Source organism: Callospermophilus lateralis, chromosome 15, assembly GCF_048772815.1.
Source record: "Callospermophilus lateralis isolate mCalLat2 chromosome 15, mCalLat2.hap1, whole genome shotgun sequence".
Lineage (NCBI taxonomy): Eukaryota > Metazoa > Chordata > Mammalia > Rodentia > Sciuridae > Callospermophilus > Callospermophilus lateralis.
In genome coordinates this window covers 61425040-61965080 of record NC_135319.1, presented here as the reverse complement: position 1 = coordinate 61965080, position 540041 = coordinate 61425040, and the positions used below count along the sequence as shown (strand labels likewise).

The following is a 540041-nucleotide window of genomic DNA, read 5'->3' as shown; positions in this document are numbered from 1 at the left end:
CCCCATCAATGTGACTTTTCTTGGCTTTATGCCATACTCAGGTGCTGTGGTCCCTCACCTGCTTTCCTTAGCCCTCGTGAAGTCATTTCACCTGTGGATAGTTGTTCAAATCAGTGTTTCTCTCTAGGAAGACGCTCAATGGCAGAAGAGCTCTATTCCAGTCTTTCTCTGCCCTCTCCCGGAGAAAGTGGAGAGGGCTTAAGAAACTAAGCCCCAGTCACCTCCTGCCACAACTCCTGCTTCCGTTCTTTTCTGTCCTGACATTGTCGGGAATGAAGGAATAGAGTAATGCGCGGAGAGCAAGGGAGATGATAGACAGAACATCAGGCAGGTGCTTTGAAGGGCCACAATGCGCACACCTGAATCCGAAGTAACATTTAGTGGTCTTGAGGCTCCAAATATCACTGGAATGATAAGCATCACTAAATGGCGATGCTTTGCAAAGACGTATTTTGCAAAGACATTGATTACTGCAGTTTCTTTTTTCTTTTTTTCTTTTTTTTAGTTGTATATGAGGATGGAACCCAGAGCCTCACGCATGCGAGGCAAGTGCTTTACCACTGAGGTACAGCCCCAGCCCCCCGTTGTTTCTATTTTCAATTTTACTTTTAATGTATATACTTGCTGAGTGGGTGGCACACACCTGTAATTCCAGCGGCTGGGGACACTGAGACAGGAGGATTCCAAATTCTAAAGCCAACTTCAGCAACTTAGCAAGACCTTGTCTCAAATTTTTAAAATAAAATAAAAAGGAGCTGGGGATGTGGCTCAGTGGTTAAGTGCCCCTGGGTTTAACCCTTGGTATCAAAAATAAAACAAAATAATGTGTATACTTAAAGTGTACATGATGTTTTGATATACCTAGTGAAATCATTACTAGTAATCCATCAATTGTCATACTTATCTTTTCTTTTGGAGTAAAATTACCTAAAATCCATCATTATAGCAAATTTCCTGTATATAATAAAGAATTATTATCTCTAGTCCTTATGTTGTGTGTGTGTGTGTGTGTTTTTTTTTTTTTTTTTTTTTTTTTATAGAGAGAGAGGGAGAGAGAGAGAGAGAGAGAGAGAGAGAGAGAATTTTAATTTTTTTTTCTAGTTTTTGGCAGACACAACATCTTTGTTTGTATGTGGTGCTGAGGATGGAACCCAGGCCACACACATGCCAGGCGAGCTCACTACCAGTTGAGCCACATCCCCAACCCCCTTATGTTGTGTCTTGATCTCTGTACTTATTCATCCTATCTAATTGCAAATTGTACAATTTGACCTACTTCTTCCTGTTTCCTCCTCCACACCCCCCCCACCCCTGACAACAACCATTCTATTCTCAGCTTCTATTTATTTAAATCGGTTTTTTAATATGACATAAAAGTGAGCTCATACAGTATATTTCTTTTTTAGTTGTAGATGGACAGCATGACTTTATTTTTTTTTTTTTAATGTGGTGCTGAGATCGAACCCACTGCCTTACACGTGCTAGGTAAGTGCTCAACCACCCAGCCCCATACAGTATGTTTCTTTGTCTGCTTATTTCACTTAGCATAAGTCCTCCAAGATTCATTCCTGTTGCCCAAGTGGCAGTATCTTCTTTTGTAAGGCTAAGTAATATTACATTGTGTACATATACAATTTCTTTATCCATTCATCTGTTGATGGATGAAAGCTATTTTCATGCATTATTTCTACTGTAAAAAATTATGTGAAATTAATGTAGTTATTTCAAATTGAAGTAGAAAAAATTAAGTTTTGTTAAGACCCCAAATACACAATGTTTTATCAGTCATGTTTACAGGTACTCTGGGAATTCACAGAGAATTTTCACACCCATAATATTTCTTTAGAGTCTCTTAATTTCCTTTGCCTAAAGTAAAATTATTCCCATTGTAGGACTGAGGAAGTTGGGCCTTGGAGATGCAATCCCTTGGTCAAGAACATACAGATGGCAGGTAGGGTAGAGTGGGGGCTGGAACCCAAGTCCCCTGAAGCTTGGACTTTTCACTCCACACAAAACACCTTGTTTGGGCTGATCAACATTTACTGATTGTGTGCCATGATTCAGTATTTCGTGATTCAGTCTAATCAGTGACTTGAAAAATGAAGATAAATTTAGTTAATCATTACAGTACCAGTTAACTAAAATGACCCTCTCTGGAGGTCAGAGAAGTTTAATTTTATAACCTTTAGAATTTGAATTGTCATACTACCAAAAGTGCTATACAGATTTAATACATTTCCTATTAAATTCCAACCACATTCTTCATACAAATAGAAAAAATAGGGGTTGTAGTTCAATGGTAGAAAACTTGCCCAGCATGTGTGAGGCACTGGGTTCAATTCTCTGCACCACATATATATAAATAAAAGAAAGGTCATTGACAACTAAAAAAAAAAAAAAATAGACTGATTTGAAAAGAAAGAAAGAATAAACATCATGAAATTAATTTGGAAAACTAAGAGACTCAAAGTAGCCAAAGCAATCCTTAGCAAGAAAAGTAAAGCAGGAGGCATCACAATACCAGACCTTAAATTATATTACAGAGCTATAGTAACAAAAACAGCCTGGTATTAACACTAAACCAGACACATAGACTAATGGTACAGAGTAGAAGACACAGAGATAAACCCACATAAATACAGTTATGTCATACTAGCCAAAGATGCAAATAACACTCATTGGAGAAAAAAATAGCCTCTCAGCAAATGGTGCTGGTAAAAACTGGAAATCCATATGAAGCAAAATGAAATTAAACTCCTTTCTCTCACACTGCACAGCTCAACTCAAAGTGGATCAAGGAGTTGGGCATTAGAACAGAGACCCTGTGCCTATTAGAAGAAAAAGTAGGCCCAAATCTACATCATGTTAGCTTAGGAACTGACTTCCTTAACAAGACTCCTAAAGTGCAAGAAGTAAAATCAAGAATCAATGAATGGGATAGAATCAAACTAAAAGCTTCTTCTCAGCAAAGAAAACAATCAAGAACACAAAGAGAGAGCCTACAGAATGGGGTGCCACCTGCACCTCAGACACAGCATTAATATATATATAAAAAGCTGAAAAAACTTCACACCAAAACAACAAATAACCCAATCAATAAATAGGCTAAGGAACTGATCAGAGACTTCACAGAAGAAGAAATACAATCAATCAACAAATATATGAAAAACTGTTCAACATCTCTAGCAATTAGAGAAATGCAAATTAAAATTACCCTGAGATTTCCAGCCAGGATGTCATTATTAAGAATACAAGCAACAATAAATATTGATGAGGATGTGGGGAAAAAGGTACACTCATACAATTTTGTTTGTTTGGTGCTGGGGATTGATGGGCTACATCACCATCCCTTTCCATTTTTTAATTTTGAAACAGGTTCTCTCTAAATTGCTAAGGCTGGCCTTGAACTTACAGTCCACCTGCCTCAGGCTCTCAAGTAACTGGAATCACAGACAGGCATGTGCCACTATGCCCAGCCTTACTGACTACTTTTTTATTAAAATGAAACAGCTATATTGTGAGCTACTGAGCAGTCATCTGATTTTTCCTGGTTCTGTAATTTGCTGGTTATTTCTCCTAGTGATAGTCAGGTGTGCCATAAATGTTATAGCTGAAATATATATTAAGATACCTAAGCACCATAAATGATTTTTGTACTTTTTAAGCATTAAAAAATCCTAATTCTGGGCCTGGGGTTGTGACTCAGTGGTAAAGTGCTTTCCTAGCATGTGTGAGGCACTTGGTTTGATTCTCAGCACCACATACAAAGAAATAAAATTAAGGTCCATTGACATTTTTAAAAAATATATTCTAAAAAATCCAAATACAAAATATGTAAAAGTTAGGATTCCTGCCATCTTACAATTTGTACTTTGAGGCTAGATAGAACACGAACACATACACATGCTCAAATGATAAGCAGCATGTTGTCAAATTTAAGTGAGTCATCACAAATAGATGTAACAAATCTGATTAGGCTGATTAGAACCTACAAGTGATTCATCAAAGAAATCATCTGAGGCAATGTGGACATTATATAAGGGACTGAGATGCTACAGTGAAGATTAGCCTGAGAAATTGTTGAGTTAGGCATCCAGAGGAATGATGAACACAAAGAGATTGACTGGATCCACATGAATGGGCATGGAAGGTGCATAGAGTAGTGCATGTATTTCACAAGAGGCAACTGGAGATTACATTTGAATCCTAGATGACAATTTTGGATCAGTACACTCTTGTGAGAGTAGTAAAAGAGTAGGGTCATGAGCAGCAGTAAGGAAATAATAAATCTGGCACCCAGTGCTGCAGGGGAAAAAAAATTAGCCACTGAACTCTTGAAGGCTGCTGATGCACAGAGATGCTCCTTTACATTCTCCAAAATTAGGCAATATTTAATAGGGGGGCAATATTTTTAAGTAACTTATGAAGGTTTCCTAGCTGACAAATGAAAAAAAAAAAAAAAAGAAAGTCTTGTAGAACTGAAAAAAATGATAGAATAATCCAATCATTTACTCAGCAACATTGATTGGCATCTACTCTGTGCCAGGCACTTTGCCAAGCACAGAAGAAAAAAAGATAAAAATACAGAGCCCTGCTACTAAAAAACATGTAATCATGCATGGAATAATACTGCATTTTGAGTATACTTAGAACTTTGAGGTAAGAGATTAGAAAGATTACCAGAGGTTGCCGCAGTCTGGCTGGGCACAAAATCATAAGCCACTCACAGCCTTGTAGATTCAAATAGCAATTCTTTATTCCCGAACTCTCATCAGCACTCTACACGCACGTTCTGGGAAAATCCACACACTCCACCAGGCTCTGCATACCAAATACTCTCTGAATCCCACGAGAACTCAAAGGGAACTCAAAGAGCGGGCACCTGAGGCAGCAGGATACGCCCTATACCCAGCAGGATCCACCCTAAACCTGGAACCGCCCTAAACCCAGATCCACCCTGGTCCTTGAGCAAGGTCACCTTTCTCAAACATTCATGCAATGTCACTGCAAATGACCTGGGTCCAAGGCAAGCCCATTTCCACTATGGAGAGTCCTCCCTCTAAGCAACATTGGGTAGGCTGACAAGGAAATTGCCATGCGTCATTCCTACTTGGCTATGGCTCTCAGCAAGAGGTAATATTCATTTTCTATTCTTAACTTCATTTTACCACTTGAAAAGCATGTCAATACCATTATCCAGTTCATTTTTTCACCATGAGCCTCAAGAAAATCCAGACACATATCACTGCAATTCCTCCTTTTTAATTGAGGAAATGACTTTTTGAAAGACAGTCTACTCACCTAAGATTCCAATTAATAAAAGTACCAGCACTAGGCCTCAGTGTGTCTCTGGGCAGACTCCAAAGATGAAAATCTGGAAGTGACCTAAAGAGTAAATTGATCCAATTCTTTTAATTTTATAATGAAGAAACTGTAGACCAGAAAGGTTAACAAACACTCCCAAAAGCAGGTTCAATTATCATTACTTGGGCAAAGTTTACAAGACAGATTGCCCTTGGGTAATTAAGTGAACTGTCTGTGATTTCTATCACACTCAATCACTATAACATGAAGATCTCTACTACAGTGCTGTGTCCTCCTATTCAGATTATTCTTTCCTGGCCTCATCTGGTATCCAGACTAACTCAGACTTAGAATTATGTTTCAGTTGGAAATAAGGACCTTATTTTGGAGCTAGCTAATTCAAAAAAGTTTTCCTAGTATCACTAATAGTAGATTAATAATTACAAATATCTCATTTAATAGGTAGTAGCTTTCTTTGTCTTAAGTAAATTGACATGAAAATTTCAAAGTATGCATGACAATATCAAAATTCAGTATTAAGCTGTGTATTGTTCTAAAAATGGTTCTACATGGCAATATATCAGAGGAGCAAACAGAGGCATGATTTCTCCATTATTTAATATATTTTACTTTTTAACAAAAAAAAAAGCATATTGAATAACATGAACTCTTGCATGGAGTTACCTTAACAAATGATCTTGTCAATTTATATTAAAAGACTTAGCATAAGTACAGTGCTTGGAACCGTGCCCATAGTAGCATTACACATAGTAATACTAAACATACATGAAAATTATCATTAGACTATCACTGCAGTGGTTTTTTCTTGTTGTCTCCAAGTTAACCTCTGACAAAAAATTTTCTGAAGTAAAACACCACACAATATGCTGGAGGGAAACAAAACTAAACCAAAAAAAGTAGAATATAATAATATGTGATTCAAAACTCTGCTTCATATCTCCCTGCAAAGGCTTTAAGCTTTTAAAGCTGGCTAGAAACACACTGGAGGCAAACAGATTCTCCACATGTATGTGTTCTTTTTTGCTTCCTGTGGATCACAAGGGCCAGGGATCCCTGAAAGAAGGGCTTTTTCCTCCCATTACTAACAGAACCAGGGACACCCATTACTGGGATGAAGCCCTCTCCACAGAGTGGACAATACTAGAAAAAGCAGAGTAACAAATAGCAAGAGGGACCAGAGGGTCAATCCCCACTTCTCCACCCTCTTGCCCACAGTTCCCAGCCAGGCTTCCAATTGAATCAGCAGGAAATATTCAGAATGTTCAGAATTTACCAAGCTAGAAAGGCATGTATAACATGGTTTTTATGAAAACAACACAAAGAGAGTTTCAGCTTAGAGAAAGCATGTATACATGTTCACATAGAAAATGGGGAAGGAATTTGCCCCAACATTTTAACAGTAGTCACTGGGTGAAAAAAATATAAATGAATTTTTCTCTTCTTTCAAGTATCCAATATCTTACACTTTCTACAAAGAACATATATTAGTTTAGAAACAAAGACAACAGCAAAGAATTGTTATTTGGAGAGAGTTTGATTCTACGGGCTCAGTAGCAGCTGCTGTGAAATCAGAGGCAGGAAGACCATAAGTTAGAGAACAGCCTCTGCAGCTTAGCAAGACCCTCAGCAGCTTAACAGAACAGCCTCTGCAACTTAGCAAGACCCTCAGCAGCTTAACAGGACTCTGTCTCAAAACAGAAAAAGACTGGGGATATAGTACAGTGGTAAAGTGCCCTGGATTCATCCCTAGTACCAAAGAAAGAATTTTATCAAGATTAATATTTTAACTATAATACAAAGCATAAAGCCCAGCTATGCCTTGAAAGGGTAGGTATAAATACAAGGTTAGTCTAGATCAGAATATGAGAAAAAACTTATTTCAGGTAATTGAAACACCTTTCTTACTAGAAAGAGCCAAAAAATACAATATAGATATCTCACTTCTGATAATCTTTGAATAAATCATCATCAGAAATACTGGGTTTGTTGTGAGTCTGCCTCTTTTAAAGAAACATTTCAAATAAAATTGATTTAAAATAAGCTTACTGGACGTTAGGTATTATGTCCTTACCAAAAAAAGTAATTTAATCATATGAGGACTTCTTACAGTCCTGATATAAGAAAGTTCTAAAGTTTAAAGAATTTTCTTATATCTGGAAAACCTCTCTGAAAATCTGATTGCACCCAGTTGTTCATTCTTGTGTTTATTCACTAAATATTTATTGAGAAATTACTGCACAACAAGGTCTGGATTAGGAATTAAAGAAAATGTCAAGAAAAAAAATTTGCCCTTAGGGATATTATTCTCTAGCCAAGGATATAAAAGATTTACTTGAAGATTTAGTAAAATGTGATTCAAAACTCTGCTTCATATCTCCCTGCAAAGGTTTTAAGCGTATTTTTTAAAGCTGGCTAGAAACATCCTGGAGGCAAACAGATTCTCTCCATGTATGTGTTCTTTTTAAAATATTTTAGTATAAAATATTGACTATCCTTAAAAAAGATAGAGAGATCTATAGAAATCTGAAAAGGATGAAAAATACTTTATATTGTTAGAATCAAAAGATTAATAGATTAAAAGAACTAATAAAATAAAATAAAAGATTAATGGAAAAGGTGGTGTTTGGATTAAGCATTGAAGTAAGAATGGAATTAACAAAATAATATCACAATGCTTCCAAAGATTATTTCAACTATTTCCAACTGATTTATATTTTCTTGGGGTTTTGTTATTGTTGTTTATTTGTTTTTAAAGCAGTACTGGGGATTGAATCCAGGGCTTCACATATGCCAAGTAAGCACTTTTACCCTGAACTACCCTCAGTCCCTTCTTTTTTATTTTGAGACAGGATCTCACTAAATTGGCAGGCTGACCCACAACCTGTGATCCTCCTGCCTTAGCCTTCTGAGTAGCTGGGATTACAAGCATGACCCCCCCATATCCAGCTTATTTACAGGCATTTGAATCACAATAAAGTATGATTAGAAATAAAGCTGGAGGGCAGGGATTATGGTTCCATGGCAGAGTGCTTGCTTTGCCCATGAGAGACACTAGGTTCAATCCTCAGCACCTCATAAAAATAAATAAACAAAATAAAGATATTGTGTCCATCTATAACTAAAGACTGTTTTTAAAAAATAAAATAAATAAATCTGGAAGGTAGTTTGCACAAATATTTTAACCCTTTCTGCATCCACAATTTTTGCCATGTAACTTTGTAGTACTCTCCCACGATAATTCTGTACTTGGTCCTGTAACTTCCTTTGGCCCTTGGGAAATTAGCTGTGAATGCAAGCAGAGGCTTGGAAAGTGCTTTCCCAATTACCCTTGTCCTCTTATATCTTTGCCACTGTTTCTAGAAGGACACATCAGGGCTAGTTCTTTGGTGCCAGAGGGATAAGAAAATCTCAGCAGGTTCCTCAACCTAGTTGAGAATTAGAGCATCTGAGCACCAGCTGACCACAGATGTGTAGTGATTCCAGCCAAGGCAGTGAACCAACCAGGCAAACCCTGTCAAGACCAGCTGACTCCCAACTAACCAGCTATGAGAAAAAAATATTTCAGGTAATTGAAATACAAGAAATAATATGAGAAATAATAAATACTGAGTTTGAGAAATAATATGAGAAATAATAAATACTGAGTTTTGAGGATTTTTTTTGTACTAGTACATTCCAATAATTGCCATTGCAGGCCATTTTTCTTATTTTAATCATGTTCCAACTTACTGGGCAATAAAATGTCTTTTACTATTCTGATTTACAAAGTATGTCTTTGAGTTCAAGATAACTGACTAAATTGTTTTTCTTCTTCCTCCCCAAATCTTCTTTAAATGGTAAAATAAATATAAAATTTATCTGTAGCAGCACTGACAATTCAGGAGACAAATAATAACAGACCAAAAACCTGAGGATTTTCTAGAAAAACAAATATAAAGAAACAGATTTCCAAAAACAAAACTAAACTAAGGGCTGGGGTTGTGGCTCAGTGGTAGAGTGCTTGCCTAGTTTGTGTGAGGCACTGAGTTTGATCCCCAGCAACACATAAAATTAAGGTATTGTATCCCTCTACAACCAAAAGAAAATATTTTAAAAAAATAAGCTAAGAATTGCTAATCATCAGACATGAAAAAAGAGACTTGTTAAAACTTTTCATAAGTCAGGCACAGTGGTGCACACCTGTAATCCCAGTGGTTCAGAAGGCTGAAGCAGGAAGACGACAAGTTCAAATCCAGCCTCTGCAATTAGTGACATCCTAAGCAACTCAGTGAGACCTCATCTCAAAATAAAAAAAAAAGGGGGGGGGGGGGGCTGGGGATGTGGCTAAGTGGTTAAGTACCCCTGGCTTCAGTCCCTGGTTCAAAAAATAAATAAAATAAATAAAAAAGATTTTTCACAGAAGAATCCTCAAGCTCTCAAAATTAGAAGTGAGGGTAGGAAATAATGTTTTCAGTTTTTCAAAATAACTAATACACCAAATAGGCATGTTGAGGGTGGCATATTCTAGTTTCTTATAGTCATATTTTGGGGTGGTATACCTGAGTCTTAATAATGACTAGACCCAGAATATTAAAATATTATTTTACTCATGTCATTATAAATGACCCATAGTATTGAAAATATTGGTTTACTCATTACATTATAAAATAATTATTTTATAAAGCAAAATTGTATTTGATATATTTATAAAAATTTTATTTCCCTGAATACACAAATAGGGAACCAATAAGATTACTTAACCTTTCTACCAGAATTTCTTTAGGTTTAGAAGAACCCAGTGAATTACAAATGATTAGGCAATCCTCAAACACTTGTAGTAGTTACTGTTTCTGGCTCATCCAGCATCTTTTCCCACCTTGTTTTTCCCTCCTAATAGAGTAATACAAATGTAATTCAGTTTATGCATCCATTTTCCCAGGCAGTGAAATGCCTTGGTGGAAATTCATCCAAGCCCTAGATCTAGGGAGTGTCAAAGCATAATTTTTGCATATATTACCATTGAGTTTCTCAAAACTTCCCATCAGATTTCCCTCAGAATCCTTGACTAATCTTATGTCAAATTCCTGAAGCAAAAAGTTTCTTTGCTCCCAGGAGAACACCACAAGATAGTCTCATTTCATCTTCTGGTTGTACTTGTGACTGGGTATGATACCTAAAATGTTTCAGACATTCTGCTACCTGTCTGGGAATCATGCTGCTCCTAAGGAAGACCCAGATGAGAGTTAGAAAACATGTATGACATCAATGAACCAAAGAGTAAAACAATTCTGAAGCATGCTCATATGTCAATTTCCTAAAATATGAAGAAATGAATGACTTTACTTTTAAACCAGCCTGAGGTGGGGTTTATTTTACTTGCAATCAAAACCATTTTAATTGATAAAAGCAATGAATTAGAGGATTGGGGTTGTGGCTCAACAGTAGAGTGCTTGCCCAGCACAAGCAAGGCCCTCAGTTTGATCCTCAGCACCACATAAAAATAAAATAAAGATATTGTATCCAACTACAACTAAAAAATAAATATTAACAATAAAGAAAATGCAGTGGATTCAAGGGAATTTGAAAGGAAAACTGAACCACATAAAATACAAAATATAAAAAGTCATGTGCAGAGAAATCTGTCAATCTTCTGGTTAAAACTGAAATAATAGTGTTTATGATGTAGCCAAACAAAATGACAGAAAATTCTATGAAGAATTGTATAAATATACAATTATAATATTTAATATATCTTCCTCAAAAATTAGCAGTTCATAATGAAGAAAAGATAAATGATAAAAAGAATTTGAACAGTAAAAAGTTTGAACTTCTATGAGAATATATGAATAATTATAAAGGATCACCTGTGGAGGAATACCTGTGGAGGAGGGGCACAAAGGACAAACACAGACACACAGGGAAGGTGCAGATAGACAGAAGGATGGTAGACAAAAGGATGCCTACCCCTCTCTGTCATCATCTTTAATAACTCAAAAAGTTACATATTACCCACCACCAATTATTACTGCTGTTTACCAGTGACGAGTCCTTGCTTCCCAAAATGCTGAAGTATAGCACCAGAGAAGCAGGCCCAGGCAAGTGTAGAATGGAAAGTGGAAGGATTTATTAAAGGACACCAGAAAAGACTTCCTCCCAGAGGAAGAAGGGAACCCAAAAGGCGGAATCTGTGGAAAGGGGAGGTCTTCTCTTTTTTATATCTAAGGTCTTCTTTTAGTCCTCCCACACTCCTGTCCTTTGTTTCCCTCTGTCATGTAGTGATAGAATTCAGGTGGGAAGGCCAAAAGGTGGAGGTAGGTGGTCTGATGGGGTGGGGAGGAGTAACCTGTACAGGAAGGGCCTGGGGTGGTTTGATTAGCACCTCCCTGTTTTGCTGGGAGCTACTTCATTAACAGTTCTTTAGGGTGGGTTCTGGGCTTTGAGGACATTAACATTTCAAAAACCCCAGGTGTTGTTCTGGTTTCCTGAACTCCATTCTCCATATGGTCTCCATTTTCTTTATGTACTTGATATTAGACCCAATTTACCTAAGTACACTAACTACCTATCTTAAATCTGGCTTCATTTCCCCTTCTAATTTTAGGAACTCCTTACTGCTGTAAGGAAAGGGGATGATGACCACCCTGGCTTCTTCAAGCTGGAAGAGGGTGGTATGGAGCAAGCAGTTTGGAGTTCCTTTTTTTAAAATCAGGTCTATTGAGTGGTCCAAGATAAAAGTCTGATTGAGAAGTAACCGGCTGGAGGGTCATTTGAGTGATGGGTGGTCTATAAGAGAAAAAAGAAGTTATTAGTACTGGAATGAGATTAATGCAACAATAAATGCCACAGCAGAGGAATATGCCAACAATATGATGACAAAGACAGAGACTAACAATGTTTTCCACCAGGAGGTACCAGAGAACCAGGAGCTAAGAAATTGTTCCCATGACAAGATTGGCAAGGACATGGCTTCTATGAGAGCATATAAATCTTTAAGGATATTAGTCACGTCACGTTGCCAGAATTGTCAGGGATGTAAACACAACATTTAGTTTTAATAATGGCAAAAGTACCGCCTTGAGCTGCAGTGAGGACATCCAAAGCCATTTGGTTTTGTAAGATGGCCTTCCTCATAAGTGTTACTTCAATGTTAAGGAGGAAGATGCTTTCCTCAACCTCATGGAGGGCAGTTTGATGTTAAGGTCTGTAAACAAGTCAGATTGGCACCTGTTATTTTGCCAGAGAAATGTTAAGAGTCTGTAAACAAGTCTGCATGGTGCCTGGCAAAATGCCAGAGGGAGTGGTTTGTGAAGTAACAAAAGCGAGCCATTAAGTGTGGAGATTCCTTATTGGTTGACTGCTATATCTATTTTATGCTAATTAGATAAGCTGTGTAAAATCTATAAATACCACTCCTGTCCTACAATAAACGTCTCCCATTCCTGCTGTATCAACGTACACAAGTTATTCGTCACCCCCCAGATATTTTGCTGCAGCCGCCCCCCGGCAGTTTGAGTGTAATTGTTTAAAATTTCCATGTGCCACATTACATCTTCTAAACCAATTGGTGGAATAAATAGTGGAGCTAGATGATCATACCAACAAAACACAGATTGTCCCCATCTGTGTTTGATATTGGGGATATCTGCTGGCTGTTCTATATTTGGGGTCCATCTCTCCTGCATCCAGAGGTACCAAATAGTACATCACCTTATCCAGCCTGGGGGAAGCCAGAGCCATAAGTTAGTTCCACATAGCTATTGTGTCCCATTGGGTGATGGCCAAATAATTTTAGGTCTAGAGAGCCAATCTGTTCCAAACCAATCATTGTCTTATAAACCATAATTTGTTGGCATAGTGGTTCTGGAGTCCATCCTAATTCTCGAGTAGCATTAGGCCATATGTCATAGGTGTGGTTTTGTTGTTCCCAACAGAATGGGGCTTCTTGGTTTAAATGCCCAATAGTGAGAGTGAGCCATAGTTCTCCATCCCAAATCTGATAATAACCATCCTTATGACTGTGACATGTTGACAGTGTTGATGGTGGAAGGCAAGAATTAGATGAGCCTATATGAGATTTAACAATGGTAGAAAGCTGAAGGTTGGTCTGTTCTAAAGTTAAAATCTTTTCATGAGCTGATTGTGATGAAATTTCATTTATAAGCCATAAATTAACATTGGCACTAGAGGAATTTTGTAAAGACAGTCTTTCTTTCTTTTGTTCTAACATTAAGGATTGTAAATTTGACCAATCATTTCCTTGTAAGGGGGATTCCCACCAAGGCAGTCCAGAAGTGCTGGAAAGGAGTAATAGTCCACATATCCAGCAATTAATTATCTTTCTGTAACCTAGTGGCATATTGTTGGGCCCACATTAGAAAAGAGTTAGTTTCAGTGAATCTGTTTATAGTAATAAAGAAAGAGAGAAGAAAAAGTTTGCATATCACCATTGTCTCTGTGGAAGATATCTCTTAGGTCCTCTAATGGAGTGCAGGAATATCGCTCCTCAGTTCGTTGGGAAGAAGAAGTCTCTTTGGGCATTGACTCAGGATGACAGGCTTTAATCCGAGAGTAATGGATCCAGTTCTCCTGTCCCAGCACTTTTATTGCAGAAGAGGTGGATAAGATTACAGAAAAAAAAGTCCTTTCCAAATGGGGTCTAAGTTTGGGGAGTTTGAAGGTCTGGTCTTGATCATAACTAGATCTCCAGGCTCATATAGAGGTGGAGAAGTAACTGGCTCAGATAGGGGTATTTACAAATTTCAGCTTGAAATTTGGCCAACATTGTGATATGAGTCACTAGATCTGAAGTTTCCTGGTCTTTAAGGTTATCATTTCTTAGGAATGGTCTCCCATATAAGAACTCAAATGGGCTGAGCCCTAATGTTTTGGGGGTGTTTCTAATTCTGAGTAGAGCCAAAGGAAGCACCTTAGGCCATGGGAAGTGAGTTTCTTGAGTGAGTTTCCTTAGATGTCTTTTTAAAATGTCATTAGTTTTCTCTACCCTTCCTGAGGATTGAAGTCTCCACTCACAATGGAGATGGTATTTGATGCCTAAGGCTTTGGATATTCCCTGAGTGACAGCTGCCTTATAGGCTGCTCCATTGTCACTCTGTAGACTGGGAGGCAAACCAAATCATGGGATTATTTCCTGTAATAATGCTTTGACTATTTCTCCTGCCTGCTCAGTTCTGGAGGGATAGGCTTCAGTCCACCAAGTAAATGTATCTGTCATAACTAATAAATATTAGAACCCATTACTCTTGGGCATGTGGGTAAAATCAAGTTGCCAGTCTTTCCTGGGAAACTGTCCTATCTTTTGTAATCCTGGGGGTTTCTTAGAAGAATTGAGTGGATTATTTCTTTGGCATGTTTGACAGGCTTTGACTATTTGATGGATGGTCTTTGAAATATCTTTCCCTTTAAATATCTCTTGGGTTAATTTGAGAATATTTTCTTCTCCTAGGTGGAAAGATTGGTGTAGGGTATGTAAAATCTTCCACTGGGAATTAGCAGGTAAATAAAGTTTGTGATCTTCCATTTGAATCCACCCAGAGGATAAAAAATACCTCCTTTAGATAATGCCTTGCATGTTTCCTCCTGGGTGTACTGAGGTCTTATCTCTGGGGGAGGGCCTGTCCATATCAAAAGGGCTAAGGTTGTCATCTGTAAACTTCCCTTAGTGACTGTCTTTGGCTTGTTGATATACTAGCCTGTTTCCTCCCGCTATTTCATCTATCCCTTTTTGATGTCCTTGACAGTGAATTACTCTTTACATCTCTTTGGGTAAATGAACAGCTTCTAGCAGTTTTAAGATTTGCTCATAGTTCTTTATGAATGTTCCCCCAGTTGTTTGAAATTCTCTTTCCTTCCAAATCGCTGCATGTGCGTGCGTATTTAGAGTCAATGTAAATATTAATTCTCTGTTGTTTTCCTATTTCAAGTGCTCTCGTTAGGGCTATCAATTCAGCTAGTTGTGAGCTTGTATCTGGGGGCAAAGATTGTGCCTCCATGGTGTTATGTAAAGTCACCACAACATATCCAGCTTTGCATTCTCTTTGTTCCATAAAAGGTAAGGTCTGGATTAGACAGGGGAAAGTTTTGAAGGTCTTTCTGGGCTGAATGATTTGTTGCTAGGGCTTGTTGGCAGTCATGTTTAGGATTTCCTTCTAATTTCTCTGAGAGGGATGTGTCTGAGTTTAAATTAGAGCAAGTCTTTATTTGAATTATGGGTCCATCTAAAAGTAAGGTTTGATATTTTAGAAGGCGACAGTCTGAGAGCCATAGTTCTCCTTTTGTATTTAAAATCCCTGAGAGATTATGGGAGGTGTAGACAATAATGTCTCTTCCCAGGGTGATTTTAACTCCTCAGGGACTAGTAGAGCTACTGCTGCTACTACTCTCAAACAGTGAGGCCATCCTCGAGATACTTCTTTTGTATGACAACTCCCAGGGCTATTCCTCCTCTCTCAGTGACAAATAGTTTGAATTTTTCTTCTGTACATAAACTGAGGGCAGGGGCTTGGAGTTAAGGCCCCTTTTAATGCCTTAAAGGCTTTAATCAGTTCTGGTTCCCATATCAGAGAAGATATTCCTTGGCATAGTGTCTCTTTGAGGAGGCTATAAAGAGGCTTAGCTAATTCCCCATATCCAGGAATCTAAAGCCTACAGTATCCTATTATCCCTAGGAAGCCTCTAAGTTGCCTTATGGTTTGAGGTAGAGGACATTGTCCTATAGGGGTTATTCTTTCTGGTCCTAGTTTGAGGGTTTCTTGAGACATCTGTAATCCTAAATATTGAACTTGTTTTTGGTGCAACTGAGCTTTTATCTTTGCGACTTTATAACCCTTATCAGCTAAGAAATTTAAAAGTTCTTTAGTGGCTTCTTGACATCCTTTTGAGTGGAGGCACATAAAAGCATGTTATCTACATATTGGAGGACAGTCACAGATGTTTCATTTCTGAATTCTGTTAAGTCCTTAGCTAGGGTTTGGCCAAACAGATGAGGGCTATCTCTAAATCCTTAGGGTAATACTGTCTAGGTTAATTGAGATCTGCTATCTGGTTCCTCAAAAGCAAACAGATACTGTGATTGGGAGTCTAAGGGTATATTGAAAAAGGCATCTTTTAAATCTAACACAGTAAACCAAGCAGTGGCTGCTGGAATCTCAGATAACAGAGTATACAGATTAGGAACTATAGGGTAGAGAGGAACAACTTCTTCATTAATTATTCTGAGGTCCTGGACTAATTGCCATTCCCTATTGGGTTTTTGAATTCCTAAAATGGGTGTGTTACATGGGCTACTGCAGGGCACTATAATTTCTGTCGTTTGAGGTTCTGAATGATCTTTAATAAGCCCTTTTTGTCTCTGGGTGTAAGGGATATTGTCTCTGATGTGGAAAGACAGAAGGATCTTTTAAGACTATTTTGATTGGGACTGCACTTTTTGCCTGTTCGATTTTGCCTTCAGTAGCCCACACTTTAGGGTTTATATTACATTCATATAAAGGCAAACATAATGGTTCTCGTGGTCCCAAATTCATTGTAATGGATGTTTGAAGTTTTGAAAATAAGTCTCTTCCCAATAAAGGGGTAGGACATTCTGGGACAATTAAAAATGCATGAGAAAATATCATCCCGTCCCACTCACAACTCAGTGGGGGAGTAAACTTTAGTCTGCAGCCAGCGCAGGCGGTGTGAACGGTCCGGCTATGTGGGAAAATCCTAAGGGAATTTTAATCAAAGACACAGACTCCAATTACCTTGAAACAATCTCCAGGATGGCTCCTGGAACCCCAGCCTCAGGCTACCCAGGGAAGTAGCGAGGTTTACTGAAGAGGCTAGCAAGTGAGTGCGAGCATGCCAGGGAGAGGGCTTTTATGGGGAGCAAAGAATTCTGGGAAAAATCCCATCCAATGAAGGTCAAGAGGGGCAGCGTTCCAAGGTCAGATGAGATGATTGGATCTTTGAGGGCAGTGGTGAGACATGCTCCACACGGACAAGCCCTTGAATCCAAGAAGGGTGGGGAAAGCTATAACACATAAAAAAGTGTCTGAGCATCTCACACCCACCTGGGAAGGTAACTCAATCATGTGCAAGGATGGCTTCCCACATATTTCCCCTTCTTTCTTTGAAAAGAAGGTGATGATTTACTTTCTTGAGCTCCTGAATTCTTGCTTTGAAAACTTGCCATCCTATAATGACAACACTAAAGAGAATTAACAGCAAAGAGAACAATGCAAAGATGTACCAGGCCAAGTGTTTAAGAATGTTTCTAGGGTTAAAGCCATTTAATTCTTTTAATATTGTATTAGCTAAGGAAGACGGATCTGAAAAATCAGCTCTATTATTTTGAATATCTTGAGTATGATGATGGAGCTCCAAAAGATCCAAGTTGTTATTATTATTTGGGCAAATACCCAATAAATGGTTTTTAACCTTCTCCCAATCCCACAAAGAGGCATTGTATTTGGCAGCTGTAACATGCACATATATATAACTTGCGTGGCATTTAAGTCTTTCTTTAAACTTTAAAGCCTAAAGCTCATTACCTATATTTATAACAGTCACCTCTAAGGTGTTTAACTTAGTCTCAATCCTTTCATCAATATTTATTTGATTTTGAAGAGCCTTGGAAATATTCTGAGCCAAATTATTAAAAAATTTTGTATGTTAAATATTTTGAGATAAAGCCACCAAAGCTGTGACTGTGGGGGCAATAAAGGAAACCAAGGCAACAACTCCCATTATTATAATTGCAATTTCACATTTAAGTCTTGCTAGTTGGTCATGTATTTGTTGTAAGACTTGAAAACCAGCATCAGCATATCATGGCTCTGAAATATTAGCTGGCAATAAAACAAAAGAGGGCTGATGAAGTACCAGCACCTCTTTTCCTCTATTATATTTAGTAATGCAATTAGTTAGATTACATTTGTTACATGTTACAATATATTTATCATCTCCCCATTTAACTTTCACATTTCCAATAATTTGAACATAAGGAGATTGAGCACAGGCTCGTAAGCCATAGCAAGAACCTTCCTTACAGCTCTTGCCAACAAGTTCTGGTAAAGGCTTATCTGTAAAATGTAAAAATTCTGAGGCAGCAATTAAGCACCAAACATCCTTCTGAATACCACCTTCACTGTAGGTCAAAATATTGCTAACAAATCCTGCAGGTGTCATAGCAGAACTTTTTTGTAATTGTCTTTTATCAACTTTGGGGATGAATCTAAAATATACCCACTATCTTTAGACACCTTATGTTGCACTGGAAAGGTATTTACACAATTTATCCATCTAGGAAAGGTGTCAATTTCTATTGCAGTACTGTTAGGACAATGAAGTATTTGTGGAGTTCCGCAGAAATGACTGGTTTGTTATGAGAAAGTCCCATTTTAAAAACTGATCTAATATGGGCTGGGGATGTGGCTCAAGCAGTAGCACGCTCGCCTGGCATGCTTGCGGCCCAGGTTCAATCCTCAACACCACATTCAAACAAAGATGTTGTGTCCGCCAAAAAACTAAAAAAAAAAAAATTAAAAATTCTCTCTCTTTAAAAAAAAACTCATCTAATATAAAGTTTTAAGTCTCCATTAATAGTACAATTAATTAGTCTAGGTTTCCAAATTGCTGTCTTTTCCTCTAATAATACTCTGAGACAGCCAGCATGTTTATCATAGGACCAACACAAAGGTAATCGGGCTCTATAGCCAGAATAATTAAATCTAGTCACATGATTGGGAGTAATATGAGTGTCTGTAAATCCTCCCATCATGAATGAGTCATTAGTAAACCCTGGGATGGATTCTCCAGTCCACACAGCTGGGTGTACCAAAGGTAGATCTGGAAAATAAATCCAGTAAGTGTCTGCTTGACTCCCTTTTACTTGACAGCCTATTAATGCTATTACTGCAGCAATCATCATCATTGGAGTCTTATTTCTCCCTAGGAGCCAAATCACTTGCAAAGCATGTGTTGTCAGCTTTTCCACTGAGTCTTGCTGGGTCAGCTTCTTCCTTCTTCGAAATCTCTTCCTTTTGAGGGAAGGCTTTTATGGGTTGATCCTCAGTTGTTTGAATCTTGGTTCTTTTACCTCCATGTCTGATTGTACATTCAGGCACCCAAATAGGATGAAAAGCACCTTCTGGAAAAATACAAGCATGACTTCTGCCCCACATAATCACTGATCTGGGCCTTTCCATTCCATTGACCAGTCTGTAAGTCTTCCCACAAAACTTGGCCTAAAGGGCCTGTTGCTGTGGAAGACATATGTCTCTCAGCTGCAGTTTGACCCTCTGTGTCACAATTTTAAAAATTTAAAACAAACACAGCATGATTGAAGTTATTTGTGGGAGTCATAATCCTATCCCCCCTTTTAATTTTTGTGATTTCAGCTTAATAGATAAATGATCTTGTTCCACAATGGCTTGACCTTGGAGGTTATAAGAATACCTGTTTTATGGTCAATTCGAAACTCTTGGCAAAACTGTTTAAAGAAGTGCTTACATAAGCTGTTGCATTATCTGTTTTAATCTGTAAAGGACATCCTAATACTGCGAAGGCAGCTAGGCAGTGGGAAATGACACGCTGAGCATTTTCCTTTGTACAGGCTGTAGCAAAAATAAATCTGGAATATATATCTACTATTACATGTACATAACATTGTTTACCAAATTGAGAAATGTGAGTTACATCAATTTGCCATAATTGATTTGTTTTTAATCCATGGGCATTTACCCCTGATGGCAGAGATGAAGTGTGTATAACACACTTGGGGCAGTGACTTATAATTTGATGAGATTGTACTCTGGTAATATTAAATTTTTTATGTAAACTAGAAGCATTTTCATGATGTAAAGAATGTGAGGCTTGTGCACAATCATATGGAGACATTTGTTGACAAACAGCTACCAATTTATCAATTTTGTCATTACCTGAAGTCAGAGGTCCTGGAAGAGTAGTATGAGCCCGAATGTGGCCTATAAAACATGGGTGCTTTCACATTTGCACCACTCTTTGTAGGTTATGAAATAATTTAAATAACTCTTGTGATGATGTATACCCAATAACTGAAGTTTCAATATCTTTGGTAACTCCGACTGCATATAAGCTGTCAGAATAAATATTAATAGGCAAAAAAAATATTAATAGGCTCATTTGCAAAGTAATCTAAGGCACAAAGGAGAGCTTGTAGCTCTGCTCTTTAGGCAGAAGCATATGAGGTTTGTATCACCTCTGTGAGAACATGACTATAAAAACTTGCTTTACCTGAACTTGAGCCATCAGTGATCACTGTTAGGGCATCATTTATCCATTGTGCATGTACAATCTTTGGAAAAATAAATGGTGATATTAATGTAAATTGAATATTTTTATCCCAAGGATAATGACTTTCTATCTGACTAGGAAAATCAGAAAAAGCTACCTGAAATAAATTAGAAGCTTGAAAAAGCCAATTATTCTTTTGAACAGAAAATGAAATGATTATAATATCAGGTTCTGATCCAAGTAGTTGCAAATCTCTTGTTCTACCTTTTATTACTAATTGAACATTAGAGTCATGAAAAGGAATTAATGTCTTTTGGGGAGAGAGGGCTAAATGAATCCACTCAATAATTCCTGATATTTACATATAGCTCCTGTGTGGGCATGAGCAGTTGGAAATATTAATAAATATATCAGCTCTTGAGGATTAATTCTAGTGAGCTGTGCATTTTTAACTGCAATTTCAACCTTTCTCAAGGCTGATCTAGCCTCTATTGTCAGGTGATGAGGAGAAGTTGGAGAAGGATCTAATTATAATATCTGGAATAAAGGAAGTAGTTAAGATTTAAAGATGGCCTTAGCCAATTAATATCTCCTAAGAAGTAGATTTAAGGATGGCCTTAGCCAATTAATATCCCCTAATAATTTTTGAAAATCATTAAGGGTATGTAACTCCTTAACTCTTATCTGTAAGTTTTGAGGATGAATTGTACGTTCTTCAATTACATGGCCCAAATATTGAAGGGGAGGCATCTTTTGCACCTTTTGGGGCGCAATGCACAAAAAAATTGCTGTAAGCAAAGCTTCTAATTGGGTAAAAATTTCTGAAAGTACTTCTGGATTAGCATGAGCTAACAATATGTCATCCATGAAACCAATAATATATTCAACAGGAAAATTATTTCTTATAGGTGTTATTGCTTGAGCCACAAATTTTTGACATAAAGTTCGACTCTTATGCATTCCCTGAGGCAAAAATCTTCCAGCAATATCTCTTAACTAGTTCTTTTAAAATTAATTGCTGGGACACTGAAAGCAAATTTCTCACAATCCTCAGGAAGTAATTTTATTGAAAAGAAACAATCTTTCAGATCACCATTAAGCTATAATCTAAAGGAATCACTACAGGAGAAGGAAGTCCAGACTGTAATGATCCCACAGGCTGAATTGCACAATTTATGGCCCTTAAATCCTGTAATAACCTCCAATTACCAGATTTTTTCTTAATAACAAAAATGGGGGTATTCCAAGGGCTAAGCGTTGATTCTATATGACAAGCCTGAAGTTGTTCCTCAACCAACATATGAATTACTAAGGTTGCCCCTGAGATAGGCCACTGAGAAATCCATAGGCTCTTCTGTGAGCCAGGTGATTTTTTTTCTGCTCTCTTTTGGATCAGAGAGTCACTCAGGGCCCCTAATAAAAATTTTGGTCTGGAGCATTTATCAAGCTCTGTCAAGGAGACTGGTTTGTAAGCAGATATTCTTCCTGAAAATTTCTTTTACTATCCCTGGGAAGAAACCCTTGATTAAATTCCTCAAATGACCTCATAGAATTTGGAGTTATCAATAATAATCCTAATTTGCTTAGTATATCCTTTCCCCATAAACTTACTGGTAAAGAATCTAACACATAAGGCTTAAAAACTTCACTATTTCCATCTTGGTCCTCCCAGAAAAGATACTGGGTGCTCTGAGCAGGCTGTGAAACCTGTCCTATTTCTTCTAAATTAGCTGGTGCTATATATAAAGGCCAGTTCTTAGGCCAGAAGTTGTAAGACAGGACTGATCTGTCAATCACTCCTTTGAATTTTTTATGATTAATTTTGAGTTCCAGTAGCAGGCGCTCTTGTTGCACTAATTGAGCCCAGTACACTCTATCCAGCAGTTTAGGAGCTGAGGTTTTACCCAATCGGTGGGATTACAGGGTAAAAGAATTAATTGAGCTATTGTATTCTCAATAGAAAGCCGGATGGCATAATTTGATTTTATAGTAACTGTTATCTCACCCCTAAAATAAGAATCCAGCACTCCTGTACCTCAATCACCTGTTTTAAATTGATACTTCCCAAAATTCATCTTATATTTCCTGTAGGGAGCAGCCCAAAAACTCCAGTAGGAATTTGCTGTGGCCCCATTTCAGGTACTAGGTCAGTTAACATTGTTGGTGCAGAAGGATTGTCTGGGCGGTTCACACCGGTAAAAATGGCGGCTCACCATGGCCAGCCATGATGACATCAGGCCCTGTGACCTCTCTTTTGTTTCCCCTATGTTTTCAACCCAGGGAGGGGCCTTTTGAAAGTTTTTTGACTTCCTATTAGGCGGAAGTAAAGGCCAAAACGGAGGCGGATTGATGCCATCTTGATTGATTTCCTCCCCCGCCACATGGACTCTCACCCTATAATGAAGATGATGTAAACCAGGAAGAGCCCTGGGCTTATAGTGCCAGGCTTTACAGTCCTGCAAAAAATGACCATTTCTCCCACAATTAAAACATTACCCACAGAGTTGGCGTGCAAACCGGCTGCTGCTTGTATCAAGGCGGATGCAGGGATAAGGCCTTGTAATTGAGCCAGGCCAATATCTGAACACAAATGAATATATTCTGAAGCTGTTCCTTTTTTCCTATGGGGGTCTGAGAACATCCTGACAAAGTTTATTTGCATTTTCAAATGCTAACTGCTTAACAATAAATTCACAAGCACCTGGGTCTCCTATTGATCCATAAGCCCTTTGATGTAGTCTATCTACAAAGTCTGAGTACAACTCATTTGTGCCCTGTTTAACCTTAATTAGAACTAAACTAGACTGGTCCTGGGAGTTAATTTGGCACCATGTTCATTTAGCACATGCAGTTATCTTATTATAGACTGCAAATTCGTAATTCAACTGTCTTTCCAAGTCCACAAATTCACCCATCCCCCAAAAAATGTTCATGGGGGTTTGAATATCCTGCCTTCGATTTTTTTCTGCTTGCTCTGAACAATAATCAGTCCAATAGGACCTCCAAAGTAAAAAATCTCCACTGCTTAAACAAGAGTGCATGATAGAGACCCAGCCACTGGGAGGAAGTGGCTGATAGCAAATTGTTTCGAGTAAGCTTTGCACAAATGGCGAATTAGGACCATATACATCACAAGCATTTTTTAACTTCTTAATAGTTTTAAATGGAATTACAGCATGGACGCAGACACGCTGGTCTTGATCATTAACCTGTTCAAAAACTGGGAAGAACTGAAATCCACTAATGTCTTTCTCAGCTTCCTGAGCCTTTCTAAAGCCGTGTTGTAATGGTGAGAAAAGTCATTGCTATCTCAGAATACCTGTTAAAATTTGTTCTCCTACCTGGAAGCAGCCAGATTTGAATGGCTGGAGCAAGTCCTGATAGACATAATCTGTTAAAATTTCCTGGTAATTCCTGGATTTCATTGTCTGACTCATCTTCCTCGGTCTGGGACTCATCCGTGTGTCCTTCCTCGCCACCATCTTGGCTTTGTTTCCCAAAGCCTGGAGGAGGAGAACTCTCTACCTCTCTATGAATTTCCTCTCAACTCTCCTCTCTCCAAGGGGGATTATCTACCCCTCTGGAGGCTTCCTCTCTGTGGTTTTCCTCCTGACTAATCTGGCCTGGTTCGGGGGGAGTTAATCTCTCAGTTTTGGGTCTGGCTCCAAGGTTACCTGCCTGATGGGTAATTTGAATGGAATTGGATTCTGCTCTCAACCTTGGTAAAGTAAGAAAGATTCTTTTAGCCTCAGGATATTTTTCCATTTGTATAGATTTGATTACTCTCTGAATACCCTTCAGTAGATCTTCTGGGGGCCATGGACTCTGACCCAAGATATCAAAAAGGCAGATTTCTAATGCAGTCCAAACCCTCTGAATATTGTCAATAGTACTGTTAGACAATTCATCAGAAAGACAAGCTTTATGTAATTTTCTTCCAAATCTCTCCCAAGTATGTAAATCCTGTAAATATTGATCACAAAACCATGGACAAAACTCACCAACCATTTTTAAGAACTGTGATAGCTGGGTACTTTTGACCTGTTTTCCCTTTTGATTAATTATAGTCTCTAAAATAGTTATACACATGACCTTATCTGTTGAAGTTGAACTTTCAATTATTAATGGTTAATGTCCTTAGCTCCAAATTGCCTGCTACCTCCGTGACCCTACAAATTTGTCACGATCCACTAAATTTATATAGCCGCATTTCTCCACTCAACCTAGAGGATTTAACCCACATGCCCCCTGTTCAAAGGCGCCACATTTGGTCCGCAGCCAGCGCAGATGGTGTGAACGGTCCAGCTACATGGGAAAATCCTCAGAAAGTTTAAATTAAAGACCCAGACTCCAATTACCTTTAAACCAGCTCCAGGATGGCTCCTCGAACTCCCAGCCTCAAGCTACCCAGGGAAGTAGTGGGGTTTACTGAAGAGGCTAGCAAGAGAGGGCAAGCATGACAGAGAGAGGGCTTTTATTGGGGAACAAAGAATTCTGGGGCTGGGGATGTGGTTCAAGCAGTAACACTCTCGCGTGGTATGCGCAGGGCGCTGGGTTCCATCCTCAGCACCGCATAAAAATAAAATAAAGATGTTGTGTCCACCGAAAACTGAAAAATAAATATTAAAAAATTCCCTCTCTCTCTCTCTCTCTCTCTCTCTCTCTCTCTCTCTCTCTCTCTCTCTTTCTCTCTCTCTCTCTTTAAAAAAAAAGAATTCTGGGAAAAATCCCATCCAATGAAGGTCAAGGGGGGCAGTGTTCCAAGGTCAGGTGTGATGATTGGATCTTCCAGGGCAGTGGTGAGACACGTCTCCACATGAACAAGCCCTCAAACCCAAGAAGGGTGGGGAAAACTCTAACACATAAAAAAGTGTCTGAGCCTCACACCCAGCCGGGGAGGTAACTCAATCACGTGCAAGGATGGCTTCCCACAGTAAACTTTCTGGTAATAGGCCATCCAGACACTCCTTTCCAGACACTCCTTGTATCATTATAGCATTAGAAGAAAAAGGTCTGGGGTAAAAAGTGAGTACAGAATAATTGGGGCCAGTATCTAAGAGGAAGTCAACTTCGTGGTTCCCTATGGAGAAGCATACTAAGGGCTCATGTGTGGTGATAGGAGTTGCTTATGCGAGCCAGAATTGACCCCGGGCCCTGTCAGGCCTGTGTAAAGGAATCTGGTTTTGAGGACCTACACCTCTCAGGACAGTGATTGCCTTGACATTTAGGGTAGGGTTTTTGGGGTGGTCACTTGGCTATTGGGCAATCCAGTTTGAAATGTCCTTCCTCTCTGCAATGGAAATAAGTGCCTTTTGTTGATTGAGGAGCATTTCATTTCCCTTCTCTATCACTCTGGGAGCTTACTCCTCTAAGAGCCAATACCAGCGCTTCAGTCCTTTTTCTGTCTCTATACTCTTTCTCCTTCTTTTCCTCTTGGTCTCTATTATAAAAAATGAAAGTAGCAAGTCGAAGGATGTCATCTAAAGATTGATCAGGGCCATATACCAATTTTTGTAACTTCCTCTGAATGTCTGGGGCTGACTGAGTGATAAATTTGCCCTTAAAAAGTAGGTGGCCCTCTGTGGATTCAGGATCCATGGTGGTGTGTTTTCTCATAGCCTTCCTGAGTTTCTCTATGAAAATAGCAGGGCTTTCCTGGGGTCCCTGAATAATTTCTGAAACCTTAGCATAGTTAATGGGCTTTTGCTTGATTCTCCTGAGGGCCTCAAGGACCAACATTTGTAAATGTCTAATTTTCCCAGCATCCTGTTCATCATTTGGGTCCCAGTCAGGATCATTTCTGGGAACTGCCTGTGCTGCAGATGGATAACTGGGTTTGCTCTTAGTCTGTGCTGCTGGGGCATGAGCAAGGTGTACGTCATCCCCAAACGGGTCAGCTGCTCTCAGGGCAGCTTCCTTATCATTGGAGATCAAAGTCTGCTTGAGTAATAGCATAATATCTTTCCAGGTGAGGTTAAACATGTGGCATAAGTTTTGAAATACCTTAATATAATTATCTGGATCCTCCGAAAATCTCCCTAAGTCTCTTTTTATCTGTGTTAGGTCTTGAAGGGAGAAAGGGGTATTGTTATAGTTAAAGCAACATCCCAGGGTTTCATAATTGACTTCCAGACCACTCACATATAATTAAATCAAGCCTTTATTGAGGCACACTGGCAGCAACTGATCGGGAACAGACATTATGTTCCCAGTTAGTCGCCGCTGGTGTGCTTCAATACAGCCTTGATTTGATTATACTCCAGTGGTCTGGAAATCAATTTATGAAGCCCTGGGACGTTGCTTTAACTATGACATTTGGGGGCTTGTCCGGGATTCCTTTCTTCCCTACCCTTATGCCAAATTCACCTCCCATGATGGGCCTTTGGACCTTGGGCTCAGGAGTAGAGGGGAGCTCCTGAGAGACATTCCTCGGCCTCTCTCCAAGGGCAACTCCAGTCCATCCTAGGATGCTCTGAGAAGACTTCTGCCGGCCTGTCAGACCGGGTGAGTTGACCCCTCTGGAGACAAGGCCAAACTGAATGCGGTCATTTACACCAAGTCCCGGGATAGGACAAAACTTTATTCCTGTCCCACTGGAGTCCTCCCTGTGTGGCCTCACCTGTTCTGTGTCTGTCTTGCCGTGTGTTGTGTTTGTGCATGGGCCCTTTTTGTTTCCATAACCATTCTTTCATCAGGACTCCTTCACTCCATGGACATCATGGGACAAGGAAATTCTACGGAGAACTCTACCTGTCCCCACTTACTTGTTTTCTTAACAATTTTCAGGACTTCCAGAGGAGCACAGCAGAGTATGGGACTTCTGTCAATGGCGTCACTCTGAGAAAACTCGGAGATAGATTGGCCCTCCCTCAAAGTAGGCTGGCCCTCAGAAGTTTCCACTAACTTCTCTTTGGCTATGGAAGCTCGGCCTGTGATTTTCGGGAAGCCCGGTCACCCTGACCAAATTCCATACATTCAGGTCTGGGTCGATATTCTGAGAAGCCTCGATGGCTAAAGAAATGTTTTCCCGACCTCCCAACCAATCTGTCCACTGGGACTCTGTCCCAAAAATCTAAAACCCAGACCAGCACCTGGTAAGTCAGATCCACTCCTGTCCTGCCGGAGGCCAACTGGCAGCCAACAAAGAGGAGCCTCTCTCAACTGCTCAGCCACAAGCCTACCCTGACCAGGTGCCCCAGGCCGCTCCTCAGGCTGCCCCAGAAAGTTCGGGTCTCCCCACACCTGAACCAGAACCCCCTTATGCAGGGCTCACTCCAACCCCTTTGCTCCCCTTGCAGCAGGCTCCGTCTCAGCAGGGCCCCTTTATGGTGTATGTGCCCTTCACTACCAGTGACCTTTATAATTCCTCTTTCTCTGAGGAACCCCAAGGACTCATCTCACTCCTGGAGTCCATCTTTTACACCCACCAGCCCACTTGAGACGACTGCCAACAGCTCTTGCAGACTCTCTTCTCAGCTGAAGAATGGGAACGCATGAGGCGCAAGGCCCAAAAGTTCATTATGGGACCAACTGGGCTCCCCACAGATGATCCAGTCCAGATTGATAGCGTCTTCCCGCCCTCATATCTGACTGGGACCCCAACAATGGCTTTAAAAAAAATAAAAATAAAAAATAAATAAAATTAACTTTCAATTTTTTTTGTATTTGTTCTTTTATATTTTCCAAATCCTTATACATTTCCAAATTCTTAGCCATCCATTTTATGTAAGTATCCAAACCATAAATTTCCCACCAAATTAAAGGTTTTATTAATATTTATTTTTTAATTATATGTGGATACAATATCGTTATTTTATTTTTACGTGATGCTGAGGATCGTTGTGCTGAGGATCAAACTCAGTGCCTCACACATGCTAGGCAAGTGTTCTGCCTCAGAGCCACAACCCCAGCCCCAAATTAAGGTTTTAAAAAACATTTTGACATAATGGTATTTGTTTGTAACTTTAACATTGATCTAACAAAAATATTTGGGGGGGCTGGAGTTGTAATTCTGTGGTAGAGTGCTTTCCTTGCATGCATGAGGCCCTGGGTTCAATCCTCAGCACTGCATTAAAAATAAAGACATTGTGTTCATCTACATCTAAAAAATAATTTTTTTAAAGAATTGTAAAAATATATATGGGGCTTACATCAATGTTTATATCAGCTTAATCCACAATAGCTAAACTATGGAACCAACCTAGGTGCCCTTCAATACATGAATGGATATAGAAAATGTAGTATATGCACATAATAGAATATTACCCTGCTATAAAGTAGAATGAAATTACGGCCATTTGCTGGTAATGAATGGAACTGGAAATTGTCATGCTAATTGAAATTAGCCAATCCCCAAAAACCAAAGACCAAAAATGTTCTCTTTGATAGACATGCTAACTCACAATAAACCGGTGGGGGGGGGTGGAATACAAATTCACTGGATTAGACAAAGGAGAATGAAGGGATGGGAATAGGAAAGACAGTAAAATAAATCAGACATAACTTTCCTATGTTCGTATATGAATACACTACTAGTATAACTCCACATCATGAACAACCACAAGAATGGTAAGTTATACTCCATGTATGTATGATATGTCAAAATACACTCTACTGTCACATATAACTAAAAAGAATTAAAAAATTTAAAGTATACAGGGGTTTTGTTGTTGTTATCTCATTATTAGCTTCAAATTTTATTCCATTATGGTCAGAAAACAGTGTTTGCTGATCTTTTATAATTTGCTGAGGCTTTCTTTTTATTATGTGGCCTATCTTTTTAAATGCACTGTATCTTCTTGCAAAGAAAATGCATTCTATTAAGTGTATTCATATTTAATGGTTTAAGCTTATTGTGGTATTCAGATTTTAGATATAGGCCTTTTGGGGGGGAGGTGAGGCTATTTGATCAGTTTCTGACAGAATGTTTAAATCTCCATGGTAATTGTTCATGTATGTACTTGTTACAGTTTGGATCTTAAATGTCCCTCAAAAGCTCATGCATACCCGATGGCTGGGATCCCAACTAATGATGCTACTGGGAGGTGGAATTAGGGCCTAGAATATGGATTGTTGGGAGCGTGCCCTTAAAAGGACCCAGTCCCTTCCTCTCCCTCTCTGCTTCCTAGTGGCCATAAGGTAAGCAGTTATTTCCCACCTTGAACTCCCCACCAAGATATTCTGCCAAGACAGCCATGGATTGAAAATCTTTGAATTCATGGGTCAAAATAAATACTCCTTTGTTTTTCTCAGGCTCTTTGTCACAGCAATGGAAAGCTGTCAGTTGCTACATATGTTTAAAATGGTTATACAGTATTTGTTATATTCAATATTTCCCTTGATGTAAAAATATTATTTCACATCTTAAAACTGCTATTCCAGCCACAATCCCATCACTACACATTTTTTAATAGACTGAGTTGCATAGTTTTTGTTCTTAAAGTGGTTTTCATTTTTCTCAGATTTATCATCTTTACTCTAAAAGGACATTTTTTATGTCCCTTTGGTTTACACATACACTTCTAACATTCTAACAATTCAAAATTTAGTTTTATTTTTTTAGTTGTTGATGGACCTTTATTTTATTCATTCATATGCGATGCTGAGAATCGAATCCAGTGCCTCACACACGCTACGCAAACACACTTCCAATGAGCTACAACCCCGGCACTTGTTTTCTCTTTTATCTTTGTATACTAACCTTATTTCTTCTCTTTTAGTCTCCTAACTTTCTTTTCATAAGGACTTTTTAAATTTTTTTTTTTTTTTTTTTTTTTAGTTGTAGATGTACACCACATCTTTTTTTAATGTGATGCTGAGGATCAAACCCAGGGCTCTACATATGCAAGGTGAGCACTCTATCACTAAGCCACAACCCCAACCTTCATGAGGACTTTTACGAAGAATGATTTCAACTTGGTAAACACTCTGAGATCTTACGTGCATGAGAATATATTTGCACTCTATCCTTCAACCAGTCTAGGTTAAAGCTGTTTCCCTTTAAAATATTACTCCCTTGTCCTTTTATAAGCAGGTTTTAAGTCCAAAGTAAATATGATTATTATTCCTGTTAAGTGATCCACTCTTTAGCTTTGCTATTGGTGATATTAATGATAAAATGGCATTTGATTGTAGCATATTAGTACATGCATGTCACACTCATCAGTTATTTCCCATACTCTTCCTGTGATCCTCTCCTTTATCCTAATGGTCTCCCCTCTACTTATGATTCTCTCTCTTACACACACAATTTCCCCCTTCAATTCCCACATGAGAGAAAACATGTATGGCACTTCTCCGAATGACTTATTTAACATGATTATAACTCACCCATTATCCTGCAAATCACATAACTTCATTTTTATGATTGAATAATACCCCATGGTATGTGCTACATTTCTTTTATCCATTCATCTGTTAATGGACATTTAGGCTGATTCCACAATTTGGCTATTATGAATTGTGCTGTGATAAACATGGGTATGCACTTACATCTAAAATACACAAAATTATTTTGCATAAATATCAAGGAATGGTACTGTTTGATTATGGTAGTCCTGTTTTTAGTTTTTTGTGAAACCTCCATATTTATTGCTATAAAAACTCTACTACCCATCCACAGTATAAAAGGGTTCCCTTTTTCCTGTTACCTCACCAGTATTTATTATTTATATCCTGGATAACTGCTATTGTGACTGGATTGAGACGGATTCTTGCAGTTTTGATTGGTATTTCCCTTACGTTTAAAGATGGTGACATTTTTTCATATAACCGATGGCTACCTCTTTTGAGGAAGTGTCTGCTGGGTTCATTTGCCCATTTATTGAATGCGTTTTATGTTAAGTTTTTTACATAATCTGGAAATGAATCTTTTCTTGGAAGATTAGTTGGCAAAGATTTACTCCCATTTTCCCTTTTTTTTTTTTTGAGAGAGAATTTTTAATATTTATTTTTTAGTTATCAGCAGACACAACATCTTTGTTTGTATGTGGTGCTGAGGACTGAACCCGGGCCGCACGCAAGCCAGGAGAGCCGGCTACCGCTTGAGCCACATCCCCAGTTCTTACTCCCATTTCTTCACTCTCAAGTATTTCCTTTGCACTACAGATAGCTTTGCTATTCTTAATATTTCACCATATATTCGGCTTAGAGTTTTTTCCTTATGTTTTATATCCTCTGAGCACATTCATTATGGATTATCTTCTTTAATTCTTGGAAATGTAATTTCATTCTTCAAAATATTTTGTGATCTTTGCTTTTCCTTTATTTCTGGGACCATTAAACGGATGTTGGTACTTTTAATTCATCCTTCATACTTTACAAAAAAAAAAAAAATTCCTATCTTTTGCCTGCTGACTTCTGAAGTTATTCTGACTAATCTCACGAATCAAAAGACTTGAGTCCTAGATTATACTATAGAAACCAGATGCAACAAAATATTTGCTACAATGACAGATACACATAAAAATTTTAAAAAGATTATACATTAAAGAATGAAATGCTATATGCTAGGCAAATATGAAGTAAAATAAAAGTAATATAACAATATTGATAACTGACAAGAGAATTCAAAAGAAAGTTTTCCGGAGGCCATAAAGGAATATATATGAGCCCCAAATTATATAAAGAGCCCCAAATTATATAAAGCCCAAACTTACAAACTAAAAAGAAATTAGTAAATGTAAAATTGTAAGTGGAGATTTTAATATATGTATATATTTCTCAGAAATAAATGAAGCAGTCAAAAATTAAATATAGAGACATTTATTAAAGGGGAAAACATACCAATTTGTAGAGAAATTTACACTCAATACTAAGAAACTATACATTCAAGTGCAAATGCAGACATTCACAAAATTGACCACTTATCAGGCCATAAAGAAAACAGCAATATAGTCTTAAAAAAAAAAAAAAAAATCAACATTATGCCAATCATGTTCTCTGAGCATAATGCAATGCAAAAAGAAGGCAAATAAGAGGCAACTGTAAAATTCATACACCTGCCAACTAAATATCTCAGAAATAAATCCTTGGGTTAAGAAGAAACCATGAAAAGAAGTTATATAATCACTTAGTAATGAAAATACTGCCAGTCAAAATTTACAGGATATGTCTAAAAGTAATTAAAGAGAATTGTTATCTTTAAATACTTTATCAGAAAATAATAAACACTGAAAACAAATAAGTGTTTATGATAAGTGTTGCTTATCTTAATAGAACACAAGGAAATAAAGTTAAGGTGAAAGCAGGAATCAAATATAGTATAGAGGAAAGACTTAACAGAACTAGAGGCCAATTCTTAGAAAGTTTAATGACAGGAAGAAATACATGAAGACTAACCAAAAGAAAAACAGAAGATGAAAAACAATTGGAGGAAATGAAAAATATAAATGCCACTTTACAAAACTCAGAATGGCAAAAATTATAGTACTGACAAGGATGTGAGGAAACAAGTAATGCTGGTGGGAGTATAAATTCATATAGCCACTGTGAAAAGCCCCATAGCAAAATTTAGTGAAATTAGACTAGAGAAATTCTTCTATGCACTAAAAGGGAATAAAAGATATGGTAGATACACATTGACAATTGAATATACGGATGGCAGATAGATCTCCACAATAGAGAATGGAGAGTAAACAACATGGAACATTAGAGGTAGTATATCCTCCACACCAGCAGTTTTCTAACTTTTGATCTCTTTACACTTTCACATTTTTAAAAAACTACTTAAGGTCTGAGAGCACTTTTATGAGGACTGTATTGAATAATACTTATCATGCAGCTGAAAACAAAAACTACTCTGTATACTTGTGACAATGACAAACAGCAAATAGGGCTACTATGAAAAGCTTTGATCTCATGTACTCCAGAGGCATTGATGAGCTGCTCTATACTGATCTAGAAAGATTAACTTCCTTTCCCTGCCTATGCTTAAGTCAATTTAAAACCTATTGTATTGTATATCTGATATTATTGTAATTCTGTTTCCCCATTTTGTAGACAAGGGAACTACAGCTCAGAGATTGACTGATTTCCCAAAGGTCACAGTTAACAGAATGTCTTTTGATCTGAGAACCAATTCTAAAGCTCACTCTTGCAATCACTTTCTACTTTTAAGGGTGGGTGAGTGGTTAGTACACAGGTCTCCTGCAAGCTAGGTTATTATTTTGGCACCAGGGATCAAACCCAAGTGTGCTTAACTACTGAGTCACATCCCCAGTCTTTTTAAACTTACTTTCAGATGAGGTCCCACTAGGTTATTTACAACCTTGCTAAATTGCTGAGGCTGGCTTCAAAACTGGAATCCTCCCTCAGTCTTCCTAGCCTCTGGGTTTACAGACATGCACCACCATACCTGGCCAGCTAAGCAGGCAACACTCTGCCACTGAGCTATTTCCATAAGAAATCACAAAATTGCTTCTTGGGATTTATACTTCTGATTTGTAAGATCTTGTGTCTACAAACATGAAAGATCAGTTAAAGACAGTTGTGAGATCTACAAAGAACAGTAACTTGTGTTGTCATGTACAATAAATTTCTTTCTTTTTTCCCCCTTTTTAAATGACCCCAAAACACAGGTCTGACTCCTCTACGAAAGCCTTCATTGATATTTAAACACTTCCTTCTTAGGTCAGACACTTGCTTAAATAAAGCAGGGTCTCATCACTCCACTGAAACAATGCACAAAAAATAGAGTGCATTTGCACATCCTCTTATTTGACATGGAAAAAACAACAACAACAACAAAAAAAACTGAAATGAAGCTCATTATCAGCTTCATTATAAATATAAGGAAAATGACTTAGACTGGTAACACTGAATAGAGCAATAACTGAAACTCAGGTTTCTGAACACCAAATCTGACTATTTCCCTATTACTTGCCATAAAAGGTGATTGAGTCTTTCCTCCCTCAAAAGTTCCAGTGAATGTCAAAATCTAACTCATCCTACTACAATAATTCTGCTCAGTTGATATGTTCAAGCCAAACCTTTTTGGGGTCCTACAAGACAAGAAGATGCTTCACAATTGCAGTATTTACAAAAGAAATGGTGACTAGGGCAAAAGAGGATCCTTTTCCTTTCAGAAAAATAACTCACATCTTTGCTCAAGGAATGAAGAACATCTGGCGTTTGGACAGTAATACTAAAATGTTTTTATGGTTTGAAATGTTGCTTTTCTGCCTGAGTACTATTTCTTTGGTAGTTTTCTTATTATCAAATTATTCTTAATAACATACATAGAAGTAGTGATACTTGTTGAGCATTGAATGGCAGACATTGCATTAACTTGAATCATTTACCCCTGTCCTGAATTCAGGCAAACTTTATTATCAAATTTAATGTCTTTTTGTTAATGATCTCACTTCAACCCCACATTCTCACTTTACAGAATTGCCAGAGTCAGGACTTAACCACTACTCCTTATTATGAAATGTTTCCAAAAACTTTAAGAAAAAAATGCCCAATCTTGTCATTATGAAAGCACACCTGGATTGGCAGGTAAAGTATCATTCATGACAAAGAACAGGAAATTTTATTTTGGTGTGAAATGTGAGCTGGATAGCAACAAACAAACCATGCAAGTATCTGAATGAGGAACAAAAGTAATGGTGAAGTACATTGGATTTACCAGTGATATATTTTATGACCATCTTGGGATTGCAGGCACATGTCCTGTTTGTTCAGACCTGAACTTTCTCAACTCCCCCAACATTAACTTGTCTTGTCCCAAGTAGTATGACATTCTAGTACCACTTCTCTTTTGTACTGTAGTACTAGAGCTAAAGGGAATCAAAGAAAGATGGAGAAACAAGCAGGTCCACAGACATAGGAAAAAGCAAACCCTGCTATCCATGGAAACTCTAGACATATGTAAGAATTTGAGTTTTGAACTGGTGGTGCATGCCTGTAATCCCAGTGGCTTAGGAAGCAGAGGCAAGAGAATAGCAAGTTCAAAGACAGCCTTAGCAACTTAGTGAGACTGTTTTGAAATAAAATAAAAAAGGGTTGGGGATGTTGCTCAGTGGTAAAGTGCCCATGGGTTAAATTCCTAATACCAATAAAATAAAACGCGTTTGCAGAGGTAGCTGGAACATCAAGATCAATTCCTATAGCATGATGGGGATGAAAATCCAAACAAAATAGGGTGACAGGAGTGGCAGAGACAAACGAAAAACAATGATATACACAAATTTTTAAAGTGATTTTGCTATAAAAGGAAAGAAAAAAGGCTTTTCAGTTGGCTCTGGCTACGACAACATATTGACAGTTAAGACAAAAATATAAAGAGCAACAGATGTAGTGATAACTTCTTGAAAAGTTCTTTTCTGGTGAGAGGGAGGAAATACCAGAGATATGACAGAGATGAAGCTATAAAATAGTCATTTAGGAGATCAGATTGTCAAAATTTAGTACAACAAATAAGTAATTCACTGAAGTCATAGATGATGAATTTCAAGCAAGACTAGATAGCCTGCTTCTCTGACTGGCAAACATTTCCATTTATTAATAAAAGAAAACTCTTGCTCAAATGTTTTTTAAGACAGCTTTTTCTCCTGAGCCTAAGTTCCAGGAACTTGAAAGCATTCTCATCTGATCTGCTCATGAATATATATATAATAAAAAATAATTTTCCCTGAAACCTTAACAACCAGTATAGAAAAACCTGTGGGTCAAGGAGTACCTCCTCTCTCACAGGGTATATTCAAAATTTCTCTTCTTCATGTTGTGATTATCCTTTCATGCAAGGCCTAAATTCTTCCCTTTTTGGCCTTTATTCTCCTCTTATGGATTTTGGGTTAGATTCCAGAATCTTGCTTCCGTCTCTCTAGTTCAACTTACCCTCCCTCCTATAAGTTCTCAGCATTTTTCTTGTCCTGTATAATATACTATTTCCAATTTCTTGTCTCATGACAAGACCCTACTACAGTTTCTCCCACAACATTTTCTGGGTTACCTCAATTTTGAGTTAAAACCTTTATACCATATATTCTTGTAGTGCTAGTGAATAAAACTGAATAAGCACAAAAATGTTGAATCCCAATAACATTGTCTTTTTTTCACCTGGACTATTACTTTCCTGACAAAATAATTTAATGAGATCATCTTATAACGAACATTTATTGACAAACTATCTTATAGATTCTAAAATCAAACAATGTGTTACTTCAAGAAGAGAAAGCATAATCCAAATCTCACCCCCACCAAAGACTATTCCATAACTGAAGTACCCAAAACCTATGAACCATATTGCTAAAAGAAAGGGGGGAAAGAGATGTTTACTAAACTTCCACAGGAAGACTGTATAAATGTGGCAATGGTTAGGTACAATTAGACCATGCTCACGAGTACTACCCAGTCTCAAATAGTAACTGAAAATTTAAACTTAATATGCATTTCCTTCTTAGAAAGGCTCAGAAAATTATAATCTATTAAGTATGCAATGGTGCTAGTTACATTATGTAAAATGATATAATAAAAACAAAATAGTAGACAATTTGAATTTCCAAACCAATAAGTAAATTACTAACTGTAAACAAGAACTTTTAAAAGTCATTCTTTAGCTTCAATTTAAAACAAACATTCAGGACTGGAATCTTCAGAATTTTCTAGTATCTTGAATATCCCTGTCTTCTCTTTAATCGGTCCTGCAGCCTTCATTTGATCTAAAAGAAAAATATTGGAACAAATACTTTTTTGGGGGGGAAAAAAAGGGTAGGAACCTGGAAAAAAATCATAAATTTCCAATACAATTTTGTAAGAAGTATATCATATGTCCAAATTATAAAAACCCATGTGTGGGACACTCTCTTTTTTGACAATTAAGTGTTAAAGTAACAAAAAGAAAAAGGTATATTCTACAACAACTAAAATTAGCCTATAGGGAACAAGCATTATGAAGTCTCAATTTACTGGTTAAAATCTCTTCTGCTAAATTTAAGACATATACATAGGGCAATAAACAGAACACCAATTTTAATTATGCTTTCAGAGATGTTTTAAAAAGAAGCCCAATCATGGTTAAGAGTTGAGAAGCAAGATATCATGAAAAACTTACCTTTATAAACATTCCAAATCACTGCAAATATGTAGTACTATTTAGGTTGTTTTATGTCTTTAATATTAATGTATAAAGTCTTTTTTCATCATAATAACTGAGCTTTGCATCTTAATTCCTTTCCAATCCTAAACTCATACCTTTTCCTAACTTTTTAAAGTTCTTTTAATATTAAGAAAGGGGATGTAGTTTAGTGGCAGAACATTTGCTCAGCATCTACAAGCTGCTGGGTTCGGTCCCCCATACTACAAATAAATAAATATTTTTAAAAATTAAGTTTTGAGGGGGTGGGGTTGTGGCTCAGTGGTAGAGCGCTTGCCTCGCACATGTGAGGCACTAGGTTCAACCCTCAGCCTCACATAAGAATAAACAAACAAAATAAAGATACTGTGCCTATGTATAACTAAAAAATATTTCAAAACAAAAAACTTAAGTTTTAAGCCAGGCACAGTGGCATACACCTATAATCCCAGTGGCTCAGGAAGCTGAAGGTAGGAGGATTACAAGTTTAAAATCATCCTTAGCAAAAGTGAGGTGCTAAGCAACTCGGTGAGACCCTGTCTCTAAATAATAAAAATAGGGCTAGGGATGTGGCTCAGAGGTTGAGCACCCCTGAGTTCAATCCCTGGTGCCCATCCCACCACCCCAAAAATCAGGTTTTGAATATATACTTAGATTGGTAACTTATCAAAAAATGTCCTAAATGCCAGGCATGGTGGCACACACCTGCAACTGTAACCCTAGAAACTTGGAAGTCTGAAGCAGGAGTACCAGAAATCCAAGCCAGCTTAGTAAGACTGTCTTAAAATAAAAAGGACTGGTGATATAGCTAAATGGCAGAGTGTGTTCAACTGTGAGGTAAGGAGGATCCAGGTTTAGTTTTCCCTGTTTAATAATTATGCTGCATCATATATTTTATGTATTTTATTGTATTTCAAATAAAATACCTATCATGGTGTTCACCTTTTCCAGTTATACTCAGTGATATTGTGCTGACACTTCAAAATTGGTAGATATATATGCCATACAAATATGCAAAAACTTCAAACTAGAGTGTTTGGAAATTGTGAACGTTTATTAACATACCACTGGGTTTTCTGTGACTCATTGAATTGAAAGAATTTAAAAATGTACTACAGATCTAAGTTCTTTAGTAGATCTATTTTGTGAATATTTTCTCCCTGTTTGTAGCTTATTAGTGTCTTTTGAACAGCAAAAGTTTATATTTTTGATTTTAAGTTTCTCTCCAACAAAAGAGAAATGTCAATGAAACAAGATTGGCTAAATGTTGCGAACTACTATAGCTGAATGCATTAATTGTTCAAGGGATTCATGACGCTATTCTATTTATGTCTATCTTTAAGGTTTCCATAAAGACTAAAAGCATGAGAGATACTTACCAATGAGATCACTTCGATCTAATAACAACTCAAGATCTTTATCACTAATAACCTTTTCTCTTGATCCTTTGACTTCCCTATAAAAACAAAATATTGCAGTATGTTTAAATAAATCAAAACTATGAGTAGTTTTTCTAAAATTAAAAGGCTTACCTTTCATAATCTCTAGATTTCAATAACTCCTTTAATTCCTTAGGATCTAAGAAATTCTTAGATTGATTTAATCCAGACTGACCACCTTTGAAATGATCTAGAAAAATAATTTAACAAATGCAACATATTAAAATTCCCTTTAAAATCCAATAAATTACAAACTATTCAGAATGGCTGCCATTTTATTTATTTACTTTTTGTATTAGAGATTGAACGCAGAGGCACTTAACCACTGAGCTACCTTCCCAACCCTTTTTGAGACAGGGTTTCACTAAGCAACTCAGTGAAACCCTGTCTCTAAATAAAACACAAAATAGGGCTGGGGATGTGGCTCAGTGGTTGAGTACCTGAGTTCAAACCCGAGTGACTTTAAAAAAAAATCTGAAAACAAATTTTGTGATCATTAACACTATTGATAAAATTTATCTAAATTTAAACGATATTCAACACTTAAATGGATTTTTTTATATTACTCCCTCAATATACAAATACTATTCTAGTATTTAATATATTAAACTTGCAAGAAAAATTTCTGACAAGCAATTATCTTAATCAGAAACATGCAATAAAAATATCACAAATTCCTCATTAGAGTTTAAGATATTGCACCTTAAAATTATCCCAGACCCTTCTCTTCCCATCTGTGCCACATCTAAACAATTGCTAAGGTTCTTTATGTGTATCACTGCCAACTTAATGTAGGCTGTTAGCAACTCCACATCTACCACTCTTGCTATAAACCACGTCTTATCAAGTTGCACCAATTTCTTTTATTATAAAGAAAATAACAATGAGGGCTGGGGTTGTGTCTCAGCGGTAGAGCACTCACTTAGCAAATGCAAGGCCCTGGGTTTGATTCTCAGCACCACATAAAAATAAATAAATAAAGATATTGTGTCCAACTACAAATAAAAAATAAATATATATATATATAAAAAAAGAAACCAAATAACAATGAGGGCTAGGGTTGTGGCTCACTGGTAGAGCACTTGCCTACCAAGTATGAGGCACTGGCCTCAATCCTCAGCATCACATAAAAATAAATAAGTAGGGGCTGGGGTTGTAGCTCAGTGGTAGAGTGCTTGCCTAGCACATGTGAGGCCCTGGGTTCCATCCTCAGCACCACATAAAAATAAAAAATAAATAAAATAAAGATATAAGAAAACAAATTTTAAATAAGAGTAAAAATAAATAAGAGTAAAATAAATGTATTATGTCCATTTACAACTAAAGATATTAGACAATAACAAAAGTTCATGACAGAAACACACACAGAGAAAACTGAACCAAAATAAATAAATAAATAAATAAATACTACAGCATCATTTACTTTTGTGAATGATCAACTTTTCCAGTTTTCTTTTAGCAGCTGCTCTTTCCACAATTTTCTGGTCAATAGTATTTGCTGTAACAAGGCGATATACAACAACTGGCTTTGTCTGACCAATTCTATGACATCGATCCTGGGCCTGAAGATCAGACTGGGGGTTCTTCAAATTAAAAGGAAAAAGAGAACAACATTGAACAGTACTAGAATAAAAAATAATCAATAACTCTTGACCTTAAAACAGACACTTCTCAAAGTAGATAAATGAAATTATTATAATATATATAAGGATGATTAAAAATTCAGATTTCTATCAACAGCATATTGCTATACCTTCAACTTACCCAATCACTATCATAAATGATAACTGTATCTGCTGCAGTCAAATTAATGCCCAGGCCACCAGCTCGTGTACTCACTAAGAAGATAAACACATCTGGATCTGTGTTGAAACTGTGCATCTAAAAACAAAAAAGATGTAAACAACAACTTCAACCATTAAGACTGCGGATGGGATAAGCTGGGGATGTAGCTAAGTCTTAGTAGAATGCTTGCCTAGCATGTGTCAATTTGAGTTCAATCCCTCATGAGGGAAGGAAGGAGAAAAGCAAAGAAAGAACCATAATTTAGGCAGGAATGGTGTTGTATTCCTGTAATCCCAAGAACTTGGGAGGCTAAGCTAAGAGGATCACAAGTTTGAGACCAGCCTCAGTAACTTAGGGAGACCCTGTATCAAAATAAAAAACGAGGGCTGGGGATGTGGCTCAAGCGGTAGCGCGCTCGCCTGGCATGCGTGTGGCCCGGGTTCGATCCTCAGCACCACATAAAACAAAGATGTTGTGTCCGCCAAAAGCTAAAAAATAAATATTAAAAATTCTCTCTGTCTGTCTCTCTCTCACCTCTCTCTTTAAAAAAAAAAAAAAAAAAAAACCGAATTTAAAAATGGGAAAGCTGGGATGTGACTCAAGCGGTTAAACACCCGTGCATTCATACCTGGGACCCCCGCCACCAAAAAAAAAAAAAAAAAGGAAGAGAAAAAAAAGGACCAGGGATTGAGATATTTATTTCTTATACCACACAAAGGATTTTCCAAGAGAGGCCAAATCAGTCTTTCAGATTTTCAAAACAATTACGTAAACTTATAAAAAAATCTCTCCTTGTTTTAACTTGATTTTTCAAATACCTATCTTACTAAGGAGATCTTAAATTTTTAAATTTTTGGTTGTAGATGGACACAATACCTTTATTTTGTTTATTTATTTATTTTTATGTGGTGCTGAGAATAGAACCTAGCACCTCATCGAATGCCAGGCAAGCACTCTACCACTTAGCCATGCCCTACCATCTTAATTGTTAAATTTTTTTTTTACAGAAAAGTTAAATAAAAAGAACTAATGCAAAAACTGGTTAAAAAATTCAGTAACAGCTACGGATATGGCTCAAGCGCTAGCGCGCTCGCCTGGCATGCGTGCGGCCCGGGTTCGATCCTCAGCACCACATACAACCAAAGATGTTGTGTCTGCTGGAAACTAAAAAATAAATATTAAAATTAAAAAAAAAAAAAAAATTCAGTAACAGTTGCCTAAAAAAATCAAGTGGGTGAGAAGGGTAGATTAACCTGGAAAGATAGAAACCTTTCTAGGCTAATGATAATGTTCTATGTATTAACAGGGTTTAGGACATGTTTATATGTATAAATGTATAAACATATATATACACGTTTATATATACAATAATGAGAACCTACCTGTCTTAAAATAAAAATGAAAAATAAATAGGGTTGGGATGTGACTAAGTGGTTAAGTGTCCCTAGGTTCAATCCCTGGGTACTGCAAAAGTTATAATTTTATTATGTATGACATAAATAGCCTTACATTTTCCTCTCTCTCGGAATAAGACATGGACCCATCAAGCCTGCTAAAGTTGAAATTTCTAAGATGGCAGTAATCCATCAGAATGTCCAACATTCTTGTCATTTGTGAAAAAAGCAGCACCTGAAATTGAGATATATATCTTAGTATGCATAGTGTCTATACTGCTTCATAAAAAATAATGAAACAATAAAAATTCCAAACAAATTACCACCTTGTGACCTCTTTTTTTCAGTTCTGGTAACATTCGATCCAAAATTAAGAATTTCCCAGAATTTGTTACTAATTCTTCATCAATCTTTAAAAATGGACAAAGAAGAAAAATGTTACTATAATTACTAATCTCTTGCTTTATAAAAATTAAAAACATACCATTTCAGTGATAAATCATTTTAAAACTTTTCAAAAAATTGACCTTGTTATTATTTTTAAATCAGTAGTTACTTCAAGACACTCTAGAATGAAAACTCAGTGATCTCACACAAAAGTTCAAGTATAATCATGAACCTATCTGAGAACCACAGTCCCTCAAAGAATTTATTAAACTCACTGTGTATATGCTGAGGTTTATAACTGCGTAAAATATGGAGAAACATTGCTATTAGAATTCTCAGTAAAAATTAAGAAAACATGAGTGTAAAACCAATCTAACTATTGAGGTTAAATAAAACGTCTATCTTTTAGCTTGGGGGAAAAAAGTTCAACTTTTGGTGAAGTTTCCTTCAGAAAGAGATTTCCACTTGAGTAGGAAAGCTTTATTTTCTTTACTCAAAAGTGTAAAGTATGGTTCTCAAAATAAGGGCAAATTTGCCTTCCACCGTAAGGGGACATTCAGCAATTGCTAGAGGCATTTTAGGTTTTCATAAACGGGGAAAATAAACCTACTGGCTACCAAAGGCCAAAGATGCTGATAAATGTAGACAGTGCACAGGACTTTACCTCCTAAATAAAAATTATCTGGCTCAAAATGTCAATACTGCCACAGTTGAGAAACCCTGCTATTAATTAGTATGAAATCCTTCTTCCCTAAAAACAATTTAACACTATGCTATTTTTTTTTAATCAACTGCAATTTCATTCACTTAATCTGAAAGTCCCCAACTGTTATCAACTTTTTGGTTTTCTTCTGTAGCCGTTTGTGACTCATAAGTAATGAGCAGCAGATTTTGACAAGCTAAATATTAACTAAAAGGAATACTGAAAAAATGACAACTATCTCTAAGAGAGCAAAAATAGAAATTGACTACTTTACAAAATTCAGAATAATTCCTAGCTGTTCATATAGCTCTAAGGAAATAAGTTGGACTGTACATAAAAAGACCATCATTCTAACCCTCCTTAAGTTCTCTAAACTTCGGGTGGGGTGGAGTGGGGGTGGTGGAAGACTCAGTTTACTAGATTATAATCTTGATGATACACAACACAGTATTTTAAAAAATAAACCAAACAAAATAATACTTTAACCCAATGTTAAAGGTACAAAATAACAAAATTATTAAACAGTATTCACCTTAAACTCTTGTGTAACAGGATCTATAGGATATTCAATCAGATATGGATGATTACAGCATTTACGAAGTAGCATCATTATATTCTGCAGCTTCAGATTAACTTCAGATTCTATAGGGCTATTCACTTCCACCACAGTTCTATCAAAAACATTAATGTGTGCATATAAGAAATACAAAACACATCACAGTTTGAAGAATACTTAAAAGTTATTTTAAACTCACACCTTTCTCTGTCCACCTCTGGCTGTATTTGACTGATCAGTTTTTCCAATTCATTAGGAAAATTATCTATCTTGCTGTAATTTATTGATTTTCTAGTTCGCCGTTTTGGTCGTCCAGCAGGACTTAGTTCAACTGTTTCTTTCTAAAAAAGAACAAATTAAAATACCCATTTATAAAGCTAGACAATGAAGTCCTACCTATAAGTGAAGTATAATATTTTTATGTACAAACTAAACACTAATTTTCTCTTTCAGCAATTTTGAAGACGACAGCAAATTTCAGCAATTTTAGGGATCGAACCCAAGGACGCTAAGTCATATCCACAGTCTCTAACCCCCTTCTTTTGAGATAGGATCTAAGTTGCTGAGGCTTGCCTTGAATTTGTAATCCTCCTATCTCAGCCTCCAGGATTGCTGGGATTAGGACATATGCTGGCTCTTTCATCAACTTTTAGTAATACCCAAAGGCACAATTACCTCACAGCCATGATCTATACTCATATACAAATGTGTAAAATTTGTTTTATCACTAAAAACAACATTTGAAAGTGAGAGTATCTTTACTGCTCAGTAGAAAAAAATAAAGGATATGTAAGACATTAGAATTTATGAGTTTTCTGATTTCATTACATGATAATCGCATCCCATCTCCACTTCTTAGGAACTTCGAATGTGGAGAAAAATGGTACAGATGGCAAGCCTTCAGTGTTTATCAAATAACAGTGAGGGTTTTTTTTTTCGTTTGTTTGTTTTTGCTTTTGTTTCGGCACTGGCAATTGAAGCTCAGAAGAGCACTTTATCACTGAGCTGCACCCGTATCCCTTTTTAATTTTTGAGACAGAATCTCACTAAATTTCTGAGGTTGGCCTCAAACTTAGAACCCTCCTGCCTCAGCTCCCCAAGTTGCTAGGATCAGGGGTATATAGCCCCACACCCAGCTGTGTACTTGCATTAAATGCATTTCTAAATGCATTCCCAGACAGCAATAATTAAGGTTAATCTGACACAGGAATTTAAAATTTTGTTAACAAGCATTTCAGATGATCACAGAGCAGGAAAAACTTTTGCTTCTGGTCTTATGCCTAATACTTCAGTTACAAATTCATAACAACAAATCCTGAGAACAGGTGAAGAGCCATAAGACTGACATAATTGTGAAGTTTTATTATCATGTTACATTCACAGTATATTTCAAGCACACACTATACCTCATTGGTCCCAAACATATTTGCAATTGTACGATTCACAATTGCCGTGTAAAAGACTTCTTGTTTCTTCGAAAGCGGTGCATAAACAATTACTTCTCGTTTAGGAGGAACTTCAAGAGCAACATCAGATTTTAGTCTTCTTAGTAAAAAAGGAGTCAGAATCTAAAATTTCAACATAAATAAATATAAATATTTTTCAAATAACATTCCCACAAACTCCTTATCCTTCTTTCTCCTATTCCACTATAAACACAATCAATTCTTGAAATGTGAAATTAAAATATCATCCTTGAAATTTCCCATATCAGACTAGCACATTATAAATTCATAAAATCTCTAAGACTGTATCTTAATAATTTAAAGAGCAGAAAATTATAAAAGATGGTATTTAGCAACTTGGGAGGCAGAGAGGAGTATTCCAAGTTCAAGGTGAACCTTGGCAACTTAGCAAGATCTTGTCTCAAAAAGTAAAAAAATATATAAAAAAGGAGTGGGATGTAACTCAGTGGTAGGGTAGCCCTGGATTCAATCTCCAGTACCCAGGGTAAGGATAGGGAGTAATATTTTACTTAGGGTTTTCAATATAGTCCACAAATTTCAGAGTGAGGTTTTAGGCCAATAGAAAGCCAACCCAACTAAGAACATAAACATGAAAAATTGTGTGTGTGTGTGTATGTGTCAACATATATTTTTTCCATGTTGTCCAGGCTTACTTCAAACTCCTAACCTACCTGTGTCAGCCTCCTGAGCAACTAGGAATTTAAGTGAACACCATAACACATGGTAAATTTCTCCTTAAACTCTAAAACTTCAGGCTTAAAATTACTCCCCTTTATTACAAATGATTATCATATTTATAAGTAGAACACAGAAATAATTATGTCATTATTAATTTTTGTCATTTAAAATATAAACATTTGGGATGTGGCTCAAGCGGTAGCGCGCTCGCCTGGCATGCGTGCGGCCCGGGTCCGATCCTCAGCACCACATACAGACAAAGATGTTGTGTCCGCCAAATACTAAAAAATAAATATTAAAATTCTCTCTCTCTCCCTCTTTCTCACTCTCTCTCACTCTTTAAAAAAAATAAATAAATAAAATAAAATAAAATATAAACATTTGTTTAAACTTATCTGAAGTTACTAATCCAGAAACAAATACACATCAGGGAGAAAATACAAATGTTCCATAAACATGCTGAAAGATGTTCCTATCTTCAAAGAGAACATGATAATAATGAGATATATTTTTCTACCAATGCACTTATATTAAAAAGTTTAATGTTATCTAGAAATGGCAAATATGTGGAAGAGGCATTCATACACTGTTCCAAAACACTTATATGACTTATTTATATATGTATTTGTCAGCATACAAATATTAAAATAGAAGCAAAACTATGCTAGTTATACTTGGGCAAGAGAAAAAGAAGTGCAGGGGAAACAGGAGAAAATTTTTACTTTTCATTGTCCAGATTTCTATACTATTCAAAAACTTTTTACCATATATTATTTTTAAGTAAATAAATCATTAAATGTGATGCTGTTTTGGGTCTCTAATGTGGGAAGGAACTAGGAAAAAAAACTAGAAAAAAAATTAGAGAGCTTTACACAGAAAGTTAAAAAAATTATATTTTTGAAGATACTATAACTTTGTGACATGTACATCCACATGCACAGTTCAATTTTTTAAAAAGTATACTGAGGGGGCTGGGGATGTGGCTCAAGCGGTAGCGTGCTCGCCTGGCATGCGTGCGGCCCGGGTTCGATCCTCAGCACCACATACAAACAAAGATGTATCTGCCAATAACTAAAAAATAAATATTAAAATTCTCTCTCTCTCTCTCTCTCTCCCCTCTCTCACTCTCTCTTTAAAAAAAAAAAAAAAAAAAGTATACTGAGGCCAGGCGTGGTGGTGCATGTCTGTAATCCCAGAGGCTCAGGCAGGAGAATCATGAGTTCAAAGCCAACCTCAGCAACTTAGAAACTCAGTGAGACCCTGTCTCTAAATAAAAAATATAAAAAAGGGCCAGGGATGTGGTTCAGCGGTTCAATCCCTGGTATGAAAAAACAAAAGTATACTGAGTAGGATACAAATCTTAAGTCAACAATACTAGATATACTAGGATTATATTTCCTCAAATGAGATGAAATTTTTAAAGATTAATGATGAAAAGGTCAGCTAAATACACATTTTAGGAATGAAGAATAAAGATTACAGATACAAATAACAATTGTTTTTTTTTTAATTGTAGATGGACAGCATACTTTTATTTTATTTGTTTATTTTTATGTGGTGCTGAGAATCAAACCCAGTGCCTCACACATGCTAGGCAAACACTCTGCCACTGAGCTATAGCCCTAGCCCTTGTAAATGACAATTCTAAAAATAAGCAAATTGTAAGAATTTCAATGTTCAAAAGTTTTGATTTACGAAAAATTAAGTATAACACTGTAAGAATGATGGCACTTAATTTTGAGATATTATCTCAAAAGCTTATAGCAAAAGAATATGAAAAACACCAATATATTCAGCATCTTTCATATAATTAAATCCTAAATGGAATGTAGACTCAGATTCAGGATGTGAGTTTTGCTTTACATTTTGTACACTAATATTTTGAAAATATCTCTAAGTAAATATCTTAAAGGAAGGCCAAGCAAGTATAGCTAGTCAGTGAGACATGAAAGCATATGAAAACATTTCAAATTCTTTCTTATAGAATTTATAGAATTTACTGAGACACCAAGGAATTTAAAGTTTGAGTAAGAAAACATACAAGACATTCAAAACTATCTCCAACTAATCTGACTTTACGTTTAATAAAGACTTTCCCTCAGGTAATTCATTTAAACAAAATTAGGAGCAAAGCATGAGTTACCATAAGACAAATTTAAACAGTGTTACACAGAATTTTCTTAGCACTGTGGCTCTGAAAAATGCCATGACTCTTGATATATTATTGAATTCAGAGATGGGTATATTAAATTCACTATCATAATCTTTATACTAAAGTAAACTTGAAGTTCTTTCCCATAAAAATAGCAATTCCAGTATCCCTCCTTGTAAAACATCAACTAAAAAATATTAAATCAGATGGCCATTTCTCACGAATATCTTTAAAAGGACTATTGCATTGGGAAGACTTTTCAACTAGATTCCTCTAAGACCCACTCTTAAGTGCCAAATTCTACAAATTTTAACTGACTTAACTTTATAATTAAGTTTCCTAAGAAACCTAATATCAAAGCCTTACTTTGCTATCCTATTTGCTACATCAAGCCAAAACACATCTGTTCCTTTATAAGCCATATTCCCTCAATGTTTCACACACTAGGACACTTTACCCAAAAGTATCCGTAACAGCTATTAGCACACCAAAAAAATCTTAAAAACCTCACGAAAACACACATAAAGACACCATAAAAGGCCGAGTTCATTGGCATAAGCCTGTAATCCCAGCAGTTTGGGAGGTTGAGGCAGAAGGATCAAAAGTTCAAAGCCAGCCTCAGCAAAAGAGAGGCACTAAGCAACTCAGTGAGACCTTGTCTCTAACTAAAATACAAAATAGGTCTAAGGATGTGGCTCAGTGGTTGAGTGCCCTTGAGTTCAATCCCTGGTACCAAAACCAAAGGGACACCATAAAAAAATGTACACACACACAAAGTCCAAAAAAGAAAATAGATACGTATGGTATATAAATTCTTTCTGAAGGGCAATTTTCCAACATGTCAAAAGCCTTAATATATACACCCTCCTAGCAATACTACATGGAATTCTCAGGAAATAAGCCAAAATAAACAAGATATAAGTATAGGTACTTGTTTATAATAGAGAAAAATGTCGAAATAATAAAGGGTAGATACAATTAATTGTAAAGAAACATAGTAATGGGATAATAAGCCGTTATTAAAATGTGATGAGAGGGGCTGGGGTTGTGGCTCAGTGGTAGGGCACTTGCCTAATATGTGGAGGCCCTGAGTTCAATTCTCAGCTCCGCACATAAAATAAATATCTCACTGTCAACTAAATACCTGTTAATTTTTTTTTCCCCCAATGGGAAGAGAAAACAATCTGATGGGTTAAGTCTACATGTAGTGACAGAAAAAAAAAATTGTAAAAAATAGTAAATTGATAATTTTATTAAAAAAAAACCCCCTATCTCACAAATAAGAAGCTTTTTAGGGCCACATTACTAGACCTTTAAAAGATCGTATTAATCTAAAGATAAGTAGTATAGAAGGAGAATGGTAGAGGGTAAGGAGGACAGGAGGGAAGAGAGGGAAGGAAAGCTTGGGAAATAGGGTAGAATGGATGAAGTATTAAATGCAGATAGCAGTGAGAAAAATTATTAAAACACAGGCAGCACCTGCCTGTAATCCTAGCAACTAAGGAGGTTGAGGTAAAAGATGAAAATTTGAGGCCAGCCTCAGCAACTGAGTAAGATCCTATGATATGATAAAAAGTCAGCTAAGCATGGTGACACACACCTGTAATCCAACCTACTCAGGAGGCTGAGGCAAGTGGATCACAAGTTCTAGGCTAGCATGGGCAAATTGGTAAATCCCTGTCTCAAAATAAGAAGGGAAAAAAGTGTCAGAGATGGGTAGGGGACACAACCCTGGAGATGTTACCCAGTGGTAGAGAACTTGTTTGGAACGTGGGAGCCCCTGGGTTCAATTCTCAGTACCAAGTTTTTAAAAGGGCAAAATTTAATTAAGCACTTGAATTGCGCCATAAAATCTCCCTCTGGGAATAGGGAAACGGCCAGGAAATCGAATTTGGGAAGATTCATTTTTCTAGTGTCCACTTCCAAGGCTTATTCTATGAGTATATAGTAAGCAGAATAAGAAAATAGTCAACACCTGGTGCAGCATATGCAATACATTCTGCTCTCTTTCTTTGGCTATAATGTCTTCAGCAGTTTCAGAAAGACTAGTGATGTCAAACCAAGACTCAAAGCTGAAAAAAAAAAAAAGATCATAAATTAACTTATCACGATTCAATTATATTAACACATGCTTTACAATTTTATATTAATTTGCATATATCAAGCATGGATATTTGTGCACCAACCTCTTAGATGCAATTTTTTTAATGTAAAGAATACATTCCAACAACAAAGAGGAAGTGATTGTATTTTTTCAACCAACAATCAAGAACTGTGATTTGGTAGGAGGCCCAGAGTTCAATCCCGGTACTGAAGGAAAAGAAAAAAAAAAAAATCTTGCCTAGCAATGTGAAGCCCTGGGTTTTATTCCCAGCATCACAAAAATAATTAATTAATTTAATTAAGAGCTATGACTTGGGGCTGGGGATGTGGCTCAAGTGGTAGCATGCTCGCCTAGCATGTGCAGGGCGCTGGGTTTGATCCTCAACACCATATAAAAATAAAATAAAGATATTGTAGGCACCTAAAACTAAAAGATATTAAAAAATGAGTAATTAAGTGTAAACATGCACAGATTAATAATCTAAATAATGTTATATTGTTAATATCTAATTTTGAAAAAAATTGCTACTTTCATGGAGTAGTTAGATCAGATTTTTTTCAAACAGATTCCAATTCAGTAGCTCTGCATAGGACCTGAAAATCTTGTCCTTTAGTAAAAGTTTGCATAGTTATAATAATCAGCCTGACCCTGGGCCAATATTTGGAAATCCGATTTAGAACACATTCTCAAAATAAAACATTATGTAGCTTCCCCATGACAATATAAGTCAGTCAGTTTTTTTCACCTCATTCTGTTGTATTTCCATCTAAAATATTTTTGTCATCTTGTCTCCTCTTCCACTGAGTATACTTTTTCCAAAAACTTTTTTATTTTTTTTATGACATAATCTAAATTCAAACAATTTCTAGAATAAAACTGCTAGGTTGAAATCAGGAAATCGGTCTGGGGTTCTGGCTCAGTGGCAGAGCACTTGCCTAGCATGTGTGAGGCACTGGGTTCAATTCTCAGCACCACTTATCAATAAGTAAAATAAAGTTTCATTGACAACTAAAACAAAATACTTAAAAAAAAAATCAGGAAACCTTTGTTTTAATATTCACTCTGGTGCTAAACTTGTTATATGCTAATAACAACTTTATGCCTAGACTTTCTTATATGTGAGACAGGGAATATATTTAACCTCTTTATCTCCATGGATTGTTTTGTAAAGATAAAAACAAAACAAACCAAGAGTCTTATTGTAAGGTTTTTTTGCTTTTGTTTTGTTCTGTTTTATAGTGCTTGGGGAAAAAAACACAGAGCCTCACATGTGCTGGGCAAGTATAATACCACTAAGCTACCTCATCAGTCCAATGCAAATTCAGTTTTAAATCATCTTTTATCTGCTTTCACATACTTTGTGTCAAAATAGAACACACTTTGAAATACACCACAAAAAAAATATATCACGAAGAACCTGACAAAATAATCATTTAAATTCAGCTACCTAGAAGAAAGGAAATAATTTCAGCTAAGAGAACAGATTTTTGGGATTTGAAAAAAAAAAACAGAAAACAGTTAAATAACTGGCTTACCTACCTTTTCAAGTCATCAAATACATCTGGCAACAAAAAGTTTAGCAATGACCAAAGTTCTGATAAATTGTTTTGTAAGGGAGTACCAGTCAAAAGAAGTTTGTTATCAGCATTGAACCGTTTTAACTCCCTGATTAGACGGCATTTCATATTCTTAATCCTGTGTCCTTCATCTACTATTAAGTATTTCCAATAACAATGCTAGAAAATGAATTGAGAAAAAAAATTTAAAGTAATTATCGTACAGTTCTTCCTAAAAACAATTCTAAAAATATAACTTTTCTAGGACTGGTTGTTTTATTTTTATTAAATATTATATTTGTATTTATTGAAATAATCATGTTTTCCTTTGATCCAGTAATGGGACAAATTAATAGATTACTAAAACCAATGTCATTCTATTCCTAGAACAGATTTCACTAGATATGAAATAATACTTAAGTCCACCTGCTAGTCCTCAATCGCTTTCTAGTCAAAGTAATCTGTATCTTTTCTAATGTTTTACCAAGTTCTGCTGTTCGATTCCTAAAAACTACTATATTCCTAAAAAATTTTCAAAACCTTTCATTAGTTCCACATGGTCAGAAATGTTAAACAGCATTATAATGTTCAGTTTGGAGGCCTATATCTGAAATTAATATTCTTTTTAATCTGACAATGTTCTCAATGTTTCTAAGTTATTGATTTGCTCCTTTCTTCTGAAGTCAATTTTAGCAACTTATATTATCAAAGATATATATTTGTTTTCATAAAGCTGTCATTAAAATTATTTTCTCATTTTTAATATCTGTGTTTTCTCTTTTATCTTATCAGGCAAACTTAAGTTTTCCTAATTTATTGTAAAAAAAATAGAAATATTAAATAATTCTGGAAATATAAATACATCAAACTCAAATGTTAAGTATCTTTAAAAAATGAGACTGGCAAATTGGGGATAGAGTATGAAATAAGGATCTTTTACATTGAACTTTATACAGTACACTCCTAACAGAATAAAAAAATTATACTATTGTTACTCTTTAAATAAAATCACTTGAAAGGGACTTATTCTAGCAAATTTTTGGCAATCCTTAATTTTCTCTCACTACAAGAGAATTAATTATGATTAATTAATTAATTAATTAAGGTATTTGAAACTGCCATATAAAATAAAACACCCTTTATAAATGAGTAAGTGAAAAACTAAGGAAACAAATGTTAAGGAACCTGGAAAACTAATTAGTCAGGTCTGAAACTTCTCTTGTCACACACCAAACAGGAGCCGAACACCACTCCCATTGAAATTGACAAGGAAACTTAACTATTTCAATATGGGCTGGATAGGTAGAGGAAATTAATTAGAAAAGGTTTCATATTACATTATTGTGAACAAGAGTTACGTGAACAAGAGTTACGAAAGAGAATGTATAGTATGTTACTAGGTATAAATTATTCCTATAAGTTATCAGTAGAACAGAAAATTCTCAGGTAGAATTTCAGGTACTCTTTATCTTTTCATATTCTACTTTTTTTTACAAGTAGTTAACTTTTACTGTGAAAAAATAGTTATGATACTTTTTATTGCTGCAAATATTCAAAAACTTTGTTAAACTTGTTAGCTAAGACTTCTGCAAATCACATTCCAAAATTCCACCCACATATATAATATCTGACACATGTTGGTCATTGATTATGGAAGCCATTATGCTCCATTTATGACTTGATGTCATTACTTAAGTTACTTTCTTTATTTCACACAAGAAAAACTTAAAAAGACTTGACTCAGCAAGAACATTACATGATCAGGGAAAAAGCAAAACAACAAAGGAATATGTATGAAATAACTGAAGTAGCAAGTAATTTTCTAACTGCATTGTAATAATATGAATATCAATAAGTGAGTAGCTATGATATCAAGAGATACAGAGAGGGAAATGTTACCGACAGTCCCATAAAAAAACTTGTCTTCAAATATTCTATTCTTATTTGATTAAAACAAGTTGGATTGATAAATTCCACATACTCGAAAGCATGTGCTACTGGGAGACTAGGGTTGTGGATCAGTGGTAGAGCACTTGCCTAGCAGGCATGAGGTGCTGGGTTCTATCCCTGGCATCATATATATATAAAAAAAAAATAACAAAAAAGCTTCCTTAAAAAAAAGAAAAAGTACATGTTACAAACATATCTGTAGTATATTCAGATTATGTATGACTAACACACTTAAAGTGATAATTATGGCTAAAGTTTAAAATGCTATAAGATTTAATTTTGCTAAGAAATACCACATTTTATCCCAATCTTTAATATGAGCCTCCAGAACAATTCCCTCGATTAATTTCACCCAAAAAAATTTAAACAAATGCCACTGAATGGTAAGTGGTATGAATTAAATAGTTACAGATCATAAAGAAACCAGTGAAGACCACCTGTACCTGTAATGCATTTCGGTCTCTCATGGCTATTTCAAATGATGTAATTACCACAGGATGAATCTGCAGTGTCCCATTCCTTTTGTGAATATTCCTTACCAATTTTTGACGTTCTTCCTGAGTTCCATGATATAACATTGTCGGAATCTAAAAGATTTTATATCAATTTGGAACAAAATTTAAGTATTAATTATTTGAAAAGCATGAAATATAAATAAATAAACAAAATAAAGGTATTGTGTCCATCTACAACTAAAAAAGAAATTAAAAAAAAGGAGGGGGGGAAACATATTCTTCTCATAAGGTAAGAATGTGAATAAAACAATTTGTATGTGGCAAATGCCAGATAAGAACAAAAAGAATTTTTAAAAAATTCTACCTAGGTCTATATAAGGGGAATCAAATCATGCAATATAGAGAACTCTTTACAGGCACATTTTAGGCAAGACGTCTAAGATTGCCAGTACCAACTCTTCTGTATAAACTTTAAGAATGACACCGCTCAGATTGAAAAAGTCAAATCAAATGCAATGCTTATACAGAAACCAGTATTATTGTAGGAGCTCTATAATTCCTGCAATAACACATGTGAAATAATATATTTAATATAAGGGAATATGTCTTACTTCTGGTGTAAACCTTTTGAATTCGGCCATCCAGTTAGGAAGTGTAGACAAAGGGCCACAAACAAGAAAAGGTCCAGGCACTCCTCTCTGAATCATCAATGCAATTGTAGCAATGCACTGAACTGTCTTTCCGAGGCCCATTTCATCTGCTAAAATGCCATTAATTCCATTTTCCCAAAGCATCTAGACAAAAGAATATACACTGAATTTAAATTGTGATAAAAACATCTACTGAATTATTAAAGGTTTATTTCTTTTGTACAAGCATACTCAATGGCAATTATGACGTGACTGACATATTAATGCCATAAATTATAATAACACTTGTGGGATGACTTTTATCAAAGCCATTTTTAAAGTGTCAGAATTCTAACTATATACATTAAAAATGACAACTTGGGCTGGGGCTGTACCTCAGTGGCAGAGTGCTTGCCTAGCATGTGTGAGGCACTGGGTTGGATCCTCAGCACATAATAAATAAAACAAAGGAATTCTGTCATCTACAACTACAAAAAAAATTTAATAACAGCAACAACAACAACAAAAAAGACAACTCATTACCCTAAGCCATTCCATGCCTTCTACTTGGTACCATCGCATCACTCCTCCTGTGAAGTACTTTGGTTGTTGAAAGGGCACTGGCTGTCCATTACATTTCCGAACTGGGTCAAAAAAGAATTTAGCATTCTGCCTAACTGTCTGAGACAATCTATCTTTAATCATACTATTTGAATCTTTATTTTTCTGAAGATCTTCTACACAGAGATTAGCAGAGGAGGAACTTTCATCCTGAAAAGAAAAAAAAGTTTAATTATAAGTCTGACACAAAATGCTACTATATTCCTCACCTCATGTATGCAAAATATCAAAATGTACCTCTTCCTCTATTCATTAGGTAAGAACGAAGATCATTGGTTAAGTGCCCTTGGGTTCAATCCCAGGTACAAAAAAAGGGGAAAAGTCTTAGAAATGATGCTGAAACAACTGTATATTTAAGTGGAAAAATATTAAACTCAAATGTCATTATTCCACACAAATCTATTTGTGATAAAATCACAGGTATAAATATAAAATGAAAAGAATTATCTTGATAACCTTGTGACAGTTATCCCTTGAACAAGACAAAGATGGAACAACAAAAAGAAAAGATAAATCCAACTATTACAAAAACTATCATTAGTAATTAGGAAAACAAGTTAAAAACAACACAAGGTATCATTTCAGATCCATAGAATGGTTAAAATTAAAAATGACTGACAACATCAAATGCTGGCAATAATATGAAGTAGAATTCCCCAATAATGCTGTCCAAAGAATAAAATGTATGTTTGTCTATATATAAGAATTGTGGGATGGGCTGGGGATGTGGCTCAAGCGGTAGCATGCTGGCCTGGCATGCGTGCGGCCCAGGTTCGATCCTCAGCACCACATACCAACAAAGATGGTGTGTCCGCCAAAAACTGAAAAATAAATAAATATTTAAAATAAGAGAGAGAAAAAAAGAATTGTGGGGCTTGATTGCAGCTCAGTGATAGAACACTTGCCTAGCACATGTAAGGCATTGGGTTTGATCCTCAGCACCACAAAAAATAAAATAAAGGTACTGTGTCCATCTACAACTAAAAACTATATATTAAAAAACTTGGGACTGGGGTTGTGGCTCAGCCATACAGAGCTTGCCTAGCACGTGTGAAGCCCTGGGTTCGATCCTCAGCATCACATAAAAATAAATAAAATAAAGATATTAAGGCCAACTACAATTAAAAAATAAATATTAAAAAAACAACAACAACAACTTAAGAGAGGGGCTGGGGCTCAATGGTAGTGCACTTGTCCAGATCACAAGTTCAAAACCAGCCTCAGCAACATACCAATACCCAAAGCAATTTAGTGAGATCCTTTCTCAAAATAAAAAGGGATGTGGGTGTTGCTCAGTGGTAAAGAGCCAGTGGGTGCAATCCTTGGTACCAAAAATTAAATAAAGTACCTCTCATTTCATAATCATGACATGAATTTTTCCAGTGGTCTATTAATATTAAGTATAAATTAACCACTTAAAGTTTATATCCATTGGTAAATATTTTCATGTTAATTATTTTGCTTCTGCTTCCCTATGCAAACATGTAACTATTAGGGCTTAAGTTAGGAAATACTCAAGATTAAAAAGGAACCTCATGGGGCTGGGGTTGTGGCTCAAGTGGTAGCGTGCTGGCCTGGCATGCGTGAGACACTGGGTTCGATCCTCAGTACCACATAAAAATAAAGATATTATGTCCACCTAAAACAAAATGATAGTGGCAGATAGGTGGGATGTAGGAACAGAAATCTAGCCTTCCCAAACAGAACTAGAGAAAATCTTTAAGGTCAGAAACAAGATAAAGGCATCCCCCCACAGCTTCTACCCTGATGACCCACCTATATATCCACGTATTTATAGGTACCTGTATCATTGCTAGATTCAAAAGTTTAAGGCATTATTATTGCTAGATGCATTCATTGATACTGATACATCAAAGAACACGTTATGAACACCTGAAGTTGAAATGTAAGAAAGAATGTTAAGATAAAAAAAAAAAAAAAAGTAAATGGATTTTTTTTTAAAGCAGAGAAATGGAATGAATGGTGAGAAAAATGTCCAGTGGTGACTAAAAGAAAAGGGGATGAGCCAGGCATGGTGGTGCATGCCCATAATCCCAACAACTCAGGAGGCTGAAGCAGGAGAATCACAAGTTCAAGGCCAGTCTCAGCAACTTAGCAAGGCCCTCAACTACTTGGCAAAACAGTGTCTCAAGACAAAATTAATTTTTATTATGGACACCTTACCTCTTTCTCCTTTTTATTTTTTTTAGCCACAGACAGAATTTCCTAGAAGATTGAAAAACCAAAAATAAATTAGTAACATTAGCACATTTATTCATTTATTTATTGAACCAACATTTATTTTGTGCTAATCTTATGCAGATAAGGCACTCAAGGTAATTTACTAAAATAGAGAATCTCAAACTAGTGGCCATAAGGCAGAATTAAGCCATTTTTTTGGCTCAGAACTCTCAAAATATTCAAAATTGTCAACACTTTAATTTTTTTTTTTTAACAAAGAGACTAAGTACAATTTCACACACATCAACTATCATCTATTCAGCAAATGACAACCTGCAGACCAACTCTAGCTGGCAGCCAATATCTGTAAATACAGTTTAGATGAGCTTGATGTGGCAGGGCACACCTATTATCCCAGCTACTCAGGAGACCAAGGAGGAGGATCACAAGTTTGCCAACTTAGTAAGACCCTGCCTCAAAGAAAATGAAAAAGAATAAAGACTGGAGATGTGGATTAGAAGTAAAGCACCCCTGGTGCCGCAATACTCTCAAGGGGCTTTAAAAAAAATCTTTTTTTAGAGGAAACAAAGTTAGACTCATTTGTTTAGAGTGTATCTATGGCTGTTTTCAGGATATACTAGCAAGAGTTCAGATTTCAGTAGTTAACCACAAAACCATTCAAAAGTTAAAAATATTATCTTACTATTTACACAAAGTTTGTCCAATCCTACTCCAATCTACTTTGGGCATTTCTGTGGATAAACATCTGAGTTTAGAAGACTAGTTAAAAATCAAAGATGAATACTCTAAAAATACAGAATAAACTTCTAGTTTTGAATGACAGTCATGTACTATCTACCAGACAATACATTATGGCCACCTGGTGACCTAACAGAGCATTGTTATACCAAATTATTTTAAAAAGTTGTCATGAGGCTTAATCATTAAAGTACATTTCAAGCAGAAAAGTATGAGAAGAACATGTACCAAAGACACTGGGAATTAAATACTTTCAAGAAACTTTAAGCAAATATCAAATTTAAGATGCACAGGAGAACGACAGAATGTCAGTAAGTGGCAGACACACATGTATACATGTATATATGTGTGTCATATAGGCATATAAAGTATGATGCAATTTAAGTACAGATGTTTCTACTACAAGGATGCAAGAATTTAATATAGTTAACTGAAAGAAGTGTTGTCCTTTAAAAAAAATGAGATTTTTAGAGAGTAATCTGGGAAAAAATTAAAACATAAACACCATTTATGATGTATTCTTATCGTAAATCAAACTTTTTGACCTATCAGTTCCCAGGAAATACAAGGGATACAGAAATTATGAGGATGCAATAAGCAAAAATCCAGAAATTGGAAATCATACAGAATACTTTTTAATCTCAAATTTAAAAAACATTAAAAAATAAAAAAGAATTCGCTGGGGATGTAGTTCAGAGGTAGAGCACTTGCCTACATGTACAAGGTCATCGACTCAATTTCCACTACAGGTAAACTAATAAGCAAAAACAAAAAAGTAATTTGCAATTGAAAAAAGTCAACAGAGCTGGTGCGGTGGAGGACACCCATAATCCCAGCTGCTTGGGAGGCTGAGACATGAGAATGATAAGTTCAAAGCCAGCCTCAGGAACTTAGCAAGACCCTGTCTCCAAATAAAAAAATAAAAGGGAAAGGGGGGCTGGGGATGTGGCTCAAGCGGTAACGCGCTTGCCTGGCATGCGCGGGGCGCTGGGTTCGATCCTCAGCACCACATAAAAATAAAATAAAGATGTTGTGTCCACTGAAAACTAAAAAATAAAAAAAAGGGGGGTGGGGGGCCAAGGGATGTGACCCAGTAGTTAAGCATCCCTAGGCTCAATCCCCAGAACAAATTTTTTAAAAAAGCCAAGCAGCCAGGCATAGTAACAGTGACACATGCCTCTAATCCCAGTTAGGAAGCTGAAACAGGAGGATCCCAAGTTCAAGGCCAGCCTGGGCCACTAAGCTAGATCTGCTCAAAATAAACAAAGAAGAACAGTGGATACAGCTCAGTGGTAGCTGAGTTTATATATCCTATGTTTAGCGTTGATTTTAAAATACTATAAATATTAACCAACTTCTTTACATAAACACCTGAAAGCAATGGAATATTTAAAACAAATTGAAAAGCTAAATAATAGTAATTCTTACAGCATTAAAGTGGTTCAAAATCTGTAACAGGTTTTACTCAACATCAAATATTGTTTATTCCCCCCTTTTATTTTTACCTCTTTTGTCATGACCTCTGAAATATTATATGATTCTTCTTCTCTTCCTCTTTTCTTTTTCGTGGCTATAAAAAAACCATTTTACTTTATTTTATAAGAATTAAAACAAATACAAACCCACATTCTTCCAAACTAGAATAAGGAAATTTACCTGCATTCTCTCCACTTCCACCAACTAAATTTTTACCCTATAAAACAAGGATTTAGAATATTACTTTTACTTAAGGTCATTTATGGTATTACATATTAAATGGCAATAACTAACTTGAGAGAAATGGTTCTTGCAGTTGAACCTCACCCAGAATTATCCACTATCACACTTACCTAATCTTCTGCATTTCCCTACCATAACTTTCTCATGATCATATCTCTCTGCTTCCTCCCAATTGTTCTACTCATTCTTTTTCCCACTTAAGAAGATAAAATTCAGGGGATGGGGTTGTGGCTCAGAGGTAGAGAGCTTGCCTCACATGAGACCCTAGGTTCGATCCTCAGCACCACATAAAAATAAACAGGTGAAATAAAGGCATTGTGACTAACTAAAAATATATACATATTAAAAAATATAAAATTCAAAATTAAGCATAGAAGACATTTTTATTTTGAAATATAATAATAAAAAAAAAACTAGGTATGTAGTTCAGGGGTTCAATCCCCAGTTATGGGTAGGGAGGGGGTGGAGAATACTTTATCAAGAAAAAATGAGGGCTGGGGCTGTAGCTCAGGGCAAAGTGCTTGCCTAGCATGTGCGAGGCACTGGGTTCAAGTCTCAGCCCCACATAACATAAAGGTACTATATCCATCTACAAAAAAAAAAAAGAATGAACATGTATAAGAAATTGAAATAAAATTTTAAAAAGATACCAAAAGGGTGCTGGAGATGTAGCTCAGGGGTAGAGTGCTTGCCTCATATATGTGAGGCACTGGGTTCGATTCCCAAGACCACATATAAATAAGCAAAAAAATAAAGGTCCATTAACAACTAAAAAAATATATTTAAAAAAAAATACTAAAAGGAACAATGAGAGCAGGTAGAACCTTATGACTGATGCCTTTAAAACAAAGTGAGGGGCGTTGGTTAAAAAAAAAAAACTCTAAGATAAAAAATTAGCTGGCTGAAAGTATTGATATTAACGGGTAAAAGAGTAGAGAATAGAGAGTAAATGGCTCAGTCAGTAAAATAATCTTATAAACAAATGTTCTTTAGAAACCAAAGATGCAACTCCAGAATTAATAATGAGTCAAATATTAGCTTTGAATAACTGGATTTGTTGCAAAAGAATCTGCAAAATTATAGTTACCAGGTACTTAAACATCACCACTAACAAGTCTGTGACTCAAATAATTGGCCTTAAAAGATATCCTACTTATTTGGCCTACCAGCACTTTATTTCCTAATAAAGATGGTTAGTATAGAAGCTAAGTGTAAACTTTAAATCTAATCTTGGGTTCAAATCCTAGCATTACTTATTAGACTATGTTATCTTCAGCAAGCTACAAAACTGTTACCACAGTAGTTATGTTTTATAGTCTCTAGGAAAATAATGAACCATTGTTCCTGAAAAAAAATACAAGTTTAGGTTTCTATTAAACACTGCTTACAACATTTTCATCAACCAATTAATATATGTTTAATATGTTTCTATTTAAAGATACTTGATTATAATTGAGACTAAGGGCTAATAGCACTATAACTCATGTTTAAATGAAGGTTATTTAACAGACTATTGTCTCCATAAAACATACTATAGCCTTAAGAAAAACTAGCTAACACTTAATTAAGAAAAACTAGCTAAAACTTCAGCACAATGATTAGAGCCATTTTAAACAGGAAAATCATCAATAAGAACAGAAAAATCATGACTCCTAATAGAGCAAGAAAAGGACATGTTTACCATATAAAACCTAAAACAAGGTAAACCTTGTATTTGGACTCAGCTGACTAGAGGACTCAAATTTTTTGCTCCTGTGCACATAAGCATGTCTGTGAATGACCACAAAAGCACCAAGAATACTGATTTTGGAGTTACAAATAAATTTTAGCAGGTAGGCAAATTCAGATACAGAATCTATCAATGAGGACTAACAGTGTATCTCCTAGGATGTCTCTTTATATGTAAAATGGAATAATAGTGTCTCTACTTAATAAAGCTGTCCTGAGAATTAAATAAAATACAGAATGCCTGACACAAAGTAAGTTCTTAACAAATATAAACTTCATCATTTCTCTTCCACTGGTTCATTATGGGTTTTAAAAGAACTGACCACAAGCTGGGCATGGTGGCAAACACCTGTAATCCCAGCGCCTCAGGAGGCTTAGGCAAGATGATAGATGGCCAAGTTCAAAGCCAGCCTCAGCAAAAGCAAGACACGAAGCAACTCAGTTGTCGACTGCCCCTGAGTTTAATCCCCAGAAACATGCCCTCCAAAAAGAAATGAACACTTATAAAATATCTTGAAGGACAATAGGTATTATGTCCAACTACAACTAAAAAAAAAAAAAAAAAAAAAAACCTGAGAAACAGGAGCTAGGACTGTAGTTCAGTGGGTAGAGCGCTTGCTTAACATTTGTGAGGTACTGGATTTGATCCTCAGCACCACATATAAGTAAATAAATAATAAAGGTATTGCATTCATCTCCAACTTAAGAAAAAAATGAAGAACAGATTGACAATGTTTCTATACAACTTGTAACAAAGGTAGGTGGTTAACAAAGTTATAATTAAATAAATGTTCAAAGAAGTCAAGAAGACAAAAGAATTTCTCCAATATTTAAGATAATATGTAAAAACTAGTTGGACACAGTGACAGACGACTATAATCCCAGCAACTAAAGAGGCTAAGACAGGAGGAGCTCAAGTTTGAGGGCTCAGCAACTTGGCAAGACCCTATCTCAAAAAAAAGCTTGGGGGCTGGAGTTGTGGCTCAGTGGTAGGGCACTTGCCTGGCATGTGTGAGGCCCTGGGTTCAATCCTCAGCACCACATATTGGAAAAAAAAAAAAGATGCATTTACAACTAAAAAATATTTGATAATCTGAAAAAAAAAAAAAGCTACGGATGTGGCTCAACGGTAAAATGTCACTAGGTTTCATTCCCTAGTATGTATCTCTGTATGTACGAATGTATACATTCTGAGGGCTAGAGGTATAATTCAATGGCAGTGTGTGCTTATTAGCATATATGTAAAGCCCTAGGTTCAATCCGGAGCACTTAAAAAAAAAAAAATCTGGCTTGCTTTATTACCTTTGCAACTTTTAAAGATTCCTTTTTTCTCTCCAATTTTTCTTTCTTCTTCTGTTCCTGTAAGATAATTTCTTCTTAATATCACAGATGGGAAATGTAACATAGGAAACATTCATCTCCAACTCTCAAATAACTTATTTACAATTAAAAAAAAACTATAATAATTTAAAAAACAGAAAATTTTGTGCTTTTAAGACTTCATGGAATAACAAGACACAGATTTACCCTACTGCCATGAACAACTAAAATCCAGATAAAATTTATTATGCAACAGTTTTCAAAAGAACAGTGAACACTAAGAAAAGGAAAACAAATGAGGTGAACTTTCTGACTGACTTATTTACTACCTGAAAGCAAGCAATTTCCGAAAGCAAAATAACAGAGGGAAAATACAAATAGAACCCAAGTCTCTGAGTTGAAACAATTCAAAACAGAAACGCTAGCATTTCCAGAATCAAGTATCAGAGAGGGCAGAGCTGCACTAAGCTATGTCTCTCTTGAAGTCTTCAGACTTACTACTAAGTGCATGAATGTAAGGAAACCAAAGCCAGGGAAACAGCTACCAGAAAGAAGTAGGTAGAACAATCTTGCTCTCCGTCTGACAAGGGGTCAAGAATAAGGAAGAGTTTGCTTTTGTTCAGGCAATGTAGAAAGTCCTAAAATATAAGCATCAAATAGAGTATTCAGAAGGGAAATAAATCTATTTCTATACTAAAAGCTGTTCCAAATGTACCTTAAATTTAAAAGAAAAAAGAATTCAAACCATCTCCAGGAGTTGGTTAAACTGTATTTGTCTTATAAATCATTAAAGTACTTGGTTTTGTGGGGTTTTTGTGTGTTGTGTTTTATCTTAACATATCAAGATTTTAAAAGGGTTTCAGACAAACAAAAAAGAATTTTGCAAATAAAACAAAATCTCAACTGGTGTTAAATGTGGATAACGGGACATGGGATTTACTGTATCCTCTAAAATGTTTAAGTTCTGAAATCCTACATTTTTGTGGGAAGACAAATACAATATACCTATCACATGATAAGTGCAATGCAAAGAACACAAGAAGGTAAAGGAAATCAAAAGTCAGTAACTAGATTGTCTGGCCTCACAGCAATAAGGCCCTGAGTTCAATCCCCAGCACCATTAAAAAAAAAAAAAAAAAAGAAAGAAAGAAAGAAAAAGATTGTCTGGGAAGAGTCTCATTGAGAAAACATTAAAGACAAGTTGATGAAGATGAAGTAAGCCAAGCAATCTATGGGAAAAGGGTTTCATGCAGAAAACGCCAATGGAAAGACTCAAAGGCAAGAAGAAACACATTTGGAAGAAGGTCTAAAAGGTAATGGGGTTGAGGCAGAAGTCAAATTGCTTACAGTTTTACACTTTATATAAAAGAAACAAAAAGCTAGGCGGCAATGAACAAAATATCTTTAAAATACTTCAAGAAAAAATAACACTAAAGAAAAAACAGCTGAACTCCATGGAGCACACCTGTAATCTCAATGGCTAGAGAGGCTGAAACAGAAGGATCTCGAGTCCAAAGCCAATCAGCAAAAGTGCTAAGCAACTCAGTGAAACACTGTCTCTAAATAAAATACAAAATAGGGCTAGGGTCACTCAGTGGTTGAGTACCCCAGATTTCAATCATCAGTGTCCAAAAAGAAAAAATAAATTCTTTACCCAGTAAGAATGTCTTTTAAAAACCAAGACTTGGGGGTGCTGGGGTTGTGGCTTAGTGGTAGAGCACTTGCCTGCCATGCATGAAGTACTGAGTTCCATCCTCCGCACCAAATATAAATAAAAATACATCAACACTAAAATATATTTAAAAAAAAAAAAAAAAACAAGACTTGGGGCTAGGGATATAGCTCACTTGGTAGAGTGCTTGCCTTGAATGCACAAGGCCCCCGGTTCAATCTCCAGCACCAGAAAAAACACACACACACACACACACACACAAAAACAAGACTTTCAGACAGATGAAAACTAAAATAAAATGTCACCAACAGAAAGTGCACATAAATCTATATTAGAAAACAGTTCAGTGAATATTTGAGGGTGAAAGATGAGGGGGATACAACTATGAGGATACCTACTAATGGTGTCAATCTGTAAATCCAACTACTTGGGAGATTAAGACAGAAGGATCACAAGTATGAGCTTGGGCAACTTAGTGAGACCCCCATCACAAAATAAAAAATAAAAGAGCTGAGGAGATATCTCAGAGGTAGATTATCCCTGGGTTCAGTCCCCAAAATTGCAAGTAGGAAGGCCTGGGATATAGCTCAGTAGTACAATACATGCCTAGTACAGTCAAGACCCTGGGTTCAATCCTTAGTACCAGAGGGAAAAAAATATGGTATATTAAAAATAAAATGCTGGGACCGAGGAAGCAGCTCAATGGTAGAACACTTGCCTAGCATGTGAAAGAGGTCTTGGGTTCCACAACACTGCAATGTGGGGGGGGGGACTTATAAAACACATCATGAATAAATCTTAAAAGTATGCTAAACGGGAGGGGGGAAGGGAACACACCTATAAGAATGTTGATTGGGAAAAAAAAAACAGCCAATTTCTTCCACACTTTCATCCAACAATCCACAAGACTTCTTCGAACAAATGTGTGGGTTTTTATTTCTACACACCAAGTAATCAATTATTCTGCAACTGCTGAATATCCTTTAATTCAATTCTGATGCTCTTTGCCTAGAGATTGTATCAGATCCCCAGGGTTGCAGGCTTAGTCCCTAAGACTGCTCCCCTTCCTATATCAAGTCCCAGGTTGTTTGACCTCACTACAAATTCAGATTCCCATAATCCCTTCCCTAGGCTCAATTAACTTGCTACAGAAGCTCACAGAACTCAGGGAAACATTTACTTTACTGAAGCTTACTAATTTATTATAAAAAATATTACAAAAGATAGGGATGAGGGCTGGGGATGTGGCTCAAGCGGTAGCGCGCTTGCCTGGCATGCGTGCGGCCCGGGTTCGATCCTCAGCACCACATACAACCAAAGATGTTGTGTTCGCCGAAAACTAAAAAATAAAATATTAAAATTCTCTCAAAAAAAAAAAAAAAAAAAGATAGGGATGAGATCTGATAAAGAGATAAAGAAATGACCAAGAAGAAGCTCAAGAGTTTTTATACCCTCTCAAGGGACACTACCTTCAAAGAATCTCCATGTGTTCCTATCCTTTTAGGGTTTTATGAAAGATTCATTATGTAAATATAAATGATTAAATCCCTGACCACTGGCAAACAAATTAACCTTCAGCTTTGTACCCTCCAGGAGGTAAATTCAAAGTCCCAACTCTCTGGTCTTTCTGGTGTCCAGCCCCCATTGAGAAGCTACCTAACAGAGGCCAAGCCCTCAATTAACTAATTAGCATGTAAAAAGACACATTACTTTGGAAATTCCAAGGATTTTAGGAGCTGAACGCTAGGAAACAGGAATGAAAGGAAATATAGGTATCACATATCACAAACCATTCCATTTAAATAACATTCTAGAAAAGCATTACTAACCTATAGTGACAGAAAGCAAACATAGGATTCATAGGATTCACTGATTTTTGTGGAATCAAAATGTACATTATTTTTAAAAAATATATACATTTTTAGGTTGTTGATGGACCTTTATTTATTTATTTGTTTGTTTATTTATATGCATGCAGTGCTGAGAATCGAACTCAGTGCCTCATGCATGCCAGGCAAGTGTACTACCTCCCCAGCCCCAGCCCCAACGTTATATCTTGATTGGTCAAAGTTTGTCAAACCACAAATTTGTGATCTGTGCATTTTCATGTATATGATTTATAAATCAATAAAAGCTATTTTAACAATCTTAAAGCTGCTGGCTAAAAATTATATATACATACCTCTAACTGCTGCTGCTCCATTTTAGTCAACAAGAATTTGGAGTAGATATTACTTTTTTCAAGCAAATGTTGAAGTCTACGGTAGCGAATTTCTGTGGACTCTCTGTCCCACGACATGCGAGCCTATCCAAAGAGAAAATTTCTATATTTACCAAATTTTACTTTTTTTTTTTGCATAAGGTTTAATACAGGCTACACAAACACAGAAATTTCCTGATAGTAATGGGGAAATAAAAGATTCTCACAAGATTTATTAGATGCACCTTGTTTTTCAAACTAAAAACTAAAAAAAGATTCTTAGATGTTAATTTGATAAAGATTAGATATCAAAATATTAAAATTTCAGATAATAGACACAGGATTTCTGACATGTACCAAGTTGAAGGCCCATTGAAAAAATATTTAAAAGTTAGAAAATAAGCAAGTAATTCAAATTGGATTTAAGTTTTTGGATTTTTTTGAGATGGGATCTTGTACTCCTGGGCTAAAGCAATCCTTCTGACTTGGCCTTGTATAGTTCAGTGGTATGTTAACTTCTGTAAAGATAGTAAATACTTTAGTATTTGAGCACCACATGACCTCTACTACAAATATACTCAACTCTGCATTTGTAACATAAAAGGAGTCATAGGTAATATTTTAAACAAAAGGGCACTTGTTGTTTCCTAGTAAAACGCAGCTAGTTTATCAACAAAGACACTGAAGCAGCTTCAAAAATATTACATAAAGCTACTGGGCAGAACACAGTAAATCTGATTTATACTTTAGGTGAGATGACATCACTTAAAAGATATATTGCTTAGTACTACACTATTAGATAGAAATCATGAAAAATTCAAACTACTAAAAATAAGACAGGCCAACTTTCAGGAAAACAGATGACATCTGAATTATCTGAAGGATAGATACATGAAAGCAGAACTCAAGAATTTCACCAACTACAGTAGAAGTTCTTGCAATTTAGCGATACTAGCCTTAGCAACTGCACTAAGAATTATACTTAAGTAACTTTACAATTAAAGGGACTTCAGGTTTGGTACTACACACCTCTAATCTTATACAGTCTAAAAAAACTCTTGACAAAGTTATTTACTGCCTAATGGAAGATTTTTAACACTGTTTTTTCAACTAAACCAAGTCACCTACTGTTCAATTGGTATGAATGACGACAAAACAAACAAACAAACAAAAAGCCAACTGAAAAAAACCCTAACTACGCTCTTTCCCCATAACTGGTGGTTTTTACAGGACAGCAGCCCAGAGTTTAAAACTGGTTTGAAATAGGGAAGGGGCTGAGAGTATAGTTCAGAGGAAGAGGCTTGCCTAGCATATGCCTCATCCTGGGTTCTATCCCCAGCACTGCAAAATAAATAAACAAATAAATAAAAATAAAAATAATTGGGCCTGGGGTTATGGTAGAGTGCTTGCCTAGCATGCATGAGGCACTGGGTTTGATCCTCAGCACCACATAAATGTAATATACAGATATTGTGTCCACCTAAAACTTAGGAATAAATTTCTTTATAAAATAAATAAATAATAAGAGTAATTGGGGAGAGAGTTATAAGTTCATTTTAAAATTCTAATTCATACTCCAGTACCTTGTATATTATACCTGAGTGGTTTGTGCTACTCTAGTCTGTGATTTCTAAAACATTATTGTATATTATTGGCTTCTATTTTGCTAGACATTATGTCATCACTCTAGGAAGGCACAGTGGAGCATGCCTGTAATCCGGCAACTCAAGAGACTGAGACAGGAATATCCAAGGTCAAGCCAGACTCAGTCACTTAGGGAAAAACATGATCTCAAAATAAAAAGGGCTGGGGATGTAGCTCAGTAATTAAAGGCCCTTGGGTTCAATCCCCAGTATCCCACCCCCACAAAAAAATATGTGTAGGTGATTCATCTATAGTTTTCTTTCAAAATAAATTTCCATTATAAAACCAAGGGCAATAATAAGATACCTAAAAAGATAATAATATTCATTACAGTAAAGTCAAAAAATACACAAATAAGTTACCCATCTACACAGATAATCCCTATTAACATCTTCTCAAACTCTATTTTCAGTCTTTTAAGGATAGCACTTCTTGTGCAACTACCAATATACTACTGCAACTATAATCAGCGGTCAACGAGTGAGAGAATATTACGAACAGAAGATGAAAATTACTCAGATGTCACAAATGGATTTTTTAAATTTGTCTAAAATATTTTGGGTTTAGATACAGCGACCTTAAATCTTGTCAGAAAAAATTAGCATGTAAAAATTAATTAAAGCTTTCAGATGTCATTATGGAAAAATAATATAACTAAACCACACCAATGGTTAATCCTTAAACCCAATCTTCAATATTTCAAATTCTTCCCATCATTTCTTCTTGATTTAGCAATTTCATTACTTGCTATACTACAGTAAGTTGCAGCTCCATCTGTGGAAAGAATTGAGTGTCTACGAGGAAGCATTTCTTGTCTTGGCAATTAGAACACAATATGACAATGGACACTGAGAGTAAAAATTCCCCACTTTCTACACCATTAATCTCTTCCAACACCAATCTCAGTTTTTTGGAAAATGAAGTTCTATTTTAGCCTACACATAATATGAGCCATTTTCCTTTTACCTCTTCAAGAAATGTCCTAGTCCACCTCCTCCCACCCACTTTAAAGGCAACAAAGCTACCCTTAAGTCTCCCAGACTAACAATGACTTCTTTTAAAAGGAAAAGCAGGTAAAAAGTCAAAGAAATTAACTGTGATATGTGAATGTCAAAGCCATTCTCCAGGTTTTTTACAAACATACAATCTCCTAAAGCTAAGTAAATGTCCCTCATTAAGAAATTCAAGATCTGCCTTCCTCTCTTTTAAGTACTTCTAAAATATGCCCATAAACACAGTTCTCCCTCCAAAGACAAAAACTGTAACATATATGAGTTTTCTGGCTTCCAAAGGTTTTTTAACCTCAAATAGGGAAAAAACTTTGAAAATTATTCTACAAATTTTCTAGTCACGAGGCAAAAAATTTTTTACAATATTCAATTACAAAATCTTTCCACATCTTTGAGAAAATTATATATTTGTATTATTAAGATTAAAAAGACTTTAAAAAAATTTTTTTGGTTGTAGATGGACACCATACCTTTATTTTTTTTATTTGGTGTTAAGAATCTAACCCGGTGCCTCGCATGTGCTAAACTCTACCACTGAGCCATAACCCCAGCCGGAGTTATAGACTTTTTTAAATGAAAATATTAAATGTTAATTTAAAAAAATTACTCTCTAGGTTCTATGATGAATTATTGTTAAAAGAAGAGCTATGCCAGATATCTGGTGCACATTTGCAATCCCAGCCACTAGGGAGACTGAGGCAGGATGATGTTGAATTGGAGGGCAGCCTCAGCAACTCAGAGAGGTCCTGTCTTAAAAAGAGGCTGGAAGCCTGGCACAGAGGCCATGCTTGTAATCCCAGTAGCTCAGGAGGCTGAGACAGGAGGATTTTGAATCAAAGCCAGCTTCAGCAAAAGAGAGGCGATGCGCTGAGCTACTTTTGAGACCCTGTCTCTAAATAAAACACAAAATAGGGCTGGAGATATGAGTCAGTGGTTGAGTGGCGCCTCCCCAGTTCAATGGACCCTGTGCTTTCACTGAAAAGGTGTACCACATTTTTATCTAAAATATCAACAAAAAGCCAGTTGACTATTTAGATGGAAAAAAGCCCTAGCCTAGGAAGAAATTCTTAAGATTTAGATTCTAGCCAGGTTTTGATAGATGCTAACTTGTACTACCTTCTGTCTATTAAGTACAACAACAGGTTTTTTTTTTACAGATTAATGCTTGCCATCAGGTATACCATAGAGGTACTCATTCAAAAAGGAAATATGAATTTAGAAGGAAAGCATTCCCGCTTCATTTTGAAAGAATTATAATGGTCCAGCGAGCCATCTAAAATGATCACTCAAGAGAGAGATGGGATCACTCCACGGCTGTTTCAAGACTGCCTCTCATGGAAGGAAGCCTATCCCTCAAGGCACGTGCAAAGATTTCGCAAGGCCCGTGTCAACATAACAAATGTTAAACACCAAAGCTGTTTTGAGGTTTGTGGAGAACGTCAGCTCAACAATAAAGGGGAAAACTCCAACCACACCTCGGGGGACGCCTCCAGTTCCCAAGGCTTTAAAGGTCATAAACTCCATTCCCGAATTACCTTCTCCATCATCTTGCGCTCCCTCTCCAGTCCCGCAGCCTCGAGCTGCGTCTCCTCCTCCAGCATGGCTGGGGTAATCACAGCAGTCTCCTCCTGTTCAACCATTCCGGGAACCGGGGACCCTAGCAGGAGAAAGGCTTTTTTCCATGGTCGTCTTTATATTTAAAGTTATCAACGACTCGACCCGGACCTAAAACTTCCTCCGAAGCAGAAGCTGAAGCTGAAGACCCGCCGCGACGCCAGCATCCCAGGTCTTCTCGTCGCCCCCAATTCGCCGGACCCCAGCCTACACCCCGGGATGCTCGGGAAAGTGCAGCTCCCTGCTGCGAAAATCTCCCACACCACGCAAATGTGTGCGACTCCGGAGTGAGTGACTCCACAGCTTCTCGTCCCTCTTTCCCCCTCAGCCCCTGCCCGGGGTAGGCTCCCTCCCCCAAGCTCCGCCGCAGCCTCCATGCTGCCCACCCCCGCTCCGAATGCTGCCCGGAGGAAGATTCTCGTCACTCACCGCCGCTGCTCGCGGGCTGCTCCGCCGGCATGGCTCTGGACGCTCTCGGGGAACCCCGCGCTCGCCTCTCAGCGCCAGCTAAGCCGAGCGCTAATCCCTCACAGCAGCTGCAGACCCAGCCTTCTCGCCCAACACCCAGCCAGGGAAAAACGCGCGCTTCTCCTTCGCGGGAAAACTCTGTTGTCTCGCGATACTTCGATCTCACCGCCTGCTCCTGGCCTTGGCTGCGCGAGATTTGGCGCAGTTGGGGTTTTCCTGAGGGGAGGTTGGCGGCCCCGGGTTGGCGTTTAGGGGCAGTACTACCCCGAGGAAACGAGGGTCTGCTGACTTCCGTTTTTAACCACCTCTGAGGTATGGGGAAGTCTACTGACTGTGGAGAGCCCGGTTTCCTCCTGCGTTTGGCAACGGTTCGAGCTGCTCGGTGGTTTTAGTGGCACTCTTAACAATTGGAGAGGTGCCTTGGCGCCCTTGTCGATGGGAATGAATACCTGCCAACCCATAGCCTTTAGGGATAAAGGATGTCAAACAAATATTGCAAACCTCGCCCACCATTCCTAGAGCGTAGATCACATTTTGGGTGAAAATCCTCTGAAAATATCCGAGAGGCGGGGTTTTGTGGGTGGATGGATAGGAAATTAATCAGGGTTCAAGAAATTTGTGTAGGCTATGGGAAAGCTGAAACAGTGGTAAATAGAACAAACCGCAGAAAAGAAAGGGTTAGGAAAACAACTAGAGCAGTCCTCAGAGTTCATGCTGAAGGAAGGAGCAGGACTTTCTGTTAGACCAGAAAAGACCACTGACTCCAATTAAAATCAAATTAAAGCAAGCTTATTGTTTCAACCGGCTGGGCTGTCTCTGGGCGGCCTCTCCCTCCCAAAACCGCAGGGAAATAAGACAGCAGCAGCAGCAGCTTTCCTGCAGCCCAGCATTATAGCCCAGAAAGTTACACAAAGGGGCGTTACAGATAACAGAACTCTGACAAGCATCACACGAATGGTAGTTTACATTTTTTTGCTGGCCCCAACATCAGAATTTATGAGGGTCATTAGAGCCTCAGAGAGGGTCCTTATCTGGCCAGGGAAGGCCAAGATTTGTGAGGTGTCACTAAGGTTTCAGAGAGGGCTGCTACCTGGTCAGAGAGCCAGGCGTGGGTGAGTTCAAGGCATTCCAAGCAGGTTCAGAATTTGCAGTAATTTATAGTAAAGCCGAAATTATCTTTTCATGGCTTTGTGGTGAGATGGCTCCCAATTTTAAGAAAAGATCAGGTTGGATCTATCACTTTCTTGTCGCAAACTTAAATATTTCATTCCACCTTGTCTTCTATCCTTTGGACCGTCCCTTCATTAAAGTAGGTGGAGTCAGAAATGAAGGAAATTAAAAAAGAAAAAAGGGTTGGGGATGTGACTCAGTGGTACGGTGCCTTCATTTCTTGTTTCCTTCATTTCTGACTCCACCTACTTTAATGAATGTGTACAATAATTTAAGAGTTTACAAAGCATGTCCATAAGAACCATATTTAGCAGCCTCATGACAATGCTAAAACTAGCAAAGCAGATTCCTCTATTCCTACATCAGGTGAGAGAACTGATGCTGGAGGGGATAACTTTCTGTGCAGAAGCCTATACCTGTGCTGATAAAACAGAAGTCCAATCCAAGCCTTTTGACACTTAGTGCAATATTTTCTCAAGTGAAAACATAGGCTCTGTTGCCGCAAGCTGTAGCGCACGCCTGTAGCACTTAGGCTAAGTTCAAAGCCACCCTCAGCAATTTAGGGAGACCCTGTCTCAAAATGAAAAGGGCCAGGGTTGTAGCTCAGTGGTAAAGCATCCCTGGGTTCAATCCCCAGTACCAAAAAATAACAAAACATAGCTTCTGTTAATAGATAACTTTTTTTCTTTTTGTGATATTGGGGATTGAACTTGAGGGCGCTGTATCACTGAACTACATCCCCAGCCTTTTTTAATTTCTTTTGAGACTGAGTCTCAATAAGTTGCCCAGTGTGGGGCTGGGGATGTGGCTCAAGTGGTAGCTTGCTTGTCTGGCATGCATGCGGCCTGGGTTCGATCCTCAGCACCACATACCAACAAAGATGTTGTGTCTGCTGATAACTAAAAAAAAAAATATATATATATATATATATATATATATTTAAAAAAATAAGTTGCTCAGTGTGGCCTCGAATATTTTTTTTAAATACACTGAAATAAAATTTATTTCCATGTGCTTCCTCTTCTCTCTCTCAAAATATGGAATTTTATTCAAGTTTTATATGCTTCCCCCCCCCACATTTTTATTGGTGCATTGTAGTTGCACATAAGTTGTTATGTATTCATACATGAATACAGTATAGCTATAATTTGGCCAATATAATTTCCTGACACTTCCCCCACCTCCCTCGACACCAAATATTCAATCCACCTGCCTCGGTTAGCCTCCTAAGTTATTGGAATTATAGGCATGCACCGTCAGCTCAGCCCTGTTTGATTTTTTTTTTTTGGGGGGGGCAGGGCTGGTGCAGGGTGTTACTGGAGATTGAATCCAGAGGCACTGTACCACTGAGTCACATCCCCAGCCTTTTTTCTTTTTTAATTTCTAGATAGGGTGTCGCTAAGTTGCTTTGGGCCTTGCTAAGTTGTTGAGGCTGGCTTTCAACTTTTGTTCCTCCTTCCTCAGCCTCCCAAGAGCACTGGGCATGCACCACCAAACCTGATTTTTGAAACACTGATTTTTATGAGGTTTTTAAAATATTTCCTTCTTTAAAACTCAGTTTTGTCCCACTTTCCAAAATCTTTTCTCCATATGTTGCTTTTCTCTATATACTTTGTTCTTGCATCAGCATCTGCTCAGCTTTCTTCTAATTCCTCAGCAAGTGGGGAATTGTCCAACATCAGCTCAGCTTTCTTCTAATTCCTCAGCAAGTGGGGAATTGTCCAACCACAGGAGATAGAGCTGAGAACAAATGCATTTGATTTTCAAAGGACAGATATCTCCCCTGGCCCCATACTTGTTAATAAAAGGGCACTGGGCATCTCCTAACACAAATTTGTCCCTCAGTGGCTAAGGAAAGTTTTGTTCATCCACTCTCAAGGGCTTAGTTCGGATGCTTTCAGGATACCTAGAAATGTTAATAGTAGGTATACAACAACAAGAACTAGATAAAACAAATCTCTGCAGATATGGAACTTAACATTTCAAGATTTAAGGCCAGGCACAGTGGCACATGCCTATAATTCAGTGAGGTGGGGGGATTCAAAAGGACTACAGATTGGAGGCCAGCCTGGGTAACTTAGTTAGACACTGTCTCAAAATTTTAAAAATGGATTGGGGATGTAACTCAGTGATAAAGCACTCCTGGGTTCAATCCCCAGTACTGCAAAAAAGAAAAAAGAAAAGTAAAATATTGGGGGCAATACTCTGCAACATATTAGAATAGGGTGAGAATAACTGAGTGGTTATTTTAGATTGGGTCTCTAAAGAGTGAACCAACCAGTCAGGGGAAGAATAATCCAAGCAGTAACTAGCTAGTCAAAGAATCTAAGGCAGGAATAAGACTGGGCATGTTCAAGTATGAGAGAAGGCCAGTATGACTGAATTAGAGTTGGCAAGAGGAAGTGACACAAAAGGTCAGATCAGTCATTGAGATTTTTCTTCTGATTCAAATCATTATTTTTTTTCTGCCCACACAAAAATGTCTTCTTATAAGATCCTTTTCATATGAATGGCTTCATCATCCTCCCAATCATAGAAATCAAAACAAAACCAAATTACCCTTCCTCTTGCTTACATACTAGATGACCCACCTTTCTGCCTCACAAAATAAACAACAGCTTTAAGACAGAATTCCCTCAGCTTCCCAACACCAAACTATAAATATAGCATCTGTGTACCTTTTCCACTTTCCCTCATGTTGTATTCCAGATCCAACTCCCTACAGCCCATTTCAGATTCTTAGATTATATAGTATTTCATTCTTTGGTTCTTAAACCTCTACTGAATCTTCTCCATTAGTATTCAAATACTTCTTTCCCATTAAAAAAAAACTAATATCTGCTCTCTCTTTCCTTTGTAGCTTTAGAATTATCTATACTGGCATTCTTTAATTTCTTGTCCCGCTCTGATTCTTCTACCATCTCACTGGTTGCTACAACTCAACACACACCAAAGTAGCACACACTAAGGTAATCAATGACCTACATCTATGTTGTGAAATCTACTGTATATCAGTTATTAGCTCAACCTTATTGCATGTGAGTTCTTTAAATTTTTTTTAAACCAATACATAAAAATTGTACGTTTATAGGGTTTTTTGTACGTTTGTGGGGTTTTGTTTTTTTTTACATTTTTTTTTTTAGTTGTAGTTGAATGTAATACATTCACTTTATTTATTTTTTTATTTATTTTTATGTGGTGCTGAAAATCAAACCCAGGGCCTCGCATGTGCTAGGCGAGCATTTTGTCGCTGAGCCACAACCCTGACCCATCACTGACGTTTTGACACATCTACATATTATGTAATATTCAAATTAGGGTGAAATCCCAATTATCACTTCTTTATGGTAAAATGAGGTAGGACAGAAAAAAGTTAAAAACTAGAAGAAAAGAGAAGGGAAAGGAAACTATTAAAAATTTTGAAAGCCTCGTATTTTGTTTCTCATACTTTTGTTCCAAGCCAGTTTTTCTCCTAAGTCTGTCACTCCCAAATTTCTGGGAAATTGGGGCTGGGGTTGTGGGTCTGTGGTAGAGCACTTGCCCCCTGGGTTTGATCCTCAGCACCACATAAAAATAAATGAAAGGTATTGTGTCCAACTACAACTAAAAAATAAATATTAAAAAAAAATTTCTGGGAAATGTACAAATCTTCATTCACAATCTTAAAGTTACGGGAAACTCACCCATTTATGACAATTGCCTTGTGCATTATAAATTAGCCCACTAATACCTGCATTTTTATTTTTTTTTTTTAATTTTTTTTTTTGCTTTTTTTTTTTTTTTTTTGCATTTTTAGAATGAATTAAGAAAAGGGAAATATAAAACCAATAATATAGGATACTTTATCAATGTTATCTATTAATCACATAATGAAAAGGACACCTACCTAAGGATTCTTAGAACTGCCAAACTGCCATAAATTGTCTTGTGGTCATCAGACTGATGTGACCTCCACATACTTCCCTATACATACCCCTCACAAGTTTTCCTTAAATAGAAGGCCCCAAATAGGCTGGAGTTGTAGCTCAGTGGTAGAGCACTTGTCTGATATGTATGAAGCACTGGGTTCGATCCTTAGCACCATATAAAAAAATAATAAGTAAATAAATAAGGGGGAAAAAAAAAGAAAGAAGAAAGTCTCAAGACCCCAAAAGCATTTCTCACTCTTGAAATAGCTTGCTTCCCACTCTTTAGATTGCTTCTTCCTTAAGAATACGTCTTGCTTTTTTCTAAATAAATCTGTGCCTCAATGTCTCACACATGCCAAAATTATTTTCTATTGAAAGATGAAGATCTGGTTGTTCTAAGTTGAGGTTCCCCTCTCCAGGACTTCTTTGGACCCCCTCCAGTGAAAAAAACAGAATCCTTTCTTCTAGCTTTAAAATATATTGCATATATTTTACATATACACCAGAACTGCCAGACATGGTAGCATAACCTTTAATTCTGGTGACTTGGGAGGCTGAGGCAAAAGGATCACAAGTTCAAAACAAGCCTTAGCAACTTAGGCTCTAAGCAACTTAGATCCTGTCTCAAAATAAAACATAAAAAGGGTTGGGGATGTGGCCCAATGGTAAAGCATCTTGGGTTCAATCCCAGTACAACAACAACAACAAAAAAAAAAAAAACACCAGAACTTCAGAACTTCTTTTTCCCATCTAACTGTAACTTAGTACCTGTTAGTCAACCTTTCCCCATTCCTCCCTCCCAACTACTCTCCCAACCTCTGGTACTTATCATTCTTCTTTCAACTTATGTGAGATTGATTTTTTGTTTGTGGTTCTCAGGATGGAACACAGGGCCACACATGCTAAGCAAGCTCTACCACAGAGCCATACCCCTAGCCAGCTTGATAGCAACTTTTTTTTGGTGGTGCTGGGGCAGGAATCCAGGGCTTTGTGTGTGGAAGGCAAGTACACTACCAACTGAGCTCCATAATCCCCAGCCCATGATATCAACTTTTTTAGATTCCATTTGAATGAGATCATAAGGTACCTCTTTCTGAGCCTGACTAATCCCACTTTAACATAATTCTATTCCAGTTCTATTCATTTTGTCCTAAAAAAAGAATCTCATTCATTTTGTGGCTAACTCCATTGTATGTAATCTCATTCATTTATGGCTAACTCCATTGTATGTAATCTCATTCATTTATGGCTAACTCCATTGTATGTAATCTCATTCATTTATAGCTAACTCCATTGTATGTAATTTCATTCATTTATAGCTAACTCCATTGTGTGTAATCTCATTCATTTATGGATAACTCCATTGTGTGTATACGTGTATCATGTTTTTCTTATCCACTCATCCACTGATAGACATTTATATTGTTTGCATTTCTTGGCTGTTGAGAATCATACTGGGTTTTTTATTATTGTTTTGTTGAGCTGGGGATTGAACTCAGGGCCTTGTGCATGCAAGGCAGGCACTCTACCCACTGTGCTATATCCCCAGCTCTGGAAGTCCTATATATATATATATATATATATATATCCCCACTAGCAGCATTGCTACATCATAGTTCTATTTTTTTGAGGGGGGGGTGGGGGTACTTGGGTGCCGCAGTCTGGCTGGGCACAAAATCGAGAGCCACTCACAGCTTTGTAGATTCAAACAACAATTCTTTATTCCTGAACTCACACCGGCCCTCTTCAGACACGTTCTGAGGCCAACACATTCTGGGGGAAAATCCCAAAATACTCTCTGAATCCTGGGAGAGTGGGAACTACAGGAGTGGACACGCCTGAGGCAGCAGGGTACACCTTAAACCTGGAACTGCCCCAAACCCAAGGAGAGCCCTAAACCCTGATCCGCCCTAAACCCGGATCCGCCCTGGTCCTTGAGCAAGGTCACCTTACATGCAATGTCACTGCAAAATGTCCAAGGCAAGTCCATTTTACCACGAGTCTTCCTCTAAGCAACATGGGGTATGCTGGCAAGGAAATTGTCATACCTACTTGGCTAACGGCTCTCAGCACTTGGGGTTAAACTGAAGCACCCCCAGGCGTATTTTGTATTTTATTTAGAGGCAGAGTCTCAGTGAGTTGCTTAGCACCTTGTTGTTGCTGAGCTGGCTTTGAACTCAAGATCCTCTACCTCAGCCTCCTGAGCCACTAGGATTACAGGCATATGCCGGCTCATAGTTCTATTTTTAATTGTATGTATGTATGTGTGTGTGTTGGTACTGGGTACATCTCCAGCCCTTTTTATTTTTAATACTGAGAATTTAGCATAGGGGTGCTTTACCACTTCACTATACCCCCAGCCCCCCATCTTTGTTTTTGAGATAGTCTTGCTAAATTGCTTAGGACCTTGCTAAATTGCTGAGGCTGGCCTCAAACTGCAATCCCCTGCCTTAGCCTCTCTGTGATTGCAGGTGTGTGCCACCATGCTCAGCTACTTTTAAATTTTTGAAGAATTTCCATACTATTCTTCATAATGGCTATATTAATTTATATTCCTATCAGTATATGCTATGCAAGATTTCCCTTTTCTCCACATCCTCACCAGCACTTCTTTTTTATAATAGCCATTCTAACTTAGTGAGATAATCATCTTTTTAGTTTTGATTTGCACTTCCCTGATTAGTAATATAATATTGAACATTTTTTCATATATCTGTTGGTCACTTATATGCCTTCCTTTAAAAAAAAAATTTGTTTAGATATATCACCATAACACTTCTAATCACTCCATGTAAATACTCTTGTCCCTTTTTTTCCTGACTTCGTAGTCTTCTGATATATTCTTTTTGGTGTATGTGTGTGTGTGTGTGTGTGTGTGTGTGTGTGCACATGCACCCACACCCGCACACATTTTGCTGGGGTTTGAACCCAGGACCTTATACGTGCTAGACAAACAATCTACCACTGAGCTCCACCCCTAGCCAATACTCCTATTTCTGACCTCTACTAGTACCATTTTCTTCTACCCAGATTTTAAATATTAAAATTCCTGAGCCAGAAATAATTTGATTTGGGTTCTGAAGTACATAATCTCTCTAAAGCAAAAATTTTAAATGAAAGAAAAATTCAATGAGGATAAACCAAAATAAATAATCTAGTTATCTATATCTATCACAGATAGTGCCTGGCACTATTTGGGATATTATTATTTAGAAAGTATATAATAAAGACAATATTTCTGACCTCATGGTTTATACTATAGTGGAAGAAACAACTATATACAATAATGTTGCTTAGTGATGTCATAGATATTATTAGACAACTAGAAACAAAATAAGGCTGAGAGTATAGATATTTAGAGAAAAATTCTCTGAGCAAGTGGCATTAAGCAGAGACCTGGAAGAATATAAACCATAAAAAGACCTAGACAAAGAACTTTCCAGAGGGAAAAGCAAAACTTGAAGTAGAAAAAATGGCAAAATCCATCCTGAGTGAAGGACAGAGATTAGACAAGTAGGATCTCATAGTCAAGAACAAAAAGTTTGGATAGTTTGGATTTTTTTTTTCTTTTTTTCAGTAGTGGGAATCACAGGGTCTCATGCATGCTAGGCAAGCACTCTACAACTGAGCTATATCACTAGCTCAAAAGTTTGGTTTTTTTTATTATAAGGAATTTATTATAACCCATTGGAGGATCTTGAGCAAGAAATGATAGGGTTGATTTAAAATTTTAAAAGATCATAAAACATGTAGTCTCATTAAAAATTTGATGAAACGTTCATTTTTTAAGGGCTCACATAGTAGTTTTAAAAATTAAGTCAGAAGAAATTCTATGACTAATGCAGTTTAGCTCACTGAAATACAATTGATTTTAAGTTTTGTTGTGTTTGGTGCTAAGGACCAAACCCTGGGCTTTGTACATACTAATAAGCACATGATTTACCACCCAGTTATATCTCCCCAACCCCCAAATATAATTAATTTAAAATCATTTGATACAATTTAAGACTAGAATAAATCTTATCATTCACAAACTCTCCAATACGTCTTCTCAGTTGAAATTAAAGTCCAAACACTGACATTCAGAGCTTTTTACAATTTACAATTGTTTTATTTTTTTAAATTTTTTTTTTAAAGAAAGAGTGAGAGAGAGTGAGAAAGAGGGAGAGGCGAGCGCGCTACCGCTTGAGCCACATCCCCAGCCCCTACAATTTACAATGGTTTTAATCAAGTAAATATTTCCCTTTCAAATTTTCTTAAGGCTATAGATGAAAATTAAAATGTCTTGGGATTTATGTAGCAATCAAAATACATCATCTACTTATAAAATTATCAATATTTCCTAGATAAGAAAAATTTGAAGCACCACTTCAGAGCTGAAGTGGAGATTAAAAACAAGAACAAATGTATATATCACACTGTTGTCAATTTTATATACTCTCAAGTCTGTATTAGTTTATCATCCAAATTTTTATTATAAAAATTATTTTCCTAATATATTACAATACAAAATTCATTTTATCTTAATTTTGACAGTATTGTTTAAATAGTTAACAAAATAGTTTTGCAAAGCAAACTTCCTTCCCAGTTGTTTATTAGAAAATAAAATGTACACAGTAAAATTTCATTAATTGGGTCCAACAGACAATTAATATGAATAGTAAACTGTTTGGGGCAAAAAGCAATTTGGCTAACTTCTCAGGCCTTAAAACTTTAGCCTAACAAAATAATAAGAGGCAGTGCTTGGCACATAATATGGGGTCTTAATATGTATTACTGCATTAATTCTATTTAGTTTTGTTTTTGTCTTTTTGTTTTTAATGTGATGCTGGGGCTCAAACTCAGTGCCTCAGGCATGCTGGCAAGTGCTCTACACTGAACCACAACCCCAGCCCTTACACTTCATTAATCCTACTTTGCATGTACCCCACTTCTACAGCAATTACACTCTTAGTAAGCAAACTATTTTTAAAATGTAAGACTACCTCACTGAAGAGGCTATTTGCTCTGATATGTTTTTTAAATTTCTACTTAATTTTAGTTTTTTACATGTTGTGTAAAAATAAACTTATAATTAAGGTTTCATTGCATTTGAGAATTCATCTTTCAGCCACTGCTTAACAAACAGCAGAATAATCTGATCTCAATACAAAAATCACTTTGTTTTCCAGACATTCTAACATTATCCGTCAATTAGTTGGCAAGTTAAAATCTGATTTTCCAATGCTACCTCACACCATATTTGCAACTTTTTATACCAATTCCTGCTATCTGAATATGCTCTTAGAATCTAATTTTATGCAAACAAATCTAATTTTATCCAAATAAGAAATGAAAAGTCAAAACAACTATATGACTTTATGAAGTAGGATAAATTATTTCACAACTATTTTATGTTTTAGAATGATATCCTCCAATAATGTAATTTATAGTTGATCACTGTAAAAAACAACAAAACAAAAAACAAACAAACAAAAAAGACAGCACTAGTTCTTAAGCTACAAGGAAAACTGTTATCCTGAAGTCAGAGGTTTGAAAATTTCAATGCTTTTTTACAAGTGGCACCTAATTTTTGTAAAGACAAATATACTCAACCCAATAACATTATATGAAAGTCACCAGTGGGAAAAAAAAATCAACAAAATCTGACTTTAAAACTAGTTATTGGAATCTTAATAGCATTTAAATAATGTAGTGTAGACCTGGGCTAAAAGAACAATTAAGGCAGGTGACACACAACAATTAAGGGGTGTGTGTGTGTGTGTGTGTGTGTGAGTGAGTGAGAGAGAGAGAGAGAGAGAGAGAGAGAGAATACATAAGCAACCAAAACATCATATTAAATCTCACATTATTTTGGCTATTTTAAGAAAAGTTACTTTTAATTGCACAAATATTTCAATCAAAAAACAAACTGCCATACACTGACCATGTGAATAACCATATATTGCCTATATACAAGGTTCAAAGAAAGGAGATACAGTACAGTATTTTAGCTGCCAGTACTGAAAGTCTCAAGACTGAAGTCTAAGTGCATCCCTTGGAAAAGAAACTTGGCCTTTCTTCTCCAAAGATGTATATTCCTTTTCTTCTCCAGATGTGGTTAACTAAACCAGATATTCCCAAAGTAATGAAGACTCATTTCAAGTAGTTACTCTGCTTGCAAGTTTTATTTACATGGTAATTGTTACTAGTGGTTTTTAGTGAAATCCTTATATTTACATTATATATATGTATGTATATATACATTTACACTTGAAAGGTAAACAAACTGTACAATAATAAAAAAATAAGAAAAAGAAATACAGTAACTTAGGTCCAATTCAGGAAATGAATGCATAAAAGTAAGATTAAATTTAGGCAGGTAGTATAATCTCAATGAGATTACAGCCAGAGGTTACATTCCCTTTATTAGGGTCACCAATACCAAGGAAATAGTTACCAGACTTACAAGGCCATCCTGAAACCTATTAAGACTCTGGGTACTCCCTTAATATTTTATTAAACTACCAGTTTCCACCAAGCCAACCCCTATGATGGGGTTAACTTCTGAGGATTCCACTAGTAATCTCTAGGCTAGAAGGACCCATAGGGTAAAATATATCGGTACTCTCTGGTCCCATACTTCTAAAGAGGCAGTCACTACACTAACAGGACTCTCAGATTTGTTAGTTTAAAGACTATACATATACCACTAACAGAAATAGTGTGTTTAGATTTTCTTTCAAACCAACTGCAACATAAAACATTATAAATTATTAACTGAATAGTATGTTATACATATACTCATAAAACTCAAGTGATTTAGTTCAGGTTTGAAAATTAAACATAAAAAATTTAATGCCAATTTATCAATGATTAATAATTTATCTGCTATGCCATCAGTTAGATTCAAAAAATTATTTTTACCTTTTTCTTTTACTCTTATTTCCACTGATTACAAAAAAACACCTATGCATAGTGTTTCACAAGGAATGAACTTAGCTACATATAAGATTTCAATTTTCAAACTGGAATTAACAGATTTTGTTTCTACAGACAGAGGAGGAATTTTAACTAAAAATTTTAAAGTCTTATCAAGTAGTATGCTATTTAAGAACTTTCAGAATTCATTAATTTTTACTCTAACCAGTGAAAAATCTCATTTATATTTTTGGACTTTAATCCCAAAGTCAAGTCTTCAGTCCATTAAAGTGCAAATAACTTCCTTCTTATCAGTTATTTAGTTTTCTTAATGTTAAATTACGAGGTGAACAATTTGTTATACTAGAACAGAAAGACTAAAGTTATTTGAATGGTAAGAATTCTTTAAGGAAGAAAAAGAATTTCCCATCAAAAACAAATAGACACAATACTGTGGGAAAACATTTAAACAAGAAACAATCTCCTACTAATGTTCCAGTTCCCAGATAATTTAAATTTGCCCAAACCTGTGAACGAAGATAAACAATTTCAGTGACTTAGTTTACAATCAAAGTTGTGAATTCTTGGTCTAAAATATCTGCAAAAGGTCAGAACTGGAGATAATACCATACTATAGTATTTCAGAGGTTAAATTAGTATTTAACAATCCTAAGTGACCTCCATAGTGCCTTTGTGGTAATTGTTAAAAAAGAAAAGATGTAAAAATTTGAAGTATCTTTGAAGCTACTTTAAAAATTTATTGCATTAAACTGTTTACTCCAAATTATGGAGTATGTAATAACCATTTAGACTTTTTCCTCTGAAAAATGGCTCTCCCTACAAAATACTTTTTTTTATCAATACTGTTAATAAATTCCTTATTTCCTTTGCTTCAGCCATGGAATTTAAAATCAGCAGTTTCCACCTCTTGATTCTTTTAGATTCTCCAACAATTTTCTTTCATGCTTTCTACATAGAACACAGAAAACTTTCACCCCCCCACCTCCTGAAAAAACCCACATTTTTTATATTTCAGTTAGTCTGTTAATTTTTAAGATTAGCTTTTCAGAGCAGGACTGCTGTTCTTGTCTCCTTCTTTAATATCCTTCATTACAGATGCAAAGACCTGGAAATTATATAAAATAAAGATTAGTCCTCAAGATCTACCACCCAGATTAAAGTGACAGATTAAATAACTATAGCATATAAACATGAAAAATCTTTAGTACATGTAATTATCCCTGAAATTTTTTCATTCTCAAATCCCAATTTTTTTAAACCTAATTTTATGGAATATGATTCAATTCCAATTTTCATCAATTGCCAAATATTCTTATATTAGTATTTAGTAACAGAACATTTTCTGGACCAACAGTCATTCCTACAGTCCATTTTCATAAGCAATAAATCTGTGCACTTATAGTGCCAATTGTCTGTATCATTAATAGATCAAGACATAATGCTTCTTTTATGTCACCTAACTTAGACCACTGTTATTTCCCTTCACAAAAAAAAAAGTCAAAAAATCCATGATTAAGATGGGTGCAATGGTGCACACCTATAATCTCAGCCATTTGGGAGGCTGAGGCAGGAGGATCACAAGTTCAAAGCCAGCCTCAGCAACAGCAAGGCCCTAAGCAATTCAGTGAGACCCTGTCTCTAAATAAAATACAAAATAGGGCTGGAGATGTGACTCAGTGGTTGCGTGCCCTCGAGTTCAATCCTTGGTACCAAAAAAAAAAAAAAAAGCCATGATTATATATTAGATTCTTTCTACTGCCAACCTTTAGTACATACAGATGTTTAATAAAATCATTGTCTATTTCAGATATCTAAGTAATTTTTTAAAATTTTTTTTAGTTGTAGGTGGACATAATACTTTTATTTGATTTATTTATTTTTATGTGGGGCTAAGGATTGAACCCAGCACCTCACACGTGCTAGGCAAGCACTTCACCGATGAGCCACAACCCCAGACCCTCTAAGTAATTATTTAACAGCTCTGCTAAACAAATGATCATTGTGATTTGAAGTTCAATAAAAAGTACTACTGAACTTACATAAAAATAAAGCTATAAATTTGGACATGTAGAAGAGAGATAATCTATTTTACATTCTTGCTTTTTCAAAGCCCCAAATTATTGAGGGCTGGGGATATGGCTTAGTTGGTAGATTGCTTGCCTTGCATGCACAAGGCTGTGGGTTCAATCCCCAGCACCAAATCTCAAAGCCCTAAATTATTATTATTATTATTATTTTGGTACTTGGGAGTGAATCCAGGGGCACTCAACCACTGAACCATATCCCCATCCCTTTTTTTGTATTTTACTTAGAGACAGAATCTCACTGAGTTATTTAGGGCCTTGCTAAGTTGCTGAGGCTGGCTTTAAACTTGAAATCCTCCTGCCTCAGCCTCCTGAGCGACTGGGATTACAGGCATGTGCCACCATGCCCAGCCCAAAATTATTTTTTAAAGATATTACATTTTTGAACTCATACACTAACATTTCAGAAATATATAACTTTTTTACAAGAAGCCAACTGATTATTTTAGCATATCGATTACAAACTTTAAAGTGCCATTCTACCTGAGTCCATTTTTTGGTGCTATTCTGCATCTGAATGGCTGCAATACAACTGAAGAGCTTTTCTGATGTGATATCTTCTGGTAATTTAGTTAGAAACTGTGCTATATGAATAAAATCCATCTGTAGGAGAATATCTTCATATAATCGGAGGATTCCTAATCCAGTCCTAAATAAAAATTCCTCTCCGTCTCTGCAAAATACATCCCAGACTCGACAGGCCAGATCAAGTGGTAGTGACTTGCTATAGAGTGTAAAGATCCTAAAATTAGGAGGAAAAATAGTCTTGAAGTTTTTCATTATTAATTCATTCACTCATTAAGCATCTTTATAAAAAATGATGATAAATAAATGATTATTGTGGTCTGTAGTTCAATTAAAAAAATTAGGGATACAACAGCAAATAAAATATGGCTTATTCCCTAAACTTGAATAATGGAAAATTAAGTAACAAATAATAAAATTATGTGAATTCACAATCTTACATAAAGACAAAGCCTAATACAAACTCCAGATTAGTATAATAGTGTAGTGGTAAGGGTATGGAATCTGGGTTTGAATTTTGAATTTGCCACTGAGTTACTTGACCTTGACCAAGATATTTAGCCTTGCTGTGCCTCAGTTTCCTCGTTAGTAAACTAAAAAATAATAATACTTTCTACCTTAGGATTGCCTTGAAAATTAAATGAATTAATAAATACAAAGTGTTTGGAGTGGTGTCTAAGCACATAAGAAATGTTCATGGCTGGGGATGTAGCTCCTGACAATGCATGCTTAACATATGCAAGGCCCTGGGTTGAATTTCATCACCAAAAAGAAAAAAGAAAGGGAGAGAGAAAAAAAGAAAAAGGAAAAGGAATGTTCAATAAAAATTACTTACTGTTAGTGTATAAGGAAGCTAGATATCATCTTTAGTAACCTAATAAAACCTTATAATAATTCACTTCCCCTTCCAGCAAACATCCATTGTTTTGTTTTCTCCTCTACCAAGCTTTACTTATTACTTTCTTTCCAATAGAATCACCAAAATGGCTTTTCTTATCCTTTCTGACAGTGTCTGACCATGTAATTCTTTATCCAATGGTGCATCAGGTGGCATTCTGGTTTGGGAAGTAGGAGAATAGGTACTGGAAGACTTGTCTTAAAATTGCCTTAGCAAATAAAAAAATAAAAAGTTGTGTCCTTTTTTATTTTTATTTTTTCTAGAGAGAGAGAGAGAGAGAGAGAGAGAGAGAGAGAGAGAATTTCTTTTTTAAAGAGAGAGAGAGAGAGAGAGAGAGAATTTTTAATATTTTATTTTTTAGTTTTCGGCAGACACAACATCTTTGTTTGTATGTGGTGCTGAGGATCCAACCCATGCCGCACGCATGCCAGGCGAGTGTGCTACCGCTTGAGCCACATCCCCAGCCCCGAGAGAGAGAATTTTAATATTTATTTTTTAGTTCTCGGCGGACACAACATCTTTGTTTTTGTATATAGTGCTGAGGATCGAACCCGAGCCGCATGCATGCCAGGTGAGCGCGCTACCTCTTGAGTCACATCCCCAACCCAGGACACAACTTTTTAAAAATTATTTTTTAAAGTTGTGGATGGACCTTTATTTTATTTACATGTGGTGCTGAGAATTGAACCCAGTGCCTCAATACATGCTAGGCAAGCACTCCACCAATCCAGTCCATGATACAACTTTTTACCCTGATTAGTTTGAGGTAGGGCTGATGGAATCTGAAGAAGGGAACTAAAGGCTCTCCCACAAAACAAAACAAACAAAAATTTAGCACTGCCAGTTACTTATTCTTATCTTGAAAAAATGATTCTGGGATTTGTATGTAATAAGTTCAACAAGGGTAGTGAAATAAAAGTCCATTTCCACTTCTTAAATTAAGGGTTTCTTTGCACCCCTTCCTCACAGAATTAGTATTTGATCTCAATTCTCTGGGTTTCATGATATAAAATCCTTCTCCCATTATCTTGGGAAGAACTCTAATATTCCTAGTGAAAATGGAAGAGCATACATTGAAAATTAACTCAAGTTTTTTTTAAAAAAAAGCCTGAGTAGAAGAAGGCCCAAGCTGGAATTACAGGTTTGTATTCTTAGCTACTAGGGAGGCTGAAGCAGGAGGATCACTAGCCTGGTGCTCAAAATGAAATTTTTAAAAAAGCTTTCCTAACAAGGCCCTATGTTCAAAATCCCCAATCCCCCTCCCTCCCTCCCTCCTTTTCTCTCTCTCTCTTTCTCTCTCTCTCTCTCTCTCTCACACATACACACACACACACACACACACACACACACACACACACATTTAAAAGAAGGAGGAGGAGGAGGAGGAGGTCCCAAAAGGCCCAAATAAGTGGGAAAATATCATATTTGATCAATAACATTACTTATTTATTTTTCTATATTAAAGCTTAATACCACTTACATGATTTTGAATGACTAGGTCTTAAAGTCTAAACTACCATGTGTACTCTTGTCAAAACTATCTTAAGATCAACTGTTCCATCTCTTTCAAAAAGTTCACCCATCATTCTACAATCAATTGGCTACTGCTCTAAGTTCCAACAGATCTTGAATTGGAAAGATGAAGCACCTAGATAAGGCATCATTCTTCTGTCAGAAATCTAGATAAAGTTTTGAAAAACAGCCCTTGGTAAAGAAACACTATCAAAACTATTATAAGCCCTTGTGTGTTAAAAATAATAAATAGCAACTGACTCTGAGAGCTTAGCGTATGCTAGGTCTTGAAAGAGATAAAACATATAAAGCTACAACAGAAGACATAAATATTACTAATACCTTTTATAGATAAGAAACTGAAACACAAATTGAGAGATTCTGACTTAAACCCAGAGTCCATACGCTTTTGGAGGGGCAGAGGGTACCAGGGATTGAATCCAGGGGCACTTCACTACTGAGCCACATCCCCAGTCCTTTTTATGTTTTATTTAGAGACAGGATCTCGCTAAATTCCTTAGGGCCTCGCTTTTGCTGAGGCTGGCTTTGAACTTTCGATCCTCCTGCCTCAGCCTTCCGAGCTTCTGGGATTACAGGCATGCGCCAGTGGACCTGGCCAAGTCCATACTCTTAATCAAATACATCCCCATAAAAATGTGGAAGTTTCTCTATTTCTAAGGAAAGGTTCTTTAATATGTATGATCCTATGCATGATATTTACAAAGTTTCTAAGCACAGAAAAAGTTATAATTTATCTCCTTTTCATTATTATTTGTTATGTATATTATGACTTACCAGTCTATCAAGTATATGTCTGGTGTAAGACTATAAGACTTGAAATGAAGAAATAGTTTAGATAGATTTTCTTCAAAGAAAACTTCAAATGTTGCAAAATATTTCAACATCTGCAGACAGAAAATTCAATAAAGTTATGAAAGAATATACACTAGAAAAATAGAACTAAGTCCTTAACATTAATAGAAAATCTTGCTTATTAGCACCTCTTTGTGTCTTCACAAGTTCAAATTCAGATTACCTTAGTAATTATTGTCTTTTACTTTAAGGGGCATTCAGAATATAGAACATACAAAAGAAATAGTTCATTCAAATGTTCATACCATGCTGTGATCCACACGAAAAAAAGCCAGTTGACATGGCTTATTCAGGAGATTTGCAAATGCAATGAAAGCATCTGCCTCTTCCAAATTGAGAATGAGCACTGCTGCGATGAAAGACATCCCTTGGACCTTTTGAGGAAAAGAAAATCAAAACAGATTTAAAATAACGATTCTCTACAGTTTATGTAATTGAATTCCTAAAAAATCACAAAGTTGTGTTACAAAGTAGAATTTACCAAGATTTCTTCTTTCTTCCCAGCAAAGGTAAATACAGAACACCCATAAAGGTAAATACAGAACACCCATAACAGTTTTGAATTCTAATTTTACATTTTTGTTCATGTGGTATGGTTTAATAAGTAGGAGGAAAAATTTGAGGGAAAAAAGTATCAATTTTTACTTGTTACAAAAATCTCAGTGTGTTATCTACTCAATTTTCATTTCCTCTCTAAATTCTGTCAAAATATAGAATATAGATTCACAAAGTTTAGTGAAAGTCAGGTGATTATTTTCATTTTTATAACAAATCTCTTTTGAGTTGGAAATCAGGAACTAAGAATAAAAGAGGTCTATAAAATGTGCTGCTAAAATTCTAAGAATGAAATTTGTAGGAATTCAGATAACCTAGATTCCTGGTAAAAAGGAGAAAGAAATGGGGTAAACACCATTCCAGGATGGAAATTAAGCATAGGCATAACAGAAGAAATGGGAATAACAGGTGAAGCACAAGATTTATGAGAAATGGAAGACATCTGAGAAAAGTAGGATATATTTGTATTATGAAAGGCCCTGAGTAAAAAGCCAAGGAATATAGATGTTTGCTTGTGAGTTATCAGTAGCAACTGTACATGTCTTTAATTTTTAAAAAGTTGTCAACTATTTACTTCTAATAGAGATTTATATGATGAACGTACACAGGGAGACTACAAAGAATAATTGTAATTACACAATGTTTTTCCCAAATATTTTGAAAGGGTAGCCTACAATTACTATCTATTACTAATTTTACTTTCTCAGTTCCTTTTTTTTTTTTTTTTTGGCAGCACTGGTAATTGAATCCAGGGGTGTTCTGCCATACAGCCATATTTCAAACCCTTTTATTGTTTTATTTTGAAGACAGGGTCTCACTAAATTGCTGAGGCTGGCCTTGAACCTGAGATCCTACTTGCCTCACCTTCCCAATATTTTTATATTGCAGCATACTTCAATATGAATTCCTGCTCCACTACTATATAATGTTGAGACTCCTCTTATCAGCATGATCAATGATATTTATTTTAAAACCCAGTGGGAAGTTTCCTATATTCACAGTAGTACTCTCTTAGCTTCTATGATTCCATATTTCTTTGCTCTCCTACTTCTCAGACTTCCTTGAAGATTATACAATAATTGGCTGTTTGATTTTGTAGAATAAAAATCCCATGAGGACAGAGACTGTATTAAGCAGAGCAACTGTCTTTCAGAGATATTCAAATCATAATTCCCAGAATCTGTGAAAGTATTACAATACATGGCAAAAAGGACTTCGCAGATGTGATTAAATAACATCTTAAAACAAGATTATCCTGGATTATCAGGGTGGGCCCAAAGCAATCATTGAAGGACCTTAGAAGTAAAAAAGAGAAATAGGAGAGTCAGAGATTTTAAATGCTACACTATTGGCTTTGAAGCTATGAGTCAAGGCAGAATAGACCAGGAAATAGATTTGGCCCTGGAACCCACAGAGGAACACAGCCCTGCCAATATCCTGACTTGAACTGAGTGAAATCTATTTTGGACTTCTGACCTGAAGAAATATCAGTTGCATTGTTTGAGGCCATTAAGTTTGTGGTAATTTGTTACAGCAACAATAGGAATCTAGGGGCTGGGGTTATGGCTCAGAGGTAGAGCACTTGCCTAGCATGCGTGAGGCACTGAGTTCAATCTTCAGCACCACATAAGAATAAATAAAGCTATTGTGTGCACTTATAACTAAAAAAAATTAATAATATGTTTTTTAAAAATCAATAGGAAACTAATCCAGAGACAAGACCATGTCTATTCGTTCATGACTATATTGTTAGTCCACAATATTTACTAAATGGATACTAAGGGCAAGCTTTTAACCATCTGTAATAAAATGGTAGAAAAACAATAAAGGTATTAAAACTACATTTAATTGAATATAAGATACTATTAATTTAAAAGTAGTATTATGGCTGTGCATAGTAATCCCAGCTACTCAGAAGGCTGAGGTAGAAGGATTTTGAGTTTGAGGCCAACAACATGGGTAAGGCCCCATGTCAAAAATATAAAAATAAAGAAAGTAATATATATACTACTAAAAAGGAAGAAATTACAATACTTTACCACTTAGAATTTTATTTTATGCATATTCATAAAGCTATTTAAAGCTCATTAAAATCCATTGCATATCACTTTTTGCATATATTATAGGAAAATAATAAAAAGTTGTTTCCACAGTTTTTTCAGAGTCAGATCCTTCTGAATATTCTGTATCTATTATTCATGATGTAACATACTGAAAAGGATATGTCATTTATGGTAGTGTTCCTATCAAAAATGTTTAACTTGAATCTAGTCATGAAAAAAATCATGATAGTAGTATTTTCATTCCATTGCATCCATGTTTAAAGGAAATGTAAGATATTCAGTGCCAAAAATTTAACTTTTACAGTTAAACTTACTATGAAAAAATTAAATGTCAACTTACATGTGTGCAAGGGATACCTCCTTTTAAATACCCGAAGCAAGAGAGTTTAAAGATTCACTCAAATTTCACTTTCTCCATAAGGATTATCTCACCACCATTTTTTATACAACCTGCTCTACCCCAAACATGTCAATTCTCTCCATTACCACACCATACTTTTTCCATAGCACTTATCACCTTTTACTATAACCTGACTTCTTGTTTGTTTTTTATTGTCTGTTTTCTCCTTCTAATGTGTAAGCATTATAAGGAGAGTAATCTTTTGTTCACCAAGGTATCTCAAGTGCCTAGAACAATGCCTAGCATATAGCAATAATAATAAGCATGTAAATATTTGTTGAGTGCGTGAGCAAATACAAATGACCATGCAACAAAACAAAGTAAATTTTTATCAGACAGCCACCTTATGGTGAGGACCCTAAAGTTCTTCTATTTTAAGGCAAACGTGAGAAGATGAAGGTTTCATACCTTCTAGTTATATGTAACTATTGAACACTTACATTTTCTTTGTTTCTTCCCAAAATTCAACTACCATAACAGTAAAGAAAAAATGAGTACTAATTCTCATAAGAGAACAAAGAAAATGGAAAACAATATGAACAGTATATAAAAGATGTTAATAGCATTTTATAAATTTTAATTTAAATAAAGGAAATGTTGAAAGTAAAAGATCTATAGAGGAGGAAGCCAATAATCAGTGAACCAATTCAGCAACAAAATGCTGTAAGGTTCAGGAACTGAAGTTATTAGATACCTCTGAAACTGAGTGGTAGGGCCAAAAGTAGAGTTTGTTCACCCCATAAAAGAAGGAAATCCCCTCCTTTGTCTTATATGGATAGGTGCCTATTCTTCCCTTAACTTGGCTGAATATAAGAGTTTTATTTTATAGAGGAACAGTGAGGGGAAAGAGGTTTAGTGAGAGGGGGGATAAAGGAATCACACTGATAGCAGAAGCATTAAATAAAATTTTATAAAACAAATGATGAAAAATCCCTAGGAGCAATCCCACAAAGCTGGCAGCCAGTCTTATAAGCTCCTGACAAGAGATAGAAAGTCTCCTCTCTAGGTAAGTTGATCAGCCCAAAGAAAGCAGTGAGGTATATTTAATATGTATTGTAAATGTCTAATACAACATAAGAAATTTGATAATAGATAAAATGTTCATATTCAAAAAACAGATTGAAACAAATACTTACATAACCAACATCAGGTCTGTAACATGTATATGCCCCTAAGATACTATGTAAAACATCGTGATATGGGCCACCCTTAGGAGAGAAAAATGAAATTTTAAACTATATGAATAATTGTCTCTAAGTTATTTCTCACATGTTAAAAAACTGTTGCATTTCCTAAATGACTAGTTTTAGTGTATTAACAATTATCAAAAATATTATAAATGCATTCTACCAAGATATTTTAAAAATTATTAACAAAAATATTCAATGATGAATAATAAAAAAGTCAAATATGCTTATTTGATGAATGCAAGCTATATAATGCAATATAATGTGCAAACAATTTTAAAGACTTCTAGACTTGGTACAATAGGAATAAAATTAACACAGATTATTATTTTTTTCTTCTGGTTAGGACAGGGGGGAATTGCTAGAGCCTGAACCCAGGGCCTCATACATGCTCTAGGACTGAGCTAAACACCCAGAGATTTCATTTTATGTAATACAATTTGAACAAAAGAGAACCATCAAACTACAACTAAATTAAATTGTATTAATAATTTTAACCTTAACAGAAAAAAATTTTCTCAGTTTATCAATCATACACCCTATATTATAAAACTATTTCTTCCCATTTCAATGGTAAAATTTAAAAATAATTAACCACTTCTTCCTATAAAAACTAAATAGGAAAATAAACTATTCCTATTTCAGTAGCAATTCTGAAAAATTTTAAGTCTTGAGGACAAAGTTCATTATATTTTAATAATTTACTAAGCAAAAATATTAAGAATTCAAATATCTTACAGAATAAAATTATTATTAATATTTTAAAAATTCACCATGATAAAAGTGTATTAAGTACTTATTACACAAAAGGTACTATGTGCTTTGCTACCTACAATGTATTTCCATCAGTAGAGCAAAATAATAGAAATTTCATACTAGTTTTGTACTTTTTGTATACGGGCCCCAATTTTTCTAGTTCTGCTTTTTAAAAAATAATAGCTATTCATTTAGAGAATTTGTCCCCTTGGACATTGAAAGACTAAAAAATAGTAGTTACAATTTTGTTAGAAACCCTCACCTTCTGAAAGATGTAGAGAGATGGAAATGTACGGGATATGTCCAACTTAATTAATTCCAGACTGGCCTCTCGGTCAGCAACAGCTACACCTGTATTTACCAAGTAGATAAAATTTCAATGATCACTTGGCCGTAACATGTTCAATTTTGTAAACACAGAATGAACATTAAGCATATATGTTATTTAAGGAAAGTTAAAAGTGGAATTATCAAGAAACATTTCAAGAAATGCCATATTACTTTTGCTAGAACTTAAACTCTAATATGAAGAAAATATCTACACATTTATCAGAAAAATATATGGTGAAAGAACTCTGCTTCCCGTTTTTATAAAATGTAAGGGCAGGATATTACTCCCATGGTAATAACTAGGGAAAAAAATATATATCACATTGTAAAAATTACTATAGAGCTGATAGACAGAGGTCTAGAGGACTTACAATTACAGGAGGGTAAGAACCTTTCCTATGGAAGTGAACATCAGTGGCCATTTTTCTTCCTAGAAGCCTCCAAATCTAGGAATGGGTTTAGAATTGAGCTTGCCAGAGGCAAAAGCACTCTGCTTGAGGAAAGAGAAACCAAAAGAGTTTTCGTGGCCAAATAAGACTGAAGTGACATAGGAATCTGGAGGAGCCTTGAATTTGGTATATCTGATTTTCCCCTATAGAACTTTTGCTGAATGCATGGGATCAGGTTTGAAGGTAAAATAAAATCACCCAAAGTCACGTGGTCCTTGGGAGAGCATCTCATTGGAGAAGAAGCCTATAATCAAAATAAGACAGTTCTTTCCATGAAGTAATATGAAACCTGAGATGAACTAACTCTATTGAAAGCTGCAACTTGGCCCCAACTTAGAGTTAACTACTGATTGAATTAAGGCAATAAATCCCTAATCCAACTACCTGAAAGGAACCTGCTTCCTCTGCAAGGGAAACATCAATTTCCTTCTCTGTATTCTTTTTTTTTAATATTTATTTTTTAGTTTTAGTTGGACACAACATCTTTATTTTATATTTTTATGTGGTGCTGAGGATCAAACCCAGCGCCTCATGCATGCTAGGCGAGCATGGTACCACTGAGCCACACAACCTCAGCCCCTCTGTATTCTTTTTATATACAGTATCTGGCATACCATTAAAACTTTTAAGATATGCAAAGAAGCAGGAAAACAGGACTTATAATCAAGAGGAAAACCAGCCAACAGAAGCAGACCAATGGATAATCCAATGTTGGAATTAACACACAAGAATGGGGTCTGTTATAAATATGTTAAAGAAAATAGGGAAAACATATCATAAAATATAGAATGGAAGGATGAAGAAATTCAATAAAGAAACGTAATATAAAAGAATAACCAAGTGAACGTTCTAGAATTACAAATATACCACCTAAAATTAGAAACTCTTTGGATAGATTAAATAATATACTAGATAGAAGAAAGGATTAGTAAACTTGATTACAGGTTAATAAAAATCACTCAAACTGAAGCAGAAAGAGAAAAAAAAATTAAAGTATAAGAGGCTTGTTAAATGGTCTACCATAAACATAACTGAAATACTAGAAGGAGAACAAGAGAGATGGAGCTGAAGTAATATTTGAAAAGATAATGGCCAAATAGTTAAATAATAACTGTAAGTTATAAATACTCAGGAAATAAGAAAACTGTGATTAAATAGAACACTACTTGTTATTTATATTTTAAACTCTTCCTATTTCAAGGGCAATTATGAAAAATTTTAAGTCATGGGATAAAACTTCTATTTTAAGTTTAGTAGGCAAAAATATTAAGAATTCAAATATCTTACAGAATAAAAAATTCAATTTCTACCAAAGTACAACTTTATTTACTCATAACAAAATGTCTCACAAGTTAGTTTTTTATTTTAATTCTTACAATTTTGATGCTTCATAACAGTTTAAAAGGAATAATGAAACAGTTGAAATCCTACCTGTCTAAAACTTGTACATCTTCACCTTCCTTGTACTTTTAATTCCCCACAAGTAATTGACATAGGAAACAGGACTTAGGATGATACTTATATAAACACAGAAATCAAGTCTTCTCCCTAATGTTATTTAGTAAAATTTCTCCACCCTAATGTTCATTTTTTAGAACAGGAAAAAAAAATTTAACACCCTTCTCGAAAACCACTATAAGATAGGCACCATTTCTCTATCCAAAACTGTGTTCATTTTTAAGTTTTACTTACTGGCAAGAGAAGAGGATTTGCTTTCTATAAAATAAACAAATATATAAAAGTGACTGACAGAAAAACTGTTCCTCATTATTAAAGCACAGTAGATGGTTAAGTAAATTTACTTAAACTCAATAAACTATGATGAGAGAGAGAAAATCCTCTCGTTTTCTCCAAAATGATTAGGGAAAAAAAATGATGAGAGTAGAGGGAAAGGGGGCTATGGGTGAGTTAAATGAACAAAGAATAAGGCACAATAAGAATTATAAATATTGGGGAATAAGTGAAAGTCAGTGAATGGGGAAAGACAAGAGGTCACACAGTGAGAGATGAAGAACCTCTATCCTTAAGTAAGAGTTTGGCCTAAAACTACTTCATTGCTTTAACTGCTATGATTTAAATCCTGAGCCTTGGAGTACAACAAATCTGGTTTATAAAACCCAGGTTCTCTGCTTACAAGTTGTTTAGCTTCTCTAAGCCTCAGTTTTCTCTTGTATAATTCAGAATAATACCTATGAAAAAAGTTATTAGATTCAATGAGATAAAGTATGTAAAGCAGTTACCACAGTTCCTGGCATATGGTATAAAACCACACTATTATCTTCAGTAACTGGATTTTCATCCTGAAATTATTAAAAACAAAAATTGCACCTTCTGTATCATTTTCTGAACTTGATTCACTGAAGCTTTTCCACCGTTCTTTTGCTCTTGAAAGGAAGATTTCATAAAGTTCTGGGGAAAAATTTATAAATTGTAAGAAAGAAATACACTCACATATTTTCATTCTTTACCTATTATACGTCAGGTATCCCTGGTGTAGCGGATATTGAAAAAAATAGTACTTAAAAACACTTAATTCTACTGAAACTACTCATTATACAACCAGAAAGATAGCAAATAGAAATGCTGGTGATTGACCATTCAAGAAGTTACAATATAGAATCCAAGTATGAGGCAGGAGGAATGCCATTTTGCTCAAGGAGTACATAATTTTTGGAGCTAGTCAGACCTAGATTCATATTTCAACCCTGCCACTTAATATCTTCGGGACTTCAAGAAACTTACTTAACTACTCTGGAACTTGGCTTTCTTCATCTGTAAACTACAGAAAAATAACACCTACTCAGAGGTTTACTGATAGTTAAACAAGAGATTTTATGTAAAGCTCCTGGCACTTTATAGACCCTCAATAAATGTTAGTTCTTGCTTTCTTCCTCTCCTTAAATTGGTTTCTCTATTATTATATTGCTAGCTAAAGATACCTGTACTTCATGAGGAATTGGTCTAAAGTCTACATACAAAAATTTCTATCCCTATCTTTATACTTTATGTGCCCCCTATCACTCACTTTTTGAGAATACCATTATGATTCCATATACAGTCTCATAAAACTTCAGCAACAGAAAAATTGAAACACTTTTCTCAACTCTCAAATTTTAATTGTTTTTACTTTATATACATTACAGATATTTAAAACTACACAAAAATAGCAAATTTCAGTGATAGAAAAGCAAAAAGTATTTCTTGCCCACCAACTTTTATGGATTGTCCAAAACACCAAGCACATTTTTTTACTTAAATTAACTTTTGTTTTCTTTGCAGTACTGAGAATTGAACCCAGGGCCTTGTGCATGCTAGGCAAGCACTCTACTGAGCTGCATTCCCAGTCCTTTTATTTTATTTTGAGACAAAGTCTCACTTAGTTGCCCAGGCTGGTCTCAAACCTGTGATCCTCCTGCATTAGCCTCCCGAATAGTTGGGATTACAGGCATGCATCACTTTACCAGTGTAAATGAACTCTTATTCAAAATTTATTTTTATTTTGAAAGGTAAAACATGGACATGATTTCTAAAAAATATGAACAGTACAAAATAACACAGAGTAAAAACTCAATTTCCTTCTCTGAGATACAACTATGGTTACCAGAGCTCCCATAAACCTTTCAAAGATGAAAATATGCATGTGAAAGTATATGCCCAGATAGCCTCCTTTAAAAAAAGAAATAGCAACAAAGTAGCAATAGATTACATGCATTGATCTGTATCCTACTTTGTTATTAGAAATTGTTCCACATTAGTAGATACATTTTTTTTCCTAAAAACACAGCATTCCAACGATTGACTATACCAAAACATGTACTCTTATATTGCCAAGAATCAGAACATTATAAAATAACTGACTATATATATGTAAAACCGACTCTAGCTACTTTAATTTTTTCTCTTTTTATTCACTTTTCATTAGTATTAATGGTTTGGAAAGAAATTTAAAAGAAAAAATAAAATTTCACATTTCTATTACTTGTATTCAATCCCATCAATTTGGTAGAAGAGGTATATATAATTTTAAATTGTATGGAAACAATTATTTGGGGTTATCAGGCACCAAATTTTATCTCCATACTTTTTTTTTTTTCTCTTTGGTACTGGGGACTGAACCCAGGATCTTAAGCATGCCAATGCTTAAGATTTTTAAAATTTCAAACTAGCTTTAAGTCAGGTCAACTTTATTATTTTACACAAATTTTAAAACTGCCCCAGAAGAAGAAAGCCTCAACAGAGAAACCCATTACTTTTAGAAGTCATGAAATTCATCCAGTAATAAAAATGCAGTGCAGTGATGCATCTCAGAACATCAAAGAATATCTCTCCAGGGAAGATTTTTATAGTTCCTATCTCTAATAAAGAGTTAACTGCATCTCAGTTTAATTCCATACCTGGCTCCCCTGATTTTGTTTTTGAACAAAGAGAGAGCTTGAAGCAGGCATAAGGATGATACCTTACACTTCCTAACAGAATACTCTGATTTCAGTGTATGTTTCTTTCACTTTCTGATTTTATGACAATGATGATACATATACTCTCAGGACAGAGCACTTTCACGAAAAACAATCCTTTGAGATAGCTGATAGGATCTTATCCTCATTTTACAGATGAAGAAAACTAAGACTTCTAGATGTTAAGTAATTTGCCCAAGGTCACAAACCTAATATATACAGTGGAACCAAGATTTGAATCACATTTGACTGACTTTAGAGCCATTACTCTTAACTACTGCTCTCTAGTGGTCATAAATTTCATGATTAAAACAAATACAATAAGTAAAGCATCAAATTATTAGTCATTCCAAAGTAAACAATATTATCTTATCAAAAAATAAATAAAAATTTAGAATTCACACCACAAATGAATAAGAAGAGAATGAATTCCCTATTCCATTTCTAAATACACAAATGTTTGGTAGAGAAGACCTAAAATTATGTTGAAAATAAATGACTTACTGTGTTACAAAACTTTATAAAGTTCAAACATAAAAAGAACTTTTTGATTACAGTGTCACAAAAGGTTAACACCTATTGAACCAACATTATAATGTACAAATTACCAAGCTTTCCCACATTCTAAAACCAAAGTTATCAAAACAAAAAAGAAAACTGCAAACAAAGCAAAACAAAACTTCAAATTACCACTAATCAAGACTTTTAAAATCTAACTGAAATTTATGACTATAATATAAAAACATTTCCTTCCAATCTTTCAAGCATAGAAAGCAAATGAAACTTTTGTTTTATTTGAAGAGAACAGCTACATAATACAGAATCTAACCTTCTCTAGGGCAAGTTAAATTTTCATTTAATTTTAGTTTTAATTAAACTTTTAATTCTTCTAAGCCCATTATCTCCTATTATCCTATATACAAGACACCTATAATGATCTCTAGAAATTTATAGGACACCTATAAAATAGTTTGATTTAGGTTTTTACAGCTGTCTTATATAGAGGATGACAGAACATAATGGACTAAACTCTATTTCTTTCTAAAAGTTCTTTAAAATAACATGTTATAACAAGGAAGCTTGTGAAAAAATTTAAAATCATAAATAATCATTATATCCAAAGTTGGTATCATTTTTAAAATTAAGAAAAAGATTTAATTGTTGTTACAATTCTGTCCATTTACTTATAATGCTGATTGCTGCAATGAACATCCTTGCAGAAAAGCTCCTATTCCAGTCCTGCTCACTTCTCCAGAATAAATTCTTAGAACTGGAAAAATATGTCAAAGATTATGTTTTTGTAGACTTTGGGCAAATATTTCTAAATTATTTTCAGTCATATCCCATATATGTAATTCTTTAATCCCTTAATTTGAGGGGTAGAAAAACAATAGTTAGATATTCTTTGTTTGGGACTGGAGATTGAAGCACTGAGTCTACATTCCCAGCCTTTTTAAAATTTTTTATTTTGAGACAAGTCTGGCTAAATTGCTGAGGCTGACCTGGAACACAATCCTCCTACCTTAGCCTCCCAAGTAGCTGGGCATACAGATGTGTGCTACCATGCCTGGCTTTGATATTGTTTTAACATATACCTATAACTTGTTTTAACATATATCTTTATTTGGCTAGCACAATGAAAACAAATAAATTACAATACAGTCAAGCTGTGGAATATAATATAGCTAAAGTACATATGAGGTAGACTTTATGTACTAACATGGGATGTTCAAGATAAATTTGTGTGAAAAAACAAGCCACAGAATAATCTTAAGGCATAAACTACTTAAAAAATATTTTTTAGTTGTAGGTAGACACAGTACATTTATTTTATTTATTTAATTTTATGTGGTGCTGAGGATCGAACCCAGAGCCTCGCAAGTGCTAAGCAAGCACTCTACCGCTAAGCCACAACCCCAACCCACATAAACTCATTTTTTGTGGAAAAATAAAGAAAAAAGAAAACTTTAACAATGATTACATGTAAATGCACACTTTTTATGCACATGGAGAAAAGATCTAGAAGATCAGATACCAAATTGCCTATAGTGCTTATAACAGAATTAAGAATAAGAGAGTTTGGATTGAAGATAGTTAAAATGTCTGAATTTCATTACTGCTTGCATTTTGGGGCGGGGGTGATATGTACTGGGTATTGAACCCAGGGGCCCTTTACCACTGAGCTGCATCCCAGTCCTTTTTATTTTGAGACAGTGTCTTGTCTAAGTTGCATAGGGCTCTGCTAAGTTGCTGAAGCAGGCCACAAATTTGTAATCCTCCTGCCTCAGCCTCCTGAGTAGCTGGGATTATAGGCATATGCCATCATACTCGAAATATGCATTTTTTTCAATAAATACAAAAAGAAAAACTTCAAAAGTTACAATAACAATATATTATCTCTATTAAGAGATCTTAAATCTTTCTGTAGTGTTGTCCAGCACTAACATTTTCACTCAGACCTATTTGGCACCATTTTGTTATTTTTCTATTCACTAGCATCATAATTCTATTTAAATTTTAATTCAATAAAACTACTTTACATGTTACTACTATCTGTCAAGGTTTTTAGAAACTTAAATAAGAAAACTCCTTGAGTCTCCTTACTTTTTCTGATTTTTAAACTTCAAAAATTTAAATAAAAAAAAAAAACTCCAAAAGGACTGATATGGATAGAAAAGTAGGAAGACATTTGTAGCCTTTCTGCAGTATTTGGTTTTGAGTAAAGGGGAAGCCTTTGCACATAGACTATTTTCTCTGTCCTTGCATATATGAATTCACTCATTGCTATAGACTCTTAGAAGTTTTTGAAATTGACGAAATTTATAATATTTGAATGTCAAGAATATTACTGATAGATGTACACTAAAGGAAAAAACCACAATCTTATTTATATAATAAGAAATGTATTAACTTATTAAGTCATACAAAGTTTGCAAGGAATGAAGCATGCTCTTAAAATGACATTTATGGTAGTGCCTTTTTAAAAGGCCATTATACAAATGCTTTATAACTCTGGAAATGACTATTTGTATGTGTGGGAATAACTGAACATAGAATACAAACCAGGAGTGATATTTAGTTCATTTCCTACAGCTAGACTCCAAACTTTCCCACGAACACTAGGGGGCAATCCCTGCCACCACAATTCTCGAACTCTTCTTGTACTACGCCTAGAATTAAAGGAGGAGAAAAAAGGAGAAAGTTACTTTTTATACCAAAAATACTAGTTGCATGATGGTTCACCTACGGCCAAGTGATCAGATAGTTTTCAAGAATACAGAGAGTTAAATATGTAACACATTCTTTCCTCTGGGTTTCATGCTTATAGACAACAAAAGCCTACAAAATATTCATTACCTCAAAGATGGACAATATTAATTTGAAGAGGGCTGCCTTTGACAGATACCCCTTAAACTAAAGATACAATAAGAATCAGAAATATATGGACAATTATAAAAACCAGGATAAGAGGGGCATAAAATGTGTGGCCAATCCAGTACCAAAAAAAAAAAAAAAAAAAAATCACAAAGAATCTACTATAGGTAAGGCCCTAGTTTTTGAGGGGCAGTAGTCTGCTGAAAGAGTGTAGGCTTTGCAGTCAGACCTGAGTTGAAATCTAGTATATTCACTAATTGTATAACCTTGGGCAAATCACTTAACCCTGTCTAACTTTGAGCTTTCCTGTAAGATAAATGTGAACAAAAATACAAACCTTATAAAAGTACTAAGAATTACATGTGATTACTTGTATAAAAACATAATATAACACTGTAGTCCTCTCACTTCTCTTCAGGGGATACATTCCAAATTCCTAGTGGATACTTGAAACCTCAGACAATACAGAACTCAATATATACCATGTTTTTTTCCTAATACATACATAACTACAATAAAGCTAAACTTATAAATTAGGCACGTAAAAGATTAACAAGAATAATGAAATTTTAACATTTATAAAAAAATACTGAAATAAAAATTACATTTTCTCAAAAAATCTGGTTCTTTTATCTTTTCAACTAAAGGAAGTACTTTAAGCATCTCTTTGACATGTTTGAATTACAGGCATCACTACTTTTGCACTTGAGGCCATTAATAAGTAAAAGAAGGGTTATTTGAACATGAGCACTGCAAGACCATGACAGCAGTTGTGATAACCAAAAACGCTATTAAGTGACTAATGGGCAGACACTATATACAGCATGGATATACAATGTGGATATGCTAGGAAAAGGGACAATTTACAACCAGGACAGAGTGGGATGGCACAAGATTTTATCACACTTCTCAAAATGCTGCATGATTTAAAACTTGAGAATTGTTTATTTTTGGAATTTTCCATTTAATATCTTCAGACCTTGGCTGAACACAAGGTAACTGAAACTGCAGAGAGAGAAATGGATAAAGGAGGTCTACTCTATGTCTCACATTGTTAATATTCAACAAATCATCAATGTACATCCTAGACTAGTACTGCAGAAGATATCCCCAACCCTCCAGTCCAGAGGGAAGATAAAGAATTTACAAAAATATTATCAAAAAACAAAAGGCAAAATAAGGCAGGAAGTATATTAGTCTCAAAATATGATGATGAGACATTTACTGAAGAGAAAGATTATCTATAACACATTTCCCTAATTGTAAGAGAGGCATTTTAACAACACTAATACTTGAAAAATGATCTTAAAATGAATATATGTTTGCTTGTTCTAAAACCTGCTATTATATCAATAATGCATCTTACATTAATGGTATAATAGAATGAAGAAAATTTGGTAAGTAAGGAGACTAAAACTTTCATGAATCAACTAAAATTTTTTAGATGAGTCGCAATGGGTAGGGGAAAGATTTTGATAGGCACAGAAAATGGCCAGTAAGAGAAGTACATGTTAGAAACTGAGGGATTTATAAAAGCAAAGACATAAAGATAAACATGGAGATTTTCAGGCATTGATTGATTAATGGTATAATTTAGCCAAAGCATAAGATACCTGGTAGAAAGTAATAAAAATACAAAACTGGAAAGACAAGATGTTTGGATATGTACTTCAGGAAAAGTATGCTTACTTACATGACTTCCCAATTGGGCAGTATCTCATTGATCCAAATTACCATTGCACTTGCAATATTTTCTTCCTGTTTAAACCGTTCTTTCATTATTCTTTTTCTTTTATGTGCTTCTTTAATTTCTATATTAAAAAAGTAAGAATTATTTCAGTACAAATGAGCTAGATCAAAACCCCCTTCATCTACCTAACTATAAAAAAGAGGTTTTCTCAAAAGAATCTTGTGATGGTAGAGAAGAGGAAAGGGAAAGTAGGAAAGGAAGAGAGAAAAAAAAGGTCTTGATTTACATAATTTTAAAATAATATTCTATTCTACAAAAGTAAATGGAGGGGTTGGGTTGTGGTTCAGTGGTAGAGCACTTGCCTAGCATGCATGAGGCACTGGGTTCGATCCTCAGCACCACATAAAAATAAAAAATAAAGATGTTGTATCCACCGAAAACTAAAAAATAAATATTAAAAAATTCTCTCTCTCTCTCTAAAAAAACAAAAACAAATAAAATAAAGGTATTATGTAAAAAAAACCTAAGTGGAATAAAGACCATAAAAATCATTCCCATAATAAATTGCTATTTCACAAATTTATATTTTTACTTAAGGTACAAAGTAAAATCCTTTATGCATTAACTATGTAAAAAAGAAACACTATGAGCAACTAACCAATACTCATTTTTCACAGAGGGGCTTTTGAATCTCTTAATAATAAACAACATGACATTAAAAATCATTTTGCCAAGTTCAAGAATAAAACTTTTAAAAGGGCTAGAGCAGCTGGGTGTGGTGGCACATGCCTATAATCCTAGTGACTTCAAAGGCTGAGGAGGAGGATCGCAAGTTCCAGGTCAGCCTTGGCAACTTAGTGAGACCCAGTCTCCCAAAAAAAAAAAAAAAAAAGAAAGCAGTGGTAGAACAACTCTGGGTTCACTCCCAGTTAAAAAAAAAAAAAAAAAAAAAAAAAAGATAACAGTATCCAAGGGGTTGTCAGTATTTGCATTCAGACCAGTTCAACCCCTCTGAGTCTTAAAATTCTCTATATAATTCCATCACTTATGCTACAAACTCAACAAATTCTAATAAAATTAATTAATTAAAAAATAAAAAAGAGCTGGAAAAATAATTTTGGTAGCACTATTAGTATACGAGCCCTTTTTGATATGATGTTACACATTACTAATTAGATTGAAATAAAAAATGTTCCCCCACAAACTTATGTTTGCAGAAAATAACATGTCTAGAAATCAGAAGTCAATTTCAGAAAAATAAATGAAGAAAGAAATAAATCATAAGTCAAATGTATAAAGTTGTATATAATTTTAGAACCAGTGACGACTTTAGAGATCAGCTAGTCAAACTATTTTCAACCTATGTCATATATGCCTCAGAAACTATCTTGAGGGGCAAGGAGGATATCAAAGTAGCTCCACTTTCTTACGTTTGTTTAATGTATTTAGATTCTATATGTAAAATATTCCACTGCTTTAAAAAAAAAAAAAAAAAAAAAGAATGTTGGCCTGGGGATGCAGTTCTGTAGTATAGTGCTTTTTTACCATGCATAAGGCCCCAGGTTCCACCCCAGTACTACAAAAAAAGTATTAAAGGGAGGCTTGAAAAACCTGATCTAGTCAACCTCCTTCCATATTCTACAGATTAGGAAATTAACATTAGGCCTATTTAAAGTATCAAAGTCACATTAAGATCAAATAAGACTAAAGTTGTAGCCTTTTGATTTCACAATTTAATATTATTTATATCATATTTTTAAGGATCATTGAATTATCTATAACTATCTTAAATATTAATCAAATAGTAAAGTCAATGTTAGAAGCCAGTAAAATCTCACTGGGTATGTTAGAAATAGTTCAAATTCTGTATAGTAAAATAAACTCAGTTAATGTTTAATTTTTTTTTTTTTTTTTTTTTGGTGGGGAGGGGACTAGGGATTGAACCCAGAGGCACTTTATCACTGAGTCACAGCTCTTTTTATTCTGAGACAAGGTCTTGCTAAGTGGCTTAGAGCCTTGCTAAATTGCTGAGGCTGACCTTTAACTTGTGATCTTTCTGCTTCAATCTCCTAAATCACCAGGATTACAAGCGTGCGCCACCTTGTCCAGCTTTGTGCAGGCATTTTATAAAGATATAACTGGCCTTATATATACTGTTTAACAATAAATAAGCAACTTAATTTCCAAAATATAACAAAACCAGAACTGTATACTATTGTAATATCCCATTTATGTAAGTTAAAGGAAAAAAATCAGTTGTTAATAGTTCTAAAAAAATATATTAGCTGTGTAATATTTTCTTAAAATACATATTTATCCTGAACTAACAATGGTCAGTATATAAATATTGTTAAGATATTCTTATATTACTTTTTTGGACTGGAGAAGAAAATTAAAAAAGAAATGTCAGTTTATATTCATGAAATAATAAAATTTAAGACTGGAGAGACTATAAGTCACAAAAGTAGATTATATTCTCACAGCCACTTAAGAAGTTATCTTTAAATATTAAAAACTATTAAATACCAAAAATCTAAACATTGTAAAAAATGACATGTATGAGTAAATTCATGAATATGTTCATTTATAAATTAAGACAGTAGGAGTCCAAGTTTTATGACTACAATTTCAAGATATAGACAGTTATCTTTCTCCTCTTGTTAGTTTTGTAAAAGTTCTTGCACAAAAATTATGCACTTACTCCTCTTTAAAAACAAACTTAATTATAATAGTAGTAGAGAAAAAGAATTCAGTATCATCTTGAAGACAGAATTTATAAATTTTACTATCTTCCTATCAAAATTAACTTATTAAAATCAGAAAATTAACTATACCACTTAAAGTTAAATTTTATACCTCGTTTTTTAGCCTCAGCCACCATCTCATCATATTCTTGTCGGTGACGTAAAGCTTCTTCCACAGATTTAGCAGGAAGATTTCTGGGGGGAAAAAATTACTTGAATCAAGCCAGTTTTTCATTTTTTATTTCTGTGGTGCTGGGATCAAATCCAGGGCTTCACATATGCTAGGCAAGCACCTCCAGCCCAAGTCAATACCCCTCCTACCACCATTATTACTAAGGATTAAACCCAGGAGCACTGTACCACTAGGCTACATTCGTAGACCTTTTTAGTTTGAGACAGAGTCTCACTAAGTTGCCCAGGCTGGCCTCAAACTTGCAATCTCCTGCTTCAGCCTAGGATTGCAGGCAGGTGCTACCATACCCAGACCATGACAATTTTTAAAAGATTAATTTTTTATTTACTTTTCAGAGCCAGATATAAAGAATTTCTAACTTAACTTTCACATTTCATACACTTAGAAAGTGAAAGGATATTAAAGAAGAATAAATCATGGCATTTGTAGGTAAATGGATGGAGCTGGAGAATATCATGCTAAACGAAATAAGCCACTCCCAAAAAACCAAAGGCTGAATGTTTTCTCTGATAAGTGGATGCTGATCCATAATGGGGGGTAGGGTGGAGGCTAGGGAAGAGGGGAAAGAACTTTGGATTGGGTGGAGGGGAGAGGGTGTGGGAGTGAGAAGGATGGTGGAATGAAATGGATATTATTACCCTATATACATGTATAATTGCATGGCTGGTGTGGCTCTGCATCATGTACAGCCAGAGAAATGAGAAGTTGTGTATAATGTGTCAAAATACATTCTGCTGTCATGTATAATTAATTAGAACAAATTTTTAAAAAGCAAAAAAAAAAAAAAAAGAAACAAAAAGAAAGTGAAAAACTAAAAAGAACTCTGTATTTTAGAACAGAGCAAGAATCTAGGTTCCTATTATTTATAGTGTATATATTTCATGTATCTATAAATATTTATATATTTAAACTTTTTAGACCTCAGCCAATACTTAAACCCACTTGGTAGAGTTTTCATTTTTTAGTCAACTTTTTGAAGTATAATTTACATATTATAAAATGAATAAACATTTTAAGAGTAATTTGATGTGTTTTGACAAATGTATTTATTCATGTAATCAATACCCCAGTCAGGATATAGAACCATCCCATCATACTATAAGTTTCCTTACAGCCCTTTTGTTCCCAATGCTTACCCACATCCCATTTTACAAAAACCCTATCTCTAATTTCTATTACTTGTTGTTGCCTTTATTAGAATTTCACTTAAGCCAGGTGTACTGGTGCATACCTGTAATTCCAGATATGTGAGACGCTAAAGCAGGAGGATCGTAAGTTTGAGGCCATCCTGGGCAACTTAGTGAGACCCTGTCTTAAAATTAAAAAAAAAAAAAAAGGTAGGGGGAGGGAGTGTGGCTTAGTGGTAAAAGCACCCCTGGGTTCATTCCCCAGTACCAATTTTTTAAATTTAAACTCTTTTGTGTTTAATTGCTTTTATTCAGCCCCCACCCTTTAAAAAAAATATTTAGCTTTAGGTGGACACAATATCTTTATTTTTATGTGGTGTTGAGAATCGAACCCAGTGCCTCGTGCATGCCAGGCGAGTGCTCTACCACTTGAGCCACATCCCCAGCTCAGCCCCTTTTTGAAATTCATCCATGATGTATTAGTAAAGTATTTCTTTTAACTGCTGAGAAATATTTAATTTATCCATATGGAAGGACATTTGAATTGTTTCCAATTGGGGGCCATTATGATTACCACTACACATAGTAATGTCAAATCTTTGTGTGGGTATTTGCTTTCATTTCTCTAGAATAAATATCTGAGAGTAGAATTCTTGGATCATATGGTTAAGTGCAGGCATACTTTTCTAACAAACTGCTAAACCTCTTTCAATTTATTAGAGGTTTAAGATGACATTCTCCCTAAAACTGTGATAATTAATCAAATATATATATATTTTATATATAACATTTTTCATTACCAAATCAAATCACTGATTTAGATATATGAAAATGTAAAAAGAAATACATTTGTATATTTTTTTTCAATTTTACATTCTACCTTTTCCTCTCAAGTTAGTCAGATATTCAGGTATGTTTTAGCAAGAACGAATAAAGCTTAAGAATTCTGCTTCAAGTCATAATCGAATAAGAGCAACTAAGTTTACCCCATTGTTTCAAGTAATTTAAAAAATGGCCAGGTCGGAAGGTGTATACCTGTAATTCCAACAAATTGGGAGGCTGAGGCAGGAGGATAGAAGTTCCAGCCCAGCTCAGTAACTTAGGCCCTAAGCAGCTTAGTGAGACCTGTCTCAAAATTAAAAAAACAAAACAAAACAACAACAACAAAAAAACAAAGGGCTAGGGATATAGCTCGGTGGTAAAAACTTCCTGGGGTTCAATTCCCAGTTAAAAAAAAAATTAAAAAGGACAAAATATATTAAACAACAGGTTTCAGACAATGGATAACAGGCAACACAAGACAATGACTCTACAGTTCCTGATCTTACTGCCTGAAGTTTCCAGGTCTCATATTGGCAGAGGAGAATTAAAAATAGGTCCCATGAGGCTTCCTGAGTTGAGGCGGCAATTGGTAAGTCCAAAATAGCTAGAAATTTCGGATCAGAAAACCAGAAAGAAGGGAGCTGCAGAAAAGTCCTCCCAAGTCTTTTGCTGTGTGTGGGGGTGTGTGTGTGTGTGTGTGTGTGTGTGACTAAACTATGGCCAGGAAAAGAAACACCAGAGAGGAATAGCTTGAATATTTTCAAAGATCACATGGGACTAGTCAGAATGTAAAGCCCTACTAAAAGAGTATCAGATAGTGTCCTTAGAAAGGCATTGACTTAGGTAATTAGGACAATTAGTAATTAGACTAAAGGCTTTTCTAGAAACACTCTAACAAAGATTAGCTTAAAAGGATCAAGCCAATTCCAAATAACTACATACCAGACTAAAGCCAAAAGATATACCTTTATAAGAATACAAAAAGTATAGCATCCAGCCATGTAAATCGCAATTTTTGTCATCCCATAAGCATTACCAGAGATGCGAAGAAACAGATAAATACAATCAACAGCAACTATCCTATTATATAATGGATGATAGGATTATAACACAAGCATGATGAAATACCTGTTATATATCATACACACATGCATATTTACAAGATAAAATAAATCATGAGTATGATGAGACCTCAGAACCTAAATAAAACTTTTTCTTTTCTTTTTTATTTTTTTGCAGTGCTAGGGATCAAATCCAGGGTCTCATACAAGCTAGGCAAGCACTCAACCATTGAGCTTTGCCCCCCAAACACTACGCTAAACAATTTCTAAAATAAAAACACACAAAGTAAGACTCTTAGCAAATTACACACTGAAGAAAGAAATGGATGAACTTGAAGACATACTAACTTAAAAACTAGATAAAATGAAATACATAAAATACAAAAAGAGGGAGAGAAAGCCTAAATTAATTGGAAGATGTGGAACAACATCAAGCAGCATAACAAGCTTAATTGCCATCTCAGAAGAAAGGAGGGTGAAAGCAAAACAAACAAAAAAAAATTGAATAAAGGCTAAAAGTTTCTGAAATTGACAGAAGACTATAAATATAAAGATACATTAAGCTTAACAAACCCCAAACAAAAAAATGAAAACCACACCAAAGCATATGATAATCAAATTGAGGGGAAAAAACAGAAAAATGAGAAATCAAAAAATTATTAAAAGCACTCAATAAGAAGAAGAATTCACTGTTAAGAGACTATCACTACAAGAAATGTTTAAAAGAAGGAAGAAGAAAAATGACACCACAGGAAATATGGGGTAGTAAAGAGAGCACAGATGGCCCAAGGAATTACCTGGCAATAGAAATTAGCAAAATACTAGTTCTGCCTATTCCTAATCAACCACTTATAAGAAGCAAGGCACCAATAGCAGTGGCACACATCTGTAATCCCAGTGGCTCAGAAGGCTAAAGTAGAAGGAACTCAAGTTTGAGGCCAGCCTCAGCAACTTAGTGAGGCCCTAAGCAACTTAATGAGACCCTGTCTTAAAAATAGAAAGGGTTAGGGATGTAATTCAGTGGTAAAGCACCTCTGGATTTAATCCCTAGATCCCTAGTACTCTCTCTCCAAGCTACAAAAAAAAAAAAAAAAAAAAAAAGAGAGAGAGAGAGAGAGAGAGAGAGAGGGCTGGAGCCAGCAGCAGAGTGCTTGCCTAGCAAATAAAATGAAAACATTTTGTCCATCTATAACTACAAAAAAAATTTTAAAGAGAGAGAGAGAGAAAGAAAGAGTGAGAGAGAGAAGCAGGAGCCAGGTGACTGCATGTATGATACTTAACAAACCTTTTTTGAAAACTAACAAATATAATGAGATTGACAACTAACAAATGTAATGGTTGCCCTTGATATTGCTAGAGAAAATGAAAAAATAAAAGAATTAACTCAGGAATTCCAATTCCCAGTTAAAGTACCCATAAATGACTGAAAGCATCTTTGTATGCTCTGAAGAAGACCCTTACTTTCCTTGACAGGCTGAGACTGCTGAAAATCAGTTTATTCATGCAATCAGTTTCAGAATCTCATCCTGTAATTGGCTGAATTTCAACAAAGTTGAAGTCCTAACTTCACAGGTATTTCTTGTTAAAGTGAGGGTACTGTTTGGGAAGGAATGGGATCATGAAAGTTGAAATGGAAATGTGTAGGAAAAGCTTGATGAAGCTGGGGACACTATACCTCTAAATTCCGGTGAGTAGAAGACAATTCTACACCATGGTAGGAAGGAATTGATCTCTGCACTGACTGAGCAAACAGTAACAACTTCCTGGAGGCAGCAGACCTCCTCAAGACCCAATCTTTAACTTTTTTTGCTTCTAGACCTAAAAGTAGACTTGAACCCAGAAGGCTGCTTAAGGTAAAGTACCAAGTGAGAACCACGAGAAGGTACATTACATGCCCAAAAAACTATCTGAATTTTCTAATTTATACAGACAGAATGTGGGGAACACATATGAACATGAATATTAAAAAGATACTAATAGATTGTGAGAATATGGGATAATGGTAGAAACAAGGACTAATGTTGAATAAAGCTGGATTAACAAATTTATTCATAAGGACTAAGGACAGATTCTGAGTTTAATGCTGCTGCTTAGGAATTTAAAAAGGGCTCTAACAGTTGTTTAGTTGCTTGGCTAAAATATGAACCAAAAGACAGCCCACAGTGAGTTGAAAATGCCAGCTTTGATTTTTTTTTTTTTTTTTTGAGAGAGAGAGAGAGAGAGAATTTTTAAAAAATATTTATTTTTTAGTTTTCGGCAGACACAACATCTTTGTTTGTATGTGGTGCTGAGGATCGAACCCGGGCCACATGCATGCCAGGCAAGCACACTACCACTTGAGCCACATCCCCAGCCCGAGAATTTTTTTTAATATTTATTTTTTACTTTTCGGTGGACACAAATCTTTATTTTTTTATTTTTATGTGGTGCTGAGGATCGAACCCAGCGCCCCGTGCATGCCAGGTGAGCACATTACAGCTTGAGCCACATCTCCAGCCCCAGCTTTGATTTATTTTACAGGAAGAAATCCAAAGATTTACAGATATTGGAATGTTAGAGTGGGGTTTCTCATGTAGCACACAAACAATAACTGGCTTATTAACCTAAGTACTGGTGTCACCTTCTTCAATCATCATTTTTGCAAAAAACTTATTGTACAGTAGGTGTTCAATGATTATGATCCAAAGTTGAATGAACCATATAGTAAATATCCTATCAGTCTTTGACAGTTTGAAAAAGAGAAGTAGTAGTATACTCTAAGTAACTTTATGCTATACAATGAATAAAGCAGAAAAACACATATATATAGAGAAGGCTTTGGGGTAACTCACTAATTTAGTGTTCATCTATCTGGAAAAGTATTTTAAAATAGGATTTTCAGTCTTAAAAATCAAAGGATGAATGAATATAAATCCATCAAAAAGATTACGTACCTCACTCAGCATTCTTAGGAACTACAAGAAAAAGACACAGCGTATGGGGCTGGGGATGTGGCTCAAGCGGTAGCGCGCTCGCCTGGCATGTGTGCGGCCCGGGTTCGATCCTCAGCACCACATACAAACAAAGATGTTGTGTCCGCCAAAAACTAAAAAAATAAATATTAAAAATTCTCTCTGTCTCTCTCTCTCTCACTTCTCTCTTTAAAAAAAAAAAAAAGACACAGCTTAAATATGATTCTTACCTCTTATAGAAGTGTAAATTAGTTATGGAGTTAAGACAAGTAACCATAATGAATAACTAAAATATTATTTGTTAAATACATGGTATAATCATTTGCTGCTATGATCACTTTTCAAAGGTATCACATAAAAACCTATACTTTTGGTCACTTTTTTTACTTGTATCCTCAGGAGTTCTACTATTTTGTTTGGCACTGGTGTGTAAAATAATTCAGTAAAGAAGCTAGAAGAGGGGTGGGGATGTAGCTCAGTTGGTAGAGTGCTTGCCTCACATGCATGAGGCCTTTTTTTGAAAAAAAATAAAAACCAACATTATTTTTTAGTTGTAGTTGGACACAATACCTTTATTTTGTTTATTTTTATGATGTGCCGAGGATTCAATCCCCAGGACCACACACACACACACACACACACACACATGCAGCAGCAGCAGCAGCAGCTAGAAGAAAGAAGGAAAAAGCTTTACCCACTTTTTTTTTTTTAAATGTGCTATAAGCATCAGTAATTTAAGAAACAGAAGAGACACAAGGCAACACAATCAGTTCATTTGGACAGTTTTCTTTTTCTTCAAGGCTATCTTTTTTATTTTTTTTAAGAGAGAGAGAATTTTAATATTTATTTATTTTTTTAGTTTTCTGCGGACACAACATCTTTGTATGTGGTGCTGAGGATCAAATCGGGCTGCATGCATGCCAGGCAAGCATGCTACTGCTTCAGCCACATCCCCAGCCCAAGGCTATCTTTTTTAAAAAAAAAAAAAAACAAAAAAAAAAAACAAAAAAACATTTATTTTTTAGTTGTAGTTTGACACAATACCTTTGTTTATTTTTATGAGGTGCCGAGGATCAAACCCAGGGCCTCGCACATGCTAGGCAAGTGCTCTACCACTGAGCCACAACCCCAGCCTCTCTTCAAGGCTAGCTTGATTTTGAAGGAGACTGGAATGGAAACAGGAGAGGATAAATAAAATTAACAAAAGAATAAAATTACAGAATTTCCCATATTTGAAATCCTCTAAATGAGACTTCAGATGATTAAAAACTTATATTTTTCCATCTGTAATGAAAAGTTTCAACTACAAAAGCTTGTAAAGTCCAAGTTTCCAGAATACATTGAAATTAGAGACCAAGAAAAGAAAAAGTAGAACCATCACAAACTTCCTTTGCAGGGAAACTCTTCCTCTTTATATTATCACTGTGGAAAAATAAGCTTGCAATATCAATTGCCCGCTGAGGAAGAATTTCTCTTTTTGCATGTGTCTGACAGATGACTTCATAGCTGAAACAGTGGCATTACCACATGCCCAAAAAGCAAGAAAGCTATCTTGAACCCACCTGTACTCACAAACAGAAGAAACCTAAAAGTTACACAGATCTGTGCTCCAAACTTCCCAGTCTATGACTGGACAGATGTTAGCTGGCCCAATCTACTAGGAAGGTACTCTGGAAGAGAAAAATTGGAGTTTATTCAGGTTGTACCTATCTATTCCTCTCTGGTTTTATACTCAATAAAATTGAAGTCTTCCTTCTTTTCTCTCTCTCTTTAGGCAAGCCCTCTACCAACTGAGCTATATCCCAGCCCATTTTCCTTCTTTTCTCTAAATCTAGTTTTCAACTGGTTATACTAGAAGGAGGGATAAGTAATTAAGCACCCTCATATTCCAACATCATGTAAAGGTTCCGTTTGTTAGCTTTAGTTATATAAATGTGAGTCACATAAATCACTCCCTGCCAAAAGACCTTTCAAATTTAAAAAGATAAACAAAATTATTAATCACAGCATCTTAGATTTGAGAGAAATAGAGATCAATTTAATTCACGGATGGGCAAGCACAAAGAAACAGAAAAAAGCTACACTATTTATTATCATTAATAAATCAATTTTATATAGTTCAATAGCAGAGTCAAAAAGGGAAGTGCTTTTTAAGCTGCTTATACCTTTTTGGTACACTGAGATCTTTTCATAAGGTTATTGTGTCTTGTATATTACTTGAAGTCAATTTCATAGAACATTACTTCTAGGAACGGTGTGTACAAATTATAAGAATAGTTTAAAGAAGTAGAAATCACTGAAGATTTAACAAGCCAACAAAGACAATATAAAAGATAAGCCTTAACCCTTAAAGTACTGGGTAGGTTTGAAATAGAAATAAGATAATGGCTTTCCAAGTGAGAATAACATGAACAAAAGCATGATGGCAAGAAATAAAACAGAGGTGTGATATATAATAGAGTATGGTGTAAAGAAACATTGTCTAGAAGAGAACTTTGTAGGGTATTTTCATAAATGCCCTCTGGTAAGAAATTATCATTCTTGGTAAAAAAGCATAAAACATTCTGGATGAATTTTAATAAGCTTAGAAAAACTCTTCTGGGAACTGAATTTATCTACCTACTCAGCTGACAGTCAAGAGTCTAAAGAGCTTTAACCAAATATTCTTTTCTTGTTTTCTCTAACCATTCTTGCTTTTCTATAAATGTCTCCATCAAGAAAGAAATCTTTGAACTGGCCTGCTTCATTTTCATACCTCACAGTAAGTCTGAAATAAAACTTTCACATGTTCTCATGACAAAATATCTTAAAAGCTTTTTCTTAACAATTGAAAAATATAATTATCAAATCAAAGAGTTGTATCAAAGTCACAATTCTTTAGTCAGAAGAAATATAACCAAAATAAAAACAAGAAAGGCTAAGAATGTTCATAATGGAAAGAAAAAAATCTAATAAAAAAAATAATACTCCTGAAAACCCAAGGAAGTTGAAAGGAGTTTAAGAAACAAATGGCTTGCTTTAGGGAGGTTATATTTTGATTCAAAATAAATCTGACAATATTTTGAAGAACAGTAGCACTGTAGAAAATACAAAGAAGTTCAGAGCTGAGAAGAAGAGAATTTAAGATGTTTTTCTGGGTATTAAGATTAGATTCTTAAGCTGGGGCTGGGACTCAAAGGCAGAGTGCTCGCCTAGCACTGGGTTCAATCCTCAGCACCACATAAAGTAAAACAAAGCATAATAACATGAACAAAAGACATTGGGTCCACCTATAACTAAGAAATTTTTAAAAATTAGATTCTTACTGGGGATTAAATTCAAGGCCTTGTGTAAACACACATTCCCATCACTGAATTATACCTCCAGCCCCTCAAAATATATTCTTCTTTTCCCCCAAAGAATATTAATATTTATTTGAAAATAGCAGAACACTGCAATGGCAATAGCAAAGCCATACTGGTACTGCATGTGTCATACTGAACTATGGGTACACTCAAAGAAGCTGAGACAAGGAGAAGTTTTTAAGGACAAAAATGAGGAGAATCACATTGGCTATTTTGAAACAATAATCTTTGAGGCTGAACAGAAGCTGCTGAGCAAAAGTCACTGTAGAAGTATTTTCTTTTTTTAAATTCATGACAGTAGAATGAACTCAAAATACATTCTTAATCATATATCAACTGGTTGACATTCAGTAGTCACATGGTATAAAGGGCAAGGACAAATACATCTTAAGTACATACTAAATGACATGAAAAAAAAAAAAAGATAATTTCCCCATGATACTAAGAAGCAGAATGCTGAAACAGAGACATAAAAAGCCACATTTTGGGGAGCGGGGAGGGGGGATAGTAGAGGATAGGAAAGGCAGCAGAATACAACAGACACCAGAATGGCAATATGTAAATCAATGGTTGTGCAACTGATGTGATTCTGCAATCTGTATATGGGGTAAAAATGGGAGTTCATATCCCATTTGAATCAAAGTGTGAAATATGATATATCAAGAACTATGTAATGTTTTGAACAACCTACAATAAAAATTAATTTTAAAAAAAAGCCACATTTTGTTTTTGAATTTGTTTTTGTGATGGGGTCTTGATATGTTGCTCAGACTGGTTTTATTTCCACTGAGCCACATCCCAACCCTTTTTATTTTTCATTTTGAGACAGAGTCTTGCTAAATTGCTAAGAATGGCTTTGACCTTATAATCTTCCTGCTTCAGCCTCCCAAGTTGCTGGGATTACAGGCAAGCTCCACTGTTTCCAGCATGCAGACTGATTTTGAACTTGTGAGTTCAAGTGATCCTCCCATCTCAGCCTCCCAAGTAGCTTGGACCATAGGCACCATACCTGGCAAGAGCCAAGATTTTGTTTTATATATTGACTTATAGTTATTTCTAGAATATATGCCTAAGAATTGAATATCATCAATATGTTCTCTCCTATTAGGATACATGACTGGGATTTAAATTTTTTAAAAAATTGTTTTCTCTGATTTCTTGATATCTTTTATGTGAAACAGTGAACAAATTAAATCTAAGTTTAAAACATAATAGTGCCCTCGATGATCACTAAATACTTACGATGGTCGATCCTCAAGAATCAAGGCAGTGGTAGAAAGTGGCTCAAATTCAAAATTCTTTCGTCTTGAAGACTGAGGTGGTGGTTTACAGGTCCTCCCTGTTCGTGCTTCATACTCCTATGGTACATGAGATATGGTTTATGTAGAGATTTTCTCGATTTTCAGTTCATATTATTAAATCTGTATCATTAAAGATATTATAATAAAAATATATATGTCACAGATTAATTTTGTAAAAATATCAGGAAGCTAAAAAATAAGTCGTATTTTTCCTGAAGCAACCTAAATTATGAATTTATTTTACATACAAAGTATCAAAGTGTGTAAGGAGAAGAAAAGATAGAAATAAACTCAATTAGGAAAAGATTTAAGGACATGCTTTTTATTATCTTCTATGGTATCAAATATCCAAGTCCAGCTTTCAATAATCCGTGAGCAAATAAATCTATTTTCTAAAGCTTTAGTCAAATCAACCATGGAAATGTTGAGATAGAATACAGACAATTCTGTTGTAATATTTTGAAAAGCTTTCTTCAGGATAACACTGAACCTCAAATCAAATGGTGGTTTTGGATTTTAACCCTCTGTGCACCTAACTACTATGAATATACTACTTACTCCATATTTTACACTTTACCATTTTATCCAAAAATATGGCCCAAAACTCTGTCAAACAATTAACTAAAACTAAGAAACTTTCTATAATGTTTCTCTAACTCACTGAAACTGATAATCCTATTAAAAGAAATAAATTAACATAATATGCTCTTTTTTATTTTTATTTTCTTTCGTGGTACTAGGTATTAAACCCATGGGTGCTTTACCACTGAGCTACATCCCTAGGCTCCCCCTTTATATTTTGAAAAAAGGTCTCGCTAAATTGAAAAGCCTGGCCTCAAACTTACAGTCCTTTTGCCTTAGCCTCCCAAGTCACTGGGATTCCAAGCATGCACCACAAGCTTGCCTCTCACTCCATTCCCTGGAAAAGGATGGTTATTTATTCTTAGCATACAAGATTTTGTTTTTGTTTTTGGAAGTGCTGGGAATCAAACCCAGGAGCTTCTGCATTCTGGGCAAGTGCTCTATCACAAAAGCACATCCCCATTCCCATAATATGTTCTTGATGAATGCATTTAAATTTTTCTATTTGAGCATTCTTTCATAAATGTTCATAACTTTATGAAATTTATGTGCCAAAGATCAGTAACAAATATACTAGCTTGGAATTTACAGAACCCACTCTTCCCCTTTCTAAAAAACCAAGTGAGCATCTGATTATCAATGGGTACCAATTATATTTTTCATGAAATTCTCAAAGATTATTCAATGATTTTATGAGTTACACAAGTTGACTAGAGGTTTGAGACGACATTAATATATATGAAGAAAATGGTCAGATGTTTCACTTATTATAATGTTACTTAACTACCATGGCCTATAATTATTTTTATTCTAGTTTTACATCTTCTCCATCTCTAGTATTACATCTCAAAGACTATTTCTCCCTACTAATCAAACAATTACAAAATGTGAATCGATGGCTCTATCCCTCTTAAAAATTTGGTGAAATTGATGGGGCTGGGGTTGTAGCTCAGTGGTAGAGTGCTTGCCTAGCACGTGTGAGGCCCTGGGTTCGATCCTCAGCACCACACACAAAAATATATAAATAAAATAAAGGTCTTGCATCCAACTACATGTAAAAAATAAATTTACAAAAATTTGGTGAAATTGGGATCAGAACTGGGGCAAAAAAATGATGAATGTTATTTAAATATGTAGAAAATATTGAAATGGAACCAGCAAAGGGCAACATGAAAAGGTATAGATCAGGGAAACACATTAATCTTACTGAATAGGAAAAAATGGGAAAATGAGATTGGAAAGGTATAGGTTAAATAACACGAGCCTTTCATTGGCAAAAATATTTAGACAAAATTCATCATGAACAAACTAGATAAAAAAATGAAAGTTTAGGAAAACCAAAGCTTTGATGAAAATAGTCTTTCATAAAAAAATTAACAAAGTAAGTACATATTTAATATAGAATGCAACTCAAAGTGAAGCAGCTAGAATATCATTTTATGTATGTACCTGAAGAATGACCTTTGTATACACAGAACTGCCACTCAAACATTTCACATGAAATTCAGAAGTTGAGGTCTACCATTTCCAAACATATATGCTTACAAAAAAATACTAGATTTCTAGAGGGCAATAATTTAAAACATAAAAACATGGTATTAATTCATTGTTATCTGAAAATTATATAAATATCTATACCTTGAGTAGCTCAAGTATTTGCTGAGTAAATTAAGATACCATTCTAAGGTGATTAGAATTGTGAATTATTTCAGAAATAGTAAAGTATCAAATACCAACAATTTCAAAATTGATTACTATTTATTAATTGAGATGTTTTTATTACAAATAACAGAAAATCCAACTCAAACACGTTCAGGTGAATTCATCAGATATTAGAACTAAATATTCCATATGGTTAGCTAACTTTGGAATTTTTTTGACTAAGGTGTACAAACACCAGAGTCTTTGCTTCTCTAATATTCGCAGAAATGTGCTCTATCATATTATTTGGATATATGATTAAAAATTTAAATAGTTTTCACATACATTCCTAAAACTTATATATGCAAATTGGCAAAAAGGGGAAGGGGACTACAAGTGTGGTGCAGTGATGGAGCACTTGCCTACCATGTGCAAGGGTTGGAACCCCAGCATTGAAAAACATTTTTTTATTTCTTTAGAAACAGAGTACAGACTTTTGCTTAGTGAACTGGGTAATTCACACCAACTTTCTCACTAAAGACAACCTCTGCGATTCCTGACAAAGGGGATACAAGGTAAGCTTAATGATCATAATTATTGTGGTGTCTGGTGGCAATTCTGGTGGGGTTCTTTCTTCTTTTTTTTTTTTTTTTTGCCTTTTCTTTTTGGAAAGGACACCCCCCTGCCTTTTGGTAGAATTCGTGGAATTCTTTGTCTTTTCTGTTTTGGAAGTAGAGGATTGAACCCACGGCTTTGCAAATGTAAGACAAGTCCTTTGCTGCTGAGCTACATCCCAGCCTCCTGGTGGCAATTCTGAAAATCAGTGTTGGAAGTGGGAACTCAAATAAAGCTTACTGTTTGGAAAGGCAAAGGGTACTAGAATTTTTGACACAAAATAGCAAAAAAGAAATCCTTTCACTAAGAAAAAACACCAGAATATGATCTAGCAGTTCTATTCCGTCTTTTAGCTGAATACCAACCTATGTATATAAAATGTGAAACACTACAAAGCTGGGCCAAAAAAAAAAAAAAAAAGATAGAAAGAAAGAAAAAAATTCGGGGGCAAAAATAATTATTGGGGATCTGTGACCCAACAGTTCTCAGAGCTCATTCAGGGCTACGAATTTGAATTATTCACATTGTCATGAACCAGAATGGAAAGTCATCACTGAATACAGAGGATACTCAGAAAAGAAGACCCTCCAGAAAGTTTGTTTGCTGAATATAAGACACTGTAAATTTTAGATTGTTGAGTACTAAATAATGTATGACTTTGTTCTGCCCAGCAGTAAAGTTGCATATGCGTCAGTATGAATCTTTTATGGCTTATATTACAAACATTTTTTTTTAGTTCAGGTCTAGAATAACTTTCTTTAGAACTAACTTACCCCACAACTAAGAAATTATCAATGAGCTTACTTTCTTTTGCACTGTTTAATCTACAATTAACAACCTCCAGTAAAAATTTCAGATCTTGAATATTAGAAACTACAAAAGAATCATAAATGAATTTAAAGATAAAGCAGTAGAACCTATCCAAAATTAAGCACAGAAAGAGAAAAGAGTGGAAAAACATAAGCAGAATTTTAGAAAGTAATATAAAGTAGCATAAAGTACGTGTAGCTGCAGTCTGGGGAGAAACATAGTTGAGGAAATAATGGCTAAAAATTTTCCAAATTTTGTAATAAATATATCCACAGATCCAAGAAATTAACCAAATTCTAAGCAGAATACAAATAAAACTACACCAAAGGACATCATAATCAAATTGATGAAAGCATGTTAAAAAGAAATATTTAGAAGAACTAAGAGGAAAAAAGCAATTATGTAAAAAAGGATTGAATCGAAAATGACTACAGACTTTTCTGAAATCATGCAAGTCAAAAGGCAATAGAACAAATTGCTGCAACCACTCTGGAAAGCAACATGGACATTCCTCAAAAAACCTGGAACTAAACCACCTTTGCAGTTACCCCACTCCTTGGCATACACCAATAGGACTTAAAATAGGACTTAAAATACTATACACCAATAGGACTTAGCATACTATAGTGATACAATCACATAAATGTTTATAGCAGCTCAATTCACAATAGCTAAGCTATGGAAACAACCTAAATGCCCTTGAATAGATGAATGGAAAAAGAAAATATACACAATGGAATATTACTCAGTCATAAAGAAGAATGAAATTATGGCATTTGCCAGTAAATGGATGGAACTGGAGGCTATCCTGCTAAGTGAAATAATAATAATCCCCCAAAACAAAGGCAGAATGTTCTCTCTGATATTCAGAAGGTAATACACAATAAGGGGAGGAGGATAGAAGTTTATTGAATTAGACAAAGGGGAATGAAAGGAAGGGGGTTAATGGGAATAGGAAAGATAGTAGAATGAATTGTATATAACTTTCTTATGTTCATATATGAATACACATCAATGTAACTCCACATCATGTACAACCACAAGAACGGGAAGTTATCCTCCACATATGTATAATATGTCAAAATACACTCTATTGTCACATGTATCTAAAAAGAACAAATACAAAAAATTTTTAAAGGCAATAGAAAAATCTTTAAATTTTTGAAAGGAGGGAGGAAATAACACCAAACCTGTTGACAGAATTTTATACCAAGAAAATATCTTTCAAACATGAATGTGAAATGAAACTATTTTTCAGACAAGTAAAAGCTAAGAGAACTTTTTTGGGGGTCAGGGTACTGGGGATTGAACTTGGGGTGCTTTCCCATTAAGCTACATCCCCAGCTCTTTTTTTAAAAAATTATTATTTTTCATCTAGAGACTAAGTTGCAGAGGCTGGCTTTGAACTCATGATCCTCCTGCTTCAGTTTGCCAAGTTGCTGGGATTACATGCATGTGCCACCATGCCCAGCAGCTAAGAGAATTTATTGTCTATAGACATGCAAGGTATTTTAAGGGAAATTCTTCAGGCAGAAAAATCCACATGGAAATGTGGATTTACATGAAAAAATAAAAATACCAAAAATAATAAGTATGGATAAACATACTTTACTCATTGTTTTAATTTTTAGAGGATATATGACTATTTAAAACCTAACTATGTCAATAATTAGATGGTGGTGCATGCCTGTAATCCCAGCAGCTCGGGAGGCTGAGGATCACAAGTTCAAAGACAACCTCAGCAAAAGTAAGGCACTAAGCAACCCAGCAAGATCCTGTCTCTAAATAAAATACAAAATAGGGCTGGGGATGTGGTTCAGTGGTTGAGAGCCCCTGAGTTCAATCCCCAGTTCCCTCCCCCACCAATGTAAAAATCCTTAAAATACAATATTAGCAAATTAAAATCAGTGACATATAAGAAGAACCATACACCACAACCAAGTGGGATTTGCCCCAGGTATACAGAGGAAGTTCAATATTCAAAAACCAATTAGTGTAATTCATCACATCAATAAGCTAATGAAGGAAAAAAATACATGGTTGTATCAATCGATTCAGAAAAAAGCATATAACATAATCCAATACTCATTCATGATAAAAACTCTCAGAAAACTAGGAATAGAATGAACTTCCTCAACTTGATAAAGAAAATCTACAAAAAAAAAAAAAAACTCCTTACAGTTAGCATCATACTCAATAGTGAGAAACTAAAATTTTTCTCACTAAGATCAATAATAAAACAAAATATCTCCTTTCACCAACGCTTTTCAGCATTGTTCTGAAATCCCTGGCTAATGCAGTAAAATAAGAGGGAATAAAATTTTATATTGGTTGGGAATAATAAATAAAACATAGATGACAAGATCACCCATGGAGAAAGTCCAAAAGAATCAATGATGACAACAACACAAAATTCCTGGAAATAAGCAATTACACAAAGTTACAAAATACAAGTTCAATATGCAAAAGTCAATCACTTGTATCAGAAAAATGATATAGGTATAAATTTAACACACACACACACAATGCCATATGAGGAAAACTGCAAAACTCTGATACAAGATTTTTTTTGAGAGAGAGAGAGAGAGAATTTTTAATATTTATTTTTTAGTTTTTGGCAGACACAACATCTTTTTTGTATGTGGTGCTGAGGATCGAACCCAGGCCGCACGCATGCCAGGCGAGCGTGCTACCGCTTGAGCCACATCCCCAGCCCCTGATACAAGATATTAAAAAGAACTACATAAATGGAGAAATATTCCATGTTTATGAATACAAAAGCTCAATCTTGTCAAGATGTAAAGTCTTCACAAATTGATCTAGAGATTCAACATAATCTCAAAGAAAATCTAAGCAAGTTACTCTGTGAATGACAATATAGTTCTAAAGTTTGTTTGGAGAGGTCAAATACCCTAGATAGCCAATTCAGGACTGAAAGAGAAGTCAAGAGGACTGACACTACCCAAATTCAAGACTTACCATAAAACTACAATAATCAAGAAACCATGGCATTGGTAAAAGGATAGACAAAGAGGTCAATGGAACAGAATACAGATCCCAGAAATAAACCCACATAAATATAGCCAAATGGTCTTTTACTAAGAGGCAAAGGCAATACAAAGGAAGTTAGGTCACTGAAGGTATACTCATGAAGGGGAAATGGGTATACCAACCCTTTTCTCTCTCTGCTTTCTAACTCAAAGGCTAGGACTCATTTTTATTTATATGCCAAGAATTTAAACCGTGTTTACTGTATTATACACAGTTAATATTTGTTAAATAAGTTATGTATTCATTGAAATGAAAGCCAGATGATCTTAAAGAAGAATCCAGGATGAGTTCAAAAATTTGTTTATCAGGTTCTGCTAAAGAAAAGGCCTAGGGTCTGCAAACTTGAAGTCACACACTGAGTTGGTAGCAAATGTTATTCTACCACATTCTGGTGACTTGTGTTTTATACCTAACGGTACATACCATAAAGAAGGTGTAGCAGATGCCTTCAAATCACTTCTTAAAGAAGTAAAATATGGGGATTTGGAAGAAGAAAGAATAGAAAGAAGGAAGGAAGAAAAGGTAAAATAGCCTGATATATACACTGATATCTATACACTAACTTGAATTTGAGGGTTTAGTAGACAATGAAAACACTATCCTTGAAGAGTTAGTGTTAAACCACATTAGTAAGTAAACTCTCCATTCCTATATATTGTAAAGAGTTTATAGAGAACCAGAAGAATGTTTCAGAAACAAAAAAACAAACAAGAAACCTCTACATGTTTTTACCACCTCAATACCATATCTGGCAGGGTGTGGTGGTACACTTCTGTAATCCCAGTAACCCAGGAAGCTGAGGCAGGAGGATCACAAGTTTGAGTCTAGTCTCAGTAACTTAGCAAGATTCTGTCTCAAAACAAAAAATAAAAAGAACGGGGTGGGGGGTGGGCTAGGATTGTGGCTCAGTAGTATAGTGCTTGCTTAGCATGTGTGAGGCACTGGGTTGTATTCTCAGCAGCACATACAAATAAATAAAAGTTCACCAACAACTAATAAAAATATTTTTTTAAAAAAAGGACTGGGGGTGGGCTGGGGATGTAGCTCAGTTGGTAGAGTGCTTGCCTTGCATGCACAAGGGCCTGGGTTAAATCCCCAGCCCACGCCCCCCACAAAAAAACAAAAAACAAACAAAAAAAAGGACTGGGGATGTAGCTCAGCTTAATGCTCAGTACAATAACAACAACAAAAAATTCTGCCCAACATAAAAGAACCTCCTAACACCACCTCATCCAAGCTAGGGAAACCATCATCATGCTTGGGGTGAAAAGGCCAATTATGATGCCTTTGCTGATCCTAAATTTTATTCCAGAATCTGTAAATTAGGAGAGAGAAAACCCATACCATATTTCAAACTTAACCAAAACCTTGGGCCTTTTTAAGGTGACAAGAGATTAGGTAAATAAAGGTGAAAACAAAACATAAAGAGTGCAATAATTTTAAGGACTTTTCAAACATTTAATCATTCTGGTATATACAGGAGTGCCTTAGTAAACTTCATTTTGGCAGTTATTAGCACAATTTTGTTTGTTTACTCTAATTTGAAGCCTGACATAATAAACAAAACTGAGATAAAGACAGAATGAATAAAATTTTAAATTTCATATGCAACTGTATGCATGTAATCAAACAACAGGGCCTCAGTATCTCCTAACTACAACTTATTTATTTCTAAGTCTCTATTTCTGATAATAGAAAAAAGTTTCCCTCAAAATTCTAGACTAACGTCAGGAAACTTAAATGCTTTGAATTCTTTCTGTCTTCTTTAATTAATTTAAGCTCCTCTTTTGGGGTTGATACATCTCCCATGTTCCAGAAGCAAAGGACCAGAATTGTTATGAGTTCATCTCTTAATCTTCAAAGTATACAAATTAACTTTTTTGAAAGCCATTTTATTCATACATAGCATATACATAATTTATCAATTCTGAATAAAGAACACACATGCAGCTAGAAAGGTAGTTTTATTCACTACCTTTCAAGGTGACAACAAATTAGATAGATGAAGGTGAAAACAAAACATGCAAGGGTATAATATTTTAAGGGACTTTTTGAAAATAAATTCTGAAAACAGTCCAGCCTCTCCACAATTTAACAATGAGGAAGAAAGTACTTTATTTTTGTAATACTTATCCAAATTTTACACCAAGAGCATTACCAATTAACTTGTTTTCAAATATTATAATACTACAAACACTAATAACATTAGTAACCAGAAAAATTAAACTCTAACATTTTCAAACTGTTATATATTTAACCACTACTCACAAAGCATGCATATGCTAGTCTTTCTATGTTATTATTCTTAAAAGTTTAAAAATTTCAAAATCAAAGGCTTAACTGAGAAGAATGACCTATTCTATTTTTGGACAGTCTAAAGTGCCCAGATTAAGAAATCAGTATTTTAAAACTTTTTATCCTTGCTTGGCAAGTTGTGTGAAAGTGATGTAACAACTTAACTAAAACTTATCTAACTCAGAATGGCATATATGCTGAAAAACTTGCACTGTCATCTAAGTACTACAATCTTGTTTTCATATGAAGGATACCAATATAAAAATAGTGTCTAACCCAAAAGAAATAATATTCACTTTCTACTGAAAGAATGTCAGTTTGACATGAATAGGGTATACTCAATCTACAATGTAACTGTATTATATGTAACATGGCTCATTTGAAATTATTTTCACTTGTAGTTTGAAGGTCAGATAGCAAACTATCTGTATTCCAACTTTCTCTATCACAAAAACCAAAACCCAGGCCAATTGAACTAAAATATAACTGAAATACTATTTATAATTAATAGATGCAATTTTTATCATGGCTCACCAACTGGTTCAAAAGGCCACAAGTAGGAATTTCATACCTGCAAGAGAACACATGTGATAATACTCAAAAAATAATACCATAAATGTTGTTGTGATTTGGGAATTGATCATGAAGTTAAATGCCAAGCTGGGGCTGTGGCTCAGCAGTAGAGCGCTTGTCTTGCAAGTGTGAGGCCCTGGGTTTGATCCTCAGCACCACATAAAAATAAATAAACAAATAAAGATTTTGTGTGCATCTACAACTAAAAGAATATTTTTAAAAAATACATATAAAAAAAGTATAACCAACTTTCACTTAGAAATTTTATGTATCTTTGAAAAATTATGTAAAACACATAGTTAAATTTTATATAAAAGTATATTAATTATTATGTATATGGTGATAATTTGTTCTTGAAATAAACTGGAAAAAATTATATATGATAAATACAATATATGTAAAAATATACATATTTGAAAATAATTATATAATGTTTTTCATATAAAAAATGAATTTTAAAAGGTCTAAAAATGTGACAGGAAACTGAAATGATATATTATCCTTTAATGTTTTATATTTTATAAAGAAAAAATAAAGTGTTATGTCATTAGTAATTAATAGAGAAAAGTTATATAAATCAAAGCTTACTTTCCTATTTACTTAGTGAATAATCTTACAGAGATTTTTCCATTAAAATTTTAGAAAAAAGAATTATGGCCCAATAATTTCATTATACTCATACTTCAGAATATAGCAAATTCTTTCTGAACACTTGCTTTATTATACAATGAGGGGTTGAAATTGTAGCTCAGTGGTAGAGCACTTGCCTTGCAAGTGTGAGGCACTGGATTCGATTCTAGAACAACATAAAAACAAATAAAGGCACTGAGCCCATACACAACTAAAAACATTTTTTAAATTATTATACAATGAAATAATATTACCACTTTAATATCCTAATAAATCTTACTGCTTTGCCACTCAAAAAGCAAGTGAGGCACCTAGAAAATTCAAAGGGATTTATTTTTATCTTAATACTTTTAGCACTTCTTCATTTTTTTCAGGCAGTTTTACACCTGAATTGCTGGCTACCTTTTCATTTTCTACAGTCTTAATAGACAAAGACCCTATCTTAAAATATAACAGATTAACATTCTTCATGACTTCACTAGTAATGTGTTCCTTTTTAATCAGATTCTAAACATAAAATACACTTGAAAGGAGTACATGATAAAGAATCTTAAAGTTTTATATTTATAATATTTTACAGAATTCAAAGATTAAAGCTGAGAAAAAAATGTTTTTAAGTTGGAACAGAGACAAAGTTGCAAATTTACCATTGCTATAAAGAAAAAACATGCCCATTTTGAAAATGGCAATTGCAGGGAAGAAGACAATATATATTATGAGGGTGGAAAGGGGTAAGAGGAACAATGATCTGACTATCCATCATGCCCCCAAGACAACACACAGAAATATGAAAAAGGCACCAAAAATACAGACTAGTACCTACACACAAAAGGAAAGTTCAAAAATTGAAATAAACGGTTAAAAGAAATTATCATCTAAAAGGTACAGAGAAGGGACTGTAGCGAATGGCAACCACATTTCAATTCCACTTCTTCTTCTCATACAGATAACTGGTGTTCTTTACCTGACTACTCATCAAATTTTTATATAATAGAGATAAAAGAGAGAAATGTAAGGCCATCGTTTTCCAAAATGAAAACAACAGATTAAAGGAAAACAGAATATCACCGAAGACAGTTATTCAATCAGTACATGACCTAGGGACCCAAAGTAAGAAAATGCTGCAGTGTATTAATTTACATAGATATAAAAATATTTTTTAATGGACAGAGTCAAGAATACCTTTACAAACTTTAAATAGTAAGAATACTGTTTGGCCTCTAGAGGGCGAACTTGGTCTTCTGGAAAAACACCAGTTCCCTTCAGACTTAAAATAAAAAAGAGGAGGTAAAACTTAAAGTGTCACAATAGCAGAGGTTCCCAATCTTTATTGGTTAACAATTCTCTTAGTATCTCAGTAATTTTTTTCCCATGCTGGGATGGAACCCATGACCTCATGCACACTAGTTAAGCCCTGTACTTGGGCTACATTCCCCAGCCCTCAGCAAATTTTTTTTTTTAATTTTTTTTTTCATCTTTCACACATTTGATTCAAGTGAGTTATGCACTTCCATTTTTACCCCAAATACAAATTGCAGAATCACATCAGTTACACATTCACAATGCTTACATAATGCCATATTAGTGACTGTTGTATTCTGCTGCCTTTCCTATCCCCTACTATCCCCCCTCTCCTCCCCTCCCATCTTCCCCCTCTACCTCAGCAAATTTTTTTATAGCACCTCCTAAGTCAAAACAAAGAAATAATGGTTCTGTTTAATATGTAGTTATCTCCAACTTATTTAATAAGAATTAATATCTTATCACTAAGTAAACATTAAAGTAATACACTTAAGTTGAAGTTTTACTTCATTCTTAAATAACCAGAATAAATTACTAATTGATCTTAAATGCCTATCATATACTGTATACTTTCTCAAACTCTAAAATCAGATTATAAAACATCACCCCCATTTTCTGTCACATACTAATTTTTGTACAATATTTGCTTTTTATCACAGCAACCTAAGGAAAACCAGGCACAAAGTTATGATGTCACAAAAAAGTATGTAGTGCCATTTAATGTTGAAACTATGTACTTCTTCAGGTTACCAGTATTCACCATATCTGACAGATGTGGAGTAATAGTGAGCTTACCATAAAAAGTTTAAATATTGCATGATTCCCCTGTGTGTAAACTGCTGCACACCAGGGTACCTAGCACACAGTCTGGGAACACTCTAGTTTTACATTCAGCTGCTATATAAGCTTTTCTCTATTTCAATTAGTTGTAAATAAAATTAACTACCATGTTTTTAAGCAATGTTACAAAAAATACTTTTCTATATTACTTGGGAAACTATTTTTTTTCTTTTGAGCAATAAAAGGAACACTTAAATCCTTAGAGGAAGATTTTTTTTCCAATTTGAATGATGATTATTGCCTTAATGTGATTATGTTTATAGGTGTTGGCTATGTTAAATTTTGCAATTCAGGAGAAAAACAGGATATTTATTATGTATCTTTTTCTAGGCAATAACTTCTATGAACTTTAAAACACTGCACACTGATCCAGCTTCATTGACCCATTACTGAGAAACACAAATTCAGGAGTCAAATAAGATCTGAAAATCTTAGTAACTCAAAAATGTGGATATTAATATGGATATTAGAAGAACTGGTTTCTAAATTACTAGAAACAGACTGTGGCAACTCTTCTCGAAAGGTCCTTTGTTTAGATAGAACACTGGAAAAACAATTGAGTTCAACTGAATAATCTACTCAACTTGTGCTATAATATCAGTTCACAACTAGCAATATTTATAAAATCTGTACGACTGGCAAATGTTATCAAGTACAACTGGAAATCAAAGTATCTGTTAAGAGTGATTGGCTACTTTTTTTTCTTAAGCTATCCAAAGAATAATTGGGAAAGAAAATCAATGTTCTGCTACTTTAAAGAATTATCTCAACCATAAAATATAATCAAAATATTGTGGCCTTTTTTTAAAAAAAAATAAGATTACTGTAAGTATCTATGATCCTAAAAATTTTTATCTAGAAAAATGAAACTGAATACGGTCATTAATAAAAAGAATGCTTTAAAAATTATAGTAAACTACATAGCCATATAGTACTTACCTGCTGAATGATTCTGGAAGTTTTCTGAAGATTCTCTCTGGGAGGGACTTTACCAAATAATTTCCAACCAGGAGCACTATGGACAACTGATTTGAGTTCCTTTGTTCTTTTTGGGAAAAGGTTTCTGAAAAAGAGAAAAGTTACACAAATTATGTATTTTGTAACCAGGGAAATTTTAAATAGTAATTTAAAAATGATGTTTATTTCCAAAGAAAATAAAAAATAATTTTAAATAAAATTATCTCTATTATTTATACTGCTATTTCTTAACCGAACAAGACTCAATTAGGAATACTGGGTTTTCAAAGACCGAGTGTTTTCTCTCTTATGCTAATCGGTAATTTGTAATTTTGGGGTGGCGGGTGAGAGGGAAAGAATGAAGGAACTTTGGATTGTGCAGAGAGAAGTGAAGGGAGAAGAGGGGAGAGAGTGTGGAATGGGAAGGATGGTGGAATGAGATGAACATTATCATCCTATATACATGTATGATTACACTACTGGTAAGCCTCTACACCATGTTCAGCCAGAGGAGGGAGACGTTGTGCCTCATTTGTGTACAATATGTCAAAATGCATTCTACTATCATATATTACTAATTAGAATAAATTAAAAAATAAAAAAGAATATTGGGTTTTCATAAAGAAAAATGAAATTATATAATTTGTAGAAAAATGGATAGAATTGGGAACATTAGGTTAAGCCAAAAAAGCCAAACTCAAATTCAAGGGTCAGATACTTTCTCTCATAGGTGGAAGCTAGAGAAGAAAAAGAAAAAGAAAACTGTGGGCTGGGAAGGTGGATCTCATGAAAATCAAAGGAGATCAGAAGAGGAAAGGGACCTTGGGGAGGGATGAGGGAAGGTAAAGAGGAAACCCTGAGGAATAATACTGGCCAAGTTAGACTATTAAATTGTGTGCATTTACAAATATGTAACAACAAATCTCACCATCATGTATAATTCTAATGCACCAATAAAAATATAAAAAAGAACACCTGGCTTATATTAGAGGTATTAGAAGAATCATTAACAAAGATATTAAAGAGATAAACAATTAGGAGAAAAATGACAGTTGTAAATATTTGCTTTTAATTGATAATTCATATACTTGACAATAAAGCCAAAATTTGGGAACAAAAAAAATGTTTAAGAGAACCTATATAGAAGGGTTAAAGGATTAGATAATTTAATATTTTAAAATACTGTTTACTTACAGTAATACTTTATTATTTGAAATAAAAATGCATCTACTGGGACTGGGGTTGTAGCTCAGCAGTAGAGCGGCTCGTCTAGCACATGTAAGGCCCTGAGTTCGATCCTCAGTACCACATAAAAATAAATAAATAAAATAAATAAAGACATTGTGTCCAACTATATCTAAAAAATAAGTATTTTTTAAAAAATGCATCACTGATTCCCGCACTGCTATATGTATATGTGTCCTAGGATAGCTACATACGTGAAAGCTTACAGCAGGAGTTAATATACAACCAAGGAAGAAAGTATCTCTCAATGAAAAATCTAAATTAAAAACAAAATAAACAAATAAAAAAAATCTTGTATAAGAATCAAGGATTTTACCTATAATATCAAACTCTAACCAACCAAAGTAAACACCTGTGTATATAAACTATTTACCCATTAAAACAGTTCAACAAGGGCATCATGGACCAATTAGAAAAGGTACTGATGATTCCAATTAAATTATCAACCCTTTGTATAAACTATGATAAAGGTAGCAGAACACAACAGTTACTATTATGGCATTATGTAAAAATGTGGATGTGTAACCAATATGATTCTGCAATCTTTGTAATGTTTTGAATAACCAATAAAAAAAAAAATTTAAATTCACATATAGTTACAAATAAGTCCCAAATAACTAGGTTTAGCTACATTCAAAATACCATATATCTTAAAAGTATAATGATAATAAGGAAATTTGTTTTTCTTTTTTTAAAATTTTGTTCTTTTTAGATATACATGACAGTAGAGTATATTTTGACATATTATACATACATGGAGTATAAAGTATTCTAATTAGGATTCCATTCTTGCAGTTAGGATATATGTTTTTTAAATGTTTAGTTGTAGATAAACACAGTCTCTCTTTATTTTTATGTGGTGCTGAAGATTGAACCCAGTGCCTCACACATACAAGGTAAGCACTTTACCACTGGGTTACAGCATAAGCCCCAGGATATATGTTTTTAATACATAATGTTAAGAAGACCCTCCAAAGAAAAATCAATTAAAAAAGAAAAGAAAATTCTCATTTCCTTTGGTATAAAAAAGAAAAGAATAGATGACATCAAAAAGTAATTTCTACTTAAAATACTCTGGAGATTTCATCTCAGAGACCATATATAGTGACTTCATCATCTACTTCATAAGATCTCTAGGTTGGAGGTTTTTGACAATGAGTATACTGAGGACCAAGAATACTTACAAGAAACAATTTCAAGCTATGATGCATGGTCTATTAATTTAAACAATGTCTGATGTGTGTTTGCAACTTATCAATTCATTGCCTCTTAACTCCATATTCATCCTTCAATATATGCTCTGTGGGAATAAAATTCTTTTAAACCTTTCCTTTAAAAAGAAACATGAAACTATTTGGCTTTCTAAGCAGAGGGCACCTTATGCCTCTCCTGTAGTTTACAGCTGCTGCAGACGGTCAGTGGTATGGGTATGAGAACATTCAATGGAATTCTGCTCAGCCTCAGGTCCAGACAGTGTAAGCCCTCAGCAAGCATGCAGTTTGGGGTTGGCTTTCTTACCACCCTCTTAACATGAAAACTGACTCTACCAAAGGCTTTCTATGGGCATCAATATGCCAATTCCCTCCACAGGCCCCACATAGCCTATGTTCTACCCTTCATCAAACGACACTTCCTCTACAAGTCCTAACATGACTTGCTTGTCTAGAAGGCCTCCCATCTATTCACATTAAAAAACGCAGGAAAAAATCTGTGTTGCCATGGTTTATGTAAAGAATTATTAGATATGCCTACAAAAACATGACCCATTAAAGAAAAATTTATGAAGTTAGCTTAATCAAAGTAAAAACATTTGCATTTTAAAAGATACCACTGAGGTTAGATATCAGAATAGGAACTGAGCTAGAAAGAATAACTGGAAGGGCTGGAGTTGTGGCTCAATGGTAGAGCACTCGTCTAGCACATGTGAGGCACTAGGTTCAATTCTCAGCACCGCATATAAAGAAATAAATAAAATAAAGGTCCACCAAAATCTAAAAAAAATTTTTTAAAAAAGTAACTGGAATCAACTACTTCAGAACTCAAGAACCTGATCAGACACTTTTTACAACTAGGGGCATGCCTGGTTAAGGGAAGAGCTCCTGATCTTTCCCTAAATGAAAGGCATGTACAAGCCAACATCTTTCCCCCCTTCCTCAGACTCCCATCTCTTGAGGCAATGGGGATAATCCATGTTCCTGGAGTGGCTAACTAGTACCGAGTGACAGTGGGGTAATGATCTTCAAAAATCTGTGTGTGTGTGTGTTTAGTTGTAGTTGGACAGAATATCTTTATTTATTTATTTTTATGTGATGCTAAGGCTCGAACCCAGGGCCTTGCAGGTGCTAAGCAAATGCTCTACTGCTGAGCCATAACCCCAGTGCCAGGGGTTGTGTATTTTGACTGGTCTGGAAGTGCCCAAAGGGACTGGCATAGACATATCAGTTTCAGTCCTTTCCACAGCATCAGTTTTCACTATTGGTATCTATCAAAACACCAAGAGAGTTAGATCCCTTTTGGCCCATTTTTTTTTGGAACAGATATTTAAGGAAATCTTTGTCAGGCCATTATTGGATCACAGAAATAATAGAATATTTGTTTGTTTGTTTTTTAGAATAAGTATGTCACATGCATTTGAGAAAAAATGTACTGAAGTATTATTTCAATTCACTACAGTTATTTCATTAGTAAAGACACTAAAGGAATCAGGATACTTCTATATCAAGAGAATTGATCAACAATAGTGCCTTTTTCCTGGATTTCAAAGCAAATTTGGCATTAATAAGGCTATTGTTTCAAGGAGAAGTAGAAATCGGTGCCTGTTTGTCCTTGAATATCTCTGCTCTGCTTTCCTATGTTTTTGAAAGCCCATTTCTCCACAAAACTTAAGCTTCTTTTATCACCAATGGAAAGGAGCCAATTTTTCCTCTTCTTACCTAAGACCCCAGGTCAACCTCCTTCTAAGACTCTGTCACCAGAATCAAGTGTAATTGGCCCTCAGATTCAATCAACCATGGATTCAAAACATCTGAAAAACATTGTATGGAACATGTACTATTTCCACAGCATTTACATTGTATTTGGTGTCATTAGTAACCCAGAGATGATTTAAAGTATACGGGAGGATTCAAATGGAAATTTTTGGCCACATAGAACAAGGATCACACACTTTGCAAAAATAGTTTGGAAGTCACAGATGGATCCAGCCCTCCACAAGCAAATCTGCAATCACTGAGGAATGGGGAAAATGACTTAACACATTATAATACCCAGAATGTCCAATTTCAATTTAAAAAAAATTACAAAACATACAAAGAAACAAGAATCATAAATCACTTTCAGGACAAAAATCATCTCTAAGAAAGTATAGACAATGAAATTACTATTCAGAGATGTTAAATTTTAAAAAATGTTCTCTAGGAGCTAATGGAAAGCATGGGTGAAGAACTAAAGGAAACTGAGAGAAAACAACATATGAATCAGATGAGAACTTTAATAAAAGACATAGAAATTATAAAAAGGAGCCAAACAAGTTTTTGGACTCAAAGGACAATTTCAAGAAAACAAAGAGACAATCCATACAATAAGAAAAAATACTTACAAACCATATCTGATAAGACTGCAGTATCCAGGCACTAAAGAGTACCTATAACTCAATAAAAATAAATAAAAAATAAGGAAACAACCCAGTTAAAAATGGGAAAAAATTCTGAATATCACATTTCTTCAAAGAGGAGCTACAAATACTCATTAAACACAAAAGACTCAACTTCACTTGTCATTAAGAAAATACAAATCAAAAACACAATTAGATACTACTTCACAATGACTAGAATGGCTGTTATTTAAAACACACACACACTCACACACACACAAATAATTGTGAAGACGGGGAGAAATTAGAATCCTGATGGACACAGAAACAACTCGAGCATCCATCAACAGAATAATAGACAAAGCAAAGAGTGGAATAGATACATATGGAATGAATTGTATTCCCTCAAAATTCCTATGTTGAAGCTCTAATGACTAGATTGTTAGACTGTGACTGTATTTGGTACAGGGATTTTAAAGAAGTAATTGAGTTAAATGAAATCACATTGGTGTGCCCTAAGCCAATACCTCTCGTGTTCTTGTAAGAGGAGAGATATCAGGGACATATACATGGAGAAAAAGTCATGTGAGGACACAGCAAGCCAAGGAGAGAGACTTTGGGAGGATAATACCAACAACACCTTAATTTTAGATCTCTAATCTCCAAAACTATGAGAAAATAAATATCTGTTTTTTTAAGCAACCCAGTCTTTAGTATTTTGCTATGGTAGCCATAGAGAATTAAAAAAACATACAATGGCTCATTATTCAACTACAAAAAGGAACAAAGTTCTGATATATACCAATATGGGTGAACCTTAAAAACACTGCTTCTGGGTGTGATGGCACATCTATAATCCCACTGACTTGGGAGGATGAGCAGGAGGATCACAAGTTCTAGACAAGCCTCTGAAATTTAGCAAAATTTTGTCTCAAAATAAAAAATAAAAAGGGCAAGGATATAGCTCTGTGGTAAAGCGCCCCTGGGTTCAATCCCCAGTACCAAAACCAAAAAGAACAGTAACAAAAACATTGTACCAAGTCAAATGAGCCATATAGAAAGGAATTAGTATTTTGTAACTCTATTTATGTGAAATATCTAGAATAGGCAATTTATACAAACAGGAAGTATAATATATGTCACCAGCTGGAAAAAAGAATAAGAAGTTAGTGCTTAATGAGTAAAGAGTTTCCCTGTGGGATGATAGAATTCTGCAAGTAAATAATGGTGATGGTGTACAACATTGTGAATTACTTAATGTCACTGAATTGCAAAACTATATATTTCAGAATGACTAAACTAGCCAAGTTTTATGCTGTACTTATTTTACCACAATACCATATTTTCCTTTTTTTAAATTGTCATCATTTTGAAACAGGGTCTAGCTGTGTTGCTCAAAATTATCTCCAATTCTTGGACTCAGACAGTTCTCCTGCCTCAGTTTCCTAAGTAGTTGGGATTACAGGTGCATGCCACCACACCCAGCTACCACAATTTATAAAATATGATAAGAAATTCAAAGATAAGCCAAATATTGAGAGAAAATACTTGCATCACAAAAATAAGTAAATACTTCCAACTCAACAACATAAAGAACTCTTACAGCTTCATAAAAGAGTTATTGGGCGGGGGGGACCAGGGATTGCACCCCCACCCCTATTTTGTATTTTATTTAGAGACAGGGTCTCATTAAATTGCTGAGATTGGCTTTGAACTCATGATCCTCCTGCCTCAGCCTCCTCAACTGCTGGGATTACAGGCAAGGGCCACTACGCACCCCCCCAAAAGAGCTATTTTTAAAAAGCGAAAAATCTGATATAGACATTTTACCAAACAAAATATATTAAAGCTAATAAATTACACGAAAAGATGCACAATACTATTAGTGACATGCCAATCAAAACCACAATGAAATACCTCTTCACACTCTGAGGAAGAACTACAAATTTAAAAAAAAAAGAGCTATAATAATAAAAAAAAATACAGTAATAAGTGTGGAGAAATTAGAACCCTCATACACTGCTAGTGGGAATGTTAAATGATGCAGCCATTTTGGAAAACAATTTAGCAGTTTCTTAAGTTCATAAAACATGCTGGGTGCTCATGCCTGTAATCCCAGTGGCTTGGGAGGTGTAGGCATGAGGATCAAGAGTTCAAAGCAAGTCTCAGCAATTTAGCAGACCCTGTCTCTAAATAAATACTTAAAAAAAGGGGGGGGGATGAGAATATGGCTCAGTAGTTAAGCACCTGAGTTCAATATTCAGTACCAAAAAAAAAAAAAAAAAAAACAGACAAACATAAAACACAGCAATTCCCTGTCTAGGTGTCTACCCAAGAGAAAAACTGATGTTGAAAGATTTGCCTAGCATGTATAAGGCCCCAGGTTCAACCTTAAGTTCTTGGCATTCAAGCACACACACAAGTGATACAGTATATCCATGCAATGGAATACTATTCAGCAACAAAGGAACAAAACAACTGATACATGTTACAATATGGATAAACTCAAGAACATTATGCTAGGTGGACTGGGATGTAGCTCAGTGATAGAACACTTGCTTAGCATGCTTGAGGCCCTTGCAGCACTACCATCAACAACAAAAAGTTATGCTAAGTGAGAGAAGCCAGATATATAAATTCACATATTGCATATGTTTATTTATAAAAAAATATTCAAGAAAGGAAAATCTTCAGAGACAGAAACTAGATCAACAGTTACTCCAGACTCAGGGTAGAAATAGGTCCTGACTACATGGGCATAAGGGATTTCTTATGGAGATGGAAATATTCTAAAACTAGATTGTTGTGATGTCTGTACAACTCTACAACTTTATTAATAATCATTGAATTATGCATTTAAATGGTGCACGTTATGCTATATAAATTATACCTCAATAAAGCTATACTATACCAGTCTATCAGAAGTAACAATCAGAGAGAATAGACAATGCCCAAAGGTGGTATTTTGTCACGTTCACTATCATGCACCTCTGCATTTCTATTCAATGGTGGCAATGCAGATCAATGAGGAAAGGAAAATCATTTAATAAATGATCTTCTGGGACCTCCAGCTATCCATATAAGGGAAAATGAAATTGGAACCTACCATACACCATACATAAGAGTCAATTCCCAGTGTATCAAATGAAAGGTAAACTTCAAAAAGTTTTAAAAACAAACAGAATTTTTCTTAAAATCTCACAGAAGTGAAGAACCTGAAAACAAGACCCCAAAGCACTCATCTTTTAAAAACCTGAATAAGGACCTCTGTTCAAATAAGAATCTAATAGATACAATAAAAAGATATATATTTGAAGAAAAAATTCTAACACATATAAATAACAAAAGATTAGCACAAACTGAGCACAACTAATTTAAAATTTAAAAATTTGAAATGCTCTCAAATCTAAAACCTTTTTAATACTTACATGATACACAAAAAGCTTTGAGTTTTGGAGCAGTTCAGATTTTTGGACTAGGAATGCTCTTCTGGTAAAGTCTATGTAAATACTTCAAAATCCAAAAAAAAAATTCCTAAATCTGAAATAACTCTATCCCCCACACATTTCAAATAAGGGATATTTAACCTATATAGAGAGAAAAATAAAAAGGACTCCACCTAATTATTTTCATAAAAGACAGGCTGATAGAATAAAATAAATAAAAGCTATTAACAGGTATTGTGCAAAGAGAAAACAAATGGCAAACAGAGATCTATCAAAAGCCTCATAAGTAATAACGGAGCTCATAAACTAAAACCAGAATAAAAGTTCATATGTATATATAGTACTAAGAAATCTGGTAATAGTACGTTTAGAGGGAGAACACTGCTAGGAATTTTACATTGGTGTGATAATATTTGTTTCTAGATCATAAAGTTGAACAGCTGCATGCCCTAACATCCAGCTACTACCATAGAGAAAGTCCTAGAAATGTGTACTAAAGACATATATAAGAATATTCAAGGAAACATTGCTCAAAAGAGCAAAAAAACTTTCTTGATCTGAAAATATATTGACAAAGAAATGGAAAAGTTTAGTTACGGTATATTCTTAAATACAAAACTACTCTGCAGTGAAACTCCATAAAAGAAGTATAAGCCCACAAGTATCCAATTGCTAAGAAAGGCCATCAGATATTGTTCTACATTAATTTCTTATGCCACTAAGAAACTCTGGATTGGATTTTCAGTTTATCCCCTATGACAAAACTGTTTATAACATACTGTAGCTAAATGGCATGCATAGGCAATAAAAAGGATTTTTTAAAATATTGTTACAAATTGATAAAACAGCATCACCACCTTACTAAATCTTTAGAGATTAATAAGCCAAAACTGTGTCAGACTCTTGTTGTTCTTCTTATGTTCCACCCCTTGTCCCTTAATTCTCAGTTAGGAGACTGGAAAATTGAGATCTCAATGCAAATAAATGTATGAGACTAGTTTACCTCTGATCGGATTTTCAAATTGGACACACACACACACACACACACACACACACACACATACCATGTTCATATCCACACCTATCCACACCACAAACGTATCATCTTCCATAATCTCCACTAATTTCCAATATTTTTAGCAAAAAGAAATTAAGAAAATCAGATATACCAGCTACAGAACAATACCAGCTTCTTGTTTCTGTAATATTGAAAACACAAAGGAAAACAAACAAACAAACAAACAAACCAAAAAAAAAAAAAAAACATTAGTGTGAGAATGAGGAAAACAAAAGATCCAGTAATACAACCATCCCCTGCCTTCTCCCTGGGTGGTTGGATAAAATGTCTCTAGCTTGTTAATACTTGCTAGTGTTTGCTTCGAATATCTGTGTCTGTTTACAATTTTCTAACATTTCTTCACTTCTTTCGCCATGCTTTAAAAAAGAGTTGCATATAAGATTCAAAACTCTTGCCTACCACACCTTATTAAAGGACAAAGCTGGCCGAAGAGGGGCAAAACTTATTTATATCATGCAAGTTTTCTGCTCATGATTTCTTGTGTGTTTTCATTTTGTTGAGTTGTTATTGTTTTTTGGTACTCGGGGTTGAACCCAGGAGCATTTCACCAACAGAGCTACACTCCCAGTCCTTTTTATTTCTTATTTGGAGATGGTCTCACTAAGTTGCTGAAGCTGGCCTAGAACTTGCAACACTCCTGCTTCAGCCTCTCAAGTCACTGGGATTACAAGTGTGCATGATAATGCCTGGCTTCATGACTTCTTAAGTTAACTGAATCTTCAGTGCTTGGGCCTCTAGGAATTGGCAAACTCAATGAGACAAAGCAATGTAAATTTCATAATTTCTCAAACTGGGAAATTTGACATTATAGAAAACTATAAATATCTAACCCTGAATCTTCTTACTGCCAATAATATAAACTCTAGCCAAAATAAACAAAGAGTTGCTTAACTTTTACATCTATATGACCTTTAAATTTTTAGTAATTACAGGAATTCTAGTCAGCACTTCAGTAGAGTTCTACATTTAAAAAAGGATAGGAAACAAAGCAGCAGACAACTTTGATAAAAGATTAAATCAGTTTTTTAAAATTAGAAATTATAACTTGATCTCCAAACTGTTTCGGAGGGAACTGGACCACTGAAAACTCATCAACTTTCTGAATGTTCTTTTAAATTTCCCAAAAGAATGAAAGTCAAAAAGAAAATATTTAACAAGTGGCCATGGGATGCTACAGTCGACTACATAATTAATTTAAAGAAGTATAAGTACTGTTTCTTTAAAATTCACTGTGTTCACTACCCTTGGTATTTTGGCTAAAGATCTAGCACAAATATTACTTACATTCTTTCCAAACCTCAATCATTTTTCATTTGAAAAAGATTTTGAGCTTACTTACACACATAATATTTTTTTTCTAGAAAAAGGACTTTTTTAATTCCAAGAATTTTCTTTTTCATGCTATTTCTGAATATTGACTTTGTCACTATTAAAATCATAAGAATTAAAAAGAATAAGGATTTTTTTAATTAATAGGCCCTACTTAGCTATCCTGGCTATTTTCAGAGATAAGAACTATTTTTTAAAAGGAGAGAATTAAATATTACCTACTCTGTCAAAAAACAGAAGTTATAAGGCTGAAAGTAAAAGATCATAATTTTTATAGTATTTTAGAGCTGCCAAAGATCTTATCCATGTCAAAGGTTCTTCATCAAGAGTTAATGAGGGGGGCTGTGGCTGTGGCGCTCGCCTACCATGTGCAAGGTGCTGGATTCAATCCTCAGCACCACATAAAGAAATAAATAATTAATTAAATTAAATAAAGGTATAAAAAAATCACATCAATCTAAAAAAAAAAAAGAGTTAATGAGGGGCTGGGGTTGTAGCTCAGAGGTAGAGCGCTCACCTAGCATGCATGAGGCACTGGGTTTGATCCTCAGCAATAAATAAAGTAAAATAAAGACATCGTGTCCACCTATGTGTAAAAAATAAATATTAAAAAAAGAGTTAATGAACTAGAGAGGCAGTTGATAAGCTTCCTCAAACTGTATGCACAATTTGAAGTAAACAATGTACATAAAAACATTTTTCTTGGGCAGACGCCTATAGATTTCATCAAACTCTCCTCATATTCAATGTACTACCTTGCCACTCCCTAGAAAGACTGATGAACCCATAAAATTACTTGCCAATGTCACACCACTAATTAAGTGTTTGAGACAGGTTTCTTGCAGTTTCTCCTTTCTAATCATTTTCCTCTTGTTCCTATTCTCCCTACAACAATCTAGAGAGTTATATTGTCTCTAACCTCTTCCATCCTATACATTGCTAAAATGCCTACATTTAAACAGTTCAAAAATTATTTTCTTCTCCCTCCAGAATAACATTTGAGTGTGTTCACATCAGCAAAAAGGGCTGGCTGGATACAGTGGTGCATGCCTGTAATCCCAATGGCTAGGAGGCTAAGGAAGGAGGATTGCAAAGCCAGCTGCAGCAATTTAGTGAGACCATCACAAAATAAAAAATTTTAAAAAGGGCTGGGGAAGAAATGGGGCTGTGACTCAGTGATAGAGCGATTGCCTAGCATGTGTGAGGCACTGGGTTCGATTCTCAGCACCACGTATAAATAAATAAAATAAAGGTCCATTGACAACTAAAAAATATTTTTTACAAAAAGGAGGGGGGAACGGCTGGGGATGTGGCTCAGTGGTTAAATACCCCTATATTCAATAAAAAAAAACAAAGATAGGTAAGAAGTTTCAGGCAATACCTTACTAATAAAGATCTTTACTTCTTTTGTGGCAGGAGAGAAAAAAATAGAATAGAATCAAATGCAAAAGAGTTAACTATAAAAAACACAATTGCTTTTGTGCTACATACTTATTATGCCATGTATAGATAGATTGCTTCATGAAGAGAATCTATATTGATTTAAGCCCTATCCCAGGACTGAAGACATTCAAAAGGAAGGCAGAAACCACCAGGAGAAGAAAAGGGGAAAGAAAGAATTTTTAGGACAGGCACACAAGCAACAACAAGAACATATCAGGAGAATATGGAGACAATATCCCAATCACCAGGATGTAAGATATTATATAAACACAACAGAATAGGGCTGGGGTTGTGGCTCAGTGGTAGAGTGCTTGCCTAGCATGTGTGAGGCACTGAGTTCAATTCTTAGCACTGCATATAAATAAATAAATAAATAAATAAATAAATAAATAAATAAAAGGTCCATCAACATCTAAAAAATATACAAAATACATGTATGAAGATTTGAATTTGGTGTCAACATACCTTGTATACAGAGATATGATAAATTGTGGTATATGTGTGTATTAAGAATTGTAATGCAAAAAAAAAGATTTACTTCCTTAAGTGTGCACGTATGACTTTGTAGCAAATCCCACCATTATGTACAACTCTAATGCACCAATAAAAATACTGAAAAAATCAGATAAACACAAATTAAAACTATAATAAAAATTTGCTTCCTTAAAAAATAAATAAATACAACAGAATCTATGCTAATATTTCTGTTTACAAGGAAAGTAAAATAACTTCACATGTACTTAATCATTATAATGAGCATAAGGTTTCTTTTTATTATGACAGAAATGTTCTAAAATTGACTGTTGTGTTAGCTGCACAACTCTATGAATGTGCTAAGACATCAAATAAACACTTTAAATAGGTAAGTTGTATGGTATATAAATTATGTCTCAACAAAGCTGTTAAATTTCTATTAAGCAAAAATCAAATCAAATCTCACAATACATTAAAGGAAAAACAAGAAAACCAAGTGAGGATTGTCCAGGTAATACAAAGCTCATTTAAAACTTCAAAAAGTCATTTGAAGTATCCAACCATATTAACAGTCTGATGAAGAACCACATAACCATATCAAGTGATGCTTCAAAGTAATTTGATGGCATCATTAATCCTTTTTTGGGGGGGGGGGTGGGGGGACGTTTCTGGATATTGAACCCAGGGGCACTTTATCACTTAGCTACAACCCCAGGCCCTTTTATTTATTATTTTTTTTAATCTTTTTTTTTTTTTTTTAAAGAGAGAGAGAGAGAGAGAATTTTTTTTTAATATTTATTTTTTAGTTTTTGGTGGACACAACATCTTTGTTTGTATGTGGTGCTGAGGATCAAACCCGGGCCGCACACATGCCAGGCGAGCGCACTACCGCTTGAGCCACATCCTCAGGCCCCCTTTTATTTTGTATTTCGAGATAGGATCTTGCTAAATTTCCAAGGCTGGCCTCAAATTTATGATCTCCTGTCTCAGCCTCCCACATTGCTAGGATTATAGGCATGTGCCCAAAACTAGGAAAAGAATGGAGGTTCCTTAGCTTACTCAAGGACATCTACAAAAACAAAACACTACCGTATTGATAACATCATACTTAGACTGGAAACAAGGTAATAATGTCTGTTCTGACATTCCCAGTCAAAAATCATAGTGAGAGTCGTAGACAGTGCAATAAGATAAGAAGTAAAAAGCCTTTAAGTTGGAAAGGAAAAATAAAAATTCTTTTCCAGATTTGTAGAACCATGACTAACCACAGTCACCTCACAGACTCTACACAAAAAGCTCCCAGAACTAATAAATAAGCTTAGCAGGGTTACATGATAAAAGATAACCATACAAAAATCAATACTATTTCTGTATTAGCAATGAATAATTGGAACTTGAAATTTTAAAAAAATGTATCTTTTACAATAGCTCTAAAAACATTAAATATTGAGATATAATTATAACTAAATATGGAAATATATATACTAAAAATTTCATAACACCAATGAAGAAAATCAAGAGACCCAAATAAATGTACAGGTATTCTATGTTAAAGGACTAAAAGATTCAACATAATAGAGATGTGAAAGCTCTCCAACTTACTAATTAACAAGAATTATTTTATACAGAGAAAAGCTGATTCTAAAATTGAAATAGGAAAGCAAAGCAAATAGAATAGCCAAAACAATTTTGGAAATTTATGTAACTGCTGTTTTCTATATTAAAATGTAAGCCCTATGACATAATGGATACATTTAAGTGTAAGCTCTGTTTTCACCATTTTATCCCCACTGCTATGCTTCCACACATGAACAAAAATCAGAATTTGGTGGGGTCTTACAAAAAAAAATCACCTTTGTCCTCAAACTCTGTGTCTTATTGAAAAGTGCACTAATGGAAGAGTGCACAGTCTGGTAAGCCATTATATTAATGAACTTTTCTCCTCTGAGCCACTTTTATGAATTGTTTTCTTTCAATACTTTCTATCTTACTTCTATACTGATCTGAATGCTATTTTCAAATTATAAACATAATAAGAACAGAAAATTTGTATAATATTCATAATGCCTGGCCCTCACTTAATATTTTATTTTTTTAAACTGACACAATAAAACAGACTGCTTTTCCTCTGGTGTATAGTTTGACAAGTTTTACCACATGTATAGAATTGTACAACTATCACCTCAACTGAGATACAAAGCAGTTTCAATCAGTCCCCCCAAAATTTCCTCTTTGAAATCATACCCTCCCCTAATATCTATAAAATACCGAAATGATCCTTAAGATACACTTATAAATCAGATTCAGTGTCAGAGAAATAAATCCTGTTTATACCATGTAGTGAATTCTTGCAATTTTATGTCGTCGCCTTGGCATCCATTTTGAATATGTTTAACTTTCTCAAAACAGAAGTAGGGCTCAGTCGTCCTTGACATAGTTCACAGTTCTGTGCTTTCCCCTAGTTCCTCAATGTGATCAATCTATATATCTACCTTATACCTTCTAGTGACAACCTTCCGATAATACAGCTAGATACAACCTATCTGATAATGCTGACCTCCGTGTCTGCATGGAAGTTATGTGACACTGATCTCTGGAACTCCCACCTGCTTACTTTAAACCCATCAGTTTTAATCTCCACAGGAAACATGTATGGATAAGTAATAAAGGTTTGGGCCCATAGGAGACTCCCTTTCTGGTGCTGACCAGCTTCCCTATGGCCTTTGGGCATGCCACATATCCTCAAGGCCTGTAATTAATAAAATCTTTATTTCCATCTTGTCATCTCTTCTGGTCACTGAAGGGGTATCCTCCACTTTAAAAAAGCTTAAAACATCACACCACAGTGTTTCAATTTATGTCTACAACATGCTTACCACTGGCTTCACCAGAACAACTGATTCTAGCTCCTTCTTTCAGAGAATATAGCTGGTGCTCAAACATACTTGCTGAATGAACAAGGGAAGATTTAAACAGAGATTAGAGAAAGGAGATGAATGACAGACAACTCATTCCAACTGGAAAAAATACAAAGTATGAGCAGGGAAGAATAGAACATTTTGTTTCCTTAGAACTGTATTCACACCAAATTTAAAAGTTTTCTTCAGCTGGGTGTGGTGGCACATGCCAAAATCCCAGCTACTTTGGAGGCTGAGGTAGGAGGATCCCAAGTTTCAGGCCAGCCTCAGTAATTTAGCGAGATCCTGTCTCAAATTTTAAAAAATAAAAACATAAGGGGTGGGGCAGCTTGAGGATATAGCTCAGTAGTGGAATGTCCCTGGGTTCAGTACCCAGTACCACAATAAATAAAAAACATGAAAAGTTTCTTTCTTCCAGGTATGGTGACATATGCCTGCGATCCCAGCTACTTGGGAGACTGAGGCAGGAGAACTGCAAATTCAAGGCAACTTAAGCCTATCTCAAAATAAAAAAATTTTAAAGGCACTGAAGATGTAGTTCAATGGTAGAACACTTGTCTAGCATGTGTGAAGCCCTGGGTTTGATCTCCAGTAGCAAATACATATACAAAAAGAGGTTTCTTTCTACTGTCGTTGTTCATCTAATGAAACTATCAAGAAAGTATAAAGATAAGCCATAGAAGATATTTACAAATTATCTAACTGATAAGGGTTTAGCACCCAGAATTTAAAAAGAATTCATATTACTTAAAATAAAAAAATACAAACAGACCAATAAATAATGGGCAAAAGATTTGAACAGACATTTCTTCAAAGGAGATATGTAAATGGTCAACAAGCAAATGAAAAGATGCTCAACATCAGTCATTAAGGAAATTCAAATCAAAATCACAATGAATAACACTCTACACTCATTAGGACTATAATTTTTAAAATAATAAAGAAAATCACAAGTTGGTGACAATGGTAGAAACTGGAATTCTCATTCATTGACAGTGGGAATGTAAAATAGGCAGCTACTATGGAAAACAGCTTGGCAGTTCCTTAATGAGTTAAACATAAATCTACCATGACCTAACAATTTCACTCTTGAGCATTATGCCCCAAAATTTAAAAAAAAAAAAAACAGCATTCAAACAAAACTTGTTCCTAACAGCACTATTTATAACCACCAAAAGGTAGAAATAACCCAATAGCCCATCAATGGATAAATGTGGTGTATCCAGACAATGAACTATTATTCAGCAATAAAAAATAATGCTGTACTGATGCTACAATATGGGTGAAGCTTTAAAATACAGTAAGTAAAAGATACCAACATTAAAGGCCATAAATGTATGGTTCCATTTATATAAAATATCCAGAATAGGCCAAATTCATAGGGAAAGATAACAGATTAGTGGATGCTGGGAAGGAGGAGGGTGTTAGAGATGAGGGGAATGGATGTACTGCTTAGTGGGTACAGAATTTCCATTTGGGATTTTGAAACATGAATAGCTAGGTAGTAGTGATGGTGTACAATAACACTGAATGCATTAAACGTCACTAATGGTAAATTTTATGTTAAAATGCATGTTATATGGTTAGCTCTCAATGCTATAACAAAATATCATAGATGAGGCACTTACACAAAAGACATTTACTTATTACACTTCTGGAGTGTGGAAAGTCCAAGATCAAGGTGCAACAAGAGTTGGTGGTGTCTGGTGATGACTTTCTTTTGGTTTGCAGACAGTTGCCTTTCTGCTGAATCCTCACATTGTGAAGGGAGAGGTTGAAGCAAGCTCTCCAGGGTCTCTTCTTATGAAGATACTAATTTCATTATAGTCCTACCCTCATGGTCTCATCTAAACCTAATTACCTCTCAAAAGTCTCACTTCCAAATACCATTACCTTGAAGATTTAGGTTTCACACATGAATTTGGGGGGGGGGACACAAAAATTCAGCCCATAGCAACTGTATTTTATCACAATAAAAAAATTAACAGGTTTCAAAAACTGAATTTCCAATTAACAGTTTTTAAAACATGATGGCCAATATAATTAACAAACTAAACTTATACATCTTTTAGCACTATGTCAAACCAAAAGCCATAAGTAAAAGACTCATTTTTATAAAATAAAAACTATTTTGAGGAGATTCACTTTTTTATTTCTTGTTGGTTTGTATTAACTATATAAGAGAGAAAACTAATTCTCACTGGTTATGGGTTTTCAAAAAAAAATACAAAAACAAACTGCTCCTGGTGGGCACATATAATCCCAGCTACTTAGAGGTTGAGGCAGGAGGATTGCAAGTTTAAGGTCAGCTTGGGAAAATTAGTAAAAGTCTATCACAAATAAAAAATAATAAGGGCTGGGGTGTAGCTCAGTGGTAAAGTGCTTGCCTAGCATGTATGAAGCCCTGGGTTCCATCCCCAATACCAAAAAATATATGTATATTTAATGCATCTTAATTAATTTATACACACACACACACACACACACACACACACATATATATATGAACAAATTTAAAATGTAGGCTATGAATAAAATACCACAGAATTAAATAGTTCAAGAAAAAGCTAGACACATCTAGTTCTACTGAAATTGAGAGTAATCTGTAATGCCTAACTAGGTAAACTAAACGAAATATTTACTTCAAAACTAGCAATAGCATTAAGGCAATATTTATTAAACAAAATTCAACACATATGATAACACTGCCAATTACAGCTGCTGTGTTATTATTTTGTTAAAAGATATATAGCTGCCTCTACTATTTTTACCACAATCTATGTATGTTAGATCTTTAAATACAGGGTGTTTGCAAACATACCCCAAAATAAAAAGTTTTAGGCTTTACTCAAATGACAATAGCTAGATCTACTAAAGATGACCCAATTTAAGGGCAGTGAACCCCAAGACTATGGCTTAATTTAACCTTTCAAAAGAGTACCAGAGGTAAAATCAGTTAGTCCTGTTTATACAAATCTCAAGTTTTAAAACATTATAACTGTTTGCTTCAGACACCTGGGATATTAGAGCACCTACTATAGTTAATATACAACTAAATGTGCTTATCAGGCTTCCTATTATTTTTCAGCTCTGACTCCCCTCCAACAGTCCTATCTTACTTTACTCTTTTTCTTACAGAAACATCTCCCTAAGAGAGATACTAAACATATTTTGGAAATTATAACATAGAAGTAGCAAGTAGGGAGGCAGTTAGGCACAGTGGTACACACCTGTAGTCCCAGGGAGGCTGTGGCAGATGGATTACCCCAGCCCAGGAGTTTGCTGTGCAACACAGCAAGACCCCATCTCATGAAAAGAAAAGAAAAACAAACAGGGGCTGTGGGTGTAGTTCAACATTAGAGCGCTTGTCTAGCAGGTATGATCACCTACATTGCCAAAAAAAAAAAAAATTAAATAAGTGGAAGAAACTTACATATATACATGCAATTATGGAAACATCATACTTTGTCTTTATCTCATTCAATCCTCAAAAAATGGCTAATGTGAATACTATCACAATCCATTTTTATGAAGCAACATAGAGCTTGTACACAGGACGAAAAGACTTGATTTTGCAATAACTTTGCACTTTCAGGGTTTTCTTTTTTGGTACAAGGGATTGAACCCAAGCGTGCTTCATCACTGAGCCACATCCACAGCCATTTTTTATATTTTATTTAGAGACAGGGTCCTCAGTAAGTTACTTAGGGCCTTGCTAAGTTGCTGAGGCTGGCTTTGAATTCATGATCCTCCTGTCTTAGACTGGGATTACAGGCATGTACCACTATGCCTGACATCTTCACAGTTTTCCCTGAAACTGTTGCCTTTCTGATCATAACAGCAAAACACCTAGTCTAGCAACTATTCTGACTCTTCCCCATTTATGGAATTCCTTACAAAATATAAGCATGATTTTTCACAGGAATATCCATTTTCATATCATCTCACTTTCCTGAAAAGTCATGTTTTTAAGTTTACCTTCATTAATGCTTCAGGAAAAGGCTATTGATTAAATGTATAAATCTCTCAATTTATTTGTCACCCTTTTTGACAGAGATTGAAATTTTCATTTGATGTTATTTACATCAACTATGTGGATATACCATTTTAACAGGAAGACTGACATGCACCCATTAACTACTGTCTCCATACTGTCTCCAGGGCCCAGTTTCTCAACTACCAAATCATCTGCTACACTGCTACAAGAGTCACTGTTCCATAACTCAATTCTGTCTTTCCTTTTTTTAAGTCCCATAGATTGCCACCCCCACTGAATAAATCAAATTTATTTAGTTCTGTCATATAAAATTTAGCTTTAACCTTTTGCTCAGTTTTTGACATTACTTCCATTCCCTAAGATCAATTATGCTGATGTGAACCTGCTATACCAAAGTGTTGTGCTATTTCACGTACAATCCTGTATATGTTGTTATGTGCCTGTCCTATTGTCAGCCCCATTTCAACCCAAACCCTCCTCAAATCTGATATACTGTGAAGAGTTCCAGAACTCCCAATCTCAAAGTTAATCACTACATCTGGGTGTTGACACATCCTTGTATTCTCTTTTATAACACTAATCAGTAATATTGTAAGTACTGATTTTATATAGAAACCCCCCCACCAAGGATTGAGCTCAGAAGTACTTAAACATTGAGCCACATTCCAGACCATTTTTTTTTTAAAATAACTTTTATTTATTTATTTTTTTACGTAGTGCTGAGCATTGAACCCAGTGCCTCACGCATATTAGGCAAGCGCTCTACCACTGAGCTACAACCCTAGCCCTCCAGTCCATTTTTGTTTTTTTATTTTGAGACAGGGTCTCACTAAGTTGCTTAGGGTCTCATAAAGTTGCTGAAGCTGGCTTCAAACTTCCAATCCTCCTGCCTCAGCCCTCAAGCTGCTGGGATTACAGGTACGCCCCACCATTCCCATCTTCTTCTTTTTAATGTTTTATTTATCTAATTTCCTTATTGTCTAGTATACAGAATAAGGCTCAACAGCATTTGTTGAATGAATAGAAAGAAAATTGTAAACTAGCTGATAAGGACTGCATATGCATAGCTGGGAGGGTCCAAAAACAAAGAAAAGTTCAGCAGCAATCTTTAGATTTCAGAAGGGTGATCATGTAAAAGACATAACTTGTTCTTTTGACTCTAAAGAGCCAACTAGGACCACAAAAATTAGAGATACACTGTGCTTGAACATAAAGAACAATTAACACCCTCAGGTTAGGGATGTAGCTCAGTGGTAGAGTGATCCTGGGTTCAATCCCCAGTATTGAAAAATAAATAAATACTTCAATAACTTACATTTCCACCAGGTGCATTGGTACGCACCAGTATTCCCAGAAGCTTAGGAGACTAAGGCAGGAGGACTGCGAGTTCAAAGCCAGCCTTAGCAACTTAACGAGACCATAAACAAACTCAGCAAGACCCTATCTCTAAATAAAATAAGAAAAGAAGCTTGAAAATGTGGTTCAGTGGTTAAGCATCCCTGGGTTCAATCCCTGGTACCAAGGGAAAACAACAACAACTTACATTTCTATGTAGTATATCTTCTTTCTGGTAATGAATTTTTTCCTCATAAGTAGGAGTAATTAGAATTCTGTTTGCTAGATTTTACCATGGTACTTATATGAGAAATTTTCCTTTTATTTTAGCACTAGAACTCCAGTAAGTATACACTGTGCACAACTATATATTTTAGTTATCTTAACTTTTGATACATATACTTTTAAACACCTGCATCTATACTACTACCAACCTAAAACTTTTAGAGCCTAAATTAAGCTTTACATATAGACAACCTATCATTCAAAATATTCCAGTTGCACAAGATGGCCTCTTAAAAAGCTATGAAATGATGGGAACATTAAAAGGAAGAGGCTGGGGCTGGGGCTGTAGCTCATGGCAGAGCACTTCCCTAGCAGGCATGAGGCACTGGGTTTAATCCTCAGCACCACATACAAATAAACAAATAAAATAAAGGCATTCTGTCCACCTACAACTACAAAAAAAATTTTTTTTAAAAAAGAGAAAAAGAGGCTTGAAAAATACCTTAAAAGAAGTGGTTAGACAAATCCATAAAGGAGCTGGGGTTGTGGCTCAGTGGTACAGCACTTGCCTAGCACATGTGTGAAGCACTGGGTTCAATCCTCAGCACCACACAAAAATAAATAAATAAAATAAAGGCATTATGTTCATCTACAACTAATTTTTTTTAATTTAAAAAAAGAAATATCCCTAAAGGCATTGAGGTAGGCAGCATAGAAATAAATTTTTTAAATACTTTATTTATTTATTTATTTTTATGTGGTGCTGAGGATCGAACCCAGGGCCTCGCACATGCTAGGTGAGCGCTCTATGGCTGAGTCACAACCCCAGCTCCCAGAGTAGAAAAATTTGAAAGATATAATCTGTACTAACACTCTGAAGCTCACAAGCCAAAGTATTAATTTCTACCTAACATTCATTCTCTGGAGCAATTATTGTTATGCAACCCTCTTCAAACTCAATGTAAACAGTGTCTCTTATTTCTAACCATACTTTCAATCCTTCAAATTTTCTTTATCATCTTCTTTTTTTTTCCAAAGAGAGAGAGAGAGAGAGAATTTTTTAATATTTATTTTTTAATTTTTGGTGGACACAACATCTTTATTTTATTTTTATGTGGTGTTGAGGATCGAACCCAATGCCCTGTACATGCCAGGCAAGCGGCTACCACTTGAGCCACATCCCCAGCCCCTTTATCATCTTCTTACTACCTTATTATATATTCCTTGTCTTGCTTTTCAAAAAAAAAAAAAAGTATTTTTCCTACTTGACTAAATGGCTACCAACAATCTAGATGAAAACCAGATATGGAAATTCTAAATAATGCCCAATGTATGATGGGTAATATATATAACCCTATTTAAAAAATATGAGAAAATAGCACATAATTTGATTTTTAAAATATCATGTTCATTTCCAAATTTAAATATTTTAATCCGTGCGGGGTTAGAGACAAGCAGACAGAAATATTTTTTAACACACAAAAAAGTATATCCAGCATAAAATTAAAATTAAAAAGAAACTGAAAACCCAAATTTAAAGGTAAGTTAAACACATTATCAAGATCACTCTCAAACTAGCTAGCTTGGTTTTCTAACATAAACTTCTCTTAATTGCAGGAAAGAGCCTGCTGAAAACCCAGACAGTCACATGGGTTTCCCTCTTTTCTTTTAGCCACAAAATAAGAAGTTCAAGAAAGGCTGAAGCAGCAAATTTTGAAGGGGAGTAAGTCATGTGCAATGTGAAAGACTTCTTAAAGGCATGGAAAAGAATTAAAACTAATAGCAAAAAGAAGGAAAACTAACCTTTTTTTATTTTATTTTTTTCTTTTTCTGGTGCTGGGGATTGAACCCAGGGCTTTGTGTGTGTGAGGCAAGCAAGCACTCTACCAGCTGAGCTATATCCCCATCCCTAACCTTTTTTGTAAGCTGTAATAAAGGTAGAGAGTTATACTGCCACACTGAAGGGACCTGGAAAGAAGAATTTGCACATTAAAACTTTTCACAGAACAGGCAAGCATGGTGGTCTAAACAGCATAAAAAGAAAAAAATCCTTCCATTAATAAAAAGGAAGTTAAGATTTTATTAGGCAGACATCAATTCTCAATCTAGTAAAGGCTCACAAAATATTGCTATATTTGGATTTATCTGGTCTATTGTACCTCTGTTTACATTCATCAATTATACAGGACCTAAATATGACCTGATTTTAAATCAATAAAGCAAAGTAAGGTATAAATGTTTATTATACCTTCTTTTAGCAACTATCTGAAGAAATCTGCATTAACAGGCCAGTATTTCAATGACTACAGTCCAGGAACTAACTGCAACAGAATCATGGGTGTAAGAGGCTTTTAAAAAATATGGATTTCATGCTGGGTGAGGTGAGGCATACCTGTAATTCTAGTGACTCCAGAGGCTAAGGCTAGAGAATCATAAGTTCAAAGCCAGCCTCAGCAATTAAGCAAAGCCCCAAGCAACTTAAGGAGATTCTGTCTCAAAATGAAAAATAAAAAGGGATAGGGATATAGCTCAATTATAAAGCATGCCTGGGTTCAATCCCTAGTACCAAAGGGGAAAAAAAATGTGGATTCCTTCCAGGTATAGTGGAGGGATCCAAAGTTTGAGATCAGCCTCAGAAACTTAGTGAGACCCTATCTCAAAATATAAAGGACTGGAGATGCAGCTTGGTGATCAAGCATTATGGGTTCAATTCCCAGTAATTAAAAAAAAAAAAAAAAAAAAAAAGTAGATTGCTGGTGGACTCCACCAAGGATCTACTGAATCAAAAGTGAGACCTCAGGGAATTTGCATCCTGCATTCTTAATAACTCTCCCTCCTTCCAAGTAATTTTAAAAACTAAAGTTTAAGAATCACTGTAGTGTGGTATAAGCACCTATCAACCAGAACTATTTGAGGACGACTCTTGGTGTAGCTAACAGTTTGCAGGATGAAATAAGCAGCCTCAAAAAGAACTTGCTTTCCCTTTCTGAATACATTTAGAGATGCGTAACAGATGTATTGCCTCAAAATCTCCAAATGTTTCCACTCTTTCCCAAAAACTTCCCACCACAACATAGTAAGTACAAAATGTGTGAGTAAGCCAAGTTAAACATTTCATGAACTTAAACTGAAAAATTGGCTTTGCCTGTCTACAAAGTCCCTTAAAATAATAAAAAATATAAATATTGTAGTCTTTCTCAACATTCCTTTCTTTCAGTTCCTTCTCAATTTTGCTTTTTAGTCAAAGCTTCATAACTTCTGGAAATTTTATATCACTACATGATAATCCAGTTTAACACCCAACCAATCCCGTGTAAAAATTTTGCTTTAAAATCTACTACACAAGTTGTGAAATGTTTCCTCAGATAGTTAAAAAAAATTCATTCATTCTAGTCTCTTCCTTAAATCAGTGGATTTCAGTGATAGAGTTGGGGAAAAGATTATGGTATTCTTGCTATAATCTAAATTATAACATTTGAATTCTCACAATAAATACAAAGCACTTAGAATATCACTCTTTAACCCTCATGACAATCCTATAACAACCTTTTATGAAAGGTTGCCTAAGGTCCAAAGAAGTCCAGAATTACACAGCTGGTAAATTAATTCAAATCCAAGCAATCTAACTCCAGAACCAGCATTTTTAACCACTCTACCATCCAATAATTTGAAGATGCCACCTAAAATTAAGGTATCTAAATCCTCAAGTCACAAAAACCTACCTGATAGCTCAAGTCAACTGGGGACAACTTTCTAAAAAAAAAAAAAAAAATACAAATTCACCTGCCAAAAGCAGGCCTCCTGAATCTAACTATGTGTAGGTTGTGGATTAGTGAATTTAATTTCTTTAATGTCCTTTCAGGTAATTTCTCAGTATATCAAATGCTAGAAACTATTGTTCCAATATGGAACACTTGCAACCTTCAAGAAGTAACTCATGGTCTGAATGGTAAGTCTTAAATTCTAGTTAATTGAAGCTGGTAATCTACACATGAGAAACTAAACAAAGATTTTACTGATGTTTAGCATGATTACTCTGAGGTAGAGTTAAACGTTTAGGAAAAACGTTTTCAACGTTTTAGAGTTGAAGGGGATATAGTTCTATCTCTGGCAACCCTCTCATTTTAACAGATTAAAAAACATCCTGTATTTTTAAGCATGCTCTTTAACTCAGTTCACATTTGTAATATTTAGCCAGTAAATATTTGAGGTCTACTACTGTGTGTGCAAAAATAAGCCATTCTATTTCAAAGCATGTTTGAAAACAAGATATGAATTTAGCCAGGCATAGTGGCACTTGCCTGTAATCTCAGTTACTTAGGAGCCTGAGGAAGGAGGCTTGCAATTTCAAGGCCAGTCTCAGTACCTTAGCCAGACCCTGTTTCAAATAAAATAAAGAGGCTGGAGATATAGCTCAGTGGTAGAGTGCTTGCCTAACCTTTTGGGGAAGCCCTGGGTTCAATTCTCAGTATAGCCTACCACCACCAAATAAAAAAGACACAAGTTTGCTTGGAGGATCCATAAAAATGGTATAAAGCTGGGTTTTTGTTTGTTTTGTCCTCTGATACTAGAGATTGAATCTAGGCATGCTTTACTGCTGAGCCACAACCCCAATTCTTTTTCAAAATTTTTATTTTGAGACAGGCTCTCACAAAGTTGTCAAGGCTACTCTCAATCCTTCTGCCTTAGCTTCTGGAAATTGCTGCTATTGCAAGCACCCAACACTGTACCCAGCCTAAAGCTACTTAAATTTTAAGAAAGAGAAATAAAGGGATCCTTGAGGAATAAAGGCTAGACTAGAAATACAAGAGATTTCAAAAAAGTTCTTACTCCTCACTGTTGATCCGGTGAACATGGAAGTAGTAGTACCCCTCTTAGAATTTCAATTTTGAAATACAGGACAGGGTCAAGGGTCTGAGGAAAGGTTACTGCTAGGGCTCCCACAACAAAGTCATTATAAACACAGAGAGGTACCCATGTGAAGCTGAAGCAAGCTCTCAACAGGGACTGAAATAGAGCTCTCTTTATCAGGAAGGAAAGGAAGCAGGAAATGACCACAGAGGCCCTCCAAAATGAGAGCAGTTCCATCCTAAACAAATTCCTGTATCTCCTACATGATTCCTACTATAGTCAATGAAGCTCCTATCAATTATGTGTCTTAATTGAATACAATACTTTGTAGTAAGAATTGCCATAAAATGCTCCCCCCTTTAAGAAACATGAAGCTATTTTTAAAATGTGTTTGTTATAGACTGTTGCCCAGTTAAAGGAAAATGAAGTGAGAAAGGAAAGAGAAGGGCGGCAGAAAGGATAAATAGGTGGGAGAGAAAAAGAGTCATAAAATGAACAGAGGTGGTAACTGATTGTAATGGAGAAAGAGAATCAAGAGCCAACTTTTCATCCCAGTCCACAACTAGTTAACTGAACTTCTTTAGGTAGTGAGCTTCCTCATCTGAAACTTCAATCAGGAGTAGAAGCTGCACCCAAGAAGAATTCATTCTAGGACAAGCCAATCCCAAGAAAAGCCCTCTTCAGGAGCTTCAGAGTTGAGAATGACAAATACATACAGGAAGAAAGTTATTTCTGATTATTTTACCTGAAGATGGAGGTTTTGTTCCAAATTTCACTCACTAGAGAATAACAAAAGGAATCCATGAATGTTCCCAATTCAATCTTACCTGAGTAGGATTTATACCAGTGTTAGATTTGTAGATTCAGACTAAAAAAACTTCACAGTCCTTGCCTCTAATGTGTTTACAATCCAGTTACGGTATTAGCTAAATACTAAAACAAAAATTGTGCCTCTGACTCTGTCCTTTCCCCAGAAAATCATATAAAGGAAGCAATGACTTCTGGAGTCTTGACACTTACATCTCAATTAAGTGAAATTTTTAAAGAAATTAACTTTAGGGTACCCAAGTTTCTGACTTTAAATCCAGTACATAGTATAAATACTATAGTCATTAAATGTCATCAAGCTATATTAATAAAAGTCCTATTAGACAATTTGAAGGAAAATTTTAATTTGACAAATATTCTGTCTACTGCTAAAATGAAAGCTTCTATCTAATATAATTTCCTTGTTGCTATTCATAAATTACAATGCAGATACAAGTGTCTGTTTTCCAACTTAATCCTCACTACCCTGCACTCCACCTTCACCTCAGAGACCATTGTGCAAATCATATCTGTTCTTAATGCTTGGCACAAAGGAAGCACACAGGGCACTCTGGTTGAACTGGTGATCTCCAAGGTCTTTTCCTGGTCTAAAACTGCCTGACACCTGACATCAAAATATGAACACCGAAGGGCACACTGTGTCACAAATACATAAATTTAACTCACACTGAAACATTTTAGAATTGCCTCTACAAATTTTAAATATACTTTTGCAACTACAGAGTTCACTACCATATATTTTGTTCTATGAGTAACGCGATAGTAGGATTTCCCACCCTTGATCTAAGAAACTTTATGTTTTATTTGTATATTTAAACAAGAAGGGGAAATGAGACAATAAAAGAGGAATAAGAAATATCAATTATGGTCACACAGTAGGGGGAAAAAAAAGAGGCTCACTTAGGAGAAGCAGAAAAAAGGGCCTTCCTAGATACAGAACTATAATAATTTGGCGTAACAGGTTGGTATCTAATTCTAAACACTAAACCAACTGTATTTTAGTAAAGGCCACTGAAACAAATGACTAAACATTATGAAATACAACCACTACTTTCAAGAATTCCCAAACTACTTGAATGGTCTTGGACTCCACGCAAATAAACAGCTCTCCAAAATGATTTCCCTTCTTTTTCACAACCACAATCTGTAGGCCTCTCCTGACCCCCGGCCCATCCAAATCCTTTTGGTATAAATATTAAAAAAGAAAGAAAGAAAACGGGGCCCAGGTTATGTTTTTCTGGAAGAGGCAAGCGCAGTAGCAGGTTGTCAGACCTGAATACACAGAGACCAGGTGTGAATGCATGTACAGCCTCCGAGCGACAGAAAGATTTGCTCTCCACAGAGCTCCAACTTCTCCTCCCCGAAACACAAAGCCGACCCAGTTCCTTTTCCCCTAGTGACAAATCAAAGCTAAGTCTCGACGCGCGGGGGCCGCACCGAGGCAGCCATCCAAGCAGCTCTCGGAAGGCTCCGGCCCGGCCCCGCCCCAGGCCCCGCGCAGCCTGCGCTGTACCTGGCGAAGAAGTCGGCGAAGCCACCACTCCGTCGAGCCCGGGCCGAGGTCCCTGCGGGGCCCTGCTCTGCCGCGGGCGAGGGCACCGGCGGCCCAACCGATGGCAAGTGTTCGCCGGGGCTCTGGCAGCGGCTCACCTCGAACGTGTTCCGAGAGTTCAAGTGGACGTCAGGGAAGCCGTGGCTCGGCTCCGCGCCCACACCCCCACTAGTCCTCCGGGCCGAGCTGGAGGGGGGCGCGCCCTCCTCAGAAGCCCCGGCGCCGGCTCGTAGCGGCTCCAAGTCCTCGCCGCCACTGCCGGCGGGGCTCTCCCCTGAGCCGCTGCCGGAGCCCTCGGACTCTCTAGCGTCCGAGGCTGCCAAGCAGCAGCTTCGCAGTGGGTCCTCCAGCGGCGCGGCCCAGTCGGACGGGTTGTCCGCGCCGTCCGCACCCTCGTCGCCAGGCCCTTCCAGGAGGAGGCGGCCGCAGGGATAGTGGCGGCGCGACTCCGGGCCGCCGGCTGGAGCCAGCCCTCGAGCCTCCTCCAGGTCACGACAGTCCTGGCCCAGCAGAAAGCCCGAGTCCCCGTTGGTCATGCCTCCGTGTCGCGGCGCGCGAGGATCCGCCGCCTCCGCGCCGCGGTGCTTGGAGCCGGATCCCGGCGGGCAAGCGCCGGAACGCGGGGCTGCCGAGGGCGGCGGGGCGACGGCCTGGCCAGCGGGGAGAGGACAGTAGCAGAGCCCCGGACCCAGCTGCTCCCCCGCCGCCTCGAGGTAACGCTGCAGCAGCTGCCGAGGCGGCGTCTCCTCCTCCTCCTCCTCCTCCTCCTCAGCCTCCTCGGGCGGCTCCACAGCGCCGACGCCTCCGCCAAAGCCGCCCGTGGCCCGGATCATCTTCCCGTCCTGGCCCACGGGCTCCGGCGCCAGAACCGGCAACAACTTGGCATTTCTTCCAGAGCAGGCTCCGGCATCCTCCGGACCCACCATCTAAGGGCCGGGTAGTCGCGGCCGGAGCAGGCGGCGGAGGACTCGCCGGCACAGGCTAGCCTAGAACAGCCCTGGGTGCTGGTGGTAGGGTTGCGGCCGCGGCCGCCGCAACGTTCCCAGACCCACCCCTCCCACCCGCGGGGTCTGGGAGTTGCGAGAGGGCGGGCGCGCGCCCGGGCTCGCGCACGCGCAAAAGCCGGACCGGTCAAGCTGCGACCTGGAGATTCCCCGAACCATAGAGACGATAGCTAGAGCGACTCGGGCGGCCAATCCGGGATCTGGCGTCTGGTTGGTGGAGGCTGGTTTGCGCACTCCGAGGGTTGACAGTTCTTAACAGAAGCGCGGGTATTGCTCTCAGAAAAAACTCAACTTGGCGTTACTTCATTTATAAGAGTAAAATATAGGATGTTAGCGTCCTTCCAGCTCTAATTGGTCACTAGTCAATTTTACGATTTTTGCCTCCTTCTACGCTACAGTAAAGGATTTCATTGCTTCATGGCATTATCTTCTCCACTTCATCTTCGACAGTACGACAAAAGTCAACTTTGTTTCCCAGAACCGTGTTTCGGTACATTGTTTCTGTTATTACCTAAGGTGGGAGAAGAAGTGGAATCAGGCGGAGAAGGACTAATCATAATTTCAGCAACCTGGGATGATGGATTAAAATGAGGTGATGACTAGGGAATAGAAATGAAATGTATTTAAAGTATAAAATCACAAGATGTGACAACGAACCAGAGGAGCGATAGAGGAACCAACAATTACTACAAAGCTATAAAACTGAAACTGATGTGGTTTGAAATAGGAAATTGAGTTGGAAAATTTTTTCCTGATTAATAGAGGAAACATCTGGTAAAGCAAAAGACTGGAACTATCTAGCATATAGTTAAGAGTTCCAAAAACTTAAGTTAGGGTTTAGGTTTGGAAATGCAGGTTGATTAGTCATCTGCTAATGAAACTTTAGATGTATAATAAGTGACATCACCTTGGAAGAAAGAACAAGGTGGAGTGATCCAAAGATGTCATTATTACAGAATAGAAAAAAAAAAAACTGTATTGCAAAAGATTAAACAGTCAGGCAGCAGTCCTAAATAAGGTGAACAGCAAATATAGAACTCTCATTCTAGAACTGTGTAGTGAAAGCAAAGACAAAAATGGAAGGATGAAGTAGAAATCACAGGACAGTATTGTGGAGTCTTTAGAAATTACATTCATTATTAGATCTGATAGTATATAATAATAATAATGACTTACTATTAGGATCTAATAATAATCCTAATTTGTTATTAGGATCTTTCAGGAGGAAGAAATGACTTCTGGGACACAGGTAGAAAAGTCAATATGGCAAGAGATAAAAAATAGTTTTGAAATATATGTTGATAGTGTAGTACTCCAAAATATGTAAAGAATTCACATAACTAAACAATTAAAAGACAAACCAATTTTAAAATGGGCAAAGGACTTGAATATATATTTTTCCAAAGAAGATATGTTAATGGGATATTAATAAGCATATTTATTCATACTACCTTTAGGAAAAGGCAAATCAAAACTACAATGACATAGTACTTCACACACACAAGCACTTTAGCAATTTTGAAAAAAACAAAATAACAAGTATTGGAGAGAATGTGGAAAAGGTAATTGCTGATGGTATACTACTTTAAAAAATAACTCATTAGTTATTCAATAAGTCAAACATATCATTACTATACAACCCAACAATGCTACTAGTAGGTGTATATCTAAAAGAATTGAAAACAGGTGTTCAAAACAAAAATGTTTTACATGAATGTTCAAATCAGCAATAGTCATAGTAACCAAAAGGTGAAAACAACCCAAATGTCTATCCACAGAGGAACAGATAAACAAAACTGGTATATTCATATAATAAAATGTTATTTAGTTATAAATAGGAATAAAGTACTGATACAGTACAACCTGATGAATCTCAAAAACATTATGCTAAGAAACAAGACACAAAGATAACATGTTATATAATTCCATTTATATGAAATATCCAGAATAGGTAAATAGAAACAGAAAGTAGATTAGTGATTTTCAACCAATGGGGGAAGGGGGAATGATGCTCAGTGGATATAAGGTTTTCTTTTGGGGTGAAATAAAATGAATGAATATGGAGTGAACATGAAAATATTTTGGAACTAGAGAGAAATGGTGGTTATACAACATTGTGAATATACTAAATGTCACTGAATTCTATATTTTAAAATGGTTAATTTTGCCATACATAGTAGTACACGCGTGTAATCCCAGAGACTCAGGAGGCTTAGGCAGCAGGATTGCAAGTTGAAGGCCAGCCTTAGTGATTTAGTGAGATCCTAAGCAATTTAGGGAGCCCTTGATTCAAGATAAAAAATAAAAAGTGCCGGTCGAGGTGGTGCAGGCTTGTAATCTCAGCAGCTGGGGAAGCTGAGACAGGAGGATCTTGAGTTCAAAGCCAGCCTCAGTAACAGCGAGGGGCTAAGCAATTCAATGAGACCCTGTCTCTAAATAAAATACAAAATAGGGCTGGGGATGTGGCTCACTGGTTGAGTGCCCCTGAGTTCAATCCTCAGTACTAGAAAATAAATAAATAAACAAACAAACAGACAGACAGACACATAGATAGATAGATAGGGCTAGAGACTTAGCGATAAAGCTTGCCTGGTTTAATCCCTGGTAGCAAAATAAATTAAAATTGTTAATTTTATGTTATGTACATTTCATCTCAATTTAAAAAAAATTAACTTAGCATATTTAACTAAAAAGAGCCAATAAAAATAAAAAAATTTTTTAACAATATAGGAGATGTCTAGACTAAGATATTTATGTGAAGATAAAGAGGAGGGTGTCTGAGTCTAATCTGAATCATTTGTCTTTTTTACCTTCCTCCATTCCACCTAGAAACTTTATCTTGCAATTTTCTTCCTGCTGTCAAATCATTCCTAATTAATTTATTCCTTTCTAGCTACCACTATATTTCTCCTTTTATGAAATCATACTATTTTAAAACTTCAGTTTCTCTAAATGGCTTATTTTGGTCATTTCCTTCCTGTCACAGCAAAGGATTAATGAATCATGATAACCCATTTCAACCATACAATTTTCTCAATGTGGAATTAAAAAATGAAGAAAATTTATATTTGCTATGTAGTGAGCAGAGCATGGTGGCACACACTTGTAATCCCAGCAACTCAGGAGGTTGAGGTGGGAGGATTGCAAGTTCAAGAGCAATCTCAGAAACTTGGACCATGTCTCCAAATAAAAAGGGTTGAGAATGTAGTTCAAAACCATGTGATTAAGGATTGGGGTTGTGGCTCAGTGGTAGAACACTTGCCTAGCACATGAGGCACGGGGTTTAATCTCTGGTACCATATAATAAATAAATAAATAAATAAATAAATAAATAAATAAATTAAATAAAGGTATTATGTCCATCACTAAGAAAATATTTTTAAAAACCATGATTCAGAAAACTGTCTTATGCTTATTGTAATATATGCAGTTTTCATTGCTCATGAATGAATGAAAGATTAACATAACAGCTATTTTTTAGCCTTTGTTTTATTTACTTATTTTTATGTGGTGCTGAGGATTGAACTGAGGGCCTCACACATGCTAGGCAAGTGCTCTACCAATGAGCCACAACTCCAGCCCCTAAACAGCTATTTGTTTTGTATCAGTGTGCACTAGCAAGACCTAAAATAATCATAGATTGTCCTAAATCTATACTGATATATAAGCTATGAGTCTTTGATGATAAACAGATTAAACAAATTGCAGTCAGAATGTCCATTTTGACTTGATTGACATGTAGAAAAATTCGATATTAAAATCCAAATGAAAGTTTTGTACAATAGTAGAGATGTACCATCTGTAAAAGACTATGTAATTTGATTTGCTATTGAAATCTTCTTCAACCTCTGCAAATAGTTTACGTTCCATGCATGCCTGGTAAAACCCCAGCTGGTAAAAGAGAGTGACTAGGACTAAGGTTGTGGATTATAATTAGATAACAAATATTGAAAGGATGCATATTGCAGATTAACTCATCAGGGTGAGATATGTGGGAAATGAATGATAGTAAAATCACAAAGCAGCTGCTGTTTGGTAAACCACAGCATGACAAGCCACAAACCCAGAGACAGATGAAATGCTTTTAAAATGTGCACTGATCCTTTGGGGAAGCAAACTGATGCTACATATTAAGAGGCACTCTAATCCTACTCCTGGGAATTTGTCATAAGGAAATCATCCCAAAGAGTAAGATAAAGCTGTACAAAATGCTTATAGCAAAATGTTTTAGAATTAAAAATTATAACCTATCTGAGTCAATAATATGGAAAGTGAAGGTAAAACTAGATGTCAGTGAAATGTTAAGACAATTAAAATGACAAAATGTTGAAATATGGGTATATTTTACAAAATAATACTAGATAAAGAGTAGAGATAGGGGCTGGGGATGTGGCTGAAGCAGTAGTGCACTTGCCTGGCATAAAAATAAAATAAAGATGTTGTGTCCACCGAAAACTAAAAAATAAATATTAAAAAAATTGCATACCACAATTACATTGATTTTTAAAACTGCATAACTAGCATGATAAAATTTTTTTAAAAAGATCAAAAAGGATAGACATGAAATGAGAATGATTAGAGTTTTTAAATTTTTATACTTTTTACTAATATTTTTTAAATAGATTAAATGCTCACTCTTTAAAAGAATGTTCTGAAATGCTTTTCCAAATGTTTGTCATAGGGTTGGGGATTTAGCTCAGTGGCAGAGCACTTGGTTGCCTAGCACCTACAAGGCCTTCAGCCCTGAAAAAAAACAAAAGCATGTCATAGTTATAGATTGTGAAGAAACAAGAGTTGTAAATATTCTTTATGCTGCAAGAAGACACGTTTAGAGGAAAAACACCTATAAGCCCATATTTTAAAATTATAGACAGATTTGCAAAAACAATGATAGGTTCTGTAAGTAGTTACAACTGCTATATTCAGTGAAGAGTTTTTACATAAATTCAGTGTGAGGACAAAAGTTTGTTAAGTGTCATATTTCCAGAAATAAAGCTAGACTTAAGGTAGGTTAAATATTTTTCTTTTGTTATTGTTTTCAATGAAATCTTTATTTTGATGACAAAAGTATAACAAATTAAACCAAGCCATTTTGCAGTAGAACAAAATAAATTATGAACAGACAAAATGAAAAACAAGCTCTGTACCATTGCCCAGGAATAATCAATATTAATAATATTAATTAAACATTAGACTGGGTGTATAGGGCAGTGGTACAGTAAATGCTTAGAATACATACAGCCCTGGGTTTAATCCCCAACACCTACCAAAATTTGTAAAAATAGTATAAAATATTTCTATATGCTTTTAAGGTCTAAATGTTAATATCTAACATAGCTCCAATACAGTGATCAACATCAGGAAATTAGCATTCATATAATATTATGACCTATTCTACAGAGCTTATTCACCTTATTTTACTAATGTTCTTGTCACTATGTGGGGGGGGTTAAGGAGGTCTTTCCAGAAGGGGAGAATACATTTACTCCAACCTTCTAGTTACTGGCCACATTGCAGGAAAGAATTTAAAGATACGCCAAATTTTAGCTGAAAAGAATAGTTTTATTAGAAAGCAAATAAATAAATAAATAAATGGAAGGAGGAGGAGGAGGAGAAAAGAAAGTACTCACTCTTAGAATAGAGCAATCTCAAGAGTGAGATGTGCTACTAGGGCTTGAGGCCAGGCTTTTATTAGGGTACATAATTAGGTAGAATATGTATGATCCAGGGGAGCTGGACTTTCCTTGGGATGGGAAACATTGAGCAAGATTGAGTTTTCCCATCAGGAGGTCCCAGGTGGTATGTGGGTTTCAGCTTATATCATTGTCTCTGGTGATCAGGTGGTCCATTAGGCCAGAGGGTTGTGGTCCAAACAAATGCTGGTCCCTAGCTTCATGAGGTTATTAATGGTCTCTTAATAGTCTTGTTCCTGTTTTGCTACATTCCAGAAAATGTATAGGAAACTGGAAAGTTAGAAAGGAATCTAAGGGCTGTTCAGTGCATCCTTACATTTTGATCCTTTTCTGCCTCTTAGGCTCTTTTGTCCAGCGATTATTTGCAAGTAGTTTTTTTTTTTTTTTTTCTATATTTTAACAGGGATATTTTCCTTCACATACTCAGCGTTTGCTCTTTATCCCTAAATTTCTTCTGATTACAATTTAATGCAGGTTTAAGCATTTCATTTGGTTTGCATGTCTCCTTCTACCTCTCCAATGCAAAACAGTTGCTCAGTCCTTACCTTTCATGACCTCAGGACAGCTTTGTGGGCATACTCCCTAGAGAGTCATACAAGGCCTTACATGTGGTTTAATGTTTTGCTGTTGCTATCTTGAAATTCTTAATCATTTTGAAGAAGGAAACTCACATTTTAATTTGAACTGGTCTCTGTAAATTACCTAATTGATCCTGCAAAACCTTGACACTTTTTTAAAAAAATCTTTTTTTTTAAAAAAATAACTTTATTGTATTTATTCACTTGCATGTAGTGCTGAGGATCAAACCCAGGGCCTCACACGTGCTAGACAAGCACTCTACCACTGAGCTATAGCCCCAGCCCTAATCTTGACACTTTTGAAGAAGATTGGCCAGTTATTTTGTAAGATGCCCTTTAATTTTGGTTTGTCTAATGTTTCTTTTTAAGAAATTTCAGGTTGTATTTTTGAAACATTCAATGGTACTCCATTAATATTCGTGGTTTTATGTGTCAGTTTAAAAAACTAAACTAAATTAACAATTAATTAAATCAATAAATTCAGGTCATGCACTTTATGTTAGAATACCATAGAAGTGACATTGTGTCCTTCTCAATACATCATATCAGGGGTCACATAATACTGATATATCTCAATATTGATGATTCCAATAACCTAGTAAAGATGGTTTCTACCAAGTTTTTAAAATATATTTATTTTTTAGTTATAGGTGGATGCAATATCTTTCTTTTATTTTTATGTGGTGCTGAGAATTGAACCCAGTGCCTCACGCATGGTAGGCAAGCACTCTACCTCTGAGCCACAACCCCAGCCAGAGTATCTACCAAGTTTTTGCTCTGTAAAGTTACTATTATTCCCTTGGTATGTGAAGAGATACTTGTATCCTTAATTAACTAATCAAAATTGTATATCTTTATCATGTACCACATGTTGTTTTGAAACATGTATTCATAAGAAAATACTCAAAGATATGGTAATTATCTGTTTCCCATAACTTTTAAGCTTAAGCATTTATTAATATGCCAAATGACCTCTATCTATTTGCCAAATGACCTCTATTCTCACTCATTTTTGGTACATTTAGTTGGAATTCTATGATATGGAAGAGCTTTCCCTTCTTCATGTATTCATTCATTCACTTAAATCAGTACTGACCGATAGAATATAATTTTATTCTATGTATTATAAAATGCTTAAACCTGCATTAAATTACAATTTGAAAGGCTTTGGGTGCACATTACAAATTTGTCTCCAGAAAGGCCCCATCAGTATTATATTAAGATGCTCATCTTTCCAAATCCTCACCAAAGAAGGACTATATTAAAACATATAAGTAAAAGAACTTCTCTTTACTATTTTAAATTCCTTTTCTTTGACTACTAATGAAGCTTAGTGTCCACACCCCCTCCACCCCATTGGAGGAGGAGGAGGAAGAGAAGGAGGAGGAGGAGGAGAAGGAGGAGGAGGAGGAGAAGGAGGAGGAGGAGGAGGAGGAGGGGGAGGGGGAGGGGGAGGGGGAAAGAAAGAAGAAGAAGAAAAAAATCTGTTTAGTTTAACCAGCTTCCAGTCCACCTCAGTGACTAAATAATTCTATGAAATATTTGTGGATGAAACAGGGACCTTAGAAAATTATAGAAATTATGGGATAAAAGATAATCTTAAAGTACTTTAAAATGTTTAAGAAAAGAAGATGTGGGCTGGGAATGTGGGAATGTAGCCAAGTGGTAGCGCGCTCGCCTGGCATGCGTGCGGCCTGGGTTAGATTCTTAGCACCACTTACGAGCAAAGATGTTGTGTCCGCTGATAACTAAAAAATAAATATTAAAAAATTCTCTCTCTCTCTCTCTCCTCTCTCACTCTCTCTTTAAAAAAAATAAAAAATAATAATAAAAAAAAAAAGAAAAGAAGATGTGATTATCTTTAACATGTAGCGGTATGATATGAATTCTTAAAGGGGATTTAGTAAAATATCTCTGAATCTAGGCTACTAGGTAAAAACACTGATGGCTTGATTTTTTTTTTTTCTTTTCATAAATCATTTAGGATGCAGGGATTGAGGGAGAAAAAAAGGAAAAGGATAAAATTCACCAAAAATACTGACTAGGAGGATACGAAAGAAGAGAGAAAAAACAAGGGAGGCTAGTAACTAAACTAAAAAGGGAAGTGGCTACCAGAACAGTACTTTTGATCCAAAGCCAGAGTATATCTACAGGAAACAGCTCCCCTTGGGATGGAGCATAAGAATAGGCTCAACTAATATTAAATAGTATAATCCTGAGATTTAAAATCTAGACAGTCAGCTGGACATGGTGGTGCACTCCCGTAATCTCAGTGACTCAGGAAGTTGAGGCAGAAGGGTTCCAAGTCCAAGGCCAGCCACAGCAATTGAGCAAGTTCCTATTTCAAAATAAAAAGAGCTTGGGATGTAGCTCAGTGGTAAAGCACCCCTGGGGTCAATCCCCATTACCAAAAAGGAAAAGAAAATGAATAGAAAAGAAATTAGCTGATGTGTGGATCTCATACTCAAGTGCCATTAGAGACCAGTAAAGCTAATAAATATTAGATAATAGGAAGCAGAATGACCTGTGGGGAAGTAGAGAGTATATAGTGTATGTACAGCCACCTAAAAGCATTCAAAAATCAATTTAAAAATAACACACACACACACACACACACACACACACACACACATACTTTTAACCAAACAAGTCGGCTGGCACAGTTTGTTCCTTGGTCCTCCAGTTTGTATTCCTGTGGCTGCTTTAAATTCTTCAGGAAAGAGTTGATAATGTCAAAGAAATTGGTAATGGAAAACACTCAGAAGACCCATAGCACTTAAAATTTACAATAAACCAATGGGTTTACTTAGTCTATACTTAGGAGTCATCTTAATTCATCAATTCAATTCAACAGACCAGTAAATATTTATTGACTCTTACTATGTTCAAAACTGATCTAGGTATTGAGAGTTATAAGACAGTATAAGACACTATTTCTGTACTTTGTTATTTAGTCCTTAGTACATGTTGTGGTAAATTTTTTGAATGGGCAATCACACAGAATACAAAATATCCTTTCCCCTTTACTCTGCAGAAAACCAGTGCCTCAAGCTTTCCACAATTTTTCACTTTCATGTTCCATTAGCTTTAAACTTATTATATGCCCTATATATACACTAGTGTATTTTGTATTCTAAAATTGGCTGTCTGCCTATAGAAAACTCCTATATCTTTAGTGAAAGGAAAATAATTTGTTTGAATTCCAATGTCCACCCAATTTTCAATAAAGATGCTCAATGAATGGTAATTGAATTTCTTATCTCTTTATCTCTGATGGTTTAAATTTATGTCTGTAATTTTTCTTTTCTTTCTTCTTTCTGTTTTTTTTTTTTTTTTCCAGTGTTGGAGATTGAGCTGAGGGCCATGCTAGGCTGGGTTCTACCACTGAGTTATAATTTTTTAATACTCCTCCCTTCAAGAGATGAAGTCTAATTCCCTTATAACTGAGTTTGTCTGGATTAAGTGACTGACTTCTAACAAATGGATTGGCAGGAATGATGACTTTCGCTACTAGATGTTAAAGGCATTAGAAGGCCAGGGGTATAGCTTAGTGAATAATGCTTGCTTAGCAGATGTAAGGCCCTCAGTTGAAGCCAAGCACTACCAAAAAAAAAAAAAAAAAAGCATTACAGCTTTTAACTGTGTTCTCTCTTGGATGACTTGCTCCAGGAAGTCAGCTGCTTTGCTATGAAGGCATTGAAGTAGTCCAGAGGTGAGGTTCACAAGTGAGAAATGGAAGCTTTCTGCCATAGCCATGTGAGCAAGCCATGATGGAAGTGAATCCCCAAGCCTTGGTAATGTCTTCAGGTGTCTGTAGTCCTGATCAACACCCAGGCTGGAATCTCCAGAATCAGAACAAGCCCGCTAAGCCACTCCTAAAGTCCATTCCCACAGAAACTGTATGAAATAATAAATGTTTATTATTCTTTTAAGTTGCTAAGTTTTAGAGTAGCCACTCCTAAAATCCATTCCCACAGAAACTGTATGAAATAATAAATGTTTATTATTATTTTAAGTTGCTAAGTTTTAGAGTAGTTGATTAAGAATCAAGAAATAACTCATTCAGGGCTGAGGTTGTGCCTCAGTGGTAGAGCACTTGCCTTGCATGTGTGAGGCTCTGAGTTTGATCCTCAGCATCAACTTAAAATAAATAAATAAATAAATAAATAAACTTAAAAAAAGAAACAAGGGGCCCGGATTGTGGCTCAGCAGAAGAGCCTACCACCGTGAGGTCCTGGGTTCAATCCTCAGCATCACATAAAAATTAATTAATTAAAGATATTGTATCCAACTACAACTAAAAAATAAAAATTAAAAAAATGACTCATTCACTTACTGGAACTGATACACTATATCATTAGGTCAATTTGAAAGCCTATCAGTTTTTTTCCACTTCCACAAACTGCCAAATTCCTTTTATTATCATTATTTAAAAGTCCTAAAAAGGATAATTAAAAGTCTTTTTTCCCCAATGAGCTCAAGAAAGAAATTTCAAAGGGACACATCTTTATCTTTTTTCTGGTGTGAATGTTGGAAGATACATTTTGGATCATCCAGACCTCTCATCCAACTCATGTTACCCACTGATATTACTTATGTATCCATTTATTTGCTCAAATGGTTTAAAATACAATAACAGCATCTCTTAGAAAATGAAGGAAAGCAATCAGAAGCATAAATTCCACCCAAGTACGTTTTTGGAATAGACTGTGGATAAATCCACAACAGAAATATTTCTAAACTGTTGTTGTTGTTGTTATTTGTATGGGTTTGTTTTCAGTAATGGGGATTGAACCCAGGGACCCTCTACCACTGAGCCACATCCCCAATCCTTCTTATTTTTTCTTGTGAGACAGGGTCTCTTACTGTTATCCAGGTTGACCTCAAAGTTGCAATCACCCTGCCTCAGCCTCCAGAGTCACTGGGATTATAGGTATATGCCACTATGCCAACACATTTCCAAAACTGTTACCAGAAGAAGGACTTGCACTTTGGTGATGAATGGAGTAAAGAATATAATAGAATAAGCAGGGTGGTGTTGTAGGAGGTGTGAGAGTAATACACATGATACCTTAGATGTTTCATTCTCTGGTCTTTTTCCTGCTCAGCTACGCTTCCCAGCAACTTTAGAATAGAGACCCTAGAGACAATACATCCTTGTTTCACAGAGCTTCTTTCACAGAGAGCTCCTAGCAGAGTCTGGTACAGAGAGGAGAGTGAGGAACTTGTGCTGCCCAAGGGACTATCAAACTGTACATGACTTTGTGGGTGGAATCTACTTCCCCTTCCCTAGGGATTTTGAAAGGCAATGAATAAATAAAGAATGGCTCTGAATCACCAATGAAAATAAACAAAAAGGAAAGGTCATGACTTACTTAAACTTATCAGCAAGAATCTTAGATGGAAAAGAACACATATCACAACATTAGAAGAATCCCTCTTTAATTTTCTCCTGATTATAACATTGTAGATTAGGAAAAAGGCATTAGGTATTTGATCCCTTGTGCTGAAAAACTACTCCCACTAGTGGGACTGGCATCTGGTTACATTTCCCACCTGGTGTAAACACAGACTTTGCTATAGTATATCCAGTTGTCTGATTCTTAATTAAATGAGAAATAATTAAATGAAGCTAATATTTATCTTATAAAATTATTAGCGATAAAATGAAATAATTTACACTTAGTTTGGAAACATAAAAAGTGCTTACATACTGGTAGTTATCATAGACTGCGGTCTCCTGTATTTGACCCTGAGTCAGGTTTAATTGTACCCCACCCAAAAAAGATACAGTAGCCCTCATTTAGCTGCAGTTTCTTTCTCCAGTTCAGTCAGACAGAGTACACTCATAGAATTTTTATTAAAGTATATTGTTATACTTGTTTCATTGTATTATTGGTCTCTTACTTTGCCTAATTTATAGATTAATCTTTAGCATAGCTATGTCTGTATAAGAAAAAACAGAGTATAGGTAGGGTTCAGTTCAGTCATGAGTCTCGAAACATATCCCCTGTGGATAAGTGGGGGGGCTATTGTATGGTAAAATCCTAAGCCCAGGTATTTATGAATACAACCTTATTTAGAAATAGGGTCTTCAGCTGGGCATGGTGGTGCATATGGGTAATCCCAGCAACTGGGAGGCTGAGGCAGGAGGATACCAAATTTGAGGCCAGCTTCAGCAACTTACTGAGGCCCTAATCAATTTAGGAATATCCTGTCTCAAAATAAAAAATGAAAAGGGGGCTGGGGTTGTGGCTCAGCGGTGGGGCATTCACCTGGCACGTGTGAGGCCCTGGGCTCAATACTCAGCACTAAAAATAAATAAAATATATTAAAAAAATGGAAAGGGCTGGGGATTTAGCTGAGTGGTAAAGCACTTCTGAGTTTAACCCCCGCCCCCAGACACACACACAAATAAAAAAAAAAAAAAAGAAAAAAGAAAAGAAATAAGGGGTCCGGTTTGTGACTCAGTGGTAAAGTGCTTGCCCAGCATGCATGAGGCACTGGGTTCCATCCCTGCACCACATGAAAATAAACAAATAAAATAAAGGTATTGTGTCCATCTATAATTTAAAAAAAAATTTTAAAAAAGAAAAAGAAATAGGGTCTTTGCAGATATACTCAAGTTAAGATGCAATCATTAGAGTGGACCCTTAATCCAATATCATTAGTGGTCCTATAAGAAAAAATAGCTACATGAAGGCACAGAGACATAGGAAGAATGCTGTATAAAGATGGAGGTCTAGACTAGAAGGATTCATTCATGAGCCAAAGAATGCTGAGGACTGCTAGCTGTCACTAGAAGTGAAAACAGAAGTGAGAAACAGGTTCTCCCTGAGAGCCCTAAAAAGGAGAGAGTTCTGCCAATAACTTGTTCTTAGATTTGGTCTCCAGAACCGTACAAGAAAACATTTCTATTATTTGAAGCTACTCAATATATAGTATTTTGTTATGGCATCCATAGGGAATTTATATATGTACATATATATGTATGCATGTGTGTGTGTGTGTATATATATATATACACACATACATATATATATGGCATATGTACATATACACACACAAATATACATGCACATACATATATATGGGCTTGAGTGCAAGTGGTTTATTTTGAGGTGAGTCCAGGAACCACGGATTGCAGAGTGGAGAAGTGAGACTGGGAAGAGAAGGATGCTAACTGTGTGATGATGAGCAGGCTGCCTCTGCAGGTGAGACTCAATCCTTTTTATGAGCCTTTGGGAGATGATGTAGTAAAATCCTCAAGAGTTTTCCTACCTCCAAGGAGCACTGTCACTGGTATAATTATTAGTGTATTTGTTTTCTATGGATGCTATCACAAAATACCAGAAACTTATAGCTTAAAACAGAAATTTACTCTTTTAGTTTTAGGGGCCAGAAGTCTGAAATCAATATCAGTGAGCCAAACTCAAGGAGAGAGTTTATTCCTTTTTCTTCCCACTTCTGGTGGCTGCTGGCTTTCCTGGATTTGTGTTTATACCACCCCAATCTCTGCCTCTGTGGTCATACCACCTTCTCTTCTGTGTGAAATATCCCCCTTCCTGACTCTTATATGGACACATGTGATTGCTCACCTAACCTCCCTACCTCAACATCCTTAACTTAATCACACTTTTGTCCATGTACAGTAATAGTCATAGGCTTCCATGAATTTTGGCTTCATAGCTTTTGAAGATGTTTTTCATTCTATCACAATTATCATATTTAGTCTTCATTTTCTTTTTGTTGTTGGTTGAAATATTTTTCCACAGATGGAAATTTTGACACTTCTGTCCTGCCATCTAGAGGTGCAGAAAAGTTTTAAGTGAAAATTTGTAAATGCTTACAGGTAACATTTTTGGCATGCATAGAATTGAAAGTACTGAAGGGCTGTAGATGAAACACCAGCAACATTTACTATATCATTATTTTATTTTTATTATTTTGTCTTTTGGTTAAAAATTAATTTTAGCCAGACATGGTGATGTGTACCTGTAATCCTATCAACTTGGGAGGCTGAGGCAGGAGGACCACAAGTTCGAGGTCAGTCTAGCAACTTAGTAAGACCCTATCTCAAAATAAAAAGCAAAAAGAGTTAGGGATATAGTTCAGTGGTAGAGCATCCCTGAGTTCAATCTCTAGTATCATAAAAAAATGTTAAATCTTTTTAAATTTAATAATTAATTATTATTCTTAACTATTTTAATTTCCTGAGGGAACAAAATATAATCTATTTGCATTACATTTGTGACCTTGCTAAGAAGATATTATCCTATCTAAACTTTGTCCTTTCTGCAGGTTCCATTTAAGTATACATTTCTCTACTATTTTCTCTAAAGCAGTTTTCCTTTATCTTTTAGCACCCATGGGATCTCTTCTATTATTCTCTACTTGGTTATGCAAAATTAACTTTCTCAATTCTATTATATTTTCTCAATTGTTTTTAATGTTGTCAAATATAAGAGACCATGACATATATATTTTCAAATTCTGGATGTTGAGATTTTGGAGATTTACATTTATAATATCATATCATTTAATAATTTTTCATAAGACATATAAAATATATACCTTGAGACTACTTTGGGCTTTTAGTTTCTCTAAGGTCATCAGTCATTAGGAGGAAGACCAAAGGTATATATAATCTCTTAGAAACAGATATACTGGTTTGGAATCCAATTCCAATCAAATAATCAGACACAGATATATTCTCCACTTCTAAACATTTCTGTAAGGACACTCAGTGGATGATGACAAGATCATAAAAATTCACATTTTATGATATCACAAATGAGATAATGAGTACCTCTTGGAAATGATGTCTATCTTTATAGTTGGAGATTTCTTTTTTTTCTTGCTATTGTTTTAAATTATAACAAAAATAGCAAAGCTATTATAAAAATTAGGATAAATGTCCATTGGTGTGCATAGAACAGTACACAAATATAGGAAAGACAGATAAGAAATCTGAAGAAGAAATAATCTGGTCAGTTGATCAGTACAGCTTACTTTCTATAGCATCTTGCACTAATATCTTGTTTTGTCTGAAATTTTTATATATAATGAAGTTTTAGTCAGCTATTTAGTATTTGTTAGTTCACCCATTTTTACATCAGTATAACTATGATGTGCTATATCCTGAGATTCTAAATAAATTCTATGTTTTGTTTCTTTTTTTCTCTTTGGCTTGATGAATTTCATATATTTATTTATTTATTTAGTTGTTCTAATTAGTTATACAATAGTTGGTGATTACTACTGAGTAGTTCCTTGATAGCCATACAGCTGGCTTCTAGACCTCTGATAACAGGCCCCAAATTAATAAGTAGATTATATTATAAATCACTACAAGACTGACATCTCAAAAGTACTTTTGAGTAAAAAGTACTTTTTTATGTACTTTTATGGATATAAAAGACTCTTTTATGTCCAAGATTGATGACAGTAATGACAAGGTAACTTTAAGTTATACTTAAATATTACCCCTAATTTTCTTAATCCTCTGATGATTAGATTTCTTTCTTTTTCTTTTCTTTTGGTACTGGGGATTAATCCCAGAGTTTTGCCCATGCCAGGCAAGCATTCTACCACTGAGCTACATGCCCAACTCCTTTTACATTTTATTTTGAGAAAAGGTCTAAGTTGCCCAGGGTGGCTTTGAATTTGCCATCCTCTTGCCTCGGCCTTCAGAGTTGCTGGGATTATAGGAATGGGCCACTGTGCCCCTGGGTGAGGGTGAGATTTTTTACCTATTGCACTTTCTCAAAGGTCTGAACAGAGTCTAGACTCTTTCACTCTCCAAAATCTTAGGAGAAACAGAAAGAGGTCTGAGCATCATACCACTTTAACATATGGGAGGACTGTATATTGCCCAACTCTAGGGGGTACCACTCATTATTTATTTGTAGAAATATTTTTTTTGTTTGTCTGAGGTGGTGTTTTTACTTTTGCCTATAAATTATCTTGAGGAAATGGAAACTTTTCCTAATCCCCACCAAGGTCTTCTTTGGATAAGCTGTAGGGGAGCCTGCAGACTCTTTTATGTCCAAGATTGCTGACAGTAATGACATTTTTTTTAAAAAAATAATTTTTTTAGTTGTAGACAGATACAATACCTTCATTTATTTTTATGTGGTACTGAGGATTGAACCCAGAACTTCACAGGCTTTAAGCAAGTGCTCTACCACTGAGCCATAACTCCAGCCTAGACATTTTTTTTCTAATTTGGGATACTGAGAGGAGGTGGTCTTCTTCTGTCATAAATGGTTATTACATGTGGCAAACATTCAAATAGACCTATGTTACAACCTATGTAAATTGTCCTGTGGAAATAGAACATCTAAAGCATTACTGTATTACGTCATCTCAGTAGCAGTTTTGAAACCTGTTTGTTTATAGAAAACAGAAAAATTATAATACGGCGAGTGGACTGGGCATGGTGGTATAAGCCTGTAATTCCAGCAACCTGGGAGACTGAGGCAGGATGATTCCAAGTTCAAAGCCAGCCTCAGCAACTTAGTGAGGCCCTAAGCAACTTAATGAGACCCTGTCTCTAAACAAAAAATAAAAAGGGCTGATGGCTCAGTGGTTAAGTACCTCTGGATTTACTCCCCGGTATCAAACCAAACCAAACCAACCAACAAACAAAAACTCCCCAAATATGGTGAATGGCCAAGAAAGCCATGGCTTGTTTCCAAAGATCTCTGGAATATTGGGATTCTAGTTGTAGATAACTAAATGAAATAGGGAAGGTTGGAAGTACAAATAAAAAAAAGTTCAATTTTGAATATGGTAATTTGAAGTTCCATGGTTATCACGTGGAAATGTCTAAGAGGCAGGTGACTACAAAACCAAATGAAGCTTGGAGGAGAGATATGGGCTGGATAAAATCTCTTTGCAATCCATAGGTGGATGAGATCATGCTAGAAGAGCAAGTACAGCAAGAAGAGAAGCAGAAAAGTGGGCCAAGTGTAGAACCCTGAACATCTTCTATATTGAAGAGACATAAGGAGGAAGAAACAGAGGTAGGAGGAGAGCCCAGGGAAGAAGCTGTTAGGAGAGCCAAGGGAGTCAACATTCTAATGTGATAAAGGAAAAATGTGTAGCATCAAGTGCAGCAGAGGGATCCACTGAGGCTAAGAAAAGGGAGGAATGATGTAATTCATGCACACTTAGAAAAAACCCACAACAATTTGGAGGTTTTCGGTGACCCGAATGAGATCAGTCTCTATGGAATGTTATGAGTAGGGCCAGATGGGTTCTTTAAAGAAAAAAAAAAGAAAAAAAAAAAAATATATATATATATACACATATATATATATATATATACACCCCCACACACATATATATATTTTAGTTATTGATGGATCTTTATTTTATCATTTATTTACATGTGGTGCTGAGACTCGAACGAACCCAGTGCCTCACACATGCTAGGCAAGTGCTATACCACTGAGCCACAACCCCAGCCTCAGATGAGTTCTTAAACTCCCAAAATGACTCACAAGAATCTATACAAAACCTGCAATACTAGTTTAGGATAGCCCAGTGACCCCCACTAATCTGTATCTAGAAAAGCTCTGAAGGATCCAAGAGGATGCAAAGTACAAACTAGGCTTAGCAATGCCTTGAGTGAATGGCAGGTGACACAAAGATGAACAGAATTGAGAAACCATTAAGATTACAATAATAGGACTCATATAAACTCCCATTTTAAAGTTTGTTTTCAAACAATAAGCTACTCAGATTCAAGACAGGAGAGATTTAGTTTGGCAACAAATGCTTAAGAATGATCCAGAGATTTTGGTTGATTATAAACTTTAAGTGGGCCAAGAGTATGACACATTTCCTCAAAAAGTTAGCACAGATGTGGGCTATAACAGAGAAGAGAAAGTTGAGGCACTAGGGAAGTATTGGTTCCTTTTTCTGGAAATAAGGATGAACAGGAAAGGAGGAATACAAAACAACAATTAAAAGTTTATTAGAAAAAAAGTGAGATTTGAATATGTTTATAGGCTAAGAGGAAGGATTTACTAGGAAAAGGACAAGGTAAAGAATAGGAGAGAGGGGCTGGGGTTGTGGCTCAGTGGTAGGGCGCTTGCCTAGCATGCGTGAAGCACCAGGTTTGATCCCCAGCACCACCTAAATAAATAAATAAAATAAAGGTATTATGTCCATCTACAACTAAAAAAATATTAAACAACAACAACAAAAGAATACCGGAGAGAAGGGATAATTAATGATACAAGAGTCTGAAGAAGCTGGGAGGAGTTGGTTTTGAACTGGTTTCAGGATGCCTCATTCTTGGAGAGGCTAGAAGGAAGCTGAAAAGATGGGAGTGACCTCAGATACGCTGAAAGTTTGGGAAGGAATTCAGGCACTTGGGAAGAACACAGGCTGATGTTTTTAATTTGTTTGATGAAGTAATACTCCAGAGACAGGCCCTGCTGTTTCTGAGACAGTGTGGAAAGAGAGAGCAAGTGGGAAGTTGGAGGGAGGTAGAAAGAAGAATGCTATATAGAAGAGGATTCTTGGTCTGAAGTGGGATCCAGAAATGGGCAGGTTTCTTTTCAGTTTTCCTAAGGCCTATACCATCCACAGCCTCAGAACTCTTTGACCCTCTACTGGATTTTCTCACCTGGTAAGGACTGTGAGGCCACTGTTGGGGTTTCAGGGCTGTGCTCAGTGACTTGGGAGGCTGAGACAGGAGGATCTTGAGTTCAAAGCCAGTCTCAGCAATGGCGAGGGGCTAAGCAACTCTGTGAGACCCTTTCTCTAAATAAAATACAAAATGGGGCTGGGGGGTATGTAGTTCAGTGGTCACGTGCCCCTGAGTTCAATCCCAGGTACTCGATCCCACTCCCCTCCCCCCAAATCATATGCTTTTTTTTTTTTTTTTTTTAAACAACCTGGAGTAGAATTCTCAAATTTATCCAGGGGAAAAAAAGTGGGAGACAAGCATTTGAAAAATCTATTCTTATTTTTGCAATGCATAAAACTTCCAGTAAAGATTAATGACTAAGTATATAAAATTTATCCAAAGGTAATATTTGTAAAATATCGAAGTGCAGATAGGTCTCACCAATTAGGTCTTTATCAGATAAATGGCTAAAATTAAAGCAAAGTATATTTTAAAATAAAACTTCAAGAATCATAGACCTTTGAGAGTGCTGATGAGAAATTCATTGTCCCACAAAGACGCCCGGAGTTCCCGTGGAAAAGCGGGCAATATACGCAGGGAAAGAGTTTTTTTCCTCTGCCCTCAAGACTTTCCGGAGAAAAGAAGATTACGAAAATCAGGGTCTATAACAGGATATTAAAAACAACGCGAAGAGAGGCGCAAAATACAGACCAGTGACTGAAAAAGCCAAGTCTTCAAGACTTTTAAAGAAACTGGTCGAGAGTCAAAGAATCAATCCAAGAAATTTGCAAAGATCGCACTCCTACCATGGCTTGGCGCCGCTCGCGGCTCGCGGGGACTTGTGCGCGCGCACGCCAGGCGCCGCCACCAGTCACCACTAGACGGCGCACTCTCGAGCCTGCCTACGGAAATCCCGCCTCCCATTTCCGGCGGCGAGGCATGGGGCGGAGTTGGAGGCCGCTTCCTGCTCAGGGAGCGTTTCAGCTCCAGCACGTGTGTGATTCCTCCGTGTTGCTGGATTACCTTTATCTCGGGTGAATTTGTGGGCTCCGGACTCCTTTCAGGCCTAAGCATGAAGGCGGTAAGTGTTCCTAAGAGCCGAGTTCTCGCGACTTAAGGGCCACTGTAACTGACAGTCGGTGCCTGGTTCACCTTTTTGGTGGGGGTAAATCCACCGAATAGGGGGCGGTGGCTTAGATCGGCCTCCGGGGTCTAGGCACTGTCAGCTTCCCGGGTTCGTCGTCTCCCGCTGTGCGCGTGCAGGGCTTCAGGAATCCCCGACGAGTTAAGCGCTGAATCTGGCATCCATAAGGTGTCAGATTTGGAAGTGTTCTTCTGAACCATGTTAGTCGAACCCTTTAGCTAAAGGTGAGAAGCATGGTCCAGACCTCAGGGAGTGTATGGTCTGAGTTACACTCAGACGAGTCCGTCTCACCCTTAAACGGTAAACAAATAGGAAGTCAGGTGGTTTGCCTTAATTCAGAGATTGAATTACGCTTGGATTTGGATTTCTGAAGGATGGGTCACCTGCAAGAGTGATGGAATGCAAAGACAGTTTTGCCCTCCTCAGTTTAGGGGGGTCTTTTGCAAGTTGCATAACCTCTTTGAGCCTCGGTAAATTTCATCGGTGATGTGAGGCTAACAGCAATCACTATTTAAGCTGTTGTAGGTAATTTGTTAGAGCAGTTTGCAAACGCTAAAACAGCATATAAATATCAGTTGTTATTGTTAAAACAATAACGCTGGCCATTGTATTGCTCTGTGTTAAACAACTGGTATTAAATCTAAGGTCCTGAATAACTGTCTACCATGAGATCAACAATTCTTAATCGTTTTTGGATCTTAGACTCTTGGAGTAACTGTAGTCACAGTTCTGGTTACTGGAGAACCCTACTTGGAATAACCAATACTTCAGTGTCATTCTGTAGGATTACTGGCATAGTTTGTTATCAGGCTTTATATGCAAGATGTATGGCTGTGTGACATTAAAATCATGGAATTGATTTGGTGAAATTTAGAATCAATTCTCTTTAACCTGATATAAAAATAAAATAATTTAAATTTCTCAGTGTATTGTCTTCCTTCTATTATTGTGTTCTAGAGACGAAATAAAAAACAGGTCCCAAGCTTTCGCAAGTTGCTAAAAACTAGTAAAGTCAAACTTGAAAACAAGTTAAAAAACAAGCAACATAAGCAACAAAGCACTCTCAAGAAGTACAGGAAGGAACAGAGAAAATTAAGGCAAGCTGTAAAAGATGCTGTTTCTAAGAAACCCATTCCACTGGAGGACCCAAAGAGAAGACGGCCAGGTAATTGTGAAAGCATTTATGAGCCCTAGTTTTCATTGATTATTCTGAAATAATCTTCATGGAACAAACTTTACTTTCTAGTAGCTACTCTTTTTTTTTTTTTTTTTTTTTAAAGAGAGAGTGAGAGGGGAGAGAGAGAGCGAGAGAGAGAATTTTTAATATTTATTTTTTAGTTATCGGCAGATACAACATCTTTGTATGTGGTGCTGAGGATTGAACCCAGGCCGCACGCATGCCAGGCGAGCGCGCTACCGCTTGAGCTACATCCTCAGCCCCTAGTAGCTACTCTTGTATTCAGATCTTCCAAAGAGTAGGTAAGGATAATATAGTTTTGTATATATGATCACAGTCACATTTCAATGCAGTCTTCATTGGGAGAAACAGCTACTCTTTGCTTGCAGTTTGTCTCACAAGCAGATCTGAATATACAGTACTTGGGAAAACAGGTTCAGAGTAGCTATATAAATAAATGTTGGGCAGTGTGTCAATGCTACCACTTTCCCATTCCCTGAAGTTGGCTAAGGTGAAAAGATTGTTTTTCTTTGGCACATTCTGTGTGTGTGTGTGTGTGTGTGTGTGTATGTGTGTGTGTGTGTGTTGCTGGGTTTGAACCAGAGCCTTGTACATTCTAGTCAAGTGCTCTATTTCTGAGCTATGTCCTCAGTTCACTCTGCATTTTTCAAAGTGTTGCCAAGATACATTTCCTTTTCTAAACTGGCATTTTTTCACTTGTAAACTTGGAGTGAATTTGAGCTCTAATTGTCTGGGTTATTTTCAAGAACTTCATTACTTAAAACAGGAAAAGAATACAGTAATTTTGAGTCAGGCTGTTTCTACAACTTCACTGGTACTTTTAGGGTATTCAAAAAATATCCTAAACTATTCTTCCCACATCCATCTCATTCTCTTAATCCTGACGTAGTTTGATCACTTGGCAACACATTAGTGTGTTATGTACAAGGCCATTTGACTGGAAGTCAAGAAACTTGGGCTTTTATCTTGATTTTGTTACTTACAAGCTGTGTGGACTTGGTCACTTAATCTCCAAATGCTTTATCTGTAAACAATGAATTGGGTGAGTTAGGTTTAGGTACTTTTAAAGATTTCCTCTTAAGTTTTACACTTTAAAAAGCATAATGTCCTAATAGTTTTAATAAATAAAAGCAATGTCTTCATTATTATAGTTCAACATCTAAGCAAAGGAAACGATGAAAGCAAAGGCTGTTGTGGGAAACTGGAGGAATTTTTAGCTTATGACTTCTCATTTCTCATTAAAGTAGGAAATTGGGTCCTCTGATGATTACAAAGTGAGATAGATGATGGGGTTAGAAGTGTGATGGTAAATAGAAAAATCCTCTATAGAAGAGAGAAAGCTGACCAAGAAAATGCACCCATTGCTGCTATGTTTGAGAAATGGAATTTTCATTTACAGTAGATTATAGTGCCACTCTGTGCAGGGTTTACATTTATATCAAAATATTTACCAGTCTTATTGCTATCAGGAAGAATTTTAAGTTCTCTTAAGCATTAAGATTATCTTGCTTATATTTGAAACACTAGCTCTTACAGTGATCTCTGGTATTTAGTTGGTGTGCTTCCCCCTCCTCTCTCTTTCTTTCTCTCTCATAAAAAAGAGAAAGATGGAAAAAGAGAGCAAAGGACAGAGAAGTTAGAATGATACATAGTTTGGGTTTTGTAAGGTATGAGTATCTTAGTGATTGAGAATATTGGCATGAGAGTGGTTGAAGTGATACCATGTAATCTAGGTAAGGGACTGAAGACAGAACACATGGGTAGAAAGTGGAGTATTTCAAGAATTGAAGGTCTACATTTAGTTAATGAAGAAGTGCATTGGGAGTATCTGAGAGCTGGAACCCTGAAAGTTTGTGTTCAAAGTGGGGTGAGTACCAGGATTTGGGACATGGCACTTGGAGAGATTAGCTGAAGTGGAATGGAAGTGAAAGTCATGGGAGATGAGAAGGAGCTAAGAGAGTGACATTGGTTCTTCTTCTTCTTTTTTTTTTTTTTTTTTTTAATATTTTTAGTTGTAATTGAACATATCCTTATTTTATTTATTTATTTATTTTATGTGGTGCTGAAAATTGAACCCAGTGCCTCACACATGCTAGGCAAGTGCTCTATCTCTGAGTCACGACCTCAGCCCTGACATTGGTTCTTAACTGCCCTGAGAGACATTTATTTTTTGGTGGTTACTATGACCTGGGAATGCTGTTGACATTGAGATTGAGGAGTCAGAGATGCTAGCGTTTTTCCTAGCTCAGGGCACCCCAGTACAATAAAGAATTGTCATGTTCAAGATGTCGATAGTGCTCCCGTTAGAAACACTGGGCCAAAGTTTAGAAAAAAATAAGCTTTTCTTGTTGTGAACCTCAAAGTGTAGAGTTTACATCTCTAATAATTGTTTTTTATTTTTTGTATAGTTAAAAGGATTGAGAAAGAAGAGGAGGAAGAAGAGGAAGCACTTCCTTTAGATATGATGGATGAAGATGACTTACAGTTAATGAAGGATTTAGGACAAAGAGCATCTTTTCTAACAAGAGATCTTTCTTCTAGGTAGTATTTCATTTGGGTTATAGTCATTCACATGTTACAAACTTGGTTCTTACTGTTACATAGGTGGTTACTTCAAAGATATTCACACCTGAGCTGAATCTTTACAAAGAGACAACTCTGGTTTCAGTTTTATTTCCTAAATAAAGAAGTGTATATGAACTACAAGCTGATTTTATTTAATGTACATCTCTTTCTTTTAAGTCTGAATTGTGAAGTGTAGTGAATGGAGGAAGAATGCTATTTTTTCCCTGAGGCACTGACAGAATAGTCTTGAGTTTGTGGCCATCATCTCACTAATCCTTATTATATTGTTAGGTAGGTGTTATGCCCATTTCCAGAGGGAAAACTGCTGCTTCCCCATAATCACAGAGAGCTGATCTGGATTGACACTTGATCTTTCAATTCCAAAGTCTGTGTAATGCTCCGAAAGGTTTTGGGAAAAAAAATAGAGCATAATGTCATTTTAGGCTCTGTGGAATGTTCTTCTTCCACCTTTATTTTGCATCTAAAGGGAAAACTAAATTTAGTGTAGTTTGAGTCTCTGTGGTAGACACTTCATACAGTCTATTTATTCAGTTGATGTTTGAGTGCTTGCTGTGTGCCAGGCATTGGTCTTAGTGCCAGCACCTGTACTTCTATTGATAGTTGCATATGAATAGACTTGCTTATTTTTTTGTATACCTGATCATTGGACAACATGGCTGTGAAGTGCATGGGTCCACTTACATATGTATTTTCTTTTTGAGATTTGTGATGGTTTCGCAGAGGAACCATGAGCCTAGAAATATTGAAAAAATTAAAAAGACATGAATGCATAAAATATTGAGATAATAGTCTGTTTTATCATTTACGTTGTAAAATATACGCAAACATTATAAAAAGTTTACCAAAATTTACACAAACACTTGGAGCCCATTCATGGCATTATTTTTAGTTGACTCAGCATTAAATCATAAATGCATAAAATTAACTGAAGTACATACTGTATTACTGTGGTAATTTTGTAGCCACTTTCTGTTATTCTAATGTGTGTTATCAACTTTCTTTTATCAGCAAGCTATTAGTAGTTAATTTTTTTGCCAGTCAAAAGTTACACTGGGAGTTTGGGATTGGGTGATATAGCTCAGTGGTGGAGTGCTTGTCTAGCATGCAAGAGACCCTGGGTTCAATTCCTAGCGCTAAAAATAAATAAATAAATAAATAAATATTGGGATTTTTTTTTTTTTTTTAAAACTAGTTGGGGGGAGGCTGGTATTCCTAACCACTGCATTGTCAAGAGTCAATAATACTTTGATGGGCTGGGGCTGGGGCTCTGTGGTAGAATGCTTACCTCTTGGGTTTGATCCTCAGCACCACAAAAAAACAAATAAACAAGATAAAAGATACTGTGTCCATCTATAATTAAAAATAAAAGAATCCATAGTACTTTGAAAATGATAGATCTAAGTACATTTTAAAATGCATTAAAACAAAATGTTTTTTCCTATAGTGAACCAGTTCACGTCAAGAAACGAAAGCATGAGCATATCATAGACAAATATGAAAAAATACCAAGAACTCTGCAAACTGCACCTGAGAAGGAACTGATTCACTTGCTTCCTATCAAAGATAAAAGTGGTATAATCCCACAGACAAGGGAGAAGCCAGGTGAGTCTAAACAGCTTATGTTTTAAACTTTTTTTTCTTTTTTTTTAGTATTTTAGTTGGACACAACACCTTTATTTATTTATTTTTATGTGGTGCTGAGGATCGAACCCAGCACCTCGAATGTGCTAGGTGAGTGCTGTACTGCTGAGTCACAACCCCAGCCCTGTGGTGTTTTAAACTTTTAACTCCTCACAAATACCTTGACATTTTTTTCATTTACAATTTAATTTTATTTTGGCTTTTACTCATCTACAAAATAAGGGTAGCTTTTATTAGTCACATTGATGATTTGGCCAGAAATACAGGTGGCTATCTCAGGTATCTCTTGTATTGTGAGTACACCTGAAGCTACAAGATTTGGGTAATTTTCTTTTCAAAGAGTTTGTTTTGCCAAATTTTGTTTAAAAAATGTGAACATATTAACTATCTTTGATTAGCCTTTTTCTTTTTTTAATGTATCTTTTTTGTGTGTATGTGGAATAAAACATAAGAGAAAGACAGAAATCAAAGATGTGAAATTTCATGATTTATCACAAAGCACATAGCCATAAAACTACCTTTCAGGAAAGAAATAGACACTGCCAGAATCCAGAAACATTTTTTTTGTGCTCCCCTCAATCACTAATTGCTCCCTCCCTATAAAAGTATTTACTGTCCTGAGTTTTATGGTAATCATTTCCTTGCTTTTCTATACATATATTATCACAATTTTAGTATGTATATTTTCTACATAGATACTGATAGTAACAAAGATGAAGAGGATCAAGAAGAGATGGAACTTGAGGAAGGTAATGGAATGCATCTTTACAATTACTAAATTATTAATTAGTCATTACTTTTTTACATAATAAAAATATGGGTTAATTTTAAGTAAAATCTAGAATATACATTTTGAAGTATTGCTCATTTAAAGATCATTTTGAACTTTTTTTTCTACATTTGCATAATCTCACCTTGTAGAATTTGTCATTTTGTTGTTTTTTTATTATAGAAAAATTTACACAATTATGTATTTATAGAGTCAAGGTGCACATAAGGAGTTTTGTTAATTATTACTGTTTTCTATTTTAATTGTAACAGAAGAAATTATAAATATTTTTTAATATTTTAGCTTTAACACAATTCACAATAGCAAGACTGTGGAACCAACCTAGATGCCCTTCAATAGACGAATGGATAAAAAAAATGTGGCATTTATACACAATGGAGTATTAATCTGCATTAAAAAATGACAAAATCATAGAATTTGGAGGGAAATGGATGGCATTAGAGCAGATTATGCTAAGTGAAGCCAGCCAATCCCTAAAAAACAAATGCCAAATGTCTTCTTTGATATAAGGAGAGTAACTAAGAACAGAGTAGGGATGAAGAGCATGAGAAGAAGATTAACATTAAACAGGGATGAGAGGTGGGAGGGAAAGGGAGGGAGAAGGGAAATTGCATGGAAATGGAAGGAGACCCTCAGGGTTATACAAAATTACATACAAGAGGTATCGAGGGGAAAGGGAAAAATAATACAAGGGGGAGATATGAACTGCAGTAGAGGGGGTAGAGAGAGAAGAGGGGAGGGGAGGGGAGGGGAGGGGGATAGTAAAAGATAGGAAAGGCAGCAGAATACAACAGACACTAGTATGGCAATATATAAATCAATGGAAGTGTAACTGATGTGATTCTGCAATTTGTATACGGGGTAAAAATGGGAGTTCATAACCCACTTGAATCAAAGTGTGAAATATGATATATCAAGAACTATGTAATGTTTTGAACAACCAACAATAAAAAAAAAAGAATAGACATTATGATTGATGTATGTACATTCCATGTATGTATTATATGTCAAAATACATTCTGCTGTCATGTATGACTAATAAAAATAAATCATATGGTAAAAAAGTAAAAAAAAAATATATTTTAGCTTTAAATTGCAAAAATGATTCTGGGATATGAAGTCATTTTTGTTGGTTCTCAGAACAATTATACTTTGTATATGTCTGTTTTAGATTATTGAACTATAGCTATAACAGTTTTAACGTTAAGTCAGGGTTAAAAACTGAAAGTACAGATTTTATTGTTAGAAACTGTACTCATTTTCGTGCACCACGATCAAGTAGGATTCATCCCTGGGATGCAAGGCTGGTTCAATATACGGAAATCAATAAACATTATTCACCACATCGATAGACTTAAAGATAAGAACCATATGATCATCTCGATAGACGCAGAAAAAGCATTCGACAAAGTACAGCATCCCTTTATGTTCAAAACCTTAGAAAAACTAGGGATAACAGGAACTTACCTCAAAATTGTAAAAGCTATATATGCAAAGCCTCAGGCTAGCATCATTCTAAATGGAAAAAAACTGAAGGCATTCCCTCTAAATTCTGGAACAAGACAGGGATGCCCTCTCACCACTTCTATTCAATATAGTTCTCGAAATACTGGCCAGAGCAATTAGACAGACAAAAGAAATTAAAGGCATTAAGATAGGAAAAGAAGAACTTAAATTATCACTATTTTCGGATGATATGATCCTATACCTAGAAGACACAAAAGGGTCTACAAAGAAACTACTAGAGCTAATAAATGAATTCAGCAAAGTGGCAGGATATAAAATCAACACGCATAAATCAAAGGCATTCCTGTATATCAGCAACAAATCTTCTGAACTGGAAATGAGGAAAACCACTCCATTCACAATATCCTCAAAAAAAATAAAATACTTGGGAATCAACCTAACAAAAGAGGTGAAAGATTTATACAATGAAAACTACAGAACCCTAAAGAGAGAAATAGAAGAAGATCTTAGAAGATGGAAAAATATATCCTGTTCATGGATAGGCAGAACTAACATCATCAAAATGGCGATATTACCAAAAGTTCTCTATAGTTTCAATGCAATGCCAATCAAAATCCCAACGGCATTTCTTGTGGAAATAGATAAAGCAATCATGAAATTCATATGGAAAAATAAAAGACCCAGAATAGCAAAAGCAATTCTAAGCAGGAAGTGTGAATCAGGAGGTGTAGCGATACCACATTTCAAACTGTACTACAAAGCAATAGTAACAAAAACAGCATGGTACTGGTACCAAAACAGGCAGGTGGACCAATGGTATAGAATAGAGGACACAGAAACCGATCCATAAAATTACAATTATCTTATATTCGATAAAGGGGCTAAAAGCATGCAATGGAGGAAGGATAGCATCTTCAACAAATGGTGCTGGGAAAACTGGAAATCCATATGCAAGAAAATGAAACTGAATCCCCTCCTCTCGCCATGCACAAAAGTTAACTCAAAATGGATCAAGGAGCTTGATATCAAATCAGAGACTCTGTGTCTGATAGAAGAAAAAGTTGGCTCTGATCTACATATTGTGGGGTCGGGCTCCAAATTCCCATAGCACAAGAGTTAAAGACAAGAATCAACAAATGGGACTTACTTAAACTAAAAAGTTTTTTCTCACTAAGAGAAACAATAAGAGAGGTAAACAGGGAGCCTACATCATGGGAACAAATTTTTACTCCTCACAATTCAGATAGAGCCCTAATACCCAGAGTATACAAAGAACTCAAAAAATTAAACAATAAGAAAACAAATAATCCAATCAACAAATGGGCCAAAGACCTGAACAGACACTTCTCAGAGGAGGACATACAATCAATCAACAAGTACATGAAAAAATGCTCACCATCTCTAGCAGTCAGAGAAATGCAAATCAAAACCACCCTAAGATACCATCTCACTCCAGTAAGATTGGCAGCCATTATGAAGTCAAACAACAACAAGTGCTGGAGAGGATGTGGGGAAAAGGGTACTCTTGTACATTGCTGGTGGGACTGCAAATTGGTGCGGCCAATATGGAAAGCAGTATGGAGATTCCTGGGAAAGCTGGGAATGGAACCACCATTTGACCCAGCTATTGCCCTTCTCGGACTATTCCCTGAAGACCTTAAAAGAGCGTACTACAGGGATACTGCCACATCGATGTTCATAGCAGCACAATTCACAATAGCTAGACTGTGGAACCAACTCTGATGCCCCTCAATAGATGAATGGATAAAAAAATGTGGCATTTATACACAATGGAGTACTACGCAGCACTAAGAAATGACAAAATCATTGAATTTGCAGGGAAATGGATGGCATTAGAGCAGATTATGCTAAGTGAAGCTAGCCAATCCCTAAAAAACAAATGCCAAATGTCTTCTTTGATATAATGAGAGCAACTAAGAACAGAGCAGGGAGGAAGAACAGGAGGAAAAGATTAACATTAAACAGAGTCATGAGGTTGGAGGGAAAGGGAGAGAAAAGGGAAATTGCATGGAAATGGAAGGAGACCCTCATTGTTATACAAAATTACATATAAGAGGTTGTGAGGGGAATGGGAAAAAAACAAGGAGAGAAATGAATTACAGTAGATGGGGTAGAGAGAGAAGATGGGAGGGGAGGGGAGTGGAGATAGTAGAGGATAGGAAAGGTAGCAGAATACAACAGTTACTATTATGGCATTATGTAAAAATGTGGATGTGTAACCGATGTGATTCTGCAATCTTTGTAATGTTTTGAATAACCAATAAAAAAAAAAAAGAAACTGTACTCATTTAAAATTTGTGACAGCAAGTTGGTTAAATTTTACTTTGACTTATATCTTATTAATAGTGTAAATGCAATTATACATTAACTTGTTAACTTGTCAATCTGAAGCTTATCACAGATTATGTTTGTTTAAGTTTATTACATCTAGTTCTTTGAATTTGTTAAATTGTACATGTTTTGTGTAATTCAAAGTACTACATAGAGTTGGAAACAAAGGATAATATTCTGCACTTAAAAAAGACTAAATCAGATTGCCTCCTTTCTTTAGTTAATATAAATTATTGTGGAGTTATTAGCATAGTGGATAAGAATATGAGCTGTAGAATCAAATTGCCAGGGTTTGAATCCCATTTCTATCGGGTTTATGGAATTAACTAACTTACTTTTTGTCTCTATGCCTGAATTTTCTTTCTTTCTTTCTTTTTTTTTTTTTAAAGAGAGAGTGAGGAGAGAGAGAGAGAGAGAGAGAGAGAGAGAGAATTTTAATATTTTATTTCTTAGTTTTTGGCAGACCCAACATCTTTGTTTGTATGTGGTGCTGAGGATCGAACCCGGGCCGCACGCATGCCAGACGGGTGCGCTACCACTTGAGCCACATCCCCAGCCCCCTGAATTTTCTTATTTAAAAACAGGGTCTCATAATACTACCTGTCAACATAATTACTGAGAGGATGATATATAATAATAAGTACAAAATCCTTAGTTATCATCATTATTAGTATAAGAAATTATTTCATTGAGTTTCTTGGATAGTAAATAAAGGCATACTTAAGAGGGAAAATCAAATCTGTTTCAGAGATCATTGAAGATCCTATTCCAGAGATGACCAGAGAAGAACATTTGATTGAGAGAAAGAAGAAACTACAGGAGAAGAAATTACATATTGCGACTTTGGCGTCTGCTATACTATCAGATCCAGAAAGCAATGTAGGTAGTATTAATTTCTTTAGGCTTTTCATAATAGATATGACACAAATATGTGATATATTAAGATTCTCTTGTTGCCTACAAACATGTACAAAAAGGAAAATAAATATCTAAACATAGTACATGGATTAGAAAGAAAGTAGGCAAAATCTTTGCTTGATCCTACTGCTGAACTTAATTTCCTTTGTAATCTTAGAAAAGTCACTTAAACTCTTATTATTTTCCTCATCTCCAAATGAAGATATTGGACTTGTTGTGGTAACTGTGAAAGTTACACAATTAATTGTATTAGGGAGGAGGAACCTACTTGGAAATTTGCTTGTCTGACCTATAGGGTTTTAATAAGAACATGCTACAGAGAAGACAGTAAATTAGCTCATGAATATTTGTAAGTGGAAAATCTTTAGTGAAATACAGTCACAGTTGTAATGAGTTTTCACTGGGTGTTATGGATAGTGGTAAAATAATGATAGTTATAACATGTGAACCTAAGAAACCTGAGGTTTAGTGTTGGCCCTGCTAAGTAATATTTGTGAGATTTGGGGTAAGTTATTTTATTCATGACTCACTTTCTTCATCTCTAAAAATAAGATAGTATTTACTTCAAAACTTTGTTGAGTATTAAGAAAATATATAATGTCATATAAAATGATATTATTATTATTATATTGGAATTTCCAGCATCTTACTAATAGATTATTTACCTTTATGGGTAAAAATTAATTTGAGTATGCTTTGGAGCAGTACTTATCTTTTTCTAATAAAGAGAGGGGAACATCTGGAGGAGAATCAGGAAAGGGGAGTTAGAATATTTCTCACCTATATTACCTGGTTTAATCATTACAAAACCATAGGACAAGATTTGTTTTCTTTTTTTATATTTTTTGTTGTTGATGCACCTTTATTGTATTCATTTATATGTGGTGCTGAGAATTGAACCCAGTGCCTCACCCGTGCCAGGCAAGCGCTCTACCGCTGAGCCACAGCCACAACCCAAGATTTGTTTATCTGATTTTACAACTGAAGAGTTGAACCTTAAAAAACTCAGATGAAATATTTTGGCATTCAAAAAAAAAAAAAAAAAAAAAACTCAGATGATTTGTTTTTTTTTCCTAGGTTTTAACAACTACCAGATTAGAATCCAGGTCTTTAACCGTGGAACTGTATGCTCATTTTACACAATTTAAAGATAGCGAATAAGTGTTATATTTCCTACTCCTTACTGTAGTAAACATTGTTAACTTTCAAGATACCACTCCTATAAGTGAAAGTAGTTCATTAAAACAAACATATTACTTGAAACCAAGTTTTTGTTTCTTTATTACATCATATAAATTATATTTGTATGCATCTTATTGATATTATGTGATTAGCTAGATACATTTAGTTTTTCAGTTGTTCATGGACCCTTATTTATTTACTTATTTATTTATATGTGATGCTTAGAATTGAAAATAGTCTCACACATGCCAGGCAAGTGTTCTACCACTGAGCCACAACCCCAGCCTCCTACATTTAATTCTTGATTATTATATGTGATTAATATATATTTGATTGGCATATGTAACATTTTAGTGCTACAAAAAGTTTTCAGGAAAATAGGATACAGGTTTCTAGAAAACTCAAAAAGAATTTCTAAAATAGGTAAATTAATAAATTGCAGCTATTTTTTGTAATCTCTTCCTTTTTCTAACTGCTTTTATGACAAAAATGTCATTACCTTGTAACTTTAGTGATGTATCTCATCTTGGTAAGGTAAACAGTGTCTGAAGTTTGATATGGCTTGGCTTGAGAGTCAACAGGTGAATTCCATTTATTACGTGAGGCATAACTCTGTTTTCTTTTTTGTTCAGAATTGTTTTGCTGTGAAATCTCTAGCCTCATGAATTATTTCTTTAACAGATTAAAAAACTGAAAGAATTACGTTCCATGCTCATGGAACAGGATCCTGATGTGGCTGTTACTGTTCGGAAGCTGGTGGTAGTTTCTCTGATGGAGCTATTTAAGGACATTACTCCTTCATATAAAATTCGGCCCTTAACAGAAGCAGAAAAATCTACCAAGGTAAAGCTAGATTACTGTATAAAATAAGCTGAAAATTTGGAGAGTTAGAAATGGGAGAAATAGGAATTATCTTATTTATTTATATCCTCCCACCCCCAGCACTGGGCATATGCAAGGCACTCATTTAAGTGCTAATTTTTGAATTTTAGTATTCTGATTTTAAAAAATAATTGATCCTTTTGGTCTTTTCAGATCCGCAAAGAAACCCAAAAGTTACGAGAATTTGAAGAGGGCCTGGTTAGCCAATATAAATTTTATTTGGAAAATCTGGAGCAAATGGTTAAAGGTATATTAAATAGATCCTAAAAGTATATAAAATGCATAACCTTGATCATGAAAGTGAACTCTTTGTTCTCTGTTGTGTAGTGAGAGGCAGGTGTATAGTGTATGTTGAAGAGCAGTGTCTAGAGTCAGACTCGTTGTGTTCAGCCTGACTTTACCACTTAGTATCTATGTTTTGAGTAAGTTTTTAATCTTTCTTTGCTTCAATTTTCCTATCTATGAAGTGGAAATAATAATAGAAGTTGCCTTAAAGAATTATTGAGAGAAGTAATAGAATTTATAAATTTATAATCTTAGAACTATATTTATCAGTCTAAGTGCTATATTTTATTGGCTACTAGAGTTAGTATTATTGCTATGGTCCTTTAGAAATAGTTGTGTACGTTTGTTGAAATTTAAACAGTTGGGGTTTATTCTACTGTTGGTTTTTATTTGGAAACAATAATCAGAGAAGAAAGATATCTTGAAATGGATGTGGATGCCTTGTAAGTGAACTTATAAATCAGTTGTTGAGGATTTTAAACTATTCTATCAACCCTTCTTTTTCTCTTCAGGAAAGGAAGGGCATAGGAAAAATTGGGTTTTGAGTAGAGAAGAGATTTACTTGCCTAAATCAGTTGCCTTTATTTGATTTAGTGTTCTTTTACTTCGTTTTAAGCCTAAAGATCACCCAGATCACTATCAGTTGGAGCAGGATTGCTGAATCCTGTTGGTTTGATGAGGGAATGAAGGTGGTGGAGGATAGTGGAGTAGTTGTGGCAGGCATGGATTTTGCATTATGCTTTGGTGTCCCAACTGGAACTAACTTAACTTTATGTTGACCAGCACTGTACAATAGAAATATAACATGAACTACATGTCATTTAAAAAAAAAAAGTTAGCCACACTGAATAAATAAATAAAAGGCAATGAAACTAATTTTAGTAGTAAATTATATATGTATCTAAATTATTGTTTTGATATATGAATGATTTTAAAAATTAATGAGATGTTTTACATTCTTATCTTTTTTATCCTAAGTTCAGAATCAAGTATATTTTATATTTACAGCGTATCTGAGCATTTCAAAGACTCAGTTGCCACATATTAGTATTGTCTGAATTGACCACATGCAGGTATAGACATTTTCTAAGCAGAATGAAGCACCATGAAATCTTTTTAGTTTTTTAGACTATGATCATATATATATATATTTATTGTAAAAGGAAGCCAGTTAATTTAAGTTTTGACCAATGAATAAGTAAGTAACTACATTTATCTTTTAAATAGATTGGAAACAAAGGAAGCTAAAGAAAAGTAATGTAGTTTCCTTAAAGGCATACAAAGGACTGGCTGAAGTGGCTGTGAAGAGCTTATGTGAGCTGTTGGTGACACTACCTCATTTTAATTTTCACAATAACATCATTGTATTGATTGTTCCTCTCATGAATGACACGTCAAAATCAGTGAGTTGCTTTAAATGATTTTTGCTGTTATTCTTAACAGAACATTATAGTCTGTGAGATTTATTTTCCCCACAAAATCGTTTTGGAGCAATTATTTATTGTTAAACTAGTATCAATTTTTTAAGTACTATCTCTTTAAGAAAATTATTAGAACCAAGTTTAGTGGAATGATTCCCAACAGAAGGCAGTTTTGCCCTCTAGGGAACACTAGGCAGATATTCTAGGACTGTGGTGGTGTGGGAGTATTACTGCTGGTAAAGCTTAGGGAGATTTTATAACTCCAATGTGCAGCATAGTCCTGTCACAACAAGGAAATACCAGTAGTGCCCAGGTTGAAAACACTGGTTTAGTGTAATATTTTATTTTTCAGATATCTGAAATGTGTTGTGAGGCAGTAAAGAAGCTCTTTAAACAAGATAAATTAGGCCAAGCTTCTCTTGGTGTAGTTAAAGTGATTTCTGGTTTTGTGAAAGGCAGAAATTATGAAGTTAGGCCAGAGGTAAGCCTTTCTTTTCTTACTTTGCATTTTATTTGTTTTTAAATTATACAGTTTATTTTAATTGTTATTAGGAATATTTATTTATTTATTTATTTATTTATTTATTTATTTATTTATTAGTGGTGCTGGGGATCTACCATTGTGCTTAACCACTAGCCTAAAGAATTTATTTATTTATATACTTCTATAAAGCATTAAAAGTACTTAAAATAATGTAAGCACTATTAACATTTGGTATGTATGTTCTTCTAGGTAGTTTTCTTTGCAGATATATGCTTGCTTATATTTTAAATAAAAAGTGAGCTTATACTATTAACAGATTTTAGAGCTGTTTTCATTTTATATATTGTGAATTTACGTGTAAGGCTCTCATGTTTTTGGTAATGATAGCCATAATATTCCATCATATGAATAGTGAGTCCCCTACTTATTTTTTTTAGACAACGGAGTTGTGTCTGTATTTTTGCTGTTAAAGCCAGTGTTGAAGAAAACATTTTGACCATATGATTTTTATTTTTCATATCATATGAGAATTCTGTGAATGGAATTTCTGAAGTGTAGATACTGGATCCATCATTCCTCACATTTAAAAAACTTGAGAGAGAATGCCAGATTGTCAGATTGTCTTCCAAAACATTTTATCACTTAGGTCCTAACTGTCTGCCCAGTACTGAATGTTACTGTTTTTTTTTTTTTAATATTTTTTAGTTGTCAGTGGACCTTTATTTTATTTATTTATCTGCAGTGCTGAGAATCGAACCCAGTGTTTCACGCATGCTAGGCAAGCACTCTGTCACTGAGCTACAACCTCAGCCCCTGAATGTTACTATTTAATCTTTGTTAGTAGAGTAGGTGAAAAACTGTATATATTGCATGTATATTTATTTGTACATATTTATTACTAAGGCTTTGCTTTCATTTGTACATTTATTACTCATTTGAATTTTTTTGCATGTTTGTATTTGGCAGCTTTTCTCTTCTAGTATTTATCTTTCTTAATGACTTGTGGTAATTCTTTTAACAGTTATTCATTTCAATAAATACTGTCATGTGCCAGGCAGTAGTCTAGGACCTGAGGATAACAAAAGAAACACAATTGAGTGTGTGTGTAGCCTATGGTACATAGTGAAGATATTAAATATTTGTTACATAAGTTACAAAGTTTTCTTGGTTAAGCAGCCTTTTAGTTTGCTTTTGTGCTTTACATATGAGGCTATGTTTTGTCATGCATAGAACCATCTCAGTCTCAAGATTTTAGATTCTTGCTGGGCATGGTGGTACACACCTTTAATCCCAGTGACTGAAGAGGATGAGGCAGGAAGATCACAAATTGAAAACCAGCCTCAACAGCTTACTGGGGCCCTAAGCAACTTAGTGAGACACCCTGACTTATAAAAAGGTCTGGATTCAATCTCCAGTACCTACCCTCCGCCCACCAAAAAAACAAACAACAACAACAACAAAAGATTTATAGATTCTTTCCTTCCAGGTTTTTAACTTTTTTATTTTTTGTGTTTAAATATTTAAGCTATTTGACCTTTTTTTGTGTAGATATAATATATACATTTAATATATATAATAGTATCTATTTAACATTGATTTGGCCAATTATTCCAACACTGTTTTCCTTTTTCTGCTGATTTAAAATGTAGATGATTTATTAGATACTAAATTCCTACACAAAAAAACTTTATTTGTGGGGACTGTGGTTATAGCACAGTGGTAGAGTGCTTGCCTAGCATGTGGGAGGCACTGGGTTCAATTCCCTGTACCATAGAAGGAAAGCCAGTCTTTTTATTTTGAGATATGGTCTAACTAATTTGCCTATGCTGGCCTTGAACTTGTGATCCTCCTACATCATCCCAAATAGCTGGGATAACAGGTGTGCTTCATTGTGCCAGGCTTTTATGTTGTTAAGTGAAGTTTTATAGTTTTCTTCATTTGGGTCTTAGATACTTTTATTAAATTTCTTTTTAATTATAAAGTTTGATGGTTAAGTAGATATTTTTTACTCATGTGTTTAAGTTCCCTATTTTTATAGTTGTCCTTTGCTATCAAATTCCCTTTGTTTCCTTAAAACTAGATTCCTGCTGAACCACCAAAATGATAACTATAAGGTTTAAGTAAAAGAAAATCTTTAGAATTTTTACTCAGAATTATAAAGTGATCAGTTAATAAGAGTTGTACATGAAACTCAGCTATAGAGAAACTATTCATTTCAGTGTTACTAGAATAAAAACTACATCCTTTTCGTTGTGGTGATGGTGCTGGTGCTGGTCATTGAAGCTAGGGCCTTTTGCATGTTAGGTAAGCATTTTATCACAGATCTAAACTTCTAGCCCCATAAAAACCACAGCCTTTAATTTGAAGTTACTTTTGATTGGTGAATGATATTTTATGAGCACCTAGAATACCTACAAAATATTAGAAATTGATCTTTCTAATACCTAGAATGGCCCAGGTTTCCACTTTATGCCTTTAGTAATTGCTTGTTTTCATTCTGAGTTTTTAGCCCTGCTATCTGAACTACCCAGCTTTCTTCTACATGTGCATATTGGAACATCAAAATAATACAAACCTGTAGTTTTCAAATGTTTGTTCCAGGAATGCTACTGTGACTGAAGGAAGTCAGTAGGGTAGTTTCTTCCAGAGAAACAAAATGTAGTATTTGATATCTTTTTGTTTGTTGTGTTTAAATATGAGAATGGTTGCTGTAGCACATACAACATCAATTTTCAAATTGGTTTCTGGAATTTTGAGTGCCTTAAGATAAAAGTTCTCATTTTGGTCTATGGACCAGTATCAGTTGGAAATTAGAAACATAACTAGGGCTTCATTCCATACCTGCTGAAATAGAAATTCTGGGGATCCAGCTATTTGTGTTTTAACATGTTTTCTGGGTATTTCTGATACTTGATAAAACTGGGAAACCATTGGTTTAAAGAAAAATTAGTTTTCTTTGAAGAATAACAATAGTCTTCATGCTGTTACTTTTTTTTTATTATTATGAGAAACACATGAAGACTAACACCATTAACTGCAAAACTGAAGCAAGCTTGGTAAATTAAAGCCAGGTTCAAAATATCTTAATTTATATTTCCTCCTTCCATATTGTCCAAACCTTTTTCTATCTTGCTTACTCTTTGTAATCCTATCTACCAATGTAAGTAGTCTATGTCATTGTCATTGCAGTAAAGTTTTATGTATTTAGTCAAATATTGTTGTTCACAAATAAGTGAATATGATTAGCAAAAGATAGTAGAACTATGTGTAAAATGTGATAAAGATGCTTGAAAGTGGTTTTGCATGATAGGAGGAAATTATAGTTAAATGCTATTTTTTTCTATATAATTTTTGAGGGTATAGATATTAAGTTATATATTTGTATTTTTTTCCAATATTAGATGTTAAAAGCATTTTTGTGCCTAAGAATCAAGGAAGTAGAAGTAAAAAAAGATACAGAAGACATCAATAAACCCAAAAAGTTCATGACTTTCAAGGAAAAGAGAAAAACTCTATCAAGAATGCAGAGAAAGGTTTGGTTTATTTCCATTTTTGTTTTATTTAAGTATTGTTTTATTTGATCTTTTATATTTCAAAATCTGAGAGTGGGGCATGGTAGCACATGTCACAGCTATTTGGGAGATTGAGGCAGGAGAGTGCTATAGGTCATAAGTTAGAGGCCAGCATGGACAACATATTGGGACCCTGCTCAAAAAAAGAAACAAAACAAAACATTTTTGAAACCTAGTATTTATTTTTTATTTGTTTTAGTACTAGAGATTGAACACTGGGGGCACTTTCCTGTTGATGAGCCACATCCCCAGTCCTTGATAAACTTTTTAGAAATTTTGGTACAGGATCTTGCTAAATTGCTGAGGGTTTTGTTAAGTTGCTAGGCTGGTCTCAAACTTGCAGTCCTACTGTTTCTGGCAAAAATCTAGTATTTAGAGAATTTAATTTTTACCAGTTATTTCAAAAAATGTTTTCTTACATCAATTTGAATTGACAGTTATTGACAAAGAACAGTAGGTGGAAAGGTATTTTTGTCATATGGGCTTTTATTCTTTTGCTTTTTAGATCCATTTAGAATCATTTGTTTTACACAGATTTTTTTTTTTTTTTTTTTTTTTCTTAAAAGGATACATTTAGGCTGGGCTTATAGCTCAGTGGTAGAGCACTTGCCTAGCATGTATGAGGCACTGGGTTTAATTCTCAGCACTGCATATAAATAAGTAAAGGTCCATCAATAACTAAATAAATATATACACATATATATACACATATGTATATATATACGTATTCATATATCTTCACATGGATGCATCCTTTTATATATATATATAAATATTAAATATAAAAGGATGCATCCATGTGAAGATTGGAGCCACACGTGAGCTTGTTAATTGAATCATTTTTTTGGTTAGAATTCCCACTCCTTGTTAAACCTAAGTTGAAATTTATCCCATTGTTATTTACTGAGACTTTAGAAACCTTTGTTTTAAAAAGACAACTAGTATCTTCCTTAGAGAATCATTATACAGTTTAAATGAGATGATGATGTATTGTAAACTTAAAGAGTTTATAATACTGGATATGCTTTATAAACAATAGTTGTTACCACCACTAAATTCATTGTTTTTATCACTTAAATACAACATTTTTAAACAGTTTGTTAGAGTTATGAAATTACTTATAAAAATGAAACAAAAAGTAATTTCCAGTGATCTCTATGACTGGTCTTCATACATTTTCAAAACCTGACAGAAGTAATAGACTTAATTATAAACAAAGAAAATAAATACATTAAGGTGGTATTGTTTAAATACTTAATAAGTTGGATGTCTCTGTGGGGGCCAGAGGGGACAAAGACCAATAAAAACATGGCAACTTTTTAACAGTTTCTTAATGAAGGAATGAAATTTCCTTAGTCAGTTCTCTATGCCTCAGGCAGCTTAGCAGCATTGTTTGCTGCTCTTCCAACATTAGAAAGTGGAAAAAAATTGGATATTTTATTGAATTTTTAAAGTAATATCTGGTTTTATTTATTATGTGAAATGTGATTGGGAGGAATTATTGATGATGGGCTAATAACTCTAGGAGTTATTTTTGTGTTCAGTGAATGTTCTCTTTTTTATGTTTTGAAAAATTTTAATTGTAGAAAATTATATCCCATTGTATCTATTGTTCAAAATGAACAAATGTTAATAGATTTACTTCTGGTTTTTTCTTGAAATGAAAGAAACCATTAGAAGCTGGATGTTGTGGCATACATCTGTAATCCCAATATCATGGGAGGCTGAGCCAGTGAGGATCCAGAGTTCAAAGCCAGCCTACACAGCATAGCAAGACCGTATTGCATAAATAAATGAATAATGACTGAATTGCATAAATAAATGAATGAATGAATGAATGAATAACCAAGTAAGCAAGCAAGCAAGCAAGCAAAGAAAGAAATCATTGTTGAGAGGGAGGAGACTCATTTGTTTCTCTTTCCAGTCTTGTTCTTCTGCTTCCCTCCCAGGAGGCAGTCACCATTATAAATATGGTTTGCATATACATCTGTTCCATGAGTTCTACTTTTGCTTATATTTACCTTCCTAGACAATATGTGGTTTTATTTAAAAAATGATTTATTCATTTCTTTTTCCTGTTCAGAATTTTTATATTTTTAACTTGTACATTAGAATTGTACATAATAGGATACATTGTGACATATTTGCAAACACACATGACACAAGTTTCACTCCCCAGAATCACCCCTTTTTTCCCTCCCTCACCCAGTTCTCTTCCTCTACTGATTTTCCTTTTAATTTCATGAGTCCTCCCTCTAGTATGTGGTCAGATATCTGTTTTATAATGTTGACATTTTGCTTGTTTGCCTTTTTTCACTCGATGGTGTACTTACTTTCCCCCCCTATTTTCAGTGGAAGAAAGCAGAAGAGAAACTAGAGCGAGAGCTTCGGGAAGCAGAAGCTTCTGAGAGTACTGAGAAAAAACTTAAGCTAGTAGGTAGTTTCATATTCTCTTATGCTTTCAGAATGTTTTATTATATGATTTTAACCTGAAAATTATTGTTTCAACCTGTAGGTAGATAATTTTGATTTATTATATGAGGCTTAGATGATTTTTAGGGTGCTCAAGAAACTATCGTGTGGTCAGTGTTAGTTTTATGAATCACAAGATGTATATTTTCATTCTATATTAAGTTCCAAAGATTAACTTATGGGGAGAGATGATAAGGGAAAAAGAAGGTTTAACTTTGAAAGTCATAGTTGTGTTAGCTCAAGGAAAGCATACTAGGTTACCCTAAGGTGATTTTGTCTGTTTCCTCTGCCAGCACACGGAGACCCTGAATATGGTATTTGTGACCTACTTCAGAATATTGAAGAAGGCCCAGAGATCACCTCTTCTGCCAGCAGTCCTTGAAGGTCTTGCCAAGTAAGGGCTGTGTAGGTTGAAATCTTTTAGATTCCTTATAAATATAATGTTCTCTGTTCTCATTTGCTTTTTGTCTTTCCTTAAACTGTTTGTAACAAAAGGCTTTTTTGGTTTTGTTATCGCAACGTTTTATTTTTTAAGTCTTTGTTAACTCTTTCCTTCTGTTTTGTACATTGTAGGCATCCTTAAAGTTCATCTCTCAGTCCTTGGTTCTTTTTTGCACTGTGTAGTCAGTTATCTACCAAATCCCAGCTTGTGCATCATTTCTTGAATCCTCTGTAATATGTTTCTGTTAAAATACATCTTTTTGCATATCCTATTAATACTGATTACTTTCTTGAAGAATGGTTGTCCTGATAGCTTTCTATTATTAGTTATGAGGTGGTATCCTGTATAATATTGTTAACCAATAAAAATATAAGGTGAACTACATATGCAATTTAGCTATATTATTACAAAGGTAAAAAGATACAAGTGAAATGTATTTTATTGAATTAGATTTGTCTAACATTTTAACATATAATTTGTATTAAGTATTAATGAGATAGTTGGCATTCTTTTTTTTTTTTTTTTCCTCTTCTTTTTAGCATAAAAGAGTAGGATTTATTTAAATGAGAAGAAAAGAAGCAGAGTTTTTACCAGGCAAAGGCACGGGGTGAGGGGGGTGTGGCGATGGTGGGGGCAGGATCTGATAGGTTGCCCTTGGCATCCTTTTTAAAATATGTCTTTGAAAACTAGTGTATATTATATACTTACAGTACATCTCAATTTGGATCAGCCACATTTCGAGTTTCTAGTAGTCATGTAGCTAGTGCCTACCATTGTTGGATAACACAGATTTAAAAATAGAAATAGGACTTATGACTGGAAGATATAGAAAAGGCAAGTTCTGTTCATCATAAGAAATTACTTTCTAATGACTAAAGTTGTTTGGCATTGGGTTGTATTTCTTTATAGGGTAATGTCCCCATCCTTGAGAATTTTCAAAGAAAGGCTAATCAGAGAAGGGATTACTCTTATATTATGTAAAACTTGCTATTTATTTTTTTAATGGCCAATTTCCTTATTTAAGTTTTTTTTAAACCTCTTATTTTAGAAGCAAATAAAAAGAATCAAAATAATCCAAATAAAAAGAATCTAAACCTTAAAATAAGTTCCCTTTCTTGTACATCTATATAAGTTTGTTTGCCTGCCGCCTTTCACAAATGGAATCATGCTTACATATATGTCCTGTAACTAGACATTTTTATAGTATTTTTCCATGTTAGCACATATAGATGACTTAATTTTTTAAGTTCCTAATACTCCATTTTATGGTTACGAATATTTGTTTAGCCTTTCCCCTGTGTTACTGCTTGTATATATATCTTCATGCACTTGCATGCATCTATTGCCAGGTCAAAGAGTATGCTCGTCTTCAATTCTGATAAATACTGCCGAATGGCTTCCCACAAAATGGTACTAATAGACATGGACTGTCACTTCTAATGTATTATTTCTTTGGTCTCTCCTTGTTCTAAGATTTATATAGCAAAAATTCTTTATTAATATTTAAAAGGTATCCTGGCTTAAGCCAACTTTAGTGCCTAATAATTTATAGTATACATACAGGGTAGGCTCACATTTAGTAGCTCACATGATTCTCTCTTTTTTTTTTTTTTCATATTTTTTTAGTTATACATGGACACAATATCTTTATTTTGTTTATTTATTTTTAATGTGGTGCTGAGGATTGAACCCAGGGTCTCATACATGAGAGGCTAGTGTTCTACTGCTGAGCCACAACCCTAGCCCCTTATATGATTCTCTTTAACCCTATTGGTAGTCTTAGTTATTTCCAGAAATAGAGGCCCAAGACAGTCAAATTACAATCTAGGATCATATAGGTAATTAGTAGCAAGAACCTCAACTAAACATCAGGTCCTATATTCTTCTCATTTTATCTTCAAAGCTGTCATAGGGTCCATATGTTCTTTTTTGGGTGCTGGGAATTGAACTTAGGGTCTTGTGCATGCTAAATATGCACTCTATCATTGAGCTATGCCCCAAGACTAGGGTCTTATAAATGACAGAATCTTCCTTTCTCTCTTTCTACTACCTGTTTTCCTAGAAGCTGACTCTGCTGGCTCCTTTGTGAGTTTTCATATTGCTAGAAACCTAGTAAACTTTCCCCAGGGAGTATATTTGCTCTTAGCAACTTCTGAGGACAAAGTGTTTTAAAATATTTTTGATCTGTTTAGTGCTTTATATATTCCTGCTGAGCACAGTGTCTGTTAGTGTGAATCATTATAAATATTAATAATAACTATAATATCTGTCATAATTAACATTTTAAAATAAGGAGTATTAAAAATCAAGTTTTAAAGTCAAGTTTAATTTTTACCTACATATTTCTGCTTTTTGATTATCCTTTAACTAAGTTTTGTTTAATTTTAGGTTTGCTCACCTTATAAATGTGGAATTTTTTGATGATTTATTAGTGGTTCTTCATACTCTCATTGAATCTGGTGTAAGTAGCTATTAATGAATTACTTTTTAGAAGATATAAATGATAATTATTATTCTTAATAGCTTTTTTCTTTTTAAAGGACCTAAGTTACCAAGAAAGTCTTCACTGTGTTCAGACTGCTTTTCATATTCTTTCTGGGCAAGGTAAGATATTTTCTTAATCAAGTTTGTTTGCTTTGTCTTCGGAAGCTGTACTTACCTAATATGTATTTGTTTTCATTTCAAAGGTGACGTTCTAAATATTGATCCAATGAAATTCTATACACATCTCTACAAAACGCTATTCAAATTACATGCAGGTATGTATGTTAAAATATTTCCTTAATACATATTTATTTTCTAATTATATATGACCAGAATTATAATCAATGAGAAATTGGCATAGGTACCTAATATACTGGCCTGCCAGTGCACACATCTGAATTTAACCTTATGAAAGACTTGAAGAAAGAGTAACTTCCGGGTTTTTTTTTTTGGTACTGGGGATCGAACCTGCGGTGCTTAACTGGGCTCACATCCCCAGTCCTTTTTTATTTTTTATTTTGAGACAGGGTCTTGCTAAGTTGCTTGGGGCCTCACTGAGTTGCTGAGGCTGGTCTCAAACTTAAAATCCTCCTGAACTTTTGGTATTGACTGAAAATGCAGTCAGTATAGCCCACTGCATCTTTAGCTGTACAGTACTTTTTCAGTGATTAGGGAAATGATTTGAGACAGGTATAACAATTCAGCTTGTTTGTGTATATTTGTGTTTTTCTGGAGTTCAGTGAAGTTGCATAAAGAAAAAGTAATGAGAAGAGTTCTGAAGAATATATCTGTTGTTTTAGGTGCTACCAATGATAGTGTTGAGATTGTACTCCAGTGCCTCGATGTCATGCTAACCAAGCGCAGAAAACAAGTTTCTCAACAACGAGCCCTTGCCTTTATCAAGCGCCTTTGTACCCTTGCTCTTCAGGTTCTTCCGAATTCAAGCATTGGCATTTTAGCAACTACCAGAATATTAATGCATGTAAGTAGTAATACAAATGAGGAGAGCTAAGTTCTTATAATACTGCAGTCACATTTTGTTTGTTTGATCTGTGTCTTTTTCCCTCTTTTATATTATTATTATAACCACAAAAGTTATTCACAACTGGGTGTGGTGTCACATGTCTGTAGTCCCAGCTCCTTGGGACATTGAAAAATGGAAGCAAGAGTGTTAACGTTGCTTGAGCCCAAGAGTTTGAGGCTAGTCTGGGCAACACAGTGAGACAATGTTTTGTTAGGAAAGTCAGATAGGAAAAATAATTCACATTTGTAACAAGATCAGGTGATAGTAGAAGTACAACATAAAATTACATATGGAAAGGATTCTGTATCTGCTGACACTTCTCAAATGTAATTATTTTTATCACTTGGTGTGTATCCTTCCTATAGACTTTTTGAAATTCATGTATAAGTACTTGTACCACACACAAAACCAACAATTTTTTTTTTTTTTTTTTTTTTGGTAATGGAAAGGAGATTAAGGGGATTATGGATACGCTGTTTTTTAAAAACACTTAATGGTAGTGGATACAATACAAATATTCCCATTTTATCTCTTTAATAATTAGGGTTTATTTAGTTCTTTATTTAACAAAGACCTGTATAGTTCTTACTATGTATCTGCCACTTTTATAAATGCTTTACAAAGATTAATTCACTTAATTTTTATGACCCTGAGGTAGCTGCACTTATTGTTCCCATTTTACAAATGGTAAAACAGGTCGAAAGAGAAAGTAACTTTCTTACCTTTTTTTTTTTTTGAAAGTAATTTCTTAAGATGACACTAGTATTAAGTGTTAGAAGTGGCATTCAAATTTAGGTAGTCTGGCTTTTATGCTTCTTTGTAGTTCTCTTGATGGATATAGGTTATTATTGTTACTGCTGTTAACCAATGATGCTGTATTGAATATATGTGTATTGGATGTATTTTTGTAAGAAAGATTCTTTTTTTTTTTTTTTTTTTTATATTTTTTAGTTGTTGATGGACCTTTATTTTTTCTTTATTTATATGTGGTACTGAGAATTGAACCCAGTGTCTTCCACATGCTAGGCAAGCACTCTGCCACTGAACTACAACCCTAGCCCCTGTAAGAAAGAGTCTTAAAAGTGGGATTGGAAAGTGGAAAAAATATTTTGTTTTCTTTTGCAAGAAAGAAAACAGAATATTCTTGTTTTCTTCTCAAACAAGACATTCTTTTGCAATTTTTTTCTTACTATATAAACTTAAATGACTTCTTATTAAAGACCTTGTGCTTGTAGCTCGTATATAACCACAAATTCAAATGAAACACAAGTGCAGACCAATGAGATTCTTAAAATTACAATATTAATTTATTAATTCTCCCTTTTAATGTGTTTCTGGAGACTTTCCCCAAAACAGATCTATTGCTTGACAATGAATCTCAGGGAAGTGGGGTTTTCCTCCCCGAGCTGGATGAGCCCGAGTACTGTAATGCTCAGAACACTGCACTGTGGGAATTGCATGCACTGCGGGTAAGAGTAGCCCTATTTATTTATTTTTCTTCTTTTGTGAGCAGTAATTTTTCAGTTTCCTCAAATAGTTATTATTGTCAGAGGACTTACTGTATTTTGTTCTGAGGAATATCTGTTTTATAATTCATATTTTAATATTACATTTCACTTTGCTTTTCTTATTCTTTAAGCTGTTAAGGTTCATTCTCTAAGACAGTAGAAAACAATGACAGTTTTTATATTGAATCTTATCCAAAGATATTTCAGTAGGCCACATTTCATGGTTTTCCCTATGTCCTACAACATCCTTGTTCCTGCGTATGGATAGCATTAGAGTGAGCCTTGTGAAATATGAGTATCAGGTCAGTTGTTGTGAACTATTTTCACTCAGAAATAGGAATTACTTTTTAATATCTTTTTAATACTATAAAAGCAAGACTAAACTATGTCACTGGTAACTTGGTCATCAAACAGATTTGTTTTTTAAAAAACATTTATTTAGTTGTAGATGAACACACAGTGTCTTTATTTATTTTTATGTGGTGCTAAGGATCGAACCCAGTGTCTCACAAATGTAAGACAAGTGCTTCACCACTGAGCCCCAGCCCCAGCCCCGAGATTTGTGTTTTAATACTGTTGTCAGCAAAAATTATATTTTTTCTGTAGGCATGTGGTTCTGATAAGTTAAATATGTATATGTGGGTTTTTTTTTTTTAAAGCAAGATTTTATGGTTTTATTAAAGAAAATCTTTGCTCAGCTAGTGTTTTCTAAAGTACTGATCTGTGCAAAATGTGGTTTTCCTGTTTCTTCTTCAGAGACATTACCATCCCATCGTGCAGAGATTTGCAGCTCATCTAATGGCTGGAGCACCTTCTGAAGGCTCTGAAGCATTGAAACCAGAATTGAGCCGAAGGTAATATTTAGCATCGCTTTATTCTTTTCCTTTTTTGTTTTCTTTGCAGTGTGAGAGATTGAACCCAGAGCATTGCTTTATTCTAAAACTACAAAATTTAGAGACTTGAAATGAAGATTAGTGGTAGAGCACCTGTCTACTAGCTCATTCAAGGCCCTGGGTTTGATCCCCCGTATTTCAGGAGAAAAATTAGAAAAGAAGACAACTACCAAAATTCAGCTGATAGCTCTTTACTTTGAAAAGTCTAGTACTATGAAGTACTAGATTACAAAAGGTTAAGTGCAAGTTGAGGGTTAGGTTTTTGTCTCACTTCATATTCCTGAATTGTTCTATAGATAAAATATGCTGGCTAGTTGAAAGTAGTGATGCCTATAATCCCAGCTACTTTGGAGGCCAAGGCAGGAATATTGCAAATTCAAGGCCAGCCTGGACAACTTAGTTAGACTTTATCTCAAAAATTAAAAAAATAAAAAAAGGACCAGGAGTATAGCTCTGTGGTAAGAGTTTGCTTAGCATGTGTGAGGCCTGTGTTTAATCCTCAGTTCCGTATAAATCAATGAAAAAGTATGCTGGCTGTGATTTTATTTGTTTGAATAATTCCTTAAAACTTAAAAGGAAAAAAAAAATCCTGAAAAGTTTCACACATATAGAAAAGTAAAAAGAGTAGTATAGTGAAAAGTCCAATCAGAGTGAGCTTCCTTGCTCCTTTTTTTTTTTTTTTTTTAAAGTGCTGGGTATCCAGCCTAGTAGCTATCACTGAGCTACATCCCAAGCCCTCTTCTTTTTTTAAAAAAACAATTCTGCTATGGCAGAAAATGAGGAAAGTGAGGGAAAAAAAAAAAGAGGTGTTTTGGAATACTGCCACCAGAAAGACAACAGTTTCATTCCTTGGCCCTCCTAAGAATACCTTCCAACCTATAAAAAGGTCAGAAGGGAACTTCCAGCATCCACTATATGCTTCTAGATGGGAAAAGGGTCCTTCTAAAAGAAATTTCTTTTCTTCTAATGTTGTATTTTGGAAATATTCTGAAGTTGGAAAAATAGTAATTAACCTATATCCCACCAAATTAGTTAGGAAATACTTCAGTTAAATATAGTAGAAGATAAAATGGTAGCTATTTTTATCTTAGACCATTTATGCTTGCTTCAGAAAAATATATGACACTCAGTAATATATAAAGAACAGAAATTTATTTTCCCAAGTTCTGCAGATTGGGAAGTCCAAGATAATGGGGCCTTGTTGTATCATTTGGAGGAGTGGAGGAAGGACAAGCTATGCAGAGACTATGAGAAAGCATCTTTGAGGAGCCATTAATCCCTCATGGCCTTATTAGCCCATTTCTTGTACTGTCACATTGGCCATTAAGTTTTTTTTTTTGTTTTTTTTTTTAAGAGAGGTGGGGGGGAGAGAGAGAGAATTTTAATATTTATTTTTTTTAGTTCTCAGCGGACACAACATCTTTGTTTTTGTATGTGGTGATGAGGATCGAACCCGGGCCACACGCATGCCAGGCGAGCGTGCTACCGCTTGAGCCACATCCCCAGCCCGGCCATTAAGTTTTGATACCTGAATTTTGGAAGGGACACATTCAAACCATAGTACTTTGTAGTGTAACCAGTACCCAGAATTAGCATTTTGCTGTTGCGTAAATTTTTTTCCCTTGTAAGTGTTCTTTTTTTTTTTTTTTCTTTCCTTTCTTTTTGGTACTGGAGATTGAACCCAGGGATACTTTACCACTAAGCTACATCCCTAGTCCTTTCTACTTTTTTATTTTGAGATAGAATCGCACTAAGCTTCTTAGGGATTTGCTAAGTGCTGAGGCTGCAAAATTCTCCCACCTCAGCTTTCCAAACTGCTGGGAATACAGGCATGCACCACCATACCCAGCTAGCCTCTGGTTTCTTTAATTCAGATACCACAGGTGGCTTGAAGAGTGGGCCAGACTCTTCGGAGTTTGAACAAAAGTTTAAATTAGTTGCTGTCTTTGGAATATTGGAAGAATTCACGTAACTTTGACATTTCCAGCTTCTCCTGAGATACTAGACTTGGTGATTTTGGCCTGTATTTTTACATGGCAGTATCAATAGTCAGTTACTGTTCCCTCTAAAAGGGTTGCTTTCTGGCTAGGATAATCTTTGGCCTTATTAAATAATGGCCATTTACCTTTTTCTTCCTTCTTACTTCCTAACAGTCCCCATCCCCCACCTTCAATATTTTTTTAAAGTGGGGAAAAAGAAAATTCTTTGTCATTCACAGTACCTTCATTTTGTTCATCCATTTTTATGTGCTGCTGAGGATCGAACCCAGTGCCTCACACGTGCCAGGCAAGCACCCTACCAATGAGCCACAACCCCAGACCCTCTTTTTATTTAATGATTATTTTCTGTTATATTTTCATTAGTGATCCTCAGTATTTTCCTCTTTAATGCCAGTTTTTCTTTTCTGGAGGAAGATGAGGATTGCGTTTATACTGAAGGCTTGCAAAGGGAGATACATATGTGTTGCTTTTCTGGAGGACAGAGATTGGGTGTAAGCTTAATCATAGTCCTTACAGGTCATTTCCTGTCTCCTTTGGGGAAAGTGAACTAACCTTAAATTATTAAGGTTTCACGTACATGATGTGGATATAGACATGTTTTCTGTCCTGAGTGTCCTTTCCTTGTTTTTCATCCGGTTCAGCTGTATTTTGAAGTCCCTGGGGAATAACTTGATGCTTCCAATGACTAAGTTAGATTTAACTGCTTCTGGTTCACATAACTGATTGAGTTGGGATTTGATTACACTGAGCTAGAAGTCTTCTGCTTGGGTTTTCCTCTGTGTTTTGTTCTTGCATTTCTTTCTTTCTTTTCTTTTTTTTTTTTTTTAATATTTACTTTTTAGTTGGACACAATATCTTTATTTACTTATTTTTTTTTATGTGGTGCTGCCGATTGAACCCAGAGCCTCGAATATGCCAGGCGAGCACTCTACCGCAGAGCCACAACCCCAGCCCATTGTTCCTGAATTTCTAAATGTATTCTACACTTCTCTGCGATAGATTAGTTGGATAATGTTGACATCTGGGAATTTAGGATTCATTTTAAGCTAGTGAGTTTGGGTACAATCTATTTTCAAGTTCTAACTATGACAGTATCTATATTTCTTACATTTGTTTTTATAGATCTGCAGTTGAACTTTTTGAGACTTACAGCATGGCATCAATGACTTTCAATCCTCCTGTTGAATCATCAAACCCCAAAAAGAAGGTATGTGATACTTTTCATTTAAAAAAACAAAAACAAAAAACTTGCATGTCTTTAATTATTTTAACCTTTAGCTTGCTTAATTGTTTTGTAGTGTTTTTTTTTTTTTTTTTTATGTTTTAAGAGTTGATAGTAGGATAGATGTTTAGGTTTGGAATTTTATAGAGATGGTCAGTGAGACTGCTTCACTCAATATAGGATACATCTTTGACCTGACCAAACATCTTTCATTATTAAATTTTATTTGTTGGTATCAGCTGTTGCTATTTATAGCTTTGCTCATAGCTTGAGTTTTACTTAAGAGCATAAGTAACTTTTTAACTCATATTTTTAATTTTTTTTCCAGGATAAATTTTTACAAGGAGATTCATTTTTGAATGAAGATTTAAATGAACTAGTCAAAAGACATTGTAGTGAAATTGCTATAGAGTCACCTCTGGATTTCACCAGATATTTGAAAACATCACTACGGTAGCACAAAAATGAAGAGTCAGTGGACTTCCTTGTATATTTGTATGTGGTAAAGATAAATTGTTGACTTAGAAATATTTCTTTTTCTACAAGGAAAACTTCCTAAGAATGATTAGGAAGAGAAATAATTACCCTTTGCATGATATAAAGCTATGCCCCAATTAAGAAAATGTTATTTCATTAAAAAAGGAAAATTGAAAAATTGAAAACCTTCTTTTTCTCCCCATTTGGAAGTTTCCTTCTTAATGATGCTGCCTTTTAAAAACTTAATATACATATTTAGTTAGTTTTGTTTTGTACCAGGGATCGCATCCACGGGTACTTAACCACTGAGCTATGTCCCCAGCCCTTTTTAAAATTTTTTATTTAGAGACATGATTTCAATAAGTTGTTGAGGGCCTAAGTTGCTGAGGCTAGCTTTGAACTTGTGATTCTCCCAAGCTGCTGGGGCCACCGGCCCCAGCTTAAGTTACAGTTTTTCTTTGGGTGTGATAATGTAGCTCAGTGGTAGAATGTGTGCCTCGCCTACAGGAGGCCTTGGGTTCAATCCGTAGCACCACACACATACACAAAATCTCTGAGTTAGATATTATTGAAATTTAGTTGCCATATTAAAATTAGGGCATAAAACATAGGACATTTAAGACTGAGAGAGTTTTTTATCATTTAGCTACTCCCTAAAGCTAAATATTTAAAAAACTAAATAAATATTATTGTTCTTGCAATACTATAGATGGAAATAAGAAACATTCTAAATTTGAGTGAGTATATATTGTATGCAGATTTTTGAGGAAAGAGAAAAAATAGCTTGAAATTGGACTTAGGTTCATTGGCTCACTTCAAGAAGTCACCTAATTTGGTCTTTTATAAAAAGGATGAGTGTTTATTATGGCTACTTTCAAAAAAAGTTTGAATGTGATTCTAGTATCTTTGAAGTTCTATGTGTTTCCTGACATGCCCTGGAGGCTGTTAGGGGAAGAACTGCTCTAGGAGGGAAGAACCCAGCCCAAGAATTTCCCATCTTGTTTTAGGGACAAAGGGAATCCAGCAAAAGGCCTTTCTAATTAAAAAAAAAATAGAGGTAAAATGTGTATATATATATATTTAAGTATTTTTTAGTTGTAGGTGGACACAGTCACCTTTATTTCATTTTTATGTGGTGCCGAGGATCAAACTCAGTGTTTCATACATGCTGGGCAAGTGCTCTACTGCTGAGCTGCAACCCCAGGCCAAAATGTATATTTTTAATGAATATAACTGTAAAGCAGTATTTTATGTAACAGCAATTGTTAGTTATTGTCATATTCTAACAACAGTTTATGAAATATGTTTCAATGGCCAGGGAAATATTTTCTACTGTTAATAGTTGAATACATAGCTGCTTTCTCTGTTTCCTGTTTTTGCTGTGAGAATTTTTTTAAAAAGGATACTAGTCTAACTAGATCTCTCATTGCTTCATAACCATATTCAGAACCATAAAAACTAGTTATTTTGGTGTGGAACTTAGAGTTTCTTTCTTATGAAATAAATAAAAATTGAAAAATTCCCTTGTCATTCCAGCAGTGGGAGTGTGGATATCAGTTTAACTGTGCATGTGAGTCTTCCCCACCAATCCCACCCACCCCAGGATGGGGATTGAGCCCAGTGCCTCAAACATGCTAGGAAAGTGCCCTACCACTGAGCCACAACCCCAGCCCCTATGTCCAGCCCTTTTAAAATTTTATTTTGTGCTAGGGTCTCATTAATTTGGTAGGCTGGGCTTGAACTTGTAGTCCTCCTGTCTCAGCCTCATGAATAACTGGGATCAGATGTGGGCCACCACACCCTGTTTTGTTTTCATATGTCTTTTCTTTATATGTGATTTGAAAAGTATTTCTTTTTTTTTTTAATTTTTAGTTGTAGTTGGACACAATACCTTTATTTCACTTATTTATTTTTATGTGGTGCTGAGGATTGAACCCAGGGTTTTGCACGTGCAAGGCGAACAGTCTCCCACTGAGCCACAACCCCAACCCCTTGAAAGGTATTTCTGAGGTCACATTTCAAAGGCTTGATTGTTAAGAATAAAAAAGGTATGTTTTAGCATATAAATATTTACTTATAACCTCCACTTAGATATAAATGAATAACATAAAGAATATTATAAATATTTCTGTGAATAAACAGGGTTTCTGTCCTTATCAGCACAAGTGACCAATACATGTCAAACTATTTTCCAAACATATACAAATATAGTGGCTAGGGTTGTGGCTCAGTGGTAGCACACTCATCTGGCATGTGTGAGGCACTGGGTTGGATTCTCAGAACCATATATAAATAAATGAATGAATGGATGAATAAAGTTAAAAAATATCAAATACATTTATGTTTGACTTTGGCAGCAAAAACTGTAATTTAGGTGAAAATTTAGTTTTAGAGCAGGAATTCAATGGCTTTTAACTTTTCTTGTTTATGTATTTATATAGTGAGTCACAGATCATTGTATATCTAGTATTTAAATATCTTGTATGAAAATGGGTATGAAATATATTTGTGCGTAAATTTGTCAGTGAGTTTCATTTTTTGAAGCTAAGTGTCTAGTCAGTAGTCATACACTCACCTAAGCTACCACATTACTTTTTTTTTTTTTTTTTTATAAAACCGAGCGCTTACTGTGTGCTTAGCATTATACTAGATGCTAAGAAATAAGGTGAGCTAATAATGGGCACAAGACAGACTCATTCTTCTATTACTTTTCATGCTGAGTCAAGTCATTTACATAATACTTTTTAAAAAATGCAGCATTACCCAATTCTGTGTCAAAATAAGTTATTTAATACCTGTGTCATTTGAAATAAGGATGATCTCAGAGCTGTTTGATGGCAGGCTTGAGCATAGTATGTTTTGAATCCAAGAGACTTAAGAATGTTTTAATAATCATGGAGATTCAGGGTGTTTTTCAAAAATATTTCAGGTGTTCATAGGTCAAAATCCTTAGCCATCTGCCAAAGTTTGTTTTTAAGTAGTTGATACATAAAGATAGCAGAGAACACAAATTTTCTATGGATCATGGAGATGCTGGCCTAAGTCTGAACTTTGTCCAAGAAGTAGTCTCCCTTTTCTCTCTCTCTCTCTCTCTCTTTTTTTTTTTTTTTTTTTTTTGAGTACTGGGGATTGAACAGGCACTCAACTACTGAGCCTCATCCCTAAGCCCTCTTTTGTATTTAAATATTTAGAAAAGACAGGGTCTCACTGAATTGTTTATGGCCTCACAAAGTTGCTGAGGCTGGCTTTGAACTTGCAATCCTTCTGCCTCAGCCTCACAAGCTGTTGAGATTACAGGCATATGCCACCACACCTGGCCCTTTTCTCTTTTGACTTTTTTTGGGCCCTTGTCCTTAGTGCTGATGCAAAAAAAGCAACCGAAAAGGGGTAGAGACTGCCACCTTGAGAGCACTTTTCCAGTAGGTTGCCTTACTCTGCCAAGATAAATACCAGCCAGGAAAATTGTACCCTTCATTGGTTTGGGAACATAATTGTGGAGCTTTGTGTTTTAGAGTTAATGAACCAATAAGCAAGTCCTGATTCCTTTTAAGCATTAAGCAAGGCCTGTGGTATCTGAGCAGAAGAGAGGTCTATAGAGATATTAGAAAGAGTAGAGAACAGTGGAGGAGGAAGATACAGTTACAAAAGGGAAACTGGTATATATCAAAAGAGGTCCACTTTCACTCATGACCCTACAATGTCTTCAGAGCATCAAGATGGGAGCTCTTTATGAAATCAAGCCTTGATTAAAAACAAGGCACTTGTAACTGCACTTTTGTTTACTCCAGACTCCATATTTATCCCTAACTGGAGAAAGAATTTGTAAATAGCTTACATGTGCTATGGATGACATGTGAAGAGGCTTTTGCTCAAAAGGACACTTTATGCCCAGATAGTATTTCTACTCCCTGCAAATTTATTCCCTACTATCCCTAATTCCTTAACACCCTCTAGGAATCTTACATTTTCTTACAAAATAACCAGTTCCAAATGAATAGGTGACTAAGAAGAAGATAATCTCACTTCTGGCATCATAGGGCACACTACATTCTTTCTTAAATCCTTTATTACCAACTTTTTTAATATTTATTTTTTAGTGATAGGTGGACACAAATCTTGATTTTATTTTTATGTGGTATTGAGGATCAAACCCAGGGCCTCGTGCGTGCTAGGCAAGCACTCTACCTCTGAGCCACAATCCCAGCCCCATTTACCAATTTTTTTTTAAGTTGGCATCTAACAGTGACAGAATTCTTTTCACTTTTAGTGAAGTTTTAAAAAATATTGTAGTAGACCCAGCTTTCATATCTATATTCCTTTCCATATCAACTTTACTGATAAGAGTTTGCTACCCAGACTTCGTGTAGCCTAAGTATAAAATTGTAGTGAGTATAGTTCTAGTGGTGATTTTAGATGCATTCTGAATAATGTGATAATTTATTTCATTTAGTATACTGATATAGTTGTATAATTCACACATGCCTTTTTTCTTTCTTTTTTTTAATGTGATACAGATTGAACCCAGGGCCTTATGTATGCTCTACAAGTGCTTTACCACTGAGCTGCATCCCTAACCCTAGCTGTATAATTCAGATAAAATTTAAATAAAAATTACATATTTCTGACAAATATCAGGTTGTACTAGTCCATTATAATGCAGTCATATACCTCATATAGACATTTTGGTCAATGATGGACCATTGTGTGGGTGTCATGTGATAGGATAGTGGTTCCATAGGGTTATAGTGGAGTTAAAAATTCCTATTGCCTAGTGCCATCTTAATTTGTATAAGTGCACTCTGATGTTTGCACAATGATGAAATCACCTAACAATGCATTTCTTGGAATTTAACCCCATTGTTAAGTGACACATGACTGTAGTAGAGTAGGCCCTTTACATTTTACAGTGTGTCCTTTATAAAGTCCCAGAGACTCAAATTATAAGACAATATGTATCTTAACCTCAAGATGGAATACCCAACCAGGCTGGGATGCAGCACAGAGAATAGACTGGATTTTCTACTTGCTACATAACTCAGTCTCTAATTGAGTCTCAGGGTTAAGTTTCAGATTTGCTGTAACCAAATCAACAATTATGCTAAAGGCCATTTGGGGTGGGAATGGGAGTGGGCAGAGTTTAGCAAGAATCAAAGCGAAATGAAAAACCTAGAGAGGCTAGTCTTGCTTTCTATCTCAGTCTCATTATTCTGCAGTATTCATTTTGGTTCTAGCCAGTTAGACTAGTAATTCAATTTTCAACCAATGATAAGCCAAACCACTTGGCATACTTGATAAAATGTTTCCAGGATATTTTAAAAAATGAGACACTACTATGCATTTGTTATAGACTGGTTATTTGACTTAAAAAGAAACCTGTAGCACTATGCAAACCATATCAAACTGTAGTAGCTTAAATTCTGTTGGCAAGAGAATGGCGGGTCAGTAAGAACTTATAATGACATGAAAGCTGTATAGTGTATTTTTAACACTTATGTTTTTAAAGTATGCAAAAAATCATGGGGATTATTTTATTCATTTTTTAAATTAGTAAAAAAAGAAGTCTCAAAGCAAAATTTAGGATTTTTCTTGTGTTTATAATTTGAAAAAAGTCTTAAAATTGAATGAAACCAATGGAAAGGTAAAGTTTGGATTTTACTTTAGAGAAACACATTTTTAAAAGCCATAGTTTGCTTCATACCAAGAATGAGAAAATTTCATTACACTTAGCTGATAGTTTTGTACAGCAAGGTTTAAAAATAATTTACATTAAATGGCAAGTATGAGTAGGATCGATAGCTCTTAATCAGAAACGAAGCTATTTTTCTTGGTAGTCTAGCCTATCTCAGATGTTCATAGCATACATTTTCTTTTTAGGAAGTTTGTCTTCAAATAGTGAGTTAAAACCACTAATGCCTCTAAGTCATAGCCACATCAAGAAAGCTATGTCTAATAAATATATAAGTACAGTGTCAATACAAACCTTGCAAAATAAATAAATCTACCTCAAACACTAACTCAGTCTGCTTTTGCTTTAGAAAATGGTTAGCTTTCTTGTTAAGACACAATGACTCAGTAGATATTAAAATTATACATCATCCTAAATTCATTTTGTGAAAACCAAAAATGGAATAATCTGTGAGTATATGAGCAATAACCTTTAAAAAAATATTTCTACATGTATAGAGAAATCTTGAAGAAGAGTGCACTATAGCACAACAACATAGGAACTAAGCTGAGTTACTTTTAATGAATCTTATGTTATAGGACATATTTACATTTGCAATGCCCCAAAGCTTCAACTCCTCGGTCATAAAACGCATGGCTATACTAGGTTTCTTGCTTTCAGACCTCTGTGCCTCCTGTTCCCAGTTCTCTAATTTGGGTTGGCACACTCTGGCCCTTGGGCCAAAGCCAGCCTGCTACCTTTTTTTGTATGGCCCTTGAGCTAAGAATAGTTTTTAATTTGTATAAATGGTTGAAAAAAATCAAAAGAATATTTGTGATATATGAAAATTATATGAAATTCCAATTTCAATGTTCATAAATAAAGTTTTATTGGAATGCAGCCATGCTTATTCATGTACTTATTTGTGGCTGCTTTTACACTACAGTAACAGAACAGAGGCCATGTAACCCTCAACCCTTAAAATATTTATTATGTGGCCCTTACTGACAGTTTTCTGGCCCTTGCTCAATTATTGCAAGCCTAATAATGGTTTTCCCAACTGCCAACATTTCTAAAAGAGCAATTCCCTGGGTTTCTTTGCTTCATTCGTCAGTAAATTGGTTTGTAGCTTCCAGCCCCATGCCATCTTGTCCTCATCATGGACCTCACATCATGTGTGAAGAAGGCTGCAGTTCATAAATCATCAATTTCCAGTTTTAAGTTTAATGAAAATAAATTATATTTCTTCCACCATGTTCATTCTTGGCTTTGACTTCTTGCTGAGAGATCTTCACCTGTAATGAGGTATATATGGGTTTATTAGCATATTGAAAATGAAGATGCAAAAATAACCTAACAAGTGTTCATAGTTGTTTAGCCAATAGAAACCTACAGCTCTGGTGGCTGAGTTTGGGGGAGAGTCTGTTTCCTATGAACTCAAATGATTGGGGGGAAAGTGAGGGACTGGGGATTGACTCAGGGGTGCTTTACCATTGAGCTAAATCCCTAGTCCTTTTATTTTTAATTTTTAAGATTTTTGAGACAGGGTCTTGGTAAATTCTAAGGCTGTCCTTAAACTTGCAATCCTCCCACCTCTGCCTTCCTAGTTATTGGGATTAAAGGCATGTACCACCAAGCTCAGCTGAACTTATAAGTGTCTGAACATGATGTTCCTAGGAAGCAAAACAGGAATTTGTGGCCTGGAACACCATGTTCTTTAGGGGAAAAAAACAAAACTTTTTAACTCACATTGTTCAACTTTTAAGGAAAGGTAGAATTCTTTCAATTGTGTGTCTGTTATTTGAGAGGAGTAAGATGAATATATTTCTTTAGAAGTTCTTAAATGATGGTTATTGAAACTTTAGATGTGATTGTTTAGAACAAATGACATGAAATATGTGACTCAAAAAGTGGCAGAAACACCAAACATTTTCTTATGAGCCTATATACAGAAAGAGCCCCACCATTTTTTTTTACTCTTTCCTGGGAACATCATAAAGGAGGTCTATGGGATGTAAATTCTCATCGTTGCACCTATTGCTGTTTATAAAGAAAGCTTCCCCAACTTTAAGCAAAGCTATGAAGTCAACTAAATGATTCTAAATGTCTGCTTGCTGCAAGAAAATTGGATCCAGAGGCAGTCATCTAAATCACTATCACTCTCTTCCCCTCTCCTAAATATAAGCAGTTATGTTCATGTGGTGTGCAAATTTCTAGTAATTGTATTCTTATGTACATGGTGCAGTCTTTTTTTTTTTTAAAGAGAGAGTGAGAGAGGAGAGAGAATTTTTAATATTTATTTTTTAATAAATAAACAACATCTTTGTTTGTTTGTGGTGCTGAGGATCGAACCCGGGCCGCACGCATGCCAGGCGAGCGTGCTACCGCTTGAGCCACATCCCCAGCCCTACATGGTGCAGTCTTAGAGTACACAGAGGGCTACTTCAGTGTAGTAGTACATTTATGACAGATTTACCAGCCTTGGTGTAATTTCACTGTCATGGGAATTAGATGTATGTGACATTATCACTTCTGTACTTTACTAATGTTGATAGAAACAACATTTTGAATTTTGATTACTTCCCTTATGGTAGGCTCACAGACTCACTACTATGGTTAGTCATTTCTAAAAGTTTGAGAGACTCAACATTGGTGCCTAGTCCTAAATTCACTTGGCCCTTGGGGGAGGGACTGATTGCTTCAGCAACATTGGGGCATAAAAGAAAGTGAATCTGGAACTTTAAAATTTGAGAATACCAGATGTTTTTCAAGAGAAAAAGTACTGAACCTCAGAGATTATCTGATACTGTGATGTGAATTGCCATAGTTGTGGGATTTCTGAGTGTTTATATATAAACCTCAACAACCCAGATCTCTTGGAATAGATGGATATGCAGATATTTTGGTGGGGACCATATCCTGTATTTATTATTTTTTTGGTATTGGAAATTGAACGCAAGGGCACTTAACCACTGAGCCATATCCCTAGCCCTATTTTGTATTATATTTAGAGACAGGGTCTCACTGAGTTGCTTAGTGCCTCACTAAGTAGCTGAGGCTGGCTCTGAACTCGCGATCCTCCTGTCTCAGCCTCACGAGCCACTGGGATTACATGTATGTGCCACCATGCCTGGCTATCCTTGCTTATTATTTTGAAAGAGCCTTACAAGTGTAGTCTGGGGCACCAGTTATTTTGAAAGATGCTCCTCAAATATAGAAACAGGATCTTAATGCATTGGGCTTTCTTTTGAGCTGTTATGAATCCAGTATGGTTCCATCAGAATATATCAGTGAATTCTTTAAAGTGGGAGCAGTTTTACAGTTTGATGTGAGAAATTTGGGAGTGTGGTTAAAACAGTGAAGCTCTGTAGTATAAGCATTAATGTCTTCATGATGCTGTTGTCTCCTGTGAATTTTAAGTCTTAGAACTAAACAGATGTAATGATCCCTTGAGTTCATGAAGAAACTAAGTGAAGCTGGGTGGGTGGTGTGTGCCTATAGTCTCAGTTACTCAGGAGGATGAGGCAGAAGCATCACTTGAGCCTAGGAATTTGAGGTCAGCCTGGGCAACATAGCCAGACCAGTCTCAAGAAAAGCCCTATGTGAAAGAAAGAAACTTATGTTTGTTTTCCTCACATGCTTTCATTCAGGGTTGATGTGAATGATCTACCTTAAGACAGAATGAGATTTACTTTGTATATGAATACTAAGCAGTGGGCTGGCAACTGACACTCTAAATTTGTTGCATCTTAAAAATGGAGGCTGTTAGGTTATTTTGCTTTCTTTTTAATTATTACATCCTGGATATCAGGGATTTTGTTGTTGTTGTTGTTTGGTTGGTTGGCTGGTTTTTGTTTCTTTAATTGAGGCAGAAAGAGATGAAGTTATTGAGGCTAAAACAAAGCGAAATTAGAAAAACATAAAATGCAGAATCCAAAGGAATAAAAAGCTGAATGATCCAAAAAGCCCTTGGAGAATGTTCATGTGAGTTTTTAATTATCAAGAGAGTTCTATGATGAAATAAGTCCATTGTGGCATTTGGGGCAAGTTGATTACCTTCTTGGGGCCTCTGCTTAGTTATCTACAAAATAAGGAGGCCTAAAAGTTTAAAAGCTCAAGTGTTACTTATGTCTTCAGAGCTCTTGCCTTATCTTTTTTTATATTATATTATATATATATATATATAAAAATTATATATATATATATAATTTTTAAAGTTGTAGTTTTATTTTATTAAAATAACATAGGCGAGCACTTTACCGATGAGCTACAACCTAGCCCACCCTTGCCTTATCTTAAGGCACCATTTTACCTGTCTTTGGGGGACATTGTCTGGGAAAAGACAGCTACCCTACTAACTATGCTTCACCAAGTAGCTTCAGTGGAGCCAGTTTCAGAGTGGTGTGATGACAGTGTACCTGGGTAAAACATGCTGCCCTCCATCACTGTCGATAATCCATCGTGTCACTGGAGGACAAGCCACCTACAGGTTTCTCTTCCTTATTTTGGACATTTTCTGAGACTGTGAACTGAGGAGGTGATAGGAGTCCTCGGGGCTGCTTAGTTGACTTGGTGAGCTTCTTAAGTTCACTTGCAAAAGAGATGCCCTTTCTTTTGTCTTCTCTGGATGCCTGTTGCGGGGGAGAGAATTTGCTTAGATGTTAGGTTAAACCCGGGGTTCTCAGCCATGGCACTAGGTCAGAGTTCTTTTCACTTCCATCTCTAGTAAGTAGAGGTTGGAAGAAGGGCCGAGGAACTCACCTTTCAGGCCTTCTTTGCCACACAGGGAGTACATTTTTTCCTACACAGTGTAAACAAAGCCCAACAATTTTTTCCCACCTAAACTCTGACTCAGGAAGTTTGAGGTTTTACTACTTCCCAAATCTGGTTACTACGTGATTATGAATATCAAATGATTTATGAAGAGGGCAAATTAAATTTAAACTTTACCTGTACCTGCTCCTTTAGCTTAAGGATGAATTTCCCTGCACCTTTCCACTTGCTTTGGGCTTGAAACACACACTCCTGATCCAAAAGGACTCGCTGTGAAGACTTTGGGGTAGAAGACTTCTTGTTGGGCATGTCTTTGACCACCTCTTCCAAAAGCACATAGTCCCCTGGGTTGGGGTTGCTCAGGATGCTGTAGGAATATTTGGCTTTGCATAATGTCTGAAAGAAAAGTTATCATCAACTGAATGAAGTATCTCAACATTTGCATTTATCCTAAATGAAACTGTAAGGTAGAAAAGTGGCATAGACTTTGAGAGATAGAGGGAATCTTCCAGATCATGTTGACCAGTGCCTTATTGTGCAGCTGTGTAGTTGTACAACGTACTTTCTCAGGTTACTTTGTTTAGCTTCCTAATAGTCTATAATTTAGATGAGGAAGCTTAGACTTATAAAAGTTAAGCAGATTCCAGAGTAAACACAGCTAGTAAGCAACAGAATAAAGACTGGAACCGAATTTTCCGTATAGGCCAAAGCTCATAGATAGGAAGGTTATTCAGCCAGTGAGGAACAGAATCCTGCCTCCCAGGAACCCTCATCCCTCAAAGCTGCCTCTTTTAAGCAGTCTTGGGTGTTGAAGGGATTTTAGAAGTCACAAAGTCAGCCTTTATTTTGTACAAGAATATCTTTCATTTATGCATTTATTCATTCTGAGGACCTACTCTGTCCCAGATATTCTACTTGGAGGAGGCAAAAATGAGCAAAAGAACCACAATCTGGAATACAAAGTCATAATTAAGGTGACTAGCATTAACCCAAATGGTCACACAAAGGAATAGCAACACACACACACACACACACACACACACACACACGTACGTCAATAGTATTTACCACCTGCCAGGCATTGAGCTAAGAGCAACCTGTGAGGAAAGTACTATTTATGCTATCTCCATGCTATCTATGCAGTGTCTTACCACACAGGGTGTGCTGGAGCTAAGTGGAGAAAAGGGCTAGTGAAGGCAGACAAGGTAGTATTTACACTACCTTATTAACAGGAATAAATAGGTTTTTTTTTTTTTTTCACCCCAAAGAACTATTTTACCAGCACCCAGTAGCTGAGGCACAGATCTGAGATCTTCCTCAGGACCTCAGAGTTAGTAAAGTAGTACAACTGGGTTTGGAGCTAGAGCAACTGATCAAGGTCTGTGCTCTTAATGATTGTGCCCTATCCCTTCTCAGGTGCTTAATGAATGCAAACTATGAGGAGGCCATAGTTGGGAAGGAAACAGTTCCCTGAAACCATGCAGACAAAGAAGCTTGAGATAGAGGAAGGGAGAGGGTCAGAGTAAGCCTCCTACTTGTCTTCTATAGGATCCTTGAGAGGTGGTCATTAGGTATTGGCTCAGACATTTCTGGGACAAATGAAATGACCATTCCGCAGAGCTTCCTTCTAAATCCACTACTGTCAATGCTTCACAGAGTCCCAGGCTCACTGTGCACACTAGCTGAATATCTGTTGAAGGAACGCACTAATGTTTCCTAGCCTTCAGAGGCACACTCTTCCTTTTCAGGTCCCCATTGTTGAAGAATTTCATTCTAGAACAATGAAACAACTGAACTGTCAATGTACAGACATCTAATTTGTCCCTATAACTTATACTGACAAAAGGAATGAGGTGGGGAAGGGAGTAAGTTATTTTTCTTGCAGTGCTGGGGATGGAATCCAGGGCTTTATGCATGGCAAGCATTCTACCAACAAGCTACACTCCCCTCCCACAAAGAGCAGTTTTTACCTGCTGAATGACATCCTGTGCAGTGCTGACACGGGGTGCTTTGATTACTGTTCGAGGTTGCTCTGGAGAAACATCATGCACTTGGACAAAGAAACTCTCCTCCTCTGAGCTCAAGATCACCTCTTTGTCATCTTGAATAATGTTTTTCTCTTCTATGGTCTAGGTTAGAAAATGAAAACAGTAATTGGTAAGGTGCAGAATAAAAAAAAAATAGCAAGACTTTGAGCTGTATCTTGGTAATGCAGAAACAAGTTCTTAGTTTTATGTTTCATACATTAGTTAATATTTCATGAACTATTCTAAAAGGATATACCTGTCTTTTGAGAGGAAGAAAGTATTGTATTTCTGCTAATTGACACACTGAGAAGGTCTGGCCTAGAATAAGCCAATTCATCAGCTCCTATTAGCTATGGATTTTGAGAGTCCAAATCAACTGTAGATAAATTTGTAGAAAGAAAAAACACAGTAAATTACATTTAGAGAAACCCACCATTTCCACACAGACTTTGAGCATTTAGGAAATCATTAGACATCTGAAATGTGAGACATGAAATTGACATTCTGACAAGATGGGTGAACAAAACCTACAGTGAAAAGGCTGACATGATACAATGGCTGAAGGTAAACCACACTGAAATGAATATCAGCAAAATTATTTTTTAATTTAATTTTTTTAATATCAATAATTATGAAAATGGGTTATCGCATTAGCTTTAGATAAACTGACTTTTGGTGAATTTTGTATATGTAAATTTATATGAATATATATATATACATATATATACACACATATCTCTCTATATATAGTATAAGGATATATGCATCTTATTTAAAAAATTCGAAAGTATAGAAGTAATTCAATAAAAAAGCAAACTTTTCTTATTCTCACACTTTTTTTTCTTTTCCCCACCTCATTCTCCACACACACACACACAAAACAAATAAAGAACACCTCACTGTTGTTAGGTTTTATATCCTTCTAAACATTTGTTATGGATACCCAGATATATTTTGCATATGTGAATACATGCACACAACAAAACTGGCATTACTCAATTTAGCTATAATGTGATTATAAGATGGTTCCTGTCTTTTGTCATCCCCAAGTCTCAAATGAGAGCAGCTTTAATTATCTTCTGCAGGGGAGGAGGGAAGACAGGGAAGGCTAGTAAAGAATAGCCAACCCCGTCTCTGGGATGAGGACTTGGCAGGACAATCCTCCTATTCCCAGCACCATCTCCAGTCCAGGCTATGAAATGGTGCTAACTAAGCAGAAGGATCCAAGAATTACTGCCACCATCCTGGAAGTTCCAACCCAGCCACATGACTCAGAATTGTCCCCACTGATATTAAAGTAAGGATGGAAAAATGCCACCAGGTGGTGCCAAACTGTAACCAAGACCCGAAAGGACTGGTCCTGGAGCTTGCCAGACAGCTGCACCCACCTGTCCTAATCAATCATTTCATTACCTGTGCAATCATAGCCCTACAATTGACACAACTGAATTTTTTGAACCGATTCATGGTATACTGGTGTGGGTGGGTAGGGGACAAGAGTTATTATCCATTTTATTATATAAAATGAGATTTGTACCCACTCTAAAACTTGAGTCCTCACTTAAAAGACTGTACTCATCATTTCACGTCCATTCCAAGAGATCTTCCTGTATAATATGATGTGGCTGCCATTGCACTGATCCCATTTAGTCAGAGAGTGAGGATGGGGTAATTCACATAGCAGAATTTATAATCTCAGTGTTCCAAAAATCAGGAAGCAAGAAATAAGAAAAAAAGTTCTAAGATGCTGGATAAAATGTCCCCCAAACAATGCATCACTTAAGAAAATGTATTTAAAAAATTTTTTTAGTTATAGAAGGACACAATATCTTTATTTTGTTTACTTATTTTTATGTGGTGTTGAGGATCAAACCCAGTGCCTTATATGTGCAAGGCAAGCGCTCTGCCACTGAGCCACAACCCCAGCCCCCACTAAGCCACAATCCCAGCCCAATGCATCACTTTTAAGAGGACTCCTTAGAGCCCCATTCAGAGTTTGTTCATATTTAGGGAGTTTTCAGTCCCATAAGTCACAAATTATGAACAGAAATAATAACAGTAGCTCTCATCATAACCCCTTTTCACTTATTTTTTTAAGTTGAACAACTTATTTATTTATTTATTTTATGTGGTGCAGAGGTATGAACCCAGTGCCTCCCAGATGCAAGGCAAACGCTCTACCACTGGGCCACAACTTCAGCCCCTTCACTTATTTTTGTCTATGCATTTGACAGTGAGTTTTGTAACAGCGTTGTTTTGTTAAATGAGGTAGTTTCTATTATAGATTTTATAAATTAGGGCAGTGAGGTTTACAAAAGTTAGGTGACCTATTCAGGATAGCCTAATTTGCAGCAGAGCCCAGGCTTGTCTGATTTCAAATCCAGCAGTAGTCAGAGGGGGTCACATCGACTATAGGAAGATGTGGCTGAGGGCTCTATAGCCAAGGAAACAAAAAAAAGTACACAAGGCAAGCTGGAGAGGTCAGAGGTCACAGACAGCAATTTAGGGACTTTTAATTGATACAGGCAAACTACTTATATATCTTACAATTTCCAAATGATAAAATAAATGGAAATACTTATAACCCAAATCTATCAATCATAAGTGCCTGTTTGCCTTCAATGATTGCTAAAGTCACTTTTCAATCAGAAGTCTTTTTTTTTTTTTTTTTTAGTGCTGGGGATTGAACCCAAGCCTTCATGCATGCTGAGCATATGCTCTACCACTGAACTACACCCCAGCCTCAGTAAATTTTGTTATCATTATGCACTAGTTAAACCTGAAAACACTAAATGCAATTTGTTATCTTTTGGGATAGATTTTAGTCATTTCAAAAACCTCCCCACAAAGATATATCAAGGAGAACTCGGTGTAATTCTACTCATGAGATAAAAGCTTATTAGCTTTCCTTTCTAATTCATCCCCCTTTTTCTTCAAAATGCTTCTCTTCTACCAGCATTTATTAGCATCTACTTCTGAGATCTCTACTGCCTGTGTCATATACATTTAAATTGGCTTCAGGGCATCCCCAGACTGCTCAGTCCTAACCATGGAATGATGTCCTCTTAGACAGCAGCCTGTCTATCTTGCCTCCTGCTCATGCCTCCCGCTGCCTCCCACCATGCTGGGTGTGGATAATCCACAGGACTGATGTAATTCTAGTGTGGGGAGCACAGGATGGTAGAAGGAACAGCCCCTAAGACTTGAGCTCTTTCTACTTCTGATCCTGTCATGCTTGTAACCTCTGATTCTATTTCCCTATGTATAAAACTGTTTTTATTACATCATGAGCTCGTTAAAAATAGTGGGTTTTTGACTCTTTTCAGTGTTATAAATGATCATACAATAAATGGTTTGAAAATTTTACTTATTCACTGGCATTGTCACTTAAAGAATACATTTTAACAAGGCAAGACAATTAGAAATAGGAAATGGGGGGAAAATTAGAAATTAAAGGGCTCAAAAATCCAGTTAAGCTCTCTGATATCTTCTCCTGAAGTGATTATCATTAGAACTGTTTCTAATGATTGTTTTCTCTCTTAGCAATTCCAATGCCTGACAGGGAGAGGAGGCTGGAGAGATAATTACATTTCTTTGCTTAAACCAAGTGTCCTTTTATGGTCTGAGATACAGTTAGGGAAGGAAAGTGGTGACTCTGGGTCTCAGAGCAGATGCTAGAGTTCTAGGAAAGATTCAGGTCACATTCACAGTAATCAGGGATTGAAAAAATGACACACAAAGGGTAAAATTTACTATCAGAAAGGATAGTAAATTTTCTACTGTGCCCAGTAGACATGGACCACTATGTTCTATTATGAGCCAAAAGGATCAGGCCAGGTGCTCAGAATGGGACCTGGCACATATTATATGATTAATAAATATTGAATTGATTCAATTGCTTTGTTATTCGAATATCGTAAAGACTGTCTATGCTAGAACAATAACCTTATATACTATTTCAAAAATGGCAGTAAGGTAGTGACATGCTAATCAGTTTATTCAAGAAAAAATTGGTTCGTGGGCACAGTGGTGTACGCCTATAATCCCAGCACCTAGGAGGCTGAGGCAGAAGTATTGCAAGTTGCAAGTTTGAGGCCAGCCTCAGCAACTTAGTGAGACCCTGTCTCAAAATTAAAAATTTTTAAAAAGGGCTGGGAATGTAGCTCAGTGATAAAGCACCCGTGGGTTCAATCCCCAGTACCAAAAAAGAAAAGAAAAAGAAGTGTTCTATTAACAAAGTCAAATGGGTCAACCTATTTGGAGTCACAGGGCAAAAGTTGCTTTCTTTCCTTTGTAGGGATGATCATGGAAATATTAGCACAGGTAATATAAATTTTTACTAATTCTGACCAATGCTGAGAGATTACTCTTATGGAGTATTTTCAAATAGTGCTGTTTTACTTACCAGTACAGAACCTTTTATAGGTTGAGTGTCCCTATCTGAAACGCTTGAGACTGAAATATTTCAGATTTTGGAATATTTGCACAGACTTCACAGGTTATATGTAATACATTGTCCATTACAGCATGAGATCATTCAAATACCTTTCAATGTTGTAAATTATTTTTCAATATATGGTTTGAACAGTTTAAGGAATGCTCAACCTGTTTTGGCTAAAACTTTATATTTAGCAGGCACTAACAAGAAAGCAATCAACATTAAAATGTAGAATTCCTACAGACCCTGCATTACAGAACAGAGGAGTCCCCCTTATCTGAGGTTTTACATTCTGCAGTTTCAGAACCATGGCCTGAAAATATTAAATGGAACATTCCAAAAATAAATAGTTCTTAAGTTCTAAACTGTGTGCAATCCTGAGTAGTGTGGTGAAATCTCTTCTGCTCTATTCTGTCCATCCTGAGGCATGAATCTCCTTTTTTGTTTTTGTTTTTTGGGTACTGGGGATTGAACTCAGGGGCACTCAACCACTGGGCCACATCTCCAGCCCTATTTTGTATTTTATTTAGAGGTAGGATCTCACTGAGTTGCTTAGCACCTCGCTTTTGCTGAGCCTGGCTTTGAACTTGCAATGCTCCTGCCTTAGTCTCCCAAGCCGCTGGGATTACAGGGGTGTAATCACCTGGCATGAACCTTCTCTTTGTTCAGCATATCAGTAATGGACTACCTGCTTCTTGTTCAGTGGCTCAATCTTGGTTATCAGGTCAGCTGTCATGTTGTCATAGTGCATGTATATAAGGTTGGGTTCTATTGAGGTTTCAGGCATCCATCGGAGGGCCTGAATCATATATCCTGTGAATAGTAAAGGGGTACTACTATAATGTGATCTTCACAACATCTTTTCATTGTTGGTTGCTTGAGTTTTAGCCAGAGTTTTGCTAAGTTGCCTAGGCTGGCCTCGAACTTGGGATCCTCCTACCTCAGCCTCCCAGGTAACTGGGATTACAGGTGTATACCTCAGTGCCCAACTACAACAATGTCTTTTCATATACAAATAAAATACTAGACTCACAGCTGATAACATGCACAGGGATCCTTTAAGTTCTTGCTTTATAAAAGATGTTTTTTTTTAGACTGAATTTCTGCAAGTTAGAGATAACTTTCTTTTTTTTTTAACACGTATTTTTTAGTTTTAGGTGGACACAATATCTTTTATTTTTATTTTTATGTTGTGCTAAGGATCGAATCCAGTGTTCATGCATGCTAGGCAAGCACTGTACCACTGAGTCACAACCCTAGTCCAAGATATGTATGGAAAAATAAAATCATTTCACCATATTTACTTAAGAAGAACAATATACACCAAGTTGCAATGAAAGAAGCTCAGGATTTGAGGGAGGTGGTGAGTGGTGAGAAGGCTAACCACTGAGCTGTAACTGTGTTGGCTGTTCCCAGAATACACTTACTTCCTGCTGGGTTTTTAAGACAATCCTGCCCACGTAGCCTTCTTCTGGAAACCAGCTGCTTAAAATCTGCATGATCTCTTCCTCTGGACCAATGGCTCTCTGGAACGGTTGTTTCCTGCATTCATTCTTTTCTTTAGATATAAAATACTTTTCTTCCATTAGAAAATAGTCTGTGATGATAGGTTTGGTGTCTTGTTCAGTTGTCAGAATCTAAAGAAAAAAACAATGGCAAAATTGGGCTCACTTCTAAGGAGTATAGCACAAGCTTAAATTCAAAACAAATCTTCACGATGTTCAGATAGGTTTGATGTGAAATTTATAAGCAAAACCTCCTCTGGAGTGTTGCATAATTCTTTTTGGAAGATCTAAGAATTCTTGTATGTCCAGAAAGGATTGTTTATGTCCATTCTGGGCAACGGTACAATTTCTCCACAATCCCCAGACAGCATAGCTATTTTCCCACTGCTGGAATGAGAGTTCCTACTAAATTAAAAACTTTAGGTTTTTCACTCCATGAATTTAGCCCTTTGTAATCTTGCAAACAGAACAGAGGGCAAAGAACCTCATCCAGCTTTTACTAAAATAATCTCGTCTTCTCACATTGGAAATACTCAATCGTCTTCTCATGGAAGGTTCCACAAGGCTAAATTCTCATCTGATCTAAGTTGCTGGGAATTCTCCTTTCAGTAAACTCCTGACAGTGTGCCTTAAAAACCCAGCAGGAAGTATTTTCTTTGTTGGCTACTGACCCTGTGCAGTTTACATGGCGTGGTTGTGACAAGGATCTGGAGCCAGTCAAACCTGAACCTTTCTGTCTATGAAGTGTTGGGCAAGATACTTAATCCCTTGGAAATTCAGTTCTCCCATCTAAAAACTAAGAACAGCCATTAGCAACATTCTTTTAATTTCAGTTTGTCTTATGATTGAGGCATAAAGTGTAACACTATGAGAACATTATGAGAATGAAGTGTAAAGTATGAAAACTCAATAAATACTAGCCATCACTATAGATACCTTTACTGATGTGTTCTTTCTCACTCGTGAGCAGATTAATAACAAAAGGTTGATCTCAAAGGGAGTAAATGTCAGCCATGTTGAAGAAACCCCCCTGTGTCACCTCCCTGTAAAAGTGGCTGGGTGATGAGAGAAAGCTGCTGCCACCTGGCCTGGATAAGCAAATCCCCTTCTCCCCAGGCCTGTGTCAACCATGCAGTGACCAGAGTCAACATTTTCTCACTTGGAAAGAAAGCAGAATGTAATATGCTGAGGTTGGTGGACCAGAAGATTCTCAGAAGATTCTGATCCCTCCACCTCGGCCCTTGGTCTAAAACAGACACTGTGTTATTGATTTTGCGGGGGCCAAGTCAATCAGGTTGCCTGAAGCTCAGAACTACCAGTTCAGGGATAATTCAGTGTATGAAGACGCCATGAGAGGGTCAGTGTCTGCCGTCTTCTGTTCTGAGGACTTCTTTGCAGATATGACAATAAGAGTGACAATAAGGGGCTGCTTTTCATGGATGGCCTATTAGAAGTTTTCTTTATCTTACAAAACCTTGGCAGTGCTTTATGATTGTGAACGCTGAAGTTCATGGATTGATTGGTTAAAAAAAAAAAAAAGAAAAGAAAAACAAAAACACAACACACACACACGCATACACACATTTGACAGAAACTTCTTTTTGATCATCTGTAAAATATGATACCTAATGGTTTTCTATGATCCACCTAATTATAAAACGTTGGCTAAATTGTTGGCGGATCTATAGACATGTACCTTCAAAGGACAGAGACACTTATTAATTGTTGTTCAGTTGGTTTTTAATTTCCCCACACATTATCTGATTCCAGCTACATTTCATCATATACCCTAATTTCAGAGGGAGTTCCAGGGTCACTCCCTTGGTCCTTGCTCCACTTGGCCTAATCTCAAGGAGGAGGAGGAGTTCTGAAGTGGGTTAAGAATAAAAGAATCTACAAGGATAATCAGCCACTGTGTCAAGCAGGGGTAGAGCTTCTAGTGTGCAGAGGAAGAGAGTTACACATGGGCTCTGCTTTGCCCTGTGGGGAGCTGCCCTTTCTCTTCTGGATGCTGCTCTTTGTTCCTGGTCTCCCCCTCTTAGAAGTCCTGCCATAGACAGTGATTCTGCCTGCAGAAGGCTTCAAGATTGCTAAAGGGATCTAGAGCAGAAGTGTCCTGGCGTGAAGGGGCTTAGGCCTGCTTGCTCAGGGGTAAGAGGCTTTGGGGTAAGAGGCTCATGTTCTCTTGTTCAGGCTTTCATTGCTTCTTTACATCACCAGATGTAAAGGAAAAGCCTTCAAGTGCTGGAGATGTGTCCTTGGCCCATGTGCTCCACCCTGATGCTCTAGGAATCTGATTCAACTTCTAGGTTGGCAGACAGACTTCATTCAGCTCCTGTGTAAATTCTGAATGATTAGTAAGTGCTGCCTTATGAAGGAAGATGAGGCCTGTGTCTAGATTTAGAGGGAAAAATTTTGTATGGTTGGAAGGCCATTTGTTCTGGTTTTTAAGTTTCTAGAGTCCGGTGTTTTATGTGGTTGAAGAATTGTTAAAAATTTCTGTGTGGTTAAGGTAGCTTGTCTAGTAGTACCAAGATTCTTCAGGCCATTCTTATTTTTATATTTATTTTTTAATTTGTTCTTATTAGTTATACATGATAGTAGAATGTATTTTGACATATTATACGTATATGGTGTATAGCCTCTCATTCTTCTGGTTGTACATTATGTAGATTTACATTAGTCATGTAGTCAATATATGCACACAAAAACATAGAGTCTGGTTCATTCTACTATCTTTCCTATTCTCATTCCTCCTCTCTTGCCTTCATTCCCCTTGGCTTAATCCAAAGTACTTCTGTTCTTCCCTACCTACCCCCCGCCCCTTATTGTAGTTAGTATCTGCACATCAGAGAAAACATTTGGCCTCTAGTTTTGGGAATTGGCTTATTTCACTCCTTGGCATACCCCAAAGGACTGAAAATCAACATATTGTATATTGACATGGCCACCTTAATGTTTATAGCAGCTCAATTCACAATAGCTAAGCTATGGAATCAATCTAGGTGCCCTTCAACAGATGAATGAATAAAGAAAATGTGGTAAATATACACAATGGAATATTACTGAGCCATAAAGAAGAATGAAATCATGGCATTTGCCTATTAACGGATGGAACTGGAGATATCTTCAGGTCATTCTTCAAGTTGATCTCATTCACAAATATTCAAAAGGTATATAATTAACACAGACATTTGTGCATTGATGTCCACATGTGTATGCTTACACACATACTCAAACACACATACATCTATATACATTAGATTTGTATTCTCCTAACCATAGGTCCAGTAGACTTGCCTGTTGGAGAAGCTGCTTGGCTTTGGTGCCTCCATTTATAGTAAAGACAGCAAAGGGCTCTGGACCTGGGACCCCATGCACTGTGACTCTGTGAGTCTGTGAACATTTTCTCTCTTCTGTATTAAACATCTGTGAAGGAAGATCACATGATTTTCATTCATTCTAAAAATATATTTCTAGTTCTATTCCATACAGAGGTGATGTACTTAGAAATATATAGAGGGACATGTAAATGCAAAATATGAGAATTTATAACCATTTATAACTTGATATGAATGGGGTAGGAGAGACAATGTACATCTTCTTTAATAGATTAGGGAGATTACTTAACAGCACACCACCAAAGAATTGACTTATTTTCAATCAGTGTCTCTTTCTATCATAACTAGGGACTTATGTTATCTGAAATAAATGTTAGTCCTTATTTATGAACTGACATTCTACACTATCTATTACATTCCATCTCTCTTGGGGGATTGGGCTAGAATTTTGAATAGTAAGATGATAAATAAAATGTCTTCCCTTAGCTCACTGCCAGGCACACAAATAATCACAATAGAGAAAGTATGTCCATTAGGAAGAACTTAGTGAGTGTGTAACTCAACTCTTTGAGCATTTTGCATATTAAGATATATTGAGCATTCAAAATATGAAATCATTTATGGAGTGCCTAGCCCTGGAGATTCAGGGACAAATGAGATATTATTCCTGCATTCAAGGGCTCCAAGTAGAATGAGAAGCTAGAGGAGAAAGTGGACCATTGTAAGAAGCATGGTAAGTTGCTTGGGAACCCACAGGAGGTTTGGAGGAAACCTGGGAGCGGGGGGCTTCCTGAAAATGGTCTCATGTAAATCTTGAAGGACCCAGTGTGATCTAGCAGATGAAGAGTGGAACAAGGGGATCCCAAATTGATCCCAAATTGAAGCAGCACCTGTGCAGAGATTTAGCAGGGACCTAGGTCAGGTCATTCTGGGCACCTCAGCAAGGTCAGTGGCTCATGTGCGGGAGGGAGAAAGCCTGAGCCTTGGCAATGCACATTCCTGCAGGACTTCATGGAACTGGCTAAACTTTGGACTGGAACTGGCAAAATGGCAACTTGAGGGCTGAAATGTTTTAACATGAACTTTATTTTTATTTGGGGTGGAGAGAAGAGGTTGGCTATTTTGCTGTGCTTGCACAATGTGTTTTCATTTAATCAGTTTTATTGAGGTATTATTTGCATACCATAAAACACACATACTTTAATTGCATGGGTTAACCTCTACTATGTTTTTTAAAAGGTAAAAATGTTACCAACATTAATAAAAATACAGATGTCCTGGTTCTCCCCTCAAACCAAAAGATCTGGTGATGCTGCATGGCGACAAGCAGCTGGAGCTGAGAGCTGGGTAACCGCTGCTCCTCTAAGCTGCTCCTCCAAGAACTCTCTGCTTTCCTGGAGTCTCTGCCCAGCCCATGTATGTACATTCACCTCATCCTCCTAGCATCCTCCTGCATTGGATTTTTGTTACCCTGGTATAAACTTTACCCTGAAAGCAATGGAAAACCAAAGAAAGATTTCTGTGAGGAATGACATTGATCAGATTAGATAGATCTGCCTGGGAGATTCTAAAGGAAGGCAGAGAGGACAACCACGGTGAAAAAGAGACCACTTAGGAACCCACTGTCATAGCCAGATGAGAATGAATCAGGACCACGGCAGAAGGATGGACAGAGATGACTGTATTTGAAAACTACTAAGTCTTAACTGGGGGGGGCATAAGAGAGAGAGAGAAATGTCCAGTTATTGGCTTTAGCACTGAAGGGTGGTGTCTGCTATGGCTGAAGAATGTGTACCTACCAGGCACAGAAGCTGCTGCCTGAGAACCCCAAGGATGGGTATGGTGTGGTATAAAAAATAAATAGATATGTGGTCTTTGTCCCTAGCTGGCTTGTCAGAAGTCCCAGTGACAATCTGACAATCTGGGACTGGTGATTGGCATCTGAAGCAGGGGAAATCTTATGAGACTAAACCATTAATTTGTGGGCTCTGCCACTAACTCCAGGTGAAAGTGTCAGAATCAAATTTAAATGCAAGATCCCAAACTGGTGCTGGAGAGGAGGAGCAGTGGTGTGGAAAAGACAACATGCATTTTGGTGTCAGAAGTGTGAGTGAAGTCAGTGAATTCGCAGCATTTGTGCAGCCTTCAGCTCTAATAGATATGGAAGCGACCAACCCAGAGCTGGGTAACAAACCTGTTTTGCCTCTCTGAAAGCACCTGATCCCTGCTCTCTGGGACCAGGAAGTGAGGTCTGTTCCCGCCTGTCAATCTTCTGCACAAGGTGGAGCTCATACCTTCCTCCACCCTGACCAAAGGGTGGTTCTCAGCCTTGGTCACACACTGGAATCACCTAGGGATCTTTCAAAAGACAGATGCCTGGGCCCCCAGTCCTAGATTCTGACTTAATTGGTGTAGAGTGTGGCTTGGGCACAAGGATATTTTTAAAGCTCTACAGATTTGTCCAGTTAAGACTGATGTGGAGTGCTGAAAAGAAAAGGAGAAAAACCCAAGGAGATAAGATCAAGGACAGAGAGAGAAGAGACCGACAGAAGTGAGGGAAAGAGAAGGCCAGAGAAGAAGGCAGGGCTATTTATAGATGGTGGCAGAAGTGGTCCCAGCCAGTGCCATTATTGTGAGCACAGGTGCCTTTCCAAAGCTCCTTACTCCTATGCTGCATTGTCAGATTGATACAATAGTGATCAGGTGATTAGACATGTAGACAAGGTAATCAATGGACATACTTTCAAATATATTTTTAATTTAAAGAGGAAGCAGAATGAAATTAACCAGTTTATTAAAGCTATGTTTACTGTTTAAATAAACTACCCTAGATTAGTGGACTGAACTCTGCTCCAGTGGTCCTCAGACTTCTGTGGGCATGGGTCTCATGTAGGGAACTTGTGAGGTGGTGTATGTGTAGAGTGCTTTGTCAAGAGCCAAGTTTCAGCTGTTATTACTTCCACAGCCACCCAATTCATGACTTTTACAGACCACTTTGCTATAAGAAAAGAAAGCCCACCTCCAGTGTAGCTAGCAATCCCCTCAAACATGCTGATTGAAATAGAACTTAATTACCAAAGAGGCTGGCAAGGTACTGCCAGAGGAATTTTCTTCCATTCTTCTGCTGTTTATAAACAAACTAGAGATTTCCAAGACTTCATTGTGGAGGTTTCGCAGCTGAAGATGTCGATATCCTGAAATATTGTAGAAATTGGGAAAAGCCTATTAACCCAAGTACTATAGAGCTCTGCAAAGAAGATACTCCAAGGAGATTAACAAATGATAGGCAGAAATATCACCTTAAAATGGGCAATAGATGATGACAGGCATGTGACTAGTAGGCACCTTTTCACTGGGAGGGTGCTGTCCAGTACTGTTCCTAACTTAGACTCAAACAGATACTCTAAATTCAAACAAAAATTGGCAGGAAAGGGCTGGGGTGGTAGCTCAGTGATAGAGCACTTGCCTAGCACATGTGAAGATCAAACAGGGTTTGATCCTCAGCACCACATAAAAAATAAATAAATAAATAAATAAAAGGTATTATGTTCATCTACAACTAAAAAATATTTAAAAAAACAAATGAGGGACTGGGGTTGTGGCTCAGTGGTAGAGCACTTGCCTAGCATGTGTGAGACATGGGGTTTTCTCAGCACCACATATAAATAAATGAATAAAATAAAGGCCCATCAATATCTAAAAATATATATTTTAAAAAATAAAAAAACAAATGAATAAAATAAAGTATTTAAAAAAGTAACCCCATTTAAAAAAATTAGCAGGAAAACCTGATCATTTTGACATCAAGGCATGTGCAGCCAATAAAAGTAGTAAAAAAAAAAAAAAAAGTGGTTAAAAAAAGAGTGGTAATGTCAATGTACAGGTAACATGAAAAGTTGCTCATCATATACATTAGAGAGCGAAAACTAGTAACTTGCAAAATACTGAGATTAGTAGGGAGCCTATTGTTTAAAAACATATCTCATGTGTCATATGCATGGGCAGAGAAATGAAGTCTGCAAAAGACGTTCACCTAAAGTGATTATATTGGGGAGATGAAATGATGGATAATTTAAAAAAAAGTTTTTGCTATTCTTTTCTTTCTCACATTTCCATAATAATCTTATGGGCTGAATTGTGCTCCTCATTCATATGTTGAAACCTGAACCTCTAGTACCTCAGAATGTGACTCTATTTGGAGATAGGTTCTTTAATGAGGTAAGTATGTGAAAATGGGGGTCATAAGGGTGGGCTCTATTCCAATATGACCAGTGTCCTTAGAGGAAGAGGCTATTAGGACATAGACATGTGCACACAGACTAAGATCATTGGAGGACTCTTCAAGAAGCTTGGCATCTGCAAGCCAGGAAGAGAGGCCTCTGAAGAGATCAGACCTGCTGACACCTTGAATCAGGCTTCTAGCGCCCTTAGAACTGCGGGAAAACAAATTTCTCTTGTGGTTGTTTTTTTTTTTTTTTTTTTTTTTTGTACCAGGGATAGAATTCAGGGGCACTTGACCACTAAGCCACATCCCCAACCCTATTTTTTTTATTTATTTAGAGACAGGGTCTCACTGAGTTGCTTAGAACCTTGCTTTTGTTGAGGCTGGCTTTGAACTCATGATTCTTCTGTCTCAGCCTCCTGAGTTGCTTGTTGTGGTATTTTCTTATTAATCCCCCAGCAAACAAATATAATAATAAGGTGATATTTGCACAATGGAGAAGAAAAATAGGAAATAATTAAGAAGTAGGAAATTGCAAGGTGTCTGTGGAGCTCAGAGAATGGCAGTTTGAGTGTGGCTGGAGAGGTGGGGGGGAAACATATAGAACCTGATACTTAGTGTAGTTCAGCAGAATCACCACTTTTGGAAGCTTGTTAGAAAGGCAGAATGTTGGGGCTGAGGTTGTGGTTCAATGGTAGAGCACTTGCCTAGCACATGTGAGACACTGGGTTCAATCCTCAGCACCACATAAATAAATACATAAAGGTCTAAGAAAGAAAGAAAGAAAGAAAGGTAGAATCTCAAGCCCTGACCCAGACCTATGTAACTGGGATTTGCATGTTATTACCAAAGTGATTCCTGTGCACATCAGTTTGAGAAGCAATGCATAAGCCAGGTGCAGGAAGCCAAAATTCCTCAGAGCGCCACACTAAAGCCAATCCACAAGCCAAAAGTCCTGGCCTTTGCTCAAAAATTCTCTTTCCCCTGCTTTCTGTCTAATACCACCCTGGCTTCCAATACTGGATGTCTTCCAGGCACCACCTCCAACCATGGCTCACTTTTGCAACCCCCCACAACTCTCCCTTCTTTTCTTTCCTTACTTCATGCCTTCCTTTAAAAAATGCCAGGGGTACCATGGATGCTGCTTGGGATTTTCATTCTACCTCGTTTTAAAGCCTTGAGTGGAATGATTCTCTGAGCAGTTACCGCTGAACTGTTATTTTCCACAACTGCAAAACGAAGAAATACAAGATCTTCAAAGTGAACCCGGAACAGAAACTGTTCGTTCCACATGGGGTTTAGAGTGTTTCGATGGATGGGCTTCGTACGGAAATGACAGCTATCCAGGGGCATGCCCAGGACGTCCACTTCTATGCACGGGCTTCCTGTGCTGTTACTAGGGCACACATTTTGGCCAGAGACAATCTGAAGGGGGAGAAAAAAAGGATCAAGGTCACAGAAGGTGAAAGAGAAGGGAAGACAACTACTGGGTTTCACCACTTCCATCCACAAAGAATGACTTCATGGACAAGGTAAATGGACAAGGTCGGGTACTCATACTACTGAAATCATATAAAAACTGTTTTGTCAACAGTATTCACTTAACTGTAACCTTTCAACTCAAACAGAGTGTGTTGTCAAAAATTAACTCCTAACCTTCTGTAAACAAATAAAACGACACTCAACTCTAGCTAAAATGGTCAAAGAGAAAAGGAGCTGCTGCCTTCCTGTCTTAGGGAGAGAAAGAAAAAACAGGATAATCAGAAAAATCTTTGAAGAGAAATCTGGTGTGTCATAAGAAGACCTCCTTTGAAGAGAGGGAGACAAGATCAAAAGATGGAGAGATGACCTTGTCTCTCTCTTTCCTAACTCCCACCCAGATTTGTTGTTGTTGTTGTTAAACTAAGAGAGAAAAAAAGAACAGGAAAATAGAAGCTGGGCATGGTAGTGCACACCTGTAATCCCAGCAGCTGGGGAAGCTGAGGCAGGAGGATTATGAGTTCAAAACCAGCCTCAGCAACTTAGCGAGGCCCTCAGCAACACAGTGAGACCGTGTCCCTAAATAAAATATAAAAAAGGGCTGGGGATGTGGCTCAGTGGTTAAGCACCCCTGTGTTTAATCCCTGGTACCAAAATCAAACAAAAAACAGGGAAATCTGTTTTTAAGGGAAATCTGTTTTTAAGGGAAATCTGTTTTTAAGGGGAGTCTGTGGAGTTTTGATAGTAAGTTATTTAAGCAATGAAAGATATAAGAAAAGGCCCAAGAAGGATAAAAGGTAAACCAGAAGCAGGAAAGATGCTTCACTGTATTTATATATTGATGCAGGTTTGTTTTATCTTAGAGCTCATTGGAGCTAAAGATGAGCTGATCTAACAAGGAGATCAACTCTTTTTTTTTTTTTTTTTTTTTTTGGTACTGGGGATTAACTCAAGAGTGCTTTACCACTGAGCTACATCCTCCAGACCTTTTTATTTATTTATTTTTCAAAAATAAATATAAAAAGGTTTTGTTAAGTTGCTGAGGGTCTTGCTAAATTGCCGAGACTGACCTTCAATTTGAGATCCTCCTGCCTCAGCATCCTGAATCACTGCAATGATAGGCATGTACCATGGTGCTTGGCTGGAGCCCAACTTTTATAGGATCTACTCATAGTTATGATTCTGTGGGCCTGGAAGACAGACTGACAATCATTAGTACATCAGGTAAAGCAGGGATTTCCTGACTGCACCTACTTGGCTCTGGCAAATTCGGTGCCTGATGACTGCAGCCCTAACCTAACCAGAGCCACTGCTCTGAGAGTTAAGACGTTGTGGGAACTAAATCTGTTCCCACCCGTGATCTGTAACTCATCAGCTTTGCAATGCCATGAATTCAAAATCAGTTTTATATTCAGGAAGTCTTCGATGCTTCACAACAGTGGCCCTACTTACAGTTAAAGAATAGATGGCAGGCTCCATGTTGTCTAGATCTCTTTCCAGGGGAGAAAACTTCTGATACATGGGGCAGTTCTTGTCCCACAGAACTGGGGGTTTCAATACATAACCACAGCCACCATTTGCCTCAAACATGGCGGCATTTAAATGTAAAGGAAGATCTGCAAAACAAGAAAAAAACCTGATATTGCTCATCCACTTTGTTGCTTCAGAGTCAGAAATTTAAAGTTCAAAAGAAATTTGCATCATTTTTTTGGAAACTCAAGCATGAAGTGAGATAATCATCCATTCATGTTATCAGTCAGCAAATACCCAGGATGTACTAGGTTGTTAGGCACTGCAGATACAGCAGGTAACAAGACATGAAAATCTCTGTCACCATGAAACATACAGTTTATGGAAATGCCCAGTGTTCTTACTCCAAACCAGGTTCTGCCACATAAAAACTCCCTTTACAAATAGGAATCAATCACATACATCTGCACAATCTTGCAAAATATCTCATTTTATACTGAGTTTTGGAAAGGGATAGCAGTATTTTCTTATCCCCAAATACCGAATCATGTATAGCCAAGTCTTGCTATTTCAAAGACAAGATAAAACCTTAATAATAATAATAAAAACAGCTGAAGAAACAGCTTTTCCTTAAAAAAATCTCAATTTCAACTCATAAATTACTTTTACCTCTTTTTTTAATTGTAGTTAAATACAAAACAATCATTATCACATTTGATTCACATCATGTCCACAATCCCCTCAATCAAAATCTTTAAGAACTTCACAAAGGCTTTGAATCTTTTGTGGTCAAAATTTTCTTTGGCACAGTGCTTTGATGAACAACTGGATTGCTGCACTGTTTCTGGACTCTTCCACACTCACACGCTCATCCGATGGCTCAAGTCTGTATAAAAGTTGCCCAAGTGAGCAAAAGGTTTATGAGACACACCTGACAAATCTTCCCCCTGATAGATTCCTTCCATGTGCAGAATGAACTTTGCTCTGTGGACCAACATCAAGGAAAAGTGTGGTAATCACCTCGGAACCACAAGAAATTGGCCCGTACCCTTTTGTCTTGTGTGTAAAAATTTTCCATGTATCTGGGGTTGGCCAAGATAATGTGCAGGAATTCCTGGGATAAGGATGTCTTAGACATAGGAAAGCTCCTGGGGCCTCAGTCTCCTTCTCTGTCAAATTAGTGTATTCAAATAGCAAATTGCTCTGGATCTGCCAGGCCCCTTCCAGTGCTGATCGACTGATTTCATAGAGGGCATGCTGTCTTACTTGCAGGAGGAGAAAATTCTCTTCCCTGGCCATTTTGTGTTGGAGAAAGCAGACGTGGCTAGGATGGCTTAGACAGTGAAACAAACTAGCTCACACAGGATAGCAAATATGAAATAGACATATGCAGGTTGAGCATCCCTAATATGAAAATTTGAAATCTGAAATTATTGGAAACATGAAACTATGAGCACTGACAAATTTCACCTGATGAGTGAGCACTAAACATATTGTATAAAATCCTTCAGGCTATGTGTGTAAGGTGAAACACAAATGAATTCTGTATTTAGACTCAGGTTCCATCCTCATGTCTCTCACTATATGTATATGTAAATATTTCAAAATCTGAAAAAATCCAAATCCGGAACTCTTCTAGCCCCAAGCATTTTGGATAAGGGATACTCAACTTGTATTACTAACAATAGTAAGAGCTGCTCACACTTAACTGATTATAACGTCAACTCCATTCAGATTTGAAGTCTGATCGCATTAGTGCGGTATCTATCCTAATAGCTTTCCATTACTTTCAAGCACTTTTTCTTGACTAAGGTATCTCATGGTGACCCCATGTGTAAAACAGACCCTTGTGGTAGTGCTCATTTTGAAATGAAGGTGAGATCTGAAATCTAGCCCTCTTTTTTTTTTTTTTTTTGAGAGAATTTTTAATATTTATTGTTTTTAGTTTTCGGCGGACACAACATCTTTGTTTGTATGTGGTGCTGAGGATCGAACCCAGGCCGCACGCGTGCCAGGCGAGTGTGCTACCGCTTGAGCCACATCCCCAGCCCCATAGCCCTCTTAATGTTTCCTAGGAGTGGTCCCAGAACTTCATCAGTGACTACAGTTTGAAAACCCCTGTTCTAACCAAGTGAAAAAATGTGCATGAATCAGTGTAAACCTACTTACCCTTCTGAATCAATCCATATGATAAATTGAGCATAGCATTGCCCTAATAGTCTTCTATTCATTTAGAAACCTTGTATTAAGTAGACACCATTCTCATAATATTTGTCCTTACATTTGGGGTCCAGAAAAATCACAAAAAGTGCAACTATCGTGCAATAAAGCATAATGAGTGCTTTTTTAAAAAGAGGTTTTTCTTCTGACTGGAGGTGCATATTTACACACCTCTAGGTCCTGTATACAAGGGAGGAATCTGTTCTGTACCCATGTGGAAAGATTTTTGATGGTCTGTTGCCAGCAAAAATCAGGGATTTCCCTACCAGCTTTGGGTCAGTTTTCTGTAAGACTTCTTGTTACAGAGCACTTCTGACCTTCTTGTAGTTAACAGAGCCAGCAGAAAACTGGAGATGAGAAGGCCCTATGTCCATAGACAACCCTTTGGAGTACCAGGTCCTCTGAGATCCAGGAAATGGCAAGTCAGATGATTCTGGAGACATATTGGAGGCTAAAGGCACAATGCGAGGGATCATAGATGAAAAAGCACTTTCTAACCTAAGAATTTTTGACTCTTATCTATTTGGAATTGCAATCCACAGAGAAGTAAACACTTGGAAGAGATCTGGACCAAATATCAAGAACTACAGGTTCTAGTTGCAGTGGGGTTGATAGAGATAATCTGCTCCAACTCAGGGCAGCCTGCTGTGTGCAAGGTATTGAACCAGGCTCTGCCCCCAGTTTGCAGAAATAAAGGCCATTTTTATAGACAAACACGCTAACACTGCATGTGGCTTTTGCCTTGTTCAGCAAGGGGGATGCTTAATCAATGCTTGCTGCACTGAATCATGGGAGGTTAGTTGGCAAAGCTCTCTTCTGGGATGAAAGAATGGAAAGGACCTTGAGGATGAATCATGTAACAGAGTCATCTGCTTCCCCTGAGTGGGCAGTTCGATGTGTCCTGGCTTCCTTTGGGGACATGAAGAGTGTTTAGTGGTGAGTGGAGGACAAGTTTTAGCTTCAGTGTGTGCTACTGGACTGCAGGAGTGGCAACTCTTTGTGGTCCCCTTGAGCCGGGGCTCCCTTTGCCATCAATGGAGCCAGACTGTCTGCATCAGTCTTGGCACCTTAGGAGAAAGGACACATCCAAGACCAAACACACTTCCATTTCTTTGCGAAAATCATTTTGCCAGGCACTTAAAATATTTCGGTATCATAATAACAAAGGGCGCCAGTAGACATAGGGGTACAGACAGGGCTAGGGATGTGAACCCACAAGCTACTCAGGAAAGATTGAAAAGAAATGGAAAATAAAACTTTTTACAACTCTGAAAGTATTTCACCATTATTTCCATTGGTGAGTCCAAATCAAATTTTTTTTTAAAAAAATAACTTATCAAATGCACTTAAGGATAGTTAACATCTGTGGAATGCTTTCCATGTGCCAAGACAGGCGCTAGGCTAAGTATGGTACTTCACCTGCATCAGCTTACTTAATTTGAATTGAGAAAAGGAAACAGAACAAGGGGAAAAATACCATGACTGATATCTCTAACCACATGTCTTTGGGGTCAGCCACAAGAGGGTACTATTGGTTGGCACCAGAGGCAGGAAGCTAACTGGTCCCAGACCTACAGCTGTGGGCTGACCTCAGCTGGAGACAGGGTTGTGCTGTGGTTATGGTTCAGCACAGTTAGTTACAATCCGACTCAGTTCACGTGAGCTAAATGATAAAGGCTGTTCTTCTATCCAAAGCAGTCTTATTTTTTTTGAAGAGATTCTAGGAAACATTCCTCCTCAACTGTTTCCACACCTTCTATAGCTCTGCTTCTTTTCTAACCAAGTGGAAACAAAACACTGAATTTATCACTGCAAGTCATCTGGTAACCATGAACAAATTAACTATTTTGCCTTGGTTTGCTTCTCTGAGAAATGAGGATCATTTCTTAGGGTTATTGTAAAGATTAAATGAAATAATAGGAATTGAGAATTTAGCATAGTGCCTGATATATTTTAAGCATGCAATAAATGAAAACTTACTCTGAAGTTTTTAGATCTCACTTGAGTCTCATTAACAGTGGAGGAACGCGAACGCTACTTTCTCTGTTCATGCAATTCGTAGGCTTGTTCTCTTTTAATCTGCAACACTTACAGCACTGACCAGTGCCCTCCACCTCAATTACAAAGGACTGGAAAAAAGCTAAAATGGTTCTAATTTGCACAATGTTTGGAGTGACATTGCTTGCCTGCTTTCCTTCCTTCCTTCCTTTCTTTCTTAAACTCAGGGGCTTTCAACCACTGAGCCACATCCCCAGTCCTATTTTGTATTTTATTTAGAGAAGGGTCTCACTGAGTTGCTTAGCGCCTCGCCATTGCTGAGGCTAGCTTTAAACTCACAATCCTCCTGCCCCAGTGATTACAGATGTGCACCACCGTGCCTGGCAAGTGACACTGCTTTTTGACTGCAAGAACAGTTGTATAGTGAGACAGATAAACCAAGAGATAAGAAATCCCTGCCCCACAGACAGGCATGGTGGCATTCACTTATAGTCCCAGCTACTCGGGAAGCTGAGGCAGAAAGATCACTTGAGCCCAGAAGTTCGAGGCCAGCCACGGCAACACAGCCAGACCTATCTCAAAAAAAGAAAGAAAGAGAGAAAGAAGGAAAAAAAGTAGAAAAGAAAGAAGGAAAGAAAGAAAGATCCTTGTCCCAGAAGAACCTTAAAAACAAAGGAGGGCTTGGGGGGTGTGACCCATGGTAGAGGGAAAGATAGTATGTGTGAGGTTCTAGGTTCACCCATCTGCGCCAGCAACAAACAAAACTGGACTCAGCTGTCAAGAGAAGCCTTGTGTTTAAAAAGTACTTTAAAAAAGGGGTGGAGCCTCTTCCAAGTTTTTTTTCCCCCCCCTATCATCTTAACTCTGAAACATCAGGGGCATAATTCAGTATCAAATCACATAATGGTGTGGACTCTTGCCCCTTGGCCAAAAATGTTATTAGCAGAACCCCATTTACTGGCATACAGAAGCAAAGGAGAGAGGCGCAGATGCAGGCGCGTTACCATCTGTCTGGTAGTTGAGTGCCACGAGCTGGATCCCATGGAGCCAGAAGAGGAGGGGATTGGGGTTGGACGAGTCGATGCGGGTGGCGGCCGGGTAGGTCCTCAGCAGCTGACAGGCGGTGTGCTGGATCAGTTTCTGAGAATACCTGCGACACAGACGTTTGGCGGCATTTTCATTCAGCGATGAGATATGATAGCATTTGGGAGTTCTAATGATAGCGCTGAGGGATGTGGTTGGGTTCAGAGGGGAAGAAGATTCCTCCCAGGTCTGTCGAATTCCTTCATAGGAACCTAAACTCCCCAAAAGATTAGTCTCAGATTAGTGTCAAAACCTTAAACATTTTAGAAAGATAAACCTGAACGACACCCCCACAAACAGCCATAGCACATGAATACATCCGAATAGATCTCGAATTTTACTGGAGAGTTAGTTAGTTTACCACTTTGAAACAACATGATGTCTACTGAGTTTTAAAAAGAGGATAGTGGACTGGGGGGCATAGCTCAGAAGTAAGGGCCTGGGTTTGAGCCCCAGCACCCAAATAAATAAATAAATAAATGGGGGTAGCATATTTATTTTTTTAGGTACTAGGGATTGAACTCAGGGGCAGTTTACCACAGAGCAACATTCCAGGGTCTCCTAAAGGTGCTTGGGGTCTTGCAAAATTATTGGGGTTAGCCTTTAATTTGTGATCCTCCTGTCTCTGCCTCCCTAGTCATGGGGAACATAGGCATGTGGCAGCATTCTTGGCTGCAACATAGATTTAAATTTGAATCCTGGAAGTCCTTTGCCTCTATACGTCATCTGCTCTGTGGATATATTGCACAAGTACACAACAATATATGTACAAGGTTATAAAACCCACAGAAAATGAAAACAGGAAGCATCCAAAGTTATCAGTGATGAAGTGATTTAATGACAGTATACCCACACAATGAATTATTAAAGAGAATAAGATAGGTATATGTACAGAAGGTTATGTAAACTTTACAGCAAGTATAAAAGATACACAAGTTTGTTCAGTTACATCCCACTTGGATTATCTTTAAAAGGATCTTATTTTTCTTGAACAAAACACAATAAACTTAAGAGTGGTTACCTCTGGGAAGTAGCACGAGGACACTGAGAGTGGAAAGGAATTTTAATAATACTCTGTATTGTTTGAACTTTAACTATGAGAATTTATTACCTTCACAATAAAAAGTAATTAGAAATAAAATGGATATATCTTCTGGGTAAAGAGTACAGTTCCAAGAACCACTAGAATGTTCCAAGGTGCTTCCAGTTTTTACTTTTGAGGCAAAGGACATTAGACTATCTCCAGTGAAATGTTATTTTTAATGAGTTAAAAGCATAAATTAAAAATATTTATGCCATTAGATAATGTGGACATTCATGAAAATAAAAAAGAATTTCAAAATTCAAGGGAAGTGCTTAGACAGCAAATACATGAATCATTCAGCATGCAGGATCAAGCAAAGATATTGTAAGAAGGTGACTTTACTTTTTCCAGATGTTTTGTTAAATGTTGCTGTCTCCCCTGGGCTCATTCTGCCCGGGTTGTTGCCAAAAATGGACTTCCTGCTTTTCCTTTCTTTTCCTCTGCTTGAGCCAGATGCATTTAGAGTTGACAGGCCTGTTCCCATAAAATGAAAATAAATAAGCCAAAAACTTACAGGCAACATTTTCCATCCCTGTTAATGTTTATTTTGAAGTCCTACTACTCCCCATAACTCAGCACAGAAGACCTGCTATCATTTTTAGCACGGTTAATAATAGTATTGTAGGCAATTATATTGAAGTTTTTATCTCTATAGGCAAATGCAACAAGAAGTGTATGCTTACTGCAGAATAATCACAAGCCCTGTCTCTCTCTTATCCACACCTTACTAGTAGGCAGTGCACCTGAAAGATCTTTTTTTTTTAAGAGAGAGAGAGAGAGAGAGAGAGAGAGAGAGAGAGAGAATTTTTTTTTTTTTTTTTTTAGTTTTTGGTGGACACAACATCTTATTTGCATGTGGTGCTGAGGATCAAACCCAGCACCCTGTACATGCCAGGAGCATTACTGCTTGAGCCACATCCCCAGCCCCCTGAAACATTTTTAAAAGTTATATGGAAAAAAAGTCCTGTAGTCAAGATTTAATTAGTATTTTATTCATATTAATTACTCAATTTTGAGAGATAAGAGAATGTTTTCAAGTTTGAACTTTAGCATCATACTGTTCAGGTTCAATTCCTTCTGGTCTGAGCCTTGACTTGACACACTCTACCTTCCTTAGTTTCCTTCTTTACAAAATGGGTATGATAAGAGAAATGCACTCTTAGGATTAGTTTGAGAATTAAATGGGAAATACAGTGTGATGATAATAAAATTTCATGGCTTCTCTTTCTCCCTCCTGGTCCAACCACTCCCTGGATCCTTCATGCCTGGCAGAGTGCCTGGTGCATAGCAGGAACTTGGTGCATATTTGTTGAGTGAGAAAATGAATGCACACCACACAGACCTGGCTCTAAGAGTGACTTAAAAGCTCCAATGAAGCCACAGTTGCCTCCAAATCATTCCCAGGGTCCATAATTGTACCAGTAGGAGAGCAATTCCTTAAGCTGAAGCAGCATCAGGAGCCCCCTTTTTTTTTTTTTTTTCGAAACAGAAATATACTTTCAAGAACATCCTCAGAGACAGAATAATGTTTAAAAGCATAGACTTTGGGGTGAAAAAACTGAGTCTCAGAAAGGTGATTTGCCTTTGCCAAAGTCAGGTAGCCAAGGTCCCAGATGGGGTAGCCAAGGTCCCAGATCTCTGAGCAATGATATTGTCCAGTGATGTTTTCACTATCCAATATTTCTCTTGGCTGTACTCTTTTCTTTCTTTCTTTCTTTCTTTTTTTTTTTTTTTTAATTTATTGGTTTGGCTGTACTCTTGACTGCAGAACAAGTAAAGACCAAGGAGGTGGCCAAATATGTACCTATAAATGCAAGGAGCTCCCCAGAAGGAGGCAGTGTGATGGGTTGAAGTGTCTCAGGCCTTGCAGCTTGGACAGTGTCAAAGGGAGAAGGAAGGATAGGCCAGGTTGAGTATACTGTGGGAGTAAAAGCCTGGCAGCAGGAAAGACCATGGTGTGTGTATATGCTTGATGAGGTTTGGGAAGTATCCAGAAACTACGGAGTGGGGTAATATGATAAATGGTACAATATGATCAAATATCATGCTCTTCTTTTTCTTTTTTTCTATTAGAAAAAAGAAAAATAGAGAGATAAGATGTAAGTGAGAAACAAATCCTCTAAGATAGAAGATAGAAACAGCAACAACAACAAAAAACATCAGCTACTTCCTTGGCCCTAAGAAAGCTAAGGCAGTGTGGTGAAAAGAACCCAGCCCTGGGAATTGAGACACCGAGTTCTGGTCTTGCCTGACACTGCCCAGGTTCATGTTTGTGGGAAACTCACTTTACTTCTGTGGGTGTCAGACCATATGGTCTTGGTGTGCCTTACCACTCTGCAAGTATTTTTGGGTGAAAGGTGAGATATATTGAAAATGATAATGTAACTTACCAACTAAACTAACTGACATTTTCCTCATGTACATTCAAACAAATATAACAACAACAAATGTTTAGAAGTTATTGTAGCAATGATTTCAGCAACGTAATTTAGTTACTTTGAGAAAGGAAATAGAATTGGGGTGAGAAAAAGGTCAGAAACTTTAATTAATAAATCAATTAAAAATACCTATTAAAGGATATATACTATATAAATAGTATACTTAATAAGCCATCCATATGCTTAGTGTGTGCCTCAAGTCAGAGCAAATAATCTCTTGGCCCTTCTATGGTTCTCTGTTGGTACAGAAAGTTCATCTTTTACACTGACTACAAATATCAATGGGAATTTGTGCACTTTCATTTTTCAGTGCTTGAGAGAGAAATGACAAAGGCAGTGGAATGGATTGGGTGTATGTACCCAGTGTCACCTGTATTGATGAAGAATAAGAGATGCACTGAGTGTGATTTTTGAACAGGGTGGCCCTCACACTTGATCATACAATTGAGGACATGCCAGTCATGATGACTGACAGGTAAAGAATTTTCCTCCATTGTAAAAATAATTTCATGAGGTGCATGTATGATCATAACCTTTAGGTCATGTAAAGTCTCACTCTGTGAAATGAAAATGTTAGCTTCTTGTATTTCTTTGAAGTATCTGCTTGCTACTTTTTCACTCATATTCTTTTCAACAGAATTTGCTAGCAGATGAGCATTAGCAGCTGCCAATGGTTTACAAACAGTTACTGGAGGAAAACTTAAAATTAAGGAATCTCTGGCTCCCCACCCCCACCATGTATGAAAAGGCCACTATTGCCAAATATTTTTAATCGCCTAACACCTTTGTCCCATTTGCCAGGTACAGTGTGAGAACTGTTGCTTAAGCTAAGCTCTGATGAGTTCAGCCCATCTTGAGAAGATGAGGTTTGGCATTTTAACGCCCCTCTCTAGGCCAAGTTTATATACTCTGTTACTAACATTAAGACTAGTCCTCCAATCCCAGCTCTTTTCTGTCCTCAGAAATCTTGTGCAAGGGGATTCTTTTTCTTAGTATAAGAAGATGAATTTTTCTGACGGCCATGTATTTGTGGACTCTTCCACCTGTTGGTGCCTCATTTGTGGGACACATAACTGGGTGAATTAAGCTCATCAGTAACATCCCTATCAAGAGGGGCAGAGTATAGGTATGCTTCAGGGCATGACTTCGGAGACAAGCTTCAGAATCATAAATCTACTATTTGCTAACTTAAATGAACACTTTTTTGAAGAAATGGTTCATCAACATAAATTCATTGTACTTTTAGAAATGGCCATTTGGGGAAACTCCCTCCCCTACCACAACCCCATTCTTGGTCCTTGCAGTTTAGGTAGAGCCTCACTATGCAGCTCAGGGATAAAGCGTGTCATTTAGGCTCCAGACTATCAGAACATGGCATCTTCCTGGCCACAGTGATTGGTTAAGGTTTGGGCAAAAAAAAAAAAAAAAACAGTGAGAAACTTCTGCTGGAAGCTCTGAAGAAGCACTTGCACTGCAGCCAAGTCTGGAAGTGTGAAGTGCTAGCCGGCTATGGCTACCTTACAACCACAAAGGGAAGAAGGCCAAAAAAGTGGAGGTAAAATGACGAATGGGGAGAGAGAAAGCATGTGCCCTGGATCAGGCTGCACCTGAAACTCATCCATCTTTATTGATTTCTGCATCTTTAAAACAAGAATCTTAACTGATACCCCCTGGAAACTTGGGCAAATTACATTATCTCTTTAAAAAATTATTTGTTTTATTTAAAAATGGAGATAATACCACTGATCTCATAGAATTATTATGAATAGTCAAAGAGAGGATTCATATAAAACACTAGGCACAAATCCTGGTGCTTCAGTGCTTAATAAATTTTAATTGTTGGGTCTTATAGATATTATTATCAATTATTCACTATTATGAAAAGACATTGTATAGTTTGGAAAAATGAATATTTTATGGTATTTTTCTTCATGTGCATCAAAGCAAATTTAGAATTATTATAACCATTAATTTGGCCACACAGTTTATTTTGGAGCATTCACAATGTCTAATCAGATAAATAGGATATTTTCTTCCTTTGGTATCTTTGACTGTTATAGATGGCATTGCCTACATTTTACCTGGAAATTTTACTGCTTGGCAATAGATGACAAGGTCAGAAAGCTCTGGTGCAATCTGTCTGCTTTCTTTTTTATTCTGAGGAAGATAAAATTCTTCTCCCAGTTCCATGTCATAAACCTATCAAGAGAAAATGAGACCGTTTTCCATGGAAGGTAGAAGTCACTCACTTGTGCATTCCCAATGCTCTTTACCTGTACTTTACCTGGAGGGTCATCAGTGTCCTCCCCTGGCTCATTACATACTTGCACTGGGGTCCTAACACCTCACCTGGAATGAAAGCTTTCTGAGGGCAAGAATGAGACTCAGTCATCCTTCAAGTGCCTTGGGGCATAACCCACTGACTTACACAGGGAACAGCCCTAGAGAATTGACTATGTGTCTATGGTTGCTCAACTTCTTTACCTATTCTATGACTCTGTCATCCAACAATGTCACTCACAACAACTCCTTCTGTAGATCCGCTCAGTCTACATGCTGTGAGGCCCTTGAGGGTAGGGTCTGAGGATCCCATTTATCTTCCTAATCTTGGTGTTATTCCTCTTTAACACTTCACAAGTTGCCTCCCGTTTATTTTCTTGGTTGTTATAAATGCATTTAAGACTTCATGAAATCCCCTGAACAACCAGGCTGTCCTCTTGGCCTGAATGCCTTGATCCTGTTTGACCAAATCTTCCTTCTCATATGTCACCTTCCCTAAGGGCCTGTCCTTGATGCTCTGATAACACAGGGCAACTGCTGTTCTTTGCACATGTCCACAGGTCTGTCTCCATCACTGACCCACCTCCTGTGCCGCTTCAGTGTCTGCCATACATACACCTTCGGTAGGTATTGGTGGGATGAATCAAGACCAACTTTCAATGGCAGGTGGGCGTCTCATGTTATCACTTTGGCATCCATGGGTCAGTGAGGGCAGAGGTGAAGGGAAAGGTAGGAAGGAAGTGAGTACCACAGTCCAAATACTATTTAACAGAAACCATCCACCCACCTTTCCTTTGTTGTAAGCAGAGTTATCTGCCTTCTTTATCCGCTTGGGAATTTCTTCATTGTACTCAAACTGAAGCTTGTCAGTACATGATTTATTTTCAGGTCTGTCTTCCAGAATGTTGTCTGAAAACGTGTTAGCAGGCTTTAGTAACGAAGAACCAAATGTGACACTTAAGGGCAACATATACTTCATTGTGAGGGCAGCCAGACAATTGTACTTGTCTGCGAGACCGAGGCTCTGTCTACATGATACCAAAATAATGGCTTGAACATAATTTTAGAAATTGGGTTGACATATTTAATTTCAATTTAACTTTCGAATTTACCAGTTATTTTGGTACCATATAGACACAATCTAAACGAGAATGATCATTTTGAAACAGATTGTTAGAACTCTGCAAATGCTGTGGGAAATATTCTGCATCAAGAAGCTGACAGCACAAGTCTGGGAAGGATTTAGTGGTTAAAGCACTTCTAGACAGTACATATATGATTTAATCACCCTCACCTTGAAATGAAGCTATTGGCTTCTCTTACTTTGAGAAATGTCAAAACCAGTGTGTGGCAGGGAAAGGGGACACTTATTGTTCTATGCAACGTGAAATTTTTACAATTACAATTTATTGGAAAGCAAAGTCTTCACAATTTTAATTATTAGGTGAAAATCTTAAGAACAGGAATTCAAACTTGTAAATATATCTAAGGGTGACAGATAATTTTTTGTTCTGCTCTTTTTTTAGCATTTCTAATCAGAATGACTGTAAAAGTGTGAGTTATCATGATTATCCTCTTTTTTTTTTTTTTTTGGTACTGGGGATTGAACTCAGGGGCACTCAACCACTGAGCCACATCCCCAGCCCTATTTTTAAATTTTATTTTATTTAGAGACAGGGTCTCACTGAGTTACTTAGCCTTGCTGTTGCTGAGGCTAGCTTTGAACTTACGATCCTCCTGCCTCAGATTCCCAAGCCACTGGGATTTCAGGCATGCGCCACTGCGCCCGGCATGATTATACTTTTTTAACATAAAAAACAAAAAAGCGAATTTCTCACTCATCAGACTACAAATGCTTAGACCAAAATATCCTTATAGCAAATCAGGGCCATGCAGGCTGCCAAGAAGTAAACAAGACCAATCATTTCATTACATTTGTATTCATAAAAGTGTCACAACTTCATGCTCATCAGGCCCAAGAGATCAGAAACATAATGTTGATACCCATGCAGTTAAAATGCCCGTATGGATGATGTTTACCTTCCTGACTGTTAGGAGCAGGGGAAGCAGTAAGGACATCTGCTACAGAAAAACAGAGTCAGACAGGGTATACAAGTAAGGAGAACTGAGATGAAAAGCCAGATAAATTAAACTAAGGCATGAAGCAAAGCATAAATAACAGCTTAGATCACAAGATAAATGAAACAAGAAATGTTTGGTAGATTTACTATTTTGACTACATAGGTACGCAAGAGCTAGCAATAAATATATGCAAACATTATTAATGTTAATCATGCTCTCAGTAGCCACATTCATATTACATATTTTCAGTTACAGACTGTTGTGATACTCCCAGTATAAGTTTAGTTCAATGAACAGAAATCAGTTAATTTGTTAAAATCTTGCAGCTGTTGTCATAAAATATGCATATATTAAGTGGTAAATTCAAACTTGTGCCCCAGTGTATGTTCAAAACTAGTTGAAGAGAACAATAACATTGGAATGGAAATTAAGTGAAATAAAAATCCATTAAGAATTTATTATCCAAAAGGCAGAGTAGCAATTAGTAGCAACCTCAAATACACGACCCTCCTTGTGACTTCCTTAGGGTTTTCTTGAAATAATTCTGTGACTAAGGATCATCTCACTTCTATAGCCAAAAGTGGCTTTAGATTCATTCCTTTATCTTGTGGGTATGAAAACTGAGGACTAGAGCTGTAATAGAGACACACTGGGGACCCTGACTATAGAGATGGGTTTCCTCTGTGGCCCTCAGGAGGCTGATGAAACTCCTACAAATGTGTGCAGAATTTTGAGAGCACATTTATTTATCAGAGGTGACTGGTCACAGCTTCTAGTTTCTCAAAGGGACTTATTACAAAAAGCATGGAAAATTTTGAGATCCCCTTAAGAGGCAGCCTCTACAGTGGGCAGAATTCTATTTTCTTCTCATCCCAACTGGAAAAAGTGGAGATGGCAGAGGAAAGTAGAGATGAGCACAGTGCTAGGATCACCATGGAAAAACTACACTAGATAAGGCATTTAATAGTCACATATGGAAGCCTTCATAGGACAAGCTTCAACAAGGCACCGCACAACTGCAAGGCCTATTTGGGAATCAGCTAGTCAGTGGGATCTTCAATGAAGTGGGAAATAATCACGTGTTGGGAGTGGATTGAAGTTATCATAGATCATAGTAATAGTGAGGGTGAGGGACAAAATTACCAAACACTTTACAGAAACTTTTTATTGTATATTAGTGGTACCTAAACCAAGAAGGTGAGAGGACATTGTTCAAGGTCTCACAGAGCCTGATGGGGTCCCGTTTTTCACTGATAGAAAAAAAAAAAAATACAGGGCTGAGGCTGTGGCTTAGTGGCAGAGCACTTGCCTAGCATGTGTGAGGCACTGGGCTGGATCCTTACCACTGCATACAAAAATAAATAAAATAAAGGCATCCTGCCTGTCTACAACTACAAAAAAAATTTTAAATAAAAGATGTTAACTTTATTAAAAAAAAAATAGGGCTGGGGATGTGGCTCAAGCGGTAGCACGCTCGCCTGGCATGCGTGCGGCCCGGGTTCGATCCTCAGCACCACATACAAATAAAGATGTTGTGTCCGCCAAAAAATAAATAATAATAAAAAATACATACAACTATCTTAGAAATTTAATGGGGTAGGATTAAATTTTACTCTAATTGAAAAAAAAATAGATCCTTCTTCCACCTGTTCATTTTGTCATTTGCAAATAAAAAATGCCTATAATAACAATGATTGTAAAAAGCCTTCTTCTTTCCTATTTTCAAAAGTACAGAAAGTACACAGGAGTAATTTATGATGGAGAGTGAATTTGTTTTCCACTAGACTAGTTTCTTACAGGGTTAAATAACATCTGCATTGATTGATTTCTTCATTGTGGTTTTCATTTCATATCTGTATCAATTTTTCTTCTATGGGACATTACCACAACTGTAATAAAAGTCCATGGGGAAGAATAAGTCTACATATAAATGTCCACATTTCCATCACTTTTCAGGAACAGGCTGTAAATAAGTTGCTTTTGACTCCTTTCAATTTTCTCCCTTTTTATATCTGGTTAGTTGTGACCCTTTTATTATCTCATGGAGTTTTGGGTCAAGTAAACTGGCTTCTAGTTGATGTTAGGAAACAAACAACTATTATGAAGAACAAATATAAAATGGTTGCAGCCTGATATTATATTTTGGGTCAGAAAAAGACAGAGGACTGTCATCAGTGTTGGAGGCTCATGGAACTGAAACATGATTGGAGACAACCTGAGTGTGAGGAGCAGATATTGAGAGGAAGGTGGCTGAGTCGTCATTCCAGTAGTAAGTGGACAGTAGTCTGGGCTACCTATATACTTAGCAAAACAATTAGTCAATGGAGAAACAACATATGCTACATATATAATGTTTATGTAAGTAGGAACCTTGGCATTTTCTCATTACTGTATTGATTTCTTTCAGAAGACACCAAATGAAACAGTTATATATCAGCAAAGGCGTCCGAGAAAACATTTTGGCATCTCTAGCAAATGGCACTATTTAGAGCAAATGAAACACTTGAAACCTAATTCTTACATGAGTAAAGTCCTTTACTGGTAACCTGTGGGTAACATCATTCATTTGACTTTTTTTGGTATTATGTCATTAGCCATCCCTCATGTCCGCCCCCTCCTTTTGGTGGGGCCAGAAGGAAATGTCTTGTTGGTTTAGTAATCTGAGAACCAGGAAGGGAAGGGGAATGAGGCGCTTTTATTTCTATCATCCTAGAAAAGTCTTGAGTCGAAATGAGAGAGACAGCATGGAGTGGTGATGCTGCCCCCTATTGGCAGTGGAGGAGAAACTGCCCAGAGCCTCAGCCACATCAGAAACCAAGAGGGTGGAAGTGAACTTCTCTGCTACGATTCTCTTTCTCTAGGAATGTGCTCCCTGCACCATCCTCTTCTCTGGGTTGTGGTCATGATGGCTGAAAGAATAAATCACTTTCCTTCCTTGCTGCTCACTAGGTTACTGGATTCAGAAACTTTCAGACAATATTATAAAATTTGTATTCTTGATCTATAGAACTCCAGACTTATATGAGATGGGGTGTGAGAGAAAAGGAAAATCATTCAAGTTTTCCTTTACACACAGTATTGGACTCTTGTTTCTCTTACCATCAGAAAGGGATTCATAGTCATAATCATATTCATCCTCTTCATCTTCCTCTTCCTCATTATTGGCAGGTGGGGGATTGGCATTCCCACCATTATAAGCCTGTGCTTGCATGGATGCTAACTGATGAGCCTGTAAGAAAGAAATAATTAAATACTAAACATGCCAACCAACTGAACTTTCACTTAGAAATGTCAAAACTACCACCTAAGGTTTACTACAGCAATTAAAAGTGGATCACCCTATTTTGATTCATTTGAGAGAGGAACAAAACCTCTAGATTCATTTGAAATGCAATGTCAAAACTTGAACAAATGTCAACATTCTTACAGGAAGAATACTGGAGCTTTTAGAAAGGATCGCAAGGTACCTGGGTGTAGTGCCCAGCTCCCTAGGCTCCTGGAGCAAATCCTCTGAGAGAAAACTTTGGTGCCTTGAAAACCCAGGATCCATCCTTAATGACTGAAGATGTGAAAGAACCCATTAATTCTAGAACAGTCAGTCTCTGCTAAGACCCATCCCCTTCACTTTTTATTTTTCCTTCTTAAAATAATATGAAGAGTCCTCTGACCTTAAGAACAATATTAGGATCGCTATGGACAAAGATCAAAAGAAGAGTTGCCAGTTTGAAGAAAGCTCTTTTGCAACAGACTTTATCCAAACTGCAAATCAGATTAAAAAAACAGGCTTAGAAACTTTGGGAAATTTGATGTGTATGGGGAGGGAGGTCATTTATTGAATAAAGAACACGGAATTTTGTGTATATTGTATTTATACATATATACATATATTTATACTTGCATAAATGTATGTATTCATATAATTATATAATTTTGTACTTGTTCTATATATGTACAAAGTGTAATTATATATCATGATATTAGTGAAAGAAAAGATGTTATATGTTAACACAGCAGGGGTTCTTGATCCATTTGTGTGTCACAAATCCTCTTGGCAGTCTGGTGAAGTAGAATCCCTTCTCAGAATGATGTTTTAGATGCAGAAAATGAAATGATTACAAAGGAATTAAGTAGTGTTGAATAGAGTTGTCAAAGGGTTGGAAAACAAATTTTGTGCTGTGAGGATAAATGCGCTCTATTTTTTTTTCTTATTTACTTATTTATTTTTTTTGCAATGCTGGGGATGAAAACAGGGCCTCATGTGTGCTAGGCAAGTGCTCTACCACTGAGCTCCACATGCAGCCTCCATCCTTTTTTTGTGAGAGGGAGTCTTGCTACAATGCCCAGTTCGGCCTTAAATTCCTGGGCTCAAGTGATCCTTCTGCCTCAGGTTCCCTGAGGAGCTAGGACTACAGTTGTATGCATTTCTTCATTAACATAGTAAAAAACATATAGTGGTAGGTGAAGTGATGTTTTTGAAAATACGATGAGCATAAATAATTCTTGGTGATGTTAGTGATGACCATGAAGTTACCTGAAAAAAAAATCTATCCTCTCTACTGTTAACAAAGACAGAGTGCTGCCAACACTGCAGTGGTTTGTTCTGTTGTTTATAATCAGAGGAAATGCTAAATTTCAGCTAGAGGTTAGTAAAATGAAAGATGTAATATGCGTCCACTTGCATCCAAGAGACCCCTGAGTTCTAGCTGTGGGTATTATCAAGGTTAAGAATTCCTGTAAGAAAGGTTTTATTTGGCCCTGGAATTCTGTATGTTTTCAAATGATTCTCTACATTTTATAAAATATGGTGATATTTTACAAAATGATATTTGAAGGAAGATAGAGTGTGGCTATTGTCTATATCCAGATATAATGTTTTACAATGCAGTCCATGCCAGATAATTGGATATTGTCTAGGCCAGGATTTCTCAAAATGGGTTTTATAGAGTTCTGTGGGTGTTAATAGCTGATACGGAAAAACTGACAATTCAGTAACCACAAAACACAGTGAAAGTTTGGAAACGGTAGCTTAACCAAACCAAAACACGTCTCCACTCCAGGGCTTCCCATAGCCTTCATTTAATATGCTAAAGGACATCGTGATTCTTTCAAGATTTCCAGAGCAGCAGTTCTCATGCTTATTTAACCCGGGAATCAATCTACTTTCTTCCTCCCTCTCTTTCCCTGTGTCCTTCTCTCCCTCCTTTGCTTTCATCCTTTCTTTCTTTTTCTCAGAGTGTCTAATAGGACCAGTGCTCTTCAGAACTTAGGGAATTCTGTTCTAGGCACAAGTGAGCCACAAAAGCAAGAGTGTGTATCACTGATAAGAGAAAAGGCCTGACTTGATGCACTTGGCTAAGGCCAAGTTCTGGGTGGGAATGATGATGCACAGGGCCTGGCAGACCCTCTTGCAGAAAAGTGTCAGAACCATGGGGAGGAAGGATGTTATCCAAGGACTACAAACAGCAGTGTCGGGAAGCTGTGAGCCAAGGCCCTGAAATGCTTGAATACTTCCAGGGGGCAGGAAGCATGAAAGAGGTGGCTGACCAGCTAGCCAAGAGCGGATGCCCTCCTCCTTTGCGATAGCCTACTTATTCTGAGGCAGAAAAAGAAAGCCCGAATCCTTGCATAAAAGCAGCTCAGATATATGTTAGAGGATTCAAGCTTGGGCTCAGATGAGGAGACTGCTCCTATGGGGCCAGGCAGGAGCCATGTCTCACTCTTTTCTGTTCTCGTACCTGGCACAGAGCCAGTCATCAATAAAGTGTGAACTTTTGAATTTAGGGAACTGGAGTATAGGACACATGGTAAGACTCCTAGAGAATTCTGTAGGGTGTGGTCAGGAGGTCTCAGAAACAGCCTCAGCATAAACCTGAGGCAGAAGCTGGGATCTAGAAATGCCCTGAGTCAGTTCATTGTCACTGTTGGGTGAGTTTTTTGCATGGAAATGACCCAGGTCTTCTAATTGAAAGGTCAGGCCCCAGCTTGCTGGAACTGTCGACTTCACCTGGCCTCACGTGTGGTCAGCGCATCTGGTCTAGACTCACGACGTGCCAGGTAACTGAAAAAAAGGGTCTGAGGGTGTGACTGTGGAATCCTGGTCAGTACTTGCTGGGAGATCATGGTGGTGGCTGTGAATCCTAGACAAATGGGATGGGATAACATCATCTCATTTCCAAAGTGAGGAAGAGGTGAGTTGAGGAAATCATACTGTGGGCAGTGTCAAGGTGACACTTGACAATGTTCCAGGATAGATTACTAATTAGTTGGTTAGTGAGAACTTAGAAAATAAAGAGGGGTTTGGAAAGAGTGGACCCGTGCTTCCAAGAAAAAGTCTCCTGCATTGTGACTGCCTTAGCCTTTTGGACAAGGTAACTCAGTCTGAAGAAAACAGCAGATAAGTAGTGTTTCTCAAACTTCCAAGAGATAAGAATTCTTTTTCTTTTCTTTTGGTACCAGGAATTGGACCCAGGGGCACTTAACCATTGAGCCACATCCCCAGCCCTTTTTATTTTTTATTTTGAGACAGAGTCTTACTAAGTTGCTTAGGCCCTCAGTAAGTTGCTGAGGCTGGTTTTGAACTTGTGATCCTCCTGTCTCAGCCTCCAAAGCTGCTGGGATTATAGACGTGTACCATCGTGTCTGGCAAGAATTATTTTTCAATAAATAGATGGCTTGGGCTTTCTTCCCAAAATTCATATTTTTGTGGGTGAAATTTGGGACCTTCAAGTTTGCTTTTTAAAGTGCCCCAGTGAATCCTATCATTGCATCCTGATGTCTGTATTACCTTTGAAAACTCCTGTCTGAAGACCCAAATCTGGGTCCTAGCTCTGCCATTACAACTGGGTGGCTTTGAGAAAGTCACAGAAATGGCCAGGCTTCAGTTTTCCATTCTATAAATAAAGAAGCTGAATCACAATCTGGAGCAACTTGGGCTGCAAGAGAGGAGAGCATCAGACAGGAGCAACAACCACCCTCAATTCAGGTGGCTCTTTTGGAAGGACCTGGGGTTGTGGGCCAAAGGGCACTTGAGATGAAGACAGTTTAGAAATCTGCTAATAAATATACCAGATGCCAGAAACAAAACTCAAAAGAACTTTGTAGGATGCAATAACATACCAAAGAAGGAATAGCCAATTTTATGGAGGTAAATATTAGATTCTCCTCTATAAGAGATTAAAATTTATTATAAACCTGGAAATATTGAGTTATCAGGCACAAGAATAGCCTGTGTGAAAAAAAAAGAGAATTGCTTTTCTTTTGCACAAACTCAACATGAACGCCGTGTGCAATGAAGAATTTAAAAATCAAGAATAGTCTAAGGTTGTAGAAACTGTGGTTTAAAATTCAGAATAAGGGAGGTCACTGTTCTCATGCCATCAGACTCCCATCTTGGGTACCGACTTAGTTTTGGAAATTCCATTTTAAGATTGGTAAATTCAGGAATATCCATAAATTTAACAATATCCCAAATATTCTTATTCAAAGAGTCTTAGCAGCCATATCCTGTATAAAGCAGTTGATACAGACATTTAGCTTGGAGAAGAGAAAAGCTTGTAGGAAAATACCTGATGGCTTCCTAAATATGAAATTACTCTGTACAGGTTCCGGGAGACAAGGTAGGGTCAATGAGAAGGAGAAACAGGAAGGAAGATTTGGGCTCAACATGAAGAACACTTCCATAACCACGTGACTTATCATTAGTGGGATGGAAGCCTGAGGTAGATGCAAATGACTGGGTGACAATGGGAAAGGCAAGGGCATCCAAATACATCCGGAAGACAGTGGCCTGCATGTCTCACACAGCCAGGGCAGCTCCACCTGTTCTCCAGCCTGCAGTCTCCAGAGAATAGCCTGGGGGAATGGTGCTCAGAAAGAAACAGCACCTACTGCTAGGTGGCGCTTGGAGGAAGGGTGGTTGAGTACATATGTCAACATTTTACTTCAGTGACTTTATAACCAGGCTTTTTGGTGCAGGTCTTGTAGGGTCTGGAACCCAACCAAATGCCAAGTCTCCTGTAGCAGTTTTGAGAGTGCAGGTCTGGATGAAAGTGCCCCTGTAGGAGGTCTCAAACTGGTGGTTCTTGGGCCAACTTCCCCTCCAGACCAGACTCTGCTGCAACGACTTGTTTTCTTCTTATTTTTTAAGAGAAAGGATTTCACTCTGTTGCTAGGCTGGCAAAACTCAAGGGATCCTCCTGCCTCAGAATCCCAAGATACTGGGACCACTGGCTCACACTATCATGTCCAGAGGGTACAGCATTTAAAATGCATTTTTTATTTATGTAGTGCTGAAAATTGAACCCAGGGCTTCACATAGGCTAAGCAAGTGTTCTACAATTGCTCTACACCCTCAGCTCAAACAGACTTGAAAATCAATTGAATTAGAGCTGTCCATTTTGGGGGACTTGCACACTGCATGCCTGCCTCACCACTTCCAGTGGTTACATATTCAGCTAGCTCCTCACACTGATATTTCCTGCTTGGGCACCAGAAGGTGACTGATTGTGTAACTTTTGGTCTAGGGTTGTATGTGGACTTCGGTTGGGAAATGTGCACTTCTAGAGCACACTAAGACTTCCAGGGATATGCGAGTCCAGATATTTTTAAAGGAGTAAGTTTCTGGACCTTCACTACATATGTGTATGTGCCCTTGTAAAAATAGGCCTGCCTAACTAGGTGCAGGGGTGCATGCCTGTAATGCCTGCAACTCCAGAGTCTGAGGTGGGAGGATGGCAAGTCCAAGGTCAGTTTCAGCAACTTCGCGAGACCGTGTCCTGAAATAAAATAAGGACTGAAGGTGTGGCTCAGTATTAAAATGCACCTGGGTTCAATCCTCTGTTTAAAAAAAAAAAAAAGTCTTGCCACAAAATAAGCAGATAGTTGACTGTTCTCTCTTCCCACCTCTGTTTCTCACCACTGATCTTTTGCTGTCTTACATGAGAGAGGCTGAACTCTCACCCCACGACTATCACAGTGTAATGCTCGAGGTGAAATAAAAGGGGCACCTGAGAATGTAGCGCTCCCGAGAGAAAGTTCTGAGATGCTAACGCGGTTGGGAGGACCTTATTTCATCAGGGCAATGAACATAATTAAGACTCCACATCCCTCCCTTGTACCCTCCCTCCCTTCCCGTTCTCTTCTCAGAATCAAAATTCAAGGTCAAGATGGTCATCATGGAGATGATATTACAATGCATATTTGAATTTATAAGCAAATTCAGATATTTTTTTCTGATAGAAAATAAATCTGTTTGATAAGATCCATTGATTCAACTATGAGGACTATTTTGTATAAAATATTTGTAAAAGTAAAAATATGTGTGTATATGATAAATAGTGTTAAGACATGAATGTTTTGTAACTGTTTAAACTTGTGATAAAAATATGTAATATCATAAAGCACACGAAAGGAAAGAAAAATTATTGAGAGAAATACATAGTTTGTAACACTTGATACTTAAGCAAAAGAGTTTGAAGGCCACAGGCCCAGAGGATCCATGATAATTTTAAGTCACTCCAATTAGGGAAAACCTGAGCAGTAGTGATCTGTTAGGATGGACTGGTTGAGGCCCTTTCTGGACACATTCACTTTTGTGCCCAGGAGTGTGGGTTTTTTGGGTGGGTGGGTGGTGTTACTAGAGGATAGACCTGGGGGTGCTTAATCACTGAGCTACATCCCCTGCCCTTTTTATTTTTTATTTAAATTTTTTTAAGTTGTCAGTAGACCTTTATTTTACTTACTTATATGTGGTGCTGAGAATCTAACCCAGTGCCTCTCACATGCTACGCAAGCGCTGTACCAGTGAGCCACAACCCCAGACCTTATTTTTCATTTTGAGTCAGGGTATTGCTAAGTGCTTAGGGTCTCACTAAGTTGCTGAGGCTGGTTTTGAACTTATAATCCTCTTGCCTCAGCCTCCTGAGCCACTGGAACTACAGTCATGTGCCAGCTCCGAGGGGTAGGTTTAAAGATGATGCTTCCTCTGGTTTCACTTTTTCCTTTCCCACTGTGAAGCCATCTAAAACAATAAGGGCTTCTTGAGGTCAGGAGGTAATATAACACAAATCTCCTGCTCAGCCTGGACTTTGGGCTACCTGGACTCTCTGTGGGTAAGTGAAACGATCCGGGAGCTCCTTGGGGTTTATTAGGACAGCAGGTAACAGGATGCTCCAGGGACCACTCAGAGAAACACTAATGTTCCAGAATGGTAAGAAACCCTGGAAATGGAGACTGAAACATGGGATAATAAGATGCTCAAAAAATGGTCTCCAATTCTGACAGGGGTCTTACAGTTTGCCTTGGGAAAGATTCTATGGGAATTTAGTGCCAGAAGGGTCCTTTAAGGCCAGTTACCATAAGATTCCCATTTTACAGATGAAGAAATTGAGGCACAGAAAGATTAACTGGCCCATGGTCACATGGCTGATTTGTGACACAGTCAGTGACTAGAACCCTGTATTTTAGCTTACCACTTAGTATTTTCTTCCTGCAATATCATGTTGCGTATCATTCAGGCTTTAAACTCAGACCTTGTTTGTAAGGTCTACAAATTAAGGCTTTGAGAAGGGTTGATAATTATACCAAGGTGACTATTTAACTAAATCTGACTAGACACTTGACTCCCTTTGACTTGACATTTTGTATTAATGAATGAGGAGAAGTTTCCAAATTCATTGTTCTGAATTCTGTTTTCTGGAAACCACCAAAGCAGGACTGGAATTGGGCTGGGAGGCTTGGAGGTGGTGGCATAGAGAAAAATCTAGTTTGGGCTCTGAATGTCCTGCCTCCTGGGTTGTAGCAGTGTGGCTCTTGTGTGGGGCTGATTCACAAGGCAACTCTTGGTTGCTGTAAGTTTCAAAAGTAATGTTTTAGGGCCAACAGCGCCCTCTCAAACAGAACAAGTACTTTTTGGCAATTGTTACTCTGTGGGACAAATGGGTGCAGCCTGGCTTATGAATCCAGTGTCCTGAACTTGAACTTCTACACAGATCCACAGGCTGGGGTGTGGGACTTTGGCCCAGAGTGGGTGAGGCAGGAGTAGAAGTCAACATGCCACCATGATACACTGGGATCACAGGGCTATGAGGCTTCCACCACAGACCCCAAGCCCCAGAGCTCTCCCTAAAGAGGGCTCTCTCTAAATAGGGACTATGGCAATCCCTGGGACTGACAGCTCTGAACCCACTCAGAATAAATTAAAGCACAGTGTTACATTCTATGTGGGAACAATTCCATGAGAAAAATTTCAGGTAAGTGGGATGAGAGAATTTATTGGTTTATGAAATGGAAAGGCAAAAAGCAAATACAACATTTAAGGGAATTCAGTGTTCAAAAACTGATTACCCAGCAGAAAGGTCCTCCGAAAGGTTCAAATGACAATTTCTTTGTTCTGAGCATACAGCACATTCATATCCTGCTTAAGAGGGTACCTTTTGCTTTAAGATGTCCACGGGCGTCTGATGGGCCTTTAGCTTCTTGTTTTTAAGAAGTACTTTCCTCCTAAGTTGGTCGGGTGAGGGAAGCATTGGATCATCTGAGAAATCAGTCTCAAATAAGAATCTAGCCACCAGCTTTTCTCCAAACACAGTCTAAAAGGAACAAAGGAAAACATACCAGGTCTTTGGTCTCCACTGGCTAAATACGTCTAGATTTCCTAAATGTACTAGATAATTCAGCCTGGCCAAATTGTTTTAAAAATCCCCGGAAGAGGAAGGAGGAAAGGACTTGTTTATTTTCCCTCCACAGTGTCTTACTGAAGGAAGGGAGGTGTTTAGGACAGGGCGAGATCTAGGTCACTGTGCAGCTGGGGCCAGCTCTAAGATTCAGGGAAATGTTCTGGGGTCTGATGTGTGAAAGAAGAAAACAGATTCAGCTGGAGGCTGTGGGAGAATGTGGTCTGTTCCTGGTGAGGATTAAGAAGTCAGAGGTATACGAACCTTGGAGGGGATGGAAAGTGAGGACAAAGACCGAAGGTAATAGGGAAAATTTGCCCCCACATCGGATAAAGAACCACAGACACCATTTTCACAAAGATTTTTGAGCATTGCTCTCTACAGCAGAATGTCTCTCCAGGAGGTGGGTGGAAAGAGGGTACACAGAGTGATCAACTGGCGTGAGGGTAGAAAAATGTGGCAATTTATATTCCTAGAATTTTTTTTTTTTAATTTAAAAGGAACAAATCAAATCTTAGGCCAAAGCAATATGAAAGGCCAAATTTCTGTAGCATTAATATTGGATGACATTTTATTCTGTTGATGCCCCTCCCTCCCATTAAGAGCCATGTTTCTAAATGCTTCTATCACTGGAGAGAGGGGAAGGCTAATGGAATATGTCTCCTAAATCTGTCTGCATTACAATTCCTTTCTATAAGGAAGGCTGTCTGTCAATATACATTTCCATTAGTCTAGGCTCTGTGCTAACTTGGATCCCTGAATTGTAGTATAGGTCACAAAAAGATTTGACTTAAAATAGTTTCAGTTTTTCCACATATAACTCACAGGTGACATCCTGGCATCCCTGACTTGTGTTACTAGAGGTTTTGTAAGAGTTGGTCTGTTTTTACTCCCAAGGTTTTCTGGAAAAAAGTCAGAGAACAGAGTTTATATCACTATAGCTGAAAAGAGGTGCCATTCAAGAGGAGTTCCAAGCTCCTAGGGAAGCCCCATTTCTCAGGTCTGTGGGCCCCTAGTAGAATGTGTTTCATGGCCAAAGTCCAGCTGTGGTGTGGCCCACAGGAGTCCCATTGAAAGCCCAAAGACAAGCAAGACAAAGGCCAGGATACCATCCTGCCTCCTAGTGGGGAGCTCACCTTAAAAATTTCTGCCATTTTTCGTTGCTGAGGCAATGAACAATGGTTCTCAATGGATATGATGATTGGCAGGTCAGAGCTGATGAAGGCACTGCGATCAATGGCCTCAACCACATCCTATGAAAGCCAAAACAGTTTCTTAACAGTCAGCTATTTGTCCAGGGTGGTCAGAAAGCAACGTATTACATCATAGCCAGAAAGCATCTGAATTGTTGCATTCAGCAGACTCTGGACAAAGGTGATTCTCATCCTTTTATATGTACAGTTATCCCTCAGTATCTGTAGGAGGTTGATTCCAGAATCCTGCAGACACTGAAATTTGTGAGATACTCTAGTCTCTTATATAAAATGGCATAGTATTTTCATATAATGTACACATATCATCCCAGACACTTTTTAGTTTTAGCATCACCTATGAGATACTTTAAGAAGTTAATTTTTGGGGGGCAAAAATACACATATTATATCTATTCATGTGTGTCTACAAATTTAGTTATCAACTCATTTTCCCATCTATATAGTACAAGAGTTTTAAGAGTGATAAATAGGAAAATGAGTTAAAGAGAAAATGCATTTCAGTCATTATCTGTACATATAAGATGAAAATAATAATATTCCTTCCCAGTCTGACCACAGTTCAGAGAAAAACTGATATTACACAGCCAAAAACACTCTAAATGAGTAATTACACAAGTGAACTAATATGCTACCCAGAATTTGAAATAATAATCCCAAGGAGATCAGTCTTCTTGGGTGATCAATCTTCTCGGGGGAAATTATTCTCCTTATTTTATAATGTTAATTATTTAATTGTATCCTTCTGACAATATTGGCTTTTGTCAGAAGGATAAAAGGGCAAATTGTCCTTTAATTCTCATAGCAAGAGAATATATCCTGCCTTTATATATCATCATATCATGAAGAATTGCAATGATATCATTACATCCTAACTAATGTAAAGTAATAGTTACTAAATTTTGGTTAAATAAGAATCAATAAGAGTTCTAGATCAAATTCCAGGAAGACGAACATGTGCACACTCTACACAATATTGCAAACATTTTTGAGAAATATTTATTCAGATCCAGCATGAGAATCCTTGATCTAAAATGTAATTTGGTAAGATGACTAATTTGAAAGACAGATGAAGATAATATCTCTTCATGATTTTACTTGAAGGAAGTGCTTAAGCATTACCTTGAAAGGAATCTTGGTTGTCAGTGTATGTCCATGATAAATAATGGGCATCCCATCATCTCCATCCCAGCAGTCCAGCTCTATGCTCCTACAGCCTTGCAAGAGGACCTGTGTGAGTAATGAATGAATCCACCCCAGATGAGCACCTGGAGATAAAGCTTCAAATTGAACCTAGCATACAGTTTAGACATCAATCAGTGTTTGCACTCAGGGATAAAGCAGAACGGTATAAAATCAAAAATAATTATTGCACCTTGGACAAAGTTCACAAATAATCTGGGTTAGGGAATGGAGAGAACAGATTAAGGTAGGAGCATTTACCAGAGCTGAATATTATTCAAAGATCAATTTGAGAGCAAAAACATATAAACTTTTTTTTCTTTCTTTCTTTCTCTGCCTTTTGCACCTTTGATTCCTTGAAACAGCACATCTTGAATTTAGAGAGCCCAGCATGAGCTCTATATGGTTAGATTTCAATGGAGGTAAAGGTGCTAAAGTCACAGCCTAGAAGAATTAAAACCACCAATTCCTTACTGAGCGGACTAAACATTTACATGAAGCCAATCTGTATGAAATATTCTCCATTAAGACCCAAATTTAGCAATGTAGAAACTTCTTTGCTATGAAAATGTAGTAAGAAGAATAGAAGAAAGGAATTATCAAGATTTTGCCTATCTAAACCCAAAACCACATCTGGAGAAGAAATAAATTCCTCTCTTCCATATGCATAGCAGATACCAATTATTGATTTTGGCACACTTATGTATGAATATTTAACAACTGCACAATTATACATGGCAATAATGCACCAATAAAAGATATGAAAAAGTATTCAGCCCACTTGCCCCTAGGCTCACAAGGGCTTCAGCAAAGTACTGCAGAAAACACCACCAATGAATCCGATCGGGTGATACCCATTGGCTGTCCTGGATCTAAAACTATAAGCAGGGCTCCCAACACATGTGCTTGACTGGGTTTGAGCTTTGTATTGTCTGTTTGAAGCAACCTCCTCATCTTCCTTCAGGACTCTACCTGTAGAATACCTTAAACAATTATCACATCATGGAAAGGTAATAGAAGCCAAGAGGCTGATATATCTATGAATGGACCTATTCTCTTATTTGAGAATCCACATAACTATTTCCATGTGACAAAAATCCATTATTAGGGTTTAGTGACCAGAAAGTTTCTGCATCAAAGTTTAGATAGTGGAATGCTTTTTATTTTAATATTTTTTATGTGCAATACTTAATAGGTTCTTCCCATTAAACATCATAGTCTGTGGCCTAGAATTCTGAGGTCACCAGCTCCTGGCAACAGCTAGAGTATCTATAAGTACATTGTCTTGGGCTGAAGATTGTAATGTGGCAGGTAGGACACAAAGATGCTTCATCTATAGGGAAAGACTGCCAGGTTGGGAAGAATGCCCAGCAACTAGCAACAGATTAGATGGGTTTTCAGCATGAAAAGACTAAATGTCTTTACCAAAGGTTGCATGACCTTAAGTTCTCCATGTGTAACTAGAAGACCAGGGTTGGGAATTCCAGGTAAGAAGAACAGGGCTTATTCTAATTTTTCATCTGTCCCGTAGAGAAATGATAGGAAGTAACTAGGAGGACTGAGGGAGAGTGGAGAGCGATTAGAAACAGAGTGAAAGGGCTCTGACACCAGTCTAATCACATCTGTGAGTATATTTGGAGGGTTCTCGTGCCTTATTCAAAAACTGTGATAATTTCAACTTGGATATAATGTTAAGGAGTTTGAAAACTGATGTCAAATAATGAAGTAGGAATAAAGCTAAGGCATTGACACTTGCTTATTTTCCTGGGAGGAAAACACACACACACTCACAAATATGTAGACATGCAAAGATAAGTATTATGAACTTATATATGTGTATATGTACACATGCATATATATTACATATGTGTATCAACATATGGATATACAAATGAGACATATGGATATACAAATGAGATATATGTGTATATAGGTACACACATACCCCATTCGTGTATATATATATACATACACATATATATCATATCCCATCTGTGTGTGTGTATATCTCTATCTATCTATCTATCTTCATTTAAATTTCCCATAGAACAATGGATTTCAAATTTCTTTTGATTTGGAATTCTCTGCAAATGAAAGGCCAACATAGAAAACCCATAGAAGGGAAGCACTTCAAGGAGTCGGGCAGGGTATCCAGGATTCCCACCCTTCCTACCCTGTGGCTCGCTCATCTCATTGTCAGCAGCTGAGGCCCCTTAACAGCCTTCTATTTTGAAAATCACTACCCCAGGACACTGAATCTTCATTTCACAATAAAGGTCCCTTAGAAAACAGTTAAAAATGCATATTTCATGCTAGATCATCTTTGGGACAAAAATATGCCTCTTGCTGTGAGGAATATCTGGACTAATCCAGAGAACAAAAGAATCCCATTGCTGCTGGGGTTGTGTAAATAACACTGATACGATTTTCAAATTTGGGCCTGTAGGTACACAACCACACACTTATATTCCCTGGACCCAGCCTAGCTCTCTTCTGATTAACTTCTTGTGGGCATTCAAAAAACAGGCAGCTTGAAAGAGGAAGTTGAAGACAATATAACAGACAGGCAACGGACATGCAAGACCATTGAGAACTGGATGTGTAGGTCAAAAGGATGTGCTTTTCCCAGTCCAGACAGCCCACTTTTTCATAGAGCATTCCCATGAATTCAGAGGGACAGTGCCTCCCGTCTGTGCAAATTTTTTTTTCCCTCAAGTTGGTTACCATAGGGACAGATTGATTGTCTAACAAATTGCAAAGCAAAACAAACAATATTTTGGGATTAGCTCTGTAAGAAAGTTGCATTTTCTACTACGTTTTCCCACTACAATATATTGATTTATTTAGCATTTAGTGAAACGATTAGATAGTTTTCCCATGAGAAAATCTAATTTTAGTAGGAGTAGGTCAGGCTCGGATCTAAAAGCTAGGAGTCTCAAACAAATACTTTTTTTGTGTGTGTGTGTGTGTGTGTGTGTGTGTGCCTAGAATAAGGGTTAAGTATAGATAGAGGGAGAAAACAAACAAAACAAAAAGAAGTAAAGAAAACAACTGCTGTATGTATAGGCAGTTTTCCCACACATCATGGCTCCTTACGTTTCACATGTCCTAGTTTACAAGCTCTTTGAAGGAATCGGGGGTCAGGTTTTCATGACCTTGGGGGTTATATAAATAATAAGGTTTAATGGAAACCACATTGCAAATGGCCTTCTCGGTACCTGGCTGTAGAGTTCTACTGAGGATTCTCCTTTGAGCTGATGACCCGTGAGGTAGGTGTTGTGTGAAGATTCAATGTAATAGTAGGAGAGGGGTAGCTGCAATTCTTTTAAGTTCTCCTGTGACTCTTCATTTTTCGAGGCAAAATTATCTTTATCCATCAGAAACCTAGATGAAACACACTTTCTTAAGACTGCATGAGAGCAACTGACATTCTTAAATGATGGGCAAAAGATCTTTTAAAAGTTACCTTGCAAATCCTTCAAATGACATTAGGCCCTGATGACACATGTTGATGCTAGGCTCAAACTTCTGCATGGGATACAAAAAAAAAAAAAAAAAAAAAAGAAGTGTTATTTAGGTAAAGGAAACTAAGAGGGGAAAAAAACCACCACATGATTTTTAAAACCTGTTCTTTTTTCATCAGGAAACATCTAAACCAAATATTTGAACTAATTTAGTAATGTACCAGTAAGATGTAGTTTTTAGCCCAAAAGAAAATATTTATTATATGTGAGTTTATTATACTAAGCATATTTATTTAAGAGAAAAAAAAGGGGAGCAAGAGAAAAGAATAAGGCTGATTTATATGAAAACAAAGCATATCAGTTTATCCAGGTGAAAATGGGGATAATAATAGCAGTTACCATTGAGTAGGTGGGAGGTGAAAAGAGATAATTTTCATAGGGCACTTAGTACCGCATCTGATCTAAAAATACAGTGGGCACAACGACCTGATAATATTCCCGCCTTTTTTTTTTTTTGGTACTGGGAATTGAATTCAGGGCACTTTACCACTGAGCTACACCCTAGTCCTTTTTGCTTTTTATTTTGAGACAGGGTCTTGCTAACTTGGTGAGGCCATCCTTCTTCCCCAGCCTCCCAAGTCGGTGGGATTACAAGTGTGTGCCACTGTGCACAGCTACTCTCATATTTTTAGTGATCAAGTCCAACTGCTGGATAGCTAATCCACAGATTCCCAATCACACACTACGGCTAATTCTGAGGAAAGTGATGCAGCCACACTGCACAGCATCCCCACAATCTCTCGTGCTGCTCTCTAGTCTAAACCATCACCACCTCTTTCTTGCCTGGGCGACTAGGATAGTCTCCTAACCCGTCTCTGCCTCCATCCCTCAGCATAGTTTATTCTCTGAAGTGATCAGAGCGACCTCTTGAAAACATAAATCATGTTACTCTCCGGCTCAAAACTTTCCAAAGGCTTTCCATTTCACATGAAGTCAAGTCAGCCTCCTTCCCATGGTCTAAAAGGCCTAGATGATTCAGCCCCTGAAACCCACTTAAAATCATGTCTGCCACTCTCTGTCTGGCTTATGAAGCTCCCCTAATACTAGCTTTTTTTGTCATTCCTCTTAAACCCAGAGCTCACTCCTGCCTCAGTAAGTTTGGAATGCTCTTTCTTCAGAATCTCACATGACTTACTCATTTGGGCTCTGTCCAAAGGCCACCTCCCCATAGTGGCTTTTGCTGAATTACTCCTCAGCCTTCTCACATCACTCCATCCCTTACTTTGCTAAATTTTCCCCATAACTCATTGTTATCTGAAATTACAAAGATCTTATTTATTGTTTGCCTCACCCATTAGAATGCAAGCTACACTGAGGGTCCGAACTCTGATCTCATTCATTAATTACTGTATTCCCAGCTCCTGAAACAGAGCTAGCACAGTAGGTGCTAATACATATTTATTAAATGAAAAAAGAAGTTGAAGACCTAGACTAATTCTGTTGTGCATGCTAGAATAACAAGGAGGAATTATGTACTGACTTTTTTTTTTTTTTTTTTTTTTTGGTGCTGGGGATTGAACCCAGGGCCTTGTGCATGCTAAGCAAACACTCTACCTACTGAGCTATATCTGCAGCCCCATACTGATTCCTTGTAATGGTCACTGAGTCACAGACAGCATGGGGTCTATGTTAATTATGTGTTACATAAAACATTAGTATACTTGATATTTAAAAACAAAGAACAAAACAAAAAAACAAACAAAAACCTCAAATTGTCCCAGATGTGAAGACTTTGGAAAGAAGCATAGAAAGAATAAATATTTAGCAGCAAATTATCAGAGAAGTCAGAGGCATTACACACAAGTGCACACACACAAAATGAGCACAAACCTGGATGATGCTGAGGATCTCATCGTAAGTGCAGTGTTCCCCTTGGCAATTCACCAGGAAGTCATTGAGCTGGAGAATGCCAACCCCAAATATGCCCAGGGATGTGCTCTCAATCCCAGTGCCATTTGTCACAATGCTTGCAGCAGCGATGGCATCAGATATCTGCCTCTGGTTGTCTGAAAGCTGCTGTTTGCTCTTAATGAACAACCCCAAGTCTGAGACGTTTCTGGTCAACAAATCTGAAACAAAGCCACCCACAGAACATGGACTTTTGTCATGCCAGCATCTTGCGCAAAGTACATTTTGCAGATAATGGTGCTATATACTCATTGAATTGGAGAAGCTCTTTATTAATCAAGCTCAGTGTTGACATCTGGCTTCACATAGTTGAAGGAATAAAAAAAAATCAACCAATCAATCAATTGATCGATAAGAGCTAGGTTGATGATAATTGAAATTCTATGAGAATAAAATGTAGCTTCAATGGGGACTGGAGGCCAAATTCAGAGTTCAGTTTTTGAGAATAACTACATCTACATTTTTCTTTATGTAAAGACTGAAGATGTATTCTTAAAATTATGGTTTTCCTGTGCTTTAAAATTATAACTACCAACAATTGTAGGTAAGTTTTTGTGTGAATACAAAATTTTAACTCTTTTGGGTAAATTTCCAAGGAGCCACAATTGCTAGATTGTAAAAACAAGAGTATGTTTAGTTTAGCAAGAAAATGTCATACTACCTTTCAAAATATATGTTTGCACCTTTTTACATCTCTACCAGCAATGTTCTAATGGTCTAATTGGTATACTTTCACACCAGTTATTTTAATTTTCACCATTCTGGAAGATAATCTGGCAGTTTCTTATAGAGCTAAACATGGATTTACCATATGATCCAGCAATTGCATTGTTAGGTATTTACCCAAAGAACTTCAAAACTAATGTTCACACACAAGCCTATGTATCAACATTTATAGCAGCTTTGTTCATAATTGCTAATACTTGCAAGCAACCAAGATATCTTTCAGAAGATTAATGGATAAACAAACTGTGGTACATTCATGCAATGGAATATTATCCAGTTTAAAAGAAATGAGCCATCAAGTTGCTACAAAACATGGAGAAAACTTAAATGCACTTTGCTGAGTGAAATAAACCAGTCTGAAAAGCTATACACTATATGATTCCAATAATACAACATTCTAGAAAGGGCAAAATTATGGAGAGAGTAAAAAGATCAATAGTTTCTAAGAATTTGGAAGACTGAAGGGAGGATGAAAAGATAGAAGAGAGAATATTTTCAAGGTAGTGAAATATGCAGGATACCCTTATGGTGGATACACATTATACATTAGTCGAAACTAAAAGACTATACAACACAAAGTGATCCCTAACATAAACTATGGATGTCAGTAGCTAACAATGTATCACCATTAACTCGATTATAACAAATGTAATGCAAGGTACTACTAATAGGGGAAACCTGGGTGGGGGTGGGGGTATGGGGTTGGTATATGGGAACTTTGTATTCTGCTCATTTTCCCATAAGCTTAAAAAACAAAAGAAAGTCTAATGACTTTTTAAAAAGTGCAGTTACTTGACTAATCCATAGTTATACACAGTTTGAACAATAGGTAAGTTCTTAGCTTAAGGATAACATAAACATAAATAATTTTGAAGCAACTGCATGAAAAAAGAAAGTTTTTTCTTTTGCTTTTTGCATTTATAGTTCCACCAAGAACAGAGGAAAAAATGACAGGTTTAACATGTGCAGGTGACTAAAAATAGCATGAATGGTGATGGTAATGGTGATGGTAGCCAGGGGGATAGAACATGACACTTTGGTATGTATAGTAGGAGAAACGTCTTGGATGTTCATATAGGAGGACTCTGCTGTGGTCACCAAAGACTGTCCTATCAAAGGGCAGGCAATTCCTGCCCTGGGAATGAGCACCCACCTGCCTGTAGGTAGAAAAGAACCAAGTGTTTCTCAACTATGACACACCACACACCTCGTGGACATTTGGAAATGGTTAGGAAGGGGTTTTGGGTTGTTGGGATGACTGGAGGGCACCACTGGTTAAATATCCTGGAACATTTGGGCTGAACAATGATGAATTTCCTTGCCCCAAATTTCAATAGCACCTGCCCCAAATGATCTCTTGAAATAATTCAGTTCCACCAAACTCCAGGTAACAGCACATCATGTGCGAAAGGCTGGGAGCTTGTGTGACTGGATCTCTGACCTTGATTTTTAGACAGAAATTTCTCAAAGGGGAAATCCTAAGGTATTAAACAAACCTAGGTCCGGCTGAAGGTCACTGGTGTTCTCCTCAATTGTAAGGTTGGTGTAGAGTGGGGCTGACTCGGAGCCGGATCGGTTGCAGGGCACGCAGTAGACATCAAAGAGATCCTTCAGGTCCTTGCGGCTCCTTACACTGAGTGAGGAACATAAAACAACTCCCATGTAGTATTGTTATAGACATGTGGACCCGGGAAAGAGTAAGAAGGACTTCAAGGCCATACCTGAATGATTTGAACAGCTCAACAAATTCAACAAAACTCATGTTACTGTCTGAAACCATGAAGCTCTGGAACCCCTTCATTCCTCCTTTGATCCGCCCGTGCCAGCTGCTACTGCTCCAGGCACTGCAGAAAGACAGGGCCGTCATGGGCAGACTGGGATGCTCCAGTCCCTCTGCCCCAACACATGTTCTCTGGTTAGCAACATGAGCAAAACGATGGATTGCAAGTGATTTAAGTAGATTCTGTTTTCCTCTCCTCTCTTTCTATTTCCCTTGATCTACATTGTGTGAGGAAATAAAATGAAATCTGTTGAAGCCACATCATGTTTCCATCTGATTTAATAAGGGCACAAAGTTGAGGTTAATACTCCTCTACTAATCAAAGCAGGTCTTTGAAAACCACAGCTCAACGCGGGGGAAAACTTCTAAGTTCAGTGATTCTGAAGAAAAGTCACTTTAAAATGAGACCAGAATTACTCAGTCATAATCCATGGAAATATATGTGTTCTTTTCTATAATTTGAATTATAGGAACCCATTTAAGAGGAAAGTTTTAGGTATTGCAGTATCTTTTCTTCTTCCTTTCTTAATCAGTTCTTCAATGAAAATAGGAAAGAGCTTTTAATATTAATGGAAAATGTGAGTCAGAAAACACATTAAGAATGGAAAGTAGCCAAATCTGCCAAAGGATTATATCTGTATCTGCGACGGCAGCGTCCATTCAATATAAAAATGTCAGTCAAATGAGTCAAAAACTGTCTCCATGTTTCACCTTTTAAATTTTCTATACTGATTTCCTGACAGAATAGCAAGTGAAATGTTTTGACTATAGTTTTTAGTCAAATTAATGAATATAATTTTTGTTTTTACTGCCTTGGGGTTTTTTTTTTTGAAAATATTTCAAATATGTAAGAGAGTACAGAGAATACAATAATAAATAGTCACAGTCTATTCTCAACCTCACTAACAGTGTTTGGTGAGGGAAAATTGTTTTGTGTTGACAGCTAAAGGTCACCTCCCTCACTGGGAGAGCATCACCAATCGACAGATTTACAGGCTTAGGTTGTTGAAAATCAGCACAGAGCAGGACATAGGAAGCATAGGTTCAGGAAGGGGAGAATTGTGGCTTCAACATTTGCATTTAAACAATAAGTTCACTGTATTTCTTGCTTCTAGCCTCCTGACTGTAGGACTCATCTCCTGACTCTAGGAAGCTCTATGTCCACTCTTTCTCCTGCTAGACTTAGGGCTCAATCTTGCTTTCTCCTTTAACAGCATTCTGTCTGATTTTCTTCTCTTGCTTTGTTTTTTCTTTCTGTTTTAGAATGGCTGAGTGGGTATGGACCCCTAGGGTCTCCTGGGTTGGGGCCTCTGATCTTTGATCTGGCATGTTAGTTTTCTCTTTCAAAAGGTTTTTTTCTGCTCATGAGTGACTGAAGTGAAGGGAAAAGCCATTTAATCAAGGTTGTTTGGCTATTTTGTTTCTCCAGGATCCTGTATAGGCTGAAAGTAACATGTAAAGGGAACCAACTCTTTGTTAACTTTCAGTTTTGTTGTAAACCTAAATTTGAAGAAGAGTTTCAAGGGTGGTAGGAAGAATTCCTATATTCCCTGACCCATTTGAGCCAGTTGTAAATATAAAAAGGTTAACGTACAAGTTCCTTACTCATTGTGAGAAAGAATTCTTCTATGTGTGTGTGGGGGGGTGGGGATTGAAAGCAGAACCTTTCACATGCTAAGCAAGCATGCTACCAGTGAACTATCCCTTGGCTCTTTTCTTTTCATTTTGAAACAGGGTTTTGCTAAATTGTCCAGACTGACCTGGAAATTGGAATCCTACTGTCTCAGCCTCCCAAGTAACTGGGATTAAAGACAAGCATTGCTTTGGCAAGATTCTTTCCTTTAAAAGATAATTTACTATAGTATTCTTATCAATAGGGAGAGAGAGAGAGAATATGAGTGAATGAATGTGGTGTGTGCATGTGTGTAGTGTATATATGAATGTGGTGTGTGTGTGTGTGTGTGTGAAATTGACACTTCCAAGTCAATGTTTGCTCAGACGCGCTCCTCTGTGGATAGGTGAAGAGTACCTGTTTTATGGTGGTTCTACATGAAATCTCTGAATTTCTTTAACTTTATTTGAAATATTTGAACTATATGGGTAGAGGGAGATGTAGTAGCATTCTTGTTCTCTCTGGAAGTCTTTCATTTTAACATGTTTCTTCTTCTGAGAAGGTAGATTTTGTTTCAAGTCTGCTATTTGTATGAATCTTATATGATAATTTAATATAATACCAGCTTTAGAATTACATATAAACATATCCAGTAGGCTTACATTTGAATTCATTTCTCTAGGCATGTATAACTTTTCTCATATCTGAGGATTAAGTATATTTCACCAATAGTGAAGTGCCAGGTAGCCTATATTAAAACTTAAGTTATTCTTCACTTAGAGCAGTACTAAGTACTAGCCAACAGAACTTCTTACAGTGATAGAAATGTGCTCTATCAGCTTAGTGACCATTAGCCACTTGTGACTATGGAGCACTTGAAATGTGGCTACTATGATGAGAAGCTGGCTTTTAAATTTAATTTAATTTTGATTAATTAAAATTTGAATTCAAATACCCACATGTGGCTAGTGGCTACTATGTTGGACAGTGCAGATTTAGAGAATCACAGCTTGGATTTTGTCACTGAACTTTGAAGGGTTGGTCTCTCAAATAAGTAAGGGCAATCAGAAGGTAGTATAAATCAGGAAAATTGGGATCATTTAAAATTTGGAATCAGTCTTTCCACAGATAATTGGAAGCATGTGCCCTTCTATACAACTGGAATGATGGGAAGGGCCCTTCAGTTTTATCATGTTAAGGCCCCACCTGGACGGACTCTTGTTTGAAGAAGACAGCACAGGGGAGGAGACTGGCCTGATGGGAGATGACGTCCCGGCAGCCAAGTTGGGGGACCCAGCTGTAGTCAAAGAGTGGGCTCTTCTGGAAGGGAGAGGATTGGGAGGGCTAGCGATGGCATTCGCCTCTGTAAGGATGAAAGATGAAAAGAGAACTGCTCGTATTGTATTTTCCTCAGAAATCAAATACAAACCAAAGATGTCTGAGCAAACCAACCTATGCATCAAAATATTTTGATGAATGGACTAATGTGGTGGATTCTCAACTGGTTACACATTACAATCATTTGGGGAACTTAAAAGTATATAGACACCCAGGTTCTAGCCCCAGAATGTCTAAATCAGTCAGTCTTGGGTGTGGCCAGGACTTGGAGATATAGTTTTAAAAGCTCTACTCTCTAGCCAGGGTTGAGAATCCTTCATCTAATCCATCAAATTGTATCTTGTTCATCAACTATTACCTGCCAATAATGGCAAGTTAATTATAATAATGCGAGAATTTTGTTCCAAGTAGATTATGTTTGTAGAAGTGCCTTTTGGGTACTTTTAAGTATCTTTTTGGTTTCATCATCTGGTTTTTTTTTTTTTTTTTAAAAAAAGTATATTTAAGTTTTGTTAAGAATGTCCACAATGCTTAAATCACAACTTAAACCAAATGTGTTTTTCCTATGACATTAAAACCCGCAAATCTCCTGTACCTGACTCTTCTTGTTCATTTGCGTCTTGAGGATCAGAACCGCTCCGGCCTCGACACTCTTTGTACATTTTGACCTTTCGAGTTGCCATCTCGTCGTCAGTTGCCTCTCCACTCTCACCCTGGGAACACAAAGATCAGATGGCTCCTGGCCCGTTTTTTCACTCCCCGCACAGCTGCTGTTTGGGCAGGGCTCTATTCTAACCCACGGCCCTTCGAAACTCTCTCCCCCAGCTGAGGCCAGGAAAGACCCGTTAAGGCTGACCACGTGTCCTCCTGACATGCTGCCCAGTTTGCTCTTCATTGCAAGGCAGCTAACAGAGGGAGGCCGAAAAGAGGAGGCATATGAGCCCTGGAATCTCTATGTACAGACACAATTGTGAAGCAGATAAAGGTCTTATCAACAGCCTCATGTATGTAAAAGAGGGCTTTTTTTTTTTTAGATAGTCACGAAGCAAATATGCTATCATGTTACAGTGGTAATATATGATTTATAGTATATTGTGAAAATATATCTTAGGTAGTGTTCCACATACAGCATTATGGCCCTCTAGGACCTTCATAATGTGACTCTTGTTCTCTTATAGCCCTTCCTTGCCCAACTCAGCACTGATGCTTCATCTACCCAGAGTGGCATGTGCTTCCCTGAACAAGGATGACTCCATGCCTCTCTGCTGTCTCGTCTGCCAGGGCTGCTGTCCTTTGTCTTATTTGCTTGGTGAACTCCTACACATCTTTCTAGACCCATCAGTGAACTGCTCTGTGCCGTCTTCTCTGCCTGCCTCTTAGCTCTGTGTTTTCCTTCTTGCTGGTCCCATAGCAAAGGATTGGACAGCAACTTAGATTGCACTGTTTTGTTTATGTCTCTGAGTTCTTCTATGGACTTCACCTTTTCCTGGTGTTGTATTGGTTCCTGGTCCTGGCCTTGGTAGCAAGAGGTATGTGACATTTGTTTTATACCCCATGTTGTCCCCAACTCAAATAACCTAAGGTGATATAGACCACACAGTAATCCTGGAAGATTGAATATAGAGCTTAAGAAGCAAATAACACTGTACCCGCATGAGGGTTTTCTTCTTTTTCTTGGCGGTGCTTAGGCCCAGGGTGTTGTTTCGCTGCACATTGGGTTTCTCAGCATTCTTTGCTGATGTCCCAGGGCTGGGGTTTCGAGTACTCCATCGTCTGCCACCAAACAACTCCACAGCATGAGCCAAGGTTGGGCCTTCATACCGGCCATCCTCCTAAAAAGAACCACATGCTGAACAAATAAGGAAGGGGCCACCAATGCGGAAGTAAATGTATTAATGGTTCCTAGCAAATTCTCAGAGGTGGAAAGGCACAGGCAGCCACATAAAAATAATTGACCTGGCCACCCATGTGGCTCTAGCTCTGTTTCCTGAATCTTAGAACTCCCTGCTGAACATTTCATAGGGTTCTCTGCTATCCTGGTCACATCCTGATCGGATCTGGTGATGTGCTTTAAACCATCAACTAGGATAAAAAATATTTTGCATCCTGGCTTCAAAACTAACACTGTAGGAGAATTCATTAAGACTTACTTTGCAAATTGATCCTTTGGAGGACTTGATGGTGTCAAGAGTTGGAAACAGGGTGGGGATCTATTTAAGTAAAATTAACTTTTATTTGTCCACTATTATATCACATCAAGTAGATTCTCATCTAATTTGATGCTCAGGAAAGTCTGACTTGAAATAGAGGGGATGTGGCCTATGTGAAATTCACTTTGGAGGGCCCTGGGGAGGTCCTCAAACAGTTGAGTTGTCATTCTCTTGAGTGATTGAAATCTGAAGATGGATGGAGAGCTCATGGGACTTAGAATACCAAGGAGATTATGATGCTGTGAGCAGCAACACACACTCAAGGGGGAGATAGTGGTTTACAATAGTTACTGCTTGCAAGGCAACTCTGAGCAACATCTTTTAAATGAGTAATGGCAGGGATTTACTTAACTAAACAATGGTCAATGATTCGCTCCACAAGTCAGCAAAATCAGTTAATAAAACCACAAAAAGTCACACCTAAATTAAACATAATATTGCTATTTCACACACTGCATAAAAGGGTTTCTTTAAAATTAATTTCCATGTACTGTCTCTACTTTCTGAAAACTTTTAAGAGTAGTCTTCCTTTACAGTTCCAAGGAAGTGCTTGCTAACAGTGCTTTGCTTTGTGGCCGATCATATGCAAATAATAAAGAGAATTTGTGTGTGCATGCTTACTCCTTCATCCTAATGTTCAGTGACTATCTGATTATATGACTTGCTGTGAATACTACCTTCTGAATCCCAGGATGCTGAGTAACTTGGGCAATTGACATAGAAACCTTTAGGTGACCTCTTGTAGTGGGACATCTGTAACTTATGCCTGTCCATTATCCACTTCCTTCTTCTCCAGCCATTTCCCAATTTTACTTTATCTCTTTTCCATTGAATATAATCTCAATGAATCTGTTGATCAAAGTGCAATAGCATCCCTTGACCAATGATTGGTGCATGGTCCAAATAAACCAATCAGAATCTTTCTCCCTGGAATGGGATTCCTGAATGCAGCAATACAGGGGATGAACATGGCTGGAGATCATTCCACTTGATTCAGGCCTGCTGAAGAGAGCCCCTGCTGAAAGTCACTAAGAGTGACTCCAAACTGGGATGAACATTTCATGACACACTTTAGCAAATAGTTTTTAACTGCTTAGTGAATAATATACTCTATACAGTTGAAAGAAGTTTTGTTAAGCCTTTACCTATGCATTTCTAGCCTACACATCTTTAAAATTTCAATAGATCTGTTACAGTTTACACATAAAAGAATCAGCCCTATTAGCTTTTGCTGTTTGGGGTTTTCTAATTTCAGAACATCCCAACATGGACCAAAATTTACCCTTCAAAATATTAGGCCAGAAATAGGCAGGATGCCTTTTTTTTTCAAATATTTTAAGGAAGCTTTCTGGGAACTAAAATGCAGTTTGAATTTTTTGTTTTTTTAAGACAATAACCTCTTGTTTGGGTGTGAGGAGGACTATTGAGTGTGAAGGCACTTTCTCAGATTTAGAAAAGAGTTCATGTGAAGAAGACTAGAAAATTGATTCCTTTTAATATACCCACACACTTTTTCCTCTTGGTATATCTTTCATATGACATTTTGAACACTGTTAAACTAATCTATACCCCTGTAGATTGTGAGAATCTGTTTCTGTTGATTACAACCAAAGATGTTTACCTGATAATCCTGTATTTACCCCTTGCAGCTTTCAGAAGCCCCTTCCAAATACCCCCAGAATTATCAGCTCTCAGCAATGCCCAGGATAACTTGAAGCCAGAGCTCATATGTTAGTTTATCTTTCTTAATTAACATCAATGTTTCTGGACAGTTTACTGTCCTTTATTTTCATGTTTTCTCCTCCAATGCTGGAAAGATTATTTTTATTGCCTATATAAACATTTCCCAAACTGGGGATAAAGAAATGCTCTTCTAGGACTATTAACAGAAGTTTGGAAAAATCCAAGAGATTTCTCAAAAATGTTTTTAACTTATAGGTAGATATTTAAATAGTTTATTTTTTTTGTACTAGGACATATCAGAGCACTTTATGGGCTAACGTGTATTATAAATAATTTTAACATTATGCTAATGCTACATAGCACAGTCAGTTTTAGTTAATCAGCTAAAATGGAAACTAAAATATCTGCTTCCTGTGTGTTCCCTAGGGAGCTTTCAGTGTGGTTGGCTACTTGGAAGAAAGGTCTTCAGGGGCTCTTATGAGAATTAATTTTTAATTAGGATTATTCTTCTGCCTGTAGAGTCAGGAAAAATCCATCATCCATGGACATTTAACATTTAACAAAAGATCCATTTGGCCTTTTGCCCTTTAAAAGTAGCAAATCCATTTGACTGTCCCTGAGACAACTTGGGAAACTGGTGTAATTAGTCTATATTGGTCTGTTGGCCTTTTCCACGTTTTTCTTCTGGAAGAAACTTTGAATGTCTATTTTCAAGGCATGGTGCCTGTCTTCTTCAGTGACTCCTGTAGCATGATCTCTGAGGAAGAACTTCCACATTTCTTAAGTGACAGAGATACATGGAACTATCTGGCTTCTACCCTGCAGTGTCTTAGTTCCTGTGGAGGATGGGGGCAGGGCTCTATTTGCAGCGGTAGACTGGGGCTTCTCTTGGTCCCTTCTGTCTCTGCTCCAATGGCACTTTTTACCTCTTCATCTGCTGTCCTTGGTTTTAGCTTGTGCCTCCTTCAGCAAAAGCTGAAGGCTGCATGGGTAAATGAGAAAGCAGTACATTTTATGCATGAATCCAGTCACTTATGCTATCATCTTGAGAAGAAAACAGATGGAGAAACTAAAGCACATAGGCTTTGTGACCGGGGTTGTAATTAAGCTCAAAGACTGACTTATGTCTATGTTTGATGGTTTTTTTTCCTTGACTCTGCAAGGTTGAGGAATAATCCCAATTAAAAAGCAGTACTCATAATAATCCCCGAAGACCTTTTTCCAAATAGTTCACAGGCACTGAAAGCTTCCCGTACAACACACAGGAAGCAGGTATTTTGGTTTCCATTTTAGTTGAGTTAATTAAAACTGGTTTTGTGTGATGTAGCATCAGCATATATGAACATATAGGTGTCTCTGTTTACTAATTAATCAAATTAGTTATTCAGGATATGATCTCTGCTTATAATCACTCATGGGTGTGGATAAAGTAGAAAGAAGGGACATTATATGTGTCTCTGCTAATTTCCTAGGAGGAAAAATGTTTTGAGAATCATGTTATAGATGAAGTCATCCATGTGAGTAATTTTAGTCATAATTCTAATTGTCCTGTGATACTATAAGAAAAGACATTTCCCCATCAAGACAGAAAAGCATAATAAATTAAAACTGAATACTTTGATATGATCAAATTGACAATGCCATTTCAACAGTGTCACTTTATGGGAGGATTTATGACTCATTTTCTCAGCAATCTACCCTCTCCTTCCTTGACAAGCAAGATACTCTAGTTAATGCTGGTGTCTCTCCTCACCATCTCATTTAGCCCAGGCCTGTCACCACTCTAAGCTGGAGTATTGAAGGACCTGACAACTTAGGGTTAATGAAAAACTCAATTTAAGCAGCTGGTTTTTTAAAATTGCCTGCTAAGGGCTATTGTCACTGTAAACCTAGTGAGCATGAACTTCAGGTAAGAATGATCACACATTTGAGAGGCTTTCTTTTAAACTCAAAAGTTCTTCAATTAGGCAGCAATCCAATAAGGAAAGTAGCTCTCCAAGAGCCACACAACACATTAAGCAATGAATCAGGATTTCAGTTTCCAAAGGGAAGGTTTCCAATGTATCAGCTACTCTCTAATTAATGATAAAATCATTCAGATTACAACATTTTTGACTGAAACCCTGAGTCAGTGAAATTGTTTGTGCTAACTGGCTTCTTTCTAGATTAAAAAAAAAAACTATAGTAAGCATAATCACTATTATATAAAAAACAATAACAGGGCCTACCATGAGCAGACACTGTTCCTTACACATTTTAATTTACATTGTAGCTTTACACATATTAACTCAGTTCTCAAAGGTAGACAACAGGTACTATCATTTCCATTTTATAGATAAGAGAACTGTGGTACCAAGAGGTTAAGTAAAAAATGCACAAGGTCACAGAGGTGGTAAGTGGCAGAACTGGGAACCTGGTGGTCTAATTGCCAAGTGCCTGCTCTTGAGGATGACGGGCTCCTGAGTGAGGAATGGCTGCACCCCTTACCTGATAGAGGCTCACATACTGTTTCCGCAGCCACTGCTGTCTTTGGTCGGGGAATCTCCTCATCTTTCTCACGGCTCTAGTGAGTTCCAACAGTCCACTGAAGAGCATTTTAGCTGTGTGCTTTGGTGCCACAAAGTGCAATAGTCTATTGTCCGTGGTTTGAAGCCCATAGAGAAGTGTCACACCAGTCTCTGACAGAAGCATGCTACTCAGTTTGTTCTGAACACACACAGTGTGTATATCAATGCTAGGGTGTCCCATGTACACTGCCTTTGCTGAAAACAGATCTAAGACCCCCTCCAGCAGGCCGCTCAATACAGTATTGCCCAGTAGCGGGAATTTGCCGGGCTCCACGGTGTTACTGAGCGCACTGAGTTTTGCCTTAGTGCTGGCTGGGGAGGAGGTGGTGGGCTTTGTCCAGGTCAAAGTGCTATTGTCAGGCTGCAGCTGGAGGAAGCAGCGGGCAGAGAGGTGTGTGTCCTGGTCATAGTGGATGACCGTGGCCCCCTGAAGCAGGAACTGATGCACATCAGCTTGGATGGACAGCACGTACCAGGGGATGAGCTCCGTCCCATGGGCAAAGGCCTTCTGTGACTCCTCTGATCCATGATGATCACATTCTTTGGCTTGCTCAAAGATGTCATTTTCTGAGTCCAGCAAATCTCCAATTATAAACCTGATGGAAAAGAGACACAAATTTGGTGTGTCTTATAATCAGAAGGGGACCAATCTCAAGCCTTTTACTCATACTGGACTTCATGTTTCATCCTACTATAAATTAAAATAGAAAATAGAAAATGCTAAATGTCACTGGGTAATTTTTTTAGAGTGGCATTCTAAAATCTTACATTTAGCAGGATGTGTGATCATAGGCCTAAGAAAGGAACTAGTAGAGGCATTATTATATTTTTATTATCAACAACCGTAATCTTGATTATATATTAGTTTTTCCTCTTGTGTCAGGAACAATGTTAAAAACTTTATGAATATTTTTGCATTAAATCTGTTCTACTTATGAAGTAAGTTTTATTTATTTATTTTGTTTTTATCTGTGGGAAAAAAAAAACAAGGTTCAGAAAGAGAAAGCTGAGGTTACCCAGCTTGGAAAAGGCCTAACCAAGGTGAGATTCTGATCTGTCTACACTCTATAACCTGGGATTGAGTAGGTTTATTTGCCTTCCAGTTAAATCACAAACAAAAATCATGACCTGAATACATTTGTGCTAAAATAGGGGCAAATATAAAATAAAATGAGTTTCTTGGGGAAATATGGTCACGGTGGTCAGTTATGCAAGGATAGTTCTCCTTCACTCAAACTTAGATGTTTATTCTGTGTATATATGTGGTGTGTGCAAGCACGCACATGCACACACACATAAAAGCCTTGTCTAGCCGGGTGTGATGGTGCATGCCTGTAATCTTAGTGACTCAGTAGGCTGAGGCAGGAGGATTGCAAGTTCAAAGCCAGCCTCAGCAATTTTGTGAGGGCATAAGCAACTTAGTGAGACTCTGTCTCAAAAATAAACGGGCTGGTGATGTGGTTAAGTGCCTCTGAATTCAATCCCTGGTACCAAAAACAAAACCAAACCCTTGGTCTACTTGGGAAGTTTAGCAAGTTCCCTTCCCTGGATCAGGAGCATGGATTATAAAGTGGATCTGGGGAAAGGCAAGAGAGACCTTATTGCCTATATTCTATCTGGCCACCTTAGCAGGAACTTGCCAATACTGTAAGAAGTTATAAGTAAGATTAAGGTTTCTTCTACTCTTTGGTTCACAGACATTACCAGCAGAGTGTTGGACAAAACTGTGAAGGAGCTGATCCACAGGTGTCTGGGAAGGAAGGTTCTCATTGTCTTGAGGCACTTGGGAGCCTACTGCCTCTGGCAAGAAATGAGCAACATCACTAGGTTTTCTGAAGTTCTTTTTCTTGAAGAATGGCAATAGAATCCAAGATCTGGGTGCTGGTGCAAATACATTATATTTTGTGCATTTTTCCTACTTTACATTTCATGAGAAAAGAATGAAAATCCTGCTTGTACAATATAGCTCCACTCCTCTGAAACAGCTCTTGGTAACATCACACTGCTTATGTTCACCTCCACGATTGCTTCATACTTCATGTACTGGTTAGGAACATGCCCTCTGTAGTCACCTGGGCTTAATGTTCAACTCTACCAACTGTTTGCTGTGTAACTTGGTCAAAACATTTGAATTCTCTGGGCCTTATTTCACTTATCTGTTAAATGGCAAAAATACAATGCTCATCTCATGGAGTAAGAGTAGAGATGGAATAAGATGACCCTTGGAAAACAGCACAGAGCTGGCTTGGTAAAGTGCACCACTATAATTAAACGTCAGAAGATCAGTGTTCATTCCTTCCACTTCTCCTCCACTTCTCATGACTAAATCAGCCCAGCTGTTCCCCTAAAGGGGCTTTCTTCAGAGGCCACTGCCAAGTTTTTTCGTTTGGGACCATTTCCACATTCTCCAGGTCACACTTTATTGTTGTTGTTCTTGTTTTTTTAAGAGCAAAAAAGATTCAGTTGGTGAGTATCAACAATGATTTAAACACAACCTATGTTAATTTCAACAGAGAACTTCTGATTTTAATTTAGCAAGAGAAATAATGTTTCCCATATTTCATTTAAGTTCTGAGAGAAATCAGGGATTTTTTTTTTCTGTGAAAAAACTAGACATTATGAAAAATAGTGTCTGGATGACAAATTATATGGCTTTTGGGGAGCCTGCTTCTGCCTTCAGAGATGAGGTAAACCGGGAAAGAGGGGACACTGTCTTTCTTGGGGTCAGTTTTTATTTCAGAATGCAAAAAAGAACTAATGCCAAATGGTAATAATTCCATTAAAGAGCATTCTTCCAGGGACTAATTTCTAAAATAAAATTGACAATTGTTTGTAATGAAATAAGTTCATTTCAAGCAGGAAATTAGTAGTATTTTTTTTTATTGGTCTCTTAGATGATGGAGTGAATTTTGTGCAGTTTTATGTCTGATTCTCTCTGAAAACAATTTTCTGTGGGTCTACAAGGAATAATGTAGAACCTTATGAGTTGTTTAGAAACCAAATAATGTTGGCCAAAGATAAAAGACATGGTTGGTCAGCAAAGAAACAAAGTATCACTCTTAGGTCATATGCATTAGGGGAAAAGATGAAGAAGTGAAAACAGAGAGGTTTTTATCTTACTTCTCAGGACTTCCATAGCGTTCTCTAGTTAGGAACCATAAATTAACAGTCAAACACTTTTCTAATGTTCTTCAATGAAAATCTCATACTAGGTGCCAAAGGGCTATTTACCAACCTGGTTCTATATTTTCTTTGTAAGTGTTCATTACTTTCTACAAATTGAAAATCATTACTTGGACATGAATCATAAGCCTAAATTTAATGTTTTAAGATAGAAAAAAAATCACCTTTTTCAAATGAACTGATAATAAGTAATAAAAATCTAGTGTTTCTAAAGCTATTTTTTTTTTTCTGGAAAATTCTAGCATTTAATTAACCCAGCCCCTTTCTGAACTACAGGAAGTCTCTAAAATTATATCAGGGTGGTATGTGGACTTCACAGTCAGCTAGCCTGAATTTGAATCCTGATCTGCCAGTTGTGAGATCCTGAGTAAAATAAAAATGTTATGAAGATAAAATAAGTTAATATATGTAAAGTGTTTAGGCCAGAGTTTGCCGAAAACTAGGATCTCAATAAATATTAGCACTATGAAGATTGCTAATATTATTATTGCCTGGATTGTATCTACAAAGTCAATATTATAGAACAAAAGCAAAACAACTTCTCTTGAAAATGATGTTCGGGTTTAAAATTGTGATTCAAAAGGTAAATTAACCTATACTGTTACTCGGCAGGAAAATGACTCTTTTTATCTTAAGTCACAGAAACAGACTGTGCTCAGGTATTAGCCAAAGAGACAGGAAGAGAGAGAAACAGAGGGTCCCATGTGTGCCCAGCAAAGCTCAGGAGGGAGATCCTGTTAAGGTCCAGCCTGGGCTGAAGCAGTCAACTGTATACAAAGGATGTTGTGTGGTGGGTGGTTGCAAAGTTGGGATCTGGTTGCTTGCAAAGTTCTACTCCATCTCTTTTGGAGAATAAATGATTAGCTTGCTATCATTGTCTTAGTTTTGGGCATCAATGTGTATGCCTGTGTGTGTATGGTGAATCCTGGTAACTATTTTCTCAGATACCCAACTTTCCTATGCTTAGCTTCCTTATTTTCCATCACCATGAGGTCAGATTATCTTTCAGGCAAGTCTCTAAGAGGTTTTTGGAGTAAGAGGATGCAGAACACAGCCATCTCCAGGAAGGGAGAGGAGTGTCACTGAGGGGTGCTCCTGCAATATGGCCACATGTTCGCACGCCCAAAGCTTCAGCTTGGCATTCAGAGGACGGGATGACAGACATTAATCACAACAGCCACCCGTTTATAAGGCACTTACGACGCTGTTCACTTTGCTGGATTTACACGCACTGTCTCACATAATCCTCATGTCAACCCTCTCAAGTAGGATTATAATCTCCATTTTATGGATGACAAAAGAGAGGCTGAGTAAGGTTACGTCGACCCACCCACGTGACACAAACAGTAAGACTCAGTGGAGACAGTCCCGGGCGATGTGACCGCAAGCCTTGAACCCTTGACCAGTTCCAGCGGCCTTCATTCAAAGGGTTTGTCTGAATTCATTCTCCTCTTACATCCCATTTCTCCAAACGTCTGAGTCCTTCTTGAGGTCGGCAGTGCTCAAAATGGGGAGAATGAGGACTTGCAGCACCTGTCTGACCCAACACCCTCAGTCCACACTTTTATATTTTTAATTTCCATGTTTCCCAATGGGCTTACTTACTGCCCATCTGTCTCCAGGACTTACACATACAGAGACACAGCTAATTTACTCTTTGTGCTGGTAGATTAAAAAAAAAAATGTTACTAGAAGTGAGCTTTGCAGCCACAGAAATATAACTGGGATGCTTTTAGAATTCAGGAGTTCCTGACCCACGTATGAAACTAGGTATGAAAAGAAGTTGAAGGGTAGCCCCTCTTCTGTTCAAAGAAATGCCTTAATTACTGTGGGACAAAGGGTCCTGCCCTGTGATTGAGCACATGGTCAGACTTGTGGACCACGTCTGCTATTTGTTACGTAGGCAAGGGACTTCAGCTTTCTGAGCATGACTTCTTCATCTGTAGAGTTCAGCCAAGCTTACCTTAAAATTCCATCGACACTAAGAGACTCTCTGAACTCTATTACTGTTGAGATCTTGAACTTTCTATGATCACTTTTCTGGGGTTTCTGGGAGGACTTGCAGCAGGTTTTCTGGCAGGACTCTGGTAGCTGAGAGTCTGGGAGGAATCATACCCCACCCCTTCCTGCAGCCTGCACGAGCTACAGGGCCATGCTACGCTTATCCTTTCTTTCTTCGAAATAATTTTCACAGAGCTGGTGGCTGCCACATGAACAGGGGCTGGAGATTATCTCTGTCCTCATTTCAGTCAAATCAATGAGGCAGAGTTCTTCTGGCTTTTTGAGATCTGCTTGCCACATACTGTCCTGCACTGGACATTCTAATGTAGGGCTATGAATCAAGAATGGATTCCCAGGCAGAGGCAGGTGGTCATTGAAATAGTGCTTGCTGATCTGACTTCAGGGAATTCCATTAAACACCCCCTCCTCCTCTTGTGTGTGACCAGAAGTTCCTTTCAGAGAGGTAGGGGATAAGGAAACAATTATCTGTACTTAGGTATAAAGGTCTCAAAATGAGGATTTGAACATGACTTTATAGGCTTCGTAAAATAAATATTTGCATTTTTTTTCACCCTTCTAAGAGTGCTTACAACAGTGTCTGGAAAATGGGCAGTGGAAGAGAATGTTCTTGGGATGTAGATGAGAAAATGATTAGGACAAAGGAATAAGCAGAAAATTGAAGATAAAAAATTAATGAGAGTGATAGAATGATTGAAGAAATTTATCACTTGAAGGAAGCCCAGGGTACAGGAAAGGAGGGTAAAAAGAAAGCTGAGTCTAGGTCTCTGGGACTCAATCAAAGGGGCATTCCTGAAAGTATTTTAGGAAGCTGATATCTTTACATAACACCCCATCCTATATGAAGGTTGCTACAAAAAGGTATCATTACTTAATCTAGCCAGAGATGATGTATTCTTTATTATTATTTTTTTTTTTGGAGGTGGGTATTGGGGATCAAACTCAGGGGCACTCAACCACTGAGCCACATCCCTACCCCTATTTTGTATTTTATTTAGAGACAGGGTCTCATTGAGTTGCTTAGTGCCTTGCTGTTGCTGAGGCTGGCTTTGAACTCATGATCCTCCTGTCTCAGCCTTCTGAGCTGCTGGGATTACAGGCGTGTAACACCATGCCTGGCAGGGATCATGTATTCTTAAGAGTAGGACCTGAGGATGGAATTCAGTCAGATCTTACCATGAGAAGAAGGCATGCTTCTTCCAAGCAACTGTTTGATTTTTCTTACAAATACTTGTGAACTTTGTAATGAATCAGGATTCCCTTTTTCCTTTGGCCACTAAGAATCTTGAAACAAAATTTAGTCATTGTACAGGCAATATAATGTACATTTTTGTATATTTTTATTTTTCTTATCATTATTTTGCTTCCCTTTAATATCAAATGTTCATATATTTATTCTTATAAATGCCTAAAAATCTGTTGTGGAAGCAGCTGGATGGTCACACAGATACCTATAGAGAGAGATGGGCAGATATTATAGGCATAGACTAAGGACTTAAATGGTGATGAGATGCTTCCTGTGCAGATGTGCTTCTCTGCAGATGGTTTTCTTTCCATGCATAGATTGCCACTAATGTCAGCAACTTGTCACTGGGAAGACATTCAAATGTTCTCTGAGCTGAGATAAATTCAAACAATAACAAAAATGGTATATGATATCTGTGAGCTATTTAAACACTAGGGCAGTAACAGTTAATCTTGGAGTACTAGTCCCTCTGAGGGAACGAGCTAGGGAGGGAGGTCTGGAAGAAAGCCCAAAGGCCTTAGAGAAATCTGGAAATTAGATTTATTTCCTTAAAACAGAATAGCATTAGAACTTCAGACACAAGATGTTCACTTCTGTATTAACAATCAATTTTAAGAATTAGGGCAACTCCAAAGAAATTACTTTCTAAAAACACGATTTGTCCTTCCCAGTGAAAGTACATTCCAAACACACACACACACACACACACACACACACACACACACACAGCAATGGCTTATAAACCCACATACACATGTATGTAGACTCCAGGATGATGGCAGGGTCATGAGTATTGATCACAAACAAAGCCTTTGACAGCAAAGATATCAAAGTTAGTAGACCTAATGATTTTGTGTAGCTTGACAGGGTTCTTCCCTGGGCCAGCCTCTGCCATTGAGGTTAGGCTTAACCATGAGTGAAAGACCTTGAAGAAAGGCAAGGGATGCCCAAGCCACTGATTTCTGTGTTTCTTTTGGCTGTGGGTAAGCAGGTCGGGCTGGGCTGCAGTGTCCACTGATAAACAGTAAGAACAAATACGAAGCATCAAATCCCTTGAATGAGTAGGGCTAACTTTAAAACACCTCATGGAGCAGTGTTTCTCAACTTCAGGGAACCTTGAACTCCTGACTTAGAATCATCCAGAGGTTGGGCAGAGCTGCTAAAAGTACTGGTTTCTGGGTATCACCCCAGCCTACCAAAGTATTTTTTAAATTAAAGATATCCAGCCCAGCACCCTGTCCAAGGATTAAAAACCACTACTACGGAAACTGTGAAATGAATAAAAGATCATGTTTATACTTCTGAAATTTAATTTGCTGAATTTTTAAAAATGGCAGGATAGCCCTAGTTTTTTTTTTTTAAAGGAGTAACAGGTACCCTATTAACACTTATGATTTTTAATGTTTTTATGTATCAGTTAAAAATAAACTGAAGAAATGCTCAGTCCCCCTTTGTCATATGAAAAACTTACTGCCATCGGGTTTTCTCCTTCAGGGAGTTTTTCCTAGAGCTGTCCCCTTCACTGGCACTGTCCTCCTCCTCTGTCTCCAGACTTCGACTGCAGCTTCTGATGATCTGAAAGATACTGTTGACGGTGGACTCCTTCTCCGAGTTCTTTAAGCCATTTTGTCCCACTCGTTGCAAGAAATTATCTTGTCCACTGTAATCTGCTACGAACTACGGAAAAATATAATGAGAGTTTTCTACTGCAACTTACTATAATACATCCGAATAACCTACTTGGCGAGGGAAAGGAAATCATAATAGCAATAAATAACAGCATTTGTGCCTATTTTATTGGAAAGAAAACAAGAACCTCCAGGAAAAACATTTTTTCATTTCACCACGTGAAATATCAAAACTCAAATTTGTTTCCACTGAGACAACTTTAGTCCCTGCAGGAGTCAACACTCCATTCGGATTTAAAACACAAAAAGCAATATTATTTCAGAGCTCCCTAGGGAGAAGGTTAGCCACTTTACAGAGGAAGGGCAGAGTTAGGATAAAATACCCTTGTACGCAGCATCGAGGAACACCATGATGAAGGCATACCATGCTACGAAACCAGATGAAATGAAGGGGGTCCAAGGAAAACATTCAGAAATGGTACCTTTTAACTTTAATATTCATACATCCACTGGTGGGACAGTGACCCCTGGGTGCTTTTTCTTTTTTTTCCCCTTCTTTGGGTACTGGGGATTGAACTCAGGACTCAGTGGCACTGATCACAGAGCTCAGTCCTGTTTTCTATTTTATTTAGAGGCAGGATCTCGCTGAGTTGCTTAGCGCCTCGTTTTTGCTGAGGCAGGCTTTTAACTCACGATCCTCCTGTCTCAGCCTCCCGAGCCGCTAGAATTATAGGTATGCGTAGCATCTGGCTCCCTGGGTGGTTTTAAAGCTCTTCATATCTGTTTTCTGATGAGAAAGCTTCACTCATCAGAGGTGAGAGCTACAGCTAGGCCCAGAGATGTGAGTTTCCCTCTTCCTAGGACAGGAGGGGCTGATGTGGGTGTAGCTTGGCTCACTTTCAGCCTTCTTTATTTCTTGCACTTGTATCACAGGTGATAAACCTGGGAGCTGTCAGTCAGTGGCATTGCCTGTACCTGCTGGGACAGCTGGGGATGGCGGAGGGGTCTCAAGTCTTTCTGGTACCAGATGATGCCAGTATGAGGTTTTTAGCTGTCTTTCCACTCTTACTAGGTTGAGTGTGGATTATAAGTCGTGAATACTGGTACAATGGTGAGAATCACCCTAGATTTGGATTTGGGACTTCCAGATATGAGAGTCTCAAAATCTCTGTAAAGTTCTTTTTTAAAAAAATCTTTTTAGTCCCTTCTTTCATTTTAAACACCCCAGAGGGAGATTTTCTTATCTTATTTCTCCAGTTGTTCAATGCCCTCTTTTCCAATGCCCAACACCCTGGGTCCAGGCTCACACTATCCTCTCCACTACAGGAACAGGAAACAGTGGGCCTGGGAGAAGCGTGGGCAGCAGGGACTGAACCCTGGAGCGCGTCTTTGGATGAGACACCAGCTTTCTGAGCATCTTCCCACGAAGCATGGAGAGAAGGCAGTGTTGACTTGCCCCATTTTTTCTCCCACTGGTTTGGAGAAGGTAACACTTTCCCTTGACCTTCTTTATCCCCTGACTCTAGGCATTCCCACCCAATAAGAAAAACCTGCTGCCTTTAAAATAAAAGCCAGAAATAAAACCCTCTTCCACTGGTACTAAAACAGTGTCACATGAAACCTAGCCAACAATAGGGAGCCCCAAACAGTGCCGGTTGGCATTCTTTTCTCCAGAACTTCCTAGAACCTACCTGCTACCCAGAAACAACATAACAAGGACTACTGGGCACTCAGTGTGATGTCTCCATGTGACAGTGGGTACCAACAGGGCTGATGGGACGAGCAGCGATAATGGCTCCAAAGAGCACACTGGCTCTGAAAGGCCTCACCTCTAAAGTCTCCTCTTGGGAATTGTACCGCGGGCAAAGCTTCATGAGGCCAGAGGCGCCATCAAGTACTTCACAGAGCTCCTTCAGAAACACCCCACAGAACGGAACCACCTTGCAGCCAGGGATGTGCAGCGCACGGGTCACCACCTTTCTGTACTCGGAAGAGGACTCGTGCTGAGCCATGGCATCCTTCAGGCTCCTCATGGTCTCGATGTCAGACTGGTCCATGAATTGCCACATCTTTAAAACTTTTCTTGACCTGTCGCAAATAAATGACACTATTTAGACTGAAGGAGAAATAATGGGGCTTACGGCAGATATCCTAAATTCCATACAAATCCATTCTTGTCACCTTCTTCGTGTTCTTTACTTGTTAACATTTATTGAGGATTCCTATCTCCACCTACTTCCCGAAATGGTATGACTATTACTTTTGTAAATTGAAACTCAAAATGAAATAGGACAGATGCAAACAAGGACAGGTTTACGGTGTGAGTTAATTATGGAAGCTGGGCCCTGGATATAAGTTTGAGCTTTTCTGACGGCTACTGCCAAAAGGGAAACATAGTGGGTTATACATAGTTTGTACAGATATTTGTGGAGAATGCCCACAGAAAACCTGCCCCACCTGTTCTTCTTGATCTGAGTCCCTTGATGGTATACATGAAAACCTTATTTTGGTCTCTTTGGAGAATTGCTTTTTACTGAATTGAGTTTGACATTAAGCCACCTGTCATTTGGCGGGGGAGGGGGAGATGGGGTGGAACCCCTGTCTTAGAGTGCTTTTTGCCTTAAAAAGATTTTAATGGATTTTTTTTTTTCTATTTTGAAATTGCTGCTGAGATCCTCAGGTGACATTGCAGCTCACTTTCTAAACAGAAGTGTCAGGTGGTCACAAGGGAGTGCCCACACTGCCGTGCCCTCAATGGTCTCATCCTCCTTCAGCTCACACAAAGAAACTGGATCTGAGCAGACAGGGAATACTTCTTTGGAGAGGGTTATGGGATGGCTCACGTGAGAAGGAGGAAAATGACCCCAAGAGTCGGGGACTTCAAGTGAACTCCATGGACATGTAGACCTGTGTCCCGGGAAGTCTGTTCATCACATGGACCTTTGTGTGACTTTTGCCCCAAGATGAGAGGCTGGCTGGAGCTGCTGACAGCAAAGGGAGACAGGAGGATCCAGTGGATGTCCTGCATTCACAGACTTGGGAGGGAAAAAATAATGGATGTCTCCTGTGAGTTCAGAGTGGACATTGTAGGAAAAGGTTGGCCCTGAGCTGTCTTGAAAGACTTTCCTGCCATGTGAGATAACCCCAGCAGAAGGAGCCCAGCAGGTGGGACCTCCAGAGATAGACCCTGGAGAGTGGGGATTAGCCAAGTGGTTGCCCAGAACGTGTTCAGAATTTTTCCAGGTGAAGGAACAGTAGGGGGTCCCTACAGGACAAGGTGGGGGGTTAGAGGACTAACTTGGAGGAAACTCTAAACTCACCCACTTGGGTCTCTGTGAGGGCAGCTAGGACAAACCCCACCTGCTCCACTCCAGTAGGACCTTTTACCCCTCCTATCCCTTTCTCTCTCCCTCTTCTGTTCTCTCCCCTCCTTTGATTCTGTAAGGACTCTGAGATGAAGGAAGAGAAAGGAAAAATATGAACCATATCTTGTCACCTACTTACTGCAAGTTTTTGAGAGTGGATGGGCTGTGAAATGTGGGGAAGCAAAGACACTTTAAATGTATGAGAAATTGCAACTTTAATTTCTATCAGACTGGATTTAAAAAAATCATCATGTGTTATATGAGATATCCAAAAGACAGAGAAGTACGTGACAAATACTCATACAACCTCCTCTGGGTTTAAAACCAACATCGACCATATGGCTGAGGCCCCTGCGGACTCTTCCATGATCACACATCCCTCTCTTCCTCCAGGAGGGATCAGCACTGGGACTGGGACTCTGGTCTCTGGTGTTTTCATTCATTAGGATCTTTTTTTTTTTTTTTTTTTTGGTACTGGGATTAAACCCAGGGATACTTTACCACTGAGTTACATTCCCAGTTCTTCTACTTTTTATTTAAAAGGACAGGGTCTTGCTAAATTGCTGAGGCTGGCCTTGAACTTGCAACCCTCCTGCCTCAGCCTACTAAATTGCTGGGATTACAGGTCTGTGCCACCTTACAGCTTTTTATACTTTTCTAATATACATATATGTTGCTAAGCAAGTTACAAAATTGTGTATTTTTAATGTAACATACATAAATAGCATCATACTATAGGTAATCTTAGGCAACCTATTGTGTGTGTGTGTTTCTTTTTTAAATATTTATTTAGTTGTAGATGAACACACAGTATCTTTATTTATTTTTATGTGGTGCTGAGGATTGAACCCAGTGCCTCATACATGCGAGACAAGCACTCTGCCACTGAGCCACAATCCCAGCCCCAATGTGTGTACGTTTTAACACAACCTTATATTTCTAAGAATCATACCTGTTCATGAGTGTGGAGAAAGAGACTGCTTTTTAACCACAAGAGTGACTGGAAAAGCCACAGAATCTCGCAGTGTATAACCAGGGTCAGGGTAGGGACAGCCAATTGGGTAGGTTTGAAAGGCAGAAAAATTGGAAAAATAAAATTGTTTTCTGATTTCACCCCACTAAGTCTAGCCGGTCCTACAACTGTTCTTATAAAACAGTAAGTTGTTGTTGCTGTTGTTGTTTTTGAAGGAATGAAGTAGAAGCATAAATAAATGGAGAAAATGATTGAATGAGAGGTTATTCTACTATTTAATGATTTCACATTGTGTTAATAATGTATTTGTCAGGGTACACTTGGAGTAAAGGACAAACTTCAGCAAAAATCAATTAGATGGAGAATTGGTACTGTTTTAAAAATGTTTGTCTTTTTTTAAATTATAAAAGTACTAGATGCTCATTGCAAAAACTAAACAAAATGAAACAAAAGATCACCAAAAATATAGAAAAATCACCTATTATTTTATCAAATACAGACACTATAAGGTATATTTCCTTTCAGTATTTATTCTATCTAACTGTCTCATTGTAGAAATAGTGCTAATATTATTAAATAGACAGCTTTTGGTCCCAGAGAGTTTTAGTCATATATTACCTGTTTCCCAGTGATATAAAGCTTTTCATAAGCATCATTTTTTAAATCAGTCATAAACATAATTTTTGACAGTCTATCTGGATCATCATATTATTTCCTTTGAGTATCTTCCTATTGTTATTCATTTGGGTTATTTTAAATTGACAGCACAACTGAGTGAATGTCTTTGATTATAAATCTCTGAACTTCTAATTGTTTCCTTAAAAGAGCTGAGAATTTAGAGGAAGCAAAATGTTCAATGTTTATAGACAACAAAAGTCATTTAACAACAAGGGTGTGCCTTCTTCCCATCCAGTTCTTAAAAAATAAAAAAATGAAAAACCTCTAGTTATGCTGATGCAGTTAAATTATTTGGAATCCAAACACTCTCAAGCCTTTGTACACACGAACCCTGCCTCCACCATCATTCCATCAAGAAAATGTTCTGCAACTCATCTCCTACAACTATTGTTCCACAAAAGAGCCAATTATACCCAGTACATTTCCCATCTGTCCATAAAGATCAGTTTAGTGTTAACCCAAGTGTAGGAGCATGGGAGTAGGTGGCAGTGGGTCTGGGGTGTAAGACAAAATGCACAAGGATCAGTGAGGTTATTCCTTGTCTATGGAGAATCTCCTGGCTGTAAGACCTTCCTGGATTCCAAATGCAAACTAAGTTGGGTTGAAAAGTCAAATTCACTCTAAGTCTCCAAGGGTCATTCTGAAGCTATTCTTGTATTTAGAGAAACTTGTATTTAGAGAAACCCAGCCTGTGGTCTCCAACAATCCACACCTTCTGGTAGTATGCTTTGGGTGGTCCCCACCCACAGTGACTTAGTGATGATCCTGGGTGGCAAGTACAGTGTGGCGGAAGTGACAGTGTGTCTTCTGAGGCGAGGACATAAAAGGCATAGCGGTTTGTGCCCTGTCTCTGCATGCTCACTCTGGAGGGAGATCGCACTATGCTGTGAGCACAGTCACGTCCAAGGGGAGAGGAAAGAGGAGGTGTGGTCTTCAGCCAATAGCCAGCTCCAGCTAGTCAGTGAACTATTTTTATCATAATACCATTATTTTTCTTAGTATAAATGTAATACAGGTTCCATTTTTTTTTTTTTTTGGTACTGGGGACTGAACCCAGGGATACTTAATCACCAAGCCACATCCCCAGCACCCCCTTTTAAAAATTTTATTTAGAGACAGGGTCTTGCTAAGCCGCTTAGGGCCTCGCTAAATTTCTGTAGCTGGCTTTGAACTTGCAATCCTATTGCCTAGCCTCCTGAGTCACTGGGATTATAGGCGTGCATAATACAGGTTCTTCAAAGAAAACTTTTCACAAAAAGAACCAGAGTCATCTGGAAATAGCCTTCTCTTATTCAAATATGTGTTCTGTTTTTTTCTTCTTTTGAGCAATGCCAGGTCCAACTGTATGGCTATTGTAAATTTCATTTCAAATGAGATGATCATTTGAGTTTATTCTTAGGTAAGAAAGTTCAAAAGACAAGAAAAGATTTCCCACTTGGAACTTTCATCTCCTTGTCCAACCTGGAATCTCTGTGTAGGGATCTGGAGAATCAAAGAAAGATCTTGATGTTGTGATGCTATAAGGCAAAATTTACTTATAGTGAGAATCTTCACAGGTATGGCAAATCTTGGGAGACAATTACAACATCACCACTGTCTCTTTATGAAGTTTGACTACATAGCAGGCACATCTACCTTTTGATATATCCCCATGTTTAGACAGAGAAACTGAGGCTCAGTGGGGCCAAGTGACTTTCCCAGATCACACAGCTATTCCTTGGGGAGTTGGGGGGCGGGCAGGAGTTGATTCCCTGTTACTAACTGGACAACTCATGCTCTCTTTCCTCAAACTCATGCTGCTTCCCACAGGAGGGAGAGCAGTTATTTTATGCAACATAGCCAAGACTGAAAGGGAAGGAGGTGGGGGACTTTACAATGAGATGGTGGTTTTATTACTAGTTTGATAGAGAAGGCACAGGAGCAGAATAGCTCAGTGGTCACGATCATGGGCTGTAAAATCCAGGATGCCTGCATGATGCCCCAGCCATGAATGACTTACCTTCTCTTCAGTTTCCTCTTTTGGTATAATAGGGAACAATAATACTGTCAATCTCAAAGAACAGTTTTGAGAATTACAAGATATAAAGAGTGGAATGTGCTTAGCTAGTCCGGTGCTTGACATCCCGTGAGTGCTCAATGATTATGAAAGAACCAACATTACTGGAAGCTTGTTGTCAATATTAGCCATTGTTATTATTAAGGGTCAGTAGTAGTCAGGAGTTTACAATGCTGGGGTAATTCAAGAAGAGCTGAAGGGAGAGGTGACAGTGAGGTTTATGGGCAGGAAGGGGAAGAGAGGGACCAGTGATAGAGTTAATGGGTAATGCAACCAGGTAATTTTACTTAGCCTGGCCAAAGCATATGGGATCAGACCACACCCAGTGAAGTGGGATCATGTCTGGCCTACATCGGCCAAATTCTGCAGCAACTTTGAAGGACAGGACTTGTGGTAGTGGAAGGGAATAGTTAGTACACTCCTTAAAATGATCACTACCAACTGGTTTCCTTGGGTAAGTGTGGCTGCCTGGGGAATTAATTCAGTGCTGTTGGCTTGTCAGAGGAAATAGTGCAGATTACCATGTTCCTGCTGACTTACCTGAGGCCAGCCAAGAACTCCATGACAGCATTGTAGTTGCCCATGTTCCAGCAGCACTTGGCCACATGCACCAAATATGAGAAGACTTCCCGCTTTTCCTCCATGGAGCCTGCTGTGAGGATCAGCCATGTTACCCAGGAGCTCACCTGGAAGACGCAGGAGGGGCATTCACTGAAACTGTGTCCTGAAGCCAGATACATATTTTTTCCACAAGAAAACTTTCTGTTTTTTTTTTTTAATTAAGTTAGTATTAATAAAGGAAGGACTTGGCCTAGAGATCTGAAGTGAAAACCAAGCTCCATCACTGCTTTGATGCAGAAACTTGGTGAGTCATTAATGTCCCTATGTTCATCTTCCTCTTTAAGATAAAGAGACTGAAAAGGGCAATTGATAAGATCCCTCTTCAAAGTGCACTAGTGGTATAGTGCTGAGCATAGCTCCCTCCTATAAGATCCCTCTATACACTTCCATGACACTAAAAGAAAATAAGGCTTAAGGATAATTTGGATGGAAATATATTCGATGGACATCAAGACTAGATGTAACCAATGTGCTTAGCACTGATTAAAGATATTTATCAAGTAGTAAAATACATACTATCAAATGAAAAGAAGTTTAGAAAGCTATTTTTGGATAATTTATATATATATGTACCATCTATTATGTACTTCAAATGTCAAAATAAAGAGAATAAATATTCACAGAGCACTTTTTATGTGCTGGGAGCCATTGTAAGCATTACCTATATTACCATAATTATCTTTTACAACAATCCTAGGAGTCAAGGACAATTCAGATCCTCAGACCTACTTAAAGGCCTCATCCAGCAGGTGGGAAGGGTTCGATGTGGACTCAGGGTGCCTGATTCAGAGTTATATTATTAATCCCCAATAAATGCCCAATGTGTATACATGCACACTAATGTTCTCCAACTCTGGGATTAAACGTATTCTAATAGAATTTGTTTTTTCTACTACTACACAGTCTGGACTAAAAAATTTAGTAATAATTCTCATCTACTTACCTCTTTATGATATACACTCTTGAAATCATTTGCATTAGCTCTAATATTATTTTATTTATAGTATTCTCCCTATACTTTGGTGTTTGGACACTAACATCCATCTAAGTTAATTTCTCCACCTTGGCTAACATTGGGGTTAATGAATTCAGTTGTTAATAGACTAAAACCTTGGTCTTGACCTCACATGGCCTTATTAGGTACACTTGAATCGGCAATAATCTGAAACCTGGGGAGCAATTCTTTTCCCCAGCCTGCATGATGGTGAGACCTGAACAGAGACTCATGGTGACCCAGACGATTACAGGTTGTTCAAGGTCAAGGACATAATGTCCAAAAGTAGAGGAAAAAAACAGATAAGAATTAATGGCATTTAGCACTGGCAGCAACCATAGAGGGTAGTCGAACCCTATTTTTCCAGATCAAGTATATGGCTCACAGGAGAAGTGACTTTCTGAGGTCACCATTCTTGTTGATGTCAAAACTAGGACTCCCTAGTGCTCCTAACATGCCCCTCTGTTCCCCACCTGCTCAGGATCACACTGGCCCTCAGGCAACAACAGATCAGATCTGGACTCAGACCTCTAGGAGAAGCCCCATCCAGGTCTCCCCAGGAGCCCTCTAGGATTCCCAGGGCTGACCCTTCTACAGCTATGAGCTATCCCTTGCTCACGGTCTCCATGCTTCGTCTTCTCACCTGGTTAAAAGTCACTTTTGTGAAACTCTGACTCCATTAGGTTAAAAAGAAGTTATTTTGCTGATAAACATTGACTGTCATTGGTGCTACTGTTCAATTTTTCCTTTAGGCTGAATTGCTTTTGACAGGCCCTGCCCTACAGTGCTAAGTCACTTGGGATCATAACATTGTCAACTCTTTTGAGTTGAAAATTCAAACCCTTCTCCCTAAAGATATATGTGAGATTGTAAAAAGTACAATCGTTCCTCAAAGTCATCCAGCTGATTACTACTTGAGGCCTCTGGCTATATTCTTTCCACGGCTTTAGAGCCTTTTCTGTTGAAATTCATGGCAAATCAGGATTTCTGCAAAGCCACTGGTGTTTCAGGCCATTCTTGTACCATGCAGTGACTGGAAAGGGTTAACTCCCCTCCCCTGGAGAGGCCTGCTTGTAGCGCAGGTGCAGAACACCACTTGGTTTTGGGTCTCCATCCTGATTATGTGTCCAGGTTTATTTCCTATCAGTCAAATCATTTTCCATACACTTTCCCACAATGCTAGGAAAAAAATAGCGATACTATATTTCACATGGAAACCTAATTTAAGCCAACTGTTCCATCGCTGAGTGTGAGTCCCAAGGGCCCCTGGCTGTTGAGATTATGTAAGCACTGTTATCATAAACACACACACACACACACACACACACACACACACACACGTACACCATCTGCTTACAAACTTCAGGGAAGATTCTTACTATAGCCTAACATATTCATAATTTTAGAGGAACTAAGTGGTGGGAGTGTCATCAATGAGACAAAATATGAAAAAAATAAATAAGGCCAAAAAAAAAGATTCAGTGACAAATGTCAATAGGATGTGTTGCCAATTCAGAAAGAATTTCAGGAATACTGGAGTCAAAAAGAAAAACACAAAAAATGTATCAAGATAAAGGACCAAGTCTGTAGTAGAGAGAGCACCCCTAGCTGCTAACTGTGGCAGGTTAATTACCTGCTTTCATTGGTCAACTCAGAACAAGGAGAGAAATCAAGCCCCAGCCTCATTCTTCAAGAGCTCCTCCTAGAAGGCTCTGGCTTACCAGGATGATCCTAAACCCCTGGACCTGCTCATAGCATCACAATTGCTCTTCTCTCAGGATAATTTTTTTCTTTTGCTTTTTTCAGTACTTTTAGGCTTAGCTAAACTGAGAATCTTGCTCTCTCTTATCACATCAAATACCTTATTAGCGTCACTGTAGCTCAATTTGGAAGGAATGTTCTTGCACCGCTCACAGAGACCTTTCCTTTGAACTTGAGACCTTATGGGTCCACCGACTGGCACACAAGCCAGGATGGGAAGATAAGGTAGGTGGACAGGCTGGAGCCTCCTGTATACCTGTGCCCTGGCCCTGCTTCCTTGACTTTCCTTCTGGAATATGTCCTCAAGTTTGCCTGCTGTGGTATTATCCCATGGCATTCTGAGCTCTGTGCCCAATAGGTGTTGTGCTCCCACGAGGACAGACGTCAGACCTGCTATGCTCACAGGTAGGAAGCAGTGTCTGTGACCCACCAAGATCTGTCCTCTATAAGTCTAATGAGGCCTGTGAATGAGGGAATGAATGATTAAATGCTGAATGCTTACCTCCTCAAGGAAGGCTTTTCTGATGGTTCACCTAGTACCTTACATTCAAATTTCTTTCTCTTCTCTTGGACTTAATGTCATAGCTTGAGTCCAAAGTTACATCTATGCTTGGATTCTCACCACTGCATGAGTGTGCATCTGGCTTATTTTTGTTATATTTGTATGTCTGACTCTTTCACATGGGCTTGTTCTGTCTCCCTCAGCAGACCCTAAGTTCTCAAGGACAGAGGCCACCTTTCCCACATTTCTTGTATGGGGATGCTCAGTGCCTCAGGCTGACAGGCAGGCCATCGGAATCCCAGGAGGCCGTGGGCAGGGAGGATTCTCAGCCTCCAAGAACTCAGGAATTATATTTGGGAAAAAGCCTGAACATTTCCTATTGCTGTTCCCAGGTCCAGAAAAAGGAGACAAATAACTTTATGCCAAAAAAGTTTTTTGAATACACTGAGCCTAAGTTTTCATGGAAAGATGATATTTTATAATGGTTATTGTCAGCCTAATTGCGAAGGTTAGGCTCAAATGGTAAATTCTATAAAAGATAATGAAGTCGAGACAAAGCTACCTGCAAGTACTTTACATGAAGTGTACATCCACACCCTCCCTCTGTGGACTAAGGTAACCCTTGAACTAGAGCATGCAGGCACAGTCATGAATACAACACAGCCATGAATGCAAGTACGTAACACACACACACACACACACACACACACACATACACCTGCCTAGACAATGCTCAAGTGTGAGCACTCACAATGGAGTCACTGGGGGTGGTCATAAGGTGTTTATTTAAATGCAGATCCCAAAGCCTCACCTAGACCTGGGAGTCAGGCTGAGGACAGGGTCTAGGAATCTCTGTGTTCAGATAAAACTCCCTGGTGATTCTTTTTCTTTTTATTTATTTATTTATTTTAGTTATACATAGACACGATATCATTATTGTGTTCATTTATTTTTTATGTGGTGCTGAGGATTGAACACAGTGCCTCACATGTGCTAGGTAAGCACTCTGCCACTGAGCCACAACCCCAGCCCCCTGGTGATTCTTAAATGCACTGAAATATGAGATCTAGCCCAGAGACTCTGTATCCTTTTTCTGTATCGTGGGTCCTTGAATCAGGGCCCACACACCATTTCTGGAGTCCATACAGTCCAATATTATAAATTGGCCACCCTGGTTTCATCTCACCAACTGGACCTGAGTCCAGAACCCTTTGGGAACTAGGAAGGGAAGCCAAGGGAGGCAGGAGAGTGTAGTCGGAGGGTACAGGAGCATTGGAGTTGGGTGAACTATGCTCAAATCCCCATTCCACTGTTCCCTTGGGCATGTTCCTGAGGCAAGTCACCTAACTGCTCTGAGCCTCAAGTCCTTTTTCAGTAAAAGGGGAATGATATTTACCTCAAAAAATTACAGTGAGATGAAATGGGAGATTATATCTGAAGATCTCAACACACTGTTTAGTAGATGGTTAAGGATTCCATGAACATTTACTACGGAGACTTTGGCTGCTGCCACCACCACTACTATGACTCTTGTTACCAGAACACAGAAATCCAGAAGAAAGCAGTCTCTGAATTCCACTTGCTTATGAGACAAGGCTGGACCAGCAGAATCTGTGACTGTCCTGAGCACTGTCCTTTCCTAATAGAAGGATAACTCACAGGTTACCTCTCCTGCAAGTTTCCCTGACTCCTCAGTAGGAATAAAATGTCATTTTAAAAGTTATAATGACCCAAACACATATATGAATATATTTATGTCTCGATCTAGATCTTTATTTTCCATCTGACATTTTAGATGCACCATTTTCTGTTCTCTGCCTACACGGAGATCTATGCCATTTTTTGAATTTGATGACTTGTGCTGTGAAGATGTAGGGAATTTTGTTTGAACTCTTGCTTTGGCTGTCCCACCTCTCCTCATTCTGAGATATGTGAATACTGTACAGATTACATGAGGCTGGCCACACTCCTTCCTTCAGGCCTGGCCTCAGGGATGATCAGTGTACCAGCCAAGACAGGCTAACTACAGTTCTCCTTGAGTCTTTTGCTGAAACTCTCAGGAAGAGACACATCTTTTTGTTGGAATCACAAACTGTAAAGATAGAGTTCAGGGTCGTCAATAGATATATTTGCTACAATATCAGGAGAGCCTGCTTGGGAATGAAGCCAACACAAAAGAAAGATAAACATAGATTCCTGAGGACATTTGTCAGACTCCTACATCTAACCAAGCGTGAAACCTTTTGATGACCTCATATACATAAAGCAATTTTTCCTTTTTTGTATGAGCAGGTTTGAGTTCAGTTTCTACTAACTTGCAAATGAAAAAAAAAACAAACAAAACAAAAAAATTGAGAAATATATCATGACTTGAAATGACTCTCCTTCTTCTTCTTTTTTGGTACCAGAGTCTGAACTCAAGGGCACTCATAACTGAGCCACGTCCCAAGTCCTTTTTTTTTTGTATTTTGTATTTTATTTAGAGACAGGGTCTCACCGAGTTGCTTAGTGCCTCGCCATTGCTGAGGCTGGCTTTGAACTTGCGATCCTCCTGTCTCAGCCTCCCGAGCTGCTGGGATTACAGGCACGTGGCACTACACCTGATGAAGTGACCCTCCTTCTAATAAATATTTACTGAGTATCTTCCATGTACCATGAATCATGCTGGACACTAGTAAATAAGACAAGAACCTGAAGATCAGTCAGAGAAAAATCCCACAAGCAAGTTATTAAATGGTGGCATGGTTGGTATTATGACTGGATAAGTAGAAGACCAACTTTACCCATTTATATGCTGCATCTCTGGAAGACTAGTCCTTCTACCACTCCTTGGTCCCAGTTGCCCTCCAAAAGCACTTTATTTATATCTCTATAATGGTGCTTAATCTTTCCACAAACAGTCACCGCATGCCTATGAATTTGCTGGGAACTATGCTAGGCATGGAGCAGGAAAAGTTGAAGCAAGTATACGAAAATGAAGATAGCATACTCTGCCTGCCAAGGAGGCTGTTGTGTGCAAGTCCATCTTCTCTACTCAACTCTTTGAGGGGAGAGAGCATACCATTCTAACTACCTTCCTACTATTTGTAGAATTTCTTGCACATGATAAGCAAAAGATAGTTGCTTATTCCTACATTCTTCAACTCTAAATTCCCTGAATACTCAGAAATTAGGGTTTTTTTTAAAAAATTTTTTACTGTTTTCAGCATTATATTGATGGTGAGTTTAAGTGACAAAGAAAAACAGGAGGGGAGGTAATTTATCTTAGGTTTAGCTAAACCACACAAATTAGGTTTTAAATTCACTAGAATTATCAACTATTTTAAAACCAACTAGGGAAAATATTCTGAGATATGTGAATACTATTTTAATTAAATGAACTAGAGGAAACCACTAGCAGCTTGGCAGGATGTGTTATCTTCTCTTTTACTATCTTCAATTGAATTGAATGGATTATTCATTTTAAAGCCAATTATAAAAAGATATTCAAAAGTAAGTCTCATCTCATGCATATTCTCTCCTTCTGTAAAAATAGTTAATAGTAGCATAACATAGGATCTTAGTTATATAGTCCCTTTTAGATATGATGGAAGTTAAATCTGTAACTAATAGTTTACATAAAAAGTCTTGATATGAATGAACTGCTAGCATCAAACTATTCTGATCCTACTCCATGGTTATTTATGAATCATTTTTCTTCCTCTTCACATGTTTTTTCTTTTTGGTTCTGGAAACTGAACTTAGAGCCTCATGCCTGTTAAGCACATACTCTACTTCTGGACTACACCTCCCATCCCTTTTTGCATGATTTTAATCATCATAATTACAACAACAGCTTTTTACGTATCAGAATGTAATGGTGAAACGTACAATGTTTATCCCATTTAACTCTCTCAGTTCTACATGGCTGGAACTAATACTATTTCCATTTTAAGAAGAGGAACCTGGGCCCACAGAGTGGGAGAATATCTTTACTACATGTACATCAGATACAGCACTAATTTCCAGGATATATAAAGAACTCATAAAACTTAACACCAAAAAGACAAATAACTCAATTAATAAATGGAACTGATCAGATACCTCACAGAAGAAGAAATACAATTGGTCAGCAAATTGAAAAATGTTCACCATCTCTAGCAATTAGAGAAATGCAAATCAAAAGTACTCTTAAGATTTATCTCACTCCAGTCAGAACAACAATTATCAAGAATACAAGCAACAGTAAGTGTTGGCAAGGATGTAGGGGAAAAGACACACTTATACATTGCTGGTGGGACTGTTGCAACCACTTTGGAAAACAGTATGGAGATTCCTTAGAAAATTTGGAATGGAACCCATAATGCAAACCAGCCATCCCACTCCTTGGTCTATACCCAAAAGGCTTATAATCAGCATACTATAGTGATGCAGCTACATCAACATTTACAGCAGCTCAATTCACAATAGCTAAACTGTGGAACCAACCTAGATGCCCTTCAATAGATGAATGGATAAAGAAACTGTGGTATATATACACAATCGAATATTACTCAGCATTAAAAGAGAACAAAATTATGGCATTTGCAGGTAAATGAATAGAGCTGGAGAATAATCATGCTAAGTGAAGCAAGCCAATCCCATAAAACCAAAGGCCGAGTGCTCTCTCTGATAAGTGGATGCTGATCCATGATGGGTGAAGGGGGCATGGGAAGATGGAGGAACTTTGAATTGGACAAAGAGTGGGGCATGGGGGTAGGTAACATAATGGAATGAAAGAGACATCATTACCTTCGGTACATGTATAATTGCACAAATGGCATGACTCTACATTGCGTACAACCAGAGAAATGAAAAATTGTGCTACAATTGTGTACAATGAAATTAAATGCATTCTGCTGTCATGTATAACTAAAAAGAAAAAAATTTAAAAATGCTAGTGTATATATATATATATATATATATATGAGAAACCAGAGTTTCAGAGTGGCTAAGTAACTTGCCCAAGGTTACATCTGTAAACTAGGGATGAGCCAAATCACCAGGCCCTGCTACTTTCCATTTGCTCTTAAGAGACTTAGCTCCTTGTGAAATAATGAAAACTTTGAGTCCCAGACTGTCACTCTTATCTAGTGGGCAAAGAAGTGGCTCTTAGCAAAGACTATGGGAAGCCCAGCTGCAGATGCAGCTGAGTCAGATCCTCTGTAGGAACAGAATGTTAGCATTCTAAGTCACAGAGAATGTGGCATTGGCACCTGCTGTTTTTTTTCCAATGCTTCTATTCAGTCACCCATTTAAAATTTGTTTTCTGTGTCCTGCAGAATAGAACAGGGTCCTGAATAGGAGTCAGGAAGATGAGAGAATGTGTCAGAGGCCCATCCCTGCTGCTCACTTACCGAGGCACCCAGGTGTCCCCTGAAAAGCTTTGAAGGTTCAGAGATGTCCCCAAGAGAACTTCTTGCTGAGTTGCTGCCACTGTGGAGTGCCTGGTCCCTGCAGCTTCCTCTCTGAAACTTACTGGGGGGACTCTAGCAAATATTGACATGTTCAGCAAGTCATGACTGATGGCTACTCTGAAGCAGCTCACCCTCCAGTGGGTACTGTTCAAGGAACTGGTGCAGATGTGAGCAAGGCAGACAGACCTGCCCTCCCAGCAGATGGTGGCATCTATACCATTCGGCACGACCTTTCCCTCCCTCCCCAGTTCAGATCTGCTTGTTGGGCTCTTTGCTTCCTCTCCCACTCGGGGGATCTCAACTGGTCAGTGTCAGTGGGCACCATGAGATTAATTCTGTAACGGCTGGGTTTGCATCTCTTCCTTCCTCCCTTCCTTTTCTTATATAGAACCCAGGGATACCACTGAGCTATGTCCCCAGCCCTTTTTACTTTTTATTTTGAGATAGGGTCTCACTAAGTTGCTAAGGCTGGCCTTGAGCTTGTGGTCCTCCTGCCTCAGCCTCTTAAGTTCCTAGGATTACAGGCTGTGCTTCGTGGGTTTGCTCTTTTCTGACATCAGTGAAGTAATGATATCAAATACTCCCAGAGCTTACTTAAATAGACTCTGTTTTAAGTCTTTAGCAAACATTAATTCTTCTACTTGTATAAGAACCCAAATAGGAATATGTCATTATCACTTCATTTTTATCAATGAAATAGAAGCATAGAGAGGTTTAGTCACTTGCCTAAGATCGCAAAGCTTAGGTAAGTGGTGGAGGTGAGATCCCAACCCAGGTAACCCCAGCCCAGAGCCCATGCTTACAACTCTGTGCTCTATTGGCATGAGTGGTTCTAGAATAATGGTGTATCTTATGGCCCTTCTTGATTCTCTTCTTATATTACCTTTTCTCCATAGATGTTTCCCTCCCCTTAATTGGTTTTGCCCTTGCTTCTCTGCTCCTGGTTTCAAATGACTATTTCTTGTCTTGTATATTCAAGAATAAACTGGACATTTCCACCCAGAAGGCCCCAGACCTCAAGTTCACTCTTGGACTCCTCCTCCATTTTCAAGCTGTCCATCCAATAACTTTCCAAGTAGCAAAGATGTCACCTCTTCCAAGAAGTCTTCCCTGAGCCCTCGGGTTAGTGAGTCCTTACTATACTGCACTGTGACTGCTATCCCCTAGCCCCTCCACTGGAGATGGGGCTCCTTGAAGGAAGGACAGTTTTGCTCATCTGTTTCCTGGTATAGGATCGGGCATGATTAGGGGGCAGGTGCTCAACAACCTCTTGTTCTGAGTTATGCATGAGGCATAGGAGTCAGCTCTCTGTTAATGCTGCACTTCTAAGAAGATGAGCCTAGCACCTGAGTTGCTTCGGGGACCTAAAGCAAGATCACTTACTCTAGAAGATGACCCCATTGCAACCACCGTCAGCATGCTCTGCACCCAAGAGGCTCAAAAGATGTGCTGGGAAAGGACGCCTAGAGAGCCATGGTGCAGAAGCCTGTGGGTACTTTGGCCCACACCTTAAAGATTCCATTTTCCCTGAGATTCTTGGGTACTGGAGAGAGAGGGCAGTGGTGGACTTCCCATCATGTCTACAATGGGCTGGGTCCATTCTGAGGTGTCCTGAGCGAGCCCCCTGGATGGAGAAACCACTGACCACACTGCCTGAGAGAAGAAGATGAGTGAATATTGTCTGCCAGGGCCACTCTGCAGGGCCAGGAGACATGCTGTGAGTCATTCTGGGCCCCAGAGCAGGTGGGCACCTGTCCCAGGTGAGCAATGAGTCCAGCTAGTCATTATTTTACTTGGTGTGAAATATAAGCTTTTATCAATTGTAATACAGATGGTGAGCAAGGGCCGGGAGATGACAACCAAACCAACACTGATAATCAAGCAGGGAGGAGAGAATGGAAGGCGAGAAAATGGTTTGGGTGTGTTGATGTATGTTCCCCTGAATATGCATCTGTGTGAAGAAACAAAAAAGATTGGCAATATATCAAGACTGGTTACATCCTGGCCCCGCTGGACACATGTAGATAGAATGGATATTTAAGAAGAAAACAATTAAATTAGCTGTCAGTGCAGGGCATGTTTGTAGGGCTGAGCTTCTATGAATGAAACTTGTTAGGGACTAAATCTTATGAAACCTGAACTCAACCTCCTCAACTTCTCTGTCCCATGATGGGCCGGAGAGTATATGAAGTAGGCTCTAAGCTAAAAAAGTTCAGGTTCATTTTTGGGCTCTGCTTTTCACTGTTTCTGTGGCCTTGAGCAAGTTTCTAAACTACCCTGAGATTGGATATCCTCATTCATAAAAAGGGGACCATCAAATGTCCTGTAATACAAGGGATATGGTGACTAATACAAGAAACAATATATGTTAAAGGGCTCCAGGGCTGGGAGCTGAGTACATGTTCAATAAATGTCAACTAATATTGATAATTTAAAAAAACAATAAGCAGCTCCCTCTTCAAGATGAAGTCCTTGTGGAAACAATGCTGACCTTTCTATTACAGCTCCAGCTTTCTTTTCTCTGTTCAGCAGAGAGAGGCTTCCTAAGGAGGAGGGCCTCCAAAAGAATGATCCTTTGTATCTTTGAAAGATGCCAGAAAGGTGAAGGAAAAGGAAGACAGAAAGGGGTCAGGCAAGTTTTCAGAAAGTCTATCAACAGAATGTCTAAGCAAAGCCATCCCCTGAGGGATAGGAGAAGGAGATGAGGAAGGCACTGGGGTGGGGGCTCTCTGAGAAAGTGGGGACACATGAATACATCCAGCCTAGTAGGTAAGGAAGTCCTGAAACAAACAGTGGTGAGGCCAAATGCAGTGGTGCATGCCCATAATCCCAGGGGCTCAGGAGGCTGAGTCAGGAGGATCATGAGTTTAAAGCCAGCCTCAGCAAAAGTGAGGTGTTAACCAACTCTATGAAATGAAACTTTTTAGGGACTAAATCTGATAAAACCTGAACTCTACCTCCTCAACTTCTCTGTCCCATGGTGGGTCAACCATTTAGAGACCCTGTCTCTAAATAAAATACAATAGGGCTGGGGATGTGGCTTAGCGGTCAAGTGCCCCTGAGTTCAATCCCTGGCACACAGCCCGCCTCCCCCCTCTGAAAACAACAATAAAAACAACAAAACAGTGGTGAGTCAAAGCAGGTTCTTCAAGATCAGCTGCCCTGAAAACCTAGGGCCGTCATCTCTTGGAAACATCAGGGACATTGGTCTGCAGTGACAGCCTTTGATGGAGTGAATTTAACCACATCATGTGACATTGGCCATTTCAATATCTTTCTTGCTTTGTTGGAAGGAAGAACATGCCCCAATTCTGTGTAAAAACCCACAGAGCTGTACAGGAAAGGCAAAAATTCTTGTCCAAAAATTCAGCATGGTACAAAATTACTTGAAATGCCTCGCCAACTATCTAATCTATAAAAATAAACAGTGAGTGTCCTGCAAGGAGATCGTGTAACTGTTGAGTGGTAACCGCCTGGTGGAGCAAAGCAGAGGAACTTGAGACTGACAGCTGAGAGCTTGCATTCAATTCAGAACGTCAAACAACTGCCCAGTGGCCCCGCTCCAGCTCTTCCAAGCTACACTTGATCCTTCATTTGTCCTGTTTGTTGACTAGTCATAAGTTTCTGTCCCTCGGGGACATTAGGTTTTGAAATTTTGATGGGCAGACATTTGAACTGCCAATTTTTAATTATGATTCCATGTTGTATACCTAGTAGGTGCTCAAGAAATACAGCTGTTTATTATCCCTTTCTGCTCTAAAAATCCCAGATAGAAATAGGCCAGCAATTTTTTGAGGTAATGCTTCCCAAACCATGTTCCAGGGAATATATTCTAGCAGATGTTAAGTATTTTGTAAAGGAATGTCTGGGGCCATATAAGTTCAGGGAAAGCTGGGATTAAAAAGAGTTTTTTTTTTTTTTTTTTATTTTATAGGTAGGATTTCTTAGAGACTTTAATATGCTAATGTGCATGATAAATCTCTAAGAAGGATCTAATATTCAGTATTTCCCCAGTTCCTTTGACTGTGAGATATTTTTTTCCCCCAAAGCACACTAATATCTAGAAGAACCCTAGAATATTGACCCTGGCTCCCTCCTGGTTACTTTAGCCTGGTATGGACACAGCCTGGCACTTGTCTTCCCTGGAAGTTCTTCAGACTGTCCACCTGTATCTGGCCACTTGAAAACACATCCTTTCATCTCTGGAAACTGCTTAGGATGGGTGCTTGGGAGGTCAAAATAGAAAGGACATCACAGAATTTTATATAATTGATGTCATACATCCAGAATCAATAGGTCATAGGAGGAACTCTAAAATCAAAACACATAGGAAGTTTTTTTTTTATAATCCAAAATAAGATTAAGGCATGTGGGCATCTATGACTTCATAGCGGGGGCTACTGTGAGGAGTTTGTCCAGAAAGTAGACTAGCTTTTAGCCACGTGATCCTGTGAAATAGGGTGACGACTAATAAATCAACAAACCTCAGAATGTTTGAATTGGAAAAGTCCTTAGATGTTATTTAGTCTACTTCCCTTATCTGATAAATGAAGAAACTGAGGGCCAGAGAGGTTAGTAACTTACAAATGTCACCCAGTGAGTGAGTGGCAGTGCTGGGGCTGGACCCCAAGCCTCCTGGCCTCAGGACATCCTGTGTTCATAACCGGCTGGGCTTCAGTTGTCTCTGTGAAGGGACTCTGGTGCACAGCAACTGCCCTCCCTGCTGGGTGCAGAAGTAGTGCATTCTGGGTGGTGCAAGCTGGGAAGGAGCTAAAGTGGTCTGATGGCGAGGAAGAGGGGGAGAGATGGGAGCTACACAATCGCTAGATACTAACTCAGAGATGGTGGCAGTGGGTCCTAGTTAAGCAAAAGCCTAGGAATAAATTGGGACAGAGCCAGGACAATGAAAGCAAGAGTGCCCAGCTCAAGGCCTGCCATGTCATAGCCCTCAACAGGCTGGATGGAGTCCAAGAGGTGGCTGTGGCGGCAGACCTGTCTACAGAATTTCAGATATGCTGGCCTTGAACTTTTCCCCTGTAGCTCCAGCCAGAGAGGGATACCAGCTGTGCCCTGCAGGCTGGGCTGCAGGAGGAAAAGGGCGGAGGAGAATGAAGACTTGGGGCAGAATTCTAGAAGGCATGTTCAAGGGAAGACACAGCAGAAATAATAGTATAGTTGCTATTTGTCTTCATTAGGGATGGCAAGAGAGGGAGAGGCCACAGGAAGTAAACCTCCCTGTTTCTGTGAGGGGAGGAAGGGTCCTGCAAGGAACATTCTGGTTAGGATCTCTTTCAGGAAGGGAGGGAGCAGCTGCTCACCACCAGCTGCAAATTAGGGGCTGGAGGCTGATGAAAGGCTCCGTGGGCACAAACTTCAGGTTAAGAGCCAAAGAAATTCAAAACCTTGGAGCTAGGGAGGCTAAAGTGAGCTTGAGACCGGCAGAGGAAGGGGATTTATTTTGGAGGCTGGGGCCACTTGCTGGTAGGATTTTAGAGTGATTTTGCTGAGCAGGCTGAAAGTGAGGTCTGCTTCTTTTATTCAGGGTACTCAGCCAAAGAAGTCTGGAGCTGTGTTGGCAATTTCTGTACAAGGGTCTAGGAGTCCGGTAATTTAAGGGTTACATGGATCCCCCCAAATATCAGCCTTGCTTTTCTTGTAGAGAAGGGTGAGTATTAACTTGAGAGGGGTAAATTCATGTTTTATATCTAGTTGAAGAAATCTCTCAAATAAATAATTACTTGGGAAGTGCTTAGGGTGTAGATGATAGAAACTGAAAAGAAGCACCATTCTGGAATTAGAAAGTGACACATCGGATGCCCAAAATAAACAAATCCCAGATCAAAACAAAATAATAAAAGATGATCTTGGCATATTGATTAGACAAATGTTCTGTACTAGATGCTTGAGGGAGGGGGAATATTGGTTTTAAATTTCTAATATTTGCTGTGTGATAATATTGCTTAGTATTTTTTCCCCCTAGACCTTCAATTTAAAGCAAGTCTGTGAGCCATACCTACCTTAAAAGATCATAGGATTAAAGAAAATAATGTGAACTTGCTTGGCACAGTAGGAAGGTTAGCCAATCTTACTACTAGTAAGTGGCATTTATTCACATATAAGAGAGTAAAAGCAAATTTTGCTATGAGCTAATGAGAGTTGAATATATAATATAAAATAAAGAATATCTGGAAACTAGGTATTTTCATAGAAAACTGAATATGAGATTTCTTTCTATTTTCTCCTATTTTTCCAAGTGCTAGAAAACATTGTCAAAACTTAAAACACTTTAGTCAAATATTTTCCTGAAACAAAGTTGGTGTGCATACTTTCTTTTCCCCCTTATAACTATAAATAAGTAGGTTCCAGCCTTGTATCAAATATATCCAACACCTGTAGCATATAAACTCTGGCCTAAATTTCCTAAAAATGCTGGACATGTTTTAGTATTTTAATGATAAAACCCAGATGTCCTGGTTTACATGCCCTGGAAGAAACATACAACCTTACAAAGAACACTCACCACTTTAAATCTGATTAAACTCTATGCCAAACAAGGACTGGAAAGAGTATGATGTTTGTACAAACAATCTTTTAAAAAGTATTTTTCAAATCCACTTAAATGTCCTAGAAAACTCCTGAAATGTGAACCAGCAATATTTATTTACATTCCACTCTTGCATTAAAGTATTAGTTTGGGTCATGGCTTGGTGCTTGGAGCAGAATTGTACTGATGATAAGCTATGTTCTGAGAGTGAAATGAATCCTGGTTTGGCCATTTATGCGAATGACATTGCCATTTAGAGCCCGGTGATTCTTAAGCATAGCTCACTTTCAGAATCACTGGGGAGGGTTTTTTTTTTTTTTGAAACCCAACTGCAAACTTCACTATTTAGTATAAAACTCAGTAGACTGGGGAGAGGAACAGAATTGCCCTTTTGAAAGCTTTCCTAAGCGATTCTGAGAAAGCCTTGTGTTTGGAAACACTATCTAGGGCCCTGGGAAGTAATTACTCCCCAGCATAGAAATTGCTGGGGATCTTGCTAAAATGCAAATAATGACTCAGTGGGTGGGATGTGGGCAGAATATCCCCGCATTTCCTGCAAGTTCCCGGATGATGCTGATTCTGCTGGTGTGGGACCACAGGGTGCATTTCCTTCTCCAGTCTCTTTTAACCTGGAATCGTCCCTCATCATTCCCTCACTTTGATGTCTTCATGTAACTTCAACGACTCCAGGCCTTGAATTCTTCAGGATAGACCTCAGTCTTGGTCTGTCTGATGCTTTCTCATGACCAGACTGAGGTGATACTATCCTTCAGGTACCCTCCAGGTATACACAGAGAGAAGCTGGCTCCCCTTGCTGTATAATACCAGAAGGCGCCTGATGCAGAGCCTTCACACCAATAGGGATAGGAATCTTGGTCATTTGCTCAGGTTGCTGCCTACCAGGTATCTCCATACAAGGTCACCATTTTCTCTTCTGGTTATTGATTATTATTTTGTCAGGAGATATCCCAAGTAGGACATTCCAATGTACTTGCCACCCACCTGCCTTCCATTGATAACCCACCACCTGAACCAGCTATGATAGCTACCAATGATTTACATTTCCATCATTCTTTTCACATTTATTAGGTGCATTCTTTGGTAAGAAAAAACTTTCTCTTCTCCATTTATTTATTTATTCATATATTTATATAAATCAGCATAGACTCCTGGATTGTGATTTTTTTCACTGTATTGGAATCCATTACCATCATTATTTATTTTGAAACTCAAATTGTCCCCAAGTGGCTACCGGGTCCTTTTGACATGTTTCCATCTTCGTTTGAGCATTTCCTTACTTTCTGGCATAACAAAATGTTCCAGACTTATCTTTAATTTTCCCTGTCCCAGTCATAGGCTCCGTCATTTCTCCAAGAAGTTCTAATTTCTTTTTAGTGAAGAATGGTATTTAGACTCCAATATCTGTGTGCCCTATGCACACCCACATATATATTTTTTCCTCTTATTGATCTTTGTATATATATATATATATTAAAAACATAAATTCATAATGAAATCTACATTTTCAACTTAACACCTCAAGGTCCTCCCTAGCCTTCCTTCTTCGTATCTTTATAAGTATCTTTGAAAAATGAGAAACCTGGCTCTCATCTAGTTTTTTTAAATGTATTTATTTATTGCCCCAGTCATTTTGTTGTTTTTTTCACCAAGTAACCACTCCCCCAACATTTGGGTTGTCTCTCATCTCACCACCCACGTGCCATGTCCCTTCACCATCCTGCATCTTTGAGTGCTGGGGACATCCCTCTGCCATGCCACTGATGTGCCTCTAAGGAGTTCCCTTGCTCCTCACCACATGAGCCAGGCCCTCCCCGCACCCCACTCCTCCATGATGAAAAGAAAGGGAAAAGGGAAGGGAAGATGGGGAGGCTGTTCATCCTTTGTAAATGGTTCAACAGTGGGTAACAGAGCTGCTCCCTGATATAGAGAGGCTGTGGAAGGAGCAGAGCAGCCTCTTCAAGGATTACGCCCTGGAGGTCCTGAGCATCCCTTCAAGCTCTAAACAATGGAAGGCAGGCTTTCCTGACCACTCTGCCATTTGCTAGTAGCAATTTCAAAGTTTTGGCCATATAGATTTGCCCACTGTCCACAGCTGACGCACAGCTGGAAACCACCCAAAAGGCCAATAGAATAATAGACAGCATCAAAGATGAATCACCCATAGCTGCACGTATCAACATGAATGAATTCCCAAAACAAGCCTGAGTGGAAGAAACAAGTCAGAAACAGATGCAGATGGCTTGATCAAAACCTTCCAATGATTCCCCCTATCATTTTGGATGAAGTTGAAAACCCTTACCATGACCTTCCAAGCTCTATCAGCTGGGCTTTCTGACTCATAGCCTTCTGCTTCTTTTTCTACCCCCACAGCTCACCCCACCCAGCTGCACTGAACTCCTTGCTGCTCTCGAATGTGCCCGGCACACTTCCCACAGGGATTTAGCCCTTTTGGTTCCTGCTGGCTGGGAGGTTCTTCCTTGCCACATCCAGACTGCTGCATCCCTCAGCCCCTTCCCGTCTACTCAAATACCAGCCTTTCAGTGGGGCATCTTCTCGCCATGCTACTTAAGGTTGCAACAGCCATTTTTATTTTTCTGTTCTAGTACTCTTCAGTCCACTATTGATCTGATTGATTGTCTTATCACAAGTCTCCATCTAACTAGAATGTAAACTCCATGAGGTTAGGGGTTTCTGTTTATTTGTCCCCTGCAGGATCCCCAGAGCTCAGAGCAATGCTGGCGCTCAATCAATATTTTTGGATGAGTAACTGAATGGACAAAATGGATTATATTCCAGGAACAGTTTCAAGGAGCAACTAAAGGCTGCCGACCAACTGATGACAGGAGGCAGAGCTCAATTCCAATTATCCTGGATCAGAAGAGTCATTTTTGGCAGCCTACCTCTGACATATCATTCTAGCTGACAGATGAACCATTTAGGAATCTGGGGGTGCATTTGGGAGTTGCTCATCTTAGAAAAGGCATTGGGATGCTCCCCTACCCTACTAGCAGCAAAGAGATTTATTTTATCAGTACTGGGAATTGAACCCAGGGGCACTGTACCATGAGCCACATCCCCAGTTCTTTCTATTTTTCATTTTGAGACAGGGTCGAGCTAAGGGTCTTGCTCAGTTCCTAGGGCTGGCCTCAAACTTGTGATCCTCTTGCCTCAGCCTCCTGAGTCACTGAGATTACAGGTGTGTGCCACGGTGCCTGGCAGCAAAGTGGTTCATTTCCCAGGTGAGGTGGCCAGGTGGCAATGTCCACCCTCTGACCCTCAGCAGCTGGTTTAGTCATCCAGTATTTATGGAGCAACATCTAAGTAACAGGACTGCTTCATGTGCATAATTTATTCTTTTCATTAAACAGACCTTTTCAATTCTATTTACACACAATTGTGTCTCATCTTCACTCTCTCCTTTTTCCCTCTTGCCATGTCCCTGGCTCAAGCTTTATTTGTGCAAGTAATACATGCTTGTAAAATAAAAATTAAAATTAAAAAAGCCCAATCCAGGGCCTGGGGTTATGGTTCAGAGGTAGAGCGCTCGCCTCGCGTGAGGTGCTGGGTTCGATCCTCAGCACCACATAGAAAAATAAATATATTGTGTCCACCTATAACTAGAAAATAAATATATTTTTTAAAAAAGCCCAATCCAACAACACAGCATTCTATACAGTAGAAAATGAAATTCCCTCCTTCCTTCCTTCATGACAGATCGCCATAAAAATAAATTTTCTTGGCCCTCTTTGCAAGCAGACAGGTGAGAGTCCCCTGGGGAACGGGAAGGTGGTGGAAGGAAGAACTTTTGCAAACCTGGATTACTTTTGTATATAAAAGTACTTGTCAGGAATTTCAATTTTTAACCATCTGTAGCATGTCACACTTGTCAAAAGCTTGGCTAAGGCAACTGGAATTCATGAAAGTCATCCTACGGATAGTGCCAGGCATTCATTCCTGAGTTTCCTCAGCTTTATCCACATGCCAAGTAAGACTATCAGGGGTAACGCACCTGTACCAAGTTATCTTAGTTCCCCACCTCATATCTTTAAAGTCCTGTTTTTGCTTTATGTGCCTTTATTGAGGGAGAATATAAAATATGGCCTAAGGGAGATTGCTTCTGCAAATGTTTTGGTCCTCAAAACTGCTCTTGAAGGCACTATCTATTTTCTACAGGACACATGCCAGACATTCCTCCCAGAGATCTAGGACACAGCTTGGATTTTCTGATTTAGTATACTGCTGCTTCTTTGCCTTGCTTCTCTCCTTCCTTTTCCCTCCCATCCCCAGATGAGAATAATATTACCCATCATATCACCCTTTTGCCTAGGTTACCAGGAAGCTCTCACTGAACTTTTTTAGTCAATAACATCTATTTGCTTTGCCTAGGTATTCTTGCTTGCATGATTCTAGCCATTTTTATTCTATCATTTTTCAAAAGCTACCTTAAATACTTCCTTCCTTCCTTCATTTTTTTTTTTTTTGTGTGTGTGCTTTTGCATACACAATACATTAAAAAGCAGCCGAATGCTGACATTTTATCATTAGGTAAGAAAAAAAATCAGGACCAGAAAGGTTACCTTTTGCTAAAAACCACAAACAACTAGTTAGTGGAATCTTTTAGACTAAGACCTGAGGATTCCTGTCCTTTTGGTTACCTGATATTGTTTCAAATTAAAGACTAATATTTCTCCTGCCTCCACATGTTGTGGATATTCACTCAGCTTGTTCTGCTCCTGGGAAGTGCTGCCAAGGCTGGGGGGGCTCAGTACTTTTCTCTCCAATCATCACCATCAATGCCTTTATTGAGGGAGAATATAAAATATTCTAATCAAGGCTGAGAGTCCAGGAGGGAGGCGATGTGTTCTAGCAGCTTTTCATTTCTGCTTATGGAGGCTCAGCTCCAGCAACCTACCAAGTCCATGTGGGACTCCACACATAATTATGGGGCCATAGGTGGAATCTCTTTAGGAATCCAGGTATTCTGAGTATGGTATTTTTGTTGCAAAATGTGTGCTCATGAAAAATAAAGATGCAAAAAGCTTAATGCAAGCTGTGGAGCTCTACATTTTAAAGTTTTTAAAATGATAGTTTAGAGGCGGGAATGTAGCTTAGTGGTGGTGGAGTGTGAACTTGGCATGCATGAGACCTTGGGCTCCATCCCTAGAACCACACATACCAAAAAAAAAAAACAAAAAAAAAACAAAAAAACCCAAAATAATTAAAAATAAATAAATGATAGTTTAGACTCCCAAACTAAAAGACCAATTGATTGGATTTAAGTTAATAATTTCTGCTTAAGACATTGATATGAAGTCAACATTCCTATTTGTACCTCTTTGTTTCCTTATATGGAAAAAATATAGCAAATTTATTTATTTATTTATTTTAAATGCACAAATACGAAAGGTGGAACTCAAGAGAGAGCGGGGGAGAGAGAGAGAGAATTTTTTAATATTTATTTTTTAGTTTTCGGTGGACACAACATCTTTATTTGTATGTGGTGCTGAGGATCGAACCCTGGCCGCATGCATGCCAGGCGAGCGCGCTACCGCTTGAGCCACATCCCCAGCCCAATATAGCAAATTTAAAGATGAGTCCAGGAAATGCTGACTAAATATTCAGGGAGGACTGACAGGGATTCCTAAGTGCTGTGAAAGTGGGGTCACAGTGGAGAACAGGATCCATCTGGAGGGCCACTGTGCATAGGGGCTTTGGAGGTACATGTCTGCCCTAAATCCTAGTTCTCCCACTTACCAACTGTGTGAGCTCAGACCTGCTCCTTAAGTTCCTGAGCTTCAGTGTTGCCATCTATAAAATCTGAACAATTTTATAATAAGGGTTTAATAAGGGTTCCCTACAGCATGACGCACATGGCACAGGGCTGACTATTAGAACCAGATTGTAACTATTCTACCTAACCAAATAGACAAGAATCATAAGGAAAAAATTGAGAGAAAGAACATAGTGGAAGGTACTAAAGAAGTGTTGGTTAAATTTAGCAAAGGGCAGAGGTAACTGCAAAGATGAGTGTTCAGACTAAAGTGTGATGAGCCAGTTGCAGCAGGATGGAAACCAGTCCATGAATGAACTCCATACCTGGCAACTGTCTGCTCCTGCTGTATTTGTACAGTTTCTATCTAAGGGACCAGGGTCTCCTTCTTCTGTCATCAAGTCATAAACGGCCAACAGAGCATAAGACATGGCAAAGTGCCCTAGAGAGTAATGATGGGAAAGATCCTAAGCAGATGGTCCAAGGAGAAGAAACCCAGCAGAAGGGGCTGTTGGCAGCTGGACTCTTGTGGATTGGAAGGGGCTGTGGGGGAGCATTGGCCCTAGGGTGGTGGTGGTGAAGTTCTTGGCTCAATTTTGTCACAGATTGATTTGGATCTGAATGTAAAAACATCTTGCCAGAAACTTTCTGTCACAGGAAGTTCACTAGAAAGTAATGGAAGATTAAACTGCTACATATCCTTTAAAGGTATTGCTATTATCTTGAGGGGTGGGAGAAGGCAAATTCAGGTCAGGAATAAATAAAGTTGATAAAAGGAATATGGGAGTTCTCCCTTGGTTTAAAACATCTTGACTGACAGTTAAACATTCCAGAGGTTTATCGCGTAGACATATTCATACATGGTAGATCACATTAAAGAAATGTTGGGTTCTATTAACATTTGTAAGTTAAGTTTATTAAAAATAAGTTGCTCTTATTTTTAATCTGAAAACCAAAACTAAATAGCATTTAAAAGCACAAGCTAAAACCAGGCTGGATTCCATCATTAACTTGGCAGAAAGAGTGGCCTTTGATTTTGTGCCTGATATTCTGAATGATTATTTGCCGGATTTTATTTATTTATTTATTTAACCAATTCCTTCTCCAGATTTCTTTAAATTTTAGAAACAAAATGCTTCACAAATATCTACAGTCATCTTTTTCTTTGGATATCTGAGCAATAATAATAATAAAAAAACTATAATAAATGCTTCACTTGAGGCTCACATACTCCAAAACTGTACAATCTATAAAAGATTAATCTTATTTAAAAAATCATCAAGATTAAAGTATAATTCTTCAAAGAATATTTTTCAGTGGGACACAGTGGTCTAAATAAGGAATGACATTTTAGGTCTTTCTCTTTTATAAAAGGAGATAGCTTTTTTTAAAAAAAATTTAGTTGTAAATGAATATAGTGACTTTATTTTTTAAATTTATTTTTATGTGGTGCTAAGGATCAAACTCAGTGCCTCACATGTGCTAGATAACTGCTCTACCAATGAGCCACAATCCCAGCCCAGGAGATAGCTTTTTAAAGCATATTTTATAATACTTTTACACTTACAGAAAAATAGCAATAATAATGCAATTTCCCATATGCCTGGCACTCAATGTCGTCTTTTATGAATGTGTTAGGTGATCATCAAGCATCTATGACAACTAATAGACTAATATTTCTATATTATGAACTAAATTTTCCATACTTCATTATTTTTCAGTTTTTATCAAATGTCCTTTTGTTGTTTTTGTCCCAGGGTCCCATTACATTTATTCATCATGTCTTGTTTGGTACCTGTTGTTTGTAACAGCTCCTCAGAAGTTCCTTAGTTTTAATGACCTTGACATTTTTAAGAAGGGTCAGGTACTTTGCAGAATGTACTTAAGTTGGGATTGATCTAATGTTTTTCTCATGGTTAGACTGGTGCTAAGGTTTTAAGGGAGGAAGATCACAAGGTAAAGGGCACATTCTACCAATATGATATGTGCCTGTCGATGCTGACCTTGGTCACCTGGCTGACATAAGATTTTTCAGCTTCCTGTACTCTAGAATTACTCATTTCCCCTCCTTCCATGCTGCATTCTTTGGAAGGAGGTCACTTGCCCAGCTCATGCTTAAGCAGCAGGGAGCTATGCTCCCTCTCCTGCAGGTATCGTAGTTATTTAGAATTCTTTTGTACAGATTTGTCTATTCTTCCCCACTTACTTACTCTCCCTTATTTATTTATTTAATCATATCATTATAGATTCATGAATATTTATTTTGTGCTTTGGGCTGTCATCTAACTTTACTTTCTTGCTCAGATTGTTCCAGCTTTGGCCCTTGGGAGTTTATTCAGTTGGCTCCCTGTTTCTTTGACAGGCTCTACCACTGTGGGGTTCCCCACTGACCACATTTTCTGTTGGTGCAACACAGTTGTACATATTCATACATACACACAATATGACAATATCATTTGGCCAATGTCACTCTCTAGCATTTCCCCCCTCCCCTCCCACTTTCCCCCCTTGATCCCTTTGCTCTACTGATCTCCCTGTGATTTTCATGAGATCTGCCCATTTTCTTTTCCTTTTTCCATATATATATTTTTTAATCCATTCATCCATTAACTGACACCTAGACTGGTTCCATAGTTTGGCTATTGTGACTTGCTATAAACATGGGCATGTGTGTATCACTGCAGTCAGATGACTTTAATTCTTCAGGATAAATACCAAGGAGTACTATAGCTGGGTTATATGGTGGTTCCTTGTCTGTTTTTTGAGGAATTTCCATAGCATCACCATGTTTCTGTTTGAGCACCTCCTTACTTTCTGGCACCACCAGATGCTCCAGGTTTACCCTATATTTTCAGTTTTAGTCCTCAAATCAGTCATTTCTCCAAGAAGCCATGGCTCCTTTTATTGGAGAATAGTATTAGAAACCAAGGTTTGGGGGCTAGGTGTGCTTGTTAGTACTGATATGTCAGCTGTCTCTGTCTTTTCAGATAATAGAGCAAGGGAATATGCATATGTGTGCTAACCTGGGCATATTCACATATTTATAAACATTTCTATATGTGATCATCTCTATAACACACTCAATAATAGTTCATTTCAATGCCGAGGAGATAACTTTGGACTTGCTTGTTTCTGATACCTTCTGTTTCTAGAATGGAAAAAAGTAAGCTTCAAATTTAAAAAATAGTTGAGATTCGTACTTCCACTGTCAGTTTCCTAACCCTGCTCTCCCCGCCCCAGCACAGTTGACCACCAGACCTCCCCATTGCCGCAGAGTCATCCTGAATGCCTCACCCTGGGGACACTGCTTGGTTAGGCTCCCATTTATTTCTCCCCTAGCACGTCACACTGTCGGTCATGCTGACTCCATTCCTGCTGACTTCCATCACACAGGGTCATTTTTCTTGACAAAACTGACTCCCATTTGATGATTTATATCTTGGTCATTTATCTGTTTCTGTGAAGAGTTCAAAAAACGGAAGCCAAAACAAACTCCAGAATGCATCTAAGGCAAAAACCTCTCGCTGTTTTAGACTTGTTGTGACTCACTTTGCCAAGATCCAGGGGGAAAAAATGAAACGCTTAGCTCATGTGGGAAACAAGCTTCACATGTAAGTGGGCAGGATCACCAGCATCCTAACAGCAGCTTTTCTTACTTGGATACAGAGCTTTATAGTTCACTGAGAACTTCTCATACGCTTTTTCACTTCTCTCTTTTTAAATCTTTTTAACAATCATCATAGAGTAAGTAATAGGGCAGGGATCGCTGTTGCATTGACAAACAAAGAAACTGAGGTTTGTGACAGCAGCTAGAACCTGTAAGGATGGGAATAAATGGAATTCCCACATTGCTGTTGGAAATATAAAATGATACAGCAAGATCATTTTTTTGTACCATATTGCAAAAAGTTCAATAGTTATCTAAGACAAATGAAAACCTATATTTACCTGTTTTAGAATGTTTTTGCTAGTTTAATTGAAAAGAAAAAAATAAATTAAAAAATGTCCTTCAACTAATAAATGGATAAACAAATGATAGATCCATAAGAGCAATACTACTCAGAACACGTTATTGATATGTGTAATAACACTAGTGAATTTCCAATGCGTTAAAAAAACAGCCAGGTTTGGGCTAGGGTTGTAACTCCATGGCAGAGCACTTGCTTCACACATGTGAGGCACTGGGTTTGATCCTCAGCACCACATAAAAATAAGTAAACAAAATAAAGATATTGTATCCATTTATTACTAAAAAATTTTAAAATATGTTTTAAAAAAAGCCAGGTTCAAAGGGGTGAATTTGACTGAATGTAAATTGTACTTCAATTTAGAAAAGGTGGGGGGATGGAAGGAAGGAAAGATTCAAATAAGCTGAGTAACCTATTAAGCACCTTGCTTATAGCCATTAAATAGAACCAGGAATTGAACCCATGTCTTCTACTTTCAAGTGCAGCCAGACACAAAAGGCAACAAGTTGTAGGATGCTATTCAAGTGAAATGTCTGGAAGAGGCCAATCCAGAGGCATAAATGAGATGAGTGTTTTCCAGGGAAGAATTGGGGACTGCCTGCTATCGGGCATAGGGTTTTTTGGGAGGTGGTGAATATATTCTAAAATTTCCTGGAGTGATGGTTACACAACTCTGTTACTCTGTATAGTCATATACAAAAAATGACTATACAATTTATATATGGGTGTGTTTGTACTGTGTGGGAATTATATCTCAATAAAACAGCTAGAAATTTAAAGTGAAAACAAAAAACAAAAAAGAAGAATTTCTAAGAGTGGAGAAAACATAGAGGGCAGGGGGGCTAGGCATTCTGAGCTGGGGAGAATCATTGTGCCTGGGTGGGGATTTTCCCCTCTAAATCCCTCCTGTGAAAGGCTGGCTAGAAACCTTCCCTCCCACACTGAGAACTTTCTTCTCTCTCTTCTCAGAGAGTGTAGCTGCTTCTCCCAGGGGGTAATGCCCACTGTGATAACCAGGCTGAGGGTGGACCGGACAAGAAATCAGGACTTCGAAGGAATGAAGAGGACACTTCATGGTACAACAAGATACAGCTGTAGCAAAACCCTCACTATAACCCTCATCCTGAAGAATGTCAGCCCCTGAAGCCTATGTGCAGGGGTACAGCAAGTACATAGGGCATAGAGGATATTTTGGATTCAGCATTTGTTGGTTTTCTGTTGCCAGTAACATGATATCAGAAATAGAGTGAGTGCTAAAGGAAAGAGGTTCATTCTGGCTCACAGTTCTGGAGGTGCAAGGTCAAGGGGCTGCATCTGGTGATGGCCTTCTTGCAGAGTCCTGAAGTGCAGCAGGGAATCATGTGGTGAGACAGTGAGCATGCCTGTGTATGTGTCCCTTGTCATTCAGTCATAGAGGCTCCACCCTGATGAACTTAACTAATCCTAATCACCTCCCAAAGGACTCACCTCCTAACACCATAGACTAAGTTTCTACTTCCTTAATACCTCACAATGGGAATTCAATTTCAACACATGAACTTTTGGGGACATATTCAAATCATAGCAGTATTCTAGTCAAGCTTTACTTAACAATGGGGATGCTTTTTGAGAAGTGTGTTGTTAGGTGATTTTGTCACCAGGCAAACATAGGCTACAGACCTAGATGTAGCCTCCAGGCCTTATGGTATAGCCTATTGCACCTACGCTATAAACCTGTACAGTATATTAACGTATCAAATGCTATTAGATAATTATAAAACAATGATAAGTATTTGCCTATATAAATATCCAAATATAGAAGAGATACAGTAAAAATATTAGATGATAAGGATTTTTCAGCTTCATGATTTGGAACCACCAGTCCACCATTGACCAAAACATCTTATGTGGTGCATGACTGTACTTAAAATTCACCTCACATACTACCAAAAGCACTATACATATTTAATGTAATTCCTACTAAAATTCCAATGATATTCTTCATGAAATAGAAAAAGCAATCATGAAATTCATTTGTAAAAATAAGAGACCCAGAATAGCCAAAGCAATTCTTAGCAAGAAAGAAACAGGAGACATCACATATCAGATCTTAAATTATACTACAGAGCTATAGTAACAAAAACAGCATGGTATTGGGACCAAAACCAGACATATAGACCAATGGTACAGAATAGAAGACACAGAGACAAACCCACATAGATACAGTTATCACTTACTAGACAAAGGCACCAAAAACATACATTGGAGAAAAGATAGCCTTTTCAACAAATGGTGCTAGGAAAATGGGAAATCCATATATAGCAAGATAAAATTAAACCCATATCTTTCACCCTGTACAAAAATCAATTCAAAGTGGATCAAGGACTTAGACACTAGAACAGAGACCCTGTACCTAATAGAAGAAAAAGTAGACCTAAATCTTCATCATGCCGGCTTAGGACCTGACTTCTTTAACAAGACTCCTAACATGCAAGAAGTAAAAACAAAGGATCAATAAATGGGATGGAATCAAACTAAAAAGCTTTTTCACAGCAAAGGGAGAAAATCTTTACCACACACATCTCAGATAGAGCATTAATCTCCAGGATATATAAAGAACTCAAAAAACTTAACACCAAAACAACAACAACAACAACAACAACAACAAAAACAAATAAAAATCAATAAATGGGCTAAGGAACTGAACAGACACTTTACAAAAGAAATAATCGATCAACAAAATATGAGGGCTGGGGATGTGGCTCAAGCGGTAGCACACTCGCCTAGCATGCGTGCGGCCCAGGTTCAATCCTCAGCACCACATACAAAGATGTTGTGTCCGCCGAAAACTATGAAATAAATATTTAAAAATTCTCTCTCTCTCTCTCTCTCTCTCTCTCTCTCTCTCTCTCTCTCTCTTTAAAAAAATATGAAAAAAATGTTCAACATCTCTAGCAATTAGAAAAATGCAAATCAAAACTATACTGAGATAGTCAGAATGGCAATCATCAAGAATGCAAGCAACAACAAATGTTGGTGAGGATGTGGAGAAAAAAGTACACTTATACATTACTAATGGAACTGTAAATTGGTGCAACCACTATGGAAAGCAGTATTCCTCAGAAAACTTGGAATAGAACTACCATTTGACCTAGCTATCCCACCCCTAGGTTTATACACAAAGGACTTAAAATCAGCATACTACAGTGCTGCAACCACATCAATGTTTTAGCACCTCAATTCATAATAGCTAACCTATGGAACCAACCCAGGTGTCCTTCAACAGATGAATGGATTAAAAATGTTGTATATACACACAATGGAATATATTACTCAGCCTTAAAGAAGAATGAAATTATGGCATTTGCCAGTAAATGGATGGAATTGGAGAATATTATGCTAAGTGAAAAAAGCCAATCCCAAAGAACCAAAGGCCGAATGTTTTCTCTGATATGTGCATTCTAATTCACAGTAAGGGGACGGGGGAGACTAGAGGTATTTTACACTAGATAGAGGGGAGTGAAAGAAGTGAAGAGGGCATGGAGGGAGGAATGATAATAGAATGAATCGGACATTATTACCCTATGTGCATATACGATTACATGACATGTGTAACTCTATATCGTGTACAACCAGACACATGAGAAGTTATACTCCATTTATGTATGATGTGTCATACCGTAGAAATGCATTCTATTGTCATGTATAACTAATTAGAACAAATTTTAAAATTCACTTCACACATTAAGCTTCAGAAGATTAGGATAGCAATAAATGTCCTCTGTTGAGCACAAAACCCCTACCTAGAAGGGAACTAGTATTTTCATTTGACAAATGAGCAAAGGGAGGATTAGAAAGATTGCTACTTGCTGTAAGTCACATAAACACTGTAGTTGGAATTAAAACTCTGGGGAGGGGGCAGACTCCATAGTGCATGCTCTAAGGGATGTTGGAGATCATCTGGTCTAACCCTTTGCCTTCTGGAGCAGAAAGGGATGCCTGGAGAGGCTAAAGGACTACTCAACATGATACAGCTGGCCAGAGGCAGAAGAAGATTCCAGACTCATGATCTTGTTACAAGTTGCTCTAGCCTTTTTTAGATTCATAGTACAGATATGAAAGAATTTCCCTGAAGTCAGAATCTCATGTTCATAGTCCACAGTTATTTAACTTGAGTCTTAAACTACCACAAGCAGATGGGGTATGTATTGTTTTCTTAAGGATTTCTAAGAAAAAAGTTCTCAGGGAGTTCTGTGGCCAATAGAATGTCATGATTTTTTTTCTACTGCCTTTTATCTTCCCAAGAGAAAGGGAACCACTGGGGAAAGTTTACTTCCTACGACAACATTATTGCCATCTTGTTCCTGTTAGAAGAAAAAGAAGCTCCCTTTTCTGAGGGTGACATTCCCATATCTAAACTTCTATTCCCATCTTATTTCTCATTGTGTCTCTTTATGCAGAGACTTCTGTTTTTTGTTTGGACAGTACTTGATCTCCAGGGTTTGAGCACTTAGTCCCTAAACCATAAACTCCTAGAACCAGCTCAGTCCTATTATAGGCTATCTGGAATCCTGACCAAGTCACCATCCTTTCTCTCTAAGAGTTGGGAGGAGGGTGATGACTGTCTTGGTCAGGGATGGGGTAGGTGGAGGAGAGAACATGAGATATTCTTAAAGCATATATTCAGCTTGATAAATACTTCCATTCATACTATCAACTATACTTTGAAACTTCAAACCATATGAAATGTGGATATGAAGTTTATTTATTTAAAAAAATAAGGCATGGGTTAAGAATGTTAAAAAAACAAAACAAAACAACCCTTTAAGTCCAGTTTGCATGGTCTATGGATCCAGATATAAATAGTAGAACCAACCATACTAGCAGCACCACTACTCTGGGCCTTGGTAATCATCTGAGGTGTGTGGAATTGTTCAAAACATGGCCTCTGTTTCTCCAAACATTTTAATACCTTCTTAATGGTGATCTTAAAATGTGAGAGTATTGGAAACAAGTGATCCAGAGCTATTAGTTTTCTAGAACTATTATCACCATTAGTATTTATTCAGTGCTCGACTCTAGGTTGATTACCTTGGTAAATACATTCCCCACATTATCTCTCTTAATTCTATAATTGTTCCCATACATTAGGTGGGAGGGAATAGCATCATTTCACAGAGGAGGAGACTGAGAAATAGAATCGTTAGGAAACTCTCCAGTCTTAAAAAATCTGTCTGGGGTCAAACTTGCCTATGGTCAAAATTCCCAGCCAGCACTCTCTTTGGAGGCTGTGGTTTACTGCCCCGTGTGAATGGTGCCCTCCAGAACTGTGCAGTCTTTGTAGCATCCCATGGAATGCAACGGTGAGCCATGCAGGCTGGCAGATGTGCAAGGGGCATGCCGGAATGACAAGGGGAGAAACAACACACAGCTGGGGCAACAGCCCCTGAATGAGGCTGAAACACCTGGGCGCTACATGCTCTGCCATGTCTTAGCATTGCCACAGGAAAAAAAGAACAAATGTGAAAATCAAATGAATGACTGTAGCTGTTCCTTAACAATAGTCACATAATTCCTCTAAACGAATGGCAAAACCACACAACAAAGTGGGATATTTGGTTCCGAGTGGACTTACGTTAGTAGACTCTCTGGTTCTCTCATTGGCACAGATAACAAAAAAAAAAAAAAATTATTTGTATTTGACCACGTAAGGATAGTAACTAAGTTAAACAGCAACAAAATTCCTTGTCTGGCTTGAGATTCTGCTTGAATACCATTATATTTTAATAAAACAGTGTGAGGGAAATCTTTTTGTGACTGTTAGGAGATGTTAACAAAATTACACCATAAGATGCAAGAAAAAAAGTTGCTATTTTTTAAAAAAAGGCAATTTCAGGATTGAGGATGTAGCTCAGTGGTACAGCTTACCTAGCATGCACAAGGCCCTTGTTCAAACCCCAATACCGCAACAGAATTAAATTAAATTAAAAAGGCAATTTTCATCCCCCACTTTCTGTGGAGTTAGCCTGCTTATCTCATCCATTGGTTGGCGACCAAGCTCTTGTGCACCCCAGAAGGGAAGCCCGCCTTGTGTTTATATGACAGCAGAGAGCATTAGTTTCAACTTACTTGCAGAAGTGGGTTTCAGAGGAAGGGATTTGACAAAGTTGTTAAACCCAGTGGAGGCAGAAGAGGAAAGCTGGCTGATTATGCATCTGAGCACTGTCATCTTGAAATTCGTTTTGGCCCCTTGAATATAAATACACTTTAGTATTTTTGTTAGGATTGCCAGAAAATCAGCAAGTGCTCACTTTCGTTGGCCAACAAAAGCATGACTCTCTGTGCAAAAATCTTCTCCACATTTATAAACAAGAACATTTAGAAAATCCCCTCTTGCTGAGAGATATGACAACAGATATATTTAACTGGGCTGTAAAATAAAGCAGATACTACAAATACCACTGGGTTCATGAAGCGCAGGAAAAGCTTTTATGTCTCTCTTCTGCCACAAACTTACTCTTAAGTCTTCCTAGCCTCCCCAACTCCTTCCCTCTCCTGCAGGAGTGTGATGAGCCACTATTCAGGTTTGCATCTTTGCTTTGCTTTTCAAACAAGCTAATCTATCATCTGCATTTCCTCACCTCTGTACCCTAGTTTTCCATCCCTGAAGGGAACTGTGATAAAGACCTCCTAGTGATCTTGGGCCTTTTATCCAAAGCTCAGGCAGAAACTTCTTTCCCTCAGAATCTTGCATTTGAAACAATATCATTGGATGATCTCGATAAGGACTTGGTTAGTTTTTTCCTTAAGGGGCCAGAGGACAACTCTTCCAGGCTCTGCAAACCACTGGATCATTGTTGCACCTACTACCACACTGCCAACTATGGTACCAAGGCAGCCTGGCTGTTTTCCAATGAGATCTTGTTTACAGACATGGAAGTTTGTTTCCTATAATAGCTGCCTATCACAAAATATTATTTTGATAAAAAAATCATTTAAAAATATGAAAATCATTCTTAGCTAACAGGATATGCAAAAACAGGTGATGGGATGGATTTGGTTTGATGTAGTTTGAACTCTCAATCCAAATGAGGAGTTTCTTCCCAGCTTTGTCACCAGCCCGCCAGGCTCTGTGCAAAATGTCTCCCAGTTATAGGAAGCTTGTAACCTCTGAAGGAGGCCCGTTCTATGGTGAAATGACTGGATTTGGTTTTGCCTGCCAGTCACAAATAACTTAACTTCATCTTCATGGCAAACCTTCAAATACCGAAAGGTATCCCCATCCTGATCACCTTAGAGGTCTCCTGTCTGGGCAAAATAGCTCACATTTCTTTAACTGTTGTTTAATACTGTACGTGTGTCCTCTCTGGTCTGATCTGTAGAAATTCGTCTGCTTATACTGACTTGGGATATAGCACTTCAGGTGTGCCTGGCCTGGGGAGAGGAGAGCTATGCTTTACCATTCTGAACTATGTCAGTGTACTTTCTTAACTTGCTTGGCTCAGGGTAATGCGATACTTACCTTTTAAGTTCCTCCCTTTTGGTTGTTCATCACCCACTCTGCCTGCTTCTCTTGTGCTGCCCACATTCTCCTTGTCATGGATCCTTTCATTATCTACAATAGGTGTCACCAAAACTTATCTCTGAAGTCTACAATTTCTCTCACACTTGATGATTTGAAAATGCATTGTGCTGGCCTGTTCTTTCCTTCTACAGGGATTATTCCACAATTATCCATGCAGCCTCCGTCTAGTACACGGGCTCAAGGCTACTATCTCCCACTGCCATTTGAAGATCCTACTTTCCTCACTGTAAAACCTGCACGTCCAAAACTGGATATTTCCTCACCAGATGGCAATGGCGATGATAATAATAGTCCAAACTACAGAAATAGAGACTGTCATTTGTTGAATACCTACTATGTGCCAAACACTATCCTAAGCTAGAGATTCACTGTCTTAGTAAGCCTTTGCAACAACCTACGAGGAAACTACTCTTAGCCTCCTTTTATAGTTGGGGAGATGAGTTCAGAGAAGTAATTTGGCCAAATCCACCACTAGTAAATAATGGGGAGGGGGGGATGTCAGGATTTGAATCCTTGTATGTCTGAAATAATGCATGTGTTCTTGACGACTTTAGATGGACCTTGTATCTATCCAGATGCTGTCACAAGGACCCTGTTTATTATCAATACCTAGGTGGAAAACCTGAAGTCAGTCTTGACCCTGAAGTCAGTCTCTTCTTCAGCTACCCTACCCAGTCGTCACTGGGAGTCTTTCTTCTAAATATGTGAGAGTTGTTGTCCCTTCTCATTCTCACCATCATGCTAAGGCAGGCCCCTGGTCATCTCCTGTGGCTTATTACAACTCTTTCCAGATGTGCCTTCCTGCACCCAGGCTCCCCCTTCAATCCATCATGTCCCAGCCTGCCCAGAATACCTTCCAGCAAGCTGGACCCCCCTACTTGAAATGAGTGCCCTGCCATCTCCCTCTGTGCCAAACATTCATTTGACCATCTTGGTACCATCCAGCTCTAACTGACCTGGAGCCCTCATCCTGGGGAGAGATGGGGAATATATAAACTGCCAAATAATTTAAATATTTCATGCATACACATACATTTATATGTATGTACATATTTGTCTTTGGTAGTTTCAAAGAAGTGTGTTCTGCAAAATTAGAGAAAGATCAGAGAAATAAAGTTCCAGATTAAATAATCTGTGAAAGACTGGTGTCTTCAAAGTGTCTCTCTTGCTGGACAACTTTAACAAGGGGGAAAGAGAGAGGTGTCATCTTCTGGTATGTGATGCCTCCTGCTTCCCACTTCTTGCTAAAGATTGCTTTGGCTATTCTGTGTCTCTTATTTTTCCAAATGAATTTCATGATTGCTTTTTCTATTTCTCTAAGGAATGATGTTGGGATTTTAATTGGAATCACATTGAATCTGTATAGTGCTTTTGGTAGTATGGCCATTTTGACAATATTAATTTTGCCTATCCAAGAGCATGGGAGATCTTTCCATCTTCTAAAGTCTTCTTTGATCAACAAATATAAGAAAAAATGTTCAACATCTCTAGTAATTAGAAAAATGCAAATCAAAACTAAGATTTCATCTCACACCTGTCAGAATGGCAGTTATCACAAATATAGACAACAATAAATGGTGGGAGGATGTGGGGGGGAAAAGATACACTCATACATTGCTGGTGGGACTGCAAATTGGTACAACCAGTCTGGAAAGCATTATGAAGATTTCTTAGAAAACTTGGAATGGAACCACCATTTGATCCAGCTATCCCGCTCCTTGGTTGATGCCCAAAGGACTTAAAATCAGCATACTATAGTGATGCAGCCACATCAATGTTTATAGCAGCTCAATTCACAATAGCTAAACTGTGAAACCAACCTGGATGCCCTTCAACAGATGAATGGATAAAAAAACTGTGATATATATACATATACATACACACACAATGGAATATTACTCAGCATTAAAAGAGAATAAAGTTACGGCTTTTGCAGGTAAATGGATGGAGTTGTATAATAACATGCTAAGCAAAGTAAGCCAATCCCAAAAAACAAATAACAAATCCACTTTGCCTGATAAGTGGATGCTAATCCATAACGGGTAGAGGGGAGGCATGGGAAAAATGGAAGAACTTTGACTGGACAAAGGGGAGGGAGGGTGAAGAGGGTGCATGGGGGCAGGGAAGATGATGGAATGAGATAGACATCATTACCCTAGTTACATGTATGACTGCACATATGTGTGAGGCTATATCATGTACAACCATAGACATGTAAAGTTGTGTTGCAATTGTGTACAATGAATCAAAATGCATTCTACTGCCATATATATATACCTAATTAAAATAAATTAATTAATAAAATAATTAATTAAATAAAAACAACAACAAAAAACTAAATGCCAAAAAAAAAAAAAAAAAAAAAAAGATCTCATATTGTAAGTCTCTATGGCCAGACCCATATGCCAGGAGGGAGCTAGACCTCATGGTCCACAGCATCTGTCCTGCTCTGGTTTGCCACAGAATGCTCATTTCCCTCCCTGTTCCTTCTCTGGCTCTTGGGGGACTTGGGGGCAGGTGGAGGCCTCAAGACTCAGACCCAACTCCACCCCTACCACAGGGTTACCCCAAATCAGCTCTGTAGTGAGTACCTGCCCCTATGTATGTTAACATAACAAATGATGTACAAAGTTCCACAATGAAAAAACAACTTACTTATCATTGTTTGCCCAGCATGCGGCTTGTGTGTTAGACCAGGGACACTGTCTTCCCACAGAATGCTCAACCACATCCCTCAACACTTACTGGGAGACGCTGGTCCTGGTCTCACTTGTTTTTCCTGAAATCACTCAAACTAACCAGCATTCAATGCCCCCATTTCTTTATTGATGGCATTCTATAACCAGTATTTCTTTTGCAACTAAATGCAGTATTATAGGTATAGCAATGTAACAAAGAATTTGGGCTTCCTTTTGGGTCAGCAAAAGCCTGAGTTTCATCTTAGCTTAGCTATTTTTTTTTTTTTTGGTAATGTTGGGCAAACTATGTAACCTTTATACATCTTGATTTCCTTATTTGCAAAATAAAGCAATGAGTCCCACCTTTCAAGGCTGTGTGAAAGTAAAATGTGATTAGGAATCTCAGAGTGTCTGTCACAGTGCCCAGAGCAACCCACAGAATCAACTGCAGTTTTGTTATTTCTCATTCAACATCTATAAATATATGGAAGAAAAATGACGCATCCTCAAGTGGTTGTCAAATTAATAATTTTTCTTTCCTTTTAATAGGATAACTTCACTTGCATATTTACCGTGTGTCTTGGTTTTAGGAAGGTGTTTCGTGAGTATCACAAATTATGGTAGAGAAAAAATGGAGAGATATTTGTTGGATAATTGTAGAATTAAGGAGATTCACTTCTAGCTTAAAAATACTTTACAAAGAGTGGACTGATGAGCAGTTCCTAGTGATGTGCCATAAGGCTTTCTATCGGTTCCCATTTGGTTTGACATTCTTACCAACAATTTGAATAAATAGACATAAGATATATTTATCAAACCTGAATATGAAAAAAAATTGGGATTGATAGCTTATTCAACACATAGCTGAATTAAAACTCAAAATTATTTTGATAGACTTCAATGTCCCAAAATTAAAATTTAACAGACTTAAATTTATTTATAAAGGAAGAAGATTTCAGTCTGGCTTAGGAAGGAATTTTAAAGACCTCATCACATTGAGCTTCTTGAAATAGAAGAAAGTCTGTCTGAAAGTTTTTAGCAAAATCTGGGTAAGAAGCACAAGGGAGAGAGGGAAGCCTGCATTTAATGAGTGATGTGAACACAGAGCCTTATCTCCCAAACTGTCACAATGCCTGGGAAAGCCTGCCTGCCCTCCAAATCCCTGGGACCTTTGGACATCTTCAAGGGGCTGAGCCTGCATGACTTCTCTGTTCAGTTCTCCTGGTTTGCACAGTCTTTGCACAGCACGAATCACACTTTACCATTTACTGAGAGCCTATCCTGTGCTTAGTGATTTTATATACATTATCTTAAGTGTTCCAATAACCACGTGAAATTGATATCATTATCTGATTTTATAGATGAAGAAATATGAAGCTGAAATCAATTTATATCGCTTACTCACCCTGGGACCCACAGTGAGAAAGTGACAGAAGTTGGACTCATACCCAGACAGCACAATAGAACCACCCTCTTCCCACTAACTCACAGTGCTTCTCTGTCATCTCTCATACAGTTTAAAAAAATTTTTTTTTTAGTTGTAGATGGACACAATACCTTTATTTTATTGATTTATTTACTTTTATGTGGTGCTGAGGATTGAACCTAGTGTCTCACACATGCTAGGCAAGTGCTCTACCACTGAGCTACACCTCCAGCTCCTCACATGGTTTAAATAAATAATTGATAATACCAATTAGCATTGTTCATTAATTAAATATTTACTGAGCATCTATTATATAGCTGGCACAATGCAAGAAACCAGACATAAATCCATGAACAAAGTAGAAAAATTTCTAGTCTAAGGAGATTGAGAAAAAAAAGCGCAAGTGCAGACTTTTGAGCTAAGATATGATCAAGAGAAGTCAGCCCCCGTGGTACGACCTGGGGAAGAAGGTCTTAGGCAGAGGGAACAATAAGTACAGAAGTGGTGTGGAGAAAACTAGCTCAGCATGTTCAGGAAACAGAATGAAGATCTGTGTGGCTGGAACACAGCCAGAGAGATGGGTGAGCAGCATGAAGTCAGATAGGTAGGAGAAGCAGGCGGGAGCAAATACGCAAGGTCTTGAGCCACCACGGAGGCTCAGCAAAGGGGGTGATTTTCATAAGAGATCACTCACGCTGATCCATTATGGGGGGGCCTGGGAAAAATGGAAGAACTTTGGATTGAGCTGAGGGGAGTGAAAGGAGGAGAGGGGGCAAGGGAGTAGGAAAAATGGTGGAATGGGATGGACATTATTACCCTAGGTACACGTATGATTGCACAAATGCTGTGACTCTACATCATGTATAACCAGAGAAATGAAATGTTGTGCTCCATTGGTGTACAATGAATCAAAATGCATTCTGCTGTCATGTATAACTAATTAGAACAAATGAAAAATAAAAAATAAAAGAGAGACCATTCTGGCTGCAGGCAGAGAATGGATCATACACATGCCTGTGGAAGGCTGGCTAGCAGGTGGTGGCAGGTGAAATGTCAAAGATGGATCCAACTCAGGATGTATCATCAAGCTAATGAGACTTGCTGATGGTAAAGATGGTTGGGAGTTTGAGAAAAGCCCAAGGATGATCCCTAGGTTGTAGACTTAAGTACCTGGAAAGACATGGAGATTTTGGCTAAGGTGGGCAGGATGGTTGAATTGGATGAGCAGGGAAAACACTGGGTGCTATGTCAACTGGAGAACAGAATTCTAGCTATGTTTGAGATGCTTTTTAGACATTATTAAACCTTAACTTTGTGGAGGCAAGGGCTTTGCCTGTCTTGTTCTTTTTCTGTACCATACTGCACATTTAGTACTTAAGCCTTTAGTACATAAGTTGTTAATGGGGTAAAAAAAAACAAAAAACAAACACTCAGGGGAAATACTGAGAAGGCAACTGGATTTATGCATGTTTAAGTCTTTTGGGAGATACAGATCCTTGGCAAAATGTAAATACATTCCTCCTTGGTTCTTACATGTGCAGACAGTGGCTTTTCAAAGAGCTGAATTCAACATCCTAATAGGGTTAGCTACTGCAGTCTTGGAAAGAGGCTCCAAAACTCCAGTATCTGACTGAAGTTTACCCAGTCTTTCCCATGGTGTTCAGGGTCATTTAAGTGACCTGATGGCCCAGGAGATGGGGCTTGGGGAGCTGCTATACTGTTTCTCTGAGTCATGTTTAGCATTTCTGATAATAATAATGATGATCATAGTAGTAATAATATCGTTCACATATGTCAAAATCCTTATGTATTTCCCAATTTCCACTGGATCCATTCTTATTCTGACCAGTCTCAGGATTGCAATGTTAACTTGATGAGTGCTTTAAACAGAATAAAATGTGCTTCCAATAAATCCTCCCCATTTCAAGAACCAGTCTCTTAATTCCAAGGCAGTGCTACATTTTTAACTTCAGAAAGGGACTGCAAGGGCTGAAGTCAAAAAGGAAGTCAACAGCATCACACAGGTTGAATTCCTCAAGAATTCCGGGACTCTGGTGTGGAGTCTTGCTGTGAAGAAAATGATTTCATTCAGGGTAAGAGAACCAAGTTCGGGCAGAAGACCCTTCAGCTCTTGGATCTGGAAGTTAGAATATCTGACTGAAATCCTCACTCGGAAACCATAGATTATTACTTCATCTCTCTGTGCCTCAACCACCTGTTAAGTGGTGGTTGGTGATTATCATCATAGCAAAATTATAATGGAATTTGATAGCATTGGTTATTTTGAAAATGCAGCTATTTTAGTTTCTTTTTCTGTGACTAACATTGAACCCTCACTGTGCCTTTGGTCTCTGCTAAGTGCTTTAAATGTCATGTCTCTGACTACTCATATAAAATGTCTGAGGTAGGCACTATTATTACTCTCATGTAAAGATGAGAGATTAGGAAACTGGCACCAGGTTAGACGGCTGGGAAAGGGGATTAGTACCCTGTATGATGAGGTGCCATCGTGCTTCTCTTATTTCTCACCTGCCATTTGCTGAGCGTTATTGTAAATGAGGGGAGTCCAGGGGTGCAGAGTGCCAAGAACCATGAAACATGATTTACTGTCAATCAGCTTCAACTAAGCTTGCTCTTCAAATGCTTCACTGCAAGACTGAGCCTCTGTGGAGTAACTGCATACTGGATTTTCTTTTTCTTTCTTTCTTTTTTTTTTTGAGATGGGGAACAAGGTCTTCCTATGTTGCCCAGGCTGGTCTCAAATTCCTGGACTCAAGAGATGCTCCTGCTTCAGTCTCCCCAGTGCTGGGACTAGAGGCATGTGCCACCACTCCTGGCCAAGCCTACTGGGTTTTCTAGTGTAGAAACTCTGGAGTGAAATGTCTGTTAACCTAGGCATATGCAGTGAAGTGGTCTAGGGAAAAGATGCAACGTCTGCTCTCAGAGGTGCACCTCTGGGGACACAAGCTTTTGTGAAGGAGAAATGAGGTCTTCCAGGATGAGATGAGATTTCCCTTCCCCTGGGGCCTTTTTAGCACTTTACCCCATGAGCTCCTGTTGGAGGAAGAAAGTCTAAACAGCTGCCCTAACAGATGATTTGCTTGGCTGTCTGCTTTTATAAAAAGGAAAGAAAGCTTTGATAGGAAACTCTTCTTAACACAGTTCAATATACAAATTCAGAACTAATATTTTTTCCAAAACATTTCAAGTGAAGGAACGTATTTGGACATGAGGACACTGCCCCTGTCCAGACCACGATCATATGCTCTGCTTTCTGCCTTCTGTGCAGAAATGGTCTTTCCTGAGTAATGACCAGGCAGACTCCTAGATGCTGCAATGTGCCAAACTGGTCATCATCAATTGGGAAGTATATACAGGAGGGATTCTGGCGGGAAGGACCCAGTTTAAATGGCTTTTCTCTGGCCAGATGATTTACTTATTCTTACTGTTCTTTCCCAGGGAGCTAAGCTTCATCCTGGCATTCTTTATGGATGGAGTGGCCTTTAAACTGCTGAACCGACATCTGGTGAAACCTACCAGATGGCAGGAACCAGCAACAAGTGAGCGTGGCTTTGGGCTGCCTGCGTCTGTGAGGCCGGCGGAAGTAGCTTGATTAATGTTCCCGCCAACTGCCCATAACGGGGTGGGGAATGACCAGTAGGACCCAGAGCCATAGGCCCACAGAGGCTGCTGGGGTTCCCATGTTGCTGTGGGTGGACCTCAATCTCAGGCTCACGACCTGCCCTTGCACCAGCTGGTCTGAAAGAGGAGCCTACACAAATGGTTTTGCCAAGAACCACTTGACTGTCCTCTCAAGGCATAGGAAAAAGTGAACTTGCTAATGGCCTCTTGAAGCTGAAAAAAAGTCAACTATCTGTAACTTAGAAGAGTACCTGGCAGTGTTGTAGGCCGTGACAGGTGATGGGGCCAAAGAGTCACTTTGGTGACAGATCCTAAGGACCAGCTGTAGATGCAGACAATGAAAAGTTCCAACCCCCAAGATCCTAAGGCAGTCACAACACAACAAGGGAAGAGGCTATGTGAAGGGGGCACGAGGCTTGAAGACTGGAGACTCGGAACTGTGGCCCCCGAATCCTCTCCTTGAGGCGAGCAACCGAGGGGGTGAACTTCAGTCTCTAACTGCCTCTTATCTCTTCTCGGTTGCCTGTGAGCTCTTTGGTCAAGAAGACACAGGAAAAAATAAATGCCTCTCTGTTTCTTCTAGAAAAGAGAAATGGCTCTGCAATTTATTGTCAGAGGAATTTTTTAAAAGTAAGATCAAAAGGAGGGCGGGCTAGAGGTAGAGACTGGATAGAGGAAGGAAAAGGAGGCGGGAAAGAACAAGATGCTTTGAGACTGTCAAAGCAAGATACTTCGTGGGTGGGCAGAAGAGAGGTTGCTCATCCAGAGGCAGAGAGAACACTGGCTCCTTGGAGCCTCGGGTCAAGAATACAGCTAGAGAGAGATGGGTCCAGGTTAAGAGGGTTCAGGAAGACTGGTCTCCCACACCAAGCAACCCAGGACTGGGCCTGCCCTCAGCACAGATTTTGACTCCCACCTGCTTGAGAACTGCCCCCTCCCATGGGTCTCTGTTTATTTTCAAGGAGAAAGAGAGACCACCTGTAAGAAGCTTCTCTAATGCATACTGCAGTCTTGGAAGGCAGGAGAAGGGGACAGAGAGAAACACTGCTTCCAAGCCACCGTCCAAACTGATTTTTAATGATTTCTTTCCTGGCCTTCCTTAATGTCAGCTAAACTTTTTCAATTATTTCATGGTCATACCTTGAACTGCATTTTAGCCATAATTTTCTAAGAATAAACATTTTACAACCTGCCCCCAAAGCATCAGGAATTCTCTTCCTATTCCCCTCCTTACAGTTAAGTGGTCCTGTGAAGAGGTGGTAGAATGTGGGATACTCCCAGTTCAGGATCGTGTTCTGCTGAAAAGCAAGGGCAAGCTGCCTCCCTAAGCCACCAGTCTTGCTCATGACAAAAATTGGTCGTCTTCCTCTCTCAGTGTCCCCCTTCCCCTTGACCTTCCCGGGGATCCTTCCCACCTCTCAAGGCCCAGAGCTCAGCAGGAGTTCTGATCACCCACCTCCACGCCTCCGCTGCACTGTCTGTGCCACTCACAACTGCCCGACTTTCTGCCTTTTTTGGTAGCTATTTGTGTCCGCGCCTGGTAGCTCCTGGCAGCCGCAGACTGTTATTTACTTTCCTGAGAGAACATCCACCACGTTGCTCTCCTTCTAAAAAGTGCAGAATAAACGGGAGCAGAATGACTGAAGGCACGGACAAATGCACACAGGTCTCCCCCGCGTGTCCAGCACTCCTGCTCCAGGGTTGATGTTCTCTATAACATTCCAAGGACTAGACATTGTCCCTCCCTTTGAAGAAAGTGCCTTTATTTTGTTTATCCAACTTAATGGACCAGTTGTGGGCTGATGATGTTATCAAGTTCCATTAAATATTTTTAATTTCTTAATTAAAAAAATGTTTGATGCACCAATGAGAAAAAAGAAAAGGTTACAACCTAGTAGGTGCACAATAAATATGCCTCAAGTGAGTGAATAAATGAATGAGGGAGGGATGGCAGAAGTCTAGGTAGTAGGAAATTGGATAGAAAGAGAAACAAAGAGGAGCAGGACATGAGAGACTGCATAGGGGATTTAGGAAAAAGTAGAAAGAGAACACAGAAAAGGACACCCAAGTCTAATTAAATTCTACGTCTACAATTCTAGTTTTATTACAAACTTAAACTTGATCAGTTAACAAGTAGAGAGGCTGTTGGGTAAGAAAAGATAGACTGTAGAAGACAGATCTGGATTTTGATAACCACACAGCTACTTGTGACCTGGGACAAGTAACTCGACCTCTCTGAGCTCATTACTTTATTTTAAAACTTTTTATTTTGAAGTAATTTTAGATTTTCAGAAAGTGTGCAAAAATAGCACACACAAATACACAAATAGTTCCTGTATACTTTTCACCCAGTTTCTCTTAATGTTAAAATCGATCACAAGTATAATACAAGTATGAAAACCAGGAAATCAGAGCTGGGCCTGTAGTTCAGTGGCAGAGCACTTGGTGAGCATGCATGAGGCACTGGGTTCAATCCTCAGCACCACATAAAAATAAATAAAATAAAGACATGCTGTCCATTTAAAACTACAAAAAATAAAAATAAAAACATTTAAAAAACAGGAAATCAACATTGATATAGTAATACTAGCTAAACTACAAGCCTTCATAGGGTATTACCAGTTTTTCCATTCATGTCTTCTTTCTAGTCCAGGATCAATAGGATTCTACAACACATTAAGTAGTCATAACTTTTGTTCTCCTCTGGTTTTGACAGTCCCTTGTATTTTTCTTATCTTTTATTACCTTGCCACTTTTTTAAAAAGAGTTGAATGTCCCTCCACTTGGGATAGCCTGATGCTTTCTCATGATTTGATTAAGGTAAGCACTTGTAACAAGAATGCCATGAGAGGGTGTCTCACCACTCTTAGCGCATCTTATCAGGGGGCTCAGATGATTTTTACTGGCACGTTGACTTTGACCCCTTGGTTGAGGTGGTGTCTGCTGCTGGTTTTCTCCACTGTACTATTTTCCCTTTGTAATTAATAAGTATCTGGTAGAGAGATGCTTTGAAACCATGCAAATATCCTGTCTCTCATCAAATTTATTTTCACCCAATAATTTTAGAGTTCATCAGTGGTTCTTGCCTGCAATAATTGTTACTGTCATGTTTTAATGATGATTTCCTGTTTCCCCCTTCATCCTCCATGTATTAATTGGAATTCTTATCTATAGTAGGACCTATGCCCCCTGCCACATGCCACACTGATTGATTGATTTGATATTTATTTATATCAGTATGTACTCAGAAATATTTATTTTACTCTATGGGTCAGAATCCAACACTATCGTTATTTATCTACAAGACAAAGATAAAGTCAACTGTCATAGGAGGAAATGAGATTAGAAAATGTGAAAATGTCCAGTCCAGAGAAACCATCTACTAAATAGATGCATGCTCCTTTCTTTTCCCTTCTTTCCAGTGTGGAAAGCCATGATAATTTGGAAGCAAGACCATTCTAAAGAGGTGAAAATCTGAATTTAAAAATTCTCTATTAATGTAATACAGATTTTATACCTTAATATAGAAACAATTTTTTTCTTTTTTAAATTGGTGCATTATAATTATACATAATAGTGGGGATTCATTATGCCATATTTATACAGTCACATAACATAATTTGATCAATCTCATTTCCTAGTACCATCCCTTTCCTCCTCCCTCCCCTAATTGGCTTGCTCTACTCCTACTGATCTCTCTTATATTATTGTCATTGCAATTTTAATTAGTTACACACACACACACACACACACACACACACACACACGAATTTAGCTATCTCAGTGTTGTCTTGTGGAGATCGTTTGGGTTTGGACTATGATGACTTAAGACTGATTTTTAATCAGTATCCCCACAATTTGTATGAAAATAGATCCTTGAGAATACTTGAAAACAGTCTGTTCTTTTAAGTAGTTTAAGTGTTTTCCCAGAAATCTTGTTTACGTTCCGAAGTTGCTTAGCTAAACTATTTTCAGAGAGAGTCCAAAGCGTGCCCCAACCCAGCTGTGGCTCAGATCATCACCAGCACTGAATTAGTGAAATCACTGATTCATCTTTGATTCCCAAGGTTATGGCAGTGAATGGAAGAAAGCCAAGTTTACTTTAAAATTAGATTTTAAAAGTTCTGGCAATTTGCTTTTAAGTTCAGGTCAATTTGAGGAAAAAAAAAAAAAAAAGACAAGAATAGGGTCCTAAAGTTGTGAGAGTAGATCTGGAAGTTTAAAATAATTCACAAAATGCAGTAAAATACACCAATAAAATCTCTCCATTTACGGGAACTTTCATTTTCCACTCCATTTTTATCGGTAAGGAAAGTCGAGAATGTCAGGAGATTCGTTTTAAAAAACAACTCTGGGGCAGTACTGTTTGCTGGCGCTCTGTGCACTCTCAGAATTCTGTCTAATACCCTATTGGGGTGGGGCCTGATGCAGGTGAGAGGCAAGGTACTGCAGTGGTTCAAAACCCAGGCTCTGGGGCCTGATTATTAGGGTTTGAAACTCACAACTGCCACTCACCACCTGTGTAACCTTGAGCAAAAAAACTGTCTCTCACACCTCAGTTTCCCCAGTGGTACTGTGGGGCTCACGACAATGTCTGTCATCCAAGGTTGCTGTGAGGCGCTAGTAAGTGGTCCACGTACAGTGGCTGGTATTACAGCAGGAGATGGGTACCAGCTTCTCCTGGGGATGACAAGTGTCTTTTTGAGGAACACGGCTGGTCTCTCTAGACATGGAACTGATTGTTGGGCTCAGTCTCTCACACTTTCTGCATCCACTGGGCCTACCATTGCCACTGACATTTAAACACCAGAGTCTTCACTAGCAAGCTCTGGAGGCTGTAAAATGACTACAAAGTAACAAAGGTTGATGGATCCTAATTAGAATAAGTTATAGTCCACGTATATATAATATTTCAAAATACACTCCACTGTCATGAACATCTAAAAAGAACAACAACAGGATCCTCTGTTGTTGCTGGTTGTCCTTGCAGCATTAGGTAGAATTTACTGACTGACTAAAGTAAGATACTACTCTGTCTGTGGAATCCAACCAATCAATAACCAATAATACCCAGATTAAAATTCTGTGATTTAATATTCAAGTCAAAACACATTAAGTTTAAAACAAAATACAGAATAGAAAATTCAGTCTATGGCTACACTATGGACAGACAGAGTCCTTTAAGCCTCAAATTGTAGTATGCCCAGCCTCCAGTATGCATGGACACCCACTTGTCCTCCCCATCCCTCCTCCTTGCTCCAGGGCCACAGGGATGCCAGCCATTGACTCTTTCCTCTCTGGGAATCCCTAAAGCCCATAGAGATGCTCCATCTCAAAAGTTCCCAGACACCAGTCACATCTGTCCTCTTTAGGACTGACTTTTGGCTTGGTCTCAGAGGTTGTGGAATGAGTGACTTTTGGGGCTGAGAATTTTCATGGGCTGCAGAGAGAGGAGTGGGGCAAATTTCCCATAGTTTCCCATGTGTGGAACCCCAGTTGTGTTGGTTTTTAAGTTTCTGCGAGGGGTCCTGACAGTGGGAAAGGGGGGTGGGCTAGACAGGTGTGGCCAGGGATCCTGTTGTTGAAAATCAAAATTGAGACACCAGTCTTAAAACCTTGGGTGGGACTGGGCAGAGTGGTGTCTAGGGGTTGAAAAATCTGGTTGTCCAAAGGGAGAAGAATTGGCGCCCTCAACGGTGACAGGGAATGGAGATATGAGATCAATCAGACACGAGGGCAGGCAGAGTGCAGCAAAGGGAGGAAGATAGTGTGGTCACCTCACTGCCCGGAGAAAAGCAGCAGCCCCCATGGAAGTGGTGGGAGGCAGTGGGAATCAGAGAAGAGATACACTTAAAAACAGCCCAGAGTGGCTCCTTACCTCATTGAATCGCATCACAAGGTCCTCGAGGGCATTGTGCTCTCCATTCTGAGAGGTGAGAATCGATGCCGAGATGGACGCTTTGAGGCAGGGCAAGGACCTCTGGCATTCCGGCGTGCCCAAGTCCCGGGTTAAGAAGCAAAGGTAGTCCACTGGCAGGACCTTTCGGTAAATATTCTGCTCCTGCTCTGTCAGGATGCTGGCGACTTCCTCTGGGAATTGGATGAGGGGTTGCAGATCGATCAGTTCCTTGCTGATTCCAGCTGAACTTGAAGGGAAGGCGTTGGAATTGGCCATAGAGGTACCTGGTTGGCGTTCTGAAATAAAGTGATAGAAGTCACGGTTACACGAGGGATGGTATCCCTGACAACAGACACTTGCTTGAGAGCCATTCAAAACCTTGCAGGTTTTTTAGCCAAATCCTTGATGGGTGAACTATCCTGCTTATCTGGAGACCTTTCTGATATTTGTCCTGCTGTCCTCCCACCTCCATAAAGTGGGGATAGGGCATAGTTTTCCATTTTTAGAAACACTATTAATCTGGCTTATCATTCTTCAGCCAGTTCACTATAACACTCTATAGAGTACCATTTGCTTCTTTATCTTCCTTTGCTAAGGGAAAAGAAGTGAGGGTAGGTGAGGGTACAGACAATTAAAATGGAAATGGAAGGAAAGTCATATATGTAATGTGCTTATTTCATGTAAGCATTAGGTGACCTGGGGACCTGGGGACCTGGGGACCTGGGGACCCCTCTGAACACAAGGTTTAAAACTTCAAGGTATATTCTGCCAACTGTATAACTTCAGAAATTTTGATTTCACTGAGGTCCATTTGGGAGTTTGCAAGAGTAGCACTACCTATAAAAGTAAAGAAGGAATGAGTAATAAAATGTATTTAAATAAATCAGTCTTATTCCCTGGTCTACAACTGGAAGGGAGAAGGTGGCAGAAAGAAGCAGAAGAGAAAGTGGCAGGTACATTAGATAGAAGTACCAAAGGTAGGAATTCCTAGGCTCAAAACGATTCTCTTAGTCATACATGCTTTCTTTTTATTTTGACACTATCCCAGTCTGCCTCTTTATTCCCGCCTATATCACGTTCACTTATTCACTAATTCATCTACTTAACCATCCATCCATTCATTCATTCAACAAACTTGGAAAAATCTATGATGCACCCTAGAACAGAGTTTCCCCAAGTACAATCTTCAGAAGACTGGTACTTGGAAGAAAAAACATTTTTGTAGTCATGAAAGTCAGGGATTCATGTCACAGATTCATATCACACATCTCTTCCTGGAGAAATATGAGGCACACTGGTGCACTGTCACGGGCTCTCATGGGCCCTGTAGCAAAGAACTCATTTACAGCAGCTTAACCTGGTGCTCCCCAGAGCCACGATGCATATAGTACCTACGACATCATTCTGTGTGGTCAGTGTCCTTGAAACCTCTTCAGGAAATATCGCCCTAGAGTCCAAACTGCCCTCCTTCTCCAAACAAAGCAAGCCTTTCCTTCTCTGCAGGCCTTCCTGGGGGTCTCCTGCACATGTTATTTGCCCCAAATCTTTCCTACATCCCTTCCTTTTCTTACAAAACCCTTAACTGCCCCTTGCTAAAATAAAGTCCATCTTTCTTCTGACAACACTGCTACTGGCCACCTACCTGCCATCAGAACTGGATTCTGGGTAACAGTGATGTCCACAGAAGGACTTCCTTGACTTCAGCTCTCCTCAGTATTCCAGGGTTCGTTTTCTCTCTCCATTGCAGAAATGTTTGGAAGTATCACTCCAAATGTTTGTCTGTCTGTCTGTCTCTCAATCTCTGTCTCTGTCTGTGTCTCTCTCTCTCTCTCTGAATTACTGAGCTCTGAAGTCCTTCTTTCCCCCCCCCAATTTCCAAAACAAAGCAACCACTATGCTGACAGGACACCTGTGCTGATGTTCTGGGTTCTGATATTTTCCCCTCAACTCATCCTTTCCTAAGCAGCCTAACAGCCTTTGAAACTCTGCACAGGAAGTTCTTGATAGTATTTGCTACTTGATTAAATGAGCTGCTCCCCCTTTTGAGGAATGCTTTCAGGCCAGTAGCAAAAAAAAAAAAAAAAAAAAAAAAAGCGCAAACTCGTTAAGTTTCAGTGACATTGCTCTCTACTGATGCAAGTTGGACTTGTAAACATGTTTCAGGCAAAACTTGCTGTTTTGTCTTCCCTATAAAATTTGTAGTGTACAAACAAACATTCTCTTTGATTGTGCAAAGCAAACAAGTGAATAAGGAATGTATTCTAAGCATTTTGTCCACATTTTGGACCAAACTAACAAAAATCTACTGCAGCAAAAAGTGGGAACTACCAAAATATATTGGGTTTTCTCTAAGCTCAGATTCCAAAAATGTAAAATAAGGCAAATGCCCCAATCCAGCCAACTTGGCTTCACTCTCCAATTTTCTAAATAGTTTAGAAAGTGACTAGCTTTCCTGAAAATTGCATCAGAATGTGGCCCAATGACAGAGGCAGGTTGCAGTTTCTGGACACTGATAATTTATGTACAATGGAATTATCTACATATTGGAACGCTTCTCAGAAGTAATCAGGTCCAAGACACGATTTCAAAATATAGTACTTTACAGAGGAAATAAAGATAACTCCCAAATCTTATGAAACAGTCACTTACTTATCTAATATATTAGAGAAGAGATAATGCAATAAAATATAGAATATTAAGATGATGTATTGCAAGTAGCAATACATCTTGAGATATGAATCACATGCTGTTACAATGAATGACAAATTCAGTGACTGGTGAGAAATAGTAACAAAAGAGAGCTAAAAAAAAAAAACTGAATAAAAGAAGAAAAAAGAAGCCTGGTTAGTGTAACTTTAATAAATCTGGTGACCCCATGTATCTCAGTATAAGCACGCCAGTTACACTCAAAGGAAACACAAATTAGAGCTAGAGACCTTGAAACACATGCAGGCCTTTAATGTAGATTTCCTTAAAGCAGGATTATGCAGGGCTTTTATACCATGCACCATAGAGAAAAGTCCCAGAAATATTCTCAGAACATAATTTTCTGTCTGTCAAGTTCCGCACGTTTAGCAGCTATCTTGTCCCACTTATTTCCTTGCTGGGCTCTCCTTCTTCCTCTTCACATGCCACAGAGCCATGGTGCTCAGCTGTGTGTCACCTCCCCACCTCCCTATCTACAACACAGGACACCTGATGATGGATTAAAGACTCTGTGACACCTCACCCTTCCTCCATGTGTATAGCAATGTTCCTAGAGCCCACGATTATGTAGTTCCCTTGTGAAAGCATTTTTAGAAAATTTCTGCTAAATAAAATTTTCGCCTCATTGACAGTCAGTGCTCTCAGCCCCTTGGTCTTCTGTTAAGAGTCACTCTATAGCAGAATAGGGCTATCTTTTCAGGTATTGTCACAGTCTTGACCTGTATATAATGAGACAAAGTGATTCCATTTTCCTGCTTAAATAAAAGCTTCCTGTGCTAAGTGCTTTCTATGGATGGATGAATTCAGGACATAGTATTAGCCATGTTTTATTCATGAGAGAACTACCCTTCACATAAGGTCCTTGAAGTAGTAAGTTAGAGAGCTGGTGCCTGAGCAGGGTCTTTTTGACTCCAGAACTCATGTTCCTGGTCACTCAGCATATTGTCACACTGGCAGTCTGTAGATACAGCTCAAGAGATTTTTGTGTAAATAGGTTCCTTATCCTTTAAAGGGAGATCTGGTAAATGACCTCAAAGGTACTCACAGGGTTGACAGCTCTGTTTCTCGATCAGCATGGAACCAACGTCACTTGAATCACGTTACAACTACGTGACACTATAGTATGCAGAAATTCAGATGAGCCCTCTGCCACCCTTTCTGAGAGTTTATAAAAATGTCCCCATGCTATAAACCTGTATTTTCCAAAGTGCATTGCACTGTATTCATACAAAACACGGTTCCTTTGTTAGTAATTTAGGGGAAATATTGAGTTAAATGAAGCTAAACAGATTCTCTCCGCCCCCCTCTTTTTTTTTAACTGCAGGGTTTCTCAAAACCCTTAATAATTCCCATGGGGGAAACATAGTGTGACATAGCCCTCCTCAACCTTGCCATCTGTCTCTGTGTCTTTTACATGGAAATCACAGTCTCTGAAAAGTGTTCTCATCACACTCCACAATTCTCAATGGGAGAAATGGAGCCTAAGGGGTTGGTGATTTCAAGAGCTTAGTTTGCCCCATTGCTGGAATCCTGTGTAAGGGTCCAAGGAGGAGAGGGACGGTGGCTTATTTAGGAAATTGCAAGTTGCTCCCTATGGCTGAAGCTTATACTAAGAGAGGCAGGTACTGCTCGAGAAAACACGGAAGGAAGCCTCATTTTCCAGAAGGATCTAGAGAATGAGTGAGTCTCCTGAAGGAACAAAGGCGAACAGGAGTGGTGGGAAGAACTAAACACAGATGCATCCTAGACTTCTGGGTCTTCCATGGATGTTGGCATCCCAAAAGGATAGGAAGTCCACACCAAGTTTTCCTTTGAAGAGTGCTGCTCTGAGAAGATGAAGCATCCCCCAGAGCTCTCCTACCAGACCATAGAGTCCTCTTCTCCACCCTTGTTCTCTGGTGATCAGCTCAGCAGCCATTGACCTTGTTTATTAGCTGTCATTCCCAGGGGTTGTACACAAATTGCACAACCCAGAAATACCCAGGTATTGATTAGTGCTTTTCCTATACTTGTTCATCTAGTGCCTTTGGGGAACCTTCTACCCTTCAGGCTTAGCACTTATGAAAACAATGCTGATTCAGATCCTGATCCCATCCAAGAACCTTCAGCTTGGGCTAGAGTCCAGAAAAACCTTCTGCTTTGCATTATTTCTCCTTTTGCTTTTTGGTGCCCACCAAAAGTCAAAGCATTTGGGGTTTTTTGCTATGTCTCTCTTGGTGTTTCATACCCATGGGTTCCTGGGGAGGCTTGTTATTCTTAGTGGTGAGAGAAGAAGGACTTCAAAGAATGTGCTATGATAGGTAAGGAAGAGGAAACTGCCCACTTCCTTTATTTTCAGTCATTAGGTAGGGATCAAAACAGAATGACCTGGCACACAACCCACCCTGTATATACTCTCCTGTTTATAGATGAGGGGCAGCCCTCCCTTATACTGGCCAGCCACTGCCAAGGAACATGCGAGTAATAAAATGTCCAAACCTCCTCCTTTGAGTCTTCCAAGTTCTTTCTTTGGAAAACCATATGCTGGGGTTTTGCAGTCCTGGAGTTGAACAGTTTCATATGAACATCTAGAGTTTATAAAATAATCTCTCATATAATCTCTGCATAATGTGAAGGAGTAATTGCTCCTACCACAGGTAGGAATTGATGCTCTTATTTTTTTTTTATAAAGCTTCAATCAAGCTGTTATGTGGCTTGCCCAGGAATCCAGCTTGTGAGTGGTGAGTTCTGGAACTGGCAAAGGCTGAGAGAGAACCTGAAGATTCTGGCTCCTGGCCCAGTACTCCATGTTACCCTAAGCCAAGGCTGAGCTATCTTGGGCTTACTCAAGTATCCAGGGGCCAGCCTTAGTAGCAGCCAGTATATCTGAATGGGTTTAAGAAATGCTAAGGAGAGGGGCTGGGGTTGTAGTCCAGTGGTGGAGCACTTGCTTTGCATGTGTGAGGCCTTGGGTTCCATCCTCAACACCACACAAAAATAAATAAATAAATAAACAAACAAATAAAGGTATTGTGTCCATCTACAACTTAAAAAAAAAAAGAGAGATTAAAAACAAAACAAAGAAATTCTAAGGAGAAATTAATCCATTCTTTTGAGTGCCTACTATGTGCCAATCTTTGTTTTAAGGCTACACTGATATTGGGATTTAGTGAATAATAAAATGATCCTTGTGCATATAGAACATCTAGGAGAAGACACACATAAACAATAAATCAAGTATATGAGGGGCTGGGGCTGGGGCTCAGCAGTAGAGCGCTTGCCTAGCACATGCGAGGCCCAGGGTTTGATCCTCAGCACCACATAAAAGTAAAATGAAGGTATTGTGTCCAGCTACAACTAAAACAAAAATATTTTTTTAAAAGTATACAAGTGATAATGCATGTTGGAAGGTGATAAAAGTATTATGATGAAAATCAGAAGAGGGTTTCAGAATGTGGGTGCGGAGGATGTTACACAACATACATGAACTTGAATGTTGGCAACTTCTGCAAGTTTTTTTTTTCTTGCAAAAGTGTTCAAAATTGAGCTGGGGTTGTGGCTCAGAGGTACTGCGCTCGCCTAGCATGCGTGAGGCACTGGGTTTGATCTCAGTGCCAAGTAAAAATAAAATAAAGATATTGTGTCCATCTACAAAATAAAATAAAAATATTTTTAAAAGTGTTCAAAACTTAACTCATCAGGATGCTCTTGGCTTGTCATCCTTTTCTAGTGTTTTAACAATAGCTATTCACCTAGCTCTTGCTCCTCACCATTAATTGGCCCTTGGAATTAAGTAACACATTTAATTCCCATGAGAAACCCAGGAAGATGAATGTGATTATTCCTACTCCATAGAGGTCAGAAATGTTAAGTAATTTACTTAAAGACACCCTGCTTCTATGAGATGAGGCTGGAATTTAAATCTCGATCTGACTACAACAAAATATCTGCCCTCTTTCATGCTTAGCATTTTAAGGGGTGTTCTGCAGAGGACACACAGTCCCCTGAATTTCTTGAAAAAATCTAGACAAAGTGAGGGAAATTAATCTGTACTAAAATTGAAAAAAAAAATCACAAGATGAGAAAAGCAAATTTAGAGCAGTGAGATACGATCGTACTGGGAGAAAAAACATTTTATAAATGCAGGTCTATGTTTGATATCTATTCAGTACACACGAAACTAGTAATAGTGTCTATACATTACATGGCTCTACTGCTTAACTTTTCATAACGCACATATAACAGTATTTTTAATTTTTTCAGCACTGTGGATGGAACCCAGAGGTGTACTACCACTGAGGTATATCCCCTGCCCTTTGTTACATTTTATTTTGAGTCAGTCTTACTAAGTTCCCTGGGATGGCCTCCAACTTTTATGTTTCATAGAATATAATTATATGATCTACAAAATAGAATCATAGAACATATAATTAATTTCTATAATTTTGCCTCAACCTCCCATGTAGCTGAGATTACAGGCATGTGCCACTGTGCCCAGTAATATCAGTATTTTAAAAAATAGATAAAGTGATATGTGAAAAATGGGAAGTTATACTCCAGTATGCATGATGTATCAAAATACATTCTATTGTCATGTATATAAGAAAATTAGAACAATAAATCAGAAAAAAAGTGACATGTGAAAAATTTACCCAGAGAACAAAACTTCAATCTTCCCATGTTCAAAAACTAGTCTAGCTGTTCCAGTTTTTTTCCTAATAAACTGCAATATTATTTTCCTTTAAAAATTTTTAATTTATTCTTTTTAGATATATATGATAGTAGAATGTATTTTCATGTACTATACATACATGGCATATAACTTATTCTAATTAGGATCCCATTCTTGTGGGTGAACATAATGTGGCGTTACACTGGTCATATATTCATAAATGGCAATATTGTTTTCAAAAGTCCTTCAAGTTACAATTAAGGAAGAAAGTAGGAAACTTTTATCTACTCTGTTTTCTTTTGAAAATAAATTAATTTTGGATGAACTTTATAGACACTTTTTTAAAGCATTGGATTCTCAAAAGCACATTTAATGGTGTACTTCCAATTACATAAAACAAGAGAGAAGGACATCGATTTCATTTTATAACAGGTTCAGAGTTGGTTTGAAAACACTATCTCAGGCAGAGCTGAAAATTGCTTCCAACAGGGAAGTAATGGGTTTGGAAAAAAGTTAGTCAATTGGTGATTTTTTTCTCATTACCCATTATTGGTTTTCCGAGTAACAGATCAATCTTGCAATGAATGTGTCTGGCTTGTTCTCAATCTTCCATGAAAAAGACAAATCAATATAGCGTATTATTTCTCAGTCAGTACTTAAAAAAGAAAAAAGCCAATATGTCTAGACTGAGAGTTAAGACATGCTCACCATCACACTGAGATCAGTGATGGAACCAGCACCACATCAGTCTGACACCAAGGCCCAGCACCCCTAAATCACCCTGCTACACGACTTGAAGGGTTTCTTCCCTTTGGTCTCCATGTAGGGCTGACAACCTGATATCTCTGAGTGGTGTGTGAATGAGGCAGGGCTGGGACTCAATGCTCAAGCTGGATGGGATGAATTTTCAACACTTCACAGTTTGGAAAACCATGCCTCTGAGAGGCCACCTTAGACAACTCAAGGTCCCTGACTCCCAGCCTGGGGCATTCCCTGTCCACTCCATGATCACTCTTCCTTAGCGTGGCTAGAATCTCAGATGCTGCAAACTCCTGGAGGAAGCTCTCTGAGAAGGAAACACTGAAAGTGTGTGAACTCCAGAGGCTGTGAGTGAGGTCCTGGGAGTCGTCCAGACTTGGGGTCGCAGCCCAGTGGGGTCACTGACTTGCTGTATGACCTTGAGCATGTTCTAAACAGCTCTGTCAGAGAGATGATGGGGGCATCAAAATGAGGAAGTGTACGCAAATGTTTGTTACCTATTCAGCTCTCCATAGTTAGCTGTTGATCATCAAAACTAATTCATCAACTGAAAGATGAAGAAGGAATTCTGGGTCTTTCATCTTAGAAATCTTGATGGCAAGACTTGAGTTATGCATGTATCAAACCATTTCAGGCAATGGAAACTTTTGCTTTTTTTTTTTTAACCTGCAATTTGCACCCTCTGGTGTGGTGCCCACCATAATAATAATAATAAAAAAAAATTTAACTCCCAAGAGACCAGAGTACAATCCATTAGTTTTTATATATCCAAGAGTTGTGTAACCATCACCACCATAGTCAATTTTAGAATATAGTCATCATCCCCAAAATGCATAAACTTGTACATGTTAGCTTTCACTTAACTCTCCCAATTCTGTCTCACATCAGCCTCTGACAACTACTAATATACTTTCTGTTCCTATGGCTTTGTTTAGATTGGACATTACATATAATGGAATCACAGAATATGTGGACTTTAGTGTCTGGCTTCTTTCACTTAGCATATTTTCAAGGTTTATCAAAGTGGTAACATGCTGCAGTACTTCATTTCTTTTTACAACTGAATAATTCCAATTTCACTCTGTGTATAAGTTTAGTTTATTCATCAGATGATGGACATATCAGTTGTTTACATTTTTGGCTATTATGAATAATGCCATTATGAACATTTAATTTCTATTGGGCTTATACCTGGTAATGGATTGCTGAATCATATGGTAACTCTGTATTTAGTGTTTTGAGGATGCTCAGTTTGTTTCCATAATGACTGCACTGATTTAACCTTCCACCAGGGATGTACATACAGGATCCAGTTTCTCACATCCTTGTCAACATTTTCTTCTTTCCTGTCCCGTCCCTCCCTCCCTCCTTCCCTTTCTTCCTTCTCTTTTTGATTATCCATTCTGGTAGGTTTAAAGTGTAACTTATTATATTTTTGATTTAACATTTTACTAATGACTAATAATATTGAATATCTTTTCATGTGATTATTAGTCATTTGTCTACATTCTTTATATATACTCAAGTCTTTTGCCCATTTTTGAATCTAGTTGTTTTTTTTACAGTTGGGTTTTAGTTCTGTATACATTCTAAGTGTTAATTTCTTACTATATGTAATTCACAGATATTTTCACCCATCCTGTTGTTGTCTTTTACTCTACTGATAAAGTCCTTTGGTACAAAACAGTTTTTAGTTTCAATGAAATCTAATCTGTCTATTCTTTGTTTTCTTGCTTATGAATTTTTGTATCATATCCAATAAGTTATCACCAAATCCAATGTTATGAAACTTTTCCTTGTTTTTTTTCTTCTAAGAGTTTTATTGTTTTATGTCCAATTTGTTTTATGAACCACTTTGAGTTAATTTTTGTATGTGTATGGTAAGGGTCCAACTTTATTCTGTTGCACGTGAATACCTAGATATTTCAGCATCATTTATCAAAAAGATTGTTCCCTCCCTGTTGAAGGGTCTTGGCATCCTTGTTGAAAATTACTAAACTCATATATACGAGGATTTATTTCTGGGCTTTCTATTCTATTCCATTGGTCTCTATGTCAGTCTTTGTGCCAGCACCACAATGTTTTGATTACTGTAAATCTGTAGTAAGTTCTGAAGTCAGAAATCTGCTTTAAGATTTTTTTCTGACTATTCTGGGTCCCTTGACATTCCATATGAATTTTAGGGCCATCTCATTAATTTCTGCAAAAGTAAAACCACAACAACAACAACAACAACAAAAAAAAAACCCACAACAACAACAACAACAAAAACACCAAAACCCCCTGAAATTTATATATTGTGTTGAAATTGTACATCTCTTTGGAGGAGTATTACCATCTCAAGGGTACTGAGTCTTCCAATCCATGAACACAAGGTGTTTTTCCATTCATTTAGGTCCTTTAAAATTTCTTATGAAGATTTTTTTGTAGGAGTCACTATACAAGTCTTACTTAGATGTAACTTCAAATCATAAAAAAAAGCCTTTGTTATTTGTTCCTAAATATTTTGTTCTTTTTCATGCTCTTATAAGTGGAATTTCCTTACTTTCATTTTTGTATTATTCATAGCTAATGTATTGAAGTACAACTGATTTTGTATCTTACCAACTTGATGAGCTTTGTAGTGTTTTAGTGTCTATTTATGGCATCATTCTATCCAATAATATAGTTTTACTTCACTTTTCCAATCTGAATGGATTTATTTCTTTTTCTTATATAATTGCCATAGATAAAAATCTCTAGTATAACATTGAGGGGAGTGCCAGGAGTAGACATCTTTGTCTGGTACTTGATATTAGGTAGAAGTTTTCCATCATTATGCACAATATTATCTGTGGGTTTTGTGTAGATGCACTTTATCAGTTTGTGAAGTTCCCTTCTTTTTTTTTTTTGTTGATTTTTTTTCATGAAGGGGTGATGGATTTTGTCAAATACTTTTTCTGTCCATTGAAATGACTATAGTGGTTTTCGCCCATTATTCTATAAAGAGGAGTATTACAGTGATTGGTTTTGGTGTAATTATGTATATGTATGAACATTTATTTTTATATGAATATACTAAATGTTTAATTAAAATTGAACTGAGAAGAGCTTTGTACAAGACCAACAGACATTTATTGTCAATTTGCTATCCTGGCTCTAACTTGAACCTCTATGTTGGACAAGAACAGGTGGCAAACTGAGATGTAACTGTAACCATGATTTCAAATCACAAACAATCATAATTTTAAAAATTTGTTTCTTTTAAAGAAAGGATATATATGTACATATATAAAACTTAAATATTAAATTAAATGTAGATACACACATGAACTTTTTATTGTTTGCTATCATAATCACATTTTCAACTCTTGACAAGATGAGTATCAATTAAAAAGCTCTATAAATTAAAATCAGTCCATAATATTTCTTGTTTAAATATATTATTGCAAAAATGACTTTGGTTAGGTCAAAATTACTTAATGAGAAAACCATATATGGACCTGGAAACTTTCTTTTCCCATAAAAGGCAACAATAATGGTACTGATAATATTACTTGCTAACATTTATGAAACCTGCCCCTCAGTTAATCACATCCTAGCAACAATTTTATTTAAGTATCTATTTAGTCCTACAAAAAACTCTATGGCCAACATAGCGATTATTCTATTTTTAAAAAAATATTTATTTTTAAGTTTTAGGTGGACACAATATCTTTATTTTACATCTATGTGGTGCTGAGGATTGAACCCAGTGCCTCATGCATACTAGGCGAGTGCTCTAACACTGAGCCACAACCCCAGCCCCAGTTATTATTCTATTTTATAGCTAAGAAAACAAAAGTCACTTGCCCCAGCGTTCACAGGTAGTTAAGAGGTGGGGTCAGAATTTGGGAGCAGACCCATGTGATTCCAAAGCAATTTGACTTTAAACCATATTTTGTGATTTGAGTACCAGAATTTCATCTACGTGTAAACTCAGAATTGTTCATTTCACCTTTTGAATTGAAATGGGACCAACAATCCTGGAAGATTGTAAGACTCGCAGTATGCCATTTGTTGACCAAATGCTATGTCAAGTACTCATTGAATACTTACTATGTGAATTTAACCCATATCATGTAACTTAGTAATGGACAAGGCTATCAGGAACTGTTGTATATTTTATTATGCAGTTAATGATTTTTTGACTACGTTTGATCATTTAAGTAGAAAATATTTATTGACAAGGTCAATTCCATCTTTTAACAGAAAAAAAAATTAGCTATCCCAGAGTGGCTAATGATTCATTTAGTATATCTGTAACTGGGTACATTAAAATCACCATAAAGTTGTTATATGGAGGGAGCTTGACAATCTAAAACTTTAAGCTCAATACGGTGGACCTTCCTGAAGTCCTGGCTCAGGACTCAGGACTACACTACTGTGGTTTTCTTCTTAACTCTCCCAACATGGTGCTGATTTCTAGATCTCCTTGCAGCCTCTTGGCCTGAACTCGGTCTTCTCAGTTGTTTGTTCATCTCTTTCTTATCCTTTATTAAAATTGGTATATTATGATTATACATAGTAGTGGGATTCATTGTTACATATTCATACATATATATAATTTGATCAATTTCATTCCCTGGTCTCTCCCCTTTCCTTCTCTTCCTCCTTTCCCCTGCATCTTTCTTTTTCTTTCTTTGTAGATAGACACAATATCTTTATTTATTTTTATATGATGCTGAGGATCAAACCCAGTGCCTCACACATTTGAAGCAAGTGCTCTACCACTGAGCCCCAGCCCCAGCCCTACATCTCTTTCTTAACCTAAAAAAGCCCATCTCAAGTTGTAACCATCACAGCTTAGCAGATGGCTTGCAAATGTAAAACTTTGGTTTTGACCTCTCTGACCGAATTCAGACTCTTGTGTTAGGAGAGTTTACTTGAATGTCCCAGTCTCTTAAAGTCAAGATAGTCAAACTGGGGACTAGGGTTGTAGCTCAGTGGTGGAGTACTTGCCTAGCATGTGGGAGGCACTGGGTTTGATCCTCAGCACCACATAAAAATAAATAAATAAATAAATAAATAAATAAATAAATAAAATAGAGGTGTTGTGTCCATCTACAACTCAAAAGAAAATTTAAAACAAAAGATATTCAAACTGGATCTAATTTTTCACGTTAAAAAAAAAAATTAAAACTGCCTTTGTTTCTTCAGGTCCACAATCTTGGAGGCGTTCATCACTTATTCCTCCCCGTCCTGGGTTGAGTTTGCATCCATTCGTCCACCATTGTGCAAAGGATTGGTCCCTTCCTTTCCATTGCCATTGCTTTCCCTTTGTTCCCTTACAAATCATGTTGCAATGTGGTTGTTCTGTGCTGTGAAAGACCAAGAGGAATCCTTATGCAACCTCCTGGCCAAGGTCCAGGGGATCAGAAAGGCCATTTGGCCCTATGAGATGACGTCCATGATGTCAGTGGGAAGGGGGAGAAGGATGGAGGCCAGCCCAGTGAAATGTGTAAAGAAAACGAACATGGTTTACATAAGTCTGGGAAGGTCCTCACATTTCCTTCCTCAGGTCAGATTCTCTCTACTTTGGTATAAAACAGCGTAGATTATGGAAAGACAGCTGTTGGCTGAGTCCTGAGCAGTACAGACAAGAAAGATGTTGGCCTTTAGCTGGACGCGGATAGCCCAGGCTGCCTGCATCTGGTGCTGTGACTCTCCTGCTGCACTGCTACCAGCACTTGCTGTGTAAACCAGGGATGCAAGCCTGAGCCGAGGGCTCCATAATAGAGTGCTCAGGAGCATGGGCTCTGAAATGGGTTGGACTCAAGTTCAAATCCCTGCTCAGCCACTCTCTGGTTGCTTAACTGTGTAACTAATTCCTCAGAGCCGAGCAGGTCAACTTCTTAGGAACACCTAGGTAGCAGAACAAGACATCACCAGGATGAGGGTGCAAACTGATATTCCTACACCCCCCTGTTTTAGTCAGCCTTTTCACTGCTGTGACTAAAAGACCTGACAAGAATACTTCTAAAGGAAGAAAGTTTATTTGGGGACTCAAGGTCCATAGAAGGCTGGTTCCATTCCTTGGGGCTCAGGGGGAGGCTGAACATCATGGCGGGACAGTGTGGTGAAGGGAAGTAGCTCGTATGATGATCAGAAAGCAGAGAGAGACTCCATTCACCAGATATAAAATATATACCACAAAGGCACACCCTCAGGGACCTACCTCCTCCAGCCAAAACCTACTAGCCTTTGGTTATCACTCAGTTAATCCTGTCAGGGAATTAACTCACTGATTGGGTCAAGGCTCTCATAAACCAATCACTTCACCTCTGAATGCGCTTGCATTGTCTCACACATGAGCTTCTGACTCATATACAAATCATAACACCATCACAAGTAAAAGATCATATATGTGTCTTTAGCACACCTCTGAGGTTTGAGGGGGTGGTTGGGATCACCACGTAGATCTCTAATAGCCTGGTAAAACAGAGGCTCTACCAAGCCTAATCACAGGGCCTTGGTTTTGAGGATTAAAGCAGGCCAGTATGGGTCAGAAGAGAACAGCTCAGATAACATAGGAGCTTGAAGCTATCAACTATCTTTCTTCTTCTCAATCTCTCTAAAGAACTGAAATTTGTAAAGGCACCAACTTAAAACATGACAGTCTCTGTTTTCTCATCTTTGAAATGGGGATCATAATTCCATATTACTAGACTGTGTTGAGAAATACAGAGAATGTCCATGAAACACTTTGCAAAGGGGCTGGGCCACTAATGCAAGGTCCATGTACTTCCACATAAACTCCAGGCAGGCTGTCACGGGCATGTGTTCACATTTACTTGTTTATGAGCACATGAGAGTTGGAAAAGGGTGGGTCATTGATATATATATATATAAGACATGTGGATCCTTTACTGCTTTTAAGCCCAAATTACTCATTGGTCTATTATTTCTTTCAGAGTGATTTCCTTTTTGTCTACACTTACAGATGGAAATATAAAAATGCAAGGAGATTGTTTTCTGACAGCTGGTGAACCATATCTAATTACTCTGTAATCTCTTCACCTGAAGTCCCATCTGGTTAGCCCCTGTTCCCTCTAAAGGAGCAATCATCAATCAGCACTCCCTCTGGCTACTCTATGTAGGTTTTATAGTTGTTCACTACAGACCCCAGGTACCAAAGACATCCCCCAAACATTATCAGTGGAAGGCATTTGGGGCTTTTAAAGTTGGTCATGAAACTAAATGAAACAAAGGGATTAAGGACAGATGGGATTAAGGAGAGATGACTGAGGTTGCATGAGTAGGTGGCAAAGCCAGCAAATCTAAATCTTTATCTGGAGATTTTTATCTAAAAATAAAAAGGGCAGATTTTGACTTGATTTTTGCTGGTTTTAGAACCACACTTCCAGTCTCAAGAGGATTAGTATTGGTAAAGCACTTATGACAATATATTCATCTAGTGTCTGATTCAATAAATGGTAGTGTAATCGTCATTGCTGATACTTGTAGTGACTGAGATGCACATGAGTGAGCTGCATGCATATAGCTCTCAGAAATTAGGAAGTGGTATTTGGGGTTAGAAGTCAATTTCTTGTGAATTTGATTGGCTCAAATCAGTACCCCCAGAGTTTCAAAGACTGACTCAAGTAGACCGGGTGGGCTGACTACAATAAGCTTTTAAAGCCAGTTTCTGGGCTGAGGTTAAGAAATCTCAAAGTAAAGCAGAACAAATGAGCATAAGGGATCAAAAACCTGGAGCCCTCTTTGGGGAGGTCAGAGGGTTCTGGAAAGGACATAGCATTCATGCCAGAAGACTTCTGCAGACAGAAGGTTTAATCTTTTCCAACTCTAGACATTTGGGATAGAAGCAAGGAAGAGAATGAGAAGTGGAAGTAATACAAATGAGATCCACCGGCGAGTCTGATCTGTAACCTGCTTTTGATAGACAAGGTAGTAGTCTCTGCTTTGCTGAACTTGTCTGTTTCAGTGCATCTGTGAATCCTTGCCTTCCCCTTCCTTACCCTTCCCTTCTTCTATTCCTTACTCCCACCCTTCCTTCCTTTCATCCTTTATATCTTTTCTGTTGAAAGAAAAATTTTGCATTAAAAAAAAAAAAAACACCTCAGCTCTCTCATGGCCAAGGTGGAGAAGAAGAGGGATTCCTTTGCATTATCCAGCAGAGCTGGCTGGGAAGAACAGAGGGAACTTCTAGGGCAGGTGAGTTGCTGAATATGGCTAATACATCTTGGAATCATGGTCAGGGGTAAATGTGGAGAGAAGAAATGATCCCTGAAGGCAAGAGCCAGAGAGATCTGCTGTCCTTGATCCCTGTCCTCCTGAGATTTGCCACACCCTGGAGACCAACACCGCTCCAGATGTCCCCATACCAGAGTGCCCCTCTCAACTCTGTTCTTCACAGTTCCCTACCAAATCTGACCCTGATCGCCCTTTTCCTGAGACCCTCTTGCAACTGAGCTTCAGTTCTTGATGTTTCTGAGTATCTTCTTTGCTCCATCTCCACGTTTTTTTAAAAAAATAATGTTCTAATCACTTCAGTAATTCACATATTTGTATCTCATTATAATTCTCTAAGTATCTAAATTGTCTTATTTTACAGGATGAAACTCAGGAGGAAAGGAGTCAAGTAACTTGTCCCAGATCTTGTAATGTGTATGCGCTTGGGTCTGGGATTTGGCTTTATCTCCAAACCCCAGATTCTTAATCAGTAAACTTCTTCTCATGTGTATCACACGATAATACAACCGCTTGTTGACTTGTCCTTGTCTCTCTGTCAACTAAGTCATTAGCTCCTAGAGTTAAAAGCAGTGCTTTCCTCCCACTTTTTTCATCCCTACCTAGGATAGGGCCATGGTGGGCATGCTGCACGTGTTTTCCATTTGTGCCACATTTCACTGACTTCCTGCAGGTGGACCAGAGGCAGGGTAAGAAAGACTCCAGTCCAGCTCCAGAATAGTTCAACTCATGATTCCGTGAGCTCACAGTATAACAAAGTTATACTATGGCATGTGTATAGAAACCTAAACTATTAAGCTGGAAGGAGTAACAAAGGACATTGAAAATAGAAATTGAGGTTGGGAACTCACCAAGACCCTGTCCGTGGAAAATGTGAACACTCTCTGGAACTTTTCCATCCCAGTTCCTGAATTTGTAACACACTTTCATAGGTCTAATTTGGGCTTTAGCATCCCATTTGCAGAAAAAAAAAAAAAAAAAGATATCACATATGTTATAGGTTCAGGGCTCAAGCCATCTTCAGACTTGCAACTGAGGTGTTAAGATACTGCAAAAGAAACACAAAGTGAAGCACAGGTGAAATCCCTTCAGACTGGACCTGGGCAGCTGAAATAAGACTCGAAGACCCTTGAGGGCTGTAACCTTTCTCCTTGGAGATCTCTGAAAGACGTCCAGTGAGTTCCAATTTGGGCAGGGATTTGTTTGTTCTGCTTGGTTCAAATCAGGGCTACAGATCCCTAATGGTTTTAATGTCCCTAAAGGTTTTCCACATTTGGGCAAGATCTATGCTTCATGTAAGCCCCAAGGAGGTGGTCTGGTTGAGACTTCTGCGCCAAGGGCGCTCCGATGCCGACTCAGGGGAGAGGTTTAGCAACATCTACCCCTTGGCATGAGCATGGAGATTTTTTACAATTGTGCTGTGTCGTAGTAAAAATGCCTCCATTCTTAACCAACTGTAGTTTTTACTGCATTTCATTTTTCTCCCGGTGATGCTGAATTTTCAAGACTAGACCTTTTCTCCAACCACTGCAGTGTGCCAACAAAAACTAAGAGAGCTCGCACTGGCTTCTGGCCCTTTCTTTTGAGTGCACCCGTTCCTAATCCAGGAATAATCACTCAGGTTTGTAATTGCCACTCTCCTCCCCACTGAGGGTACCTCCAGGCTCTTGCCCTCACATGCCACTGCTAGTCTGACTTTCCTAAATCCGACCTGCTTAGGAGCCTGCAGGGGCTCCAATATCTCCTATATCTCCAGGGAGACCCCAGCTACAATCCTGTGCCAAGATGACCCCAGTGTGTTTATAGCCCGACTCCCTTTTGCCCCAACTTGCTGGCCAACTCCTGAATCTCTGAGCCGAAGTGCTCTGGCAGAGTTAATGAGAATCTCAGAATGCAATCCAGGGCTCACAAATGTAGACGTGTACAGGGCCAAGCAGGTCAGAGAATGAGGTGGAGCCATGTGTCTCACGTATGGGGCTAGTGTGTCTTATCTGAGGGGTGAGTGTGCGTCAGTGCCAGGCCACGGGGCCAAGGGAGGATGATGGTCCAGGGCTTCCAGAGAAGTCAGAAGTCTACACCTTAATGCAAAGGTTCCCAATTTTTAAAATACTGCAGCTGTCAAAGACAAACACACATGGCCTGGATTTGGCCCATTAGGAACAAATTTTGCTCCCCTCACACAAGTAAAAACAGAGTACTAACTGAGTTTGGCATGGGGTAGGGGACTATTGGTAGTCCCCACAGGCTCATCTTCAATCCCCTTTCTAGTCCATACCATAGACTTCTCTTCTACAACCAATCTTTTGGAATATAGTTCCCAGAAAGCAGAGAGAGCTATTATCAGTTACCCTCCTTTCCCCACTTTCTCAAAACAATTATGTGGTTTACATGGTTTTCAACTACTACTATCTCAGGTCTTCATTTGGAATAATCATTTATTTTCAGATTCCATATCATTGACATTTCAAAAATATTTTTATTTGGGGTACAAAGAGAATTGGAAGGGACTGAGCAGGAGAACACCTCTGCTTTATTTGGATCTGAACCATCCTTTTGAAACATACATCTTCCTGATTAACACCCTCTGAGGGCTTCCTATTGCTTCTGGAGCCCTTAATAAGAGCCTGCACCGTCCAGCAGTTTGTTTTGCCTCTCTGTGCCTCAGTTTACTCATATGTAAAAATGTGAGGCCTAAATTAGATAATTTTAAAACATTTGTCACAGTGCCTGGCACATAGTGAGCATCCAGTACACGTTGGTGTTTGTTGTTCTGACTTTTCTGGACTTTCTTGGTATAACGAACCTTCCAGCTCCCTATTCTCCATCAAAACCTCGACTCTGCATACTCTCTGCAGCCACTGAGCCTTTGCATATACAGTCACTGCTGCCCTGACACTATTCCAGCTCCTCTTTCCTCTTAGTTATCATAGATTAGACAATTATCCCCCAGCTTACACATCACTTCTCTGCCTGGTCAAATCTCACACAGACATGTCCATTTCCCTTATAGCATGTATCACAGTTCAGTTTGCCACTTATTTTTGTGATTGCTTGCTTCCCTACTGGTATTTAAGCTCTTCATGGGTAGAGACAATGTCTCTTCTACTCTTACTCCCTGGCATTGTAGGTATTCATAACGATTCATGAAATAAGTGAATTCCCATATTCCCATCAGTGGTCTTTCTGACAGGTTGGGTTGGGATAACTCCAGGAAGAGGGTTTCCCCCAAAGCTCTTTGCCTGGTTTGAGTGCTGCAGAGTGGACCCCTACCTTTTTGCTCAAGGAAGAGACCCCAGACCTCCAAAGCAGGGCTTATGTAAAGACTGGGGTCACCTTCTGCCTTATTTTCCTTTTCTCAACAATTTACAGAGATGAGACCCCTCAGGAACAATTGCCAACTGGCCCAGAGGTGTGCGGACACTTAGGAAGTCCATAGAAGCAGGTAAGAGGGCTAACCTCCATGGTTATCTGCCTTATTGTGGTCAATTAATAACACATATTAGGGCAGGGGCCAATGAAGATCAGAGGCGTGTTTCTCATGTGACTCTCAGAGGGTCCACCTCTGCCACCTATCTTCAGTCACACATGGGGCAGGACTGAGACCAGTCCAAGTGACTTTTGCAAATCAAGCTTTCAAAAAAATGGTCACTGTTGACAAATTAACTTTTTGATGGGGCAATGATCTCAGGACAATGCAGATATTTCAAATATTCTTGGTTTTAGTACAAGGAACTGAATATGAGCCTGGAGCTGTGTGTACATGTTCACATAGTCACTCATTCTCTCAACAATTATTTTCAGAGCTCTTTGTACAGACGAGGCACTGTGTGGCTGCGTTTGCAGAGTAGAATACATGCAGAGTGGTCCATTAGCTAACAGTAGCGGCTGCTTCTCCTCTTTGATTGACTCCGTGCTATGACTCTGCAGCTGTAGGTGGAAGACCCCAAACTACCCTCACCGGTGCCCATATGAAAGAATGAAAGTGCATCACTTCCCCAAGATCTCTGAAGTCCTTGTAGATCTATAGGGCAAGAAGATAGAGGGTATATGGGAAAATAATTGCTTTTGTAGTCAGTTGAACCTGCATTCCAATTTGAGCTTCCATATTGTATTATATTATGTACATACACAAACACATGCACCCTGGTGTAAGACACAGGATCTTAGTGGGGAAAATCTGCAATGCTTCCTAGAGGTTAAGAACATGGGTTTGGGAGTCAGATAGGCTTAGGATCAAATGCTGACTTTGTCCCTATTAGCTGATAAACTCCAGTGAAAGATTTTGGTTCTACACTTGGTAGTTCACTAGCTCAGAATTTTTGAGTTTCCAGGGTTTCCCTCTGAATTCCCAGATCATATACACTAATACCTGCTGGAAATGGATTTTAGATGTTTGCTTACAAATGCAAAAATGTGACTTTGGGTACAAATAGGCGGAAACATCCACCACTGCTTCCCAGGGTATTTCTGGTAACTAAAATTCACAGGGAAAGCCTCAGAAGCATTGAAGCATACATGTTCAGGCTTCTATGGAATCACTTGTAAAATAAATATCATGGAAAACGTTTTTGAAGAAAGTTCATTGTCATGATGAACTGTTAAGTTAAAAAAGACTTAAAAATACCAAATATGTATTTCCACTTGACAAAAATATTTAGACTTTTATGAAGGTGGTAAAATATCTTCTGTTAGAATTAAGTTAATTGGAAACCAGACATCCTTTAAAATGCCCTTTTACTCTTTTAACTTCACTACTAATTTCTTTATTATTTTTTGAAGACTCAATTCCAACAGAAGTTTGAATAATGACTCAGACTATCTTAAGATCTTCTCTTTTTTTTTTCCTCTTAAATATTTGCTACTGACCCACATGTTATTATAAACAGATTATAAGCATATTCCATTATGTTCTATAAATGTTCCCATGGACAAGAATTTTCATAGCTCACTTAAAGGAGATTTAGCCCTTTAAAACAATAAACAATTTAGGAACATTGAAAAGGATGTGTTTCATGCACTGAAAAACATCTCATTTAATTTTAACGTAATGAGTACTTCATCTTTATAAAATCGTACAAATTTTAACTTGCACACTAAATTTTGTACTGATCACAGACTTTAGACAAAGTTCTTAATACCAGGAATGAATACTTGGCATCTTTTCTACTCTGGAGGGAATAGAGAGAACATCGTCAGAGAATCAAGTAGAAAAACAGAAGCTTGATCTTCTAGGTCAGGGCTTGTTTCCTCTTGCTAAATACCTGCACACGCTTCTTCATGCTCTGATGTGGTTTTAGAAACCTCGAACTTCACTCAGGATGGTTCAGGGCCTCTGGGCTCACACATCCTATGCTAATTTCAACTATAACCCTTATAACATCCTAAAATAGTCTGTTCATCTTACCATCTCCATTAGCACTCCTTTCCTTGAAAGGAAAGACTGCATCTGGTCTACTGTTTTATCCTTGGCACATAGTAGATGTCCAACAAATATTGCTTAAATGAGTAACTGAATGAATGGCCTAATGCATGGGAACCAAAGAAAAGCTTACTCAAGAAGTCACACCGGAGCAGCTCCCAGCCACCCTCTCAGGTGTCCCATATGTTGCTAGTGCTCTGGGTCCACAGCTAGGAAAACCTAGAGGGTGCATTTCCTTCTTGTGTGCACTTATGACTGAGCTAACAGCAAAGCCTCTGAGTACAGGGGAGGGATGGCGTTTCAATTTTCTATAATAAAGGGTTCCACCAATCATCATTTTCCACCATCATCATCCTCAGTATGACATAAGAGACTATGCAAAGATTTTTTTCTTTTCTTTTGTTGTTTTTTGTTAGCAGTGCTGGGTATTAAACCCAGGACTTCACACAGCTGCTCTACCACTGAGCTATCTCTCAACCCTCTGCTAAGTTCTCAATATACATTTTTATACTTAACCTTCAGAATAACTAGAGGAGTTAGTTGTTGCTCTTATTTTCATTTTACAGATGCAGAAACGGAAGCCCAGAGAACTTAAGTCACTGATTCAAGATGACACAGTGTTGAATTCAAGACTCTAAGACACAATGATGTTCATGTTCAATTTCTTTTAACCATAAAGTAACTCAGAGAGTGGCATTCTTAACAGGACAAAGAGAGCCTAAAATTACACTGGTCTTATTCATTCTGAGACCCTCTTCCATTTTGTTTCAACAAAACCAGGCTTTCCCCTCTTCTGCCATATTTTCATTTGAGCATGAGGCCTGAATAGCTTTTATTATTTCTGCTGACAACAAGAGCATTGGAAAGGAGGAGTTTAAATTCATCAGAACCTCACATTGGCTTCAAATGCACATATGGAAATTAAATTGCAACTGTAGAAGATGGTAGGAGAATGGCATTTTTTGGAGGAAACCACTTTTGCATGTTTCTGAATCTATTCTTTGGCACTTTCATCTCCTTCCTCTAAAAATGTTTACTTCCCTATTATTTTATATGCTCTCTTTAAGAAGAATGTTTTTGATCACCTTGATGGAAGACGAGGAATTTAGTCTATTCTTCTAATTACTGTAATTTATATATATATTTTTTTAGTTTTGTTTTGCTATTAGTAATGTTTTCAGCTTTAAATACTGTTCTTGAACTTCTCTCTTCACCCTCTAATTCAAATGTCCTTTTTGACTCCACCAGGGCAAGCCAGCTGTTCTTTTCCTTCTCTAATTAAATCCGCCTCTTTCAGGATAAACACACTTTCTTACTCTAGTTTGTTTTTTTGTGGAACATTTAATTAGCAACACTGAGTATTTTTCCCTTTCAATATTCAGCAAGTTTGGAGGAAAACCTTGGAGTCTAATCATTGTTAGATTAGATCTGGGCACAGCAGTTCAAATAACTATCTTGTAAATGATCTCTGGAATATGTAATCAGGACCTGACATTTTTATTTGAATCTCTTGAGTGTCTGTCCGGCATGCTGTCCTCACCAATCATCTTTCTGAATTCACTGATTAGGATGTAACCAGCCCTTAATCGTCTGATTTATTTCCCTGCATCCCTCCCTCGATTCTGTGTCAACATTTTTGCTGAGATATAGGACAGAATGTTTTCTTTTCAAGAACTTGTTTCTGGGAACAAAATAAAGACAAATGAAAGTATTGAATTCATCCAGTTAGATCCATTCACACCTTAGCACATGACATGTTTAGGTCATACCTGGCCATGGAGTCACAGTCACATTCCTGGGTTACAGCTGGTATGAAGTCATACTCTGATGTCATACCTGTGTGCAGAATCACACTCTTTGATGATACCTGACCACCAGTGGTCCCAAAGGCAGACAGACTTTGTTCTGTGCCCACCACAGTTCCCGAATCCAGGACCTACTGGGGCCACTTTCAACTCACTAGTCTGCCACTTTCTGAATTCTCTTAGGTGGTTAAGTGGACTTGAAGCCTAACATTACATTTTTTTTCTGGAATGAGAAACACTATTTTGTAAGTTGAAGATTTCCAGATGTGATGGTTAGTGTTCTTCCCATAGGTGGCAAAGCACTCGGCCACAAAGGGCAGCTAGTGAATATTTCTTCAATGATTAATTGGTTCACAAACACACCCAATATCACATTTAAGCATACTTTTAACCTCCCCCCCCCCCAAAAAAAAACGCAATGTGACAAAACTAATAAGTCAGGATAGTCTTTAAATAAACTTAACTCTTGGAATTAGAACTATGCACATGCCTTCCCTGCCTGGTAGGCATGTAAAGGGTAATTGTTTTGATTATGAGGAAGTCAACTAAGGCAGCTGTTATGAACTAAATTATTTATGAGGTATGGTCATGCATTTCAAATGTAAGTATGTGTATTCCTAATATGATTTCTGTTTTTTGTATTCAAAGTGCTTCGTTTTAGAAATAGACACAAATAGGACATACTTATTACAGTGAAAGACAAATAAGTTGAAAATTTATCAGACTTTTCTACCAGAAATGAAATATTCCCTATTTTCAAATGATAATATTAAATCTCTAAGACATGTTTTATTTTGACATTAATGTTCCATTTTTTAGCTTATGTATGACCAATAACTTTTCTACACATACATACATGCAATCAAACTTGTTAAAAATGAACAGCGGAGACTACTTTTCTACCTCATCATTTAAATGAAAAACTAGCTAAGCTTTGTCCTGGTTATATGTAATTCCTTAATTACAAACTGGACTCAGCAACAATTATGAGAAGGAAAAATTATGTTTAATGCACTAAGTTTACACTACTGTTGGTACCATATACACATTTGAGAATATTTAGCTGCATTATTTGAAAAATTCTCTTATTATTTTTCTGATTTTGCTATTTCAGGGTGCTATCTCACTATGGTTGATCCCTTTTTCCTCTCCCTTTTTGCTTTATCTTGTTTTTCCTTGATTATCAAAGCCAATGATTCATTTGACGGCCATTGCTGTGCAGTGTTAGCCTTGAGATTCTAACAAGTTTAATGGGGAGAAAGGAGAAGGGAAATAGAAAGAGCTTAACTGTATCAAACTAATGGACGTCCATGACAGAATGGTATAAACTTTCACTTTTCTATTTTGGTACAGCATCCATAATAATCAGGGGTACACCCTGATTGATCAATGCTTCCTATTAGGAAATGCCTCTCTCAATCTGGGAAACTTTCAACTTAATGGACATCGTCCTCAGTGGTCAGGAAGACAGGAAACCAGGCATATTTGTGTCCTGACTGTCAGCTTTCTGTGCCATCCCATAGATTGGTAAAGCTACCTGGCAGCAGAACTCTGGGCAAACAAGCCTTCAATTACCAGCCCCTGACTTGGGGACAGTGATCAACTGGCTGTACATCCTCTTCCCCTGTTTTCCTCTGCAGGGTCCTGCAATCCCCACTGGTGATCTAATCCCCTGCAGGGGACAGGTTCTCAGATCCTTTTAACCCTATGATAGACTTGGGGTGAAAGATGTACGTAGCATTGTCCTTCCTTTTTCTTAATTGAGTTATCTTTTATTGTGGTAAAATGCACACAAATTAAATTTAGTGCCTTAACATTTCTAAGAGCACAACTCACACTGTCATGCCACCATCCAGATAATACTCTTTCACCTTACAAAACAAACTATACCCATTACACACTAATTCCCATTCCCACTTCACCCCAGCCTGGTAACACCACTCTACTTCCGTCTCTCTGGTTTTGACTACTCTAAGGACCTCATGCAAGGGAATCATAAGCATTTGTCTCTGTCCCCCTCCTTTCTTCATACCTTTCCTAACTCCACTTAATGGACTTCAAACATCATTTCTCCCATGGAAGAGGTCATTCTTTTGATCTTCATTTTTTCCCTTTCTTTCTGGGAAAATTTTTAAAAAAAATTTGGGCTATCTCCTTCTGTCCTTCTTCATTCCATTTATAAGCATTCCATTTTTTTTTTTTTTTTGTGAAAGGAAAACATTATCGGGATAATTATCTGATTCTTTCATAGAGATCTGAGTTTTGAAGGGTAATTAACCACAACAAAGAACTACAGCTGCCAATATGTAAAATCTCAGAAATGGCTGAAAGTTCTTTTCAAAGTCTCCATGAAAGTTTTAAGTTAACTCTTCACTCGCCCTAATTAAAATTATTCCTCAACAAGACACGTTTTTTAATTCACTTGTACTGCTTTTTCCTCGGAGGCTGAATCTCTGTGTCTCAATAATAATGTTTTTCTAATATTATTTTCTTTATTCTGAAAGGTGTATATTTCAACTCTGATTTAGATAAAAGAGGCTTTTAAGGACTAGAGTCTGAGAACTGAATCGCGTTTAACTCTGCTATTTCTCTAGGAATGTGTTCTAAGTTCCACCCAGTTCCTGAGAAGTGAATTTCTAAAACACAACCCAGTTATAAACTGGAAACTGTATTAAATGCTTCCCCATGGATTTTCACTAGCAACTCAAAACTGAAAGTTGTTGACCAAATTTATGACACAGGACACACTGAATGATTAAAAATAGCCAAAATCCATGGCAGCCACCACTACCTCCAGATGCCCTGGTGGAATATATGGCTGTCTGGTCATCAGAGAGCTCAACACCCATGAGCCAAAATACTGATCCTATAGATTCTGTGAATACTCTGTGACTTGATGATTCATCCATCTGATACTTTAAACATTTTTAATTTTTAGAAATTGACAAAATTATGTATGTTTATTGCGTATAACTGATGTTTTGACATATGTATACATTGTGGAATGGCTCAATCAATCAAAATAATTAATGTATGCTTTTCCTCATATACTTATCATTTTTTGTGTGGTGAGAAACCCATATGGTTTTTTTGTTCCTGTTTTTGTTTCCTGCTGCATATTGAAGAACATGTTTAATTAAGACACATAAAGACTTTGAAAACCGTTGGGGGAGGGGACTGAAGTTGAAAATGGCTTAAAGCAGGCCAGAAACTATAGAAATAAGACCAGGGCAGAAGGCAACCAGTTAATTGTGTTATTCAACAGGAGCTACTTACAGAGGGTTATCAGAAACCATTAAAGAGCCGCAAAACAGAAAAAGAAAGAAAGAAAGAAAGAAAGAAAGAAAGAAAGAAAGAAAGAAAGAAAGAAAGAAAGAAAAAGATAAAAGCCCAGCTCAGTCTTAAAAATGCCAATTGGAAGATCACACATTACCAAAGTCTCTGTGCTGGGAATGTCGATCTACGAGGTTCTACACTGAACAGGAAGGGCAAACAGAAATCAAGATCAAGTTACTATCAGGGCAACAGATACGCTGACCAGCAACCGACTTAAAACTTCAACAGGATCGCCCATAGCACGTGCACTCTGCTGGGCAGAGTGTGTATCTAAAAAGCACAGGTTGGTGAGGTCCTAGCATATAGTCACATGCAGCAAAGTAATGCCAATTCCATATGCTTTTCTCAGCTCAGTTTCCTGGAAACAGTACTCATAGAGAATGCACGACGGCTATTCTCTGGGGACCACATCAGGGTGGAGAAATCTTGGATCTTGTGCATAGGAAAAAATGCTTACCACCTAGAGACTATAAGGTCTATGAGGGGGGAAATTGTTCTTTTCCCTTCCCAGCAAATCACCCTTTCTAGGAAATCAAGTTTCTCCCTATTAGTCTCTTGGATTAATGTTCTCACATTGTATGTGTTTTTTTTCATTCATCATTTAAAACCAATCCTCAGAAGTTAAAGTGATTCCAGAAAATAAATCAACATGGCACCCAACAGAGAGGCGGTGGTGTTCCTCTTAAACCTACCCAGGATGTGTGTGGGGATGGCATGGGGGAGGCTGAGGATCAAGGAGGAAGCTCACTGGTCTGCTAGCCTGGTGTCTCAGGTTCAATGTGGAGGAACAACAGCTACTCTGCTTAAGAGAGAGAAATGGTCAGATATCAGATGGAGCACTTGGCAGCCCCCAGGGATTGGAACACAGCTCTGCATGGTCCCTGTCTGGCTGGTAACTTCCTGCCAGGGAAGACTGCCAAGTGGCTTGTGACAGCTGTGCAGTGAGCAAGTCTCTGGGGTTCTTTGGTGTCCTGCCATTTCTGACCTGCCTGTCTGCCACTCGTGGGAAGTAGCAGAAAGGTTCAGATGCTGAGGGACCACATTTTCCATCAGCTCTCATCTTTCAGAACTTTGCCTGCCTATCTTGTCCTTTAAGGTGGGAGTCATGGAAGATGGTCCTTGGCTTTTCTGATCAACAGGAACCTATCGATTCTGTGTATGAAGGAGCTCTGTACTTTATGTGTCCAGCCACCGCTGATTTTCAATGTGACCACATGAACATATTTGTTTACTCTCCTCTTGTCATAGTAATTGATATCTGTCAAGTTTTACCACTAGGAAAAACCAACTGCCTGAATTAAAGGTAGCATTTTAACCATTTACTTCTTTAGAAAAAGGAATTTGAAAATCTGGGTTTTTTTTTTTTTTTTTTTTTGTGTGTGTGTGTGTGTGTGTGTGTGGTGCTGGGGACTGAACCCAGAGCCTTGTGCATGCCAGGCAAGCACTCTATCAACTGAGCTACATTCCCCAGCCTGGAATTTAAAAATCTTAAGGCTTACTACTAGAAGGTTTATACTTTAAGGGATTTTAATAAGGGAACACTCTTTTGTATTCTTTCAAAGCAGTTAACTTTTACTTAGAGTTGCTGATATGTGAATTCAGTTTTCCATCAAGAGTTACCTAAAGGTTATCTAAGATTCTTCTCTGAAGGAAAGGTGCAAAGTTAAAAGTAAAATTTCAGACATTACCTTTCAGCATCATTCGTCCAGTGGCTCCTCCAAAAGTATTGAGAAGGCCACTTCTTGCTCCTAAAGATGTGGTTGCCTCCAGGAGAGAACCGGTGACGTACTGAGCTATGGAAGTCCTTTGGAGGGTGGCACGGTACTCACACACAGTGTCTTGGACACATTGCTTTAAGCACAGACCAATGCTAATCCCTCCATGGACTGTCTCAGAGGCTGGAAGCTGTGGTAAGAAATGGAGAAGAGATCCAACTGTGTCTTCTGTTTCTTCTCCTCTTCTCACTGCATTGTAGATCTGGGAATAGCACAAAGCACAGGAAGTATTAATCTAGTTTCTTAGAAAAGCGAATTAACCTGTTGACAAAATGCCAGGATGACTTATTAAGAAAGAAGGCCCAGTCGCTGGAAGCGCAAACACTCTTGGGCACTGGACCCATGCATTAACCTGAACATTCTACAGACACCGTCTATTTGGAAAAGCTATGTGTAGTTATGAAATAGGCCATTCAAACAACCCTGGTATCAAACAGAGCACTTAAAGTTGTACCAACCAAAAATACATTCAGCTCAAATTTCTCCCCCTCCACAGGAGAGCAAAGCTCTTCTGCAAAGAGACAGGGCAAACCTTCTTGTCCTTGCCGACTATCCTGCATGACTGTCTCATGCCTATCTGCCTCCACAAAACATTCATGGGGAATCTTTGCTCCATGCTCAAATTGAAGTGAGGACAAGAGGGTCAGGGGGAAAAAGAACCTCTCTCTTTCACTCTCAGGCATAATCATCCTTTATCAGCTGAGGACACTCTTTGAATCTTTCTTTTTTTCTCTTCCTCCTCCCTTACCTCCCACATCCAAAGAGTTGACAGCTCCTGCCCACTCTTTCTGCCCTGTCACTGTCACTATCTCTTGATCACTTGAACTCGCGAAGAATGATCTCAAGAGGACTATACTATTGGGACAGATTCCCCATCATGCCCTGGTCCATTCTAATGTAATAGCTCAACATGATGAACTGCTCTCTACCAGGCACTGTGTTGAGAGACACAGGGCAGGCATTTCTGTTTCCGTCATCTTGGAGCCTGTGAAGGGCTGCTGGGAACGGGACTTCTAAAAGGCAAACATGTGGAAGACTGTGGTGCAAGGACACTTTTGCTGGCTATGATCAGTGTCTCTGGAACCAAAGGGAGTACAAAGCTCTTCTTAAAGTCGAAGGTGTTTATACTAGAGATGAAAGTGAATTCAACTCAGGCAAGAGTTGTGCTACTGTGTAGAAGGCAAAAAAAAAAATTACACAGTAACTCCTGGCAGTAAACTAAACAAAACCAGAAGAATCTGGTGAAAGGTAAACTTGTATCCATGGGAAAAGTGGCATGGTTTGGACCAAGTTCAAAAGCAACCTTCCTGCTAAGGCCACTGGATGTAGAATCCATGTGATGCTGTACCCCTCAATGATTTAAACTAATGAAAAATAAATAAAAATGGATTTCAAGAGAGAAAACAAGAAAGCGAGAGCGAGAGAGAAAGAGAATGAAAAGTGTCAAGTAGCACCAAGTAGCACCAGTTAGCACCTTCTTCCATTTTTTGGGATATGGGGTCTGGCTGTGTTACCCAGGCTGGAGTCAAACTCTTGGGCTCAAGTGACCCTCCCCTCTTAGCCTTCAGGAGCTGAAACTATAGGTACATAATCAGAAAAAAAAAAAAAAAAAAAAAGACTGTGGGTAGGTGCAAAAAGTGGCACATGATTGGTGCTGCAGGATTTCACAATATAATTTAAAGGGTAAGGTCAGAATATTATGAGGTTTGATATTGTTGCAAGAAAGTTTTGGGTTTTGTCAAGTGTTCTGGAGAGCCAGAGTCTTCCAGACAGTGCATGGAACAGCAGGGAGAAATGTAGCATTGGGTGAGCTATCTACACTCCGACAGAAGGTTTACTACCCTGAGTTGTCTTCATCATGCTGCCTTGAGCATTTGCCTCGGTTGACTTGTCAATCATTCATCAAACCAACAGATAGTTATTTGCATTTATATATCAGTCACTGCCTCGAGACTGGGTAAATTAGACAGCTTCTCCACTCAAAGAGCTCTCAGTCTTATAAGGGAGACAGAAAGCAAAGAACTCATGATAGGGTGGCAATGGAGGGTGGCATCAGTGTCCAGGAAAGGCAAGACCTTCACATATCCTCCAGGGCATTCATATACCCCCTGGTGCTGCACACTCCAAACTGCACCTTGACTGGGGCCCTCAAGAAGTCCCCTGTTGAGCTGTGCTGGGTCCTTTTGGGATCCTCCATTGTACCCAGAACTTCCATAAAATTCAAACCACAGTGACTTTAACCAGATTTCTACTCTAATTTCCTCTGCCTGTGGATATACCCTGGTCACTTGGAGGCAGAGTGTGAATTCAGAGACTTAATTCTCTGTCATTAAATTTCCAGTGGTCAGTATGGCCATGAAGATGGTGTGCTGGGACACAGCCCAGTCTTTGGAGCCAGGTATGTGGGGTTGTGTACCTAGCTCTGCCTTGACCCACTAGAGAGCTAGTCATTAACATGAGCACATGGACTTGAATCTTTTGAGACAGTTTCTTCCTCTGTAAAATGGGGGTAATTATATGACTCCTTAGTGACACTGTGAGATTTACTTGACACACAACGTGCTTGACCTAGTATCTAGAAGTGGTGCCTGTTACTATTGGGTAAGTCAAAGGACAGAATATGCTCTCCCACCCTCAAAGAACTACAGAGCAGAGTCTATGCAATTCAGTGCGATGGGTTATTCCTGTGCTCTCGTGGTTTTGCTGGACAGCATCATCCTAGCCTTATCTGGCTGTGTTGTGAAGGCCAATGTGGGGAGACAGCTACACGGCTCAGGGTGTGATTTTTTTTTCACTCAGCTCCAAATCATGAAGGCAATCCCCAACACTAAGGTCCATGCAAGTGCGTCAGACGTAAATTCTCTAGACATTAGGGAAAAGAACTCTCTGTGAGGATTGATAGCTAAGGGCTTCAGCAGGGAAATCAGGGTTTGACCTGAGCCTTGGAAAGCAGTGTGGCCCAAACTGGAGCAGGTGGAGGAAGTAACTCACAGTGGAAGCAACAGTGAAGAGGCAGGAAAATGCAGATTAACAGCACATAGAGCAAGGTGTTTAGAGCAGCACGTGATTGGAGATTATAAGGGCAATGAGAAAGCTCAGAGGAAGTGATAAGACAGAGCCTGGACTGTTAAAGCAAAGAGCTTAACCCATCAGAGGTGGGCAATCCCTGGTGCTTTTTGTTGTTATTTTCACCAGAGGAATGATGCTAGGAGGCTTTGTTCAAAAACCAACGTGCGGGACGATTCCTGGTTCTAATGGTTTGCCTGTATCCTTCACTGGCCAAGTTGCTCTGCTGGCCCACTGAGCCCTGCCTGCAATTGTCTACACTCCACTCTCCACATCACCCTTCATAGATTCCCCATGTCTCATTCAGTCTTTTAATACAGTTTTTTTTTTAAATGTTTTACTCAAAATATTAGATTTATAAAGGATTGCATAACCTAAGGACTCCTTGATCACAGAAGCTTGAAAATCAGTAAATATTCTCCCTTTTGTGGATTTATATTTCATAACAGAAGGTTAAAGATAATTGAAATGCTTTGAGTAAAAAAAAATATTTTATTTTGTTTTACTGGGTGTTTGAATATTTCTCAAGTTGTTGAACCAAAGATTTAGAACACTTAGTCTATAAATGGTTATATCAAATAATTTGTTCTAATCAAATTTTTTATTCCCATTTCCTTGACCTCTGTGGAATCCTAGAAATAGACAAGTCTCAATCCTTCTTGATGTCTTTCTTCTCATTTCACAGCTCCATTTTTACCTTACTCTATGTCTCACCCTCCACCTCAGGGCTTCAGGACAGTAATAATGCAATGGAGAAGTACCAACAGGTGCTTAATGTAGGAGGTCACAAATAGATGGCCATGAGCCAGACTTAGCCAATGGACTGGTTTCAACAGACACACAGGGAAATCAGGAAAGTTTACATACAGCATCCTGAAGCCTGGAACAGTCTGGTAGCAATGAGCATGCCTACACAGCCTCAAATAACTAGGCTTTCCACTGCAAGATGGAACATGAACTCACCAGTTGGTGCCAGTACCCATGGCTTTCGTGATCACATCTGGCCACCATCTGATTGCCATTGGTATATTTGTTTGGGACCTTTGTCTTAATGAGATTTTTATATGAATGTAGATAAACACTACATTAAGCTCCTCTGACGTGTTCTCTGTGTATTCTTGCCTGTGATAATTACTGAGCATATAGGAAGAAAACCATAATCTCTGCTCTCAAAAAAATGTTGCAACTTACCTCCAAGAAATGACTAATAAATATATTAATGCTGTTTATATTAAGTTATCATTCCTCATTGCCACCAGCCACTTGTTTCTAGGCCCTCAGACTTGTCTGAAGAAATAGAAGATGAAGGGCTCTAAGAACAGTGGTCTGAGCTGCTACCACCTTGGCTAACACCCCACCTTAAGGAACCAGAAAGAGCTCACAGGTCTCTTCCAAGCTCTGTACAAATATGCCCTGGCCATCCAATTCTGGATGATCAGAATTCAAGGTGCTAGTTGGGAAAATGCTGAGTAGTACTAGATGCAGTATTACTCAGAGACCATGTCAAAATCTGGTTAGTATCTCTTATCTGATCACTCGCTTTTTTAAAGAAGAAATCATGGAAACCCCTCACCCCCACATGGAGTGGGAAGAGAAGGCAGTATAGAACCGTCATCACTACGGTGGCTCTGGAGCCCAGCTCTGAGTCCTGGCTCCCTACCTCCTGGCTGTGTGACCTTTACAGAGGTTGCTTTGTCATTCTGTGCCTTAGTTTCCTTTCCTCTCATATGGGGGACATAAATGTATCTGCCTCATAAAGTTGTGACTAGAGTTACAAGCTTTGATAAAGACAATGGGATTAGAACAATATCTGGCATTTAGTGAACGCTCAACAAATATTAGTTCTTACAATGATGGAGACAGTGATGATTGTGGTAGGCTCGAAAAACCGTCACACATTATTTCCCATACTGACTCTGGCTGCCCTTGTGATTTGCTTAACCAATACCTGTTCACTGGAGTTCCTTCTCTTTTGTTGTTTTGGGGACAGTGTAACAACTTGCATGTTCAGAAGCCTGAGCTAGCTTGCTGGAGGATGAGAGATCACGGCCCAATCACTCCTGTCACCTTGGCTGGTAGCCTGCCAACAGCCATCCATACAGTGATGCCACCCTAGCTTTGAGATCCTCCAACGGCCAGTCCAACCACCACCGCAGATGTGTAAGAAAGCCCAGCAGAGATCAGCTGATTCAGGCAAGGAGAACTACCCAGTCAACTCAAAAAACCATCGCTGAATAAATGATTGTGGTGAAAATTCACTACAATGATTGACGAAATGAGGATGTGTTGAGCACAAAGAGGAGTATTTTAATTACATAAAAACCGACTCCACACACTAACCCAATGAGGTCAATTTCATTTTGTAGTTGGGGAAAATTATCTTAGAGAAGTAGAGAAATATAGTCAACCTTACACAGCTAGTAAGAGGCTAAGACAAGAGCTAGGGATGTAGGTCAGTGGTAGAACACTTGCCTACCTGTGCAACTGAGTTCAATGTCAAAAACCTGATAGTAACCCAATTCCCTCTCTCTCTATCACACAAACACAAACACACACATGCAAAGGATAAGCCAAGATTAAAATCCATGTTTCTCCAGCTGTGTAGTCCAGCTTCACCCACTGCACTACACACGGCCACATTCACGGCTTACCAGTGGGATTCAAGATCTCATTGTTATTTGGCAAGGGGTTTAGATGCTATTTACACTGCTCTTGTTATTATTTTGATTCATGATCATTCCTTTCATGGTCTCCCTAAATTACTTTTGGAAATAGTCAAGTTATGACTAATGAATGGCCAAACATATTTCCTTTATATGGAGATTTATAGTTTTAAATTACAAAGTGAAAAAAATATATATAAACTTTATCTCACTTGATTAATGTGGTAATAGAAGGTGCTGAAAAAAAGAAGACAGACTACTGCCCTATATGGACCAATATCATTTTTGAGCTAAAATAAACATGTCACAACATGGCAACCAAGCTTGTTAAACAGCTCCGTGTCCATTCATTTACTCAAAAATTCAATTATATTTACTAAGCACAAACATCGTGCCAAGCCCAGTTGCTGGAGATACGACAGTGAGTAAGAAAAGCTTCATGTTAATGGGAAAGACAGGCAGTAAACAGGTAGACCAAATAAGATAATTAAAAATTGCACATTAGGGGCTGGGGTTGTGTCTCAGTGGTAGAGTGCACACCTAGCGTGGGTGAGGCACTGAGTTCTATCCTCAGCACCACATAAAAAGAAATAAATAAATAAAAATAAAGGCATTGTGTCTACCTAGAACTGAAAAAATATTTAAAAAGAAAAAAATGCACACTAGGGGCTGAGGGTGTAGAACACTTGCCTAGTAGGCATGTGTGAGGTCCTGGGTTCTATCCCCAGCCCTGAAAAAAAACAGACTATTAAATATAATCAAAAGATATTTTGGACGTAGACTATAAGACCTGCTAAAGTTGTTGGAACTGAAGAAAGAAAAGGAATCAAGGAAGCTAGACTTGCTCACTGTTAAGTTCTAAGAGACTTAAAACGTGTGTAGCAAGATCAATGTTGTACCAATGACATTGGCCTCACGGGGCTCCTAGGCTTAACAAGCACTGGGAGCTGTGAATGGATCCTCTTCATGGACTCACATTTCTCACATCATGGCAGGTGCTGTGGGATGACACGTGGAGTGGTTTGAGCAAAACAGTCTCAATATTATGAAGTTACTTACTGAAAAGCAAACAATGCAGAGACAACGCTAGCAGAGACACTTGAGCAATATGTGAAGTTCCTTGTGACTCAAGAAAGAGGACTGCCTGGCAGAAACCAGGGCTGGGACATGGAATTCAGACCCCTTGGCTGAGGAGTTCTGGGGGAGTTGAGATAGAGACAAAGCAAAACCTTGAGCGCCCTGAAAGGCTTGAAGCAGGCAGACCCTGCAGCCCTTACCCAGAAGGAACCTCCCTTCTCTATGCAGCCAGAAGGGGTTCTGCCTTCACTTGCTAACTGAAGGTACAGTCGAGGGGAATCCATTTTTTACTTGCTCTATTTCAAAAGCTGACTTTCTGGGATCAGAGTTGAGGAAGATTATGATATTTCTAGATCTTGTGGCATCTTCTGAAATCTTTTGACAGAAAAAGATTTGTTATTCGGGGTAAATCGACTCCATAATTGCAATAATTGCAACATCCATGGAGTGTTTAAAGTGGAGTAGGCACTGAGTGTTGAGGCATGATTCGTCACCTCAGAGCAGTGCTGTGAAGAGGTCTTACTATATTACCAGCATCTAAAAATAAGGAACTAAGACTTAGTATTAAGACTCTGCAATTCTAAGCCAGTGCTGGTAACTACCAAGTGGAACCACCAGGGAATCTACTATAGATGTAAAAGAAGCACTTTCAAGAGAGGGGTAATTGTACCAAGATTCCTTCCATCTCTCTGTGTCTATCTGCTTATTGTCTGTCTCCTCCCAGTAGAAAATCAGTTTCATGAGGACTTTTCCGTTTTTCACTGCTGTATCTCCAGTGTCTAGAACAGTAGCAGGCATTATAGCTTCTCAAGAACTATTTCTTGATTGAATGAGTCTCTCTATTCTATGTCTTGAATAAAAACTTGGCTAGAATCTTCCAGTATTTTGGCGATGAATCCATTTGGGTTAATCTACACCTGAATACAATGTTACCTATGTTTGCTGAACATCAGATGTAGAAATCACAGGAAATGCATCAAATCTTTGCAAAGTATCCAGAACATCTATAGCCAAAGCAGGCTCTAATTGTTCCTAACCGCATGGGCCAGTTCTGAGAAATTCACTGATGGTTTAACATGCTTCTATTATTATTTGTTGACTGGCTTAGAATTAAGAGTACTTAATCTGATGTATTATTCCCCCTAATTTTTCATGGAAGTGGTAACTTGGAAGGATCATGGGCTTTAAAAAAAAAAAAAAATGGAATCCAGGATACAGATTCATGGATAGACTCTCCTATACCAGTTTAATTCAACAAATACTAAGTTACATTTACAGAGACTGTGATTGATGCATGAAAAAAAAAAAATGATTTAAAAAAAGAAGAAGAAGCAGACTCTGCCCTGGCAAGAACCACAGTTGTTGATAACTATGTGATGTTGGGCAAAGGGTAGAAACCCTTCCTCTTCCTCACACTCCCATGCCTTCCTCACACTTCCTCTTACCTCTGACATGAAGGGGCAGGCCAACATTCTCTGTAAGATTCTTAGAGTTATGGCTCTATGCTCTACACTTCCTTGCCTTCTTATGGGGGAGCAGGGTATTAATTAACCCTGTTATTGATGAACATTTGATCGCCATTATTCTCTAATACAGTTAGGTTCTCCTGTTTCCCTCCTTCTTACCAGTGTTCTTCAATATCAACTGTCACTTCTCACAAATCTACTTCTAATGGCACCCTTACCTTCTCCATAATGTGTTTTTAAAGGGCCTCATGCTAGGGAAAAAAAGCAAACAAACTAATAAGCATGTTTACTTTAACTCTGTGTTAACTGTGAGTGGACAGGTAGGGGCCCCCTCCTGACATGAAGTGTGAGATCTGTGTATCATGATTTGGAACCCCCTTTACTGGTCTCATATACCCCTCCCCTAACTTCTAGAATCTGGAAGTAGTGTTCTAGAAGGTTGGAGATGCTGGAAGCTTGGTGTCTGATGGGTATCTGTGTGTAAACAAAGGCAACGACATAAGAACCATCAACTTTCCTAAGAGTCAAGAAAAACAGTGGGGCTGTTAGAGAGGTGGCAGCTGTGGCGGCCTAGAGACCCAGTGGCAGGGATGGGGAGCAGGGTTTTGGCTGAGGCTGTATTTCCTCTGCTCTTGATTCCACATTCCATTCCAGTGCCTGTGCAGAGAATTCCATTCTACTGAGAGTATTCAGACCATGCAGGAGACACTGACCAAACAGAACTCCAAAGAGCCAAAAATAAAGGCTTTGCTAAGACCAGGCCAATTAACCAGAGCTATACCACTGGCTTCTACAGGAAATAAGCTGAGTCTGTTTTTTCTCTCTCTTTCCCTTTTTTTTTGGGGGGGGGTGCTGAGGGTTGAACCCAGGGGCCACTGAGCTACATCCCCTTTTTATTTTTATTTTGAGACAGGGTCTTGATAAATTGCTGAGGCTGGCCTTGAACCTGTGATCCTCTTGCCTTAGCCTCTAAAGTAGCTAGGATTACATACAGGTGGGTGCCACCTTGTAAAGATTTGGCTGGCCCTGAATCTTTGATACTGCAAAAAAACATCTAAGAAGAAGTGTGAGAGGGTGTCCCGGGACAGCTGATGGATCATCTGGGAATCTCACAGTGCCTTTCCACATGACTTTTTCCAGTCAACATTTTACATTTTCATTAAAATTTTGCTTCCTCCATGTAGGTTTCCCTGGGCTCCCACAAGAAATAATCATGATCTTTTCTGTGTACCCTCTGCAAAACTCCATAGTGGTATTTCCTGTGAAATATGGCCATCATTGACTACTCCTCTTCTGGGCTATGAAGGCCCACAAGAGTGGGGGCCATATCTTTATTCAACACTTGTCCCCAGCACAGAGCACACTGATTAGCACACTGCAGTCAGTGAAGGATGGGTGCCCAAGAGAAATTACCGGAGGCTTAGAGCTGTGCTTCTCAAAGGGAGGGGCATCACTAGAGCAGCAGCATCACCCAGGAACTTTTTAAGAAATGCAAGTTTGCGGGGCCCCATCCCAGATCTCCTGAATCAAAAATTCTGGAACCCTACCCCAGCAATTTGTATTTCACCAGCCCTCCAGCTGATACGAACTCCTGCTGACATTTGAGAACCACAACCTTGGGCTTTAAGGAGAAAAATGTTACCTTTTTATTTCTGTACTTCTCAGATGATACACAGGCACTGTGTCCATATGAACTTGGCATCCCTTTCTCTCTTCTAGAAAGGGAGCTACCAAGAGCAACGGCAAGGGCATGTTCATGTCCAAACTCCTAGCTCAGAATCTAGCACAGGGCAGAACTAACAAATGCTACTTGAAGGAAGGGGCACCTCCCAGACGTTTCCCTGGTTGTGAATGTAACAGGCCTTTCTGTAAGAGATGCTTCCAGCTTCATATCTGCCGAGATGAATCACGTCTGAGATACTAATTCTAATGGGAATTACCATACAGATGAATCATGTTGTAATGAGAAAACCTGACTGCCAAGGAAGCCTCTTGGAAAGGAAAAAATCAAATCAGGACAAATGGATTATGCTGTTAGGCTTGTGATGTCAGGCCGTGAATTAGGTCCACAGAAGGGACTTAATGGCCTGAACTACCAGGCTCCTTGCAGCTCTAAGGAGCAATGGGTCAACTAATGAATCACATGGGGACAAAGCCCCTGCAAGACAAAAACAAACTTTCACAAATCCTGTAGCCTACAATCCCTGGCTCAGAGGCTGCATGGCAGTGTTCTTGCTAAGCTGTGCACATGGGGAGTTGTGAGGGCAGAAAATTCCTGACATCCTGCCTCTCTGGACTGCTTGTGTGCACAAAGTGGAGGGGACCAGGACAATCCACCAGGCTGTTTGCTTCCTGTGCCCCTCTCCTTGGTAACCTGAATCTCTGCTCACCTCATCCCAATTTCTAAGCTCCCTCCCTCTACCTGGTGGAAAGGACTAGTGTTGTCTTTCTTCAGAGCTCTGAGGGTCTCCTGCCTGGGTCATTGCTTCTAAAGCAACACAACATTTCATTCCTGGGCTGCTTCTTCTTTTTTTTTTTTTAAACTGTGATATTTGTTTTACGATTCTTTGTTCTTTTTAAACGTATAATTGTACGCATTTGTGGGATGCAATGTGGAATTTCAACACTTGTATATAATGAGTAATGATCAAATAAAAGGTCATGAGCATTTCTGTCTCCTAACCATTTATTTGTTTGGAGACCTTGAGCCCCTCCCTTCTAGCTCATCATGAAATATACAACTGGTTATTGTGACTTCACCCTCCTGTGCTATAGCACACTAGAACCTTTGCCTCCTATCTAACGTATTGTGGTACTTGCTCTCCAACCTCCCTTTATTACTCCTTCCTCTACCATTCCTGGCCTCTAGTAATCACAGTCCATTCTCATTTACTTTCAGATCAACTTTTTTAGCTTCCACATATTGAGAAAGAATAGGTGAGATTGTATTTTTGCACCTGGCTTATTTCATTTAACACGATATCCTTCAGTTCTATTCATGTTGCTACAAATGGCAGGATTTTATTCTTCTTTATGCCTGAGTAACATTTTATTGTGTATCTAAACCACATTTCCTCACTCAATGGACATTTTTGTCAGTTCCATGTTTTTTGGTCTGTTCTGAATAATGTTGCCATTAACATGAGAGTGCAGTCATCTCCGTAATGATGTAACAAAGATCTATTTTCAGTCTTTTGAAGAACCACCAAACTGTTTCACACAATGACTACTAATTTACAATAGTGTTTTAGGGTTCCTTTTTTTCTATATCCTCAACAGTGTTTGTTATTTTTTGCTTTTTTGATAATAGTTATTCTGACTAGAGTTAAGTGATATCCCACTGTGGTTTTGATTTGCATTTCCCTGATGGCTAATGATGTTGAATATTTTTCACAAACTTATGGGCCATTGTATGTGTTCTTCTGAGAAATGTCTATTCAGATCATTTCCCATTTTAAAATTAGATGATGATGATGAACATAATTTTTTTTTTTGTCAGTTGGTTTGCAAGCATTTTCTCCAGCCTGCAGGTTGTCTCATCCCTCTGTTAATTGTTTCATTTGCTGTACAGATGCTTCTGTAATCCCATTTGTCTACTTTTGCTTTTGTTATCTGTGCTTTCTTATCCAAAAGATCACTGCCTATACCTGATGTTTCAAAGTGTTTCTCCTATTTTTTGTAGTATAGTTTCATAGTTTCAGGCCTCACATTTACGTCAAGATGGTCTTCAATCCATGTGGAGTTGGTTTCTGTACATGGTAGAGAGAGGAATGCAATTCCGTTCTTCTGCATCCTGTCTAATTAGCATCATTTATAGAAGAGGCTGTGGCTTCTTCAATGTATGTCTTTGGCAGTTTTGTAGAGTATCAGTTGGCTGTAGATGCATGGATTGGTTTCTAGGGTTTTTATCCTGTTCCATTGTATGTGTTGGCTTTATGCCACTATCATGCTATGTTGGTTCTTCATGGACTTTTAACCTCTTGTCTGCTTGAAGATAGCCCGAGGCTGAGGCTGATCTCCTACTGCTCTGACAACCAGAGATGGACAGCAGAGATATTATCACTGGATAAGGACTCAAAGAGAGAAGATAGCCGCAAGTCTTTTGTCTTCAGTTTCATCAACCATCTGTATCCACTGGTGATAACAGCATTGATGCCTAGAATCTTTAGAGATCCAAGGTCTTGCAGGCTGGCTTTCAGGACCTGAGATGACCTACCACCCCTAAAAGCCACCCTCTGCCCCCTCCTGGTTATTCACTAACATTCCAGAGGTGGTGAAAACTCCTGTACTCAGAGATAAGTGTGCTTCTGTTTATCCACTGAGGTCCCTTTGTGGAGCTGCCAGGACTGGCCTCTGCAGCCGGCCAGGCTCTGCTCTCCTGGGCTGGGGCAGGGGTTAGGAGTGTGGCGATCAGCCAGTGAACTCATGCGGAGATGTCTGGGTATTTTCAGTTACAAAGTCAAACAGAAAATTCTGGGATTCGATTGTGAGCCTGTGGGCACACTCTCTACCAATGCGCAGCACTTGGCATGCATGAGGCATTCAGTAAGTGGGAGTTCATTCATCTTCTTGGCTAATATGAGAGTTAAAGTTCAGATCCTCCCTCTCGTCCTCTCTCATTTCTCTGCCCCCTCTATCTCTGCTGGTTGCTCCAGGCGGTTTTCTCCAGATTCCTCTTGGTCCCCATGGTTCTTCACTTCAAAATTTCTTGACCCTCCTCACTTGCAGACAGTCCATTGTGCTCTCTTTTGAATCTCATCCTATTTTTAATTCTGTCTTGATCAATTCTACCTTCCTCACCAAACCTCCTTCTCTTCCCTTTATTCCCATTGCTCATTTCTTCCCTCCATCCTTCAAGAGGTTCTCTCCCCTTTGTTGTTAATACCATGAGCTTCCATTCCAGGGGTAAAGGAAGAGGGTGAGAATGAAGGAGGAGTGTTGCTAAGTAGGGCCTGAAATCAGAGACCTTTATCTAATTATTAGTGGATGATTGCTTACAATATTGAGTGTTCTGTATTTCTTTCACTGGAAAACTGCATTGATTTAATTTTTGACGGTCTCTCCTCTAATGGAAGTTAAGTGAGCCATCACCAGAGAGGAGTGAGGGACATCCCTCCTCAAACCTCCAAGGAACAGAAACTCTGTAGTTGAGCAAACATTAAACCCGCCCTCAGAAATGGGACTCAAACTAAGTGGGATTCTGGTCCAGATTAATTGTGCTACTGCAGGGAAAAAAAAAATGGCACCCACTTAGAGCCTCAAGTCTATTGACAAGACCTGAGAGCCATTTAGGATAAGCAGTACAGAGTTCAAGTGTCATCCAAGGGTAGAACCAGACTTAACCTACTAATGAACACACTTCAGGAAGAGCAAATGGAATAGGTAGTGATGGGTTAGAATAGCATCTACCAGCTTTGCTGGAGCTAGAGTTGTCACCAAGGTTGATAGCCAGGAGGACCGGGAGCCTGGAGAGGAACTGTTGGACCTGAATCAGAAAAGGCAGCAGAGGCCTGGACAAGATGAAGGAATTGAGGAACAACACAGAATAGAAATATAGCCCAGCTTGGTGGGGGAAATCCTGGGGGCCCTACACCCAGAGAGGCACAGCCTCTGGGAGGTCCCAAGTAACAACCAGGCCCTGGCCAGCGTGCCCGCCCCAGGGAATCCTCTGAAAATCTTGTGCTGGCATCCAATCCAGACACAGTCTCTGGCTGTATGTGAATTTCTGAAGGAGAAGAAATCTATGCCTAAGAATGTCTTCCTTTTTTTAGATTCCATTCATTCATTCAACAACTATTTACCGAATGTTTACTTTGTGCCAAATAGCTTGCTAGAAGCTGGAGATGAAAAGATGAGTAAAACAGACTTTTGTTCTCCAGAAAGTTACTGAGTATCAGGGAAGATAGGCAAGATCATGGGCAGCTTTGCGGTGGTGTGAGCTCAGAGTGTCAGAAACACAGAGGAGGGTCTTAGAAGGCCATGGAAGGCTTTTCCTAGGAGGGAATACCTAAGACACGACCTGTGGGTGGTAAGAATTGGCCGGGCCAAGCTGAGGGAGCATAGGAGGGGCGAATGTCCTAAATAGAAGGAACAGTATGTGCAAATAGCTCCTCACGGCTGAAGCTAAGAGACTGAACATTGAGTCTGGGGGGATAAACAGGGCCCTTCTGAACTCTTACAGCGGATGTGATTCTAGCCCAGAACCATTTGCAACTATCACATCAGTGCAGCTGGGGGTTATGTCTTCTGTGTCTGAGGACATTCATTGGTATCCAGAAGTGTCATGTAGGTACTGAAGACACAACTCAGACAAAGCCCTTTCCCTGGTAAGGCACTGATGGAGATAATCACTTCTAACATTTGTTATGATGTGGTAGTTTCCTTGTTAATAAAAAAAAAAAATCAATGAGAAGGGACAGAGTGCACATTCCCTACCAGCCTGAACTATGCAAGAGACCACCTCCTTGTTTGCACTCACAATATATAAACTTTCAGAGGCATCCCCCAGGGTGAGCAAGAACTAGGAACTTTTCCAGTCTTTGGAGTATAGATCCAGAAAGCAATGCAACAACTTAAAGGACACATGACCTTCCTCTCTACCTTGGAAGATAACAGTGGAAAGATAAGCCTTCAATAATGTTCTGCAATACTGGAGAACTACGAGAACATAAACAAGCCATGGCATTTGAATTTATACTCAAGTTCATGAGGAGGAGCCAGGGTCAGTCTCTCCCTGTACCATATATTTCTATCACAGAGGCATGTGTGAGTGCCAATGTTCACAGCTAGGATCATACTCCTAGACTGAAGTTGGAAGAAAACATATTTGACCTTCAGAAGACTCATGGGTATAAGTAATGATCACCTTCCATCTCACCTGTGCCTACCTACCCTATTACAGTCAGGTAAGAAAAATAAGAAAGATATGATGCCCTGAGTTGTATTCTAATTCCAAAGAACTCCACAGAGATCTCACAAAAAGAAAACAAAATGTAAAATACCCCCTAAAGTTAGCCAAGAGTTTAAAACGTTAAAAAAATTAAGTTAAAAACTTAAATTTAAAAAGCTAAGTTTTTGAAAGTTAATTTTAAAAAAAATCAATTTACATCCCAACATGGCATTTTAGCCCTTACATTTTATAATTTTAAAAGCCTCTTCTGTTGTCTCTACTGAGCTTAAAGTTTTTCTTGGCTATCAAAACAAAGAAGTCTTTTGTTGAAAGAATCAGGCGACAGTGTTTTGGTGAAAAGATTATATATAGAATAATGGTATGAAGCTCTATTGTGTAAAAAGTAGACTTAAGAGCTTTCCCTGTCTCCAGATTCTCTGGGTTTCTTGCAAGTATTTAAAATACTGTTATCCCTATAACACACCAACAACAACGACAAAAAAAAAAAAATGTGGGGAAAAATAAAGATGATAATGAGAAAAATAAAATGTGGTTGTCCTTCACGTTGAGGGAGCCCTAAATAATTGCTTACGGTCAATATTTTGTAGGAGCTCATAAAGGACACTATGCAGATGCCACTATACATACTTAAAAGCAGTGTCAACCACAACTGTGGATATACTAGCTGCAGCCATGACCAACCCACTGGGATCAATTGCTTATGGGTGCTCTCGGGGCGTTCTCTCCTTTGGATCCTCCATGACCTGGTGATTCATGGTAAGTTACATGATTTCTTGGAGCTCTCTAACTCAAGTAGAACACATTCCCTTTTCTTGATTTTTCTCTTAGACCACTCATATAAGGAAGTTGTGTATAGTCAACTTTAGTAAAGATTTGTATGGTTGATGGTGGCCTATATTGCATATAGTTGGAACCCAGGAAATATTCCTTGAATTGATTTTAGCTGACCCGTGGCATCTGCAATTATTGGACATTACCTGTTATGTCACAGGTAGGGAACAGTGTCAGGGCAGCTGGCATTTGGTATAAGTCTCTAGGCCTGTGGGCTAGAGAGAGGGGAAAGTCACTGAATCTGATTCCCAGCAGAGCATGTAGAAGCCAAAGAAGATACATGAATGTGGTGCTGAGCTGGAAGAAGGGGCCTTTGGATGGGCCACATCTCTGTTTAAATCCCGATCATTTCTGCAGCTGATCTGGATATCAGTTGGTGCTTTGTTTGGAACAAATGCTGTTCAACTAGAGGTTCTATCTCATGTGGTCCAAAAGTCAGATCACTTTTTATTTTTTTAAACTGGGAAGCTTGTCCTCATATTTTTGTTTATTTACTTACTTATTTATTTATTTTAGTTTTCAGCGGATACAATATCTTTATTTATATGTGGTGCTGAGGATCGAACCCAGGCCACACGCATGCCAGGCAAGCGCACTACCGCTTGAGCCACATCCCCAGCCCCTGTCCTCATACTTTTCTCTCAAAAGCTGTCCTATCCACAAAAACCCAAATTTTGCTCAGCCATTCACCTCATGAGCATGGAGGAAAGAGGAAGGAAGTTTCATTTTTTGTGATCAGAGGAGAAAGTCTACATACAGAGACAAACATATCTTTTGCTGTCCCTGGAATAACAATGATGTTGACAATGTGCTCCAAAATAGGAAGCAGAGGAAATGGAAATGGAGAGGGAGCAGCTGGTAAATGGGCTGTGGGACATCAGGGGTGCAGGGATGAGGACAGGAGCCTTCTCTTTCCTTTTGATTTCCTCCCTCCAAATTGCTTTCAGTTCTATGCCTTGTGGGCATGGAGAAGCAAATGCCATTTCTTTTAGAAGGTGGAACGTTTTCTGTGTTAGGAAGAAGGCATGGCTATCCCTGGCTGGCTGAACTTGGGGTTCCATCAGTTCACCCAACAAATTTCACTGCAAGCTCTTCTGTGTTTCCTAAGAATTCCAGAGGCAGACTTGGCAACCTTTTCCAATCAATGCCAGGGTTCCTTTTCCCACTTTTAAATTAATTGATCACACACACACACGCGCGCACACACACACACACACACACACACACACGAGTTAGACAGTCATAATTACTATTATTTTCAGACACAAGATAAAAAATAAGAAAAAGCCAAGTGCTATGGGTATGGCAGATAAGGAGATCAATGAGTTCTAGATTAAGAAGTTGGTATGGGTATGTGGTGGGGGAGGAGAGAAGCACACAGAGATAATCTTTTGAAGAGAAGGAAGGGAAAAGGGAGGTAGAAATGATAGAACAAGGACTGAGGTCAGCGAGTCTGAGTCATGCTCTGGATGCCTGCTGCTCACCCTGGTTTTGGACATCAGAACAATTATCACCTTCCTCAGTGCCTAGGAAGTGCTCAGTGATTCACCAATGATTCATCCCCACTTTATCCAATGTCTCTCACTTAACCAGAGGAGGCTGGGCAGGCTAGGTGGGTAAGAAGGAAGGTTACCTAATAGGACAAGACAGGAGATAACAAGTGAGAAGAGAGCAGTGCAGGTCGCTGGGGTCTCTGCAGTTCAGGGGAGGCCATGGTAATGGGAACAGGCTGGCTTCACTGCGGGGGGAATGGCTGCTGGGTGCCTATAATTGATCATTCAAGGGAAAAGGGGGGAGAGAGAGACAAAGTATAACAGGACTGACACATTATGAAGTCCAGAGGACAAAGAAATAAGGAAACATCTATACTGTGAACACTTGGTTATTTGGGGGTGATGTAAAGTTTATAATGCTAAGCAAAGTCACCCCAAAGTGAAGTGCTATGAGACTTAGTATAAAAATCCAAGCATGACAAGGAAGTTCGGAACAGGAAGAGATTGCAGAAAAATCATAAATGACCAAGCCCTGAGATGGACCATGCTTAGAAGGGAAAGTGGAGGGAATGTGTTTGCGGGGATGAAAAGCTGCTGCCTCTGATGGGCAGAGCTTGGATTATAAATCAGACTGAAAGCCTGAGATGATAGATGGACACAGGCTCTATTGTCCCCCTTTCCTCTGTCCCTGTACTTTGCTGTCTGTCCTTATCTGTCCCACTGAGAAGGAAGGGGAAGTCAGGAAACCAAATTTGTTTGGGGAGAGTGAGGAGGTAAGGACAGACTTTTCCTCTCCTTGCAGGATTTGCCTTTTAGTCCAAGGGTTTGATGCCGAATGCTTCAAGCACTGGGGACTTGGGACACTCCCTGGGGCTGGGACTTGGCTATTGCTGCAGAGAATTGGGGGTCCAAGGGCAGGACCTGAGGAAGCACTTCAGTTTGCCAAGGTTGTTGTGATTTCTCTTTTGGTGGCTGCTTCCCAGTGGGATGTCATGGGGTCAAGTGGGATGGCAGGTCCTGAGGTGTGATCACTCCCAGACAAGTTGAGACACAGGAACAGACTGAGGTCGATCCCCATTCAGACTGGCATATATCCGGGCATTTAGAAAAAATGATCTTGTTCTGATCCAACCATCTTCACTGATACATTCTGATTCCTTAGCATGGTCAGGAGAGCTCAGTAGCCTCCTGCTGTCTATCCTCCCAGCCACGTCCTCCCTTACCCACTGTTGCTTACCATCCATCCCCTCCCCACACCCAAGCTTCCCTGCCCTGTCCCTTGCCTGTCCCCATCTCCACACTTCTATCAGAATCCTTGCCACCCACTGAGGTGGTCTTAACACCACCACTTAACTAGTTGTATGACCTTGGGGCAGTTTCCTTTTGGGTACCTGGGTTTCAGTGTGGTAGGATGGGGAGCAAGCACTGTGTGATGACTAAATGAATTAATCCATCCCATGGAAAGCACCTGTGGCACAGTGAATTCTATGAGTTCTTGTCTTTTTCTTAACTGGGAGATATCCTGGGACAACTGTGCCCTATCTACTGGCTCAACATTCAGGTGCTATTGCAGGTGACGACTGCATGTCTTCAAGCAATATTGACCTTATTTTGCGCTCAGTGATTGTCCTTATTTTTAAAGCTCTATCAATTTTGGAAGGGATGGGTTTACTGCACTGAGCTGCTTCTATGCTGATCCTAATTCACTTTCTCAAGTGTTCAATGGAGGACACGGTTGACTTTTTTTTAAATAGCAACTTTGTAATTCACATTCCAAAACTTCACTCTCTTGCATAAGTCAATGATTTTTAATATATTCAAAGAGTTGTTCAGACTCACTACAACCAACTTTAAACCATATCAATTACCCCAAAGAAGGGCTGGGGATGTGGCTCAGTGATAGAGTGTTTGTCTAGCTTGTTTGAGGACTTGGGTTCAATCCCCAGCCCTGCTAAAATAAAAAAAATAATTAAAAAATAACTGCTCCTTTTCCAGGTGTGGTGTGACGCACATCTGTAATCCCAGCCACTCAGGAGGCTGTGAGAAGAGGATCACAAGTTTGAGGGCTGCCTCAGCAACTTAGCAAGACCTTGTGTCAAAATAAAAAATAAAAAGGGCTGGAGATACAGCTCAGCAGCAAGGCACCCTAGGTTCCATCCCCACTATCACAAATGATGATGATGATGATGATGATGATGATGATGATGACGACGACGATGACGACGACAACCCCTAAAGAAGCCCCATATCCATTAGTAGTTACTTCCCATTTTCTCCAACCTCCTAGACCTAAGAAACTGCTAATCTACTTTCTGACTCCATAGATTGGTCTATTCCAGACATTTGAAAATGAGCTTTGTAAAAGACCCAAACTGTTCTTCTTAGACTTGTCATGATTTCCCCAAAATATCCAACCACAGGATCAGACACATAGTAGGTACCCAATAAATGTTCCATTGAATGAATATCTAAAAGGAGTTCAATCAAGTTAAAGTAATGTTTTTCATTTCATCTTAGAACTTTGTTAGTGCAAAGCAATATAAAAAACATAGGTCAGGAGCCAAGGTGATGCGTTTTTCTTTTTCCAAGGCAGAGAGAAACTTTGTGGAGACTCCTCAAAGGGAAATGCTCATGCAATGGTTCTCAAACCTGGCTGCACTTCAGTGTCACCTGAGGAGCAAAAAACACTGAAGCCCAAGCCCTGGCCTCACACATACCACCCCCAACATCCCCCAAATGCTGACCTGTCAGTCCAGGATAGAGCCCAGGGATTAGCATCTTTTTAAAAGTTCCCCCAAGTGATTTTATGAGCAGCCAGGGTTGAGAACTCTTGTTCCAATGGAAACAAGAATTCTAAGCAATAATAATTTGTTGAATTCCAGCCATGCCCAGCATGATATGCAGCCAAAGTTTTCAACTCCAACTTCAGGGAAACAAATCTCTGAATTTTTAAGAAAGCAATAAAAAGTAGAATATTCATTTCACAAAAATTTTCTTTATAGACTGAACCATGTGAACTTGCTGATATTTCACTGGTTTGACCTATAAAAATGAGAATTTCATATCATTCAACCAAATTGAAATATATATATATAAACATACACACATATATAGACACAGAGTTCAATTTGAATCTCTATCTTACTAATTCCTCATTCGTTTTCCTTATGCCTCATATATTTCTTTTTAAAAAGAACACTTCAAGGGCTGGGGTTGTGGCTCAGTGGTAGAACACTTGCTTCGCACGTGTGAAGCACTTGGTTCGATCCTCAGTATCATATAAAAAAAATAAGGGTATAAAAATTTTTTTAAAAAAAGAACATCTCAAGCTTTAGTAAATATTGAATATGTATGTCTAGCAGAGAATGGAAAATAAATTAGATTCTAAGGGGCACAAGTGCATAAAAATGCACAGAAGAAACAAACACCAATCACATAGACGACCTCTACTTTGTGCCACACGTTATTTCTGGAAAACATGTCATAAAGTACACTGTCATAAAGCAAGATATATTTTTCCCATAGGAAAAATTTTATGACTAGAGATTGTATTCCTGACTAGGCCTCATATAAATCAGAGATATGATCAACAACAGGTCAGGAAAGCAAAACTGCCATAGCCATAAACCTCCATAAATGTTTAAAATAATAAATACTCAAAAACTATAAAATGGCAAAATTACATTTTTAAAAAAATGATTTGATATATTTATTTTTATTTTTTTTAAGAGAGAGAGAGAAGAGAGAGAGAATTTTAATATTTATTTTTCAGTTTTCGGCGGACACAACATCTCTGTTTGTATGTGGTGCTGAGGATCGAACCCGGGCCGCACACATGCCAGGCGAGCACGCTACCGCTTGAGCCACATCCCCAGCCCCGCAAAATTACATTTTAATCATTGATCATTATACTGTCATTGAAAGGCAACTAAGTGTTACGCACTGAAATTTTAAAAGTACACCTTTTTTTTTTAATTCACTTCTAGAGATCTTTCCTATAGGAAAATTGATTGTTTCTTTCCTCTGTTCCAGAACCAAGGATGTCTCAGTCTTGACCCAAGCCATCCCCTCCCAGCCTTGCAGGGGCTCTCCAGCTGCCCACCCTTCCTCCTCTTCACCAGGGCCCCTGCTTCTTCCCCAACACACTGAGTGCTGCCCCAGGCTCTCAGGACAATCGCGTTCCCTGTCAGGAGGAATTTAGGGAGCTTTAGTTCTCTGGTGCAGGCTCCACAATGTCTAGTCAACTGTATTTTTGCTTTTATTCTCATCTCAGATTGGGAATTCTGCTTGTCTCTCTCTCCTGTCACCAAAATTGCTGATGTCTCAGTCTTTGTGAACCTTGTGGCTGGCCAGATCCCCCTTCCCCTTCATTCTGCCTCTGCCTGCCAGGGTTTGAATTCCTCCCGTGGAATCCTGGCCTGCAGCTAGAAGGGTTAGGGTGACATATTGCCACACCTTTCTGCCACCAAACATCTCCTGGTTAACAAGTATTTCGTGAATGAATTCCTAGATCTCTACATATGAAGCAGCTACTGCTATCTCTTTTGGGGGCGGGTGGGGGGCAGTAACTGGGGATTGAACTCAGGAGCCCTTGGCCCCTGGGCCACATCCCTATTTTGTATTTTATTTAGAGACAGGGTCTCACTGAGTTGCTTAGCACCCTGCTTTTGCTGAGGCTGGCTTTGAACTCTTGATCCTTCTGCCTCAGCCTCCCAAACTGCTGGGATTACAGATGTGCACCACTGCGCCTGGCTACTGCTATCTAATACAGGGTCTTCAGGGAAGTGGCCTTTAGAAAAGTACAACATATGGTTCTAGAACAGAGCTCTTAACGAATGATTTTGCCTCCCAAGGACAGTTTGTAATGTAGAGAGACATTTTTGGTTGTCACAATTGAGGATAAGTGACTTGTCATCTCATATGTACAAGATAATGATCCTGCTGAAACATCCTACAGTGCCCTGGACTGTTCCCACAACTACCTGAGGTGAAGAAACACAGTTCTAGAGAAATCTCAAGAACCTTTTGCAGCACTACAAACCAAATCAAACCGAAAATTGCCAATAGACAAGGATGACACTTGGGATTGCCACAAGGATGACACTTCTGCTCTGGAAAAGCAAGCAAACAAACAAAAACCCCTTTCCCCTCTCCAATTATAAAAATCCATGCTCATTGCAGAAAAAATAGAAAATAAAGAAAAGCAAAATATCACATGCTACATCCTCATCACTGTGCACTTTTATGTATTTATGATCATATCACAATGTATACCCTGATTTTTCTACATGACATGCTAACCAGACTTTTTACCACATCATCATTATTATTATTGGGTATTGAACCCCGGGGGGAACTTAATCACTGAGTCACGTCTGAAGCCCTTTTTATTTTTTATTTTGAGACAGGTCTTACTAAGTTGCTTAAGGCCTTGATAAGTTGATGAGGCTGGCTTTAAATTCATGATGCTCTTGCCTAAGCCTCCTAAATTGCTGGGATTACAGGAGTGCGCCATTGCGCCTGGCTTCACCATATTTTTAAACTCTTCAGACTTCATTTTAATTGCTTTGGAGGTTCTTCTCAAAACCAGCTTGTAATGAGCCATTCTCTTACTGGTGTAAATTTGTTTCCAGGTTTTCGCTATGATTAAAAACTGTGATGATATAGATATTTGTGCCTAAAAGTGTTTCTTCATGTGTGGCTATTTCCTACATGACCCTTAGAAAAGGTGTATACTCCTGACATCATTTTGAAAGACAAATATGATTTGCCAAGGATTCTTTCTAACATCAAAGTTCATGTGAAACATTCTCCCAGATCCGGGCTTTGCTCTAGTCTAAAAACATACTAGGAACCCGCAATCCCAAGTGTCTCCGTTTGAGAAACATCAAAGGAGCTAAGAAGGAAAAAACGTCTAACCCAGAACTTTCTGAATAGAGCACTGCGGTGGACCATGAGAACAAGAATGAAAGGTCTTGTGATTTTTGGCACAGAGAGACAAAACTAATTTGTCTTTAAGATGGCAGGATTTTCTGGTTAGAGGCAAAACCATCTTATTTAAAATGCTTTTCTTTTAAGCCTAATCATTTTCTCTTCATTCAAACAGCTTAGCTATTTATTTTATTTATTAGTATTTTCTCTTTATCTTAGACATTTATTTAGACTTTTGAAATACAATAAATTTGACAAACCTTTTAACAATTGCTTGTTGGGATAAAACCAGAAACAAGAATAGGTAAAAATTTTTTAAAAATTATTTTTCATTAATACCTAGATAATTTTCTTGCGTTTTAGCAGCTAATTGTGGTATGGCTACAGAGGAATAGAGATTAAACTCTTGCTCTCTTCTTGCTCCCAGATTCACAGGGACATCTGCAAGTTTATTGATACAAAATAATATATCTTGATTGTAATGGTAAGAAGTTGGGAATCAGAGGGTCTGGACTTCTTCTCATGTATACCACTGAAAAGCCCTTCACTGACCTTTCTACATTTCAACTGCAGAAAAGGAAGACTATCAAATATGAAACAAACATATGAGACATGTCCTTAAAAGATAAAACAGTTCTCTAAATGCAATAACAACCAAAGAGAGCTAATATTATGTATCACTGTGTATTATACACTGTCCTTTGTGATGTCAACCCAGACGTGGTCAAGGACAGATAATATAAAAACTGATCAGGTGAGCTGTGAGACTGGAAAGGAATAGGCAGATGTCCAAGTGGGGAATTAGTGGCTAAGGAGCAGGCATTGCAGCAGAAGTCAAAAGTCCATTCTGAGTCCCAGGGATGGGCCTGGGATCAGCAATGACAGGAGCGTGCAACCCAATATCAACAGCAACTCTAACTACTGAGACACCACGATTTATTGAGAGTTTACCACACTGCAGGAACTCTGCAAAATCTTTCTTGCTTTATCTCAGCCAGGTCTCTTCTATGTGTCTATAACACTTCTATCAGGCTGTAGGAAACCTGGTCGAGATAATGCAAGTAAGAAGTGTTACAGACACTGAAGTGACAGAGGTTTAGATAGGTTCAGAGTGTTAGGGAATCATGCAGTTGCACAATGGCTAAGCAGAGACTTCGATCCCTGTCTTTGGATTCAGTGCCCAAGGGAAAGATCAGCTAAGAGTAAAGTTTAAATAAGCAGTTCAGTGACTGCACAGAGGAGGGATGAACCTGAGCTAGAGCCAAAGCTGAGCCTACTGGCCTCCCTCCCTCTTCCTTTGGAAGCACACTGTGGGTAAAACACTTGCAAATGCCATGCTGCAGGTGAGCTCAGATCTTGCCTGGGGCAAAGTGGGGTAAGCAAGTAACTGCACTTGCCCTCTCTCACCTACCCTTTCCCATGCCCAGACTCAGGGATGGGCTACAAGCCTGAACCATGGAAGCAAGAGAAGCAGTGGTTTGCGTGTAAAACCACAGTGGGGTCAGCCCAAGGCTTATCTCCAACAGCAGGTCAAATAACTAATGCAATGATTTATAGACTTTTAAAATATTTGAATAACATAACATTTTTCTTCAAAGGAACTTTGATGTAAAAGCCCAGAAATTACCATAGATAAGAAATAGAGAGATTTTGTTAGAAGAGTGGGGAGCTCAGAATGTCCCCTTCCTCCCCTGCCATATACCCACATGGGGCCCTAGGGCTGTAAGCATGGTTGGGCCCATCGAGGTCAACATGAATGGCTAAGGACCCCAAAGCATTCTAACTTCCCTCAGTGATTCAGTGGCAAATCATTACCATGTAATTTTCTAAAATCTTTTTTTTTAATGTATTTAAATTGTCCATCTGTGCCACACTTTTGGCACCAGAGGCCACCAATTGGAAGTCCCACTTGCTCCTTTTCTCTTAAACCCACTCTCAAGTTCAAGGAGTATCTTAGAGAAGTATTTATGACTTTAGAAACGTTGTCCACGTCCTCCTCCTTCTCTCCAGACAGAACATTCCTAATCTGTTTAGTCTGTTCTCACTGGCGATGAAATGCAATAACGTATGTAAAACACCGGCAAAGGGGCGGCACAGAGGCCGGGTTCAGCACACACTCTGCCCTAGTCTCCCTTTCCCCTCTCCTTCATCACTTCAAAGGCTGTCTCTAGTTTTGCCTTCTATCCTAACCCTTTGTCCTTTCTTCATTACTGCTGCATCACAAATGATGGGGGCGAGATGGGGTCATCTTTGCCAACACAGTCAAATGCCGATTGTGCAGCCATCAACCCCAACCTGCCTAGTGCAAAGCATTGCCACAGCCAGAAATACAGTTTTTTTTTTTCTCTGAACAGTCTCTAAATTCTCTCTCTCTCTCTCATTTTTAAATTATTGGTTCTTTTTAGTTATACCTGACAGTAGAATCTTTTTGATATAATTATACAAACATAGACCATCTTAGGAAACAAACCTGGGCCTGTACCTCCATTATGTTTTTGCATAACTAAAGGATGTGGGAAAGGGAGAAACGAGGAGAGAGAGAGAGAAGAGGGTAGAGAGAGGAGGGATGGGCCCAGGGAAGGACAGGGGACGGGGACACATGATCCTGAATAAGTGAGCAACGGGGATCTAGATATAGCCAAGCAATGTGGGAAAAAGGAATAAATTTACTCTGCAGAAAGGCAGGACAAGTGGAGAACACAAGTTCTCAGAGAGGACAGTAACCTCTAAGAAGGGAGCTGGCTTTTACTTCCTGAATTTTGAGTGCAGAGGAAAGGAAAGTCAGTGAGAATTGCAGGAAATTATTTGTGGGAACATAAACTGACGGCTTTTCAAGAGGACCGTTTTGCAGTATCCTTCAGTTTTAAGTGTATATATCTATCCAAAGACTTAGCAGTTCCATTTTTAGGAATCTAAACTATAGAAATATTTAACACTGCACAGAGGTACACCAAGATGTTCATTCTAACATTGTTCCAAAGGGGGATATTTTAAGAATACCCCAAGTTTTTATCAATAGGGTACGATGAATGGAAAAAATCATGGTGTGTCCATAGAATGGAAATCTATGCAACAATGAAAAGAAGGAGGTAACCATAAGTATAAGTGTACTAATGTTCAAAAATCTCAAAAATGAAGTAAGTCAAAAAGACAACTGGTAATAGGTATAATGTTTTAAAATTCTATAAATATTCCTGCAAATATAAGAAAATCATCTAGAATGATGCACATTAATTATCTATTTTGGTAGGGGTGGTCAATTGTCACTGTTTAATTTTCTGCCCTTTTAAAAATTTCTAACTAAAAGTAAATTGATAGAAGAACTGGCCATGGCACAGTGGGTACACGCATGGGTGGTGAAGCCACACTACTCAGGTTTCAGTCCTAGCTCTGCATCATTGTAGAAGTGTGTCCTTCCAGAGGTAACTCTACCTCTCTGTGACTCAGTGTCCTCATCTATAAAATGGTGATGATGATAGTACAAACCTCATGGGATGGTAAAGAAAGAGCAACTTGGTGGTGGTGGTTGTTTTTTTTTTTTTTTTTTTTTAATTACCAGAGGATAGAAGGGGAAGAGTAAAGAGAATGGGAAAAGATTAGTGCCAGATGGGAAAGGGACTTGAACACCAGGATAAGAAGTGAGAATTAATTCACAGAAATAAAGAAGTCTTTCATTCCTTCAACAGATATTTACTGAGTGCCTCCCATGTGCCAGAGACTGTTCTAGGTGGTTGAGATACATCCACCAATGAAACAAGTCAATGGCAGTATTTTGGAAGGTAATCAAGACTGGCCTTGTGGGCTTGAGGGGTGCGTGTCTTCCAGGTGCTTTGTGTGTGTACTCAAGCCCGGCAGTCAGTGCACTGTGGCGTGAATGGTACAAGGGCTGATGCTCAGAGGGTTTGCAGGCCTGAAGCCCCTGTTGATGTTGAAGACCTGAAACCACAGACCAGGGATCCTAATATTGGGTGGTGCTGAGGCTGGAGGGACAGGTGGGAAGCTGTGGCAGGCCAGAGAACCCCTGACCGCCAACTTTTCAGAGTTCATCCCAGCATTGCCCAACTCTGTCAGCCTGGGGCCAGGGAACTGCTTCAAGTCCCAAGTTTAACACTACTGACCAGGCTTCTCTCCAAAGCCTCTGATACAATGAGAGGGTCACTTTGATGATGTCCAGGACCCTCTCTGGCTCTCACATCCCATAGTTTTCATGTCATACAAAGAGGTGTAAGTAAGGGACTTCCTTTTCCATGACCAACATATGATATTCCAGTGCCAAAAGAGAAACCATTAAAACGTAGGATTCCCACGTGCAGGATAATATATGAGAGGACTGTTTACATTTGCTTCCTTTTTGATAAAGTGCATGTTGAATTCTAAGCTACATCTTGTGTCAAGGTCTGAAAATAGTCACTCAAATAACTTCTTTCTATACGTGCAGCTGTTCTGAAGTATAAACCATACTCGACTGGTAAAACCACCATTTGTCCTATAAGGAATCTGGACATCCATTGGACCCTTATTTTTAGCATAAGAGGTCAAATGCACACGAGGTGAAATGTAGTGAAGTCCACTGTCCCAGAGGCAGGGGACAAGAGGAGGGCTGAAGGCCAACTATAAACCATATCATCTGAATTTGTGGCTATTTAAATTAGATGGCTTAGCAGATCAAAAGAAATAAATCATGGAATATCAAAGTGGCAAATAGAAGCCACCAAAGACCACGTTTCGTTGGTTCATTCATTCGACAAATCATTCTCACAAAATAAATCACCACTGTAAACAGGCTCTGACTCACTTCCCATTGCTTGCTGTGGTTAGGTTCTCCCCTCTCCCCCACAGGGTCATAGAATACGTGAACTTCAAGCTGACTCTCTGTGAGAAAAGTCCGGCATGAACATAACCAACTCTCCTTCAGGAGAAATTGCAGCTACCCAAGAGTCATGCAGACGCAACACAGAAGTCAGACTCCCTGAATCTTGATCCCTTTTCTGCCACGCTCCAGCTACGTGACTTTGGGTTAGTCAGCTCTTTCGTGCCTCAGTTTCCTTCTCATAGGGCTGCGATGAGGATGTTACACTTTTGTACGTTGTTTCAACAGAGCCTGCTGATAATCACTCTATATGTGTTTGTAAAATAAATCTTAGTTGCTAGAGGCAACATGAGACAGCTGAGTGCGGCTGCACATTGATTCTCTTAAACAACACTTCCTACTCAGCTCATAAAAGTACCACGGAAAACCATACATTTAGACCAGACGAGAATCAGCTGCTCTTCATTTTTACATAGGAAGGGTCAAGAGGAATTTACACCTCCTTCTTCAAGGAGGGCTAAAATCAAAATGATTCTTCTCTTGCAAAAAGAGATACGAGTTTGTTGGCAGAGAAGGAATTAGAACATCCGGGCACAGTGCCCACCCGTCTCAGAGTCTGTACTTTCAACCATTTGCTTGAGTTATTTGAACCCATTTTATTCTTAGCTTTTTGGTGTGTGAGTTGTATTGTGAGTGTGTATTGTGTGCATGTGTGCGTGTATGCAGGCACATGAAGGCACATATGCACGGCAGGGGTGATGCGTTAACAACCCATGAGATGACAAAATGCTTGAGTTTGGGTCATTTCAGCTCCAACACTTATAGAGCTGTACCTGCAGCAAAATATTTGAGTGTCAGTTACTGGAGCAGAAAACTCATGTTGTTAATCTTGAAGAAGGATCTCCACAAGCCGCCTTTTTGGTGCTCTTTCCTGGATGAAGACCTATTGTTCAAAGTGGCTAGGAAGATTTGTTGCTCTCCTGCAGGTCAGCCAAAGGGCCGCAGCCTCTCCCCTGGCTACAGAATGATCTCCAGGGTACCTGGCAGCGTGACGGCTGAGGGAACAAGCGCTGGAGTCAGGCCCCAGGCCCAAGCCCCGACTTTCCCACCTGTTAGCTCCATAACCTTGAAAAAAATGTCTTAAACTCTTTAAGTCTCAGAGCCCAGGATATAGATCAGTTGATAGAGTGCTTGCCTCGCACGCACAAGGCCCTGGGTTCAATCCCCAGCCCCATTAAAAAAAAAAAAAAAACCAAAAAACTCTCTAAGCCTCAGTTTTTCTATCTATAAAATGGAGATAATGACAATAACAGTATCTCTCTTATCAGGCGGTTGTGAGGAATAAATGAACTTGGTGGATGCCTGATGATTAGTGTCCCATTAAACATCAGATTTCACAGTGATGGCTGTTCTTGTCCCTAAGGGTCTGAGCAGGATCTTAGGTGTTTTCATCTTTGGATTGTGATGGGAAGTTTATTATCCAGTTTTTGTATTAGTTTTTAAAATCTCCAGTGAGAACTCTTTTAAAACATGCCAGCTGCCTCCTCCAGCTGCTGCCTTCTTTGCTTTTTTGAAAATTTTAAAACAAACCAGTATGTCAGAGCGGACACCTATTATTCATCAGAAGAGATTCCAAGGCTTTTTGAAGGAAGGATTTCATGTTGGAATGCTCTGGTCAAAGAGCTGCCTGTTCTGTTCTTCCTTGCCCCTGGACAGTCATGGGGACGAGCAGGGCTTTTCATACCTCCCACCCATAATGTGACAAGAGGTGGCATGATGAGGAGCTGGGAGTGCAGTCCTGGGCAAGGGTATGAGGATGCAGGAGAGCCCATGAGGGAGGGTCTGGTCTCTGCCCTTCTACTGACTACTAGCTCTGTGACCTTGGACAGCTTGTGTTCTACTGTGTTATTTTCATTTGTCACATGAAAGGGCTAGCAATAGAAAAAAACAAGAAGATAGTTCACCAAAGGTGGTCATCAGCAAGCATGTTGCTTCCTTTTTCTGGTTAGCAAAGAAATGCTGATTAAAGAGACATGAAGACATCGTTTTTGTAATTATTAAAGTTAAAATGTAAAGTGGCACATGCCTATAATCCTAGCAGCTCGGGAGGCTGAGACTGAAGGATAAAGAGTTTAAAGCCAGCCTCAGCAAAAGCAAGGCACTAAGCAACTCAGTGAGACCCTGTCTCTAAATAAAATACAAAACAGGGTTAAGGATGTGGCTCAGTGGTTGAGTGCCCCTGAGTTCAATCCCTGGTACCCCACCCCCCAAAAAAAACCCAATCAAAAAAAAAAAAAAGTAAAAGCAATGCAGTCAACGTCGTTTATATCTTGCATTACTGTAAGCATGGCAAATTCACACAAATGCTTGGGAAAAAAATTCATATTGTCCTGTGAAAGAGAATGAGGTAAGCTTGGGTATGAATTCTCCTGTCTGTAATTTACTAGTTTTTAAGCTCAACCTTTTTGGCTCATTACAATATGAAGTAAAATGGGAATAAAACAAATAATTCTCCCTAGACGGGTTGTTGTGAGACTTGGAAATCACGTCAATATGGACCTGGCCCAGTGTTTGGCATTAGCAGATCCTCATTGTTGCTGTTGTGGCCATGATGGCCCTGCCTCATGCTGTGCATCTGGCTCACGTGAGAAAGTCACAGGAAAGAAGACCCACTCTCCTCTGTGTTCTTGGATTTCTTGTCACAACCTGACTTCTTTAGCAAACAACTGATCTGCAGCCGCACTCAGTTTTCTAAGTCCTTCTGACTCTCAGCCTCCGAAGTCCTCAGGCAGCTAGGTAGGTGCCTCACATAACCTCCTATCACACACCTGCTACCACCTAAGAGATGCCGGCTCCACCAGCCAGCTGATGTTCCCTTGGTTCCACAGATGGCCTCCCAGCCTCAGTCGGAACCCCCCAGTACCTTCACTCAGAGCAGAGAGCACCATCCTCCCACGCTCCACAACCTCTGTCTGCACCTCCAAAGAGCTCAGGCTCTGACACACGTCTGCCACCACCATCACCTGTGCCACTATATTTCCAAGTAACTCACCCCTCCCCAGCAGAGGCCCTGGTCACTTGTTTTCAAAAGCCCATTTGCTTCTGAGAAGGCCTCACTCAGGTTCCTCCCGTGATTCATTTCTTGCTTGTTGGTGACTCAAACCCAACATTGACTAGCTTTGCCATAAAATCGTTTTTATCTATTCAATATCAAAGATGTCTTCTTCTCAAATGTTTCTTTGAATTCTTTCTCAATACCAGGTTCTGTCTCTGTTCCCATTCTGCAACCTAATAAGGACTGAAATCTGTTTTCAGTAGTTACTCGGGTTTTTTTTTTTCCCCTCAGCTTTAAAAATAATTTCAGAGAGCCATAGAAGTGGGGGACAAAAAGGATATCAAGAAGTCCTTGCTTGATAAGAAAACGGAGACCAGAGGGGTGTGCTGCTCACATAGGTTGGTTAGCAGGTAAAAGAATTCTAGGAAGTGCTTCTGCACCCCCACCTGTGCCATACCCCATCTCCTCTCTGAGTCAGGGCCAGGTTCTCCAGGGCTGCTGATGGTCACTGACCGTCTCTCTCTTTGGAGTGTTCTGAGGGCCTGGCAGTGCTTCAGAACTGGCTCCCTATAAGGGTCCAGAACTCATCGGGACTCACTCCTCTCTTACCTCCAGGCTTTTGCAAACACTGTTTCATCTTCCTGGTAACTAAGGCTAAGTCACGCTCAGTCTCTACGTGCTTTCCCCAGGAAGGCCCACCTGAGCCTCCAATTCCAGGCAGGGAACTTTCCATGGGTCCCCTCAGCACCTCACACACCCTCCCAAGCTGCAGTCGCACACTTGCCTGGCCTCAGTCCATTTCTGTATGCATCACTTTCTCTAGTGAGGAAGAGCAGACACAAAGAATCCACAGCAAAGTATTAGTGACCTTGGACATCTCTCCCACCTGCAGAGACCCAGTGTGGAACACCTGAGCTCCAGAAGAAGGTTACAGTCCCAAAGGTGGTCAGAATCACAAGGACAAAAGACTTCATATTTTTAGACTAAATGGCCTTCTTTTAAAGTTTTTGAAAAATTGGGAAATTTCTCAAAAAAAATTTTTTTTGAGAAATTTCTCACTCAAGGAAATATGGGGGACAAAAGCAATTTCTTGGTCCAGAGGAACACATCTAAGCCTTCTCTTCTTGGCTCTTACCTTTTCTTATCCAGGATCTTATTTGTGTAGAAAGGAGCGAGCCCTTTAAAGCATCATCATCCCGATGCTTTGGTGGCATGGCCTGCCTCTCTTGCCCTTCAGGGTGGTGACGGGAGGGAAGACTGCCACCCCAGTAGACACAGGGAGGGCCACATGGAGTTTTTGACTTCTCTTGATTCTGCCCTGGGACTTATTTTATCTGATACTATCCCCCAAAGCATCCCTAAGATTTAATCCTTAAAGATCTTCATTTTGTGTGGGAAGAAACAATGAAATGCAAAGAAATTCAGTAATTTTCTGAGGCCACAGAGCTGGACAGAAGTTGTTCTGAGTCTCATTCAGAGCACCTGGCTCTTAATCAGGGCAACTTTTTATTATTTCTTCTGTGCTGTTCATAAAGGAGCCAGGGGAACTTAGCTCTTTTCTCCTGACCATTTAAGCACCTCAGGATAAGTAGGAGGTTTAGAATGTGCTCCTCATCTGCCAGTGGAGTGACTTTTACCTCCTGTGATGGCTAAGGACCCACTGGATCCTACCTGCCCCCTCCCTCACCATAAATGGCTTCTACCCACATTAACATCTCTATTTCCATAATCCTTTCATGTTTATGGCTGGTTCTGAACAACTTAACGTTTCACAGAATTTTCCAACCATTGGTGTAATTATTTACTTTTTTTTAACCACCAGGAAAACAAATACTTTTGGGCATTTGCTGAATATAATTTGTCTTCATTAATTTTGATGATAATTTCATAAGACAGATAACAATTTACAAGGATATTGAGTCTCACTAACCTATTTGGGAAAACTAACACATCCTAGCAGTTTAAAGTGTGAGCTCTGAGCTCTGAATCGGTCTGCCTGGGTCCAAATCCTAATTTACTATGTAGGTGAATGTGCACAAACTGCTTCTTTAAGCCTTAGTTTTGATATCTGTAGAATGGGGTTGTGGAGAGGCTTAAAATGAGGTGACATGAAGTGCTGGGCACAGGACTGGCACAGAGTAAAGTGCTCAGGGACTGCAAATACACAATATCATCAGGAAGAAGCCAGCTGTAGCCGGGTCACAGTCAACTCCTGACGTCTAATGTCTATATGCTGCCTGCTTTTCATAAAATCTTGAAATAGGCAGAGTTTTTTCTCCTTTTTTTAAAGATGAAGGATTAAGTTCAGAAATGTGAAGCAACTTGTTCAGGACCACACAGCTGTTAAGTGTCAAGACTGGGGCTGAAGCCAAGAGTAGCTTTACTTGACTTCCCAACGCCGCTGGGCTGCTTATGTTAATCTGCTGGTTTCACGTAACTTTCTTCCTTCCAACTGAGTGATAAGTTCTTCAGAGCCAAACAAAGGCACTTCCTCTTTCCCTGCATTTCCCAAATGGTTTGGCCTGGCATCACACAAGCGGTGCCCTCAATACATGGCCTATGAAGAAAATCCGGGTTGCCTTTGCACAGCCTGGCACCCTCCTTAGCACCCTAAGCAGGATCCATTGTGATGGCTGAGAATCCCACAGCTGGAGGAACACAAGAAATATATTCCAGCGTTACCTAATGATGTTATGCCTACTGCACTTGAGAAGCACATCTCAAATGGCACATCAAGGTACTCTGAAAAGGGCAGATGCAGGACAATAGCCACTGCCTCCTCTTTTCGTAAATATTGTGTAAGAAGAGAGACGCTGCTGGAGGTTAAAGACTCGAGAGGCATATCAATCAAATGTCATATACAGACTTGTTTGATCCCGGTTCCAAAAACCAAATATATTAAAAGCCATTTGGAGGACAACCAGGAAAGTTTGAATACAGACTTGTTATTAAGTAACAATTTGGATTTATTACTAATTTAGGTACGGTAAATCTGTAGTTATGTTTTTAAAGAGGTCTTTATCTGTTAAAAATATAAAATGAAGTACTTATGAGGTTGATGAAAGAGACTGGCAATACTGATGAATGCTGAAGCAGGTAATGGGCCTGTAGGGCTTCACATACGTTTCTCTGTATTTCTGTGTTTGTTTGAAATTTTACACAATAAGAAGTTTTTGTTAAAAATATTTTTAAAAGCATGGTGAATCTCCAGCCATCTTATTGTTTTGTTCTGCACCTGCTTTTTCTCCAATAGAGTACAGATTCTTTGATAACATGAAAATCATCCTCTTCCTGAGACTCAAGGCGTACTTGTCCAGGTGAGAGTCGAGCACCTGTGTGATGACAGGTCACCTGTACCCTTCTGCCATCCCTGCCCAGTCAGCCTGCTCTGGATTGACTTTTCACCTTCCACCAAACAAGCTCACTCCCTCCGCACTCAGATCTACCACTGCCACTCCCTCTTTCCACTCTTACAGGTTAGGGACCTTGTCTCTTTCCTCTTTCAACCCAATTGCCAGCCATCCAATGACATTTTGGAATATGAATCGAACAGAAACCTTTCTTCTCCATTCTGACTGTTCCCACTGTCTAAAGCCTCAGCACCACACACTGGGATTTCCACAACAGCCTCCTAAGTGGCTCCCTCTTCTCTGACCGTTCTCCTTTCTGTACAAATAATTGAATTTTCCAAAACTCCAGACAGTGATGTTTATGCTTTTACATGGAACTGCTCATTTAAAAACCCATTTGTAATGCTCATGTCCATTTACATAGGCCTCTCAGGAATTCTTATGGTTGAGCTCCATCTTATTAACGTTGTACACCTTCCCTAATCATTTTAGAATAAGTAAATATTGGTTGAATGAATGAATAAGTTCATTAATAAACTCATTCTGTGAAAGACTCACTGACTCACTTTCTCCTCTCTGGATGCCTAATTGTGAGGGGCTGTGTTCAGTATAAGTCCCAACCTTGCCAATCCAGCAATCCTAACCCCATGACGACTAAATGGTTATGCATCTTTTCAGCCTGACTATATAAGCAGTATGTTATTTCATACTCAGGGCAACCAGTGGAGATAGGTAGGGTTTATGATTGGCTTATCATTTTGCAAAGGAGTCAGCAACAGGTTCAAGACCAAACAGCAAGTGCAAGGCAGAGGAACTTAGAGTCAAGAACTCCTGTATCCTGCCCTGGACTCTTTAGCTTCAATCCACAGCAGGAGAGCTATGAGGGTGAAGGTAACTGTATGTGAGGCCATCCATCTCAGCAATCTAGAATGAGTCAATGAAGTGATGGTCCAAGTAAGGACACTTCCGGATCATAAAAACCTTCCAGAATAGTTGGAGATGACAGTCTTGTTGTTAGACCTGGAGGTCACTCAAGTCCATATCATATTTGTAGCCTGAGGAGGTTCATGAGGAGCCTGTCCTAAAGACATGGGAGCTGGGCTGCAGCAAAGCCCATTAGCTTGGGTGGGTCCTCCAGAACATGGAAGTAGAAGGAAGAGGTAGGCACAAATTCCACCTGTACCCCTCAGGAGACTGATAAAATTGAACTTGGTTTCATCATTAAAGTGAAGATGGTTCCACTGGCTCAGAAGGGCTTTCTGAGAGTATTAAATATCTTATATGGAGGTGGCTAGTTTGATGCTAGGCTCAGTTATTTCCTTTTCAGTGCCCCTCTCTCCTCTCCTATGAAGCCGTGTGGCTTCTGGAACACAGCAAGTGCTTGTGTTGAGCTGAAGAGAGAATACCACCATAGGTGACACAAGGCACATCTTCCCTAAAGCTGATCATCATCCCATGAGCCTAAGGTAGCTCCAGAATTGCCACCCAGGCCTTTGCTGGAATAATTACAAGCCAGTCTCCCTCTAGAAAGGGACCCGTTTTAACTAACTGTGGAACCAACCTAGATGTCCTTCAGCAGATGAATGGATAAAGAAAATGTGGTATGTATACACAATGGAATATTATATCAGCATTAAAAGAGGATAAAATCGTGGTATTTGCAGGTAAATGGATGGAGTTGGAGAATATAATGCTAAGTAAAGTTAGCCAATCCCAAAAAACCAAATGCCAAATGTTTTCTCTGATTTAAGGATGCTGATTCATAAGGGGGGGGGTGCATGGGAGGATTAGATGAACTCTAGATAGGGCAAAAGGGAAAAGGGGAGGGAGGAGAAGGGAGGGGACATGGGGGTAGGCAAGACAATGGAATGAGATGGACAGCATTACCCTAAGTACTTGTATGAAGACATGAATGGTGTGACTCTACTTTGTGTACAACCAGAGACAAGAAAAATTGTGCTCTTTATGTGTAATATGAATTCTAATGCATTCTACTGTCATATATAACAAATTTAAATTTAAAAATGAGGGGGAAAAGGAGGAGTCAGTTTTAGAGGGAGAGAAGGGAGAAGAGAAAGGCATTTTAAAGATGTTAAAGATGTTAACCCACTGCCAAAAGAGTTCATGATTGCTAGCAATTGGACACAATCTATAGTTATATAAGGAAGTAAGTTCTTTGCTAGCAAGTTTTGAATCTTCATCTAACCACATTTAGCTAATCAAAAATACACATTTGAGCCAAAAAGGGAAGTTAATTTAGTCAGAATTCTACTCCTATGGAAAATGCAGTACGAAGGTGATTAGACGCCCATTTCTTCCCTTTCTGCACTGAGACCGATAGGCCTCAGACTCTACACTGACATCCCTTCTCACCTGGTGGCAGCCACCTGCACAGCATCCAAAAGCTGATAACCTGAATCTCTGCCTCTTGCGGACTGACAAGGTTGTGTTCCAAAACGGTGGCTCACCACTCCGAAGAACACAAGGTCCAGGGCTTCCTCTCTCGCCTCCAGGCTTAGATGTCCCCTCCACCTGAGCATTTCCCTTCTCAACCTTCCTCTCCAAATTGTCAACTGAGGGCCTGTGACCCTGAGAGTAAATCCTAAGATTCACTTCCTCCAGGAAGCCTCCCCTCCCTGCCAGAGCTGGGCTAGGGGAACCCAGTGTGAGCTCCCATTAAAGTCTCTTCTTTTTCCCTTCCTGTGCCTATCACAGTACACTGAGGTGGTTCTCAACTGGGGGTGATTTTGCCTCTAGAGGACGTTGGACAATGTTTGGAGACATGTTTGGCTGTATACCTGTTGGATGGGATGATGCAGCTAGCATCTAGAAAGTGACGGCAGGGATACCATTGACATCCTGCAATGTGCAGGACAGTCCTCACAACAAATAATCATCTGGCCCCAAATGTCATTTGTGCTGTAGTTGAGACACCGTGCTCTACTGTAACTGTTGACATATTTCTCTTCTTCACAAGGGCTGCCTCATTCATATTTGTGTCCCTAGTACGTCTCCTAGCTCATTCTCGGGGCTCAATAAGTATCTTTTAAATGACTGAATGACCTTCGGGGAATGAAATCTGCATCTCTTCTTTACTCTTGCTAGACTTTGACTGTAATTAGCTCCCCAAGCTGGGCTCTCTGTCTTGTCCAGCACAAATTCTGACCTTACTCTGCCTGCCCAGTTTCCCCTCCCTATGCTACCTCTGCTACATGCTGCACAGGTCCTGGGGATAGAGAGCTAGGGTCACCTGCAGCAAAGCAGAGCACAGGGAACGCGGGCTGTGGGGTTAGACAAAGTCAAGACCACGAGAAAGGGAAGAGGCCTGAGACAACTGGTCCTGGGGCCAGGCCACCAGGCAAAATGGACAGCAGGTCTGTGAGGTTAGGGGCTCAAAAGATGATTCGTTCTCAAATCATCTGCAGGCCATTTATTTAATTAATGGACAGGAAACATCCATTTCTGAGGCTACAGGAATCCTCTCCCCCCTTTATGCAGCAGCACTGTATGATGAATACCTTCTTGAAACACTGAGTCAATGTCCATTTGTTTCTTTATGTTTTTGCTACTGAGTTCACATGAATTATGATAAGCTTGTTTAACATGAGCGTAAGGGGCTGGTAATTCTCAGCAATTTCAAGAATGAAATGCTCACAAAGACATTTCAAGGCATGATATACAGGGTTTGGGAATTTAGTCACTGCTATCTAAAACACATTATTTGATTTATTATATTTTGTGCTTTTATATATATGTTATACATCTGTTCAAAGAAATAGCACCAGGCAATTTTTCCAAGCAATCAAGGCTTAAGGAGTTGCTAGACTTTTGAAGGTAAAAATTAGTTGCTTTTACTCAGCCCCATGATTTCACCCTTGAATTCCTTCCGAACTCTTGGATGAAGGCCAATGTTTTCCTGTGATTTATTCAAATCCAGTTTGTCAACTAGGTCTAGAACATTCTGTGCATCTATGACTACTTGATCTAGCATCTCTGCTTGTAAAGGAGATCTGAGAATGGTGTTCATTTTGACATATTTTTCAAAATGAAAAGAGCAAGGCAAATAATTTATTGTAATGGCTAGCTCCTTTTCATATCGCCCAGAGAGTATTCTGGTCATCTACAAAAGTTCTACCAGGTTTTGGGTTGGTTCCTTCACTTCAATTACTCTTAAAGGCCCTGTCATTTTTGCTTATTATCGATGTCCTTTAGACTTCTCCCTAAATTATGAGTGGGTCTTCTTCATGGGCTTCCTAGTGGTTTTCCCATCTGCATTAACTTTCTATTTTTGAAGATGTCTCTTTCTTAGGAAGTGTCTTTGGCTTGTGCAATCCTCTTTGAGCTGCATCTATAAATTATTATTATTCCAAATAACCCAGCCTCCAGAGGCATAAGGGTAAAATAAACTAACACAATGCCTGAAACACAGATATGTTTAGCAAACAGTTGTTTATTCTTCTCTTACTGGAAAAAGAAGTTGGGATAGGAAAAGGAATGTTTTTTTTTTTTTTTTTTCTCAACTGCACCTTCCCAAAGGATTTTTTTTTTTAATATTGTCATACTTTATGCTTCCTATAGATGTCAGGTAGTTAAACTTTTAAAAAAATTAGTTGGCAATATTTTTGAGGTCTGATATATTTTCTACCATAATCACTGTTCATTTTTTCGGTTCCTGTCGTGCACATTTTGCCTTGGTTTTCCATTCTTGCAGCTGACTTCACCTTCCTCTCACTAGAGTCTTTAAGTCACAGTGGCACAAACACAGATACTCCTGGGCACCTTCCATATGGCACACACACAGATACTCCCGGGCACCTTCCACAGCACTGTGCTGCCTTTTCTTCCGTAAAAATCATTAGCACAGGAAACGATCATTTGTCCTAATTCATCCCAGGGAGGTATTTGGCCAATCTATAAGCGAGTAAACACCCTCATTATTACTAATTGGCCTGATTTTTTAGCTCAGCCAGTCCTACTCCAGTTTCCAGCACAATCTTATTATCCTTGTCAGGTGGCCCATAACCCCCCTCTACTGCCATATTTTCATTAACTATTGACTGCCCCCCCACCTCCACACTGGGCATTTCCTGATAGCATTTTTAGGCTGAGTCACCTGGATTTCACTAACTCTAATGTTCTGTTTCATGACCCTGATTCTAATTTTTCTTTGTCAACTGTCTCAAGAGAGCTGTTGGGGCCTGAGGAACCCAAAAGTCTCTCTGTACCTGTCTCCTGCTCTCATTGAGGACCTTCAAGTTCTGGCTGTCTCTGGGTGCTATGGATGATAGATATATAGTGGGTGATGTCTCTATTTCTCCATCTACCCGTCTCTCTGAAGCAGAGCTCAGGAAGCTATCTACGTTTTAACCTCCTCTGCCAGGGTTGCTGGAGAAATGCTTCTAAATTCTTTCTCACTCCTTTGCAAAATTCTCTCAAAGACTGCCCCATGCAAGAGACTTTTTGAATTTATCTCTTTGTCCTGTTTGGGTTGCTCGCTCACCTTACTATTTCAACAGAAATTAAACAACATGCAAAACCTTTGTCAAGAGCTTGTTAAGAAGGAAAGGGTGGCTTGTGGCAACTGTTCCCAGATGTTCCTGAAAATTGTTCCTCGATTATTTACCTGCACAATTTTCCCTCTCTCCAAAATGACAGCTGAGGAGGAAGAAGACAGGATGAGGATACGGTAATATGTTGACAAAAATCATATTCTGTTTTTTGCCTTCTAAAAATATTTGAGGACTAAGGCTATTTCTTAAGATGTTATCAATGTGACAATGAATAAAGTCAGGACATCAGGGTTTATGTTTATTTCCACACTATGTAGCATGACTATTTTAAGCTCAATTATGAAAAGCACAGTAGCTTACAATAGCTTGTATAAATTCTCCAATAATAGGAAGAGGATGGACACAGCACAATTAAAGGTTTTCATGCTTTAACCCTTGGAATAATTTTCTTTTCCTAAAGATTCTAGCTGCTTTCACATCTTCCCAGATGAGTCCTTAAACTGGCTTTATTATCAGCCATCTCACCAGTACAACAACAACAACAACAACAACAAAAAAAACCCATAAGCAGTCATCTCATTAAATAAAAACATTCACAATTGTCAAAATGCTAGATTAAAATAGTTTTAAAAATAGGGCTGGGGATGTAGCTCAGTGGTAGAGACTTGCCCAGCATGTGTCAGGCCCTGGATTCAATCCCCAGTACCACAAAAACAAAACAGTTACAATAACAAAAAATGCAAGATGCATGGTTAGTTGGTTTCCGAAAAGAAAAACAAACTATTATGTGAACTAAAAAGGCTCATCAAACAAAAACCAATAAGAACAAAGGGATGCAGGAACATCCTCTCTCCCTGTGAAAGCTAGAGTCAAAATTCCCTACAGGAAACGGAACCTTTTGTTTTCAATAAATTAATGTGATCAATAGTCCCTGCAGCTACCTGTCTGCCACAATGCCACATTCACTCCCACCAACACACTCACACCCTCGCTGGAGTGCAATCTGCAAATGCTCCTTTTCTACATGACTTTAGACACAGGAAAAATGGGCTTGTGTCAGGAAACTGACATGATTTCTCATGCTATTTTCTTAGGACTTTCTTTGGAAGTATATTTATCTCCCAGGCTTGTAGAAGGAAGACTTAACTGAAAATTTTAATCCTAGTACCCATAAAGCATTGTATGCTCTTGCAGAAAGTTATAGAAGTTCGAAGATAGAATAGTGTGAGCTGTTTCAAGAGTAGTCTTCATAGCTTGAATTCCTTAAACACAGTACTTTGCAATGAAGTTAGCCAAATACAGAGAAACAAAACAGTTTTCAAGTTTTATTTTAGGTTATTTTTAACTCCAGTTTTTTTTTTTTTTTCTAACGAAAAGGACCAGAATTCTGAATTGAGTTGCTGGTGAACAGACAGCTACTCTTATAAGAATTTCTTCTTGAACTCATCTTACCAAAGATCTAACAATGTCTTTAATGTTTGTGAGTAAATAGCTTAGTCCCTTAGATAAACTTCATAACCTTCCCACACACTAGGGACATTTACACTGAAACTTTTGGAAGTATATTTGAAGCACCAAAATCTATGTAACTCACTTAAATCGGGGATGCTATCAAACTTATTTGCGCTAAGCTCCTCAATATAGTTCTTTCCTCTTAAAAAATCACTTAGACTTCAGAATATTCCTTACCAGTATCATATTCACAAAAGCCAAAAGATAAGAAAGAAAAAAAAAATCAAAATCTGCAAAAAGAAGAGCAACTTATCCAAAAGCTAGTAGCCTGAAGAACATTATGAATTAGAAGTTTTCACTAAACTATATGTTAATACATAACACATCATAGATCCTTGTAAAAAAACAAACCAAACCAAAATAAATGAATAAAAACACACACCTTACAAACCTCAGGATCCTTTTCAATTCTTGTAGATTAAAATGCAAAAAAAAAAAAAAGTAATCTCAAGGCTTAGATTCAGGGAAAGAAAAAAATTTGCATCTCAATAGTTAAGCATTTTGGGTTAAAATGTTTTAGAAACTTTCTTAACAAGGAAAGAAATTCCTCTGATCCTTTTTGCAAAATGTCTCAGAGGAATTATATTTTGGCTAACACTGCGTGATGGGACCAGTGAAGGAGCAGTTCCCAGGATTCCATCCATTAAGAACCTCGGGGTCTTCTAAGACAAATGAAAACTCTTACCTGGTCTTCCTTAAGCCTCCATCATCCACATCCATCCTTTAACAAGGTAAAAACTGGGTACCTCGGGGAGAAGGAAGAGCCAACCACCCTTGAAGGCCGCCTGAGAGCGTGCAAAGCCACAGCTGACAGTCTGCTTCCCTCTCCTGGGGCTCTCTGCCTAAGAGGCTGCACAGAAACCCAGCCCGGTGCCAAATCTTAATCCCTTTGCAGAATCTCACATGGAGCTGCCTCACCTCTTCCATTCCTGCAAAGCCTCTTCCTGCTGCACTTCCTTCTGAAACCATTAATCACCACAATGAGAGACCTAGTGAAGCCCAATCTCAAACTGTAGTGAACAATCCTGCAACACGCAGGGTGATGAGTGTTTACATTAGCTGAAATGAAATGATGTAATATTCAGAATCAAGGGAGGGCTGAGATTCAGAGTCAGGGCATGGCAAGAGCGGCTGTGAAATACAATTTCTCTCCTTGAAAACAACAACAACAAAAAAACCATCCTTGGGTGGTATGTAGTTAGCCTCTGTAAATTTAGGGTCATTTGTATTGTTCTGGTCTCATTAAGACTATCATGTTTTCCAAATAGAAATTCAGAACTCCTCAATTATTCAAGTTTTTAGTCAAGTTAAGTGGGAGGGGAGCAGCCAACAGAATCCAGGCTGTACTCCTGGGTAAAGAACCTGACATCCAAGGGATAATGATGTGGACTCCCACATGCTGCAGAATGCCAGCCCCCCCCCCAGATATAAAGGCCTAAGAAAGGCAGTGCTTATTTAAGCCAGTGGTCCATTTTTTCTTCCTAGATCAGTTGATGATCAAGAAAATCCAGAAGTTCCCAGCCCTATTGCTGGTGGGTAACTTCTATTGATCACTTCCGGCTCTTATGGTCCCCAAAACAGGTGACAGGAAAGCTGAGAAGCCACATTGCTGTGGATGAGAAGAGGATTAAAGGGAGGGACACTGCCTGAGGAGAGCCCAGGTAAGGCTTCACAGCAGGTTAGGTTGGGGATGCCAGAGGGAGACCTGCTTTGGTCTATGTTGCTGATCATGATGTTCAATATTAACAGGTGTTTGTCATGTGCCAGGAAACATTCTAAGCACTTCCATGCATTCCCTCACTTAATCTCACAACAATCCTCTGAGATAGATACTGCTGTTGTTCCCTATTCTATAGACGAAGAAACCAAAGCTCAGAGAGGCTAAGCGGTGGTAAGCTATACACTGTGACCAGGTCTGACATGCTCCTTAACCACCCTCTATCAACTCTGTCACTCATACCAGCTTTTTTTTTTTTTTTTTTTTTTTTTTTTTGGTACCGGAGATTGAATCCAGGAGTGCTTAACCAATGAGCCATATCCCGGCCCTTTTTCTGAGACAAAGTCTTGCTAAGTTGCTTAAGGTCTCACTAAATTGCTGAGGCTGGCTTTGAACTTGTGCTCCTGCCTCAGCCTCCTGGGGGGCTGGGATTATAGGTATGCACCACTGCACCTGGTACTCCTGCCAGCTTTGTGAGCTATACAGCTCTGCTCATGGGAGAGACAAGGAATGAGACCTGCAGAGGCACAGAGTGTTACTTCAGAAAGATGAGGAAAGCATGTACTTATAGCTCCCCAAATGCAGATCCCAAATCCTTGACTACGGTTGTCCAGGAGCACCATGACCCAGAGTTCTTGGCCCTTATAAGGAAGCTAAACACCACCAAATGTAGGGACAAGAATCAAATACCACATAAAAGGTACCCTGGCTTGGCCCAGTACTACCATGAACCAGTTGTGTGACATTAGTCAAATTCTCTTTCTGGATTTCAATAAAATTAGGATGGGCTCAAGTGCAGAAATTTTACTTTTTTTTTTTTTTTAATGCTGGGAATGAACATGGGGCCTCATGCAATCTAAGCATGCACTCAACAGCAATGAATTTTCTATGGCCCATGCTTTTAAATGATGTGACTGCTAGGTGAATTATTATTATTAAAAACAACAACAGACTTAATGCATCCAAATGAGAATTCTCTTCAGCATGATAATAATAGGAATCATTCCCATTTTAGGCTTTGTGCTTCAGATGTTACATGAGAAATTCTCACTTATCCTTATAAAAGTCCCCTGAAGGCAAATGTTATGACTCCTATTGCAGATGAGGAAAGGGAGGATCAGAGGGAACACATAATTTGCATAGGGCCACACATTTGGTAAAAGGGACAAATAGAGATTGGCGCCAGGCCTGGTAGATTCCAGAACCTACTACAATGCTTGATGTTTCAACAATGCTTTTGTCGCTCAGAGCAATTCTGAAAAACCTCTTTGGAAACTCCCTCTAGAACCCATATGTTCAATTTTAGTAAATGTACCTGTTTAAACATCTGCTCCATGCTGTGCACTGGAGAGGGTACAGACGTACGGTCCTTCCCTCCCCAGGCTCCTAAACCTACTGGGGAAAACAGAGGCAGAAGGAGGTAATTCTGACACAGGGGAGATTGAGCAGAGTGTTACAACAGAGATACAAAGCACAATGGGAGTTTGGGCCAGTGAGAAATTACTGCAAAAATGATCCAAATTACTGCTAATATGCTCAGTGGTGGTAAATATCCATCCTCATGGGTGGATGTAATTTTGGCTCATGGGCAAGTCAATCAGAGCCAAGTCTGGGGGATAAGTGGGTCATCAAGCTGGGCAATACCATTTTTGGTCACAAGCTAGGTGTGGCTATAAAATAAAACAGTGAGATGGATTTTCCTGTGTGGCCCAGACCAGCTCCAGAGGCAATTCCTAAAGGGCAGTTCCAAAAATGTTTTGAGCAATGATACCATCTCCAGATTAAAGGCAGAGCCACCCAAAGTGATTCCAAGACCAGGCTTTCCAGCAAGCACTTGTCCGCACCAGAAGCAGTGGCCTGAAGAATCTTCTGCTCACTCACTATTCAGATCCCTATCCGCAGATCTACAGCTTGCTGTGCCCCCAGTATCTGGCATGGTGCTTGGCATGCAGGGGTGAGGGACTCAATAAATATTTGTGACTAACTGAGATACTTTTAGTCATTCTAGGTTTTTTAAAAATAATTGTCTTGTTATTTAGTCACATGTGCATATTGATTATAGGCACATTTCAGCTGAACTCTTTGGCCAGATTAAGACTGTATTTACCCAGTTTGTCTTCCAGCCAGGCCCTGAGCGACCAGCCTGGCCTTAACTGGCCACTACAACCTCCCACCCTGCCCCTGTTCATGGCCTGTCTTTCTTTCAGTGCTAAGAGGAGTGAGCACCAGGTATTAAAGACGCTACCCCATGCTGTTCAGGACTTGGGACCAAATGGACTGACTGGTTCCTCCTTAAGTGCCAGTCCTGGAAATCAGGGACACCCTGGGGGATAGTCCTCTAACCCTACCAGCAGCAGGCAGAGCACTTCTAGGGGCACATGGAACATCCTGCAGCCAGGTTGGTCTCCTAACAGACCTAAGTCATGGGGACTTGAGATGCCCTAGGAAGAATCTCCAAGCATAGCCCTCCCTCAAATCACATTCCAGAAAAATGGGCTGATGTCCCTAAGACTCCACAAATTCCTTAAATCAGTAGAACCAACTGGAGTTCAGAGGATAGTTAGAAGCCAAAAAAAAAAAAAAAAAAAAAAAGATCCTCCAGTGGGTATCAATTCCACTCTCCTTTCTTTTGTCCTGGTAGTTTTCTTATGGCACAAGCCAATTCCAGATGAGTCAAGAATCTCTGCCCCTAGGACCCCAAAGGCTAAAGGAATTTTGGCGGTCCAATGTGATCCAGGGTAGGTCCTTAATATATTTCATTGTCACTATTTCGGCCTCCTTGGGAGTGGAGAAGGAGCCAGAAAATGGGTGGAGGGGACAGTGAGAAGGAGTGCTCATACATTTATGCATCTATTACTGTCACTCTGCAGGGATGATTTATCCGCTGTTTATGGCATGAGAGGATTTGATGTGGTCTCTATCTTCAATTACATAAAATTAAACAACCTCCAGTTCTGAGATGGATTTGGAGACCTGAATTGTTTGAGAAAAGTCACAATTTGGGATCTTGCATTCAGCTCTGAGGGGCTTGGCAAATGAATCATAAGAGAAATAACTCTGGGTATATCACTGACATTGTCCCATCGGGAAACAGTGTAAGGGTTCAAGCAGAGACAGAAACTTGTTGTTGGCACCAAAGGTTTTATTCTCTATACGAGGTGTTGAACCTAGTGGTGTTTTACCACTGAGTTACATGCCCAACCTTTTCTATCTTTGATTTTGAGCCAGGGTCTCATTAAGTTGCTCAGGATCTTACCAAGTTGCCCAGCTGTGATCCTTCAGCCTCAGCCTCCCAAGTCACTTGGATTATAGGTATGTACCACCTCTCCCAGCGATTTCTTGGCACCAATTTTAAGAGGAAATTATAAGCTGAGATATTTGGGCACTACTGGGTAACAAAGAACAATGCCTTCCCTGTACTTCCACAAAAGACACTGAGACGTCTTTTCTCTAGGCCAGACTTGATGCCCAGGGCTCACATTAAAGTGCAGGCATTTATGATTTCACAGAATGTCAGCACACCAGGGGACTTTTAGTCCAGGCCCCTGGCCTGATAGAAGTAGACAGAGCAGCCTGGGGGGCGCTGAGGGGACAGTTAGCCCAGGGCCCTGACTCAGCTTCCAGGCAAGTTCTTCTCCCCACCCGCCAAACTCTTGCCCTCTCCCCTCATTTCTTAACCAGCAAAGAGAAGCTTCCCTTGGTTCTTCTCTATGGGGATGGCAGAGCGTGGCAGCCTCCTTCACATTGTGGGAATCTTTTTCCTTTAAGTTTGGTCAACAATAAAATTGAAAAATGTTTTAAATTTTGAAGTCCAGCCTTGTGGCTGTCAACAGTGGGATGCTGCTACTAATTGTGGAAACTCACTTCTTATTCCAAGTCCAGTTTTACATGGTGGTGTGTTTCAGCAGCTACTGTTCATTAAAAAAAAAAAAAAGAAAAAAAATTAAGTGCATTGTAGTTATACATAATAGTGGGGTACTTTTTGACATGTTCATAAATGAATATAACATAGTTTTCTACCTCCCTCTTCCTTTCCCTCCCTTTGATCCCCTTCTCTACTCTATGCATCTTCCTTCTATTGATTTTTCAATTGGAGAATTATAATTATCTATAAAATTGGAATGCATTGTGATATATGCATATATGCACATAGCATAAGTTGGCCAACTTTATTTTCCACTTCTTCCCCTTTTCCTCTCCCCCTCCCTTGCCCTGCCTCTACTCTGCTCATCTCCCTTCTTCTACTTTTGTGAGATCCCTTCCTTTTTAATCCCTTCTTTTCTCTATAACTTCTGCAAATGAGCAAAAACATGCAACCCTTGACTTTCTGGCTTATTTCACTGTTCTCCAGTTCTATCCATTTATCAGCAAATGACATAATTTCATTCTTCTTTATAGTTAAATGGAACATCATTGTGTATATATACCACATTTTCTTTATCCATTCATCTATTGATAGGTACCTAGGCTGGTTCCATAACTTGGTTATTGTGAATTGTGCTACATTCACAATATGCACGTATCACTGTAATTTGGTTCTTTTGGATAAATACCAAGGAGTGGGAATAGCTGGGTCAAATGGTGGGTGCATTCCTAGTATTTTGTGGAATCTCCATGCTTTAGAGGCTACTATTCTCAAGACCTTTCTTCATGCCTCACAGTGTGCTAAGTACCCCAGGTGACAGCCTCCTTTAATTCTGCCAACGTGCTAGGCAGATGGTTCTATTATTAAAGCAGGATTTGAACCCTATCAATGGACTCCAGAGCCCAAGGTCTTAATCATGACCTCTTAGTTCCCTTAAGGGAATGAAAGTTTTTGCTAGGCAGGAACCAAGAACCAGGCCTGGCAACCATGTCTGCATCCCAGAACTCTGTTTCAGCAATACAATTTCTGAGGCCAGAAATATCATACAAACTGAATTTGGTTATTTTAGAGTTCGGGGATATTGTTTGGAAAGATGATCTTAATATTGGGACAGTTCTTTAATTACAGTATCCTCAGGACAACACCAAAATGAGGCCTCTAAAGGATACCCACATATCACAGAAACACTTCTAGCCAGTCATAGGACACTAGTTTTTTGATGAGACTCTGATGGAAAGAAGAGGGACACAAGAGCAGGTGGTGAACACACCGGTTGCTCAGTTGCCAGGCCTGGGTGCAGCTTCTGGGTCTGTAACAGGCTAGAGCGTGACCCTAGGCAGATGGCTTAACCTCCCTGGCCCTTGGCTTTCCCTCTGCTAAAGGAGAGAAAATAATAACACCTCTTGTGTGGGGCAGAACATCAGCAAAGTTGTTCAGAAAAGTGGTAAATACATGCTATAGGCTCTGTAAAAATTAACAAATGACACCAGATACCATTTTTTAAAAAAATATAGACTTGTGGTTAAAATGTGCAATATTAAGCATCCTTAATATGAATTAGGTTTTGCTAAATATTTCAGCAAAGTTCCCTTTTTACACACATAGCCTGATGTCATTTTACCCATATACATCTTTCTGGGCTGGAGGTGTATGTAGCTCAGTGGTAGAGCAGTTGCACCAGGCATAAGATCAGAATTCGATCCCTAACACCACCCCACCCCCAAAATATATATCCAACTCACAAAGCTATTATGGCACTATATATTGTGGGCTCCTCTATGTCTCTAGCAGCACCTCTTATTTGCAACATATAATACCCATACTTCAGATTCATGACTAAGAATGTAAATCCAATCCTCTTCTATTGCTTCTTATGAGGAGCTTGTTAAAGTAATAATCTAAGTTGCATGCTAAGTAATAATCATAGATTATTCTATGATTATTATTGAGCATGTTCAGCTCAAATATTCCTTAAATTTTAAATTATAGCCTTTGATCAAGTCAAGTCAGATCATCAAAAAGCCATACAACCTAAAAACTTGGCCTTCTTACTTCATATGCAATTGCTTTCAATACTTTGGCCCCCAGGTTTTGCCACTGGCTTTCCCACAATAACCTGTAGTTTTCAGTGTATAAATCTTGCACCTCTTTTATAAAAATGTATTCCTGATTATTTCATTCTTTTTGATGATGTTGTGCCTGGAATTCTTAAAAGCATCATTTCTAGAGTTCATTGACAGTGTCTAGAGCTACAACTGACTTTTGTATATTGATCTTGTACCCAGCCAATGGCTTTTACTGATGCGTGTTATAAACAAGATTCATTCATCCATTCATTTAAAAAAAGGCATTATGAGCACTCTTGCTTTAGGCACTATCCTAAGTTCTGGTATATGATGACTAATAAGAGATATGCTGCCTGTCTCCTCAAGGAGCTTGGAGTTGAGTGTGGGAACATGGTCCAGGCAAGGTGCACTCCCCGCTACTTAGAGGATGCTGGTGAGTATTTCCCACTGTGTCACGCAGAACTCTGCATAAGGGCCAGGGCAGAAGCTTCTTTCCAGTCTCCGAATCAGGAAATGCTAGTATCCCCTTAGCAACTATTCTATTTTCATCTCATGCCCACTGTGAATTGTGCAGCTGGACAGGTTTTCTTTGCTTCAGTTGCTAGGGAGCTTTAGTCTATGTTGTGGCCAAACTCTAGCAAATGGCATTAAGGCAAGAATTCTTCTTCTTCTTTTTTTTTTTTTTTTTTTTTACTTTATTTATTTTCTTTTTGTCCTGATTTTCTCATCTTCTTATTCCACCTTGTTTTGGGTAGATCTCTTTAAGCTGCCTCAGCTTTTTAATGGTTAGAGACTGGGAAAGGAAAGAAGACTTTGCAGTTACTTGTTAATATTCTTTACAATATTAACTTCCATGAAGATCCAGTCCTTATTTCAGAAGTTCCACCAAGATGTGATTATATTACCTGAGTGAATGCTTATACCATCTGGAATAAGAACTATTTCATACTTATAAGTTCTTTAATTGACTCTTGGCAGGTCTAAATTAAACAAAGTCTATTAGTTTTGCTCAGACACACTGGAAGTGCTTTTCTGGCATTCCTTCAAAAAAATTTTCTGTCCTTATTAGAAATAAAGGATCAGGGCATAAGCAGGAAGGGTGGGAAGGGATATCTTCCCCTTAGGCATTTCTAATCAAGAGTCAGTTTAGCAGTTAGACTTTGTTGTCTCTCAGACCTGGTTTTAAATCCAGGTGCTATTATTTACCTACCAGTTGTATGATTCTGGAAAGGCTATACACAAACTCCAATTTTCAGTTATTTCATCTATAAAGTTGAGGTAACAACCACACAATTAATTATTAATTGTAACCAAGTTAAATACAAACTCAGGGCTGAAAACAGGTCTATTTAATACTGGCTTTGGAGGTACTGGGCAGTGTAATAAGACAAGAAAAACAATAAAGAGGTATAAAGATAGCAAAGAAAAAAAATGTACCCAACTGTGTGTGGCATTTTGGTTAAAATAAACTAGATTCCTATCTAATCACAAAAGCAAATTGCAGATGAATGAAAGATCAAAGTGTGAAAAGCAAAATTTAAAATATTCTGAGGGGACTATCTTTGTGATCTCAGAGTAAGGCAAATATAAATATATTTTGTCAAAATATAAAAAAGCAGAAATCATGAAGGAAAATGTAAATTAATTATATCACATTAAAATTTCTGCATAGGAGATGAAAATATAAATAAAGCTAGAAGAACATAAGTTATGGTCTAGAAGAAGGTATCCATAGCACATGTAACAGGTAAATGAATAATCCAAATATAGAGAGAACTTCATTAACCAATAAGAAAGACAAATAAGCAAATAGATACATGATAAAATATAAAAAGGGGCAATTTGCAGAAGCAGCCCAAGTAGCCAATACACATGAAAAAATGTTCTACCTTACTAGTAACGAGGGAAACACAGGCAAAAAGAAGAATGAGACTATATTTCCAACCCATAGGATTAATCAAATTGTCATGTTTTCTGTTGACATCCATTTATAGACTTTCCATGACTTATTTAGTAATGTCTACATAGTGGTTCCCTCTGAATGGAGGGAAGAGGTAAGGGAATGGGACCTCTACTGTCTCTGTAACATTTTGTTAAAAACAGCATAGTGAATGTTGACACTTGTAAGTCTGGGCAATGGATACTTGGCTATCTGTCCTAAGTTTCTCTGAGCTTTCTTGGTATGTTTAAAACATCCATAATAAGTCAACACAAGCAAATAACATCTAAAACTAAACCTGTTGATATTGATGAGAAATCACAGAATAGAGAACTGGTGGCAGAAGTCAGTATTTGAGCCAGCTGGTTGGACCTAGAATTTGAACCAGGTTACCATGGAGAAGAACAGTGTGAAGGCCTGTAGAAGGGCCAGTGGAAGGGACGGGTAGGTGATGTAAAGAAATACTCACATTCTAGAACAAATTTTGGTGTCAAAAATTAAGGCTGAAAGTAAAAGAGCTGGACAGGAATCCAGAAAAGTAGAGTCCTTGCTGGTTCATTCACTGCATATTGCTCTGGAATATTTTACCTGGTCCTAGCCTAACAGCATGTCCAATTTCAGTGAGGTGATCAAGAAAGGATTCTCTGAGGACATGAACTGAAGTTAACCACCAGGTTAAAAAAAATCTAGTAGGTAGAAGAGTGTCCCAGATTGCACAGCCAACATGTGCAAAGGCCTTGAGGCAGAAAGGAGTTCAGAACTATGAGGTGTTAGCATGGAATCTAAAGAAACCACAATGCTGGGCTCAGGGGAGTGGTGAGGGAGGGAATTTCAATGAGGGACCAAAGGGAGCATACTTATCTCTTCTGCAAAGACCAAAGAGCCCTAGAGAACTCACACAGGGTGAAGGACCACCAATAGATAAGAAGTTGAAAGACATCTAAAAGAAATAATGAAACTCTGGCAAGCCAAGAAATAACAAGAGTACTTAACTGGCCTGTATACAGTTCATATCCTAGAGTACCTTTTACGATTATGCACTTGAAATTTGAGAACAAGTCAATAGATTGAGTTGCAGGGTCGTGGTGGGGATGGAGCACTGGAGACTGTTGAGGAATGGGAAAGTTCCTGTATGTTGCTTCTAGAGAAACCCTTGAAGCCAGAATTAGACAGGCAGTCAGTATAGATGGGTAAATCGAGTCAGGTTGGATTAAGGAGGCCAATTTTGAGTGAGTCCGGGAAGTTGGAGACTGTCCCCTGAGGGATTGAAATGTTATTTCCTTCAGAGCCCTTTCTCATCCTCTATCAAGAGCCTGCCTTTGCTCCAACCTGTCACTAAGGTCACCTGTTTTAGAAATTGCCCCTCCCTAGAGGGAGCTATAAGGATGTTAATTAATGTGTCCTGAGCTGCTCCATCCTGCCCTTCTCCCTTCAGCCCACCTGTTTCCCCCTTTTGTCCATCCCACCGAGCATTCCCTGGGTCTAGTCACATATGCAGGAAGGAGAGAGGTATGGGGAAGAGAGCAGGAGAACAAAGAAGCCTAGGACATATAAACAGGGCAGAACACCTCGCTTCTTGGGATACTGGGATAGCAGCTGTGGTCCCTCTCTCCCTCCTGGGAGAAGTCTGTTACCTCTTTCTAAATAAACCCTGCTTAAATGCTTGCCTTGGCGTGCTTCTCCAGTGTTCAAACTCCAACATGTGGGGGTGCAGAACTTGTCACGCGTAACCAGCAGTATCACCCCTAGAGCTAGGAGGCAGCGGAACAGATCATGTCAATGGCAGTTAAAACGCAATCTAGGAGTATCTTTCCCAGTTACTACTTCAGTCTAAGTTGGTCACACGCAAAAAAATTCAGGAATCAAAAATTCCAGTTGACTTGGGTCAAAATTTCTTTGTAGGGTTCTTGGATTGGCTGCTGTAGAGAACCGAGGATAGTATTTTTATACCTGTGACTTTCATAATGGAAACAGACAACCTCTTGGAACTAACCCAAGAAAAATAAACATAACTGCAAGCTTTCCCCTAATGTCACATCAAATCCAGGCTCCAAGGTCGACATTAACGTTTTCTCATTTCAAATAATGCTCAGAGCTGGAGTTCCTTGGTGGGAGAGCTTTATAACCTCAGATTTGCTCCAACGACTTTCCCTTAATGTTATGATGAAAATATCCACTTGACTCAAGTGACATTTGCCTATTTGCCCTGAAGTCCAAGTGCAGCCCCTTGAGAGAAAGGCAATTTGGGATGAATTTTATTTCCTAAAAAAAAAAAAAAGTTTTAAAGGCCGCCAACACAGAAATACAAAAACTCCATCCACATGGGGAAAAGTGGATCAAAACAACACTGGAGGTGGGTACAACACATATAGTGACAGGCTCCAGTCCTGCCTCTTCCCAGATAGACAGACGTCTTTGCACAAGTTCTCGATTGCCTGAACCTCATTCCCCTGAGATAAATGAAGAGGAAAAGAAGTGTCAGACTCCCAGAAGAGTCATTGTGAAGGTCAGATTTGGGGATGTTTTGTTAAGCATAAAACACAGTAAGCACTAAATATATAGGAGTCATTGCCAGTATATAAAAAAAAAATAAGCAAAAAGCACTTTTCAAGGTTCTGCTGCTTGTGTTTTGAAATGCTAATTTGCAGAGGAAACTATAAGGTACTGGCAAGGATAAAGACATGGACATTTGCAACTTTTTGTGTTAGAACTAAAATCACCTTTAAGTGGGTTTTAGATGCTGAAAACAAAAAACACTGAGGCCACCAGAATGTGCTCATTCCAACCCACAAGGACTCAAGGGACGGAGTGCTGCACACATCACAATGTTAAATTCCTGAGACAGAGGCTTCCCATACAAATGGATTTATCACATGGCAATGTCTTATCAAAAAGCTAGAAAAACATTAGGCTTCAATTTTTATTTTTTTAGATTTAAAAAAAACCAGTGAGACTCTGATGCCATATATTGTGCAACGCATCCCTGAAAGATTAAGACAGCATCCCATGACCAATACATTAATGCTTCTGCAACAAAACTGCCACAATAAATGAAATTAATAAAGATGAACTAGCCTCATACCAATTTCAGCGAGTTCTGCCACCAAAACCTGCTTTTAAGTTCGTAAAACTTTATTTCCACATCTTTTACTTTGCAGAACGGTGGATCAAGGATCAGGGGTGTAAACTAAAGTCTCTTTACTCAGACATTTTACTTTTGTCTTTATGAGATAAAACCCTGAAGTGCACAAAGATATAAAACAATGTGCACTACAACATTGGTTTTTATAGTGCTGAGATGGAAACAACCTTGAATGAGTACCAGTAGGAAATCAGATTAAGACAGCGTGTGAAATCCACCCAGTAGAATACTGTGCACCCATTACAAAGAATGGGGCTCCCTAGCAAAGGGTTTCTCAGTCTCAGGGCCAGACATTAGGGGCTGGGAAATCTTTGTTGTGAGACTCTCCTGTGCATTATAGGATGTTCAGCCACATCTCTGTTCTCTACCAACTAGATGCCAGTAACTTCCTCCAAACCCAGTGGTAACTACCAAAAATGTCTCCAGATATTTGGGGTAAAATTGCTCCAGTAGAGAACTACAGGAGCTAATCACATTCATGGGCAGCCCTGATACACTGGTAAGTATTAAAGGCAAGATACAGTATATGTTATCCGATGCCAATTCTATTTAAATAGAGATACATACAGCAATTGCATATGTATAGAAAAAAGTCTGAAGAGCTATGCAAAAACCTATTCATGAATCTATCAGGAAGACAGCAGGATCATGAGGGCCAGGCCTTCCTTTTCTACTTCACCCATTTATACACTGTTCAATTTGTTTTTTTGTTATTTCATAAATGTAATTTCTGAAAATAAGCACGGTATATAATATGACATTAAGCCAAAGGTTTAAAACTGAGGGGAAAAGTCTGGAAAAGAATGTGTGGTCAGGACAGGACAAAGTCCCATGCAGGTGGGTGTCCAGCAGAGCGCATGGGACACCACAGCTACTAAGGGCTGCTTCCAGCACCCTGGCCTCTAAGAGGATAAAATCATTATCTGACCATCTGGAAGTCCTTCCAGTCTGACTGCAATCCTCTAACTGTACACTCTGAACTTCTCTTGAGGATTTTTGTTTCTTCTTTTTTCCTTTGAGGCAGAACTTAAAGGAATCCTGCCAGGATTAAGCTGAAGGAGCAAGTGCTGAAAGATTCAGTTCTATTTCCACCTACTGGTAGGAAGAAAGACAACAATGTGCAGCTGAGCAAAGGCAGCATGACCCTTGGATGCCCAGTTCCCATGGCCTCTTCCAAGCTGAGAAACAGACCTGTCCTCTGGCCTTGCGTTACAGTACAGCAACATCTCAGAAATCACCCGTGAGTAACACGGCATGACTAGGTTCAGATCTCAAGTTATTGATCAAGACAATCACTGCAGTTTTTATAGCTTCTGTTTTTACTCTGGGCTGAGACTTCTCTTGGGGAGAAAAACACACACACACACACACACACACACACACACACTATTACCTTTATTAACTCCTACTAAACACTCTCTCTAGTGAGGATGCCCCCAACCCTTTTATTTATTTTAGCTCTTTTCTGAGGCTCTTCTCAACTTCAGAGGCAGCTCAACATGAAGGTCAAAACAAAACAAAACAAAACAAAAACATGAGCTCTATTGTCTATGGTCAAAAAAGACCTGGATTCAAGTCTCAGACTTTTCCATTCACTAGCAGTCAATCTTGAACCTGTCACTCAACCTCACCAAGCTGATGTTTCCCCTCCTATAAGGTGGGAATTCTCACGGTACTGCTCCATGGAGCTATTGGAAACATTGAATGAGCTCCTAAGTTCAGCTTTGTACTTAACTCGCAGGAAATAAGCTGTTTTTGTTACACAATAAAATTCCACTGACTTACACCCATTTCCCATACGGAAAACTGAGGCAAAGGGTGATGCTCAAGAGGAAGGGGACCCTGAAGAGCCAGACACATTCTGAATGTCACTCCCTCACCCCAGGTCATGGCGCAGGCCTCTGTACACTCCCTGCCTTTCTCATTTCACTCAGGAAGTGGATGTCACCTGTTGTCCTAACAGAAATGCCAGCATATTTCTCTCATGACATGCATGTTTCCAGTAACATGATCCAAACACTCTCTTTAATCAGACAAAGGTAGGCTCAGCTCAAACGAGAGATAGAGCAATAGCAATGCTTTCACAGCATGACATTGTTATTGTGAAAGACAGAAAGCAGCAAGTTAGTCAGTAGAAGGGATGTTCAGTCTTCCAAGATGCATGACTCCCCATATCCACATTTATAAATTTGTCACCCAATTTTCTGCTGATTATGTTTTCTCAAGTTAACTGGCATGAACAATAACATATTCAAACAAATGAAAACACAAACTAGTCCAGTAATATAAAATGATTTATTACTGTGACCAAAAAATGGCTCATGACAGTCAATCACTTAGAAAGGGTGCATCAGGTGCCTACAGTGTAACAGATGATAGGAGAACAAGGCAAGTCTAGTTGGGGAGGTGGCATGTCCTCAGCTCATCAGCCTAAAAGACAAGTGCTACTGAAACAAGAAGAGAGACTAATTCTGATGCTGGACATGGAGGTTCAGGAAAGACCTCACAGGAAAGATGATTCTGAAAAATAAGAACAGGCCCAAGAAGAAAGAGAAGAAGGCAGGCAGAGAAGGGAATCCACAGGGTACAAGAGCAAAGGCCCAAGCACTTGCAATCATACTGACTTCATGGAAAACATTATGTATAGAACTGGGTTGTCAAGGGATAAATCGTCTATTTGTTAAGAGAAGAGTAAAACTTACTAACAGAGCTGCCTCACTTAGTATTCTAAAAAGTATTCGTTAGAAAATCAATGCCAAGCTCTGCAAAATGGATCAATCCAAAATAGTGATCTAAGGAAATAAAGCAATTAACATCAATGGACAGATGAGTGTCAGCTTCTAAAGAACATCACTATGAAATGTATGTCCTAGTTAGATGGTATCATAATGTCATTGAACAACTACATTTATGCTGTGATAAATGGTTATTTACCTTTCTCATTCATTAAAGTTACTCATAAATGAGCTAAATTTAAAGTCAAAGGTCACACTGGGAGTGTGGCTTAGTGGCAGAGTGCTTGCCTAGCATGCACGAAGCTTGGGTTCAATTCTCTGTGCCACCTCAAAATACACATACACACACACATACAAACAAAAAACAAAAAACCATTGCTCAAATAAAGTAAAACATTGCCAGGTTGACTACGCCAGGATACAAATAGCAAACAGATATCAAATTGCATGTCATCTCTGATCCATTGGGATGCTGCATTATGAAGGATGTTTAGATCATGCCTGGACTCATCAAAAACACACGTGTCATGATGGTTAGCAATATCTGCCATGGGTGCATTGGAAGGCAGCACATCAAACATGCCCAGTGGTGCCATCCCTGACTTAAACATCAAAGGAAGTAGAAGGAAGGAGAAATGAATCCGATCAATTGTCTGGCTCTAATTTATTGTGGGGTAAAAACTTTCCCAACATATTTCCTCCTTCCTGTTCCTCTTCACTCTCCTCTACTAATTCTGCTTCTGTAGCCTCACTCCTCCAGGGGAATATCTCCCTTTCTAACTTCCTTCTACCTGTTCTTCAAGATCTAGCTCAAGATCTACTTCCAAAAAGGGAAAAGGGAATGAGATTGATAAAACTATGCAGTGTGCCTGTACAAACATGGCACAATAACTCCTACTATAATGTATAATTATAATGCACCAATTAAAAAAAGATTCACTGTCCATGAAGCCATTACTAACAAACTCCAGTCCTCAGTGACCTCCACGTGACTGTACGCATATCACTTATGAGTTTATAAGTCAGATATCTGGGATTCAGAACATCTTTGCTCATAGAAAAAGCAATATAAATATTAGTTAGTATCTTAAGCTAATCCATAAAAATCAAAGAAATTACATGGGAAAAAAACAAATCTGCCAGAATGTTCATTTAAAGATAAACTATTATGAACTGTTTAGTGGTGGTGTGGAGGGGTCATCCTCTTTTAGAAAATGCTCAAAGTTTGGGCAGCGGGGATTGGGGGGTGGGTATAGAAAGGGGTGTATGATGGGCTGGGGATGTGGCTCAAGCGGTAGCGCGCTCGCCTGGCATGTGTGCGGCCCGGGTTCGATCCTCAGTACCACATACAGACAAAGATATTGTGTCTGCCGAGAACTAAAAAATAAATATTAAAAAAAAAAGGGGGGGGTGTATAAAAACAAGAGCCAGGAGAGCTGGGTGCTCTCTGGGGCAGGAAGTGGGGGTCTGGGGCCAGTGAGTGTGGGGTAGAATTCGTGGCGCCCCCTGGCAGAGAAGACTCCGCTGTTGGAAAGACCAGAGGAGGAACCCAAGAGGTTACTGAAGGAAGGTGACCAAAGGCCTCTCCTCCAGCAGCACCACAGGATCCTAGTCACACCCACGCTGCTCACCAGTGCTTCTGTGTGGAGAGTGGCTACTTCTGAGGATGGCTCCAAGGGGAGGCCCACCTGATGGTGTTGGATCCCATTCACCTGACTCTCATTATTACATGAGAAAGAAGAACAGAAAACTCTGCCTGCTGTTCTAGGAATTATTATTTTTTAGTTGTTAATGGACCTTTACTTCATTCATTTATTTATGTGCAGTGCTGAGAATTGAACCCAGGGCCTCACACATGCTAGGCAAGTGCTCTACCAGTGAGTCACAACCCCAGCCCTTCTAGGAATTAAATGTAACAAAGTTTAATATAAGCAAGTATCACTGTTGGTGCTTCAGGAAAAAAGACTGATTAATAGGAAAATCAAGACATAAAAGGAAATGCAGGGAAATATTCTGAAGAGCTTCTAAGCTTAGATCTGTGCAGGTCACAAACTCCAGTAGCTCTGGAAGCCAAGTAGATAAGCAAAACGGACAACAGGGGAAACATGGTAGAACCATGTGGACTGCGGGTCCCACCCAAGAACATTCAAAGTCAGAGTCTAAGGACAACAGGGATACTGCATTTCAGCTTCAGCATCTTCTCTCATGCCCAGTTTATAGATGAGGAAATTGAGGAAGAGGTTTAGCCACATGCCAAAGGTAAGAAAGCGGTAGAGCTGGGAGGGACACCCAGGCAGAATGACTCGCAGTCCCCTAACCATAGCACCGCTGTCACCCAGTCACCATCCAGGGATTTTCTCTTCTTTTTTAGCTCTCCAAAGAAAAGAAAAGTAAAAGAGGGGACAGAAACAGAAGTACAAGAGTTAGTATAATGGAGAGGGGATGGGGACAGAATAAGTGGTAACAGAGCAGAAGGGAGAAATGAGGGGGCAAAGGAAGGAAGACAAGGGTGGAAGGAGAAAGAGAGAAAGCAAGCAGGCTTAAGATGTGTGGGAAGGACGCCTGAGGGGACAGGAAGAGGGGAAGTATAAAGGCTGTGGAGAGGAAGGAGTTGGGAAATGGACTCCTTTGTCCACAGGAGGAAGAAAGAGGAAAAGCCAGAAGTCAGGCTCAAGGTAATGCACAGAGAAGTAACTGGGGCCGTGGAGGAGCAGGAAAGCAGGACGCTTGCAGACACCTCTGCACCTTGCAAGTCTGTGCATGGAAGAGGGGTTAGCTTCACAGTGCGTCCAAGGCCGCGGCTCAGCTCAGCTCTTACTAGCTATGTGATCTTGGCAAGCTGCTCAGCCTCCCTGAACTTGACTGTGTTCCTCTGTGAAGTGGGGATGACAATGCCTCCATGCCAAGGAGTGACCTGCTGAAAATGCTGTGGAAGCAACAGACCTACCACTTGAACAACTAGAACGTGGACTGAGAGGGTAATAAAGGAGGAGTAGAGAAGGAGCCTGTGGAGAGAAAAGGAAAACAAACCCCTGGACCATCAACAATTTAGGAGAAGGGAGGGAAGCCCAGCTCTTCCTCCTGAGGATGAAGCCATCAGTGAAGGGTGTGGGTTCAAGCAGAGGAAAGTCAGACATCTGGGCCCCCTTTCTACCGCTGTTCTTAACATACTCACTTAACATGTGTATGTTGGAGAAAAGGCAAAAGCTGATCCTCTATTAAGAAAATGAATACTTCACTCTTCATGTTTAAAAATAAGGAATTTAGCTGGGTGCAGTGAAACACACCTGTGATCCCAGTGATTTGGAAGGCAGAGGCAGGAGGATTGATTGCAAGTTTGAAACCAGCCTCAGCAACTGAGCAAGGCCCTAAGTAACTTAGTGAGACTCTGTCTCAAAATAAAAAATAAAACAGGGCTGACAAATGTAGTTCAGTGATTAAACATCCCTGAGTTTAATCTCCTGGTACCAAAAATAAAATAAGGGATTAAGTATTGATGGATTGCACTTTAATTGTTTAAAAATTTAAGCATGAAGATGAATCATTATCATGCCACATTTTTGATTTCACAATTGGTGAAAAATAACTATGGGTGACAGCTGACCATTTGTTGGGTGGAGGCCTGTGACGGCACACTTCCTCCCTCCTGGGGACTGGCCATCACTGGTGGGCATGCTTTGAAACAGTTTTTACTTGAATGAGAAAGGACCAATTCTTCTTTCATTGTTCATTTTTGAAGTTGCTTATAGAACACTCCAAACTGACACTTTACTTCTAATACATTCTAGGAATATTTCGACCCTCAGAGAGCCGTCCTGGGGACCTGGCTTTGGTTAAGCCTCACTCCATACCTCAGAAGGCACACTCTAAATTGTGCCCGCCACCACCACTGCCATTGTTTCAAAAAGAGGCAGAATTGGGTTGGATGCTATGAAAACACCTCACTGTAAATGCCTGGTCCTTCTTCCAGAGTGTGTCCCTGAAGTCCCCACTCATTGGCTATTAACTTGAATGCTGACCTAGAATTTTCTCTCTGCTCCTGCCTTCCAGCACTCATGTATTAGTCCTGGGTAGGTTTCTGCTCTGATCTCAAATGGCATTCAATCTCAATCTTGAGCAGTTTACCATATTTTGGCAGGGGGGGACAAATGTATAGCCTTAAAGTTTTGTGCTCTTGAAAGCAGTCTGGCATGGTGGAAAAACAATGTATCATGGAGTCAGGCAAATTTGCCCTGAAATTATAGCAGGAGCTCTGGTTTAGGACAAGTTACTGAGTTGCAACCTTCTCAATTGTAAAGAAGGAATGCTTGTAATCTTACACTTCTCATTCTTCATCTATTAAATACTTCCTTTGCTAAGCAATGGGCACAGCAAGGGACAGTAAGGAAAAGGTGACTAAAAACATCCTGTCCTTGGAGAGATTGTGGTTTAGGAAAGAAAGATGGGCACACACTAATAAGTGCAGTCTCGTGACACTGAGATACATGAGCCCTCAGGGAGGGAGAACCTTGGTAGTTGGAAACCCAGGTCTATGGGCATGACCAGCCATGCTTGTCTCTTTAGTTAGATGGAGAAACCTCCAGTATATGCTCATAACAGATTAATTAGAACAAAAACATCACAAAGACCTAATTAATGCGTCCACAACTGATTTATGTCTAAGCTACTTAACCAAAAAGTAACATTCTGAACCCCAAACATCAAAGGGTTGACATGGGTTTTGATTTTCACAAAAGCTTGCCTGCGAACCTGCACTTTTCTCTCCAGGAAAAATCCTATATATAGTCAGAGATCTCAACCCTGGGTGTGTCACTCATCTTCTATGAGAGGCCAGGGGTGTCTACACCCTGTCATTAGGCTGTATATACATTTGCTATCTTTTAATAAACCTTTGCTTCTGCCTTGTTTTCAACACGTCCTGAAATTCTTCCCAGTAGCGTAGTCAAGAACCCACTAGAGCCGAGTCTCACTGTTCCCTTAGAGGGACCTTCTGGGATACCCATCTGGTAACAGTACTGGTGCTTTAAGGCTCGATGGCAGCGCAGTGAAGCAGTTTAGAGTCAGGCTACCTGGCTTCAAATCCAGATATTAGAGTGTTAGTCCCTTGCAACTTTACTGAATCCCTCTGTGCCTTTACAGATAAGGATAATGGGTTTGCTATAAAAATGTAATGAGTCAGCACATACAAACTTCTCAGTAAGCACTCTACACATGTGAACCATCGTGATGTTGATGGATTCACATGGGGCATGATGACAGCACAAGGCAATCAGTGGCCTCTATTTGGTGAGGAAGCTGAAGAAATCCTTCATCAGGATGGTGTCATTTGCTGTGTTCGCTTTCTCTCACCATACCAAAATACCTGAGGTAATTAACTTACAAAGAGTAAAGGTTTATTTTGGCTCACAGTTTTGGAGGCTCTAGTCTGTGATCGACTGGCCTCTGGAGAGGCAGTGCATCCTGACAGGAACCTGTGGTAGAGCAAAACTACTCACATAACAAGCCAGAGAGGAAAGAGAAAGAGGAAGGGGCTGGGGTCCCACAGTCCTCTTCAAGGGAATGCCCCCAATAACCTATTTCTTCAAATAAAGACTCCAGGTGATTGTGATGGAACCCCACAGTTGTTCAGGAACCCTGACCAGTATGTTGGGCAGGATCCAGAGAGACCAGAGGAACAGGGAGAATAGCTAACGATACAGGCCTGCTCCCAGAGGACCGGAGGGATGGGGAGGGTAATCAGACACAGGGGTGGAGGGTGTTTTGAGGAGGCCAAAAGACACTATTTCCCTTGAGGGAGACAAAGCATCATGAGTGTAAAAAGGAAGTTAAAGGAATTCTCACCTTGTAAACTTCAGTGGTCCAGAAGCAGGGAGCAGAGTCACACACTGAGACTGAAAGAGAGGGGAAGGGTGTGAAGGGTAGAGTGATGCCGGTGGAAAATAGCCACTGTGGGGCCTGGAGAGAGTGAGGACCAGGCACACTGCAGGACTGCTCAGTGAGCTGACACAAGACCGTGGGTCTCCTAAGGGCTTAGTTTCACCATTTGTCTCTAGCAGTACTTGGCAGTCCCTGTCTAGAAATGGAAAAAGCAGTAAGTAGCTAGGTCAATCCCTGTTGGGAGGAGGCAGAGCAGGTGTAATGACAGACAAAGGGCCTGGGACATTGAAAGCATGGGAACAGCAGGACAAAAAAGTGAGGGGAAGGGCCAAGGGATGCTGTCCTTGGTCCTGAACTAGCATTGCACAAGAGGTCATAGCCATTTGGTTGTGAAGCTAGAGGCGGGTGGTACATGTTCCCCAGCCTCTCAATTAACACCCCCACCATTCTAGACTGGCGGTGTCAACAGATCATGCTCCCAAACCCATCATACTGTGAATGGTGTGAATACAGGGCCTACAGGCAGCAAGAATCATTTATTAGGATACAATTCCAACCGGTCACAAATGTAAAAGAAATTAACTCAATAAATATTTACTGAGCAGTTTCTATGTGCCCACCACCGTGCTGGATGCAAGGGACAGACTAATAAAAAATACAGAGAAAAATCCATTCCTAGGTCAAATCTTTATTTGCTTTTCTTAAAGAGCATCACAAGGGTCCAGTCACCCTTCTCTCCCCTCTCGAACTCTTTTCACCCTTCAGCTGCTACAGAGTGCTTTCTGCAAAATGACCTCCTGAAAGCTCACGCTCCCTCCATATAGGCCTGTGTGGACCTTGTTCTTCTCCTCCCCTGGGTATCCATCAGTCTGTAGATAGACTTGGTTTCTCTCTCAGGTAGCCAGAGTACCACGCCTTTAGGAAGAGAGCAAAGAAGACACTGAAGAGCAAAAACAGACATCTTTATCTGGTCAGAGGAGGGGGAAAGGTTGGGCCATCATGGTATCAAGTAAGTCCTCTCTGAGCAGAGGGATGCCATCTCACTGACTCTATCAGGCAACCATGGCAAGTCCCCCCAGATAACACGACTCTGAAATCCCATCTCTGCAACTGTTCTCAGGTCCCTGCTGCCCTCTAGCAGCCAACCTTTCTACTCTTCCTGGCTGCTGCAGATTGACCTCCTTTCTGGCAGGATGACAATCTCCAATTAATTTTGAAAACTATTAATTAAAGGTCTTCTTTTATCTTCCAGGGCCTGGATGAAAGGCTGAAGACACAGAGATAATTAAGGACAACTGCTGTCTTCTGAGGCTGCACAATTTCTGAGGAAAGCAAATATGATGCACTAAGTTCTCTGCCTGCAACCTGCCAAGGCACACAGAGAGTGAGGCACGGAAAGGGAGATTCTGTTTCAATATGTGGAGCCAGAGGTAATGCCAAGGGTAATGCCTCTTATCCAGGGAGAAATAAAGGGAGTGACGGCATGACGTTTTACACATAGGCAAAGAAGTGGCTGGGCATGAGTCTGGGTCTAGAACTAGAAAATGGGGTTTTCCACTCTTATTGCTATCCCCAGATGGCAAATGTCAAAAGTGAGCCATGGCTCCAGAGCCAGGAGGCCATCGGGAGGGAAATGAGTACACGGTGATTCCTATCCAGTACAACCCAAGGGTCTGGAACCAGAGTAATAGATTGCGGACTCACAGAAAACCAGATTCTGGGGCGAGCAAAGGTTCAGAATCCAGAACAGGTAAAGTCAGAGGACAGTGAGAAGCTGAGATGGGAAATAAAACCATGGAGAGTAACCAGCAGAGACAAGCTGGAAGAAGACCTTAGAACAGGGAGCTTCCTTAAGGAATGATGAGTGGGAAGCAGCAGCCAGGGCTAAACATGCACAGCACATGTTGAAAGTAGAACAGGTATGAGAAAAAAGGTTTGGGATCATGTGGTTGTATAGAACAACCACAAACAACAACAACAACAACAACAACACACACCCACAGAGCAACCTAATTCTCACCCCAATTAGTGCTCAGGGCTCTGCCAAGAAAGGTCAAGCAGCTGCAGAAAAAGAGCTGGGGCTACTGTGTCTCCTGCTATACAAGGATGCTAAAGCTCCTCCACCTCCAAGAAGCAGGGCCACGCCATGAGCAGGTCACACAGTCTAAGTCCTGTACTCAGTGGTGTTTCTACTGCAGTCTTCTATTTAATCTTTGCCAAATGCACGAGGGGGAAGGTTATCATCTTCATCCTCAGATGGAAGCTCCAAGGTGTTAGTACTGTGCCAACATCATCCAGCAAGTTGACAAAGCTAGGATCTGAGCCACAGCTCCACCTCACCACGGGGCTCACTCTTAGTTTTCCAAGAGCCCACCTTCCCATCACTATTTTGCTCTGGCCCCCCTCATTGTGATCACTCTGAGTCGGAGGTAAGGCAAAGAGAGCTTTGATAGAGATTGAGCTGTGTGCTTACAGAAACACACAGGGCAAGCGAGCACCTGGGCAGAGTTGGCAGCCATGATGTTAAGGAATATCAAGGTCAATGAAATGAGTGTTGAAGTCCTTGGGCCTGGACCTTGCCACCTCTCCACACCTCACCTGCAGCCCCACTCCCGCGTCTGCACCTCCCATCCCTTTCAGCCCTTCACTATGCACCTGTTCCTGTCCCCTCGTGCCACCCATCCCACCTGGAACATGCGTCCTCCTCCCACCCCTCTTGACTTAGCTCATTGCTATTGGCCTTTTAGTACAGAATTGAACCTCATTTCCTATGGAAAGCCCTAGCTTCCTACCCTCATCCCCCATGGGTTAGGCTCCATAAACCCCTGCAGTTTTCCCCAAACTCTTACCACAACTGTAACTAACTGATTCATGCACTATACCCTTCCTCCCCACATGGCGAGCTCCCAGGGGGAAGGACCACATCTTCTTGGGCACTTCTGTGCTCCCCATGGTGAGCCACTTTAGCATCACTACAAATGTCCATCCAGTGAATTGATAAACACCCTAATAATAAAATGAGGTTGGGGCAGGCAAACCATGTTCGTTCTTTTCATTCAACACATATTAGAAGGTTTCTGTTCTAGGAGTCTGGTCTAGGATCATGGGAATGAGAGGTGGCAGCACTGCAGCAAGATCTCACACAGGAGGTAAGAACAACCTGGGAAAATGGCAGTTCAGTTGTCCACTTCCAGGACAGGGCAGCGAGGAAGCCAGCCCCTTCCCTTCCCAGAGAAGGTGAGACTTCCACTTGAACCATGGAGTACTAGCCGCCTGCAATGAAGAATGAAGCTGCTGTCCAGGAAAGAGGAGGAAGGAGGCTGTGGACGAGGCAGAGAGTAGGACGGGCTCCTAGAAGAGCAGGTATATGCAGAGGGCAGAAGAAAAGACAGTGGGAAGAAATTTGGTGGGAAAAGAGTTCAGTTAGGAAAAGGCTGGACCTGTTTTGGGGATTGGGCCAGAGGCAGCAGGACAAGAGGCTAAGCATGGAGGCAAGGAGGAAATGGGAGAGCAGCAGAAGGGGTGCCAGGGGGTGACATGCAGAGAGGAAGTAGGAACACCAAAAAGATGGATATTTCAGAGATCTGCTAACAGAATCATATGCTTTTATGAGGTTCAGAAGTACACAGGACAGAGTCCCATGATGATTCATGTACTTTCCTGGAACCCGATGTATTGCCAAGAGCTGCTATAGAACACCATGGTCTGGGGAATGAGTTCAGAAACCACTGACTCAGCTGTTCAGTGGCCAGCTCAGAACCTGGGGAAGATCTTCCAAGGGTGGAAGGCAGGCATAAGCCCCCAGAAATTGTTCCTCTTAGTTTCCCTGAATTTCTACTAGAGGACTAAGAATGTTGTCTTTGAAATCTAAAGACAAGAAAAATCAAGAAATCAATAGGTAACACATACTGAGCGTTTAATATATATAAAGCACTATGTGAATTATGAAGTGCCCAGTAAATTCTCATTTAATTCTCCCATCAGTACAATTAAGTAGGTGTGAGGTAGGAAATCTGGGTCACAAACGCAGGACATCTGAGTCTAGTATCCATACTCTTATTCACCAAGCTGTCAAAACAGTAACCGCTAATCTGAACCCAGTGCTTGTTTTGTATATCAAATAGTGTTCTTAAATTTATATATTTGTTAACGCTTTTAATTCTTACCACTCTGAGGTAGGTACTGCTATTCTGTCATTTTAAAAATTTGAAAACTGAGTCATGGAGTGGTCAAGAAACCTGCTCAAAGGCACACAGCTAGGAAGAGGTCAAGCCTGCATTCAGTCTCAGGCAATCTGCTCGAGAATCTTTGCCCTTGCTGGGCGCAGTGGCGCACACCTGTAATTCCATCTGCTCGGGAGGCTGAGGCAGGAGGATCACAAGTTCAAAGCCAGTCTCGGCAAAAGCGAGGTGCTAAGCAACTCAGTGAGAACTTGTTTCTAAACAAAATACAAAATAGGGCTGATGATGTGGCTCAGTAGTTGAGGACCCCTGATTTCAATTCCTAGTAACCCTCCCGCCCGCCTCCGAAAAGAATCTTTGCCCTTAATCATGATGCTGGCTCCTCACATGAGCTGTCCCCTGCACATGATATCACGGGAGGCATGCAAAACCAAAAGCTCATATTTGTACTTGAGTTTTCAGTGTGTTCAAATTTAAATACCACTAGGGAAACTTGCATTTCCTTACTTGCCTGAATAAAAAATAAACAAATAGAAAATCCTAGGGAATATCTTCTTCACATTAAGTATAAAAGTCCAATTCTCTTTGGCTAATGGTATGCACATCATAAGAATACCTGACTATTGTTCTGTGGGCTCTTAGTCACTGGTGTTCATTTGTCCTAGACACCTTACTTAAGAACCTGGTCCTTGGTACACTTCAGTCCTATCCACAGATCCTATGGTGTTGGTTTGTTATGGTCTCATTTCTACCAACTCCTGGTGATTGGAGTAGAAATCACCCACGTAAACTAATCTTTTGCTCTCTAAGACAAGAATCCATTTGCACCACCAGCCTGTTTCAATCTTCCAACACAACAGTCTTCTCAAGCTTGTCTCAGTGAGAAACAAGCTTTGGGGGGAAAAGAAAAAAACCCAAAAAACTGGTTTTGGTTACAGTGTGCCACACTGAGCATCTGGTGCCCAAGCCCCATGGCGTCCTCCTCACTGAAGCATTGGGAGATAAGTTCTCACAACAGAGACTAAGAAACATAGAAAAGGTTTCATAGAAGTTGAAAAGGGGCAGAAAAAAAGATTCTAAGTCCAGCAATTGGGCATTAATGCATCCCAGCTGCAAAAAATATTTCCTACTTTGCAATCAGAGAGTCCAGGAGTTCAATATAAATGCACTAATCCTTGTAATTTTCTTGTAAGGCAAGCCACAGGAGTACTCATTTCTTCAAGGCGCAAGGAAGTACAGTCTTGCCAAGTTCACAAAACTATGAAACAGACATTTAGAGCAAGCAAAACTTATTTCTTACATTCTCCTTTATTTTTCAATTTTGTCTTTTTTAAATAATTAAAAGGTACAACCATTTGTATCCGTTGTAAATCTCAAGTAGTTCCATTTCCAACCATAACAATAATAGTAAGCCCTATTTATCCAGTACTTACTAGGTGCCAAACGCTGCGCTGAGCCCTATTATGCACCACCTCACTCAAGACTTACAACCATATCAGGAAAGAAACAGCACAATTACCTCCATTTACAGTTGAGAGAGCTAACGTTTAGATGGGGAAAGTAACCTGACCAAGTCCAGCCATGCTTACCTCAGACCCCAAGGGAGGACAAAAACTGGCTGACCCTTGATTTTCACGGAGCAGAAAATATACCATACCATGCTAGACTTTGGTTCTTCAGAAAGTGAGATGATAAATCCATATTGTTTAAAGCCACTACATATGTGGTAACATAATAGGCATCACTAGAAGAAAAATGGACAAAGGACATGATATGGAGCTATGCTCATTTTGGTGAAAATGGAAGTATGGGTTGCTAATATTTTTTAGAGGAAAATGTGGTATTAAGTAGCAAGGATCTTAAATATATCTACACCCTTTGACCCAGTCATTCCACTTCTACATTAAAAGAAATAAATAGTGATAAATCCAAATAAGGCCAGAGGGGTTTTTTTTGCTGGGGGGAGGGGGGGCGGAAATGTAGAAATTGAAGACCTAGAGAGATGAGCTGGGTAAAGAGAGCACTGGCTACAGAGGGGAAGGGGAGCAGCTGTGGAGGTGGATTTCATGTTGGTTCCTCTTTCTCCAAACCCTTCTTGGAGCCCCAGGCTTAGCAGGAAAGATCTTCCTTTATAGAACTGTACAGAGGGCTTGCATTTTTCCAATTTGCTTGGATTCGATTTCATCCTCGTTGGATGGAAAGATGAGACACGCTGAGGTCACTCCCAGTTAAAGCTTGTGGGCTGACAATTCCCACCTCTCACTTTGTAAGGCTTTCTTCTTATGTTCTGCGACTCTCAGACTTGCCTGAGATTTCTCTGGATGATTTGATCATTGGTACTGACACTCCTACTGCCTGTTTTTTCAACCTGGATTCTGGCAGTTTGCCAATCTCAATCTCAACTTTTGACCATAGAATGTAAAATATTTACTAGCAAAAAAAATAAAGGGAGACTAATCTGGCCAGTCTGTGAAATAGACCCGTTTTTATTTTCCAAATCTGCTCTACTTTTTAACTTCATTCAGAGACTACAAGGCATTAGAAGCCTGGCTCTCACGGTTGTACCTTGGCAGCTCCTATTCTTGGTTAGAATGAGAAATGCCAAACCCTCGCCCTGCCCGCATTCAACAACTATGGGGACAGTTCAGAAGACTGAGCCCTCAGCTTGGACCCAGCCTCTACCTAAACGTTCCCTGTGCAATTCTCATAAGCTTTTCTTGAGGACCTTTGAAATGCAAGGCATTCTGAGAATCTATGATGATTGCAAAAATTAAAGTATAAGAGCAAGTCCCTACAGCAGGAGGCTTATGGTCTAGAAGGCCCAGTGGACTATAAACAATTACCATGAAGCAGAGGAAAATGTTGTGTGTGCTAATGGGTTCTGACAATATTACAATCTTACAAATATTGCGTGCAATATTTGCTCAGACAGAAAGTACACTCTTCTGCCAATTCACATTAGTAGCCCTGTTCACAGAGACCATAATGACAGCAGCAGCCACTGGATTTTATTGAGCAATTTCTACATGTCACACTTAGAGCTTTTTCAGATATCCATTCCTCACTACTCTCTGGATTAGGTGTTATTTTCATTATTCTTGGATTACAGGTGAAAAAAAAAAAAGTGAAGCTTAGGGAGATCAAGTAAATTGCTGATGGCTCCACTGCTGGTTAACGGGGAGCTGGGATGCCTTCCAGCACTAGCTCTTAACTGCTCGCTGGGCTGCCTGCATAACACATTCCACTGTTAGGAAAACTCCAAGAAATGGAGGCCCTTCCAGAAGTTTTCCCTTCAGAAAGCGTTCCTTGGGACAGTACACTTCAGGTTCACCAGGAGGACTTAAAAGCATATCCAAGGAAATTCATCAGCGATGGCAAATGGCTTATTCCAGCCCAGACTGTTCCAATTTGCAAGCACCAAATAAACGGTTTAGTCATGGAGTCAGAGAATAATCAAATAAAAAGGAAAATGAAACCCTGGGGAAATAATATGAATCACACCTTATGACTATATATTTTTTTAGTCTTCAAAAGTCATTGTTCTTTATGCTTAAAGGAAACTACTAGTTAACTAGGAATGAGACACCATGCTCACTTACCTTTATTCCCAAGCAACAATTAATTTTTCAGTTCAAGTAGAAAAAGACACTTTGGATTCTCTTTCTTTCTTTCTTTTAATTAAAAAAAGAAGAAGAAGAAAGAAAGAAAAGGAGGAAAAGTTGCCTGCCTTTGTACTTAAGGAAACAAAGTAACGTATGTTTAAATTGCAATGTGGAGTCTAGATGTGTTTTTTACCAGCATAATTTCGACTTTCCTCCCAAAACATCTGTAAAAGAAATTACCAATAAAAACACTCCACAGCAAATTTTACAGTTGGGTAATACAAAGTAATAGATTTATCTACCGTGCCCCTCCTAACTTAAGTACTCTTCACTCCACAAGAGTTGGGGAGGGGAATCACACTTAGCTTTTCTCAAAGGTTTGTTTAATTGTCTCTTTAAGGAAAAAAGAGACAAGAAGGAAGTAGAAAAATAGCAATCAGAGCACTCCATCAAAGGTTATCAGTAATACTTCTTGTCAAATGCAACTGAATTGAACTTTGAAAACACTGCTTTTGGTTTCTTAAGCCTCCAGGTTTCCACTGGGATGCCCTGTCTTCCAATCCCTCTGAAGTCAACCATTAGACCAAAAAGCATGTACTCAGAACCTGTTTTGTGCAAAACTTTATTCTGGACAGAAAGGGTTGTGAAATTAAGTAATGCATGTCCTTAAGAAGCTTAAAATCTAGAAGAACTCATAGGGAAAGATCTGGAACCAGGACCAACAAACTCGGGGGTAGAAGAGAGATTGGGAAGAAATTAGGGAAGAAAGAAATGATTACTTTTTAAATTCTATATACTACTATTTCTTTATTAAGAAATGTGCATTCCCTTTGCATGTTTTTCAAATTTAAAGCCTAGTTAGATAACATTATAAAGAATACAAGTGGGACAGGGTTGTGGCTCAGCAGTAGAGTGCTTGCCTACCATGAGTGAGGTACTGGGTTCGTTCCCCAGCACCTCATAAAAATTAACAAATAAAATAAAGGTATTGGGTATTGCGTCCCTCCAAAAAAAAATTAAAAATTAAAAAAAAAAAAGAATATAAGTGAAGGCATCCAAGTAGTGAGCGAGGTCTGTGGCTGGTTTCCTTGTCATTGACAAGAATAGCGATGTTGGCAGGCTTAGCTATGAACTTCAATGATGAACCCAGGTTTATTTCACTAGTCCTGTCTTCAAGTTTTCATTGAAGCGGTCTGATAATAAAGAATGTACTTCTTTGACACCCACCAGCCTCTAAACTTTGACTAGTATTTGACCACATAATCAGAAATTTCCAAAATATAGGTGGCGAGGTATCCCCTTGAGAAGCACATTTCTTTTTCAGATGGGTCAGTTTCTCTTGAAATGAACTACAGTGATGATATTTGATCTCAAACTAGACCAAAGCTGCTAGCAAAATCTTTAAGCATGGTTCTTAACCACGAACCCCTGTGAATCTCTTCTGCAATTACAACTTCAATTTCTTCTAAGTAACTCTAAGAGTTCTATTTGTTTGGATATTGTTTTTACCTTAATATTTTTCTAATTTAGTGTATTCAGAAGTCTTGTCCCATTAGTAAGACAGTGATGCATTTAGGACCACTGTTAATTCAGAGATTTTTGGTCCCTAAAAGTCCTTAATCTGAAATAGAAGTGGAGGAGGTCTTGTCATCAAGTTTCCATTGCCTAGTCATCTGATGTCACTAATAAATAAATATAAATACATACTCTGCTTCAACCTTGTCCAAGTATCTTATCCCATAAACTGGCAATAGTTAAGGAAAGAAACATACAGTTCATTAAAAACCTTGACTATTTTCTCCATCACTTTATGCTTTGAACCTGGCTTATACTTTCTTTTCTTCCTTTAATATTTTTTTTAGTTGTAGATGGACACAATACTTTTATTTATTTATTTTTATGTGGTGCTGAGGATCGAACCCAGGGCCTCATGTGTGTGAGCTAGTGCTCTACCACTGAGTCACAACCCCAGCCCCTGAACCTGGCTTATACTTTCTCCCAGAGAATGAGATAATAGAAAGTGGTTACGTCAATTGTCTCCTCTACTTGAACAAACTTTTAGTAGCTATTTACTCTCCCTTTCCTTACATATGATTATAAGGGCCCTCGGTGTTTACATGTTTAGGGAAAATTACTTGAATTCTTTCTTGGCAAATAGAACCAATTAGTTTATAGTTGCTAGATAAAAATTATATTTTAAAATTTATTTTGCCAAATAACCTTTTGAGTATGGTACTTAGGGTTCAACTCACAGGATACATGGTTAGAACTCCTGACAGAGAAGAACTTGGGAGGTGAAAGTAGTCTAAGGACAATTCACAATAGGGATAGGAGAGACTTAGGCTTTATGAACTGTCCAGGTCTTAATTAATAGAGTGAATTAATGACAGGAAGAGAGAAGCAGTGTGGCAAGGGCTTAGAGGTTGGTAGGAAACAGACAAGCACTGTTCAAAATAGCCCCAGACTGGGAACAACCCAAATGACTGTTAACAGGAGAATGAATGAGGAGCAGGACATTCATGAATTGGAATAGAAAACAGCAATGAGAACACACAATCTGCAGCTACGTGCAACAACAGGGAAGAGCCTCAAAGATCTAGTGTTGAGTACCAGGAGACACACAAAACAGCACCCAGTATGAATTCATTTATAAAAAATTAAAAAATAGTCCAAATTAATCTAAGGTGTTAAAAGACAGGACTGATTGTTTTTGTGGGAGATAGAGGGAGAGGCTGGAAGGGGAACAAGAAAGACTTCTGGGAGCTAATGTTCCAAACATTCCACCAGCTGATTTTGTAACTATTAAGTCACTCTGTTTTCTTTGTGAAATACACAAACCTGCACACTCTTATAGTTTATTCTTCTGTCCTATACATCATAATAATTTAAAGAGAGAAAGAGAAAGAGTGAGTATAAAGAGCCAAGAATACTAAAAACACTTCTGAAAAGATGTTCTTAGGACTTGATGATGTTACTGGCACATTAAGAGATAAATTAATCAAGGAACTAGATTAGAGGGCTCAGAGAAGACCTATGTGTGTACGGAATTTTGTTATAATACAGGACATAGAAAATGGAACCAATGTAGAAAAGGATGAAATGGATCCCTGACTCACACCATATACAAAATTACACACTTAAATGGGTTAGGGAATTAAATGTCAAAAATAAACTTTAAAGCTCCTAGCAGAAGATATGAGTGAATACCTGAGACTTTGGATAGGAAAACAATTTTTTTAATAATGAAAAGTATTGATCATCAAATAAAACTTTAACAAATTTGAATACAAAAATAATAATTTTATTTGAACAAATCCTATGAAAAAGAAAAGACTATTTAAATACGGGAGAACATTAATAATACATGGAAACAAAAAACATAATATTCTAATAAGTATAGCTTTTAAATCCTACAAATCAATAAGAAACACAAGCACCAACAGAAAATGGGCAAAAGAACAGAGACATTACACACACACACACACACAAAAAAAAAAAAATGGGCAATGAAACATGAAGATATATGGTAAACATTGAAAGAAACCAGGAAAATGCAAAATCAACCACAGAGAAATATTTTTAACCTGTTTGGCAAAATAACAATTTGGAAAATACCAAGTATGAGGATATAGATCCAGAATCTTTTCTATATCACTGGTGTTGGGGAGTGTTAAATTGTGTAACAACTTTAGCAAACAGGTTACTGCCATCTCTCAAACTGGAGCATTCACATATCCTGCGTTCCAGCAATTCCACTCCTGTGTGTATAAGCGAGATAAAATCTTCCAACATATACAACAAGCAACATATACAAAAATGTTCCTGGGGGGGTCTGTTTAAAATTACAAAAACATGACGTACACATGCATCAATGGAAAGTGCTTCCAAACACCATGATATATTCACACACCAGAACATTATATGGCATCAAAACAAAGAACTACAGCAACACACAGCAGAGTTAATGAAACTTAGAAACGTAATGTGTACACAAGATCCAAAAGATTTCACGCGGTGTCCCTGTACATGAAGCTTAAACAACTAAAATTTAAAATCTGTAGTTTTTCTTAATTGCAGTGAGTCACACAAGAATTTACCACTTTGAAGCATTCACTTCAGTGGCATTTAGTAAATGCATATTGTTCTTTGAGTGCATGCAGATGCCTCAGCACTGTGCAGAAAGGAAAGGAAGGAATGGCGGCAACAGGACTCTGTGTAGGTGTCCCAGGGGACAGGGCAGAGCAGGCAGAGGTGTGGGCTGGACAGAGGGGACACCCATGTGGCTAGATGGAGGGTTTATTGAGGTCCTTAGCTTTACTGGTGACTGGTAAGTTTACAGATGTTTGCTTATTTCATGACTGAAAATCACCAACTACATAAACAAACAGATAAGCTGTTCCTCTTTGCCTCACTTCAACAGATGTCGCCAACAAACTTTTTGCAAATAGAGAAGGCAATTTTTACAATGGGTGCTTTGAAAACAAAACAGGAAAATTCCTGTTCTACTGGGAGTAACTGCATCACTTTAAATTTTATGTGAAGTCATAAAAAAAAAAAAAACGGGGAGGGAAAGAAATGGCTAAGAAGAAATGGCAAAGTATCTCTGAAATCAACATTATGTTGGAATAAGTCACATGGGCGCCTGTGAGGGGGAGGTGGTCAAATTTCTTATCATGGAACATCTTGCTTTCTCACTGGTGGAGAGAAGCATTTCTATCTCCTGACAAGAGCTAATAAACCACCTCCTCTGGGAAGCCCTCCCAGACTATGCAGATCCTCCTGCCACTTTTTTTTAAAATTTTTATTTTATTTTTTTAAATTTATGTATTTATTTATTTTAGTTCTGGGGATTGAACTCAGGGGCTCTCGACCTCTGAGCCACATCCTCAGGCCTATTTTTTATTTTATTTAGAGACAGGGTCTCACTGAGTTGCTTAGCACCTTGCTTTTGCTGAGGCTGGCTTTGAACTCGCGATCCTCCTGCCTCAGGATCCTTACGTGTACCAGCATGCATATATATATTGTATATGTATTGTATATGCATATGTATTGTATATGTATATGTATATGTATGTATGTAATGGGTTTTTTTACTTGTCGATAGACCTTTATTTGATTTTTTTATTTATATGCAGTGCTGAGAATCGAACCCAGTGCCTCACACATGCTAGGCAAGTGTGCTACCTCTAAGCCCCAGCCCTAGCCCCATCCTGTCACTCTTACAGTGCTCACAGGCTATCACTCTCAACTTATGTCATTCCATAGGAGTCCCCCTGCATTTACTGAGATAACACAGGATTGTGGTTAAAAACTGAGGCTTAAGAATCACAGAAAAACAACAACTGTTACGTAGTGCAAAGTATTGTTCTAAATGCTTAAAAATTTAGGACATTTTGGTTGTTAACACAATTAACATTTAACATATAAAAATCTATTAATCTTTACAAACCCCAAGGGGTAGGTCAAATATTATCTTCACTTCAGAAATAAATAGAAGCACAGAAAAGTTAAGGAATTCCCACTAGGTCACAGAGCTGTAAGTACAGAATTCAAATGTAGGCAGATGGCTCCCAAGCTCATATTCTTGATCACTCCGCAGGCTTGAGTCCTCAATAACTAGGTTGTTTTAATTCCACCAGTTCAGTGCCACACCCTATGGTTAGAAATAGTGCTTGGCATCCTGACACAGGGCAGGAAAGGTGACTTGAGAGCAACGTGGATTCTAGTCATGGCTCTGAAAGTGAAGCCTAACCAGTCCTGGGCAAGCCTGTTGTTGTCTCTCCTTGAGCCTCAGTTTCTTTCTTTGTAAAATAAAGGATTAGATCCGACGGACAGCCCTTCCAGTACTGATATTTTATGAGCCTGGGATTCCTGGCTTGATTCCTTGCAGCCCAGACCATACAGGCTCTTCCTGGCCAGGTCTGGTCCCTCCTGCTAGGCTCATGTCTTGCATTTGGCTGTCTTTCCCATAAATAAGAGAAAAAAGAACAAGGGAAACTATCCTCCTGAGAGACTGGGAGGGACCTCACGGCTGCTCTGTTATCCTTTGAAGAACTTACAGTCATTAACCAGAGAACTACCTGCCAAGTACAGGATGGAAAGAAACTAGACCAAGGGGAGAAATGAACTCACACAAAACCTGGTTACACTCAAGGGGCATGCATGAGTACTTACAGAATCGACAACGGTACAGAACAAAGATGAGCCGGCTCCTTAAAGAACCGAAGACAGGATATACAGCCATGTAGACGAAAAGGGTCTGGGAAGGTGGGACAAACCAGATAAACTATGCATTAACCAAGCCTATTTGCACTCTGGGAAGTGCAGAACAGTGCTATAGCAGGGATCCATGCTTCCCAGGAGCCCTGAAGGAATTGGTGTTCCAAATCAGCTGACATGCACAGAATTTCTACTATGTGACAGGTTCTACCAGAAATTTACTGTGTGTGTGTGTGTGTGTGTGTGTGTGTGTGTGTGGTGCTGGGGATTGAACCCAGGGCCTTATACATGTGAGGCAAGCACTCTACCAACTGAGCTATATCCCCAGCCCCTACATTTTTATTCTGTTTTAGAGATGAAAAGATAGACTCCATGGAGATCCAGATTCTAGTTTCAGATCTTCTGTCATTTGCTGTGAACCTGGTCAAGTGACTCCCTTTCTGGGGTCTTGTTCACTTTATCTATAAAATAAGTGGGTAGATAGGTTACAGGGCCTTTCAAGCTCAGAAATTCTATAATTCATGAAGTTACCAAATACTTATTTCATATTCACCTAGGAAATCATTTTTCTGAACTAATTTAATTTCTTTATACCTCAGGCCATTGAAACTCAACAGACTTCTCTGTGCTGAGCACGTAATACATGAATTCACAAGAAAACCAGTATTAGTCTTGGGCTTTGGTAGCTCTTGTGATTCTGTTCCCTATGGTGCCATCGGGCATCACTATCTGTGGTTGGGCGCACCATGCTCTTTACCAGGGCACTCAAATGGGGTGAGGAAGACGAAACTAAATTTCAATCTGTCCTCTGCCATGAGGCTCAGTTCAAATCATTGGTGTATTATTTGTGGGTGCTTCTGAACTGTCCATCAAAAGAAAGCAGTTGGCAAAACTGAAGCCGTGGCCAAGTTTGTATCGTATCCAGACTTGTTATTTTGTCTTTGCCAGAACATTTCCAAAACACCTCCTTTCACCTTTAATGACTTCTAATACCCACCAATACAATCAATCGTATCCTTTATGGATATTCTGATCCAAGTCAGCATTAGCCAGGAGGCTTGAATGGACTGTTTCTAAAATCTCAATCCAAGCTCAAAGGAGGAAGATATTTTACATAATGACAGCATAAATGGAAAATGGGGACAGCCTTGCAAGGTGATTCCTTATAAAAGGACAATCTTTATTTAGCTGAGCATGCCCTGCAGTGTAAAATAAATCTATTTCATCACCTTCACACTTTCAAAACATGGTAGCTACCAAATGCATTTGGCAAAAACACAGAATAACAAAAACTCTGAGAAAAATATTCCCTGGATCCTCTGAGCCTCTAATGTGTTGTTTTCACATGTGGACCATGCATGGCTCTCTGCCACCACTATCAAGTCATTCATTTGAGGCTCTGACCTTTCCAGCAACAATTAGATTTTTCTTGCTTTATTCACATTCTTTCTCCTTTATATGGTGATCGATAACTAACAACACCATTCATTCCAGATTTCTTGGATTAGTATCAATTTTAAATATTCTGCCCTTCTATCCTCTGAATAAAAAGTTTCCAATTTTTTATTTGGAAAATACAGTCACCATAATAATGGCATTTTCCTCACAAAAAAATATCAGTTCATCCAGAGCTGCACCATCATTACGGTTTGTGGCCATCAAAAGGAGAACTGGCAAAGTCCAGCCAGGGCCTGAGACCATTTTCTGGGTCTCATTGAATAAAAAATAATGCATTTCCTATTAAACAATTTAGAACTCAGATGAACTTCTCCCTTGGTCTAGAGGAGAGTTTTTCAAGGCCCAGGAATTACTATTTGATGGAAGGGTACACAATCTGGAAAAACTGAAGCTGTGGGGCTTTCCAACAGCCAAACTCCCACACGCTGGCTCTCGAGGCACACATCACACTCACTATTAAAGTGTCACCATTTATAATTTGGTGCTAAATCTCTCTGAAGCTAAGCTACCCAACTTGGTCTACTAACAAATTGATCCTTATTCTATTAAAATATAGGGAGAAGGAGATGTTGGTTTAAAAAAAAAAGTGACCTAATCTTAAACTAAAAATAAAGTTATTCTTTCTTTCATACCAGCACCATGAAAAGAAAATCCAAGAACTGGGTTTGATTCCATACTTGTAGCATTTAGGAAAGAAAATCGGGCTGCCTCTGGTGGTATTTGATGCCTCTACCATACTTTTATGTCCCTTTCTCCCCCAGGGCCTATGCTGAATCCTTAGAGCACAGAGAAAGAATAGAAAAGTTATACTCACAGGGAGATTGTATAACATTTGTCAACTGCTTGAATACACAACCCATTTCCAGTTCTTCTGCCACACCCTAACCTTATGAGGGAGGAGACAACTTCATCTTAATGTCATGACTCTGCAAAGAAATGCCACTGAGTCATGTTTTTCACGCTCTGGTCAGTTGGTCAGGACCCTTGAAGATCACAGAACATTTTAAAATGGATAAAATGCTAAACGGCGTTCCCAATAGTTTTGAGCATTTCAGCATGATCCTAAGCTATATGTTCTGACTCAGATGTGTGTAGTTTGCTTTGGACTTTGTTCTTGCTTACTTACTTATAAAACTTCTTAAATGTACTTCTAAATTACAGCAATTCAGTAAAAAAATTCAAACCTTTGGGCTTGGTTTCTTCCCCCTAGCCGCTGAGTCATAAAAATAAATCTCAGCCATTTCAATAGCCAACACGCCCCTAGCATTAAGAATTGGTATTGTTCCCCATGACTCCCTTTCATCCAAAGGTCACACCCAGCTCACATTTGAAGAAAGAAAGAACTCAACATTTGCACATTTAATAGGAGAACAGAATCTCTGCCAAGTTGCAGGGGAGAGTTGCATCAGAACCTTCCCGAGAACCTTCCTGAGGAACTTCTTACTAAGGAATGGCTCTGGGCATGGAGTTTAGAGGCAGCCAGACCTGGGTCCAAGTCCCGACACCGTGTGACTTTGATGAATCTGCTTGCGGTTCCTTGTACTGAATATGCAGTGGGGGTGTTAATAATACCTGCCTTATAGAGAGTTCCTACGAGAACCAAAGGACAGAGGACAAACAGGGCCTGACACATAGTAACTGCCCAAGTGCTTGCTTCTTCCTGCTACAGGCAGTTCGGGGCTTAGCCAATGGTGAAGTCCTTCTCCCTTTGCTTTTCTTGCACATCCTGTGTCAGGAGCAACTAGGGTCTCTCCAAATCAAATCTCAAGAAGACACTGCTGGGAGAGGCAGAATATTTACTCACTCCAAAATCCAAGGCCAGGATTTAAATCAGAAAGTCACACACTGATGGACTTTTAAAATTGGGATAACATGTGTAACTTGTAATTCCTTAAATCACACGTGCCAGTTGCATTCATTATGTCTGGCTCATAGCAGCACACACATCTGCCCTCACTCTTTTGAAACCCCAAAGAACTAAAATCCCAGGCTCTAAAGTGACTTCCTCAAGGTCACACACTCAGCTAATGGCAAAGCTGAAGTTGGTACTTGGGTTTTTTTTGGAGAGAAGATAGACTCTAGTATTGAGAGTCTTGAAGTCAGTTTGAAGAAACACCTCCCAGATCCCCAAAGTGATCTCCCCAATTTAAAAGGGCTTTCCCTAACCCTTTACCACCATCCCCATCCCCGGCTACCACTGAGAAACAAAAATCAGACTACCTTTAGCCCATGGAAGCTGGGCCTGGTAAGCACTGGGGGCCTGAAGGGCAGGGACAGTGCCCTAGGAGAAGGGGGCTTCTTTCCCCGCCAGCCTCTGCAATACAAAGCAGTCTTGGATCTTTCCTTGTGAGCACAAAACATCTGGAAATTTTACAGCCAGTTGAAAAGGGGAGCCAGGAACAAAGGGACACAAACATGACCCTTCTTTATCTTCCAGGCCAACTCTGGAGAGGTGACAAGCCTGGATCTCTGGGTTCACAGGCTTGGAAAGACCCTTTTGAATTTTAATGGAAATGCTGATTCTGTCCCAGGTATTGCAGGAAAGAGCTGGAAAGCTCTGAGGGAAGGGGGAGAGGGGTGTGGCTAACAAGCCTGCCCTAGGTCTGGAAGGAGAAGGAGACACCAGGAGTGGCTGGAAACTGCCTTTCTTCATTAATAATTCAAGGAATCATTCAAGAAATATGTATTGAGCACTGATAGAGAGACTCTGGCTCAGAGTCCAGGTTGGGAATGGGGGGCTGGCAGGAAAGCCACTGAAAGCATGTGAAACTAAGCTCAGGCCGGAAGGATAAATAGGAGTAAGTCAGGCAGAGAGTGGTCCCTGAGCCAGGGGAGGGCAAACTGTGCTCCAGGACCAGATAATAAATATTTCACTCTTTGCAGGTCATACAGTCTGTCCCAGCTACTCAACTGCACCATTGCAACATGAAAGCAGGTACAGACAGACAATATGTAAAGGCACAAGTGTGGCTGTGTTCCAACAACCTTTCCTTTTGATGGCTCACATTTGAATTTCATATCATTTTCACATGCCATGAAGTAGTCTTCTTTGGATTTGTTTTTCAACTCTTTAAAATTGCAGAAGTCACTCTTCACTTGTATTTTAAGAATATCCATGTTGAGTTGTGTGGAGGTTCAAGTCAAGGTCACTCCTGACTAGGGAGATGGTATTTATTTCTAAACCATAGATTCTCTTAGATCTTTGTGTCCAGGGCTGGAACTAGGGTGAGACATCATGTGAGCTGCCCACTACTCAAAAGAGGCACTCACTGATCAGCACAGGATTGGCACTTGGGAGACCTGAGAGTTAAGTTCCTCCTTAAATTTTGTGTCCTGGGCACCTCACACATCTCCCTCCGCCCTGGCTCTGCTTGTACCTGTGCATAATGAGGTACATTACTGGGAGGTAGTGGCTTCTTCCTCAACCATTAGTGCTGGCTGTCTTCCTGGTGATGCACAAGTCTGCAGAGTGGAAATGTGTTTCTCTACCACTAGTCTGAGGGACAGAATTTGTGTAAAAAGAAAATTGATCCATAGATAGGGCTGGGATTGTGGCTCAGCAATAGAGCACTCACCAAGCATACACAAGGCCCTGGGTTCGATCCTCAGCACTACATAAAAATAAGTAAATAAAATAAAGGTAAAAGAAATGATCCATAGAATAAAAAGCTTAGGACAAAAGGAAGGAGAGAGAGATGGGAAAAAAACTGAAAACCGGAGAACATGAAAACTGGAGATTGGGGATGATCTGAAAGAAGTCAGATAAAAAAAGGAAATCTTAATTGAAAGTTATTGCACTGGACATGGTGGCAAACACCTGTAATCCCAGCTAGCTGGGAGGTTGAAGCAGGAGGATCATACGTCTGAGGCCAGCCTGGGCAACTTAGTGAGATGCTGTCTCAAAGTAAAATTTAAAAAAGGAGTGGGAATATAGGTCAGTTGGTAGAACATTTGCCTAGCATGCATGAGGCCCGGGTTCAATCCTGTACCACAAAGACAAAAGAAAGGAAAAAAGGATATTGTTGCTTATGGGGTAACTTAAGAGACACTGAGAATCAGATTATGATGTCCAAAGAACAGGTTTAACAAGTTCACTGTGCATTAAAAGTATAAAACTTCTTTGCCATTTCCTTGACTTTCATTCATTATATCTCTACCTTTATTCAAGTCTCCGCTGCAAAGCCTATATCTGATAATGGACTTATATTTAGAACATGTAAAGAACTCAAAAATTAAAAGACAATTCAATAATTTAATAATAGGCAAAGGAGCTGGGGATGTAGCTTAGTGGCAGAGTACTTGCCTAGCCATGTGTAAGGCCTGGGTTTGATCCCCCAGGCTGACAAAAGGCGAGCAGGGGGGAGAAGATAGCAAAGCATTTGACTAGACATTTCTTTTTAAAAAAAAGAATACATATGGTGAACAAGCACATGACAAGATGTTCAAGGTCATTAACCATCGGGAAAATGCAAATCAAAACCACAATGAAATACCACTTCATAGGTACTAGGATGGCTACAGCCAGAAACACAGACTGTAACAAATGCTGCTCAGGATATGGAAAAATTGGACTCCTCATGCATTACGTTACAGAATGTAAAACAGAGCCAATGTTTTCAAAAACAGTCTGTCAATTCCCTAAAAGATAATACAGAGAGTATTTAGAATGGCCCTGCCATTCTAAAACTCCTAGCAGTGTACCCAAGAGAATTAGAGTTATATGTCCTCACAAGAGCCTGTACTTGCAAGTTCACAGGGGCACCTGCAAGTTCTCAAGGAGCACCATTCATACTAGCCAAAATTGAAAACAACACAATGTCTAGCAACTGATGAATCATAAAGTAAAATAAAATGTGTTATATCCATACAATTGAATAGTATTCCACCATTAAAAAAAAAATGAAGTACTACATGCTACAATGTAGATGAATCTTGAAAACATCAAACTAAGTGAAAGAAGCCAGTTACAAAAGACCATGTGTACTGTATGAGTTCATTCAGTTGAAAGTCCAGCATAGGGAAATTGGCAGTGACTGAGAGTAGATCAGTGGCTTCTTAGGGTTAGTAAGGGGGTGAGAGGCAGGAGAAGGAGAGTGATGTTAAAGGGCACTGGGCTTCCTTTAGAAGTGATGAAAGTGATCTAAAATTGACTGTGGTAAAGGCTGTGCTGTACCCTTTATATGGGTAAGCTATATGGTATATGAACTGTATCTCAATAAAAATATTTTTAAAAAAAAAGAATAAAAAGAAATCAGAGAATCTCTCCTCCCTCCAAGGAGAGCTGCTACTGCGCTTCTGAGAAAGGACACTCCTTATCCTCCAAATGTGATCACAGGTCTTTGCTTTGCTGGAGGCTGAGGTAATTTTTTAGGGTGCTTTGTGAAGGTTTGAGGGAAGGGCCTGGGATTCAAGGCCGGGGGCCAAGTGTAGGCAGGCTTGCATGAGTGAGCTCTGCAGGATCCATATTGAATGTTTGGCTCTGGATGTGTCTAGTCTAGTCAAGGGAATTAGAGGACGGTCACCCCAGCCCCACACTGACGCTTCAAGTCCTGAGTGCTGAATCATTTGGTCACTAGGGCAAATCCCCATCACCCAAAGATGCCTATAAACACTGACGGGGGAGGTTGTTCTACTTGAGTCAGCACTCACAGAGAGGAAACTCCTATCACTCATGACTGTGTGGCAGTCATTCCATGGGGTCCCTCAGTAAGATGCAGGTTGAGGATGAGACCAGGGCTCCACATGATGGTATTATGCTTCCTCATCCACTAATTCTGATTCTTTTCTGGGCACAGATACAAGCTATGGCCCATCTTAAGGGACAGGGCCTCTGCAGATGCTAATGCCCATTATGCAGGACATCTGGGGAAGAGGAGGGAAATGCTGCTGATACTGCCTCAAGGCTACAGTGGCCCAAATGCATTCACCTCAAACCAGAATCCAAGATCAGGGGTTTTTGTTCCATCTCTTACTGAATCCCAGCCAAAGAACAGGTATAACCCCAGAGATACAGAAGTAAGTCTATTCTACACTGTCCCAATGCAGTCATAAAGAAAAGCAGCCCAATCATCACAGAGCTGGCCTGGGGCAGCCCATCACATTTTCCACTGATGCACTAGACGTGACTAAGCTGCCCAGGGATGAGTGGGGGCTGGATTCCCTTGACTCTGCTCAGCAGGAAGGGCCAGCATCGTCCTATACCCATGTCATGAACCTCGGCAATGGAAGAGGCGGCCTGGCATCTCACCAAGAAAAGGCTTCCAGCTTCGCCTAAGCACCCCATGAATTTTTAATTATCTCAAGGTCCAAACTGTCCCTGAGCTCCAAGGCAACCAAATTTCCAGACCATAAAACAAGACATGCCGTTGTTTCAGCAGCCATCTCTTACAACATGAGACAGGGGGCTCATTGGATATTTGATCACTCATAAAAGTTAAAAATTAGAAGATGAATTTATTATCAATGGATCCCTTTACACATAACAGAGACATTATCTCTCTCTTAAGGTTCAGTTTAGTTTATTTTGAAAGAGACAGAATATAGAATCAAGAATATTTATACCAACAAAGATTTTGCTGTTAAACGCTCAAAAATTGTCATTGCCTCTTAAGTTTAATTTTCAGTTTGGTAGTAAAGAATGAAGGAGAAACATTTTAAAAGGAAGAAAGCAGAATATGGAAGCTGGTTTTGACCTTGCTTTTTAGTGTACAGTTTTCCTTGTCTGATTTTTTTTCTCCTCCTGTGGTACTGGGGATTGAACTTGGCCTCACGCATGTTAAGCAAATACTCTACTGGTGAGCCACATCTCCAGCCTGAGTCTAATTAAAAAAAAAAAAAAAAAAAAAAAAACATGTTTTTTTACTCTTTTCTCTGTATTTTCTTTTTTAGTTTTTTTTTTGGGGTGTTGATGGGCCTTTATTTTATTTATTTATTTATTTATATGTGGTTCTGAGAATTGAACCCAGTGCCTCACACATGCTAGGCAAGCACTGTACCACTGAGCCACCACCCCAGCCCCTCCGTATTTTCTTGATTTAATCTTTTTCATTTTTATTCTTTGTTTTTTATTTCAATCTGAAGATTATTTTTCTATCTTGCCATGTATATCTGTGTACAATAAACCCTCTTGTGGATCAAGGCAGGGAAACAACAGAGGAGCTGGTGGAATTTCTGCCCTTTCCACCACCAGTCCTCCTTCCAGTGCAGGTGGAACTCAGGTTACATGAGGGCAGAAGCAGAACTTGTACTTTACCTTCAGGATAACTCTAGGATTCCAAACTTCCCAAAATTCAGACAGGGAAAGAATTTTTTAAAAGGATAAACACTTTTAACCAATCTTTAACCTGGAGACTAGCTATTTGCCAAAATACCTCACCTTGTTGAGCCAATAAATTGAGAGCAGGAAAGAGGGAGTAGGACTGTCAAGGGGTTAAGGGGAAGGGCTTTCATGTTTTATAAGCAGGAGGAGGAGAAGGATACCAGCATAGTTAGTCAGCATGCATTAATTCTCATTAATGTCTTCCGCTCAACTCCATTCTTCTCTGCACAGCTGTGCAAATATAAATTAATTGGGCCATTTTGACCAAGGCATCCAAGAAAAAAAAATTAATGTGAGGCCAAAGAATTAATTGGACAAATAACACATTTTTTCTACACGTGGGAAGGATTTTTCAAGCTACCACATCATAGATTGAGAGACATACAGGCATTCCTTGGTAATCATGGGGAATTGGTTCCAAGACTTCCTGAGGATGCCAAAATCTGCAGATATTCAAGTTCCTCATATAAAATGATGTAGTATTTTTATATAACCTATCCACATCCTTCTGTATACTTCAGATCATCTCTGGATTACTTCTAATAACTAAGATGTTTCAGTTCTATGCAAATAGTTATCATACTATATTATGATAACGACAAGGCAAAAGTCTGTACATGTTCAGAACAGACACAATATTTTTCAAATACTTTCAATCTGTATTTGACAGAACATATAGATGCAGAACCTGCAGACACAGAGGGGTAACTGTTCATTCAAGTTCATCCTATTGTAAAAATCCCCGAGTAAAATGCCACCAAAGAGCAGAATGAGTTGGGAATGAGACCACTATGAAGCAGGTAGTGAATGGCCCAAGAGAACAGTAGCACTCTCTCTTTGTGGCACTGTGCAGAGAGTAATATTTAACATCCACAATAATGCCATTATCTCAGATGGAAGAGCAGTCCCTCTGACAATTTACATGTAACTAGGAACAAAGAGGTTAAGCAACCTGCCAGTCAGTAGTAGAGTCAGTCACAATTTGTTTTCAGTGTTTAAAAAAATTTTTTTGGCATTAAACTTATACAAAATAGTGCAGCTCATTTTGACATATTCATAAATTTATATAACGTGGTTTCTCCCTTTAAATCCCCAGTACTACCCCTATTCCCCCTGTCCTCCCTCCTTCCCCAATCCCCTTCCTCTACTCTATTGTCTTTTCCTTCTATTTATTTCTTTATTTGATGCACAATATACATTCAGGTTGACTAGCTCTAGAGACTGTTTCTAACCCTGTCTTTTTCTAGGCATTATGCTTGCATTACAGAGAGTAAAAAAGGTAGGGCTCGGTTCTTGCCCTTAGCAATTTACAATCTGACTGGTGAACCAGGAAGGACATGCATAAAATAATAAAGAACAAAACAGGAGCACATCCTCAGGTATACATCTTTTAGGTGAAGGAGGCAATTCATGAAAGTTGGGGGCACATGGTATGTATAATTCATCTGGGCAACACTTGAGAAGGATTTCCACCACATTCTCAACTAAATAACAACATGTAGAGAAGACCATACTTCTGATAAAAATGATGGATCCCTGATACGCCATGGTGTGCATGCTCAGGAAAAACTCTCCATTTCAAAAATCTCCCTTAAGAGGATAGACGGATGGCCAGCCCATCGCCAGCTGCTTCTTAAGGATTAATAAAAATGTCCATAGTCCCCCTGAGCTTGATCTCAGATGGGAGGGCAGTTCCTGTAGTTCCTCTAAAAGAGGTGTGGCAACTTCTCTCAGCCTCCAAAGACTAAGGAGGGAGGAGAATTTGCATCACCTCCTACTCAGTTCAATTCATTGAAAGTTAACCAGCCCCAGCGCCTGTGACTGAGGAAAAGGGCAGATTTGAGAGAGGGACCATAAAAGACTCAGAAGAAGCAATCACAGGGCTGCAGAAAGGAGAAAGCCAGAAGAAGGCACTGGCATGCAATGAATTATCCTGAAATTTAACCAGACTCACAAGCTTCCTTGAGAAATTCTGACAAAGGTTCTGAAGGAACCTGTTTCCATTCCCTTTATCATGTTTCCATTTCCTGTGTGCTCTTAACATTCAAGCATACGTGTCTACAGAAACCAGCACTTTTGAGCAGGACATTTTGATGCTTTCAGTGGCAGTCTCACAGTTGGAGGTGCTGGGCAACTTACAGTACAAAGCAGTGCAGGGAGGCCCCTCACAAGCTTCACACCTGTGACTCATGTGGGAGTCACAAAAGGAAATCCACAGACTCTGGCTGGGGGAGTGGTCATCTGTGCAGAGCAGGCCTACTCCCCGGGCAGACTCCCTGCTGTTCCTGAGAGTCCAAGTAGTATCAGGGTCCTTATTTCAGGGCAAATATTCCTAAAATGTCTCAGTCAAAAAAGCAAAGTGCTCAGTTTAAACTCTTAGCCAACAGTTCTCAACTCCATAGAACCCATAGAATCACTAAGGGGACTTTTAAAAAATACCCAAGCTGCACCCAAACCCAGCACTTCTGATTCAGAGAGACTGGGATTGGCCTGGATACTAAGTGTAACATGTAAACGGGGTTTGAATCACCATGTCTAACTCAGCCAAGTCTCAGACAACATAAATATAAATTTATTGCTATTTTCCAATAGCAATAAATTTTGAGAAACTACCTAAGAACAAAATGCCTGGATGGTAATATAATTCTAATTCTGCCATGCACTAGCTAAATGGCACATGACTTCCCAGAGACTTGGTTTCCTCAGCAATGTAATGGGATTAATCACACCAACATTAGAGGGTAGCTGAGATGACTGTGTGACTTTGAGCACATAAATAATTTAGCTCAATGCACATGCTAAATGCTCAGTAGATGTCAGCTACCATAATTGATGATGATGGTGATGATCAAAGTATGAATATACCAGTGTTATTTCAATAAAAGGGATGTTTTTTCTAGACTGGGTATTTAGTCCTCAGGCAAAATTTTAAAGGAACTGTGAAGAATATGAAAGTTCTAGAAATTATTATTTCATTTATATACAGAGAACTGGTGAATGAAGGAAGAGTATTTAGCCAGGATAAGAAAAAAGTGAGAAGGTATATGGTACTGTCTTCAGATGTGAAGATCAGCCAAGAGCGAGATTCTTAATGAGGACAGACTATGGACAGAAATCAGAGCCTGGAGATTTGGATGAGAATTTTTAAATGAATCTTTATTAATCTCAAATGGAAATTGAGCATTTCCTTCAATTATGAAAACAGGCAACAAATCTAAATATTGACATTTAGGTGACTTGTAGCCCTAGTTAGCTCAGGACTGAGGGGTTTCCCAGGATGGAGCTTATAGTACTCAAATTGAGAAAGTCCCAAGCAAACCATTCCCTTCTTACATTCATCACTATTTTAAAATTATGGTAGTTACCATATTTCTAGATATCACTATTTAGTGTGTTAATAAGGAAGCATTTAAATTGTTATATCACAATTTTGAAAAATTTATAATCTGATCAACATAATTATAGGCCTTCTATTTCATTTGATGCATTTAAAAGCAATGTTCTAAGTCCACAGGTCTCATCAGTTTGTCAAAGGTCTGAGACCACAGCAGAAAAATTTAAGAGGGAAGAGTCAGGGACCATTGGTTGGAAAAATACAGAAACCCAGATTTAAATTCCTTTACATCTGGAAACCTAAAAACAACAATGAATCACATCATAGAAGGAGACTCAGACATTTCTCTCCAAAGATAGCCAATGAATGGAGGCATTTTTCTACTACCAGGAAGCTCCCTAATTCCTCCACTCCTGTAGATACATGAACTTGTGTTTTGTTGCTTACTTACAGTGTTACAAAGTTGACTCAATCTTGATAGCTATCAACTAGAGTATCTATTTTCCAATAGCTACAAATGCTCCCACTAAAATTTGTAATTTGACAGACTTAATATTTTTCATGAATGAAGACAATGGAAATTTGGATTTTGAAAAGATCAAGTTTAAAGAAGTGATCAAATAAACTTGAATTCTTACCGGAGACCACAAGGCTTCTGACAGACATCGGCCCCCACTGGGCCTTATCTCCACTGTGGGCAGAGGTTTCATGACTTTCCCACAAGGCAGTGAGAGGCCATTTCTTTTCTGATCAATGTAATTCCAAGCAACCAGTCCAATGTGGCCAGAAGGCAGGGTTCTCATGATTGCTCTCGTCCCCGTATACACAGATTTCTTTACTTCCCTGTCATTTTTGCAAAATCTCCTGACTAACAAAGTGGACCGTTCCTTTTTGCTTTTAAAAAAGTCTTCTTCAGTATCTTCACAATTATCAGGGAAATCCTCAAAATGGCTCAAAAAAGTCTTAGTAGGTGCACTTTCAGTGAAATCCCCCCTGCAAATGCTATCACTAGAGCATATCACGTCATCCTTCTGGCCAGAGCCCTCAAAGCAAAGGTATTTATGATTCAAGGTGTCCCAATGATCACACTGCAGCTGCCCATTCCTGTTATCACAGTTTTTTGCCAAGTTTACCAGTTTACAAGTATATGCTGTATAATCTTGCTTTTGCTCCCCCGCAGGAAGTGGAATGCAATTTCCACAATCGTCCAGAATTAAGTTTTCTGATAGGGTATGGAAAGCCTCTGACATTCTTCTGTCAACTTCATAATGAAAATTAAATACTGCCATGTTGCTGTCAGGCTGCGCTCTGTGGGTCTCGATGGTCTGCGAGTGACTTCCTGGAGGACTAATGCTCATGGGAGGTGTATCTATTTCCAGTTTAATCCCAGGGAACACCTTTCTTTCCAGTGGAGAAGGAATTCCAGTTTCCAAGCACAGGCCTTCCTCCGTGTCAGAGTTGCACGTTTCATAATAGTGGCTCTGAGGCAGGCCACGCTGATGGTTTCGCAGGAGGTTGTTGCAGCTAATGTTAAGGTTTTTCACAGAATCTGGCGTGCTTTTCTCCCAGCACTTTTCATTGCTGTTCTCATCACTAAGCATTTTCTCCCTTGCTATGGAGAGAACATTAGGCAAGTGGCTTCCAGAAGATTCTTCTTTAAGTTTGTTCTGTTGTGAGACGGTATAAGAGGTCTGCCCAGTTTGCCTGACAGTATGTGCCTTTGGAATACAGATGTCAGAGTTTTCATTATTTTCATCTAGGGCCACCTGGGCAGACACCACTTTTCTCTGAGTCACAGGGATAAGAACGGAAGCTGCCATTTCTTCAGAAGTCATCTTGACCGATGCAGTTTTCAGCTTACTGCTGTTGCTCCTCCCTGCTGATCATGTCAAGGTTTCTAGAAAAGGACTGATTGTTAAAACAATCTCAGATCTAAACAAGTGCTTCTGAGAAACGTGATGACTCCTTTCAACTAAGTACATTAAAAGCCAAATAAAATTTCCCAGCTGTAATTTCCTATTATGAATATTTTATTCTAGATCAGAGTTTTAACATGGAGATAGATTTTCTTTCCTCTGTTATGTGGAGCAAAAAAAAAATTTTTAAAAATTTAAAAAATCTGAAGACTTTCATTCAGGATTACATTCTGCAATTTCTGGTCCATCATTAACTTGCAGTGATTTAAAAATTCAGCTTGAATGTTTCCTGTAAGAAAAGAGATAACATCAAACGTTGTGGCACTGAGCATGTTTCCGAAACTGAGCTCATAATTCTAAATTAATACAAAATATAGTACAATTTTGATTAAGAAGTTTTGCAATCAAAAGAAAATGTTTAAAAGAAAAAAAAAATTGGGGGGATGGGGTGTTTTTGGCTTCCAGCCAAAATGGAGTAGTAAGAACCAAATTTATTATCTCGCCTTTGATAACTAAACAAATTGATGTGGATGAGGCAAAGAACAATGGTTTTCAGACATTGGACAGGCAAAACAGAACAGTGATCTCTGAAAGAAGAAAAAAAAATGAAGTAAGCCCTATAAAGGCTCTAATTTATTACTTGGAGAGTGTCCAAGCCATAGGGCAGGAAAAGAAACTCAGGCAGAACCCAACAGTGTACCTGAGAAGAAGAGAAAGAGTTCAGACTTCAGGACAGTCAAGGAAATAAATAAAGAGGAACAAAAAATAAGAATGACAGCAGACATGTCATCGGAAACAATGCAACCCAGAGGGAAGTGGAGCAAATCTTTTAAAGTACTGAATTTGAAACAAAAAAAAAAAAAAAAAAAAAAACATTGTTAATGGAGAATTCTATACTCAGCAAAAAATGTGTTCTGCAAATGAAAATGAATAAAAACTTTTGCAGACATACAAAGCTGAAAGAATTCATCGCTAGTAGACCTTCACTATAAGAAATGACAAAGACAGGAACTGGGGTTGTGGCTCACTGGTAGAGCGCTTGCCTGGCATGTGTGGGACACTGGGTTCAATTCTCAGCACCATATTAAAAAAATAAATAAAAAGATGAAGGTAATTGTGTCCATCTACAACCCCCAAAACATACATATATATATATATATATATATATGGTCAAAAGACAGTCCTTTAGGCAGAAGGAAAATGCCAGATAGAAATCTGCCTATATGTAAAGTAATAAAGAGTCTAAAATGTTAAGCATGTGGGTAAATACATTTTTTTCTCATTTTTTAAACAAGATAATTGTGATAGTAACAAGATCATGGACCATTTAAAACAATGCATTGTGGAGTTTATAACAAATATAGAAGTAAAATACATAACCAAACACACAAAGGTCAAGAGTGGGGAAATGGGGCTAGACTGTGACAATGTTATTCTTTACATGAATCATTATACTATTAATTAAAGTTAGGCTGTGATAAGTTTGAAGATACATATTCTAAATTGTAAAGCAACCACTTTTTAAAAAGACACAGGTAATGAGAAAAAAATTAGTATCATAAGAAATTTCTATTCATTGTAAAGATCAGAAGAAGAAGGAAAAGTGAACAAAGAACAGATGAGATAAGACAAATAGGAAACTAAAGGTAGATTTAAATATTTCAAAAAGCAACTTTAGGCAGTATTTCCAGCCCCTTCCTCAAATATAAACATTTAAACTCCTATTTCTTTTGAATAAGAAACTATTCACCTGAATATTAAAACAATTCCCCTGAATATCAACAAACATTTTATAAACCTTTGATTTTGAAAAGTATTATTCAAAAACTAGTTTATCCCATCTTTATTTTCCCAATACATCACTGGACCCCTTCCCCATGCTGGGTCCTGTGCTATGGGCTGGAGAGCTAGTACCTGCTAGCAACTCTACTAATAGAGGGAAGATGAAACAATTTCCATTCATCTGAGGAGGTGCAATTATAAAGGACATACAAGGCACTCTGGAACCAGAAGGTGCCCATCACAAGTAGGTACAGCTCTCTCCCAAGGCCGCTCATCAGCAGTCAGACTCTGTGGTCAGTGCCAGCTTGCTTTGCCTTTGCTCTTCACCACACAGATGTCCTTCTTCTCCTTGTTTTCCCAAAAAGTTATCAAGTTCCCCTTATTTTATTACTCACATGTCCCCTCACCCAGTTTCTCGCCTGCTCTAGCATATACCAGTCTTCACAGCTACCCTAAAGGATCTGATCACGCCCTAGCAATCACCTTCTTCACAGGGTAAAATACAGCCACACAGAGCAACACATCCTAGCTCAACACCCCAGTCCTTCCCACCTTTTGCATCTTACTTCCAACTTGGTTTCTTTTTGCTTTTCTTTGGAAAATGCCTCTTTTTTTTTAATTTTGTAGGTATATGCTCAGTGTAAAAAAAAAATTCAAACAATGTAGAAAATGACACAAGGAAAAGTTTTAAAAGCATTAATCCCACCTTGAGAGAGAACATTGTTAATATTCCAAGGGCCTTCCTTACAGAACACTCCCGTACATCAATGTGCAAAGATGTATGTATATAATTGCACAAATACCAGTTTGTGTTGTACATGTTGTTCTGTAGGTGCTTTTTAAAATTTAAAGTGCATCATAAACAATTTTGCATGTTAAGAATGGTACAGATTGGCTGGGGATATAGCTCAGTGGGTAGAGTGCTTGCCTCACATACTTGCATACACAAGGCCCTGGGTTCAATCCCCAGCACCACCAAAAAAACAAAACAAAACAAAACAAAACAAAAAACCAGAATGGTACAGATAATTTGAAGGGCTTATTGTGCTAACTTGGGTTTAATATCTTTGCTGTGATTTTTAAAGGACACTTTTTCAGACCCAAACCTTCACATTGACAATTGATCTGTCCTTTCTCACCCATGAGGTAAGCAATTCAAGGTACGAGAGGCTTAAAATACATGATTATTATCTCATGTAAGTCTCACTCAATCCTATAAGATAGTGTGATACTCTTTAAATATGTTCATAAATTTTTTGATACTTTTATTTTCAAAAGGTGGAGGCCATTCCCTTTCCTTTGAATGTGGGTTGTGCCTCCTAACTTCCTTCTAACATAACAGAATGTGGTGGAAGTGACGAGTGTAGGTTCGAGATTGACATCATAAAAGACATTGGGATTTCCTCCTTGCTCTTTCTCTCCTTCTCCCACTTGTTCTCAGGACAAATGACTGCCAAGGACTGAGGACTCCCTCCAACAGCCATCTGAGTGTGCCATCTTGGAAGTGGCTTCCCCAGGCTCAGCCATGGCTTCAGATGATTGTAGGCACCACCTACGTCTTGACTGTAATCTCATGAGAGACATTTAGCCACACAAGCCATTCTCAAATTCTTGAGCCCAGAAACTGTGAGGTAATAAATGTATATTGTTTTAAGCCGTAAATTTGGGGTAATTTGTTACATAGCAATAGATAGCAAATACAGATAAAGTTCTGTTATCCACATTGGAAGATTATAAATGAAAGCATAGATAAATTAGGTCAATTGCCAAAAATTATCCTGGATCTTTGGCTGGAAAATAATGGAGACAGAACTCAAACCCAAGAAGCTTGACTCCAGAAGTTCTTTTGTTAATCATGGACTATGCTGCTTTCTCTTCTATTTAGCCTGAAACCCCATGGGTTTGGTTCTGATGTATGTAAAGGCTCATGGTCATGGGGAAGTATCTATGATGCCTCACAGATGTCATCACAAGAGACAACCAAGGTTCAGCAGCTCTGTTATATCAGTAACATGATGCTGAATTTACCATTACCAGTGCACACACTCCTTTCCCCACATCGAAATTCTATTTGAGTTTGTCTCTGGAAGGCTGAGGATTATATCCAGTCTGCTGAAGCAATGGTCTCTGTTTCACCTCCAGCTGTATTCAGGAATGAGCAACATCACAGAGAGCTGACTCCCTGGAGCACTAGACTTGGCTCCGTCTCAGCCCATTCCTTTATTCAACAAATATTTGCTGAGTGCAAAGTCAAATAAGTCACAAATCTGACCTTTGTTTTCCTTACAACCTAATAAATCACCAGACAATGTACACTACAAACAGGGTTATGATCTGCATTAACACAGAGGAAGAGCACCCATCAGAGGAGATAAGGTGGGAGTGGTTTCTAGAGTGGGTTTCCTGGAGAAGTTGATGATTGAGCTGAGTTTTTAAAGATAAGTAAGAGTTAGCAAGATGAAGACAGGGGGCATACTTTCCATGGAAAAGCAATGTGAACTATCAAACATCCAGACATAGGGTCTGGCACCTCTGGAAAATCTTTTAACCACTTTTGGGTTTGATTTCCTCTCCCATAAAATAGAAATGAAATCATCTATTCCATAAGGTTGTGAAAGAAACACTTTGAAAACTACCAATTCAGGGGAAATGTTTGTTATTCTATGCCTTGTAAATGTCTTCATGAGAGACAACAACCAAGGTTCAGCAGCTCTGCTGTGACAGTGATGTGGTGTTGAATTTACTGTTGCCAGATACACATCCTTCTCTCCCCAAGTCTACTCAAATTTTAATTTCAGTTCTATACCTAGGATCAGCTCCTGACTCTCAGTGGCATGACCACGAGGAGCTAAATTATTAATCTTGAGTTATACTTTCCACATCTATAATGATATAAAACATATTTTATATGTTAGTAGTGGCTAGCCCATTAGTAAATTGTCTGCCTCCTCCCTCAAAGCACATGTGGGCTAAGGAAATGAGAGAACAAGAGGGGACTGTCAAAGTAGCAAGTCCAAGCCAGAGATTTATTGTAATATATATATATATATATATATATATATATATATATATATATATATATAAAATGAATGTGATATGTATGACATACATATATATTTTTATGTGTGTGTGTGTATATATATATATATATATATATATATATATATATATATATATATTCATATATCATATATTTATTAATGACTAGGGAAATGAAAGACCATAAAGTAGAGCTAGAGCTATGGACATTCAGGAGATGCTTAGAAATCCTAGACAAAGCAGTAAGGTAAGAAAAAAAATAAAAAGCATAAGAAAAATCAAGAGTGACATACAGGAAGCTTTCAGCTTCAGGAGAAATACCACTCAAGAATAATGCTGTTGATGGATTCTCATGTGTTAAATCAAGGGCTGGAAAACTATAACCTAAGCCCAAAGCTGGCCTGCCACTTCAATTTTTGTATATAAAAATTTATTGGAACACAGCCACATCTATTCATTAATGTCATATTTCTGGCTGGTTTTGCATGATAACGATAGAGTTGAGAAGTTGTGACAGAGATCATGTGGTCCACAAAGTCAAAGATATTTATCACTTAGCCCTTTACAGAAGGGCTACTCCCTCTTAGGCAGCCCTTGTGCCAGATAAATAATGAGATAACAAAATGCCTGTTTAAAACAAGGAAAAGAAGTGGGAGGCTTGATAGCAGTCTTCATCTATTTGAAAAATCCAGATGAAGGAATGGGCTTACTTCATGTTTTTTTTTTCCAAAAGGTAAGATAAGGGCCAAGACACATGAATTATTAGGGAGGAAGCTTAGACTTGTCTAATAAAAAATTCCAAAATATTTAGAGCTGTTCAAGAAAAGGTGAGCTGATTTAGAGGATGGTTCTTCTTTTACTTGTTGATAGAGGCATTTAAATAGAAACATAATATTCAGCATTGGGGGCACTCAATATATGCGGGACACATTAATAAAGTGAATGGATGGATGACTATCTATCAAGGTTAATTATAAAAACAATGTCTGATACTTATTGAGCATATACCATGTATCAGGTATGTTCTAACTATAGTGTACATAATATCTCATTTAATCTTTACAATAACAGTATCAGTAGAGTGATGGAGACTCCTAACTGTCTCCCAAAATCTGTTCTCATTTTCCTCAAGAATAGAACCTCAGAACTTTAGCCAGGCACATGACTATTCCTTATTAGCCTGACTTACAGATAGATGTGACCCAGTGACTAAGTTATAGCTAATGAGATATAAGCAATAGTGGTTTACAACTTCTGGAAAATATCCTTGAAGAGAGAGGGTGTGCCCTTCTCCTCTCCCTTTTTCTTGTTTATTCTAGTTAGAAAAAAAAAGGCATGATGGCTGGAGATGGAGCAGCAATCTTAGGCCATGAAGTGAATATGAGAACAAATGTCTTATATAGCATAGAAGAAAAACAAAAGCCTGTATAGCTATTTCCTGGATTTGGGGAGGGAAAAATAAAATTCTATCTTGTTTAAGCCACCACTATTTTAGGTTTTTTGTTACTCACATCCAAATCTCTTCCTGATAAAAGTAAATACTATAATCAATCCCATTTATTTGTGAGGCTGATAGTGTACAAGAATACAGAGATATGATTTAACAAGGACTAATGAAGAATTCCTGTACTGGAAAGAGTTGTGCTCACTAATTATTAGGATGTTTCCAATTGTGCTCACCTAAGCCAACTGGAATACTATGTATCAAAAAGAATACTTAAGAAAAATGTGAAAGACAAACATTTTTCTTATTGTAGGTATTGGAAGGAGGTAGGGCTTAACAACAATAACAAAAATAAAATTTACCAAGAACTGTCAATCATTTATTAAGTATCTATTATATTCTAGAGTTCAGAAGATAATGTGGTTCTGGATTTGAGCTGAGACTTTACAGAGAGGTAGAAATTAGCTGCATCCATGGAGAGGAAAAGAATCTTTGAGTAGAGGGAATAGTTTTCACAAAAGATGAAGAAGGAGGAAAACCCAAGGCAGAATCATAAATTCATCTGAATTTTTTCAGGAGAACAAACATGTCTTTCCATCAACATAGAATTTGCTCAGTAATTTCACTGTCATAGAAAGAAATGCAAGGTAATTGTGAAAGCTGGTAATGGAATTTAATAGTCCTATTTGTATCGTTCAAGAGTTTTATAGAGTCCCTCCAAGTGTCTGCGTATGACAGACAACTGACCATGCGACAGTCATTTACTCACATTATCTTCCTCAAGGCCCACTCTGAAAAGGGATTAAAGAAAATATTTTGCCTTCACAATCCTTGCCTCCCTTTCTCCTTGTCACGTGCACATGGTGGCCCAAGCATAAGTGTGCACACACCCACACACACACACTACATGACTCCAGTCAACCTTCACTTTTTCTTCTTCCAAATATCTGCTGCTCCACTCCCTCCTGACCTCCTTTCTCTGAACAAACTCTGAACTATTATGATGGAAATTCCATAACTCACAGGAAATAAAGCTTTTTAAACATTCCCCAAAGGCACTAGTGTACTCATCTGGGTTCTTTTCCAAGACCACAAAGGTTTAACCCTTCAGACTTCAACTCCCTTTATTAGAAAAGTTTCAGAGTCTGAAGTGCTGGACCTCAGACGTAGAAAACCAGAGACGCCCTTATCTTTACATCCTGTGTGTCCTGGACGTCAGGAGTTGGTTGATAGGCAGCTAAGAAAGATACACCAATATACTTCAACTAATACACTGCTAATAGAGTAAAATGGAGGGTCACAAAGTTTGTCCATACCTAGCTAATTCTCAATTGTAAAACTCACAGGGAAAGGAAATCCTTCCTATAAACATGATCTCTAATCAGTTTGCAAATGACCCATCTCTCCCAGAAATATGGGTCACAGACAGTAGTAGAATGTAACTTTAAGCCAAGGGTGGACGTGGGGAAGACTGTGGTGTGATTGCTCTCAGGATGCCCTCTCCTTTCATTGTAGTATAATAACATCAAGGAATTTTGGAGTTACATGTGTACACACAAAGGCATGTCACTGATGGGCCTTTGACGAGATGAAAAGGGAGAGAGAAGCAGGTGGCAGACTTTAGATAGTATTCAGCCCTCCATGATTTGGTCCTAGTCTTGTCTGTTATGGCTTTGTCTCTGACCCAGTTGTGCTGGATTTTCTACCAGGTATGAAACCAGCCTAGCGCTCAATACCTCTGTGCATTGCCCTTCCCACTGTTTCTCTCTCCTGGGACTGACTCCATCACCCAGCTTAAATGGCAGCTCCCTTCTGCAGCTCTCCCTGACACCTGTCTGTCACCATCAGCTGCTCTCCTTTGTTTCCTGGCGCTCTTCCTGCCTCTGCAGCAGGTCATGGCACCCCATACCACAACTAGTGATTAGGTAGGGCCCCTGCCTGGTTGAGAGCTGCTGAACAGGCATCTCTGACACACGCTGCACTCTACATTCATTCCTGACACATTCATTCCACTAAGAATCTACTGACTCTCTCCTTCTCTTCTATGGTTACCTGAGCCCAATCTGTGCATTAGATCACTTAAGGGCCTCCAGTCTCCCAATCTCTAATTACCTCCCATTTTAATCCATCCCATTTGACTTTTAGAAAAATCTTCTCTAAACACTATTTTCATATTGTTCCTTTACTTAGCAAGTAACAGGACATCACATTAACTACTGTGGTAAATTCAAATCATTGCTTTGACCATCAGAAATAACAATTCTTAAGGTCTGGGGTGGTGGCTCAGTGGTAGAGTGCTCGCCTAGTCTGTATGAGGCCCTGGGTTTGATCCTCAGTACCACATAAAAAAATGAAATAAAGGTATTTTTAAAAAAAGAAAGAAAGAAAGAAAGAAAGAACAATTCTTAAAAATAAATAAGTAAATAAAAAAGCTGCAGGATTCTGATTGGTCGAGTGCTTGCCTTACATGCACAAGGCCCTGGATTCAATCCCCAGCACCACCACCCCCCCACACACACACACACACACACTATATATATATATATCAACTTAGGGAGAAACAACATCTTAACTACATTGAGGCTTCTAATCCATATATAGCTAGCCAATGCTAGTGTGCTCTCTGTTTATTCACTCTTTCCTTCTGTTTCTCTTTATACCAATTTGCCTATGTGTAGAAAAATATATGAGCATAATGTATATATTTATATATGAATACACAAGTATATACATCTTTAATTTATCTAAGCAATGTTTTGCATTTATATAGAGAGAGGTCTTACACGTCTTTTGTGAAATTTGTTCCTAAGTATTTTATGTTAGTAATGGTACTATGACTAGAATTTTTTTTTTTTTCCCCAGTGCTGGGGATTGAACCTGGGACCTTGTATATGTTGGCAAGTGCTCAACTACTGAGCGATACCCTTAGCCCAGTAAATGAAATTATTTTTAATTTCATTTGCAGTTGTTTGATGATAGTACACACAAATATAATTGATTATTTTGTGTAGACATTATAATTTATACTTTGTAAATTCAAATTTTGGTGACTCAGAATTTTCTACATAAACAAACATGTCATCTTCAAATACTATTTTACTTCTTTCTTTCCAAATGTATCTTTTCTCTTTCTTGCCTTAGTGCACTGGCTAGGATTTCCAATTAAGATGCTAAATATCAAGAGCGTTTGTTCTTAATCTTAATATCAATACATCACAATTTAACATTTTATCTACATATATCCTAAATATCACTATTACATTGGTATGCTCTCTTGTATTCCCAGTTTACTAAAAAATTTCACCATGAATGAACACTACCTAAGATTTTTTCCACAGTTATTGATAAATTATAAGGTTTTTTTTTTTTTCTCCTTTGGTAAATTAACATGGTGAATTTCACTGACTAATTTTTGGATATTGAAACAACCTTGTAAATTCATGGAAAATATAAAATGTATCCAACCTAATTTCAAAACTACAACAAAGCTACAATAAATAATCTTGACAGTGTGATATTGGCATAGAGATGGAAAATACTTCAGGGGAACAGACTAGAACTTAGAAAAAGACCTATGCATAAACAGCCAATTGGGTTTTCAATAAAGGTAAATTCCTTAAGGCAAAGATAATTCTTAGGGAAAGGAAAATCAATAAATGATGGTGGATCCAAATAGAAAAATAATGAGGGGCAGGGGCTGTAGCTCAATGGTAAAGCACTTGCCTCTCATGTGTGAGGCACTGGGTTAGATCCTCAGCACCACATAAAAATAAATAAAGATATTGTATGTTCACCTACAACTAAATAAATATTTTTTTAAAAAAAATGAACATCAAACCCTGTATCACATCATAAACAAAAATTAATTCATAATGGATTATAGGTCCAAATATAAACTCTAAAACTACAAAAACTTCTAGGAAAAATTTCTGTGACCTTGAGATACAAAAAAAAAAAGAAAAAAATCTTAGGACACAAAAGCAGTAACCATAAAAGAAAAAAAAAGAAAGAAAGAATGATAAGAAAGAAAAACAAAATGGACATAATCAAAATTTTAAACATCTGCTCTTCAAATGGCAAGTAGTAGAAAGTACTTGTAATACAAATATCTAACAAAGGGTTTTCATCCAGAACATATAAAGAAATCCTACAACTCAATAATAAGAAGACAAAAACAACTCGGTTTGTAACAAAGGGCAAAAGGTTGAATAATCATTTTATAAAAGAAGAAATACAGATGACCTAGAAGCATATGAAAAGATGTTCAACATCATTAGTTATCAAGGTGATACCAATTAAGATCACAATGAGAGAGCACTTCACACCCACCAGAATGGCTAATGACCAAGTCCATGAGGGTGTGGAACAATTAGGACACTGCTATTGGGGATATAAGGTGGTGCTGCCACTCTGGGAAACCCTTTGGCAATTTCTTAAAAAGTTAAACATACACTAACCATATGATCCAAAAACTCCACTCACAGAAGAAAAATCAAAACATATCTACCAATAAATCTATACACAAATGTTTATAGTAACTTTAATCATAATAGCCCCTAACTGGAAACAATCCAAAAGTCTATCAACAGATGAAAAAACAACTTATGATGTATTCACAAAATAGAATACTACTCAGCAATAAAAGTGATGATCTCCTGATTATGTAATAACCATGAATGAATCTCTAAAATCTTAACGTTGAGTGAAAGAAGCCGGACACTGAATGATTCCATTTGTATGAAATGCTAGAACAGTGGTCTGCAATTAGCCACTAGCCATGTGTGGCTATTTAAATTTAACTTAAATGTAAATTTAAGTTAATGAAAACTAAGTAGAATTTTAAAATTCAGTTCCTTAGTTGCTTCAAGGGTCATGTGTGGCTAGTGAAGGCTGTGTGGGATGGCCCAGATGGACAGAACATTTCCACCATGTCATAAAGCTATAGGACAGTCCTGCTCAAGCTAGCTTGGCTCTGGGAAATACTCTGCCTTGCTAGACACAAGCTCATCAGAGGCAGCAGAACCACCCTGGAGAGGCACTGAAGTGTCAAGGCAGCACACTGTAAGTCTGTCAGTGAAGGGAAAGAGAAAAGTGGGAAGGACCCCAAGTGGCTTCTTGGAAAGTACTGCATATGTGCCCCATGCATTCAAAATGTAAAAAGCTCCCACAAGCAGCCAAGTGTCACCCTTTAGCTAGGGCAGCCACAGCTCATGCTATAAGAAAATTTTTTAATTAATTGACAGGCAACATTGACATTTCCTGTCAAAGAAATGTCATTGACTAGTTTTCTCAAACTGGTACTCTACAAGTCATCCCTCAATTAACTTTAAGTGTCTTTCCAAAGAATTAAAAATGCATGTGATGAAAACTCATCCCGATGAGATAAATACACTAGAACCACTCTCTTCATCTAACACATTCTCACTTTACAGTTACTCAGTAAAACAATACTGATTTAATCAGAAGAAGATATGATTCAGCTTCTGTGAGCTCTTTTCTTCATGGCTGTTTTTCCTGCACCTCCAATGTCGGTCCCCCACTGCTGATATCTAGCCTACATTTCATCATTGCAACAAGTAAAACACTTTCCAGGTTAAATAACGCTCCAGTCCCATGGAGGTTCCTCCAACAAAGCCCGAGCAGATGGAAAGCATTCTAATAGGCATACTTAACGTATCAGATGGCCATTTCTAGCCATTTTCACTTTTATACCCATATCGTATTTAACACCAGCACCAATGAAAGCCTTTAGAGGCCCTCCAGTCAACAAGCTTAAAAAATTATTCCTGCTCCTCATGGATGCCCACCAATGACCTCAAATTCTGGGTGGAGGCCCGAGCCAACAGCTGACTCAAACAGTTGATGTCATTCTAACGGCTTGTTTGGGGTCTAGTTAAAAATGCAAATAGAACACCTCGTTAAAACTCACAGTTCATTTTAGCTGTGCCTCTGATTTACCACTGAGAAGGCATCATCCAAAGGGAAGAAGCACTATTATTCATACTTCTTACCTAACTGGAGGAGAAAAAAAGGAAAGCAAACAAGCTTTGGGGTTTTATTTTGTTTTGTTTCGTTTTTCTATTTTTTTCCTCTGTAGGCCAATACCTTGGCACTTTTGGTCGTTTTCAAAATGGTGTAACCCCAAGTAAAACATACACAGCTGTTTGTGGAGTCCACGGTGTGAAGCCAGCCAGTTTCTCTGGCTGCATGATCTGTCATTCAGGCCATTTCTGAGGCTCTTGACAGTGGTGGAGTGGGGGTGCCAGGGGAGCCAGAGAGATATGCAGATGTGGGGAAGAGGCCATGAAGTGGCAAATCCCAGGCCCTGGATGATGGGGGATCTGATGGGGGATCTTCAGCGAATCAATCGTGTCATGTGACACAGGGAGGACTACACTCTAAGGAGTCTGGGAAGTGTGGTTCTCTTCCTCCTCCTCCTCCTCCTCCTCCTCCTCCTTCTCCTTTAGTGTGTGTGTGTGTCTATGTACTATTATGTCATTATTTCAAATATCAGTTGCAATTTATGGGTGCCAGGGATTTTTTAAAAAGGGCAAACTTTGGCAAAGGTGTTATACCATATTCTATGCTAACTTTTTAACAAAAAAAATGCATAGAAATTATAAAAGTAATACAAATTAACTGTAGAAAATTTGGGGGGGGGGGAGAAGGCTGATAGGACTACTGATCCATCAGTAATTACTGATTACTGATCCATCAGTAATCCTCATTTTGTTATAGCTTCCTTCCAGTGTTTTCCCCATGAACATATACCTTTTATAGAATTAAACTATATATTGTTTTGAACTGCTTCTCTAGGCAATGTAATTATAGTATAATGCCTAAATATAATAATACAGGATAATATCATATTCTCTAAAAAATAACTTTTGGACATGATGAAATCTATATAAACATCAACAATTCTCATTCCTAAAGTTCTAAATATTATTTTTAAAAGGAGAAGATCATAGAAAACCATACAGTCCTGCCTCCCTAAAATAATGCAAAATCTCACCTGTTTTATATGCTTATAAACATTGCCTTATCTTTAGAGGTACAACTTCCAGATTGTGCAATCTCTCTTCCAAGGGCTGGTTAGCCCAAGGGCATGATTCATTCATTCATCCGTACAACAAATTAATTTCTTTTTTTTTAGATGGGGCTCTTGCTCTGTGGTCCATGATGGTCTCAAACTCAAACTCCTGGGCTCAAGGGGTCCTCCCACCTCAGCCTCCTGAGTAGCTGGTACTCAGGATGTGTGCCACTACACCCAGATCACAAATATTTTTCAAACACCTGCTATGTGCCAGACCCAGTGCTAAGCAATGAGTATAAAACTCACTGTTCCATAAAACTACTGATGGGTCTAGTTGATATTTAAGTTTGGATGGTATTTCATACTTAGGCTGAGTAGAGCCAGGTTTGAGGCTCATATGATAACTAGTCACTCCTACCACCAATCTCACACCCATTTCACTCAAGGTGGCCCAGACCCCATTCCCTGTGCCTGGTGCTTTGACCACTTTCCCTGCCCTTTCATCACCCTTCTATCTTCTTTTCTGCTCAGCCACATTCTATCAGAAGCTTTCTTGACCAGTATCTATGAGCTTCTCTCTCAAACTACTTTCTCAAACATCAAGAAAATTCTTAGACAATCCTGACTTCCCTTGTTCCCCAATTAGGTGGTGGTAAATGTCCAGGAAGTCACCAGAGCCTCATTTTCTTTTCCTTTTTTGGGGGGTGCGGGGGGGGGGGGAGTACTGGGGATTGAACCACTGAGCCACATCCCCAGCCCTATTTTGTATTTTATTGAAGACAGGGTCTCACTGAGTTGCTTAGTGCTTCACTTTTGCTGAGGCTGGCTTTGAACTCACGATCCTCCTGCCTCAGCCTCCTGAGGTGGTGGGATTACAGATATGAGACATCAGGCCCAGCTACCAGAGCCTCATTTCTTTATTATTTCCTATAGCTAAGCAGTGCATGCACTACTATTAATCACTTTCAGGAACTTCCCTTAAATCCATTGCTAAAAGATTTTTCAAGAAAGGCATTCTACTCTCTCAATTAGTACAGACTTACATATTTTTTCTAGACTAATAACCTTGGTTGCTTTCCTGTGATGGGGTGACAGCTGAAGGCAAAGCAGTTTGGAAATAGTCCAGTTTGATTCACTCTACCTATTCACGCCTCCAGAAATCCTAACCCGGTGTGCATAGCGGTCTCAGGCATCAACCCACTGCCTAGATACTCAGCCAAGACCTGTGTCTTACTTCTTAGGAGGCATCACACTGAGCATCTCATGGGTGTGATCTTCTACAATCTTCTCAGCAACATACCAGTATCACAATATCCAAATTGGAGATAAGAAAACTGAGGTTTAGAGAGTTTAAGCAAATTAAGAGTCATAATTAACCACTGCTGAGGCTAAAATAGAAATTCAAATCCAGGCAGCTGCCTCCCCACAGCAAGCCTTTTCTGTGAATTACTTCACCCTTTCCTGTGAGCTACTACCTCATCACCTGGCTCATCATCTTCTCTTATGTTCTTCCCTTGAGACTGAAACCAGTCATCCTCACATTTACATCAGCAGCAGAATCCTGTAGGGGACTTGGTAAGGCTACCCTTGCTTGGGTGGAACCCCAGAGATTCTGACTCAGGACAGGGAAGGGAGAAGTACATTTTTAACAGGCACATATTCTCCCCCACCGCATCACCATCACCTCCAGCTAGTTCTGGCTACATGTCTCCAGATTACCCTGAGATATTGCCCTCAGCACAGCAAGGCTCCACCCATCAGGGAAGAGGCATTGGTAAAATGGCATTTGTTCCTCATTACAATGATTCCTTTAGAGCTTGGGGGAGGGGGGAATGCCGTGGAGCTATTGTTGAATGGGTACAGAGTTGCCATACAGGGTGATGAAGGGTTAGGGAGATGAATGGCAGTGATGGCTGCCAGACAACGTGAATGTGCTTAATGCCGCTGACTGCACACTTTTGAATGGTTAAAACATCACTTTTTAAGTTATGCATATTTCCCCAGGATTCTTAAAATGTGAACTAACTTTTTAGTTGCCTTGAGGAAGGTGTCGCTGACGGTCCCTCAGCTGACCTAGAAAGAGGTAACATTTAATCCTCAAGTATCCTCTGAGAAATGAACTACTGTAAGACAAAAGGTGAAGCCAAATTGGTCACTGGGCGAATCCTCTTCCATTCGGGGACTGTTTATACATATGTGAGCTGAAGGGACAGAGGCCATGCTTGTCAGAGTTCCCAAGGTATTGCACAGAGAGTTAAATAAATAAATCAATGTCTTGTCTCTGACTTAGCTCACAGGTGTCCATGAACATGGTAAAGAGGTAAGAGAACAGCCCAGAACATGCGGAGCAAAGAGGGTTCCTTCAGGGTTCCAGTGGCAGCTCCATCCTGGGACCGTCAATAAATCCCTCAGGCATCACCTGGGCCACTCTGTGTCACCCTTCTGATTTGAGTTCAAATGCCATCTCCTCAGAGAGGCTTCACCGGCTTAGAAGCAGCTCCTTCCCAGCCACCCATGACTTCCTGTTATAGTCCCCTGACGGTTTGTCTTCCTAGCACATGTCATGACTGGAAATTATGCTGACTCTGTGTCTGTACCCTGGTTACTTATTTGTCTCTACTGATCAGAACCAGAATTTCCTGAGAGCTGGGTATGTGCTGGTTTTATACTCTGTTTTCAAGGCACCTGAAACCAGTAAGAACTCAATAAATCTTTGTAGAATAAACAAATGAATCAGCCTCGTTTCTTGCACTCTGTATGATCAGTCCTTTCTACCTCACAAGGTGATTTTTAGGAGAGAGCAAATGAGATCAGGTATGAGATGGTGCTTTGTAAAAGGAAACAGGCCAAATATGTGGTGGGGTCATCGTACTTAGGAGGGAAGAGCAGTTCACAACCCCCTCACACCTCAAGGCCCTCTGCTGTGACCTTGGCACAGTGGTACGCCTCCTCCTCACTTCTCCACTCCTCTAGACTGATGACTGTTTAAAATCCAGATTGATGGTGCTCCACCCTGCCAGTCATCCAAACAGCATACAACCAATTACTGCAAGGTGAGGCCTCTCTGGGGAGTTTTCTCATGCAAGGGCTCAAGTGACAAGATGGTGCTTACAAAGTTAGGGATCTTCCAGGAGGGCAAACCTAGGGGAAGAACCACAAAGGTGCCCCCTGCTCTAGGTTAGCTGGGTTCAAAAGCACAAGCTTAGTACCTGGTATTTTCCAGGTCCCAGGCTCAGTCCTAAAAAGAGAGACATGACAGAGGCTGTCACAGTGGAGTGGAAGAGACAGACACTAAACTGGGAACTCCAACTTCATGAGGTGAATCTGGCCTAGGGGTTGTCAAGAATAGGCTTTCTAGAGTGACTGATGCCTCGACTAAATTTAAAGTAACAGGATGGAAAAGAGCGAGTAGCACGGGATGGAAAGTCCACACATGGTGTTCAGGGAGCGCCGAGTAATGAAAGGCACTGGACATTTCCTGCTGGAGTCATGAGGGCTATGAGGTGGAGGCAGGGTAGGGCAAGGGACTGGGAGATGCACCCTGAGAAGCAGGCAGCAGCTACTCTCCTGCAGGCTACTTCAGACACACACAGGTAGAGGCTGTGGGACCATAAGCCTCATCCAGCAGCCCAGAGAGTGAGTCTAGCTTGGCTGGAATAGAACCCAGAAACTAAGAAGTGAAGTGTGACTTCGCTGAGCTGCGTGCGAGCTGGGAGGACTTGGGTAGGGAAGATCCAGACGTAGGGGGCTGAAGAGGAATAGCATGGCGGGAAGACAGTCCCAGCCAGATTTGTCTCACACGTGAGAACACTGGTTATGTCAATGACTCCAAATTGCTGGGGAAGCTGAGCCCAGGGAGCCTCTGGATAATGCAATTTCCTCCACAGCCTGGCAGAGCTCTTGCCAGGTGAAGGGAAAACCAGCTGGACTCCCTGCAGATTAGTCCCAAGGGGAACCTTCTCTGAGCCCCCAAGAGAAGGCAGCAGAAATAAAGAAGAGGGAAATTGGAGCCCTGGTGGTTCACATAAAATATTGATGTCCTCAGTTTACTTGAAAGACATGATATGATTCAAACAGGAAAGGCAGGAAAACAGAGAGAGACAAAGACAGAAATGGAGAGCACGTCATCAAGTTGAGATAAAGCAAGTACAGAAGAAATTTCCCTTCGTTTTCTTTCCCAGCGGCCCTTACACTGGAGCTGCCTCAATTCCATGCACTCAAGAAACAGGAACTAGTATACCAGCTACTTACAAGGGGTTATGTTCTCAGGAGCTTTCAAGAATTTTAAGCTTTGGGTATTTATGTGGATATTTGTAGAAAGAAAATGTTCTCAAACCCAACCCACCTCTCTCCTGATCAATCTACCCCTTTCAGCTTTGGTATGGAAATGGGGAGAAAGCCAGAAGTCCCCATCTAAGTAAACTCACAATTCCCTTCCTCCCTACAACTTCTGCTCCTTCAGCTGAATGGCACCAAGAGGTCCTGCCTAGGTTGAGCACAGCAATTCCCTGTCACAAGAGGACAATGGCATATTAATAGTTGACCCCTGAGGGTGACAGGTCTAGGGTACTAATGGGCAGTCATTAGAGTTCACCTTAATAATCTAACCATGTTTCCTCCCTGCAAGGCCTAGGCAAATGACTCAGTCTCTCTCATCTACTTCTGCATCCCCAAATGGTCTCCTTCCCTGCATCTCATCAGTAATGTTAAGAAGTTGAATTTTCTGCTTGCTTTCTTCCTATGTGTTTCTTTTTGCCTCAGAGAGATTATTAACTCCTGGCTTGCTGTTTACCAAAAGATCCCAGCCCCTGCTCAGCTGTCTCCTAGAAATGAATACCTGCAGGACAGACAGACAAAAACGTGGGAAACAAGGTATATTCCACCCATAGGTGAATGAGTAAATAAAACATGGCACATTCAATTCCAAGGAAACAGATTTTATTGTTTTCATGATTTAGATCTAGATAAAGGTACCTGGAAGGATTATCAGAGCATATTGTTACATTTTAAAAAATAAATTGAATAAAATAGTAGGATTTATCTAAATCAAAACAAAACCACACACAAAAAAACCAAAAGTATATGTTGATGTACGTGTGTGTAACAATACAGATTCGTAGTGGCGCACGCCTGTAATCTCAGGGGCTCGGGAGGCTGAGGCAGAAGGATTGTGAGTTTAAAGCCAGCCTCAGCAACGGTTAGGCACTAAGCAACTCAGTGAGACTCTGTCTCTAAATAAAATACAAAACAGGGTTGGGGATGTGGCTCAGTGGTTGGGTGCCCCTGAGTTCAATCCCCAGTACCAAAAAATAAATAAATAAATAAATAATACACACACACACACACACACACAGGGAAAAAAAAAGACTATAGTAATACCTACAGAATAACAGTGATTAGTCTTGAAAAAGAAAGTAGCGGGGCTGGGGATGTGGCTCAAGCGGTAGGTAGTGCGGTCACCCAGCATGCGCGAGGTGCTGAGTTCGATCCTTAGCACCACATAAAAATAAAATAAAGATGTTGTGTCCACCGAATACTAAAAAATAAATATTAAAAAATTCTCTCTCTCTCTCTAAAAAAAAAAAAAGAAAGAAAGAAAAAAAAAGAAAGTAGGACTATATGGGGATTAACCTAAATTATTATATGTTGTTCATCCTGCAGAGCTTTCCTTTAATGAGTTAAATAGCACCAGGAAGGCAGCAGAACTAGTTCCCACTTGGGCAAGGGTTTATTTGTCCTGCTTATCTCAAGTTAGGGCCAACAATGCTAATGATTCTAAATAGCAGCAGCCACTCCTTGGCCATCCCATCCCCTCCCACCCACAGCTTCAACTATCACCTCTATGGATGACTCCCAAATGCCTCTTTCCAGACACAGTCTCTCCCCCACATTACAGTCCTAACTTTCCAGCTTCCTTTTGGGTGCAGCCAACACACCGTGCACATAGCCAGACTTTCGTCCTCCCCCTTCCCTCTCTTTCGCTCTTCTGCCTGGCTTCCTCCTTCCTATTCACTGGTACCTCTTTTTGCCCAGGAACCCAGAAAGGAAAATTCTAAGTCATCTAGCCCTCTTTATTCACATCCTCAACCCCCAAGTATTCAATTAGTTGTTTACCTTCTGGTGATTTTTCCAAAATGGTCTTCTTTCTGTTACCACTGACAGCTCCCCTTCGTGTCCTTTCCACACATCACCTGGGCTAAGGAATCACTTCAAGTGGTCTTTCTGTCCTTGATTGCTTTGATCCACCAACTAGTTGGCCCATGGGGTAAAGCCCAAAATTCCAGTCTGTAGAGGTCACTTTGAGCCTCTATTCTGTCACCTATTGTATTAGCTGTCTCTCCCGCTTTGAGTCATCTGCAAATCTGGGAAATATGGCTTTGTGCCTGGTCTGTGTATCTGATAAAAATGTTAAAGCAGGCTGAGCCTGCTCTGACTACAGAACTCTTTCCAGTGCAACCCAGAGCTTATCATTAGCATAAAGAAAGTAACTTTAGGGGCTGAGGTTGTAGCTCGGCAGTAGAACACTTGCCTAGCACGTTCAGAGCCCTGGGTTCGATCCTGGGCACCACATAAAAATAAATAAAATAAAGGTATTTGTCCATCTACAACAAAAAATTTTTAAAAAGTAACTTTAAAAAAAAAAACTTAAGTGTTAAATGCTTTTCATTTATATCTTTCAACAATCCCTGGTAGGAGGTGTTGTTATCCCAGTTTTAGAGATTCTGAGACTGAGGTTGAGAATAGGTAACTCATGAGAAGCCTCACCACTATTAACTGGTCAAGGTCACATTTAAACACATCATTGGATTCTAGAGCTCATGTTTTTTCTACCACACAGATGGAAACTGACCTTCTAAAACATAAAGCACACGATTCTTAATCTGTATGGAGGATCTTCCATATTCTAGCCCCAAACCTACCTTTGCAACAATAGACCATACTGCGTGTTAATAAATTCCATGTGCTTTATTTCATTTAATCTTCACCATATCCCTTCAAGGTAGTACTATAATTATGTCCATTTTACAGATTCGAAACTGGTATATAAAGAGATTAAAACTTGTTTAATGTGTAAATCATAAATTATGTTAAAAAAATTTTTTTTGTAGTTTAATCAAGGCTGCCCATCCAGTATATAGCATAGCGAGGTAAAACCCAGGCCTGCTTTACTAGAGAGATATTTAGGGGGTAGAACAATCAGGAATTTCCACTAGTGCAATAAGTCAATATGTATTATTGAGAACCTTGGTCGCAGGCTCGATATTGTGCGAGGACTGGAGGTGAGAGAAATGAACAATCAACAAAGGTCCCTGGCCCTGGCTTCATGGAACGCACACTCTACTGAGAAAGGTAAACATTAACATGGAAGGCAGCAGGGTGTGGTGAGGAAAGGAAGTAGAAGCCACCATGGGTCTTGGTGAAAACCACGCAATAGTGGGGGTGAGGTTTCTGGCCTTGGCAAGTGGGTCAGTAAAAGCTGGATTCCCTACAATGGAGAACACAGAAGAAGCAGGTTTGGGGAAAGATTGAGTTCAATTTGGAATACAAGCTTCAGGGAGATGCTAGGCAAGCAGCAGTTTATGCAGCACAGGGAGGGGTGGGCTGCAGAGCAGTCTGATAATGTGGGTGGTCAAAGTATGCTCAACATATGGAGCTGAGCAACCCCAACGTAGGTGGGTTGAACAAGAGTAGGCCTCAAAGGAGACCCCGCCTACCTGGCCATCATGCCATACCCTGCCTCTTTTGCACTCTGCTCTCAGCACCAGGACACTCTAGCTCCCTCTCCTGGCTCAAGCCATTTAACAGCTGGTTGGGGACAGATTTCTTGGAAAGGACGTTGAAATTTTCATGTATTTGGACCAAAAGGTCTTTGATGGCAAATCTTAGGTGTCGAATTAGGAATGCCTTATTACAGAACCTATCCAAGTACTCAAGTTCAAAAAGAGTAATGAAAGCAATAAATCCATAGTAGAGCATTTATGTGAACTAGTTACTCCAGATGAACCTGAACTCTTCCTCAATACAAACAACTTCACCCCTGGGCATTTTCCCACATTTCCCCTGAGCCTCTGCTCTGCAAAAAACTAGTCATGATATGAGCCTTTGCTGCCTCTCCTTGTACATTCTAACCTAATTCATTGGAATGTGCAGCCTTACCTCCAGAATTCTTCAAAATGAAAAGAAATATCTTCAGAAAAGAAAAAATGAGGGTGGAAATGTTTTCCTAAGGAAAACACCAAGTAGCAGCAATAGAAGCCTCTTTCCCATGAGTCAAGTTACAGAGTTTTAATCAAGCCCCTGTAGCAAAATATTGTCAAAATGTACAACTTATAAATGACCCGTCTCTTTTTAGGCTTTACATTACCCTTCCACAAAAAAATAAATACCTGAAGTACTGAGAAACAGAGAGTTAGCAACATTTTGTTTATATAATTACAGAAAATGTCAGGTCCTCACCTGCATTATCATCTGGTTCAGGTAAAGTTCAGGGTCGCAGGAGATGTGGGCTCTTGGTTACCTGAATCCCCATCAGTCAGCATGATACATGACACATAGGATTAACTGTTGAATGGATGGCTAGTGAGTGAACAAGAAAATATGGACTAAAAAAATTGTAGAAAAAAATAAGGAGGCAGGGAATGCAGGAGATATTAAGTGGCAAGAATGTGAGGAGGGCTAGGTGAAAAGGCAACCAATCACCTTCTGCCAACTTAGGCTACGCTGCTTCTCATCTTGTCCACAAAGACACAGAATTGTTAAATCTCTAGGTCACTTCTGGGAACTATAGCCACTATCCATTGCAAACCAAATATTTGCCATTTAATTGTTTTCTTAAGTTTTATAACTGTTTTTTCTTTTCCTTTGTATATGCCTTAAGAACACTTTGTTCATTTTAACCTTTCATCTAAACTAAAACTTGACATTAAATTTGACTACCAACTTCTAAGATAAGGCTGCAGCCCCAGCTGCCTTTCAGGTTTGCTGCTCCAGAAAAAGAGGTCCACACTCCAGGTCTCAAGGTTGGTGACTAACCAGCTAAGAGCAGACCTGCAGTTCTGCCTATCTTGTGAAGAGCACAAAGAAATAAGTGTCCTTTAAAAAAAAAAGAAAGAAAGAAAAAGTGTGTGTGTCGGGGGGTGTAATTCTATTTTCATCTCACAGGAAGGCAAATTTAGAGGCTACATTTGATTAAAACCCATTAAGTGGGGGCTGGGGTTGTGGCTCAATGGTAGAGTGCTTGTCTAGCATGCGTGAGGTATTGGGTTTGATCCCCAGCACCACATAAAAACAAACAAATAAAAAAAAAGATGTTGTGTCCATCTACAACTAAAAAAACATTTTTTAAAAATCCATTAAGACCCAAGTTCTCAATTCTGTGAATATGTTCCATTTTTTTATAGGTGTTCCAGATCTGGAAGAAGGGAACAAAAATGGATTTTAACACCAGTACTTCTTCCAAGAAGAAGACAAGCCTCAATTAACCAATCCATGGTGTGCACTTCATTCCCCTGACTGCCTCCCCCATAAAGTGGCCCCAGCTCCTTCCCACATCTGAAGCTGCTCCTGTCACTCTTAGGAAAGCACTAGGGGTCTCCTGGAATTCAATCTATGCACACTCAAGAGCAGCAAGCTAATTTTAATTGGGGCCTGTCATGATTATGGTTAAAATAGAACTATATTTATTTAATTCCAAAGTAAAATCTAAATGGGTTCTGGATTAATGCTTCTATCTTAGAGACATAACTCCTTTACAAAATAACACAACTGAATTGCAGAAACGGTTAAATAGCAGAAAATTTGTTAACATGATACACAGCAGTAGGTCAAATGTGAAAAAAATTATATTATTATCTCAAAGATGACCTTTTTGACATTTGATAAAAATTCAACTCCTGCTGGCCATGGTGGCATAACCTGTGATCTCAGGGGCTGGGTGGGAGAAGGGAGGGGTGGTGTGCAGGGAGGTCACTGAGGCAGGAGGATCACAAGTTCAAAGCCAACCTTAGCAAAAGCCAGGCTGGGGATGTGGCTCAGTGGTTGAATTCCCCTAAGTTCAATTCCCTGTACAAAAAAAAAAAAAAAAAAAAAATCAACTCCTGTTCACATCTTTTAAAGTTGTGAATATAAAACCACTTCCCCAAAGTGATTTAAACTATTTTAAACCAAAAGAACTAACATCATACTCACTAGTAAATATAAAAAGCATTTCCATTAAAATATGGAATAAAATAAAGGCCTATTTTATATAAAATCACTAATATTTGTGGATAATATGATTCTCTATCTATAAGACCCAGAAGAATTAAAATAAAGTTGACTTAGTAAAAATAAATTATTTATTTTAGTAAAAATAAAATTAAGTTGATTTAGTAAAAAATATAAAACATGTAAAAAAGTAAGAAAGATAGGATTAATATGAAGAATTTAGCAAAACATTACTGAAAGAAAAATAAATTGAGTAAAACAAGAAACATATTGGAATGAAAAGACTAAATACTGTAAATACATTAATTCAGGAAGAATTAAAATGTTTATTATTACCACAATTAGAATTTCAATGGATTTTGGAGATTTTGACAAAATGTCTTGAAATTTAATTTGCAAGAATAAACAAGGAGAAAGAAGGAAAATCTGAATATGTACAATGAGACAGAATTTGCTCTGTGAGGTAGTTATATAGGTAACAAGGTTAACATAAATAGTACAGTGTGGCACTCACTGAAGAATAAGGGGCAGACACCTTAGACCTTAACTGATACTAGAATACCCAATACATACTTAGGAATCAATTAGGATTATTCAAGAAATAATATAAGAAAATTATTATTTAAGCAGTTAGAAGACATAAACAGGAAAATTTTGCCCAAAAATATGATAAAAAGATGTTATATATTAATCTTAAATTCACTGAGAAATCCTAAATTTTAAATGAAAGAAAGGAAAGGGAGGGCTGGGGATGTGGCTCAAGCGGTAGCACGCTCGCCTGGGTTCGATCCTCAGCACCACATACAGATGAAATAAAGATGTTGTGTCCACCGAAAACTGAAAAATAAATACTAAAAAAAAAAAAAAAAAGAAAAAAAGAAAGGAAAAGGAAAGAAAAGACAAATGGGCATAGAGCATAAGTAATGAATCAAGAAAAATCAAATTGATGTCTTTCATTAAATGATTTAAAGAAATGCACAAACCATTAAATCACAAATTTTGCTTACCAAACTGGCAAAAGTGAAAAATAAGAAAGCATCCCCAAAACTGATATCTCTCACTGCAACACCACTTGTAAAGACCACTCTAGTGTATCATTCGAACTGCAAATTGGAACATTTTTGGAGGGCATTTTTGACAATACCTAACAGAAACCTCTAAAAAAGCGCCCTTTAAACTAGTAATTTCACTTCTCGAACATTGTGCTAAAGAAAGAATTAGAAGCCAGGTGTGGAGATGGTACATAGTAGTTGGAAGACTGATTCAGGGCATCATTTGAGATCAAGATTTTTGAGACCTGCCTGGGCAACAAAGTAAGACCTCATCTCAAAAAAAAAAAACTAAGGATCTGAATAATGGTGAGTTATTTTGATAGGGAAAAAATCAGGGATGAGCTAAACATCCAATAAGGAAATAGACAAGCCCTACGGTATAGAACCACTTGAATAAAAAGACTCAACCAATGAAATTAAAGTTTGGAAACATTTATTGTCTTGGGCACCTCTTCGTGATGGAATGTGAAGCAAGGAACCCAGAATCTAAAATTGTGTATGATGTATTTTTTTAAGAGATAGAGAGAATTTTTTTAATATTTAATTTTTTAGTTTTTGGCAGACACATCTTTGTTTGTATGTGGTGCTGAGGATCGAACCTGGGCCACATGCATGCCAGGCGAGCGCACTATTGCTTGAGCCACATCCCCAGCCCGTGTATGATGTATTGATGTTACAATTTCAATTTTGTTTGAACAAACAAAAGCCCTAATTCTACCTCTCTGCAGCTAGAAGGCTTTGGGAGAGGGCCAAGCTTGCACCTCTCTCCTTTCCTGCCCTTAGTTCTAATTATTGGATGGCACAGAATCTAACCAAAAATTAGTAAACCATAAACAATGTCTACTGTTTGTATTTAAAATTAAAAGATAAAGTGCAGAATTTTATTTGTTGAAATTATGTTTTGAAGATATTTTAAAAACTACTATCTCCTAAAATCGGTGACATATTTTAGACCTGACTGCTTAGATGGTATAGTTCTTTAGACATGCCCAGCATGGCTAGAAATAAGCACACTCTCTTCTCCTCTGTGACTAATTTGATCTGGGTTTGCCTGCCTGCAACGGGAACACCCTTCACCTGTTGTCAACTGTCCCATGACTTGGCACTGGAGTAGCCAGAGCCATTCTCAGCACAGGGCAGTGCTAATCCTAATCCCAAGAGATATCACCAGAGAACACAAGGCTGTCTGACTGCTATGTTGCATTGACAGTGCCAGAAAGTCGTTTTTGGAGTTCTTTTTGCAAATGTATATAGCTTTCACATGTAGCTCAAAAAGTTCATATCTTTGTCTCCTAGATTCCAATAATAATTGAACATTACTTCTATCACAACTACCAGTCCCTGCTGTGAATTTTAAAATGGTGTCCAAGCCACAATTGAGAGAAAAATCTCAAGCACAGTAAACCAGGCAGGGTTAAGGACCAACTAGTGGAGAAGTGAATGGAATCAGACCCCAGCAGTTAACAAAGCAGCTCAAGCTCAGTCATGTCATCCAAATTCATCCTGTCTTGCAAGGGGGGGTGGTGGTGTGTGATGGAGGGAGATACAATTTCATGCCAAAAGCATTTAACTTCTGTGAATTTTATCCACCTCTCTGAGATTGACAAAACAGGCTAGTTGAGAGCCCTTCAATTCTTCCAGGCAAACATTTCACAGGTGAAAATATGTTCATCAATGAAATCTGAGTTCCTGTTATGAATAACAACAGGCAAATTGAAACTTTCTTTAGAAATGACAGTAACTTGAAACAACTCCAGTGATATCCAAATTAAACTGTGTTATATGATATTTTAATCCCAGGCGTGTATAGCATGTACTTGGTTACATGTGTTTTTCCCAAATGATCTTTTTTCCATTCCCTGGATTTTCCATAGTCAGTAATATTATATAGTTTAAACCTAAAATGAAGTCATCAAAACAGTCTCTCCTTGCTGCTTCTTTAATTCTGAGTACAGCAGCCCTCCTGTTTTATTATTATAACATAGCTGTTCCCACCAGGCAATAAAAATACACAAATGCTCGCTGAGTTCTGTTAAGAGATCTGGACTTGGGTGCACCCACAATCAGCCCCTCTGAAGGAGACCTTTCACTATTATGGCAAGTAGAGCACATTTCATGGAAGCGGCCACACAGCCACAGGGCCATAGCAGCAATGCCACCACCAAATAGAAATAACAGATTTTGATCCCTCATTACTGATGACGACTCTGGGCAGTTAGTACTGTCCGACTAACAACTCTGCCAAGGTTGGCCTCCCATTCATGTTTATATTTGGGTTTCCCCAGGTACCTCCTCAGTCCTCTTGAGTGGCCCAGTGCTCACTGCCTCAGGGAAGGAATGTCAGGTGGGGAAAGGGACCTGTGAGTCTTTTGGGCTTTTATTTTCAAAAATTAAGTCCTAAGAGCAGAGGGGAAAGGTGTCTCAGGCTTTAAGTCTGTAATATATTCCAAACTGGGGGCAGAAGTAGAGGGGGAGACTGGAGCTTCACTGCGCCCCTCCCATTTCAGGCCCTATTAGCTGGGGGAGGAGGAAGAAGGGGGAGGAATGTGTTGTGGGCCTTAAAGCAGAAGAGACCCTGTTTCCAGAGGGAGGCAATGAACTCTCAGAGGCTTCAGAGAGGCACAACTAGGCAATCATGAGTAGCTCAGAGTCACTGTACCTAAAGTCATCTGTGGTCAGAGACAATGAACATTTAAGTGGCAGACAGCAGGGAAGGCAAAGTGAGATCTCCAGCGGCAAAAGAAACCTCATAGAGAGATGAGACTAAATGATTTTTCTGCCATGCATTTGGGATACTCCAAAACAACAGAAATAACTGAAGTGGCTACTATTTGGGTTGAATTCTTGTTTTATGTCAAGTACTGTTCTAAGCCCTTTACATGGATTATCTCATCTAATTCTCACAACCTATTTGACAGGTACTGCTATTACCCTTCCATTATATGGTTGAGGGCTTTTCCACCAAGTATCACAAAAACCATAAGGAACAGAGCCAAGATATAAACAAATCCAAGAAACCTGGCTCCGGATCCCAATTTGTAAAATGAAATTTGGGAAAATCCAGTTATATTTCTTGCACATCCAGTCTGTGGGCTTTAAGGTCACATATATAGTGTCTTAACTTTGGGTGTAATTCTTCTCAAACCTCTCTCTGTGTCTAAACAGAAATCTGCTTTTCTGCAAAATCTAAGACAGAGCCCCAATATATGGAAGCAGCAGGGCTGCTCTGTAGGAACAGAGTCAAGAGCTGAGATCTTCATCCAGCATCTCCCTCACCCTGCAGAGGCCCCAAGCCCTCCTGGAACGCAGTTTAGAACCCCTGGTCCAAACCAATATCACTTAGAATTATGTGCTTGAGAGACAGAAGCAGCCCTGCTAGAATAACCACCCACCAGTGCAATCAAAGAGAAAAGGCAAAAAGAGCTTCCCTATCCTGCTCACCACCCCCTGAGGGCCTTTGCCAAATGATCCCATCCCAGCCTGACACTAACCAGCTCCAGTCCGAGCACGGAGCACCCGAGGGGCCAGAAGAAGGTGGAATTCAGGGCCGGAGGGGAGAGTCAGGAATGAGGCAAATCCAATAAACAGGCAGAGGTGGGAAGCAGAGCCAGCGGGGCGCCAGGGCCAGCGGTCTGTGGTGAGCAGGGAGGCTGGTCCTCTGCTGCAGGCGCAGAGGTGGGAGCGGAGGCCACAGGCACTGCGCTCCAGCCAGCTGCGCGCCAGAGGGGACCATGAGAAAGGAATGCATGAGAAAGGAATGGTGAGAACTGACCAGCATCTCAATAGCCAGAGCTGGGGTGGGGTGGGGGACAAAAACCAACAGCATTGCCCTTCTCACCAATTCAAACATCGCCTTTTCCTTACATACAAGAACGCACCACTCAGTGGCTGATACCGTCGGGCATATCAGAAATGGCATATCAGAAACGTGGGCATCTGGGAGCACTGTGGGACAGTTAAGAAAGCCAGAGTGCTCTCCCACATCCCAGCTCTCCCATGTCCCTGTTGGGGAATCTTAGGCAATTTACTTAACTTCCCAGGGTCTCAGGTTCCTCCACTGCTATGAGCCCAAGACATCAGCACCTACCTCAGAAGGTGACTGTGGGAACATACATAATGGAGTAACAACATACATAATAAAGCACTGTGGGACCCAGGACACAAAGTTCCCACTAAAGGCTGGTTTATTGTTCTCTTATTGGGATAGCTTTAAATTCACTCCTCAGGGCTTGCTTTTTCTCTTCATGCTTCATTAGTTTCTTTTTTTTTTTATTTTATTTTTTTATTGGTTATTCAAAACATTACAAAGATTTCAGAATCACATCGGTTACACATCCACATTTTTACATAATACCATAATAGTAACTGTTGTATTCTGCTACCTTTCCTATCCTCTACTATCCCCCCTCCCCTCCCCTCCCATCTTCTCTCTCTACCCCATCTACTGTAATTCATTTCTCTCCTTATTTTTTTCCCATTCCCCTCACAAACTCTTATATGTAATTTTGTATAACAATGAGGGTCTCCTCATGCTTCATTAGTTTCCTATGGCTGCTGTAACAATTGTCATGAACCATGGTTTAGTTAATACAAATCTGTTATCTTACAGTCCTAGAGGTCAGAAATCTAAAATGGGTTGGCAGGACTGGTTCCTTCTGGAGGCTCTAGGGAAAGAATCTATTTTCTTGCCTCTTTATCTACCTATCTATCTATTTACTTTTGTGCCTCAGAGGTAAACTTGCTCCCTGGCTACAAGAGAAGACCCTGCGGAGCCCATGCTAAAAAGTACACACAAATGAGAGCATCCAGAACATATTCTCATACTCCAAGGAGAAACTCTGGGGTCATCCCAGAACTTCAAATGCTGGTTTGGATCAAAAAGCCAAGAAGGGACTACCTAGACCTGCCACTAGTGAAAAAGAAAGTCTATTCTTGTCCCTAAAACAGTCCTGCAGTTTTTCAGTCAACCTCCTAAAAGAAAAGAGGAACGTAGGACCCTCTGGAGAGACTGCCATCTGAGTCAGATTGATCTACACCCTCCAAAACCACCCTAGGAGGACTCAGAACCCAGGTGGGCCACCAAAATGGTTCCATCTGTAGCTCTCCTTGGTTTACACTAAAACCAAACTATCCCTTCCCTCCAGAGAAATGGCTGTGTGTCTGCAAGCCCCCCTATGCCCCAGGTTTCAACAAGGGCCCAGTGGTTTCACCAACACCCACAATGAATGACCTTTTCCTACCAGTTCTTACACAGTAAATGGCTCAAAACCAAGTGAGGTTGGCACAGGATGGAAAGGGACAAGTTAAACAATAGCTAAGTACAACTATCACGGTGGCTTAACTACTCACAGCTTTCAAAACCTCAACTGCTAAACAGTGTAGCCATAGCCTTATCTGAAACTTTCCAATAAGCCGAGTTAAAGCTATTAGGTTTCAGCCAGTCATTCGTTTTAGATTATGAGTCTGCTTGGACTTAGTCCTGACTCTGGCACTTTCTTGCCATGACTTAATGCAAGTTACTTAACCTTTCAGTGCCTCAGTTTTCTCATCTTCAAAATGGACATAATAATGGAAGCCCACATCCCCCATCCAAAGATGAGAATCCACTGATTCAGAAATTTGAGGGATTTTATAAAGGCAAGAGTGTGCATATGCCATCTGTTACATGACATCCCAGTGAAATCTGTAGCAAATCAAATATGCCCATTATTTCTGGAATAAAAATGTATGAGTAGTTTCTCACCAGGTGACAAAAGGAGAGACTATCATAACCTCATCTCAGTTCAGACCACATGTTATTGACAAATTCATAAAAGCCCCTGTTTTCAGAAGACTTTTTAAATTTTGGAACTATAAGTAAAAGATGAGATGTCTAGCATTTACTGCCTAATGTAATGTAATTCTAATTAATAGTTAATAGATGTCAAGTGGTTGGAACAGTGCTTAGCATATAAGAAGCACTACATAAGGTTATCAATATCAATTTCTATCATTTCCATCTGAAGAGACTCCATAGGGAATCATAAACAGGAAATTAAATTTATGACTTTATAAATTTGGTTTAAAAACCAGTTCAGCCTGGAGATTGACAGGCATTAACCTTTGGAAAAAAATCTCAAGGGAAGCTAAGATAATGGAAATGTTCTACATTTACACTGTCCAGGACAGTGACCACTAGCCACATGGAGCTATTGAGCATGTGAAATATGGCTAATTGTATTCATCTTAATTTATTTAAATTTAAATAACCATATATGGCTAGTGGCTATCATACTGAACAATGCAGCTGTACAGAGCTAGGTTACCAATCTGGTTTGTTGTATTTAATCACAACACAGCTGAATTAGAACTGAATAACAAGAAGACTGTGTTCTGCATCCAGGAAGCAGAGAGGATCACAACACGCTGCAGAGAGTTTGGTCTTCCTGTCCAGGCCCACAGTTGGCCCATGGTAAAGCGTATCTTTCTCCACTCACATCCCACTTCCTCATCTCCAACTGTCCCCTTCCCAGACCTCACATTAATTGGGTATCATGCTTCTGGAAGCCCCATCAATATCTCCCAGGCTTCCTCTAGAAGCAACACATTCTGCAATCGCCGGCCTTCCCTCCCCTCAACCAAACTCCCACTAGCTGAATGCCAAAGATCTCAACCGGATTTGGGGAAGAAAGCAAATTCACACTTTTATTTAATCATTTCTCACATTCATAATTTCATCAAACAAATTCACACTGTCAGTTGTTTGTTTTTTTCTGGCTTCTTCCCTGATTCTCCCTCTGAGTTCCTGTTTGTGGTTGCTGTTGTTGTTCACAGCAGGAGTCAGGGCAGAGGCAGCAGGAGCCAGAACTGAGCTGCTATTCTCTTATACAGGCTGCTGTGGGAGGCAGGGGCTGCCAGCACACACACACACACACACACACACACACACACAGAAGCAGAGGAACCTGGATCTGTGCAACTCCCTCCTCTTGCCCAGGCATGGGAAACATCCCTTGTTCTCTGCTTAGGTGACTCTTCTGCCATGCACACTCCTTTTCAATCTTCCTTTGCTCATTTAGAAAGTTGTAAGTAACAAACTGCATAGTAAACAAACTTTTAAAAGCATATAACAAAAGCTCAGAGACATATGTAACTAAGAATGGGTACAAATGGATAAAGAAAACCAACCACGTTCATTGGAATCTAGCGGCACCACAATCCACTTGAGTACAAAATTTTAAAGGACACCAGGTCAAACCTGGAGCATATTCAAAGAGCTGTGTTTCCAGAATGATTGAAAGAACATTCCCTCAGCTTAATCTCACCTCTTACCTGGTTCCCAAGGTATGAACCAAAGATGATCAGAAGACATTCCCACATATAAAGAAAATTTCCCCTGTGGAATTTTAAGAGAAGGATAGTGCTAATGGTAAATATTATACATTTTTAAATCTTTTCAATTATATTCTCTCTTCAAAAGTAGAGATTTACATTGTAGAACAAAATTCTTAATGTTTTAACACTGGCCTACAACTACTTCTAGAGCAACTTCTAGGTGCAAGCACTGTGCCCAAAAAGTCACAGTTGATGCCTTCAGTAGGGAAATGAGATGTCTACATAAATAGCTCTCATAGGAGGTGGAGAGCATAAAGGCACCTCGAGGAATCAGACAGGGAGAGGTTGGCTATTGCAGGCTGAGGTATCAGGGAAGGCCTCACAGTAGCAATAGAACTAGCGTGAAGGCTGGTTAGCATTTACACTGGTGAATGTGAGCCAGGAGAGGCAACCAGGATGAGAAAAGAACATTCCAGATGACACTGTCAGGTATTCTTCAGAAAAGTATTCTCTAAGACATGGCTGCAAATGACGGCCCACCTCTCCCTTCAGTGACAACTGGGCACCTATACAGGCATTTATGGGATCACCTGCAACCACCTCCTCAAGACAGGCTCTCAACAATTCTTCCTATGGAGGTTCACCATTGTTGGCCTTGGTGTTGCCCATCTGTGGCCTCAGTTCTGCCCCACCCCTACAGGGGTTTCCTTCAAGAAACCTATGGGAATGCAGGAATCTAGCAGAGATTCAAATGACCTGAAATTACCAAATAAAACTTTTCAGTGAAGTGAATCCTACTTAACACCTATTGGGGCAGTCACTATTTAAAATGACACTGACGAATCATTAAACAGTGAATTTTTACTTACACTGAAGAATTAATTGAGTCAATTGAACCAAGTTTCTCATGGCTTAAATACTGGACAAAGGTGGGAGGGAGGTGGCTCAACAAATTAACACTTGCACTCAGCATGGGCCAAGGACTTCTAGATCTAGGTTATTCACTGAAGGGGGTGTCGGAAAAGAGTTAGCCATGCTTCTTGTCACCAGTTAGAGTGGGACCAGGTCCAAGACTGTATTTTCTAGGACTTGAGGTAGATAAATCTCTCCTGGAACAATCTCTCCAACACTTTCTTCGAAATACTGCTGCTAAGTTCCGCCACAATTTTTTTTTTCTTCTTTGTACTGGCCACCTCCACACCATACACACAATATGAAGTGGGACTTGAGACAGGCATCTGAAGGAGCGAGGAACGCTCTTACAGGGTGACCTCCCGCCCATGCGATGGCTGACCCGCATTTCCTCGGGGATCGCTGGTCTCAGTCCTCCCCTGGGAGCGTGAGGACACCCATCCGCAGGTACGCGGAGTCAGGCTGGTCCTTTTGGCGCGTCCACAGCCCTGAAAGACAACCAGCCCAGCTCTCCCCTTCTCCAGTCCTCTTAGACCGAGCTACAGAGCCGCTAGCTCACCTTTCATCTTCTGGCCCGTCGCGCCGGCGTCCCCAAGTGCCGTGTCCCTCTGGGACTGCGGTCTGCGCGCCCGTCGCTAGCGGCGTGGGGAGTCCCAACTACTGGGTGTTGGGAGCGGATGCCCAGGAACTCCTAAGAGCCCAGCAAGTGCCCGGGAGGCAGAGCCCGGAGCGCGCCGCCGCCCCTCCCGCCGCGCGAGCCCGCGGGGCTCCGCCGCCCGCCAGCGTTGCCGGCTGCGCCCGCGCCGTTCCTCGATCCGCGCCCGCCCTGCTGTGCGCGCTGCCCCGAGCGCGGCGGCAGCGCGGCGCGGCGCGGCGCGGGGCCCCCGCCCTGGGCCGGGCTTTCCCAGAACTCGCCCGCCCCGGTGAGAGGCCGCGAGCGCCGCCGCGGGCCGCGGGGCGGCCGAAGGAGCGGCTTGTGCCGGGCCCGCCCCCGCTTGGACCGCGTGGGGAAGGCGGGCGCCGAGGGCGGACCCGGCCGCCACCCCCGCCCTGGCTGCCAGCGGCGAGACCCCCGCGCAGCCCCTTGGCCGGAGGCCCCAGAACTGTCCTTTGGCCCAGGTATGCGGGCGACAGCGCTACTGGGTCGCGGGACTCTAGGAAAGGCGGGAATTGGTCACACTTGGACTCTAGGAAAGGCGGGAATTGGTAATCACACTACCTTCTGGGGACCATCCCTGGTTGACAGATATGGAAACTGAGACTCACAGCTGCTAAATGATTTGACCAAAGTCACCCTTGTAGATGGCAGCAAGAGTCAAATCCACTCTTTAGTTCATTCATTTAGCAAGTATTTGTTGAACATTATCAATATGCCAGGCTCTGGAGATAACGCCTTTAGCTGCTAAGGGCTGCCATCCATGTCTGTGGACTCTAAATCCAGTGCTCTTTGAATACTGAATCAAGTCTGGAGATGTTCACAGCTGCCAGAAGCCACAGGCTTTGCACAGAGCCTCCTTGGCCACTGGGGCAGGGTTTAACACTGAGTGCATAGTCAGGAGAGCCAGGGAACTGGAGTAAAATCAAATCAACTCCTCCCTTTCCTCTAAACCTGTGCCACCTCCCTCTTTAGCTGTTCAAATGAAAGACCATTCTTAGGCCTGACCTCAACTCCCACATCCAATCAGGACCAATTCTGTGGCCCATATCCTCTTAGACCAAATCATTCCTTTACACCACAGCCAGGTTAGTTTTCCTTCTACAACTTTAATTTATGCAGAAACCTTCAGTGGCTCCCTACCCTGGCCAATATGGACCACCCAATAAGATATCTCTGCACTCCAACTCTGTACCTGTACTAGCCTGAGCTTTGCAGCTGGAGCATCACCAACTCTCACATTCTTGTTCAGGTTCACTCTTTCAGATGCCTCTTAAAAGTGATCTCCCTCTTTTGCGCCTCCAAAGCACAGCAGAGGCTGGATCAAGCAAGAATGCACAGGAGAGCCAAAGAATTCTGCCCATAAGAAAAATCTGCCAGCCTGTTCCTTACACTGTTTTGCTGTTTTCTTACCATTAGGATTTTAATGAAAACTAACATTACTGCCTCCTGTGAGAGATGTTTTGGGAAGTCCTTTGCAGAGGGCTCTGAGGATATTCTTTGTTCTTTGAGAACTCCAGATTTTAGTGCTAGAACAATGGATTATTTACACCAGTCCCAGAGTCAACACTGTCCCAGGCAGGTAAATGGAGGGACCAACAAAAGGTAGCATCAATAAACAAAATGGATTGATTATTTAATATACACTGTTACAATGTAGGTTATAATTCATTTAATGAATCTAGTAATAGCAAACATCATCAATCACCTGGAGACCCCAGACACACACACACACACACACACACACACACACACACATTGTGTGTATATGTGTGTGCTTATTGGTCATAGGAATTAGATTGCAAACTGGTGGATGCATAAGCAGTTAACATTGAATCTTCCAAATGAGTCATTGTACCATTAGTAACCAAGACAAATCTAGGTCCACTGAGCCAGAAAGTTATCTGAGTATCATAATCAATGTGCCCCCATCTCTGCAAAAGGGCACCTTCCTCCCATCTTTGCAAAGAGAGTGGGTCCATATCAGTGTCCTTTGCTCGCCCCCTCGCTCTCTCTTTAAATGAGACTGGAGGGAGCCCTGTCCCTGAGGCTGCCTCACCGCGTTGGAATGTCTGAGCTAACAGTACTTCCAGAGGGTTCATTGCTCCTCTGAACAGCACTGCCCAGACTTTCTGGAGATTTTAATTCACTTCCCAACCTTGCAACAGTTGCACACAAGGTGCCTTTTTACACCCTGCTCTCTGTTCAGTGAAACATGCAGACCATCTCAGGGGCACAATGGCTCCATTCAAGACTTTTTCAAAAGTGGAGCATATAACCTCCATGCTGTGGGTTGCTGCCAGCCATTATCTGGAAGAAGAAAGACTGTCAGATAAAGTGCCTGAGAATTGGGAGAACGCCACACAATTTCCATGGAAATTTCAGTTCAATCAACTTAGTTATACATCTGCGTACAACACTACTCTGCGTAGTAAACAACAGCAGCCCCAAAAAACAATACTGTGGAAACTTTATTTAGATATAGTGCATCTATGTTTGAAATTTCAAACACATATCCATTTTGAACTTGTTACATAATGGTCTCCATTCAATGGAAATTGATCTAAATAAGTGATAAATGTTTTGCTTAGGAAATTTAAGTCAGAGAGTCATTTTTAAGAAATACAACCATCTCCCTGTAATTTTCAGATGTGGGGGGCAGATGGTCTCTAACTTTATGGTTGTGGTTGCCAACCAGCGGCCCCACACCCTCCACTGCACACACGACAGAAAAAATGATTGGCGCTTTGCCACACTCAACAAGCCAGCCATCAGTTAACCCATTTATAAACAAACCCTTAGGTTGATAACTGAGTGGTCAGTACAGGCACCATTGACTAATACACTGGTCTTTGTTAAACAGCTGCCAATTGCCTAGCAGAGGAATTTGCCAAGGCTCAGGAGGAACTGAAGAAGAAGCCAGTCTCCAGCTCTAAGAGGCCCCATTTCCTCCCTTTCCAAGTCACAGCATCAAATCCTACAGGGCTTACCAGCCATCTGCAAGTAGGCTAGTGAGTTCAGACAGCGAGGAGCAAAAGCAGGCTTTCCAGTGTTATCTCATACGTGAAGTAGCTGCAGTCGGGCGGGCAGTTCCAGATTGGTCACTATTTCTGCAACTAGAACCTCAGAGCTGATTAGTTCTGCAAGACCCCAACCAAACCTGTTCTTTCATTTCTCTGTCACTTCTCCTAGTATGTCACTTCTGCTAGCATTCCCAAACATTTTTATTAGTAATTGTCATCCTAAGCACAGCTTTCACATCGTCAGCCACTCCTCCTGCTACATAATGATAACGATGGTAAGGGCAAACCATAGTTGAGTGCTGACCATTGGCCATTCTTTTATTTACTCATTCAAGACAGAAGCATTGATCACCAACAATATGCAAGCATTGTTCTAGGCACCAGGGATACAGCAGTGAACACAATAGTCAACAAAATCCCTGTCTTAGTACTGCTAATATTATGGCAAGAGTATATCGATAAAAAAGTAATAAATTGTGTAACTAAGTAAAGCATATAGCATAATACAAGGAGATGAATGCTTTCCACTGATTCTGAGGTAATGTGCTCCTTTTCCAACCAACCAACAAAACAACTACTAGGTTTTTGTTTTTTTTTTTTTAATTATTTTCAACCAAGTAATCTGTTTGAACAGTTTAGTAGAGGAAAACACACTCCCAAATGATTCATAGGCTAAATTAAATTTAAAAGAATAAAAATAAGATACAAACCCCACAGAAATAAAAACCAGAAACCAAGTTATTTAGAACCGAAAGACAATTAAAAAGACAACCAGCTACATACCAGAAGATGTTGGCTGTAACTAAAGCAACACTGGACAAAAAATTTATAACTTTCTAGTAAGTACATTTGTCAGAAAGAAGAAAGTTTTACAAAGAATTGCTTAAGCACTCACTACAAGAAACTAGTTAGAGAACCATAGAGTAAAACACCAAAGAGGAACTAATACATGCAAAAGCAATTATTAGAAAATAAAAAGCAAAAAATCCAGTTTTTGAAAAAAACCAATAAACTAAGAAAACTTCTAGCAAAACTAAGATTTTTTAAAGATGCAAATATATAATCAAGGAATAGTAATAAAGTTTTTGTTTATTACTGCCTAGGGACCTTTCCACACCTGCAAAAGAGCCCATATGTCTCCCTATTTTTCATTATTAGGCTACAGAAAGTGGATATCATTATTAAGATAGAAAATGAAAGATCACACGAGGACACCAAGAGAAATTGTACATTATTAATTTTTAAAACAGGTAAAACGGACAACTTTAAATGTGAGGTTTTTTTCTAAGTAAATTATTTAATAATAGCACCCTAGGCAGTGTGAATCCTTTGTTTTTTTTCCCCAACATTATTTTGGTAATTTGTGTTTCCATCTGAATTTCAAGTTCAACTTGCCAAAAAAGCAGATGGAATTTTGATAGGGACTGTTATGAATTTGTAGATCAATTCAAATCTGTTTGTGTCTATAGATCAAAGAACATGGAAAAAAAAAGTATCTTTATTATGAAAAGTAAATTTCTCTCTCACCCTTTACCACCCATTTTCTTGACTCAGACACAATCACTTGGGTACCTTCCCATTGGTGTTTCATGCATATTTGAGTATTAGTATCTTTTTTATTTTAACAAACATATTAATTGCACATTTTATGTACGTTGGCTTTGTCATCTGCAAGTGTAAATTAACGATTCTCCGTTAATAGTACATAAAGTTCATACTATCATTTGCTTATGCAGTCCTTTGCTGATGGAAATCTAAGTCATCTAAGTCATTTCCAACCTTTCATTATTACAGAAAGGGCTGCAGTGAATAGCCTTGTACCTATATCATTTTATTTCCAGTTTTTGAAGATGGATGATGAATATTTCTATACGATAATTTACTGGAAGTTGAGCTCCTGTGTTAAGAGACTTCAGAGTTTTACACTTAAAAACTGCTGCCAAATTGACCAAGTTAGAGACTGTAACCATTTACATTTCCTTTGGTGTTGTGAGTGAGTCCTTGTTTTCCCACCCCTTTGCCAACAAGTGCTTATCAAACTTCTTGAGGCTATTCCAGCAGGTGATTATTGGATCTACCTTCAGGGTGTGCCATTTACTTTGGCATCCTGCCTTCTTTCTCTGTGGGAGGTTTGCTGGCAGGGGTGTCCTCTCCAGAGACCTTATAACACCTGTTTACCCTTCACTGTAGTTGCCATCCTTTCTTGGTGTGTTTAAGGAATGCCTCTGTCCAATCTTAATTAATTTCTTTTTTAGATGATGTGATCATTTTCCTGAGTGCCTAAAGAACTATTATTTAGTTTTCTTTAAAGTCTGAAAACAAGAGTGTGGGTAAGAGAGGAGGACAAGACATTGTATTGGTAACAATATAAAACCCTGAGAACTTATAAGTATTGCTATAGTCTCAGGGTTAGAAAGGAATTCTTTTATTTTATTATTTTTTTCTTTTTTGGCAGTGCTGTGGATTGAACCCAGGGCCTTATGCATGCAAGGGAATCACTCTACCAACTGAGCTATATCCCCAGCCTCCTACAAAGGAATTCTTTAGATGAGGCTTCCTTAAAAGCTAAGAAAGAGAGAATTGGCAAATTTGGTATTAACCATAAAACCTATTTAGCCATGGGCATCATTAACAAAGTTAAAAGCAAACCCAGAGATTGGGAGAAGAAAGTTGTAGCACTTATAACGAACAAATCATTATTATAGTTTATTTGTGTGTGTGTGTGTGTGTGTGTATGTGTTTAAGAATGACATAAAATAAGTAAGAAATAAGGTGAATGATATAAACAGATGAAAACATGCTAAATTTCACATATCTGTGAAAAACAAACTGAAGTTTTTTCAATGACAATAGCTTTTTACAGAAGCTACTTGGCTCAAAAAAATTCAAGCCTGGTAAGAACAAATGTTAAAAGACATGAAAATAATATACTGTTTATGAGAGCAAAATTTGTAAAAACCACTTGGAAGAGCAGGTAGTCAAATATGATAAAGTTGAAGATATTCCCTTTTTCTTCTGGGGAGAAGTCTTTTCTACTGTCCTTTAATAAAGCTTCTACTCTCCGCTCTAAAAAAAAAAAAAAAAAGTTGAAGATACTGGGCTAAGGGTCTTGTTCAGCGGTAGAGCACTTGTCGATGACTGTGTGAGGATCACTTGTAGAGCACTTGTGTAAGGCTCTTGGTTCCATCCCCTGCAAAAAGAAAGGAAGGAAGGAAAAGGTATCCTTACAATACCAATTCCAGTTCTATTTCTATGTCTATACTCCAGAGGAATTCTAAAATTCTAGAAATTTCTAGAAGAATTTCATATGCTTATAAAGAGATATAATCAGGTTCTTGGATGCTTTTGAGTAATCGCCAAAATGAAAACAACAGATCAAAACAAGCCTGAAAGGCTGGGGTTGTGGCTCAGTGGTAGAGGGCTCGCCTCGCATATGTGAAGCCCTGGGTTCAGCACCACAAAAAAATAAAGGTATCGTGTCCATCTACAACTAAAAAAAAAAAAGCCTGAATGTCCACCTATTGGGGAATGAATTAATGTTTGTTTCTGTTCTGTCACTTGGTAAAATGCTTTATGGTGTTTGAACGCCACTGCTTTAGTATGAAATGAAACCAGAATTCACACTTAGGCTCAGGTCTCTGAAGCCCACAGCCTGGCCAGTTCACTACTTGCTGTTCAACCTGGTATTCCAAGTTCCCCACACCTTCTCCTTCCATTTTTCAGTCTTATTCTGTACCTCCTTCACCCAGCCATGGACCACCCTCTATATATTTTCTCAGAATGATCTCTTTCAAGTTTTGGATCCGACTATTCTGCCATCTGTCATCCCTGCTAAGTAAGCAAATTCCAGAAAATCACTATGTTGTCTTTCACACAAACCATGCTACCACACATTTTTCCATTTTTAATTTCTAGAAAGAAGATCCATTCTTATAATTAAGATTATAAAGTGCATGGTTTTCAGTGTCATTATACTCTGGTGAAAAGTGAGGTCCCATAGATGCTTTGAGGTCACTATGAAGCCATTGAGTAAGTCTGTGCTAAAAGATCAAGAGTGGCACTGGTAGTGGCTAACATTTACTATGAACCAAGACTTGTGCATTGTCTGATGGAGTCATTAAGTCATTAGCCCCATCTTATGGATGGGAAGTCTGAGACTTATGAGGGGAATTTGTCCCAAGTTTGCATAATTAGTAAGTGGAAGTCCTCCTTTTCAAAGCCAGCCTGTGTTTTTTCTGAAACCTGCTTGACTAACTTCTGTCAATGAATTCCTTTTAGTTGAGTTCTCTGAGAAACTCTGAATTCTCAGTTTTCAAGTTCATGAAATAGGATAAGGAGAGCTTGGGAGCTGGGGAGTTGTTCACATGAGGACGAAACACCTCTTCAAAAGAGTTGAAGTGGGGCTGGGGGTGTGGCTCAAGTGGTAGCGCGCTCTCCTGGCATGCGTGGGACGCTGGGTTGGATCCTCAGCACCACATAAAAATAAAATAAAAATGTTGTGTCCACCGAAAACTAAAAAATAAATATTCAAAAATTCTCTCTCTCAAAAAAAAAGAGTTGAAGTGAATTCAGAGAGGGATTTACGGGAGCTGGGAGGCAGCAGTACAGCTGGGGTGGAGAACAAGAGTTGTTGAAAGATCCAAGGTCATCACTTTGGAAGTGGATCTGATGGTCAAATCCAAAGTTGAAGACAAGAGCCAAAAGGGAGGAATGAGCAGCAGGAGAAGGTGAGCAAATAGCAAGCTCATGTATGGGAAGCCCCTTGCTTCACTAGGGGCGGGGATCTGAAGGGCTTCTTCGGTTGTTATGTCTCCCCGGTGCCTCACTGCAGAATTCCAGGTGCCTTTTCTGCTGAGCAGCTCACACATGCCAGCAGTCATCCTGGGGCCAGGCAGCGGACAATCATGTTGCAGCAGCCTTCCTTTGAGAAAGGAATGCTGCCCTTTGTCATCGCACTGGGCCCCTCTAGGGGACTCACACAATCTTTCTAATCTCTGTCCTCTAACCATGGATACTTGGAGAAGACCATTGCCCTGATGAGACCAAGCCCTGTGTATTTTGAATTTTACTTGCTAAATAAACTAATCTCAGAGTGTTGGTCAATGACGAGTAAAATGTAATAAAAATAAATACCCTCTGTGACCAGAGTGGCCAGAAACATGCAACAGGCCTGGAAACAGCTGCTTAGACTGAGTTTGCTGAGATGAGTTTGGAGCTCCACTTTCTGTTATCAAGAAGTGATGCTGTAACTGAAAGCTCCATCCCTGTCCTCAGTGCCAATTAATGCCAATTTAATAATTAGCACAAGCTTTTGAGAAAAAGGAAAAAGAAGTTTTGCTTTGTTAGCAAAGGAGAAACAACAGGAGACTCCTGTCCCAAAAGCTGTGACTCTCCCCATCAAGAGGGACAGGGAGGTTTTAAAGGAACTCTTCAAGAGTTACACTCCAGGTGTGCTCTGGTAGGGGGTCCCAGGGTGCTTTGATGGCACACATTTAAGATTCACTTGTTAATATGGGAGATATTGACTTCCCAGATCCTCAGCAGGCTTCCCCTTCCTGGAGTGGGTGTGTTCAAGAGCTGTTAACTAGGGGAAGAAAAGGTAATTCTGTTAGGAAGAGGGAGAGGGGAGAAGAGAGAGAAAAAAAATGTTTTTAAAAAATAAGTCTTACATCAAAGAGGAAATTAAAAAATTCTTAGAGGTAAACGAAAACTCAGACACAACATATCGAAATCTCTGGGACACTATGAAAGCAGTACTAAGAGGAAAATTCATTTCATGGAGTTCATTCCTTAAAAGAAAGAAAAGCCAACAAATAAATGACCTCACACTACACCTCGAAGCCTTAGAAAAAGAAGAACAAATCAGCAGCAAATACAGTAGAAGGCCAGAAATAATTAAAATTAGAGCTGAAATCAATGAAATCGAAACAAAAGAAACAATTGAAAAAATTGACAAAACTAAAAGTTGGTTCTTTGAAAAAATAAATAAGATTGATAGACCACTAGCCACGCTAACAAAGAGAAGAAGAGAGAGAATCCAAATTACTAGCTTATGGGATGAAAAAGGCAACATCACAACAGACAATTCAGAAATACAGAAGATAATTAGAAATTATTTTGAAACTCTGTACTCTAATAAAATAGAAGATAGTGAAGGCATCGATAAATTCCTTGAGACATATGAACTACCCAGATTGAATCAGGATGATATAAACAACCTAAACAGATCAATATCAAGGGAGGAAATAGAAGAAGCCATCAAAAGACTACCAACCAAGAAAAGCCCAGGACCGGATGGATATACAGCAGAGTTTTACAAGAACTTTAAAGAAGAACTAATACCAATACTCCACAATCTATTTCAGGAGATAGAAAAAGAGGGAGAACTTCCAAATTCATTCTATGAGGTCAATATCACCCTGATTCACAAACCAGATAAAGACACCTCAAAGAAAGAAAACTACAGACCAATATCCCTAATGAATTTAGATGCAAAAATCCTCAATAAAATTCTGGCAAATCCATACAAAAACATATCAAAAAGATCGTGCACCATGATCAAGTAGGATTCATCCCTGGGATGCAAGGCTAGTTCAATATACGGAAATCAATAAATGTTATTCACCACATCAATAGACTTAAAGATAAGAACCATATGATCATCTCGATAGACACAGAAAAAGCATTCGACAAAGTACAGCATCCCTTTATGTTCAAAACATTAGAAAAACTAGGAATAACAGGAACTTACCTCAACATTGTAAAAGCTATATATGCTAAGCCTCAGACTAGCATCATTCTAAATGGAAAAAAACTGAAGGCATTCCCTCTAAAATCTGGAACAAGACAGGGATGCCCTCTCTCACCACTTCTATTCAATATAGTTCTCGAAATACTGGCCAGAGCAATTAGACAAACAAAAGAAATTAAAGGCATAAAGATAGGAAAAGAAGAACTTAAATTATCACTATTTGCGGATGATATGATTTTATACCTAGAAGACCCAAAAGGGTCTACAAAGAAACTACTAGAGCTAATAAACGAATTCAGCAAAGTGGCAGGATATAAAATCGACACACATAAATCAAAGGCATTCCTGTATATCAGCAACAAATCTTCTGAACTGGAAATGAGGAAAGCCACCCCATTCACAATATCCTCAAAAAAAAAATAAATAAATAAAATACTTGGGAATCAACCTAACAAAAGAGGTGAAAGATTTATACAATGAAAACTACAGAACCCTAAAGATAGAAATAGAAGAAGATCTTAGAAGATGGAAAAATATACCCTGTTCATGGATAGGCAGAACTAATATCATCAAAATGGAGATATTACCAAAAGTTCTCTATAGGTTCAATGCAATGCCAATCAAAATCCCAACGGCATTTCTTGTAGAAATACATAAAGCAATCATGAAATTCATATGGAAAAATAAAAGACCCAGAATAGCAAAAGCAATTCTAAGCAGGAAGTGTGAATCAGGAGGTGTAGCGACACCAGATTTCAAACTGTACTACAAAGCAATAGTAACAAAAACAGCTGGTACTGGTACCAAAACAGGCGGGTGGACCAATGGTACAGAATAGAGGACACAGAGACCAATCCACAAAGTTACAACTATCTTATATTCGATAAAGGGGCTAAAAGCATGCAATAGAGGAAGGATGGCATCTTCAACAAATGGTGCTGGGAAAACTGGAAATCCATATGCAACAAAATGAAACTGAATCCCCTCCTCTTGCCATGCACAAAAGTTAACTCAAAATGGATCAAGGAGCTAGATATCAAATCAGAGACTCTGCGTCTGATAGAAGAAAAGGTTGGCTCCGACCTACATATTGTGGGGTCGGGCTCCAAATTCCTTAATAGGACACCCATAGCACAAGAGTTAATAACTAGAATCAACAAATGGGACTTACTTAAACTAAAAAGTTTTTTCTCAGCAAGAGAAACAATAAGAGAGGTAAACAGGGAGCCTACATCATGGGAACAAATTTTTACTCCTCACACTTCAGATAGAGCCCTAATATCCAGAGTATACAAAGAACTCAAAAAACTAAACTATAAGAAAACAAATAACCGGGGCTGGGGATGTGGCTCAGGTGGTAGCGCACTCCCCTGGCATGTGTGTGGCCCGGGTTCGATTCTCAGCACCACATACAAACAAAGATGTTGTGTCTGCCGATAACTAAAAAATAAATATCAAAAAATTCTCTCTCTCTCTCTCTCTCCCCCCTCTCTCACTCTCTCTTTAAAAAAAAAAGAAAGAAAAGAAAACAAATAACCCAACCAACAAATGGGCCAAAGACCTGAACAGACACTTCTCAGAGGAGGACATACAATCAATCAACAAGTACATGAAAAAATGCTCACCATCTCTAGCAGTCAGAGAAATGCAAATCAAAACCACCCTAAGATACCATCTCACTCCAGTAAGATTGGCAGCCATTATGAAGTCAAACAACAACAAGTGCTGGCGAGGATGTAGGGAAAAGGGTACTCTTGTACATTGATGGTGGGACTGCAAATTGGTGCGGCCAATATGGAAAGCAGTATGGAGATTCCTGGGAAAGCTGGGAATGGAACCACCATTTGACCCAGCTATTGCCCTTCTCGGACTATTCCCTGAAGACCTTAAAAGAGCGTACTACAAGGATACTGCCACATCGATGTTCATAGCAGCACAATTCACAATAGCTAGACTGTGGAACCAACCCCGATGCCCCTCAATAGATGAATGGATTAAAAAAATGAGGCATTTATACACAATGGAGTACTACGCAGCACTAAAAAATGACAAAATCATGGAATTTGCAGGGAAATGGATGGCATTAGAGCAGATTATGCTAAGTGAAGCTAGCCAATCCCTAAAAAACAAGTGCCAAATGTCTTCTTTGATATAATGAGAGCAACCAAGAACAGAGCAGGGAGGAAGAGCAGGAGGAAAAGATTAACATTAAATAGAGTCATGAGGTGGGAGGGAAAGGGAGAGAAAAGGGAAATTGCATAGAAATGGAAGGAGACCCTCATTGATATACAAAATTACATATAAGAGAATTTGAGGGGGAAGGGAAAAAAATAAGGAGAGAAATGAATTACAGTAGAAGGGGTAGAGAGAGAAGATGGGAGGGGAGGGGAGGGGGGATAATAGAGGATAGGAAAGGTAGCAGAATACAACAGTTACTATTATGGCATTATGTAAAAATGTGGATGTGTAACCGATGTGATTCTGCAATCTTTGTAATGTTTTGAATAACCAATTAAAAAAAAATAAATAAATAAATAATAAAAAATAAGTCTTAGAGCAATCAGGGCTGTATTCAGAAGGTCAAGGGACCACTGTTACAAAACCTGTCTTCCCCCATAGGAAAATTGGGAGTATTTAGACATCTGTGAGTTATGAGGACCATATTAGTTTCCTGTAGCTAATGGAACAATTTACCACAGACTTGGTGGCTTAGAACAACACAAATTTATTGTCTTATGATCCTAGGGGTTAGAAGTTCAAGTTTAGTTTCATTAGGCAAAAGTCAAGATATTAGCAGGATGGGGCCCTTCAGGGGGAGAATCTTTCTTTGCCTTTCCAACTTTTAGAGGCTGCCTGCTTTCCAGGGCTTAAGGCCCTAGTCAACCAACTTGTGTCTCTGCTGTCATATTTCCTCCTCTGACCTTCCTCTCTCCCTCTTATAAGGACCCTTGTGATGATTTTGGACCCACTGGATAACCTCTTCATCTCAAAATCCTTAACTTAATCATAGATGCAGAGTGCTCTTTGCCGTGTAAGGGAACATATTCAATAAGGTGCTATAGAATCATGGTCAAGATGTAACTTGATATATAACCAATTAGTCTTGGGCCTTATCTTATAAGATACCAGGATTGCTGGGCTCAGTGGCACGCTTCTAATGTCCCAGCGTCTGGGGAGGCTGAGACAGGAGGATCGAAAGTTCAAAGCCAGCCTCAACAATGAAGAGGTGCTAAGCAAGTCAGGGAGACCCTGTCTCTAAATGAAAATACAAAAAATAGGGCCAGGGATGTGGTTTGATGGTTGAGTGCCTTTGAATTCGATTCCCTGTACCCACCCCCCCAAAAATACACCAGTATCTTTTCCAATCTTTCCACCTTATATTTGTTCTTCCCTTAACTATCGTATAAAAATACAACATTTTCAGACACTAGTTTATGCATTTCATACATTTTAACTGAAATAGGCACAGGAAGATCAAACCCAGCTAGTTAAGTACAGAATCAGGTTTTGAACTCAGGAAGTTGTTCCCTAAGGTTGGATAATGACTGTATGGTCTTATCTCTGATGACCCAGCCTCCTCCTGGGCACCCTGGTGTTGATTGTGACATCTCAGTTAAGCTATCTGACCCCTCACAACATCCTCTTCAGACTCTGGCTCTCACAGGAAGACACCAACATGGGCTCTGCTTTGGGCTTCATACACAATCAATCAGGCCAGGAACCTCCCCTTGCTCCAGAATAGCTTTAGATCAACAGACCATATCAGACCTATGACCCCTCAATATAAGGAGTTACCAGGGTAACTGCACAAGGAATCAGTTCTTGAAATGTAGTTAGACATATTCATGCAGGCTTTCTTCAATATTGAAAAGCATTACTTTTATTAACGGGAATGTGACACATGCTTCTGTTTTTGTTGATTACATGGAAGCAATAGTTAATGCAATTTAATCCAAACTCAGAGTATAATTCCACCATTGGAAGAGCAGTCCTGTTCAGATTTATTAGAAGCTGGAGGAGGCTCTGCCATAATTCATTAAGGTTTTTCATTTTTCATCTATATTAAGCTCAACACAGTTTGGCAAGTCAGCCAACACAAGGCTACTTCTCAGGCTTTCCTTAACACAGGAGTTCTTTTTTTAAAGAGAGAGAGAGAGAGAATTTTTTAATATTTATTTATTTATTTATTTTTAGTTTTCGGCAGACACAACATCTTTATTTGTATGTGGTGCTGAGGATCGACACCACCCCCCACCCCCCCCACCCCACCCCCAACCCCGGCCACGCGCATGCCAGGTAGGTGCGCTACCGCTTGTGCCACATCCCCAGCCCCAACACAGGAGTTCTTAAACTGAGACCATGGACAGTTGGGAATTGTATAGGTTGGCTTCATGTACCCTGCAGATGCACTTATTGGTCAGTTCCAGAGATTCAAGATCCAAGGAAATAAGTGATGAGACCAAGTGACCTGTTCCAAAGGTGGCATTAATTTCTCATCACCTCCAAAGGTCAGAAGTATAATTGACTTTCACTTGCACAACCAACAGCCTCTTGGGTCAATTTGCTTATGCTCTTTCCCCTTACCATCTATTCCCCAGTCAGAATGATACTTTCAAAGTGTGAGTCAGGTCATACTTCTATTCAATACCCTCCAGTGGTTCCCACCTCATTCAGAAGTCTTTCCTCAGCCTACAAGACCCTCCTTATCACACTCTTTTTCCTCCAGCAAAAATGTATTGATTGGTTTGTTGATTCAATTGTCTCCTCCACTGAATGCTCCATGAAGTCAGTGACTTTGCTTGTTAACTCATGTCCTTAGTAACTAAATTAGTGCCTGATACCTAGTAGATGCTCATATATAGAATCCTGGTTAAGATGTAGCCTGGTATATACCCAAAGGACTTCAAATCAACATACTACAGTGATGCAGACATATCAAGGTTTATAGCAGCTGAATTCACAATAGATAAGCTATGGAACAAAACTTAGGTGGCCTCAAACAGATGAATGGATAAAGAAATGGGTATAGAGAAGTGGTGTATATATGCACAATGGAATATTATTGCTCAGCCACAAAGAAGAATGAAATTATGACATTTACTGATAAGTGGATGGAACTAGAGACTATCATGCTAAGTAAAATAAGTCAATCTCCCCTCCCAAAAAAAACAAAGGCTGAATGTTCTCCCTGATATGGGGATACTAACACACAATAAGTTGGGGGAGGGAAGAATAGAAGTTCATTGAATTAGACAAAGGGGAATGAAGGGAAGGTAAGGAGGATGGGAATAGGAAAGACGGTAGAATGAATAGGATATAATTTCCTTTATTCATATATGAATACATGACCAGTGAAACTCCACGTCATGTACAACCACAAGAATAGGATCCTAATTAGACTAAGTTATACTCCATGTATGCATAAGATGTCAAAATATACTCTACTGTCATATATACCTAAAAAGAACAAATTAAAAATAAGCTTAAAAAAGGAATCTGGACTTAGACTTCCCTGGTTCATAGCTGTGACTTTCCTTCAAGAAGGAGTGCTCCCAGAAGATGAGCCACAATGCGAGAGTCAATCAAGCCTCTGCACTCTTAAATGCCTGCTAGTGTCCTGATGACAAATCCAGTGTCAATGTGAGAGAAGATCACACAGGACACAGATACCAGAAGGCATGATTCACTGAAAGGCATCAATATAACAGCATATTATACTTCATATATAGTTTTCACCTTTGAATCACACAAAATCTCTACCTTTTCCAAAAAGTTAAATAATAGTGATGAAAAAAGCAATTTATAAAACTGGATATAGAGTCAAATAAATACAAATAGATATTAAATTGACAGTAGAAATTTTGAACATGATTCTTTAATGGTATATCTTTCACACACTTTCCAAGTATCACCTCCAAAGATTACCTTTTAGGTACAAGAGAGAAGTACTTTTCCACTAGACACCATGTTAACCCAGTGGTGAAATTTAGCATGACCACTAATGGAGCAACCCAACGTGTGCCTCCCCATGGATATAATGGGAGTGTACATAATAATATATATAATGTTCTTGACCAGGATGTTTGGACAGAATTTAACCATGAGAATACAATATGGCAAATGTAGAATTAGAGAAACCTCAGTGTCAGGCTGGGGATATAGCTCAGTTGGTAGAGTGCTAGCCACACATGTACAAGGCCCCCAGCACCAATAAATAAATAAAAAGAAAGGAAAAGAAAAATAAACCTCAGTGTCATGAAGTTAAAAATACAGTAGGTACTTTTCTAGACTACCAGTCAGCATGGAGACATTCGAGAAAAGCAAATACCTAGATTGAATCCTAGATGTGAGAAATGGCATTAGAAGACATTTTGGGATTATTGGGGATATTTGCACTTAGATATCATTTTTGGATCAATGTTACATTTATTGCATGTGATATGTATGATAAAGGTTATTTGGCTTTTATGGGAGACACATGATGAAATGGGTAATGTTCCATGATGTCTGTCACTTTCAAAAGGTTTAGCAAGGGGCTGGGATTATGGCTCAGTAGTAGAGAGCTCACCTGGCATGTATGAGGTACTGGGTTCGATTCTCAGCACCACATACAAATAAATAAAATAAAAGTCTATCAACAACTTAAAAAAAAATTGTGTAAGAAAGAGAAAGAAAGCAAATGTGGCAAAATATTAATAATAGGCTAATCTAGTGAAAGAAGACAAATTCAGCATACTTTTTAAAAAATTTCTCTGTAAGTTTAAAACTTTTCAAAATGTTAGAGAAAAAAAAAAACAGTAGAAAAGTAAACAGCTCATGAAAAACAAATACCATTTTTGCCTATTAAACCAGTTCTTCCCACCTCACTGTGGTCTGTTTTTTAAAATAACATCCAGAGCTGCCAAGGTCGTGGGGAAGCTGGTACACTTGAATTGCCAGTGGCATGACCGCAGGCTCAACTTACTTGGGCTAGAGTGTAGCAATGCATAGGAACACTTTCATACAGACTGACTCAGTCATTTCCCTGAGGGTTCTTTTCATGGAATTAGGTTGACAAAAGTTAAAAAACAAAACAAAACAAAACAAAAATAACTATGTCTGAAAATTGGAAACAAAAATAATCTAAATGTCTAACAATAAGAGTTAGGTTTAGAAGATTATACTCCATCACTAGATGGAATATTATGCAAGTATTAAACATAGGTTTTAAGATTTCCCCGAAATAAAAAACAAAAGCTATGCATTTAATTCTTCAAAAGAAAAAAAAATACAAAATGAAACTATATTATTCCAACTTTGAAAATAAAAGCATGAATGTTGGACAAAGACTAACAGGCTACAGGTGAATATTAGATGCACTGTATTAGGGTTCAAAAATTATGGATTTTCAGGCTGGTGATGTGGCTCAAGCGGTAGCGCACTCGCCTGGCATGTGCGGGGCACTGGGTTCGATCCTCAGCACCACATAAAAATAAAATAAAGATGTTGTGCCCACCGAAAACCAAATATAAATATTAAAAAATTTTAAAAAGTTATGGATTTTTTCCTTTTAAGCCATATGAAACAGTTCCAGTTTATGCAATACAGAAAAAAAATAATCTCAACAAAATTACATTTAATTCTATATAAACTTTCAGAAAGGCACCATGCTTTAGGGTATGCTGGTTGTGTGGAGATTCTAAAGATCAAATGACAAATGAGCTAACCACGCAAAAAAATATGTATGCCACGGATGAGGGCTGGAAGGATTAGGGAAAACTTAAAACTACATGCCAGTGTGTTCTTATCCTAAATGTTTTTATTTTTCTCGACACTGTTCTTTCTTCAGTACATTATAAAAAAATCATTTAAATAAGAAACAAAGAATGAAATCCACAGATACCACTCATTTAGCACTTACTATGTGCTATACCTATTTTATCTCTTTTAAGTTAAAAATCAACACTCGCAGTAGGAGCCTTAAAGTAGGTTGGCATTGGGGGTTTTCTCCTCTCTCAACTGGCTGGCTTCTGTACCTACATTAGAAGACTTCGGTTGTTTATGTCCTAGAATTCTTTCTCCCTGTCCTGGTAATAGCACCATCAATCTTTCTTGGGAGAACTATACCTTCCCCACTCTGAGCCACATGTTTTTTTGGATGGAGCTACTGCTGTACACTGCTGTTTAACCAAAAAAATGTGGTCAGAAATAGTCTGGAACTCCTAAGACCAGCTCACCCTAAGCCTAAGCTGGGTTCTCTGGGTACACTTTCTTCTGGCACTCAGAGCTTCCATGTAGGAAGTACAACTCTCCTGCTATAAAGATCACATAACTCAGACTGCCCCAGCTAAGTGGCCAGGCACACAAGTAAGGTCACCTTAACCAGATAGACCAGTCTAGCCATAAGTAGAATACTGATTTCAGCAGATTCCAGAAGGAACTGAAGAATTGCCCTGAAGCAGCCCTACCTAGCACTTCAGCTTCTTCCAGTGACTTCAGAGCTGCTGTGGTTAAAGTATTTATTTGTTTGTTTATTGTAAGAAACACAATTCAGTTTGAGTCAGTTTATGCCATGTATTAGTTTCCTATTGCTATTGTTAAAAAAAACACACTAATTTAATGGCTTAAAACAACATGATTTTATTATTTTACAGTTCTGGAGATCAGATATCCAAAATAGGTCTTGCTGGGCTAAAAATCAAGGGGCTGACCATGTTGCATTCCTTCTAAAGCTCTGGAGGAGAATTCATTCCCTGGGTTTTCTTTCCAGCTTTTGGAGACCACCTGCATCCCTTGGTTCAGGGACCCCTTCCTCCATCTTCAAAGCCAGGCGTGTAGCATCCTTGAATCGCTCTCTGCCTCTGCTCCCATCAGCATATCTTCTCTGACATTCCTATCTTTCTCTTTCTCTTATAAGGACCCTTGTATTGATAGTAGGTCCACCAGGTAATCCAGGATGATATCTCTATGTCAAAAGCCTTAATTTAATCACATCTGCAAAGTCTATTTTGGGGATTTGAACATGAATACATTTATTTGGGTGGCCATTATTCTGCCTGCCATACTCCAAAAATAATTTTGGAAGAATATTGCATTATCCCACAAAGTTCAAGAATTTGAAGCAACAAGATTCAGGCAAAGCAGGAGGAGCCCCGTCATCTCTAGGAACCTGGGCATCAGGAATTAGTAACATTACTAATTGGTCCTACTTATGTAATTCTTTTTTTTTTAAGGTGGACATAATATCTTTACTTTTATTATTTTTATGTGGTGCTGAGGATTGAACCCAGTGCCTCATGCATTCTAGGCAAGCACTCTACCCCTGAGCCACAACCCCAGCCCCTACTTAGTAATTCTTATGAGGTGTCAGCATCACCCTAAGAACTCTGTGCATGTTAACCCATTCAGTCCTCACCTTAGTTTCAGGGATTCCACTTCTGTGAAAATCCGTGGGAAAATGAGTATTTTACTACCTTTGAATCCTATGCACTTTTATTTTACAACTGTTTAACCAATGAGGAAATAAGAAATTGGAGCTGAAATGTTGCCTTAAAACTAACAGAAGAATCTACTACCCTATCATAAATCGAACAATGTTCTCCAGATACTAGAGAACAAAGAAATCCATTGTCAAAAGTTTGGGAAATGTGACAGCGTTCTCAGAAATTTATATGCCATATGACTGCTAAGTTACTTGTTTTATTCTGTTTCTTGGTTAAACTAATACTTATTTTCTTAGCAGAGTTTTTAACGTATCTTCTTATGCATTAAATTTTTATTTTTATCTTTTGTTGCTGTTGTTGTTATGTGTTTTTCTTTTGAGATGGGGTCTTGCTAAGTCACCCAGGTTAGCCTTGAACTCTCAATCGTCTTGGCTCAGTCTATGAAGTAGGTGGGATTATAGGCATGTGCCACCATGTCTAGGTTATTTCCATCTTAACCCCATTTGGGTAGCTCTGAAGTAGAGCGCAGATAAACATTTATGAAATTGTATCTCTTCTCATCATGGTAGCTGAAATTTAAATTCTACTCATGTACAATTTGTTTATTTGTTAACAATATGTCAGTTTTTAAGTGCATAGATTGGTACTTTCAAAACATAGTCCTGGCAACTTTAATATCAGTTGGAAACTTTTCAAAAATGCCACTTCTCAGACCCCCCCTCAGATCTACTGAATTAGAAATTTTGGGAGTTGGATCCAGGAACCTAAGTTTCAAGATGTCCTTGGATTGGTTCTGATATAAGATAAAATGTAAGAGCTACTGCATCATAATATTAAACTTGCTCACCATTCTTGATAATGTTGAACTTCAATGGACCTCCTAGTCCCTGAGCCAAAACACGTGACTTAGGTGGCCAACTGTCCTGGTCTGCCTGTGATGAAAGAGTTTCCTAGGATGCAGGATTTTCAGCTACACCCCCGGGCAGTCCTTGACAAAATGAGAAAGTTGATCACCCTTTTCCAGTCTCTCTCTTCTCTGTATTTTATAGATGAGGAAATGGAAGTTAAAGGACTCAAAGTTAAAGGATATCACAGAGGAAGGACTTGCATGCAGAGCATTTACTTTAGAGATTGAACTCCTAACCCTCATGCTATACCACCTATTAAATTGGTGAGAATCTCATTGAGCTCCTGGCTGCTCTACGCAGAGGGTGACCAGCTGGAGCTTCCTTCTCAGAGCCCAGGCCCCAAGCTGTCTCCATCTGAGTGACCTGAACGAGATCTCTCTTTGGGAAGAAAAAAAGTACTTTTCATGGAGGTCAGAAAAAGAACAATCTCTTCTCCAACCTCCACAGATAGTATAATGTAGTGACAGTGACCTGGCTTTGAATTCTGGCTATACTTGCCAACCCTGTGACTTTGGGCAAATACCTCAGTTTTCTTTTCTAAAAAAAAAAAAAAAAAAAATATATATATATATATATATATATATATATATATATATATATATATTTGTTCATTTTAATTACACATGATAATAGGATGTATTTTTACATCATGCATAGAGTATAAATTCCCATTTTTGTGGTTGTCCATGATGTGGGTGACACTGGTCATGTATTCATATATGAAATATAGGAAAGTTATGGCTGATTCATTCTACTGTCTTTCTTATTCCTATCCCCTCTCCCTTCCCCCCCCACACCCTCCTGTCCAATTTGGTGACTCTCCACTCTTCCCCCTACCCCATACCTATTGTACCTCAGTTTCCTTATTTATAAAATGGAGATAAAGATAGTACCAGGACCAAAGAATTAAGTGCATGAATGCCTTAAGCACAGTTTGCCATATAACGAGCAGTCAATAAATGTAAATGAGAATAACAAGAGAGACTATTCTCATTTTTTCCATCCAGGTCTTGGCAAGCTCTCCTTTCTACTGACTGCAGCAGATGGCAAAAAAACTAGAGATGAGAGACTAGTGAGCAAGTACTATATGCTCTACGTGACATCTGATGCACAGTAGGTACCAAACACACACACACACACATACACACACACACACATACACACACACATATTTTAAACATTTAAAAAAAATTTTAGATGGACACAATATCTTTATATTATTTATTTATGTGGTGCTGAGGATCAAACCCAGTGCCTGACACATGCAAGGCAAGCACTCTACCACTGAGCCACAACTCCATCCCCCAAATATATTTTTGAATGAAGGAAATGCCTACTGCAAGTGGGCATAATATTAGGTTGCTGGGATACAGAGATAGACATGATAGGCCAGACCCTGTAAGAAATCATCTAATAAGAAACTCAGATTTTTTTTTTTTTTTTTTAAAGAAAGAAGGTAATAAGAGTCCAAAGGCCATCATAGTAGGAGTTGCTTAGTGTCTTGCCATTGCTGAGGCTGGCTTTGAACTCGAGATCTTCCTGTCTCAGCCTCCCAAGATGCTCACCAGGGTTTTGTAAATAAACAGATAAACATATTTTAATATGGGTCATCGGAGAGACTATTAGACCTGCACGTCCAGGCTAGGATGGGAAGGAATCTGTGTTCTCCCTTCCTCTCAACACATACATTCTCTGGGCACCAAAGAGCGGGGTCTTCTGGTACCAATGTGGATGACTGGAAGGAAATAAGACAGGAGGGTGAATGGTCTTGTTCTCAGCTTTGGGGGAATTCTGGTATTCAGTTTTGTTCTCTAACACCAAGTTCAAGCTTCTGCAAAGACTGGGTGTTCCCCCAGCACTTCAGACAGACTGGCAGGGCAGTGACACAGACAGCCAGAATTGTAAACAGGCTTCTCAATTGTTTTTGAGGCTTGCTGTTCTCCAGCCCTTTGCCCTGAGGGGCTCTGGAGCCTGGGGTGTGCAGGCCTGGTATTATCTATGTGGACCAAAATAGACTCCCTGTTGTGGAAAGCTAGGCCACAAAGGGGACAGCAAGTCAGCTCTATGGGTGTGTACTCCTTGGTGCATTTCTACCCCTCAAGTGGAGAGTGGATAGTTCTGTTTCCCACAAAGCTAAACTCAGACAAAACTGCATGTAAACAAATTCATTTTCCCAGATCACTGTCTTTCATCATCTAACAATTAGATTGCAATTTATTGGTTTCTACAATTAGATTAAAGCAGTCGGTAGGCAATCATTCTCATTAATATATCTGCCAAAAAAGAAAGCCTCCAAGTTGGTTTGAATTACAAATCATTCAAAATTTAATACTCACATCTTCTCTCTAATCTCCCTTTTCTAATTCTATTGAATTCTGTTCTTTATATAAGATTTATTCATCCTGGTCAGACGCTCTACAGACTAAACCAGAATATATTAAGATATATGACTCCGAAGCGGACTTAAACTTGTTTTCTTGCTTAGATTTATAAGAAAGTCAATTTCAGTTCAATTGAGTTTATTTCAATAGTTACTTTTTTTTTTCTTCCCTGGGGAGATCAAGTGGGTTTCAATTGCAGAGAAGTAACCAGACGTAGTCTCTTTCATTACAGAAGCAAAAGGTTATTAAAATTAAAGCATTTATGACTGGGTGAATTGATCTCTGAGAACAATCCAATACTCTTAAGCAACAATTTGTGAGTGATTCTTTTGACCTTGCCCATCTACAATAGCTAGCAAATAAAATAGTTTGAGGAAATATACTGAGCATAAATATGTCCAGAAAAGGGAGGCTGGATGATTGAGTTTTAATTCCAGATCTAGCCTTGTAAGAGAACCTTAAGAAATCTACTAGCTGGGGAATGAAATTGACCAAATTAAATTGTTATATATTGTGCATGTTCAAATATGTAACAATGAAGTTCATTAGTATGTATAGTTATGATGCATCCGTTAAAAAAGAAGAAGAAGAAAAAGGCAGACTGCTATTATCTCTAGAGCTCTACTTTCTCACTTGTAAGTGGAGAATGAAAATTTCTCAAAGTTGATTAGTGGCTGCTAAGGGCTGCAATAGAAAGAGAATGAGGAGAGCCTACTAATGGGAAGGAGGTTTCTCTTTTGGGTAATGAAATGTTCTGGAATGAGATAGGGATGATGGTTAGACACTTTGCAAATATACTAAAAAATAAAAAACAAAAACCCCTGAATTGTACACCTTAAAATGGTGAATTTTATGGTATTGTTACCGCTGTTTACTGGTGACAGTCCTTGCGTCCCCGAATGTTGAAGATAACACCAGAGAAGCATGCTGAGGCAAGTGTAGAGTGGACAGTGGAAGGCTTTATTAAAGGACAGCAGAAAAGACTTCTCCCTGGAGGAAGAAGGGGACCAGAAAGGTGGAATCCGTGGAAGGGGGAGGTCTTCCCTTTTTTATAGCTAAGGTCTTCTTTTAGTCCTCCCACATTCCGGTCCTTTGTTTTCCTTTACCCTGCAGTGATGGAATGCAGGTGGGAAGGCCAAAAGGTGGGAGGTAGGTGGATTGGAGGAGTAATCTGGGCAGGAAGGGTCTGGGGTGGTTTGATTAGCACCTCTCTGTTTGCTGGGAGCTACTTCATTAACAGTTCCTTAGGATGGCTCCTGGGCCTTGGGGACATTAACATTTCAGTTTCCCCAAGTGCTGCTCTGGTCTATCTCCATTAGATAATGGTCTCCATTTTCTTTATCTTACTCGATATTGGACCCAGTTTATCTAACTACCCTAACTACCTAGCTTTAAATCTGGCTTTAGTATGTGAATCACATCTCAATTTTTAAAGAAGCGGGTGCTACTTCACCGGGCTATGATTAACAGGCAGAGAGAAAACATCCACAAAAGTCTGCAAAACTATGTCATTTTTAGTGAAGATAAGTTGTATTAGTGGAGAGGTTTTGTTTTCTTGTTTTTGTTTGTTTGGGATTTGTTTGGTTGCAAGTAAAAGAAAACTGAGAATATACTGATTCCTATAAGGAAACTATAAGGGGCAGGACCTTAGAACAGGAGATACCAACCAGACCAAAATTCTCTCCCTTCTTCATCTTGGCTTTTCTGAATATTACCTTCATTCCCTTCTGACAGGCAACTTCTATTTGTCACCAGAGAAGGGCCAGAGTATTTGATTTTTTTGACCTGAAGTTCAAAGTTCCTGTGGAATAGCTCCAGCTGGTCAGGTTTGGATCCAACATTCAAGCTTACCCTGTTACAGTGGCTCAGGAGATGTCTTCTGTAAGAAGAGTGTCAGGTCCTCTAGAATCACAGTGGCAGAGAATAACTTCCCCAAAGAGATAGGCAGAGCAGAGAGATAGGCTGAGCAAAGCTCCAGTAACATCAAACACCTAGATCTAACCCCGAGAGCTTCTAATTGAATGGATCTGGGACTCAAGCCACCGATATTATTCTAAGGCTCACCAGGTAATCTTGAAGTTTGGTCAAGATCAGGATCATAAACTCAGATGTAATTATCTTTCTTACACAGGGATTGTGAATGAAATACGGATATGGAAAGTTATTGTCAACTAATGTGTTATAAAGTTTAATGATGGTGGTGATGATGCTGATAATGATGAAGATATTTCCTGTATGCTTCCTGGGTACCAGGCACTATGCTAAGCATTTTATGAGTATAATTTCATTTAATCTTCAACAACATTAGCCTGCTAGTATTATTTTCCTTTTCCTTGACTATAATATGTCATCAGCTAAAGACTATCAATTTAATAACAGTTTATTAGAGAGGGTCTGTTGTTAATTAACAGGAAAATATGAAGATTTTATCAGTTCTCCAGAGACAAAGATTTGCTTTACTTAGAATAAATTTAAATTTATAGTTACTTATGATGAAGTACAAATAAGCATGTGTGGTGCTATCAATGTAAACAACTCATTCGATGTGATGTCAAATGAACAAATATAACCTTCTAATTTCACTTCCATTCACATAGAATAATTGGTTATGTCTCACACTAGGGTAACATACTGAGCTAGAAGTCCAGAAGCAGAAAATTTGTTTAGATACAATCCATTTTAGCAATAATAAAATATAAAAGCATCAGGGATGAAATTCTTTGAATTTTCAGAGAAGGCTTTAAATAGTCTGTCATATGGCCAACCCAGTACCCCACAGCTAGAGTTTTCCAGAAGCTCCCCTATTGACAAATTTCCATACACAAACTCTCTTTGACACAAACAAAGCAGTCTGTCAGAATAAAATCTTGCCAGCTCTACCTGCTGCCAGCACTTGGAAATAGTCCATGAGGGTTACAAAGGAAGGGACACTGAGCTTTCAAGACCTAAGGCATCCCTAGACTACATTTGGTACGACTCTCGATACAATGTAGGAACTGGTGTTAAAGTATTTTGAAACAAATACAGTAACTGAAAATTCAGAGCCCATAGCAAATAAATACCTTTTTTTGGGGGGGGGGCGGAATGTCAAGTCAATTAAGAAAGAAAATAGCAGAGACTGCAAAAAACAAGGATGGACGTGAACAGTTGGATCAGTTTCAAGCTTTAAGCAGGCCATCGTCAAATGGTTAGCATGACCAAATTTATCCGACACTATTTGGATCTTTTCTTTCTTTTAAAGTATTATTTAGTTGCAAGAAAATTAAATGCTGATTTTTTTTAATAGAAAGAAAGCAACAAAGAACAATTCATAAATAAAAAAGAGTAAACATCCCCATTTATTTATCCCTACCCCATTCCACTGAGAGAGGCAGTTTGATATACTTTTCTAGAATATACGTGTCTAAAAACCACTTTTCTTCACCAAAGTTGAATCATATTTGTGTAGTTTTTTTAATATTTATTTTTTAGTTGGACACAATATCTTTATTTATTTATTTTTATGTGGTGCTGAGGATCGAACCCAGGGGCTCACATGTGCTAGGCGAGCACTCTACCGCTGAGCCACAACCCCAGCCACCCCCCCCTTTTTTAAACTTTTATTTATTTATTTTTATGTGGAGATGAGGATCGAACCCAGGGCCTCACACTTGCAAGGCGAGCGCTCTACCGCTGAGCCATAACCCCAGCCCCATATTTGTGTAGTTTTTATCTTCAGCTTTTCCATTTACAATATAAAATGACCATCTTATATTATTTTAACCAGAAGGTGAACTAAACAATTCACTGTAAGCACTTTGGATAGCTTTTGTAGCTCCAAATGTTCATGTGGCATTATAGAAATGTTCTTAATTGCACTACCAGCTTTAGTAAAACTCTATAAATCAAACCCAAAGTTACCAGAGAAGTTGGCAAAATCTTTGGTCTTCTCTGCTGGTCCAGAGAAACCTTGGTTTGTGGTTTTTTCCCTCTCCCAGGTTAAAACATGTGTGTGGTGCTGTGTGGCAACACCCTCCCCAGTCCCCCTCACCTCAAGTCAGCACTGTGCTGGGTAAACTGGCTGAATAGGGTGAGCAGGATCCCTGATTTGTAGGTTTGCAGATTTACTGGCTGGTTTCAAGTGTCAACAGGTTAACAATTGGTTCACCTGATTCTGGAATATTTAGCAACTGGCTTTAAGTTGCTCTAAAACATCAGGCTTTTTGATGATCAATTCTAGCATGTGTAGGACACTTTCATTTTACTATAACCCTATTGCAGGCTGGTTTCAAAAATATTAGTCATTGGACCTAAAGGAAAGATGAGAATAAATGGAACAAATAAGCAAGGGCCAAAAATGGGAAGGAGACAGTGAATGGGAGGAGCACCCCTCTAGTATTTCTTCACTAACTTGGAATTTCTAGCAAATAACTTCCAAGTACAAAGAGGTTCTTCTGTAGACCTATAGGTATCAATATTATTATGTTCACATTCTTCCCTCTCCCAGATTAAAATAAAGTCACCCACAAGTCTGGTTTTATGTTACATTAACATCTATTAGGTGTTCTTTGCAATTTTCCCTTTCACAGCTGCTAAATCGCTTATGCCTTCCATATTTTCTCCTGCATAATGATTTTTGTGGAAGTGAATATAGTAAGCATTTTAAAATTGTACCACTTGTAACAATAAGATAATGGAACTTTAGAAATCCAATCGTGTATCTGGAAAGATAGAAAAACCATGTCATTATTTCTTAGGAAACCACATAGTCATTCTCCGGATGCCATTACTCCAAATATTTAGGAGATCTTTTTGAATTTTCTTCTGTATAAGGTTATGAGGTATGGATGAAAATTGGTTATGTTGTCCTTGTCAAAGGATGAAATTACAATTTAAAGATCTTAGTTAGTTTTATTGTGATTCTAGAATCAGGCAACACTTCATTCCATAAAACAGAATTACATTCTAATGGGCTAAGCAGAAGAGGTTGGTTTTATAGAAAGGTTCAAGGAAAGGCAGAAGCAAAAACAGAAAGCAGATTGATTCTTCCAAAGTTACTTTACTTGTAAAGTGGGGACAGGGTGTCTTAAACAATAGAATAATAGCTGCTTGACACCAAATTGCTTCAGCTATTCTTTTATTCTTTTCTTTTTTTTTTAATAAGGATGAAGGCAGAGGGAAGTTCAGTTTCATGCCAATAGAAACTGGCCTGTTTGGGAAATTTGGCTGTTCTCTCTAATCCTGATTTCTTAGAAATTTGATAGTTTATCTCTTGGTGATGTGGAACTTTGGCATGAGTGACTCCATTTTGATTGATAGCCTAGTCACTTAGGGCCTAATGCAGGATCTTACTACAAAGCAATGACCTGCTGTAACTTTTATTTAATATTCCATGATACTACTTCATATTTTTAAAAATTATAAATACAACCTCTGATACATGGTCTAAGAGCATTGGATTTGTAATCAGAGAATGTGGATTCAAGCTTAGCCTCTGTCACCTACTGGTTTTGTAACTTTGTATGTCTCTTTTCTTCTCCTAGCCTCATCTTCTTTCTGTTTGATTTGAGAATAAAAGTACCAACTCCAGAGTTGTCTGAAGTCACATGAAATAAGGTATGCTTATAATACCTTGTGAAATGAAACACATTATTTAAATGTAAGTTATCATTGGTCCATCTTGATTAGAATAGGCTTGACAATTGTATTTGGAAAGGTCAGATGAACTCACTGAAACCCTAAATGTTCTGTTATTGATAAAGTATCTGTGGTATAATAAGAAATATGATTGGTCTTTGTCCCTGGTTTTCTTGCTCAGAGGTCCTAAAAACCTTGGAATTTCCTGACAGAAGTACCTATTTTTATTTATTTATTCAGTTAGTTAGTTAGTTAGTTATAGATGGACACAATACTTTTATTTTGTTTATTTATTTTTATGTGGTGCTGAGGATCGAATCTAGTGCCTCACATGTGCAAGGCAAGTGCTCTGCCACTGAGCCACAACCCCAGCCTGAGAAGTATCTATTTTTAATTCACTAAGAGAGTCTTTTGAGCATACCTGAGTTTATGCAAATGAGGTGATTTAGGATTGGGCTTCTAGACAGCGTCTGTCTGGGGCCATTTGCCAGAAAGACAAAATGCTTAGAAGGTGGAAATTTTCCACCCCGTTCACTGATGACTAGGTAGAGGTGAGTACCAGAAGTTAAACTGCAAGAAAACTCTGACGAGGAGATCTGATGAGCTTCCAGATTGGCAAGAGCATTGAGTCATGGGAGTGTGGCAAGCCTGGAGAGGCAGAGGAGCTGTTAAATCAAAATTCTTGAGACCAAGCGATCTCTGAAGCAAAAGAAATCAATAAAAGTTGCTGCATGATCTGGGGGTGTGACTCAGTGTACAGCATGTGCCCATGCCCTGGGTTTAATCCCACCACCCAAAATAAAGAAATAAGTAAATAAAAATAAAAGCTGTTACTGATGCTAACCAGGAAAAGGACCAGGTTCTAGGACAAGTTCCAACTACCAACAACAGGGCTAGTCGGCAGTTAGAAATATGCCCACCAAACCTAAGAGCCAAGAGTATTTTTATAACAAAATTTGGGGAAGGAAAGGATAAATTGATTGCATTGAATCTACATTGGCTATAGATAAGAGGGACAGGATAACAAAAAGCAGAAAATATTTTGGGATAGGAGTGCAGTCCATAAGGAAAAGTTACTTGTTGCTTCTGGATTGACTGGGGTTAATGGCCTGGAAAGTTTGTACCTAAACAAAATACAGTGGGATTTAAGGCAAGTTTTCAACATTCATTCAGGAATGTGAAACAGTCTTTTGTTGGTTTGGCCCCAAACCGTTAGCTGATTAGCTTCCCTTAAGTCTTTCCCTTCCATCCTCTGGCCCTTATACTTAGCCATATACATTTTTTCCATCTGGCTGTTCCTGACTGTATTATAAACCAGTAATAGTTCTGTGAGCTAAGCTAACAGATTGTCAGTCCTGAGGAGGGGGAACCCCTACTTTATATCTGGTTGGTTGGAAGAACAGGAGGCCTGGACTTGCAATTGGCACTGAAGTGGGGGCCATCTTGTGGAGCTGAGCCCTCTCAATAGTGGGGTCTGATGCTTGCTCCAGGTACATAGTACCAGGATTGAATTACGTTGTTGGATACCCAACTGCTCTCTAGAGAATTGGTTGGTGTGGGAAACACACACACACACACACACACACACACACACACACACACACATGAACACGCACACACACACATTTGGTATTACCTAAAAGGATTCGGGGCATACAGACCCTGGAACCTTCTGGGAGTTGGATGGAGAGAAGTTATATCCTGTGCTAATGCCCTTCTCACTGACATTCTTGTTGCTTCCTGGCTCTCTGCTTCCCACGCCCACTCCACTGGATGAAAGTAAGGATGGCTAAATGCAGTGCATTTATGAAAATGAAATTTGAAAAGATCCTGGCTGGGCTTTTGACAAGTACATCCTCTCTCCCTCCCAGCAGCCTGGGTCAGCCAACCCTCCTCCTTTTAAATGGCCAACTTAGACCGATGCTTTTCTTGACATTTTAAGACAGCCTTGATCTGTGCGGCAGGACCATCCATTCCAGAACGGAGCACAGAGTCTGAGGATGTGGTTCTGCTGTAGTTCAGGATTACGAGTGAGAAATGAATCCCAACCCCCACAAAGGCATCTGCCTGGCCAAGCTAATCCTGAACACACCACCCCCATCCACTGGGTCACATGAATTAAACAGTTAGCCAGGGTATCCCAAGTTCCTTGCTATAAAACTAATTCTTTGTGGTCTGCTGGAACAGTAACTGAAGCCTGTCATTTGCCATATTCCAATTTGAAAGTATTCTCTCCTTTTATTTTTCACCTTACTTAAAAAACAAATAGCACCTACTTACATATTCCAGTGATGACTATCCCACATACATTGTACTAAATAAATAGACCAACATATTTATCTGATCTATGCGTCTGACCATGATATTCTGCTTCACCATAATCAGATGCAACAGGGCCAAGTGATCATGAATTGAGATCTATGAAACCATGAGCCAAAATAAACATTCCCACCAGTAATGGAAAACTGTCTAACACATTGGTAAAAGAATTAGTTGACATTTGATAATTTTCCATGTTTTGAATGAACATTTTTGGTTGTAAGTCTAATTAAAAACAGTTCTATCCCAAGAGTGTCAAAGTCTATTATCACCTTTTGAGTCTATCAAAACCTCTATGGCCTTTGGTGTCTCATTCATTTGGCTATAATTGCAACAAAGGGATTTCACAGTCTCCAGACAGGTTTATCAGCCTGGGGTGTTATATGTTACACCTCAAGGCAAATAGTTGTTTGTCATTATGTTTTATGTTAGCTTCTTGGGCTAGAGACAGAAGTTATGTAGGGAAATAGATTACACCGTCAAATATATATAGAAAATTCTGGGTTAAAGAACCATCAAAATGCAACATCAATAGTTTGATGGGTGATTGACCTAAACATAGAAACTAGTATTAGCAATCCTCTAGAAGAAAGATAGGAGATATTTTCATAGCCTTAAGGTAGACAAAGATTGCTTAGCAGAACATCCCAAAAAATTGACAAAGTTGTTTTCAACTACATTAGAAACATCAATTAATTAAAAGTTTTTTTTTTTAAAAAATGGGCAAGTGAAAGGAAAACTTCATAAACTTCAAGATGATATTCACAGTACATATATCTGACAAAGGATTTATGTTCAGAATGTATAGATAACTTCTAGCCAGTTGCAAGAGGCACACTTAGAATTCCCAGCTACTCGGGAGCCTGAGGCAGGAGGATCCTAAATTCATGGCCAGCCTCACAACTTAGTGAAACCCTGTCTCAAAATAAAAAGGGCTGGGGATGATATAGCTCAGTGATAGAGCACTCCTGGTTTCAATCCCAAATACAGGAAGGGGTGAGAAACCTTTTAAAAGTTAATAACAAAAAAGCAAATAAAAAGACAAAACTAAAAAAGATAAGGCAAAAGGCTTGAGTGGCTTTATGTAAAAAGACATATAAATGAACAATAAGTACATGAAAAGGTGGTTAACATCATCAGTAATCACAGAAATGCAAATTAAAATCATAACAAGGTATTATTTCACATCAACTACAATGATTAAAAGAAAAAATTTCGTAGGTGAAGATATGGACCAGCTGTGATACACTGCAGGTAGGAATATAAAAAGGTACAGCACTTTGGGAAATAGTTCCCCACTAAACAAGTAGCTAGTAGAAGTGTTAATTCCACTCTTAGTGGATTCAAAATATAATCCTAGTGAATTTTCATTATGCCAATAGAAGAAACTAGTATTTACTATATAATACCATATATGTAAAGTACAAGAACAGTTGAAACTGAGCTCTAATAAGAAGCACATAGAATAATGCATGCCCCTGGGAAAGAGCTAAGGGTAATTGGAAAAGGGCATGAGAGAACTCTTTGGAGTAATGGACATGTTTTCTCTCTTAATTTGCATGATGGTAAGTAATAGAAGCATATACTTTTTAGTAACTTTAATTTTGATATAATTTTCAATTTATAGAAAAGTCACAAAGCTAGGACAAGAAACCTCTTCATTCCTTTTACCCAAGTTCACTATCTGTTGAGTATATACATTTGTTGAAACTGTATGCTTAGTATCTGGGTAATTTATTGGATTTAAATATTACCTTACTGAAGGAGAAGGGGTTAGGTTATTTTACTAAAAGTCACAGAATTTGTTATCTCCAAAATAATTTTGTGTATACTTTATTTAATACTTCCTATTATTTTTTTGGATGTAAAACCTAGTTTTCAATGAAAACCTCTGTGCCCATGATCTGGAGCCCCAAGACTCCAGGACAGTGATTCTCAGTCCTGACTGTACAGTGGAATCACTTTGGCAATTTTTAGCTCCCTGGACCCACCCACCCACACACAACTGAAGTCCAGGCTGCATGGCAGACTAAATAAAATAGGTTCTCTTGATGGAATAGAGAGGAGCTAATCTACTTAAATTTCAGGTAATTCTAATGTGCAGCCCTGGTTGAGAACTAGTTTTTTTGTTTTGTTTTATTCTGTTTTGTTTTGTTTGTTTGAGAACCAGTTTTATGGACAACTCATTTCTCCTTTAAGATCTCTACTTTTCAAATTAGACAATATCTCACTTTGATTAAATATTAATACCAAGTCCAACGATAGGTGACCTTGCTCAGAAGATATCTGTGCTGGAAGAAGAGGTCTGTCTTACCAGCTTGTGCCCGCCCAGCTGGTTCTCTGACTTTAGGACTCAGATCTCCACTCCTGCTAGAGTTTCCTTCAGGTGCTGCCCTTCCTGGACCAGGTGCCCAAGGAGACCCAGGTGTTTGCCTATTTTCTTCTAACCCAGATCTAAATTATTAAATGATCTGATTGGTTGCCCAGCCGCCTGTCATGTGACGAGCATCCAATAAAAACAAGTCTTAGTTCCCTGAGGTTGTTGGGTTCCCATCCTGTACTTTCTCAAGCTATTTGACTTTCCTCTGTTTCCAGAACTGTCTCTGATCTCAACTCCTGGGGTTTTTCCTCATTCCTGATCACAGTCTCAAATGGACTCCTAGCATCTGGCAGCTGATATTGCTCCTTTGGCCCAGCCATTGACTCCAAATGGGACTGCCCTGCATCCATCTTTCACAATGTTTCCTCTCTCTGGCACTAACACCTTCCAACCCAAACCAGGACCCGTTTCTTGTGCCAGTCAGGTGAGCCTCATTTTAAGAAAGAGAAGGGGGCCATTTCTCCCTGCATCTAACTCCTTGGTCTCAGCTAAACATGCAGTTTGATTCTGACTACTCTGATGTGGCTGGTCTCACCCTCTGACCTGGCCTGGCCAGCTTGGTCTGTTGGACATAACAGTGAATTAGAATTAAATGAAGGAAAGTGCCTGGATGCACACGAGGCTGACGCTGTTGTATTAGGTTTCTGTGTGCTTCTGAGGGGGCTGGTGTCTGCCTGGAATTCCATTCCGCTGACCATGTGGTGCATTCTCGGTGCAGGCAGTTGGATGAAGTGTGTATCATAAAATACAGCTGCTCAGCCCTCAGAACTCCAAGGGCCCTCTCCTGTCCTCCACTTCCCGTGGCCCCTGGCTCAGACCTGCACTTCCTGGCCTGGCCATAGCTTTGATCCTGGATTTATCTTTGTGTCTATTCATGGTTTGTATTTGTCTCCAGCTTCAAACCCATGGCATAGATCCCTCCAAGGGGATGGAGAGGGCAAATTCCAGACATCAGGTTCATGGACATCTGTTGTTTTTGTCTGCCCAGCCTCTACTCCCCTCTTCCATTAGCAGCATCCAATGTCTACTTTAGGGAACCAATGCTCACCTCCAACCAGAGGTTGCACAGATCTGTCACATATGTAGAGTGTCCTTCCCTTAACCAAGGTGTGGGCAAAAGTCCAAACCTAACTCATTCAGATCCTCTCTCATCAAGTTGAGTGAACAGAGAAGCACATTTTAAAATGGCTAAAAATAGTTAAACCTACTTATCTTGAAGGTCATGCTCATTTTGGGCTTCTGTACTTCTAATTCCTGCCATTTACTAAGCTTCCTTTCATTTTTTACAACGTTTTCTTTAATTCTCAGACCCCTCTATTTTTCTTTTTTTAAAATAATACTAAAAACTGATTCTATTCACTACCAATAGATAAAATTAGTTTACAGCAAAAATTTTCTTTTCTTAGGACTAAAAAATTTATTTTATAAGGGGAATTTGCATCACAAGATTGCATTAAAGGGCGGTAGAGCAGAATTAGACCAGAGATCTTTCTGGAAAACCCTCATATTGTGTACATGAGAAAACACAGACCTTGGAAATTTAGGCAATATGCAATGCTCTGGATATCTGCCTGCAGATTTTATATTGGGGGAGAGGCTATTATCCATTCCTGAGTGGATAGAAGAGGAGGAGCCAATACTTAACATTTGGAGTCCCCCTTTACATATTAAAATTAATTTAAGTTAATTTAATCTCGTGTAACAAAATTAAATTTTCCTGAAAACCACTATGCAGAACTTCAACTTTTGCTAGAATATTTTTTAAAGAAGTGCTTCATGGTTTACATTTGGTAATTGAAAATAATAAAATATGCTCAGATACTTCAGTTTTCCATAAAATTCTTCTGTTACTGAAGAATAAAATATCCTCTTTTGTGATTCTGAAAGAGCTATTGTAATTATGAGCATCCATTTTTCTATTGTAATTATGAGCACGCACATGTGTTTTTGGGGATTGAATGCAGGGGAACTCTACCTCTAAGCTATATATATACCCAGCCCTTCTCATTTTGTTTGGGGACTGAGTCTCACTAAGTTACCCACACTGGCCTGGAACTTGAAATCCTCCTGCCTGAGTCTCCCATGCAATTCACAATTGCATGCATGATATGCAATTGAAGGGGTTTTTACATAAGGAAAAGAGTGTCGAGGCTTTGTGGTCCTACAGATTGTGTTTATAATTCATATAATCCTAGCCAAGGCAAGGGCTTCACATCTCTGAGCCCCAGTTTCCTCATTTGTAAAACAGTGAGCCAGGAAAACCTGTCTTTTTGCGTCCTGGGGCAGGTTAGATGAGAAGTGTTAACCACCTCCTGCTTAGAGACTGCTACATGTAGACTCCAAGCTTTGTTGAATGAAACATTTGTGTAATTACCTCTCAGGTCCACTTAGCTCTCCTGAAATGCTACTTTAAAATCATGGAGTAGGCAGATATGTAAAACTGTCCCTGCAACTTAATCATCAAAAATTCTCCTGACAAAATACATTTTGGGGTATTTGGTCCAGGAACACTGCCAGTGATTTTGCAAGCATCTCTCTCCAGCAAAAACAAGGTCTTTATTCAGTAGAACCTCTCATTCCTTTGGCTTCTCTTCTGCTTTAGATCGCTCTGACTTCTGCAGACAGTTAAGTTCAATGTGGAAGAGACAGGGGTCCAAGCTCTCAACCCACCATTTTACTGAGGAGGAAACTGAGATACAAGAGAGGTAAAGCATGCAGGCTGGAATTAATGTGATGCTAATAGGAGAAGAAAAAGACTTTTCTGTGCTTGTACTCCCACTGCCTGGGTATTGAGGACTTATGACAAATCAAAGAATAAGCTCCCTGGATAAAGAAATGATAGAGAAGCTTGTCTCATTTCAGGCAAATATTTAGCCCATGAAAACTATGAAAAACACAAGAACGAGGTAGCTGAGGATGAGTGATTGGAATGTAGGCTGTTAGCTCCAGACAGCAAAAGCCACAACCAGCGAGTCTGACCAGGGTGGTTTTTTTTTTTTTCCCATCTCACCTCACTTATTCTGTTTCCTCTAATGAATGCATTTTGTATCTGTGTAAAATGGAATGAGAAAGAAAAGAAATTTAAAACAACAATGCTGTGATTATTGTCCAAATCAACTGTCAATGTTTACTTGACATCAGACACTTAGAAAAGTCTGGTTCATGAAGACACTTAATAAATATGGAAGAGGAGAGAGAGAGAGAGATAGATAGAGAGAGAGAGAGAGAGAGAGAGAGAGAAACTGAGAAACCATAGGAGCAAATCAAGTCGCTTGTTAATTTTATGTTTTAATTATGGGTTATAGATCTGGCAGGAGCCACAAATGTTGGGTTCAATTCCAACATTTTACAGGGGAGAAACTGAGGCCATAGGGAAGTCACTTGTTTAAGACACAGGTTGGCGGCAGCTCTGTAATTTTCTTACTTCCCTGCAAGTTGTCATTCTGCACTTCTTCCTGCGAATTCACTTTTCATGAATACACAGCTGATTTACTAAATGAATAGGGGTTTTCCCCTAAGTTTGCTCTACCACTTTTAGCATTCTTTGAATCATTCCTACAGCATATATTTACTTCATGGTGCTATTCTAAGCAGTAAACAAAACAAACCATGATTATGCCTTCAGGGAGGTTACATTCTAGTGGGAGAAGGACTGACAATATAAAAAAGGTAACTATATAATATGGTCAAATCGTCATGGAGTGTTCAAATAAAGGAAGATAAATATGATGTGGATGCACTTCTAGGTATCAAGGGAAATGATAACATGAACGTATAAAAACTTCTTCACAAATGTTCTCAACAGCATTATTCATAACAGCCAGAAGTGGAACCACTCAAATGTCCATCTACGGATGAACGGAGAGAGAAAATGTGGTACATCCATACAATGGAATTATATCAAGCAATAAGAGGCAATAAAGTACTGATATAAGCCTAGACAAGTATGAATCTTGGGACTTTACAGTAAGGGAAAACAGCCAGTCACAAAGAACTATATATCTGTTAATTCCATTTATATGAAAATTGACATATATATGAAAAAATATGAGGATAGACAAATATAGAGAGATTAAAAATAGATTAGTGGTTGGTTGGGGTTGAGGGACTGGTATTGGTGGTGGTGGGGGGGTGATCAGTACAAGGTACAGAGTTTGTTTTAGGGATAATGACAACGTTCTATAGCCAAGAGGGGTGATGGTGCTCAACTCTGTCAGTCTACTAAAAGTCACGGAATTGCACACTTTAAATGAGTGAATTGTAGGGTATGTGGATTATATACCAATAAAGCTGTTTTCAGAAGTTGCTGCTACTATTTTGTGAAGGGTGCTCAAGGAAGATCTCAACAAGAAAGGCACAATTGAGGAGGACTATAGGAAACAAAGGAGTCTATTGGTGCCTGGGCGAAGAACATTCTAGGCAGAGGAGATAGCACATGCAAAGGCCCTGTGGTGAATAAAATATTGAGATACCAAAGGAACAGCAAGAAGGTCACATAATTGTAGAGTAAGAGGGAAGTGGAAGAAGGGGAGGATCCAGAGTTAATGGAATAGTGTGGGGATGTGTCTGTGGGGTTTGCAGATCACTGAAGGACAGTAATCTTTTCCTGAGCCACTCAGTGTTTTTGAACAAGGATATGGCAGGATTTTAAGGCAAATTACTCACTATGCTGTCCTTATCATGGATCAAAAAATTAACTGGTTTTATAACAATATGCAAAGGGACACTTGGCTTAACTTCCCAGCTTAAAGTTCAGAATATAAACAGAACCAGAGCAGGAGTTTTCCACACCCAGGCCTGCTGAGAGCTTTTCCCATCTTCACAGTCGGATTTGGGACCAGGAAGGAGCCTGGAGCTCTGAGGCTGGATCTGACACAATTTCATCTGGTCTTGGCAAGTTTTGTAAAAACTTTGTTTATGAGAGAAACCAGCCAACAGATGAACCAGTAATTGCATCTGACAGTAAGAATACCATCCCATGAAAGGAGCAGCTGATGTAACTGGGAGATTCGGAGACCAGGAGCAGAGACGCACTGCACAAACTTGTTGGGTCCTTGCGGAAACCAAAGGATAGGAGTCTCTCTGTTATGGCCTGGAATGTCCCCCAAAAGGCCACGGGTTGCAGGCTTGGTGCCCAGAGCAGCACTGTTCCAAGGGGGGCCTTCAGGAGGTGACTGGATCATGAGGGCTCTACCTCACGAGTGGATTAATCCATTTCTAGATAGTGATTTAATGGACAATTGGGAGGTAGAGGAACGTGTAGGAGGTGGGCCCTGTTGGAAGAAGTAGGTCACTGTGAGTGTGCCCTTTAAGGGTGTATTTTGTTGCCTACTTCTTCCTCCCTTCCTCTTCTCTCTCTCTCTCTCTCTCTCTCTCTCTCTCTCTCTCTCTCCCTCCCTCTCCCTCTCTCTCTCTCCTTCCTGGCCACCATGAGTTAAACAATGCCACACACGTCTCACTTCTGCCATGATATTCTGTTTCATCACAATCCTAAAAGCAATGAAGCAACCATACACTTAAATCTTTGAAATTGTGAGCTACAATAACATTTCCTCTTTAGTTGTTTATCTCAGGTATTTTATCACAACAGAAAGCTGATTAGTACACTATTTTTTTTTTTTTTAAGTTGGGGTCTTGCTATGTTGCTTAGGCTGGCCTTGAACTCTTAGACTCAAGTGATCCTCCTGCCTCAGCCTCAGCCTGCCTGGAGCTGGGATTACAGGTGCTTTACCAACCCACGCTAACACACTCTCTATGGTACCATTTACCAAGAAATACTACAGAATCAATGGGAGTGAAAAAAGGAGTGAGAGGAAGGAAATGATTAAGTTAATTTACTTTAATGGTGACATATTGCCATGTTTCCATGTTCTCTAAAGCTAAATTTGTAAGTGCGTGCGTGCGTGTGTGTGTGTGTGTGTGTGTGTGTGTGTGTGTGTTGGGGGGGCACTGGGGATTGAATCCAGTGCCTCACACATGCTAGGCAAAAGCTCTACCACTGAGCATTTTAAAATTTTTATTTTGAGACAGGATATCACTATGTTGCCCAGGATGGCCTTAAATTCACAATCCGCCTGCC

General features: G+C 38.5%; 4 protein-coding genes and 1 pseudogene across 8 annotated transcripts; 2 read left to right on the top strand and 3 right to left on the bottom strand.

Moving 5' to 3' along the window:
- Positions 1-37146: 37146 nt before the first annotated feature.
- Positions 37147-71836, bottom strand: Hells (helicase, lymphoid specific). The gene is made up of 22 exons (XM_076834540.1): positions 71806-71836; positions 71298-71419; positions 67091-67213; positions 63219-63275; positions 60126-60162; positions 59975-60039; positions 57714-57755; positions 55452-55679; positions 54891-55073; positions 54268-54411; positions 51858-52054; positions 50190-50286; positions 45325-45486; positions 44120-44259; positions 43895-44033; positions 42599-42682; positions 42388-42507; positions 40858-40974; positions 40517-40676; positions 39187-39283; positions 39034-39110; positions 37147-37241 (listed from the first exon to the last, which is right to left on the bottom strand). The coding sequence occupies exons 1-22, from the start codon at positions 71834-71836 to the stop codon at positions 37147-37149; spliced, it is 2517 nt and encodes an 838-aa protein (XP_076690655.1).
- Positions 71837-82793: 10957 nt separating this feature from the next.
- Tbc1d12 (TBC1 domain family member 12) lies at positions 82794-161169 on the bottom strand. Of its 2 annotated transcripts, XM_076834872.1 has the most exons (13): positions 160108-161169; positions 131816-131939; positions 118479-118594; positions 107851-107933; positions 104998-105115; positions 102993-103099; positions 97804-97884; positions 94959-95047; positions 93890-93961; positions 89981-90109; positions 89658-89767; positions 86411-86669; positions 82795-84948 (listed from the first exon to the last, which is right to left on the bottom strand). In XM_076834872.1, the coding sequence occupies exons 1-13, from the start codon at positions 161070-161072 to the stop codon at positions 84880-84882; spliced, it is 2322 nt and encodes a 773-aa protein (XP_076690987.1). In that variant the 5' UTR covers positions 161073-161169; the 3' UTR covers positions 82795-84879. The 2 variants fall into 2 exon arrangements, with proteins under 2 accessions (XP_076690988.1, XP_076690987.1); XM_076834873.1 differs by lacking the exon at positions 86411-86669 and having other exon boundaries at positions 82794-84948.
- A 19835-nt stretch (positions 161170-181004) lies between these two features.
- On the top strand, positions 181005-212693 carry Noc3l (NOC3 like DNA replication regulator). Its single transcript, XM_076834275.1, has 21 exons — positions 181005-181145; positions 182166-182373; positions 184815-184947; positions 186437-186594; positions 187329-187382; positions 191991-192121; positions 194024-194185; positions 194378-194471; positions 195737-195912; positions 196283-196411; positions 199816-199947; positions 202339-202419; positions 202752-202852; positions 205289-205361; positions 205441-205504; positions 205588-205659; positions 206185-206366; positions 207749-207877; positions 208673-208770; positions 211932-212016; positions 212360-212693. Exons 1-21 carry the CDS (start codon positions 181137-181139, stop codon positions 212486-212488), a joined length of 2400 nt encoding a protein of 799 aa, XP_076690390.1. The 5' UTR covers positions 181005-181136; the 3' UTR covers positions 212489-212693.
- A 5479-nt stretch (positions 212694-218172) lies between these two features.
- Plce1 (phospholipase C epsilon 1) lies at positions 218173-501243 on the bottom strand. 4 transcript variants are annotated; one of them, XM_076834570.1, is made up of 34 exons: positions 501067-501243; positions 466445-468011; positions 376593-376881; positions 347979-348295; positions 301715-301860; positions 295932-296190; positions 293946-294151; positions 285947-286622; positions 281216-281398; positions 280162-280279; positions 279483-279591; positions 276558-276680; positions 276333-276469; positions 274033-274271; positions 272145-272206; positions 271897-272062; positions 268619-268726; positions 267422-267538; positions 266043-266201; positions 257713-257842; positions 254572-254610; positions 253319-253440; positions 252333-252450; positions 248156-248287; positions 246651-246941; positions 241411-241574; positions 239643-239904; positions 237333-237451; positions 234217-234345; positions 230839-231048; positions 224917-225075; positions 223124-223342; positions 222592-222804; positions 218173-219468 (listed from the first exon to the last, which is right to left on the bottom strand). In XM_076834570.1, the coding sequence occupies exons 2-33, from the start codon at positions 467639-467641 to the stop codon at positions 222616-222618; spliced, it is 6894 nt and encodes a 2297-aa protein (XP_076690685.1). In that variant the 5' UTR covers positions 467642-468011; positions 501067-501243; the 3' UTR covers positions 218173-219468; positions 222592-222615. The 4 variants fall into 4 exon arrangements, with proteins under 4 accessions (XP_076690685.1, XP_076690686.1, XP_076690688.1 ...); XM_076834571.1 differs by having other exon boundaries at positions 223130-223342; XM_076834573.1 differs by lacking the exon at positions 254572-254610 and having other exon boundaries at positions 279435-279591.
- Positions 377557-378042, top strand: LOC143381493 (large ribosomal subunit protein eL33 pseudogene; annotated as a pseudogene).
- Positions 501244-540041: the final 38798 nt, after the last annotated feature.

Excerpts from the sequence above, each read along its gene's own strand:
- Hells (XM_076834540.1), bottom strand. The coding sequence starts at position 71,836 with ATGCCGGCGGAGCAGCCCGCGAGCAGCGGCG. Across the intron at positions 67,214-71,297 it reads AGCGCAAGATGATGGAGAAG|GCTCGCATGTCGTGGGACAG; the intron begins GTAATTCGGGAA and ends CTCTTTGGATAG. Across the intron at positions 40,975-42,387 it reads ATTCCGAGAGAGAGGAAAAT|ATGCACAGTTTCAACACAGA; the intron begins GTAAGGCTATTT and ends TTTTGTTTTTAG.
- Tbc1d12 (XM_076834872.1), bottom strand. The coding sequence starts at position 161,072 with ATGGTGGGTCCGGAGGATGCCGGAGCCTGCTCTGGAAGAAATGCCAAG. Across the intron at positions 131,940-160,107 it reads TTCGCCGACTTCTTCGCCAG|AAACCTTTTCCCAAAAAGAA; the intron begins GTACAGCGCAGG and ends TCTCTTTTTCAG. Across the intron at positions 93,962-94,958 it reads CTCTCTACATCTTTCAGAAG|GGTGGCCCATATCACGATGT; the intron begins GTGAGGGTTTCT and ends TTCTCTCCTAAG.
- Noc3l (XM_076834275.1), top strand. Across the intron at positions 206,367-207,748 it reads CTACCAGAATATTAATGCAT|ACTTTCCCCAAAACAGATCT; the intron begins GTAAGTAGTAAT and ends GTGTTTCTGGAG. Across the intron at positions 207,878-208,672 it reads GGGAATTGCATGCACTGCGG|AGACATTACCATCCCATCGT; the intron begins GTAAGAGTAGCC and ends TTTCTTCTTCAG.
- Plce1 (XM_076834573.1), bottom strand. The coding sequence starts at position 467,641 with ATGACTTCTGAAGAAATGGCAGCTTCCGTTCTTATCCCTGTGACTCAG. Across the intron at positions 296,191-301,714 it reads GAGTTCTTGGCTGGCCTCAG|GTCAAGAAAAGTTTTAAAGA; the intron begins GTAAGTCAGCAG and ends TATTTGCGACAG. Across the intron at positions 239,905-241,410 it reads CTGCCATCTATTCTTTAACT|ATTGTCTCTGGCCAAAATGT; the intron begins GTAAGTAGGGCC and ends CTCCCCCTTCAG.